Below are 576,716 nucleotides of genomic sequence, written 5' to 3'. Positions count from 1 at the left end.
GGCTAAGGGTGGCCCAATACCATATTGAATTCCAGTCGTTTTCCGCCAGGTCTCCGGATACTTTTGATTACGTAGTGTATATCCTCCTTTCCGTTCAGCTGATTTTCCCGGTTCTTTGCTGATTCTGACAGGATTACAATGTCATCGGTAAATCTCAAAGTTTTTATTTCTTCTCCATGGATTTTAATTTCTACCCCGAATTTTTCTTTTGTTTCCTTTACTGGTTGCTCAATATACAGATTGAATAACATCGGTGATAGGTTACAATCCTGTCTCGCTCCCTTCCTAACCACTGCTTCCCTTTCATGCCCCTCGACTCTTATAACTGCCATCTGGTTTCTGTACAAATTGTAAATAGCCTTTCGCTCCCTGTATTTTACCTCTGCCACCTTCAGAATTTGAAAGAGAGTATTCCAGTGAACATTGTCAAAAGCTTTCTCTAAGTCTACAAATGTTAGAAACGTATGTTTGCCTTTCCTTAATCTATTTTCTAAGATAAGTCATAGGGTCGGTATTGTCTCACGTATTCCAACATTTCTACGGAATCCAAACTGGTCTCCCCGAGGTCGGATTCTACCAGTTTTTCGATTCGTCTGTAAAGAATTCGTTATAGTATTTTGCAGCCGTGACTTATTAAACTGATAGTTCGGTAATTTCCACACCTGTCAACACTTGCTTTCTTTGGAATGGGAAATAATATACTCTTCTTGAAGTTTGAGGGTATTTCGCCTATCTCATACATGTTTCTCATCAGATGGTAGAATTTTGTCAGGGCTGGCTCTCTCAAGGCTATCAGTAGCTCTAATGGAATGTTGTCTACTCCCGGGACCTTGTTTCGGCTTAGGTCTTTCAGTGCTCTGTCAAACTCTTCATGCAGTATCATATCTCCCATTTCATCTTTATCTACATCCTCTTCCATTTCCATAATATTGTCCTGAAGTACATCACCCTTGTACAGACCCTCTGTATACTCCTTCCACCTTTCTGCTTTCTCTTCTTTGCTTAGAACTGGGTTTCCATCTGAGCTCTTGACATTCATACAAGTGGTTCTCTTTTCTCCAAAAGTCTCTTTAATATTCCTATAGGCAGTATCTATCTTACCCCTAGTGAGATATGCCTCTACATCCTTACATTTGTCCTCTAGCCATCCCTGCTTAGCTATTTTGCACTTCCTGTCGATCTCATTTTGTATTCCTTTTTACCTGGTTCATTTACTGCATTTTTTTATTTTCTCCTTTCATGAATTAAATTCAATATATCTTCTGTTACCCAAGTATTTCTACTAGCCCTCGTCTTTTTACCCACTTGATCCTCTGCTGCCTTCACTATTTCATCTCTAAAAGCTACCCATTCTTCTTCTGCTGTATTTCTTTCCCCCGTTCTTGTCAATTGTTCCCTAATGATCTCTCTGAAACTCTTTACAACCTCTGGTTCTTTCAGTCTGTCCAGGCTCCATCTCCTTAAATTTCCTCCTTTTTGCAGTTTCTTAAGTTTTAATCTACAGTTCCTAATCAATAGATTGTGGTCAGAGTCCACATCTGCCCCTGGAAATGTCTTAAAATTTAAAACTTGGTTCCTAAATCTCTGTCTTACCATTATATAATCTATCTGAAACCTTCCAGTCTCTCCAGGCTTCTTCCAGGTGTACAACCTTCTTTCATGATTCTTAAACCAAGTGTTAGCTATTATTAAGTTATGTTCTGTGCGAAATTCTACCAGGTGGCTTTCTCTTTGATTCCTTACCCTCATTCCATATTCACCGACTACGTTTCCTTCTCTTCCTTTTAGTACTATCGAATTTCAGTCCCCCATGACTATTAAATGTTCGTCTCTCTCACTGTCTGAATAATTTCTTTTATCACATCATACATTTCATCAATCGATTCGTCATCTGCGGTACTACTTGACATATAAACTTGTAGTACTGTGGCAGGCGTGATGCTGTTCGTAGTAGCTTACCCACGCTCCTACTTTTTTATTCAATATTAAACCTACTCCTGCATTACCCCGATTTGATTTTGTAATTATAATCCTGTATTCACCTGACCAGAAGGCCTGTTCCTCCGGCCGCCGAACTTCACTAATTCCCACTATACCTACCTTTAACCTATCCATTTCTCTTTTTTTAATTTTCTAACCTACCTGCCCTATTAAGGGATCTGACATTCCGCACTTCGATTCGTAGAACGCCAGTTTCTTTCTCGTGAAAACGACATTTTCCTGAATAGTCCCCGCCCGGAGATACAAATGGGGAACTATTTTACCTTATTAAACCCATGTGGACGCCATCATCATTTAACCATTCAGTAAAGCTGCATGTCCTCGGGAAATATTTACGGCTGTAGTTTCCCCTTGCTTTCAGCCGTTCGCAGTACCAGCACAGCAACGCCGTTTTGGTTAGTGTTATAAGGCCAGATCAGTCAACCATACAGACTGTTGCACCTGCAATTATTGAAAAGGCTGTTGCCCCTCTTCAGGAACCACACGTTTGTCTGGCCTCTCAACAGATACCCCTCCATTGTGGTTGCACCTACGGTAGGGATATCTGCATCGCTGACGTACACAAGCCTCCCCAGCAACGGAAAGGTCCTTGGTTAATGAGTTTTACCATAAAAATGGATAAAGCCAAAATAGACCAGACACAAGAGCATATAACAGAAAGTCTTACACAGAGAAGATAAGGAGCAGACCTTATTAAACATTCTTGAAGAGACTGAAATAATGCGGAATCTTTAACCCCAGCATGCCATTAATATTTAGGTGTTCAGGCGCTACAATATACTTGCCAACTTTGATTACCTTTAAGGACATAATGTCATGGTTTTTTGACTTCCTAGTTACTGATCATTCCGTGTTTTTAACATGTCAATTTTTTCAACTAATGAACTTGATTTGTGATGTCCTGCTTGTTGCGGGGGACAGAATTTTATTTAGAGAAGGTTGATTCCCCTCCTTCCTATTTTATGGACTTAATGTTTTAATGCAGACTGAAGCGTTGTCTGATCTTGCATCTAGTCTATTTTGTTTTATCCATTTTTACGGTAAAATAGTTTATAGTTTGTACTATATTGTTATGTAACGATGACCTCAATCATTCCTGTGATATCCGGATATGCGTGGAATAGTTTTTAACTTCTCCCGCTTTTCCACCATGAGACATGTGAGTACGTAGTGTAACAGTGTGGCCCTGTACAGCGAGGCGATTGGAGGGATGCTGGCCGTCGATTTCTGATATGATGTGAGTCGGCTCTCAACGCTACTAGCTGGGACGTTTTCTTATTTTTTCTTTTCATGTATCTTAACGCGGTTTGAATATTCGATTTTTTTTCAACTGATGAATTTGATTGGTGACGCCCCACTTGTTGGGGGTAATAGCATTTTATTTAGAAAGGCTGAGGCCCATCTTTCCAATCTTATGAGCTTAATGTTTTAGCGACGTCTATTTTCACATGGGATGTCATGTAGCTTACATTATTAGGACTGGTATCTGTTTTTGGCTCATAGCGTGAACTGCATGTTTTGTATTTTGCTCATATGTTCTCCTGAGGATGTGATTTGACGTCAAGGAACCGGTCATGTTCTTATAAATAAAGGTTCATTTCCAACTGGAAGCTGTTTACTTGTCAAATATGAAAGCAGTAGAAACAAATGGATTCATCACTGCCAGAAAAAAAGCGACCATAATCGGGCAAGATGACGCTTAGTATTTTTAGAACTACCAAGGTGTGGTGCTAATTACTGTGTTTATACTATTAAGGGGCAAACCGTCACAGCAGCACACTACCGAAATACAACTTTCCTGATAGGTTACGGGACGCTGTCAAGAAGAAGCGTCGCGGAATGGTGTCAGCAGGTGTGTTGTTGTTCCGTGACAACGCTTCAGATCTTTCTGCGCAGAACAGAGTCATACATGCTGCTTCTTTGCGCTATCAGATTTCGCCTGACCGCCTTGCGTTCTCCTGACATGGCACTAGCTTCTTCTTCTTCTTACATCGGATGAAGAGACCTCTTTCAGAATGGCGACGAGGTAGAACGTTTTTGAGAAGATAAAATACAGGCTTTTAAAACCAATGTCTTCCCCAGGTCATTCACTGCCGGCAAATATGTCGCATTGGTGGGTGACTGTAAGAGAAAAACTAATACTGCTCGGCAAACCCGCTCTACTTCCAAAATTGTATTACGCAGGCAAGTACGCTCGCTCTGACCCAAAATGTACAGAGTGGCGCAAAATACGTTTTAGAAAGTTTCTATACTACGGAATAATATAGAATGACATATTCTCGTTATTGCATTTGTGCTGCAGCAGACAACCTGAAATTTAATACCTGTGGTTCTCAACCTACTTTTCTCCCACGTCACTGAGTGTGTAGAGCCTTGAACTGAATTCCGTCATGACTTTTTGAAGAACACAATTTTCGACCACACGAATCTTTTTGGAAATTGCAGTACGAATATCAGAGAGTGTTTCAGGTGCATCTTTTAAGAATCTGTCTGCTAGATAATCCCTTAGGAAATAATCACATTGGCTGAGGTCGAGACTGTAAGTGGGCCATCCCATACCAAGTCCATTAAATACTATGGTGTCAAGGAGAACGATCCGATCTCTGCATGTCGGCAGGAGAAAATCGAAGAAGTCTGAAGGAAATGTGGGCGTTTTCTACCCTGCGTGAACCAGTAATTTCAGAGCATTCGACTGCGCCTTATAGCCGGTATAAATTCATGTTCCTGTACCGCTCTGCATTCGTCTTCTGTGACAGATTTCTTTAACAAAAATGAAACCACTAATACATCGTGCACTGATTGCACACTAAACCGTGACATTCGCTGATGAAGTAAAGCACCATATTGAACATGTGGAATCACTGTAAGCCAGTGGCACCAGTTCTTTTTATTGACGCATTCTTGGAAGTAGAAGTGTGTCTCATCTCTAATTCAGATCTAACCCGTATCAACTGTTCCACTTTCAGAGACCTCGGTCATCTAATGAACAAAAGAATGTCGTCTCTCTGCATCCGTGTTCTTCGAAGGTTGGCACAACTGAATTTTTTAAGCGAAAATGTTAGGTTCCTGTTCCATTATCCTCTGTAGAGACCACCCTTATATCCGGAGTTGCTGTTCCGCATTTCTTGTTGATACAGTGGGATTTTCATTGATTGGGGTTCTCACTCGATCCAGGGCTACAACTGAGACTGATCGTCCTGTGAGGTTCTTCCTGGAATTAAGTATGGATTCGATCTTTTCAAAACGTTTCATGAACGGAAAAAATTACACAAAATCGATGTCAGAGAATGCTTACGCTTCGTCATCACAATTCGACTTGCGTTCCGTACTTTAATCTCATCGAGAAATGATAATTCTGGATGGTATGATCTTGGACCAAATGTGCTGTTGAATGTGCGTGTCACGACAAATTTACGTCCAGATTTGCGTAAAAGTCTTTTCGATAAACAAAGGCTGTTCCAATATTAATGCTTCCATTCTGTTAGGCAACTGAGACGTCAGTGAGTGAGTTACAGAATTTTTGGAGCAACTGACAACAATATTACAAGGAGAATCTTTTACGCATACGATTAAATCACAGTAGACAAATTACTTCCTGTTACCTATTTTGCGCCATCCTGTACCTTTAGCGGGTTACACTCCACACTTTAGAATGGCCCACAGCCGAAAATAAGTGGTAGTGAACAACATGAAACAAAAGGATGGTTTAATCGTAACAATAACAGGTAATGCGGCAAACGGATAATGTTCAAGAAATTTACCGTAGTTGTCGATCCTATTGCAACTGAAATATTGAAATAAACTTGGTGGTGCTGTTACATATTGAACCTACTCCACATATTTAATGTTCGAGGTGCTAATTAAAACTTACGGAGCTGATACTGTCTTGAAACGGGGTTATAAGATGCACACCAACAAAAGTAAAACAAGGTTGAAAGAATGCAGTCGAATTAAAACAGTAGTCGGAGAAGTTAGATTAGGAAATGACGCACTGAAGCAAGCTGACAACATTTTTCTGCTCGGGATGCAAAATAACTAACGATGGCAGAATTAGGGAGTATGTAAGACGCAGACTGACGGAGGAATTTGCTGAAAACAACAATAAATTGTGCTTACTACATGGTGTGTGGAGTAGCAGGTACACTTGCAGCACCATATGTATTCGGTTACAGAATACTGGGAACTATGTTCTAGCAAGTCAAGAATTAGAACTGTTAGATTTAACGTCCCGCTACACTTGAAAATGGAAAATGTCGAAACAGCAATCGCAATAAATATTTTTAATTGCCACATGAAGAATGACTACAGTAAATAATTACTTAAAAGTGTGGACCAATTAGCAAACTTCTGCATAAATTTAAGTGTTAGGAAGTCTTTTCTGAACATATATTTGCAACTTGCACGTGGACGATAAACAGTTCTGACAGAAGAGAACAGAAGCTTTTGAAGTGTCGTGCTACAGAAGAATGCTGATGATTAGATGGATAATAATTGTAGAGGAAAATCAAGGCTCGAATACATTAAGCAGGTTCAAGCGGATGTACACTGTAACTTCAAAAAGTTTCGAGACTGTATTGATAGAAAATAGTTAAGATACTGATTTTAATGCCTCAGATGTTCTACATAGTCTCTCTCTCTCTTTCTTTCTCTCTCTCTCTTTCTCTCTCTCTTCCCCCCCTCACTTGAGTACAGTACGCAGAACGTGATTAGGGTTGTTATTCAAATCGCATGTCGCATGTGCTGGATGTCGTTGACCCTTCATGTGAATTTCTGCCGTTTTGCGGTAGATTTGTATTGATAGCACCAATTCTTGTCGCCCTTGATGTTCTTTTTTCAGAAACAAAATCTCCGCTTTTTGCATTTCAATTAACTCGTGGCAGATGTTCACGTGTCGTTGTTTTTGTTCTGGACTGAAGGTGTGCTGAGTTAACTTTCTATACCATTTTCTCTCCTTCAAAACATTGTGGAGAATGTATTGAATAGTTTATTTAGGGATGTTGCGCCATTGCGATTTGTGACACCACAGCGTTGACCCATTACGGTGCCACGTCTAGCACTTAACACTGACTGGTCGAATGCACATCCGTTGTTTATAATAATTTTACAGATCGAGCTGCCATTGTAGTTATTACGCTGCAACCGTTTATACACTGAGGTGGCGAAAGTCATGGGACAGCGATAGCCGCGCGGGATTAGCCGCGCGGTGTAAGGCGCTGCCGTCATGGACTGTGCGGCTGGTGCCGGCGGAGATTCGAGTCCTCCCTCGGGTATGGGTGTGTATGTTTGTCCTTAGGATACTTTAGGTTAAGTAGTGTGTAAGCTTAGGGACTGATGACCTTAGCAGTTAAGTCCCATAAGATTTCACACACATTTGAACATTTGATCGGCGATATACAGATGACGGTAGTAACGCGTTCTCAAGGTATAAAACAGCAAAGCATTGACGGAGCTGCATTTCTACTCAGGTAATCCATATGAAAAGATTTACGACGTTATTATGGCCGCACGATGGGAATTAACAGACTTTGAAAGCGGAATGGTAGTTGGAGGTAGATACATGGGACATTTCATTTCGGAAATCGTTAGGGAATTCGATATTCTGTGACCCACAGAGTCAAGAATGTGGCAATAATTCCAAATTTCTGGCATTACCCCTCGCCATAGACAATGCAGGGCCCGAGAGACAATCAACACCGCGCGAAATAACCCCATATATCAATGTGGGACTTATGACGAACGTCAGGACAGTGCGACGAAACTCGACGTTAATGAGCTATGGTAGCAGACGAACTGAGCGAGTGCCTTTGCTAATAGCACGACATCGCCTGCAGCAGTTCTCCTGGGCTCGTAACCATACCAGTCAGATCCTAGACGAATGGAAACCATTGGCCTGGTCAGAAGAGTCCCTACTTCAGTTGGTAACGGCTGATGGGAGGGTTCGGGTGTGCCGCAGATCCCGCGAAGTCATCGACCGAAGTTGTCAAAACGGCACTGTGAAAGCTGATGGTGGCTCCATAATGGTGTGAGCTGTGTTAGCATGGAATGGACTAGGTCGTCCGGTCTAACTGAACCGATCGTTGACTGGGGATGGTTACGTTCGGCTGCTTGGAGAACATTTATAGCAGTTCATGGGCTCCTTTTTCCCAAAATAAAAGCGATGGAATTTTTATGAATAACAGTGCGACATGTCATAGAGCAATAATTTTTCGCGATTCGTTTGAAGAACTTTGTGCACGATTCGAGCGAATGATTTGGCCATCCGTCGAACACTGATGGGACACAATCGTGAGGTCAGTTCGTGTACAAAAGCCTGCACAACGCTGTTGCAATCATGGACGGCTGTAGAGACAGTATGGCTCAATATTTCTGCACGGGACTTCCAGCGTCTTGTTGAGTCCATGCCACACCGAGTTGCTCCACTATGCCAGGTAAAAGGTAGTCCGACACGATATTAAGCGGTATCTCACGACTTTTGCCACCTCAGTTTACGCCAGGAATAAAATCAGTCTCTGAACTATTTTGACGGACTCTTGTAGGTTGCAGTAGTTCATTCGGAAACTTTATGACTGCCTCTGGTAAGCCTCTCTGTAATCATACTCGCGCGATTCCAGAAATAGTGTGAGCGCTAATGACCCAGACAGCTGGTGCCTTAAACTAAACTCAACGTATGAAGCTATCCATAGCCCTGCCGTCTGTCATGCTGTGGCCACGACGCCGCCGGCAGCGGCCCCTGCGGGGCAGACTAGCCCGCGGCACAGCCCGGCAGCCGGCAGTCGGCGCCGCTTCCGCGGAGGCTGCGCAGCGGCCGGCCCCGTCCCCGCCTCTGTCTCTGGCCATTGTCTGCCGGGCAGGCCGATAGCCATCGCGCCGCTACCGCCGGCGCATCGATCTCTGCCGCGTACTGGCCCTCGCAGACACACGGCTCTACGCGGGGACGCACACTACGCAATATTTCAGCGCCTGCAACAGGCGGAGGCAGCCTTCCTGACCCTCGACGGATACTCTGGCCATTGTCTGCCGCCCTTCCGTCGGAAAATTCCATTATGTCTTTCCCCTCTGACTGCTGCGACTATACAACAGACGTTATCTCTTAACATCCTCTCATCAATAAAATAGTCATGTCAGGAAGATGCAATTGCTCGACTATAGAATGTAGTGTCATGATAATCATAGCAATAGAAGCAGTAGCGGTGATTTCAATTTCGTTTCGCTAAACATTAGACAGTTAGAATACATTTAACCAGTGCAATTACTATATTTTTTGAGCAATTACATAAAATTAATAAGAGTATCTTATTCCCGTCTCACTTTGGTACTTTACTGTAACCCACTCACATTTTTTTTTCGTACGACAAAGGGCAATCAATAAGTAATACAACACATTTGTTTTGTCGGCCAAATTAGGTTGAAAAAATGTGGAATTTGTTGTGGGACATCGTGGTATATTCTCGCCTGAGTCTCTGTAGTTTCACGAATTTCCGATAGATGGTGGCGCTATACGAAGCCTTCAAAATGGCGTCTGTAACGAAGGCGCGTTCTAAGCAGAGAGCTGTCTTTGAGTTTCTTTTCGTGAAAAACCAGAGCGTCGCAGATAGTCATATGCTCTTGGAGAATGTCTACGGAGACGCAACAGTGAATAAAAGCACGGTGAGTCGTCGGGCGAGGCGCCTGTCACCATAGAACTAGGTCGCGCAAACCTGTGCGATCTCCCGCGTGCCAGCATGCCGCACACAGCTGTGACTCCTTTTGTGTTGAAACGTGCGGATATTCTCATTCGAGGTTGATCGAAGTATCACAAATACCTCACTGATTAACTGGATGTCTCTGTTGGCAGTGCTGTAACACTCGTCCACCACTTCCGTGTACTCAAAGGTGTGTGCTCGCTGCGTTCCTCGCCGCACCTTCCATCTGTTTAGCCCAATGAAGGGTGCACTCCACAGCAAGAAGTACGCGAATAATAGGGAGATTATTGGTTCAGCAAGATGTTGGCTCCGACGTCGATCAGTAGAGGCCGTCCAAGTAAGGTGACGTAAGACCGTCGCATTGAACGGAGATTATGTTAAAAAATAGTGTTTTGTAGCCAAATTGTGGGGAATAGTATGATGTACTGAAATCCTAAATAAAAACAGCCGGCATTTAGAAAAAATTTACATTTATTATTGAGCGCTCCTCGAATAACGTACTTTCTCCACGATTTCATCGGCTGATGACATTCAGGGGAGTACAGGGCGCTCAGCATCTTATTGTCTTCACGACCTTCTTTGAAACCATTTTACTACTCGTGAATCCTTGTTTTACTCATAGCAGGCTTAAAAAAAGCAACGTTTAACATTGCGAAGAGTTTGCTGCTCTTTATTCCGTTCTTATAGCAAAATATAGTGTAAAATTCTGGTCAATTGTTATTTAAAATAAATAATCGGTGACACTATCAACACACATTTAACGATTTTGACGGCTGACATCAGACTAAATAACTTATATGGGTTGTAACGAATCAGGAGCTGCCGTGATATTACTTCTATCTGAAATACTGTTCATACAAAAACTTTCGCAATAATAATAGCTGATCTTCCAAACAGAAGCAGAATTTGATAAAAAATATTAAAAATGAAGGAAACCTTATATGTTTGTATTGAAACGAGTAATAGATCTCTAGTAAGTGTTCATAGAATAACTAAGAACATAAAACTTTGACTGTTCCCAGAATTCACTGAATATTATATCGCTGCGAGAGTTAATATATCGAGTTCCAGAACTATTTCAGGGATAGGAAAATCGCTGACATTCGAAAAAGTATAAAATATCCAATGGGGACAATTTTGAAGGTGTGACATTGGTGCAGACGAACAAAGAAAATTACTAAAAAGAGCCACGTTATTTCTGAACACACTTCGAATTTAAAAATGTAAACGCCACTACAAGAAAGTTTGAGGGTTATGACTCCAATAAATAATATTAATAATAACCGATCTTTTAAACCGACACAGAATTGGACAAAAATATTAAAAATAGAACCTTATACGTTTGTAATGAAATGAGAATTACATCTCTAGTATCTATTCTTAGAACATAAAATTAAGACTGTTCCTAGAATACGCTCAGTATTACGACCACTCGGACTGAAAAAATTACTGACGCGAATCAAAACAGGTCAGTAAGATCACACAATGGGTGTGGAATATTATAGTAGGATGTTTCTGAAATGTAAACAAATTGTAGCCAAAACTCATCTGGCAGTCAAAGTTTTTGTGTGCTTTAAATGTTTCACTAAGTAAAATCCACCTACTCTTTTCTGACTGGTTGTTGCCAGCTGACTTAGTGGTGGACACTTAACAACGTGTTTATTTTACTAGCACATTGCATGAAATAATTCGACACGAAATTTGGATAAACATGCTAAAGAAAGGCGTAACACAAACAAAGCAAATGTACACTTATTTGTGGAAAAAGGGGAATTTTGTATCACTGTAGATGAATGTATGACACGTGGTAATACTACAAGAACGGAAACAATGTCAAAACACAATAGCATTTGATAAAGGAAATTAGGTTCATTTTAACCTTTTTTAATAACTGGAACTATGATTTAAAGTGCCTGGGAATAAAGTTACGCTAGCTACTTCAGGGAAAAATTATACGTTTGTTACATAGGTCATTTTGAAACAAATAGACGAGAGGAGTGCTTTCTAACAGTCTTAATGTCCGATGAAGAAACACTTTGCACATTGGCGTCCCATAAACCATGTTACTGTGCTCCTTATTAAGACTTACCATCGTAGTTGCACTTCTATAGCAATGCAATAATAAGTGCGTTATTTAGTTTCCTCTTTGACTGAAGTATATGCAGTTCGTGATGTAGCCAAACGTGATTCTCATTTACATTAATAATTTGCAGCACATGCTCACTGTTGAAAACATTTCATTTAGTAAACACGTTACTCTATCTGAGCATCGAATCTTTAGAATTACTGTTGACAAACTGCGCTATCCAGTCTACTTGGTAAACCTGTCTCTTCACTGTTCCGATTTTGTAGCTTCCAAACTAATTTCTCAGACCGCGATGTGCATTAAAAACAGTCGGCGTTGTACACCGAAAATGCAGGGTAAAACTGCTCCTCTCTTAAGCGCGACAATAGTCAGTTCACTTCTCTCCAGACTCCTTTGTTAGCGCTTCACATAGGAACCTATGGATACTTTGATAAACTTGTCTCTCTTGTAAAATGTTACGTTAGTTACAGTTTTACACTAACATACAAATTTTGCACGTAGAGCTATTTGAACAATACGTTAATAAATGTGTGAACACATCACAGCAGAAAATGAAAAATAACAATTTCATAGATGACATTATATAAATAAATTGAGAGAATCGGATTAACATAACATGCGAAACTACAAAATCCCCGTCCCTTTTTGGCACATCTTGTATGTGAGGTGATCCATTTCATAACCAACTTTGAGAGAGCAAGGTAGCATGGAAATTAAGCCTAGAAAATGAGTACATAGGTGGAATCGGCAAACCACAGGAAACCGAAAGTCAAAGACCCTCGGGAAAAATCTAGCTTCCCAAACATAGGCAGAAAGAACAGAGAGAAACATTCAACTTGTTTCAACGCTCATAGAGCCATAGTTTGCACGTCAGTGGTTACAGTCGTAGTGCTTATTCAAACAATGGTAATTTTGAGTGCACACTTCGATTTTATTTTGTGTACATTACTACGTTACCAAATTTTTGATAGCGGTTTTCTGTCCAGTCACGTTACTGTGACCACCAATCAGAGTTCTGAATACCCAGCTTTTGCATAACGGACCGCTGCGAGACGTACAAAAAGAAGAGTCAGTGAGGTTCTGGAAGGTATCAACATGTCTGTGGAGCCGTGCCGACCCCAGCGCCGTGGCCAGTCTCGCTACGTTCCTATGTTGAGGATCTATGGCGCCAATAACCCGCTCGAGTTGATCCCGCATATTCTCAAAAGGCTCTGAGCACTATGGGACTTAACATCTGAGGTCATCAGTCCCATAGGACTTAGAACTACTTAAACCTAACTAACCTAAGGACATCACACACATCCATGCTCGAGGCAGGATTCGCACCTGCGACCGTAGCGGTCGCGCGGTTCCAGACTGCAGTGCCTAGAACCGCTCGGCCACACCGGCCGGCTGCAGATTCTCGATTGTGTTCAAGTCCGAGGAGTTTGGTGACCAGAGGAGTACGACAAACTCATGCTGGTGTCCTCGGAACCGCGCATATACACTGTGAGTTGTGTGACACATTGATCTCCTGATAGGTGCGATTGCGCCAAGGAAGAACAAACTTCACGTAGGAGAGGGCAGTCTCTTAGGAAGATGCATACTTTTTCTGGTCCATTGCGCCTTCCAGAAAGACGAGATCACCCAGAGAATGCCAAGAAACATTCCCCAGACTACAAGGCCACCTCTTCCGGCTGGGACCCTTTGCTTTCAGACGTTTCACGTAGTGCAAGCAAAACGGCAATCTTTTCGATAAAGCGTAAAACATGAATCATCAGAAAAGGCCAACTATCGCCAGTCAGTGGACGTCCAGCCGCGGTCCTATCATACAAATTCCAGTATTCGTCTCTAATGAATGGTAGTCACCATGAGTGCATGAACCAGGCGCCGGCTGCGGAGTTCTTAAATGGAAACGTTCACTGAACGGTCGTTGAGGAGACACTGTTGGTAGCCCTAGGTTCATCTGGGCGATCGACTGCTCAACAGTTGCACCTGTATTCGCCCTCAGCTGTCGTTCACACCGTCATCTATTGGCCCATAGTGCACCACAGCTGCCTCAGCGCCGGTTTCCGGAAGCACCATTTTGCCATGCACAATATGCTTTAACCACAGCGGCACTCAGACAGTTTACAAACACAGACAGCCATGATCATGCCCTTTTGGATGTCAGATACGTCGCTCCTTATCGGCATTACAACGACTGCACCCCCTGACAAGCTTCATGTACCCTCCACTGCTAGTGCTGCCACATGCAGTCTGTGAGTGGTTGTCCCACGTTGACGTCGAACGTAGGCCGCGGTCCCATTAATGTGGCTGGACCATGTAAATTAACCGTACATCACCTGCACTTCTCAAATTTTTGAACGTGTGCCTTTGAGAAGCTATATTTTTCTGAACCTCAATTTTTTGGAAGGTAAGCCAAAGCAATGAAAACAAATTCGTCTTCTTCTTATTTTTCGTACAGTAAAATATTATATATATATTCCACGGTAGTTAAACACCAGACCGTATCGTTTAGTTGACATGGTTGCGGTTGTTTTCCTTCTTCTCGTGTTTACTGGCGCCACTTGGTTTCGCAAGCGTTGCCTGTCCGATAGTGGCAGCAGCGGCAGTTATCGATATGTAGTAACTGTGGCCCTAACATTGGGGCGATATTGTTATTCTTCCAGGTTGTGAGTGGGCAGTTCGGTTGGGGACTCAGGAGGAGCCAGGTCTGCGTAGTGCGGGAACACGCCAGGGCTGCTGGCGGCGCGCATGGACTGCTGGATCGAAGGCCTGTGGTCACGAGAGTGCACAACCTCGTCGTAAACCGGATACTGGAAGTTTTAAGTTGAGTCCATTTGGTTTCAAGTAGAGAAATCTCCACCATTGTGAGATCTTGCGATTCTCCAGTGACTTGGGTTCGTGTTGCTGCTCGTAGTGTTGCAGAAGTGAAGAGCAGCCAGTGGAGTGCTTGGGGAAGGCGGATCTGATTAGCTTTTCTGGACTTCTAATTACTATTTATTGCGTTCAGTTTGTTACTATTTGTTAAGTTCAACCAGCGGTATTTTACCTGCCTTGTGGCCGCTAACGCCCCAGTTACCTGCCTTGGGGTTAGTGTATGTAAAGGCAGTGTACGTTTGCTCGCCTTGCCGCTGCTATCCGGTGAGGCGTGTAGTTTTGACAGCTTTCTTGATTGAAGGTTGGTTGGCGAATCTTCTACTCTGGTGGTGGTGATTCTTTTATCGTTCCAGACGCTGTAAGCACAGTATTCTGTGGGCGGAGTCCAGACCGCGGGTTCCGGCTTTGGCGTATTTTTAGATCTTTGCATTTGGTTTATTGGACGTCACGTAGCCTCAGCAAGATTATCATTAGTCATTAGTTAGAATGCCACTATTCTGAGTTACCATCTTGGGATGTGAATGCAACTCTTGACTGCCTATCTCATCCCTTGCGAAAGTGTTTTTTGCCAGACCTACTCAGAGGTCGATTCCTGGTGCACTGTCTGTGAGTAACCCTTATGTTTTATCATTGTATTTGCTGTTTTATTGAATGTTTCTAAATTTTTTTATATAATTGCCATTCTTGGCGCTAGAGCAGGTTTAAATGATTGTGCTACCAAGTTTACCATCATTTTGTCTCACCAGTTTGGTGATCAGTTACTTGTCCTTTTAAATTAACCTTTGCTGTTGTATTTGCTGTTTTAGTGTATGCTTTTTTAAAATTTTTTATATAATTGCCATTCTTGACGTTACAGCGGGTTTAAATGGTTGTGCTACCAAGTTTACCATTATTTTGTCTCACCCGTGTGGTGATCAGTTGCCTGTCTTTTTAAATTAACCTTTGCTGTTTTACAGTGTGTTTGTTAAATTTTTTATAATTGTCATTCTTGGCGTTGAAGGCCTTCAGCCGTGACTGTGGCTACTTGCCTTAAAATTCTGATTGGGATAACATTGGCTTGTTTTCAAAACATTATTTGCTGTGTCTCTGTTTTATGCTCATTTGGTAAATTGTAACGCACTGAAAGCACTATTAATTTCACAGTTGTTTATTCTTTCATTAATAACGTGTGGTATCTTTATTTATTGCTGATCTGGACTTACCGTTTTAAAATAAATGTGTGTAATTGCAAAAGGAACCAATAGCAACTGATTATGGCCCCATCCACAATCGTAACTGGATCCTGCCTTCCTTGACTACCAGGTTTCAGTGGGACTTCACTCTGGCTGTCTTCTGAAAGAGGATAGACGTGCCCTTATGTGCTACACGAGACTGCCTGGGTACAGCTTGTGATTAGTATAAATTTGAATGCGTAGGTAGCCTGCTACAATTTATGTACATATTTTAACATTTGTGAGATGTTTTTGTGTTTACACGGCAATAAATGTGTTTAAAGCAAATGTCAATTAATGTTTACTGTGCTCGTGGGACTAAAGTATCATCGTAACTTGTGAGTAAGATACCCCAGTTGATAATATATGCTGTTAGGGAAGTCGATTCGCTTATCTGGTTTAAGCATGCAGAGCCGTACTTTTTTCTTTCTTTTCCAGATATTAAAGCCTAGAGGCATCCCTCTCATGCAATATTTAATTTGTTATATTATATTCTAAAATGTAGCAGTTAACTTGCAATATAGAGCCTTACTAGCGCAATTATTTCATAAGCTGTAGTAAAGTATGGAAAAGAAATGGAGGTGATAATCTAATTACGGAGATGGCACAGAGAGGGTCAGTAAATTGTCAAACTTCAAAAGTTACAAACCCTGAAAGAAAAACTAGCAATTCATGTTAGTCAGGTTCTCAAGTAACACCAGATCATGTGGTATGGGAGTGCAGTAGGCAGTCAGCAGTGGCAGGTGATGATAATAACTTCTTTCAGAATAAAACTCTCCAGGAAATTCAGAGAAGAAAGACAGTGGAACAAGCTTATCGAAATAACAAATAAGGTCCCGCTGAAATAATTATAAAACAACCAAGGAAAGAAAAATTAAATCAGCCACTGCAAAAATGCGGGTAGCCACCGCGCAGGATCTGGTCACAGCAACTCCAACAAGAAAGCGGATATGTGAATCGTAAGATGAAACAGCTATGGAGCTGACGTAATAATAGAGGAATATCAACATGAGAGGATGCTGCGTGAGGATATGGTGATTCTGACTCTCTACAACAAAGGCCTCTCAATGAACGATATAGAGCACCAATTCCTGCCGCCCCGGCAAGTGTGATCGTCGGACGAGTACTGGAGTGTTAAGTCCAGAACCTGAAGAAAAAGTTCACACCATCCATATAAATGGTAATTAAGGATATTAGCCATCTGCACAGTGTGTCTTTATCCTGTATTCCACTTCCCATATGTCAGAAACGTACACAAACTGTAGAAAATGTCACCACCCACTGAAACGAAGTAGCCGATCAGTATGTAGCCAACATCTTGGTCATGTTCAAAAGCGTGGAAATAAAGACTGTAACAGATCTTTCTTTCTTTTTTACACTGAAACATGAGGAGGGTTCTCGTTGTTTAATAACTGTGATGTTGCTGGTAGTACTATAGTGAAGTACTGTCCAGCGTCTGGAACCGCGCGACCGCTACGGTCGCAGATTCGAATCCTGCCTCGGGCATGGATGTGTGTGTTGTCGTTAGGTTGGTTAGGTTTAAGTAGTTCTAAGTTCTAGGGGACTGATCACCAGAGCCATTTGAACCATTTTTTTTACTGTCCAGCACGCTTTGCCCTCAACAGTCAGTTGTGGTCATACAGTGGCAGACCATACATATGATGTCACATGTACAGGTTGTCTAGATGCACGGATGGGATACTTTGTTAGTAGTAACCTGATACTCTGTTTTAGTAGCAAAAATTTTTTCCTCAACAATATATTTCATCTCGTATATGCCCTTACACACACACACACACACACACACACACACACACACACACGCGCGAAAGGTCAAGGCCCCAAGTGCGAGTCTCTGCCAGGAAGTTGCACACACATATGTTTGGTACTCCATATCACAACCCGTTATTTTACCCGGCATTAAAATGGAACAACTGATCGTAGTGCAAAAATGTCACCACCCACAGAAACGAAATAGTCAATAAGTATGTAGCCACCACCTTGATGGTACCACTCCAAATACAACTTTCTGTATTGTGGTGTTGATGACAGTCGATGCATGGGACAGTTATTTCCTAGTTCGGCTGCTGCTAGACTCCAACCAATGATGTAGAAAGGCACACACTTTTTAAGGGAGTCCATTAATGGCAGATGATAGGTGCAGCTGTAAAGGGGTCATGATGGGGTTGATGCACAATGTGGCGACCCTCTGTTGTGGTAATCAGAAATGGTCAACCAGGATTTTGATGGCCTGCCTTTTCGTTCTCATGCAGTCAAACATTGGGCCACAGTCACATCTGAATGCTCCATAAATGTGAATATTGCACAATTCGAGCAGCTGTCCAAATGGTGTCCCACAATGAGGCCCCTTACAAATCTTTTAGGAGTTGATAACGCTTTTTTATACGAAAACGCGGCATCTCCGTAATGCATCACAGTGATCACACTGTTTCTGACGCTGTTCACATATCTTGTATACATTACCATGCTAAGTACCAGCACTAAACAGAAGCAACACTAAAGATCTCTGATGGGTATTGTACAGCTCATAGAAAACTGAAACTATAATAATTTATAATACAATGTTCTCGAGTTTGAAGCCGCTTCAAGTGGTTAATTGCTGACGAGCTTTCGGCAGAGATTTCATCTACCATTGTCAAGTGGTTGACTGTCGTGCTTAAAAAAGCCGCGCCATCGCCTGCTACGTCACTGGTGCTCAGTCCCGCACCATATATGTTTTGGTGGCACGACATCTGCAACCGTTTCAGCTTCTAACCACAGGAATACTCAGCTACAGTCTATTGAGAGTGTTGTCCGATATTTTGATCTCTATTGCTTCGTTTATTACGCTTTTCCAGAAGCCGTTGGTACGTTTAATAATAGAAATCTCGTCGAATGCAATTCAGTGTCCATTTTCCAGCGCATGTTCCGCGACAGTTCATTTTTCGGGATAGCTTAGGCGGAAACACCTTTCATGTTCTATGCGACGCAGTTAAATAGTGTGGACAGTCTGACCGACACAAAGCTGCCCTTACATACACGTTATTTTGTATATTACAGGTGTTGTGAGGCCTACATCGTGTATCACAGGGTTCATTAGTGGCTGGATCTTTGCTGTGGGCCTGAAGGCTTCGTGAATTTTATGTCTCTTCAGGAGCCGGGTAATCTTCCCTGTTATTGAGCCACAAAACTGTATAAACGTAACCGTCCTCGTGTCTTCTTCGGAGGCCTACTGTTTTCGCAACTTATATGAAACTGTTTGCGAAATTGTTTGTTGTTGTAACCGTTTTCCATGAAAACTTTACGAAAGTGGCTCAATTCTCTCGGCAGGTTTTCGGCGTCCTAGACGTTTTCAGCTGATGTACGATGGTCCTCAGTACAGACTGAGAAACGTACAGCAAAAAACTTAGAAACAGGTACCATTTCAGCATTTCAGAAGGGCCTTAACTTTGCTCCTTCACCCGGAGTATCCCTTTCGCTGACATATTAAGTGGTACTGAACGAGGTGTTCTTAAGTTTCGCAATGAAAGGAATTCATAAAGAAACGATTTGTGATGAGCGTCATAGCCTCTGTGTTCTTCGCAACTATCCTGTCACCGTCATTCTGCGAGCTGACAAGGGCAATAGTACCGTCCCAATGGAACAAGCCGACTCTGACGCGAAAATCCGACGGATGTTGGAGGAAGATACGTGCCAAAAGTTGCCTCAGGACCCAACATTCAGAATAGTGAGGAAGATTTGGCAGTTCCTCAAACGACCCTGGCTGGAAGAGAGTGTTATTAAGAATCTTCTCCCTCAGGCACCGAGACCACACACGTTCTATGGTCTACCAAAGGCCCGCAGCAAAAATCCAGCAACTACGGAAGCCTGTGAAAGACCATGTACGCCACAGAACATTGGAATATACAAAATACCGTGTGGGTGTGGGCAGCTTTGTGTCAGTCGGACTGTCCGCAATATTGCATAAGACCACAACAGCACATGAATACCTTAACTTTTGACACCTGTTAAACATAATGTAGGTGCGATAATCTGAAACACACGACACTAAATCTACCGCTCTACGCTACATTGCTACTGCTCTAGACTCTGTAAAATTGGAATGAGGGTAGCGAGCACATCGTCATTTGTGCACGTTTTAAGGAGCTTTCGTGCATGTGCAACTGGCGTGACGTAATTGCCTTACAGGCCAAATACATATGGTTTTGATAAACAACGTGCACTGTTCACGGACTGCACGGTTAGCCCTTACCACTCAACTACAAGTTTATGTCAATGCCACCAGGTGATACCACACTACAGCATACTTTTATCTCTGTTCGCTTGGCATAAATCTCCTAGACGGTAGCACACTTCTCAGATACGCCAGTTCACTCACTATATTGTAAAATTAGAATGGCCGTCAGTGGGATTATTTGTTTAAATCGTGAAATTAACAAATATCGTTATGCAAACAATACTTTTTACAATACTGTTAATTACTTTGGAATTAATTAAGGGCTGGCTTTGATAACATGATTTCGAAGAGAGCCAATTAGATACTTTTAAGAATGCTAGCGTTTCGTCTTTCAAATGTTTATAATTAGTACAAAATTTATATTTGTTTATATGTCAATAATAGAATTTACGTTACGAAACAATTACTGATTTCACCCTACAACAAAAGATACTAACTAGGAGTAGCCAAAATAAATTATAAAACCAATTACATACCTAAAACTAAGCACAAAATTAGATCTGGTTTTTAAATTCTGTAAAACTAAGGGTCAACCTTTCTCTGTTGTGAAAATACTGATTATATTCACATATGTTAAAGGTAATTAGTTAAAATAAAAAAAATTTAAGGAGGCAGGTGAAAAAACAACAGGGAGATTAAAACTATCCCAGCTTGCTTCGTCACAACCTGTTTGCCCTTCACAGAGACTGCTGTCCTGGCTCTTTGACGATATCACTGTGGATTTATTTAAACATACCTTGACGTCATCGTATTTTTTGCTTGATAGATAAAATATCATCAAGGCGGACGGCGTCGCTATGAGGACCCCACAGCTCCATTTGTAGCCAATATCATTATAGTGCATTTCGAGGACATCGCCATGGACATGGCTCCTACAAAGCCTAATCGTTTTTGTCGCTAGTCGATGATACCTTCGTCATATGGCCTCGTGGACATGAAAAGCGGGAAGAGTTCCTTGAACACATCGACAGCATCCACGACAACACAAAGTTCGCGATGAAAATGGAGGAGGAGGATTCCTTGCCCGACGAAACCAAATGGGTGTCTCGGTAACAGTGTTTACCACAAGCCCACCCACATGGACAGGCCTGATGGTAGTCTAGCAATGAGCTCAGATCTTTCCGGATTGCTAGCAGAAATATTTATGAGTAACCTAGAAGACAAAATTGTGAATTCCAATTACCACCTCCTCAAAAATATCATCTACTACTACAAATATGTAGATGATACCATCATTTTAATCAAAGGCACCAAAGATGACATCAGTGAGTTGAACCAGTTACTCAACAACTTCCAAAAAATATAAATTCACAGTTGAATACCAAACAGATGACAGTATAAATTTCGTAGACCTTACCATTAGAATAACGAATAACAGACATCAGTTAAAAATTTATCGGAAGCCTACCACAACACATACTACAATCCACAACTCTTCTTGTCACCTCACAGCACACAAAATAACAGCATTCTGGTACACGATCAATAGAGCTAGCCAACTACCACTCTCTGAAGACAAATGTGATCAAGAAATTGAAATAATAAAACAAACAGCTATTACAAATGGTTATAACAGCTCCCTAGTAGACACTCTAAAACACTCAATAATGGCAAAGCAATCACAACACAAAAAACGAAAAGAAAATAACATCTTCCATACAATCCCCTTTCCAGGTAACATTTCATATCAGATTGCCAATGTTTTCAAACGATAAGGCTTAAGCATATCCTTTACAACAGACAACAAGATTGGACAGAAGTTACCCCACACATCAGCACTTGAAACCCACTTCATCACACAGGGGTGTACAAATTTGAATGTTTGGACTGTGACTGCTTCTACATAGGCCAGACAGGCAGATCATTAGAGATTAGATTCAAAGAACACATGGCAGCACTAAAAAACAAAAAATACCACACATCAGCAATAGTCACCCACGTGCATGAAACATAATACCATGTTAACAAGTATCAGCAAGCTACACATCCAATCAAAAGGCACAAAACTAGACATCCTTGAAACACTCCAAATATACGAACACCCAACAAAACAACCTGAATCCATCTTAAATGACAATATTTACAAAAGTATCATCTCTGTTGTCAGCAACTGCCTACATCATTAAAATTGCACACACCCACACACGCACACACACACCTTAATATTTACCATAAATATTTAGTTATGTTATTATAACAGCCGCCAAGAGTACAAGAGATTGACCTCATTTACAGATATATTCATCACACCAACAGCTTGTACCCCTTGTCAAAAATGGTCCATATGGCTTTGAGCACTATGGGACTTAACATCTGAGGTCATCAGTCCGCTGGACTTAGAACTACTTAAACCTAACTAACCTAAGGACATCACATACATCCATGCCCGAGGCAGAATTCGAACCTGCGACCGTAGCAGCAGCGCGGTTCCGGACTGAAATGCCTAGAACCGCTCTGCGACAATGGCCGGCGTACTCCTTGTCAGCTTGAAACTATATGTACAACTACTGGCACGTATTGTACATTCGTCTGCATATTTTAAAGCTTTAACCAACGTATTACCAAAACCTTTAGGCATCTAATATATGTAAAAGATATAATCTTAAAAGCCCTTGCCATGTAAAGTTTGCTCTCATACAATCACTCTTTCCACCCTCTCTCTGTTTCTCACTTTCTCTTTCTCTACCTCTTCTTCTGCCTTCAGCCTTTCATATCTATCTATTAATCTCTTTCAAAATTATTATTTATGTATAATTTTACCGCTGTAGCCAATATGATTATTGTACTTAAAGTCTGTAACATTTCACCTGATTGTATAAACGAGTATGAAGTTTAAGCTGTTTTAACTTGTCAAAATCGGATTTATATGCCACCTGAAGTATTTATTCCAACACATGCATTCGACACCTCAAAACAAACACCTCCAAATCCTTTAAAAAAATATCCTGTAATAATGTTGTTAGGATGTATATTCCTTGTACTTTACGATAATGTCTTCACTTCTGCTATACGAACCTTGCACCCAGCATTTTCCAGACGCCATATTTGTTTACAAATATGACAGTATACATGTGATGTGTTATGACAGCGAGAGGCATCTGTGACCACTGGAGGTACTATATTTTACTTATTTTATGTTTATTGTTAGATATAAGTTTAATTTTTTGTCAGAAGAAACCCAAAACCATGTTCTGAAATAGTGTCTTGTTTCTACACTAGACACTGCCACAAGTTCTTCCAAAAAATCGTAACACAACACACACACACACACACACACACACACACAAATGTCATACTAACTAATGTAAATCCAGGTGATGATGGTTCAAATGGTTCAAATGGCACTGAGCACTATGGGACTTAACTGCTGAGGTCATCAGTCCCCTACAACTTAGAACTACGTCAACCTAACTAACCGAAGGACGTCACACACATCCATGCCCAAGGCAGGATTCGAACCTGCGACCGTAGCGGTCGCGCGGTTCCAGACTGTAGCGCCTAGAACCGCTCTGCCATCCTGGCCGGCGATGATGGAGGTTTAAACCTTTGATGCGCGTCGTGGAGATAAATAAAACGATGAAGGGTAACAGTAAACTTGTTGTTTCATTTAATGCTTCACTTTTTTTTCAGACAGCGTATTTGTGTACAACTCACCCAGAGTGAAATGTGTATTAGCACACTACTTGCAGGATTTGGGCAGGCGTGCGGCCCCCTATCGAATCTGTGCAGTAGATTAACAGTGAGGGCTGGCCAGTGTCGACGCGGTGTTTTGAGGTCTTCCGACGTCTGACTAGATGAATGGCAGCCTGGTACCCACGTCCTGCCTCATTTACACTGTTTGCAAACATTTGGGAAGTGTTCTCACACATTCACATGGATAACACAGCATACAGACAGTTGGAGTACACAAATTCCGTCCCGTGGGGCAAAGAGTAGGCAACAGGAAGAGCATTCAGCCACCCTCTAGCACTAACGAAGCCAAATCCTATGATAACCATGGCGACTTCCTGCAGGTACAGGATAAAGGGAAACGAAAAAGAAAACGTGTATTTGTGTACATTGAATGTCAAAGCAATACTGTCGGAACAGTACGGTGTTGAAAGATATCCATTTTTACGTCGGTGACTGGCTCGCCAGACATTTGCACGACGTATTAGCGTACTAAAGTCGATGGGAAGATTAAATATCAAAAACTGGCCGCTGGAGAAGAAAGCAATTGACAGAGCGCATGAAGAAGCTGTTCTGGTACGATGATTATCAGTCTGCACGGCGGTACACGACGTATGGCCAAAGGATGTGGAATCAGACAGATATCATTTGCATTTTCTATGGACATTAATTCTGCCCCTTTCATTTAACTATATGTAAGTGATTATGTAAGTGATTTCGTTAATAGTTCGTTTTGTTGATATGCCTGAGAGACAATACTAAGTTGTTGAACGTATACTTTTTACAGGTGAACCAACGATAATGTACGAACCAAAGTAAATGTATACTTACGTAACATTCTCTGTTTGTAATGTATGTTTTTTAGATCGCGTTTGTATCTTACTGATGTAGCGTACCTTGCGACATCTTTATCTCTGATCGTTTTATGGCATTATTCTACACTCTACTCACTGAAACAAGAGTTAAAAAGAATTATTCATCCATTACAGAACCCGATTTCGTTCGATATTCTTGGACTGACTCATCAGAAAGGAAAAGAAGCTGACTTTATACTGTGTGCTTATTTAATAAGTGAAACGAATAACTAAAATAATTTGAGCCTGCTACGCAATTTAAACCACCCTCTGATATTTAGATGAATTATTTAAGTAATAGATCTTTAGAGGTCACAGCATGAAAGAGCAATATGTGAAGCATTTCGGTTTCTATGTGGTTGTTCGTATTTTAAAGCGGTATCCGATCTTTTTGAGCACGGCAAATTTAAGAACCTGCAACTTCGAGACAGTGTTCAATGATTAAATTTTATCTTTGCATACCACAAAAGTCAGTTTACTTTACGCCGCAAACCATGACACAGAACATGCAAACATATTACCAAATATTTTGCTTGACAACATGACATACTGTATTCCGATCATCAGAAAATACGCGCTGGCTTCGTCAGGTACAACAACAACGGCCGTAGAATGCAAACATTTGATGCTATATGGTAGGAAATGCCATTGTGTGACCTTTCTTAATCTCGGTGCGAACGCACTCTTTCATGCGAACCCGTTGTGCTGGAAAATAAGCCACAGGGTAATCGACGTTGTTTGTGGCTCCAACAAGGTGACTGTCCAGCTCACACTTTCAAAATTGCAATGTAAATATTGAGTGAAAAATCTGCTTATCGATGCATAGGACGTAATGCTCCTGTGACCTTGCAAGTCTTACAAGTTGACGCTTTCTGATTCCTCTCTGTGAAAACCACTCACGGATGAAGTTACCACGTAGCCTCATTCGCGCCCGATTGTCTGCTCCGACGAACATCACAGCATGCTCGGGCATATCATCGACTGCAGTCTCATCTGTTCATCTATCTGTTGCATGGGCGACTGCAAAGGTGCTTGGGAAGTTTTGATGCTACTAAGCTGATTCGAGCCTCGTCTTCTCGGTAGCGCATTCAGTTCATCTTCTCCACACTGAAAACTTTTTGGGTCCTGAATTATGTTAGGGAATAACGGATGCAACACAAGTGTTTTTAGATTCACTTATTCGCACATTTATTATAAGTGAGTTGACGTTTTGGGACGGTGATCAGTTTCTTAACTCAGCTGTTAACGTAGCCCGGCTAGTCCACACATTCAGAGACCGTTTCAATGGTAATCATTGTAAGTAGGCTGTTTGTTTTCTTATTGGCAACGTTACGTAGCGCTCTGTATGAAAATCACTGGCTGTGCTATGTGCAGTGTGTGGCTAGTTTGCATTGTTGTCTGCCATTGTAGTGTTGGGCAGCGGCAGCTGGATGTGAACAGCGCGTAGCGTTGCGCAGTTGGAGGTGAGCCGCCAGCAGTGGTGGATGTGGGGAGAGAGTGGCGGAGTTTTGAAATTTGTAAGACTGGACGTCATGAACTGCTATATATATTATGACTGTTATGGTAAATACATTGCTTGTTCTCTATTAAAATCTTTCATTTGCTAACTATGCCTATCAGTAGTTAGTGCCTTCCGTAGTTTGAATCTTTTATTTAGCTGGCAGTAGTGGTGCTCGCTGTATTGCAGTAGTTCGAGTAACGAAGATTTTTGTGATGTAAGTGATTTGTGAAAGGTATAGGTTAATGTTAGTCAGGGCCATTCTTTTGTAGGGATTATTGAAAGTCAGATTGCGTTGCGCTAAAAAATATTGTGTGTCAGTTTAAGCACAGTCATGTAATTTTTCAAAGGGGACGATTCATATGTCGACCCTTAGCCGAGAATACCTCACTGGAATCTTCTGATTTTTTCTTGTAGTTTGTGTAATTAGTGTAGCTTTTGTTTATTGCTAGTGCATAATTGTAGAGAGAATTTCCTTTGTAGTTGTAGTTTTTCGTTCTTGTACAGTAAAACAGTTGTGGCATGCATGTAGATTTGCACCAAGTATTTCGCAGCTGCGCTTGCAATTAACGAGATATCATTTTCAATGCTATGTTAATGTGTTTTCTTATTTTGCTCATCAAATTGTGCTTTTCTGTGTTGTCATGTGAAATATTGTGACAATAATGGCGTGTGAAAAACCTAATACTAGGCTCCAAAGGAAACTGAGAAATGACAGTGAAGACGAAAGCAGCGTGTTAGCGCCACCGTGTAATGAATTAATTAATGTTCAAAGTAGTAATTTGGTAATTGTGCATAGGGAAATGGAGCGGGCGGCAAATAATGGTGTAGACAGTGAACAGGGAAGCATTATCGATCGATCGGTCGGCAACAGCTCGCCTCAGGATTCCGAAATGACAGGACACAATATTGCAAATACCGTAGACTCAGGTTTTGGGTTCTCACCATTTTCTCAAATGAATCAAGACACATTTTCCGCTTGTCAAAATGTCAATGTTGCCGGTGCAAATTCACTGCCGAAAAGCACTGAAGAACATGTTTCAGACACCAGTGCATTGTTATTACAGTTAATGCAACAAATGGGACAAAGGCTACAAAAGTTAGACACAATGGAACAAAATCTTCAAAAGTTAGACACAACGCTTGAACAAAATCAGAAACAAGTGGGACAAAATCTTCAAAAGTTAGACACAATGGAACAAAATCTTCAAAAGTTAGACACCACACTTGAACAAACACGTGAAGATTTAACTACTGAGTTACATAAAATCGAATCGAAATGTCAAAAAGTCTGTAATGACGTAAAAACACAAATTTGTGAGCATTTCCAACCTATTTTTTCGCGTCATGAAAATGCATTACAGAATCACGAAGCAGCCATAAAGGAACTGCAAACTACAGTTCATGAAAATCTCGACACCTTGCAAGCTAAAATTGACTCAGTTGCATCTACCGATTCGGTTAGGTAACTTGCAAAAACTCAGGAAAACTTAAAGGACACAGTAGATACTCTGAAAATTGGTTCAGAAAGACACATGGAGGAAATTAGTTCATTATCAGAGAAAGTAGTCGAACTTTCGGATCAGCTAAATAATTTATCTACGAGGGTAGATGATAATCTGAATGACACAAAACCGGTAGTCTTGAATGACACAAACGAGTGCGAACAAATTAGGAAATTCAAACAAAATCAGAATCAAATTAATACGCAACACCAAAGAGAAATCCGGGAAGTACAAGATCAGTTGACACAGGTAATACAGGAATTACGTATTTTAGAGGACACTCGTGCTCCAATACGGGAAGAGGGACATAGAAATACGGAACAGCCACAAAATAATAACTCAGGGCACTTCGGAAATTATGAAAGAAATTGGCAAGGTACGCCGAATTTTGAGATGGAACCGCCGAAACGACGTAACAATGACCGACATGCGACTCGCCGACATGATGATTTTGACTATAAGCTGTTCATTACTACACGTAAATTCAAAACATTTAAGAATTCTGGCAACGACATTCATCCACAAGCATGGCTCCATCAATTCTCTCATTGTTTTCCTCCCAACTGGTCATTAGAGCACAGATTAGAATTTATGTGTGGCTACTTAGAGAATGAACCAGCTGTAAGAATGCGATCGGTCATTCACGATTGCCACAGTGAAGGAGAATTTTATCATGCCTTCCTCTCAGCATACTGGTCTCAAGCTACACAAGACCGAGTAAAACATAGCATCATAATGATGAAACATTTCGAACAATCTGAATTTTCCAGTCTTGTGAAATATTTTGAAGACATGTTGCACAAGAATCAGTACCTGTCAAACCCATACAGCCCCTCAGAACTCATCCGCATTTGCTTAAGCAAATTGCCTGAACATTTACGACATATTATTTTGGCAGGACGTTGCAAAGACGACATTGAAGATTTTCAAGGACTCTTACAAGAATTAGAAATTGAACTGGCAATCGCGGAACGCGAAAACAGGAACACAACAATTACAGGTCACATCCGTCGCAATTCCACGATGAAAGAAATAATAACTGGACACGACAAGGCTATTCTCACAACACAAATCGTGACCAAAACAGACACCACCCATATGACAACCGTTGGCAGAGTAGTAATAATTACAGGGAAAGATCATCTCTCCGCAGTAGTGACTATCACAGAGACAATCAGAGAAACAGACAATATGGGAACCAAAATAATTATTATCAAGGGCGACACAATAACTTTAGACGCAACGGTGCAGCGCGCAGTTACGATTCAGGGAGAAATTCTCCACCACGTGACCGACAAGAAAGAAACTATGGAATCTACCGACATGACGACAGACGATATGATCGTAACGACAGAGCTGAATTGCATCAGAACTGGCGGGATTCAAACAGAGCAGGACCCTCTCGACAAGGTGAATTTGTAGAAGTTAGGTCTCCAAATCCCAATAACGACGCGCGCCAACAAAGAGACAATAGGCAATGACTCATACCGCTGGCAGCCACAAAACGTACTTATGAAACTGACGACGCAGCTGCCTTAGCTAGTAATTACGTAAAAATGGAAGACATTAGGGACATCTTACTCCAGGAACACGACATAAAACATAACAACATTGCATATCCTGTGATTCACATTACAGTAAATGACGTAAAATTTACGGCAGTACTTGACTCTGGCAGTCCCATTTCAGTAATTAGTGAAACAGTCTTTAGCAAATGCAACAAATCGAACGATTGCCCCACACTTCCGTTACGTAAGATTAAATTACAAGGTGCAATCTTTGGAAAAAGTGTAGATGTACGCCAACAAACCAACTTAGAATTCTTTTGTCAAAGCCACAGCTTCTCTATGAACTTTCTTATTGTTCCATTATTGTCAACGGAAATTATACTGGGAGTGGACTTTTTGAATGAATACAAAGCAATCTTAAACTTTCACGATGCTGAAATAAGTTTAGAGAAAGAAGGTAAGTCAATAGCTTTGAAATTTGAAGACTGGCTCTCAAACCATGACGAGGAAATTAATCGGCTTTACCTTCTGTTAGACAACAGTTCGGAATTTTCTACGGAACTAGACACTAACAATCACTCTGCAAGTACTGACAGGGATGATATCGACGGCATATTTGAAACTAATGAGTTAATTCAGAATAAAATTCAAACAATTGACAATTGTAATGACAGTGATAGGAAGGACCTTTTTGAGATTTTACAAGCACATTCCACAGTTTTTACTCACAAAACAGGAACAATCAAGGGATTTTAATACCAATTTCGTGTTCGTGTGCATACTAAATTTTGTGTTAGACCATACGTAATTCCAGCACATTACAGGGACCGTGTTAGAACAGAATACAATCTATGCTTGACGAGGGCATTATTGAGCCTGCAGTAAGCTCATACAACAATCCATTACATGTTATTGAGAAGAAAAATGGATCGATCAGGCTTGTCTTAGATTCGAGACAAATCAATACTATTATTATTCCTGAAACAGACAGGCCGCAATCGTTGGAAGAACTTCTTCAAAATTTTAATGGTGTAAAAGTGTTGTCTTCCATTGATCTCAGATCCAGCTTTTATCAGATCGAACTTCATCCAGAATGTAGAAATACACAGCTTTTCTTTGTTTCGGCGTTTGTTATCAGTTTCGGAAACTTCCTTTTGGTTTGAACATTTCTTCCGCAGCATTCATTTGTGGGCTAAATTCCATATTACCTGAGTTCTTAAAACGTCACATCACCTTATATGTTGACGATATTCTGATAGCAGAAGCCTCATGGGAACAACATAATCGCATCCTCAACAGTCTGTTACGTATTTTTGCAGAATCTGGAATTACAGTTAACTTGGAAAAGTCTGAATTCGGTAGGACAAAGGTGAAATTTTTGGGACATATTATTTCTTCTGAAGGCATTCAGCCGGATCCTGAAAAGTTAGAAGCAATCAGAGCCATTCCAGTTCCATCCACAAAAAAACAAGTCCGCAGTTTTCTAGGTCTCGTAAATTTTTACCGTCGTTTTCTGAATATGCAAATTCTAGTTACACCAAAACTTTGTTCTCTCACTGGAAAAAATACTATTTGGAACTGGGACGAACAAGCACAGTTGGAATTCAATTCGTTGAAAGAAGCGTTACTTAACGCGATAATACTAGCTCATCCAGATCTGTCACAAGATTTCTGCCTTAGCACGGATTCTTCTAAAGTCGGTCTTGGTGCCAATTTATTTCAAGAAGCCACAGAAAACGATACTACTGTTCAGAAAACTATTGCTTTTGCTAGCCGAGTACTAACAAAATCAAAAAAAAAAATTATTCCGTTACTAAATTAGAAGCTTTAGCTATCGTTTGGGCATTTAACAAATTCCGTTTCTTTATTTCTGGTAAGCACATAAAAGTATACAGTGATCATCGTGCATTACAATTTCTTATGTCTTCAAAATTAAATCATGACAGATTAAAACGTTGGGCATTGTTTCTGCAAGAATTCCACTTCACAATAGTCTACATTCCCGGCAAGGAGAACATTGTTGCGGACACACTGTCACACGCACCGGCTGGGCTTGAGAAAAGTAACACAGAAGGCAACCTCGAGAAAAATTTCAGTATTCTTTACATTCAGAAAGTCGCCTTTGAAAACTTCATCTCCACATCTTTAAAGGACATTGCTCACAAACAAGATAAAGATCCGATTTGGAAAGACATCAAAAGCAAATGGCATGAAAAGACACACACACAGATTCAGCATTATTGTCTGGTTAGAAACAACATACTGTTCAAACGCTGCACTGTTGATGACAAGCTATGGGTACTTTGCATTCCTGACGATTTTGTTAATAAGCTCATTTGGTACATTCATTTCAGCGATGCACATTTTGGCCCACGAAAATGTTATCATATTCTTCGGACGACTTGTTATTTTAACAATAGGGAAAAGAGAATTCGAAGAGTCTTGTCTATTTGTAAACTTTGTCAAAAGGCGCAACCATCTACTATCTCACATCGTGCTCCGTTGTTTCCTATCATTCCTTCTAAATTAAAAGAATTTGCTGCTGTTGATCTCTTGGGACCCCTTATCAGAACATCAAATGGATTTTCGTACGTTCTAGTCACGGTTGAACTTACTTCAAAATTTGTTTCTTTCACTCCGTTACGTAAAGCCACTGGACGGTCTGTATCCAACGCCTTTGTTAAAAATTTCTTACGTGAAGTTGGCCACGTTGCTAAAGTCATTTCAGATAACGGACCCCAATCAGATCTGCTGTTTGGTCACACATGCTTCGGAACCATAAAATCAAACCTGTTTTTATTTCATTGTACTCACCACATTGTAACCCGTCTGAACGGATCATGAAAGAAATCAATAAGCTTTGCAGACTTTATTGTCACAGAAAGCATCAGCATTGGGACAGACGTTTACACTTATTTCAAAATGTGCTGAATGAAATGCCTCATGACTCTACTGCTTTACCACCTCCTCTTGTACTGAAGAATGAAGAACAACCGAACAGAATCAGAGAGCTTGTACCTTTCCCAAATACACGTAAACTTCGACACAAAGACATAATTGATTTGGCTATTAAAAATATAAAATCTGCAGCAGACAAAAGGAGAAAACTATACGGTAAAGCAAATGCAAAGAAATTATATATTGGTCAGAAAGTTCTCATTAAAGCTCATTCATTGTCATATAAGAAGAAACACTTGAGTCACAAATTCTTTCTAGTATACAATGGACCTTACAGAATCCGATGTATACCACATGATAATTGCGTTGAAGTTGAAACTCTGCGTACTAGGAAGAGTAAAGGTTTACACCACATTTCACTTGTAAAACCGTTTATTGAAAGATAATCTGCTTTTAACTTTGTCTTTGCCATAAAACTTTTCACTTCACATTTCTAGTATGCTTTGTCAGACTTAAGAAACTGTTACCATGCAACAATGTTTGAAGTTAAATATCCAGTCAAGAACCTGGGCAACTTATTTAGACAGTAATTACGAATGCATTGTTATAGCGAACAGACGACACAGTGTTGTACATTCTTGCAACAAGTTGCACGATTACGTAATGACTATCAGGCTTACATACTTAGAACTTGTACTGCTAATGAGATTTTAATGCAACATTTTGGTTTACTTGAAAAGACATTCTTTATTTGAAGTACTTTCTGTGGGATTAAAGATGACTTAGCATTTGGTTTCTTTGACAGCTACACAATTATATCACGACGCTACTAATGTGTGACACAATTTACATTGTTGCTTTTGTGCTGTATCTGCTTTATATCTGCACAGTTTTTCTGAATTCTTCTGGAAAGTAAAACATGTTTTAGTAGTAACTTTTGTGGTATAACTACAATGAGACAGCCTTTTTTGTATCACAACAATATGTTACATTATAGTACTTTCTTGATCACGGTAAGGTACATAATAACTACGATATCTATACGCAAAGCATTTCACTTTCGTTTATGATGAGGTAAGTACATTGACTTCAGCAGAACTTTGCTTACAGAGGACGATAACTACGACTGTTCCACAGAATTATCTTATAGCAAGATGCACATTCAGCGCTACAGGAGACGCATTTGAGTGATTAATTTTATACTTAAACCATTTATTTTTCAAGATTTTTGAATTACAATGAAAGTTTTCTGTGATACATTTCATTCCGTTTCTGTAATCTGTAACACCTGAGGGTATAATTACATTAATCCTCAGGGGGTACACGCCTGCTTTGTGTACCATGTGTTTGGCAAGCACAAGGAGCCCTAGCTAATATGGTATTTGCTTATACAACTTTACACATCGCTACCATATTTCTCTAACACATAAATTACACAGCTATCTGATCATTTAACTGAGAGACAAACATTTTTTTTACTACGTCAGTGACAGATATTTACGCAATTACACTGTTGGATAACTTCACACTTATGAAATTGTATTTTGTCTGTACTTTGTGAACTCTTCATATTTTTTTGCAACCAGTGTGATACTATGAGAGCTTTAATGATGTATTTGGTAAGGGAGCATTATTTTAAAGTACGTTTGAGGTAGATGACACTATTGAAATGAGCAGAGAATTTTTTTTAGGTTTTGACATTATACCTGAAAGCTACGACGTTTTTGAGATTTGACTGAGGTGTTATGATGCTATTTTTACAATGACGATGTGTATTATGCTGTTGAGGTATGCTCATGATCAATAAGCTGATGTTATATGAGGAATTTGATTATGGTACGTATTTATTAAGATGAAATATTGAAGAAGTGTCGACGAATATGTATATGTGTAATAAGGTAAGGAATAATGAGTAGTGGTTAGGGACTCTGGAAAAAGGATGTTGGAAACCAAGAATCGTATTTTAAGAGTTATGAAATGTGTGTAAATGCGTGAATGTACCACAATGCCAAAGAAAATTTTTTGGACACTGTTATATTTATAGGATTTTGTTTCTACAGGTTTGTAACGCAAATTCTAGACCTGTGAAGTTTATTACATGAGACTGTCACTATAGTGCATGGTGTCATAAATATTTCGGTAAGAAAGCCAAGTGACCTTGACGTAATGCATCTTGAGTGGCCAGCTGTGTCAGACACCTGGAGAAAAAGCCATTAGTGGGTGCCTTTTCAGAGGCACAGGTAAAAAAAAGGGGGGGGGGCCATTATCCTCGCTATTGACATTTCTTTGTAGAAAGCATCGCAAATACGACACACTCAAACCTGAAAACATATGATTACACTGTGGAGTTCTTAATTTATGATATTTACTGAAATGCCTAATGAAATGATAAGAAACGTTTTACGTTTATTGTCTCTCTAGTTGAGAGATTCTTTTGCCTTTGGAGACGCCATTTGCCTAGTGAATGACGTTTCATGCATTGCTCTATATAGGCTATATATATTTGCTCATCATTTCGTTTAATATCTAGTTTCTAGCTGCACTGCAGCATTGGTTATTATAAAATTTAATAGATGTACTAATATCACTATTTTCTGTCTACAGACCCAGGAAAGAATACATTTATGATGTACTTTCTTAGAAAAGAGAGCGTAAATAGACATTTCCCTTCACAGGAACTGCATAAATAATTTTTAACGATTTGGTAACTTGTCTGCTGCAGTAACTTATCGTGATGCATCACTGTAGTATTAAGATGTGACATAGGTATTAGACATGGCTATCTTTAGTGTAAATTTTTTTCTGATTGAGCTTTGTCATGTTTAGATATAAGTTATTGCATTTGCTGCTGCTGTTTGCCAGGCATAATGTTACTGAATTTGACTTTGTATTACGCTGTTAAGCCAGTTTTACTACGGATTTATTTTTCTTGTTTGATGCACAGTGCCTTATATTAGTTGTAATATTGCAATTGCTTTGCCTTTTGTATTTTTTATCATTGCTGTTTGTGTTAATTGTTTTGTGCTGCTGCATTGCCTCATTCCTTAGTGTATATATCTGAGCTCAGTAGATTTAAGTTAGCTTAAAATGGGGTAGGCTATATAAGAGAACGAGTTGTGATGAATTGGAAGAAATACATTGAGAAGCTTTAAGAATATGGTTTGGCCAAAAAAAAAAAAAGTATTTTGAAAGGGGGCATGAACAAAAAAGTAGGGTTTAGAGACAACAAGTTTAGGTAGGATTTTCTTGGAAATAAATGATGTAAGATAATGGAAAATAAATAATGAGGTAAGAAATATGTGAACATATAAATACAGAAAGCATGCTTGGATAGGATGTTTTGGTGAAAACAAATGTTGAAATAAGACGAAAGATCTATGGAATGAAGTTTTGGGTTGGACTGCAGTACCAAATGTTACACTGAAAACGAACCCTGTCCTTTCCATTGTGTTATCCCCCTATGTGTTTGTGTACTCTTGTATATTTGCGTTTTTCCTGTCTTTGTGTTTAGCTAATAAGAGTTATGTTGTAGAATTTTTCTAATAATATGTTATTTTCTTTGTAAAGATGTTTAGACATTATTTATTCTGTTCTGTTTTAATGCTCATGTGTGAAGTTGATGTTTCAATAATTATTCTGATCTTTTATGTATTTACTTATGTCATAATTCCTGTAACACTGTTGTATATGTTATTTCGATTCTTTTGTAAAGCCTTTTACTACAAATGTTATCTGTATTGTTATGTTCTTTAATGATGTATTTTGTACCTTTGTAATTGTATTCTTATCTTATGAAATTGTAATTGACACCAGTTCATCAAATTACGGAACTTGTAAGTTACATTTCACTGCACAAGTTTCTGTTGGTCATAGTATATGGACAATATGTGAGAAGTAGGGACTGATAGTGTTTGCACGTTTGTTAATAATTCAGCAAGGGACTGGTTAACAGCATTACTGGTTCTAAGGACAATTAGAAAAAAACTTTGTGAGTGCACAAGTGGTGGTTTATGGACTTGCTATATGCTCCGCAAGACTCTTCGATGGTGATTGTGCACCGGCACAGTCGCAACAGATGGCTGCTGGCCGTCTCTACAAGGACTGCAATGGGTCTGCATCTCTGATGGCCCACCAGTACCATTATTTCTACAAGGACTACAGTGGGTCTGCATCTTTGATGACCCACCAATACCATTATTTCTACAAGGACTGCAGTGGGTCTGCACCTCTGGTGGCCCACCAATACCGTAGTCTCTACCAGGACTACAGTGGGTCTGCTCTGTGATGACCTACCTACCAATATTCTTCAAAACGTCGAATGACTCTGCTGTGGGTTTGCTCTGTTGTGGCCCATTACCTGTCAGCATGTCAAGAGTCAGCACTGTCTTTCCGTTGGAAGGACAACACTACTTCTTCAAGACTGCATGGAAATCCACTACTTCCGTGTGCATTGTCTTTTACTGCTCAGACTTTGAGAAAAGAAACGGCAGTTTTACTGTGATGAATGATCAGGACTGTCTTTATGGACTGTGAGAAAATTTTAGCTTTTGACCAACATTGTATTAATAAGACTGTGCATTTGATATCTTTCTTACTGTAATTATGAAAAATTTTTTAAAATCTGTATTGGCCAGTGCCCAAAACAATTTGTAAAATTTTTTGTGGGGAGCATGGGGGCTATGTAAGTAGGCTGTTTGTTTTCTTATTGGCAACGTTACGTAGAGCTCTGTATGAAAACCACTGGCTGTGCTATGTGCAGTCTGTGGCTAGTTTGCATTGTTGTCTGCCATTGTAGTGTTTGGCAGCGGCAGCTGGACGTGAACAGCGCGTAGCGTTGCGCAGTTGGAGGTGAGCCGCCAGCAGTGGTGGATGTGGGGAGAGAGATGGCGGAGTTTTGAAATTTGTAAGACTGGATGTCATGAACTGCTATATATATTATGACTATTAAGGTAAATACATTGCTTGTTCTCTATTAAAATCTTTCATTTGCTAACTATGCCTATCAGTAGTTAGTGCCTTCCGTAGTTTGAATCTTTTATTTAGCTGGCAGTAGTGGCGCTCGCTGTATTGCAGTAGTTCGAGTAACGAAGATTTTTGTGAGGTAAGTGATTTGTGAAAGGTATAGGTTAATGTTAGTCAGGGCCATTCTTTTGTAGGGATTATTGAAAGTCAGATTGCTTTGCGCTAAAAAATATTGTGTGTCAGTTTAAGCACAGTCATATAATTTTTCAAAGGGGACGTTTCATCATTTTCGTGAATTCCTCATCTCATCAATCACAGTTTATATAAAACACACTCTGTTGTGCTTAATTCTCCACGTGGTTCACCACAAATATTCTTTGTATCACAGGCCAAAAAAACACATTTACGAAGCGCAGTTTGGACAAAACAGTTCGTACTCACGACAATCAAAGAAGTTATTGTACACTTTTATGTTATAAACAAGAGAAACGACTCGTAAATGATAGTGGCGCCATAAAAGAATGTAGAGAGAATTTTTATGTCTTTTACTGGCTAATATGACATGATAAAACAAACTTGCATCTAAATGTGAACTGAGTACTTTGTAGGCACCGACTTTGTTAGATGTTTCCAAATACCAACACGGAGATCTTAGCGTGGTGATCGCGATAAACTGAGTTGTTACACGATGTTAACATGGTAATGGCTAGCCGCAGACTGCATATTTTTGGGTAGAATGGGCGATACAGACTCGTGTATTAATATTTTTGGATTTTGGAAACCACATATTAGTTTATAAAACTTCTAGGTCAGGACGTACTAATTTATGTGGGCTATACCGAGCTTTCAGAAGATCCCGTTACAAACTGGTAGGACTTGTAGAGTACAGTGAATATATAATATTTTGAAGAGGAACCTATGTCCGGAAACGTACCATTTCCGTTCGACGACGGTTTCAGTTCGTGTGTGTAACGCGTCCAAGTCCGCTGAGGGAAAGAGGAAAGTCTCAGAGCTGTTAGTCCTTGTATGAAGTAGGGTGGACAGGATGACTATGTCGTGTGCGGTCGCATGGAAAGTTTAATTTACGAGACTCCTGTAGAGACAGAGGAAGATCTGCTGGCACGAGTTCTGGCAGTTGCGCTAGAAATGGAAGAGAGACCAGGTGGAGTGGAGACTGTGTTCCAGAAAGTGCTTCGTAGGTACAATGTCTGTAGCAACGTTGTGGTCACCACATGGAGCTGCTGTTGTAATGCATTCGTGCTGTTCTGTACGTACAGTATGCTTGGTTCTTTCTTGGTTTGGAATCATGTAGAAACGTAATTTTAATGGTAAATACAATCATCTGTGCTTAAGTGATAAATTGATGTTTCACTACGTTTCCTTTAGAACTGTTACCTAATAATTGTACTGCGTCACACCTAATTCAATTCTTCAAGCAGAAGTGGATGAGTTAAGCATCTGAACTGAAACCGTCGTAAAACGGACATGGTTTCCTATTCAAAACATTATGTACTCACTCCCTTCTACAAGTCTTAGAAGTTTTTAACGGGAATTTAGAAACACCGTGAATCTTTCAACAACGACTTCGTTCACCAAATTGGTAGTTAGTTAGGTACAAAAGATTACAGAGATACATAGGGAATTACCAGTTTACGAGTACAGATACCATATCTGAAATTATGATAAATTATGAAAATTCTTAATTAATGGCTTCACAGATAAATGAAGGGTTGCATTTGGTGCAGAAAAATCAGGACATCAAAAGTATGACGGTAAACTTGGGAATTAAACAAGTGCAATATCACAAAAGCAACAGTAATTTTGGATGTGCCAGAAATTTACTAACATTTCAAATGGTTCTAAGTACTATGGGTCTTAATATCTGAGGTCATCAGTCCCACAGAGTTAGAACTACTTAAACCTAACTAACCTAAGGACACCACACAGATCCATGCTCGAGGCAGGATACGAACCTGCGACCGCAGCAGCAGCGCGGTTCCGGACTGGAGCGCCTAGAAGCGCTCGGCCACAACGGCCGGCTAGTAACATTTATCTTCTAAGTTAGTTAGATCCCTGAAAATTACAACATATTGCTCTAAAGCCTGGAGTCCAAGCTTTTTAATGGCATGTGCCAGTATTCCAAAAAGTTCTAATTAACTCAGTCAGAATCTGTCATTACACGCTATTATGTGTATTTCAGTTATCATTACTTTTAATTGATATGATTTCCGGGAAAACTAAATAAACCATTACAATCGTCGTATTGGAAATCATCATCTGAGTAATGAATTTGCATAAAACTTGGTCTAAATGACATTTGACCGAGGCTGGCATGCACTACATACGTATGGTGTGTATAAATAAACTCAAAATGAAAGATGAAGAAAATAAAAAATCAATTATCAATAGGAGCGTAATAATAGCAGGAGGTAGTTCTAGCTTGTCCTGCGTCAAGTGGATGGGAAACAGTCTGAGAACTTGCTTTAAATGAAAAGTCAACTGTGTCTTATTCCGAAAATTGTTTATTTTGTGCGCAAACTTCTCACCAAATCATCATGAGTAAAATGTTTAATTCGTTGACTTGTGTATTCTATTTAATTGCCAATTCGAGTGGTATCTGTGGTCACAGTCGCCCAACAGGCGTTTCACTTTTAAGAGGCCTTCGGGCATCACCAGCTACATACAGATCGGGCAGTATTTTCGTAATCCAATAGTTTCTCTTTTCGCTGAATGGACCCTTTTTCATTACAGAAAGTGAATGGGCGAGGTCTCTGTTTAAGTGGTGACATGAAAGCAGTGGGGCTGAAGATTTACATCAGAAAAGTGCAACTGTTTCCACAAAAACTGTTCAGTTAAACATGACGACGTACAGGCATATGGTATCGTTTCTCTAAGCCACTTTTGATATGCTAGAAGTTTGCGCATGGTAACGTTTACTAAAATCGAATCTGACCCCATATCTACACTCCTGGAAATGGAAAAAAGAACACATTGACACCGGTGTGTCAGACCCACCATACTTGCTCCGGACACTGCGAGAGGGCTGTACAAGCAATGATCACACGCACGGCACAGCGGACACACCATGAACCGCGGTGTTGGCCGTCGAATGGCGCTAGCTGCGCAGCATTTGTGCACCGCCGCCGTCAGTGTCAGCCAGTTTGCCGTGGCATACGGAGCTCCATCGCAGTCTTTAACACTGGTAGCATGCCGCGACAGCGTGGACGTGAACCGTATGTGCAGTTGACGGACTTTGAGCGAGGGCGTATAGTGGGCATGCGGGAGGCCGGGTGGACGTACCGCCGAATTGCTCAACACGTGGGGCGTGAGGTCTCCACAGTACATCGATGTTGTCGCCAGTGGTCGGCGGAAGGTGCACGTGCCCGTCGACCTGGGACCGGACCGCAGCGACGCACGGATGCACGCCAAGACCGTAGGATCCTACGCAGTGCCGTAGGGGACCGCACCGCCACTTCCCAGCAAATTAGGGACACTGTTGCTCCTGGGGTATCGGCGAGGACCATTCGCAACCGTCTCCATGAAGCTGGGCTACGGTCCCGCACACCGTTAGGCCGTCTTCCGCTCACGCCCCAACATCGTGCAGCCCGCCTCCAGTGGTGTCGCGACAGGCGTGAATGGAGGGACGAATGGAGACGTGTCGTCTTCAGCGATGAGAGTCGCTTCTGCCTTGGTGCCAATGATGGTCGTATGCGTGTTTGGCGCCGTGCAGGTGAGCGCCACAATCAGGACTGCATACGACCGAGGCACACAGGGCCAACACCCGGCATCATGGTGTGGGGAGCGATCTCCTACACTGGCCGTACACCACTGGTGATCGTCGAGGGGACACTGAATAGTGCACGGTACATCCAATCCGTCATCGAACCCATCGTTCTACCATTCCTAGACCGGCAAGGGAACTTGCTGTTCCAACAGGACAATGCACGTCCGCATGTATCCCGTGCCACCCAACGTGCTCTAGAAGGTGTAAGTCAACTACCCTGGCCAGCAAGATCACCGGATCTGTCCCCCATTGAGCATGTTTGGGACTGGATGAAGCGTCGTCTCACGCGGTCTGCACGTCCAGCACGAACGCTGGTCCAACTGAGGCGCCAGGTGGAAATGGCATGGCAAGCCGTTCGACAGGACTACATCCAGCATCTTTACGATCGTCTCCATGGGAGAATAGCAGCCTGCATTGCTGCGAAAGGTGGATATACACTGTACTAGTGCCGACATTGTGCATGCTCTGTTGCCTGTGTCTATGTGCCTGTGGTTCTGTCAGTGTGATCATGTGATGTATCTGACCCCAGGAATGTGTCAATAAAGTTCCCCCTTCCTGGGACAATGAATTCACGGTGTTCTTATTTCAATTTCCAGGAGTGTATGTCGTACTGAATAAGGCCAAGAGGAAAGATTATCTTAATAGCTTGTGTCTGTCTTTCTGATGCATATAAACACAGGGCATGGTATGAGTCCCTCTACCCCGCCCCCCCTCCCCCCCCCCAAAAAAAAGTATTACGTGCCGCTTTTTGTACTATCATTTGCTGAAATCCTCGTAACGATAATGCACAGTTAGGAAGCAAAAGAGGTTTTGTGTTTTACGCGACTCGCCCTGTACACAAATAGTACCTTGACTTTTATTCACATTTAATTTGATCTGTAATTCGGTGCACGTCGAACTTCCTAAAGTTCGCATCCAGGAAGACAAATAATAGTTCTAGTCTTCCTATAAATCTTGTAATTACAGGTAGTAATGGCCTCAAATTCAGGAGTTCATTATTTAAAACAGAGTTTTGGTCTTAACCAGGAATGGGACATCTGTAGTATATTCATACTTAGCAGCCACAACTTTGTGTGTGATACATGTATGATGATAGGCTTCGAAGCTTACTAGAAAACGTTGAACGCTGTTGCTTATACTGAGGCTGAAGTGGCGGTTGCAGGATATGCTGACAAAGTTATGGCCGGAAGGTGGGACTGTGACAGGTACAATACCTTTTAGAGCGCAACATACGTGGCCTGAACAGAGATCTCTAATATCCGCAGTGCTTCCTAAGTGCAACACAGAAGAAAAAAAAACAGTACAGTAGTGTAGGACTAGATCTTCGTTTTCCTCCTAAGATAATTAAGGTACTACATAAAACTACCTATTATTTTATTGTCTCTACCCCATTTCAAATTTCATACGAGCTCTTAAATATGGCACTTTTCTTTTATTTTCTATCCCAACTTCATGCCAAGTTTTATATTAATTGTTTATCATTTAACTAGGTATTTGTTTTTCATTTTGACCTTCAAACGAATATATTCCTTTTCTTTCCACGGAAAAAATTCAAGATGTAAATTTACAAGTCGAGGACATGAAAGGAAGGCAGTAGTTGAGAAGGGATTGAGGCAGCATTGTGGCCTGTCTCCAGTGTTATTGAATCTCTACTTTGATCAAGCAATAAAGGAAGCCAAAGAGAAACCTGAGAAGGGAATTAAAGTTCAAGGAGAAAAAATAAAAAATTTTGTGGTTTGTCGACGACGGTGTATTTCAGTCAGAGAAGGCAAAGCACTTGGAAGAAGTTGAACGGCATGGATAGTGTCTTTAGAGGAGGTCGTTAGATGAACATCAACAAAAGTAAAACAAGGTAATGGAATGCAGTTGAATTAAATCAGGCGATGCAGGGCGAATTAGGAATTCAGACATTACAAACAGCCGATGAGTTTACTGCCTGTACAGCAAAATAACTGACAATGATTGAAGTAGTGACGGATACAAAATGCAGTCTGGCAATAGCAAAAATTACTTCCAAGAAAGATAAATTAGATAACGTTTAATATAAAATGTAGTGTTAGGAAGTTTATTCTGAGCATATTTGTCTGGAGCGTAGCCTTTTACGGGAGTAGAGCGTGGGCGATGAACAGGTAAGAAGTAAATAGAAGGTTGTGAAACGTGGTACCACAGAAGTATGCTGAAGATTAGATGGGTGCACCAGGTAACTAATGAGGAAACACTGAATCAAAGTGGGGGAAAAAAGTAATTTATGACACAGATTGGCTAAAAGAAGGGACCGTAATAAGACGCATGCATATTCATAAAGGAAACATCAGTTCGATAATAGAAGGAAGTATGTGTGGAGGTGGAAGGCGAGGGGGGGGGGGGGGGGGTCGGGGAATCGTACGAATCATAGAGAGAGGTCAAGGCTTGATTACAATAAGAATGTTCAAATAAATGTAGCTGCCATATTTATTCAGAGATAAAGAGACGTTCTCAAGATACACTAACGTTGAGAGCTGTATCAAACTAATTTTCAAATTCAAGAACACAACATCCGACATGTTTCCGTAATTTTTGTTGAAGTCTTTATGTCTTCTGTATCTAAAGCAACCTTTTCTTGTTCCCCTCAGTTTTAAGTTGTTTCTTAAACTCCTCCCTTCCTAGTTTTATGATTAGTTACTTTTACTTTTCTTGGCGCTTCCACTTCCACTAGCCAACAGAGAAAATGTAACTGGGATGAAATAAATGTTTGTTAACTATATCGACCAAGCTGATAACAAAAACGATAATTAAAAACTCGAATTAGCTCCCGTTCCATGTTAAAGGGTGTATATTTAATTATAATTATATTTTATTAGCATTCATTGTCTGTCCCTTGCCATATAAGTTTCGAAATCCCGCTGATGGTACAGAGAGAGTGTTGAAGTTTCAGGCAACAATAGCTGTGAATATTTTGTCGCTATTTTTAGCCCGGGCTCGTAGCAACAAGGGAAAGGGGAAGAGGAAGGGAGGAGTGGAGCATGTTTGACTTGAGAGTAGTTTCAGACTGTTACGAACTGTGTTCTGTTCGCGTGCTGGAAGAACGTGTTACTGAAATGTAGTTAGCGCGTGTGGACATTGTAATTTTTTTGATTCAACATGCCTCGCAAATGTTAAACAGTGCTGGCAATTTTTGCTACATTTGCGGACAGGTTACATTGAAATCGCAAAGGAGGCCAAAATGCCATGTATTGGGAAGACGTACAGAGTGTACTTTGGCTGTGAAATCGGGGACCAGGACAAGCACTGGTCTCCTCATGTATGTTACGTATCTGGTGTCTCAAGTCTTCCTTCGTGAATGAATCGTAAAAGATTCTCCAAGGGCTTTGCTATTTCCATGATCTGGCGAAAGCCATCAAACCATGTTAATGATTGTTATATTTGTATGAAAACTAAATTAACATATGATATTTCCAAGAAAAAAGTCCTTCTTGACATATCCTAACATACCGTCGGCCATGCGACGAGTAATTCACGGAGACCGACTGCCTGTTCCTGTCCCACCTATTTGTGATAGTGACAAGGGCGGTAGTGAAACCAGTGCTGCACCATCACTTTCAAAACCCAGTTCTTCGAACGATCCTGATTTTGTGTGTAACGATAAGTGTATAGGATTCACAAAATAGCGCGCTGTGAACTTAAACACCTGGAGAGAGATCTGGAAATGCCGAAAGGTAAAGCTTAACTGTTGGCGTCAAGACTGCAATCTACATCTACATCTACATTGTCTTGATAAGAAGGTGGAAGTGACAGCATTTCCTAACCGCCATATGTCATTCCTCCATTTTTCGAAAGTGAAAAGAACTTTAGTAGCGATTTACCGGGGCTAATGGCAGCTATGAGCATTGACTACAAAACTGATCAGTGGAGGCTGTTCATCGTCTCCTCCAAAATAAGTCTCAAGTGTGAGCTACTGCATAATGGCAACGTGTTACCATCGATTCCGAGTGGGTATGCAACTTCCATGAAAGAAACATTTGATAACATGAAACAATTGTTATTGCAAATGAACTACGAAAAGTTTAAGTGGCGAATTTCCAGGGATCTGAAAGTCATAGACATATTACTTGGGCTTCAACAAGGCTGCATAAAATACTGTTGTTTCCTGTGCCTCTGGGATAGCAGCGCTAAAGCACTTAATTACAAAAAGAAAAATTGGCCTAAGCGTCATTCACTTGAACCAGGATCTCACAATGTTATGCATGAACGGCTTGCCGAATCCAAGAACGCAATTCACCCTCCTCTTCATATAAAATTGGGCCTAATGAAAAACTTCGTTAAGGTCATGGACAAGACTGCAGAGGCATTTCTCTATATGCACGAGAAATTTTTACCTTTTAGTGAGGCCAAAATAAAAGAGGGAATTTTCGTGGCTCTGCCGATGCGCGAACTGTACGAAGATGAGCATTTCAAAATCATCGTGACAAGTGATGAAAATTTACCTTGGGCTCCCTTTGTTCAAGAGTTAACAAACTTTATGGGAAATAAGACAACATAAAACAATAAGGACCTTGCAAATTCTCTGCACTGCTGCAGTAGACTGGGGTGCAACATGTACTTTAAGTTATATTTCCTAGATTCCCACTTGGACTTTTTAGCCGACAACTGCGGCGCAGTAACCAACGAGCACAGAGAACTCTTCCATCAGAATTTCGGACGTGGGAATGAGATACCAGGGACCTGTAGTGCATCAGTGGTATCCGATTTATGCTGGGCACTAATCAGCTAATCACCAGCAGGAAACCACAAACGCTGGCCAAGCCGGTTGACCCTCAAGGGTTAACACCAAGGTAAATACACCCACAAGCTTATACAGATACTAACGTAAAGTTATCGTAACCTCAAAACGAGAGCTAATCTTGCGTTCTCATTGTCATTTTCATTATCAACATACCCGAAAACATGAAGATTAGGTCTTTTCATGAAAGTTACAGAAAAAGTAAACTTTTGTTGACTAAAGGTATCAGCAGTTGCCTGCTCTCAGATGCTATAAACTTCTTTCCTGCAAATTTTCTTACTGTGGGCCTTACCTTTCCATGACTCTGGCTATAGTTACCCTCCACGTTGCCCTCGGCTTTCCTCGGCTCCTTCTTCTCCCTGACGGAGACCAGTTCAACAAACACTGCATCCATCGTTGTTCTTCCACCCGGCTGATGTGTTCATACCATCTCAGTGCTCGAGCATGAATCCCATCTGTGACTGTTTCCACAGCATCCATCTCCATTCTTACGTATTAATTCCTCAGTAGATCCAATCGGGTCGCTCTCATGCTCCGTCGTATCCCGTTCATTTCGACAGTCTCAGTTTTCCCCATTTGTCTCTCGTTCAATCTCCACCATTCTACCATTCTGCGCCATAAGTCAGAATACTTTTAATCTCAGCACGTAGCACTACTTTCTTTGTTCGTCTGGATATATGTCGACTCCAAAATAAAATTCGTCATTTGCTAATTTTAAAGAAGTTGCCTTTTCCACTAACAATAACATGCAAAAGAACTTTATCCACAGTTGCTCCTATACACAATTCAGGAGTGTGTAAAATCACTTATGATACGTGTCCCGTTTATTATATAGGACAAACTGGATGATCTTTTAATGCCAGATACACGTAACATTTATTGGGGAAAATAGGTACTAATGTACATAATTCCATTTTTGACTATCATCTATTAATTTACGGTCACAAACCGAGATCCGGTAGAGAAATTGGCATTTTATATAGAGAAAAGAAAGGTCATAGGCTCGATATACTCGAAGAGCTGAAGATTTTGAAGCATATTTCTAAAAACTATGACCTCATCGCCAATGAACAGTGACAATTACGTATCAAAAATCTTTCCAGTGGTTTCAATCCACTACTCGCGGAATTTTGATTCCTGTATTTTTTACTATATTTTCCTGCCTCTAGTTCCAAAACATCGTTTTCTTCGAATCTCGTAGATGTATACTACTAAAATTACCTTGTTACCTTCATGCAGATGTATTATTCTGTCCTTTATTACGTAATAGTAATTTCTATAAAGTCTAATAAATGGCTCTTTGCTATACTGAATCTGCTTGAATACTGTGTATTTTCAAAAATACACTCCTGGAAATTGAAATAAGAACACCGTGAATTCATTTTCCCAGGAAGGGGAAACTTTATTGACACATTCCTGGGGTCAGATACATCACATGATCACACTGACAGAACCACAGGCACATAGGCACAGGCAACAGAGCATGCACAATGTCGGCACTAGTACAGTGTATATCCACCTTTCGCAGCAATGCAGGCTGCTATTCTCCCATGGAGACGATCGTAGAGATGCTGGATGTAGTCCTGTGGAATGGCTTGCCATGCCATTTCCACCTGGCGCCTCAGTTGGACCAGCGTTCGTGCTGGACGTACAGACCGCGTGAGACGACGCTTCATCCAGTCCCAAACATGCTCAATGGGGGACAGATCCGGAGATCTTGCTGGCCAGGGTAGTTAACTTACACCTTCTAGAGCACGTTGGGTGGCACGGGATACATGCGGACGTGCATTGTCCTGTTGGAACAGCAAGTTCCCTTGCCGGTCTAGGAATGGTAGAACGATGGGTTCGATGACGGTTTGGATGTACCGTGCACTATTCAGTGTCCCCTCAACGATCACCAGTGGTGTACGGCCAGTGTAGGAGATCGCTCCCCACACCATGATGCCGGGTGTTGGCCCTGTGTGCCTCGGTCGTATGCAGTCCTGATTGTGGCGCTCACCTGCACGGCGCCAAACACGCATACGACCATCATTGGCACCAAGGCAGAAGCGACTCTCATTGCTGAAGACGACACGTCTCCATTCGTCCCTCCATTCACGCCTGTCGCGACACCACTGGAGGCGGGCTGCACGATGTTGGGGCGTGAGCGGAAGACGGCCTAACGGTGTGCGGGACCATAGCCCAGATTCGTGGAGACGGTTGCGAATGGTCCTCGCCGATACCCCAGGAGCAACAGTGTCCCTAATTTGCTGGGAAGTGGCGGTGCAGTCCCCTACGGCACTGCGTAGGAACCTACGGTCTTGGCGTGCATCCGTGCGTCGCTGCGGTCCGGTCCCAGGTCAACGGGCACGTGCACCTTCCGCCGACCACTGGCGACAACATCGATGTACTGTGGAGACCTCACGCCCCACGTGTTGAGCAATTCGGCGGTACGTCCACCCGGCCTCCCGCATGCCCACTATACGCCCTCGCTCAAAGTCCGTCAACTGCACATACGGTTCACGTCCACGCTGTCGCGGCATGCTACCAGTGTTAAAGACTGCGATGGAGCTCCGCATGCCACGGCAAACTGGCTGACACTGACGGCGGCGGTGCACAAATGCTGCGCAGCTAGCGCCATTCGACGGCCAACACCGCGGTTCCTGGTGTGTCCGCTGTGCCGTGCGTGTGATCATTGCTTGTACAGCCCTCTCGCAGTGTCCGGAGCAAGTATGGTGGTTCTGACACACCGGTGTCAATGTGTTCTTTTTTCCATTTCCAGGAGTGTACATTAAACTCTCTTCCTATGTATTTTTTTGTATTTCCTTCGTAATTAACTGTCTTTGTTTTTTCAATTATTTCTGTTATAATGATTCAAATGGGCACATATCACTGCCTGCGCGCGATTGGTAGCAATGTAAGCCACTGATCTGCTTTTTTTTACGTGGTGCATATGTGCTCTAAACTCTGACTATTGCCTTCTCGCAAGTAATTTACTTAGTTATCTTTGTACGTCATACCAATTGTCGTCTTGGTTAATGTTTTTTGCCATTCTTAATTTTCTATATGTTATTTTATAGGCTTCAGAACAAAAACAGTCTGCATTGCGAAATTATTTAATGTCAATGACGCGTTTCACCCTTTTGGGGCATCATCAAATTGTCTACAAAAACACGAAAACCAGTCAGTTAGACCCAAATGGAGAAAAAGAGTATGGTCCTATATTGTACGCAGACAGTGTAGACTATAAGTAATAAAAAGTTACGTAAAAATAGCTGGATACGTGAACCATCAGTCATAAAACCACATATAATGCAAAAGTCACTTAGGTAACCGGATATATAATAGTCTATCGAGAAACATCTAAACCATGAAGTGGACCTAGTGAACGGAGAGAAACAGCCAGAACAACACCGAGGAAGTACAAACATGTGACGGAAAAATTTTCCATGGTTATCGTAAGGTGTGGGATGCGTCACCAATAGCCTCTCCCACACAAATGTCAACCTCTCCGGCACGTGGTATCCCCTGCTACGCTAACGAGGCTCTGGCGACCGAGTTTCTCCCGGGATAAGGAGAACCCTCTACTAAGTCAACGACCTTCTAGAGGGCGGATGAGCTGGTAGAGCAAGGGCACCCTCTTGTCCTTGGAGTGAGAAATCACTCCTAAAGACGGAAGAATCACCAAGGGTGGTCAACGGCATAGGATGCTGAAGGCAACGGGAAACCACAGCATTAAAGATCCAATGGATATCCCCAGGAAAACTCATCATGGCAGGGTTCAATGTCAAATTATCCGGAGTTTCAACTCCCCCACTCGGATCTCCGGGGGGGGGGGAGAGCCTTGAACAATGCCACAAGTAAATACAAAAATAATGCAACAATAGCAACTTGGAATGTAAGATCATTATACCAAGCAGGCAAAGTAAATAATGTTATACAAGAAATGAAACGCCTAAAAATTAACATTTTGGGTGTAAGTGAAACAAGATGGTCTGACTCAGGAGAAATGACCATTGACAACATGAAAGTATATTACTCGGGAAATTCTGATAGCCAGCACAGGAATGGGGTAGGAATAATTTTAGATGAGTATGCTAGTAAATCTGTCAAAAGCATTTTACCAATCTCAGATAGAGTAATCAGTCTACATTTACAAACGAAACAAACAAATATTAATTTAATTCAAATCTATGCTCCAACAGCCGACAAAGACCAAGAAGAAATAGGAAAATTTTATGAAGAATTAACACAAGCAATAGGAACCTCAAAAAGCAGAGACATTATTATCATCATGGGAGATTTTAATGCCAAAATAGGTGAAGGAAGTGAAGGTGATCTTATTGGACCTTTTGGTTTAGGAACAAGAAATGAAAGAGGAGATTTACTGTCACAATTTTGCCAGGAAAACAATCTGTCTATTACAAACACATTTTTTAAACTCCCTAAACGAAGACTTTATACTTGGAAATCACCAAGAGACTGTAATGAAGAAGTTTGCAGAAATCAAATTGATTTCATACTTATAAACAAGAGGTACAAAAATTCTATTCATGGTGTGAAAACATATCCAGGAGCTGATATATTTTCTGATCATAACCTTTTAGTAGCAAAGTTCCATGTGAAACTGAAAGCCATACAAAAGAAACAAAAGAGGGACTATATAAATACAACTATTCTAAGAGACCCCTTGACTAAACAAAAGACTTCTGAAGAGATTAATAAGGAATTAGTTAGGATAAAGAATAATCAAACAGAAGACATTGATGGCAAATGGGAACTTATAAAAGACACATTAAATAATGCATGTAAAAACACAATGGCGACCAAACACGACAACATGAAAAAGAAGTGGATGACAGAGAAGATATTACAATTGATGGAACAAAGAAGAATACTTAAAAATAGAGATGAAAGTGAGTATAAAAGATTACATGCAGAAATACGAAAAGAAACATGGCGAGCAAAAGAAGAATGGTACAAGGAACAATGCTCTGAAATTGAGAGTTATGAAACAAGACATGATAGTTTCAACTTACACAAAAAAGTTAAAGATTTAGCTGGACTTAATAAAAAGAAAAGTACAAGTTTATTGTTAGATAAAAATGACAAAATAATTCCTGATGTTAAAGGTAAACTGGACAGGTGGACAGAATATGCCAAAGAACTATTTGAAGATACAAGAAAAGATCAAAAATTTTATGATAACATGATCGGAGAACGAGGACCAAGCATATCGAAAGAAGAAATGGCTGAATGGAAAAATGCTTTTTAATGGAAATGAGGATGCACCCGAACTAACGGGAACAATTTGATCTGTATTAGTGACTTCGCGAAAAATACCGAAAGAATGTCTGTCGTTGTCAGTAGGGATACTTAGGTTCAAGTAATGAAGTTGACGATCGCTAATTTCTAATTCACTGGTGAAGCTGATTTTCTTCATGAAGACTATTAAAAATTTTAAACAAATGCTGAATTTCTTCCCGGGAACCACTGAATATGATCAAAATGTCATCTACATACCGAGAATATGACAAAATACACCAGCAAATGAAAAAATTATTGAATAATTTCTCTTCCAGCTTTATTATATTTTAATTGATTAATTTATTTATTTAAGAAATTGTGTTTAAGAAGATTCTCTGCATCTTATTTTTTTTGTTTTGTTATTTTGGTTATGGTTTCCCTTGGTTTAGCTTCAATCAAATGGCTCTGAGCACTATGGGACTTAACATCTGAGGTCATAAGTCCCCTAGTACTTAGAACTACTTAAGCCTAACTAACCTAAGGACATCACACACATCCATGCCCGACGCAGGATTCGAACCTGCGACCGTAGCGGTCGCGCGGTTCCAGACTGTAGCACCTAGAACCGCTCGGCCACCTCGGCCGGCTAGCTACAATCTTTTAAAGGCCAAAGAATATAAGTCTTTGGTTTTAAATACCACAGGAGAGCTAGATATATGTCCCGCAACGTCGATCTCGCTGATACTCATCGTCGGAACTGCTCCACCTGAAATCTAAAATATTTGTTTCGCTACGAAGATCGTTCGGCACAACTAGGTGCTATGTTGTATGATGCGTAAGGATTGATGTGTCTAACTTTTGTATCAACTAAAAGTTTATTGCTTCTGAGATATTCTTTCGAAAACTATTGACAATGAAAAGCTTCAGGCTCGCAGTATCATTCCACACTGCACCTCCGATCGATCTACGTCACGTGATATCTGAAGAATGTTTGTCAATCTTTTATAAATTGATAAATACACACCTTGAATGCGTGTTATTTTCTTGAATTTGTTTATTGAGCCATCGCCGAACTAAACATTCATAATGGAGCTTAATAGCGTCGCACAACAATAACAAAATCTCTCCAACATAAAACACGTCCGATCTCTGTAATCGCTTCACACAGTGTCCTCAAATATACATTTTTGGTTACTTATTGCAGAGAGATGCGTCCGTAGTGCGGACGTTCAATTCTCGCAGGCAGTTTATATTACTGTCGGCATTAATAATTCGCCGCAGCAACGTCAAACATTTGCACCATTCATAAGGCATTGCAATATCCTAATTAGGGCTCAGAATTGCTTTATTAGGCGATACGGGGCCAAAACTGCAACAAAAATGATCCTACTGTTTCACACAATACTACTGAGTGGAATATGCTGGCGGCTTATGACATGATAAGTTTTGCCGTTTATGAACTTTCAGTAGCTTTCTTAATCACACACAATACTACTGAGTGGAATATGCTGGCGGCTTATGACATGACAAGTTTTGCCGTTTATGAACTTTGAGTAGCTTTCTTAATCACTCGCTACTTCTCATAAGGTTAAATATTTTGACATTAGCCGTTTAAGTAACTCTGTAAACGGCTCATGTGGCCATGGACTTTCGATCATAAGAGCCTTCCCATTCCGGCAAGGGTTCCTGACGGAAACCATGAAAAACCTGGAACAAGGCTAATTTAACCGTATGTTCCATCCAGTAATTTACAAAAATTAATTAAAATTTTAAATAACAGATCTGACATTATATTTATATAGGGTGTTCTTTCATTGGTGGAGTCGGGTAAATGTGAAGATGTCTTGGTAGCTTCGTTAGCACGACGTCTGTTGTGGTTGGCAGGAGAGCGAACACCGTGTTACTAGAGGAAGCCGAAAGGCACGCGTTTTAGCTCACGCGGGCTGGCGTGAGGTCTGGAACAGGACAAGGAAATTAGAATTTAGAAAAAAACGGACGTAGCTGGTGGAACACTTAACTTTAATCCATTAATGGTGAACGTCGCTCTTGACAGTACATGATTCACAGCATCAATAGTAACTGGTAATGGCGCCTTGCTAGGTCGTAGCAAATGACGTCACTGAAGGTTATGCTAACTATCGTCTCGGCAAATGAGAGCGTAATTTGTCAGTGAACCATCGCTAGCAAAGTCGGTTGTACAACTGGGGTGAGTGCTAGGAAGTCTCTCTAGACCTGCCGTGTGGCGGCGCTCGGTCTGCAATCACTGATAGTGGCGACACGTGGGTCCTACGTATACTAACGGACCGCGGCCGATTTAAAGGCTACCACCTAGCAAGTGTGGTGTCTGGCGGTGACACCACAACGTCTGATGGAAGTTGCAGGTCAGGTGGGTGTAGGGACGGAGAATGACCCTCTTGCTAGTGTGTGTGGGATGGTCAGGAACATGGTTGATCCTCAGGTAGGAGGGCCATTCACAGGGCAGTGATGTGTGAACATGTAAAATATCCCGGAACAAGTATCAATGCTTATCATTACTGATGGGAAAGCGCTGCGATAGAACGGGTTAGTACATAAACTCTTCATTCTCACGCTACTGGTTTGAATTTAGTGATTCGGAAGAAGTAATATACATTTTATTACTTAATATTCGGGTAATCTTTCGCAACAATTATCGATTCTTTTCTCATTTATACATTTGTTTATTAATATCAGAGTGCCATGTCCACACTCGTTGTCCGTGGTAAACTCTAGAGATAATTCTCTTTCGTGACTTCACCTTTTTCTTCAATGAAGCACAATATCGTTTTCGAATATGACGCACATGAGTATATCCTTGCTTATTAGCACACAGATAACCACTCTTGTCTCTCATTACTAGTTCCTTTTTGTGTCTCTGCACCAGCACGTGTTCGTAATTTATTTTGTACCTGAAAACACATACCGCTTCACGTGACGTTCGTTTCTGTTCACGAAATCCATCACTACTCTGCACTTCTATCAGTCTGCGAAATTAGCTTTAACCTGTACAGAATATAATTACGAATTTATCTACTTTCACCGAATCTACACAAATTCAGCCCAGTCGTTTCTCTTTATCATGTATCATACTTCAAATAATTACAATTTAACACCAAATACCCCACAACGATCACACATATCTCTCTCAATCTGGTCCAGCATTGTCCTTCCAAATACTTTCGTTGGTAATCTATCTCAATAAAATTTCCCGAAACTCCACGCATTGAATTGATTTTATTCTTTAAAATAATTAATCAGCTATATTGCTGTGTCGTTGCATTCCTGTGCCTTTGACATGAATATTCTTTGTAACTATTACTAACAATTACATGAAAACTGAAACAGATATCCAATATAACTATATTTTTTACTGAAATTAAAAAAACATCGTAATTACTTTTCCTTAAGAATATACAAAATCACGTTGCTATAATTCATCTATTATGGATCCGTGTCATCCCATAATAATCTTATCTGAAATTATGAAAAAATTACTTATATTACTATTAGAAAAATTATCTTACTTTTCTTATATTTCTTCATTCCCTCAGGAATGAAACTTTTTTAAATGGTGATGATGATATAATCCTTTTATATTTCTGGTCTCAGGATGTCCTAAGACATATGCTCCTGGATGTGGTATCCTAATCACTTCAAATGGTCCTTTGTACATAAATTGCCATTTTTTATTTGCCTTGTTTACCAGCGACACACGAGGATGTGTACGTAAAAATACTTTTCGCCAACGCCAAAGGATTGTCTGCGTAATATTCTTTTGTCAAAATCGAGCTTCCTCTTTCTAGCCCTTTCTATCAGATTTATTAAAGCTGTTCTTATCTTATCTTGCCATTGGGCTTCTCCTTCTGATATCTTTGGAATCATATCCATTCATTTCTTTCTCTTCTCTCGAACATTGGTTCAGCAGGTGTAAAGTTTGTGGTCATATGAGGCAAATTGTTCATGATTTCCTCAAACGTATCGAGAGGGATAGAATATCTCGATGGCAATATGTTCACATAAATCTATTTAATTCGTGAAAATTTCTCTTGATTGGGTTCGCACTGGGGCTGTATCTGGATGTTAATGTTTGTGTGATGTTGGCTCGAGCTCATACGTGCCTCCACCTATGTCCAGTGAAATTTGTAGCTATCAAGATGTCATCCACAGACAGTGTTAGTTGACTCCTTAGTTCAGGTCCTAATGCTGCATCCAATGCAGATATGAATGCTCCTACACTGATAATCAAACCAAACGGAAGAACCTTGAAATGATAACTGTTTCTGGCAAATACAATTGCAGTATACGTTCTCGACTCTTCATCTAACTTGACCACCCAGTATGAATCATCAAATCGATTGTTGCAAAATACTTCACTCCATTGGACTTTTGGATCAACTCACCTATATTTTCTGTGTGAGTACATACTGGTACAATAAGTGTGCTAATTACATATGCATCGAGTACAAGACGTACCTTTCCACCTGGTTTCAGCACAATGAGAAGTGGACTGCAGTAAGGACTGTTTGAAGGTTCAATTAGGTTTCAATCTAACATCCTCTGTATTTCTTGGTCCACTGTATTGCGTTGTTTCCAAGGGACGGGATAGAAACTATGGCAGTATGTTCTGTGTGGCTTGACATTCAAATGACACGTATAATCCTTAATGATACCGAGTAGTTCTTCAAACACTTTCATATACTTGATTAATATGTCCTATGCTCGTCCTTAATGTGCTCTTGCTTGCTCAACTTCTGTTTCATCTGCTTGGATATTTCTACTACTTGGGTGACTTGTTTTCCATTGCCGGAGCTCTTTCATTAGCAATTGCAACTTTGGCCCTTGCAGTATCTTCCATGTTTTCCTTTTCTTAGCAAATCTACCTGGGCTAGGGCTCCGTCGATCCAGAAATTTACTTTCCCAGCAGAGACGTCTAATTTCGTGTCCTTCACCTGGATAGCTTCTAATCCCAGAACACAGTCGACTATTAATTTATCCACTACTAGGAACGCACATGTTATCGCTGCATTTCCTAGATCCAATTTTAGCGCCGTCTGTGTCTTTACAGGTTGTGATCACGTGCCAAACGCTCCTAGTATTTCACAGTGTTGCGCAGGAAATGTCGGTAACGGGTTTTCTTCATTATTTTATTAAATAAACTCATTGATACTGCGTTTACTGATGCGCCCGTATCCAAAACTACCACTACTGGAATACCCTCTATTTCAACTTTCATTGCAGAAATGGGTTCCGATGAGTATTTCTGCATACATTTAGTTGTGTCAACACATAGCTCCTCTTCTTTTAATCTTCCTTGGTTGTACCTCATCATATTTACACTCTGCTCATAGCCCCTATACCTTTCCCTGACCGCTCCTCCAGGGCACGATTCGGTCGGAATCAGTTTTCCGAGCGCGATTCATTTGCATGAACCGCACCCTCTCCCACTTCTGTAATAACTGGTGTCCGTTGCCTCCAGGCATTGTCCATCGGCACAGAAGATTGTGTCTGCCTATTATTGTTTTGCCAATTCGTAGAATTCGAGTTCACATTATAACCTGGATTGTACCTTCTGTCATGTCGATTCTGTCTGTTTATCCCGTATCTGAAATTGTTTCCACTACCGCTACTCGTATTACGATGTTTTTCGTAATTATTGCAATGCGGCGGAGCACGATTTGCATTGGTCTCCTGAATCAGCCGATTGCTAGCTCGGCTGCCGTAAGTATTATTCGACTGCGAGTACACGCTGTGTCTGTCTGGTCTTGCCTTAATATCTTCTTGGATCAAACCAACGGAGCCCAAGACTGGCACGAATTCGTCTAAATTCTTCTCTGATGCGTGTATTAACTTCTCTCTCGTCTCAGACGAAAGTTTCGCCTTCAAAATCCGCAGAATATAAAAAATGTTTCAAATGGCTCTAAGCACTATGGGAGGTCATCAATCCCCTCGACTTAGAACTACTTAAACCTAACTAACCTAAGGAGATCACACACATCCATGCCCGAGGCAGGATTCGAACCTGCGACCATAGCAGCAGCGCGATTCCGGACTGAAGGGCCTAGAAGCGCAGGGCCACAGCGGCCAGCCGCAGAATATCCTTGCGCCTTATAGGTTCATCCCAATATCTTGCTTTATTTAAATACTTCTCAAAGTAACGCCGTAGACTTCCTGTTTTTACACAGAATGGCTCCAGGTTAAAGACTTCTTTTCTTAATCGTTCTTGCACACCCCATGACCAGTACTTAGCAAGAAAGGCCTTCTCAAATTCCTCGTACGTTGATCTTTTGCGCTACAGTCCACGCCCTTGGTAGTACTCCACAAAATCTTGGTATAAATACCGCTGGATTTATGGATTTTCGGTCAGGTGAGAACGTCTGAAACTGCCTATGTTTCAGCAATTTTTGCTCCATTAGCATTGCAGCGTACACATCATTAGCTTGAGGCTCTGCATAAATTTCTTTATAACTTATATTTTCCTCCGGTGAAGCATGTCCGTTACCATAACATGATTCATGACTTGAGCCCTGCCTTCTTTCTTCACGCAGCTCGTTTCTACAGCCCTTTACTGCCCTTCGCAGCCGGCCAGGGTGGCCGAGCGGTTCTAGGCGGCTACAATCTGGAACCGCACGACCGCTGCGGTCGCAGGTTCGAATCCTGCCTCGGGCATAGATGTGTGTGATGTCCTTAGGTTAGTGAGGTTTAAGTAGTTCTAAGTTCTAGGGGACTGATGATCTCAGGAGTTAAGTTCCATAGTGCTGAGAGCCATAGCCCCTCGCATTTGTTACATATCTCTAGACATATTTTCAACAGAATGGGCTATTTCGTCCTTCCATTGTTTAAAATTCACCCCTAATTGTTCTTTTACCTCTTTAATGTCTTCTTTAATATTTTCTGCTATTGGTAAGCTGTCAATAGGCAATTTGCTTACCGCTTCTTTTATACTTGCATCTACGCACAGCATCACCTTGTTTTCTTTAGCGGATGCCCAGTCATCTAATTCATTTGAGAAATCCTGCTGATGTTTACTTGTATCAGTTGATCACATCCAAAAGCTATGGTAGTCACAGTTTCTGTTAATTCCACTACGGAAGTTTCTACTTCCTCCTGCTTCGATTTCATGTTTTGCATTTCTTCCGTAATCCTTTTGATTTCCAAAGGAAACTGCTTTTGCCCATCTCGCAACTCGGTTATCTCATTTGAGATTTGTTGTTGCTGGTTAACTAATGGCTCTGAGCACTATGGGACTTAACTTCTGAGGCCATCAGTCCCCTAGAATGTAGAACTACTTAAACCTAACTAACCTAAGGACATCACACATATCCATGCCCGAGGCAGGATTCGAACCTGCGACCGTAGTGGTCGCGCGGTTCCACACTGTAGCGCCTAGAACCGCTCGGCCACGTCGGCCGGCGGATAACTAATGCCTGAATTGCAGCTGACATGTCTGTTTGCTTTTGACACAAGTCTGCTTGCTGTTGTGATATTGTTTGTACCAGAAATGACATATCAATTTGCTTCTGTGACATGTCTTCGTGCTTAACATCGTCGTTACCGATACTGACAAAAGTCGTAGTTGTTCCAAGTTTTGAGCCATAGGAAATGTCTCTTGTTGAGACGAAACTGCTATCTCCTCTACATTCGTATTTTCACCAATTTCCTGAACATCTAAAACTTTCTCTTTATCCATCTTATATTGAGACCTAGTTTTGACCATAACAAAATTAGAAAACACAAAATACCTATATGTTTATACACACTTAATTACACTATCTCATATAAAAATTCCTCCTAAAAAGAGTGCACCAAATAAATGTCTATGACTACTTCAGAAGAAAATACGGAAATGTAGTGAAAATATAGAACTATATTACACTATATAAAGATTGAGATTATTCAGCTTTAGAGACCAGATTGATGTGAGATTGTTGATAGTTGTGTGTGCTTGCCTTATCCACCTTGCAGCGATGTGAAGTTCTGCAGTGGGGGTCGGGACTGCTCAGCTCACGCGACTGAACTCCACCACTTATATTGTACATGAAACACACACACAATATATGGATTAATACATGCATATGTATGTTCGGCACAACTAGGTGCTATGTTGTATGATGCATATGGATTGATGTGTCTAACGTTTGACAGTGGAAAGCTGCAGGCTCGCAGTATCATTCCACACTGCACCTCCGATCAATCTACGTCATGTGATATCTGAAGAATGTTTGTCAAATCTTTTATAAATTGATAAATACACACCTTGAATGCGTGTTATTTTCTTGAATTTGTTTATTGAACCATCGCCGAACTAAACATTCACAATGGAGCTTAATAGCGTCACACAACAATAGCAAAATCTCTCCAACATTAAACACGTCCGATCTCTGTAATCGCTTCACACAGAGTATTCAAATATACATCTTTGGTTACTTATTCCAGAGAGATGCGTCTGTAGCATGGAACGTCCAATTCTCGCAGGCCAATTTATACTACTGTCGGCATTAATAATTTGCCATACCTGGATCAAAATGAACAAAGGGGTATTTTGCTGGATTTACGCCAACAGAGCAAGGATAGTATGCATCATTGGCTGTTAGTACCATCCATGGAGACGTGGAATGATTTTCGTACACCCAGGTGAGCACGGAAGTAGACTCATTCCTCAACATTTTTATCGTATTCTCATCAATTTTATATATTTGCCATCAATTTTCGTAATTTTACCAGGTATTCTGTAACTTAATCGCTAAGTTACTCGAGTTCCAAACCACCACCTTCGAAGACTTGTCACGTCAACGAAACGCCTCATAGCATCGATCTCATGATGCTATCAGCCAATGAAATTGCACCATGGTTCTTAATTTTTGTATCACTGCTAAACCACCCATCCAATATTTCGCTAGTGCTGTATAGATGTGGACATACCGCGAGCCCTATTGCACTGCCTACATCACATGACACAAATATTGTCTCTTACTATAGGAAACAGACATCAACACAGAGGAGGCGCAAAAACTACGTTCCTTATCCGAAACACTTTATAAATGCGGTAAGCTTTTATTGCGATTTGCCATCTCCCTTTATATGGATGGGAATCACAAATATTATCGCAAATGTAGGATAAAGTGAAAGATCTCACCAACCAGTTTGATGATTACCACCCCAGCAAACTAATCATGCCCATAGCATCCCTCTACCCTCCATTTCGAAACGAGGTGCACCTTCGATGGATCCATCGGCTACGGATCCTAAGCAAAACTCTAGATGGTCTCTTGTAACAGTTTCTCTATCTTTAACCAAACGTCCCTGCAATGTTGTCTCCGATTTAATTAGGAACTATACTAAATGCCATATTCGACGTCTAGTGAAGAAACACAACGAGCTGAGTTCCACGTAATCATTATACTTTGATATTTTGCTTTTGGTAAGAGCATTACACATGTTCCAAACATGCACAACCGACCGACGCTGTTGTTATAGACCGGTATTCTCATTACAATACCGTAACTACCGTTCTGCTAAACGTATCATTTATGCGTATTGAGATCCAGATTAAAGCATTTTCAAACATCGTATGTAGATCACTTGTGCTGCAAATACTGTAGTATTGTTGTAGTGTTTGGATTCCATACCAAGAACGTACTGGAAAGAGAGAAATTGTCATCGAACATAAACACTCATTCCCAAGGCTACACAGTTATACACTTAAACAAGATATAATGTTAAAGCAGTTTGGTTTCCGATGTATTAGTCGCGCGGGACGCAGTACTGTTAATACTCCAATGCAGGAAATATATTTCCAACACCTGACATACATCCATCCATCTGGAAAGTTCTCTATCGCACTCCCTATGGCGAGAAACTGTAAAGTGATGAACCTTCTACACTAAAGGAGAAACAAAAACAGCTTCTTTCTGATACATGCGCTTACCTGTATAGCTTTCTATAGATGAATAGTAGTAGTATGGCAACAGCGGCATCACTCCACATTGCGGGTTGCCTGCATCAGCGGCAAGCAGACATTCAGGGCACAGCTATTTTTCTCTTTTGATTGCCATGTCCTTAACCTATTGCTCCGCCGCCCCTCCCCCTCCTCTTTCCCCCATCAACCTCCTCCTTCCCCACCCCTCTGGGAACTCTTGTCGTTTCCGATATAAGCAAACTTTTGATCACTAATTAATTAAATCCCACCCTCTGGGAAAACCCTCAGTCCTCCCCCTCTCCTCCCCCTCCTGGAAATTGGCGGAAAAAAGACTCAGTTGATCGTCCATTTGGAGGAAAATCGATTGCAGTGAATGGAATATTGTTTAAACAATTTAGACAATATAGTTTATTAACTTATTTAAAGAATTTAGTGTGAAATCGATTGAATGTTACGGAATATTGTTCAAAAAATTTAGACAATGTGTGGATTATTGTTTATGTAAACAATTTATGGAACACAAGGCAGTGTTTGTAATATAGCCAATTTATTAGTTAAAAATTTGTTGGGAAAATGACTGCACTTACGGAATACTGTTTATTTAAACGATTTGTGGGTGACAAAGCAGTATGGAACATTTAAATAATTGTAGCACTTTTTTATTCTGGTTACACATGGAAAGGCTGCGTGGAAAATGAGAGCATCGCTCTATGTTGTATTGTTGCCAGATTTATTCAAGATGGCGGATCTAAGATGGCGGTCATAGATGTCACAACTTCGCATTGATGTCATGGCAGGAAGTTAAAATTCGTGTGGGAAAATAGATCAACTGGGCTACATCCACTAACTTAACCCCCTCCCTTCCTTCCTTCCCTTCCCCTCCTCCCTCTCGTCCCCTACCGGAAATTCTTAGGAAAAGGATTCAGTATGTACTGGGCTGCCGAATTGGACAGGCGTAAGTATGCGTTGTTTAATTAAACAGTTTGAGTTGTCATATGCAGCAGCTCCATCCAGTGTGTTTGCCAGAGCCCATCTGACCTAGTTCATATAGGTAACAAAAGGGGGTTACTATACTTTCAACTACCTAGTTTCAACTCCTTTTCAGGGTCACCGACTACCCACTCTCGCCATCCGAAATACATGCACATCGATCATTGTATATAGGAAATATATTTTGGGTGTGGAAGGTGGGTAGTCGGTGACCTTGAAAAGAAGTTGAAACTAAGTAGTTGAAAATACAGTAACCCTCTTTTGTTACCTATTTGAGTTATTTGACGACGGTTACCGTTCATTTTGGTATCAGCCGTGCAGCAAGCTGGTTTCCAGCTCTGCAAGACGACGGTTGATATTCCACTGCCACAGCGGAATGTCAGTGTGTACCGCCTTTTTTAGGTCCTGCACTTCCGCATTGGAGCCTACGTCTTTGGCTTCAATCGCGGCGTGCACCTTCTCATCTATTTATTTTATAAATTCGTTTTCAATTTTGTGCACTTGTTCGGACATTTTGTGCTCAGTTACTTGACTTGTGTCAATTTCTAATTGTTTCAACTCCTTTTCAGGGTCACCGACTACCCACTCTCGCCATCCGAAATACATGCACATCGATCATTGTATATAGGAAATATATTTTGGGTGTGGAAGGTGTGTAGTCGGTGACCTTGAAAAGAAGTTGAAACTAAGTAGTTGAAAATACAGTAACCCTCTTTTGTTACCTATTTGAGTTATTTGACGATGGTTACCGTTCATTTTGGTATCAGAGGAAGTGACTATTAGCCTGTTGGAAGCCCCTGGAGACATCACAGAAGCATCTGTAATGGTTACCTGACGAATGTAATCCGACTGCAGGAAAAAATTACTCAGTGTGCAAAGGAACTTTCATGATAAGTTTAATTAATTTAGTGAATCCATTTGACATCAATAACTTGCCACTGGGCAGGAAGCGAGAGTATCACAGATATCATTCACAAGTTGAAGTGGTAATCAGGCGTTTTTTTTTATTGTGGCGAGATCTTTTACCGAAATTTCAATCCCCACTCAGAGAGAGATGGCTGTAGTAATAAAATAAATTTTATTATCACATATATAAAGTGATATCAATATTAACCTGATATTTACAGTTCCTCTGTGCTGTGCTGTTACCTTATGAGACTTCACAGTTGATGAGGCATCTGCCTACTTTAAGAGAGTCTGAACGTGGGGAGGCATCCTGTGAAAGAGGTAGAACATGCTCTTAGCACTCTTTCATGAGCCGAAAATGAGTTTAATAATCTAGTCCTGTGATACAGGATGTAATAGATATTAAGCTAATAAGAAGAGAACCTTTTATCTAATGAGAGAATACTTACCAGAAATATAGCTTATGCCATTTGTGGTACAGGATTTTCACAACAAGTAACGATGGTATGGTATGGAACTGGGGACCTAGAAACGGTTTGGCCCCAGTGGACCCCCTCCCCCCCCCTTCCCCCGGGGACGTATCACACCAGACAAATGTAACCCCAATGTTTGCGTGGTAGAGTAATTATGGTGTACGCGTACGTGGAGAAAGTGTTTCCGCAGCAATCGCCGACATAGTGTAACTGAGGAGGAATAAGGGGAACCAGCCCGAATTCGCCGAGGAAGATGGAAAACCGCCTTAAAAACTATCCACAGACTGGCTGGCACACCGGACCTCGACATTAATCCGCCAGGCGGATTCGTGCCGATACTTTAGCGAAGTGAAAACGCCTGTATGCTCCATTTCTACTGTCTTCGAAAATAGCTCGAGTACATGGGAGGAATCTACATTTGGTGTGAGAAATTCGAGATGTATGGACAACAATGTACCAATTTTGGAATGGGCAAAGTGTTTTTTTTTAACTGGGGAGAGTCTATGTCAGGGGTGAAATTGCAGTTGAAACTATACGTCCAAGTCGTGCCTACTTGTCTTGCTGTGTGGCGCAGTCAGCAGCAGGAGTGGGCAACCAAAAGCTGCGGCATAGCCTTGTGCGCCTGTAGGGTGCAAAGAAGGATTCCAGCTAGTTGGATTTTATCTGCAACCATGGATGCAAGTCCTGGTGGCAGTACATGTGGCGCCCACTGGGTGGCTGAATAGCAAAGTAGACAGTATTCTGCTTGAGTGTCGGCAGAAGTGGATGTGTGTGTTGCATGAGAAGATTCAATACAACGAGTGTTTGCCCTTACTAATAATTCCTCCACGTAAATTGATTGGTTGACTGCTTGGTGGTTACAGTAGCAGTCTCTCTGGCCTCTGAGCATTTGGTACAGCTGGAGATGAATGCGCGACTGCCAGTGTGGTGGATGCATGTGTGGACCTTGTAACCTCCCCACCGTAATTTTAAAGGAAAAATGACAATACTTAATACAAATGGGAGCCGAGTGTAACCTCCCCACAAAAATTTTAAAAGAAATGACGATACTAATTAGAAATGGTAATGGACATTGCTCTATGCGTAACCTGCCCACAATGAAATGTACTGACAATGGCAACAAAAATGTGAAATTCGCAATCTGACTCAAATATAAATTCCTCACAAAAAATTTAAAGTCTATTCAGTGATAAGAAAATTCAATTAAACCGAAACATCGGTCTTTGGCCCTGTGTAAAACAATCAGAATTAAAGTCTTACCTCAGAATAACTGGATGTCAAATTTCTGCTCTTATTTCTGCTCACGGCTTGGAGGAACTGCATTGCAAATAATAATATTCCTTTTTTCTGTGAATTTACTGAAATTTTTCTTCAAAAGAAGTGGAATGAAATGGGAAGTGCGACGAAATCTTTAGTTCAATAAAAAATTAAATTTTTGAAAAATGCTTTTGAAAACAAAATTATTATTGGGGGACTTGTTAGAGATTGATTACAATAAATAAGTTTTACATTGTCTAATGATTATATTAATTAACAGTGTACCTCATTCAGCATCTTGACCAGTGTTGCCGACCGCCTACATCACACAACCGCACTGGGCTGCTACTACTGACCGACCGCTCTGCATGACGACTATTAGCGTACTGCACTGCACGACTACACAGAGCTACAGACTCGCAACGACTGCCAACAGACTGAGAACCGCTCGCAACACTCGCGCGGTCAAGCGCAAACTCTCTGGTCACAGATGCTACAATGCCTCGCATCGCTGCTATGTTACATACGTGTTTCATAACCCTCCACTGGGGGGGCAAAAATTTGGCAGCGATGGTGAGTCATTTGGACTTGCCAAGTGCGGCAAAATTTTTCTTTAATTAACAAAATTCTACAACTTACTGAATATTTAAATGTTGTGCACACGCACTAAGTACAAAATATATCAGACAAAGACAAAATGTGAATACAAAACATAGTAGCAAATCAGAAAAAATGCATATACAAATTATTTGACAGATAACAAAGTGCACAGGCACTGAAAAAGTTCTTTAGCATATTCAGAACAAATAAACAGACTGGTAAGAAAAAATATCATGATGACAAGTGACATAAGTGTACTCGCATTGGAGTTCAGCGAATCGAAAAATGTATAACCTATGAACATAAATGATGTTACCAAAAAATTTTTTTCTTTATGTGACAAGAATCAGGATAGGAAAGGGAAGGATTGCATCATGGTTGTAGCACTTTAGATTGCACACAGCTGTTCTGAAAGTCCATATCTTTCCACAGAAGTACAACACCAAGTGACACAACTTGAAGTTCTTTTCCCATCAGAATTTATCAGTGTAGCCAAGACACTGAACTGTCGTAGTAATGTTCCATGTTTTCATTTTGGCAGTACATTACGTACACCAAACAGTGGGACCATAATAATGTCTTCATCGCTCATGGTGGTGGACAGCATGTCGTGTCAACACCACGCTCTTACAAGGCACACCAACGTAGAATTAGTGCAAAACCAAAGATAGTGCTCCATGATCACTAGGATAAACAGGACAAATGGACATTGCAATAATTCAGGGTAGTTAGCTCATGAGGTGAAGGACATTATGTCACATACCATTGACAATTACAGTCTTCATTAGTAGTTTGCGGCATTCATAGCCCAGTTATTGAACATTTCTGTACTAAGTATGCAGTATTACAGAAAAATGTTCATTAATTGTTTTACATAGAATCAGTAGCCTTCTTTTCCTGGTTACAAAGTATTATGAAATAATCGCATTCTTTTCAGTTACAGAGTATAATTAAGAATCATTAACCTTCTCCTAATTACAGTTAATTAATCATTTGTCATTCCAATAATACTCATTATCCTTTTCCTAATTACAGTTGATTAATCATTTGTCGTTAATTAATCATTTGTCTAATTACAGTTAATTAATCATTTGTCTAATTACAGTTAATTAATAATTTGTCTAATTACAGGTAATTAATCATTTGTCGTTCCAATAATAATCATTAGCCTTTTCCTAATTACAAAGCATTATTAAACAGTCACATTCATTTCCAATTACAAAGTATGAACATTGAAAACAAGAGTTAATTAATGGCATAATTAATAACAATTCGTGGAGTGACATTAATTATTGGCACTCAGTGGCCAGCAAGTATTGAATAGAATCATCATTCAGTATTATTCAGATTATTACGAAGTCATTATTAAAATCAGTTAATTACAATCAAAGCATTAATAATCACAGGCACTATAAGTAGTCTCATTACAATAAACAGTGTTCCTCATTCAGTAATATTCCGATCATTACAAAGTCATTATTAAAAATCAGCTAGTTACAATCAAAGCATTAATAATCATGGGCATTATAGGTAGTCTCATTACAATAAAACATTGTTCCTCATTCAGTCAGATCATTACGAAGTCATTATTAAAAATCAGCTAATTAGTCATAGCATTAATAATCATGGGCATTATAAGTAGTCTCATTACAATAAACAGTGTTTCTCCTTCAGTAGTATTCAGATCATTACAAAGTCATTATTAAAATCAGTTAATTACAGTCAAATCATTAATAATCACAGGCATTATAAGTAGTCTCATTACAATAAACAGTGGCAGTTATTAGCTAGTGACAAAGCATTATCTTAAATATATACCTTTTTTTTTTTTTGTCTCATTAAGAAGTCATTACTCAAGTGACGTACTATTCAGAGCTAATCAGTATTATTCAGAATTATCATAAACTAGTGACATTATGTGGGACTGGTAATACCTCTTTTAGCAATGCATTGCATTGGGATCGATAATTAATTGGTGAGGCATAACACTATTTGCTTTTGACCTATTGCTGCAAATGAGGATAGGTAACGTCATTCGTCATGAGTCAGCTGTAGCAAGATTATGTAACAAGCCAGTATGTGTGATCACATTTATAAATGATAAACACAAATGGGTAAAAATACAAAAAAAATGCAAGTACTAGAACAGGTATAATAAGTAACAGGTTTAGTAAGTATCATGAAAAGCTTCTCCTGGAAAAAATACAAAATGGATTATTGACCTGAAAGAAGAAACGCACACTATGCTGAAAAGTAGTGAACTTCGAATTAACAGGTAGTGAAATGTGTATAAAAATGTGTTCCATAGCTGTCCTTTCCAAAACTTTCCGTCATCCTACTATGCAATATAACACCTGCTGTCAAAGCAAACTGCAACAAATACTTAAATAACTACATAGCATAAATATATAACTTCAACATTATCCTCATCTGTAAAGAAAACTTCATTATCCATATCATCATAACTTCACTATTATCATCATCTGTAAAGAAAAACTTCATTATTCATAACATCATATCCTTCATCATTATTCATCAGTATTCATTATCATCTGCAAAAAATCACTTCATTACTCATTATACAACTATTCCTTATCTCTAGCATATTTCATCACTAAAACTAAGATGTGTAGTTCAGTCTGACAGCCTGCATCAATCACCTTGTATTCTGAAAGAAAAAATTAGCTAAGGTTGCTATTCTATGATGAGTATAGTATATTCTTGTTAATGTTTGTTAATTCTGATCCATTTACTCTTCCTCATAAAGTTATTGCATCTCCTTTCGTTTATTCCGTAGGTGAAATTCCCATTTCTGTTGGATTTATTTCTTACATACATCATTTCTTTCTGAAATTGATGAACAGAGATTAATGTCTTGCATTTAAATCATATACCCACTAAATAATGACTGGTTTATGGTAACATACTTAAGCATACAGCATAACATGACAGAAAACGTAATATGTCAAGAACATTGACAGTGTTCAAATGCAAAAATATACACAGAATAATACAATGCAGCAGCAAAAGGAAAAATGTAAAACACTCACGATGTTGAGATGTCATAAGGCAAAAAATGTCAAAGTCGACTGATGTGTGTTATATCTTAACTATTTCACAATACATACAAACAAAACTGGAGTACAATCATATATAAAAAGACAAAATGTGACGTTCGTTGTGTTCAGCTTGTATGTAGTGTAGTTAATATAGGCGAGAATTAAAGCCTTTAATGAGGAAAAAAAGTGTAATGAAATTAACATGTCATTAGCTAACATTGCATAATTAGTCATAAAATACGTAAGTTCATCTGGAAAAATATGCACGGTCTGATGTGTAACGACAAGAAAAGCGACCTGCTAACCTTACCTTGCCGGGCACTTGCCAAGAAAAAATACGATAATCATCAGTAATTAGTCACGTGAAATAATTGCGTTAGTAAATGACATCATAGTGTGTTGAATCATAAAGTGTCTTCATTCAATAAACGGTTTAATGTTTGAGATATGGTGGTTGCCTTTCGATTTTCTAGTTCTCAAAGTTTCGACGTGTACAACATTGGGGTGAGGGATGCTGCGAATCCGATACGGACCTGCGTATAGAAGTTCAAATTTACTGCACTTACCTTTTAATTTGCTGGATAAATAGTGTGTACGTACTAGTATCTTCTGTCCAACGTGAAAGACGCGGCGTGTACAAACCTGTTTTTGCTGTCTTCTCCGGCGCTCTGCGGCACGTTTGATGTTGTTCAGCGCAATGTCAATTATTTCGTGGTGTCGTAATCGACGAGATGTAGGAAATGTTATTAATTCTTTAATTTTGTTAGGTGGTTCAGCATTTTTCAGTATAACAGACGGAGATAGCATAGTGGATTCATTTGGAATGGAATTAATTACACCTTGGAATGAGAATATGTGTGTGTCCCAATCAATATGTCTTTTGTGGCAGTATATTCGGCACAGTTTACCAATTTCTTTCATTAATCTTTCACAAGGGTTCGAAGAAGCGTGGTACTTGGATATATAGATCGGAGAAATGTTTCTGGCTCGTAACATGCGTGTCCATACGCTACTACGAAATTGAGATCCATTGTCAGAAATTACTTTCATTACATGTCCTACATGAGATAGAAAATGTTTTACAAATGCATTTGAAACAGTTTTTGCAGTAGCTTTGCGTAATGGAGTGAAAGTAACAAATTTTGAAGTGAGCTCAACAGCGACAAAAATGTAGCAAAAACCTCTGTTAGTTCTCGGAATCGGACCAAAAATATCTACTGCGGCCATATGTCTTAATTTAACAGGTATAATGGGATATAAAGGAGGAATATGTGAAGTGGTGTCTGATTTAGCTTTCTGGCAAATTTTACAAGACGCTAAAACTCGTCGTATACGTTTTTCCATGTTAGTAAAATAACAGTTCTGTCTCAGTATAAGAAAACATTTTCGTGCTCCGTAATGTGCGTAGCTTAAATGAGTGTACCAGATTAATTTGTTGACCAGTTCGTCAGGTATGCATAATAACCAATTGTTGCTGTCAGGGTGAGAGCGGCGAAACAGAATGTCATTGCGTACAGTGTAATGGTTTCTAATCGTAACATTATTCTTATCTTGCCAAAGGTGTTTAATTTCTTTCCACACATTGTCTTTATTTTGTTCTTGTGCTATGTCCTGTAATGACGATGAAATAAAGTTTTCAAATGCAACTTGCTGAATGTACATGACACTGAAATTTGTTTTGCAGAAGTTGGTTGCTACGTCTTGCTGATTGTTGCCGAGAGAACGCGATAGTGCGTCTGCTATAATATTTTGTGTGCCGGGAATGTGGACAATCGTAAAATTAAATTCTTGTAAATATAGTTTCCATCTGCTTAACCTGTCGTGAGTGAGTTTAGCCGAAAGTAAAAATTGTATCGCTCTGTGGTCTGTGTAAACGGTGGTATGTCTGCCGTAAAGAAAGTGCCTAAATCTCGTAAAAGCCCATACAACACATAATGTTTCCAATTCTGTAACGGAATAATTTCGTTCAGCAGGTGACAGAATGCGGCTTGCAAATGCGATGTTTTTAATAACTGTTGAACCATCTTCTTCAATTTCCTGGAAAATGTGTACGCCTAAAGCGGTATTGGAACTGTCAGTGGCAATGGAAAAATTTCTGGTAAGATCAGGGTGCGATAAAAGTCGTGCATTCAACAGAGCATGTTTCAAATAACATTCTCGTGAGCAAAATTCTGCGTGTCAAAAGTAATGTTTGCGTTACTGTAATATGCAATCTGTGCTGTATCTGGTTAAATTCTATCGTACGTGTTATTATTTACGGGAGAATGTTGTGGCATATCCACTATATGAATTGTTCTGTTATTTCTTACTGACGTATTACGCTATCGATGACACCTATTGTTTGGATCATTCATGATTATTCGTTGTTGATGATGTTCTTGCTGCTGATAAGATCGACTGTTATTAAATGTACGCTGAAAATTGTGCTCGTTATTTTTACGTCTGTCATGATAGTAATTTCTATACGGCGCATTGCGATAGGAATTGAAATGGTGTGTTGTCTGTACGTAGTTATTTCTTTTCTGCTGTGCGTTACTATTTGTTGGATCTGGTACTACACGTGCACGCGGCGAAACATTAAAGCCTGGTTGACCTTGTAGACTGCATTGTTGGTTAGGTACGCCAATCGGCTGACTTTCATGCTATTGTGGTGTAAAGGTCTATTGTTACCAAAAATGCGCTTGCTGTTAATTTTATACATACTGATGATTACGATTTTATCCGTTATTAAAATTACGCTGGTTCTGGAGTGCCTAATGAAAATTGTCACATTCGGTAAAAGATTTGTCGTATCCGGTTTTCATTACATACGTTTCTTAATTCTACATAGAGCAATAGTTAAAGAGCTGTTTTGATAGATATAAAGGATAGTAGAAGAGAAGGCAGCAGTGCAGAAAACTAAAGATGAAACAGCACTACTACAGCTCGGGGCCCTATGCTCGCTACGGCACATATTCATTAAAGCGTAATGAATCCCCTGAGGTCTATTACGCACTGCAAATAAATTTTAGCTTTTGCGTTGCAAGCAATAGCGGTAAAATTCCAAAGGCAAATTGTTGTAACCATGTTAATTCTAGTTTCTGCATAATACGTAATGCTGATGAAAATACAATAGCAAATTGTCGCCTCAGATTCAAAGCTAGTTTCTCCATTACAGATAATAGCGGTGAATGTATAAAGACAAATTGTCGTGTACAGCTCAAAGCGTGTACCTGTGTTCTGTCATTATTAAATTCTTTACATTTTCTCGCGGATAAAAAGTGCTCGTAATCTACGTTCTCGTTATTGAATTTGAAAACACGTTCGGGTTTGTGTGTGAATCTGTTTGTCTGTGTCATTTCGGATTTCAAGTTGCATAGCTTTTCAGATTTTAAGTCGCGTGGCTTTTCGGATTTTACGTCTCGTAGTCTCTGTAAATTGCTCACATTATACGCGCTGCGTAAGTCTGACAAATCTTCGCAAAGTGGCGGATTCTGTGACGTATTGGTGACTGAAATAGTTTTTAATTCTGTTACTGTAACACTTTCGTCAATTTGGTTGATCTGTCGTGCAAATTTCTCGTCAACTTCCGTATTCGGAGTGTGTGAAACTTCCAATGACTTCAAATTAAACTCGTCGCGTATCTGTACTGCGTTTTTACGGCATTGTTCAGTGACTGCATTAATCTCGTCTTTATGTGATTCTGTTGTGCCTACACGTGTACTGTTTAATTCTTGTGCAACAGTGCCAACTTTTTCATTACTGTTATTAGCACAAGTCTTAGTATTCACACGTAATTGTTCTTTAATGTCCTGGCATTGCATGGTAACACCTGTAATCTGTTCGCTAACTTGTCTGCTCCGTTCGTTAAGGTTGTCTTGTTTTTCGTTCGTCAGTTTGAAACTTTCATTAATCATTTCGCTAAGTTGTTTGTGCTGTTTATCAAGTTTTTCATTAAGTTGTTTGAAATTGTTGTCCATTTTCTCACTTTGCTGTTGTATCAAACTTGTCATAATTCGTACCAAGTCAAAACTAGCGTTTATATTCTCTGTGCTGTTTAGTGGTGGATCTAGAACTCTCTCGCTTTCCATGACCATTTGGTCATTCTGTAATTTAGAAAAAGGTTTGTCAGTCGGATGTACACTGTCAGACATTATTTCGGAATTAAATAAATCTGTCCTACTTTCAGTACACTGTTCATTTTCATTCGAAAAATTTGTCTGTACATTACTTAGATTTTCTAAATCGGGTGTGTTAAGCTCGGCAGCGCTCATTACTATAGACCGCTCCGCGTCATCAATTGTCGTCAAGTTAACAGACGAGACAATTGAGTTCGTTTGTTCATCATTAAGGTAAAAGTCATCATTAGTGGTTGGAATGCACTGATTGTTAGTGAACGCAGGATTGTCATCATTACGCTGCGTATCACAATTACTATCGGTCACGTTGTTTAAGTCGGTAATTTCATTCACAATACTTCGCGATACACTATTCACAGTCTTTCGCGGCATTTTTGCAATAGTCACAATTATTCACAAAACAAATAAGCACAATGCAAAAGCAACACACAAATACAACAGAGCAACGAATTGCCGTTGACCTGTAGAAAGAAAGTCACAAGTTAATAAAAGCGTTGCGCCAAATCCTAATTATATCTAAACAAATAAGAGCAGATATCTGACTGTTGTTCAAAAGACTCTCAACGAAATTCGATCCTGGACTGGGTGTCGCCAAGTGTAACCTCCCCACCGAATTTTAAAAGAAATAAGATTCCAGGTTCGAATCCTGGCAGGGTCGCCAAGTGTAACCTCCCCACCGTAATTTTAAAGGAAAAATGACAATACTTAATACAAATGGGAGCCGAGTGTAACCTCCCCACAAAAATTTTAAAAGAAATGACGATACTAATTAGAAATGGTAATGGACATTGCTCTATGCGTAACCTGCCCACAATGAAATGTACTGACAATGGCAACAAAAATGTGAAATTCGCAATCTGACTCAAATATAAATTCCTCACAAAAAATTTAAAGTCTATTCAGTGATAAGAAAATTCAATTAAACCGAAACATCGGTCTTTGGCCCTGTGTAAAACAATCAGAATTAAAGTCTTACCTCAGAATAACTGGATGTCAAATTTCTGCTCTTATTTCTGCGCATGGCTTGGAGGAACTGCATTGCAAATAATAATATTCCTTTTTTCTGTGAATTTACTGAAATTTTTCTTCAAAAGAAGTGGAATGAAATGGGAAGTGCGACGAAATCTTTAGTTCAATAAAAAATTAAATTTTTGAAAAATGCTTTTGAAAACAAAATTATTATTGGGGGACTTGTTAGAGATTGATTACAATAAATAAGTTTTACATTGTCTAATGATTATATTAATTAACAGTGTACCTCATTCAGCATCTTGACCAGTGTTGCCGACCGCCTACATCACACAACCGCACTGGGCTGCTACTACTGACCGACCGCTCTGCATGACGACTATTAGCGTACTGCACTGCACGACTACACAGAGCTACAGACTCGCAACGGCTGCTAGACGCAACAGAGAACCGCTCGCAACACTCGCGCGGTCAAGCGCAAACTCTCTGGTCACAGATGCTACAATGCCTCGCCATCGCTGCTATGTTACATACGTGTTTCAACCTCTGCCAACCGGCATGGCCACGGCTCCCCGCCTCCTGGTGGAAGACGCGAGTTTCGCAATAGCGAGTATGTTTGTTTTCCGCCAGAGAAGTTTAGCGGAAACTTTGTTGTGGGGGAAGGTGCTTGGGTTCTCAAATGTCAGTGCATACAAAACCTCGCATGTATTTAGCACTACCATATATTTGTGGCGGAAATTTAATTACTTGATTAACAAAATGTTTGTGTGCGATTCTCAAACATTGAAAATATGTTTTATTACGAAGAAGAATCATTGTAAGGTGGTGGTGTTTTAAGCAATCTGTTTGACACCTGTAAATTGTTAAACAAATAATTTGATAGTTCAAATAGACAATTTACCGTTTTTTACATCACAGTTGCTCCAACCAGTATTAACCAATAGGAACACAATAGTCTGAGGAAAGATGAAAACCTCTGTCTGCTAGTTTGGATACGTTCATTCATATACAGGGTGAGTCACTAGCTGTTGCCACCTAGAATAACTCCGAAAGCAGGATAGTAGCTGAAACGTTTGTGGGATAAAAGTTGCATGGGACAACGGGGACCATAATAAGACGTTGGTTTTTTGTCGCTAGGTGAGGTCATGACATAAAAAAAATGGTTCAAATGGCTCTGAGCACTATGGGACTTAACATCTGAGGTCATCAGTCCCCTAGAAATTAGAACTAGTTAAACCTAACTAACCTAAGGACATCACACACATCCATGCCCGAGGCACGATTCGAACCTGCGACCGTAGCGGTCGCGTGGTTCCAGACTGAAGCGTCTAGAACCGCTCGGTCACATCGGCCGGCGTCATGTCAGAGATATGAAGATCAGCTTTGTTTTTTTTTTTTTTTTTAATGGGATGCTATAGTTTAATATTTTTTGATAGCGGCTATCGAGGCGAATCCAATGGTGTGTAACAGTAAGGACTTTGAACGTCAATGAAGCTCAAAAAGGTGGCATGAACGCCCATTTACAAAAGGTGTTCGAAGTGATGCCCATTGGCATCAATGCAATGGTGCAGTCTTCTTATCATGGATTGAGTGGTATTCCTTATCACTTCGGCACTTATCGAAGTACATGCTCTGACAATTCTCTCTCGTATGTCGTGCAAATAGAAAATATTCACCACAACACTAATTGGAACCGTAAGACTAGTATCGTCGAATCAAGCGAATGTGAGTGATGTATTCCTTCGAAGAACATGTCGATATGCTTCTCATTTACGGAGAATGCCAACGAAATTCAATGAGAGCGAAAGACTTACACACTGAAAGATATACTCAACGTACTCACGTCGTACATTTAAATATGTGTATGATAAAATGAGAACAACTGGATCTTTAACGCATCGGAAAAATACCCGGCAAAGGAAAGTTACTAATGAGGAACCGAAAATTGGTACTCTTGCCACTGTGGTTCGAGATCCTTGTGTTACGTTAGCGTCAAATCGCAAGGGAACCTGGCATGAGCCAGAGTAGTGTTGTTTGGGGCTCAACTTCTGATTCAGAGGGATGACACATTTATTAATTTGATTTTATTTACTAACAAGGCTACATTGACGAACCATGGAAATATTAATTTGCATAACATGCATTATTGGGCAACTGAAAATCCATGTTGGCTGCGGCAAGCTGCACACCAAAAGCGGTGGTTGGTGAATGTATCGTGTGGGTTTCTGGAGTACAGAATTATAGGCACCTATTTCATTGAAAGAAATCTTAATTCCGCCCAGAGTGGCCAAGCGGTTCTAGGCGCTACAGTCTGGAACCGCGCAACCGCGACGGCCGCAGGTTCGAATCCTGCCTCGGGAATGGGTGTGTGTGATGTCCTTAGGTTAGTTAGGTTTAAGTAGTTCTAGGTTCTAGGGCACTCATGACCTCAGAAGTTAAGTCCCACAGTGTTCAGAGCCATTTGAACCATTTTTTTGAAATCTTAATGGTAGGAAGTACACCACTTTCCTGCAAGAAAAATTAGGTCTGTTATTGGAAGAAATACGTTTAGGAACAAGGAACAGAATGTGGTAGCAGCATTATGGATGTCCAGCACATTTTTCGCTGATGGCTAGAAATAAGTTGTAGAGACAGTTCCCAAATCGTTGGATGGACGCGAAGGAGATTTATAGTGGCCGGCTCGTTCCACAGGCTTGACGCCTCTGGATTTTTTCTTATGGGGATTCGTAAACGACATTGTCTATGAAGATGATCCAACTACATCTAAGGATATGCGAGAGATAATAGTCAGAACATGTAATTCGATAAGCACCAATGCGATAAGGAGTACCACTCAATCCATGGTAAGAAGACTGCAGCACTGCATTGATACCAATGCTCATCACTTCGAACACCTTCTGTAAATGGACGTTCATGCCACCTTTGTGACCTTCGTTGACCTTATTGTTACCCATCATTGGATTCGTCTCAATAGCCGCTATCAGAAAATGAGTACCAAACTGCAGCATCCCATTTAAAAAAAACAAAGTTGACCATCTTATCTCTGACGCGACCACACCTACCAACAAAAAACCAACGTCATATTATAGGCCCCATTGTCCCATACAACTTTTGTCCCACCAACTTTTCAGCTCCTATCATACTTTCGGAGTTATCCTTGGTGGCAATAGTTAGTGACTAACCCTGTATATGTTCACACAAACAGGAAGTGATCTCTTAAGAGAGATAATTATAAAATGAGTCTGCAATATCTGGGTCAGAGGAATGCTGCCACATGATGATTTATTCAGGGCCCAGGAGAATAAATGGAGGTCCCTCTGGCAGATAAGCATGTCACCTTGATCTACAGTTTTGAGGCACAGGTGTTACAACAGGAAGCAGCCACAAGTGAGAGAGAGAGAGAGAGAGAGCGGAGGTGGTTTCCTGGGTATTGAACCCAAAGGATGCTGTCTTCTGTTCCGCAGTTTTCGATTTTCGTGGTGAGCAGATGCGCATTTGGCGCTCTGCCTAGTGCACAGTGGCACCTGGAAGACAGACACAAGCATGAGTAGTCCAAAATGTAGGCTAATATACCACGCATATTTCCATTCCTTGGTACTTACAGTTATTACATCACGGGAAGTGGAGGGGGGGATGAGGTGTGCAAATGTGAGTTCTGCCCAAGTGGGGAGCCTAGTCTCCTGCAAACTAATTAAATAACAAATATGCAAACTGAATTATCATTGATTTGAATTTCATTTCGTGAGATCCTGCCTCTTCATCACAGACTGAGTCTTTTTCCTGCCAATATTCAGAAGAGCGTGGGGAGGGGGGGGGGGAGTGAGGGAAGGGTGGGGAGTGCTGGGGGATTTTCCAGGAGGGGGAAGGAGGCTTAGAACTGAACTGGGGAGGGGGTAACAAAAAGTGTCCGTTTTCTCAGAGGGGTGGGAGGGAGAAGGAGGGAGAGGGGGAAGGGAGGGTTTCTCGGAAGGATGGATTATCCTCAGAGAGTCATAAATCAATCAGCAGAACAATAGGTTAAGGTCATAAATCAGTCAGCTGTCATAATTTAAATTGATTAGCTTATCAATTTCATATCAAAAGTGTGCCAGATATCTCTCTTTATCCCACTACCCCAATTCCTGACCCATTCAGATAATTCCTTGTGTGGTGCGTCTTTTTTTTTGTCTTAGAGTGTATAATGTGCGACATAGACTCTTGTTAGGTTTCGCTGTTGTATTGGTCTTTTTTAGGTAATAACTGAGGGAAAAACCACCACGGAAAGACGCCACTTACATAGGCTTCTGAGAAATTAGTAATGTGAGTAGAAGGTGGAGAGTTCCTATCAAAACTAAATAGTCGTATTTTCATTGAATATGTCTTTAATTTCGTTTTATTATGTGAAGATGTAGACAGCCGTAACAAACACTGCTAATGGGACCTTTCGTGCGACACATAGTGCCTACAGAAAACGTAATATTGGTTATCGTTAAGAAAATGTTGTACTAAGTACAACTATGTTTACCCATTCGACTGGTCGGTGGGGGGGGGGGGGGGGGAGGGGTGGAGCGCTCGAACTACGCTAGCCCGACGCTCGGTTCAAAGATACTTACGGACGGTGACAGGAAAATCGAAAAAAATTCTGTATATCTAGGAGCGGCAATTGATGATGCATCAGCTGCTGCGGTACCGAAAGAGAGCGTGATGCAGCAAATATTCTTGACCTAATATTGTACCACACTATTTCGAGGGAGTTCAGCTGAGGTAATCCGAAATAGCTGGCCCAGTGATAAGACAATGGATTCGCAGCGGGAAGTTCAGTTTTCCGCAGTTTCCTGAAATTACTTAAGGCAAATGTCATGTGACTAGGGCCTCCCGTCGAGTAGACCGTTCGCCGGGTGCAAGCCTTTCGATTTGTCGCCACTTTGGCGACTTGCGCGTCGATGGAGATGAAATGATGATTAGGACAACACAACACCCAGTCCCTGATGAGAGAAAATCTCCAACCGAGCTGGGAATCGAACCCGGGCCCTTAGGATTGACATTCTATTGCGCTGACCACTTAGCTACCGACGGCGGACTTAAGGCAAGTGCCAGCATGGTTTCTTTGAAAAGGAGTCGGCCAATTTTCTTCTCAATACTTTTCAAATCAGAGCCTGTGATCCATATATAAAGGTCTCATCATAACCTGGACGTTAAAACCTTGTAATTCTCTTTCTTGTTTTGTTTGATCGTCAGTCTTTTCAATGGTTTGATGCAACCTGACACGAATTCCTCTTCTGTTCCAACCACTTCACTACAGAGTAGCTCTTGACCAAATGTACTCAATTATTTGTTGGATATATACCAACTTCTATCGTCTACTGCGTTTTTTATCCTCTTCAGTTTCCTCAAGTATCTTAGAAACTGCTCCTTGATATCTAAGACATGTCATGTCATCCTTAGTTCTGAGGTATCTTAGAAATTATTCATTAATGTCTTAAGATATGTCCTATCATCCTTATCCTTCTACTCTTTTATGTTCTCCACCAGTTCCTCTTCTCGTCGATTCTGCGTGGAAACTCCTCATCTATTATCGGTCCATCTAATTTTCAACATCCTTCTATAGCATGCTTTGGTCTATTCTTTTGCAGTTTTCCCACAATAAATGATTCACTATATACACTCATGTTCAGAAAAAAACGGAACACCTTGAACGACTAGAGATACGGCGTTCATATTCACAGGACATTAGTATGTTATGCAGAAATGATTAGCATTTTAGTCACTCTGGTTCAGCATGCGTCCTGTTGCCTACTAGGTACAGGGTCCGCCAAGGGTCCTGATAACTTGTTCCATAGTTCATGGCATCGAAGTGCATAAGGTGCGAATGGCGACCTGTAGTATAGCCATCCATAATGCATTTATCTGGCTCCAAAGTTCGTGTGTGGTGGTTGATGTGGTGGTTGACACTGGGACACAGTGCTCCACTCACTGTTTCACCATTCCCCACACATTTTCGGCTGGTGACAAATCGTTTAATTAAAAATGAAACTCCTCCGGCTGTACTTAAGATTTCATATTTATTTGGCTACGGGTTTCGACGTTGCGGCAACGCCATCTTCAGGTCCTTTATAACACACCACACATAAAACAAACAATGTGAGACATCAGTAGTCTGTGAGCTATTGTACAAAATATATTATAAACATATTATATAAAGGATGATTTCATTAACAGTAGTTGCATTTCTTTCATTTTCATTAACATGCAATTTACCTTGACATTAACAATTTATATGGTACAAACAATATATACACACGGTTATCTCCATTACAGATCAATACCAGACAAGTCTGGTGATCTGGCGGGCCAGGACAAAAGGCTGACATGTGGTTGTGCATTGTCTTGCTGAAAATTGGCGTCTGAGATGTTGTAGAGAATGGGTATGGCTATGGGTTGCAGCATGTCATTCACGTAAGTCACACTGGGCACAGTGCTCTGGACACGCATCAACTGTGACTTGTTATTGAGTCCAATAGCGCCCCACACCATAAGACATTCAGTTGGAACTGTATGTATTGCGCGAATGCAGTCGCTATGATGCTGCTCCCCCTTCTGCGGCGAACCAAAATTAGACCATCATTTTCAAACAAACAGAACCTGGATTCGACGGAAAACACTATCTGATGCGATTCCCGTCCCCAGTGACGTCGTTCCACACACCATTGCCATCTAGCATGTTACTGCACATTCGTCAAAGGTAGACGGAGAATTGGACGACGCACGTAACCCATGCTGTAATAAACGGTGACGGACTGCTACTCTTGATAGTGTACGATGTGTTACACTGTACCACTGTTGCGCCAGAGCTGAGGAGGACGCAAATCTGTCCTGCAATGCCATTCAGATGAGTGTCGTCTTTTCAGGGGGTGGTCTGGGTGTTGCTATCTGACCCTTCCCGTCAGGTTCTGCGGTCTCCCGTGAACCATTCTACTCACACCCGCTGTACTGCCGAAACATTTCGTCCCACACGAGCAGCAGTTTCCCGGACGGATGCATCCCATTCTGTCATGCCAATAATGCACCCTCTTTCAAACTTTCAAACCCACTGATTCGATGATACGGTTCGTGCATACGTCAACGAAGCATCCCACACGTCTTCTTAAGTCACACTGTTCCATTACACTCGGATTATAGCGACAACGTAAGCTGCAGGCACATTTTAGCGGTGGCTGGTGTTGAGCCGCGATGTCGATGATGACCTTGAACCCGCGGGCCGACGTGTTTCAAATGCTAATCATTTCCACGGAACATACTAATTTATATGTCCTGTGAACAGTATCATCCTATCTCTAGTCGATCAAGGTGTTCTGTTTTTGCTGAACATGAGTGTACAATACAGTGCTCCGGACATACATTATCATGAATTTCTTTCTCACATTAAGACCGAATTTGATACTAGTAGACTTCTTTTGGCTGGGAATGCCATCTTTGACTGTGTTAGTCTGTTTTCTTTTAGTCCTTCTTCATACGTTCATCATACGTTATTTTGCTTCCAAGGCAGCAGAATTCCTTCAGATTTACTTCGTGGTTCCCTAGTCACATTTTTGCTATTCCTCTTTACTTTCGTCTTTCGTCGGTTTACTCTCAATCCGTACCGTATGCTCCTAGACTGTTACTGTTCATTGTATTCAACAGGTCCTGCAGTTCTTCCTCGCCTTCACTGAGGATAGCAATGTCATCAACGAATCACTGGCATCCTTTCACCTTTTAATTCAATTTTTAATACATTTTTTATTTCCGTCATTGCTTCTTCGACGTACAAATCGAACAGTATGAGAAGTAAAAGCTACGTTTCTATCCTATACCCTTTCTAATCCAAGCATTTTGTTCTCAGCCTTCCACGCCTGTTTTTCCCTCTTTGTTCTTGTGCATGTTATATATTATGCACCGTTTCTTAGAGCTTATACAAATTTTCCTGAGAGCTACGACTATCATGGACCATTTTACATAGCCGAACACATTCTATATTTCGACAAACTCAATTAAACTATTTTGATTTTTCTTACGCAACGCTGGAACTACCCCTCCGGTGCGTTTACCTTTACTTAGACGAAGTGGCTGTCGTCTATCATATCCTCAACAATTTTTTCCATTCTCCTGGTTTTTATTCTTGTGAGAAACTTGGATGCATTAGATGTCACCCTGATTGTGCGCTAGTTCTTGCATTTTTCTGCCCTTCGGGATTGTGTGGATGATAATATGTATCCAGACTCATAGATTTTATAAACCATCTTGAACAGTCGTTTCACGGAAGGTTGTTTTGAATTTTCCATATGTGGATACGTCCTTACGATAACCATTCTTTCTTTGCGATTTCTTCTAATTTCTCCTGCAGCCATTTCACTTTGGATTCCCGGAATATCCTATTTGTTTCATACCTAAGTGACTTACGTTGCTGTATTCTTATTTTTTCCTATACTTCTCGTTCTTCCTATTTTCTTCATTCAATTAACATATTTCTTCTGTTATTCGTGGTTTCTTCGTAGTTCACTTCCTTGTACCAATGTTTGTCTGTCCGATATCTGCCGCTTTTAGTGAGGTCCATTTCACTTGAACTGAACTATCTACCGTGATATTCATTATCGCAGTGTCTACAACCTCAGAAAGCCTCAAACATATCTGAAACATTCCTGAGTACTTCAGTACGCCAAATCTTTTCTCGTTGATTCTTCCCGACGATTCTCTTAAACTTCAGTCAGCCTTTACTAAATTGCAATCTCCATCTATGTTTGCTTATGGGTACATCCTACAATTCAGAATGTGCGACGTTGTGTTGTTCGTGCTCGTAATGAAGGAAACGTCGGCGCTAACCTCAACGAGTGTGACAGAACTCGTGGTGGACTACCGCACACGGCAGCCGACGAGACTTATAGGAATCGCGTTGATGAACTCATCACAGAAAATCACCGGTTAACACAGAAACAGCTCTCAGGAAAATAAGACATATCACGAGAGCGTGTGCAGGCCATCATTGTAGAACTTTGGTAGAAAAATAGTACATACGGTGGGTGCCTCGAATGCTCACTCTTGACATGAAACAGAGGAGATTCGTCATCTGTCACAATTCCTTTTGCGTTTTGAGCGTAAGGGTGATGGGTTCCTTAACAACATTGACATATAAACGTAAACATGGTCCGTAGTAGGCTGTAACGCGATATTTATTTAATATTGCAGTTAGCTAATTTCGATTACTTGTCATTGTCAAGCACTGCACAAATTTCTTACAACCACATGGCGTTATCATTGGTTGTAAGAAATTTGTGCCGCTTGGCAGTGACAAGTCGAAATTAGCTAATCGCACGATTGAATAAAAATCGCATTCCAGCCTACTACGGACCATGTTTACATCTATTAAACGTCTGGAGGTTATGGATCCCCACAAATACAAAATTTTAAACATTGTGACAGGTGACGAAAGCTAGCTCCTCTATTTTGACACGGAAAACAAAAGAGCACCAATGGAGTTCCACCACAAAGGATCACCGACGCCAAAAAAAGTTCAAGACCACGCCACCAACAGGCAAAATCATGCGCACAGTGTTCTGGGACATTCAAGGTGTGGTACATTTGGAATTCATGCCTAAACGCGCCACCATAAACCCTTCAAGGTACTACGAGACTCTCAGAAAACTGAAAGCACGAATTCAAATAGTTCCACAATGAGCAACGTCTCTTTCAGCATAACAATGCCAGACTACAACGAACGCTGCGACATCTGCAACAATCCGTCGCTCTGGGCTCACTGTCATCAATCATCCTCCATACAGATCCGACTTGGCCTCATCCGATTTTCGTCTTTCTAGGAAATGGCGTCTCACAGCTCTTAGATTGTTGAAAAATTTCGTATGACTGCTTTGATCTGCTGGTAAAACACTTTATTTGCACAACGAGTTTTAATCCTCTGACCATCATTAGGCTCATAAAAGTGCCCATAGCACCATGTTAGGCGAAATATAAAATCTTTATAGTTGGGTGGTAAAACAATGGATTATACATTGTTATCATATTGTAATTGACGACGTAATTTACGTTACGATATGATAACAGTATTCAGTAATGCATGGTTTTATCAGCTGACGATAACGATTGTATATTGCACCTAACATGACGCTGTTGAAGGTCAGAAGACTGAAGCTGGTTGTGTAAATAAACCAGCACCTCAAGGCTGTAGTATAATATTTCTCAAATTATTCTATTTTCATCTGTTCTCAAAATTTAAGGAACACCTTCGAGGACTTTACTTTGACAGTGACGAAGAGGTGCAGGCAGAAGTTAGGTTATGGCTCCATCAACAAAAGTCAAAAGTTCTACTGTGATGGTATCAACAAACTGGCCGCTCATTGGGAGAAATGAGCTCGTTGCCAGGATGACTACGCCGAAAAATAAATATGTCAACATGAAGTATAAAGCTTTAGAATGTTAATAAAGTGTGTTTTATTTAAAAACCTTGAAGAGTTTTCACATAAAAAATTCGGAGAAATTACTTTTCAGTAGGATTCTGTACGGTGCTAGAAATTTTTTCTTCAAAGTGAGCCCGTGTACTGCAATAGGTTTCTTTAGGAGAGGAATGTACTGTTGGCGCGTGCTCCTCGGCTTGTTTCATCCTTCAGGAGGAATCTTGTTTTCTAGGCAGTAGAATTCCTTCTCCCTCGTCTATTCTATGGCTCCCAATTTTGGTCTTAAGTTTGTTGCCAATCTCATTTCTGCAGTTTCTCGCAACTTCCGCCTTTCTTTGGTTTATTCGTAATCTATATTCTGTGCCCCTTGACTGCTATACTCGTTAGAGTCATGGTTAGTAACTTATGTGTGTATATATTGAAAAATGATTGAAAAATGTCGGTCCCGAAATGAAACGGTGTGGAGCCGAATTCTAAACTTCGTGTGTGCTGAGCTAACGGTCTTTCAGTTGAAGTGACAAAGGTTTAGAGCGTGTAAACTCGTGATATTTGAGCGATGAAGTCGACAAGAGAGCTAGGTTGGGTCTTGTTCACTCTTAATCTATATTCTGAGCCCCTTGACTGCTATACTGGCTAGAGTCATGGTTGTATTGTATTGTACTGTATGTTAACGGGGGACCTAGAAACGATGGAGAGGCTTCGTCCCCGCCACAGCCGCAGTGGTCCACTTCACCCCTCCGCCGCCCCACACCAAACCTAGGGTTATTGTGCGGTTCGGTCACCGGTGGACCCTCCAGGGAACGCCTGACACCAGACGAGTGTAACCCCCATGTTTGCGTGGTAGAGGAGTAATGGTGGTGTACGCGTACGTGGAGAACTTGTTTGCGCAGCAATCGCCGACATAGTGTAACTGAGGCGGAATAAGGGGAACCAGCCTGCATTCGCCAAGGCAGATGGAAAACCGCCTAAAAACCATCCACAGACTGGCTGGTTCACCGGACCTAGACACTGATCCGCCGGGCGGATTCGTGCCGGGGGCCGGCTCTCCTTCCCGCCCGGAAAGCCGTGCGTTAGACCGCACGGCCAACCGCGCGGGCTTTAGAATCATGGTTAGTAACTTATCAGTACAGATACTGAAAAATGATTGAAAAATGTCGGTCCCGAAATAAGCCCGTGTGGAGCCGACATCTAAACTTCGTTTATGCTGAGATAACTGTCTTTCAGTTGAAGTGACAAAGGTTTAGAGCGTGTAAACACGTGATATTTGAGCGACGAAGTCGCCGAGAGAGCTAGGCAAGGTCTTGTATCCTGGCGCTCCACGTGGGGGCCGAGCCAACGAGGGCAGTGATTGCTGGGGCCGGAGTCCGCAGCGAGGTAAGCCACAGACGCTGGCGTTGGCGCCACGGCAGCCGGCGTCTTCCCGGCCAGACGACGGCGCCGCGCCGCAACAGTGTGTGTCCTTCCCTCGACACTCAGCACCACTGTCACCTTTTAATAACGTCTCGAGGGCGGCCGTCGCGATATTGTCGCCTATAAACCGGCGCCGAGTCCGCTCATCCCCTTTAAATGGATTAAGCTGTCGCCGCCACAGTCTTCTGAGGCGCCCACAGTCACCGACACCGCCGCTGTCGCCGCCGCCGCTGCCACCGCAGACTACAAACCTGCTGGCCTCGCGAATAATCTAATAATATTTCCGCACGCGGTCGCGGTCGTAAACAGTGATATAGCGTCGAGCGCCGTCTGGCCGCCCACACGGAACCTTCCGCCTGCCTGTTTGTCGGGCGGCCTACGTCGTAGGCGTACTCATAATGACGGCCGTAACAGAGAGAGACCCGTGGCTGGGCGACGCCGGTTGGGGACTTGGGCGGTGGCCACAGACTTACTTGCTGGAGAGCTCAACTGGACTACGTCACTCCCCGTACGACCGGTTTGTGCACACCGAGCTACACAAAATATTTACCTTGATCTTACGGCTATATTGCATAACCGTTCCATTACCGTTCCTGTAAATCATCATCATCTTCGTTATCACCATCAGCAGTAATTTGACATCCACTTCAATAATTTAGTGTTTCCATCTTTACGCTTTACCCTCGTGCATGATATCTGTCATCCATTCAGGTCCAGTTAGGTCCCTCTCTTGGCCTTTCCCTAGAATACTACAGAGAAGTTCTTTGGTCCACCTGCCATCCATTCGTCCAGATCTATTTTCCCGCCTCTCACCTAGCCACTTCTCACTTCCATTCTGAAAAATGAATGGGCGACGTCTCAATTTTTTAAGAGTCCGCCACTGACACATAATTTTGTATTGTTTTTAAACTTCCAAAGTTCACCTAATATTACTTTGCAGCTATTGTAGTAGTAAGACTATGATAGTTTCATAGGAGAACACAGCTAGTCAGGACACGTTCACTCAGCTTAAAGTGCCAAGTGCTATGTAATAGCAAAACATGTGAGAACGCCTAATATCTTGTAGACGTCATAAAACCCTTACAACATAGTGCACAAATATAATGAAAACAGAAAACTTACTGCCTTAAGAAATGTATATCAGCCATCGTATGCATCAGGAATGTTGCTCATCCGTTACACCTTCTTAAGACTTCTTAACGCGTGCACTTTTTTGAGTCATCAGTTTTATGACCGGTTTCATGAGGCCCGATACGAATTCTGCTCTTGTGCCAAATTCTTCAACTCAAAGTAGCATTTGAGCAGGTACATAGATATACACAGATGATAGAGAACGGAAGCTAAGAATATGGCTAGAATTTTGAAAAAGCATTAAGGGCCGTCAATACAAAGCTGTTTGCCGATGATCAAGTTCATCAAAATGAGGACGACCTTCATAGATATGTGTATTACCTTCGACAGAGCTGCTCGCGACGTAATACGAGTAAATATCCAATTTGAATAAAAAACACTCTTGATAATACACCTACTGAACAAGTGTCTCACTTTCAATACCTTGGCTGTGACCCTTAACACTGATCATTACATCGAGTACAAACACAATAAGCAAAACGTTTTATACGGAATAATCTGAAGACTGTTATTGCCAAAACGAGAAAAGAAACAAAACTAAAATTTTGTAAGTTTACGTCTGTGCCAGATTTTCCGAATACTCATAGAGATGGATGACGTAAACTAGATATCTCAATAAGACATTTGGATAAAAAATGAGATTCCTGAGGTATTTGTAATGCTGCACACGAATGGATGACTATAAAAATGATGCATGAGGAGAACTGAATATTTTTAAAATAAAAAAAAAATGGTTCTGAGCACTATGGGACTTAACTTCTGAGGTCATCAGTCCCCTAGAACTTAGAAATACTTAAACCTAACTAACCTAAGGACATCACACACATCCATGCCCGAGGCAGGATTCGAACCTGCGACCATAGCAGTCGCGCGATTCCAGACTGTAGCGCCTAGAACCGCTCGGCCACTCTGTTTTTAAAATACAAAACAGAATTATAGAAAATAACGAAAGGTGGCTTCCACATCAGAACAGAATGCAAGAAGGAGAGAAACTAAAATAAGTTTCATCATATAGACTGAAATGTAGAAGGGAAATTGGAAAACTAAGAAAAAGTTAATAACAATTTCCTAAGTGGTCGGATAATCGAATCGCATTCTACCTGAAGAACTGTTTCTTGAGTCATCAGCTTTTTTACTGGTTTGATGCGGCCTCGAATTCCTTTCCTGTGCCAACCTCTTCATCTCAGAGTGGCTCTTGCAACCTGTATCCTCAATTATTTGCTGGATGTATTCCAATCTTTCTTCCTGTATGGTTCCTATCCTCTAATACTGTGGAAGTTATTCCCTGATGTCTTAACAGGTGTCCTGTCAACCTGAATCTTCTTCTTGTCTGTGTTTTCTATATATTACATTCCTCGTCGATTTTGTGGAGAATCTTCTCATTCCTTACCTTATTATGGGTAGTCCGCCTAATTTTCAACATTCTTCTGTGCTACCAAATCTTAAAAGCTCTGATTCTCTTCCGTTTTTGTTTTCCCATAATTTACGTTTCACTACCATACGAGGCTGTGTTTCAAATGTACACTCGACAGCAAAAAAAGTGGGTCACGCCTGAATCCCAACGTGTAGGCTGCACCTGAATGTATGTAACCAACATAGGATATCTGTGTTGCACATCGTCGCAACCCACCACAGTACTGTCGTTGTAAGATACACAATGGGTACCGCTAGAGACTACTAGAGAACACCGGTCTTTATGACAGTCCGTCCAGATGTAAAGTAACACCACGATATTACAGAAGAGAACAGACAGTCCTTAACGTTTGTAAACTAAACTTAATTACAATAAGTGACATTTGAAACGTTATGGGACAACTAATTTTGTCACATAAATCGTTCACTAATGCTTAGGAACAATTAAATATTTGAGACAGTATATGGATTTATAAAGTTGTGTGGCAATTGGAAACAAGTTCTTTGCTGTCTAAAAGGTATACCCAACACATGCTGAACGTCGTTCAACGTTCAACGGGGAGTGGTTTCCCATCAACTTTTTGTAATACTAAGCAGTTAAATTAAAACACGATTAATGGCGGCAAGCACTCTACGGAAATCCCAACATTAACAGCGAATCACACGTAATGTTATTGTTCACATTACTCATCAACAGTTACTTGTACACAAAGTTGTACTTTAAATGACAGGACCAACGTCTTCGTTCTGGATCCGGATGCAAACCCAGAACGTAAAGCCATTGTTAACCAAGTAAAGATTGTGCCTGATCGAGACTCGATCACTAGGCAGTAAGAGACGTCAGATATTGACGTTTGCACCAGTATCAGTTATCAATTCTCAACTTGAACATAAATGACGATAATGCTTGTACGAAACCAGGAACCCTAACATAAGAATTACCTTCTTGGTATTTAACCTCGAAAGACGTTGTATATTGTTGCGTTGCCAGGGAACAAAGGATGTACATGTTTAAAATTGAAATGCCATCATGTAATGCTGATGACAAGAATGCGAACCCAGCACCTAATCGGATTGTTGAATAAGTACTTAAAATCAGAATTTAGATATCACAGTTTGTCACCAGTAGCGAGCCTGGAACCTTAAATGACGACTGAAGTTGTATTGCCTGACCGGGATTCGAACCCGGCGCCTACCGCCGTCGTTGTCTAACCAGGAATAGACGAGAAATGTCCAATGGTGGTTCACCATTAGCGAGATGTGCGCACGTTTAACTAGAAATAAGGCGACGAAAACGTCTATGCTGACTGAGAGTCGAACGCCGCACACATGGTTATGAAGACACGTTAATAATAAAATTCTTATTCAGTGGTAGGTAGGAGTAGCATGTTTAGTTGCAAACGTTAAGGCCTTTCTCATCCCTAGTAACGTGTTGCCTAATATCTGCGATATCATGGTGTTAATTTACAAGAGGATTGACTGCCGTAAAGAGCAATGTTCTCTAGTAGTCTTGTATCATTGAGATGTAAATGAAGTGCTTCAGCAGAAAGTAATTTCCGTCGTGCAGCACGTATTGTTTGTTTCAGAGACACTGAGTAAATGTTATAAGTGCACAAAACGTGTGTTATATACTATGTATATACTATTATTTGGAGAAGCTGCCGCCAAACCCGTTTACTTTTACATTCCGCTTAGTTGTCGTGGTTGAATACACGTTTTCTTAAGGCTACATATAATGCAGAGCGCTTACAAGAAGCTTCCTTCTATTGCTAGCTAGGTGAAATATTTGTGGTAGCTATGTTTAAAATGAATGTATTTTTGAACTATTGTTCGTCAAATATGTGAATGAATCGTCAACTGTAGGTGTGCTTGCACATGTTATAGCATAACAACAGTAGCTGCTTTAGTTTATGCTAGAGACTTGCGTAGGTTAGGTGTAACTTTTGATCCTTCAAGGGGTGGTCGTTGCCTTGTGGCCCGGGTCTGTACTAGCCGCGGCTCGCGAGCTGCGGGCCAGCCAGGCTGGCCGAGGCGAGACGGAAGTGAGCGAGCTGGCGGTGGCGTTGGTGGGCCAACAGCCCGGGACGAGCCAGCACGGCTGCGCCGCATGCCTCTGCCTCTGCCGCTCCGTTTGACGTAAATATGTTTACCTCCTCTCCTGGCATCAGTATAAGAGCGGCAAGCAGAAATACACATCAGGCTGTCTGCCGTAATGGCTCACTGGGAGAGCTCTATTCGAAATAGAGTCGTCGCTCTCATTGAAGAAGGAGGATGTTCCATCAGAGAAGCTGGCAGACGGTATGGCGTACCACATACCACTGCAACGAGATGTTGGAGGATCTGCCTTGAAAGAGGCACCACCAACAGGGCTCCTGGCTAAGGCAGGAAGAGAGTGAGCTCACAGCAGCAAGACAGGGACCTAGTGCCTAGCAGCGGAAAAAATCCCTTTCTGAACGCGAAGCAGTTGCGCTGGGAGACCAACTTCACCGGCTCCATTGACACGATTCGCCGAAGGCTGAGGGACGCTGGACTGCATGCACGACGATCCACCGTGAAACAAGAGCTCAGCGAAGAAAATGTCTTATACCGGCTAGCATTTGCGGAGCTCCATCTGAGGGCGTCGTGGGACAACAACATTTTCACTGATGAGAAGGTGTTTTCCACCAGTAACGACGGTCCACAAATTGTTTACAGGACGCAAGGGACTCGCCATCGACGCGAATATATAACCACGACGAGAAGAAGTGGCCGGCTATCTGTTACCTGCTGGGGTTGGATTTCTACGAGAGGGGCGGGAATTCTACACAGGACAGAAGGAACTCTGGATAGCGTGCAGTGTGCCCAAATCTTGGAAAATGTGATGCTTCTGTAAGTGCGAATGCTGTACGCAGAAGGGGACGTCACATTGCAAGAGGACCATTCTCCCATTCACAAGTCTGCATTTGTTCAGCAGCGGCTCTCCACGATTGGGGTCAACGTCATGGACTGGTCGCCATGGGCTGCTGATATGAACCCCATGGAAGACATGTGGGCTGAGGTCGCCAGAGCATTAACAGAGAACTGGCCAACCAACTACTGCGGACGCCCTTTGGGACTGCGTCCTGAAAGCCTGGGAGGAAGTTGCTTCTTCAGGCTGTTACGTCTGACGGCTTATACAGTCTATGTCAAGACGCATCATAGAAGTACAAAATAATGAAGAACTCTGGATAAGATATTAGAGTCCTTAAAATGTTTTGTTATGTCTTCTTTTTCGTCATTTTTCCTCATTGGGAGCTAGTGGAAGATCGCGTGCCAACAGAAAAGATACAATATGGGTTAATTTTCCTTTGAGTTGTCTTTTTAATTCAAGTGGGTTTCTTTCGAATATGGCAACTGCCTTGCCGCAGTGGACACACCGGTTCCCGCGAGATCACCGAAGTTAAGCGCTATCGGGCGTGGCCGGCACTTGGATGGGTGACCATCCAGCCGCCGTGTGCTGTTGCCATTTTTCGGGGTGCACTCAGCCTCGTGATGCCAATTGAGGAGCTACTCGACCGAATAGTAGCGGCTCCGGTCAAAGAAAACCATCATAACAACTGGGAGAGCGGTGTGCTGACCACACACCCCTCCTATCCGCATTCTCAACTGACGATGACACGGCAGTCGGATGGTCCCGATGGGCCACTTGTGGCCTGAAGACGGAGTGCTTTTTTTTTTCTTTTGAATATACAGTTTGTTAAATATTCTATTTTGATTTCATTTATACCCTGTCTAGATACTTACAAACTAATCAGCGTAGATGGACTCTGTCACAGTAGTTGTTGTTATTTCAAATACATCTCTCTCTTCCTCTCCATCCATGAATACCCCCTCCGTCCTCCACACAACACGCAAACGATTTCATATTATGTTTACTCGTTGTTAATATCTCCTTTATTCTCTTTCACTCTCTCTCTGTCTCTCTCTCTCTCTGACACTATCGCCGCAAGTGCTCTTCTATTCCATTCCCCCAAAACTTTATAAACAAATCTAGCGGTCTCCATTGACGCTACATTTTCTCTTTTAATTGCTGCTGTCTTTACTCTCTATCATTCCTCTCAACACCTATGAAATCGTATTCTTTGATCTCCCCTTCCCTATTACCCATTCTTCGTTCTGAAAACAGTCCTTCCTTATCTCTCGGTCCTAAGATAAAAGGAACTGTGGCACACATCTAAGTAAGCAATACTTTGCAAGCATTTCACGCTTATATTTTGCACTTCTGCACTTCTATCCATTCCCAGCTCCCGCCCTCCTTCCTGTTACCCGTCCCTTGACATCTGCATCTACCTCTAAATGAATACTCTGCAATTCATAATTATGTGCTTGGCAGGGGTTCTGTGGTCTGGTGGATTAATCACAAATAACTCTCCTTCACCCCTAGTAACGAGAAGTGCAGAACGCCAGTAAGCTCCGTAGTTCAATATCCGCAGTAAAGATAACATCCCTTCGCTGCCAACTGGGGCAGCGCAGCATTCGTTTGAGCTGTGGCAGATGGAGAAACCCCGGAAGGCAGACACTCTGTCACCAGCAAGCCGTCGTAAACTAGAAAACGTATTTCATTTAATGAACCAATGGCCGTGTAAGTTCACAAAGCTCTTACTTTATTTGAAACTGAGACGTTGAAAATTGTGGTGCTGGACTGGGATTCGAATTCGATTTCACTGTGTTCCCCAAGATTGTAAACTCTTCTAGGCCTCCTCGAAAAGCACCTATCTGGTTTGGAATCCTGATCAGCACTAAATATTCTTTATTTCATTTCAAGCTCTAGCATGAGCACTATGAGCACTCTGAACTACTAATGAAAAATAGTTGCATTTTGAATGTCTCTTCGTGCGTCGTCAGCTGTAACGTGTTCGTTTCAACTCACAGCCACATGATGAGCTTTTTATCACAACATTACAAGATCAAACGTTTCCTTACATCTTTTCAAGTTCAAACATTCCTCTCCATCGTACTGGCGAAAACGGATTTGGGTTTGACGTTGTGTTCGTTGTGATCACCAACGACGATATGTTGTGGACTCAACTTCTAGCCAGCAGAGTATTTTCCATCGCATCACTGAAAGTACAAACATGCCACCCGTAGCTATTATTGGAAAAGAATTTGATAGTTAAAGTGTCTTCATGACCACGTGTGCGGGGTTTGAATTCCATTCAGCACAGAACGTTTCGTCGCCTGATGTCTAGCTAAACATGCGCACATCTCGCTACTGGTGAACCAACAGTAGCTATTTATCGTCTGTTCCTGGCTAGAAAACGACGGCGCTAGATGCTGTGTTCGAATCCCAGTCAGGCAAAAACAATTCTATCGTCATTTAAGGTTCCAACATCTCGCTATTGGTGAAAACATTTGATATTTAACTTCTGATTTTACGTACTTCGTTAACAATCCGATTATGTGCTGGGTTCGCATCCCTGTCACAAGCTTTATATGATGGCATTTCAGTTTTAAACATGAGCATACCTTGTTCCTTGTGAATGACACCATATTAAACGTCGTTGGGTAGTTCTCAGGAAGGTAACTGTTATGACAGGATTCCCCGTTCAGTGCAAACATTTTCGTCATTTATTTTCAGAATGTGAATTGATAACTGATACTGGTGCAAACGTCTATACTTCACGTCTCTTTATGTCTAGTGATCGGGTCTCAATAAGGCACAAACAAAGCTTAGCTTAGTTAGCAATGGCTATAGGTGCCGGGTTTGAATCCAGGTCCAGAACGACGACGTTGGTCATGTCATTTAAAGTTCAAATTTGTGTACACGTAGCTGTTGATGTGTTACGAGAACAATGATATTACTGGTGATTCGCTGTTAATGTTGAGATTTCCGTAGAGTGCTTGTTGTCGTTAATCACGTTTTTTTACTGGTTCGTCCAATATCCAGTTTCCAGAACCACTCGCCGTTGAGCGACGTTCAGCACGTGGATGGAAAACCTTTTCGAGAGCAAAAACTTTTTTTCCAATTGCCGTACAGCTTTGTAACTCCATACATTGTCTCAAGTATTTAATTTTGACTAAGGATTACTGTACGATATATGTAAAATAATCCGTTTTCTCAGAACTTTTGGAATGTCACTTGTTGTAATTAAGGTTAGTTTATGAGTGTTATGGGGTGTCTCATCGCTAAGAACGTGTTATCTAATATTTTTTGTATGACGATATTAGTTGACGCTTAGACTGACTGCCATAAAGTCCTTTGGTCTCTAGTAGTCTCTTGCGGTACACATTCTGTGTAGTCAAACGACTGTATCCCAAGGGGTTTTGGTGTTTAGAGGACTTACAACACAGCTACGTTATGTTGGTTGTATTCGGCAATGACCCACTTTTTTTGCTGTCAAGTGTACATTCTCAGAAATTTCTTCCTCAAATTATTTCTTGCCAATCAATGCAACTGACTGAGAACGACTTTACTGCTTTTGTTAATTGATTTCACGTGTAATTACATACACCCTCCACATCTGTATTAATATTTCATCGCATCCGCAAACTGTTCATACAGTTTTGGTGCAGCTCTACTGCATGTGAAACCCGAACGACTCTCTCCTTCCTTTTGGCGCGTGCCTGGTAGTATTTGGACATTGTCGAAGTAATAGCAAAACAATGCCCCTGCCGGAAAATGGAATACTTATCTTCGAAAGCTATGCGTAAGGGCTACAGTTTACTATGTCGAACCTGTTGTGATATTAGTACTCCTTAATAGGTATTTAGTTTCTTAGACGAAACTATGTTATTTTTTTACTCCAGGCTAGCTAGTCTGCTTGAGACAGATTCAGCAATACAACATTTTAGTAGGTCTCATAAGAAACTACGGAGTAAAAATACGGGGAACGTTGCGACTTTTGAGTTGTTGTCTGGCCGACTGAATGGCGATCAGCACCGAAACAGACGCCACTCTTCACGGTAACTTAAGAGTCACGTAAACATCGCGTATTGCTCAACTTTTCTCGATATGGAGAATCAGTATTGAAGTGCGTACTCCTTAGACAAGATTTTAGTAGAAAATCGATTGTTACAATCCTCCTATTGCTGTATGATTAGACCTAAGTCCCACAAGACTGATTTGGAATGTAGCAGAGAACGAGAGGCATGGTCATAGTGTAATAAAATTTGAAAGACGGTGAAACTGACCGTTTCGAGTACTTTCGCATTATCGATATACTAAAGCGCTTCTTTATTTTTCTTGAAGATTATCCGATAATGATTGGCAATACGTGAAATACTCGTAGGCGTTTTATTTCTCGAGAGCCAAAACACATTCCTTTCTTTAGCTGTACGCCTCTGGGCGCGAAAATGTGGGAATTTTGTTGGTCAGTCTGGTCTGATATAGTCGTTTTGGAAAATTATTGAGAAGTGGGAGGACGCTCTGGGAGAATTGACACTTTTCATTCGATGTCTCCTTGTGAGAGGCTAGGATGTACTATAGAAGAAGGGCCGAATGTTACGAGGGAAGACGGAAGGAACTGAGGTGGGCCACTTCGAATTGTGCTCGCAGAATTCGATGTGAGAAACAGTCATTTCACTTTGCAGCTCCAACTGGAGTGTGATGTCACGTTTGCATTAGGTAGCTTTCCGGGATTCACAGGCATCATCCGACACGGCTACCGATGACAGCAGCACTGGTGGATAGCACAACAACGCTGCAGTGTAATAACTTACCTACCGGTTTCTTATCTGAATCGCCGCCAACTGTAGCTAATTGTCACTGTTTCATATTCTCGTGATAATTTGTCAGAAGCAGGATGTTATTAAAGACGTTTAAGTTATAATTCAGCACAAGTATTGCACTGGTTTTGTGTGAGGATTTCTAATAAACAGCTGCGTTTCAGTCCAGAACCGCGCGACTGCTACGGTCGCAGGTTCGAATCCTGCCTTGGGCATGGATATGTGTGATGTCCTTAGGTTAGTTAAGTTTAAGTAGTTATAAGTTCTAGGGGACTGATGACCTCAGATGTTAAGTCCCATAGTGCTCAGAGCCATTTGAACCATTTTCTAATAAACAACAGAATTTAGTGGCAATTTTGACTTTCAAAACATACGCATCTCACATAACCACAAAATTAAATTGCAATATCACTATTCCTACACCATTTTGAAGTGTGTAGGGCCATAATTTAACGTTAATAATAATACTTGTACATAAAATGATAGATTACGGTCTTCATTGAGCATTTAAATACAGATTAATTACCTAAAGATGCAGGCGGTGGGTAGTACAAATTCTGTATTGAAACTGATATAAATGCATAATGATTCTGACGCTGTGACGAAAGAAGGCTGGAGTAAAGCGTTAGTTTGGATTTGACTATCTTTTGTTATTGATTGCTGCAGAGTAGAAAGAAATGGAAAATTTAGTGAATCAGGCGACACGCTTTCATCAACGTTATCCACGAACAGTTATTGGTGTTATCCACAGCTGCAATTATAATGTGTTGTGGTTTAATGAACTATCACTACCATGTGTATCTTTATATGAGATTATTAACCTGCCCTCCACATCAAGCAGGTAACTTAGTTCACAAAGGATCTCAGTGCACAGTGGAGACATCTTTCTGACACTATTCGTCTTATGTATGTCATAATTTGCATGTCGGCGAGAGTAACAAGAAATGTTGAAACAGAATGGAAATAAACACCAAAACCTAACGTTTTAATCGGGACATACGATGTACAGGTAGCTGATTAAGTTGTTAACACTACTATGTCATCTTTACGTCATATGTATAAGATATCATTACTATAACATGTAAATAAGGTTTATAGCACCAAGATTACAGCCATATGTATCAATACTACGGTGCACTCACGTTTGTAATTGTATCTCATCAGCTATTAACAAATAGTAGGATATCCCTACTCTTTATATTATGTTAAATTTAAATGTGCTGTTAACATGAAATCTTTTGATTCTTTTATTTGCTTAAATGCTTTTATGTTCATCACAAGTTCACATACCTGTGTTACTTGCACTTATTCCTAAGTAGTGTTCCAACACATGTAACAGGATTTACATGCCTGATGATCAGTAAATCATAAATAGAGCTTCAAACCTCACTGCTTAATTAATGGGTGAGTAGAATAAGTAATTGCACTGCATTGTGTTAACTCTGAATTGAGGCCAAATTACACAACTTAGAGTTGGACATGTGTTAATTTAATGTAAAAATCTGTATATTTACCTACTAAAATGTACTTTAAACAACGTCAATGACTAGCTGGACTTTTATATTTATGGATGCATCGAATATTGTCGAGAGGTTTGTTACTGTCTATGTTTATGAGCAGGCAACTTCATTGTATACTAAGATAAACAGGTACTGCAAAGATGTAACAACTACCAAAGAAAATAAATTGCTCCTAACCTTTCCTATCCTACCGGACACTGAGTCCAAAGACCTACTTGTAACAGGAAGTTCTTTGAATAAGGCAATTTGATACTTAGTCCACTGTCATTCAGCCAAGATGGTGTACTCAGTAATGAAACAAAGCAGTAGGCAGTGCCAGAAATATCGACTCTTAGACAATGTGTCTAATAGTGCATTTTAATACGACAGTATGCCATCCTAGACAGTTTATAACACTGGAAAGTAAGCATTACAAATATGAATTGTCATACGATTATATAACTTGTTATGTATTTCACTGTTATTGTCTGACCTCCTTTCAGAAAACACTTGATAATGGCACTTTGAAGCCGAAATCATGATTTTGTAAGTCTAAATGTAACACTGTAAATAAACAACAGTTTAATGGCTTTACTGACTTTAAAGAAATTAACGAGATGTACAGGGTGTTTTACAAATCCTGTTACAAGCTTCTATGGGTTGTAGAGGGGCTTGATATAAGGCGTGATAAACAAGTTTCCATTTGATGGCGTTGCTGCAGCATATATGTAACACAGCGCGACTCCGATGCTGGTATTTAAGGACCGACATTTAGGCAAGACGTGTCTTTCCGCCGTGAGTGCGGTATTAACACATGCGTCCAAACAGGACCAAAGTGCAGTTATTCTTCTCTTCGCTGCCGAAGGAAAAACAGCGGTAGACATCCATGGGGGTATGAAGAATGTTTATGGGCAGCACGTCTGTCGAAACCCACCGTTGTAGAATGATGTGCCAGGTTCCATGCTGGTCGCGGTTCGACACAAGGCACCGTCATCCATTACTGACAAGGAGACACTCGTGCACCCTCTCTGTATTCCTGAACTCTCCTCAAGCGATTATAACGACTTCGGTTCGTTGAAAAAAGACTTTGAAGGACTGACGATTCCTGTTGGACGAGGATGTGAAGCAGGCACTTACGGTGTCCTTCATGCAGCAGCACGATATGATGTTCCACCAGACAGGTATCTTCAATCTGGTGCGTCGGTAGGATGATTGCCTCATTGCTCACTGTGGTTTTGCCCGTCTGGCATAACTATTCCGGACAGCAAGACTTCGAACGCAACTTTTTGATCGTCACTTGATTTATTTATTTATTTACTCATCAAGTTCCGTAGGAACAAATTGAGGAGCAAATCTCCAAGGTCATGGAACGTGTCAGTACATGAAATTACAAAATATAAAAGCAATAACAGATAAAAACTAAATGTTTATGAACCCGAAAAAAGTAAAGCCATAAGCTTCAATAAACGAAATCAACAATAAAACAAGAATCAGCTTAATTTTTCAAGGAACTCATCGACAGAATACAAGGAATGACTCTTGAAAGCGCGTGGGTTATAGTTAAGATTTTTGAATTGTGGCAGCTCATTGAAAATTGATGCAGCAGTATACTACACACCTTTCTGCTCAAGAATTGAGGAAGTCCGATCCAAATCCAGTTTTGTTTTCTACCGAGTATTAACCGTACGAAAGCTGCTTATTCTTGGAATAAGCTAATATTGTTAACAAGAAATGACAGTAAGGAATACGTGTATTGAGAGGCCCATGTCAAAATACCCAGACACGTGAACAGTGGTCGACAAGAGGTTCGTAAACTTATACCACTTATTGCCCGAACCGCCCGTTTCTGAGTAAAAAATATCCTTTTAGAAGGGGACGAGTTACCCCAAAATATAATGCCATACGACATAAGCGAATGAAAATAAGCAAAGTGGACTAATTTTCGTGTCGAACAATCACTTACTTCAGATAACGTTTGAATAGTAAAAATGGCAGCATTAAGTCTTTGAACAAGATCCTGAACGTGGCCTTTCCACATCTGAACTCGTAGAAATTTGAACTGTTCAGTTTCACTAATGATATGCCCATTCTGTGAAATTAAAGCGCAGGGATCCGTTGAATTGTGTGTTAGAAACTGTAAAAACTGAGTCTTACTGTGATTCAGAGTTAGTTTATTTTCTACGAGCCATGAATTTATGTTATGAACTGCACTATTTGAAACCGAGCCAATGGTGCACACAACATCCTTTACTACCAAGCTAGTGTCATCAGCTAACAGAAATATTTTATAGTTACCCGTAATACTAGAGGGCATATCATTTATATAAATAATGAACAGATGATAAAAGATAATGTAATCTGCCATTAGGATATAGAACAAGTTAGGAAAACGAATAACTTTCAGATCTTGCGCTTCAAAGTACGCACACAAACTGAAGGAAGAAAGGATGGCTCTGGTTCAAATGGCTCTGAGCACTATGGGACTTAACATCTTTGGTCATCAGTCCCCTAGAGCTTAGAACTACTTAAACCTAACTAACCTAAGGACATCACACACATCCATGCCCGAGGCAGGATTCGAACCTGCGACCGCAGCGGTCACGCGGTTCCAAACTGAAGCGCCTAGAACCGCACGGCCACACCGGCCGGCGAAGAAAGGAACGAAAGGACGAAAATAGAGTTTAAAGTCCCGTCGACAACGAGGTCATTAGAGACAGAGCACGAGCTCGAAGTGTTTTGTTAAGAATGGGGAAGGAAATCAGATGTGCCCTTTGAAAGTAACCATCCCAAAATCTGCTTGGAATGATTTAAGGAAATCACAGGAAACCTAAACATGGACGACCGTTGGTGAATTGCAACAAACTGAGATGAGAGCGCCATCTTCAGTTCTTGTAATTAGGACATCACATACCATTTTTGTCCAATTACAAGAAAGACTGCGACCAATTGATAGGTTCGCAACTGGGACCGTTGACCGTGGAGCTCCACCGACGCGTCACACTGTCGACTTTGAAGAGGACGCGCTTTCTCACATAGAAGAGAGCCCAACGGCCATGGGATCCTTACAGCTCGCAGGTCAGAACGCATTGTCTCCTCTGCGTGCTTGTGGTGAAGCGAGAGATTAGCAAGTGATCCGATCTTCGAACTTATTTTATATTCAATCGGTACATTTCTGGATATGGGTTCCTTGTCAAAACTTTTTCTACTTAATCCTCTCTAAAACCTTAGAAGTCTGTGACAGGTATTGTGAAACGCTCTTGGCACAATCTAAACACATGAGTCTAACTTCCCTTTTTATTTCCGTCATGCGTGGCAGAAAATTATGGAAGGTGCGTGATTCAATTCACCACAAGAACTGCAGATAATATCATTCATTCTTCGAAATCAGAACATTGTGCCTAATCGGGAACTGATATTTTGAACCAAAACAATCAGCATAGTTTCATTAAAAATAGGAAATTAACGAAAATAAGTTTGTCACTGTTTTATGAGTTTATTGCGACTTTTTGTCTGAGTGCAAGCAAGTCGCCAGTATATTTAAATTTGAATATGATACTAAAGGTGAAATCGTTTGGCGAAACAACGTGTACAGTCTCCGGCTTTCCATATCTAATACCCAAGGAGCTCTAGTAAAAAAACTAATAAAGATATAAGCGGGCATCTCACATGCATAATAGAGTTCTAACGTTTGGTTTCTACTCCATTAGTCTCAGGTCTGCTAAGTTAAGTAAATCAAAACCTGTAAGTTTTTAGGCGTAAGCACTTAGGGTACCTAGCACTAAAATGAACAGAAGTTCCTTAGGGTGCATATCAAACAAACAGGGGATGGTATAGTATTCGATATTGAGAATGTGTGAGTAGAAGGGGTAGGGTGGCACGAGCACACTTTTGATATCAAATTGATATGCAAATCAATTAATTTGAGAGAGCTGATTGATTTATGATCTTCACCTATTGTTCTGCTAAGGGGTTTTTCATGCAACCCCTCCCCCTTGCTCTCCCCTTAACTTATTGTTCTGTTAATCGTTTTATGACCCCCTGAGGATAATCTGTCCTTCTGAGAAACCCCTAACCCCTCCTCCTCCCCTCCACCTCCCTCACCCCTCTGTGAAATACCCACCCCTACAAACTACCCCTCACAGATACAAACACACTTTTGATACTAAATTAATTGACCAATTAATTAAAATGATCAATTAATTACCTCCTCCCCTCCTGGGAAATCCTTTAGCCCTCACTCCCCCTCCCAATCTGGGAACTGGCAGGAAGGGACTCAATCTGTGCTGAGCTGCTGGAGAAGAAGGACATAGACTAATTTATTTTCTTTATTTTGGGTGCTGCTCTGCTGGAAATTGGCAAGGAAAGGTCAGGCCCATCCCTCTGCCCCCTTCCATATCTCCCCAACCTTCCCCTCCATTCCTACTGATATGGGTTTTTGCGCGCTTTCGAAGTTAGTCTCTAGTGTACTTTTATTGTCACCCCCGCTTTAACCTACTGTTCTGTTCCATTACTCCACTTTTGATATAAAATTAATTCAAGAATTGGAAAATGGAAATGCCGTGCGGCTAGGGCCTCCCGTCAGGTAGACTGGTCACCTGGTCTTTCGAGTTGACGCCACTTCGGCGACTTGCGTGTCGATGGGGATGAAATGATGATGATAAGGACAACACAACATCCAGTCACTGAGCGGAGAAAATCTCCGACCCAGCCGAGAATCGAACCCTGTGCGTTAGGTATGACATGCCATCGCGCTGACCACTCAGCTACCAGGGGTAGACAATTCAATAATTAATTAAATCGATCGGCAAAAAATCGCGGGAAATAGCTCAACTATTCCACTTTTGGTATTTTTTATTGAAGACGAGCTGCTTAAGGTCAGGACTGAGTTATTCAAACACCCCCTCCCACTTTACCAACTTGATTGACTAATTAATTAAACCGATATGCTTTTTGTGTGGGACATTTGTCCTTGGTGGATACTGCCCCTTCTGGAAATATTTATTGGCGGGAAATCGATTGCAGTATGTGGAATATTGTTTATTTAAACAATTTATGTGATTTAGCGTCTGAAGTATTTAAAGCCGAGCGGGATGGCCTCGCGGGTTGAGGCGCCATGTCATGGATTGCGCGGCCCCTCTCGCCAGAGGTTCGAGTCCTCCCTCGGGCATGGATGTGTGTGTTGCTCTTAGCGTAAGTTATATTAAGTAGTGTGTAAGTCTAGGGACCGACGACCTCGGCAGTTTGGCCCCTTAGGAATTCACACACATTTGAACATTTGAACATTTTGAACGTTTAAACAACTGAGGCGCCTTTTTATTCCAGTCGCATAAGGAATGCTGTCATGAAGCACTAACAGCATGTAATTACAGTGTCACAGATTGTTCTAAATATATCTAGCGATCACTGGGCTGCAACATATGCCAGTGTTCGAGCCAACCTAGAGGCTCCACTACACGCCGACCACTGGAAGCCACAGTGAACATGCGTCTGCAGCAACACCGCACTGCACTGCGAGGGTCGCCGACCATCTACCGTTATGTGCACATCTCCCAGTGTTAGCACGTTGACATTACAGAGATTGTCGATCAACATTGAAACTACACAATGCATAATCAACGCCAAATGATTTCTGCTGACCGTAACATCAGATGCAAGCTAAAATTATTGTGACTGTCTGGCAGCCAGGACCCCTTTATTCATGGCAGCGTCCTTTTCTGGGGAATTCCCACCTCAAGAGGCTACTTTTGGTTGTAGTACCTGCACAATCTGCTCCCAAAGACACAGATTTCATACCAAGTCAGTGGAAGGAACCCCTCTATGCGCTCGCTCTGCCATGCAGATACTGACTGATTTAGTTCACAATACCACCAGCAGAGGACAGTAGTAGTAGCAACCCCTCCCCACCACTCCTCCCTCCAATCCTCCTCCCGTCACCCTCACCCCTCCGGTTACTTTCTATCGAAAAAGGCATCAGGTGGTGGCAGCTCTTTGATATTGATGCCTGAGAAATTCCTGTTGAAACAAATTTTCTCTCTCTCTCTCTCTCTCTCCGTCCCCCTTCTTATTCTCTCTCTCTCTCTCTCTCTCTCTCTCTCAAGTAGCTACTTCCTGCACAGCAAGCGTCTGTCGTGTACCACACTAACCCATCTTTTGCCCTGAATAAAGTAATGGATATGTGGTAAATCCGCTGCTGTGGATGAATGGAGTTCACTTACTCTATCAGATTGATTGAATAATTAATTAAATTGATATCCTTTGTGTGTGGGCAGTTTTTCCTTACATCCTATTCGTGCATACTAGGACTGGTATATTTCCAAACGAGACTCCAGCCAGATCCGTCCTAGGAAACAAGCCGAATATTTATTACCGTAATTACAATTAAATGTTACGACTATAGCGCCAGTCTGGTGAATTTGACAATGGGAAAAGTATCAGAAATAGCTCCTCCTGACGACTGTGGCTCTGGAAATATCGGTTTATCATGTAAATGTATATCCTCCTGATGACTGGACACAATTTTACACGTAAAATCTTTGAGGCCCCTTATGGCTATGAATACATTGAAATAGTAATTTTCCGTGTCAGATCTATACCTTCATTATGACCGGACATACTCACACCATCATCATTGTCTTTCGGAAGTCTGACCTCAGTAACTTTAGGTTCAAACCGTATAACATTTCCGATTATCACGTGGTGGACCTCCACGGCCCAGGGTAGGTTAAGGATATAATCAGAATAGAGCCCGTAGGCAGATCCACCATACGTTATGGTCAGGGATAGGGTTGAGAGACGACTCCACTTGTTATATTCTGGGGCGATGTCTGAAGGTGGATTCACCAGCAGTAGGTTTGGAGTATGGTCTGGGTGACCCTACATGAAACTGATACATGCACTCACACATACAGAAAAATAGCGCAGTTGCGCTGGGTACTGACGACGGTGCTACATTTACAAGCAATTTTAGAATATGTGACGAGAAGTGATGTCATGATCACATGAGCAGAAGTGACATAAAATCTGTAAAATCACGAAAATTGTCGTAATAAATGGATAAATTGAGGGAAAATACGTCAAAATGCCAGGAATTGGAGAGAGAATGAGGGAGTACTTACATGTGTGCTTGGTGCAGGAAAATTCTTGTACATGGGAACGAGGATGCGGCGGCAAAAGGAATACGAGAAAAAGTTGACTTGGAAGCACTGGGAACCAGAGAAACAATCTTTCTTCGTGGATAGCGATAAGACGACTGGAATAGATTGTTTAACTGGATGACCACCAAATGTAGAGTAATAACTTTATACTTGTCGGATCACAAGTCCAGGTGTAACCAAAAAGCTATCAGCAATCACCTTATAGATTTTTATAAAGTATCCTTAGCCTAAGAGGATTGTATTAGCATCTTAGGTGTTGCAATGAACAGTGATAGAATGGATCGCATGTTTGACCCTGTGGGAGTCTGTTTGCATGTTTTAAACTCCAGCAAACAGTATTTACAATGTACTTCTCTGTACTCTGTACCGATCAGAACGACGTGCCGTCAGCTAACACATACCTTGCAGAATAGTTGCTATATGATTTTCTAGCGACATTCTGCTATATGTCTATTGAGCTACTAGGAACACATACAAGTTAACTGCTGTCTTTGCTGCTTTCCCGAAAATTCTCTAAACTGACATGGATCTGCGTTAAAGGATGACAGAAAGTATGTGGAGTGATTGGTTGGGAGGGGCTGTAACGAGGTATCATTTGATGAAAGACTGATGAGGAATTCTAGAGAGAGGGAGATGTTCGATAGGTCATTTATCACATATTTAACCATTTTTCCCGTTGTTCCCTTAGTGTGTATCAGTTGTGTAGTGCCACCTGCGTTCGATTCGAATATAACTGCGTGTTTCATGTGTGACTTAGAGCGCTGTCTACCTGCGATTGTTAAACGCATACCTCTACATACTGCAGTCAGCAAAGGACTTCCAACGCATGGGTGATGAATCATACCTACCAAACCGAAGGAAAACCTATTTCAGCACCTTCCTGTAGACGAACGAAGATGTATGCGAAGTACTCCATTCTCCTGCCACATCATGGACATAAATCGAGTCTTCAGTTTCATAACTGCAGTGATTTCTAAGTTAGTTACAAGGGTTTGTGAGGTATTGCAATCCCTGTGTATACATTTGCTTCACAGATGGCTTGTGTGTTCTTTTCACGAAGTTAGAGCAGTACGGCATGTAATTTTACATGTCGAACACCGCTGCTATGCGTTGCTCTATTTCCTCATAAGATGTCATTGTTTCAGGTATTTTCCATTGATGACAATCATTTTGTAGGACTGATGCGACCATAACACAGTTTCTGAACGGTAATCTGATGTGAAGAGCGAGCGTTATATAGCTCTGGAAAGCTACATAGTGCATGGAACACAAAAAATCTATGATTCTTTTCCTTTCGTGTAGAAGTTTCTCACCGTAGTGAGGGGGATAGAAAACTTGCGAATGAATGTATGTCATGTGTTGGAAATATATGTCTTGCATTGGAGTATTAACGGCGTCTCATTCCACGCGACTAATACATCGTAAACTGCACTGCTTTAACATTATAGCACGCTTAAGTACAGAATCGTGTAGCCTTAGGCTTATGTGTTTATGTTCTACGATCATTTCTCTCTTTCCATTACGTTCTTGGTATGGAATCCAAACACTACAACAATTATACAGAATTGATTGCGGAAGAGATTTACATAAAATTTTTAAATCTCCTTCCGTCTGGAATTCCATTATGCGTAAATCATACGTTTCTTCCTCTTCCTCTTCTTAATTGTCTGTTATATCAACACAGTTCTCTCAAATGAAACAGGGCCATAACTACTACGCACCAATAAGGAGTGCTTAAGTCCGCAGTATGCAAGCGTCTAGAGAGATCATGTGTAATTGGACGGGTGATGTCAATAAGACTGGTACGGAACAGTTTTCGCAGAACGGCAGTTACAGTACTTTAATGAGAATACCCATCTATATCACGAGCGTCGGTCAGTACAAGTTTTGAACACATGTCTTTGCGAGAGTTAAGTATCGAGGTGCATTGATTACATGGAACTCTGCTCGTTCTGTTCCTTCAAAAGACGTTAAATGTAGCGCGTGTAGTACCCTCCTACTTCTGGACAGTTCCAAATTAAGTTGAAGAAAGCGTTGCAGGGAGGTTTAGTTAAAGACAGAGGAAGAGTTACGAGATGCATAGAGACAAGCCATCTAGAGTTTTGGTCTGGGTCCTTAGCCGATAGGTGGAACGAAGCGTAGCTCTGTACGAAATAGAGGGCAGAGATCTTTGAATCTCCGACTTTGTCGTATGAATGTGAGAATACTTTGTGACTCACATCCATGTAGGGGGAGATGGCAAATCGTAATAAAATCTTACCAAATCTATGAAGTGTTTCGGCTAAGGAACGTAGTTTTGCACCTCATCTCTGCTGATGGTTATTTCTTACACTAAGAAACAGTGATACAGGTAGTGTAATAGGTTTCGCAGTATATCCACAAGTACATGATACTCGAATAATAACGGAGGGGGTGGTTTAGCAATGATACAGAAATTTAGAACCGTGCTGCAATGTCATGCTGCAATGTCATTATCTGATAGCGTCACGAGATCGACGCAATGAGATGTTTTGTTGACGTGAAAATCGTCGAGAGTTGTGGTTTGCGTCTCTAGTTATTGAGTAAAATGCATTTAAATTACGAAAAACTTGGTAAAATTAAGAAAATTGATGAAAATTCTATAAAAATGTGGAGGAATGAAGTTGCTCGCATGAGCGTATGAAAGTCTTTTCATTCCTCCACTGCTGAGATTGACAGTTGATGGTGCATACTATCTGTGCTCTATAGGTTTACGTCCTGCAGTATACTTCCTTGTTCCACATGTGGTTATGCAGTGTAAGTCATAAAAATGAGAGACGCGGTATCCAAAGATTTGGGGGTCAGGATGACTATCGCCTGGACACGGAAACAACTATCACATACCTGCTGCGTGCAATATGCATCACCAGTGTGAGGAATCAATGCTCTAGGTTTCTTCGAAAACAGAACACCGAGGCATCTGCAACTCCGTCACTGCAGAAGATGAGATGAAATGTGTAGGTCATCACTTTTGGATAGCTGTTTGGAGTCGCTCCACAATGCCTCAAGCTCTTCAAGTTTCCATATATTCAAATGTTTCCACATTGTTGTCAATGAGAAACACCCCTCTGTCTTTTATTTCGACCATTCTGTGTGTTGTGTGAGCAGCGTAATTTACACCTTGCGATGTTTGGCTTTCTGTAGATCGTTGTAAACGTGTTAATGTCGGTTTAGTATGTGACACAGACCTCAAAACACGGTAGAGAAACAGAATGTATTGATGTGTATACTGCTTCGATGTGTAACAGTAAAAAACAATGTATCAAACTGCTTATGAAACAACTACACAAGGGCCGGCCGAAGTGGCCGTGCGGTTAAAGGCGCTGCAGTCTGGAACCGCAAGACCGCTACGGTCGCAGGTTCGAATCCTGCCTCGGGCATGGATGTTTGTGATGTCCTTAGGTTAGTTAGGTTTAACTAGTTCTAAGTTCTAGGGGACTAATGACCTCAGAAGTTGAGTCCCATAGTGCTCAGAGCCATTTGAACCAACTACACAAGAACCGTCTGTTGTGACATAGTCTGTGGGATATGGCCTTCCTTCAGTACAGGCGACAAAACTTTACACAGGTCCGTGGAAGCGACTTCGATCACTGGCCGCCTGCTCCAAAGGACTCATACATGTATATTTAATGTGATCGGCACATACAGTCGATGTCAACACGCACATGGTATTTGTTTCCGACATATCTCAAGAGAGAGACGTGGTAGGATCTTACTGAGTTCTCTACCATGTGCCGTTAGCAAAGTTTTTATAGTTCGTAGTATTAATTCGTTGGATGTTACAGAAATAACGAGGGAAGACAGAGAGAGAGAGAGACTGTGCTGTTAACGGAAACTCTGACACCATTACAATGTCGTATTTCTATTTATGGTAATCAGAGAAATACGATAAACGAGATTAGGACATGTACATGAGGATATTTATAGACTGTCATTCGGTATGGATGAATTGTACGTGTTATGCTCCTGAATTTTTCTTTTTTTGTGCTGTCTGCATATACTCTGCATGATTGAGGACTTCCTCCTGTAATTTTGTGTGTTATTTTCCTAGTTGTGATAACTCTCTACTTGGTCAGTGATGGATGGAGGACTAGACAGCCTTTTAACTATGGAACAGTGCTGTCGGAAGCGGCGGGATTTCGAGAGAATTAAGGGGGGTATCTGTTTTTCCTACTATGGCAAACGATGGATATCATACAACAACGTATGTAACATAAATAAAAGACACGATGGCTTTTTAACTGTAATTCTTCGACAAATAAGTGATAACGACGATGTGGCGGAAGGGTTTTGCTTTTGGGCAGTGCGAAATGATACCCAGCTTGTGTGACTGTGGATACACCATAATTTTTTCATCTGCTGTACGCACATTTAAACGATAACCGGAAATGTTATGCTGTTGGTACATTTCATTACTGTGGTCAAAATTCCGAAAGAAAATGATGAGGGTGTGAGTATGTCTGCTCGTAAGGGAGATATAGCTCTGACGTGAAAAATTTCGATTTCATCACATCGATAGTGGTACACGACTCTCGTTGGGCAGGAGGTACCCACTTAGAGAAAGAGAGAGAGGACTATTCCCTTCGACAGGAATTTCTCAGGTGTCAATATCAAATAGTTGCCGCCATCTGATGCTTTCTTCGACATGAAATAATCGGAGAGGTGAGGCATATGGGAGGAGGAGATTGGAGGAAGGAGTTATGGGGAGGTTGCTTCTCCGAGTGTTTTCTGGCAGCAGTACTGTCAACCTACTTAGTATCTGCACAGCAGGGTGAGCACATAGAGAAACTGCTCCCACTGGCCTGGTATAGAAGGTGTGTTTTTGGGAGCAGATAGTGCAGGTGCTGCAACCCTAGCAAGGAATGCCACCACGAACAATGGTGACCATGACTGTGGGACGACCTGGCTGCCGGACAGTCACAAAAAAATGTAGCTCGTGTCTGCTGTGCTCTCTGGGCACAACGTATGCGTCGCGTAATATCAATAATGTTCGACAGTCTCTGTACAGTCAATGTACTAATACCAGGAGATGTGCACTTAACAATAGATGGCCGGTGTCAGTTACGGTGTTGTGCAGTCAGGGACAGGCAAGCCGCTGCTTCCAGCGGCCACACTAAAAGGATATCGATTTAATTAACGGGACAATTAGATTGATGAGTGGGAGGGGAGTATTCAAATAAATCAGGCCTAACCTGAAGCAGCTCGTGTTCAACAGCAGAATACCGAAAGTGGCGCAATAGGTTAACTGGAGGGAGGATATCTCAGTTGAGCTATTTTCCGCCATTTTTGATGAATTTAATTAATTAGTCAATTAATTTGATATCAAAAGTGGCGACATGGAACAGAACGATAGAGAGTGCACCAGAAACCCCTTCAAAAGCGAACGAAATCAAAAAGTGTGATCATATTGGTGGGGAGGCTGTGGAAAGGGGAGGAGGAAAGGGTGGAGGGCAGGGGCCGAACTTTTCCTGGCAATTGCCAATAGGGTAGCATCCAAAATAAAGAAAATAAACTACCCTACGTCCTTCCTCTGGAGCAGCTGACCGCAGATTGAGTCTTTTTCCATCCAGTTTCCTGATTTTTTTTGGGGGGTGGGGGGTCTGGGGAAACTCCAGGAGGGATAGGGGGTATTTAATTGATCAGTTCAATTAATGAGTCAATATTAGTCAATTAATTTGACATCAAATGTGTGCTTGTATCAGTGAGCAGGAGGGGGAAGGTTTGTGGAGTTTCCAGAGGGATGAGGGAGGTGGAGGTGGAGATGGAGGGATGGGGGGAAGGTTTCTCAGAAGGGTGGATTATCCCCAGGGGGTCAAAAATTAATTAACAGAACAATAGGTTAAGGGAAAGGGGAGGCAAAGGGTTTACATGAAAAACCACTTAGCAAAACAATTGGTTAAGATGGATAAGGGTTTACATGAAAGACCACTTAGCAAAGCAATAGGTTAAGATGATAAATCAATCGGCTGTCACAATTTAACTAACTTTCATATCAGTTTCATATAAAAATTTAGCCGTGCCACCTTTGCCCTACTAGTCGCGTGTAAAACCGCTGGAGGAGGTCGGTATGTTTCTAATGAACATGTGGACACGTGTTCCCACTCAGCACATGGAAGTCAAACTGTATCAGAACTTCATATGTGTAACGCAGCTGTGCATGCCGTTCTCAAACAGCGGAGGGTGCTTTGTAAATACCAATTACAGAGTCTGCAGAAGCTATTTCCAACAAACAAGCGACATCTTCAATACTCTATAGATGATGTTATACCCACATTAAGAGGAACAATGACTTACGAGAAAATGTTGTGTGTTTCGATGGGGCTCTGATAGTCAATAGGCATAAGCACCGAATACGGTGTTCACAGCATCCTGTGATGTTGAGGAACACATATGCAGGGTTGTCTACACGTTACTGTTTGGTGAGGACCATCTGATCGTTGGAAGAGTAGACCATCATGGCACCATTGTACTTGAAATTTTTGCTGCCTGCCAGCCTTGTATACGCCGGTAAAAGGGATAAAATTTTCAAAGCCCTCGAGAGAAAATATCCCGCCACATTACAGTAATGTCGATACGAGGCGGCCGCAATGAAAACATTTCGCCATCGAGGCTGGGTCAGGGCAAAACATAACATCGGCGTTTCTGGCGAGCCAGGTAGCAAACTTCAGCATAATGTAGTGAGTCAGAGCAGCAAAATATGATCATGTCAACTTCGTTATGTGAAAGAAGAAAGGCTACGGCGAGTGCAACAAACGGTACCAAGATCTTTTACGAACCAGTTCTATGCTATAACAAACTCGTTAAGCAAGGACGGCAGAAGGAAAACCGCTGACACCTTCGTAATAGCAAGTCCTATGCGAACATGACGAAGTCGGGTAAACATTAGCCATACATTCGATAAATACCTCAGCAGTTTACCTCATAAGTCAGTGTGTCAGATAGGTCGATGGCATACATGACGTTCGCCCTGGTTCCCTAACTGCAGCGAAGTGACGTCTGGACAAGTTCAAATGCTTCAAATGGCTCTGAGCACTATGGGACTTAATATCTGGTCATCAGTCCCCTTGAACTTAGAACTACCTAAACCTAACTAACCTAAGGACATCACACACATTCATGCCCGAGGCAGGATTCGAACCTGCGACTGGAGCGGTCTCGCGGTTCCAGACTGAAGCGCCTAGAACCGCTCGGCTACACCGGCCGGCTCTGGACAAATCTGTTGCAGATTTACGGACAACTCGGCTATCTCGCCACGATCAGCAGTCGCAGAGCTCAACACCACACTCTTTCTCTGTCGCAGATGGAACGACCTGGATGTCTTTCCTTCCCATCAGGACCAGGACGCCTGCGTTCCTGACATTCCGGTGGGCGCTACAGGTCCTGCCTGGACGGCAGGCCAATATCGTCGAACGTCACGGCCAAACGGCAATTGTCAGCACGGTACGACGGATGACGAAGAAGAGTGGTTGGCGGGAGAGGACGCAGCACCTCCCAGGTCTGCCTGTGTAAGTTCAGTACACGCGCTGCCGTCACTCACTGCCGCGGCGTCGCGGTGCAGCCGGTGCTGCGGCCACCGAAAGCGGCGAACCGCCACTGCAGCACCCGGCTGGGACGAAGTGTACGGTGTCAGCTGCCTCGAGCGAGCTGAAGTTAGCTTAGGACGCGATTCCTCGGTGGGAATTGGAAGACGATACCAACCACGAGTCAAGGCGCTACCGGCATTTTTATGGTAATTTATAACTAATTCTGAATCTGCTTTCACCACGTATACGCGGGATCAGAGGTCACTACAATCCTTCCAAGGAAAACTGGCAAGGAGTGGACTGGGAGAGTGCCTTCTGACAAAGCACCAAATCTACTTACACGCACCCAGCAGCCGCCTCTTGCACTACTCACATGCATCCGCACATTAGATTCCACCGAGTCGGTGCCATACGACTTCGGATTGCTGTTGATGAAACGTTTCCAGAACTGTCGAGGGTTCGAGGCGAATTCCTGTTGAGTGTTCCAGGACATCATGCTTCTCAATTTATTCTTCTAAGGCTGCATCAAGCATCACGTTTACAATACTAAAGTGCGAGATTACCAGGATCTGAGGGGCTGGATTGTTGACCTTATAGAACTGCCGTTACGGAGATGTGGACGAGTACGGAGTGTTCGTTCTTCGTCAAATCAACAAAATCCGACCTTTTTATTTAATCGTATGGCTAGGGCGCCCCCGTCGGGCAGGCCGTTCGCCGGGTGCCGGTCTTTCAATTTGACTCCACTTCGGTGACCTGCAGTCGATATGGATGATAGGATGACGATGAGGACAGCACAACACCCAGTCCCTGGGCGGAGAAAATTTCCCGGCCCAGCCGGGAATCGAACCCGGGCCCAGAGGACTGACAATCCGTCAGGCTGACCATTCAACTACCGGTGGCGGACAATCCGACGTTGAATATATGTGATTGTTTATTTAAAACAGACGCTAGGTCACTATGAGTTATCTATCTAAACTACAAGTCATAGTTACTATGTGATTGGATTCTCGAATAGTTTTTCTTAAACGGAATTATAATCGATTAAAATTTTTCAGCGAGTGATTAACACTGGCAACAATTCCAGAAAATTTGATTTTTTAATTGAGTGACGTGCTTTATCAAAAGTGTTTAATAGGACGTGAAGAGAGAAGTACTGTGGCATAACACTTGTCAATGTCCAGTGAACTTTTTTGCAAAACTACCCGGATAACATGATATTTCATGATATTCGTGCAAGTTTTCCGGCACAGTAAAATTTCTCATTCTCTTCCATGTTAACATGGGATAAAAGGAACTGCTCTTTCAGGGGTAGCAGACGTATTATAGCAGAAACAGTATCGTTTCTAGTTTTGAATGGTTTCCTAACAATACGTTTCTGTTATTTACAAAGGACGCTGTTCTCATAACAAGCTAACGGTATAAAGTCGACACCTTCTTTCGTGAAAGTGTTCAGTATACCAACTGACTTAATACTTTGTCAGATTTGAAATTTTTCACGTGTTACGTAATTCAAGAATTTTTTTTCACTCACGTATGCGCTTTACCTTCGTGGTCCCCTTCTTCGTGCCAAGCTAGCTATTATTGACGACCATCCGCCTGCGGACACCCTCAGGGCACCGACATGAAACTCTGTCTCGCTTTTGGTCCACGTATGAAGCGAGATGACTTTGGTGAGAATAATTGACGAACTTTCAAGCAAAACGAGTTAAATTCTACACCGGCGCTGCGGTTTATTCATTAAATTAGGTGGGTCGTGAATAGGTTGGTTGGAGTTCTGAAGGACAAGTAATGTTTTACAGGCTCGGCTGTGACGTCCCAGTGATTTGTTTAATGACTTCTACTCAGAGTTCTGCTCCGCGTCGATGCACGCACGACAAGCGCCACACATATGTAGCCGGGAGTAGCAAATATCTCGTTGTGGCTCGTTTGAACTGCTACAAAATGACTTTCCCACCATATAAACAAGTTAAGCGTTGCATATTTAATAAGAAGTTAAAATCTTAAAAAATTATTTATGAAAGGTATGACTAGATTCAGAATTTAAAACGTTAGCAAAATCGATTGTGGCATCGAGTTACGATTCATATGAATAAAATGTGTATAAATCGTACGCCTAATACCGTTACTAGATTGTATTTACGACTTTGAGACAACAGTAATTAATGCATTACAGAATCATTATTAGGGGAAACTTAATTTAAGAGAATGGTATTTTAAGACTACAGAAGGATGTTATTGCATTTGGTGTCAATTCTGGATCTTCCTGCAGAGACTTCTCTAGAAAGCGTAATGTTTTGACAGATATTTTGAAAACATACGTTCATTGATGTCTTTTGTCGATACCAATATTTAGCAACGAAACAAATGGGGTCCCATCCCTGGCTGGTTACAGAATTTTTGTCTGCCACAGGAAGTGCGAAAAATTCTGAATCCATGTTAAACTGTTAGGTACCCCAGAAATTACGCAGGTAAGTTCAGAGGTCAGAAGATGGCAAGGGCGTACCACCTCTAACAGTGGGATACCTAATAAAACATTGTGGTGTTCAAAGAAACTTAGATTGACAGCAGTTTACTTTCATCCGAAAACGACTCACTGTGCCAACCACTGCAACTTGTCGCTAGTTTTTTTTTTTTTTTTTTAGTTGAACATCGAAATCATACCATGCGCTACTCAACGCAGTAAATACTAGAATATTAAAAGGAAGAGAACTACTTTTAAGGGGTGATTCACCCTAAGCTGTTCACCTTAGACAACTCCTGAACTATTTAAAATATCGTAGTTCTATTTTCAATTCTGAGAAAATACTTAATAAGTGACGTGTAGCGTCTGTTCATAGATAAAGTAATTACAGAGATATCATTATCACCTTTGTTTTTCACTAACTTTTCTCATATTGAAAACTTACAAGGAGTGATCTATGTTTTATTTGCAAAAAAAACTTTCATTAGCCAAGCGCACATTAATTAGTCTTTATTGTTGACAACCGGTTTCGACAGTTCAAAGTTTCTTCTACTCTACAACATGATGCATATATTTGGAATATACTTCCTATCATGATTTATGAAAAAATTCTTTGAGAAAGTATTTTTGTCTGACATTACAGATACGGATATGGAAGCTGTACGTTTACATACCTTCGAAAAATTTTGTTATGCTTACATTACAGCATTACATCCCGTGAATCTAGTAGATTCTGGGCTCTTGTTTATTTTTTTTTCTTTTTCATTCGCTTTTCCACATAGTCCCAGAAGTAGTCTATAAAATCTGGTGATTCGACGGATCGAGATGCGATACCAGCCTAAGTATTCTTCAAAGCAGGAATTGTGAAATAGGTGGCGGTAGTAATTAGATCTCGTAAAAATCTGCAAATTCTCCAGTTACAAGTACTGAAGGATATGAAACGCCTTTTAGGGTGTACAGCTGGACATATGGTAATCTTACAATTTGAATCGCAAGCGAATAACAATGTGTTGATGACGGCAGCAGAATCCCTTCTACAGGAAGCGATGGATGACTTTCGTCAGTTCTTTCGAAAAAGCATTACGTGAAAAAACTTACCACGCATTCGGCACACGTAACTTAGTCTGGTAAATGACTTGCGTTCAATTCAAACTACCCACGAATGTAAATGAGTATTTCTATATGTCATTGTCTGGCGTATATTACGATTTTCAACTTCAGTGAATGTGATCTTTTCCGTGCAGGAACAGGCTATTTACTACAAGACGAATGGCGCTGTCCTGTGTAGTCTAATGGTCAAAGAACTCGGCCGGATGTTACTTACGGGGCAACTCTGCACATAAATACCACAAAATCCAATAACTGGGCGTCCGCTTGTCGTAGTCATGGATCCCTTCTTAAAAACTTTAATACAATGCTTCTAACTATGAAATTTCATACAGATTTTCTCATTAACCTGAGGGTTTCCATAAACTTTTTTATTTTAGCATTAAATGGTCATCTTTTTATAGTTACTTATCGAAAATTGTACTGTGTTTCCAGCAAATGCTATTAAAAATTTTGATTACTGCTACCAGTTCCCACTGTCACAAATCAACATCTGAAGCTACGATAAATAAATGAACAATTCTTTGTAAAAAATAAGAGACAAAAGCTGTACGGTCTTGTAACATGGAGTAATGTAGTTCCGGGAAGTTCTTTAATCATAGTATATGTGGAGGTGTCTCCGAGACGTTCAGAGCAATTCTATGCAATATTACAAATGAAAATCAAACATCACGATTCTATTTATAAGATACAAACATTGTTCTAAAGATCCGATTTGTCAGTAATATAACAGTACAATGCAGCCAACCTCTGAATACTTGTAAAGTTCGGAACATGCTGCTGTTAGAGTGTGGATGACGACCGACAACTGTACTTGCTCAGAAAAACAAGTGAAAGAGCTACTTCAAAAATGTCGTATTACCGCCTTGAGTTGCTGATAAAATACTTTACTTGTTCAATCAGTTTCAGTCGTCGGACCATCATCAGGTTCTTATACACCAAATAAAATAATAGAAAAGTAACACTACACGTTTAAACTGTCCTGAATCTGTTAATTGATGTAAAGGTTAACACCAACAGATACTTACGTTGCTGTATGGAATGTTACATACTCACATAAAAGTATTCACAGCATCATGTTAGGCGAAATATGAAATCGTTATCGTCAGGTGCTAAAACCATGAATATGAAAATATTCATATACTACGTGATATGAAATAAAAGTATATTGAAAGTTTACTGACAATAAAAGGGTACCATGTGGTATAAAATAAAAGTATACCATATGGTATACGGTATACTCTTATTTTCAGTGCATTGTTCATAATTTCAACACCTGATGCTGTGAATAAATTTATGTGAGTATGTGACATTTCATTTACATCAGTTAACAGATTCAGGTCAGTTTAAGCCAGTAGCATTACCTATGTATATTTTGAAATTTCCTGGCAGATTAAAACTGTGTGCCGGACCGAGACTCGAGCTGATGGTAGAGCACTTGCCCGTGAAAGGCAAAGGTCCCGAGTTCGAGTCTCGGTCCGGCACACTGTTTTAATCTGGCAGGAAGTTTCATATCAGCGCACACTCCTCTGCAGAGTGAAAATCTCATTCTATGTATATTTTGTTTGGTGTATGGAATCGGATGATGGCCAGGCGACTGAAGCTAGTAGTATAAATATTTTACCATCAGCCATTTTTCAAATATATAAGAGCTGTGGGACATCACCTCCTGATAGTATACTGTAAGAAAAAAGTACTTTATAACAAAGATTCTACAATAGAACAAATAACTTAGTTATAAGATAATGGGTTTAAGTCATCTGACAGTACGTATCATATTTAGTGAAGTCTAATGTCATTATATAGACAACCATGCAGGTTAGTTGTGTTCAGCTTATTTTATGAGAATACAGTGAGTATCGAAGTAAGTGTAATGGCATGTGGTTAGTCACTTGAAAAAAAAAATCCAAATTGTCATATTGCGAGTTGATAATGTACAGCTCTGACTACATACTATTTATTTCCGTTGTTGTGTACGACAAGGTGGTACCTTGAATTTGCATGGCCCTAACGAGGGTCTGGCTAGATAGGACTGCTACAAGGGTGTACACATAGAGGGCGAACAAAACTGACCGAAACAATAAACTAGAAAGTAGGGTGGTTTAAGAATTAAACAGGACAGATACAAGAGTACTCCTACCGTTCGTGTTCTTATATTTTGCTTACGAGAAGAAGTGACCGCGACAGTGAATACTCGCTCCTCTCACAGTACCATTTCGTCCAAGTAGTTACATAAAGGGACGACTTCTAGCGAACAGGCGTCCATCGCTAACATGTGGCAACAATAAGCTTTGATCAGAAGGTTACTATCCAAACAGTTTGTTCATATTCAACAATGATGTCCTCGCTGCTACGTAGCTACGATATTACACGATCTCAAACGTTGGGGAGCGGATGATGAAGCAAATACGCTACTTGACCGAAGGCTTCGAACTTCTGCGAATTTCTGCCGACTGAGCGAGACAAACCGGTGGAAAAGATTTCTTTAATATTTATAACAGTTTTAGTGATTGTAGAATTTTGTTTGCGCAAAAACATGATAAAAAACAAGTTAAGGCCGAGTATGGTGGAATCAGGTTGTTAAATTTAGCTGTCTTGTCGAATAAGCCACAACTACCGAACTACACTTCAATTAACTAATCAATGAATTTTTTTTATTCAGAGAAAGGAAATGCAAAGTAAAATTATAATAACACAATATATGTAAAGGGATTTTTTTATACTACTAATTGTAGCCCTTTTTTGTTTCTAATTAATAATATATACGCTATTAATAATTTATGAGGAGCAACAAAAGTGTTTTACGTCACACTGAAGTCAGTGTAAAGTAGGTGGCATAAATAATAAGAAATCAATTTACTTTTAGCTTCAGTTTGTTGTTAAAAAGTGTGTAAAACTTTCAGTTTAATTTGTTGTCTGCAATATTTTTTTATCAATATAGTTAATTTAAGTAATGTTTTTCAGTAACGCTTAATTTTTATTAAACCTGCTTACAAAACTATAAATTTGCTAAATCTGAGTAGAAAAAATTGAAGGAAGATGGTCTTTGGGGTGGGGTGGTGCGTAAGGAGAGGTACAACTTTCAGTTTTGGCAAGGACACAGGCCTATTTCGACACACCTATGCTGCCTTGACTCATCCATGCCTACTGCTCGGAATTACCCACAGTGGTTGAAAGAGAAAATTTGGTTACTGATCGCCAATAACGACAAATTTTGTGTTTTTCTACAACATTTTACATCTGTATTAAGTAGTTCACAACATGTGAACACTCTACACTAGAAGCTAAGGAATAACTAGTCAAACTGGTCAAAGTCAGCTTGCAGTTTCTGAACATACCGTGCTGACAATAACTCTATTTTGCATATTTATTTGCTACCGTTCGTCCGTTAATGTCGCGCAAGCAGAATATTACAGAACAGCAGTGCATCAGTGACATTTGTAAAGACTGATATCAGTAGCTCCTATTTAGAACACACAGAGCGAGAGAGAGAGAGAGCGAGAGAGAGAGAGAGAGCGAGAGAGAGAGAGATTTGTTGTTGCCTAGCTACGGTACAGATAGGAGAGCTCTTATGTTTATAATCATAATAATGATGTTAGACTAACTTTCGTGCAGGTATTAATTCATCCTAGTATGGCACGGATATTGCCTTTTATGTTGTTTTGTGAGAAGATGATTTTTATTGAAGTTCGGCAACTATTTAATCAGCGTATCTAAATTAGAGTAGTTTTTACGAGCCAGATAGTATCTTTTGATACTCGTGATCCATATCATAGTTTCAATTAAAACTGATTAGCTAACTCCGCTTTAGGACTAAAAGTGGCTAGAAGTGACAGCTAATCAGACAAGGGTGTTACATGCCGACAGATCCCACGACGTCTTTTCAGGGCAGTCCTCGGATGCAACCATGAGTTTCACAGCACCGCACGGTAAGTTTCAGTTGATGTTACATGGGTACTTTGTGTAGAGTTGGTGCAAGTATGTAGAAGAACTTCCCCATAGAGATAGACTGTAGAGGAAACTGGTTTTAAATGATTTTCTCCTACCTAGTGGTGTTATTTCCATGCTCTGCAGATTCCACGTAAATAAGCACAGTTTGATAGGGGAGTATTTAAAAGTAGCGGATTTACAGCTTTGAACTGTGCACTTCAAGTCCATTTGGTTCAGGTAATCAACTACATCTACGTCTACTGAGACTGATATGTAGTTCAATTTGACGACATACATTGTAGTGATGATTTAAAGCATTTGATACGTATTACTAATGTATATTACTGATTGTGAGCACTTCTCATTCTGTGATCTATTTAAATTAAGTGCATTCCAGGGTTATTTTTTTCTTATGAAAAAGTGTTTGTAGTAAGTGCAAACAATTGTACATCTTATATTTACATTTTTTTCTCAAGACTGATCCTATGATGGTAATTAACTGAAACACGAAATCGAATCAGAAATAATAAAGTGAGACCAAGAAAAAAAGAAAAAAAATACATGTTTTTGCATCGTTACAACTGCTGATCTATATGAGGATTTGCCATTCTGAAATCAGAAACGGTTCGGACATTCTTCGTAATGGACTTTCAGTAACGTGTCGACTCGGATATCCAATCTACATTCAGCTCGACGATGGTGACTGCAACTCTGCTATCTAGATAACATTTAGCAGCAACTAATAACGACACGATATTTCTGTTTCTGCAAACAATGAATAAAAACTAGTAAAACCCTGCTGTTTTAGCTCGGGCACCTGGGAACTAAAATGGGAAACAGATACACGCAGAAATTTATTCATTTCCTCTACCAAAGCCACTGTATTTTAATACATCATTAATTATTAATACATGTTCATTTTCTCCTATCTGCAAGAGCTGTTCAACAGAATTAATGCCTGGGTCGTATTAGTATTAAGTAAGGACGGGATAAATGTATTTGTTAATGAAGCATATGAAGCAAGAATGTAGGCAAACGTGGACAATAAAAACAGCAAGACTAGAAAGCTGATTACTGGGATTCTTCTGTCTGACAATAGAAGCACCTTCCAGATGATGTTCTGATCAGCTCATCATGTGTCACGCTGCATGTCGCACAGTAGAAAAAATAACACTGAAGATATTGGGTCAACACAGAAGCATTCTTTTTTCATCGATGAGTGATGTAAGTAGAAACATGAACAGTGAGCGTGCGTGTAACGGGGTTTCGAGTTTCAACTGATCACAGGCAATACACAATGAGGAGTCGGGCAGGGTAATATTGCGGAAGGAGTAGATGAAGCGTAAGACAGAATCGGAAAGAGCTGAGAGAGAGTAACAAATATTCCGGGAAACTGGCTGCCAAGCGTCCATCTCGGTGATACATAAAACACTTATCTCAGCCTAATGTAATCCAGCCGACGCCTTTTACTGCGACTCCCCGTACGCTGCCTCGCCTAACACTTTAGCTAAATAGAATTCTTCTCTCTCTCTCTCTCTCTCTCTCTCTCTCTCTCTCTCTCTCTCTCTGTCACAGTGGACACTGACAGCTCGTACTGCCAGAAAGGGATGTCATTGGAGTGGTTCAGCGGTTTACTGGTTCAGTGGTTCAGGAGGGAGAAAAGAGAGGTGGGGAACAAATGCCATGGAGATAGATGAGTCTGCACGCGAGAGGCGATTCCCTGGTACGCCCCTCCTCGCCTGTTATCTCACCGTCAGCCATAAAACCCTGGAGCTTAGGACCTGCCGGAGTCGGCTCATCACCTGTGTGACGCTTACCCACGTCAACGCAACTGCAAGTTGGTACAAAATGTTCAGCGAGTTCCTATCTGAAAAACTTTTTGCGCTAACTTGTAGAATATTTTAGATACCTATGGCGTGCTAATATTTCGAGACCTGTTTCTGACACTAGTTATGCTATGAGCCCGAAATGCACACTGGACACCAGTGAAACAGGGAACAAGGCGAAAGCTGGTTCCTGCTCCTTCCTAGCAACGGGAGGATACGCTTATCTTTGTTGCAGTTCTTTCTATGAAGCACAGAGATCAAATATAAAATGAGCGTTTCAGGAAAGACTTTTTTTCACATAGATCAAGCGCGACAATGGCCCCAAAGAATTAGGGTAAAAGATATAATAATTATGAAAATTAATACAGATACTTCTTCAAAACTGCTGCGAATTCAATACGCTCACTTTTTTGTCACAGAAACAGTCTCTTTCAGAGTAGCATTTGGACCCAACCTCCTTCCTTATTTGTTGAGTATATTCCTATCTGTCCTCCCTTGGATGTTTTACCTTCTACAGGTCCTCAAAGTACCGTGTAGTTTTATGAAATTGAATTTATTGACCTTGTGGTTACACCTTACAGCCAGCTAAAACCTACATAATGGTATTGACAGAAAATTATTGTTAAAGTGTTTGTTTGCACGCAACACACGTTGTTTACGGAACACAAACCACGGCAACTGTGAATCTGTACATTGCCCGGAAAAATCTATGATCTTGTGATGCTAACAAAGACGTCACGCGGGTTGGCTGGGGATGACCAAGCTTCGCAAGTTCTTGTAAAAGGACTGTAGTGCTTCCATGCAGTCTTTGGCGCCCAAAGAAAAATTGATCTGCCTGCCCTTCCCCACAAGAGCAGAAAGATGCCACTAGCCTGTGAAGATGTTTACAGGAACATACGTGATTAAATTTGCGTGTGGCTACTAGAGAAACGAAGAGCCTAGACTCTGAATCTCTATGAGAAATGGCTCAAATGGCTCTGAGCACTATGGGACTTAACTTATAAGGTCATCAGTCCCATAGAACTTAGAACTACTTAAACCTAACTAACCTAAGGACATCACACACATCCATGCCCGATTCAGGATTCGAACCTGCGACCGTAGTGGCCGCGCGGTTCCAGCCTGTAGCGCCTAGAACCTCTCGGCCACTCCGGGAATCTCTATGAGATTTCGCGGAATAGGAAACCGACGGGTGAGCTGTTACATACTTCTTCCAATTGGGCCTTGTTGTTTCGTCCCACTGCCGTTGCCAGTCTTCTATCATGCTCTTTGGCAAAGCGGTCGACAGCTTCATTACCAGCGACACCAAAGCGCGATTTCACCCAAGCGAAATTAACGGAATGACCTTCTTCACCACGATTCTTATTCCTTGATGACGTAACACATGCCCTATTATCCTGTCCTTTCTTCTTCTCAGGTTTCTCAATACGTACTTTTCGTCGTTAATTCTGCTGAGAACTTCCTCATCAGTCCACTTAAATTTCAGCACCTCTCTGTACCTACACATCTCAAACGCTACGAGTCTCTTCTTTTCCAGTTTTTTCACAGTCCCTGTTTCACTAACATACAGTGCTGTGCTGTAAAACTATATTCTCAGAAATTTCTTCCTCAAACAAAGTCTGGTGTCTGATACTACATTAGCCTGCAAAACTTAAGGACAAAAGTAACTTTCGCATGACGTGTCACTGTCAAGTAATATAGCTCGAAGAATCTTGGACCATACATTCAAAGAACTGCTACAAAACAGTACAGAAGGTAAGTAACTGAAAGAAAATCATAGTGAGACCGAACAGAAATGATACTTTTATTCAGAGACAATAATTGCACTGAAGTCAGATCGGTCCATGCACAATGGTCCCAATATATTGCAAGCAGCCGGACATGTTTCATAATAGTGTGCATGACCACCACAGACGGCAATGTACGCTCTGCAAAGCGCTATCATGCTGGCCACAAGGATGGTAAGGTGTTCTTGTGATAGCGAGTACCGTTCCTCCAACAGCGCCTTTGACAACTGACAAATGGTCGTTGGTTTACGTGGAAGTGCCATAATACGTCTTTCCAACGCATTCCACTCTTGATCGTTGGAATTTAAGTTGGGAGAATGGCCAGGACAATCCATTTGCCGAATACCATCTCGTTTCAGGAACTCCTCCAACTGCGATGTTCGGTATGGTCCCGCATTGTTACCCAGAAAATTGTAGTCAGGTGTGAACGCACCCCTGAAATGTAGCACCTGGGGGAGGGGTACAGTGTTAACAATAACGTTGATCGGTGAGCGTGCCGTGTCCAAAGATTTGGAGGGCAGTACGCCCAAGCAACCGTATACACCCCACCCTTCTCCCGCACACACACGCCACAACACCTAGACCACCAAAATGATAATATTCCATAATGTTCCAGAGTGCATTACGTGTTCCCACCTCTCACGATTGGTCCATAAGCAATAAAATGACATTGAACATAAAGAAAACTAATGCCATGAATTTCAGCTTGAAGAGGGAAAATGACAACGTTAAATTAAATATAGATGGCATCTCTATAGACTGTGTAACAAATGCAAAATTTCTAGGAATGAATATTGATTATCAGTTGAAGTGGTGTGAACACACAAAGGTACTTGTAAACAGAATGTCATCAGCATGTTATGTCCTTAGAATCCTATCATCAGTGTGTAACTTGCAGTGTCTTTTAGTTACATACTATTCTTGTTGTTGTTGTTGTGGTCTTCAGTCCTGAGACTGGTTTGATGCAGCTCTCCATGCTACTCTATCCTGTGCAAGTTTTTCATCTCCCAGTACCTACTGCAACCTACATCCTTCTGAATCTGCTTAGTGTATTCATACTTCCTCATTAGTTATGTGATCTACCCATCTAATCTTCAGCATTCTTCTGTAGCACCACATTTCGAAAGCTGCTATTCTCTTCTTGTCCAAACTATTTATCGTCCATGTTTCACTTCCATACATGGCTACACTCCATACGAATACTTTCAGAAATGACTTCCTGACACTTAAATCAATACTGGATGTTAACAAATTTCTCTTCTTCAGAAATGCTTTCCTTGCCATTGCCAGCCTACATTTTATATCCTCTCTACTTCGACCATCATCAGTTATTTTGCTCCCCAAATAGCAAAACTCCTTTACTACTTTAAGTGCCTCATTTCCTAATCTAATTCCCTCAGCATCACCCGACTTAATTAGACTACATTCCATTATCCTTGTTTTGCTTTTGTTGATGTTCATCTTATATCCTCCTTTCAAGACACTGTCCATTCCATTCAACTGCTCTTCCAAGTCCTTTGCTGTCTCTGACAGAATTACAATGTCATCGGCGAACCTCAAAGTTTTTATTTCTTCTCCATGAATTTTAATACCTACTCCGAATTTTTCTTTTGTTTCCTTTACTGCTTGCTCAATATACAGATTGAACAACATCGAGGAGAGGCTACAACCCTGTCTTACTCCCTTCCCAACCACTGCTTCCCTTTCATGTCCCTCGACTCTTATAACTGCCATCTGGTTTCTGTACAAATTGTAAATAGCCTTTCGCTCCCTGTATTTTACCCCTGCCACCTTTAGAATTTGAAAGAGAGTATTCCAGTCAACATTGTCAAAAGCTTTCTCTAAGTCTACAAATGCTAGGAACGTAGGTTTGCCTTTCCTTAATCTTTCTTCTAAGATAAGTCGTAAGGTCAGTATTGCCTCAAGTGTTCCAGTGTTTCTACGGAATCCAAACTGATCTTCCCCGAGGTTGGCTTCTACTAGTTTTTCCATTCGTCTGTAAAGAATTCGTGTTAGTATTTTGCAGCTGTGACTTATTAAGCTGATAGTTCGGTAATTTTCACATCTGTCAACACCTGCTTTCTTTGGGATTGGAATTACTATATTCTTCTTGAAGTCTGAGGGTATTTCGCCTGTTTCATACATCTTGCTCACCAGATGGTAGAGTTTTGTCAGGACTGGCTCTCCCACGGCCGTCAGTAGTTCCAATGGAATATTGTCTACTCCGGGGGCCTTGTTTCGACTCAGGTCTTTCAGTGGTCTGTCAAAGTCTTCACGCAGTATCGTATCTCCCATTTCATCTTCATCTACATCCTCTTCCATTTCCATAATATTGTCCTCAAGTACATCGCCCTTGTATAGACCCTCTATATAATCCTTCCACCTTTCTGCTTTCCCTTCTTTGCTTAGAACTGGGTTTCCATCTGAGCTCTTGATATTCATACAAGTCGTTCTCTTATCTCCAAAGGTCTCTTTAATTTTCCTGTAGGCGGTATCTATCCTACCCCTAGTGAGATAGGCCTCTACATCCTTACATTTGTCCTCCAGCCATCCCTGCTTAGCCATTTTGCACTTCCTGTCGATCTCATTTTTGAGACTTTTGTATTCCTTTTTGCCTGTTTCACATACTGCATTTTTATATTTTCTCCTTTCATCAATTAAATTCAATATTTCTTCTGTTACCTAAGGATTTCTACTGGCCCTCGTCTTTTTACCTACTTGATCCTCTGCTGCCTTCACTACTTCATCCCTCAGAGCTACCCATTCTTCTTCTACTGTATTTATTTCCCCCAGTCCTGTCAATTGCTCCCTTATGCTCTCCCTGAATCTCTGTACAACCTCTGGTTCTTTTAGTTTATCCAGGTCCCATCTCCTTAAATTCCCACCTTTTTGCAGTTTCTTCAGTTTTAATCTGCAGGTCATAACCAATAGATTGTGGTCAGAGTCCACATCTGCCCCTGGAAATGTCTTACAATTTAAAACCTGGTTCCTAAATCTCTGTCTTACCATTATATAATCTATCTGATACCTTTTAGTATCTCCAGGGTTCTTCCATGTATACAACCTTCTTTCATGATTCTTAAACCAAGTGTTAGTTATGATTATGTTGTGCTCTGTGCAAAATTCTACAAGGCGGCTTCCTCTTTAATTTCTGTCCCCCAATCCATATTCACCTACTATGTTTCCTTCTCTCCCTTTTCCTACACTCGAATTCCAGTCACCCATGACTATTAAATTTTCGTCTCCCTTCACAATCTGAATAATTTCTTTTATTTCATCATACATTTCTTCAATTTCTTCGTCATCTGCAGAGCTAGTTGGCATATAAACTTGTACTACTGTAGTAGGTGTGGGCTTCGTATCTATCTTGGCCACAATAATGCGTTCACTATGCTGTTTGTAGTAGCTTACCCGCATTCCTATTTTCCTATTCATTATTAAACCTACTCCTGCATTACCCCTATTTGATTTTGTGTTTATAACCCTGTAGTCACCTGACCAGAAGTCTTGTTCCTCCTGCCACCGAACTTCACTAATTCCCACTATATCTAACTTCAACCTATCCATTTCCCTTTTTAAATTTTCTAACCTACCTGCCCGATTAAGGGATCTGACATTCCACGCTCCGATCCGTAGAACGCCAGTTTTCTTTCTCCTGATAACGACATCCTGTTGAGTAGTCCCCGCCCGGAGATCCGAATGGGGGACTATTTTACCTCCGGAATATTTTACCCAAGAGGACGCCATCATCATGTAATCATACAGTAAAGCTGCATGCCCTCGGGAAAAATTACGGCTGTAGTTTCCCCTTGCTTTCAGCCGTTCGCAGTACCAGCACAGCAAGGCCGTTTTGGTTATTGTTACAAGGCCAGATCAGTCAATCATCCAGACTGTTGCCCTTGCAACTACTGAAAAGGCTGCTGCCCCTCTTCAGGAACCACACGTTTGTCTGGCCTCTCAACAGATACCCCTCCGTTGTGGTTACACCTACGGTACGGCTATCTGTATCGCTGAGGCACGCAAGCCTCCCCACCAACGGCAAGGTCCATGGTTCATGGGGGGGATACTATTCTTATGTACACACAATTCTTAGGTATGACATTCTATTCTGGGGAACAAACGCACAAAATATGAACACAATTTTCAAACTTCAGAAAAGAGCCATAAGAATAATAATCAAAAATACTAGTCGAACTCATTGTAAAGATTTGTTCAAAACACTGGGTATTTTAACTGCACCGTGAGAATACAATTACCAGTCAGCTGTACACATCAAAAATAACATTCGTAATTACTGCACAAATAGCTCTGTCCATGACCATGGAACAAGAGCTAGAGTCAACTTACATTTACCAAGAAAAAATAAACATGAAACTCAAAACAGCATTTTCTACCAAGGAATAAAACTGTACAATAAATTACCAAAAAGAGATTAAAGAAATTACAAAAATACATTTATTTAAAAACGCAACTGAAAAGTAACTGTTACGCAATACATTTTATACATTGAAGGATTACTTAGATAAAACAGAATAGAGGTTTGGTAATAAAAAGGTTATAAAAATAAATAAATAATAATAACGATTATAAAACATCCAACATCCCACATAACACCTTCACACCATGTTTTTTTCCTTATTTTTTCCTTTTCTAGAAAAACTTACCTCCGTGCTATGCACAGAACAATACTAACACCTCTTCCTCTTTCTGAGCTCAATATCTCACTCATTATAGAGGGATGCTGATTCAGTTTTTCAGGATAGTAAATGGGAAGTTGCGGTACAGAAAATGGCCCAGAGATCATCAGTGTGTGGTTTTGTGTGTGTAATGAGTGAAGTGTTATGAAACAATGTGTGTATAGTGTATGCAGTGACCGATGATAAGAGTGAACAGTACGGCATTACATTATTTAATAAGTTATTTGTAAAAAAAAAGTATTGTATACCAGGAGTAAATGTAATGATTGTCTCTAACTAGAAGTCTGTAAAATTATGTGTATGCAAATTAACTTATTTTAAATTGGTCTAAACTCGTAAATACATTGACATGTCCTATATCCTTGTAAAAAGAGATCTACAGATGAATAAATCTGCTACTACTACTACTACTCACCATGTGAGGGTACGTCCAACGTCGATGAACATGATCGTTTTGCTGGTCCAGGTCCTACAGTGTGGGGAGGCATGACAGTACATGAACGTACTGATCTCCACTGTACTGTGCGACAACTAGAAAATCAAGCATTTATAGATCAAGATGAGATATACATTTATTTTTTCTATATGAGATGAATCTTCTGAAGCGTTCCTCTATACGGCGTATCAGTTGAAAATTAGTCAATAATCCCGCCTGCTAACGAAGAATCTCTTTCTCAAGACAAGTAGTTTTCATCAGGGTACTCACAACACATTGTTGTCCGTTTCACTTCTATCGCTCACGATAAGGATTTTATGCTTACACGTAACGTGTTTTTACAGGTGAAAGAGTGCTGGAAAGAGACTGGGGATCGATATCCTGTAAAGAGCGATGCTTATCAAAGCACTCGTGTCCTTCAAAAAACGCCGCAAAAAGTCAGTAGTGAGACAGAGTCCATGCTAGTTAAAGTCGCTTTGTTCGCAAGCTTGTCATCCAGGAGTGATGGGACGTGCTGCAGCTTCGCATCAAGGGAAACGTGAGCTCCATTTAACATCTTCCTTCAAATCCAATCTTGTAAAGACGGCCGTAAACCGGAGCTCTCTGCCCAAATGACGGGTGGAGCAAATAGCCAGTTGAGTCGGGTTAATTCTCAACGCCGAGGAAACGTGTGTGGGCAGACGGTCCTTACCGGAAAAGTGACCGCTGTGCAGACAGATAGAATTTCTCTATGTTTTTAGTGGCTGTAGGTAAATTTAAAGTATCCTTATGTTAACATTATGATTTCATTAGAAAGACCACAGCTAGATGTGTATGTGCGCTCTGCAACGTTGTGTTAATAACAAGCACTGAAACAGGTAAAAGGATTCAAGTTATGTAAGAAATAATGTCATTGCACACACAGAACAGTGAAAGTACTCGAAAAATGTTTCATATACTAGTGGAAAATGAAAGAAAGGTTAACCTGTCTGGTGACGTGACGTGTCTGGAGGCAATCCGGTAATATCGAACACCTACAATAATGTGTCACACATGTGCGACAAGGTACACTACTGGCCATTAAAATTGCTACACCACGAAGATGGTGTGCTACAGACGCGAAATTTAACCGACACGAAGAAGATGCCATGATATGCAAATGATTAGCTTTTCAGAGCATTCACACAAGGTTGGCACCCACAACGTGCTGACATGAGGAAACTTTCCAACCGATTTCTCATACACAAACATCAGTTGACCGGCATTGCCTGGTGAAACGTTGTTGTGATGCCTCGTGTAAGGGGGAGAAATGCGTGCCATCACGTTTCCGAATTTGATAAAGGTCGGATTGTAGCCTATCGCGATTGCAGTTTATCGTATCGCGACATTGCTGCTCGTGTTGGTCGAGATCCAATGACTGTTAGCAGAATATGGAATCAGTGGCATCAAGAGGGTAATACGGAACGTCGTGCTGGACCCCAACGGCCTCGTATCACTAGCAGGTGAAATTACAGGCATCTTATCCGCATGGCTGTAACGGATCGTGCAGCCACGTCTCTGTGCACGAACAGTTCGACGACGTTTGCAGCAGCATGGACTATCAGCTCGGAGACCATGGTTGCGGTTATCCTTGACGCTGCATCACAGACAAGAGCGCCTGCGATGGTGTACTCAACGACGAACCTGGGTGCACGAATGGCAAAACGTCATTTTTTCAGATGAATCCAGGGTCTGTTTACAGCATCATGATGGTCGCATCCGTGTTTGGCGACATCGCGGTGAACACACATTGGAAGCGTATATTGGTCATCGCCTTGCTGGCGTATCACCCGTCGTGATGGTATGGGGTGCCATTGGTTACATGTCTCGGTCACCTCTTGTTCGCATTGACGGCACTTTGAACAGTGAACGTTACATTTCATATGTGTTACGACCCGTGGCTCTACCCTTCATTCGATTCCTGCGAAACCCTACATTTCAGCAGGATAATGCACGACCGCATGTTGCAGGTCCTGTACGGGCCTTTCTGGATACAGAAAATGTTCGACTACTGCCCTGGCCAGCACATTCTCCAGATCTCTCACCAACTGAAAACGTCTGGTAAATAGTGGCAGAGCAACTGGCTAGTCACATTACTCCAGTCACTACTCTTGATGAACTGTGGTAGCGTGTTGAAGCTGCATGGGCAGCTGTACCTGTACACGCCATCCAAGCTTTGTTTGACTCAATGCCCAGGCGTATCAAGGCCGTTATTACGGCCAGAGGTGGTTGTTCTGGGTACTGATTACTCAGGATCTATGCACCCAAACTGCGTGAAAATGTAATCACATATCAGATCTAGTATAATATATTTGTACAATGAATTCCCCGTTTATCATCTGCATTTGTTCTTGGTGTAGCAATTTTAATGGCCAGTAGTGTACACATGTTGAGCCAAAACGTCATGACTATTGTAACTACGAGACTGAATACCGCCCGTGGCGTTGTGGGCACGTGATGCGGTGACGTAAAATAGAGGAGCGTAGAACAATAGAAAATTATTCTAGTGACGATTCCGGTCGGAAAAGGGGAAACTCACGGACATCAGCGACTTTGATGAGGCTAGATTGCCTGATGTCTGCAAATGAGCATCGCAGAAACGGCGAAACAGTGCGGCTGTTCTCGTGCTAGTGTCGTGAGCACGTATGAGAAGTGGTGGCAGGTCGGCGAAAACACGAGTAGGAGAGGAGGGGCTATATGTCCACGCCTCACAACCGAAAGTGGAGGCCGAAGGCTTGTCGGCTCTGTTAGGCAGGGCAGGCAGTGATCCGTGACACACAGATGACAGAACATAACGCTGGTGCAGGCAGAAGTGTTTTGGAGCGTGCCGTTCAGCGCACGTTGTTACAGTCGCGGCTTCTGAGCAGACGACCCCTACGAGCTTCCATTTTGACGCTAAGAAATCGCCAGTTACAACTGCAGTGTACACGAGATAAGCGAGATCAGATCGTGGATCAGCGGAAACGTGTCGCCTGGTCGGATGTAACACGATTCTTGTTACTCCACGTCGACGGTCGTGCCCGGATACGTAGTCATCAGGGTGGATGCTCAAAACATGCACCTCTCCACGGATGTAGACCAGTAGGGGGAGCATTATGTTATGGACTGTGGGGAACATTCACCTGGGCATTCATGGATTCTGTGGTAGTAATCGAAGGCACCATGATAACTACGGACTACATGAGCATTAATGCATACCATTTATTTCATTTTTGATGTCTTTATTGATGACGACAGCATCTTCCAGCATAAAACCAGAATCGCCTTACAGTAGTTTGAGGAACACGATAGCGAACTCACTTTGATGTCTTAGGTAACAAAGACCCGTGATCTGAAGCCGATGGAACTCATCTGGGACGCGATCGGCCGCCACGCTATCTCAGTGCCCACAAACCAACGGGCCGTAAGTTTCGTGAATTGCGTGATCTGTGTGTAGACGTCTGGTAGCAAACACCTCTACCTAGGTTTGCGAATCTATGTCACGCAGACTGGCTGCTGTAATGCGTTCCAAAAGTGGACCAAAATGGCTAAAGACAATAATGATACCGATTCAAAGCACATTTGTGGTATGACTGTCAACTACCTTCTGATGATGAAAACACAGCTCATAACATTTCATTTTGACGTTCCAAAAGACTCGTCTGTTTCTTTGGGCATGTATGTAATTCGCGAACTGTTCTCTTCACCGCCATTTCATCTTTCTTTCTTTTCTTTTGCTACTGCCTTTATCCTGCATTGTGCGCAGGGACAGCAGGGTTAAGTACGGAATTGGCATGGTTAATTTTAAGCGGTGGCCGGATGCCCTTCCTGCCGCCACCCCATACCCCCCGGGAAGGAAGTAGTGTACCCCAGCTGTCTGCATCTAGTGTAAATCGTGAAATAGTGTGAATGTGTTACAGATGTCTGCGAGCTGTGTAACTGAGGCGGGACGTGGGGACCAGCCCGGTATTCACCTAGTGGGATGTGGAAAACCGCCTAAAAACCACATCCAGGCACACCGGCCCTCGCCGTTAATCCGCCGGGCGGATTCGATCCGGGGCCGGCGCGCCTACCCGAGTCCAGGAAGCAGCGCGTTAGCGCTCTCAGCTAACCTGGCGGGTTCTCTTCACCGCCATTTAACATACAAAAAAACCAAACTTAGTAAGTCGCTACACTTTGCGTTTTCTACTTTCAATGCGTCCTGGATGATTTACCCCATTATCAGGTGGCACTTGTACTGTTTACCTGAGGTGCTTTGCTCCAAGCAACTCAACAGTTTCGAATTAGCTAAAATCTTTTAAGCTTATCGCTTTGATTGGAGAGTTGCAGTTCCTATATATTTCTTCTCTGTAGTCAACTAAAAGCATTATTTAGGCAAAATGAGAGCAATACACCTGTGCCAAACTCCGGAACTGCCACCGTAAATAAAAAATAAAAAACTTGATATTCGGTGACAGGTTACATTGTGCTTTTATTTATGTTTATCTATAATGGGTTACTAAATATTGCAGACATTCTGGGATGTCGTCTCCGAGCACGGGAACCACAATTTACTCACTTTCTGGCGTGTCGTGTTTTCGGCGTCCTTTCGAGGATATGTCCAAAGCAATAAACACGAAATATCAACTGTGTTTCGGTGTTGGTTGTGGTGGTTCGCAAAGATGCACATTTCACCGTTCCGCTAAAGCACCGCTTTGGCGCACTAATCCACCCCTGGAACGTCTCTTAGATCAGAGGAGCGGCACTTCAGATTAGCCCTAGCTTCGCACTGGTAACAGTAAATATCTACGGGCGGACGACCTCTTTGGCGTAGAGATAATACATGATGTATTTTGCGTCTGCCGAAATCGTCACTGGCGGCTCATATGTAACTGTACTTGCCGACGGTGGCTTGACAACAAAGCAGGGCAGCTGAACCCTGGAAGAGGGGACGAAACTCGACGCGCGAATCAGTCTACGGGGAAGCAGAGAGTCTGAATATCGCTTAGAGACGGGCACAGAGAAAACACCATATACAACTAGCGCGAACGACTGAAAGGCTAAGCACGCGGAAACAGAGCACGGCGCGAGGCGAAGGCTAGGTTTGAGGTAGGTGTAATCAGCGTTAAGTCGCACTATTCTGCCACGAGACTGACGGTAGCTAATCTGCGTCGATATCGATGTCCACTGATGGGGATACTAAAAGACAAACCTTCCTCGTGAATCAGTCTATCTACTTACTGAAAACCATATCAAAATTCCTTACTGTAGTGCTTGAGAGAGGTCTTTAGACTCTGACAGAAAAGTGTAGCGGCCGACGTTAATTCATCATAGTTCAGCCAAATTTCACGGAATATTTATAAATTACATAAGCAAATCTTCTTCGTGAATGAATCTATCTATCGGTGAAAACCATACCAAAATGGCTGGTTTCTGAGAACTGGGAAATGATTCATAAGTAATTGTCCATTTCAAAGGAATCACCCTGGCATTTACCTTAAACGCTTAAGAGAAACCACGAAAAACCCTAAAGCTCTTCCTCCGGAATGTGAGCCTTTTATCTTAACCATTGCACCACATTTGACGCTCTCCTGGCACATTCAAAACGGTAACTGGAGGAACGAATGGTCCAAAGCTGTCTTTGATACCTAAAGCCTTGGCATCACTGATGGTAGTTTGAGACTGACACAGAAGAGAAATTGTCGGAGTGTATCAGAAAGTGACATACAGAACCAACTTCATTGTGTTGGAAACCGTAACATACAGGGTCCACACCTTAACATGTAACTTTAGGGAACAATGGCGTTTGCCTTATGCGATTTAGGAAAATCACGGAAAACATAAATGCGGACAGCCGTACGGGGATTTATACTGTCGTCCTCCCCCCCCCCCCCCCCCCCTCCCCACCGCCCCAACGCGAGTTCCAGTATGCTAGCCACTGCGCCACTTACCACAGGGCAGCGTTATGAGTGGAAACTCAATTACTGTCTCATACGCAAGACATCCTCTTACTGTATCATAGTAAGGTAGTTTTTCCCCTTTTAAGCGAGAGGACTATGGTACTCGTATTCATGAATGGGTGCAAAAAATCTTTTAATGCTTACAAAGATCCGCACATTAGAGTAATTTACCTATGTTACATAGTAGGGACTACATTCCAGTCAACTATATATTTTGTCACTGAAAAATACTTTCACTGAAATCTTATTTCCCTTAAATTTCAGTACCTAGTGCTCCAACGGGAAGCTTGTTGACAGAATTGATTATTGAGACACGAGAGTCTCATTACAAGAGAAAATATTAGTACTTCATACTTTACTTTTGTACGCTTCAAAGACATTATTTTGCATACACTTTTCTGAACATCACAAACTGAAACTGCCAAGAGAGTCCTTTTTTGGGATGGTGTTCAACTAGCGCGTCACATTGACGCCTTCTTCGGTCTTGCCGAGAAATCAGAGGCACATACTGCACTATGTCGTTTCGTGGTAGGTTCGTACTTATAACACCAAGTCTCGCCAGAAAAGAATTGTCCACTATTCTCATAGTTATTAATTCGCCGCAGTCGTCCAATCTTTGATTTTGTTCTGAAGTCAAGGCGTGTGGAGCACTGTTCTCTTATTCAACACATTCAGGAGAATATCTTGATTCAGAGTTCATTTCGTTGACCCACCGTGATTTGTGCCAGAACAACGTTGGCACGCTTCAACTGCTCATCCACTACTTGACATTGCCTGCTCACAACTGAATGGTAGGACGCACATCTATTGTTTACGGTTGTTCAAACTGCCACCGTAATTACTGCGCGGATGTCGCTTCTGCAACAGGTATAAAACCACTGTCGGAACTTTTTAGAAGGATGGTGCACGACGGGAATGAGAAGAGAGCGGCGTCATGTAAATCGTGAGCATCATGATGTTTTTAATCTCCAGCAGAATGTGCTGTGGTCTGAAAGTTCTTGTCGGATTAAAACTGTGCCTCTGAGAAAGAATCGAACCCAGAAGTTTGACTTTAGTTAGCAATGCTCTAACCTACTGATCTACCTTGGCACGATTTACAAGGGAACCTCTCCATCGCAACCCCCTCAGTTTTAGTTATAAGTTGGCACAGTGGATAGGCCTTGAAAAACTGAACACGGATCAATCGAGAAAACAGGAAGAAGTTGTGTGGTACTATGAAAAAAAAAATAAGCAAAATATACAAACTGAGTAGTCCATGAGCAAGATAGGCAACATCAAGGATAGTGTGAGTTCAGGAGTGCCGTGGTCCCGTGGTTAGCGTGAGCAGTGGTTCAAGTCTTCCCTCGAGTGAAAAGTTTACTTTCTTTATTTTTGCAAATTTATGATCTGTCCGTTCGTTCATTGACGTCTCTGTTCACTGTAATAAGTTTAGTATCTGTGTTTTGCGACCGCACCGCAAAACCGTGCGATTAGTAGACGAAAGGACGTGCTTCTCCAATGGGAACCGAAAACATTTGATCGCAAGGTCATAGGTCAACCGATTCCTCCACAGGAAAACACGTCTGATATATTCTATACGACACTGGTACGGCATGTGCGTCACATGACAGGAATATGTTGTCGACCACCTAACTTGTAGACTTGGCGAATGGGTAAAAAGATTCTTCTACCTTGCCCGATTTAGGTTTTCTCGTGGATGTGATAATCACTCCCGAAAAAGTGATGGAAACATAAGGGTTTGTCACATAAACTGCAACAAATTAATGCAACAGTCGCACAGTTTTCCCTGTGCTCTGTCAAAACATGATTTTAACGTTTTCAAATTTTTCCTTGTGTAGACCGCTAAATCCTGCATATGTTCAAGCAAATCTGAACATGTCCTGGAATTTTGGAGAGCGAAGTTGATTATGTGTGAGTGCCTGAACTTTGATAATTGTCTGAAAATAAAAAATTAAACCTTTCACTCGAGGGAAGACTTGAACCAAGGACCTCTCGTTCCGCAGCTGCTCACGCTAACCAAGGGACCACGACGATCCTGAACTTAAAAACTCTCCTTGATGTTGCATATCTTGCGCATGGACTACTCAGTTTGTATATTTTGCTTATTTTTTTCGTAGTTCCACACAACTTCTTCCTGTTTTTTCGATTGATCTGTGTTCAGTTTTTCAAGGCCAACTTATAGCTAAATCTGAGGGGGGTGCGATAGGGAGGTTCCCTTGTTATAAGCCGGCTTTCTGCTATCTCTTGTCTCTTACATTCCCAACTTGACATACATTTTCCTGCATAACCTGTGAAACTAGCACTTCTGGAAGGAACAAAATTTCAGGGACATGGAAAGTACGAGAGAGACACTAGAAGAAGCTATGCTACTTTGGCAGGTAGCGTCTTGCCTGGATACCTCACTCGGTACGAGCCTTGCCACTCGAAAAGCATTGTTGGGGATTCGAGTCCCGGCCTGGTACTTAGTTTTCATCCATCCATGATCGCCATACCACTTATTGCAAGATGTATCTGTCGTGCGAATTTAAGAGAGGCAGCTTCTGTCCTGGATTTATTCGCGATCACTTTGACGGCTTCTTAGCTAGTATATTACCGAGTTGGCTTCAACAACAGTAACGGTAGCTGCCTCGTCTGTGCTCGAAGGTACCCGGAAACCCTGTGGGCTGCGTTTCCGCGGCAGTCTACGCCAGCAACGAACTTGCCACGTCTGCGGTTCGCTTCATTAAAACTGCGGTCTGTGCGAATCTCGCGGTTGGGCCCCAACGATGCGCCGCAACTGCTCCGGGCAGATAACACGGCATCTGCCTCGCGACTACAATTGCCTGTATTGCTTTCTGCATCGCGAACTCTGAAGAGCTGCTCTAAATACTCTGATATTGTGCCACATTACGCCACTCACTGTTGTTTGTCTCGCTTGTTGACATTACACGCACTCGCACACAGATACGCACTTCTGTTTATAAAAAGACCATCCTATTGATAGAGCTGAAAAGACTTTTAAAAATGCCTTCTTGTGACTTAACCATGGCATTAGATACTCTGTATGACCACAAAAAAAGTGATGCACACGGAAGACAGCCGCGCGGGATTAGCCGAGCGGTCTGGGGCGCTGCAGTCATGGACTGTGTGGCTGGTCCCGGCGCAGGTTCGAGTCCTCCCTCGGGCATGGGTGTGTGTGTGTTTGTCCTTAGGACAATTTAAGTTAAGTAGTGTGTAAGCTTAGGGACTGATGACCTTAGCAGTTACGTCCCATACGATTTCACACACACACACACACACACACACACACACACACACACACACACACGGAAGACATGGTCCGATGTATGTGTAATTTCATACAGATACGTATCATCGACAGGTATGTACAGGATTAAATCTGGAATTCTCTGTAACATGGCCATTAGAGTGCATTACTGTTGCTCGTATTTTGTCTTGTCCCTAGGTTGGTAGGGTATATAAGGAGCATCAACAGCGTCAGATGTTGAGTAATCACTATGAAGGATACGCAGCTGCCGGTTGATCGCGTAAAACATTGTTATCAGGATCTGCTACAGTTTGGAAGGGACCTCATTGTGGGTCTGCATTTGGCCGGCTGGTCGAATCGTGCAATATCCAGATTTGTGGGGCTTTCAGATGTGACAGTGACGTCCAATGCCCGTTCGCAGCCAAGGTCTGTAGTTCCTTTGTGCCCAAATAAATAACGCAATTCATAAATTGGAACCAAAATATAAATACGTAACTAGTACCAGGGGCACGGCGGTTCCACATGTCATTGGTGGTACCCCAACAGCGTCTGTTCCACATGTTAGCGGCGGCTGATAAAATATACCTCAGGGCTAACAACCTGAGAGTTAACTTCGTCACCCACTAGGATGACCCCATACATACACTCGTTGGACTCATTATGGAGAGAAATATCAACAGAAATAATTCCCTGGGTGGTAACCAATCCACCCCCAGTCATGATGGGTCAAGCAGGTCATCGGATTCTGGGGAGCCTGCACCTTCATGTACTCCAACGCTACTGACCTCACATAAACAAGAACAGAAAAAGAAAAGGAATGTCACTTACCTGGCTGCAGTGAACATGAACTCCCTGTTAAAGGTTGGTAAACTCAAACACACCCTTGATGTGTTGGAGAAATATAACATCAACATAGCGGCATTACGAGAGATGAGGATGCAATGGAATCCCAAAGATATCGCATCTATAAAGGAAAACCAGGTGAAAGAGTGATGAAGACAGTTCCACATCTTGGTACTGGCTTTGCTGTACATAATAGAATGGTCAACCATTATTTTAGAATTCACATCCCCCAATGGCAGAACCTCCTCGTTATCCTTGAGGTTCCGCAATAGAGCATACACAATAGTTAACTTCCATGCACCTACAAATGACACCAATAGGAAAGATCTGCAAGTAGTAGAATACTATCGGAACACCCTTGAAGAGACCCTAGACAAGATCCCTAATTACCACACCATCATGCTCATGGGTGACTTCAATGCACAAGTTGGCAAGGAAAAGAAGCAGCGCAGTATAGTAGGCGGTTACCCAGCCCACAAGAGGACCAACATAAATGGCGAGCGCCTCATAGACCTTTGTGACAACTATAACCTGGTCCTAAAATCAACTAAGTTCAAGCGACTACCTGGAGGAATCCAAATGACATGCTGCGTGAATTTCAGACAGAGCATGTGGCTATTGACAGGAGATGCCACAAGGAAATACAAAGTTATGACCAATCTACAACCTTTGAGAAGAGCTCACAATACCCTAAAGGTTTCGAGAATATCAAGGTTTAACACTCACCGTCTGAGCGATAAGGATTACGACTTCCAGACTACCCTTGAGGAGAACACACAGAAACAAGGGTGGCCTACTCTTCAAAAGGCTCTCCTGGATGAGGCTCATGAAACTATATCTGCTTCATCGAAGAAAGGCAAGCACCCCTGGTGGACCACAGAATGTGATTAAGCTATAAAGGAAAGTCATAGAGCCTGGATTAAGTGGAAACAGCGCAAAGATGAGCCAAACCATCAGGATTTCATAGCGCAAAGAAAAACAACAGCGAGCATCATCTGCAAAACCAAGGGGAACTACAACAGAAGTACTACAGGCAGAAGAAGACTTCAAGAAAAAAAATTCAAGAGATCTCTACAAGCGACTCAACCCTACATCTCAGAGTGCCAGATGGGAAGCTCCAAATGAACAGCAGGGACTGCACAAAAACCTTTGTAGAATACTTTCAGAAACTCATCAATGCAGAACAACCGAAAGAGAGACTTGCTTTCACGGAGCTTGCTGTCAGGAACCAGGACTGTATACAACCCAACAGGAAAGAAATAGAGAAGATTATTAAAGACCTTAAGAACAGCAAAGTCCCAGGTGAAGATGGTATAGTTGCAGAAATGTGGAAGCATGTAGATGACCAGTCCCTGAAGAGTACGACTGAGATCATTCAGGACATTTGGAGAACAGAGGTCTTGCCAGAGGGATGGACCTCAGCCGTAACCAATTCATTACACAAGAAAGGAAGTAAGACTGACCTTAACAACTATAGGGCATCTCCTTGTTGCTTATAGCCTACAAGATCTTCTCTAAAGCCCTGCAAAATAGAGTTACCAAAGAGCTAAACTGCCAACTAGGTGAATACCAGGCTAGTTTCCACGCAAGTAGGTCCTGCACAGAACAGATTCGAAACCTCAAGACCATCCTCTCCTGTAGTATCAGAGGGGGACACCCTTGGGTAGCCATTATGGTAGACTTCCAAAGGGCATATGACTCAATAGATCGACAGATCCTCTTCTCTACCCTGTGGGAACTAGGCCTGGATGGTAAGACTACCAGACTGGTCCAAGCTACCCTAAATAACACCACCACCAAAGTCAAGTTCAGGGGTGAACTCTCTGCGAGCTTTCCCATCCAGACAGGAGTCAGGCCGGGGGATGGCCTCTCTTGCATCCTCTTCAACTGTGTTCTGGAGAAGATCGTCAGAGAATGGACTTCCACATTGTCGCCAGAAGCAGAATTGAAGCTTGGGTATAAGTAAGACAACCTCATTGTACCCTGTCTCGCCTTTGCTGATGATCTCATCCTATTGGCCAACACCATGGAGGAGGTTACTCATCAACTACAGAGCCTCTACAGTATTGCCGCAAAAACCGGCATGAGGGTCAACTTACAGAAGACTTGAGTTCATCCCCAATATGAAGCAGGCTTCTTCTACAATACCACTAGCAAACAATGCTATTTTTTAAGTTCCTGCAGACAAGTACTTCAGAGACTGGATCTCAGCAAGCAAGAGCGAAACCTTGACCACAGACGCAAGGTGCACCAAGTTAGAGAGGGCCTATCATTACTGTAAGAACATCTATACCTTCAAGTAACTATCGAAGTACGTAAAGCTGAAGCACTACAACTCGGTAGTAAAACCATCAGCACTCTATGCTTCTGAGAGCTTCTTGGCGAATCGAAAGGGCCCACTCAGGAAACTAGAACTTAAAGAGAGGTAGATCCTAAAGAAAATATTAGGACCCATAAGAGAGGAAGGCGGTACCTACAGAATCAGACACAATAACGAGCTCTACGAACATCAGGAAGACATGATCACATGTATGAGGAAAGGGCGACTGATCTTCTATGGGCACATGGTTCAAATAGCTCTAAGCGCAATAGGACTTAACGTCTGAGATCATCAGTCCCCTAGACTTAGAACTACTTAAACCTAACTAACCTAAGGACATTACACACATCCATGCCAGAGGCAGGATTCGAACCTGAGACCGTAGCAGCAGCGTGGTTCCAGACTGAAGCGCCTAGAGTCGCTTGGCGACAGCTGCCGGATATGGGCACATGACCCGCCTGAATCACTCCAGGCTCACCAACAGGAACCTCACAGCGACAAGTAGGGGAAAGGCGTCCAAAGCCAAGTGGATGACCCCTGTTAAATCAGACTAACTGCAGGTCCCATGAAAGACGACCGAGAACCGAACTCAGTACCGACAGGCCATCCTGCAGGGAGTCTTCCGACTGTCTCTCACAGGTAAGAAGTGTACAGGAACCATCAGACCTAAGTGGATGGATGAGACGAAGCAGGCTTACAGCCAGAAGATGAAGATCTACTGGGTCAAGAAAAAGCAGAAAACGTTAGCTGAGAGCCCTGTGGTCCCTAGTAGGCCGAAACGAATTAAAAAAAGACATAATAAGCATAATTGAATCACAAAAAGGCAGATATGCTCCCACTTAAAAGACTTTGACTAAGAAGTGGGATACCAAATGCTTTATTCTATTTTCCTCAGCACTTTTAAAAATTTGCCCAAAACTTTGGCATGCGAATATGCTCGCACTCTTCTTAACATGTAACTCATGACTTACTAGCAGAACGTGCTGTAACTATAACTACCTTGCATTCACTAGTCCATACCCATCCACAACCATTTGCCCATTCTCAACCACTCATTCAGCTCCAGTCTCCTGCGTTCTGTCCTGTTGATACTGTCTCATCTCAACTGTCACTGTCTCCCTCTTTTCTCTCTTGTTGATACTACCTCACTCATTCATTTTTCTGTGTCTTCTCACTGTCACCACAACTCTCTTCCCTATTGTCGTTATCATAGACACTGTCTCTCTGACTCTCAACTGCTTCCACTTACTCCTTCTCTTTATCCCGCGCCCACTGGTACTTTCACTCTTTCCCTTGCACTGTCTTGTCAGTGTCAACAACAATGATCAGGAAGCAAATTATGACCACAGGCCTACTATTGGCATAAACCCATCCAGGATATAGCAGCGTCACCTGGTGAGGAATGACTCTTAGGCAGACACAAGCACAGTGCATATAGTGTCAAAGCGTGCTGTGGAAGGTGCGCTATCTATCTGAGTTTCACCGAGGCGAAATTGTGATAGCCTGGAGGCTCAGCACGAGCATTTCTGAAACTGCATGACTTGTCGGGTATTCGAGAAGTGCTATAGTCTTCAACATGTAGCCAAACCAAGGTGATACGACGTGCAGATAACGTGGGGTTAGGTGGCCATCAGTCATTACAATCATCGGACGTCATAGGCTGGGCAGACTGAAAAAAAAAACAGGACAGGCGGCGAACTTTGGCGAAACTAACATCAGACTTTAATGCTGGGCAGAGTACAAAAAATGGTTCAAATGGCTCTGAGCACTATGGGACTTAACATCTGAGGTCATCAGTCCCCTAGAACTTAGAACTACTTAAACCGAACTAACCTAAGGACATCACACACATCCATGCCCGATTCAGGATTCGAACCTGCGACCGTAGCGGTAGCACGGTTCCAGACTGAAGCGCCTAGAACCGCCGGCGACAGAGTACAAGTGTGTCTGAACGCACAATACACCGAACACTCCTAACGATGGGCCTTCGCAGCCTACGACCCATGCATGTGCCAATGTTAACACCCCGATATCGGCAACAACTGAAATGGGCACGGACTATCGGCACTGGACGTCGGCGCAAACGGAGAGGCTGCAAGGTCTTCATCATGCTGATGGGAGGGCGCGAATCCCTCGTCTTCCAGGGGAACAGCTCCTTGACACCAGTACTGTGGGACGGAGACAGACTGGTGGCGGCTATATTATACTCTGGGGAACATTCACATCGGCATCCAAGAGTCCAATGGAGCTCGTACAAGGCACCATAACGGGCAACGATTATCTTGCACTTGTTGCAGACGAGGTACACCCTTTCATGGCGATCATGATTCCCGACGACAGTGGCATTTCCAGCAAGATAATGCATCATGTCACAAGGTAAGGAATGTGATGGAGTAGTTCGAGAAACACAGTGGCGAGTTCGAATTGATGTGATGCCCCCCCCCCCTCCCAAGTCGCCTGATTTGAACCGTATCGAACATATCTGGGATATGGTTGAATGTGGCGACAGAGGTCTCGCCCCCCTCCCCGGAATTTACGGTAATTAGGTGACTTGCGTGCGCAGGTGTGGTGCCAACTCCCTACAGCGATCTACGCAGGCCTCATCTGCTTCCATGCGACGACGCATCCGTGCCGAAGATGGACATACCGGCTATTAGGTAGGAGGCCGTAGTGTTCTTGCTGCTCATTGTGTGTTCAACACTTCCACTTCCACTGCCATTGTCTGCTTCGTTGTTTCTATACCACAACCACTGTCTGTCTTCCAGTATATACTACTTTTCTGTTTCTTCCCAACTGCCACTGTCTCCTTTTCTCTGAGCACAAAAATGCGCGAATATGTTCCCATGCCAAAATTACTGGAGAATTTGTTAAAGGTGCTGAGAAAGGTAGAACGGCGCAGCGGGTAACCCAATTTTCAGAGTCTTTTAACTGGACTATATCCGCTTTTTTGTGCTCCGATAGGAGCATTTTTCCGCTGGTTTCCTTCTCTCCCCTGCTACAGCAGGGCATGTCACTCATACGAAAAGAACTTTATGAGTCCGTAAACTTTGGTAGTTTACCTACGTGAAATTGAAATAAGTGAAAACTAATTTTACACATCAGAGCACATTTTATGTGCAAAAAAGAATAGTTTGTATGGGCTTCAGTACTACAATTTGGGCTTCCCAGAACCCTTCTGATGATGACGAAGACATTTAAAAGATTTCCCCATGCTATGTCAGTTCGCAAACTACGTTTTCGTCTCACACCGGATTTTACGCTCGTATTTTACGTGCACAAATGTGCCAACTTTGAACCTCTTTACGTAGGAAAGGCATAAAGATATCAGGAAATTTAAGTTTGTTGGAGACCCCGATCTTACGAAATATAGCAAAAATTACAGGCATTTCTTATGCATAAACGTCTTGGAATCCGCTGCTCGGTTTTGATACCCAATACCATGTTAAGGTGCACCGTAGATCATGTCTACTTACAAAAAGAACCAACGGATTTACACCATTTGCATAAGCCAGAAAAGAGAGTAATATTCAAACTTTGACCCTGTACTGTAGCGTAGTTACAGTAAGACAATCCTTTTATTGATATACGAATGATCCGTAGCCCAAGAGCTGTCGAAAATATGTCATTCTAGCTTCCTATAACCAGTAGAACCTGAGGTACGATACCCGGAAAAATCCCGTTTTTATGCGCGGCTTTGTGGAACAAGCTAGGAAGCGCATGCTGCCGCTTGCGTACCGATACAATACGAATAAATACTAATGACTAGTATGTGACAAGGGTTAGTGACCGGCGGGCAGTGCGTTACGGCGACAGCCGGGGGCGGCATACCTGGCAGAGACAGCAGGGAGGCGGGGGCCAGCCCTGGCGTGTCACGCTGACGTGGCCTGGGGCGCGTCGCCAGCCGCCTCCGTGTCGCGACGGCACGGCGCGGTCAGTGGGCAGATACCGCCGCTCAACGTCTCGCAGAGCGCTCACTGCATGAGGGCGCTGAGAGGGCGAACTAGCAATGTGCTCCGTCAGCGATCCTCGACGCTACGTTAACGCCAAACAGCAAACGAATTATCCATCAGTAAATTGTCTCAAGTCTATATGTGCATCTACAGGGCGACAATTATTGGACTATATGAGAGAACGTAAGTTACTTACAAACTACGGTGTGAACGCACTTTATTCAACATGTAAATCACACTACAGATTTAGGATTTAGGTTATGACATGTTCGATATGCCTGCCATCATTGGTGATGATGTGGCTCAGGCGAAGAGCGAAATTCGGCATGACCCGCTAAAGTGTTCGAACATCGATGATGCCGATGACCTCCTGAATGGCTGTTTTAAGCTCAGCAATGGGTTTGGGATTATTGCTGTACACCTTGTCTTCAATATACCCCCACAAAAAGGAGTCGCATGTGTTCAAATCCGAAGAACATGGCGGTCAATCGAGGCCCATGTCAGTGTCCTTTGCCAGAATGCGGTCGCCAAACTGCTCCTCCAGGACATCAAACACTCTCCTGCTTCCATGGGGTCGAGCTCCGTCTTGCATGAAGCACATCTTGTCGAAATCAGCGTCAATGTGGATAATGGTGATGAAACCATCTTCCAAAACCTTCATGTACCATTCGGTAGTCACTTTGTCTTAAAGGAATATCGCACCGATTATTCTGCGACTGGATATTCCACTCCATACGGTCACCCGTTGAGTGTGAAGAGAGTTCTCGATTTCGAAATGCGGATTCTCAGTCCCCAAACGCGCCAATTTTGCTTATGGACGAACCGATCCAAACTAAAGTGGGCTTCGTTACTAAACCAAACCATGCAGCACATACTAATTCCCATCATACCCCGCATCCAATCGTGCAGTTTAACGTCCTAACTCCAACCGCTCAGAAGTCAAGATGATTTTATTTCACCTAGTTCAGTAATTCTCACCCTGCGCATCTGTACTCCGCAAACCACCTTACAGTATGTAGCGGAATCTACAGTGTGTACGCCTGTCACCTCCCCTCTTTTCTGTTGTACCCGCAAATGGTCTGTGGGAAAAAAGATGAGCCGCCGTAAGAGCGCACATCTTTCGCGAGATACATACGTCAAAAGTTTTGTATCACCCCTTTGTTTCGAAATTCATAGGCACCGAGGCATGCATGTACAGGATGATTCTTAATAACGTTTGAAACCTCACAAAGATACGTAAAGGCCGAGAGAAGTAATTTAATACAAGAAACATAAGGCCTTTAAATATAGGGAAACACCCGAAAAGCGGATGACATATGTTCAACATGTGAAGTCACCAGATGAAGTTCCTCGCCACACGAGCAGTGGTTAGGGTTGTCGATTCTACTCTAGCTGGTAGGGGGCATTGCTACACACCGCTCCACGAGGCTGCTCTGCTTTCGTAAATGTAAACCGATTCATCGTAGTCTTGTATTACCACTACCTCGTGCAATAGCTTATCACATCGGATAATGCAAGAACGCATTCAAAGTACCCTAGCGTAGCAATGTGTAGCACTGCCCCCTACCAGCAACAGGAGCATCGATTCTAACCACTACATGTCCGATGAGTTCCGATATATGCTGGGGTACCTCCCGACATTTGCAGCCCCATTTGTCTTATATTAAATTCCTTGTCTCAGTGTCATTACATCACTTTGGTGGTTTTAAACGTTAATAATAACCACCCTGTATATTCATTTGCAAGGTGTACAGATCACCAAAACAAAAAAAGTCTGTGTAATGACAAAATCTTCTGTTTCCCATTGGAGGTTTTTCGCAGCACTCCTGAACAACGTCATTACACGGTGGGAAGTCCTCTTGCTGGGACACAGACTTGAATCTGTCATGGCACACCATCGACGATTTCATGAAGCCAGCCGTCGTCCAAATTGTCCACTCCGTAAGTCACAAAGGGTACGTGGTCTTTGTCGACGTCCAAAAACAGTTCACTTCAACTGATCCCACACGTGTTCGATTAAGTTCATGTCGGGGGAACAGCCTGGCCACTCCATTCTGGTGATTCCCAGCATACTGTAGAAACAGGACGACAACAGCACGAGGAAGAGGCGAGGTGTCATCCATAAAGATGAAATTGTCATGAAAATATTCCGATATGGTACCATTATTGGTTACAGAGTTTCGTTCATGTACTGTAGACCAGTGAAAGTGCTCTCAACAACCATGAGAAGTGTACGATGGTGCCACTTAATGACATTTCAGAACATCACTCCACTACTACACTGATGGCCATTAAAATTGCTACACCAAGAAGAAATGTAGATGATAAACAGGTATTCATTGAACAAATACAAGAACTGACATGTGATTACATTTTCATGCAATTTGGGTGCATGGATCCTGAGAAATCAGTACCCAGAACAACCATCTCTGGCCGTAAAAACGCCATTGATACGCCTGGGCATTGAGTCAAACAGAGCTTAGATGGCGTGTTCAGGTGCAGCTGCCCATGCAGCTTCAACACGATACCACAGTTCATCAAGAGTAGTGGCTGGCGTACTGTGACGAGCCAGTTGCTCGACCACCATTAACCAGACGTTTTCAATTGGTGAGAGATCTGGAGAATGTGCTGGCCAGGGCAGTAGTCGAACATTTTCTGTATCCAGAAAGGCCCGTACAGGACCTGCAACAAGCGGTCGTGCATTATCCTGCTGAAATGTAGGGTTTCGCAGGGATCGAATGAAGCGTAGAGCCACGGGTTGTAACACATCTGAAATGTAACGTTCACTGTTCAAAGTGCCGTCAATGTGAACAAGAGGTGACCGAGACGTGTAACCAGTGGCACCCCATACCATCACAACGGGTGATACGCCAGTATGGCGATGACGAATACACGCTTCCAATATGCGTTCACCGCGATGTCGCCAAACTCGGATGCGACCATCGTGATGCTGTAAACAGAACCTGGATTCATCCAAAAAATGACGTTTTGCCATTCGTGCACCAAGGCTCGCTGTTGAGTACACCATCGCAGGCGCTCCTGTCTGTGATGCAGCGTCAAGGGTAACCGCAGCCATGGTCTCAGAACTGATAGTCCATTCTGCTGCAAACGTCGTCGAACTGTTTGTGCAGATGGTTGTTGTCTTTCAAACGTCCCCATCTGTTGACTCAGGGATCGAGACGTGGCTGCACGATCCGTTACAGCCATGCGGATAAGATTCCTGTCATCTCGACTGCTAGTGATACGAGGCCGTTGGGATCCAGCACGGCGTTCCGTATTACCCTCCTGAACCCACCGATTCCATGTTCTGCTAACAGTCATCGGATCTCGACCAACGCGAGCAGCAATGTCGCGATACGATAAACCGCAATAGCGGTAGGCTTGATCAAAGTCGGAAACGTGATGGTGCGCACTTCTGTTCCTTACACGAGGCATCACAACAACGTTTCACCAGGCAACGCCGGTCAACTGCTATTTGTGTATGAGAAATCGGTTGGATACTTTCCTCATGTCAGCACGTTGTAGGTGCCAACCTTGTGTGAATGCTCTGAAAAGCTAATCATTTGCACATCATAGCATCTTCTTCGTGTCGGTTAAATTTCGCGTCTGTAGCACGTCATCTTCGTGGTGTAGCAATTTTAATGGCCAGTAGTGTACCTTGTCGCACATATGAGACACATTATAGTAGGTGTTCTATATTACTGGATTGCCTCCAGACACGTTGTCTAGGCTCTTCGTATCCTGCCTCGGGCATGGATGTGTGTGATGTCCTTAGGTTAGTTAGGTTTAAGTAGTTCTAAGTTCTAGGGGACTGATGACCTCAGATGTTAAGTCCCATAGTGCTCAGAGCCATTTGAACCATTTGATCACTTTGTCTGCGATTATAAGAGTGGAAAAGGATCCCACTTTCGCACGCAAACAACAACCGACGTCAGTTCTGGGGTTTCCATTCTGCGTGGTTTTGTTGCCACGGACAACTGAGTTCATGGTGTTGTGGTGTACGACGTGGTGCTTACCGTGGTCGTCGGGAATGGAGAATCGCACTACGCAACCGTTTCCTAACAGTTTCATGATGTCCTGTAGCCCCTTCGAGTGCTGAATTTAATTCTCGAGCACTCAGCCGACGGTTCCCTTGACGCAGAAGTCGTAGACATCGATTACTCTTTGCTCTTGTCGAAAGTGGAAGGCCTGTGCAGTGCAAGACCTCAACAGTGTCTGTCAGCTGGACGCGATTCCACGTCAGCACCTCGTCACTTTGACTCAGGTGCACCCGTCGTGCAGTTTCCCTTTGCTCACGAGCCATCTGGCCATCTGCTCATAATGTGATGTCTAATGCTTCCATAAATGCTTCCATAGGCATGCTTTACTTTCAACTGAAATGCTGCAGCCGATTCACTCGTGGCGTTCCCGAAGGTGGCGCTCGTGGTAACTGTGTGAATGTTTACAAACAACGCCAGGGGCGAACTTCCAAACGGTATTAGTCGACCACAATATTATTGCACCTCGGAGTGAGCTCTCTTCGGTCTGTTTATTGCGAGTTTTCATCACTATCTTTCATAAGGACACGCTGCACCACTTGATACTACACTGAAGTGCCAAACAAATTGGTACACCTGCCTAATATCGTGCAGGACCCCCGCGAGCACGCAGAAGTGCCACAACATGACGTGGCATGGACTCGAATAATATCTGATGTAATGCTGTAGGGAACTGATACCATGAATCCTACAGGGCTGTCCATAAATCCGTAAGAATACGAGGGGGTGAAGATGTCTTCTGAACAGCACGTTCGAAGGCATGCCAGATATGCTCAATAATGTTCATGTCTGGGGGGTTTGGCGGCCAGCCCAAGTGCTTAAACACAGAAGACTGTTCTCGGAGCCATCCAGTAGCAGTTCTGGACGTGTGGGGTGTCGCATTGTCCTGCTGGAACTGCCCAATGCGCAATAGACATGAATGGATGCAGCTGATCAGATAGGATGCTTACGTACGTGTCATCAGTCGGAGTCGTATCTAGACGTATCAGAGATCCCGTATCACTCCAGCTGCAAACGCCCCACATCAATAAAGAGCCTCCACCAGCTTCAGCAGTCCCCTGCTGACGTGCAGGGTCCATGGAATCATGAAGTTATCTCCGTACCCGTACACGTCCCTCCACTCGATATAATTTGAAACGAGACTCGTCCGACCAGGCAACATGTTTCCAGTCATCAACAGTCCAATGCCGGTGTTGACGGACCCAGGCGAGCCGTAAAGTTTTGTGTCGTGTAGTCATCAAGGGTACACGGGTGGCCTTCGGCTCCGAAAGCCCATATCGATTATGTTTCGTTGAAGGGTTCTCACGCTGACACTTGTTGATGGCCCAGAATTGAAATCTGCAGCAATTTGCGAAAGGGTCGCACTTCTGCCACGTCAAACATTCTCTTCCGTCGTCGTTGGTCCCATTCTTGCAGGATCTTTTTCCGGCCGCAGCGACGTTGGTGATTTGATGTTTTACCGGATTCCTGATATTCACGGTACACTCGTGAAATGGTCGTATGGGAAAATCCCTACTTCATCGCTACCTCGGAGATGCCGTGTCCCATCGCTCATGCGCCGACTAAAACACTATGTTCAAACTCACTTAAATAATGATAACCTACCATCGTAGCAGCAGTAAGCGATCTTGTCTTATATAGGCGTTGCCGACCTCAGCGCCGTATTCTGCCTGTTTACATATCTCTGTATTTGAATACGCATGCCTATACCAGTTTCCTTGGCGTAACAGTGTATATGCACAATTGTCTTGAAATCATTTACATGCAATGCGTTTTCTTTAGAGTCACCATAGTACGTGTGTACCGGGTACGTAACTGTTTGTTTCTGACAATGGCCACGGGATGCAAAAAGCGATTACTTTGTGGTAGGGTAATAGAGAAACAGTCCAATAAAAACACATGTGCACGACATATCAGGTTAATGCAATACATTTGTTAATGTGTGTAACATATCTAATATCGAAAAAAAACTTTCAACAGCCTAGATGACATAACATGTTTCTTTATGACAACCGGTTTCAGCCCTTGCTGTCATCTTCAGGTCTTAAAATATATTTATTGTAAAACATGTTCATTTTACGATGAACCCCATGCACAAGACGTCAAATGGATAAAAATCAATACATTATAAAAGTTTGCCATCGCTAAAACATTTAAAAACGTAAAGCATCACGACCTTCTGTAGAAACTGCTTTATGTTTCTAAATATTTTAACGATAACAAATCTTTATAGAGTGCTGATTTTCGTCCACTTGACATTTTGTGCGTGAGGTTCAGTGTAAAAGGAAAATGTTTTACAACAATAAGATTTTAAGACCTGAAGATGATAGCAAAGTCTGTTGAAATCGGTTGTCTTAAGTAAAGAAATTTTTATGCGATCTTGGGTGTTGAATGGTTTTTTACAGTTAAAACAGATCGCCCTTCAGTACTCTCAAAATGAGAACATTCCATCTAACATTGAATTTTTGCAGTTTGTTCATTGGAACTTGCATTGTCTGAGGCTATTAAAATACCGTCGTTAATGGTGAACTGATTAGACTTACAGTTCAGCAGTGTCCCTTCTTTCCGGGAACAACGGTGGTTGTTCAGCACAATCGTTACATTATTCTTTTTTTTTTTTTTTTTTTTGTTTAAGATCTCATCTTTGCAGTCTTCTTTCTTGATTTCTAAGACACGAAACGGCTTCCAAATGCAAGATTCTCTGACTTATACTGTTACTGTACTATCTTATTTTTTCCTCTACGAAGCCAAAAGCTGAGTCGGTATGTGAAAAGGTCTCGTTGAAAACTATGTTTTTTTCTCTCTCCTGAAAATGAACATATAACCTTCTACGAAGCCTGTTTTGTGTAAACTTCAATACGATAAGCACGCAGTACACCGCTTCAGAGAACTGTATAAGTGATTATATATATGTATACACACACACACACACACACACACACACACACACACACACACACACACACACACACATATATATATATATATATATATATATATATATATATATATATATATATAATCACATATAAAACGAAACATCTCTATACTACTTGGATTTGGACTTTACTAAGTAGTATAGAGATGTTTCGTTTTGAGACGCAAGGTACCCAAAAACGGTACATTAATCTTATGTGACCTTTTTTTACATATATGTACTTCCTCAGTTTCTATACGTCTTTGTGTGTGGCGTGTGTGCACGTGCGTGATAGAGATAAAGGTATAGATAGAGAGAGAGAGACAGAGAGAGAGAGATAGAGAGTTACAGTGCGGAGTGGGGCTGAGACGTGCAAGACAGGATTATGAAATGAAAGTTGAGGAACGGACAGAAAGCATGGTAAAGACGTAATGTCACTGAGACATTAAAGGATCGGAAGAAAACAATGATTTTAATCGGCCTCGCCTTTTTTCGAGCTTTCATTTCAGTTACGTACGTCGTAGATTAACTATGTCCTAAAAGCGCAGGGTGCTGTCCGTTACTGACAATGGATTGTGGCCGGCTGTTCCTTCTCTGTTGGTTGCCTCGAATTAACTGTGTATTCCATTTATCCGTGCGAATACACAGGCATACATCTGCGTTCTGTTCCAGGGTGACAAAGTCCGGTGCCCATGCCGTAAGAGTGGCTCTGCTTCTTTCTTTTTGCGCTGCTTTTAAGTAGGTTAGCATACGTATGAAGTACGACATATATTGCGAATCTGCACTCAGTTTTATTTCATTGTCTCAAGATCAGTGATAATATGTGAATGAATCGAAGGGGAGTCAGTGAAGTAAGGTTAGAGAGTGCACTTAGGAAAGTAACGAAATAAAGTTGAATTTTGAAATGTTGCTGTTATATTAGGAGGACTGCAAAGTAGCGAAGTACGAGTCTTGCTACTTCAGTAGTGATATATAACTGTTTAATGCAAATAAATAATCGGTAAGTTTCAGAGTTTTGTTTTCCTTCAAAGCAATCACCACCACTTTCGTATAACTCGTTGCATGCGATGTGCAAGTCGTAGTATACCTTTGGCAGTGCCAGTTGTGTTGATAGTTCGATTGGAGAGTGATATTAGCCGACGAATAGCTTTAGCAGTTCTGAAGTTTAATTCATCTTAGGAATCATGTCTAAGTCACATGGGCTTAGGTCCTGCGAATAGGATGGACTTCCCATTCCCATCTGTTCTGTATGCGCCTGATCATACTCCTGAAAAATGGGTGGGTTTTGGAAAAAGTGCCGCCACTTCTGTCTCAAAGGAGGTCGCATATTGTGTACCAAAAATGCAGCGCATTGGCCGCCTGTCATTGAGGAACGGTATGCGAATACGACAATCAATCATAACTTTCACGATGCTGGGATACAGAAGAATTTTCGTTCGTCTTATGACCCGTAATGATGACTTTGGATTGATTCTCATTGCCAGTGTGGCACTTACAATTTGGTCCATGTCTCATCCAGCGCAATGATACGGCGTAAGAAAGCCTCCTTTCGCGTTCATAACGTCTTAAGTAGGTGCGAACAGCAGCATATAGTTGCTATTTCTGCATTTCCAAATTGTGGAGAACCAGTCGTGACGCCATTTTTCTCACGCCAAAGTGTTTCTACATACTGTAAAGCACAGTCGTATGCGCTAATCCCAGTCTCATGGGCCGGCTCACGAATCATCTGATATCAGTCACAGTCCAACAACGCGATAAGATCAGAGACTTCATCACTGAGACGGGGACGACCTGATTGACGAAAGTCTGCAGCATTTTGTCGTTCCTCGTTGAAAGCTTGTAACCCACCAATGCCGATACCGCACAGGCCTCCTGAAGACCTTGATGATACTGCTGTGCTGTACAACTCCACTGTAATCAGGGATGAACACAGCAACCAGTCGGGTGTTAATCTATATTTTATTGAAGATCTGGGCAGAGTTCAGCTACAGTGTGGCCAAGCTGACAGCCCCATTATCCTTGTTTCTAAAACATCTTAACAACATATCTTTAGAAATTGGACCATTCGCTACAAGAGATTCTGTTCTTGTAATAGCTGCACAGAGCATTATGTGGGAAAGGACAGTCCATTAGCGCTTAAGTGAGGTATCTCTATGCAACTAACATCCGGTATAATCTCCATTATTTGACTCCGTTGCATTGCGTCTCTACGACAGTGTTGCCACTATTACAGTTTCAACCGTCGTGGTCCAGCTCATGTTTATAAGAAACCAAAATATTAATGCGAGCCCAACAACGCCTCTGTAGTATTTTAATGATGATTTGCATCAGTTCGACTGGTATTTACATTATCTCCTAAAAATTATTTTCATCTGCTCAAGATCTGAGTAAGAAAAAAAAAAAAGCTTTCGGTGAAAGATGTCCAACAGGACAAAGATGTGACTTGTTTATTGGTCCTACCAATCTTAAAATACCGTTTTGTAAAAAAACATGAAGCGAGCTCAGTTCGTTATTAATCTGAATATTTTTGACAATACAGAATACGCTGATATGAAACTTCCTGGCAGATTAAAACTGTGTGTCAGATCGAGACTCTGGACCTCCGCCTTTCGCGGGCAAGTGTCCTACCGGCTGAGCTGCCCAAGCACAAGTGAAGAATCGTCTTCAAAGCCTAGCTTCTGCCAGTACCTTCCAAATTTCACAGAAGTCCATGCTCACAGAAAGCTAAGGTCCCGAGTCTTTAGGGTGAGGCGATATCAACAATAAGATTCGCTAATGACATTACCATCTTCAGTGAAAGTGAAGAACGACAGCACCTGTTGAATGGAATGGACATCTAATGCAGTGATCCCCAACCTGGAGGTGGTTACCCTCTGAGGCGTAAAATGAAATCTTGTGAGGTGCAAAAACTAAACGATTCGATTCCGTTTGAGTCACAAAACTAAATTATTTTCAAAAGATCATTACTATTATTATAATTTTATAGAACTCTAATACTGATTATATTATTTATCAAAAATTACTTTTTCTCAATTAGTATCATTAATACGGTGGAGGTTACAAGTTCCTCACATAATTCGCCAGCTACACACATATGTTGTGCTTTTCCCCGTACATCACTGCTGATAAAAGTGAGACATTTACACAACAAATGCTAAGTATCTCAAGAAATGGTCTTCTCGAAGTTGTGCATAGTACCTGTAGTATAAATGAATTAATTGACAGCATGAAAGAGCAGTAACTACCTAAGGGGCTGCCGTAGTGCTGTGCACAGTATTATAATTAATATTACTATTAGTGGCTGTGATCAGACACAAAGCATTAACAGCCTGAAGTCTTCTAATTTCAGCCAGATCAGAAGTGTAAGGATTGCAGCAATAAGTGATTTATGAACAGTAAGTATAGTGCACACGTTTTAGCTTGGTTGTTTTTAAATGGAGTTGCAGTGCGTAGGGCAGGCAAGTGCTGCAATGGAAACGAGCAATGCAGGGGAAGTATAATTTGTAATAAGTGTCTACTCTCACTGAGGATAGCTTTCTTATCCGAGAAGGAGTTATGGGTTGCACTTGTGACGCACCTCGAATTCCTTCGTCATTCATTCTAACACACACACACACACACACACACACACACACACACAAACACACAAACCGAATGTCATTTATCTTTCATCGTTCTAAAAATAAAAGTGTTCCACGAAAAGTCTTTCATTCTACAGCTTAGTTAGTTGCTTATGTTGATGATAGTGGGGGAGAGAGGAGAGGGGCGGGAGGACGGGGTACTGGCTAATGTCTAATTGCACTATGGCCTAAGAAAGGTTGGGAACCACTGGTCTAATGAGTAAAGACTATAGATTGAGAGCAAACTGAAGAAAGACAAAAGTAATGAGGGGTAGAAGAAATAGAATAATGAGAAACTTATCAAAATTGGGAACAACGAAGTACTCGAAGTGATATATTCTGCTACCTTGGAAGCCAAATAACACACGACAGATGAAGCAAAGAGAACATACAGAGCAGTCTAGTGCAAGAAAAGAGGCTATTCTTAGTCTAAAGAAGTCTACTAGTATCAAATACAGGCATTAGTTTGAGGAAGAAATTTCTGAGAATGTACGTTTGAAGCACAGCATTGTATGGAAGCGAATCATCGACGATGTAGAATGCGGGGAAGAAGAGTATCGAAGCGATTGAGATGTGGTACTGTAGGAGGATTTAAGAAATGAGGTGGACAGATTTATTTATTTATTTATTTAGCGTATGGCATCTACAGAGTAAAATTGCACACATACTATTAATTAATATAAAAACGAATTACAAATATATTATTAAATGATTGAGTGCAAACAACAATATGCGAAAGATTAGGGAGACAGTCACTGCAGCTATTAGAAGTCCGCCGAGCAGTTCTAGGCGCTACAGTCTGGAACCGCCCGACCGCTACAATCGCAGGTTCGAATGTGTGTGTCCTTAGGTTAAGTCCCATAGTGCTCAGAGCCATCCGAACCAATATTACAAGTCCACATCTAAGCAGGTCACCCACTGAACAGCACGTGGAGTAGCATTAATGATATCCCTCCATTCTCCTTCAAACCTCCTAGCAGGACACTCGAAGATCAGGTGAGGGATTGTTTGTTCTTCTGCACTACAGTCGCGTCCTGGGTCATCAGTGAGTTTCCATTTGTGGAGAATGGCCTTACACCTGGCGTGGTTAGTCCTCATATGATTAAGTTTGCACCAAGTTCTTCTGGGTATTTGCATTTCTTCCACCGGTATCGAAGGATCAAAATCAGTCATGAGAGGGTGGTGATTATTCAGCGACCAGTATTGCCTCCATTCCCTTGCTATGTCGTACCTTTCTGGGAGTTTGAGGTCCTCGTCTTCCCATATAGGTTTCCTGGATTTTAGGCGGGTAGTTGGTGGATGGTCCAATATTTTTCGGATAGGTATTCTTCAGAAACAGAGGGGTCATTAATTTTCTTCCATTCTCGGATAGCTGCTTGTTGCTTTCTCATGGAGGGAGGAGCTATATTGCAAAGGACGTGAAGCCAGGGAAGTGGAGTTGATTGCAGAGTACCTGAGACAATCCTCATGGTGGAATTAAGTACGAAGTGTAGACGACCTCCAAGACGGTGTACCCCGGGCAACGGTCCGTGACGACGGAAAGGCAAACAGTCTACGCACTAGGCGACCGAACTAGAATGAATTTCTCTCACGGTCAAGAAAATCTACAGAGGAAAATGAAAGGTGGACAGATAAGATAACAAATGAGGAGATCTTGCAGAGAATACTTGAGGAAAGAATTGTAGAAAACAGTGAAAAGAAGAAGAGGCAGTATTATAAGACATTTACTAAGGCATTAGGCAGTAACTTCCACGGCACTAGAGCTGTGGTTCCCAACCTTTGTGAGACAATTACGCCTCAGCTCCCCATCCAACCATCATCATCAGTAACGCCTAACAAATCCTCAAAATGGAAAACAACTTTCTTTGTATGCTTTTATACAGGGTGTTATAAAAAGGTACGGCCAAACTTTCAGGAAACATTCCTCACACACAAATAAAGAAAAGATGTTATGTGGACATGTGTCCGGAAACGCTTAACTTCCATGTTAGAGTTCATTTTAGTTTCGTCAGTATGTACTGTACTTGCTCGATTCACCGCCAGTTGGCCCAATTGAAGGAAGATAATGTTGACTTCGGTGATTGTGTTGACATGCGTCTCATTGCTCTACAGTACTAGCATCAAGCACATCAGTACGTAGCATCAACAGGTTAGTGTTCATCACGAACGTGGTTTTGCAGTCAGTGCAATGTTTACAAATGCGGAGTTGGCAGATGCCCATTTGATGTACGGATTAGCACGGGGCAATAGCCGTGGCGCGGTACGTTTGTATCGAGATAGATTTCCAGAACGAAGGTGTCCCGACAGGAAGACGTTCGAAGCAATTGATCGGCGTTTTAGGGAGCACGGAACATTCCAGCCTATGACTCGCGACTGGGGAAGACCTAGAACGACGAGGACACCTGCAATGGACGAGGCAATTCTTCGTGTAGTTGACGATAACCCCAATGTCAGCGTCAGAGAAGTTGCTGCTGTACAAGGTAACGTTGACCACGTCACTGTATGGAGAGTGCTACGGGAGAACCAGTTGTTTCCGTACCATGTACAGCGTGTGCAGGCACTATCAGCAGCTGACTGGCCTCCATGGGTACACTTCTGCGAATGGTTCATCCAACAATGTGTCAATCCTCATTTCAGTGCAAATGTTCTCTTTACGGATGAGGCTTCATTCCAACGTGATCAAATTGTAAATTTTCACACTCAACATGTGTGGGCTGACGAGAATCCGCACGCAATTGTGCAATCACGTCATCAACACAGATTTTCTGTGAACGTTTGGGCAGGCATTGTTGGTGATGTCTTGATTGGGCCACATGTTCTTCCACCTACGCTCAATGGAGCACGTTATCATGATTTCATATGGGATATTCTACCTGTGCTGCTAGAACATGTGCCTTTACAAGTACGACACAACATGTGGTCCATGCGCTATGGAGCTCCTGCACATTTCCGCCGAAGTGTTCGTACGCTTCTCAACAACAGATTCGGTGAGCGATGGATTGGTAGAGGCGGACCAATTCCATAGCCTCCACGCTCTCCTGACCTCAACCCTCTTGACTTTCATTTATGGGGGCATTTGAAAGCCCTTGTCTACGCAACCCCGGTACCAAATGTAGAGACTCTTCGTGCTCGTATAGTGGACGGCTGTGATACAATACGCCATTCTCCAGGGCTGCATCATCGCATCAGGGATTCCATGCGACGGAGGGTGTATGCATGTATCCTCGCTAACGGAGGACATTTTGAACATTTTCTGTAACAAAGTGTTTGAAGTCACTCTGGTACGTTCTGTTGCTGTGTGTTTCCATTCCATGATTAATGTGATTTGAAGAGAAGTAATAAAATGAGCTCTTACATGGAAAGTAAGCGTTTCCGAAGACATGTCCACATAACATATTATCTTTCTTTGTGTGTGAGGAATGTTTCCTGAAAGTTTGGCAGTACCATTTTGTAACACCCTGTATTTAAAATGACGAAAGATAAATATTTTTGTATGTATTTTATTTAACAACGAACTGGTGACTGAATGAAACAATTTGTTCTGCTTTTTTCTAGCAACTTTTACTTAAACAATATTGAAACAATTCTCAGTGGATCGCGAGTGGCAGCTACAACTCCTCAGGAAAGAAAACTAATTATTCACATTGAGGGTAGACACTTGTGACAAAACGTGCTTCCCCTGTACTGCTCCTCTTCCTAGCGACATGTGGTTCACCAGCACCTTGCACCTACATTCAAAATCAACCAAGTGAAAATGTGTGAACTTGGACTGTTTACTTCTGAAGTTGCACAAATAGAAAGACTTCAGGCTGCCAGAGCTTTGTGTCTTGCTTTGTCTGGTTTCTGTCAATAATAATTTACAAACTTCTAGCTTCTAGAGGTTGTAAGGGGACTTCGTAGATCAGTTTTTACATGGGAACCCATGTCCGGAAACTCTATCCAAGACGGAACAGAACGACAAAGTTATGAGCGTCGGCGCCTGTAAATGTGTGTGTGCTTGCATTGTGAACATCAATAAAACCGACTAACTGCAGGGACGGATCCCTGACTAGAAATAGAGGAAAAAAGGTTCTATGAACACACGTCCGGAAATTCATCCTTGCCAAAGTATGTGGAGCTGACGAATGGTAGTTCCTCCGACCACGTGCCGTGTGTCCCTTGTGTGTTACAGGCTGTATGGTTGACGCAGCGTACTGTACGCAGCAGAATGGTCCGGTATTCATATCGGGAACAAGCCGAGATGGTGTTTGTGTACGGCCAGGCAGATGGAACAGGCCTAAAGGCAGCACGGCTATACGAACCAGGCACCCTCACAGATATCAACCGCGTTACACAACATATCAAGCCGTTTTTGGGGTTTTGTGATCATAGGTTCAGGCAGACGAACGTGCAGGGAGGCGGCAGATTATGCGGACAGCGGATTTGGAGTATTCAGTTCTTCCCGATATTACGATGAACCCTAGTACAAGCTCCACCCAAGTGACCCACCAACATGGTATAAGCCGAAGTACGATTATGCGTATCCTGCATGACAACCGCTACTATCTCCTTCACTTGAAATCCCACGGACGCCACTGTTGCAACGTAGGTGCAATGCAGTCTGTATTGTGTTCTGGGTCGATTTGTTGTCGTTGCACGCACACCGTCCATTTCCGTACACATGTTTATCAGACCTTTTCTTCCTTCATTTCCAGTCAGAATCTATAGCCGCAGCTGTCGGTTTTATTAATGTTCATCCTGTATACAGGGTGATTCCGTGATGATATGACATCCTTTCGGGGATGATGACGATGAAGGATACATGTATCGATTCTATGTGAGGATCTCTTACCGGAAAAGAGTCGAAAGTTAAAAGCAAAACCGTTCTTATGCCTCTGACAGTGGAGTACATGCATTGGTACTGTTGTTGCTAAGACTACAGGATAGGCAAATTTCAGAGATGGTGCTAAGGATCAAAACTAGGAAAAACTGTCAATAAAACATGGGCATATCTGAGGCGCTACGACCACTTGTTCATCTTAACTACTGTGATGCAAATCTCCTCTATAGAACAAGTGTTCGTAGTTCTTAAGGTACGCATTTTAGAGCCCAAGTTTATTAGACATTTTTTTTCGTCTTTTGGTCCATACTACTACCTCTGAAAGTTACCTCCCCTACAATGTTAGTAACAACAGAACCAGAACATGTATTCCACTATTAAAGGTATCAGAACGATTTTCGCTTACAACTTTCGACTCGTTCATTTTCCGGTACATGGACCCTTACCTCAAATTCATTCATTTATTTGTCCATCATCCTATAAAGTTTGTAACATCATCACGGAATCACCGTGTATATACATAAATTTACAGGCGCCGTCGCCCATAACTTTGACGCTCTGTACCTTCGTTGGATGACGTTCCGGACATAGGTTTCTATTTAAAATTTGATCTGCTAAGTCCTCTCTACAACCTCTGGAAGTGTGTAACGTGAATTGTTACACAATCCGTATGGCTACTTGTGTGTTGTGCGGTCAATTTGTTCGTTTATTTGTTGCGAAGTGAATAGTGAAGCTATTTCTGGTCCAGTGCGGTGACTACTTACAATTCAGAAAATGCATTGTCATGACATATTTAAGCGTAAGTAATGACATAGATGCATCATAAAAGATACAAACTATGTGTGTGGTGGATCGAATATGTGAAGAAGATGTTCGTAAATTCGTTTCACAATCCGTAATTTTCATCACACTGTGTCATGCGCTGATGTTAGTACTCGGAAAAAATAATAATTATTGGAAACTAATGCGATCACATTCTTACTAAACCGCCAGGTTGGCAACTACTGTACCAGAAGGTTAGAAAGGTTAGAAACTGTTGATAAAGGCAGAAACCAGAATATATCCAATATATAATATTATGGACGTTGGGTATCAGTACTACTGTATATTGAAGAGGCTGGTACAGGAGAAATATTGATGGCGATTGGGAAGAAAAAAGAAAGAACAAACACTCCATAAATTTCTTGTGCTATCGCCTGTTGTCCCTTTCCTTGTTTCGTTCAGACATTAGGAGATGTATCTGGGAGGAAGAAATGTGTACCCCGACTATTTCTGCATCGTAATATCTTGGAATTTAAATATTAAACTTCACCATACGTCCATTTGCAAGATGTGATCCCGTGGCTTACACTACGAGAGCATCAGTCACTGGAACATACCCCATAATGCACTCGCGCTTACTAAACAACCCATCACGAAACATGCCGCTCTTCTTTGGATCTTCTCTTTGTCTTTTCTCATTCTAACCTGGTGATTGTCCCATACGGATGACTAATACTCAGGAATCAGTGGAACAAGGGTTTCGCATGCCACTTGTGTCGTGGATGATTTACATTTCCTAAAACTTCTTCCAATGAATCTCAGCCTCGCATTTGCTTTCCTTGCGATTTGTTTCGTATGGCCAGTGCATGTTAGACCATTCCACAGACAGTTATTCCGGGGTATCTGACGGCAGCTAGTGGATCCAGAGTTTTGTCATCAACAGTGTAATCGAACAGCTAAGAATCTTTTCGCCTGTTTATTGTGCAATGGTTGTCACTTATTTACGTTCACAGCTACTGCGTTTCCTCACTCGGTGAACTATGAAGCAAATTGATCTTTCTACTTGCTGATGTCGTCTATTAAATCTGGTATTCTACTACAGATATAAGGGGCGATCAAAATGTTTCCTTTCGAAAGTCGTACAGTCCAGAATCGGGCAAAATCGCCGTGAGCATTGAGCCGATCATCCATCGAAACACCAGACTGAAAATACCCGTATGGTAAAACACCGTATCCTGCTGCGTGAAGGAGTCTGTAACTGCCTGCTGCACATCCTCGTCGGACAGGAATCGCCGTTCCTTCAAGGCCTTTTTTAAGGGGCCGAGGGCGTGATAATCACGTGGGAACGGATCAGGACCATAGAGGGGCTGCATGAGTGCCTCCCATTTGAGTTGGTGTAACTTCTGCGTTACGACATTTGCGATGTGGGGAAGCAGCATACAACTTGTCGCGTCATTCCACAACGGTGGTTTTCTTCAGACATACTGCCCCATACTCGTTCTGCGTTCTCCGATGGATGACTACCGGTGTTTGTCCTTCGGCAACCAAGAAAAGAATAACGGCACGTTGGCCCTGTTTGAACGCATTCAGTAACAACTTCGTCGTAGTTAACATTTCCGCATTTACTGCACGCAAGTCGGAAAGACACAAATACCGTGCTAATCCGTTGCCTACGTGTCAGTCCTTGTATGCGCACACCGGAGTCGCGCTACATTGCGTATACGCTGTAGAAATGCCCTCAAACGGAAACTTTTTTATTGCCCCTTATATTATTATTGCTGCAGGAACAGCTAATATGAAACTTAACAGACAATTCCTCCAAGTTTCACATTTTTTTCGGGTGTGTGAGGGAGAGGGATTGGAAACGTAGATATAATGTGGAAAAAGGTTAAAAAGACAGTTATCTGCTTAAGAAGCCAACCCAACATGCGTTATAGAACAGCCACAGACAAAAACGCGCAACATAACACATGTAAAATGCTTAATCAGGATCCTCTTGAAATTAAAAGTTCTTTAAATTTCTAGAGAAACTACGAGTATTACTTACAATTCCGAGAAAGTGGCAATTGAAGTTTTGCACGTCTATTATGCGGTCATGTATCTGTGCGTAGGTATATTAGACTTCATGGTGCTCATGTGACTAGCATTTGACCTTCGTAAGGCGATCGTGCGTGAGGCGACTGCTCGATTCCCCATCAACTTTTGTTATTAATCTATTTTTTTCATCCCTGGTCATATTATCTAATTTATATGACATTTGAACGGTAGTATAATAAAAAAAACACGAGTCTTTGCATGAAGTTTTTTAAAATTATGTTTTCCATGTCTGTATGACAAGTACAATCCCGCAACGCGTGATGTCGAGAGCTCATCTGAAGAGTAATTGTACACTACCATTGTGGTCTGGCACATTGCGGCTTACTGTATTACTGATTGTAAATAAAGTCATTCGCATCATTATTTATCGTGATTTGACTTGGGCGTTCGAAGCCTGTCCGTCGGCCTTGAAAACTTAATTAGAAATAGTAAATAGTCAAATAACAACTTCATGAAAATGTACCTTGTTTTTTCCTCTATATTATTTGTCAAAATGTCATGTAATTAATAAACGGACCAGTGATGAAAAATATAGATTAATAAATAAGCGTTATCCAGATTCGAACGGTCGCCTCGTCCACGACCGTCTTGGGCAGGGCGACCACTGACCACTTTTCTTGGTTTGTTTCTTTCTTTTTTTTCGTTGGATTTGGGCAGAGCGGACGTCACATGATATCCGTTGAAGTTAATTATTGATCCCTTCACTTAGCTTTTATATTTCACGGAGCAGCCAAATCTCTGACCGAACACGCTGAACGACCGTGACGGCATAACTTGCCAACACTAACTTCTTACGCCCGGTAACTTTTCAAAATGTTAAAATGTGCGTGAATTCCCGAGGGACCAAACTACTGAGGTCCCTAGACTTACACACTACTTAAAATAACTTATGCTAAGAACAACACACACACGCATGCCCGAGGTAGGACTCGAACCTCCGGCGGGAGGGGTGGTAACTTTTCACAGATACGTCTGGTACATAACAGAAGCGTAAAACTTCTCTTGTGATTTTCTCGGAATTATCTGAGTAGTGCAACTTACTACTTGCACGTTTGTCTTAATGTCCTACTAAAGATGTAGAAAGTTTGAAGTAAGCCCGTGATTCTATCATCGTGCCTCCTCTTGTGAGATTATTGAAAATAGTTAGATGTGATTAGAATTATATTAAGCAATGTAACCCACTGGAGACTGCAAAGGCTACTGCAACGTTCCAAATCCGCCGCAGGGGTGGGGAGTGAAAACTACCGGAGGCTTCTAACTTGCTGCAGTACAAGGTGGCAGCTAACCATACCGGAGGTGGTTTAACTTCAGAAGAGCGTGATACTTGCTGGAAGTGACTGTTTGTGTTGAAGGCGCTGACGTGTGCCTCGTTGGTGAGACATATTGGAAGTACTGAACAAATGGGGTCACAAAATATACTAGTATGTGGAAATATCTTGTATACGACGAAGGATGCCACAAGCACTGGAAGCTGCAAGAGGTGGTGAAAAACTGCTACACATACTGGGACATAATGCGATAAATCCTGTTGGAGGCAGTGTAATATGAGGCACTCACAGAATCTGCTGAGGGAAGAGTGGGTATACTGAAAATGAATACCACTGGAGGCAGAGACAGAGAACTGCTGGGTACAGTGGGGTTGACACCTTGTCTAAGGCGGATGTTTTGCGAGCACAATCGCTAGCTCAACTGGTGCTCCTTGGATATGAAAATTAGATTTCACGCGAATTCTGTTACCCCACGTCATATAAATTAACTGATTACCCCCATGAATCAAATAGGCTACTTGGAAAATCAACTCACACGCGTAATGGAAACGCCGTAAATTAAATTCCTGATTTAATCAGGGGACCTCGCCTATTGCTTATGATTGAAGGATCTAGGCACTGAGCTGGTTAAATTACTTTACTGGCTACGGAATCAAAGTGTTTGATCTGGTAAACATGAGATTTATTCTCAAAACATAGGAATTAAGCAAAATACGTTAAAGGTGAAATCATTGGATAGTGACTTTACTTCAACAGAATAAAAAAATAAAAAAACTGAATGATTATTTTGGATGCTGAACAATTAAAGTTGAATTCAAAGCGTGGTTCAAAAAATGGTTCAAATGGCTCTGAGCACTATGAGACTTAACATCTATGGTCATCAGTCACCTAGAACTTAGAACTACTTAAACCTAACTAACCTAAGGACATCACACAACACCCAGTCATGACGAGGCAGAGAAAATCCCGGACCCCGCCGGGAATCGAACCCGGGAACCCGGGCGCGGGAAGCGAGAACGCTACCGCACGACCACGCGTTTCGGACTCAAAGCGTGGTATAAAAATGTATAATAATGAAAAAATTACAAAAAGGCCTGAGTGAATGAGAACAAAGTGCGCAATAGATTAAAAAAACATAGAAATGACTGGAAACGTCACCACAAGAATCGTGAATTTCTGTGTGTCAGCTCAACAACGAATCAAAACGTGAGTGGTTATCTGAATAAGGAAAAATATAACCTTGAAACAAAAATTAAACTGTAGATCACGTATACACAAGTGCATGAAGAGCGAAGAGGATGTGATACGCTACCTGAGAGCAGAAGTTGCAAATGAACGTCTTTCCCCTCACTCCGTCACCATTTCCGGAGTTTGATGGGCGCATTGTGATCGTGATCTTGCCGATGTTTCGTTTGAGGTAACTGCTGCCTCGTCGCCGTGCGTCGTACTGCAGAGACTGCAAGATGGGGTTGGTGTGGCCCGGGGTGTTGTGAACCTCATCATCTTCAAGATTACCGATCGTGGATGCGGAAAAATATCTGTCCCGAAGACTTTTCAGAAAGCCGAAGACGGACGCGCGTGGAACCATGAGTCACGCCCAGACCAAGCGCAAAGCTCCTAGAATTTTTCATAGCTTTCCTTCAGATCTCTGGAAAGTCCACTCCTTACAGTCGGTTTAAGAAATCCAGAAAGAGCATAAGCGCTCCTCCAGTGAGGGATCCGAAAGCTAGTTCACTAGCTACCGCCAACAATTTAATCGTCTATCCGTCAATGAGCTTCGTGTGAGAAACGACAACAGAGTGTCACAACATTCCCACGACGGACCCGATAATTAGAAATTCTGTAAATTTTGGAGTGACCTTCGCCCTTCGTTCCTATGTAAAGGCAGAGTAACGAAAATTTAACAGGCGCACGTGCTGCCATTTGTTTAGATTGTGCAGCGGTATGTGAAGACCAAACACAGCTGAATACTTCACCATAGGAGATTTACATTTTTTTTTAATCATCAGTCTTCTGACTGGTTTGATGCGGCTTGCTAAGAATTCCTCTCCTGTGCCAACCTATTCATCTCACAGTAGCACTTGCAACCTTCGTCCTAAATTATTTGCTGGATGTATTCCAGTCCCTATCTTTCTCTGCAGTTTTTACCGCCTACGGCTTCCTCTAGTACAATGGATGTTATTCCCGGATGTCTTAACAGGTAACCTATCATGCTGTGCCTTCTTCTTGTCGTGTTTTTCATGTACTCCTTTTCTCACCGTTTCTGTAGAGAACCTTCTCATTCCTTACCTTACCAGTCCACCTGTTTTTCAACACTCTGCTATAACACCATATCTCAAATGTGTCGATTATCTTCTGCTCCGATTTTCCCACAGTCCATATTTCACCATCAAACAGTATTATGTGCCAAACGTTTCTTCCCAGAAATTTCTTACTCAAGTTAAGCCTATGTTTGATACTAGTATTTCTCTTGGTCAGAAATGCTCTTTTTCGCCAGTGATAGGCTACTTTATATGCCCTGCTTGCCTCGTCATGTGTTATTTTGCTGCCTAGATAGTAGAACTACTTAAATTAATCTACTTCGTGATCCGCAATTCTTATATCAAGCTTCTCGCTGTTCTCATTTCTGTTAGTTCTAATTATTTTCGTCTTTTTTCGATTTACTCTTAATCCAAGTTCTGTGCTCATTAGATTGTTCAATCTATTCAACATATACCGTAATCCTTCTTTATTTTCATTGAGGATAGCAATATCACCTTTCATTCTGAATTTTAATTCCTCTCTTGAACTTTACATTTCCGTCAGGGTTTCTTCGCTGTATGAATTGAACAAAAGAGGTGAAAGACTGCATCCCTGTGTTACACCCTTTTTAGTCATTCGGTCTTATTGTTCCGTCTTGATTCTTGTACATATTGTATATTACCCGTCTTTCTCTGCAACGTATCCCTATTTTTGTCAAAACGTCAAATATCTTGCACCATTTAACACTCTCAAACGCTTTTTCCAGGTCGACAAATCACATGAATGTGTCTTGATTTCTCTTTAGTCTCGCATCCATTATCCACCCCCCCCCCCCCACCTCCTCATGAACCATGGACCTTGCCGTTGGTGGGGAGGCTTGCGTGCCTCAGCGATACAAGTAGCCGTACCGTAGGTGCAACCACAACGGAGGGGTATCTGTTGAGAGGCCAGACAAACGTATGGTTCCTGAAGAGGGGCAGCAGCCTTTTCAGAAGTTGCAGGGGCAACAGTCTGGATGATTGACTGATCTGGCCTTGTAACGTTAACCAAAACGGCCTTGTTGTGCTGGTACTGCGAACGGCTGAAAGCAAGGGGAAACTACGGCCGTAATTTTTCCCGAGGGCATGCAGCTTTACTGTATGGATAAATGATGATGGCGTCCTCTTGGATAAAATATTCCGGAGGTAAAACAGTCTCCCATTCGGATCTCCGGGCGGGGACTACTCAGGAGGACGTCGTTATCAGGAGAAAGAAAACTGGCATTCTACGGATCGGACCATGGAATGTCAGATCACTTAATCGGCCAGGTAGGTTAGAAAATTTAAAAAGGGAAATGGATAGGTTAAAGTTGGATATAGTGGGAATTAGTGAAGTTCGGTGGCAGGAGGAACAAGACTTTTGGTCAGGTGAATACAGGGTTATAAATACAAAATCAAATAGGGGTAATGCAGAGGTAGGTTTAATAATGAATAGGAAAATAGGAATGCGGGTAAGGTACTACAAACAGCACAGCGTACGCATTGTTGTGGCCAAGATAGACACGAAGCCCATGTCTACAACAGTAGTACAAGTCTATATGCCAATTAGCTCTGCAGATGACGAAGAAATTGAAGAAATGTATGATGAGATAAAGGAAATTATTCAGATAGTGAAGGGCGACGAAAATTTAATAGTCATGTGTGACTGGAATTCGATAGTAGGAAAAGGAAGAGAAGGAAATGTAGTAGGTGAATTTAGATTGGGGGTAAGAAATGAATAAGGAAGCCGACTGGTGGAATTTTGCACAGAGCACAACTTGATCATAGCTAACACTTGGATCAAGAATCATAAAAGAGGGTTGTATACATGGAAGAAGCCTGGAGATACTGACAGGCTTCAGATAGATTGTATAATGGTAAGACAGAGATTTAGGAACCAGGTTTTAAATTGTAAGACATTTCCCCGGGCAGATGTTGACTCTGACCACAATCTATTGGTTATGAAGTGTAGATGAAAACTGAAGAAACTGCAAAAAGGTGGGAATTTAAGGAGATGGGACCTGGATAAACTAAAAGAACCAGAGGTTGTTCAGAGTTTCAGGGAGAGCATAACGGAACAATTGACAAGACTGAGGGAAAGAAATACAGTAGAAGAAGAATGGGTAGCTTTGAGGGATGAAGTAGTGAAGGCAGCAGAGGATCAAGTAGATAAAAAGACGAGGGCTCGTAGAAATCCTTGGGTGACAGAAGAAATATTGAATTTAACTGACGAAAAGAGAAAATATAAAAATGCAGGAAATGAAGCAGGCAAAAAGTAATACAAACGTCTCAAAAATGAGATCGACAGTAAATGCAAAATGGCTAAGCAGGGATGGCTAGAGGACAAATGTAAGGATGTGGAGCCTTATCTCACTAGGGGTAAGATAGATACTGCCTACAGGAAAATTAAAGAGACCTTTGGAGAAAAGAGAACCACTTGTATGAATATCAAGAGCTTAGATGGAAACCCAGTTCTAAGCAAAGAAGGGAAAGCAGAAAGGTGGAAGGAGTATATAAAGGGTCTATACAAGGGTGATGTACTTGAGGGCAATGTTATATAAATGGAAGAGGATGTAGATGAAAATGAAATGGGAGATATGATACTGCGTCAAGAGTTTGATAGAGCACTGAAAGACCAAAGTCGAAATAAGGCCCCGGGAGTAGACAACATTCCATTAGAACTACTGACAGCCTTGGGAGAGTCAGTCCTGACAAAATTCTAACATCTGGTGAGCAAAATATATGAGACAGGCGAAATACCCTCAGACTTCAAGAAGAATATAATAATTCCAATCCCAAAGAAAGTAGGCTTTGACAGATGTGAAAATTACAGAACTATCAGTTTAATAAGTCACAGGTGCAAAATACTAACGCGAATTCTTTACAGACGAATGGAAAAACTGGTAGAAGCCGACCTCGGGGAAGGTCAGTTTGGATTCCGTAGAAATATGGGAACACGTGAGGCAATACTGACCCTACGACTTATTTTAGAAGCTAGATTAAGAAAAGGCAAACCTACGTTTCTAGCATTTGTAGACTTAGAGAAAGCTTTTGAAAATGTTGACTGGAATACTCTCTTTCAACTTCTAAAGGTGGCAGGGGTAAAATACAGGGAGCGAATGGCTATTTACAATTTGTACAGAAACCAGATGGCAGTTATAAGAGTCGAAGGACATGAAAGGGAAGCAGTGGTTGGGAAAGGAGTGAGACAGGGTTGTAGCCTCACCCCGATGTTGTTCAATCTGTGTATTGAGCAAGCAGTAAAGGAAACAAAGGAAAAATTCGGAGTAGGTATTAAAATCCATGGAGAAAAAATAAAAACTTTAAGGTTCGCCGATGACATTGCAATTCTGTCAGAGACAGCAAAGGACTTGGAAGAGCATTTGAACGGAATTGACAGTGTCTTATAAGCAGGATATAAGATGAACATCAACAAAAGCAAAACGAGGATAATGTAATGTAGTAGTCGAATTAAGTTGGGTGATGCTGAGGGAATTAGATTAGGAAATGAGGCACTTAAAGTAGTAAAGGAGTTTTGCTGTTTGGGAGCAAAATAACTGATGATGGTCGAAGTAGAGAGGATATAAAATGTAGACTGGCAATGGCAATAGAGAAATTTGTTAACATCGAGTATAGATCTAAGTGTCAGGAAGTCGTTTCTGAAAGTATTCGTATGGAGTGTAGCCCTGTATGGAAGTGAAACATGGACGATAAATAGGTTGGACAAGAAGAGAATAGAAGCTTTCGAAATGTGGTGCTACAGAAGAATGCTGAAGATTAGATGGGTAGATCACATAACTAAGGAGGAGGTACTGAATAGGATTGAAGAGAAGAAGCGTTTGTGACACAAGTTGACTAGAAGAAGGGATCGGTTGGTAGGACATGTTCCGAGGCATCAAGGGATCACAAATTTAGTATTGGAGCGCAGCGTGCAGGGTAAAAATCGTAGAGGGAGACCAAGAGATGAATACACTAAGCAGATTCTGAAGGATGTAGGCTGCAGTAGGTACTGGGAGATGAAGAAGCTTGCACAGGATAGAGTAGCATGGAGAGCTGCATCAAACCAGTCTCAGGACTGAAGACCACAACAACAACAACAACACCATTATCAACCGCAACGTCAGAACTCCCTCACTGGTGCCTTCCTAAAGCCAAACTGATCGTCTTGTAACAGATCTTCCATTTTCTTTTCCATTCTTCTGTATATTATAAGCTTCCTGACACTTAAATCTATACTTGATGTTAACAAATTTCTCTTCAGAAACGCTTTGCTTGCCATTGTCAGTCTTCATTTTATATCCTCTCTACTTCGACCATCATCAGTTTTTTTGCGCTATTCGTCCACGAGAATCAGAGGGCCATAGACACGGGTTCCCAGCTAGATGCCGTGTTTCTTGACTTCCGCAAGGCGTTCGATACAGTTCCCCACAGTCGTTTAATGAAGAAAGTAAGAGCATATGGACTATCAGACCAATTGTGTGATTGGATTGAAGTGTTCCTAGATAACAGAACGCAGCATGTCATTCTCAAAGGAGAGAAGTCTTCCGAAGTAAGAGTGATTTCAGGTGTGCCGCAGGGGAGTGTCGTAGGACCGTTGCTATTCACAATATACATAAATAACCTTGTGGATGACATCGGAAGTTCACTGAGGCTTTTTGCGGATGATGCTGTGGTATATCGAGAGGTTGTAACAATGGAAAATTGTACTGAAATGCAAGAGGATCTGCAGCGAATTGACGCATGGTGCAGGGAATGGCAATTGAATCTCAATGTAGACAAGTGTAATGTGCTGCGAATACATAGAAAGATAGATCCCTTATCATTTAGCTACAAAATAGCAGGTCAGCAACTGGAAGCAGTTAATTCCGTAAATTATCTGGGAGTGGGCATTAGGAGTGATTTAAAATGGAATGATCATATAAAGTTGATCGTCGATAAAGCAAATGCCAGACTGAGATTCATTGGAAGAATCCTAAGGAAATGCAATCCAAAAACAAAGGAAGTAGGTTACAGTACACTTGTTCGCCCACTGCTTGAATACTGCTCAGCAGTGTGGGATCCGTACCAGATTGGGTTGATAGAAGAGATAGAGAAGATCCAACGGAGAGCAGCGCGCTTCGTTACAGGATCATTTAGTAATCGCGGAAGCGTTACGGAGATGATAGATAAACTCCAGTGGAAGACTGCAGGAGAGACGCTCAGTAGCTCGGTACGGGCTTTTGTTGAAGTTTCGAGAACATACCTTCACCGACGAGTCGAGGAGTATATTGCTCCCTCCTACGTATATCTCGCGAAGAGACCATGAGGATAAAATCAGAGAGATTAGAGCCCACACAGAGGCGTACTGACAGTCCTTCTTTCCACGAACAATACGAGACTGGAATAGAAGGGAGAACACACAGAGGTACTCAAGGTACCCTCCGCCACACACCGTCAGGTGGCTTGCGGAGTATGGATGTAGATGTAGATTCTTGCCAGCAACTTGGATGCGTGAGCTGCTAAGTCGATTGTGTGGTAATTCTTGCACTTGTCGGGTCTTGCAATCTTCGTAATTGTGTGGATGATACTTTTCCGAAAGTCGTCAGTCTCATGGATTCTACACAACAATGTTTATAGTCGTTTTTTTGCCACTTCCCCCAGTGATTTTAGAAATTCCGACGGAATCTAACCCTTCTGCCTTATCTGACTTTAAGTCTTCCGAAGTATTTTAAAATTCTGAATATAATACTTGGACGTCTATCTCTTCCCTATTGAATCCTGTTTCTTCTTCTATCACGTCATCAGACAAATCCTTCCCCACCTAGAGGCCTCCAGTGTAGTCTTTCAACTTATTCTCTCTCTCTCCACTGCATTAAACAGAGGAATTCCCATTGCGCTCATACTGTTACCGTCCTTGGTTTTAATTTCACCGGAGACTGTTATGAATTTTTTATACAGGTATGCTGAGTCAATCCATCCGCAACCACTTCTTTTTCTATATCTGCGCATTTTTCATGCAACTATATCGATTTAGCTTTCCTACACTTTCTATTTCATTCGTAAGTGACTCGTATTTCCTTCTTTCGTCAGTCAGTTGAAGTATTTCTTCCGTTGGCTCTGAGCACTATGGGACTTAACATCTATGGTCATCAGTCCCCTAGAACTTAGAACTACTTAAACCTAACTAACCTAAGGACAGCCCACAACACCCAGCCATCACGAGGCAGAGAAAATCCCTGACCCCGCCGGGAATCGAACCCGGGAACCCGGGCGTGGGAAGCGAGAACGCTACCGCACGATCACGAGATGCGGGCGTTTCTTCCGTTACCTACGGTTTCTTCGTAGCTACCTTCCTCGTACCTACGTTTTTACTTCCATCTTCTATGACTGCCCTTTCTAGAGACGTCCGTTCCTCTCCAACTGAACTGCTTACTTAGCTATTCATTATCACAGTGTCTGTAGCCTCGGAAAACTTCAAGTGTATCTTTTCACTCCTTAGTATTTCCGTATCTCACTTCGTCACATATTGATACTTTCTGACTAGCCTCTTCAGCCTATTCTTCATCATTACTAAATTATGATCAGAGTCTACAGGGTGTACGCCTTACAGTACAATATTTGATTTCGGAATGTTTACCTGACCATGATGTAATTTAATCTTTTTCCTTTCTCATTCCTAGTATCAACGTCATATTCTTTTGTATCCCTTTCTTCTACTTCTTTCCCTGCAAAAGCATACCTGTCCCTCGTGACTATTAGATTTTCGCCTCCCTTTACTTACTGAGTTACTAGTTTACTATCCTCATTTAATTTCTCCAGCTTTTCATTTTCTGCTTGCGACGTCGGCGTGTATACCTGAACTATCATTGTCTGTGTTTGTTTGCTGTCGATTCTGATGGGAACAACCGATACCATTGGACTGATCACAGTAACTCACTTCTGCCTTAACTTCCTATTCATAGCGATTCCTACTCCCATTAACCTATATTCGTCTGATCAGAAAGCCTTGTCTTGTTTGCTAACAGGTGGAATTTTTAACCTTACTATTACTGTTCCCGGCCTGCTATAGAAAACGCTGAACGCTGTCCCTACTGTCTCAGGCGGAAAGGAGGTACGTCTTCAGGCCAATTAAACTGCTTGGTAAGCAACGTGCCCTGTATACGGCCACAGTAAAGGCGGTCGAAATGTAGGTGGTAGTAGTTGCTCGGAATAATGCCCAAACGGATTTTATTAAAAAGAAACGAAATAGTTCCACCTCCAAGAGCTGCTAATTACAGCCGGTTTCAATCTTCACATTATCATTATGTATCTGAAGCGGTAACAACACTGTAGAATTTTCAAAAAATCTTTTATATTGGTTTAAAAGATACTCTGAACCTTCTAAAATATGAGACAAAATGTCTAATCTCTGTTCTATGAAATTCCGAGCTTCCTTTCTGGCGCTTCGGATGACCCGAATCGACTTATTTGCGACAACTCGATAGCCCCTGTAGCGTCTGGGTATAGTTAGAAGCTATTCAAAAAAATAATATGTTAGATTGGGGCCAGCAAGTGTCAGTACTCGCACGAAAAACGCAATTCTTTCGTTTCGAATTTGATTTTTGTGTGCAGTATTGACTTTTGTTTGTTTATTTGTGACCTTGTGGTATACAGTTTTGTTTGTCAAGTAAAATTGACAGGTAAGAAATTGTACTCGGTGAGAAAAGGTACGAAAACATCGTATGCAATGCGGGCTCGAAGCAGTATGTCATCAAAGCGTCCAATGAATAGATATGAGGCTGAGATTAGTTCTGAAAGAGTCAGTGCGTCTGCTAAGAAACTGAAACACACTGACCAGGATTCTGATGTGAATTACAACTTGAGCCATTGGATTATAAATTTTCTTGCCGTTTTATCTGTTATTTCTCAACACGTGACATGTAAAAGTGCAATGCAGACATCACATTGCAAGGACGAAGTCCTGAAGACTTAGGCTTCACAATAATTATTGCTCTTCCAAACTGCCAGAAGTTGTTACACCAAGTAATAAGTTTATACGGAACGCATGTGGAATCAACCGTCAAATCGTCCTGGCAATGCGCCTCCTTGGAATAGGGCTAAACAGAACTGTAAAGTTCTGTGCCTTCATGGAATTGTCACGACCGATATTTCAATCGTTCTATGATAAACTAGTGGATATGATGTCGACTGCAACGACAACTGTACGACAGGCAGGGACTGGGATAGAAGATTAACGGTAAGAATTTGCTAAAACTAGACTTTTTGAATGCGTTCATGTATATAACACATAACAAAACTTCTCGGTATATGATTTTTCAAAACGACACACAACATAACTACCACTTTCAATCTTTTTATTTGTATATTTAATCACAACTATTTCTAAAATCCCTTACGTGGTTCACCAACTACACACATATACATCACATAATTTTTTTTTCTTTTTACAGATTCAAATTTACACCAGTTATAGTGCGTGCCACAGATCGCCTCATATTCAACATGGCTCGGGAGAACTGCTGCATTGTCAGTATTTTATAATATTTCCCGACAATTTTTTTTAATAATGTAGTTGAATCTATGTTCAATAACTGCTGCAAGTATTAGTTTTCTGTCATCTTTCCTTCTGCCCATTAACAAGTGTCAAGAAAACACTTTTCTTTAGGTCGTTACATTGTTCTTACCCCTTGGGGTCATTTAAAACAGCTGATATACCAATGTTAAAGCTATGGCGTCAAGTAACATAAAATTTATCCTTCATCACTGCTGTTAATATGATTTTATGCTATTTGGAGTCATATTTTTAACACTGTCATATAAGCTGTTAAAATGAATTTTAAAATATCTGACGATGATCTAAAGATGGAAATGGTTGTGAATAAAGAATTTATTGGCAGCTGAACTACGATTTTTTTTTTAGATATTGTGAGGACACCATCTTCACAAACTAATTTTATTCAAATTGACAATGACCGTGGAATCATATGAACATTCACTGTATACTGATTCATATTTTATGTGTTTCATGTTTGTTTTGTAGTATTAAAACCGCGCTTAAGATGGTATATTCTCACTGAGAGTGTTTAGGCGACAACTATTTAGTCGCCAGATCTTCCCCAGAAGTACGTTATTTTTTTATCCTCAGCGCAGCTTTGCCCAGACGCTCCCGCAGGTGGGTGCTTTGGGTGACGAGCGCCTTGCCACTGGGGGGAGGTAACCAGAGGCTGCGCCCAGAACGACACCGGGCAGGCGCGTGCGCCCCCGCTGACCCGCTAGCAGGGTTGCCGCGGCGGTCGTGGGCGAGCCCCGCGCATGCGCACTGCGTAGCACGTGCGTGGCGTCGTGTTTAAATACCGGCGCTGGGGGGTGCGCGCACGCCACTGTCACCTCACCGCCGACGCCGCTGTCCGACCCCGACGCCCGAGCAGACGCAGCCAACGACGCCGACGTCACACCGTCGCACGCAGCTCCACGTCACCGGTCAGTAGCACCTACAGTTGATCACCATACAATTTCCCCCAGACGTGGAAGACCTTTCCTCCCGCGAAGTAATTTTGCAAAGGCACCTGACTGACACTCCAGCCCAAACCCAATAATTTTCTTAGAGTAATACTAAAATTTATTTGCGATTTAATCTTCCTGCTTGGCCTCTGATTTGAATCTCTGTGTGCGTTTTAAGATTATGACAGAACATGAGAATAGCAGCGGAGTTATTTAATATTGTGAATTATCACCATACTTTGACAATGATGATTTCAGGTGTCCCTTATCACGATACATGAGTTTTAAATGACTCTTTTTTTAATTCAGTCCTGCGCTTCTTTACCTGTTGTGGAAAATTAACTGGGCTGTAGGTATTGTATAAATTTTTGGCATAATTTATACCAACAATACGAGTTGATTACGAATACCACCCAAAAGCTAAATACACCTCTACATAATGATGTAACTGGAAGGTCAAAAAAGTGACTAATCGCTGAAGACTGTAACAAAACGCTCTTTCATCACTGAGGCATTGCTTTGCTACATTTAACAGTCTAACGACTGGTACTGCTTTCTTCACTTTGTTCACATCACATTTATGTCGTAATAGACTCTCCTATTAGTACCGCGTCTAGTGTTACAAACATCGAGGAAATACTTTCTGATTTCTCTAGAGAATTTTTTTTATATTCACGGAATCGATTTCAGTAAACGTTTCCGTCCTTAGAAATACTGAAGAAGAACACAAACACGTAATGATTCTGAATATTCTACACTGCGAGAGAACCGTTATCAGAAACGTTACATCAGTCTTTTATATACGTTCCCACAAATGAGTTTCAGGCTATGTAACATATACTGAAGAGCGAAATACGTATTGCACAGTAAAAGGTTGCTGACATCAACGCACGAACTCCCTCATCCAACTAATTGTCATTCTTTAACGTTGGTCGAGAGCAAGTGCTTTAGCCTACTGTGTGTTTAGGACGTAAATCTCGATTGACCTGCAAAATAGGTCTATCTGTAGAGCAGTAAGAGTGAGGTTCTTCAAAACGACCACCATATCACCCACGGAAGCAACAAATAGGCCGCTTCTTTGAATCCGGAAATTGTATACATTTTTGAAACATAAGCTGAAATTCACCCCCCCCCCAACTCTCACCTGTCTCTTGCTACATAGAATCAAAATATTATAAAAATGTCAAACACACGAGAAGTATGGTTCACAAAGCTTTCTTAGTGAACGATCCATTTCTTGTAGTCAACAACAGAAGCAATGCGAGCACAGTGCGTAAACTGCAATTCTCCTCCTTCAGCGAATATTAATTCTTCTATTGATATGTTGCTAAACTCTTCAGATAAGAGAGACTAAGGCAAGTAGTTTCCTCGCTGAAACCCAGCGGATACACTCATCTGACATTCTGAAACCGATTACATTCAGAAAGCAATTTTTGCTAACAATTTCATTATTTTTCAAGGTATCTGTGTATTGAAATATAGATGAAAACTCACACGTTGGATAGGTACGCTTCTTACCGTCACATTCGTTTCCTGATCTGTTTGGAGGTGCGAATATATTACTGCTGTGAGAGATTATCAAATGCACTTGTGATTACTTCCTGTGGTGGAGCTATAGAAAGTTTTGTTCCATTTGCTGAGTTCCATGACGCAACTTCTCTACTTACCAAAATTTGTCCCACATATCACTAAACCACTGAACTTGCACTGAGAGATTAAATATACCTGTGTGCTGGGGAGGAACTCAAAGCAGCTAGAAACTTCTCTTTCGAATGCAGTGTTCCTACAACATGACAGTCTCTATTAGGTTCTAATCGCATCCTACTATGTAATTTCAGCTCATAATTGTTATTTATCAAACTATACGTTACACTTCTCACCAATTATAATAAGCAAATATCTCTCATCAATGTAAAGTTGTAAAAAATAGTAAATCATTCTATGTCTCAAAAATAGTATTTTGTGTAAAAAATTGTATCTTGGAGTCTTTGTGATCACTAGTTTAAGAAAGTATTTATTCATTGTCGTCTAACAACACCAATTTCAGTTGTTTAGCAATGCATTTCCAGATCAGATCTTTCTTTCCACTACGAGAGTAATACATATATTAATTGTGTATGACGTATCTTGCCAAACAAGTAATATTCAAAACATATTTAATGATACTGACAATGAATAAATACTGTGTTAATATATAATTCACGCGTATTACAACATTCTTTTCCATTACATAGCTGATGTCCTCATAAATGAATATTTTATAAAAATTTTCTACAAAATATTTATATTACACTATACTACTCTCTTTGTTGAAACTCATATTCTCTAGTGCTACGGAGCAGACGTTTCTTCATTCTCGTTCTACGTCACTTGTTCTCTGTGAAGGTCTTTAAGCCTGAGAAGTGCTGTCCTATAGTGTTGTCTCGTGTAAGCAATATTGTCGCTTCAGTATCATGTTTTGTGTAGGTTTTTAAATCTTTTTATTTAAGTTAGAATAGGATGTTTATTATACACTGGCATCACTATGCAGATAATTTTTGCGATTACAGGTAATGGTTTGCTTAGCGAAGCGCCTTCAGATTGGCAAGGAAAAATTAAAATAAAATACTATTACAGTAGCCGTTATACCGTGCAGTCATTTCAGAACGAGCGTTGCACTCTTATCATTTCGAATAAAAACAGGCGACACGTTTCATTTAGAACTATAGTTGATGTTCTGAAAACATTTCATCCGCTCTGTTATAATGACTGTGAAGTGATTCGTACGCCGAACACCCCCCAGAACGGAGTATGAAACCATGTATTTAATTTTATTATTTTTTTATTTTGCACGTCTTGTTACACAGTACTGAATTATGGCCCAGTTCTCCATGGTCATGGAATGACTCAGTACATGAACTTCAGAAAAGTTAATAATAGACAAAGTTTCCACGAAATCCCGTGCAGATAATAATTTTCTCATTATATACTAACAATGGAACGCAGAAATCGGCTAATTTTTTTCCAGAAACTCCGCAATAGAATAGGAATGGGCCATGAGGAAATTATTCACGTTGGGCTTGAAAGTGCCTGGATTACTGCTAAGATGTTTTAGTTTATGTGGTAGCTTACTGAAAATGGTTGCAGCAGAATACTGCACGCCTTTCTGTACGATAGTCAAGAAGATGTGATCCAATTAGAGATTGGATTCCCGCCTAGTATTAATTGAGTGAAACCTCCTAATTCTTGGGAATACGCTCATATTGATAACAATAAACGCTACTAAAGCAAATATGTATTGCGAGCCCAATGTCAGGATTCCCCAACTCCTCAACAGGAGTCGAGAGGAGATTCGCAACGTTACATCACACATTGCTCTAACTACCCATTTCTCAGCCAAACCTTTGACTATGTTATACTCAACATTCTTCAATACCAAGCTAGTGTCACCAGCAAACAGAAATATTTTAGAATCACCTGTCATACCAGAAGGCACATCATTTATCCACATGGTGACTCAGCTAACCCTCCCACTGTCGTTTTACGCAACCCGAAATGTTGTAAGTGGCCTTCACAAACCATGTACAAGATTTTCATATTCTCTCACTCGCTATACGCGAACTGTTAGTCCTACAGAAAAAATGAATAGGACCTTTTTGTAGGAGTGTACTTAAATTTTGTACTGGGATACGTTTTCGCCAGAGGCCGTAGTTTTCGAATTATTCAAGAAAAACTCGCAAAATCTTCAAACGCGCTCCCACTCCCACACTCAGCTCGCACCGGGCAGGATTTCTAGTATGTTGTTCATGGTTCAAATGGCTCTGAGCACTATGGGACTCAACTTCTGAGGTTATTAGTCCCCTAGAACTTAGAACTAGTTAAACCTAAGGACATCACAAACATCCATGCCCGAGGCAGGATTCGAACCTGCGACCGTAGCGGTCCTGCGGTTCCAGACTGCAGCGCCTTTAACCGCACGGCCACTTCGGCCGGCTATGTTGTTCATGGTACTTCCTCCTACCGGTGTATAAATATTGCGACTGCACGAATTATTTTCCACATTCGACCTTTTTTTATCTCCGTTGACTGGCCTTACTGCTCCAACGGCTTTGTCGAGCACTTACAAACTGTAAAATTGACGTTTGTATTAATTTTACTTAACATTTTTGTGAATTTTAACAGGGTAAAATAAATAATTATTCATTTAGTTGTATTAATTTTACTTAACTTTTTGTGAATTTTAACAGGATAAAATAAACAATTGTTTATTTAGTTGTATTCGTCAATCCCTCTGCCTACGAAGCTACTGTGCCCTGTAAGGGTTACGTTTGTGTCAAATTGTCAACGTAATTAGTTTTAGCGCAACGTTTGCAAAATTCATTTTTCTTTCATTGCCCTCGCAGGCACGTTTAAATTAATAACGTTAACGAAGTAGACGGCTATGCTGGTAGCGTAGTAACCCAATCAATAGAGACCAAAACGGTCGATTATTGGGAATGGTTAGTGTAGTCGGAAATTTTAGTTCAATGGAGGGGTAGGAGTGTGGGGGGGGGGGGTTACCATGAACAACGTACTAGAAATCTGGACTGGTGAGGGATGAGTGTGGGGTAGACATGCCTTTGAGGGTCACTCTCGTACGTTTTTCTTGAATAATTCGAAAATCGTCGCTTTCAGCGAAAACGTACCCCAGCACCAAATTTAACAACATTAAATTGCTTACAAAAAGGTCCTGCTCATTTTTTCTGTATGACTAATAGCTTGCGCATAGTGCGTGGGATATGAAGGCCAGGTATTACATTGGAGGTTGCATAAAACGACGGTGGTAGGGGCAGCTGAAACACTTGAAACTTCCCCTTTGAATGTAAATACTGACTGTGCTGGTAAAGTTCTACGTTATTTGATACTGAAACAGCTGAGTAAAACTGAACGTACTCAGACAGTTTTCTCTTTATTTATTCTGATCATTTCTAAACTGGCACACAATATTTTAGTGCAACGCAATCTGACTTTTAATAATCCCTACAAGAGAATAGCCTTGATTAACAATAACCTATCCATCATGAATCACTTATCTCACCAAATCTTCGTTACTCGAACTAATGCAGTACAGAGAGCGCCAATGCTGCCAGCTAAATAAAAGATTCTAACTACTAAAGGCACTAACTACTGATAGGCGTATAGTTATCAAATGTAAGAAATTGATAGAGAATAAACAATGTATTTACCTTAATAATGTTCAAAAGTCGTAATATGTTCGTAACATCCAGTTTGACAAATTTCCTTTTCCTCACGGACGCACGTCCAGATCGTCCGCTCATATTAACATCTCAAAACTTTGGCAACTCTCTCCCCACACCCATCACTGCTGGCGGCTCACCTCCAACTCCCCAACGCTACGGGCTGTTCACATTCAACTGCCCAACGCTACACTAGCGAATAATCCAACAATGAGTCCAACCAGCCACAGACTGCACACAGCGCAGTCAGCGATTTTAATACAGAGCGCTACAAGGCGTCACCAACATAAAAACCTAAACAGCCCACTTACACTCTCAGTACATATAAGAAACAGTAGTTGTCCTAGCACTGACCACTGAGGCAACCCCCTGCTCGCCCAACCCCCCCCCCCCCTCCCCACTTAAGCACACCCCAGTCAGACTCCACGTTATAGCCTTCCTCATTAAACGTGAAAAAGGTGTAGGGTTACTTTATCGCAGATTATGGAATGTAAACATCGAATGGTTTTGTCCACTGCAGCGACTCCTCATTGTGTGGCAGAGATTAGTGATAGCCCATACATCCTTAGCTGTTATATCAGATACTCATTTCCTCCCCGTTCGTGAAGTCTGGACTATCCTAGCAGAATGAGGCATCGCTCCGCTGTTTTCTTGCCCAGAGAACGGAAAGAGCTAAGATAATGAAACTTCCTGGTAGATTAAAATTGGGTGCAGGGCTAGGGCTCGAACCTTAAACCTAACTTTCGGGGGACAACGGTTTTACGAACTGAGCCATCCAGACATGAGTTCAGGCTGTGAAGCTCGATAGCTCGGTCGGTAAGGACAATGCACATGCTTAGCAAGGTCCAGAGTTGATGGTCCAGTTCAGCCAACAGTTCTGATTTGCCGTAATTTTGAAACAGCGCACACTCCGCCAAAAAATTGACTTAGTCTTTCTGAAGTTCATATATTTCCTGCCGTCACTTCGTCTGTTGTAGCGTACACAGGACACTGAGGGTATCGTACCAGATGAGAAGCTTCTCACACCTAGAAACAGCATGCGTCTCAGCGCTAAGGATTTCACATTTGTTGGGAAGATGAATGGTGAAGGTGCGATCGAGAAAAATGATTGAAAAGCCAAGGAAATCACACTGCTTTTACCATGTATGCGTATCGTAGTTGCACCTCAAGTCCGAAGACTGGTTTGAGGCAATACTCCATTTTAGTCTATCTTATCTTTACTTACCTACTGCACCCAACAACCAGTTGAATCTGCTTACTGTTTTCAATCTTTGGTCTCCCTATACTATTTTTGCCTATCCACCTCCCCCCCGCCCCAATCAGTCCATTACCAAATTAACTATTCCTTGTGTCCAATCAGTATAACGCTTATTTTAATTTGTACTGTAAAACGTTTTTCTCCTGTCTTCGACTCAGCAACAGCCCGCATCTCGTGGTCGTGCGGTAGCGTTCTCGCTTCCCACGCCCGGGTTCCCGGGTTCGATTCCCGGCGGGGTCAGGGATTTTCTCTGCCTCGTGATGGCTGGGTGTTGTGTGCTGTCCTTAGGTTAGTTAGGTTTAAGTAGTTCTAAGTTCTAGGGGACTGATGACCGTAGCAGTTAAGTCCCATAGTGCTCAGAGCCATTTTTTTTCGACTCAGCAACTGTACATTTGATACTCGATCTACACATCTCAGTATTCTTCTGCCCCTAACGTTTCGAAAGTTCCTATTCTCTCCTTGCACGTACTGCTAAATGTTTATGTTTAGCTTGCGAGTATACTCTCCATACAAATACCTTCGGATACAACTTCCTTTCGCTTACATTTAACATATTTCTCTTTTCCAGGAAAGCTTTTCCGGCCGTTCGTAAGTGTCCATTTCACATCCTCTTTTCTTCTACCATCGTCACTTGTTTCGCTGCCCAAATAGAAAAATTCGTTATTGTTTTCGATTCACGTCCTAAATTTACTCTTACTTAGTTCTCTGACTTCGGCCACGCATTTTTTTTACAATTGTTGATGTTCATGTTACAACCTCTTTTCAAGAAACTATCCATCCCATTCCACTGACCCTCGAAGACCTCTGCTGTATCTGGCAAAATACATAAAGAAATATACTCGGAAATCTTTCAAGTTTTTGTTTTTTCTTCTTGAACTCAAATTCATTTTATAAATTTATCTTTGATTGGAATTACTTCTTGCTCAGTGTGAATAACATAGAGCACAGGCTGCAGCCTTCACTTACTCATTTTTGAACAACTGCCTCCCTTACGTGCCTTTCTGATCTTAGATCTGCAGTTTGATTTTTGTACAAGTTTTGGATAACTTTTCGTTCTTTGCGTTTTATCCTCGATAACTACAGGATTTCAAGTACGTATTCTATTAAACACTGACTATAACACTTTTCTACATCTACAAATGCTATAAATGAGGCCTGCCATGCTTCAGCCTGTCTTCTAAATCGTAGCGTACGTTCTGGCTCCCGTGTTCCTGCATTCCTCCCGTACCAGTCTCATGCAATGAAACTGCGCTACTTGTATAACAATATTACAAAAATACTAAATAAAAACTGGTATTCGATCAGTGCCAAAAGTAAAAAAAAACTAAGGTGAATGTCCATCCTGGACTACAATATCAATATTGAACATAATCCTAAAATGGAGTCTTTTATGTGACGACGTAAAAATTTAACATGAAGTTCCGTTTTGACGCTGCGCTGTTTTGAGTCAGAGCATTATGTTCTAACGATTTTTCCAGTGAGTTCATTACTTGCATGATGTATGATTCCAAACATCTTCCATTATCAGATTTCTTTATCTGTGTCGATAGGTGGCGTTCGGAGGGTGGAAAATCTTTTGAACGGGGTGGATGTTCCATAATTCGTATTTCAAAATCCTCAGATGTCGCCCTGCAAAGCGCATTTGTAAGCAGGTGCGTTGTGCTGAAGAGAAATGATTTTTTCTTCTGTTCGACGTATTATTTCATCCAATTAATCCAGCAATAATATTCTCAAATTACTGTTTTACCCTTCGAGTGGTAATCAATGAAAAGTATCCCCCCTGAAATCCAGGAACGTCAGACCAAAATCTTTCTGATATGAAATAGACTTCAGCTAGTTTCGTTCCGGCTCATCGGCTTCCATTCACGACTTTGATGGTTTCTGGCGTCACGTGCTGGACCCATGTTTCAGACACAGCAATAAATCAGCCAACAAAATAGATCACAAATAGGAGGAGACCCCAAAAAGTAAGTCACACATCTCGTCCCACTGTAACACCACTACGAAGCCAGAATAGTGCATTGTCAAAAGAGAGTACATTTTCTGGGTTTCATGCAGACTAATTCTTCTGTGGAACGGATAACAGATCGCAGTCTGGGAGTGAAACGTCATGGCATGTGGAAATGTACCCCAAAAACTAAAGTACGCAGAGCAGTTTGATTCTCGTGGGCAGAAAAACGTCTAAGATGGACATATATTCACGGTGAAATTCAGACGACTTATGGACTAGACGGTATGTCTTGTAGGCAGTAATGAGATTGTGCCATCAGGTTCTGATGGTGCTGAGCAACAGTCACACAATAATTTTTAAATGAACACACCGCCATTTGACTGTATTGTTGTTTATTTAATTACGACCCAGGTTTCGGCCTTTAATGCCATTTTCAAGTGGTTGAGTTTATGTCATTAACGTGTGTGAGGTAATTAACATATTTGAAAATCTGCAAAATATGTAATGACATAAACTCAGTCACTTGAAAGTGGCACAAAAGGCCGAAACCTCGGTCGTATTTAAATAAACAACAATACAGTCAAATGGTGGTGCGTTAATTTAAAAAAAAAATGTGCCATCAGTTTGACCAAGGCCGAACAGACGTGGGTGACGCTGATGGGGAAGGAAGGGCGTCGACAGACGTGGCTGGTGCAAATATTTCCGAAGGCCGTCGACATAAACGACAGACGACGATCTCTAGGCAGCCGAGAAAATGATTCGCACCAATAGCAGATTTTTCAGCGATGAGGAGATTTTCACTCTGCAGCGGAGTGTGCGCTGATATGAAACTTCCTGGCAAATTAAAATTGCGTACCGGACCGAGATTCGACCTCGCAACCTTTTCCTTTCCCGGCAAGTGCTCTACCAACTAAGCTACCCAAGTGTAACTGATGACCGCTGCTCACAGTTTTACTTCCGCCAGAACCTCATCTCCTACCTTCCAAACTTCACAGAAGGGAGTCGTGCCTGGATAGCTCAGTCAGTAAAGCACTTGCCCGCGAAAGGCAAAGGTTACAGGTTTGAGTCCCGGTCCGGCATGCAGTTTTAATCTGCTAGGAAGTCTTGTTCCGACCGTTGATTAAAGAGATTTGGTGACATTGTTGCAAAATAGTGTCACGTATCTGTGTCACAAGTGTAGTGCAAGATGCAATAAAAGTTAGTTCTTGTCTTCTTCGTTTTTCAGTCTCTTTTTTCCACAGATGCACATAATTATACAAGTTCTATAGGTTAATTACCTTCTTTTGCAACTGTAATGAAAGTTTTATTAAGACCAGACCCTTCTCGCTTTATTCTAAAGCATCTGGAGTGGTCAGACGTTTTGTTATTTACTGCTTTCTTCTTCTTCTTCTTCTTCCAAGTGCTTGTGTCTGGTTCTTACAAACAACACTTTCACTGCACTTTCCTAGGAAAACAAAACACACGAAATGGAGAGAGGACATTGATACTTCACAACACTGAAATGTGAATGTGTTTAGTGTAGTGAATGATCTGTTTCCCAAACCCCTACACATACACATGGAAGAAAAAGAAGAAAGCAGTAAACAACAAAAACTCTGAGCACTGAAAATGCTTTAGGATAAAGTGAAACGTTTCTGATCTTAATAAGACTTTCATTACAGTTGAAAACCTATACAACGAGTAACAGTTACGTGGCCTAACGATCGTAATGTGTTATTTATTTTCTAAAGTCCTCCGTAGCATCATTTGATATCGTAGTGGTACGACTAAACAACAGTGGAATCACTTTACGTAGCGTAGGCTAACATCTAATTCTTTTAATCAAGTGATGCTTAGCTGAAAATTGATCCAAGCAATTGCGCTGCCGTCCTTATGTCCCACATACGCATTTGATTACAGAAATTACTAGTTAATTAAGTCAAAGTTTTTTACAGCAGCGTTTTCGTTTCGTTGAAATCTTCCCTTATTCCGATAAAAAATTCTAAATAACACTTCTCGTCTTTCTACTGTCTTATCTGTCGTGCGACACGTATCGGATGGACGCTCTCCGCTTTCCTCTTTCCTGAGTCTCTTCCTTAGTCTGCTGTCATCTAGCATTCCAAGTTTTCTTCCAATTTTCCTCAATGCCTCTTCGTTATTGGCAATTTCTTCGCAATATAATGTATGCCCCAGGCAAAATGTTTTCCTCATTCTCATCATTTTTGCTACTTTCCTCCCCTATTCGTAACAGTTTCATTCGTAATTCTGTCAGCCCATTTCACTTCTATTATTTTTATTATTTTTCTCCACGACCATATTTCAAAATCATCCAAGTGTTTTTTCCTCTTGCTTTTCGATTCGCTGTCGTACAGTACTAAACGTCGCGTAAAACAACTGGTGAAATTACTTATTAACTCTACTGAAATTCTTTTTGGTATTAATAACCTTTCGCCTATTCAAAGCCTCTTTTACCCTTGTATATATTCTATTTTTTTTATTTCCTCCACATAACTTTTATTTTCTGCCATCAGTCTTTCGAAGTACCTAAAATGTTTTAATTGTTTCAAAGTCCTATATTTTAAAGAAACATTCATGTCTATTGATTGTCATCAATTTGGTATTCCCTATAGTTATCCTCATTCCACACTCTTTTACCACATTAGGCAACGCTGCGTGATGATATGCACACCTATTTATCTTTATCTTTTCTCCCATGACTTTGCCTCTCGCTTTTTCTAATGATTTATTTGCTACTTTCTAAGCATAAATATTGAAAGTCGTTTGTGTCAAACCATAACTTCTCTAACACTTCTTCCACTTGTTCCTTCATTGCTGATCGTTAACACCACTTTCTGTCTCGCATAGAGTTCCAAGATTCCTCCTGTCTTTCCAGTCTACATAATCGTCTTTTAACGTTTTTGGGAGGGTATAGCAGTCCAGTCCACGAAACGCGTTTTCCAAATTAACACAACATATGTTAACTTCTACAATCTTTGACCTACCACTTTCAAATATCCATCATCACGTCGTGTTCCTTTTCCGAATCCAGACTGATCCTACCCTACGTTTTCTTCAGTTTTTTATTTCTAAGCTTCCGAATCATAGACTACACAGCTTTTGTTCCGAGGCATATGCAATTAATTGTCCTGTAATCTTTGTATTTTGTGGTATTGTATTTATTTGACAAGGGGACTAGAATTGATCTGTAATCTTTGTGTTTTGTGGCACTGTATTTATTACGCAATGGAACTAGAATTGTTTTTACTAGATCTCCAAACTATTTACGAAGTTGATTAGTCTATATGTTGATCCATTTCCCAATTTATTTATAGCTTCAGCTGACATTTTATTGATTTAATCTTCCAGACATCCTTAACTGCGATTTCCCTGTTTTCTTAATGAAGTAAATTACAAAAGTACAAAGTTTTTAAGAAGATTGCAGTTTTTGAAAAGTATAATCTCTGTATGTTATTCAGCAGAACCATGGTTGATTCTCTTTTATAATGTGTGGCGATGGTAACAGATATTTGACAGGCGTATGGGCGTTGGGTGTGATGGTAGACCGTAATCATTTTCACGATAAACAGGGATCCACCATTGTTTTCTGCGGTAATCACTCCTGCTGCAATCAAACTTGGCCTAAGCTAGGGTAAATATGTTCGTTTATATTTTCAGAATTTTGTCGACTGCAATTTCTACGAGAGAGAAAATATTAGGAAGAAATTATAAACAGTCTTCTACATATGCTACAGAAACCCTTCATTTCTATTAGTGTTTATCCTTGACCGATTGACAAAAGCTCTCCCGCGGCTAACAGTGAACATATACTTAAATAACCCCCATCGGAGGCTGAATGTTACGACCAGCAGCTCTAATAGAGGCACATAATCCGATTGCAATTATGCAGAGGAAGGGTGTATCATCAGGTTTCTTGGAAAATAACTGTAGGAATCATAGAGTGTAAAGGCAGAAGAAGAAATGAACTGCGATTACAGAGAAGAATGTCGAAGTAATTGGCACATTTCTGCATCCAATGTTCTTGGAGAAGTTCCCAGATACATTTATTTCTAGCTTCTGCCTTGAAACATTCCAGTTGTGTGAAGCGGTGTATTTCGAAATAAATTGATAAACATTGATCTCATATTTAGGTAGAGAAAAAAAGTAATTAGACTTGCGTTAACTGGACTTGTTATTTATTGTGAGAGTTATCAAGTAACGAAACATATTTTCCTCACTGCGCTGTAACGTTTACGTATCCCAAGCTTTTTTCGGCATTAACTGTGCAGTAGACCTGACTGTTCTTCATTCAGCTTCCTACTACTCTAGTAGAGTACAAAGTGCGATCGCTATATGGAAAAAAATCAGCAATGAGAATCACTGTGTTGTAAATATTGCTCTATGTTTCTTATGGCTGCAAAAGCTGTCGAACTGCAAGATCGTCGCATGTGGTTTGACCGGTTCCCGCCTTTACAAAGTAAGTACGAAACATAGCTCAGATGATTGTTCGCGAGACAATCAGGCCGTGCATTTCGCACGAGAATTGTACCCAATATAGCTATGAATGTCTCTTGTCAGCAGTGCAGTGGGATAATAGCGTTTGTTCAGAAATAGCTGGCCGCCCGCCCGAAGCGAACGTTTCTGTTCAACGGCAGACAGAGAAACAGAAGTTTCTCTCCCCTTATGACCTCTTTGTTGGTGTACAGTATTCTGAACACCATTGTCTTCCCTTTTTTTCCTAATAAGACTTAATTGTCACCTCTCGTATCTCATTCGATTTCTGCACCTTTTCCGAAATTAGTGAAAACAGTGATGATAACGATTTTATTTCTTTTTTGCAATCGTCTGTCGCAACCGTCTAGCGCTATTCCTCGCCATGTCTTTTTTATTTAGTTCAGTAGTAACATCTGGAAAAAATGTGAGTTGGAACTATATACATATATAAATTTTTCAAAAATTTCATTGTTCGAGGATATATTTGTGCTTGACGACTGTATCCTTAATTTACATACTGCCTTAGTCGCTAACCAGTGGATATTTCACCGCCAAAAATCTTTTCGTGTTGCTAAAATTAGCGATGGATAACGCGTCACTAAATTATAAGCGAATAATTTGACTGATGTTTGGGGAAGAAATTTAGTTTCATGACAAGAGCCGTAATAAAAGTCCTTGCCTTATTTCTAGATCAAAAAGTTTTCATTACTTGTGAGAAATATGAACGTTTCCCTAACTATTAACCATATCCACTGACATTAAAAGTGCTGCCATGTGGTTTGAGCTACCATCGAAGTTTCGCTTTTGTTACGGCATGGGACGTGAATCAATACTGTGACGTATTATTGCGCTTTTTATTAGTATTATTATTCCATTTCGCTCCTTAAAGAGCACGAAGAATCACTAAACTTTAGCATTATTTTACGAAAACATCTTCATACTTCCATTATGGGTCCGTCGTCCTTGTACTGTCAATCCCTTTTCTGATTGTACACTTCCTTTCCACTAGTTATTTAGACGTGAGCTTATGAGAGTCGATCTCCTATGTGTCATCCATGAAGCTGTCAGTCGGTTACCAGAACCTTCCTTGAAATTCTCGTGGTTGTAGCCTAACGTTCGTACTTTAGTTTTCCGGGCCATATTCACGATGGTAAAGGTTTTCTTGGTTAACTGCGTCGTCCATTCGTGCTATATGCCCAAAAAATTTCATACGTCTTTTCAGTAATGAAACTAAATTGTTCCGTGAGGAATACAATTCTTGTGAACTTTAGCGCATCCAAGTCCTGACGTGTATCTTGAGTCGGAATATTTTGCGTAATATCTATAGCACAATTTTATCGATCACATTGACAATGTAATGTCTACGTAGAGTAGTTCTGGAAGAATGTTAATGTTTTCATTGAAACGGATTTTTTGTTATAAATACTCCAGTTAATTGTGTAGTCTTGATGCATTTTTTTCACCAGAGTAGCCAACCCATATTTTTCATGTCCTTGCTGTGTTACCACAAAAAAACCTTGGATTTGGAACCTTGAGATGTGACTTTTGTTGCGTGTATTTCTTCCAGGGTAGTTACTGTTACTTCTTTTGTGAGGATATTCTCGGGAATTTTTCCTGTTGACTTGGGGAAGAAAGACATTGGCAGGAGCACTGGAGAAGTAAACCCCCTCAAAATGGATCCCTTATTGCTGACGTGCACATTTTTTTTTTTACTTGGATCTTCCAAGAAGACTCTGGACAAGATTAAACATAATAAGGACTGGGATCGATCGCTGTAAAAGTATAACAACAAAATGGTATCTTGAAGGTGATGGATGCTATCTGCGAGTGCGGTGGACTTCAAACTATGGGCCATGTTTTAAATCGGATAATGTATGGGTTCAAAGGAGGAAGAATTAAAGATATCCACAGTGTCTTTGGAGGAACTCTCCGCCGGCGGCAGTGGCCGAACGGTTCTAGGAGTTTCAGTCCAGAACCGAGTTGCTGCTACGGTCACAGGTTCGAATCCTGTCTCGGGCATGGATGTGTGTGATGTCCTTAGGTTAGTTAGGTTTAAGTAGTTCTAAGTCTAGGGGACTGATGACCTCAGATGTTAAGTTCCATAGTGCGTAGAGCCATTTGAACCATTTTTTTAGGAACTCTGCAGTAGCTGAGTAATATTCAGCGTGCTATTTGATTGTAAATAACTGCTTTGGATTCAGTTTTTTTGTGCTTTTCAGTTCAGATGTGCTATCTGTTTGTAGAGTGTATATTGCATTATCCTGTCTGCTTAATTTTGTCCTCCTGTCATACTGTATTATAAAAGTTGTCGATGGCGTTGAGCCAGTCACGCAATACTTTTTAAAAGAGTAAACCACCATTTGATTGTGTGTTACTATATGTACCTCGTGTACTATCTAGGTTTCAGCTTTTATGGCATTATCAAGGAAATGCTAATTTCAGCATTGTACTTGTAATTGCATAAAAGCTGAAAACTAGTTAGTGCAGAAAATAAATATAGTAACATACAGTTTTATTGTGGTTTATTCTTTAAAACATTGCTGTTTTATCTTTTTGTAAATTGTCTTCGACATGTCGAACGAATGTATGTATACTCAGATTTTTGCACTAGTTTTATTTGCTGACTGTCACTGCCAGCGTTCGCAATAATTTCACCTAAGTACTCGAAGTGTTAAACTTGAGTGACTTTGCAGTTTTTTGCCGTGAATAATTGCAGGGCTACGTTTTTGATGTCCATGTATAACGACGTTCCGTGAGAGACTTGGAGGCCACTTTTGACAGCGATCGTTTGGAGCTTCTATAGGGAGTTTGTGAATTCAATGGTAATAGTAGTAATTATTATTAGGTCGTCGGTAAATGCCAGTCGTTTGATACTGTTCTTTTACTTCGTGCTCCAGTAACTATTTCACGTATTGCTTTCTGTCATATTTTGGTGGTATTATCTAGTACCAGATAGTCCATCACTTTTTCCCATTCCAAGGAGTGGATCCAGCCCATTACAGAGTATATATTATTATAAATATTTTGAATGGGGGGAAATAGAGAGAGTATTTTGCTGTTAACAACGGTACCTCATGATTTAGAAGATGTCGTTTTTTTAGACTCGTGCGAGTACGCCGGATTTCGACATAAGCGCACCTTGTTCCGTGCAATGTCGGATACTTGAAAGAAGCGATTAATAATTTTGGTACACTCTTCTGAGAAACAAAAATGGGGATTGAAATCAAATTTTTGCCGGATAGCTTCTGAGCCTGGATTTCAACAAGATTACGGAATGGACCTACGTCTAGAAATAAAGTACAGCGAATGACCATTCAGTGACGAATAGTAGTCTGCTGATTACGACAGCTTCTCTCAAGTTCCTTCGTCCTCTGGAACCGTCAATGATTTCTGTGAACATTTGTACTAAAATGACAGTTAAACATTTATGAACATAAAGCATGAGAAATTGTCTGGTGATTGCTAGTTAAATAAAAAGTCAAATAACTGCATTCAGTTTAGAATTAATTTTTAATAACCTAAAGAGAAACTTACTTTAAACATTTTTTCACACATTATCGTGGCTTACAATGTCACATAAACCAGCTTTTGGGCTATTAATTACAATTCCTCAGAAACAGGCAAATATCCATTACTTTTTTTATGTTGTTCTTCTTGATATACTGCGACGTTTCACATCGAAACTATTCACATTACATATTTTTAATTATAAATTACAATGAACTGTAATAAAGTGCGTCTACACTCACAGACAAAACATAAGTGGTATAGGATTTAGTACACATTTTGTTTTCACATTGTATCTCATAGCCGACCGAGGTGGCCGTGCGGTTAAAGGCGATGCAGTCTGGAACCGCAAGACCGCTACGGTCGCAGGTTCGAATCCTGCCTCGGGCATGGATGTTTGTGATGTCCTTAGGTTAGTTAGGTTTAACTAGCTCTAAGTTCTAGGGGACTAATGACCTCAGCAGTTGAGTCCCATAGTGCTCAGAACCATTTGAACCATTTGTATCTCATATTTTGTTTCACCGCGATCGGGCTTAAAAAATGTCTTTGAACGCTTTTGAGTATATCGGATCGCAATAGTAATCTTTGGCGCTCTGCGCCAGAACAGGTCACGTCATATCACGCGTAGGCCGGAATGGCCAAGCGGTTCTAGGCGCTACAGTCTGGAACCGCGCGACCGCTACGGTCGCAGGTTCGAATCCTGCCTCGGACATGGATGTGTGTGATGTCCTTAGTTAGGTTTAAGTAGTTCTAAGTTCTAGGGAACTGATGACCTCAGAAGTTAAGTCCCATAGTGCTCAGAGCCATTTGAACCATCATATCACGCGACTTTTACGATTTCACTCAGTCTTTCATTCTCTGGAGTACTTATTCAGTTAAATGCGGTCGACGAACACAAATAATGTTACAAGTAGTTGTTCTATTCAGCCTATTATCCCACAAGCTGATATTGAGGCAGATGGAGGATCCCAATTGGGAATAAATGGGAGGGGCTTACCTGTTCCGGCATTCGCTTTACAATCTAGGGAAATCTTGCTTACCGTTGCTTTTTTTTTTATAGAATTTGGAGTTTTCGCCCATGAATTTTACCTTAGAGTATGTGGTCGATCCCCCCCCCCATGAACCATGGACCTTGCCGTTGGTGGGGAGGCTTGCGTGCCTCAGCGATACAGATAGCCGTACCGTAGGTGCAACCACAACGGAGGGGTATCTGTTGAGAGGCCAGACAAACGGGTGGTTCCTGAAGAGGGGCAGCAGCCTTTTCAGTAGTTGCAAGGGCAACAGTCTGGATGATTGACTGATCTGGCCTTGTAACAATAACCAAAACGGCCTTGCTGTGCTGGTACTGCGAACGGCTGAAAGCAAGGGGAAACTACAGCCGTAATTTTTCCCGAGGGCATGCAGCTTTCCTGTATGAATACATGATGATGGCATCCTCTTGGGTAAAATATTCCGGAGGTAAAATAGTCCCCCATTCGGATCTCCGGGCGGGGACTACTCAAGAGGATGTCGTTATCAGGAGAAAGAAAACTGGCGTTCTACGGATGGGAGCGTGGAATGTCAGATCCCTTAATCGGGCAGGTAGGTTAGAAAATTTAAAAAGGGAAATGGATAGGTTGAAGTTAGATATAGTGGGAATTAGTGAAGTTCGGTGGCAGGAGGAACAAGACTTCTGGTCAGGTGACTACAGGGTTATAAACACAAAATCAAATAGGGGTAATGCAGGAGTAGGTTTAATAATGAATAGGAAAATAGGAATGCGGGTAAGCTACTACAAACAGCATAGTGAACGCATTATTGTGGCCAAGATAGATACGAAGCCCACACCTACTACAGTAGTACAAGTTTATATGCCAACTAGCTCTGCAGATGACGAAGAAATTGAAGAAATGTATGATGAAATAAAAGAAATTATTCAGATAGTGAAGGGAGACGAAAATTTAATAGTCATGGGTGACTGGAATTCGAGTGTAGGAAAAGGGAGAGAAGGAAACATAGTAGGTGAATATGGATTGGGGGACAGAAATGAAAGAGGAAGCCGCCTGGTAGAATTTTGCACAGAGCACAACATAATCATAGCTAACACTTGGTTTAAGAATCATGAAAGAAGGTTGTATACATGGAAGAACCCTGGAGATACTAAAAGGTATCAGATAGATTATATAATGGTAAGACAGAGATTTAGGAACCAGGTTTTAAATTGTAAGACATTTCCAGGGGCAGATGTGGACTCTGACCACAATCTATTGGTTATGACCTGTAGATTAAAACTGAAGAAACTGCAAAAAGGTGGGAATTTAATGAGATGGGACCTGGATAAACTAAAAGAACCAGAGGTTGTACAGAGATTCAGGGAGAGCATAAGGGAGCAATTGACAGGAATGGGGGAAATAAATACAGTAGAAGAAGAATGGGTAGCTTTGAGGGATGAAGTAGTGAAGGCAGCAGAGGATCAAGTAGGTAAAAAGACGAGGGCTAGTAGAAATCCTTGGGTAACAGAAGAAATATTGAATTTAATTGATGAAAGGAGAAAATATAAAAATGCAGTAAGTGAAACAGGCAAAAAGGAATACAAACGTCTCAAAAATGAGATCGACAGGAAGTGCAAAATGGCTAAGCAGGGATGGCTAGAGGACAAATGTAAGGATGTAGAGGCCTATCTCACTGGGGGTAAGATAGATACCGCCTACAGGAAAATTAAAGAGACCTTTGGAGATAAGAGAACCACTTGTATGAATATCAAGAGCTCAGATGGAAACCCAGTTCTAAGCAAAGAAGGGAAAGCAGAAAGGTGGAAGGAGTATATAGAGGGTCTATACAAGGGCGATGTACTTGAGGACAATATTATGGAAATGGAAGAGGATGTAGATGAAGATGAAATGGGAGATATGATGCTGCGTGAAGAGTTTGACAGAGCACTGAAAGACCTGAGTCGAAACAAGGGCCCCGGAGTAGACAATATTCCGTTGGAACTACTGACGGCCTTGGGAGAGCCAGTCCTGACAAAACTCTACCATCTGGTGAGCAAGATGTATGAAACAGGCGAAATACCCTCAGACTTCAAGAAGAATATAATAATTCCAGTCCCAAAGAAAGCAGGTGTTGACAGATGTGAGAATTACCGAACTATCAGCTTAATAAGTCAGAGCTGCAAAATACTAACACGAATTCTTTGCAGACGAATGGAAAAACTAGTAGAAGCCAACCTCGGGGAAGATCAGTTTGGATTCCGTAGAAACACTGGAACACGTGAGGCAATACTGACCTTACGACTTATCTTAGAAGAAAGATTAAGGAAAGGCAAACCTACGTTTCTAGCATTTGTAGACTTAGAGAAAGCTTTTGACAATGTTGACTGGAATACTCTCTTTCAAATTCTAAAGGTGGCAGGGGTAAAATACAGGGAGCGAAAGGCTATTTACAATTTGTACAGAAACCAGATGGCAGTTATAAGAGTCGAGGGACATGAAAGGGAAGCAGTGGTTGGGAAGGGAGTAAGACAGGGTTGTAGCCTCTCCCCGATGTTGTTCAATCTGTATATTGAGCAAGCAGTAAAGGAAACAAAAGAAAAATTCGGAATAGGTATTAAAATTCATGGAGAAGAAATAAAAACTTTGAGGTTCGCCGATGACATTGTAATTCTGTCAGAGACAGCAAAGGACTTGGAAGAGCAGTTGAATGGAATGGACAGTGTCTTGAAAGGAGGATATAAGATGAACATCAACAAAAGCAAAACAAGGATAATGGAATGTAGTCTAATTAAGTCGGGTGATGCTGAGGGAATTAGATTAGGAAATGAGGCACTTAAAGTATTAAAGGAGTTTTGCTATTTGGGGAGCAAAATAACTGATGATGGTCGAAGTAGAGAGGATATAAAATGTAGGCTGGCAATGGCAAGCAAAGCGTTTCTGAAGAAGAGAAATTTGTTAACATCGAGTATAGATTTAAGTGTCAGGAAGTCATTTCTGAAAGTATTTGTATGGAGTGTAGCCATGTATGGAAGTGAAACATGGACGATAAATAGTTTGGACAAGAAGAGAATAGAAGCTTTCGAAATGTGGTGCTACAGAAGAATGCTGAAGATTAGATGGGTAGATCACATAACTAATGAGGAAGTATTGAATAGGATTGGGGAGAAGAGAAGTTTGTGGCACAACTTGACCAGAAGAAGGGATCGGTTGGTAGGACATGTTCTGAGGCATCAAGGGATCACCAATTTAGTATTGGAGGACAGCGTGGAGGGTAAAAATCGTAGAGGGAGACCAAGAGATGAATACACTAAGCAGATTCAGAAGGATGTAGGTTGCAGTAGGTACTGGGAGATGAAAAAGCTTGCACAGGATAGAGTAGCATGGAGAGCTGCATCAAACCAGTCTCAGGACTGAAGACCACAACAACAACATGTGGTCGATAAAGTCTATTACATTAACTTAGTGATTTTGTTATCTACATCATATTCACACAGTGTATTACAGGGTGGCGTAGTTAAATCTGCAAACGTGACCACGCTGAAAATAAATTGTCTTTGTCGTAGTGTCATCTTCAGATGCCAGATCTATTTGGTACTAGATCGGTCTTGCACTTATTATATTTATTAACAAGACAGACAAAGAAAAATCCACATGTCTTAATTAATAAATTAAGAGACGTGGATATTCCTTTGTATGTCTCGTTAGCTGAGTGATCAACACGTCAGTACCCAGGTTCGATTTCTGGTACTTGCACTCAGTGCTCTATTCTCAGTGAGGCCAGTTGAGGAACTGATTGCCCGAGTAGTACCGGCTCCAGGTTACGAAAACTGACAACGGCCGGGAGAGTGGTGTGCTGGCCACACGCCCCTCTACCCCGCATCCAGTGACACTATTGGCTGAGGATGACATGTTGATCGGTCGGTACCGATGGGCCCGCGAGGGACTGTGGGCAGAAGGATATTCCTTTTCCTGCCACGATCTCGATTATTGTTATTAAGTAGAGCTTGACATTCATCATTGTGTTCTACACTCGCACAGCGCAACACGCAGACTCCTTCACTCGTAAATACACGGTCCCAGTTGCAGGCTGCTTATATAATGTTTCTCTGGAACAACCGAAATTTTATTTTAAATATATAACACAGTTATTTACCGAATTTAAAAACTCAAAATTCTGACAGAATCTAGTCATTATAAGCTATAACCTTACGTTAAAGGTTTAACGCAGGAAGTCAAGTATTAGAGTTAGAAATTGGGTATAGAGGCAGCCTAACTTACGGCGCGGAAGCTACTGTGGCTATATTCATCCACGATTTGAATATGCGAGCAGTTAGTGACTTCCAACAAACTTTACAGATAACTTCAACACTTCTTAGAAGTTTCTCTCGCCTTGACATCCCGATAAAATAATAAAACGAGAAACGTTTAGCGCATTTTCCTTGTTCATGTTGTAAAAATTCGGCATCAGGCATGACGTTTTAATTTATTAGTTCTTCACTACTACCTCTATTCGCAACACTTTTTGCAGACAGTACGCACATGTGGCACTGAATGTATCTGCAAAATTGTAAGAAGCATTGCTGAGGACGAGGCCTACGAGAAAGACAGGCCGCGGCGCGTACGTCACGAAGGTAGGCCTGCGCTCGCTCGCTCGCTCAAATCAGCAGACAAACTACGTTTCTACACCTGTTAACTCGTAACTAGGTGTGTCCGTACAAACGAAAACTGAATCTTCTACTGGAATCCGCTATTATGGAATCTTACTGTTATTAGTCTTATAATAATGGAAAATCCATGGGCCTACTTATAATTTGTTATGGCTGTACTGGCGTACAATAAAACAAAATAATGCTAAAATGGTTATAAGTTGCATAAGGCACCACTTCCAGCATGTTATGAGTACTGTTAAGCAGAAGAGACTACATACTATAAACAAGCCGTTATACCATTTATATCGAGTATTGATCTTAAATTAAATTTTGCTGCAGTACTGTTAATCAGTGAGACTTCATAATAGCAGATTACAGTGGAAGATACAATTCTCGTTAGTACTTACACGCCCAGCTGCGAGTTAACAGGTTTAGAAAGGCATTTTTTCTGCTGAGCTGAGCGAGCGAGCGAGTTCAGGACTACCTTCGTGACGTACGCGCCGCGGCCTGTCTTTTTCGAGGGCCTCGGCTGAGGAGATATGACGTCATAAATATTATGATGTGTGAAACAAATGTTTTATATATAAGTGGTTGATTCTTCAAAAACTCGGAATGGGAAGGGGGGAGAGGTGTTGCTAGTATATTGCTGAACGAGGATAAGTGTCTACTAGGACGGTTCCGTCTACAACTCAAGTAGTGCACCGTTTGCAATAGTCTCATCGCAGACGGAGTGTTAAACTCTCCTTCCTTTTCTGATTCATTTCATTTTCACCTTAACCACGGTGCTACGGAATAACAACCCAGATGTAGCCTACCACATGCGTTGCTGGCTGCTCACCGACTGCAGTGGATCAGAATTTTTTTTCCTCGTTCCACCGACGCAGCTAGTGTAAATCTCACAGAGGCGGCTTCCAATAAACTGAGTGCTGGACGTGCGGGTGACAGGAGTGTTCTGCTTGTTGAACAGATCAGGCGAAATCAATATGATTCGCCTGGACTACCTGTTGCGGTTGTCAACAGGTCGCTGCATATTAGGGGCCCTCATTCAGTGCGGGTGGCACGCAGTGAGACGCGAAACGCGGAGGACCACATCGGAAACCATTAAGAAGTGTGGCTCGCATGCTAAGCGACATGGATAAAGCGACAACAAAGTTCACTTTCCATATTTTTCAAAGCTGAACGACCTATGTTAAGAGTACAATTCAATATGGAAATAATTGTCAGAAGCATTTCTCAGTTCGTATGACAGTGATTTTCTAAAAGCACTTGCTCGAAAGTCTTGGATTCATACGTAATAAATAAAATACCTACATTTTGTAATACACAACCTGCATCTGGACTGGATTAAGAATTTGGAAGACAAATACTGTTTCGGACCTGAGAAGCAGTCATCAGCATATCTGTATTGTTCTTACAACACACAGTTCCTTCAGTTTTCTGGCGTACAAATGTAGTTTTATGACACAATTCTTTTAACTTTAGACATAGGCACATCACAAAATACCTCGGAATTACAATTACGGATGACTTCAGTTGGAAAGAATACATAGAAAATGTAGTGGGGAGGCAAACCAAAGACAGCGTTTTATTGAAGGAACACTTAGAAAATGTAACAGATCTACTAAAGAGACTGCCTACATTAGGCTCGTCCGTCCTTTTTTGGAGTACAACTACGTGGTTTGGGATCCTTACGAGATAGGATTAACGGAGTACATCGAGAAAGTTCAAAGAAGACCAGCACGTTTTGTATTAGCGCGAAGTAGGGCATGGAGTGTCACTGACATGATGCAGGTTTTGGGGTGGGCATCGTTAATACAAAGGCGTTTTCCGTTGCGGTGGAATCTTCTAACGAAATTTCGATCACCGACTTTCTCCTCCGAATGCGAAAATATTTTGTTGACGTCGACCTACATAGGGAGAAACGATCATCATAATAAAATAAGGGAAATCAGAGCTCACGCGGAAAGATCTAGGTGTTCGTTTCTTCCACGCGTTGTTTAAGATTGGACCCATAGTGACACGGATAATATCCAGTCGGAATTCCGTTTGTTCCACGTACGATTCAAGATCTACACGTTGATATGTTCAAACGCATTTCGAATGCATGCCTTCAAGTCCTGTAGGTCTTTAATCTTGGTTCGATACACCACATCTCTCACAAAACCCCAGAGGAAGTAGTCTAGTGGTGTGAGGTCAGGTGATAATGGCGGCTGTCGAATTGGACCATCTCGTCCAATCTACCTATCCAGAAACTTTTGATCTAGAAACTGACGGACATTTAAGGTCCAGTGGAGCGGTGCCCCAACCTGCCGAAATACGACGTCAGGTTGCAGGTGAGTAATTGTGGCACAGCAGACTCCTGTAATATGTTCAGGTAAACACCACCGTTAACGGCAGACTCGATGAAAAAGAATGGACCTGTGACACAGCCGTGTGTCTGTCCGCACCAAACGTTGGCAATGTGACAGTCTCTGTCCAATTCACATACAACATGAAGATACTGTCAACCCTATATATGAACGTTATGGCGATTCAGTTTACCGGGTACATGAGAAACAAATATTTTCCGAAAAGGCACTATTTACGTCAATCTTTCCTAGTAAATCCACTGCAAACTGTTCGCGCTGAGGTTTGTCTGTAGGCTGTAATGCCTGAAGCAACTTGCACCTTGTACGGGTATAGCTGTCAGCCCTTATGCAAAAAATTTTACGTTGCTGATAATCTCATTTCTAACTCTCCGGACTCCGTAGGCACCGATTTTGTCGGACTCGTTGCAAACGTCTCTAGTACCTTGTCTGCGCTGGCGTCTGAAACACATGGGAGACCCGCCCCTTTCTATGGAGAACTCTATCTGTTTCCATAAATAACGTATGCCAAGCCCGAATAGTTGGTCGGGACGGTGTTTACCCTCCATTCCGTGTTCGAAAGTTTCGTTCCGTTTCGTTCCCCTTGGGTATCAAGCATCATCCGTATAGACCAGGCCCTACACTGAGCTCTCTCCTGTGGTATCCACATTTTATCTGGTTCACACGTTCAATGTTGGGTCAGAATTGCGTCACCTAGAAGTTAAAAAACTTTCTTAGTTATCACATTTTGGAAACCAGTTGTTAATATCTAATACAGTTTACAAGTTATTGAAGTCTTAAGTAGTAAAGATAATTTATGGACGCCATGTACAGTGAGTTCGTTGTTACAGGGAGCAGTCGGTGCCATGCAGTGTACTTTGGTCTTCTTATAAACTGTCATTTACCTATCACACAGCACTCGGGAACGACGCTGTAGCATCCATTACTTTGTGGATGGGACGCAGAGTACCGGAATATGTCCGTCTTACTTAGATTTATCTGTTTCTTAGAGGATACGACGATTACAAATTGTTTTCAAAATAGAGCTTTTCTTAAATTAATCAATTAATTAATTTGAAATGGAAACGGACGAGCCGTTTGAATATTCCGTCTAGTGCGACATGTTTCATGTATCACGCCAAATTGCAGTCACATCCACCGGAACAGGGGCTGGTTCCTACACTTGCAAATATTGTCAACTCAGTCACCACTCATATGATAATGTATAAAAAAATAACCAGTAATATCTATACAACGCGTGCTTTATTTGCAGTGCTAATCTAATGTCACAGAATTATTAGTACTTATGCTACCGAGCATTTGCGGATTAGTAGACGTGTGCCTAGCTTCATCAACTAAAGCGAGTACTTCCATTAGTTAAATGAACAGTTTCTGCGACATGATATTTCAAGAGCAGATACTGCTGCTAGCTAAGTGGGCAGACAATTAAGACCTGACACGGCTTATGGAATGCATACAAACATAAAATGCATAGCATCACACAAGGCGAAAATTAGTTCTGAATACAGCGCCTTTGAGTACCAATGCTTTTACAAATTACTTGCTGTGTCACCTTTCAAACTTGAAGTTTTAGTGCAGATGTATCTGCATTTCGTATCCTCAATAAACATATTACCTGGAAGGTATTTTTGTCGACGTATACTTCTAACTACAGCGAGTTCTCTCTGTGCTCAATATCGAATGCATATTACCGGATTTCTCACAGCTAATTGACCACAGGGACAAGAATGTCGGCTCTGCTTACTTCTTGCTTCCGAGTTGGAGAAATCTAACAGTCTTAAAATACAAATTGTGTAAGCAGCCAAATATTGACTTTGTTTGTTCCAACACGTTGTCAAGAATCTCTGAAGAACTGTTCTTGAGAGTTCACGCTCATCTTCAGATTTTCGACGAGTGGATAACTGACTTTAAAATCAAGGACTCGCTTAGAGGATTTTGTAAGGGGAACTGTGAACATAGTTTTGCTGCATGTCTGAAATGACAGGAAAAGACAACACATGGACTACCTCCTTTCAGAACATTCACATAATTTTTGTTCACAGGCAGATTAGAAATTTTGTCGGTGAAGAAGCATTGACTAAGAATCACTGCCTAGTAGCTTCAGAACCCACGCCCAGCTATCGCAAAGCCGTATTTGCCACGTCGTATGATCCGGTTCAACGACGTATCTAGCGAGGGGCAATGGACGGCAGCTGTCTCCTCCTTCTCCACCACCTCCACTACTCCACACTAAAAAAAGAATAATGATCTTATCAGCCAGTTGGAGCAGATAGACGCATAAGTTTGCAGAAAGAACACGTAACGGATTTCGAACAAACTCTGCCAAACATGGAAGTAAACTTTGCGAGATGTGTTCTTCAGCGGCTGGTGTTACCTCTTTGGATTCTCCTTCCCGTGGAAAATAAATCACGACGTGTAGAGTACAGCCGTAAACGTACGGTAATTCCGGTACGCTTGTGGTGCGGCCCTTCAACACACCCATAGCCTTTCTGGTGCACCATAGCTGCGCTGCGATGAGCGTCAGGCGAAGATTAGACTGCAGCTGTGGTATTAACGTACAGGAAAAGCTGAAGAACACCTCATTTTTCACCACAGAAGCCAAAACAATCTCACGAGTTTCCACGGCGCATGTAAATGCAAGACCACACGAGAACGCCTGACGGAACGGAGAAAGAGATTATCCAGGTAGGTTTGAAATGGGTTAAGCATTTAACGAACGGGAATTGGCAGAAACACTGAAGACTTTCAGTACCCTATCATGGTTCATTGCTTTATATACGCTAGAATAACAATGAAAAACTGATACACATTAGGTTGGTGCATACGTTTGTAGCACCCTTTCGTAAGTTTACTAAACACAACAGATAGACATGACAGAGACTTTATTCATGAATAATATATTCTCCTTCGCTATTTACAACAGTACTCTAACGGTGGGGTAACTTTTGAGACCGCAGTTGTAGAAATCATGTGGTTTTGAGGCGAAGAAATCGTCGAGATATGTTCGGAGAGTATTTTCATCCGGAAAGGAAATTCCCCTAAGGTTTTTCGTTAGAGAGTGAAAAGGTGAAAATCTGAGGGTGCGAGATCGGGTGAAAAAGGTTGGTGCTGGATAACTTCCCAACCTAACTCCTGCATAGTTTTTTGTCAGTCTAGCAAAATGCCGGGGGGCGTTAACGTAACGTAGCATCACTTCACGCAGTCTTCCTGATAGTTGTTCTTGGATTGAATCTGTAAGACGTCTCATTTGTTGACAGTAAATGTCATCAGTGGTGGTTACACATGAGGGAAGCAATTCGTAGTACATCACACCATCGCTGTTCCACAAGATATGTAACATTATCTCTTGTGTATGCGCGCAGGCCTTTGTAGGGAAGTTGCTGATTGTTTGAGCTCAGCCATTCCTTTCTTTTCCTTACGTTAGCATAAAGACACCATTTCTCTTCACCAGTAACGATACAGGATAGGAATGGTGGGCGTTGATCCCGAGCCAATTACTGACGAGCAAGCATAGCTACACATATGGCCACCTGCTGATTTTTGCGAATTTGGCTTAGAGGGAGCGATTTTTGAATCTTCCCCACGACATGCAATGGTGGAATGATCACAGTTCATCACATTTTCCAGTTCTCGAGTACAATGACATGGATCATTGTGGATTAATGCCTCCAAACTATCTTCATCAATCTACGAAGATCTTTCTGAATGTGGAGAGTCACTATTGTCAAAACGTTCCTCTTTAAAACGAGAAAATCATTTTCTTGTCGTGTACTGTCCAATTTCATTATCCCCATACACGGCTTCCGCTGCCGTCACCACTTTTTTGAACTCTAACAGAAGAATATGTAGGAAACGTTCCGATTTCTCCACTTGGCATTCTATTTTCTAGCGTCTGCCGCTCCACTGACTATCTCCAATGACAAAATGACGATACGTAAACTCCAATAGCGACAGTGAACTATAAATAAAGATGATAATCGATAAATAAATCCATACCAACGGCAGTACCAACATTCGAAACAAAAACGCTATGAACTTATACACCAACCTAATAATTAGGACCAATTTCCATTTATGTCAGAGTATCTGGTGTAGGTGCACTGCTCATAGAACTAATCGCTGAACGTACTGAGTTGGCTTTTGTTTGCATTACAATCTAATTTACATTAGTCAAAGTATAATAGCATGTACACTCAGAGCTGGATGTCTTAAAATGTCAAAACTATTTCGCTCTTCGGTGTTTTTCTTGTAGCTAAAATTCTTGATCACACTAGTCTCTAAAAGATTCTGGTACCAACGCACCTTCAATTCTCGCCGTTCTCTGTCGTGTTGTCATTTATTTAGAGACATTAAGGTAAAAAAAATAATAAAAATGTGAATACGTGAAACATTCGCATGCATCAGAAGGTTATATCCCTGATAGTAAAGTAAACCTGAATGGTATTACTGTGTACAAATTTCATTCAAACTGTACTCTCTCAGTTACGTGCACAGTATCTGTTATGAAGTGCTTGCGTTAGTATGTTTTATCATTAATTAAACTAGGTCTCAATAGTTTTGAGTTTTATTTTGTAAGAAATTGTGATTAATTACTTTCACCTTCCCCCATTCACGAAACGTTTGCAAGTTGCTGCCTCTTGCACAGCCCCACTTGATATGTGTACTTAATGTTCTTTGTGAAACGGTGCTTACCCGGTAATTATTAACTGCTAACAACAGCTTTTCCTTACCCTCATCGATATCAAATGCTGCGCTGCTCCAAGTAGCATACATCCATGTTCACTTGTATGAAGTATGAAGACTTCATTTAGAGACTTTAAGTGACAAGGACAATTGATGCATTATACACGCATATTCACGAATGACTTCTCGAAAACACCAAAGCTGTTATATCAATATTTTTGATTTATGTATAGTTTCAGTCATAGATCATCATAAGTTCTTTGTACATCTGATGAGAAGAAGTATTTGTATTACTGAAAGGCTCACTGCTCCTGTGTTTCACTCGTTTGTCTGATGTCAACGAACTGCACTTCCTTGCCATAAGAAAGAGGTCGCTATATATAGGGTGGTCCATTGATAGTGACCGGGCCAAATATCTCACGAAATAAGCATCAAACGAAAAAACTACAAAGAGCGAAACTTGTCTAGCTTGAAGGGGGAAACCAGATGGCGCTATGATTGGCCTGCTAGTTGCCGCTGCCGTAGGTAAAATGGACATCAACTGCGTCTTTTAAAATAGGAACCCCCATTTTTATTACATATTCGTGTAGTACGTAAAGAAATATGAATGTTTTAGTTGGACCACTTTTTTCGCTTTGTGATAGATGGCGCTGTAATAGTCACATACGTGTAAGTACGTGGTATCACGTAACATTCCGCCAGTGTGGACGGTATTTGCTTCGTGATACATTATCCGTGTTAAAATAGACCGTTTACCAATTGCGGAAAAGGTCGATATCGTGTTGATGTATGGCTATTGTGATCAAAATGCCCAACGGGCGTGTACTTTGTATCTTGCTCGGTATCCTGGACGACATCATCCAAGTGTCCGGACCGTTCGCTGGATAGTGACGTTATTTAAGGAAACAGGAAGTGTTCAGCCACATGTGAAACCTCAACCACGACCTCCAACAAATGATGATGCCCAAGTAGGGGTTTTAGCTGCTGTAACGGCTAATCCGCACATCAGTAGCAGACAAATTGCGCGAGAATCGGGAATCTCAAAAACGTCGGTGTTGAGAATGCTACATCACCCGTACCATATTTCTATGTACCAGGAACTGCATGGCGACGACTTTGAACGTCGTGTACAGTTGTGCTACGGGGCACAAGAGAAATTACGGGAAGATTATAGATTTTTTGCACGCGTTCTACTCTCCTGGAAATTGAAATAAGAACACCGTGAATTCATTGTCCCAGGAAGGGGAAACTTTATTGACACATTCCTGGGGTCAGATACATCACATGATCACACTGACAGAACCACAGGCACATAGACACAGGCAACAGAGCATGCACAATGTCGGCACTAGTACAGTGTATATCCACCTTTCGCAGCAATGCAGGCTGCTATTCTCCCATGGAGACGATCGTAAAGATGCTGGATGTAGTCCTGTGGAACGGCTTGCCATGCCATTTCCACCTGGCGCCTCAGTTGGACCAGCGTTCGTGCTGGACGTGCAGACCGCGTGAGACGACGCTTCATCCAGTCCCAAACATGCTCAATGGGGGACAGATCCGGAGATCTTGCTGGCCAGGGTAGTTGACTTACACCTTCTAGAGCACGTTGGGTGGCACGGGATACATGCGGACGTGCATTGTCCTGTTGGAACAGCAAGTTCCCTTGCCGGTCTAGGAATGGTAGAACGATGGGTTCGATGACGGATTGGATGTACCGTGCACTATTCAGTGTCCCCTCGACGATCACCAGTGGTGTACGGCCAGTGTAGGAGATCGCTCCCCACACCATGATGCCGGGTGTTGGCCCTGTGTGCCTTGGTCGTATGCAGTCCTGATTGTGGCGCTCACGTGCACGGCGCCAAACACGCATACGACCATCATTGGCACCAAGGCAGAAGCGACTCTCATCGCTGAAGACGACACGTCTCCATTCGTCCCTCCATTCACGCCTGTCGCGACACCACTGGAGGCGGGCTGCACGATGTTGGGGCGTGAGCGGAAGACGGCCTAACGGTGTGCGGGACCGTAGCCCAGCTTCATGGAGACGGTTGCGAATGGTCCTCGCCGATACCCCAGGAGCAACAGTGTCCCTAATTTGCTGGGAAGTGGCGGTGCGGTCCCCTACGGCACTGCGTAGGATCCTACGGTCTTGGCGTGCATCCGTGCGTCGCTGCGGTCCGGTCCCAGGTCGACGGGCACGTGCACCTTCCGCCGACCACTGGCGACAACATCGATGTACTGTGGAGACCTCACGCCCCACGTGTTGAGCAATTGGGCGGTACGTCCACCCGGCGTCCCGCATGCCCACTATACGCCCTCGCTCAAAGTCCGTCAACTGCACATACGGTTCACGTCCACGATGTGGCGGCATGCTACCAGTGTTAAAGACTGCGATGGAGCTCCGTATGCCACGGCAAACTGGCTGACACTGACGGCGGCGGTGCACAAATGCTGCGCAGCTAGCGCCATTCGACGGCCAACACCGCGGTTCCTGGTGTGTCCGCTGTGCCGTGCGTGTGATCATTGCTTGTACAGCCCTCTCGCAGTGTCCGGAGCAAGTATGGTGGGTCTGACACACCGGTGTCAATGTGTTCTTTTTTCCATTTCCAGGAGTGTATTTAGGGACGAAGCGTCATTCACCAACAGCGGTAACGTAAACCGGCATAATATGCACTATTGGGCAACGGAGAATGCACAATGGCTGCGACAAGTGGAACATCAGCGACCTTGGCGGGTTAATGTATGGTGCGGCATTATGGGAGGAAGGATAATTAGCCCCCATTTTGTCGACGGCAATGTATGCTGATTTCCTACGTAATGTTCTACCGATGTTACTACAAGAGGTTTCACTGCATGACAGAATGGCGATGTACTTCCAACATGATGGATGTCCGGCACATAGCTCGCGTGCGGTTGAAGTGGTATTGAATAGCATATTTCATGACAGGTGGATTGGTCGTCGAAGCACCATACCATGGCCCGCACGTTCACCGGATTTTACGTCCCCGGATTTCTTTCTGTGGGGGAAGTAGGAGGACATTTGCTATCGTGATCCACCGACAACGCCTGACAACATGCGTCAGCGCATTGTCAATGCATATGCGAACATTACGGAAGGCGAACTACTCGCTTTTGAGTGGAATGTCGTTACACGTATTGCCAAATGGATTGAGGCTGCGGAAATCATTTTGAGAATTTGTTGCATTAATGTGGTATTTACAGGTAATCACCCTGTAACAGCATGCGTTCTCAGAAATAAGTTCACAAAGGTGCATGTATCACACTGGAACAACCGAAATAAAATGCTCAAACGTACCTACGTTCCGTATTTTAATTTAAAAAACCTACCTGTTCCAACTGTTCGTTTAAAATTGTGAACCATTGTGAACCAATTTGTCACTATCACAGCGCCATCTATCACAAAGCGAAAAAAGTGGTCCATCAAAAACATTTATATTTCTTTACGCACTACACGAAAATGTAATAAAAAATGGGGTTTCCTACTTTAAAAAAATGCAGTTGATATCCGTTTGACCTATGGCAGCGCCATCTAGCGGGCCAACCATAGCGCCATTTGGTTTTCCCCTTCAAGCTAGACAAGTTTCGTCTTTGTAGTTTTTTTTCGTTTGACGCTTATTTCGTGAGATATTTGGCCCGGCCACGATCAATGGACCATAAGGTCCGCACTAGGTTTGAACGAATTCGTGAATAGCGCTTTCACATCTACAGTTAGTTTTGTATAGTCACTCCTCCTTAGGTGACCCTGTACGTAAACTTCTAGCAATTTTATGAATTTTATGTTGAGTACTGTGAGGGGAAAAAGCCTTCTCAGTAGTTGCAGGAGCAGCATTCTTGATGATTGATTGATCTGACCTTGTAACATCAACCAAAACGGCCTTGCTGTGCTGGTACTGCGAATGGCTGAAAGGAAGGGGAAAATAAGGCCGTAATTTTTCCAGAGGGCATGCAGCTCTACTGCATGATTAAATGATGATGGCATCCTCTTGGGTAAAATCTTCCGGATGTAAAATAGTCCCCCATTCGAATCTCCGGTCAGGGACTACTCAGGAGGTCGTCGTTATCAGGAGAAACAAAAGTGGCTTTCTATGGAACGGAGCGTGGAATGTCAGATCCCCTGATTGGGCTGGTAGGTTAGAAAATGTAAAAGGGAAATGAATAGGTTAAAGTTATTGTCGGAATTAATGAAGCTAGGCTGGAGGAACAGGACTTCTGGTCATGTGAATTATAAATACAAAATCAAATAGGGGTAATGCGCGAGTAGGTCTAATAATGAGTAAAAGAATAGGAAGACTGGTAAGCTACTATGAACAGCATAGTGAACGCATTGTTATAGCGAAGATAGACACGAATCCCACAACCACCATAGTAGTACAAGTTTATATGCCAACTAGCTCGACAGATGAGCGTGAGATTGAGGAAATGTACGATGAATTAGAAGAAATTATTCAGATAGTTAAGGGAGCCGAAAATTTGATAGACATGGGGGACTAGAATTAGATTGTAGGAAAAGGAATCAAAGGCAAAGTAGTAAGTGAGTATGGACTGGGGAAAGGAATGGAAGATGAATGGTAGATTTTTGCACAGGGCATAATTTATTCATAACTGACACTTGGTTTAAGAATTATGAGAGAAGGTTGTATACGTGGAAGAGACCTGGAGACACTGGAAGGTTTCAGACTGATAATATAATGGTGAGCCAGAGATTTAGGAACCAAGTTTTAAATTGTAAGACATTTCGAGGGGCAGATGCGGACTCTGACCACAATTTATTGGTTATGAACTGTAGATTAAAACTGAAGAAACTGTAAAAAGGTAGGAATTTAAGGAGATGGTACCTGGATAAACTAAAAGAACCAGAGGTTATAGAGGATTTCAGAGGAAGCATTTGGCAACAATTGACAAGGACAGAGGAAAGGAATACAGTAGAAGAAAAGTGGGTAGCTTTGAGATATAAAATAGTGAAGAAAGCAGAGGATCAAATAGGTAAAAAGACGTGGGCTAGTAGAAATCCTTGGGTAACAAAAGAGATATTGAATTTAGTCGATGAAAGGGGAAAACACAAAAAAGCAATAAATGAAGCTGGTGAAGGGGAATACAAACGTATAAGTGCAAAATGGCTAAGCAGAAATGGCTAGAGGACAAATTTAACCATGTAGAAGCATATATCACTAGGGATGAAATAGGTACCGCCCACAGGAAAATTAAAGAGACCGTTGGAGAAAAGAGAAACACCTGTATGAATATCAAGAGCTCAGATGGAAACCCAGTCCTAAGCAAAGAAGGGATACCAGAAAAGTGGATCGAGTGTGTACAGTATCTTTACAATGGATATGTACTTGAGGGAAATATTATGGAAATGGAAGATGACGTAGAGGAAGATGAGAAGGGAGATATGATACTGCGTGCAGAATCTGACAAAGCACTGTAAGTCGAAACAAGGTACCAGGAGTGGACAACATTCCGTTAGAGGTACTGATAGCCTTGGGAAAGCCAGCTATGATAAAACTCTTCCGTCTGGTGAGCAAGATGCGTGAGACAGGCGAAATACCCTCAGACTTCAAGAAGAATATAGTAATTACAGTTACAAAGAAAGCAGGTGCTGACAGGTGTGAAAATTACCGAGCCATAAGTTTAATGAGTCACGGCTTCTGAATACTAACACGAATACTTTAAAGAACAATGGAAAAACTGGTAGAAGCCGACCTCGTGGAAGATCAGTGTGGATTCCGGAGAAATGTAGGAACACTCGAGGCAATATAGGAACACGCAAGGCAATAATGGCCCTACAACTTCTCATAGAATGTTAAGGAAAGGCAAACCTACCTTTATATCGTTTGTAGACTTTGAAAAAAAAACTTTCGACAGTTGAATACTCTTGTTGAAATTCTGAACTTAGCAGGGGTAAAATATGGTGAGCGAAAGGCTATTTACAATTTGTATAGAAACCAGATGGCAGTTATAAGAGTCGAGGGAGACGAAAGGAAAGCAGTGGTTGAGAAGGGAGTGAGACAGTGTTGTAGCCTATCCCCGATGTTACTTAATCTGTATATTGACTAAGCAGTAAAGGAAAGAAAAGAAAAATTTGGAGTAGGAATTAAAGTCCAGAGAGGAGAAATAAAAACTTTGAGGATTGCCGAAGGCATTGTAATTCTGTCAGAGACAGCAAAGGACCTGGAAGAGCAGTTTAACGGAATGGACAGGGTCTTGAAAGGAGGATATAAGATGAACATCAACAAAAGCAAAACGAGGGTAATGGAATGTAGTCGAATTATATTAGGTGATGCTTAGGGAATTAGATAAGGAACAGAGACACCTAAAGTAGTAGATGAGTTTTGCTGTTTGGGCAGGAAAATAACTGGTGATGGGCGAAATAGAGAGGATATAAACTGTAGACTGGCAGTGGTAGGTAAAGCATTTTTGAAGAAGAGAAATCTGTTAACATCGAGTATAGGAAGTCGTTTCTGAAAGCATTTGTATGGAGTGTAGCCATTTATGGAAGTGAAACACGGGCGATAAACAGTTTAGACGAGAAGAGAATAGGAGCTTTTGAAGAATGCTGAAGACTAGATGGGTAGATCACGTAACTAATGAGGGGCACTGAACAGAAATGGGTAGAAGAGAAGTTTGTGATACAACCTGACTAAAAGAGGGGGTCGGTTGTTAGGACAATTCTGAGGCACAAAGAGATCGCCAGTTTATTACTGGAGGGAAACGCGTGGGTTACAAATTGTAGAGGGAGACCATGAGATGAAGACAGTAAGCAATTCAGAGGAATGCAGGTTGTCGTAGTTACTCATATATGCTTGTACAGTATAGAGTAGCATGGAGATGTGCATCAAACAAGCCTTGGACTGAAGACCGCAATAACAGCACTGTTTCCAGCGATTAATCGACAATCGTCTCTTCGTCAATAATGGTTCATTTCAAATATTTATGTGCAGTACATTATATTTCGTGAGGTCGGCCATTTCTCAATTCATAGTCTGTACTCAGTAGAGCGTTCATTCAGTTTATCATATCTCGTAATTCGTCTACATCTGCACGAGGATGAGAATGTCATCAGCGAATCTTTCATTGATATCCTTTCACTCTGAACTTAAATCCCACTCTTGAACTTTCCTTTTATTTCCGCCATTGCTTCTTCGATCTATAGTTTGAAAAGTAGGGTCGAAAGACTGCACCCCTTTTTTAACACCAATTTTAACCCCAGCTCTTCGTTCTTGGTCTTACAGTTTTACCGATCCTTCTTAGTTTTTGAAGATATTGTATATCATCCATCTTCGGCAGTAGCTTGCTCCTATTTTCTTCAGAGTATCGAACATCTTGCACCATTTCAATATGTCGAACGCTTTTTCTAGATCGACAAAGCATATGAACGTATCTTGATTGAATAACCAAAGAAAGGGTAGCGCTGTACGTGTCGGGATGTGGAATTTCAGGAGTTTGAACGTGGCAGGGATGCTAGAAATTCTGAAAAGGGATATGCTAAGACTCAATCTAGATGTAATGGGGAGCCAGTGTAGTGAAATGGAAAGAAGACAATGATTTCTGATCGGATGAGTATAGGGTGATATGAAAAGCAGTAGAACATGGTATAACGGGAGTAGCATTGGTTATGAATAGGGAAAAAAGGACAGAGAGTGAGTTACTGTAAATAGCTCAGTGACAGGGTCGTTCTCATGAGAATCGACAGAAAACTATCACCGACAACAGTAGTTCAGGTATACTTTCCGACGTCGCAAGTAGGAGATGAAGAGATAGAGAAGGTACTCGAGGATATTGAACGGGTAAAAGGAGATGTAAATCTAATAATCATGTGGGATTGGAACGCGGTAGTAGGGGAAGGAATAGAATGATACGGGAAAATACGGGATTGGCAGTAGGAATGACAGACGAGAAAGACTAATTTAGTTCCGCAATAAATTTCTGGTGGCAATATTGAACATTGCCAAAAATCAGACTACTCGTGGTTTAGTTTGTCCAGTATTACATTATCGAGTCCGCTGAAAGTCTTTCTCACACGAAATTGCTATCTTTTCAAATGTTCAGATGTGTGTGAATTCCTAAGGAGTCAAACTGCTGAGGTCATCGGTCCCTAGACTTACATACTACTTAAACTAACTTATACTGAGAACAACACACGCACCCATGCCCCAGGGAGGACTCGAATCTCCAGCGGGAGGGGCCGCGCAATCAGTGATATGGCGCCTCAAACTACGCGGCCACTCCGTACGGCTGCTATTTTTCACTGAGGGTGAGATGACCATCGTGTTATCAGGAAAGTTTCCATGGTGTCACAGCGGTAGCTTTGCACCTTCAGGGTGGTGTTGTGACAGTGTCCAACACCACATGCCCACCGGACACATCAGGATCCATGTGCAACAGAACACGACAGAGGACACACGAACTCGACCACTCAGTTATACTGACAAAACTTGTCTTCTAATAGCTTCTTCGCCACCTATCTTCTGTAGACTTTACTCGCATCCATCGCTGGGAAGAGCACAATTTGACATTGATCGCCTCGTAACTCTTAGTGATATTTCCCCATATGTAGCGCTCGTTAGGACTTGCTACTCTGGAGTACCTAACGAACTGTTTTTACTGCTACTGACTTAATTTTCTTCCTCAAGACCTCTTGTATTTTGACAAATGCCCGGTATCAACGAAAAGTGTCGGTTTGTTTCATGTTACAAGCCAAACGATTTTTAAAGTGGCTTCTTAGGTGAGCATGCGAGAGAGCAGTCCTAAATTATTGTAGTGCGATATTTGTTTTATCGACAAGTGCTCACAGGGGCAGTAAAACACGAAGAATAATCAGTACTGAAGCAGCAAGCAGTGTTGCTACGTATATTGCGGTAGCAGACTGCGCTGGTCAGTGCGGTTCTGTCGCTGCCGGAATACTGATTATTGTTCATGTTTTACTCTCCCAGTGAACACAAGTCGATAAAACGAATTCGCAGTAGACTAATCTGGGTCGGTTCTATGGAATGGGTACGCAAAATTCCGCATTAAAAATTATTTCCGTCAATCTGGACGTCGCATGAAAGTCGTGGTGAGTATGTTTGCTTGGGCTGACTACTGCTGCGTACTGCAAAAACTAAATTGTACATATCTGCCGAAACACCGGAGAAAATGGGCCTGACGACTCCTAGGAGACACGGGGTGAATTCCAGCTCCATCGACAAAGCTTTCAGAGATTGTTCAGGGATCGTGCGGAGTGTTCGGCATTCATGGTCGCCGGCGGATGGTTACCGAATTATTGCATTTCGTTTGGTTTCTTGTCCCAGTCAACTCTGTTTCTGTATTGCACCGGAAAGAGGACAAAATAGTCACAACACTGCAAATGTCGACGACATATTCATTCGTCTCTTGTTTGGAAACAAACTTGTTCCAGGGAGTCACATTACTTGCTGCTGCCAACAGTAATACGCACTTTACTCTTCGCTGTGAACCTAGCAATCAGTTCCACCAGATTCTGTCTCGGTTTTGTTTCTCTGGCAGTGTTAGTCGAACTTTAACTAACACACAGCATTGTGGATAGGTAAACCGTCTAAGAGTTGGGCAGTACGTACCTCAGTTGTGGTGTCTGTGAATACAGTGCGACAAGACACAGAGGAATTAATAACATTAGCGGCCTGTCGAAGAGTTGGGCAGTATGTACCTCATTTGTGGTGTCTGTGAATGCAGATGGATAAGACACAGAGGAATTAATAACATTAGCTGCCTATGGGCTTTGAATTAAACCTGTGGGGAAAGTTGAAATTGTGTGGCGGACGGGGACTCGAACCCGAGTCTCCTGCTTAATACGCAGGTGCGCCGACCACTGCGCCATCCGGACACAGTGGTCATCACAACTGCACAGACTAATACATTGAAAAACCCGCCTCAGTTGCGAAAATTTTCTGGTCTTTACCCAGGTTTCGGCCAGATTAATCCAGCCTTCTTCGGAAGCATAAAATTACTATAACATGCCAGAGTAAAGCACAGTCAACATTAAAATTAAAACCTATAGTACCGTGGTACCATGTCGAATTAAATCTACTTAACTGAAGTCGCGCCCCGGCATCTCTTCACCACGCGGTCTGTTGGCAGCGGCAACAACGTTGTCACTGACCGTTGCACGCGAAATTGCACTCTTTTAATTTTAATGTAGACTGTGCCTTATTCTGGCCTGTTATGGTAATTTTACGCTTCTGAAGAAGGCTAGATTAATCCCGCCGAAACCTGGGTAAAGACCAGAAAATTTTCGCAACTGTGGCGGATTTTTCAATATATTAGCCTATCACAGTTGCTGACGGGGCTGCAATATGCTAAAAATTCTTGCACAGGCTACCCTAGCACGCCTCCCGTCACACACAAACTTACCCACACACTACTGATCTGCTCTTGCTCATTACCTTCTCCATTACTCGTGGAATTTCGTCGATTTCTCCGAGAGTCAGAGCGCCGCGTGCATCAGCACTGAAGTGATCATTGGCCTACCTAGCCTTAATTATATGTGGGGTGTCTGAACTTTCGGAATGTCCTTAAGAACAGATACCACGTATTTATGGTAGTACAGTGAAAGACAGGGGGAATGACGCTTCGCTGAGCTGTTCCCAAGGCGATGGCAACCATATCGTACTGCTTTTGCATCAGTACATCATAGAAATCAGAGCTCGAACAGAAAGGTTTAGGTGTTCGTTTTTCCCGCGCGCTGTTCGGGAGTGGAATGGTAGAGAGATAGTATGATTGTGGTTCGATGAACCGTCTGCCAAGCACTTAAATGTGAACTGCAGAGTAGTCATGTAGATGTAGATGTAGGTGTAGGTGTTTTGACTCGTACATTTTGATGATTCCATATTAAAGATTTATTAAAAATTGTGCAGGTATTTTCGCAGAAGCCAAGGTAAGTGAGGAAACAAATCTAATAAATCATATTTACATTTTCACCACCGGTCTCTTTTACAAAAATTCTCAGAAAGCATCCCTGAATAACGTCTCAAATTTTATCGGAGGACTTTTAATCCACCCTACATAAAAAAGAGCAATATGCGTAGTTTTCGAAGAGGGAATACTGTACTATAGCACTCGGTGTTCTATAAATTAAAACTTAAGAACTGTTGATGGCGCGTAAGTGGCGTGCTGTAGAACTGCCACATATTAAGATGTAACGGTGGCACGTCTTCGTCGGAACAAACTAGTGGTGCATTTCTCTACGGGACAGTAGGGATGGCGATAGGATCTACAGTTGAAGAGAAACAAGAAACGGACGCCATCAAAAAGAAAACTAATTAAGCAAATGAATGCCTGTACCTCTGGAACCTTTTATTTATTCCGACCGCTATTTCACAAGCAACGTACTTTTATTCCGCTAGTGTCACACACCCACAGGAGACGGATAGCCGTACCACAGCATTAACGCATCCTAAAGGGCAGCCGCCTCCTTTAGTCAGCATGCTTGGTGTGTCGGAGGGGGAAGGTTGGAAATTCTGCATCCAGCCGCTACAAATTACACGTACGGTGGCCGGCAAAAACTTCTGCTCGAAGCAACGCGCCTCGACGCGACATTGAGGAAACGTACGTTAATTAAACAAGGAGGACAAGACTAAAAAACTGTCATTTGTTCTTCATGAAACTTAACGTGACGCGGAATTTTTAATACAGAACTCTGCTCTCCTGAACTGCTCGCTCTTTACTCCCGACATACCGACATGTAACTTCGTATTCTGGGAACAAGCACTGAAGCAAGAAAGGAGTAAAGTTATTCTGTTAGATTTCTTTCGTAATAATGGAACTGTTTCGAAAATTCTTATTTACCTAATTGTTTTATGTTTTACCGAAAGAGCCGCGCGGGATTAGTCGAGCGGTCTCAGGCGCTGCAGTCATGGAGTGTGCGGCTGGTCCCGTCGGAGGTTCGAGTCCTCCCTCGGGCATGGGTGTGTGTGTTTGTACTTTAGGCTAAGTAGTGTGTAAGCTTAGGGACTGATGACCTGAGCAGTCAAGTCCCATAAGATTTCACACACATTTGAAATTTTTTTTTTTTACCTAAAGATAAAGAAACTTCCGTCTTTTGCAACTTAAATTTATGCTAGATTGCCAGGCGCATTTCACCTATTCATGATAGGCATCTCCAGTTTTCCATAATCCATATAAAATTATTTAATTATAGATATTTTGATATTAGATTTGTAATGATTCCTTGGCAGCCTGTTTATCACTATAAATTTCATATCAAAATATGTGTAATTAAATAATTTTATACAAATATTATAGACAACTGAAGATGCCTGTCGTGAGTAGGCGAATCTTGTTGGATTTGATTGATTACATTGTAACTGAAGGTAAAAACTTCCGGGATGCTAGGCTGCGTCATATTCCTCTTCATTTTCTTCTTGCACAATCAATGTTTCGACACCTCTAATGGGAACTTCTGGTGTTTAGCTAGCCGTGATTACCAGAAGATCCTGAAGAAGAGCCCCACAGTGGTGTCGAAACGTCGATCTCGAAGAAGAAACATGACGCGGATTAACGCCTAGAATATTTTCCCTTCAATGACAATGACCACGAAAATATGAAGGCTTACACAGTATTATAATTGTTTCGAAAATTCTTGTATGTTCGTGTTTATATAATACTGAAATGCAGTGCCATTAACAAAGGAACAGTCTCAGCAATGTTTCTGTCTCCAGATCAAGTAGTGACCTACATTATTTAATGTAATCCACTTAAATTTATAGTTTGCGGCAACAATTTCGTCTAAAACGGGAACATTTAGTTTGCAAAATATTTTATTCTGAGTGTTCTAGATTGTTTCATAATCGATAAATTTTCTTTATTCATATTACAGTGCCTTTAATGCGTGTAACGTATAAAAGTGAAACAGGGAATAACGGATTTTGAAACAAAATGTATAAGCTCCAAGTCGTGTATATCGTATATCTTAATCACGTAATTTTTAGAGGGTGTAAATTGATTTGCCTCACGAACAGGAGGCGCTCCGTGGCTCGGAGTTTCCGTGTCGTGGGGATGTACGGCGCGCGAGACCAGTCACGCGACTCACAGCCCCACGGATTTAAGGGGAGTTGGAACGCCCTATCCCGATAATGTTAAATTTAGTGACGGCTTCCCTGTATTTCAGGAACCACTCTAGCCATTGACATGAAACTTTTACAGGACATTGAATTGTATATTCTGAGTCTACTGAACTACAGCAACTGCATTTGAGCCACTACTATCAGAAATACATTTTTTTTTACTACACGGTTTAAATTTGGTGTACTTTTTTGTACGTTATCGTAATAATTTTAATTATACATAACATTATGTTCTTCTTTTAGTTCAGTAGACCCAGGATATGTATGGTATTGCTCCCTGTAAATCTGAATACTCTACTCGAAGTGGTTTCTGAGATTTGGGGAAAAATGCAACAGAAAATGTAAATTTTCAGGAATGGCTTCTAAAGTTTCAAAAGATAGCAACTCACTTAATATATGCTTAATTTTTTTTATTTTTAGTTACTCAAAAGCACCCTGCACCATACTGTTATCATCCTCATCATCTTTTTCCAAGTTTTTTCTTCTTTTCTTCTTCCTGGACTCCTTAGTGGCTAACTATGCTGCAAACTCTGCTTTATCAATTCGAATCTTGTCGATCCGTTCAAGTTCTCTGATGGAGTTTGCTCCACGATCAATTCCCATATGCTGTAACAATTTCACCCTACCAATGTCGCCATCTTTAAAATCAATAACAGCATCACTCACCCCCCCCCCCCCCCCTTCACTTTAGTGTCTTCATTCCAACAAAAACATTTTTCGGTAAGCGAGTCCATACAAGATTATTGAACGACTCATTGGGATTTTGTGTGTGACCATGCAGACAGTTCTTCATTAATTCAGGATTTGCCAGATCTCTGTAAATAGTTTATATGATCTCTATGACTGCTGCTGGGATGGAATGTTTATGGCTGTGTGAACTATTTGAGTACTGGGCATTGCAGTAATTGCACCATGAATCAGGCCCAGGAGGGCAAAGGTGGTGGACAGATTTTTCATCAGTTGACGGTCTGTGAAAGAAGGTGGCCCATACTGCCTGCTTCATTTTCAACAAATCCTCAGTATTATTTCTAATGGCCATCCCATAATAGTGCTGTAGTTCATCAATTATTTTGTCTGTTTTCGTTGGCTATTTCCTGCTCCTACTTAAAGAACTTCCGTAAGCTGATGCTTCCTGGAATGGGCGTTAGTAAATACTGGCAGTCTTCAGAAAATCATTTGATCCTGAGTCGGCAGACCATTACCCATTTAGAAGTATCATGGAAAACCGGCCCATGAATTCCGGGCTGAAGAAAACCTCCGTCTCCGAAATCAAGCCTGTTGTAGGCAATAACCACTAGAAGAGGACACAACTACGCTCCGGAAATGATATGCACAGTTGCCTGATAATATATGTGATGTAATAACTGCAGGATTCGTATAAACTAGCAGATAATGGACAATACACTCACGAGTAATTGAATTAGGAATACCTGCCGAATAACGTCCAGTCCTAGATTTTGCTCTGGTGGAGGTGGCAACACGTCGTGGAATGGACTCCTTGATATACAGAAACAGTCTTGCAACCGTTATAATTATGGCTGTCCAAATAACGGCCCGCCAATTAAGGAGATTGGTAGGAGCTGATGGTTTCCAAAAATGACACAGGTGTACTCAGTAATACTAGGTTCGGGTGACGTGCAAGGTCACACAAGGTCCCTCGTATCTGTAGAGTGATCATCAATACTTTCTGACACAATTCAGGAGCGTCGAGATCATGCATTTGTGGCGTTTACTCACGTTGCTGGTCATGAGCTAATTTCAGTGCATATATTCTCTGCTATTGTAAGTTACCACACCACTATGATAGGCGAGCCAGCTGGACTTAGTGTGGAAAAGTTTTAGTAGGTAGGAGACTTTGCATCTCAACTACGGCAGACCGCAGAAACATCAATACAAAATTGGCGGATCCGCTTAATTTCAACTGATAATAAATAAGTTAGTAAAAATCAAGCTGAGCGTACTCATACTGACGTTTCATGCTAGCAATATTTTTTATTAGTGTCAGCGTTCGTTTAAAAGTATTTTCGGACGATAAACAAATAAATCAAAGTAATGTGACGAATGCCGGTGGAGATGGGCGATCTCTCACGAAAATACGTCCTGCTCGGACAAGTGAGGTGTTAGGTATGCTCATTAAGCAGTCTAGGTTGTACTCGTTGATATTAATACGTAGCTCGTTATCTAACGGCAGGTTTCAGCTTTGTTTTTAAAATTGAAATTATTTTCACAAATGCCTCATGCAATATTTAACACGATCTTAAATGATTCTCAAGAAAATACAGTAATTCTAGGGGTAAGACTTCCGGTTATGGATACTGTGATTAAACTACGCGATGGTTACAATGACGTATGTAGTTTTACTGGCTTTCATGAGACATTGATTTTACCATATCGCCAGAAATAAGTGTTTCCTTTTTTCAAACAGTCGAACAAACAAATATTCTAGCATCTGTTTTTTCTTAAATCGCAGACTTTGAACATTTATGCACTGACTGTGGCAGCGATCCCAGTGACCACATTTACTTTCGCAATTGAAAATAATTGTATTAGAAGCCACTACGTATCGAGAAGAATTCCTACGGGAACAAAGAGGCATATTTAGAAGGTAATCAGGTCTCTCTTACAACATTCAGCGGACCACCGACTGCAGACTATTTAGGATTTACCCCCGCAGCTTAACCAACGTAGCCCTCCATATGCTGCATCACGTAGGAAACTATTTGACGCATTTAGCATATTCAGATGCCGTAACATTGCGCTGCAGAAAGATTCCATTCTTTTCAAGATTTCAAGAGTCGCTACACATTATCTTACTGAAGGTTTAGGTTATGATCGAACGGATGAACATGATCGGAAACTATATTCCTGTACCGTTAGCCAGTGAAAGAAAATGCCAGAGGTATCAGGGTCTCTATTTCATCCCATGTTGTCATTCTCCAGTCGAGAGTTCCTCCACCAGTTGCCTGAAAGATGAACTATTAGCAAGTAGGAAAAACCTCGTGGTTTTCTACCGTCTCGAATCCTGTTATAGCTGAGTGCTGCGTGCAGTGCGAACCATCAGTCCCGTCGACTTTTTCTCCCATATTTTGAATGTCCAGTAGAGGCGGTGTGACGGTCAAGCAAATCTCTTCTTTAAAGAGTGGAGAGGCGAGATACACATGCTCGGTGACGTCTTATGTACCCCATTTTGAGGAAGTGCTTCTGGATGATGTGCCTGATCAATGGTCGTTGCTATTCAGCATCTGACTGGCTAGAGGTCTGCCGTACTGTCGCTGTTGTATCAGCTATTCCAGTTACTGATACTCAGGGGCGACCCCTGTCACCAATGCGCTGTTTCCTGCCACATTTGACACTGGTGCTCAAAGTACGTTATTGTTATTAGTTTGAACATTTGTGTATTACGTGTGTGGCTGAGTCAGTCGGTTGTATGGAATCAGCGTAATAAAATGGTCAGCGTGGAGACGTGCCAGAAAGGAGCCACAGTGTATGGATGTGTCAGTATTGACGCTGTCAGTGAAGGTGTGCGATTAGTTCGTGTACTGATAAACGTGCCTACAGAGGAGGGTGTACCACTCGTGATCATATATCACGCCATAAGGATAGTAGTCGTCTAAAGATCCTAATCAACGGGGATAGGAGGAGAGTGACACGCCTCGGAAATGACAATCGATTTCAAGCTTCACTGGAATTGCTGCTGTCAGTATTGCAGGTCCATTTCAACCAGTTTCCAAGCTGTAATGTACACTGTAAAATGAAGAATGAATGAATAAAATGAATTACGAATTTGGATTTTTCTGGAGATGCAATACATCACATTGACGACAGCAGTGCCACATTTATGATGTAGATAAGTAGAATTTGTGAGGGGCAATCAAATTATTCAGTATTGTCGAATGCAACTCATTTACCTTGGTAAGTTCTTGTAATTTTAGGTACAAAGGTCTTCCTTGAAGAGCGGAGATGCTTGATGACATCGGACCGTGGTAGCATGAAATTCAATGTAACAAATGATTTGCATTACAACAGCAGTAGTAATCGGATTTCGAAAATAGGAACTTAGTTTGCAGTTTCGACTTATGAGACTGTAAATGTTCATTCGATAGCGCACCGATGACGAGCGATTGTCACGTCTCCAGACCTATCTCTTCCAGTGTATTTGGATGGCTAAAACGTAAATACATGTTTTATGCATTATTAATAAAGGGTATTCAGCAATTCCTCAATAAATGAAAACATAGTAAGTTTAAATTATATCATATTTGTAGCGAAATTACATAAACAAAATAACACGTCCTTAGATCATGGCAGTATGGAGATGAAAGCTAACAAGGAGACTTATCGCGTCTAAGATAAGTGAAATTTATGAATGGATGTAATTCTATGTCAAAGATATAACTTCTGCTATACACTCGAAATGATCCGATAGCTGACATTAAGAATACATTGATTCGTTATAAAGCGGACATTGCGAAGGACGTTTGGAGTCGAATACGTCACAAAAGGCCATTGCTCAAATCGGCACATAAAGCTGCACTTCGTCAATGGGCTAAAGAACACAGAAATGAGCTGTTATCTCTGTGTGTGAAGAGAATAATTATGGCTCGAGATTTTGCCGTGAATTTTAGGGGTGTTTTTCGTAGCGTGGCTCATTCGTGTTGCTGTGAATATTCTCCGTTGCCAAGCGTTCCTCTTTCTTTCACAACTTACGGTGATCGTGCGCTGGACACTTACATCTTCCAAGATAACAATGTCTGCGTTCACAGGGCTGCACGCACACGTTTCTGGTTTGACGTACACCCAGCTATCACATCGCACTTTCACTGCTCCACTAGACCACACGTAGCAAATGTTTGGAATAATGTTTGCAGTTGCTCAATTGTATATAATTAACATCCTCGCAATTTGGACACGGACAACAATGTTGTCTCGGATCTGCCAGATTGACTCGTTTTGTAGAACTTCTCTATGTTATAAGATATTGTCGATCAGTGCTAGCCAGGTCCGGATACAAAGGGCAATTCCAGACTTCTAGGGGTAGGCACAATCGTTTCTTTCCTTCAGATTCTATGCAGTTACGTTTCGTATGAACAATAGCCCATCTGAAAAAGATTCAGGTGCACTAAATCACACAGAAAAGGTTTTGATATTTTGTTATTAGGAAGGATAGGAACAACATAATCAGTCGCAATCCCACTGGATTTTTATGATTCTTGCATATCCAGCTTCCAGTTGTAAATATCCATATTCAGTGCATTTGGCAGAGTTATATAGCTGAAATCTAGATATGCAAGAACAATAAAAAACCAGTTGGGTTGCTGCTGATTGCTGTGTTCCTATCCTTCCTTATAAGAATATAGCCCTACAGTTGCTGTACACAACAGTTCCATATGGAATGGAAGTTGATGATCTTACTTGTTTTTGTTCTGTGGTCCGGACTGCTATGAGTTTCTGAACTTGGTAATAGTCATCCTCTTCAACCACTGAATAGCCATTTTTATACGTCGTGTGGATGTTTCCCAAGTATTACCTAAAATAACTTCACAAATACTGTTGCAAAAACCCGTGACAAATGTGTACTGTATTTACTGCTTATGCTGGTGTTACAGTAGCAGTCTATGAGTACAGACGAACAATAAGCATCAACAGCAGATACAATAGCCTAGTAGTGCACTAAGATAGTTTGCACTGACATATTATAAGCTCTTTTTGTCAAACTCATTATTTTTTTTATATTAGACTACGACCTCTCTTTCTCACTTCTTTCTCACGTAGAAATAAATTATTCATCTCGAACGACACCTCAATCTCTAGATCTAGTTCATTAAGTACCATTAATGAATCTCTTAACAGATGGCGTTTTAACAAAATGCATGTCTCTTAGGTATGCTTTTGATGACTTAATTCGTTGCCACCAGTCGCGCTCTCGAAGAACTATGCTCCACCGTCTTTCCAGACCGATGGCGCTGCATTGTCTTGTAGCTTTCTAAGGACTGGTTGCAAAATAAAATCCAAGAACATCTCAGTTAGATCCTTATGGACAGCGTTTCGAGATATTTTTCTTTAAATGTCGAACTGGATATGCGAGTATCTTCTTTCTGCTCCGACAGTGATCTGTTAGACATTCAGCTGTAGAAAGTTTGAGGGCGACCCCTCCAGAGGATATCAAATGACACAGCAATGTCTACCGTGGTATGTATGCGCATGGAATGTTCCTTACTGAAGTTATTATTCAATGATACTTATGAAACGGCGGTACTTGGAAATCATAGGGGCTGCATGATTTCCCTGTGTCCCACGCTTGGGTTCACCCACGACCACATACAAAGATATCGACTTCTTCTTCATTCTGCGCTCGATCAGTTCGACGGAATCACTGTCACGTGACAGCTCAAATTAATCCCTTCACCAGGCGATAGTCGCAGAGATGTGTAGTGTGAATCGGATGAAGAACTGGATCTTGAGAATATTTAACCCCAACAGCAGATCGCAATAGGCATAGAGAACTCGCTAAACGAGAAATTGTTTGTCATTTATAGTAAGTTTTGTAAATTTTTGAACGGTAACAGTGAAATATACAATTACACGACCCAAAATTAATCGCTGTAACGAAACAGCAATTGCATTAACAACCGGAGGATGGGTTTCAGAAAACAGTGGGCGACAGACACGTTATACGCAGCTTCCACACTTTTAATGTCTTACCATGAAGTGCTGTCCAATTATCAACGTCAGTATTTCTGCAAATAAATCCACAGCGTTCCATTTTCAATGTTGTTAGACAAGGACAAAATTCTTCTCTGTGGGTCCTAAATGATGAGTATAACTCAGAAAATTAAAAACAAATTTTTTGAAAGCAAATGTGGTCCGTAATGTTGAAATCTCTACATGTGGCACATTCATAATGGTTTGTCCAAGTCAATGAGTAATTTCAAATTCAGCGCCTTCACAGATGCGCTATAGTCAAGCCAAAGACAAAATTAAACCATGGCAATTCACGATTCCAAGTGTCGTGGCGCCATAATTAAAACTGAAACATCTCCCCGGCGCGCTCTTGTGTTCTCGTTTAATTGCATGCTATATTGCGTCCGTTTGCTGTCTTACGAACGTTCGATAACCTTTTCCATCGACGTCATGAGGCTTGCTAGTCAGTATTAAGTACATGTCTGCAACAATACGCCACAAAATAAATACAGCGAATCAACCAACAGCCACCACTGAAACTTTTTAATTTACACACCAAGGAAATGTCCGAAGAACAGAGACGTCTAAACTGTACTACACAACACATGCTAGATTTCGAGTTCCAAAGAATGTTCTCATATGCCTACAGGTGATTTTACTTACCGTAATGACACTCAGATGCGTATGAATGGCCTGAATAAGTCAAAACAGCCCACGTAGCTGTAATTGAGTCTGATATCAATTGCTTTGGCACATTGTCATATAATTTGTCACCTTCACGACGTGTTACGTTTCAATTCCTTTGGATTACTACGAGTAACTAATAGGAGATAACACAGAATGATTCACAAAATGATACCAAGTCGTACGAAGTTTAAACACTGCTGAAGGCGATCGCAGCGTAAGATCACGTCCTGCAAACCTGAATTAAATTAATAAAAGTTTTGTATCATATACGAAGTTTCCTCCCACATCTATTTCTCCATATGTGGACTCCAGCCAGTAAGAGATCATAGCACTACATCGCTTATTATCTAAAGCTCACTGCAAGATTTATTTTGCTTTTTATTTGGCTTCCAGAGTTTGTACACACCTGGAAATTGAAATAAGAACACCGTGAATTCATTGTCCTAGGAAGGGGAAACTTTATTGACACATTCCTGGGGTCAGATACATCACATGATCACACTGACAGAACCACAGGCACATAGACACAGGCAACAGAGCATGGACAATGTCGGCACTAGTACAGTGTATATCCACCTTTCGCAGCAATGCAGGCTGCTATTCTCCCATGGAGACGATCGTAGAGATGCTGGATGTAGTCCTGTGGAACGGCTTGCCATGCCATTTCCACCTGGCGCCTCAGTTGGACCAGCGTTCGTGCTGGACGTGCAGACCGCGTGAGACGACGCTTCATCCAGTCCCAAACATGCTCAATGGGGGACAGATCCGGAGATCTTGCTGGCCAGGGTAGTTGACTTACACCTTCTAGAGCACGTTGGGTGGCACGGGATACAGGCGGACGTGCATTGTCCTGTTGGAACAGCAAGTTCCCTTGCCGGTCTAGGAATGGTAGAACGATGGGTTCGATGACGGATTGGATGTACCGTGCACTATTCAGTGTCCCCTCGACGATCACCGGTGGTGTACGGCCAGTGTAGGAGATCGCTCCCCACACCATGATGCCGGGTGTCGGCCCTGTGTGCCTCGGTCGTATGCAGTCCTGATTGTGGCGCTCACGTGCACGGCGCCAAACACGCATACGACCATCATTGGCACCAAGGCAGAAGCGACTCTCATCGCTGAAGACGACACGTCTCCATTCGTCCCTCCATTCACGCCTGTCGCGACACCACTGGAGGCGGGCTGCACGATGTTGGGGCGTGAGCGGAAGACGGCCTAACGGTGTGCGGGACCGTAGCCCAGCTTCATGGAGACGGTTGCGAATGGTCCTCGCCGATACCCCAGGAGCAACAGTGTCCCTAATTTGCTGGGAAGTGGCGGTGCGGTCCCCTACGGCACTGCGTAGGATCCTACGGTCTTGGCGTGCATCCGTGCGTCGCTGCGGTCCGGTCCCAGGTCGACGGGCACGTGCACCTTCCGCCGACCACTGGCGACAACATCGATGTACTGTGGAGACCTCACGCCCCACGTGTTGAGCAATTCGGCGGTACGTCCACCCGGCCTCCCGCATGCCCACTATACGCCCTCGCTCAAAGTCCGTCAACTGCACATACGGTTCACGTCCACGCTGTCGCGGCATGCTACCAGTGTCAAAGACTGCGATGGAGCTCCTTATGCCATGGCAAACTGGCTGACACTGACGGCGGCGGTGCACAAATGCTGCGCAGCTAGCGCCATTCGAGGGCCAACACCGCGGTTCCTGGCGTGTCCGCTGTGCCGTGCGTGTGATCATTGCTTGTACAGCCCTCTCGCAGTGTCCGGAGCAAGTATGGTGGGTCTGACACACCAGTGTCAATGTGTTCTTTTTTCCATTTCCAGGAGTGTATTATATTGAACCATCTAAAACAACACATCTTTTCATTACATACTTAACTGTACAGACAAAATATATAAATACATATTTACTGATTTAAACGTTCGCTTGCGTATGCATTTGACACATTCCCACCTCCCCCTTCTCTGTGTTCACGTCTTCCTTCCCCTGTCTCTGTCTGCCCACCTCATCCTCTCATCTCTATCTGCCCACCCCCTCTTCCCAATTTCTCTAACTCTTCATTTGCTTCTCCTTACTTTCTTTGTCCATCTCCTCCGTCCCCTCTCTCCAACTGAACCTTCATTCCCCCTCACTCTGACTATATCGTCCTCACCTTCTCTCTGTCCATCTCCTCCACCACGTCTTCCTTTCCCAAGTGCTCACTACCCATTAACTCCTTCCACCCACCTTCTGCATCCCAGTCTCGTCCCCCCTCACTGTCCACTCTATCTATCTTCTCTTCCCCATCTCTCTGGCCCTCTCACCCTTTCTCTGTCCATCTCCTTCTTCATCCATCTCAACCTTCCCACAGCATTGCCTACCCACAAGTATGGCCTCTGCAAAACAGGTTGATGAAGCAGGCCAATGCTACTCCCATTAAACACATATCGTGCAGGACGGCCTACATACCCACAGCTGATAAACAATTTTTTGTCTGTATTTCTGCTCCTATGGGAACTAGCAAGTTACAAGCCCAAATTGCTGATACTCGTTTTTATGCTGTATTTGAAGCAAATTTGGTTGAAATCGATCCAGGGGCTTAGGAAGAGATCCCACAAACACACACACACACACACACACACACACACACACACATGCTGTTTATACATGTACTTGGCATTTACCCAAAGCTTTTCCTACATATGCTATAGACACATGTATCACAGACATCTTATTCTCCCTCCTCTTTGCGTCTCCTTCTTATTCATACCCTGTCTCTCTGTCTACTTCATGCTTAGCCTCTATCTGTTCACTTTCTCCTACTTTTCTCTCACTCCATTTTCTCCAATCCCCTCTCTTTCTCCATCTCGTTGCCCCTTCTCTCCGAACATATTTTCCATCAAAAATGGTTCAAATGGATCTAAGCACTATGGAACTAAACATCTGAGGTCGTCAGTCCCCTAGACTTAGAACTACTTAAACCTAACTAACCTAAGGACATCGCACACATCCATGCGCAAGGCAGGATTCGAACCTATGACTGTAATAGCAGCGCGGTTCCGGACTGTAGCGCCTAGAACCGCTCGGCCACAGCGGCCGGCTTATTTTTCGTCTCTCTACTTTTCCCGCATCCAGTCCTCTCTCTTTGTCCATGTCATTGTCCCTTCTCTCCAAGTATATCTTCCTGCTCTTTACTTTTCCCACATCCTCCTCACCTGTCTGTCCATGTCATCTTTCCTCCTCTTCCTTTTCTATGTGCTCATTATCTCTATCCATCTCATTTTCCCTCTATCTGTCCTCCTCCTTCCTCTTGTTTTTCTCTCTGTCCATCGCGTCTGCCCTCTCCTCTCCCCTGTCTGTCCATCTCCTCCCCGCCCCTCTCTCAGTGTCCATTTCCTTCTGCCTCATCTCTGTCTGTCCATCTCCTCCTTCCCCCTCTCCTACCATCCACTCCCCCTCCCTCTTTGTCCATATCGTCCTCCCCCTCTCTGTCCATCCCCTCCGGCCACCCTTACCACTGTCCAACGCCTCTAGCCCTCCTCTCTCCTTACTCATCCTCACCTGCCACCTGTCTCAGTACAACAGCCCCTCTATCCATTTGAACCTTCACCTGGATGTGCCAATCCACATGTGTAGCCCCTGCAAAACAGTTTGGTAGGTCAGTCTAATACTATGGCCATAGCACGCCTGTCATGCAGGGCAGCCTACATGGCACGGACGGAAATAACACGTTTTTGTCTGCATCTACACTGTTATTGGAGCTAGGAGCTTATATACTTGTATATAGATTATTCAGGAATTTGTTAAAACGCTCATATACTTTCCTCACTTCCAAGAAGTTATCCAGTTACACTTCTGGCAATAGGTTTTCAAAGCAAGCATGCATTTTGCAATTTCTCTGGACATTTTTGGATTGCACCATAGAGGGAATGTTCCTTCGGGACAGTAAATTCACTCTCTCTCTTCTTTTTAGCTGACGTCTGCCGTGACTTTCGCTAGTTTAGATTTACTATTAGCATAATATACTTTCCTTTTATCAAAGTTAATGTTAAGGTGGAACTGTATTGGTAGATGTTCTGATCCCACTGCTTACATTTTATTGTTCAGTAAAACAGAGAAAGCAAAGCTTTAATCTATTACAGAACTTCGACTGATAGGTGAATATACCACAGCAGGAGCTCCATCTTTGATTAATACTAGATTATTGTCTTCGATAACATTGATCAAAGTCCTACCATTCCTGCCTGTCATGCCTCTTTGCAAAACTTTTGTGTCATTGTGTAAACGCTGGTCTGTAATGTACAATTAATACCAGAAGTGTTTCATTCATTTCTGTTCATACGTGCTTGTATTTCACCGTGCCCCTATCATTATGTGTACAAATACATAAAAGTATTATTTGAACTTAATTTTTGTTATTATTATTATTTACTGAAAGTTTACTCAATGCAGAGCTTTCTCTCTAACACAACAATACACTCGGAACATATTAAATGAGTATTACACAAATACTCAACACTATCTCTTCAGATTGTTCCTCCACGTACTTTTATCTTGTTTATCCTCTTCTTCTGCAGCAGATTTTCTCATTGTCGTCTGTTCATTTCGGAGTCAGGTAGTCATCAATCTTGATGATCATCATAATCATCATCATCTTCTTCTTCCCCTCAGTTTTCCACCGCAGTATCAGTTCTGGCATTCTGGTTTCCTCCATTCTTCTTACATGTCCATATCAGAGTAATTTTCTTCGGTCCATCATATCACATATTCTTTCTTCCGCTTCAACTGAGTAATTCTACCCGTACCAATGAAACATTAGCAATTCATAATAATTGTCCACTTGGAAACTCCAGAAACTGACAAACAGTATGAAAATAACGCAAGAAACCAGATACCCTTAGCAATAAGGTAACAAAAGCTAGTTAAATTTTACAATATTTACTACGAAAGTAGCACTATATACATCTCTTCCTCAAAACAGGATATTTTATAGTGTGATTCATTGCTAAAGGCTACTTCCGTCAGTAAAAAAAGGCTCCCCGTTTTGTTGAACTGTGTTATTTGAAATGGAACGAAGAAACAAGCGTACAGAATGGATTTGCCTAACCCAGACTACAAGTAAAGGGATACGTCACAATGGGACTTTTCCGTCCTAATGTTAATGCGACTAATGAACTGTGCTCACTGCGTTTCATTTCCCGACTTCGAAATAAGCCAACCAGCCGTGCGAATGTTCTGACCGCCAGATTCACTTTGATTGTCCTTAAACGCAGTCCTCGAGCGGTATTTTCACTCACCGACGCACCTGCATCACTGTGATGAACAGACACCGGCAACAAAGAAAATGAAGAAATGATATATTTTAAGTGCTGTCGATACCACGATTATTAGGAACAGTTCTGGTTCAGTCAGCGAATTGTGAGGTCACGAAATATTTCCTGTTCTCGTCGGAGAAGAAATCATTATAGAAACCACATAAGTTAAATCGTAATGTGCGGACAGAGCGCATCATCGCACTTGTAAAATGGACCAGCGTCTTACGCATTTTGTCACTTCACCCATTACCAGGAATAAATAAAGCTCACAACAGTATTACTAAAAATACATTGAATGAAGTCATTGCGTATTTCGCTGTTAAAAATATTGTTTATTGTGACTACAGTTTCGACACATAGTTATAGTTTAAAGCTAGCGTATTTTGTATGGGGACTGTTTGCTTCCAAAATGGTTAACAATGACTATGCTTCGAAATTGCAAACGCATTAAATAATATTTTAACAGCTTAATGCGAAATGGTTTTATTCAATACTACTAAGCCTGTGGACCCAGTCCTCATCAAAATTCTGGACTTGAAATACTGTTTCAAAATTTTATTTGGAGGATAAAACTGAATGTGTGAAATCAATTACAATCGTTATCAATTTTATTTGCGTTTGTTAATACTCCATGTACCATAACCGAAACACTTGCACAATTTCAAATGAATCTGTGTGGTTTCTAGAATACCGTAACGTTCTCCCCTAGGTGCTGAAACGGAGTTTCAAGGTCCTAGTTCTATAGTCACTCGTGAACTCACATACATTAGCAATCTATCTACGGATCGAACCATTCACGCACACACACACACACACACACACACACACACACACACACAGCACGCACACAAGGTCACATAAAAGTGAGGGTCTCTAGATGCCCTAAATGGATTTCCAGTGTCCAAATCCTCGAACGGATTGCAGGCAGCGCTGCGGCGGTGCAAATTTTAGACAGAAGAGGGGTTTATCAAGATTAATGAACCTATGACAAAAGCAGCGACGTAATGGAAGGACTTCCTCTGCATGAAATGCAACGATGTGAAACACAAACTTCTTCCGGATTTATCGGTGAACAGTTGAATGAAGGGAGACGAGGAATTCGCAGTAGTGCTTTGAATGCAGTACAGCATCTCATTGTTATCACACATGAAGCACAAACAGCAACACAAACAGGAGCATTTTTACTATCTGTTTTGGACCAGACAAACGCAGACTTTCATGTGAGAAAGGGAAGCTATCAAGTATAATTTTGGCACAAAATTTCACCAATTGAGTAACGACCTACTGTAAAAGTAAAAGAAGAAATTCTGTTTAGTTTGAGGCGGTATACTTCAACGTTAGTTGAAAATTAATGCACGAGGTAGGGAGAAAATTGTTGAAACAGACCGAGAAATCACTTCCATACCAATGAAAAGTTCTTTTTACACATGTTTGCATTACAGTAAGTCAAGTATCAGCTTTATCTATGTATTAGTATTGTTTAATCATCTTGTAAAATGTACGGTTCTCATGATGTCAGTGTACTTAACAATTAGATAAACTGAAATACCGATCCTTCATAACATTATTTGTTGTTGACGGCTTTGCGATAACGTGTACATATTCAAAGTTGCTGCAGATTCCTAAGGAGTCTGTTATCTGGTTTTCAACAAATGAAGAATGGACAACAGGATTCAACATGGCGGTACTTCTTTTGAAGATTATCCGTGTGAAGGATGTTGGGGAACTGCAGACACAGATGAAAAATTGCCAAAGTGTGCTAATCGAAACAGGCGATTAAAGGTGAAGTAGTTGACGCCATGGCTACAGCGGAAGAAAGAATGTTGTTCATTTGGCATGGGGAATTAAATGGATGAATCATTGTACAAGATGAGCGCTACATTTATTGGAGGCTGACAAAAAGTTATGTAAAAACCAGATTCTCAACAACACTACACTCGTTTTGAAGGGATTATCCACTAAATTCATTGCTTTGGTTTGCTGCTGTGCATTGAACAATGGAACAGGCATGCACCACTTCATGCCAAAAAAGAAGCCAAATGGATAGGTCAGACTAAAATTAAAGGATGATGCTACGCTTTAAATAGACACAAATTGTGGCCAGAAATGATCAGAGTGGCTGCTATGTATTCTTTTTTACTTAAAATGATGTGATACATCTTCTGAGACAAGCAAGAAATACGGTTTGGACATCAACACAAACAAAACAAAATTTATGATCATCTGTAGGAAGCATATTCGAGGTGTGAATCTTTTAGAGTCACGAACTTACCATGAACACAAAAATGCGGCTGCTCAGATGCTATGTGTGCGGAGCGAAAACATGAACCCTTACAAAGGCAACCACTGCCAGATTCCAAGCCTTTGAACTCTGGCTATACAGAAGAATGTTGAGAGTATAACTGACTCAGAAAGTCGTGTGACTAGGGCCTCCCGTCGGGTAGACCGTTCTCGTGGTGCAAGTCTTTCGATTTGACGCCACTTCGGCGACTTGCGCGTCGATGGGAATGAAGTGATGATGACTAGGACAACACAACACCCAGTCCCTGAGCGGAGAAAATCTCCGACCCAGCCGAGAATCGAACCCGGGCCCTTAGGATTGACATTCTGTCGCGCTGACCACTCAGCTACAGGGGGCGGACACTCAGAAAGTGACAAATGTCGAGGTTCTACGTCGAGTTAACAAAAGCCGAGAGCTGATCAACATCATCAAGTGTCGCAAACTACAATACTTTGGCCACTTCATGAGGAATCAAAAAAGATATGAGCTTCTTCAACGTATCCTACAAGGAAAAATGGAGGGAAAGAGACCTCTTGGACGAAGAAGAATTTCCTGGCTCGGCAACCTTAGATTTTGGTTCAATATTAGCTCTGAAGAACTGTTTCGCATTGCAACTGATAAAGACAGAATAGCCATGATGATCGCCAACGTCAGAAATGGACAGGCACGCTAAGAAGAAGAAGATGTGATACTCTAAAAAACTATCTAAAAGTAAAAGTTGCGCAAAATATAGACTACAAGAAGATAAATAACAAAACACAATGAACGAAGCAATCCTCACCCTAAAATGTACAGCAGACATTTAAGTTGCTGCGTTTTCCTCCTGCGTTTATTTGCGGTGAGTTCCACCATAACACATGGATCTGACTATTAATCATTCTAATCAAGTATGTATTGGATTATCATAATTTTTTATGTTTCCCATCGTTGTTTAGTTGCTTCGGAATTCATGTAGATATGTTCTGTCTTTGCTACTAAAAGAAAGGCAGTTTGTTTTTTGCCATAAATACTACGCTTCTTTTATTTATGAAGATCTTCAGTAGCCTGTAATACATGTTTGTTCTTATATATATATATATATATATATATATATATATATATATATATATATATAATGTATTATGTATTGGGCTGTAATATATGTATTACAGGTCACTGAAGATGCTTCATAAATAAAAGAAGCGAAACGTTTGTGGCAATAAAAACTGCATTTCATTTAGTTGCAAAGATGGAACATACCTCTATGAATGTGTTGGGTTAGATTACAGAAGTCAATATCTTGCTAGATCACAACATTTTATTAAAGCCGTTTACCGGCTACGGCGTTGCAACGGTCGTCAAATTTAAAAATGAGAAAATATAAACAAAGACATTTTAACATTGGATCTAGCACTCGCGTACGGATGAAATGATTGGAACAAGACAGGAGCTGAGAGAGGGCAGTATCAAACCAGTCGAAAGACAGCTGATTCAGACTCTGATCTGACTTTCCGATACGCGTACAAATGATTGTTGAAAATTTTCCTTCTTTCTGTTTGTATTTTCCAACAAGTATCGGATCCTGATATGATGTATGGGCGACTGATTTCTAGAAAGAGTTTTGAAACTTTGCTGCGAAATCTCCCTCAGTCGGCAAACGATATTTTAAGAATCCCACTTCCCGCATTTCCTATATTGTCCTATCTTAGCCAGTCGAGTGGGGGTTTATGGTAAACAGTGTACACTTTGGCCTCCTTCAGAAGCCAGTGACACTAAACTACTGCATGCCAAAGTTTGGCCATGTCATGTGTAAAACTGTAGCACCGTAGTACCCAGTCATAAATCTACATTACTTGAACTGAAGAGAAACAGCAGGCCACACTGCGCGGACGAGGTCGGTAGGCCGGCCGTGGTGGCCGAGCGGTTCTAGGCGCTTCTGTCCGGAACCGCACGACTGCTACAGTCGCAGGTTCGAATCCTGCCTCGGGCATGGATGTATGTGATGTCCTTGGATAGTTAGGTTTAAGTAGTTCTAAGTTCTAGGGGACTGGTGACCTCAGATGTTAAGTTCCATAGTGCTCAGAGCCATTTGAACCATTTTGAGGTCGGTGGGCCGCGAGAGCTGCGCCAGAACTCTCTCTCTCGTGGCCTACCGACCTCGTCCGCGCAGTGGGGCCTGCTGTTTCTCTTCAGTTCAAGTAATGTAGAATTATGACTGGGTACTACAGTCCTATAGTTTCATACTTGACATGGCCAAACTTTGGCAGGCAATAGTTTAGTGTCACTGGCTTCTGAAGAAGGCCAAATTATTTTAGCTGAAACCTGGGTAAACATTGGTTTCTATTTGCAACTGAGGCTGACGTGTTACATGTTCAACTATCACAGTTGCTGACAGGGCTGCACAATGTTAAAAATTCCCGACCGATCAGCGAACGTTTCTGCGTATAGGCCTCCTCAGCAGGCGCCTTGTTTATGCCCCCGTGCTGACTGCTGTTCATCTGCTACGAAGACTGGAATTTGCACGCAATACCGCAACTGGTCGTCCACTGAACTGCAATAGGTGAGCTTTCCACTGAATCAGGTGTGCTTTTTAGTGAACAACGTTATATGCTCTCTGGGACAGATGGCCGTTAGCGTGTACTGCTTGAAACGTCCGAAAGCAGACACGAAGGGAGCGTTACGGTCTGGGGAGTGTTTTCGTGTCATTCTCTAGCTCATCTCGTCGTTCTGGAAGGCACAATGAATCAACATAAGCACGCATCTGTTCTTGGTGACCATGTCAACCCATGCATGCGGTCTGCTTTCCTCGCACGATGGCATCCACCAGAAGGACAATGCGTGCCGCCCAGCTCGCAGTATGCGTGCGTGATTCGAAGGGCACCAGCGTGAGTTTACCTTACTTCTCCAGCCACCAAAGTCCCCGGATTTAAACCCAGTCGAGAACGTGTGAGACCAGATCGATCGGGCTATTCACGTCATGGATTCTCAACCGAGAAATTTTGCGCAACTGGCCACAACAGAGGAGTCGTCATTGCTCCCACACCCTTCGGTAGCTTGCAGAACATAGCCGGCCGGAGTGGCCTAGCGGTTCTAGGCGCTACAGTCTGAAACCGCGCGACCGCTACGGTCGCAGGTTCGAATCCTGCCTCGGGCATGGATGTGTGTGACGTCCTAAGGTTAGTTAGGTTTAAGTAGTTCTAAGTTCTAGGGGACTCATGACCTCAGAAATTAAGTCCCTTAGTGTTCAGAGCCATTTGAACCATTTTTTTTTTTTTTTTTGCAGAACATAATTGACTCTCTTTCTGCACCTCTCACAGCGGTACGCGCTCCATAAGCTGGTTATTTAGTCTTCTGCGGGTGGTCAAATTAATGTGACTGGATAATCTAACGTGTTTTGTAAAATTTCAGAGGTACCGATGTCGTGTATTTAAATGTTTATATGTGTTTTGTGACTGAAACTTTTGCCATCGAAATAATGATAAGGAAGGGGAGAACATCGGTAAGGAACAAAAATAAAATACAGTAGAAAGAGTGATTGTAGGTCGTAAGAGGAGCGGGAGACATATGGAGAACGAGAGAGAGAGAGAGAAAGAGAGAGAGGTACAGAGAGACAAGACTATTCTGAATTTCTGACTCTGTTTTGTTGTGTGCCCACCGGTAACATTGCTTCTGTGTGGCAGTCGTGTGAATTTTCGTTCGCGGGGGCTTAACTTGCAATGGGATTGGACTGCGGTGTGGCGTGGGCGGGGCGTGTGTTGGCAGGACTCGGCCGAGCAGGCAATATCGTGGGAGAGCGAGGCCGGCGCGAGGCGTCGCCCGCGGCGGCCGCCGCCGCACTCGGCAATCAAGCGGCGGAAAGCAGTGGCCGGCAGCGTGGCAGAGCGATACCTCGTAATGGCGCGCCGCTCCGGTTACCTGGCGGAAGTCGCCGCCGCCGCCGCCGCCGTCGTGTCGCTTCCGCCACTCTTCCATCCGGATCAAGCCCGAGCTGCAGCCAGGCCTCAGACAAGAGCACTTCACTGCAAGGGAATATAAGCTGAGCCCGTTTACTGCCGACCGTAACTACTGCAATACCTGAACGACATCGAGTAACGAAACTTTACTTATTACAAGAATTCAGAATAATATGACGAACAGATGATTGAATTTGTAAGTGAACTGGAGTATACGTGCCGTGAAATTCATTACGCAGAGCTACTGCCTCTGGCAGCAAAACGGTTCTAATCCAGCGGGGAATCGATTCGTTCTGAGCTCGGGTAACCAAAAGGGTACTTTGTGACGTGACCCTCACAGCTCGCGAGCACTTTTAAAAAGTGAAAGTTCCACCGCCAAGCGTTATTAATAAATTGCCTGATAAAATGCAACACCCTCAAGACAAGATCATTTCATCGACAAGTGAGGTGACAGGTACTTCATCATTGTTGGAGTAGATGATAATAAATTCAGACTAAATGATACACATATGTCACAGTAAAGGTTACCCGAACAGTCGCATCAATGCTCAATGTACTCCCTTCTGCTGGCAACGCAGGCGTGGATTCTCCCGTGCAAGCGATCATAAAGGTGTCGAATGGCGTCCTACGGCCGTAGTGGCCGTGCGGTTCTAGGCGCTACAGTCTGGAGCCGAGCGACCGCTACGGTCGCAGGTTCGAATCCTGCTTCGGGCATGGATGTGTGTAATGTCCTTAGGTTGGTTAGGTTTAAGTGGTTCTGAGTTCTAGGGGACTGATGACCTCAGAAGATAAGTCCCATAGTGCTCAGAGCCATTTGAATGGCGTCCTTAGATAGATTGTCCCAAGCATCTTGCCCCCTTTTTTTGAAATTCGGCAGTGGTTCTCGTAGGCGCAAGAGAACGATTACGTTCTCAAGTGGTTCAAATGGCTCTGAGCACTATGGGACTTAACATCTGAGGTCATCAGTCCCCTAGAACTTAGAACTACATAAACCTAACTAACTTAAGGACATCAAACACATCCATGCCCGAGCCGGGATTCGAACCTGCAACCTAGCGGTCGCGTGGCTCCAGACTGATGCGCCTAGAATTGGTCGGCCACAGCTGCTGGCGACTAAGTTCTCGCTTCATCATATTCCTTACGTGTCCCATTGGCGAGAGATCTGGGGATCTTGCTGGTCAGGGCAGCTGTTGTGCACCACGAAGAGAACGTTGCGTCGCAGTAGCCTTATGTATGTGGACGTGTATTCTCCTGCTGGAAAAGCGTGGCTTCTTCATGTCGAAAAAATGGCAGTGTGCACCCTACAGAGACACCAAATGTAACCGCGGGTTGTAACTGATACTCTCCTGCCCCCCCCCCCCCCCCGCCCCCACCACGAAGCCTGGAATGAGACCTGTGGGTCGTGGGCGAATCCACTCTGCAGTAGGCAACTTACCGTGGCTACACCATACGCGGGTACGTCTCTCACTCTCATACAGACAAAACTACTCTCATCACTGGAGATAACAGGGCGACATTCCACTCTCCAGTCAACTCCTTCACAACGCCAGAGTAGCCAGTGTTATGGCGTCAGGAGTAGCCTGGAGAGAGAAAAACCCGATCTTAATCCTACTGCAAGTAGGATGTTCCCAATGGTCTCGGATGACACAATTGGTGCAACATTGTCCCAGATTTCGTCTCTGGATGATATTCGGTCAGAAATAGCACTGCTCGCACAGTGCGTCGATCTTGACGTGCGTCTGCAATAAGTGGACGTCCAGAACCTGGGCTGCAAGTGTAAGTTTCGCAGACGACTGTTGAAAGCAGCGACAGACCAGCGATACACTGTGTCCAGCTCGTGCAGCAATCTATCCATACATCCTCCCAGCTTCATGCGACCCCGTTCAAATGGCTGAAACTGTTCAGAAGAAGTGTACATTCATCGCTGGGGAAAGATTACGCCATAGAATGAACGTTGCAAATAATACTCACCTCTAAACTTAGCATAGTTACCGCCTGCTGAGTAAAAACAAGCGGTGCACATACAAGTCTCCTGAGCGTCGTCTGATCGCCGACAACCATCATAAATGAATCACTAATACTACAATCCCACAGTGTGCACACTGAACAGAGTCACTGAGGCATTTTTTTTTCAGCAGTATATTTTTTATCTTCCAGTTGCTTTCTTTTCTCAGATCTTCAGACAACACAAAATGATTTAAAACAGTTCCAGTGGCAATCTAAAGCCCATGGTGCCAAGTTCCATAAAATTAAGTCACTCCTGACCATCATAAACAGTTTACTTCACAACAGTACCTAAAGAAAGATTTTATGTTACTCGATGTCATAGACCTAATATTGCAGTATGTTTGTATCACTTTATAACGCCCAATGGTCCGAGGCTTCAACTGGTTGTAATAAACAAGTATTTACTAGAAAGGTAGGAGACGAGGTACTGGCAGAAGTAAAGCTGTGAGGACGGGGCGTGAGTCGTGCTTGGGTAGCTCAGTTGGTAGAGCACTTGCCCGCGAAAGGCAAAGGTCCCGAATTCGAGTCTCGGTCCGGCACACAGTTTTAATCTGCCAGGAAGTTTTATTTACTAGAAACTTTCCGTGGTGAAATTGGTTCAAATGGTTCAAATGGCTCTGAGCACTATGGGACTCAACTTCTGAGGTCATTAGTCCCCTAGAACTTAGAACTAGTTAAACCTAACTAACCTAAGGACATCACAAACATCCATGCCCGAGGCAGGATTCGAACCTGCGACCGTAGCGGTCTTGCGGTTCCAGACTGCAGCGCCTTTAACCGCACGGCCACTTCGGCCGGCGTGGTGAAATTATGATTTTTTTTATATACAGGCACATCATTTCATGTTACGCCAACTCTGTGCCAGAATCCATCAGTCGTAGTGGCTAGCAAGTGGTAGTATACGGTTCTCTCGGTGACCGCGGAACAGCTATTTTCAATGGGTAAGATACGAGTCTAGAGAATGTACTGGCTAGGGCAAAATTGAACACCCTCTGTATCAAGGAAGACTGGGACAGAATAGACAACCTGCGGTCTTGCGTTATCTTGTTCAAAGGGAACGTGGTGGAGAGCTCGAAGATATGACGCAGCCAGCGGAGTTCATTGCTGCTGTCTAAATTACAGTCTGTACGTTCCAGATGCTATAGTGTTGTGTAGCCAAAGGCCCCTCATACCATCGTGCCAAATGCTGTGATCGTGTCATCAACGTAAATGCAAAATAGCAACTTTCATTCTTCTCAGACCCTCTACATTCGAGTTCGTCCATGGTCATGCTGCACTCAGGACTGAGATCCGTCTGAAAAGACGACGTGGCAACACTTCTGTGTCCAGTGTTGTTGTGCACACCGCTGCCGACATGTGAAGGTAAGTGACAAGCTGTGTTGAGAGTCAGTAGTGCTCCTCGCACTGTCGTATTGCCGGCATAGATACTTATCTTCCTCCAAACACACAATTTTTTTGATTCAGAGTATGCGACGCTGGCTGTACGGTCATGCGCAGCCAAGCGAATAGTATGGCTATCCTCTCGGGTGCTAGTCTATTGGGACAGCCGAGATCCTGCAACGAGTTAAGAATGGCCCTCCTGAGCCGCTAAATTCCTTATTTGCGTGAAAGTCGTGCGATTCAGATCCACACGAGCAGCAATATCGCAGAACGATAAACCGCAGCATTAGGACATTGCCCTTCCGCTGCCGACTTCTATTGCTTGTTGTGTGCCACCCACATAATATTTCTGTTTTAATAGCCAGCAGTTCTGCCAAGTCCTGATCTGTATATAAGTAGCAGGCTACACTCTTGCATGACGTGGGACATCGCTGAATTGAGGAAAAAGATAATTATTTCAAATGGCTCTGAGCACTATGGGACTTAACAGCTATGGTCATCAGTCCCCTAGAACTTAGAACTACTTAAACCTAACTAACCTAAGGACATCACACAACACCCAGTCATCACGAGGCAGAGAAAATCCCTGACTCCGCCGGGAATCGAACCCGGGAACCCGGGCGCGGGAAGCAAGAACGCTACCGCACGACCACGAGCTGCGGACGATAATCATTTGTATAATTTCTTATCCAGAAGGAATTAATCAGTATCAGCACCACGGGAATGGATTTCAATTTTCTAAGTTAGTGTGAAGTATGTAGCTCGGGAGAATTACTTTCTTGGACCACTGATACTCTTGATGTATGCAGTGGAGCGCGAAAGTGTGTTTATAATGCTTTTATCAACTGTAATATTTCTTAGAGTATCATATTCGGCAATCAGTATGTGTACTCACGAAGTGTGTCAGTATTCCAGAAATGGGCTATTGGAGTGGACATGCGGGCCCCGTTCTTAGCGTAATGCTATGCCTGATTTTGATATTACCATCTAAATACACCCTTGTGGAACTGTGGTTAGTAAACGGCAGAATCGCGTAGTGACCCTAGACGACAATATTTATACTTCAACAAGTACAGAAATATTGATTGTCAATATACACTATGTCATCAAATGTACCTGGACACCTGGCTGAAAATGACTTACGAGTTCGTGGCGTCCTCCATCGGTAACTCTGGAATTCAATATGGTGTTGGCCCACCCTTAGCCTTGATGGCAGCTTCCACTCTCGCAGGCATACGTTCAATCAGGTGCTGGAAAGTTTCTTGGGGAATGGCAGCCCATTCTTCACGCAGTGCTGCACTGAGGAGAGGTACTGATTTCGGTCAGTGAGGTCTGGCACGAAGTCAGCGTTCCAAAATATCCCAAAGGTGTCTTTAAGATTCGGGTCATGACTCTGTGCAGGCCAGTCCATTACAGGGATGTTACTGTCGTGTAACCACTCTGCCATAGGCCGTGCATTATGAACAGCATAAAACATCAATGTAGGCCAGTGCTGTGATAGTGCCACGGAAAACAACAATGGGTGCAAGCCCCCTCCATGAAAAACAAGACCACACCGTAACACCACCGCCTCCTAATTATACTGTTGGCGCTACACACGCTGGCAGATGACGTTCATCGGGCATTCACCATACCCACACCCTGCCATCGGATCGCCACATTGTGTTCCGTGATTCGTCACTCCACAAAGCGTTCCTCCACTGTTAAATCATCCAATGTTTACACTCCTTACACCAAGCGAGGCGTCGTTTGGCATTTACCGGCGTGATGTGTGGGTTATGAGCAGCCGCTGGACCATGAAATTCAAGTTTTCTTACCTCCCGCCTAGCTGTCATAGTACTTGCAGTGGATCCTGATGCAGTTGGGAATTCCTGTGTGATGCTATGGGGAGATGTCAGCCTATTACACATTACAACCCTCTTTTTCTGTCAGTCAACAGACGAGGTCGGCCTGTACGCTTTTCTGCTTTACGTGTCCCTTCACATTTCCACTTCACAACCACATCGGAAACAGTGAACCTAGAGGTGTTTAGGAATGTGGAAATCTCGCGTATAGACGTATGACACAAGTGATTTCCAATCACCTGACCACGTTCGAGATCCGTGAGTTCCGCGGAGCGCCCATTCTGCTCACTCACGATGTCTAATGATTACTGAGAATAAGGTGTACCTGGCAGAAGGGAGCAGCACAATGCACCTAATATGAAAAAAGTATTTTTTGATGGTGTCCGGATACTTGTGATCTCATAATGTATGTGAACGATAGCGTCAACGTTTCTTGAAATTCCATTCGGTTTTTTGATGTTATCTATTACGCAATAACAATGAACATAAGCTGTGTGGAATAACTATCTTGAATGTGGAGTGTTTGTTCCCATGGCCTGCGTGCCTTTTAGTAATTGAGTATTAGTGTCGTTTAGCAGTGCAGTAACATCGTTCACAGCAGTACCATGTTCCACTTCAGAGATAATTACGGAAAAGACTGATATGCTGCTTGCATATGTAAATTCGAACGGCGTCGGATGGTTTCTGTACAGTTGTACAGAGAACGTTTTCCCAACAGACGTTATCCACATCATTCATCTTTCATGACCGTTGAGACTAAGCGACTCCTTGTATGTGGAACGAAGCATTTTTCAAGAGTAGTTTCACCAGAAGAGGGTGCACGTACACTGAAAGTGTTTTATTTTGAGCTCACTGTGCATAGAGTGAGCAGAGTCCAAGGTTTGAATATTGTTTCAGTTCTCCTTCATTTCCTTCCTGTGTTGGACGTGAAAGCAGGATACGATGGATCACTTACATTTATCATAACCTATGCATCGGCACTCACCACGTAGCACAAACGTTCTAGCCATTTTACAAAAATGTGTGATGTGTTTTCTATAACAGCGACTACAACCATGATGCATGCATTACAACCAAGGGCTACCTGTCACTACTCTACTTACAGAGTTGATATAAGAGACGTATATGAGTAGGAAATAACGACTGCTCTTTTGCGAAATGTTAGAGCTCACGCATGAAACATTCGAGCTGTGGTCGACGACATAATTAAAATTCATGACAAAACGAAGACAAGGCATGGATGGAGGGAAAGAGCTGGTAACGGGCACATTAGGCCGCATCAGTCGCCAGCTAGACTGTAAGAAGAGAATTAACTTATTACTCATTGTCTCCTTGTTGGAGGTAGCTGTACTACGAATTCGCAGACGAAGTTCCCAGGTGTATGGGAATTCCGGAAAGTATATAACTTTTAATTCTGTACTTAGCTTGTGTTTCGTGTTTTCCACATGGACGGACTAAATTTTAAGTACCCAACAGTGTTTTAAGTACATTTTTTGTGCGTATATCCTGGAAATTAGGAATTTCCCTATAAAAATTCTAATATAAACCTAAAATTAAACGTTAACGTTTACCTACCTTGTGGCTTTAACGGCTAGATTTTGAGTACTGGAAGTTAGTTTATTGAGTTCCCATGGCTAATAAGACTGATGGTAGGCATGCCATCTCTGAGCTTTGCCAGCCACAGTTCGTAACTCATCTAGGTGAGCATGGTCCAGCACTTCATGTATACTCGACGCTATCGCTACACCGCCTGTACTCGGTCGTCAGAGCTTCGTCCCCTAGGCAGGGCCCACCGCTGACAGCTGAGGTTAGCAGTTGGATATGAGAGGCAGCATGAGCTACAACAAGACCTCAAGAAAGTAGTTTTTTTTTTTACCTGTATTTCGCTCTTCTGTAAATTCATCACGTAAAACCTGTAATATCGAGCACTTGCTCACTTCTTTTCTGCCACGCTACGCTTCAAACCTCTGCCGGAGTTTTCCTCTCTCAAACTACATTGCTCTACAGGAAATGATCCTCTTCGTCATCATTTCTGAATTATATCCACAGTAAAACACCGACAATAATGGACTCATTCAGCCTCGAAGTAGCTAGTCATGATTATTTTAATACATTAATGAACCAAAACAGTTACATCGCTTGCTTAATAGCATCTTGATCCACAGTTGATTCGCAGTACGACAGCGATTCTGCATGTCACGATTTCGACACCTCATTCGTATATTTCAATAGGTAGGTGGACCAGATGTCTAAGCACAGATCACCCATTTCCCTTAAATTGCGAACCGTTGGTCTGTGGGCGTGATACGAGCGCCAGAAAGCGTTCAAGGTGTGTTGAATCGGGTTCAGGAAAGGGAGAACTGGACGACCTAGACATCAACATAAATTCACTATCAGTCTTCCTAAACTACTTTGTTATCATTTTGGCCTTGTAATGGAAACTCCTGCTGGAGGGTGCTATCGGCGTCGAGGAAGACATCAAGCATGAAGGGATGTATGTAGTCATCTTTAAAGTTCACGTAGCCCACAGCTACCATGGTGCCTTTGATTACTACAGCAGATGTAACTTAAAACCGAAGGTAACTCCTTCCATAGCGTAAGACTTCCCCTATCGGCTTGTGACCGTGGCGAAGTGCATGTTTCCAGCAGCTGTTCGCCTGGATGATGGTGCATCCAGACATTACCATTGGCATGTATAACGAGAAACGTGATTCATCCTAGCAGGCGACACGCTTCAATTGATTCACAATCCAATCACGATGATCCCATGCTCATTGAAATCGATAATGCCAATGTCGTTGGGTCAGCATGGGAACACGTAGGGGTCACCAGCTGCAGAGTCCCATGTTCAGCAATTTACGCTTAACGGAGTGATCTGGAGCACTTACGTCTGAAGTACCACTGTATTATGTCATCAGATCTGTCTGAGATCGCCACCTATGCTGCCTTACAGAGTGGTCAAGCCTCCGACCTCCACGTTCTACAACGAGGCGTGGACATACAATACCTCGTCGTCTAATCCTGGTTTCTCCATCCTTTATCCACTTTCCACAGATTCTCACGACTGTAACACATGAACAGCCGACTGGCTTCGTTGTTTCCGAGGTGTGCATTCCATGACAATCTGACCCCCTAACTTGCTTGTAACAGTGGATAACCCTATCTGCGGCATATATCGTTGTTAGAGTGATTCCCCATTCATCTTTGTTCTGGTTATACACCTTCGTTACCGCATCATATGCCCATATCCCTGGCGCATAGCATTCATTCTCGTTTGGGAAGTGGTCATAGTGCTTTCGCTCATCAGAATGCACAGCTTGTAACAGAATAATACTTCCAAACTAAGACTAATTCCATATGGTGTCTTGTGGAGCATATGGAGAAGGTAATCTTTTCAAGAAATGTCGTCCAATGGCCTTACAGAGTGTTGAGGTTACAAGGGACAGCATTAAATGCTAGGCCAGTTCTTTGATAGCAAACGTGTATGCTTTACAATGTTGTTGTGACAGTCATGGAGATGCTCCACTCTATCTAGCGTGCTGATTGCAGTTAGGCCCATTGTAAGCAGCTCTGCCTGTGGTCTGTCTGCCTAGCACAGTGGCAGCAAAAAAACTGGCTCGCAAGCTATGCTCACGCCTGCGTGCTATAGCACTCAGCCTTTCTGCACACTTCCCCACCACCGCGCTACGCTGTCTGAACAGGAGGAGGGGGAAGAGTGGGAAACTGCGAACGCGCCGTATTTAGGTGGCAATGCGGCTCTAAGCATTATGGGACTTAACATCTGAGGTCATCAGTTCCCCAGACTTAGAACTACTTAAACCTAACTAACGAAGGACATACCACACATCCATGCCCGAGGTAGGATTCGAACCTGCGACCGTAGCAGAACCGCGGTTCCGGACTGAAGCGCCTAGAACCGCTCGGGCATAGCGGACGGCTCGTATGAGGTTTGAAACGTCGTGGCAGACCCTGGCCTAGCGAGAGACGCTGGGCGCCATAATTTGTGCTTCGTGTAGTGTTTCTGGATGGGTCCCTATCCCCCAGTTTATCTTCAAGGCGCGTGTTGCAATATCTCACAGTTTGTCCATTTCGTTTTGGTACAGATTATAGCAGACACGTCACAAAACTGAAGGCCAGTTTTGTACAAATTGTGTCTACATTGGTCAGCCTGCAACTCGGCAACAGAAAGCACTGATCCATCTTAGACAGACAGCGAAATTCCTCAGTTTGTTGTAATTTCTGTCTGTATAGCAGCAAAGGAGATCGGTTATGAAATGATATGCCAGTATGTCAGTTATGAGAAAGAGGGTAAAAGCAACATTACGCCTTAAAGTGCGGTTACAAAGGTTTTCATCCAAGAAGAAGCACAAGATTAGATTTGAACGAAGGAACCAGTCTGTCACTCATATCAAGCGGTTTAAGGAAACCATGGAAATCCTATATCTGCTTTGCCAATGTACACTCTAGGTCTAAAGATAAAACGACGCACCACGAAGGAGGTCACAAATTGATATTCAGTCAGGTCTCTGTGGCAAACATTGTAAGCTTTGGTAGCCGATGGTGCCAACGTCCTTGCCACAGTGGTAACACCGCTTCCCGCCAGAATACCGAAGTTAAGCGCTGTCGGGCTGGGCTAATACTTGGATGGGTGACCATCAGGTCTGCCGAGCGTTGTTGGGAAGCGGGGTGCACTCAAACCTTGTGAGGCAAACTGAGGAGCTACTTGATTGAGAAGCAGCGGCTCCGGTCTCGTAAACTGACATACGGCTGGGAGAGCGGTGTGCTGACCACGTGCCCCTCCATATCCGCATCCAATGACGCCTGTGGGCTGAGGATGACACGGCGGACAGTCGGTACCGTTTGGCCTTCCAAGGCCTGTTGAGACGGAGTTCAGTAGTTGGCAGCCGATGGATGAATGTGTGACGCTGCAGTACAATTTCATCGCGCAGCTGGCAAGGATAGTAAAAAAAAAGGGCACGTAGATACAAGGGTATAAAGTCTGAATGAATTTCATTCCATCTAATCAGTTGGATAGTAGCTATGCCTCACTGACAGATTCATGAACAATATACGCAGATGTCAGCATTTGAGAGAGGATGTGTATTTGGGCTGAAACAATCCGGTTGGAGTAATCGGCGCATCACTCGACGTTTGAATAGAAGCGATGCCACTATTCGATTATATTGGCAGGAGTGAGTGAACCACAGCCGAACACAGCATCAAATAGGAAGCGGTCGACGTGGAGAGACGACAGAACGAAAAGCAGTCGCCAGAGAGGCTCTCAGAGCCCCTGATTCACCACTGTCATCAATCCGTAGTGACCACTAGCACCAATAATAGGCGGTCCTTAGAAAGGGGACTGAGCTCACGGTGTCCATTGCGCCGACTACCTTTGACCTTTGTACAGCAAGAAGACCGTCTGCAATGGTGTCTGGCACTTCCGGCGTGGAATGTTATTGACTGGAGTGGAATTGTCTTCAGTGATGCGTCCCGCTTCGAACTGAGCCCCAACGACCAGCGAAGACGTGTCTGGAGACGCCCCAGACATCGGTGTGATATCAAGCTCACTGTCGCCCGCCATACGACCAAACAGCCTGGAGTGATGGTCCGGAGTGTCATTTCTTTTCATAGCAGGACCCCTATGGTTGTCATCCGCAGCATTCTTAGAGCACAGCGGGACGTCGACGTTATTATGCTCCCCGTTTTGTTCTTATGGTAAGCCATCCTGGACCTTCATTTCAGCAAGATAACGTCCGCCCGCATAGCGCTAGAATTTCTACTGCTTCTCTTCGTGCCTGTCAAACTATATCTTGGCCAACAAAGACACAGGATCTCTATCCAACTGACAACATTTGGAACCTTGCGCACAGGGTCCTCCATCTAGCTCGGATTTTGACTATCTAATGTGCCAATTGCACAGAATTTGGTATGATATTCGTCAGGAGGTGATCCAAATCTATCAGCCAATGCCAAGCCGAATAACTGCCGGCGTAGCGGCCAGAGGTGGACCAACGCGTTATTGACTTGCTGAATTTGTGAAGATCTTTCTCTTGAATAAACCGTCCAATTTTTCCGAAATTGTAACCATTTGTTCGTCTATACTTGTATATCACATACATCGATTTCCGCCCCATTCGGATAGGCCTATCTCCTTCGTGGTTTGTCTTTTGTTTTTGGCATAGAGTTTATATGTGAATTCCGTTTCTTCCCACGTGACTTTCAAAGAATTATTCGATTTCTCGGTGCAAAACGGCACAATGAAACTGAAATGCACTTTGAATGTGATCAAGGATAAGTCTATACAGCGCTTCATGAGTCAGTATAACTGAAATTCACTGAATATGTTAAGGTTAACGAAACTGTTTGGTTTGAAAATCTAAAGTGAGTTTTCTATCTACAAATATGTAATCTTGGTGAATTTTACGGAGATCGAAACGTCAGTCACATCTGAGGAACATAGTTTGACTTTTAAGAAACTTAGACGCTCCTTTCATTTGGACTCGTCCATATTCGCGACGATGTAAACTCACACTGTCCAGGACTTCAGAGCTTATTGCAAACGTGTCTTAAAGACCTGATCTCAAGACTAATGATTATCACTTTTGCCAACACTTCCAAAAACATATTGTTTCTCAAAAATCCGATGACACTGAAATGTAGAAAAATTAAGTAAAGGAGTGCTTGAAAACAAAGTTAGAGAATTCCTATGCAAATTTTTAAGCAAATTTGCTCTATGGACCACAAGTGCTTCAAAAGTAATGGGTTCTATGTGGAAAACTGAACATATTGTTTTTCTGGTATACGACTTTTGTGAAATTTTGTCTATAAAATCTCTTTTCAAACACATATTTTGTTTTAAAAGTGAATATGTTTTTCACATTTTTAATTAAGTGCTACCAGATTCTGTTTTACAATTCGCTTAGATGACGAGCTGAAAATGTGTTGCTAATCTCTGTCTCACTAGAAAAAGTAGGAGGGCATAAAATTGCAACAACAGCAGAGTTCGAAATTAAAATAAAAATCACTTTTTCTCTGTGGAGGTAGCTCTTTCTGCGACTGCTCTAGGCACTTCTATCTTGTTCTGCAGTGACAATAATGGAGGATGAATTTCACGGTGTCAGCTGATAATGTTTTCTGCTTTCCGTACACGTGCTCGGTTCTCGAAGTCAATTACGATGCGACATTCGGAGCTAAGTGATTTACATTAAAATTGAAATAGTTCCATTGTGCACTGTATGATGCGCCAACCACATTTGTGGCAGTGGCGAGTGGAATTGTGGCAGAGGCGACACGTGCGCTGCGCTGCCTGCTTTCGACCCACGCTGCGCGGCGACCAGTATCTCACAACTGAAATATTTTTCAGACGCACAAGGTACATTGGACATAATAATATTAGCGTTTTGGATCCCATCTCTAAACACCGTTGATGTATTTGTTTTTTATTATGTCTTTAACATCGGGATAATTTGATCAACTGTGCTAGCTAAAAATACTGCCTGGCCTGGACACCGTTTTAACTTTCACAGACGTTCAACGCTGCATAGGCTCCGCCACAGATCAATTAATTTTTTGTATACCACCACTGTTGCAGAGTAATGGGCCATCAGTATTAAAAGAATGGGGCGAACGATTGAACTTTGGTCACCCATTTTACTTGAAACATTTATTAAAACTTTTATTATATTTCACGTTATTCCACTGCAACGCGCCAAAGCCAACTTCCATGGACACCCAGACAAAATTATTTAAAGGATTTAAGCCTTCAATCATACTAATCACTTAAGAAAACAGTCCAGCAAATGACCTCTCATCTACACAGATCTGGTGGAAATGTCTTTCAATTATTTAAGCACATTTGACAGTAACAGCGAATTCAGAAAATGTTATATTAGGAAAATGAAAGGCTGGCACGTAACGCGACAGTCAAAAGATTTATTGTCTGAAGATAGAATTAATACTTAAGTTAGTGACAAACTGACAAAAAATACCTAACTGTGCCGTATAAACCACAATGGTCAATGAGGAAAATATACTTCAGTTAAGTGAACCTTAGTTGTAAAAGATATGTTGAAAACCAGGAAATACACACATGCAGCCATAACTACCAAGAGAAACTCTTGATCATACGGTTCTCTTCGGCACATTATTCCGCAGGCATAGGGAATGAAGATGCTTGGAGACTGTTACAGGAATCATAAGGAAAAAATACCTTTCAACACGTCCAACTACCATCAGAAAATGCTGTTATAATAGATACAAAACATTCATAGTAATATAAGTAATAAACAACATTAGCTTCCCTTGTCGACTGCGTGCTGCACCGGCGTCATTCTCCGTGCCACACGCGGCAGACATTTAGCACATTGATTAAAGAATGAATGTGAAAGAAATCAAAACTGCAACAGATACAGTTAATAGCCTGTAATAGCCTGTAATAACATCAAAGCAGTTCAACACTTCTTGCTTCCACTACAACAGCTGGCCAGCGTAAATATCAGTTCACATCCCAGTAAATGATAGTTAATCAAGTGAGTGCAGCTCGGATTCAGAAAATAGCAAGCAGAAATGTCAGCGCCCAAAGAAACACTCTGTGTGCTTTAATGCAGGAACACAGTCCGTGGGTGGACTCAATAGAGCTCACTGCCATCCAAGACGGAACGCAGCAAACACCTTTTAGCACGAAGAGCAAGCGCAGCCCAGGCTCGCTACCAACACAAAAAATGCACACACTCCAATGGTACAGGCTGAGCAGGATGCAGATGTCCGATATACAACCTTTCGGAGCATGAAATTAAGAGCACACGACAGACCAGCTGCTGGTGTCTGTTTACGAGGAAAGCCGCCATAACTGTCCTCTTCCCCCTCCGGCTCCGTGCTGCCACTGTCCACTTCCTCTTTTTTTCCTTTATTGTTATTTCATCCCTCTCGCCACATATTGCCGTGGGGTGGGCTTTCAGCGGTACCATATACCGCTCTCCAGCCAACCGAATTAAAAAACTGTGAGAATTAGAAATAAAATTTGGGACTGCTTTTCTATTTTGAATTAAAAATCACAGATGGATAGTTAATATGTACATATATAAATTTTAAAACTACATCGTAGTAAGAAGAAATCATTCTGATAAACACTGAAGCATTGCAATTCACTTAAAATCTGAAGGATCTGGACTATGTGAGGAGTGTAGGATGAGCGAGTATGTGCGATAGGGCTGAGACTCGTGAGTATAAAGATACGGGTCTGTAAGAGAAATACATCGTTGGGAAAGACAAAGGGTGAACGGTAGTGTGGTGTATTGGTAGGGTAGTGGTTACAGGAGGAAAGGGATAGGGAAGGATGGACAGGGAAAATGAGAGAGGACCCCTGATGTGGAGTGGGACAGGTGAGAAAGAGTTAAAGTTGACAGGAGGGATAAATATTGGGGCAGATCTCATTATCTGGGAGGGGGAAGTTCCACTTCCTCCTTTCTGGCCCACAGATAAACATTTATCTGGCGGCGATCTCGTAAATCGCAGACTGTCAACTTAGCTAATACATTGGAACAGTGCAACAGCGGCATAGCGCAAAGCTACTAAAAATTTTACTATGCTCCAAGTAATATCGACTATTCATGCCACCCGTGGCGTGTAGCACGTGAACATTATTTTGAAATATGTTACATACACTGAAAAACCAAACCACAATGACTATGGCTACCGCGAGATAGCCGCCTGGCGGCGTAGCGATCCTGTGTCAGTAGGGAAAGTGTGTAAGCGGAGCAGAGGCGAATGGGAAATGTTTCTAGCAACTTTTTTTGAGTCATCAGTCTTCTGACTGGTTTGATGCGGCCCGCCACGAATTCCCCTCCTGTGCCAACCTCTTCATCTCGGAGTAACATTGCAACCTACGACCTCAATTATTTGGTTCAAATGGCTCTGAGCACTATGGGACTTAACTTCTGAGGTCATCAGTCCCATAGAACTTAGAACTACTTAAACCTAACTAACCTAAGGACATCACACACATCCTTTCCCGAGGCAGGATTCGAACCTGCGACCGTAGCGGTCGCGCGGTTCCATACTGTAGCGCCTAGAACCGCTCGGACACCCCGGCCGGCACCTCAATTATTTGCTGGATGTATTTCAATTTCTGCCTTCCTGTACAATTTTTACCCTTTACAGTTCCGTCTAGTACTGTGGGAGTTATTCCCTCATCTCTTAACAGATGTCCTACCATCCTATCCCTTATCCTTGTCTCTGTTTTCCACGTATACCTCTCCTCGCCAAGTCTGTGGAGAATCTATCATTCCTTACCTTATCACTCTACTTAATTTTCAAAATTCTTCTGTAGCACCACATCGACAATGCTTCGATTTTCTTCTTTCCTGGTTTTCCCGCCGACGATGCTTCACTGTCATACAATGCTGTGTTCCAAACCTACATTCTCAGAAATTTCTTCCTCTAATTATGGCCTGTATCTGATACTAGTAGTCTTCTCTTAATCAGGAATGCCCTTTTTTCCAGTGCTAGTATGCTTTTTTCGTCGTCTTTGCTCCGTCGGTCATGTGTTATTTTGCTGTCCAGGTTGCATAATTCCTTCTACTTCGTGAACATCAATCCTGATGTTAAGTCTCTCATTTCTGCTACTTCTCATTATTCGTCTTTCTTCGATTTACTCCCAGTCCATATTTTGTACTCATTAGACTGTTCATTCCATTCAGCAGATCCTGTAAATTTTCTTCACTTTCCCTAAGGATAGCAATATTATCAGCGAATCTTACCGTTGATATCCTTTCGCCTTGAATTTTAATTCCACTCTTGACCCTTTCTTTTATTTCCACCATTGCTTCTACAGTGTATAGATTGAATAGTAGGAGTGAAAGACTACATCCATATCTTACACCATTTTTAATTCGAGCACTTCGTTGTTGACCTTCCACTCTTATTGTTCCCTCCAGGTTCTTGTTCATGTTGTATATTACTCGCCTTTCCCTACACCTTACACTTATTTCTCTACGAATTTAGACTACCTTGTACCATTTGATATTGTCGAATGCTTTTTCCAGGCCGACAGATCCTATGAACGTGTCCTGATTCTTTTTTTAGTCTTGCCCCCTCTATCAACCGCAACGTCAGAACGACCTATCTGGTGCCTTTACCCTTCCTAAAGCCAAACTGATCGTCATCTAACACATCCTCAATTTTCTTTTCCATTCGATTGTAAATTATTCTTGTCAACAATCTGGATTCATGAGCTGTTAACCCGATTCTGTGCTAATTCCCACACTTGTCGGCTATCTCAATCTTCAAAATTGTGTGGATGATGTTTTTGCAAAAGTCAGATGGCGTATCACCAGACTTATACAATCTACATACCAAAATGAATAGTCGTCTTGTTGCCACTTCCCCCAACGATTTTAGAAATTCCAGTGGAATGTTATCCATCCCTTCTGCCTTATTTGATTTTAAGTCTTCCAAATCTCTTTCATGTGGAATAATTTATACTGCTGCAATCACTTTTTACTAATATTTTATTGGCACAATCCATTTCGGCAGCATGCTGCCATCATCAGGTGCATTATATAGTTACTTATACATCATCTGATAGGTTATGTACATTAGCTGTGTGTGCCAGTGGGGTTAAGAATCAAAAAATAAACCTGTGTGGACGGATAAACCTGTTACAGTGTGTACATTATGTGAATAGGATGATTAGGTAATATATTAATACGTTTACTTACATTAATATATTACCTAATCACGTTATACACATAATGTGCTGCGGTAATTGCAGTTCTCATTTATTTGGAATTGGAATTCCCTTGAGAGCTATAGCCAGATTACGAACTACTCCTTCTTGTAGGACATCAGTTGGTACGTAACATTTGCTGAGGTAATAACTTCGGACGAAGTTTAATGACTGTGGGATACTGTCAACATGACACCTGTGGTAGTAACTGAAGACACAACGGCAGCTGTGCACTAGGAAAACATTTTATCGGTCCATCTACATCCCCTGATGTTTTCCCCGACTTCTATAGTTCTTTAACTGGTTAACTGTCCGTGTCTTAAGACCAGATTCGTGCTATAGTGATTTTAGGAGCACGACAGCAAACTCACGTTGAAGCTTTGGCCACCAAATTCACCTGTTCTGAACCCGATGGAACACATCTGGGACGCTTTCGGGCACGAGATCGGCGACCACAAAACACCTGCCCTTAATTTTGTAGGAATCGCGAGACATGTGGTAGACCTCTGGTGCCACATAATTGTAGACACCACTCAAGGGCTTGTTGAATCCGTGGCACGCAGAATCAATGCTTTACTGCTTTCCACAGGTGGACCAACAGCCTATCAAGCAGCTGGTTATAATAATTTGGATTATCAGTCTACATACACTACACAGTTCAGTTTTTTTGACTGCAGAAAAGCACTCAGTTGACAGTACGCTTAATATACTTATTTTTCCCTATTGGGAGTCTGTGCCTCATCGCTGCCTGTTGGATGTGTCTCTCTCCTCTCCAAAATAAAAGCGCAGTTGTCGCAAGCCCAAGTGAAACATATCATCACGGTCTGTATTTCTTCTAATACTTGCTTTTGACTTTACCACAAAATCTATAGCGTATGTGTTGCTTACTCTGTAGTTTAAGTTAATCACAGTGTTTCGTTTTATTTACCTTTTATAATCATATACTAAAGCGCCAAAGAAACTGGTACAGGCATGCGTATTCAAATACAGAGAGATGTAAACAGGCAGAATACGGTGCAGCGGTCGGCAACGCCTATATAAGACATCAAGTGTCTCGCGTAGTTGTTAGATCACTTACTGCTGTTACAGTGGCAGGTTATGAAGATTTAAGTGAGTTTGAACGTGGTATTACAGTCAGCACACGAGCGATGGGACACAGCATCTCCGAGGTAGCGATGAAGTGAGGATTTTCCCGTACGACAATTTCACGAGTGTATCTTGAAAATGCCGGCAGGAGTGGCCGAGCGGTTCTAGGCACTACAGTCTGGAACCGCGCTACCGCTACGGTCGCAGGTTCGAATCCTGCCTCGGGCATGGATGCGTGTGATGTCCTTAGGTTAGTTAGGTTTAAGTAATTCCAAATTCTAGGGGACTGATGACCTCAGAAGTTAAGTCCTATAGTGCTCAGAGCCATTTGAACCATTTTTTATATTGAAAATCAGGAATCCGGTAAAACATCAAATCTCCGACATCGATGCGGCCGGAAAAAGATCCTGCAAGAACGGGATCAACGACGACTGAAGAGAATCGTTCAACGTGACAGATGTGCAATCCTTCAGCAAATTGCTGCAGATTTCAATTCTGGGTGATCAACAAGTGACAGCGTGCGAACCATTCAAAGAAACATCATCGGTGCGGGATTTCGGAGCCGAAGACCCACTCGTGTACCCTTGATGACTGTACGACACAAAGCTTTATGCCTCGTCTCCTCCCGTCAACACCGACATTGCACTGTTGATTACTAGCTACATGTTGCCTGGCGAGACGAGTCTCGTTTCAAATTATATCGAGTGGATGGACGTGTACGGGTATGGAGACAACCTCATAATCCTTGGACCCTGCAGGTTAGCAGGGGACTGTTAAAGCTAGTGGAGGCTCTGTAATGGTGTGGGGCGTGTGCAGTTGGCTCGATTTGGGACCCCTGATACGTCTAGATACGACTCTGACAGTGTATCTTATTTATTACATTTTGGTTTTCACAGGCAAAATATCTAAAACGAAAAGAAAAATATTATAGTATAGAATTCAAATGCTTCACCTGCATCCATTCATGTCCATTGTGCATTCCGGCAGACATAGGCAATTCCAGCAGGACAATGCCACACCCCACACATCCAGAATTGCTACAGAGTGGCTCCAGGAACACTCTCCTGAGTTTAAACTCTTATGCTGGCCTCCAAACTCCCTAGACATGAACATTATTGAGGATATCTGGGATGCCTTGCAACGTGCTGTTCAGATGAGATCTCCACCTCTTCGTACTCTTACGGTTTTATGGACATCCCTGCAGGGTACATGGTGTCAGTTCCCTGCAGCACTATTTCAGACATTAATCGAGTACATGCCACGTCGTGTTGCGACACTTCTGCGTTCTCGCGAGGACCCTACACGATATTAGGCAGGTGTACCAGTTTGTTTGGCTCTTCAGTGTATCTTATATATTATATTTTGTTTTTCACAGGGCAAATATCTAAAACGAAAAGAAAAACATTGGAGTAAAGAATTCAAATGCTTCACTTAGATGTGCCATGTTAATTCCTTGTTCCACCCGTTGTTCTAATAGAGGTAAAGGAAGTGTTGTGCAATCCTCGTTTCGCCGTGTTAACTAGAAGTGATGGATAAATACAAGGCCATGCTGAAGACTAATGCCTCCGAATTTTTTGTGTAAAATCTCTTAAATCCTTTTAAATAAAACGAACTTTTATTAAAATTCTTTATGTCTACATACTTGTAGTCCTCTGCCGGTAGAGACCTCCGAATAGTAGCGTGTTAACATGGAGGTGGTAACGTCATGGTGTCAATGCCTGAGGAACAGCCTATTGTAATCCAGTTTACAATTCGAAGAATTCATCGGCACATGCAGCACCCTCACCTTCAGCCTGACAATTCCAGACCACAAAGGTTCACTGTCATCGATCATCCTCCAAATAGTCTCGGCTTGACTCCATCCGATTTTCGTCTATTTCCAAAACTTAAAGAACACCGTCTGCGCTTCACTTTCATAGTGATGAAGTCGCGTCAGCAGAGGTGATGTTGTGGCTCCGTCAACAAAGTCAATCATTCTACATTTACGTTATCAACAATCTGGTCTCTCGTTTGGGGAAATGTGTGCGTCGCCAGGGTTGCTATATCCAGAAATAAATATGTAAGTATGTAGAATAAAGGTGCAGAATGTTCACAACGCCTTTTTATTTTTAAAAAAGCTTTAAGAGTTTTACTTAAAAATTCGGAGGCATTATTTTTCAGCACCCCGTCGTAGAAACCAACTTGACTCTCAGAGTGACAGTTCGGTTTTGTTAAAGGTCGATGACTTGGTGTTCGAAGAAAACATATGAACAGTGCTTCAGTATAAATCTCGCATAGTATTAAACAAAGTTCGACTCTAATTCATAATGCTTAACTCTTTCCGGCTGGGAGGAGGCTGAAATTGCTTAAAACAGTGAACTTGACGCTGGAGTATCATCGACTGAAACACTGTCGAGAGACAGAATTTCAGAGAGGCTGAAAGCATAAAACGTTGACTGATGCTATTAACATTGTCGATAACTCGCGTTATCTCGGCTGGGCGAAATATATCGCACCCACAGAACAAATAAGCGTGCGTTCTTCCTGAAGCACAACGCCATCGGAGTAAGCGATAAAATTGTTATCCAGCGAAAGAATTTTTTTTTCAGCAGGGACATGTGCTGCAGCTGCGTCCACGTTAACGGAGTTGACGCATTGTCCCGCTATGATTAAGTGGATCGTGATGTGAAAGGTGGAACAAACAGCTAATTTAAAACGGTTTGTAATTTATTTAGGTGAGTGCTCGAGTTAGTAAGAAGCTTACAAACGGTGTTATAATTTGAAAGCATTGCTGCATCAAACCCAATAATCGACGAAACGAGAATGAAATGAAATCAGTACTATCCAAGTGGTATCTAATCTTATATAAAGGAATAATCGTTAAACGAACATATAACTACAGGTATGGTAATTTTAACAGGAACATCTGTTTACCCGCGAAATACGAAATGGTGTCAGAATTCGGAAGAGAATGCAATAAAAGATACTAGAATATGCAGAATTTTTACCGTCAAGAAACACAGGCTAAATGCACGTAAACAGCTATAAGCTCAAATTACGAAAGGAGTTGCTATACAGTAGCTTCAAACATTACAAGCACTTAACAGACGGCTCTTCTTCCCTAGAAACTACAAAACCAAATCATTCTGCTTTAAAAGTAGGAATCAGAGTAACAAAAATACTTTGTGAAGAAATTAATGGCGGAGTTACGGAAGTCTGGAACTGTGACACGTAATACGTACATGCTAACTGCAGTGGCACGCCTTCCGCTGCGTAATGCACGGAGAGAATAAAGGGGAAATTGCTGTTACCAACGTTTATTACACCCGTCGGAGGTAAACAGTCGTATTGTCACCTTCCGGAAGGCGGAGTATCGTTACCACACATAATTTAGATGCGTTCCACGTTGGTTTACCTGCTATTGAGCACAACTCAGGAATATTAATAATTTGTAGTCGTGATGTAATAAGAAAAGAGAAAAGCAATTTTAAGCTGCAGTTGCATCTGAAATTAGGAGGCTATCTGCGGACTGTGATATACTTCGAACAGAGGATACTGGCAGTTGAGTAATACGTATAATATGTTTAAAATATTGTATTTCTTCACGTCAGCATAAAATGAAGCAATCTATCTAGCGTTGTATTGTCTTCATTGGTACGAGTAGGGGATTTCTCTTAACTAGAAAAGAAATTACTGATCGTCGTTTCATTCTATGGAAATTGAGAATGAGACTAAAATTAATGTCTTTCTAACGTGGTTGGAAAATGCCGTATTGTTAGAGATCAATCACTTCAATTCTCAAGAGAGGTAAGAGGAGGAATTGTGGATAGATGATTTAAATTTTCTTTCCATTTAGTGATCACAAGGTCGTTGTAGCTAGGCTCAATACCGTTTCTTCCAAATCCACCGGAAACAAACGCAAAATTATTTTATTTAAAAATGCGGATAAAGTGTCACTAGAAGCCTTCCTAAGAGACAATCTCCATTCCTTCCGAACTGACTATGCAAATGTAGACGAGATGTGGCAAAAATTCAAAGATATAGTAGCAACAGCAATTGAGAGATTCATACCTCATAAATTGGTAAGAGATGGAACTGATCCCCCGTGGTACACAAAACAGGTCCGAACGCTGTTGCAGAGGCAACGGAGAAAGCATGCGAAGTTCAGAAGAACGCGAAATCCCGAAGATTGGCTAAAATTTACAGACGCGCGAAATTTGGCACGGAATTCAATGCGAGATGCCTTTAATAGGTTCCACAACGAAACATTGTCTCGAAATTAGGTAGAAAATCCGAAGAAATTCTGGTCGTATGTAAAGTACACAAGCGGCAAGACGCAGTCAATACCTTCGCTGCGCAGTGCCGATGGTACTGTTACCGACGACTGTGCCGCTAAAGCGGAGTTATTGAACGCAGTTTTCCGAAATTCCTTCACCAGGGAAGACCAATGGAATATTTCAGAATTTGAAACACGAACAGCTGCCACCATGAGTTTCTTAGAAGTAGATACCTTAGGGGTTGGGAAGCAACTCAAATCGCTTGATACGGGCAAGTCTTCAGGTCCAGATTGTATACCGATTAGGTTCCTTTCAGATTACGCTGATACAATAGCTCCCTACTTAGTAATCATATACAACCGCTCGCTCACCAATAGATCTGTACCTACAGATTGGAAAATTGCGCAGGTCGCACCAGTGTTTAAGAAGGGTAGTAGGAGTAATCCATCGAACTACAGACCTATATCACTGACGTCGGTTTGCAGTAGGGTTTTGGAGCATATACTGTATTCAAACATTATGAATCACCTCGAAGGGAACGATCTATTGACACGTAATCAGCATGGTTTCAGAAAACATCGTTCTTGTGCAACGCAGCTAGCTCTTTATTCGCACGAAGTAATGGCCGCTATCGACAGGGGATCTTAAGTTGATTCCGTATTTCTAGATTACCGGAAAGCTTTTGACACCGTTCCTCACAAGCGACTTCTAATCAAGCTGCGGGCCTATGGGGTATCGTCTCAGTTGTTCGACTGGATTCGTGATTTCCTGTCAGGAAGGTCGCAGTTCGTAGTAATAGACGGCAAATCATCGAGTAAAACTGAAGTGATATCAGGTATTCCCCAGGCAAGCGTCCTGGGACCTCTGCTGTTCCTGATCTATATAAATGACCTGGGTGACAATCTGAGCAGTTCTCTTAGGTTGTTCGCAGATGATGCTGTAATTTACCGTCTAGTAAGGTCATCCGAAGACCAGTATCAGTTGCAAAGCGATTTAGAAAAGATTGCTGTATGGTGTGGCAGGTGGCAGTTGACGCTAAATAGCGAAAAGTGTGAGGTGATCCACACGAGTTCCAAAAGAAATCCGTTGGAATTCGATTACTCGATAAATAGTACAATTCTCAAGGCTGTCAATTCAACTAAGTACCTGGGTGTAAAAATTACGAACAACTTCAGTTGGAAAGACCACATAGATAATATTGTGGGGAAGGCGAGCCAAAGGTTGCGTTTTATTGTCAGGAAACTTAGAAGATGCAACAAGTCCACTAAAGAGACAGCTTACACTTCACTCGTTCGTCCTCTGTTAGAATATTGCTGCGCTGTGTGGGATCCTTACCAGGTGGGATTGACGGAGGACATCGAAAGGGTGCAAAAATGGGCAGCTCGTTTTGTATTATCACGTAATAGTGGAGAGAGTGTGGCAGATATGATACGCGAGTTGGGATGGAAGTCATTAAAGCAAAGACGTTTTTCGTCGCGGCGAGATCTATTTACGAAATTTCTGTCACAAACTTTCTCTTCCGAATGCGAAAATATTTTGTTGAGCCCAACCTACATAGGTAGGAATGATCATCAAAATAAAATAAGAGAAATTAGAGCTCGAACAGAAAGGTTTAGGTGTTCGTTTTACCCGCGCGCTGTTCGGGAGTGGAATGGTAGGGATGTAGTATGATTGTGGTTCGATGAACCCCCTGCCAAGCACTTAAATGTGAATTGCAGAGTAGTCATGTAGATGTAGATGTAGATGAGTTTTAACATGTGAGTTACATATTATTTCATATAATTCATATATTAATAATGTATTAATAATGTGTTTTACATAATCAGCAGATTTCCTTTATTTTCATGCGACTAATGGTCACATCCTGAGACATCCTAGTCGTTTTCTGCCTGTCACTGAAAAATGTAGAGTTTGTTCTTGCATCTTTCATTCACTTTCTATGACAACTTGGTGTCCTCCTCCAGAGAAAAGGAGGGGGAGAGACAGAGAGGGAGAGCGGTAGCGGTTGGAGGGGGGGGGGGGGGGATGGAGGGAGTCATTTAAAGGATCAAGAGCAATACTTACTTCCCAAACTTTCGTTTGAGTTTTCAAACAAACTACAATGAGTTCGTCATCTTAGTGTATAAGTTTTGCAGATTCTTTTAAATTCATTGTCGCTGTGCAACTCTTACTGTGATATTATTCACTTATCAAACGTTTGAGACTGGCTAACTGCAAAGCTAATTAATTCGGAAACGGAACAACGCATCGAATTTTCATAACAATTGATTCTCAGCGCAACCTATCACGCAACACCCTTACAAGCTTTCCAGACTGTTTGTTACACCCTGTATAGATGTTCTACAAACCACCATGCTATTTTGGTATTTGTGTAGCGTTCACTATTCCCCCTGATAACAAAAGTTCCTCACAGCACTGGGATGTCATGTCACCATCAGCAGATGTGATTATGACCACTATACCGCTACCAAAAGAGGTAGATTCATTCCGTTGTCCGAGTATATCAACTGGGCAGTGAACACTGTCGTCAAAAGGCGGGAAGTCTTTTGTACGTTTGTACATGTGCGAAAATTTCTCAGTGTCTTCCCACCAGTAGCGGAAAAGAAGCTGATGCAATCACTCGCTCTGAAGAACATCACTGTTATAAGGAGACGAGTTTGAAACAAGCAATAAAAATTCTTTTCAGTTAGAAATTATTACGAGTGCCTTTGTATGAGACCTTTCCAACATTCATCTTAATATGTTATAGCTTCATATGCGCAGGTTTATGCGACCATCATACGTGGTGACCATTTTTGAGTGTGCATGCCTTTCAATGATACGCCTCAAATATCAAATACCTGTGATCTACTTGGAATTATCAGTAACAATCTTCACTGGCTAATAAAGCTCGTACGTGTTAGTAACTACTTTTAATATACTTTTGTAGTTAGTTCTGCCTTGGCATTTAACTTCCCTTTTCTATGCTTAGAAGTTTCGTATTTTTTGATATTGTCAGAGAGACATACCTTACATCTTCCAAAATGTCTTTGCCACTGGGGACGCACTGTACGTAAACGCTCGATTTTCTATTTTTTATAGGCTCTAACAGCATGTCAATTTCGACGAAGTCCTCTGGCTTTAGTTTTGCATTTGATGCCAAGATCCACTTATAAATCGAAGGCCTCTATATTTGTTGGTATACTTTGATTTTACTGTGGATTCCGTCAAATGTCTTCCTTAACATTTTCCTTTCGAACTTGGTCACTGTTTTGTCCTCTGATTATATCAGTGTCGTAGTTTCGCAATCGTATGTTGAAAGAAGTACTATAAAGAGTTTTATATACATATATTATTTTACAAGTTTGATTTCTTCTTTGTGCTGCCACCTAGTACAGTTCCACTGCACGAAAAAGTGAACATGTGTGAAATGAGTTCCATAGAAAAAGGGAAACCATGAACCTAGGAACCTACATTCGGAAAAAGACGAAAAATCAGACAAAAAATTTCATTTCATTTTTATCCAAAAATATCCTACCGAAGTAGCTGATTAATCAGCTTAATAAACTTAAGTAATCAACTTAATTATCAAAATTGTTATATTAACTCTAGTAATTCAGCCTAGTCTAATGGTTAGTCACTATGCACGTCTTGACACCAAATATTATGAGCGGGTACATACATGATGGTGGTGACAAAACATGATTCCCTTTATGTAAACAGATTACGTAATTTCGCTGCTTGTGTCTACAACCCGGCTATTATCAATCCATAGCTCGTGACATTCGTTACGCAGATATATGGTTCAGTGTGTGCACCTGTGCGTTTGTGTTACTGTAAACTGTGTAAAACACTGAGCGCGGAGCCGATTTTACAGGGATTGCCACTGAGGCGGCAGTCCTGAGTGCCGGCCACCACGTGAATTGTGCTGAGTTACTGAAAATGAACGAAAATACGGAAACATCAAAAGCACAACACAGTACCATATCTGATACGGCGTAGGAACTCAGAACAGCTTTCAGTTGTCTCGGAATGGACACACAGGTTTTATTGTTTTCATAGGGCTCTTATACTATTCTTCCTGGAAAATAGTTTCAAGTTAAGGAATCGATGCAAGAGGTGGAGAGCGAACACGCAACCTTCACTCCAAAGTAAACCACGAAGGCTCTCTAACGTTGAGTTCTGGTGACTGTAGTGCCCAAGCTTGTACTGTTCGAGATGTGAGAACAGGGGCCGTGTCGTCTTCGAAACAGCATCACTATTGGGGAACAAACACTGTACCACGGGATGGACCTGAACAGCCAAAAATGATCACATACTCCCTAGGAGAAACGCGACCTTTCATAGACTGTCATGGGGCTCATAGAATACTATGACAAGGCTGCCCAAATCATCACCAAACCACCGCGTTGTTTCACTCTTGGAACGTAAACTCAGCCAGAAGTTGGAAACATTGTGAAACAAGATTCAACCGATCAAATGACTTTCTTGCTACATAGTCTAAGTTCTATGACTTCGGAATCACATGTTCCTGTTACGGGCACTTGCATCACTGGTGAGAAGTTTCGGAATTTCGGCTCGCCCTACAATCCTCAGCTTATGGAGCTCCTTTCGTGTTGTTTTGGTACTAACAGAGTTCACCAGTGTGACATCCAGTTCTGCAATGGCATTTAAAGCTGTCGTCTTCTTATTTTTCGTTACAATCCTTTCCAATGACTGTCTGTCACGATCACTCGACGCACGAAGTTTTGGCGCTTTCCCTATACGCGGCATAAATCTTCGACGCGGCGCTTCTTGAGACGCCCAACACTTCGCCTCCTTGGTTACGGAGTCACCCACTATACTGGCACCAACAATCTGCCCACGTTCGAATTCACTTAGTTCGTATGTAACGCACTCACAACTACACAGAACACTGTTCTGACACCCCTAACACGTGCAGCGTATTGAGGACAGTTGTCGTTCTTGGGCAAATACAACTGCACAAACTGCAGGCTTGGCTAGCATCGGCATTTGTATTGATCAATACATTTATCGCGGTGTTTCCATACTTTTATCCAGCCATTGTATTAGCGTATAAAAGGGTGCGTAATGGTGCGCCTGCCGTCCGTCAACCCACCCTACGGGCACGCAGTACTTGCAGCCTAAAACACAGGCGTTACGGTGGAACAAATTCGCTTGGCAAGTGCGGCCTAGCTTTTACGTAAACAAAATTTATGTGTACTGCTTGACGGTTGTTAACTTGGAGTATTAACGTGCATGGTATCGTAAGAGGTTAACCTCCAACGGACGAGTGGCTAGAGAAAACCATAGCTGTCGAAGAAGAAACTAGTTTCGCAGTAATTATTAAAAAAGCTTTGTTGCCAATAGCAAAAATATCGGGGAGGGGAGGGAGGGGGAAAGAAGACAGTGATTCATCGAGTACACTATTTGTTCCACGTACACGTCAGCGCGTAATGCCATTACCATCATTCGAAAGTGAGAATTCGTCTGATGGTTGAATACGTGAATAAAGTACGTGGTTTGATCCTCGAGGCAACCAGGCAAACATTGTGCTTTTTATGAGTTCCCATAATGCGACAGTGAATGATAAAAATGTGCGAAAGTGTAAGACAGTCGAAGATTTTTGTGGACGTTTTGTCACAGATGAAATATTTTAACAGATCGGTTAAGAAGCAAATATGTGTGCTACAAAAACGACAATGGTTTTCAGGCTTTTGAACCAGAGGGTGCCAACAAATAAGGATGAATTAATGCTGTTGTTCAGATTGATTTTGTTGATAGGATTAGCGAAACTTCCATACATACATTTATATTGTTTCGAGGATCAGCTGTTTATTCAAACATTCCTGCGAAAGGTAAAGAGTAGAAATCTTATCGAAAATCTGTTGACATGCTGCATTTCGAAGACGGTACAAAATTTGAAGCTTTAGATCGTCCGACACAAAAGTTCAATTCTTCATTGAGGAACTGAAAAAATATTTTAAGAAATGTTTTGATCCTGCTGAAATATTAAATAGTATATATCGACGAATCTCTAATACCATTCCGAGAACGAATTACATTCAGGTAATATTGGAAACAAAAGAGAATCAAATTTGGGATCCACATATTTGAATTGTAGAGGGCTAATGGACACTGCTACAGTTTTCTGATAGACACTGGCAAAGTACTTGATAAAGAAAATACCACACCAAGAAATGTGATTAATTTGTGCCAAGATTTATTCAATAAGCCCTGCATTATGTAGCGATAACTGGTGTAAAAGTGTAGACTTGGCAAGCAAAGTCATAATAAAGAATAAGCGTTTGGTTGGTACCCTTCGACTAAATCGCAAGGAAATTCCCAAAGAAACTGTAAAAGATCAAATTGAAATGCAGGGAAGTGACTGCAAAAGAGAATAGTTAAGGACGTATGGTTCTGAAATGTAAAGACAAAAGAGACGGTTTTGTTCTTTCAACCAAATATTTGAGTGAAATGGAAAACGTGACAACCAAAAGAAGGGTTTATCGAAAACCAAAAATTGTTACTGAATGTCAGACGAGTATGTCTGCAGATGTCAACCGCATCCTTGTACTGAATGTTTTAATAAACTTCATTAAAATTCCAACATTTGTTGTTTAACCTTGATACTACTGCTGCCATGCACTGATATCGTCCAAACGGTAAGCGCACTCAGTGCGCACAGACTGACTTCGTCGAAACGAAGCGTTCACTGTCAGTCCCGTGGGACTGATGGAGCGCTTAACATTCAACAGTACTGATAGAAAAGTACGACCCCGCCTGAAGACATTTTTTCTTTTCCTTCTAACTGTTGTCTTATTTCTTCGTTGATCCTATACGATTAAGTTATGCTTATATGGAAACTATTCTTCTGTTTTCACTCTTATCGTAGGGAGATAATCACTGATGATTGTTACCTTATGTGGAGAAGGTCTCTTGATTATAGCTGTGGATCTGCCTCGGCGTTAATGCCGTGGAAAACATAGCGGTAACCGACAAGCAGGTGCCATTTAATAGGCCAGATAATAAATTATTCGTAGAAAGAATAGTCTTTGTAAGTGGTAGGTATGTTAGAGGGACTTTGCAAGCACAAATACACTTTTAATATAATCGACTTAACATAGCACTTTAATTGGACGTTTAAAAGTGAGAGGGGGGCGGATAGAGGTACATTTCTCAAGTCATTTTATTGAATCTTGTACTGTAGTAAAAGTGATTGCCAGATAACAGGCACGAAGGGCACAAATAATGCATTGGATATAAAACAATCACTGCAAGCGAGGGATTCGAACGCAGCCGATGGTTAGATTTACAATAAAAATCGTAAGCAATGGCGACCAAAGATTGCCTTCATAAGGTGTCATTCTCTTTGTGCCAGTGGCCCTGTGAAGAGAGGGCAAAAAAGCGAACAGACCTAAAGAGCATCCTTTACCTTTTGAAGTGGGAAAATGCCACTAAAGTAGGAAGAATCAGGAATGATTAACTGCATAGGAAGGCGCAGGGCAGTGGAAACCATAGTATTAAAGAAGCAGAGGAGATATCGATAGGTCATGCAATGTATAAAACAAGACTTCCTTCGAGGTAAAAGTTGCAGAGGTAAACCGATCCCTCATTGGATCTCAATGAGGGTCCTGCGCAGGTGAGGGTTACCAGGAGCATTAAGGCTGAGACTAATGTTCTACGAAATTGGAAAGATGAATATTAGATCAAAATGTTGTTGGGAAACTGGGGAATGTAACTGAAATGATTAGAATTATGTCTAGTGCAATTCAACACACGAGACAGAAGAAATTGTGAGTTGCGGATAATCATCCGTATTAAAATTCCAAATGATACGCAGAATCAGCAATGTTCCAAGTTGAGTTCGTGACCAATGTCCGAGTAGCGTACCAGAATTTTTCATTGAAGACTCGGTCTGGTGGGTCTCATAGGTAGGCAGCATATAGGCGTAGTACAGTAAGTGTCTGGTACTGCCGTGGGAGTTCTCTTATATGTGGTACGAGGCGATTGGCGGCACCCAAGCGGGTCTCACGAAATAAACATTTCGTTCCTAAGTGGCGCAGTGCTGCCTCCTGGTGAGTGACCATAAGCAGCTACATGGAGATCTGTGGCAGCAAAATTTTCAACGCTGCCGTATATTACGACCCTGCACCTGTGTTCGGCAGTCTCAGTCGATACTTACACCGACGTTACCGTTTGAGAAACTGATGAAGGAGAGTGTTCCGCTGGAAGGCCCGCAGCGCTGAGAGCCGGTTGTATTTGTCAGACTGGAGAAGGTGCCGGGAAGGGTTCATATCGATGCCAGAGGACTTCTCCATTCGTTCTGCTTGGGTTATTTATCTGGAGATCGTCCGTACAGAAAATGTCCACGGCTACTCTGCTCTAGTTGAGGCTCTCACGAGATACGTTCCATCGCTCTGTGACACCCAGTCGCACCGTGTCTTTATGCTGGACCTTCGGATGGGACGTCGGGCTGAGCGGTCCCAGGTGTGGCCTCTGCTAGAGGCTCAGACGGCAGCTGAAGCTGGCTAGAGATGCTGGTCCATTCGTTGCAGTGTAAGCTGTAGCTGATCTGCAGGTGGCTCGGTATCAGTGCTGGCATGTTTGAGCACCGCGGCCACAGGTGGTATTGATGTCTTCCTTGTGGTTTGCCCCTGGTGTTAACCTCGAATATGAGGCGTCTCTCCCATGATGTGACCGTGGTACATATCCGCAGTGTCTTCTATTTGAAGCTACGCACTCACACTAGGGTGCCTGGCCGGAAACCCAGTGATAGGTTTGTGGGGTTCTTGGTGTCCTCGTCTCAGGAGGTAGGAAGTGTAGCATTGTTGGCGGCTGACCATCGTGCAGCACCTCAGGTGGGCACCTTCAGGGCTGTAATTGCTCAAAAAGAAACACTTCCGTGCTCGTCTCCCAGAGCGTTTTCAAAATCTGCTGTTTGAATATTTCTGCTTTGTATTTGCGGCACCAGACGTTGTACGATATTCCAGTGACGAAATTCAGCGGACTGATTTGTTTTTAAATGAGGTTCGGAGTTAAAAATTATTGCCGAGGGTAGAACTTTGATTGACAGTTTTTAAAATTGTAGAGCAGCCACAAGTATCAGGTAAAGTTTTATTTATTTTTATACGTTTCACTCGACCGACGCGAGAATCTTCAGAAATTACGCAGCCGAGGGCCACACTTTATAAATATGGAGCTGCGTATAGCGCCGCTGTTTCTTTTCCTTTTTTTTGTTTTTTGACGTCCGAGCTGTACACAGCCCGATATTTATAATGTTTGGCCCTCGGCTACGTAATTTCTGAAGAGCCCCCGATGGTCGAGTGAAACATGTAAAAATAAAGAAAAAGTCACATGTGACTTGTGGGCGCCCTACAATTTTAATTTCTAGCGGTCGTTGTTCTCTTGCAGACAAATGCCTGCTGTTGGTAGACATATTTTTTGTTAGTACCCTAACTGTGGCTCTGTGGTTGTGAATGACATTTTAACAACTTTTAAAAAATTTTACATTCCATCCTTAACCACCAGCCACACGGATTTAAGGAAGCTCTCGGCAAAATCGATCTACAGACAACCCATGACTACGTGGGCATTGCCCACGATGAAAGACTGCCCGCGGAGACTGTTCAGTGCATTTGACTGAGTGGTCTTGACTATATAATTAACCAACCTTTTGTCTTAGCTCTCTCCAGGTTTCAGCGTGTAATAAAAACTGAAATATATTTTTCAGATAAAATTCAATTCCGTCTCCTCCACAAAATTCAGCATATGCAAATCCAGAACAACGTTTCACTATCGGTTAAACTTCAATAAGTTTAATTACATTGGAATCCATAAGATCCCGTTGTGTGCAGAGATCGTTGAATATAGACAATGCAGAAAAGAACAGCAATCGATCGCGAAATCCGTCATCTTATTACAGGAGATCTAGGTTTCAACTATTACATCTTCAGTACATATAACAGAAGGTGACATTAGTCCAAAGTGTCTTGTAGTAAACGATACGTTGATGTAGAGCATGCATGAACGAGTTTAGATAACTCTGAAGGGATAGATAACATTCCATCGGAATTCGTAAAGTCGCTGGGGGAAGTGGCACCAAAAACCTATTCACTCTGCTGTGCAGAATGTATGAGACTGGCGATATATCCTCCTCTTTTGATTCTTGAACAGAATGTTCAATTTTGCCACCAGAAATTTATTGCGGAATTCAATTAGTCTTTCTCGTCTCTCATTCCTACTGCCAATCCTGTATTTTCCCGTAACCTTCTATTCCTTCCCCTACTATCGCGTTCCAACCCAACATGATTATTAGGTTTTCATCTCCTTTTGCATACTGAATTACCCGTTCAATGTCTTCGAGTACCTTCTCTATCTCTTCATCTCCTACTTGCGATGTCAGTATATATACCTGAACTACCGTTGTTAGCTTTGGTTTGCTGTCAAATCTGACGAGAAGAACCCTATCACCGCACTGTTCACAGTAGCTCATTGTTTGCCCTACTTTCTTGTTCATAACGAATATTGTTCCCTTTATACCATTTTCTACTGCTGTTTATATTACCCTGTATTCATCTGACCAGAAATTATTATCTTTTTTATATTTTATTTCACTGACACGCACTATACCTAGATTGAGCCTTGCCATTTTCCTTACGGATTTTCTAACTTTCCTCTTACGTTCAATCTTGTGACATTCCATCTTCCGACTCGTAGAATATTACCTCTTCATTGGTTACTCCTTCTTTCTCTCATGGTCTCCTCCCCCTTGGCAATCCCCTTCCAGAGATCAGAATGGAGGACTGATCCGCAATCTTTTGCCACTGGAAAAATCATGATTCAATTTTCAATTATAGATCACATGTCCCCTGCATACACATTATGTGGCTTTAGTGCAGTGGTTTCTGTTGTCTTCTGATCTTTCATGCCTTTTTCGTCTTTCAGGGGCAGCTTCCCACCCAGAGGACAAGAGAGTGCCCTGAACCTGTGTCTGCTGCTCCGCCCTCTTTGACTTGGCCGTTGGCTGAATGAGGATGACTTCGTACCCTGGATGTCGATTTATATTGGTTCTTCTCTACATCATCACCACCCAAATTTATACCTCTTCCTCGGCGTCTCTTGACCTTCCGAACGCTTTGATTGTAGAAATCTGCAGATTTTGCCTTAAAACATTCCCCGTTAATGACGTCATCAGTGTTTTTAAATCGACCACGATCCAACGGATTCTTCATATCTGAAAAAAAGAAAGTCACTTTATGCGAAATTGTGAGAATAAGCTGAAGTTGCAAGATTTCAAAGCCACATGCCTTCATTTCTTCACATGCAACTTGAGATGAATGAGCTGTTGCATAGTCAGCCAGGAAACGAAAGTCACTGGAAGGTATAAGACGGCGTTAAGCTTCTCGTAAACTGTCAAGAAGATTGCTATAGAATCTGCCAGCTGCCTTTTCTAGGAATTTGCCTATTATCCTTATCACTCGCGGCCTTCGCCTATTCCCGTAAGAGTCGACTGCGGTGTGCATCTACGCTGAACTGATCACTGGTCACTCTCACCTAGATTATATACGTGGTGTCAGTACTTTTGGACGTGTAGTGTGTGGGTAAGTTGCTAGTCTGGATCTGACGGGAGGCGTGCGTGGGTAGACCATTCAGTTGCGATGGTCGCTGTTTTTGGATGGCTCAGTGGTCGGAGCATCAACTTCCGTCTTGAAAGGTCGCGACGTGTTCGGTTTTGGAAAGGGATTAGTAAACGTGGAACGCTCAGTGCGGATACACTACTGGCCATTAAAATTGCTACACCATGAAGAAATGCAGATGATAAACGGGTATTCATTGGACAAATATATTATACTAGAACTGACATGTGATTACATTTTCACGCAAACTGAGTGCATAGGTCCTGAGAAATCAGTACCCAGAACAACCACCTCTGGCTGTAATAAAGGCCGTGATACGCCTGGGCATTGAGTCAAACAGAGCTTCGATGGTGGGTACAGGTACAGCTGCCCATGCAGCTTCAACACCATACCACAGTTCATCAATAGTAGTGACTGGCGTATTGTGACGAGGCAGTTGCTCGGCCACCATTGACCAGACGTTTTCAATTGGTGAGAGATCTGGAGAATGTGCTGGCCTGGGCAGCAGTCGCACTTTTTCTGTATCCAGATAGGCCCGTACAGGACCTGCAACATGCGGTCGTGCATTATCCTGCTGAAACGTAGAGTTTCGCAGGGATCGAATGAAGGGTAGAGACACGGATCGTAACGCATCTTAACTGTAACGTCCACTGTTCGAAGTGCCGTCAATGCGAACAAGAGGTGACCGAGACGTGTAACCAACAGCACCCCATACCATCACGCCGGGTGATACGCCAGTATGGCGATGACGAATAGACGCTTCCAATGTGCGTTCACCGCGATGTCGCCAAACACGGATGCGACCATCATGATGCTGTAAACAGAACCTGGATTCATCCGAAAAAATGAGGTTTTGCCATTCGTGCACCCAGGTTCGTCGTTGAGTACACCATCGTAGGCTCTCCTGTCTGTGATTCAGCGTCAAGGGTAAGCGCAGCCATGGTCTCCGAGCTGATAGTCCAGGCTGCTGCAAACGTCGTCGAACTGTTCGTGAAGATGGTTGTTGTCTTGCAAACGTCCCCATCTATTGACTCAGGGATCTAGACGTGGCTGCACGATCCGTTACAGCCGTGCGGGTAAAATGGTTCAAATGGCTCTGAGCACTATGGGACTAAATATCTATGGTCATCAGTCCCCTAGAACTTAGAACTACTTAGACCTAACTAACCTAAGGACATCACAAAACACCCAGTCATCACGAGGCAGTGAAAATCCCTGACCCCTCCGGGAATCGAAGCCGGGAACCCGGGCGTGGGAAGCGAGAACACTACCGCACGACCACGAGCTGCGGACCCGTGCCGATAAAATGCCTACCATCTCGACTGTAGTAATAAGAGGCCGCTGGGATCCAGCACGGCGTTCCGTGTTACCCTCCTGAACCCACCGATTCCATATTCTGCTAACAGTCATTGGATCTCGACCAAAGCGAGCAGCAATGTCGCAATACGATAAACCGCAATCCCGATAGGCTACAATCCGACCTTTATCAAAGTCGGATACGTGATGGTACGCATTTCTCCTCCTTAAACGAGGCATCACAACAACGTTTCACCAGGCAACGCCGGTCAACTGCTGTTTGTGTACGAGAAATCGGTTGGAAACTTTCCTCATGTCAGCACGTTGTAGATGTCGCCACCGGTGCCAACCTTGTGTGAATGCTCTGAAAAGCTAATCATTTGCATATCACATCATCTTCTTCCTGTCGGTTAAATTTCGCGTCTGTAGCACGTCATCTTCGTGGTGTAGCAATTTTAATGGTCAGTATGTATTTATTCATGTTCACTTGGATGGTTGCTTGTCTGCCCGCCAGGACTAAACACTCCACTTTCTTTGACTGTATCGTCATTGACGGTCGATCAGATCTTGGCTCACCTATCAGTGACATGTGACTACTTTGGAAATTCCTTTTATACCTCACAATAGTGCTATTTTCACAAATAGCCGATACCTCATCATGGATTTTCCGGGAAATTTTATCTTTAAAAACGAGGAACTTTATCACACTACTAGAATCAATTTTCCCCACCTTCCACTTCAGTCAGTTCTGGTTCCACTAATAAAACAAATAAAAAACACGATTAACTGAGATTTTCGATACTGTACACTGAAGGACCAATTATAACCCTGACAAAATTTCATCAATATAGCATAATAATTTCCGGGTGATTATTAGAACTTTATCCACTGATATATTGGCTAAAAGCGTTTGACCAAACGCTCTGCTTCGTATGGGGCACATAAATGTAACAAATTTCGTGGGCGAGAGGGGTAAATAGAGTTAAACTTTTAGAAAACTAGAGTCCCTCTGGCCGGTATAATCGAGAGCCATCAAAGAGTGGGCTCGCGTGGTGGGTGCCGGGCAAAGGTGGGGTTGCGTGTGTGTGTGTGTGTGTGTGCGCGGCGTGGCGACCCCGGCGCGATGTGTAATTGGCGCTAATGTCACCATCCAGCGCTTTGTCTTCCCCCGTAATGAAAGAGCCGGAGCTGCAGCCAATGTCGAGCTAGCGGCCGCTTTGTACCAAGCGGACACAAATTTTATTTTTAATTTTTATTTTCTACCTGCCGCCCAGCGCGTGGGAGTAAGCGAGGCGCTCCACTTGCAAGCAGTCGCGACCCGCGACCTGTACCCTGGGAAGAGGCGGCAATGGGAGCATTGAGGGGGGGGGGGGGGGGCAAAGGGGAACGCGGCAGCAGCTGCGCTGGATCGGCAAGACGGGATGAGGTGACGGGCGAAGCGCGCAAAGTTGAAGCTCGTTCGGACGACTAGCGTTAACATCGTTTCACAATACTGCCCCGGGAAAAAGTTTAAAGGAGTTCGCGCTAAAAACACCCTCGCGTCTCTGGCTCGCATTCCAGGGCCGGCGCTCAACTCTTTTCCTGCGACAGAAAAATTCGTTGCACGGCTTTCTGTCCGTCACCGTATTGTCCGGTTCGCCGAAAAAAAGAGCTGCCACTGAAGCGTGCTGAGATCTGCTGTTCTCGAAACGCTTCCGCCCTTTACCGTTCTCTTATTATGTCATGTGATGACCTCTTTTATATGTGACGGCACTCGATGTAATATAGAGGGATGCACGATAGTGACAAGGAACAGTTCACGATGCGTACAGAACCGGGTGAGGCCGAGTGGAGAAAAAGAAAGGAAAATGGACAACGTAGTGTTTCGGGGAACAGTTAAAAATAAAATTTTGTGCTGTGAAGTACATCTGTCCGAATAGTGATTCATCTTCCAGCCTAGCAATGGTGAATTTTTGACTGAAGTGTACCAAAAATAAATGAAACGAACAGATTTCGTGATAACCAGCTTAGTTATCCCGCTACGCGAAATACTTAACATTATGACGAAAGGAATCAGTCAGAAGAACAAAATCGCATTCATCGTAACTGTCGGAACACTTGAAAATCATCTTCAGAACCATAAAAACATTCATTCACACAGTCATCCGAATCTTCATTGTCACTAGGAACGTCTGAATAATCACCTTCAAAGACCTCCCAATAGTATTTCAGATTCGTTCGTTTCCTTCAGTTTACTGAATAGGGCTCTCTCTAAAAGCAGGAAGAATTCCAAAGCGATAATAATGACAATCTGAAATATCAAAATAGACTGTTGTTTGTAAAAAGTGAAACGTTCAGAAGGAATGGTCTGCAATACGCCCACGGTAAGAGGACGCGTAGTACCGCGGAACCGTAACACGGGATTTAAATGGTATAGAGATGGTGAGCACCTAGGTCCAAGAGCGCCCTCTTTTGTGTGACTGGACAGGTCAGTGTTACGCAACGCTCAGTCGGTGCGGAGCCGTGGCAGTGGAAATGTGTAACCAAAGGCCACTATTCCTCGCACGACATCACAGGGTGGAATATCAGCATGTGAGTGCGTTCGAACGGGGCAGAATGACTGGTCTCCGGGAGGCGGGTCTGTCGTTTGTTGACATTGCGGGTCGTACAGGAAACGCTGCTTCAGCAGTGAGGCGTGTTTGGAACCAGTAGAGAGAAGAGAACTGTACACGGTGTCGGTTGGATATACAGGGTATCTTGTCCACTTGGTCTTAACGGACAGAACAGCTTCGTACGCAATGTTGGCGCGAGGTCGGAGCACTGCAACTGGTGTGAAAATGTCTGCGTCAACGGTTCGACGCCGTCTTCTGCGGGGTGGACAGATGGCACGCATGCCACTGCGTCAGCTTTCATTGACCAGAACCCACTAACGCCGCAGACTGCAATGGGCATCCGAAGGCCGACACTGGCATGTTGAATAGCAGAATGTAGTGTTTTCGTATGAGTCTCGCTTGGCGTGTCCTACAGTGATGGCCGCATCCGCGTTCGACGCCGCTGTGGTGAAAGCAATTGGACAGACCGTATAGTACAACTGTGTAGCCGACAAAAGCCAAGATCGTGGTTTGGACGCCATTACCCATAACACACGATCTCGTCCGCTACTTCTTGAGGGCAGTCTGAACAGCTATCGCTGAATCAGGGAGGTTTTACAGCCCGACGCACGGCCCCTGCTGCAGGCCGTTCCACTGACATACTTCAACAGGACAACGCCTGGTCGCATGTGACGAGGAATGTGTTAGCCTTCTTTCAAGCACGGCGGGTACCACTGCTTCCTTGGCCTGCCCGTTCGCCTGACATATCGCCCATAGAATGTATCTGGGATAGTCGGATAACTTCTGTCGGCAAGTTGTTCGTTCAGACCAATTGATGCTTTGTGGACGTCGCTGCAAACCGTGAGCAAGAGTACTGCATAGCAGCATATTCTTTGATTCCATGCCACGACGCCTAGCGGCTCTGATTGCAGCACTTGCTGGCGCTACTCTGTACTGAAATTCCACGTCTACGTGCAAGTATAGGACTCTAATGCTAATCATTTGTGTAGTGTCATCTCCCTAATCACTGGAATAAATTTCATTGTGATCACATATCTCGGTTTTGGTGTTTCACCTTTTCGGAACAGCAGTGTACAATCAAAATGCTAAATATACACGAATGCAATCAAATTTAATTCATTGACTACTGGTGTAAACACCTGAACGGGAAAATGTTTAAAACATATCGCAGCGGATGGCATCAATAGACGGCCATGCGATCCTAACGGATGACGCGCGAAACACGAGTAAACTCATGATTATTTGTCTGCAATGGCATACAAGAAGACATCCAAGGTAGGAAAACGGTTTTCGTCTGGAGACAATTATTTATTTGAGTTTGATTGTTTTAGGCACTCACAAGCACGTTAAAAATTACAAAGAAACCATAAAAAAATGGTTCAAATGGCTCTGAGCACTATGGGACTTAACATCCTTGGTCATCAGACCCCTAGAACTTAGAACTACTTAAACCTAACCTAAGGACATCACACACATCCATGCCCGAGGCAAGATTCGAACCTGCGACCGTAGCGGTCACGCGGTTCCAGACTGAAGCGCCTAGAACCGCACGGCCACCTTGGCCGGCAAAGAAACCATAAACAACAAGTTAAATAAACAAAACGAAATAAATCAAGAACCACTGTCCACATGCTCAGCCACTCAACTGCTTTAGGGAAAGCTCGATATAGCTCTTCCAGAGACCGGGCAAAAGCACCTAAGGGTCAGTTCTGAACGGAACGTGGCATCGTCGGCTCCAACTCGTGGCAGTCACAGCTTAGAGAGTCCCGTCATCTCTAGCTATAAAGAGTAGCAGCTCTTCTCCCTGCATCCTACCCAATTCAAACAAATTTTTTTTAAATTTCCGTCTACCATGCCGAAACTTTTTGATTCTTAAACTACCGGTTTCAGTCAGCGATGACCATCTTCAGATATGAAACTTCCTGGCAGACTAAAACTGCGTGCGCACCGAGACTCGACCTCAGGACCTTTGTCTTTCGCGGGCAAGTGCTCTATCAACTGAGCTACCCAAGCACGACTCACGCCCCGTCCTCACAGCTTTACTTCTGCCAGCACCTCGTCTCCTACCTTCCAAACTTAACAGGAGCTCTTCTGCGAACCTTGCAGAACTAGCACTCCTGAAAGAAAGGTTATTGCGGAGACATGGCTTAGCCACAGCCTGGGGTATGTTTCCAGAATGAGATTTTCACTCTGCAGCGGAGAGTGCGCTGATATGAAACTTCCTGGCAGATTAAAACTTTATGCCGGACCGAGACTCGAACTCGCGACCTTTGCCAAAGGTCCCGAGTTCGAGTCTCGGTCCGGCACACAGTTTTATTCTGCCAGGAAGTTTCATATCAGCGCAAAGGTCCCGAGTTCGAGTCTCGGTCCGGCACGCAGTTTTAATCTGCCAAGAAGTTTCATATCAGGGCACACTCCACTGCAGAGTGAAAATCTCAATCTTCAGACATGTTTTAAAAGTCCTAATGTAATGGAGCCATAGTGGCATCCTAAAAATACACTCACAAAATCAGCTTACCATCGTGGCACATATTTAAAATGTGGTGTAAACTAGGTCGCAGTTCCGGAAGAGTCATTTTCTGTATTCTGATGCATAATTGAGCAAGAACTTATAGTCTTCGGTGTGAGGTAGAGTGCTGTTGCTTAACACCGGGTCTCACTGAAAGGCGTAGAAAGAACTGGACCAGATAAAGAGCGCATGGCCTGTTGAAGCTAATAGGTGGGCGTGGGAACTTTTGAGCCATACGGCTGAATTGTAAATCAAAGACAGCTTTGTTATACTCAGAGTGTTTGCGTCGACTCCCCAAGAAGTTGCAGTTAGCGTTCTGCAATAAACTATTGCAGCTCTTCACTTTTTCAGTTGTTTACTGAAGGTAAGTGACGTATTCAAGGTACAACCATGGACTTCGGACTATTGTTGCGTAGTCTCTGAATGCTATCTATGGACTGTAGTCAGTATATTTGTAAAGCTGCAAGTTTTGTCTTCTGTGGGTTTGGGTTTAGCCTCCACCTACTGAAATACTCATCTAATTCAAACAGTGAGAAACAAGTTTTGTATTATTTATTTCATTGAAGCATCTATGAAACTAGGCAGGGAAAGCCCCAAAGAAAGTAGAGAAAAGAGCCCTCAAAGACGTAATCGTTGCGGAAACGCATGCAGTTTCCAGAATCATTAGAAAAAAGATGTGGGGAAATAACAACCAAGCTTAATATTATCTTATATCTTGGCGCCACGAAGCACAGAATAATTGTCACTGCGAAAGAATGTATAACGTGATAATGTCAACCGTGAAATGATAAGGAGGAGAATAATATGATTTCAGGAAAGAAAAAGTCTCTTAAATCTAGGGTGGAAGTACGGTTCAAAACACACAATGTAAAACAAGGCGTTTTGAATAAAGGTAGCTCTCAATATGTCGGTGAAATACAAGGAGGAAATGGGAACTTTGCTCTTGACAGTTCAGGCTGTTTTAGGGGAAAACAAAGATGACTTTGAGGTCTTACACACACATTACGAGTCTGCCTTTTAGGAAAATATTTATTTAGATATCATGAACGGCCATGTCTTGCAGTCCGAAAATAAGCAACCATTGTAGATCTTTTAAATTTATTGAAGACGTACTAGATTGAAGACAGGTAAAGACAGTATTTGAAGACCGTGCCTTGAGATCAGTTACATTCTCGACACGTTTACATCGAGGACCAGCCGACACTGTCATGAGTGCCAGGATTCTGTTTCACTCAGTGAGACGCATGAGTGATTCGGGTTGCAGCTCAGTTCTGATGCAACTGGAGTAAAGCACAGTACGCTCTTGAAATGCCATCAGAGAAAAGACTCACTGATTGTGAAGGTAGGTGAACGTGTTGACCACGCCAATAGCTCGTCTAAGCCTACATGAGCTGTGCTCGCTCATAGACACTGAAAAATGCTGGGACGCCATCATTCTGCTACCAGAGGTAGCTCCACACTAAGCGGCACTGTTGCCAGCAGGTACGTAAGTGTGATATTCAGAAACAGATCACTAGCTACTCCACTTAAGTGTGCTGACAGAAGCTTGTGTGCAGTCTGCTTAGGTGCATATGTCTGTATTTACAATACAGTATCATCGACGTTTCGAAAAAAACTACTGCAACTATTCCTACGAGGTGTACGATGAGTTATCCTGGAGCTGACCCTTCTAAAGTTGATACTCGTCTAGGCTGCTCTCCTGCAGTATCCTACAGACAGTTACGTGCTTCCACTCACTGCATGCGTACTAGTCGAAAGTGCAGTGCTGTATCTCTTTATCACGACTCCTAAAAAAATGGCGTCCATTCACCACGACTTCCGTCTCCATCGTGCTCCGGACGATAACTCCTTTATTCACGAAACCATCGTTATAGTTAAGCAAAGGTACTGTGATCTGGATATCTGCTGATCTTTCAGGTTTCCTCGGGTGTTCAATCAAGTTGTTGTTGGAAAAGAGTTTGAGACAGATACAGAAAGAGAAACCAAGAGTCGATTATTTACCTTATGCTGCCCAATATCTGATAAGATCGACTCCTATGAGAACGTGGAAACCAGTGTATTTCTCGCCCGTCAATATCGATAAAAAGTCATCTTTGTAAGGTTAATGACTACGTAGGACGCCGAAAGCCGTGTGTGTATCTCATTGCATTCTAACGTGGTTTGTCTTTCGTAGGGGAGATTATTAGAAAATTCGAAGAGAAATACAAGGAATAACTGCGACACATTCGACTAAAACAACCAAGAAACTTTATCGAAAACAATCATGATATGAAATGCAATGAAACCAGTATCGTGATGCAAACGCCAGGTTTATGGAACAGCGCAGTTAAGGATTCTATCGAAATAGAATCGTCGGAAAAACGAATAAACCGGGAGAGTTCAATTTGAACAATGCTTGGGGTCCGGCACATAGTTGACTAAGATATCGCTTGCGATCTTATCCACCAGAGATGGGGAAATGCTGAGAGAATGTGCGTTCCACAGATCAGTGTGTACATTGAAAGACAAAAAAGAACATCAAAGGGAATAGTGGGCGTTTGGCAACCATACTCGGCAATAAATAGCGGCGCGAGAGTAGTAGTTCGCACCATGATGGGAGTCCAGGCACCAGAACACGTAACAGCACCACCCATAGCGCTTGAATAAGTACTCTATGAACATCTCCTGTTAGGAAACTAAAGATCGTAGATGCAATGGGTTAAAAAGGATACGTTCTTTAATTTCTACCGTCTACTAAGGATGTAGATGGCCGTCTTAAATGCAGTGGATAAGGAACAGAACACTGTTAGAAACTATATCTCGTTAAGAGGACGCAAGGCCTGCGTTCGGGAGGAGATAAGGGAACAGTAAGAGATTGTTACTTTCTAGCGATTACTAAATTGAGAACCAGTAACATCTGAAAGTGGCTTCGAAATTGTGCAGAATATATCCGTGTATGTGAAAATTCAGAATATTAAATCAGTTACATGGACAGCTGAGTCGAAAAGAATATTTCTAGAAGCAAATAAATATTAGCAAAAATTAGAAAACATATATGAAAAACAAATATTAAATGGAGTGATGACGGAGCTGAAAGAAAGCATCAATAGCACAACATCATAAATACGTAAGAAGTGAAAGAAAAACACAGAATTCCATCCCAGTAACATATTTTTGGCCAAAATAAAACACAAGTTTTAATGTAGGAGGAAGAAATTATGAGAATAATCAAAATTTCATCATCTATGCCCATTCTTCATTACCCAGCATAATGTTCATGAAAAAACTTTCTAGGTATAGTACCTTAACAATAGAATGGCAGAAGAAAGTCTTAATGGCTCGTACAGTAACTTCAATAATTTAGATACAGAATTAGTGAATGCAAAATGTATCAGCGTAATATATAAGATTAAATTATTTGTTGATGTTCTATCAGAGAACCGCTACGAGACCGCGTGATGTTGCAGATTTTAAACATTAAGAAAATGTATGTGAAAAAAGCAAGTTAAACGTTTCACTTAGGGTTTGAAGCTCATGATCACTTCTTATTGGAAGAGAGGGAAAAGAGAAAGCGAATGCTTATGGAGCAGATAAGAATCAACAGAGACAATATTTGTAGTAACTTTTAACTAACATGTGCGTTGAGGCAGAAATTGTAGATCAAAGATTACAAGAACTTTGAATCCCTCTTAGGATTTGATGCCAGAGAAACAGTTTGCACAGAACTACGTGGAAAACTGGAGCTGAACCTCTTGGGAATATTAGCTTCAAAATGTTAATTATCGTCGCAGCAAGATAAATTTATGACCATGACTTACATACTATTCAACTGAAATGTGTTGAAATTATTAGCCGTATCTCGTCTGCAGGACTTCAGCAGTGTCTATAATGTCAACATTATACGAGCATCCACTCTTTCCTCAACAATTCTGCCATTCATAGGGGAGACACTGATACAGTTCTGTGAAAATCTTCTGTAGCCGAGACGTAAGTGATTTAACTGCGCCCGAGCTAGACACAAGACTAAACTTCACAGTTTCCCACTTGCAAGCGAGTCAATAATACGCATTCAATTATTTCTTAAACGGGGGAAACTAGGTCATATAGGCCGTTTGTTAAGCACTCACAGGCGCATTTGAAGGTCATTAACCATTCTGATGGGAGAAAAAGATCGTAGAAAGGAGTGTAGAAAGGCACTCGACATTTGCGTATAAGCAACGTTCACAAAATCGGTGACAATTCTTGGCCTGCCTATTAGTGGAATACAGGAGAGTTTCCACGCTTGCGAATTTCGTTGTGTTTAATACGCAACGCCTAATATTAGTGAAGAGCTTCGTGTAGTCTCATTGCGAATTGTAACACGGGACTTCAGAAAGGAGTACGCGCGAGTTTAGTCAGGGGCCGTATTCCTGACGCTGTGGTGGGCTTTCGACGTATCAAATAACGAACCCTGATTACAGCAGAAAATCCCGAGCAGAACTTGTGTGTGTGTGTGTGTGTGTGTGTGTGTGTGTGTGTGTGTGTGTGTGTGTGTCTGTGCGTGTGTCTGTTTCTGTATGTGTATGTGTGCACGCGCACGAGTTCGCGGTTCTCTACAATCTCAACGCCTCGATACTTGTGTTTACACGAAGGGAGTGGAATCGTCGCTGGAAGGCAAACTGAGCGCGTAAAACGTCGAGAGTAACTTTGCTCTGGAATGAGAAGAAAAATAAAAAATTTCCCGGTCGTTTCATGCACAGGCACAAAGGTCACAGGCAGACTGTTTTCCATGGTAAAGTAAGAGCTACAATTTCATGTATGAAAATACCAACACTATATGATTAGGTACAACAAATGACATAACTGATTAGCTAGTTTTACAGAGCTGTATTCGATCTCTTTTTTCGAACATTCTACAGGGTGTTACAAAAAGGTACGGCCAAACTTTCAGGAAACATTACTCACACACAAAGAAAGAAAATATGTTATGTGGACATGTGTCCGGAAACGCTTACTTTCCATGTCAGAGCTCATTTTATTACTTCTCTTCAAATCACATTAATCATGGAATGGAAACACACAGCAACAGAACGTACCAGCGTGACTTCAAACACTTTGTTACAGGAAATGTTCAAAGTGTCCTCCGTTAGCGAGGATACATGCATCCACCCTCCGTCGCATGGAATCCCTGATGCGCTGATGCAGCCCTGGAGAATGGCGTATTGTATCACAGCCGTCCACAAAACGAGCACGAAGAGTCTCTACATTTGGTACCGGGGTTGCGTAGACATGAGCTTTCAAATGCCCCCATAAATGAAAGTCAAGAGGGTTGAGGTCAGGAGAGCGTGGAGGCCATGGAATTGGTCCGCCTCTACCAATCCATCGCTCACCGAATCTGTTGTTGAGAAGAGTACGAACACTTCGACTGAAATGTGCATGAGCTCCATCGTGCATGAACCACATGTGTCGTACTTGTCGCACATGTTCTAGCAGCACAGGTAGAGTATCCCGTATGAAATCATGATAACGTGCTCCATTGAGCGTAGGTGGAAGAACAAACTAAAATGAGCTCTAACATGGAAATTAAGCGTTTCCGGACACATGTCCATATAACATCTTTTCTTTAATTGTATGTGAGGAATGCTTCCTGAAAGTTTGGCCGTACCTTTTTGTAACACCGTGTATAAGGCGTGAGGCCCCGAAGTGCTCCTACAAAATGTGGCATGGAATAAATGCCAAATGCCTCCCCTCCCGCACTACCCCCTGTACATGAGCCAAGACGTTATGACCGGCTACTTAACAGCATGTTAGTTCACCTTTGAACGCAGTACACCAGCACTCCTGCGTGGTATGGCGTCCGATATTTGTTCCATCGGATTCACATCAGGCGAACTAGTTGGCCAAATCATCAAAGTGAGTTCACTAGCATGCTCCTAAAATCTCTATAGCACGAATCTGACTTGTGATCCGGACAGTTGTACTGCTGGGAGACGCCTTCGGGAAGGCCTTAAGCATTAAGGAATACGGGTGGTCCTTATTAATGTTCATGTTGTCCAGATCTGTCATAGAACTTTCGATTACAATCACAGATCCTCATGCCTGCGTCCGTGGTGCAGGGTATATTTCGAGCAGTAATAGGCATTGATGAAGGCCTATCCCTACACGACCATAACCGGGCGTAAGCGCACAGCGCACCAAGTAACATGTTTCCGATGATTCACTATCAAATATCTATTATCCCGTGCGCAATGCAATCGTAACAGGCAATATCACTCGCTTAACATGGGAAAACGCTGGGGTCATCTGCTGACCAAGAACGTGCGCTGAACGGCATATTCTGAAAAACATGTGCCTGCACCAGTATTGTATTCTGTCGTCACGTCTGACACTGATCGACGCCTATCCTGCTTTACAGAGCAGATAACCATTTGATGTCCATGTTTTCTTTGCCCGGGGACTGGGTGTTTGTGTTGTTCTCATCACTTCATCATCATCACCATTTGTAACAGTGGCTAGATTGGACTGCGAAAAAAAATAGGACTGTGTAAAAGTTGGGACTTCGTTCGGGGCGCTGATGACCGCGCAGTTGAGCGCCACACAAATCAAACATCATCATCACCTTGTCGCTGGTTCATGGTCTCACTGTCCTTGAGCCAAGTACCATAAGTGCTTACAATTGTAGCACGCGAATAGCCGACTACATTCGCGTTTCGGAATTGCTCGCTCCCAGATGCCAGGAAATAATTATCTGCTCTTTGTCAAAGCCGCTTTTGTCTCTGGATTTCCCCATTTGCAACCGTATTGTTTCTAGAAAGACTCCCCATTCGTCTCTACTCAGCTTATGTACATTCATTAACGCATAACGTGCACGAAACGCTACCATATGGCATTGAATCTCGGTGGGATATGGTTATAATGTTTTGGCAGAGCAGTGTAATCGACTAAGTGTCTTTGGCAATAGGTTCTGTATTTCGTGCTCTGTAGACTGTAGACCACTTTTGCAAGATTTAATGCTCAGTGAAGTATAACTGCTGCATTTTTTTCGATTTCTACAAAAATAGTTTTCCGTTAAAATTCTCGTAATTTGTCCGTCTGTACTAAATGGCGGACAGTGCTCCCATACCAGCAGTAGCACTGTGGCGGGTAAATTCGGCAAGAACTAATCAGGACGCCCCAATCACAGGTAATACTATGACATCAGTCACATAACATCCTTTGTTCGTGCATAAGAGTCTCAAAAGACTGGTTCGAACAAGACAGGGGCAGAACAGGGCATCTAGGGAAAGTTCTGTGACGTCAGAGAGTCACGTGATGCCTTCTCTGTTAGAATTTTCACAGAGACAAGTCCAAGCAGACAAGCCTCAGCTGGTTCTGAGAGGTGAGATGCTGTCCCCCACCCACCATCGTGGCTTTAGGGCAGCTCCAGGGCAACAGTTGTAGGACATCGAAAATTCATCGAAAATTCCAGCCACATTTCTCGTCTGTAGGACCATTGTTGCACGGTGTTTGCTTTCAAACGTTTCACGCCGTATACGCCAACGGCCATTTGTCCGATGGAGCAGAAAACGTGGTTCTTCTGAAAATGCCACCTGTCGCCACTAAACGGACGTGCAGTTGTAGTAACGGTGTGCAAACCTCAACCTTCGTCACCGACGAACAGTACTCACCATAAGTGCATGAGGCCCATACGCAACAAAGTTTGCTGAACAGTCATTGAGAGACATTGTTCACAGCCCCTTGGTTCATTTGAAAGGTCGGTTGCTCAACAATTGCACGTCTATTCGCGTGTACACATCTCCGCATTTGCCGTTCACTCCTGTCATCTAAGGCCCGTAGTGCATAACAATTGTCTCGGCGTCGATTTTGGATAGCGCCATTTTCCATGCGTGGTAAGCTGCCTCGTAGAGCTTCTAACATTATCCACAACCAAGAAAAGTAACGATCCTATGAGCACTAGTATGGTCTGTGCGAAGGTATTTCCGTCTACTCCCTGTTAAAAAAGCTTTTCTTTGAACTAGCACACACCACAAAGCGTTAATCTAGTACAAGTGCAACAACTAGTGTTCCGCGTGCCTGCTGATGATCCTTCCACAACATCAGAGACTATCTCTCTAACTCTGATACACCAACAGTTCGTTGTCTAGCGTTCATGACATACCGCATTGGCCTTAGAAAATCAGGTTCCCGCAATTCATCGATTGCGGATGAAAAATTCAGGAGGAAGTTGTCTGGAAATGTCTTGTTTACGTTTCTCATTGGCATGCGCTTAGAAAGTTGGCTAGAATTACAGTAAAGTCCAGGTCCCATGGTAATCGTATCAGAGCACTGCTGTTGCGGGACGGGAAGGGGGGATTATTATTTCGTGGGATCGCTGTCACCTGCCAACCGAGCGAGGTGGCGCAGTGGCTATCACACTGGACTCGCATTCTAGAGGAATACGGTACAGATCCCCGTCCGGCCATCCAGATTTAGGTTTCCCATGATTTTCCTAAATCTCTCCAGGAAAATGGGCATGGTTCCTTAGATAAGGGCACGGCCAATTTCGTTTCCCATCCTTTCGTAATCCGACTTTTGCTTTCTCTAACACCGCACTGTCGACAGGACCTTAAACTTTAATCTTCCTTCGTTTTGCCACCATCTACACCTCCCATTCCTGCTAATAGTGCACACAGTTACTCTCCTAAGAGAAATTTGATAGCTCATGGCCCAGAAGTGTCAACGGGTCTTAGTGAATCTTAGAAAGTTGTCTGATATGTCGAGCCATAGACGTCTTGTCTACAATAAACTCCATCGCATTGGTCGGCTGTGCTTAGTGCTGACCAGTGACTAAGGGTGTCCCTTTTCGGGAGATCCTACACTCCAAGAGAGGGAGACAGCTGAGCTCTTTTTCGACACGTCGTGGTGATGTAACTGCAGATATACTTCGGCTTAACTTCCCACAGCCTAACCACTGATTAGCAAAAGACCCTTTGTTTACTATCCGGTTGTTTAGTTTCTGGGTAAAGCGCAGCACGAGTCGAGGCACTCAGAAAGTGAAAAAAGTATATATATCCTGTTTCTTCGAGCCTGATTTGGTTATGTTTGTCAAGAAAGAAAAAATCACTGTGCTTTTCCTGCATTGTCTGCATATGATCGCTTTACACCAGAGCTGTTCGTTCAGTTCTGTGGTATCTTTTCTGAAAGTCTTCAATCGAAATATCTCTCACGCCCCTCTCATTTTGACTCCTGAGAGGAGGGAAACCTCGTGTCCTTGACCAAGAGAGGTTGGATATTAGTAAACGCACAGATAATCGCATTCGGGAGGACGACGATTCAAATGTCCATCCGGCCATCGAGATTTAGGTTTTCTGTGGTCTTCCTAAGTAGTATCAGGCAAGTGCCGCGATGCTTCCTTCGGAAAGGAGACGGCTGATTTCTTCCCCTAATCCTACCCTGACCCGAGATTGTGCTACGACTTTAACGAACTCGACGTCAGTCGGACGCTAAAGTCTAATATTCCTTTCTTGTTGTACTCTCTTCTACCAAGAGCAGTTAGTAATTTGATGCGATGTGTGGTTGATTAATTGAAACGTCCATCAGTATCACAGTCAATTGTAGTGAAAGGAGGAAAGATGATTTGACAGGTTAATAAAGGCGAAAAGAGGACCGTCATGGAGCGTCGACTGTGTTTTTGTTTCTCTCCTATTATACGTGCGCCACTGCAGGCTAAAACACATGTCATAACTGTGATTACGTAATAACTATTGTTACGTCAACGTGTCAGACAGAATTGTCCAGAGGATGGAAGCAGAAGTAGCCAGTTGTGCCGCTATGTTTACTAGTTAGATCAATGTTTTCTGTAATTATTTCATTTTTCATTACGTTACTCTAAGTGTATCTAATACAGGACAGAAGGGACAGCATCGTGTCAAACTGACCTTCATTGCTCTATCTACAGAGCTGCTTCAGAACAATAATATTTCCAAATACACATTTAGAGCCGCAACTCACAGGCCACGTGAGATTAATGGTAAGCCATACACCGGAGACCTTTGAGACGTCCTGAACGTGAAGTATGATGCAATTCGGTGTGTGATGAACCATCCGAAACAAGGAATTTTCTCGCGACGCAGTAATCTGCTTTACCTACTTGAAAGAGACAGACACAACACGACAGTTTTAAAAAGCAGCGCAGACAAAACCAATCCGAAAATAAAACTAATCAGGACTTACGCTGAAACACCACATGACATAAATATTGTCTCTGGTTAAGACTGAGAATTTTTCTGTTTGCGTCCGTATTTGCCGTTGTATCTCGTAGAAAACTGTTACAGATTCTTGCACGAATCCGTTTGTTTGCCTACAGCACGCTTGTGGAGACCTGCACACGTACGGAGGCAATGGACCAGCCCATCGGGCTTTAATGTATGAGTCTATTGCCAACAACTCCGCTGGCGTGACTGTTTTACTGCCCGTAAGTCGACTTCTGCAGCACAGTATTGTAACTGAGACTAGGGCGGGCACCTTCGACCAACACAGTGTCTCCGTATTAGCTGGAGGCAGCCATTGCTCCGTCATAGATAAAATTAACTCGTAACCGCTTTCTTTGTATTGTGCAATCCTCACCACAACTTACCACGGACATAATGAGATGAAACGTGAGTTACACATTATTAGACAATTTTCTTGTTGGTGTGCCCTAACTGGTTTCCCCAATGTTGGTACCCACATCAGTTAATATTTCAAATTAAGATTAATTTCTCACCTGTATGAAATCTTTAGTTCTGTTTGAAAATAAAGCTGAATTGAAAAACATATGCTGTGGAAAAAGGACCCATTAAAGGCAATCAGAAGTAAATATTTACGTTTTCGGGAAGAATTGTCCGTAGTAATAATGTAAGGAAGCTTGTTTTGCAGAATTTACACTGAAGAGCCACAACAGTGAGACCAAGGCCCGTCGAGAGCCTGAGTGCCGCCTAACGCGGAAACGAAAATGTATAATCGCAGCAGAGTTGAATGGAAAGTCGTTCTAACGCCGATACGGACCACATACGGGAAAATCCATTGACATAAGAGAATTTACCAAACGAAAGATTTTTACGTTGTACGCTATCGTATTGGGCTAAGGCAGGAAAATAAGGGTTTAACTTACCGTTGCATATACTAACCATGTGTTAGAATAACGTCAAACCTAGTGGGTTCAAAGTTGTAGCATTGTCTGTGCGGGAAACTGATATTCCGTTCATCAATGTGTGCCCTTTCTTCCAACAAACAGACATTTCCTTTCAGATAAAATTTTAGACACTCCGTAAATTTACAAGAGTTCCCTCACAGCAGTGAATCTAGCGGCGACATCAGCTGAGAAGTAATGGCTGCGACAGTGACGACAGCAAACCGCCGCCGGCTTCGGACGGGGTGCTTTCTGCAGGGTCTGCCACGGAGCTCGCTTTAAAAACCAGGACGAAGCTGTGAGCCGATATCGACTCGTTTCAACACGACGGCCTCTGCGTAATCATTAGGCGCGTCTGAGCAATCATTAGACGGGTATTTCCACCTCGAAATGGCTCGTCTCTTCATAGCCGCTTTCCAGCGTCACGAGTGCAGTTACACATACATATGAGACTAGATATGCTGACCAGTGAGTCACACAGGTAAACAATTGATGATAATTAGCTATTGTTAGAATTCACCAGGTAAGCATTGAGATTTGCTTGTTTTACGGAAATATATTGTCAACTCACGGAGTTCTTTACGAAACAATGGGGTGCAGCTAAATCGTGACGACCACCCAGGAAACAATCTATAGAATTTCATATCACTCGCCTATGAATGCACTTTCTCTCGTATGTTCTAAAAAAATCTTTACAATAGACTTACAACTGCAAAATTCTAAATATCTAGACTACCCCTGAGCCGAACGTAACACGTCAGTTCTGCTTAAAGTACGATTACGGGACAAAATATTAGTCATACCTTTAAAAGAGCTCATTGCTGACCTTCGTGTGCCATAGGAGTCTTCAGACGTAAAAATAACTTCGGGCTTGCCCCAGAGGAGTGTTATAGGACCATTATTTACGAATGACCCACTAGATAACGTCGGAAGTGCTTTTCACGGACGATGCTGTTCTGTACAGAGAAGCCGCTACGCTGGAAAATTGTAGCGAAATGCAGGAAGATCTGCAGAGGCTCGACACTTGGTGAATAGGAAGTGGCAGTCGGTCCTCAGCATACATGTAACTTATTGCGAATACGTATGCAGAAGGACCATTTATTACACGATTGCGGAATTGCAGAACAATCATTTGCATAATATATCTGGGATTGTACCTATGGAGCGACCTGAAGTGAAACTATCACGTAAAATTATTCTCGAGTAAGGCCAATGCCAGACTGAGATTCATTGGAAAAGTCTTCAGGAAGTTTAGTCCATCAACAGCAACGGAAGTAGTTTACAAAAGACTAGTTCAATAAACTGAATATTGCTCGTCAGTACGGGATCCGCACCATGCAGGACTGACAGAGGAAATAGATAGGATTCATTTAGTAAGTACGAAAATGTTGCGGTAATGCTCAGCCAACTCCAGTGCGAGAGGCGATCTGTATCTCGTTATGGTCTATTGCTAACTTTCCGAGGGTGTACTTTCCTAGAAGACTCAACCATTGCTTCCTCCTACGTATATCCCACGAAAAGACTACAAAGATAAAATCAGAGGGAAGCGAGCCTACACGGAGGCCTACTATCAGTCGTTCTATCCGCGAACCATAAGCGACTGGGACAGGAAAAAGTGAAAGTAACACTGGGGCAGAAAATACCCTGTGCCCCACACTCCGTAAGGTGGCTTGCGGAATACAGGTGTTGATTCACATGTCTGTCGGTTGTATGGAATCGGTGCATTAGATGGGATTACTTGATAACGTGACAGAATGGCAGAAACTGTGAACGAAGTTGCTGTCTTAGTTGGTGTATCAACGCAGACTGTTCAATGTATCTAGAAGAAATGGTGTATCATTCGCGCCTAAGAACAGTGGTGATAAAAGAAATCGAAACCGACAGGGACCGGAGACGAGTTTCAGTTTCCTAATGACAATTTGTTTCAAAACTGACAGGAATCACTGCTACAAGTAAATGCAGGTTTGTCCAGTACAAAAATGGTTCATCTGAGGTCATCAGTCCCCTAGAACTACTTAAACCTAACTAACCTAAGTACATCACACATACCCATGCCCAAGGCGGGATTCGAACCTGCGACCGTAGCAGTCGCGCGGTTCCGGACTTCACGCCAGTGGAAAAGCGACACTGCATGTGAAAATTATTATTAGCTTCCATCTCTCGTTTATTTTTCAGTATCACCCTTTATGACGAGAATGTAATAGCCTGAAAGCGGCCGTGGTCTAAAAGAATATAATACTGTTATTTTTTGTGTACAATGTAGACTTATCTGTCTGTCGTTAAGATGAGTCCCAACAGTTCTGATAGACTTTCTGTGTCATGTTGCTGCTTCCAAAGGCCGATGCTGTGGAGATGAATCCAGCCCCAGTTCGGACGGTCTGTGAATGAGAGGTGATAAACGTCTCTGGCTGTAGTTGGATGTGGACGACCTCGCCTCAACCTTTCGAAACTACCTCCTCTTTTTTGAAAGCACCGTCTTGCTATTCCACAGCGAAATATTTCAATGGAATTTATTTTATGCTGAGACTTATTTCAACAATATAAATGGTTCGCCATACCGCACTTCGCTTTGACAATTTTCTATATTTACTGTTATAAACGTGGATATTAACATAAATGTCAATTGTACTTTGTAACTCAGCTACCTGGATAAAGTCTGTCTTATTTGTGATATACCGAACTTGAGCAGTTTCTTTATGTTTCTTTTTCTCAGAGTTCCATGCACGCCATTATCCTCGGGATGTATCAAGCTATATTGACTGACGTCTACGTGTATGGGCGAAAGTTGTTCTTTCCAGGACAGAAGCGGAATGATGTCATTTTTGAAAACCTAGAAGTGAGGGCGCTCCTTCGGTTCTTGCACATTTACTATAGACAGCTTCACGAAATTTATCATAGGCTGTGTCGGAGTCGTAAAGCGAAATTTCTCCCAGATTTTTGAGACGTGGCGGTAGATAGAGTTGATAATGGGGTGAAGTCTAGACTCCAAAAACTGTCGATGGAAAGTTCATCACTGATGACGATAGTTAACTATTAGTTCAGGTAAGAACATATGGAATCTGGAGTCAGAAAGCTAAAAAGACCAACAGAACAAAAGAAGACTTTCGTTGTTCTGCAGTCCACAGATTTGTATGTGACGACACATGTCAGGTTGTTGGTGTTTTATGCGACCATTTCGTGATGAGACTTTGAAGTTTCAAAAATATTGGTCTTTTATTATGAAAAATTTGCTTACAAAATAACTTCAGGGCAACCGGATTTTACGTGCATTTAGTAAATCCTGACAGATAAAACCATCTTGTGGTGATTACATCAAAGCAACTGTTGAACGTTTTCTCTGACCGACAGAAATTTTGTCGAATGAAATATTAATATTTCATGACCATCTGAAACTGTACACCAGAATCAGACTTGGACCTGAGCTATACGAGCACGACTCACGGCCTCTCTTCCGCCAATACGATGTTCACAGATTTAATCTGTGAAGATGGCTCAGAGTTCGTGACGGCAGCTCGGTAGGTAAGAGCAATGCCTATCAAAGATAACGGTCCTGGTTCGAGTCCTGATCACGCGCACAGTTGTCAGGGAGTGTGATAGCAGTACACACTCCGCTTCTGAGTGACATATTCTTCCATGTGAAGCATCATTCCTTCTTTCAGTTCCCAAGAAAGGTTGTAATCATAGAACGTATGATCTCTAGATGAGGGACAGGACCACGTCATAAATCGATCGTTATTTCGTTATTAACAGTCCGAAAAGGGCTCTGTCTTCTTTCCTACTCATTTTTCTGGGTTTGTACAGGTAATCGTCAATTTTATAAGAACTTTCTTGTCGTCATTTGTTTTACTTATAAAAACAATTGTTTTTATTATAAAGGGGCAACGTATACTCCGCATTCAGGTTTAACTTTCAAGTGAAACGAAGTTCGAAATGTAAGCTGAATGTCGATAATGAAAACACAGTTATATTTAGGCAAGAGCATAAAACTGTATGTTTTGTCACTACCTTTAAGCACCAACATAAAACTGCAGTTAACAGCTCCAATGTAAATCTAATTTCAGCTGCATACGTATCAGGATGTACTGCAAGTGACAAAATGTATCAGTTTAACGTGCAAAATAAATCCTTGGTTGTATGCTTCATTGGGAGTTTGTTGCCCATTAGGAACAAATGTCTTCTATTTTCCTATGTGAAAAAATACGCTTCAGTTTGTTTCATTGAAATACGTAGATGTTCAAAGCTTCAGCTGACATGGTGTAGTCATCAATATTCGTTTATTGGAACGCGTCACAAAGACAAGCCCTGAAAATCGTCAGAGAATCGAAACAGTATTCTAGTTTTGGAAATCCAGGTTTCTAGTGAGACTTCTATGAAAACTGAAGGAAAGTTTGTTTTCGATATATTTGAAGGAAGAAAAATTGGAGTATAATAGCTGATCGACACTCAAATTATAAGAGATTAGAGCAACATATTTAATCAAGGACGAGACACATACCGGCTGTTTTCTTATAGAATGGGGTCGTTCAGGAATTTCGTCTGATGAGAGGGAAATCAACGAAAGCTATTATCACGTTGGTCTGAGGAACAATTCAACCTTTCCACTCACGACTGAATTTACACTGATTAGCCAGAACATTGTAACCACCTACCTAATAACCGGTATTTCCACTTTTAGCAATGATAACAGCAGCTGCGCGTCGTGGCATGGTCGCTGGAGGGAGTTGGCACGTCTGCACACACCGGTCACCTGTCCCCGTTGATATTTATCAACGCCTGCAAGCAGCTAAAGGCCTGGATTTCATTATATTTAATTCGCGTAAATACCGGGAAGGTGGGGGGTGGGGGTGGAGGGGGCGATGAGCTCTGACACCACGTTCAATGACATCCCGGATGTGTTCGATCGGTTTCAGATCTGGTGAACTGGGGGAGCCAGCATATCAATTGGAACTCGCCACTTCCTCGAACCATTCCGTCACACTCCTGGCCTTGTGACTTGGCGCATTATTTTGCTGAAAAATGCAACTACTCTCGGGAAATACGATTGCATGAAGGGGTGTACGTGGTCTGTAACCAGTGTCCGGCACTCCTTGCCTGTCATGGTGTCTTGCACGAGCTCCACTCGACCCTTGCATGCGCACGTGGATGTTTTCCAGAGCATAATGGAGCCACCGCAGTACATGTGTCAAGGAAATGACGAAATACGATGTATTCGCCCGCTCCCATCGGCGTGACAAGAAATCGGGCTTCATCAGACCATGCAACGCTCCACCATTGCACCAGTGTCCAGTGTCGATGGTCAGGTGCCCATTTCAGTCGTAGTTGCCGGTGTCGTGGGGTTAACATTCACACATACATGGTTCGTCGGCTGCAAAGACCGATCATTAAGAGTGTTCCGTGCACTGTTGGTTCAGAAACAAATGTATTCTGCCCAGCATTAATATCTGTTGTTAGTTCCGCCACAGTTCGACGCCTGTCCTGTTTTACCAGTCTGCCCAGTCTTAGGCGTCATATTCTGTAATGAGGGGTGGCCGCCCAACTCCACGACGTATGGACGTGGTTTGAGCTTGATTTCGCCACGCGTTCAAAGCATTCACCACAGTATTCCTCGAACACCCGACATGTCGTGTAGTTCCTGAAATGCTCGTGCCGATCCTCCGGGCCATCATAATCTGCCCTCGGTCAGATTCAGATAGATCGCGCACGTTACCCATTCTACACACTGACATGCACGCTCACTGGTAATACATGCTCCGTGCATGTGACTGAGTAGCAGTCGTTCTTCGTCAGGTCACGCTACTGTCGCCTGGATGGGTTTATATCTATAGTAAGTTGGCAGTCGTAATGTTTTGGCTGATCAGGGTATTTATGATCCCTTTTTTCATTTAAAAGTCCAGTAAGATATACTGTCAATTTGCTTACGCATCTAGCAAGTGAAACAAAATTAGTTAGCTCAAAATGTCTTTGTAATGCATTTCTCTATATCCACTATGAAATAATATAGGTTCAGTGTCCATTCGTGTTCCGACGTTGAATACATTGCGTTAATACCGAAACTAGGATAAGATGTTATGCAATTCTTTGCGTAAAATAGTTGAGTTTAGATCCCTAACATCTTCGTTCAACCAGAAACACATCAGAACCTTAGGGTAGGATTAGCCGCACATTTTAAGATTCGGCTCTTCTTAATGGCAGAGTGAATGAACTTGTAAGTGAATTCTGAATACGAGAAACGTAGTGTTATGTAAAGCTATTATCGTTGTATCTGGAACTGCACTATGTGCCTACAACAAATGGAAACTGTTACACTATGAACACGTTGCCCGAACACTACCAAACTGATAATTATTTCCATACCTGTGGGATATGTTGATTAAAATATCATCCTTACCAGAGGTAATTATAGAAAAAAGTCAGTGTTTCAAATGAAGAATTGTGTGAGAATATGATGGCTGTTGGGCGTGCCTAACGTTATTGGAACTTTTCAAATCCCAACAGCGCATTTTCAACCGACCGGAATAGCTCAGTGGTTAGCACACTGGACTTGCATTCGGGAGGACGACGCTTGAAGCCCTCGTCCGGCCATGCTGATTTAGGTTTTCCGTAATTTCCTTAAATCGCTTAAGACAAATGCCCGTATGGTTCCTTAGGAAGGGAACGGCCGCTTTCCTTGTCCATCCGAGTTTGTGCTCCGTCCTATTGACCTCGTTGTCGACAGGTCGTTAAACACTATCCTTCTTTCCGGGTTATGTCCAAAGAACGTTCAGTTTATCACCATCTTTCAAACTTTGAGAAAGGTTGAATGAATGGCATAAGGAATATGGAGCGTTCATACCGGCAGATCGTTAGGACAACTGACTGCGGAACGAGTGGTGGCGAAATGGACTCGGGACAACAATGTAGCGAAAAGAGCAGTCATCGATCCTTCCTGAAAGACTAGAACAAGAGAAGATCGTAGGGCTGTTCGACTGAATGACGAATAAATGGATGACTGCAGCTGAGGTTACAGGCAGAGTGTAACAGCGAACCCTCGGGAACAGGTTACTGGAAGCAGTGTTGATATCTCGATTGCCATGGCTTGTTTGCCTCTGATACCACACCACAGACTGTTGTGATTCCAGTTTTAGAGAGTAAATACGAGGTAGATCTTTTCAGCTACAAACTGAAAGATGTAAGTTCCATGAGTAAATTTTACTCACTTTTATTTAGAATGTTACAAATTGGCAGGCTGGCAAAAGCAATAACAATTTAACTTTCAGTGTTGAGATGGCAATTGTTCATCTAACCGAGTAACGTCCTTGCTTTGCTGATTCGCAGCATCTTGTACGCTGATGAATGTGTTGCAGGTAAGGAATCCTATCTAGATGAATCTTCGAAGGAAGTCTACCAATGTTCGTCGTGTCTTCTTCCCCCAGATTCTCCGGGTGTGCACCGATCTTTAAGGAGGCACAGATAGATACTGTTAGCTACGTCGGGGGCCTGGCTGTTAGCGACGACCTTTGTTTGCGTCTATAGCGCCACCCGTCGATTAGCGGTGAATGATGGAGATTTCGGAGCGAATGAAGTGCTCGCTGGCGATCGGATTGCGGTTATTACCCTCGACTGACTTCTGGGAGTCAGCGCAGACAACTGAGACTTGCATGGCGTTGAGGCGATCACCTGGGATGTTAAGTGCAGTTCTATGCTTTCAGTGTTGAATCTCTCTTCAGTTTGTGGTGGTCACACTGACGCTGGTGAAAGATCACAGATCTACGTTTCTCTGAATCATTTTGTGAGGAACTATTGAATGTGACACAGGAGTGATTCGGCACCTGCTGAAGGGAGGCTGAGTGATCACCAGTATGTGACAGGAATGAAAAACACTGTTGTTATATCATTCATGATCAAGGCACCAAATGGCTTATTTTACCGGAATAATGCAGGACCCTATACTGTAGTTAACAGTACAAACGACCAGAGGAATATGGAGATCATTGATTAGCCTGCCCTGTGCACAGGTTTGTCATCCATAGAGCACATCTCGGATACAATGGGAGGAATTTGGCTTCCATACTAGCTTCCAGACAGCGATTTCCATGAACTGACCCAGTATGTGTTTCAGACAAGGTAAGAAAGACCTCAACATAAGAACCCGAAGCTGTTTTCTTCCACGCCAAAACGGATGCAGAAGTGTAGTCGTGCTCCTGTGAGGGTCGCAGCTTATATTGTGTTTGAGGATGGGCATAGGTTTGGGAGTAGAACGAAAGTTTATTCATTTAATGTCCATCACAAACGACCAAATCCACAAAGTTTGGTAAGTATCGAACCGGTAATGATTCACCGCCTAACATTTTCCATTTACATTATTATATGAACGAGGTCCGAATCTCTCATGCTCTAGTTCTGCATGTGCTCGCGCACATGTGTGTATGTGTGTGTGCCTGAGCGTATGTGAGAGTGATTGGTGGTAGTGGAGGAGTGGGGAGGTGGTGGGTGGGGGAGGGGGGAGGGACAAATGGGGGCATATGTGCCTTTGCAGATGATTAGCTGGATATCCTTTGTGCTATATTTTCTTTCGATCGAATTTCAGCTTACATTCAACATTTTTCTGGCCACTGAAATTACGGTATTAAGGTACTCAGTACCTTCTATAAATATTACATGAGCAAATAGATCCAATACTAAGTAGTGCCTGATTAGATCCAAATGTCACGAATGTTTTTATACCCTCGTAAGCAAGCAAACAATTGATGGTTCATGAGAGACGATTCCCACGCAGCATTTAAGTAAACTTTCATTTGCACGACATACAAAAACGCGAAGTATAAATTAATGCCCATGCTGATTAACACAGCTGAAGGATCATCATGATCTGACATTAATCAATCGAAGTCCGTAGTGACATTGGTTGCTGCATCACCACTAGGCCCATGTACACAGTTTAAGTTCCACAGAAGCAACGCCCATCCAGTGGCGCCGAGTCGTGGGAAAGCCAGGGTCAGAGGAGGCGAAGGTTTCGATGGAGATGGCTGGCGGCTAGGTATGGCTGCTGGAACTGAGTCGCGGTAGGGTGCGGTGTAGAAAAAGGTACTCTGGGTTGGGCCCGGTCGGAGCGTGAGCGTATGCTGCTTGTTAGCAAGCATGCTGCGTCTTCAGTAGGCCACAGGCGCAAGAATACCGCATACTGCTCGGCGAACACGTGACTTGCGGATGCAACGGAGTCCCACAGTCCCGCTAACGCCGCTACACGCACTGCTTTTGTGGCGCCTGTGGTCGCACCTGGTAGACGTTAGCTTTTCAAGAGGCGTGATATTGTCCGTCAGCAATAATGTTTCCAAAACAAGTGGTGTACTTGCGTATCCCGACCCACCACTGTCTCCGGAGGGCGAGCTCCTGGATCACTAGAACAGACTATCCGCCAGGCTGCGCGTGTTATGCTGGAAGCAGAAAAGGCCGGTGACCGGTCAGTTATAAGAAGATGTGGTACTCCGTCGTCATTGTCTAACGAGTACGGTCTTTTCGCTGTACTGACTCGGATATCAGTAAATGAGGCAATAATATAACTACGTCTTCTCACTTTCACCAGTCGATCGGTGAACAAAATAGCTTGTGTGATCATAATTAAGATTTATGTAAATCACATTCATTGTTACATGAAGCTAGATGAACGCACTGATTCGGTTGGGAAGGGTAAACAGAACCGATGTATCGGCTTCTGAGGTAGGCTAGCCCAAAACTCTCGTAAATGGTTTCTGATGTCTTAGATACTGGCAATGGGGCGCAGTTGACGTCCGAGATGGTCCCGCACAGGGACAGAACTGTGGATCTTGAGGACCACGCGAGTACTTCAACTTCACACACGCATACTTCATACAGACACATGCCCTGTTGAAAAATGCTCTTCCCCCGTCATGAGAGAAAACACCCGAAAGCACAGGATATCCCTGACGTGCCGCTGTGTGGTCAGAGTTCCCTCAATCACTACTGTACTGGCCTCGACCTGAACTCACACCCGATGGCGTCCCACGCTATGACGAAGGGGTAACACCGCTGTGGAGCTCCAGAGCGTTGGAAGACTGGGGACCTCTCCCCGTGCGTCGGAATCCATTTGGAATACTTCATAAACGTAATTCATTCACTGAACACAATGCGACGCCATCCATCAGTAGAGAACGTCTTCCGGTCATAGCACCATTCCAGACGCAACCGTTTGTTTTGTGGTGTCAACGGAAGATTACGCATGGGATGGTAATTTCCTAGTCGGGGTGAAGCTAGTCTCCCGCCAATGGTACAGCATAATGCAGACTGTTGCTTTGTACACCACACTGCGATTCTCCCTTGCGGTGGTCAGACATGGTCGACTGGAACCTTGACGCGAGTATACCTGCCCTCACGTTCCCACGCAGTAGAACATCCGAATTCCGACGAATCGTGATATTGTACAATTCGTCAAGCCGGTCGAATAGAGACCCGCAATGAGCCCCTTTTCAAACTCTGTCTGGTGCTGATAACGCTGTCTCAAAGAGTGTGTGGAATCTCCGTGTCTCACTCAACATCTGACACAGTTCACCCCCATTATATACAGTGTCAGGCCTGGGAACAACAGTAAACAGTACCAGTACCAAAGAACTCTGGGGGCCGTTCTTTCTGTAGCAGAGATTTACAATCCTATTTGTTTACATATCCGCCAGTGGTTTCTATGTGTACGAAGTTATGTTGACATCGGACTAGTCGTCTGGTTGCTTCACTTTTTTGTCATGCGGTATGTATACACACACCCATTAATGTGACCACCTCCTATGTTCAACGTCAGTGTGTAAAAACCAGTCAGAGACAGCAAGTGGCAACACTAGTAGTGTAGGGTATATAAACCGTATATGACGGTAGTATCTGTTCCGGAAAGAACAGTTACCGTGGATGACCATGCAGCTTTGCTAGAAATGAAATGACAATTAAATGGACACCCTAGCTGCAAACAGGTGTTGATGTACTTCATTGGGGACATGTTGAAAATGTGTGCCCCGACCGGGACTCGAACCCGGGATCTCCTGCTTACATGGCAGACGCTCTATCCATCTGAGCCACCGCGGGCACAGAGGATAGTGCGTCTGCAGGGACTTATCCCTTGCACGCTCCCCGTGAGACCCACATTCCCAACATGTCCGCACCACTACATTCGTAGTGCGCCTAATAGATGTGTTGTGGCGTAGCAAGACAGCCACGCCACGGAAGTAGCCGAAAGGCACGCGTTTAGTTCACGCAGGCAAGAGATAGGTCTGTAACAGGATACGTAATGAATGCTATAAAGAAAAGTACGTAGCTTCTGGAATACTTAACTTTAATCCATCCTTGGTACATCGCTATTGACGATATAAGTGAGACTCCATAGATACATGCAATGTTACTAATGGCGCCTTGCTAGGTCGTAGCCATTGACTTAGCTGAAGGCTATTCTAACTATCTGCTCTGCAAATGAGCGATGCTTCGTCAGTGTGCATCGCTAGCTACGTCGTCCGAACAACTGGGGCGAGTGCTATTCCGTATCTCGAGACCTGCCTTGTGGTGGCGCTCGGTCTGCGATCCCTGACAGTGGCGACACGCGGGTCCGACATGTACTAATGGACCGCGGCCGATTTAAAGCTACCACCTAGCAAGTGTGGTGTCTGGCGGTGACACCACAAGATGTTTGCCCATCATACTCATTACTCGTGGCAGATTAATCTACCAAGTCCCGTACGAGTTCGGGCATAACGTGTGCGTTCGCACAAGAAGGTCAATGGCCGGGAAGCCATGAGTCAGAGAAGTAAAGAGTATGATGGGCAAACATCTATTAGGCGCACTACGAATGTAGTGGTGCGGACATGTTGGGAATGTGGACCTCACGGGGAGCGTGCAAGGGATAAGTCCCTGCAGACGCACTATGCTCTGTGCCCGCGGTGGCTCAGATGGATAGAGCGTCTACCATGTAAGCAAGAGATCCCGGGTTCGAGTCCCAGTCGGGGCACACATTTTCAACATGTCCCCAATTAAGTACATCAACGCCTGTTTGCAGCTATGGTGTCCATTTAATTGTCATTTTATATAAACCGTGTCATGGAAGGGGGGGGGGGGGGGACGCGAGAAACAGTCAAGTCGTTGTTGTATTACGGAAACGAAGCGATTCATCCGACGTCAAAAAGGACATAATCAATGGCTTTCGCATTAAGACGATGGCTGTAATTTTCACTCCAATACCACAACTGGACGTCCACTGAGTAGCGCCAGGTGGGATATTCAGATGGATCACGTTTTACTCTCGATCGGACTGAAAGCAATCGCTCTGAAAGAGTAGTAGCTATGTTCTGGGGAATGTTTTCGTGGCATTTCCTGGATGATTTCATAATTCACTCCCTATTTGCAGTTTGCTTTTCCTCGGCACGATGGCGTCTATCAGCAGGACAATGCAATGCGTCACACTACTCGCAGTACTCGTGCGTGACCCGAAAAGTCCAGTATGAGTTTACCCTTCTCCTCAGATTTAAGCCCAATCGAGACAGCCTCGATCGGGCTGTTCACGTTATGGATCCTCATCCGAGAAACCTAACACAGCTGGCCACGACAGTGGAGTCAGCACGACTCGACACCCCTGCAGGTACCTTCCATAACCTCGATGACTCTCTTCCTGCACGTGTCGCAGGGTTCGGCGCTGCAAAAAGTGGTTATTCAGACTTTTGTCAGGCGGTCACTTCAACGTGACTGGACAGTGTATGTCAGATTCTTTCTATACCAGTATTTATCAACTGGTGATTCCCTAGAGTTACTGACAGCTTTCTTCTCCTCTTGGAATTAATGTATCTGAAGTTTGGTCACGTAAATGAGGTATCTTATCCAGTTAAATACATCTTTTGCATGGCAGTTGAATACTTCATGAGGTAGTGCAATTTATTGGCAACTTAGACGACAGTACAGGCATCCTGATTCGGTTGGAACTTTATACATTTTGATTTCGAAGACTGCCAGGTCAAATTAACTACATACAGATCAGAATACTATCACGATATGCCAAGTGAGACAGTGGTTTGGCTATTCAATATACAGGGTGGTCAGAAACAGCCTGGAAAGCTTGTAAGGGTTTTGGAAGGGTGGGATGTGCTGAGAAATAACTGTTAAGAAAAAAATCGATACGTTGTGCCGTTTCCGGCTAATTTAGCATTGAAGTTGGCGAATAAGACCGTCGTGCGCGCAAATTCAAGCTCCCGCCGGATACAATTACTGTCAGTTGTTCTCACAGCGCACGGTATTGCTCAGCCTCTGCGTAGTATTCGATCCTTACCACCGTCCCATGTGCAATATTTGTAACGCCCTCTTGTTTGGTTTTAGGAAACCAAACGAAAAACACGTTTAGAGACGCCGACTTTGGAGGGACGCTTGAATCTTCGCGCGCAGCGACCTGATTGGCCAACTTCAATGCTAATTAAATGGAAACGGCGCAACGCATGGAATTTGTTTCTTAGCAGTTATTTCTCAGTACAGTCTACACTGCAACACTCTTATAATATTTTCAGACTATTTCTGGTCACCCTGTACAGCCCCTCATTATCTCGCCCATTCTACAAGATAATGGAAAGAAACATACATAGTTGGTCGTTAAAATTGGAACACCATGGAAACAGTATCAAACAAATGGCCAATTGGCATGAAGTGCACTACATGTTGAACACGCAGCGCAAATGCGTCAACTATAAAGGTGTAACGTCACATGCATTCTGTATACAAGAAAAGGTTACGTAAAATGTTTGTTTGTTGGGAAAAGGTTGTGTTCTGCGTCGTGTAAGAAAGAGCAACGTCTACTAGCGCGTGTCAGAATCTGACAGCTCAAAATTGTGGTCTATCAGTGTTTGTTGTGTCGTGATATCGCTGTCCGCATTGTTTAGGATCCCACAACTGTAAAGTGAACGTGGAATCTAAGGTAAGAATCCACACTAACCACGACTTCTGGAGGACCACGGACTGTCAGCGTGGCGATTAATTTATTGTCTTCCCCGCGACAGAGAGGCGCGCCGACAGTGTTGCACCCAACGAGAACATTGGACAATTTAGACAAGTCTTCGACTACATAACACAGTAACCTCTGGTTCCTATGGTTCGCATAAAAGGCTATTTGGACAGGAAAATTTACATTTCTGACAAGTTAAGACCGATATCAGTGCTCTATGTTCGAAGTCTCCATTACGTTAACTATGAACCAGAAAACGCAAGAATGAATGTGGGCCGTGCTGCCCTGAGGTACCTCGATTCAGAGGCTGTTCGACTGTTGTCCTGCCCATCATATTCTATCGATCTCTTACCCACTGGAAACATCTCGTCATACGTTGTCGAGAGGATGGAATCCCACCACTGTTTATACACTACGATTCATGAGCATCGGCACACGGCTGAAGCAGCATGGGATGAGGTGCCTGTCTCTGTCGTTCAAGCTCGGCTCAGCTTGATGTGAAGCTGAGTTACAGACATTGTAGCAGACAGAGGTGGCAGCTCTGTGTACATACTATACTATTGGGCTGGTTCATAATTATGTAGCGTTTTTCCATGAGTTTAATAAACACAACGGAGGAACATTACAGAGACTTTAGTCGTGAGTAATATATTCTTCTCAGAGAATCAATTCGTAGTACACCACACCGCCGCCATTCCATCAGATGCAAAACATTGTCTTTTGTGCATCACGCAGGTCATTGTGCGATGAGTTGCTGCTTTATTTGGGCTCAAATATTCTTTTCTTCATGTTAGCAAAAAGACACCACTCCTCGTCACCAGTAGTGATGTAGGATAGGAATCGTCGGTGCTGTTCACAAGCCAGTTCATGACTAGCAAGCAGAGTTCTGATTTCTCCGCATGTCATTCCATTTTCTAGCGTCCACAACTCAACTCATCATCTCCAAATGACGAAAATGTCAAGATGTATTCTCAAATAGCTACATTAAACTACAAATAAAAAATGAATACTGATAAATAAACCCATAGCAACCGGAATATCAACATCCAAAACAAAAGCGCTGCGATACCGTTCGTCACAAGCGACTATTAATCAAATTGCGTGCATATGAAGTATCGTCTCAGTTGTGTGACTCAGAAAGGTCACAGTCCGTAGTGATAAAATCATCGAGTAGAACAGAAGTGATATCTGGAGTTCTGCGAGGTAGTGTCATAGGCCATCTGCTGTTCCTGATTTACATAAATGATCTAGGTGACAATCTGAGCATGCCCCTTACGTTGTTTGCAGATGATGCTCTGATTTACCGTCTAGTAAAATCATCAGACGATCAATTCCAATTACAAAATGATCTAGAGAGAATTTCTGTATGGTGCGAAAAGTGGCGATTGGCACTAAACAAAGAAAAGTGCGAGATCATCCACATGGGTACTAAAAGAAATCCGATAAATTTTGGGTATACGACCAATCGCACAAATCTAAAGGCTGTTAATTCGACTAAGTACCTAGGAATTACAATTACGAGCAACTTAAATTGGAAAGACCATATAGAAAATATTGTGGGGAAGACGAAACAAAGACCGCGCCAGAACACTTAGAAGATGTGACAAACCCACTAAAGGGACAGCTTACACTACACTTGTCCGTCCCCTGCTGGAATATTGCTGAGCGGTGTGAGATCCTTACCAGGTAGGATTGACGGGGGACATCGAAAAGTGCAAAGAAGGGCAGCCCGTTTCATATTATCGCACTATTGGGGTGAGAGTGTCACTAATATGATACGCGAGTTGAGGTGGCAGTCACTGAAACATAGGCGGTTTTCTTTGCCGCGAGATCTATTTACTAAATTTCAATTACCAACTTTCTTTTCCGAATGCGAAAATATTTTGTTGACACCCCCTACGTAGTGAGAAATGATCATCATAATAAAATAAGAAAAATCAGAGCTCTAACCGAAAGATTTAGGTGTTCCTTCTTCCCACGCGCCATTCGGGAGTAGAATGGTAGAGAAGAAGTATGAAAATGTCTCAATGAAACCTCTGCCAGGCACTTACGTGTGAATTGCAGAGTAACCATGTAGCTGTAGATGTAGATTATGCAGCAACCTTATGTAAACTCTCGTAGTTTGTTATCCTTCCTAATGTAGTAACCGGTGCAATTAAATATTTTAGTGTAATATTCAACTAGCGGATCTGTTTCTCCTTTCCAGGTTCTCTTTATAACTTGTCTCTGTAATGATTCTCTGGAGTATTACTGTAGAAAAACAACATAACAAATGAACTGAAATTACACAAGGAAACAAAATCATCAATCCGAACAGAATGTCTCAAGATTTAACACTGTAACGCGTTGGTTAGAGAGAATATAAACAGTGTGTCGGAAGAAACGTTGGGAGGGGAGAGTGGCTCGTGGTTCAGTGGACGCCAATACTAAACAAGTTTTAACCACATTTATTTACAACTAAATTCAATAAATCACGGTGCATATATAAAAGTAAAACACAAGGAAAGTGACCAGTTCTCAGTCCACAAATGCGCTTTAACGTAATATCGAGCATAATACGCTAAACAGTAAAATTCCTGCCCTTCAAAATTACCTTAGCTTTACAATAACAAGGAGGATACAAAATAAAAGCCAACCGTACCACTAATAACTGTACACGTACAAGCTAGAAGGAATGACAAGATAAGTAAAACAGCAAGGTCCTATCCGAGGATACAATATCCAAACTTAAACCAGCTGGAGCCGACACACCATGCCCCAAAGCTTATAATAATGCAGCTAATAAACAAGCGAAAGAGTAAACAGTAATTAAGACACAGTGACCCATACGCCACAACATTGGCCAAAGGACAAAATAAATCAGACCAGTAATTCAACAAAGTGCAGCAATCTTGAGTCAGGAACGTAAAACAGTTGAGAATAATGTAGGGTGTATCGTAAGGGTTTACTTCACACAGAATCTTCTCCTACTGAACTTATTTTAGATAATAGAGCCAGGCCCTGCACCTGTCCCGTAGTTACGGCAGTAAAACTAGCGCAGCTTAAGCTAAAACAACCAGACCAGGCGTCTGCACATCCTAGTTTCAGCCGAGCATCTCTGATACGATACTCTTCTCATGCGCCACCGTCCAAGAACACACACCACAATTAACCTCTACTTGTGTCTCATCAGCACCACTTTCCCTAGAGCCAAGAGCCAGGCACCTACCGCTCGCCCAGCACAGCAACCGATGTCTCGATATCAGGTCGCTTCAACTCAGGCCCAAACTCCAATGGGCTGCCTCAGTTGTTGGCCACGCGACTTCGCAGCTCCATTTTCTTGGCAGACACTCGTCTGGAGTTGCCTCCTTTTTCTGCTTCCTTGCTAGCACTCCAGATGTTTCACCAGCAAACACCAGAGAGCTTGGTTTCTCTTGGAAGCAGCGCCAGGCATCAAGAACAGCCTACGCTGTTTGCAAGACCACTCAGGGTGTATATCCCTTGCCGTCACCAGAAGGTCTGTCTAAGACTTGACCATGTCTCCTTTAGCTTTCAGTCCCCACGACGACAGTGGCTCCCCTGTCCTCTATACATACAGGGTCGACAGCAGCCAACTAACCCTTTCTTCACAGATGCTGTTGCTTGCTGGCCTGAACCAACCATTCCATAAATATTACATTTAGGAAGGTATCATCCCAAATTATGAACAAGTAAACAAGAAAGATATTATGATAACAGAAACTTAAGAAAATATAATATTGCCCAACGTAATGTTGCGTAAATAGTGGAAATCACGTACATGAATTAAAGTGACTGTGATGTGTATTAGGACAAGAGCTACATTTAAGGACAGGTATCTCAGTAGCAGGTTAGGGGACCACACCACAAAGTGGCCCTCACCGCAAAAATTTAACATACACTGACGGAAAAAAATCGCAACACGGGGAAGGAGTTGTGCGACATAAAAGAAAGATGGTAGGCGTGTTTCTACTCTGAAAGATGATGTCTATCCAACTTCCGCAATAGTCGCATAAGAGTAGCCCTAGTAGCGCCACAATGAGGATGCAAATCAGTTTTGCCTTCAATTCAAGCTGTAAAAGTCGTGAACATTAGTTACCTTTGAGACTGGACGTGGTGAGTTGATGTTAGTCAAGATTGCCTTTAAAGGCGACAAAGAAGCCATTGTCAATACCTCACTGACTTTGAAGAAGGTCGAGTAATAGGCTACGAGAAGCTGGGTGTTCCTTCTGTGATACTGCAAAAAGTCTTGGTAGGATTGTAGACACTGTACATATTGCTGATAGCGGTCGTCGCGGGGATGTACGGTCGCAAGAAGACCGGGCTCTGGACGGACAAGAGGCACCACAGGGAGGGAAGACCATCGTGTTCGGTGTAGGGCTCTGGCGCATAGTACTACATCTGCAGCAGCCATTTGAGCAGCAGCTGGCACCACAGTGACAGAATGACCTGTTACAAATCGATTAATTCAAGGACAGGTCCGAACCAGACGCCTTCTAGCGTGCATTCCACTGACCTCGAACCACCGTCATTTGCGACTTTGGTGCTGCCAATCGAGAGCTCATTGGAGGGCAGGATGGAGGTCTGCTGTCTTTACTGATGAAAACTGGATCTGCTTCGTGTCAGTGACGGCCGTATGTTGTTTAGGAGGGCATCGAACCTACCTGTCTGCGTATTAGACACACTGGACTTGGTCTCCGGTGCGATTCCGTGTGGCAGCAGGAGTAGCGATAATCCCAGATACCCTGACTGAAAATTTGTACGTCAGTCTGGTGATTCGACCTGTTGTGCTGCCATTCATGGCCAGCATCCCAGGGGGTGTTTTCCAACAGGATAACGCTCGCCCACGTACCACTGTTGTAACCCAACATGCTCTACAGAGTGCCGACATATAGCCGTCTTCTATTTGATCACCAGACCGGCCTCAAATCTATCACACATGAGACATCATCGGATGACAACTGCAGTGTCATTCACAACCAGCATTAACCGTGCCTGTGCAGACCCAACAAGTGCAACAGGCTTGGATCTCCATCCCACAAACGACATCCGACATCTGTACAACGCCATGCAAGCATGTCTGGCAGTTACAGCGGTTATTAATGTACCAGAATGTCATATTTTCAAAGGCTTATCTCGCGCTTACATTAACCTGTGGTCTTGCAATATCAATCACTTTTCTGTGGGCAGCTGACGTGAATTGAATCAACATTCATCAGCGTTCACTTCTCCAACTCAGTTGCCACTCCCTTCAAATTCCCAGAGGTGTTCAGTCAAATGCACGGTACTTGATTCAGCAAAACTGGTAAGGTTTTTAACCAAGACGACTGGTTGCAGCAATTTTTGAAAACTTTTGTTCATCACAGTCGATGTGTTCCATATCCATAATGAATGAATGTTTTAGAATTTTAATGGGATGGTTAACGGAATTATGGTATTTTGAGATCAGTTAGACATCACGAAAATCAGATTTCTTCCGTGGTCTATTTCATCCAAAGCAAAACCCATGAAACGTCTGAGATATTTACCTTAAAATCAAGGTCGATCTAAGAGTACACTTGTCACTTACGAACAAAAACAGCAGGGGGGAAAAGTTATTCTCAAAGCTCCATTTGATCAAAAACAGCATTTGAGCGTCCATGTTTGAAGACAGGTTTAATATTTTGGTGTCGCTCAGTATCGAAAGTGGCACTTTATAACAACCAAGTTATGAAGATTTATACGTAAATAGCTGCGAAGGGTAGGCGGAAACCAGTCAGCCAATATGATTAAGTAAAACTTCCATTTTAAGGCTGTGTTACTATAGGACGGTATTTTTATTCAATACAAGGAAACTTTGCTTAGCTGATACATTGCATTTGCCTAACAAACATGTTTTCTTACAACTTCAACACGTTATTTTTGAAATTGAAATAGTAATTTTTGTATGGATATAAATCGCAACTTTTTTTAAAAAAATGTTTGTTCACAGTATTTTTAATAAATCGTGTGGCCTCACTACCCAATCTTATTCAATTATATAATAATCATTAAGGGTTTCTTATTAGAAGATTTCTCTAAAACTATAATTTTATGTGTTACTCATCAAAAAGTTTGCCCTGATAATGTTCGGAGCTCAGGGGCCTAGAGGTCCAAACATCCTAAAATGTAGACCACAACCAATCAGAGAAAAACAGACCCAGCAGGAGCAAAACTGAATCTGAATTAGATGCGACCAATATTCATGAGCAAAGACTTTAACGAAAAGTTTGTTGTTCATTGGCTCGCATGGATCAGGATTCAATTCCAAGTAAAAGTTTCACACATAACAGTCATTATTAACGCAGTTGTTAAAGAGTTTAGCTGTCGAGTCTGTTCTCAGCAGCCGCCGGCCTCGCACAGTAGTCGTGCAGTGAGAGAATTGCAACAGGTTAAATAGACATACACTGCTTTTGCAGGTGTCGGTTATACACGCGAGTAAAGGAATGCCAACACATTCGGGTTTTTTCTCTGCCTTGACAAAAAAAATTATTTTGAATAATATTCGTCACTAATAAGGTGGCAGCTTCTTCTTATATATCATTACTGTAATTGTATCATATTCCTGTAAACATCAACGAATTAGGATACTATAATTTGCTGCCGTCTTTTAGATAATACATGTCTTCGGAGGACAAAACTACGGTAAAAGAGAGATAGCTCAGTCAGGCGAGTTCTGTGCCTCATCATAAGGATTAACGAAGCGGCGCAGATCGGCAGAGGCCGTCTTCTTTGATTGAAGCAGAAGTTCGACCGGCAACGTACTCATTCCGAATTCTCGTCATGTTTTCGTGCTCCTACATTTCGTTCCCTTGGCAGCGACTGAGCCTGCCTGAGCAGTAACAATATTAACATGACGTTCTTTTGCTGACAGCGGTGTAACGTTGGACGAACACAAACGCTCAATGAGGTACGACAGTTTTCGAACATTCAAACATAAATGATCAGTAATTACGAACGGAAAGTCTAAAACGCTGTGAGTTGTGGTGTTATAGCTCTTAGCAATAAGCTTATAGTTTGGTTTTCTGTATTACATTTATTTTTCTTTCAGATATCTTTAAACAGTGGGCAGAATTTCATTTTTAAACGCATATTTCCATTAAGGGGTGTAGCAATTTGTGCAGATTCGTAACAACATACTACACGCGCCGTCGAGGTGATTAACGTAATGCAGTCGTGGGCTGGGCTGGGCTGGGCTGCCTCCACAGTGGCTGAGAGCTGAGAGGCTGCGCCATTGTCCTGGCTGTGCCTGCGGCTGCCCGTGTGGGGTCGCCTCATCGGCATGCAGGCCAGCCAGTCTGCTTTCAGGGCACTGCACTTCCTACACGTCTTAACGGACATGCAAGTAGTTACAGAACGGATTAGCCCGCTATCGGTAACGTCATTAACTAAAGTTTTCATCTTCTTCGTCGCTGAGACGACGAGAAATTGTGTTAATACTCGTCTCGAATTTTATATAATTGTTTCTCATCGAAGAAGTTCTCATATACTGTCGGTTCAATATACACTCCCGTGATGAAAATTGGTACATTCTTTTAGAGGTTTCCAATTCACTCAAGATTTACCGTTGCAGCAGTGTACATGGCGTACATGGCATGATTAGATTTACGTATGAATAGCGCAAGCGGTTCTGAGGTATCAGGTACGGACACATGCTGAAACATCCATATTGATACGCGGTGTAGCCTCCCCTGACTCAGCATATCGGAAAGTCAATACAACCTTCGGTGAAATTAAAAGCGAGAGTGGTAACGTTAACAGTGCAACGCGAATTCCACTTTGAAATGCAGAGGAGAGAGTGGATAGTTGGAAAGAGTACATTGAAGGTTTATGAGCGGAAATATTTGTCTGATGTGATAGAAGAAGAAACAGTAGTCGATTTAGAATAGCTACGGAATCCACTATTAGAATAATAATTTAAAAGAGCTTTGGAGGACTTAAGATCCAAATAAGGCAGAAGGGTTAGATAACACTCCATCAGAATTTTTGTAATCATTGGTGGAAGTGGCAACAAAACGACTATTCACAATTGTCTGTAGAATGTATCAGTCTGGTGACGTATCATCCCTTTCGGGAAAATATCCACATTATCTCGAAGACAGCGAGAGCTGACAAGTGACAGAATTATCGCACAATAAGCTTAACAGCTCAAGCATTCAAGTTGCCGACGAGAGTAATTTACAGAAAAATGGAAAAGAAAATTGTTGTATGACGATCAGTTTGGCTGTAGGAAATGTAAAGGAACCAGAAAGGCAATTCTGACATTGCGGTTGATAATAGAGGCAAGACTAAAGCAAAATCAAGACCCGTTCATAGGATTTGTTGATCTGCAAAAAGCATACGACAATATAAAATGGTGCAAGATGTTCGAAATTCTGAGAAAAATAGGGGTAAGCTGTAGAGAGAGACGTGTAATATACAATATGTACAAGAGCCAAGAGGGAATAATAAGAGTGGACGATGAAGAACGAAGTGCTCGTATTAAAAAGGGTGTAAGACAAGGATGTAGATTTTCGCCCCTACTGTTCAATCTGTACATCGAGGGAGGAATGGTGGAAATAAAAGAAAGGTTCAGGAGTGGAGGTGATAGAATTCGCTGATGACATCGCTATCCTGAGTGAAAGCAAAGAAGAGTTACGTGATGTGCTGAACAGAATGAACAGTCTAATAGTACAGACTGTGGATTGAGAATAAATCGAAGAAAGACAAAGGTAATAAGAAGTAGCAGAAATGAGAACAGAGAAACTTAACATCAAGATTGATGGTCACGAAGTAGATGAATTTAAGGCATTTGCTACCTAGGCAGCAAAATAACCAATGACGGACAGCAAGGAGGATATCAAAAGCAGACTAGCATAGGCAAACAGTGCATTCCTGGCCAAGAGAAGTCTACTAACATCAAACATAGGCCTTAATTTGATGAAAAAATTTCTGAGAATGTACTCTTGGAGCACAGCACTCTGTAGTAGTGAAACATGGACTGTGAGAAAGCCGGAACAGAAGAGAATCGAAGCATTTGAGATGTGAATTTACAGACTACTGTTGAAAATTAGGTGGTCTGATAAGGTAACGAATGAGGAGGTTCTGCGCACAATCGGAGAGGAATGGAATTTGTGGAAAACAATGGCAAGGAGAAGGGTCAGGATGACGGGACATGTGTTAAGACATCAGAGAATGACTTCCAAGTTACTAGAGAGAGCTGTAGAGAGCAGAATGTGTAGAGGAAGACACAGATTGGAATACGTCCAGCAAACAACTGAGGAGTAGGTTGCAAGTGCTACTCTGAGATGAAGAGGTTGGCACAGTAGAGGAATTCGTGGTGGGCCGCATCAAAACAGACAGAAAACTGATAACTCAAAATAGAAAGAAAATAAAAAAACGGTCCAACCGATATGGTCACGAGCCCAGGAGCGACACTGCGGGCGATGTGGTGCTTTTAGTATAGGTATGCGCTTCGGTATTCTGCTGCTATAGCCCAGTATCACCAAATTGCGTTGCATTAACGTAGCGGATAAGTTCATCGTCCCACATTGATTTCTGCGCTTATTTCACGCAGTGTTGCTTTTCTGTTAACACGGAGAACTCTATGGAAACCGCGCAGCTTTCGGTCTATAAATGAAGGCTGTCGGCCACCGTATTCTTAGTTGTCAGAGATAATGGCTGAAATTTGATCTTTTCTGCACACTGTTGACACTGTGGATCTTAGAGTATTGAATGCCCTAACGATTTCCGAAATGGAATGTCCCATGCGTCAAGCTCCAATTACCATTCCCGGTTCACACTGTGTTAATTCCAGTCGTGCGGCCATAATCAGGTCGGAAACCATTTCAGATGAATCACCTGAGTACAAATGACACATTCTCCAATACACTACCCTTTCATACCTTGTGTGCGCGATACTACCGCCATCTGTATATGTGAATATCGCTACCCCATGAATTTTTCCTTCTCACAAGGGAACCTCCCCATCGCACCCCCCTCAGATTTAGTTATAAGTTGGCACAGTGGATAGGTCTTGAAAAACTGAACACAGATCAATTGAGAAAACAGGAAGAAGTTGTGTGGAACTGTGAAAAAATAAGCAAAATATACAAACTGAGTAGTTCATGGAAGATAGGCAACATCAAGGACACTGGGAACGCAGGAGCGTTGTGGTCTCGTGGTAACGTGAGTAGCTGCGGAACGGAAGGACCTTGGTTCAAATCTTCCATCGAGTGAAAAGTTTAATTTTTTATTTTCAGTATATGTGACAAACTCTTATGTTTCCATCACTTTTTTTGGGAGTGATTATCACATTCACAAGAAAACGTAAATCGGGCAAGGTAGAAGAATCTTTTTACCCATTCGCCAAGTGTACAAGTTAGGTTGGTCGACAACATATTCCTGTCATGTAACGCTCATGCCGTCACCAGTGTCGTATAGAATATATCAGATGTGTTTTCCTGTGGAGGAATCGGTTGACCTATGACCTTGCAATCAAATGTTTTCGGTTCCCATTGGAGAGGCACGTCCTTTAGTCTACTAATCGCACGGTTTTGCGATGCAATCGCATAACACAGACACTAAACTTATTACAGTGAACAGAGACGTCAATGAACGAACGGACAGATAATAACTATGCAAAAATAAAGAAAGTAAAATTTTCACTCTAGGGAAGACTTGAACCGAGGACCTCTCCTACTGCAGCTGCTCACGCTACCACGGGACCACGGCGCTCCTGGGCTGCCAGTCTCCATGATGTTGTCTATGTGACCCATGGGCTACTCGGTTTGTATATTTTGCTTATTTTTTCACAGTTCCACACAACTTCTTCCTGTTTTCTCAATTGATCTGTGTTCAGTTTGTCAAGGCTTATCCACTGTGCCAACTCATAACTAAATCTGAGGGGGGTGCGATGGGGAGGTTCCCTTGTCAGTGTATGGATATGTGGCTAAGCGAATTCCAAAACTTTTCTCCTTAGTAGGAAAAGGATATGTCACCAACTGGAGCGGTCAGCTGTGGGCAAGAATTTATGGACGTTCGACAATATGTGGGGCCAGTTTCGAATGGCTCGTCCACGCACTACCGGCTATGGAGTGGGTTGGGCCGTTATTTTTCATATATATGAGATGATTTATCTACAATGACGTCGTTAGAGGCGGTTGACAAGCTCGGATTGGCTCCGTGATTTTTTTAAAGGTACCATCCTTACACGGTTTTAGGGAAACAGTGGCAAACCCAAATTGGAATAGTAGGACGGGCATTAAACCTATCGAATGCAATTCCAGTGGCTTGCAGCAGCGCGCCCATTTTCGGTGTGGCAACTTTAGGGCCACAGGGGTCTCTACGACCTTCAGCTAAGCGTTCTTCATATTTTACACTGTTTTCATTGAGACACATTTTATAATAGGTCTTAAATCTAGTTTGAAATGTGATAACGTCGCGCAAACAGTAATAGCCAACAGAAAAAATACGAAATTTATATTTGTTTATGAGAAGGAATAAATAAAGCTAATGTCTGTGCAGATAGATTTACACTGGCTGTGGACGACAATACATCTGAGGAAAGACGTGTGAGGAGGAGAAAGGAGTAACGTGGAAGAACGCAAAAGTGGAGAGACGAAAAATATACATCGTGACTGACTAAGAACAGAAAAGGAGAAGAAATGTAAGAAGGAAAAGAAATGAGCATTGTCTACTCTGAGACAATTTTTTAGAATAAAGATATGGATTTGACGGAACAAAGCGCTTCACTTTTCGTCTTAAATGAAAGAGGATATTGCACTTAGAGGGCGAGGTAGCTTGTTCCAGAGGCGGACAGCAACAATGAAGGATGTTTTATGGGTGGGCCAGCTACGATAACTAGCAGTGATCTGACGTTAAAAGTACTGGTGTACTTGCACACTGAGGAGCCGATGAAGTGAATATAGCTAGTGGTTGTTATATAACTGACGGAGTCAAAAGAGGCCGATATTGCTGTAGTAAAGTAAATAAATATTCATGTTTCTGTCTAGAGTTTTCTTTACTAATGCCATGTTGGATTACGTGGCAAAATTGGTGATTCGGAACAACGAACGACTTCACAAGTTTAAATTTCACATCGTGAGGAAATACGTTCGCTAATCTCAGGAGAGAATAGAGGCAAGCAGAACGCTTTCTGTACGTGGCGACAGTATTTTCTGTCCAGATCAGATGCTCTTCCGTAGGATGCATTCAGATTTGCTCATCCACAGGATGTATTCAGATTTGCTCATCCCTAGGAAGTATACAGATTTATGTTATTTTTCATTATTTTCTCCTAATTAGCACATTTAATTGTGTCATAATTAATCATCAACCTATCTAGGTAAGTATAAATAAACTGAATTTTCTGGTCTTGGATAATACTGTTACTGTGATCCCAGAATGACATGCAGCTGTTTGTCAAACTCTGTCTTACCCTTAGGAGTCTGTAGCCTAATTAATTCTATTGTGCTATTATCTTGCACTATGGCGCTTGTGTCGGGTATCGCATATATACTGCCCGACAAAAAAAGGTGAGCACTGCAAAAGAGAAGAGGAAAATAATGAAACTTCACAGGTTGAGATTGTAGGTGATGTTATTCCAGTGATTACAAAATCGAGGCAAATTTACAAAGAAACTGGCAGTATGATATCACTTATCAGTATGACGTTGCACTCCCTCCGACCCCGACACATGCATTGATTCAGTTGCGAAGAGTGGCATAAAAAGGTTGAATTCTTTCCCGAGGCAACCTGGCCCACAGCACCTGTAACTGGTGCTTGATATCGTGGATAATGCCACTAAGACGTCCACCTCGATCTCATACTGTCGACAGAAACACGTATCGTGTGTGGACAAGCATTGTCCTGTTGAAAAATTGCATCACATTGTAGTTGCATGAGAGGTAACACGTGAGTATGCAGGATATTCGTGACTTCTTATTATGGTGTCAGAGATCCTTCAATCACTACCAGCCTAGACCCGAAGTCATACCCGATTGGTCTACTCACCATTACGCTAGGAGTAACACCGCAGTGCCTTTCCAAAACGCTGATAGAACGGGACCTCTCTCCAGGTCACCGCCACACTCGCCGTGAATTGTCGTCCGGGATAGTGACAAAACCTCGATTCATCGCCGGACATAACACGACGCCATTCATCACGCTTTCCGGTCAAATGCAGTCGTCTGTATTATGGTGTTAACGGCAGCCTACGCATGTGCTCGTAATTCCCTGTTTTGTCTCTGACCAGTGATGGGGGAAACACAGAATGTTGCAAGAAGTGCACTACTTGTTCTCAGCTAGCAGGCGCACATGAGATGGGGTTACGATGTGCTTGGTGGACAATACGGCGATCCTCTCTTGTGGCGATCAGACATTGGCGACCTATACCTTGACGAAGAGCATGCCCTTGCATAGTAACATCGGGCCACTGTCCAATACGAATGCCTCACAAATCTAGATATTGAACCTTTCGACCAGCCGGCGAAGTGGAGACCCTCAATGAGGGCCCTTCCAAACCCTGCCAGAAGCTGACAACACTTTCTGACAAAAGTACGCGGCATCTCCGTGCCGTTCGTAGTGATCACTCGGCATATGACGCTGTTCACGCTTATATTTCCTACCAGACAGGGTAACAGGCGAAACACGAACACTAATGCAATCTATTGTCACAGAGAATTGCCGTTCCAACCATCTACAGTTCCGCCGATGGTTTGTAAATGCACGAAGTTACCTTGGCTTCCGCCCACGTTTCCTGAGTGGCTGACTTTATTTTTCAGGCAGTCTAAATACTACCCAGCAGCAAATACCCTTAAGCAAAGGCTACTGCAGAGGTAATTTATCCGTTAAATTCCTGAAACATTTCTTGGAGGCTCGACATTCCGTGTTCAAAATTATCAGTACCTTCATAAAGAATGTGAAAGGATTGCTACTCTTGCGTGTTTAATACTTGATCTCACAAATTAAGATAAATGTTTTGTAACAATACTTTAGTTATATGAGGAAGATAGTCATCATATCATCATCATAAACCTCGCGGGTTCCGGTAAGCTGTAGGAAATACTTGAAAATTAAGACTTTGCAGAACACCTTGTGCAATTTGTTAAAAGCCTATACAACTAAACCTCCATTCTCTTATAAAATTCCTACAATAAGAGCGTGAGGCATATAATTATTTAAGCGTAAAGTAAGTTTCTGCCTATCCGCAGCCTTAATTAACCTGTAATTTGATAGGCGACACGGTGAAGCAATGCAAATCAGTATCTTCAGCAGATTTTTCAATCCAATAACGAAGCTATTAATATCTCACTCCTTGTCGATGACTAGACTGTTATCACTTCCTCTGAAGGTAATTTGCGGAAGGCAGCTCCTCTACAGAATAACGTAGTAAAAACATTCAAGTAAGAAATCTTAAAAACTAAAACAAAAGTTATGAGGTTTAAGAAACAAGAAATTAAAAGATCATAAATAGCATCTGTCTCAAACAAATATCAAATTTTAGTTACCTAATCCTGGTGTGCCAGTTGAAAATATTTGCCATGCCGAGACTGGAACACGGATTTTTTTTTTTTTTTCATCTTGCGAGCAGCTGCCGCAACTCTAAGGCCAGACTCAAACCCTCACTGTGATTGACGTTTCTAGCTATGATTTCAGAACGTTACTACTAGTTGTTCGCCCACGAAGTCATATTCATTACACTGCAGGTGCAGCGTATCTCAACGGTTTACGCTGACATTGTTTTATGCAACTGAATCTTCAACGATTTCATCGCCATCGAAACATTCATTTTATTTCAATCCATTTAATGCATTTCATTACTTATGCTACAAAATGAATACAACGGCGACTTCGAGAGAACTTTAGCTAGCTTCTCACAAAGGTATGCCACTAAAAGAACAACATTCTCGAAAATCTGCCTCACAAAGACCAAGGTGAAATTTAAGAGAATGGCAGTCTGAGCCCTTCTGTATAGCAGCGAAATATTGTTCCCGGAAACCAGTAACAAGGGTAGAATTCGAACCACATAAATGACGTTTCTGAGAGCGATTAATCAAAGGTAGCAACAGACTGGATCGTTTTTCCAATGAAGACATCAGAAGTAATTTGAAAATCTTCTCATCAGTAAAATCAAATAAAAATTCTAAGAACAGAAGCAGAAAAGGCGCGACCGTGTACTTCTGATTGGACAACGAGCGGAAGCCAAAACAGTCTCCCGATGGGCAAAATATCGGAAAATATGTGTGAGTAAATGTAATGTATAAGGTTAATCGAACACACAAAAATATTACAGATCAACTCTGTGCTAAGTTTGCAACAATAGCGGGTGCACATGCAGTAATCTAATGAAAGCAAATGTAGAGGAATCAAATATTACAAGTACGGAGCGTATTATCTGAACAGTTCATTCCGCATCGAGTTAGCTACGTAAATACCGCTGTATGATCTGAATTCCACTCTTGTCAAGTGGTCTGATGTGCGTCAGGAGCGAGCATTTTTAAATATGAGAGCTCTCTACACCGAATGTCAACAGTGTCGTAGTACACGAGCCACACTACTTCAGAACAAGTGTCGAATATAAATCCAGAAATAGGTGTTATTTGAAAATCGCGAAAAAGCGCTATTCGATACAACTGGCAGTTGATTTTTCTCGCAGCCTAAAAGTTTAATCATTCAATTACCATTATCTTATGCGTGCGGGCGTGCGTAGCGGTATTTGGAATTTCAGCCATCAGACACATGCACATATACGAACAGTGAAGAATATCTTTAATCAAAAAGCACTATTAAAAATAATTAAAAGATGATTGTCAACAAAGCACAAGACAATGGATTCAACATCAACAACAACAACACACTACATACACTATTAGAAGGAAAATACAGACAGAAAGCAGAAAAATTAAAATCATTCAGATATACAAACACATAACAATAACATGCATACTCGCACCAGAACACACGAGGCAAAACGCAAAATGGCATACTATAATTCATGACAACGAACTCACAGACAAGATCAATGACATCTTCAAAAAATGTTAAGTTAATATATCCTTCAAGACTAGAAACATAATACAAAACCTAAAAACTGACGGAAGAGGAAGGCAAATACAACAGTTTATGAATACATGAATTAACATGTAACAGCTGCAACTCTAAATATATTGGATTGACTACAAGAAATTATAATAACAGATACAAAGAATACATGAGGACACTGAAGAGTGAATGTGCCCACACCACATATGCAGAACATCTAGTGAACTAAAATCCTTATCACATTGTGATAAAAGCAGACATGGTCGTCTTAAGTCATAACAAGCAAAGTAAGGGAATACTCAATCCAAATGGGCCGGCCGGTGTGGCCGAGCGGTTCTAGGCGCGCCAGTCTGGAACCGCGAGACTGCTACGGTCGCAGGTTAGAATCCTGCCTAGGGCATGGATGTGTGTGATGTCCTTAGGTTAGTTAGGGGACTGATGATCTCAGATGTTAAGTCCCATAGTGCTCAGAGCCATTTGAACCATTTTTCAATCCAAATGAAGACCGTTTCATACAGAAGGCCGAAAACAAAAATGGAAATATGCTCAATGACCAAAAGAACAAAACAGAAGAACAACATTCAAACTGGTACACAGTTTACCATAAAATACACACACTCGACTTCCATAGTTCCCAAGATTCCTCAGTAAGCCCTAAAGCATTCGTGCAAGAGAATGTGCAGTGTGCTACAGTACAGGTTACGAGTAAATCAGTGTGTAAACGTAACATGTCAACTGGAAGAAACCTGTACTACGTGAATATAGTACACACAGAACAGCAGAGGATGCATGAATAAAATTAAAAAATACAATCATGTAGCTGTAAATACAAATAGCTTGATTTAAATGACCTGCCAAGAACCACTACCAATCTCAAATTAAAATATATGCCTATAATTAAATAATTTCCTTTACGTTATAGACTACTAAAGATACCTAGTATGGTTAGGTAAAACACACGTCGTGCGAACAAATAAATTCAGTTCAAAGAGACGAATTTTTTCTTATCTGTTTGGTAAAGCATACTTGAAGCAGCAAGTGAGGAGAAAGGGCTGCAACTATTAGTAAGTATTTACTTTATTTCGTTTCACACACTTAGCCAATTTCGGCCCTACAGAGCATTCCCAGATGAAATATACAAAATAGCACATCACAAATACAGCAAATTTATCTTTGGATTACCAACAAACAAAACATATTTTCAAAGAGGACAGCCTAAATTTCGTTATTGTAAATGGCATCAACATAACGCAGTCTGTCCGACTACTTAGCAGCGGACATGGCAGCTCCGGGAGCGAGAACATACATGTTCAAGCGTCACAATTAAAAGAAAATTTTTACTGAATACGGTAATGGTCACCACTGAATGTTCTGCCACGTTCCTAGACAATGTATGTGTTCGCTTTCATAGTTACACACCATCAATTCTGTACCTGTAGGAAGCAAACAAAGCAAAGATATAGTATTATATATCGGTGTGTTCACAAATCGATACATGACCCAGAAATTTATTACATAACACATATTTATATCTATTGGCATATTTGACGTTCGAATCTCAACAGACAACTTTAATGTGAATTGTGTTTCTAAAGTAGTAAATGTGTCTGCAGATTAAGGTAGAACTGGGAAAAGTGAGACACAATGTTCATCGTTTCATTGGGACATAAATAAATCCCATATGCGATGCATACAGTTATAACTAAAAACAAGTGAGTATATAGACAGATATACACAGATAAATATGACAAATAAAGCTTACGATAGCAAGGAAGCAAAAAGGTGCAGAACTTCCTTGACAAGCGAATAACATAATGATATGTTTACTATCTAGCCAACGTCATCCTCACATTGTTATCAGGGGCGAAAGAGTCAGGCATGCCTGATCATCGCATGGTGGTGAAATGGGAGAAATGTACATATGTGATATTATTAAAATTAAATATAAACCTCAACTTACAGCTAATAATAGTCTACATGCAAAGGCTTGTCCGTCATTTGTAACAGAAGCCTCTGCCAGATAATGTATGAAAATAGAACTTCACAACAAGCGACTTTGTAGAGATGCATATAGGCCTAAAGGTGGCAAAAGTGTTATGCTACAGCAAAGAAGTGAAAATGTGTACAATTTACATGTTGAAACAATATACAATGAAACTGTGATCTGGGACCGATGACCGTAGCAGTCTGGTCCCTTTAACCCCACAAACCATCCAACCAACCAAACTGTGATCTACACTCGTGCTCATAAATTAAGAATAATGCAGATACATGGTGAAACAACGCTCTGTTGGGTGGTTTGAGGGTTTAAATCACCTCGGGGCATGACCATGCGGTGCATTTGACCTGCGGTCGTCGCACGGTGATGCTGGCAGCAGTCCAGATATGCAGAGGGGTGTTGGTGCATGTCAGAGTACGGTGTGGCGGGTAAGTGTGCAGATGTTTCCAGACGTGCTAATGGTGACGGTGTGTTGAAAATGGCTCAAAGAACACATATTGATGTCGTTATGAGGAGTAGAATATTAGGGCGACTGGAGGCTGGTCAAACACAGCAGGTCGTAGCACGGGCTCTCCGTGTGCCACAAAAAAAGTGCGATCTCAAGATTATGGCAACGATTCCAGCAGACAGGAAACGAGTCCAGTCGCTACATTACGGGACTTCCACAGTGTACAACACCACAAGAAGATCGATATCTCACCATCAGTGCCCGCAGACGGTCACAGAGTACTGGAGGTAGCCTTGCTCGAGACCTTCCCACAGCCACTGGAACAGTAGTCTCCACACACACATCCTACAGACGACTGAACAGATATGGTTTATTCGCCTGGAGACCTGCAAGGTGCATTCCACTGACCCCTGGTCACAGGAGAGCCCGTAAGGCCTGGTGTCAAGAACACAGTACATGGTCATTGGAATAGTGGTCCCAGGTTATGTTCACGGACGAGTCCAGGTATAGTCTGAACAGTGGTTCTCACCAGCTTTTCATCTGGCGTGAACCAGGAACCAGATACCAACCCCTTAACGTCCTTGAAAGGGACCTGTATCGAGGACATGGTTTGATGGTGTGGGATGGGATTATGATTGGTGCACGTACACCCCTGCATGTCTTTGCCATAGGAACTGTAACAGGTCAGGTATATCGGGACGTCGTTTTGCACCAGTATGTCCGAGTTTTCAGGGGTGCAGTAGGTCCCACCTTCCTCCTGATGGATGATAACCCACGGCCCCACCGAGCTGCTCTCGTGGAGGAGTACATTGAAACAGAAGGTATCAAGCGAATAGAGTAGCCTGCCTGTTCTCCTGACCTAAACCCCATCGAGCACGTCTGGGAAGTTCTCGGTCGACGTATCGCTGCACGTCTTAAATCCTCAAGGACACTTCAGGAGCCCCGACAGGCACTGGTACAAGTATGGGAGGCTGTACCCCAGCAGTTGCTCGACCACCTGACCCAGAGTATGCCAACCCGTTGTGCGGCCTGTGTACGTGTGCATGGTGATCACATCCCATATTGATGTCAGGGTACATGCGCAGGAAACAGTGGCGTTTTGTACCACCTGTGTTTCCTGACTGTTTTCTCAACTTGTCACCAATACCGTGGACTTACAGATTTGTGTCGCGTGTGTTCCCTATGTTCCTATGCTATAAGCGCCAGTTTTGTGTAGTGCCATGTTGTGTGGCACCACATTCTGCAATTATCCTTAATTTATGAACATGAGTGTATTTATAATGTAGTATCATGAACCTAATGTTGTCTAGCGTAAAAATATACTACCAGTGCAGTGGCTAAATACGGGGGGGGGGGGGGGGGGGGAGGAGTGCAGGAGTGCCCAGTCATGTCATTGTGGTTAAACAAAAGTAGCACACACATGTGAGGTTATTAAATATCAAAATATAAACATCGGTTATTCAGTTGATAAAAACTTGCTTTTAAGGCCTCAATATTCATGTTTCTTATTAATATGTTTTTATTAGTGATATCTTATGCCAGTTAGCATTGATCAACTTATAGCCTACAAAGTTACAAATATTAATAAAAACATACAGCACAATAGATCTCAAAAAATCAAGCTAAGTGACTAGACAAATGTTAAAAGATGGAAATCGGTTCTTATAGTAAAAGCAGATTATGTTAATATTCATGTTAATCGTAAGGGGCAAGTGCAATAAATAATTATTGGGGGAGGGACTAGGAGGGGGCAGGGATGGGTACTTGGAACAAGCCTTGGTGTGGTGTGAATAAGCACAGTAACTAGCTAGAGTATAGTGGGTGTGCTGTTCACAGCCAACGCACAGTGCATTATAATGAACATTACACTGAGAAACAAGGGTTCACTTAACTACGTGAAAAAAAGCATTGTTTAATCATTTGCCTGTTTCACACCAATGTTTGGAAGCTATGGCTGAATTTGTCCTAAACTGTCTGTTATGCGGATCAGTCTGATCGTTAATTAAGTAGTCTGGGTGTTTTTTGAATTAATTATATATCTCTTTTTCTTCTAGTACATTCATCCTCTTCCTCCGCTTTCCATCGGGTGAATATTTTATAGATTTATTAATATCTAAAGTGATGAGCCTTTTATTTCTGAGGTGTAATGCGTAAGTGGATAGGTTGCTTTCACTAGGCTTTGTCAAGTTCCTGGAACCGAGACTAAAACTCCTCCATGTTTGCCCTATCCGTACATTTTCACAATTTTGCAATTCCTCTTATGTGTCCTTTCTTTTGTTAGTGGGTCTGTTAGTTGTGTAATGGTAACTGTAATAGTGTTTTCCAACCAGTATCCTGTTCAGACTTTAGTATTTCTGGAAAGGTACGCTATTTTCCTTTTTTATTAATGTTTTCGAAGTGTGGGCGTGCAGCAATGTAGATTTATCTTTTCCTAAGGTTTCTTTTTGGAACGCAATTTCACTTTTGGAAATTTATGATTAGTCTTTCAGCTTGATTGTGTACTTAGCTTATGATATTAGACTGGTAACCATTTAATATACCTAAATGTTGTAAAGTTATGAGCTCTGGTTCGATTTTGTCTTTGCTAAAATGATGTTTGGTTAGGCAGGATATCACTGAGTGAAAGTAAAATAGCGTCGTACAACGTGTGTTTTCCTTATGTTGTAGAATACTAGTTTTTGGCAGTAACCCGATGTGCCAACATTTAAATTACTTTTGTTAATTAATGTTTCCTCTGACTTCACCAATGACTGTATTGCAGATTTTTTTATGTTTTTACTCAGTGATATTAGACTCTTGCGTCAACTGAGGTTACAAAGACCTGTTAGCTGTTAGTAGTGTGTATGCTGTTTGCCTGTGTTTACAAAATGTTTCCAAAATATGATTATTTCATCAAAATAGGGTAGCATTTCCTTAACAGTGGTGAGGTGCATTTTCCAGTCGCCACTCCTCTCAGCCTGGATGAATTATTTCATCAGAGTAGTCATGTCGAAGTAGGAAATTCATAACTTGGCAGTGGGACCATTTGGCTGTCCATCTACATCTACATGGTTATTCTGCAATTCACACTTAAGTGCCTGACAGAGGGTTCATTGAACCATTTTCATACTACTTCTCTACCATTCCACTCTCGAATGGCGCGTGGGAAAAAGGAACACCTAAATCTTTCCGTTCGAGCTCTGATTTCTCTTATTTTATTATGATGATCATTCCTCCCTACGTAGGTGGGTGTCAACAAAATATTCACGCATTCGGAAGAGAAAGTCGGTGATTGAAATTTCGTAAATAGATCTCGCCGCAAAGAAAACCGTCTTTGTTTCAGTGACTGCCACCCCAACTCGCGTATCATATCAGTGACACTCTCACCCCTATTGGGCGATAATACGAAACGAGCTGCCCTTCTTTGCTCTAGCTCTTCACGTTTCTGTGCAAACATCTGCTTCGAAGTTTCATGATCAAGGGCTTCCAAGGGACTTGTTTAGGTAGACGCCTCTTAAAGGTGCTTATCTGCTCTCTCATTGTCACTAATTTTTGTGAGGAAGACAAGTTTTACCCTTTACCTAACATCAGTACGAAACAGGCTGCAACAAAAAAATTCCTTACTCATCCACACGACCTACACTAATCCATGTGAGTTAAGTACAGAAACGGTCTCATCGAACGCAGAATTTGTTCCTCTATAACTTTCGTATGGACCACTTCATTGATAGCTGGGTTAGTTTAATGATAGTACCAACAAGCAGGAGTTCCTGGTTTGATGAAATTAGCATGGGAACGAGTTGTGCAAAAAAATATTCGTCTGGCTTATTCAGTGCAGAATGTAACGTCCTGCAACATTTAATAGGACCATGTTTTCGATACTGTGAGTCCTTTACGAGATATAACCTTAAAACCGCAAAAAATACCCCTTTTAGGGGTACATCTTGTAGCCCAAGCACTTCAGCACAATTTCACCGGGGGGCGGGGGGGCTAGGACAGTTCTAGAAGGAGTGTCGTCGTTGAGTGACTGTACGAAGATACATGATGACTTGGACAGAATTCCTATTTGTCGTGATGCTGCTCGCCTTAATGTATGGAAAATGTAAGTTAATGAATACGTGCATGAAGAACATACTTTACTTTTCGAGCAAAGTATTTGAGATGTGATGGGGAACGAGTTACATCGATTAAATGTACAGACCTAAAATTGCAAAGCGACATGAAATGGAACGAGCACGTAAGGTCGGTTGTAGAGAAGATGGATCATCGACTTCGGTATACTGGGAGAATTCTTGGAAAGCGCAGATCATCCGTAAAGAATGACCACATACAGAACACTAGTCCGATCCATGCTTGAGTACTGCTCAAGTGTACACAGCAGTATGTGAGTAGCTATAGATGAAAGTCAGCGCTACAATGCTAATGATATGTGTCTGTAATTCAATTGTTCATGAGTGTTAGTTTCACTCGATGTAGTACAGAACTCAAGGAATTGCACCGAACGTCAGTAGCTAAACACCACCTCCACAGCAAGGCGGTTCTGTGCAGACGATCGAAACGCCTCCACCTGGATACCGTAACTGCGTTAGGCGACCTCTTTGAAGGTGCGAGCAAACTTGTTGTGTCCACTAGAGGCAGTTCGGACAAGTTTCGGTGTCCTGCTGTAAAATGCCGCACTCCTACACCTTACAGTCTGACAGGTGCACTACAAAACCCGCGTGATTTACATTTCTGCGATAGCTGCACGAGAATGTACCAAATCTAAGTTACTCGTATATATCTGCTAATTGTAGAATGTAAATAAAAATAAAGTTTACTCTTGTAATTTATGGATAAAAACGTCCGTTTTATTCGAGATGTTCAATGCATTTAGAATCTATGAAGATCGTTTTCATGTTCTTGACGTCACTGTTTCGTCATTGTTTCTTAGCAAACGTTTATCTTAGCTCCGTCTAGAATAAAGTCATTGAAAACTTATGTATTTCACATATTAAGAGAATAATACAAATACCGGTTTCGGTTTAGGTTTTTGCTTCACCACATTGAGATTTTCCGATTTCAATAGAAAATGGATTCAATACGAAGGCCGCAAACGATCGTGGAGTAAAATAAAAAAAAATTTTTAGTAGCTGGAGCGCTTATTCGTCAACTTGTGTCCCGATCAGTGCAAAGATTAGTTGCGTCAATTCCATAGGAAGCAGGGTAGAATGCAACTGACCATAAGTTGATACGGTAATGCGGCACAGCACATGGACAGACTAAAGTGGCATGTTCTCATCCGTCATAAAAACAGATTCAAAAATTGCAGGATACCTTCGTGAGGATTGTCATTTATCTTACTAAAACTGAAACTGTTTCTTTGGACGAACGTGACGTACAACTACTATGCAAATCATTACTTCGGAAGCCGTAAACCACCGGCTGCTGAAAATAGCGTTTCATTCAAATACGACTACAATACTAGCTACAATAATTTAATTCCTTGCTAAGTTTAATGATCGATCCCAGGACAATCGACGGGGCTATTTGCATATTTTTCCGCTGTTACTTCCCACTCATTGTTCGCCTACGATAGCTTGACGATGTAGTACTTACAATTTAGCCACTAAACTCGCATTTGGAAAGACCGTCAGCTTTTCAAACCCTGTCCAGTTGCTATTCATGCATCCAGTGATTTCCCTAATCGCTTATGGCATACGCAGGGATGGTTCCTTCAAACACTCCGATCTCCCTGTGTCTTTTTTGCCTACTAGGCAATGTTCTTAGCTACCCGCATTACGCACTACCGTTATTCCGTTCAATTACGGCTTTATCACCAATGTTGCCAACAACATTTTGACGCCACAAAACAAACAAGGGCAGTGCGTTCCTTGTGCTTGGTATTTTCTAGGACGTTTTCATGCATTTAATGTCTAACATTTCTTCACTTAAATCGTATCACATGTAATCTTACTTTGCTTAACTCTGACGTAGAATATTTGATGATAATCACACAGCCTGAGAAAAAGAAGTGAAGCACCCAGAAGAGGAGAAGGAAACGGAATAAAACTCCACGGATTGAGATGGAACGTGACTCGTGACTTTATTTCAATGATTATAAAGTCGATTCAAATTTACAAAGAGCTTGGCAGTATGAGTCACGTTTCAGTATGACGTTGCACCTCCTCTGAAATACATGTGCGCACTGATTCGGTTGCGAAGAGTATCTGTCGTAAAGCCTTTGTAGCCAGACTTGAAGCAAGCTGGGCCACAAATTGTTTTAAGTGGTCGTCGATATCCTGGGTACCGGCACAAGGACAGAGCTGACGCCAGAGCTGGTCCCACTCATGTTATACTGGGGACAGACCTGGGAATGTTTCTGGTCTCAAGGGTACCTCGACACCAAACGATTCATACGCAGACGAGCCATGTGTGGCAGAGCAGTGTTATTTTCAAAAATCGCTCTAGGCTACTGTCGGATGAGAGATAATACATGAGGCTGCGCGATGTCCGTTGTGCCGTCAGAGCTCCCTCAGTCACTACCAACCATGACCTGAAGTCATACCCGATCGCTTCCAACGCAGTAACGTCACATATAAAATCGCTGTCTGTCTCAAAAACATTGAACAAATGAGACCTCTCCAGGTCGCCGCCATACTCGCCAACAATAGTTACCCTGGATAGTGCACAACCCGAAATCGTTGTTGCACTCAAAGCGACGCTGTTCGTCAGCAATCCATGCTTCCCAATCATAGCACCACTTCAAACACACCCATTTGTGTTGTTGTGTTAACGACAACATGGGGCAGCTATTTCCTATTCTGGCTGCTGCAGTTTCTGACCAACGGTGTTTGATGACACAGAATGTGGCAGAAAGTTGGCTACTTGTTACCGGATGCCAGACGCGTATGTGAAGGTGTAACAATGTGCTTGGTGCTCAGTACGGCGAGCCTCCATTGTTGTGGCCGGAAGTGGTCGACCAGAACATGGAGAAAGATTGAGGCTGCCCTCACGCACCCAGCAGCCCATCCTTGGGCCACTGTCACTTCCGAATTCCCTACAAGTCGACCAGCCAGCGGAATGGTAACCAACAATGAGACCTCGTTTTGTGCTGGTGTAAGCTGTCGGCAAAGAAGAAGTGAAATTCGATCAGTAAGCGCTGGATCAAGTGCGCCTATCACGAAAGAGGCCAGAGACACACCTGCAAGCAACGCGCCGCCAATGCTCCCTTGACAGCAAGTATTTAGGCCGCCGCCACTGACCAGAGGGCCGCACTGGCTCACTCATTCTAGTTTGGTATCTGTCAATTATTCACAGAGCGGGTCAGAGGCTACGACAGTTCATAGCGACGAGATTAATGCCTATAGCGGGACTAGCAGTGACACTTCATACAATTTGTAATAGCAAGATTACCATTATTGTCCGCAAGAGGACTATTACTGATGAGTTGTACCACAACACATGGACTCTATTCAAGATAAGTAAATGTTCATGTAAATAAAGAACCATATTAATTCACGTCTGCATTTGTATTGTAGAAAGAGGTTACTGCCCACCCAAAACAACTTCCTCTCCCTTGCTTCCTATGATATAAGAGTATACACTTGCAAAGTCTGTCAGGTGGTCATAACGCTGTCTCATATAACTAAGTGGCATCTCCATGTCCTACACAGTGATCCGTCAACATCTCTGTTCACGCCCTTTTGCTGGTGACAACACTGAAAAGGAACAATGCTAACGCATTCTGGAGGCCGTTCTATCTGTCAGAGAGGATTGTGACTATAATCATTTAAATACTCGCCATTGTGAGTGCATGTACGAAGTTACAATGATATCCGTCCATCTATTGTGGGTGCTTCATCTTTTTTGGCGGGCAGTGTTGTTTCCACAGCTCTTGTCGCTCTCCACCATCTCTCTCGAAAATCCTCAGACACATGACCATATTGTTGAAGAAATGGGAAAATGTGGAATCGATCACGCACATTCTCTGCACCACGACTTGTGAGAACCATCGTCCTAGAAACCTGTCCATGAAGGGGCGAGCAGGCAAGTACAAAGTACAGTAGATGTAGTCTTGCTACGAACGGACAAGGACATGGCCCTTGGTTTATTGAGCCTCTGCGAATCTGGAAATTATTTTTCGCATTTAGTCAGGAGATAGCGATCTTCTCTTAAGCTATCGTTACATAAACGAATGATAAAACACGTAGTTTAGGCAGGATCTCAGTGCTCGTACGGAAGTAAAGATAAAATACTTATGGTTTCAGGGTGAAAATAAAAATGTTCCAAGCAAGTTTAAAGCTATTATTTTGTGAAACCTCGACGAAATGAAAAATGATCTTTACGGGGAGAAAAACCGTTATCTCACTTGAGCAAAAGGATGCATGTAAGAGAAGAAGCAACTTACTCCTCTGTGAGAGAAAGGATGTCTAAAAAATTCAGTATTTACTTACTCATAAATTCCTTAAAATTTTCGAATCTAGTCTTTTGAAAGTGAGTTCCGTGCTCTTCCCATTCTTCTTTATCTGTTTTCTTGGGACAAATATCAGTGTAAGACAATCTGTCAAGAAAAGTAGAGCCCAATTGATATAATGTTAATGGACTACAATCAAAAGTACGTGATTTAGAGAAAAGATGGACATATATTTCTCCGTTTTACCGAAGGTCTTTGGTAATAAAAAGAGGGCTGAACTTAAAGTATCAAATTTAATTACATCAATCCTAAAAAGCTGCAAATTATTCGCTGTAGTACATTAGTGTATTTGCCACAGAACGTTATAAATTGATTAACACAACAGAGGAGTGTCAAGTGGTGCTACATAAAAGTTTTCTGTATGAGGACTTAAGAGCCATGTTCTGCACGGAAGGCGTAAGATTGTCAGTAAGCTGAAAATGTGATGAACTATAGAATTTTAGGAGCAACTTTAAATGTATCATATTTGAAAATGAAGCAGTAGTGGTTTTGATCGTACAACTTATAGAATCTGTATCAGTCATTCGCACTGGTGCCATTTAGCGATAATGATTTTACTGAATGGAATAGATAAAAATGAGGAAATGTTTAAGCTGTTTGTCATCTGATACTGCTCTACTCCCAGGAAACATGGTGCTGACTCTTCACACATGTTGAATCCAATATCTGTATATCCGTCTCTGGAGGCGATTACTTGATACCCACAGCGGAATAGCTACAGATCAAAAGGTTTCGTTTCATTCCAAAGAGATACGAAAATGTAGTATCAGAGAACTCATCCAACAGATTTTAGATTAGGGTATGAAATAATTCGCTCTAATGGTCATTTTTGCTTTGTTCAACACTCGGATGCTGAAGAACTTGCCGCACTTCTTACCATCAACCAATTTTGGACCCGCTCAGAATTTTGCGATCTCTTTTGTCTTCACTCCTACGAATTCCTTCTAATTCTGCTCTAACTTAGCTTCATCAGTTGTGTTAATCTACGGGATTATACATAGTCGAAAAAAAATTAACTACAGCAGCAAACACTTCTCACCATAAAACTCTTTATAGCCAAGTTTTTACAAATTAAGTATAGGTCGGTCCTTCTATTTTCTTAATATGAGAAAATTTAACTGCTCACCATAGACATGAGGTTGGCTCAGTTTCATTTGTACAAGCATGACTGAATAACGCTCCGGAAGTAAATGATTCAAAGACCTTATTTCTCGGAATAGTGTTGTGTTAACAATCAAACAAATTTAAATTGTCAATAATTTTACTAAAAAATAATAAAAAGTTGTAAGTAACTTAGAACTGTGGCATTAATACGGAATTAGCGTATTACGTTGTAAAGAACGCCACAGAAACAAGGTTAAAAGTTGTCTTTACAGTATTCATTGAAATTCTTAAGTTTACATATGCCACACCTGTTGGACGCATACTGATAAATAAAAATATAGTTTTTGCATGAATCCGATGGGAATTATTATATTCGTTTTGAAGATGAAGAAACTAGTTTACTCCTTTTCACACTAGGTGAAATGTGTAAATATATCCTCTTAACGTTAATGACGAATGTACGTTGAACGCACTTCTTAGATAGCTATCCTTTGAGAACGGCAAAGAAGCCGAATTTTGCGATCATAAATAAATTCAATAACAGCCCATCTGGAATACATTATCGTCTCTGTAATGTCGGATTGTGGACAAAAGTGTGCAGGTAATAGTAAAATACTTAAGCAACATGGTGATGCTGGTGTCCAGTAGTCCGCTAGAGTCGATGGGCAGCAACACGTAATGCCGGGAGAGGCGGGGAGGAGGGGTATTCGGCGGATTGGCACGTCGGCAGGGAATGATTGAAAAGTATTGGCAACCCCTGGGGTTTTGTTCTTCGGTCTTTGCTGCTCTTAAGAGTGTGTTATCGTGGCGTGTCTCTGTGCGGGCTGCCACCCCTTTTCGGCACTTATCTTCCTTATTTTTCTTGCTGTGACGTTCCATTTGGCGAGATAAGTCGGCGGAGCGCCGCCCTTTGTCCGGAGGCCGCGGCCACGTACCACTTGCCGCGCCTGCGTGGGCGGCGGCGGCGGCGGCGGCGCAGCGACCGCACTGATCGCCGGGGATAAGGTCGCCCCGCGCCCACTCAAACAGTTCGCCAACAACCTCCCGCGCTCTGCGTCCCGGGGGACGCAAACAATAAAACCTACGGAGGTGAGCCACATACGTGTTCCATTTAGTCCGTTATTACGAATGCGACATGAAATTGTCTCCGCCTGCGATAGCCAATTGTGAACCTGATCTACGATATAGTTCCTTTTTCCAGTCATCAGTCTGCTGACTGGTTTGACGCTGCGTGCCATATGTTTCTCTCCTGTGCCAATCTTTTCACGTAAGAGTAGCAAGTGCAACCTGCGTCCTCATTTACTTGCTGTGTGTGTTTTATCCGAATATTAATTACAACAGTCACAGTGTCTCAGGCAGACGAATCTTGTTATGCTTCTGTTGTTCAAAAATGGCTCTGAGCACTATGGGACTTAACATAGGTGGTCATCAGTCCCCTAGAACTTAGAACTACTTAAACCTAACTAACCTAAGGACATCACACACATCCATGCTCGAGGCAGGATTCGAACCTGCGACGAAGCGGTCGCCCGGTTCCAGACTGAAGCGCCTAGGAACCGGTCGGCCACAAGGGTCGGCAATTCTGATTTTATAGGTAAGGATAGAATGAAAAGAGAAGAGACAATGGAACTCGGGCTGGTAAATATCCTACACACAGCTCACACAACGTGAACACTAGTGATCGTGTCAGAATCCTCCTACCTACCAAACGGTTCAATTATTATCGAGTGTTACACTTCCTCACTTCAAGAAAGGATGAAATTTAATTAGGCCCCCCACCTAAATCTGGGTCAAACGCTAGGTCTCTAAGGCGCGCCGCTGATCTATGACGGCCAGAGAACATTTTCAGAACGATTCGTATTCCCTCGTAATATTTTGTACTTTTTAACCTTCACTTATGTTTTTAGGCTGACTTTTTACACTTAGTAATCACACTAGAAGTGAATCGTTCGCTATGGAGAAACCTAAAATGAACAAATTCGGATCAGGAGACTGCTGAAAATGAAACGGGCTGATCAGAAACTACGAGATTACCTGTTGAATCTGCGAGGAAAAGGAGATTCTATGTCCGGTTAAGTGGGCAGTCTCGGCCTCTGGGTTCCTGGCTTTTACAGTATCTCCTGTGATTGAGAAAGCAACTACTTCAGTCAATCCACCAGAACCATTTCCGACCACATTGCATAATATCGGCGGCACATTAAAAGTCGGGTAACATGAGAAATCATAAGTTGCTCAGCACAGCCTCACAAATAAACATATAACACACATGAAACAAAAGTTTTGCCCCAAGCTTCTACATACTGTCCTTCCTTATTGTTATTTCATTCCCCTCATCACATACGGGTTCAAATGGCTCTGAGCACTATGGGACTTAACATCTGAGGTCATCAGTCCCCTAGAACTTAGAACTACTTAAACCTAACTAACCTAAGGACATCACACACATCCATGCCCGAGGCAGGATTCGAACCTGCGACCGTAGCGGTCGCGCGGTTCCAGACTGTAGCGCCTAGAACCGCTCGGCCACCCCGGCCGGCATCCCATACGGGCGGACTGTCACTGGCACAAAATTTCTTTTCAACCAAGAGCAATAACGAAGATAACAAAGACGAAAACAAATATTATTAAATGGCTAAATGTTTACGAATGGTCAAAAAAACTAGATAAAAGGATAAAAAACATTAAGATGGTGTTTTGCAACTAAAATAAAAGGACTGAAAAATAAAAAAATATTTACATTTAAAAACACATAGCAGAAAAGGTGTGATCCTTCTAAGAAACAGTACTGCTTTTTCACTTAAAACCTGAAGGATCTGCACTGGGAGAAAAGCCTCTGGGGTAAAGAGGAAGTGTTTTAGAGGGTAGAGTGGTGTGGGTAGGAAAGTATAGGTACTGGTTAGGTAGGAAATGGTGTAGATGAAGTTGCAGTGGATAGTAGGAAGATAGAAGGTCGGGAGGAGTTCGAGTGTGGGCAGGGAAGTGGTATCAAGAGAAGAGAGATGGGGAGAGATGGAGCGCGAAAAGGACAGGCGAGCCTTGACATGGAGCGCTATAGGTGGAGAAGAGTTATAGTTGATAGGAGAGATACGTGGTTGAAGTTTTGATGGCACAGAGTATAGAGTATGTATAGGTGTAGTGTCGGTGGGATGTGTTGGTAAAGGCGCGGCAGCACACAGCTATTGATCGGAGGGGAAAAAATAGGGTTATTGGAATTTAGTTTGCGGATAATTTATGATACTCGGAGGTTAACGATGTGGGTGAAAAGGATGGGAATTTGATGAGATAGTAGAGGATACATGTTATGGAAGGTAAACGGACGCGGAAAGCGAAGTGCAGTGCATGATGTTCAAAGATTTGTGGGGCTTACAGAACTATGGTGGGGCAAACAATGATGCAGCGTTTGCGTAGGAGAGGAGGGGTCAGATCAGTGTTTTATAGGTGTGGAGGATAGTGGAGTGGTATAATCGCCGCTTGTAAATACTGCAATTTTCTTATTAAAGAGGCGGTAGAAATAAGAATGTGCGAAAATAACTTCAACCGGACAGCGCATATTATTTTAGTAGTGTGCGGAAGTGACGTCTCGACACTGAGAAGAAACAGAGAAATTCGCCACACTAATTACGCTCTTGCCGAAGCGATGGCGCCATCATAGCAGATATTGCATCTATGGCAGCGTGGCATAATAGCTGACCAACCAGGAGCGGTCCATGAACTATACAGAGTGTTCCGAAATTATTCGTTCAAATTAATGTAGGACATAGAGAACATCAAAACAAATATATTTCGATAAGGAGGATATGATCTCTGAAGTCAACTTGTAGTTTCAGGGAATATTTTGTTGGTGGTGCTGACGTAAGCTGTAGCTTCGGTGTGGCTGACTGGGAATGTGTGCTGAGATTCAAGAATAGTTGGCTCTGGGGTCTGCTTTGAAACACACGGATTCATTCGCAAGCATCACCGCCTTGTGATAATATCAATGAACATGGAGTAGTATACGTGTGCTGTAATGGCTGATAAGCATCTGGTATGAGGCTCTGTGAATGTAAATAGACGAGTTGCATTGAGAGAGTATGGACAGCGCCTTCCCAACCGACGCGTTCCACAACACCAAACATACGGACGTCTGCACCACATGCTGCGTGAAGCAGGCACTTTCCGTGCAAGTACGTATGATACAGGTCGGAATCGAACATGGCAAGTCGGCTGCTGTGGCCTAGCGGTTCTAGGCGCTTCAGTCTGGAACCGCACTGCTGCTACGGTCGCGGGTTCGAATCCTACCTCTGGCGTGGATGTGTGTGATGTCCTTAGGTTAGTTAGGTATAAATAGTTCTAAGTCTAGGGGACTGATGACCTCAGATGTTAAGTCCCATAGTGCTTAGAGCCATTTGAACCATTTGAATTGGAACATGGCAAACTCCCGGAATGGAAGACGAGATTCTCCGACATGTGGACGACATTTATAAATACATAACCTACTGTACACATCATTGGTGTCGGAGATAGCCCTGTGTGGAATGTGTTACGTATTCAACAGCTTTATCGTTTCCATTTTCATCGCGTGACAGCACAAGCACCTGAAGATTTTGCCCACCGCGGTGAGTCCACACAATGGTTTTCGCAACAGACTGCCCTGCACCCTTTATTTGCAACCCTGTACAACGACGAGGCTTTGTTTACTCGTTACGGTTGTTTCAATATCCACAATTTGCACGTTTGGGTACATAGTAATCTATGTACTCCATCTCGTGTCCATAAAGAGCGATCTGTTGTTAATGTTATACACTGAAGAGCCAAATAAACTGGTACACCTGCCTAATATCGCGTAGGGCTCCGCGAGCAGGCAGAAGTGCCGCAACACGTCGTGGCATGGACTCGACTAACGTCTGAAGTAATGCTTGAGGGAACTGACACCATGAATCCTGCAGGGCTGTCCATAAATTTGGGTTTGGAGATCTCTTCTGAACAGCACATTGCAAGGCATCCTAGACATGCTCAATAATGTTCATATCTGTGGAGTTTGGTGGCCAGTGGAAGTTTTTAAACTCATAAGAGTGTTCCTGGAGTCACTCTGTAGCAATTCTGGACGTGTGGAGTATCGCACTGTCCTGCAGAGGTCCCATATCGCTCCAACTGCACACGCGCCACTCCACTGCAGAGCCTCCACCAGCTTGAACAGTCTGCTGACATGCAGGGTCCATGGATTCATGAAGTTGTCTCCATAGCCGTACACGCTCGATACAATTTGAAAAGAGACTCGTTCGGCCAGATAACATGTTTCCAGTCATCGACATTCCAATGTCGGTGTTGACGGGATCAGGCGAAGCGTAAAGCTTTGTGTCGTGCACGACTGGGCCTCAGGCTCCGAAAGCCCATATCGATCATATTTCGTTGAATGGTTCGAAGCTGACACTTGTTGATAGCCGAGCATTGAAAGGGAAGGGTTGCACTTCTGTCACGTTGAATGATTCTCTTCAGTTGTCGTTGGTGCCGCTCTTGCAGCATCTTTTTCCGGCCCCAGCGATGTCGCAGACTTGATGCCTTACCGGATTCCTGATATTCACGGTACATTCGTGAAATGATCGTAAGTGAAATTCCCCACTTCATCGCTACCTTGGAGACGCTGTGGCCTATCGCTGGTGGCCTAATATATCACCACGTTCAATCTCTTTTAAATCTTGATAATCTGCCATTGAAGCAGCAGTAACCGATCTAACAACTGTGCCAGGCACTTGTTATCTTATAAAGGCGTTGCCGACCGCAGCGCCGTATTACGCGTGTTTACACACGTCTATATTTGAATACGCATGTCTATCCAGTTTCATTGGCGTTTCAGTGTATATTCCTGATATTGTCAGTCTGGGGTCGATCTGCAGTGCCGGCCGTTGTGGCCGTACGGTTTTAGGCGCTACAGTCTGGAACCGAGCGACCGCTATGGTCGCAGGTTCGAATCCTGACGTGGGCATGGATATGTGTGATGTCCTTAGGTTAGTTAGGTTTAATTAGTTCTAAGTTCTAGGCGACTGATGACCTCAGAAGTTAAGTCGCATAGTGCTCAGAGCCATTTGAACCATTTTTTGATCTGCAGTGTTTGATAACAGAAGAAAAGCGAAGCCCGCTAAGAAAAGCATTTTATTGGATGACCGGTTTCGGCAGAACTTTAGTATCATCATGGGATCTTATGCTTTAAAATTATTAAAACATATTGTCCATCAGCATTTGAAGTCGCTTCGCACTGTATATGCACTTCCCACTACCGTTATCACTACTCATCGGCTTATCAAATGTAAAATTATTATGTACAATCATAAAAAAACTATTTTTCGCCGATTACAAGTGTTCATTTAGAGCAGCACCTACCAACGCTCTCAGATGCGACGATACCAGCATAGACCTGTCGTAACCGATCATCCAAAGAAATGTTTTCTACCGATTCTGGCTTGTGAAGTTTTCTTCAGTTATCGATGTTAATTTGAGGGCCGGCATTCTCAGTGATAGGTTGACTGGATCATAGATTCTTCCATTACGCCTCAACGTACGGAAATATCGCATCTTGATGGAGCACGTGCTTCAGAACTTCTGAAGTACGCACTTCTGGATGATAGACAAAGAACGTACATTCATCACGATGGGTCGCCAGGTCATTTCAGCATTACTGTGAGGAATCATCTTAGAATCACCTTTGGTAATCGATGGATCGGCGGAGGTGACCGTGTGACGTGGCCACCTAGGACAGCTAACCTCACGTGTCTGGTTTTTTTTCCTTTGGTGGACATAAGCAATTGATGTATCAAACCATTGTGGAAACAGAAGAAGATTTCTTCGCTAGAATTGCAGTTGCTGCTGATAGCACTGCAGACATGCCAGTTATCTTCGAATGGACATGACAATCACTGTTCATCCTGAGTAAATCGTCCCTTGCATCAGAAACTGTCGCCAGGGACAATATGTACCACAACTAAATCAATTCGTTTTCGTATTCCCTACATTCTATATTAGTTTCAATGAATAGTATCAGAGCACCCTGCATAAAGCCACTATAGCAGCAGTCAAGATAGTCAGTTGTTCCTGTCGAAGAGGATGGTGGTAATCGTCGAGAGCTCGAGGTTTTACCGAGAACTAACGTGGCAAGACGTCCGAGAAGGTTTTAAGGTCGTCTCGAAAAAGTTCCTTATCTTAGTTGTGTAAATATCTTCCAAAACTAAACGTCGATTCGGAACCCGAAGTACGTATGGGCTATTACAGAACCCCGTGGCTGTTTGGGTGACACAGCTCAGTCTGGAAGAAGGCCGGAGTGGGAGAGCAGGGCTGGACTTCATTATGGGGTGGCCGCAGCGGCGACCGCCGAACGTGCCAGCCGCCACACACAGAGAAACAGCCCCGCAAAGCAGAGCCGCGTCGAGTGGAGGTGCTCGTTAACTCCGCCGATGCCGGAAGCCGATTCAAAAGAGATTCCCCCCCACCACAAGTTATTACTCGGCTTTTTATTTTGTTTGTCTTTCGCCGATATTTTGCCTGCTCCGGTTGCGCGCCGCCTGACCTTCCGGCCGTAATGAGTTGTGCGAGGGAGTTGGGCGGGAGCGTCCGCGGCCATACGCGGGGTAGTATCCTTAACGAGCCGTCACTAGCGGAGACGTAGTTACGGCGAGTTACGCCGTAGTTCGCCCGTCTTGTTACTCGCGCCGCGGCCAGCCGGAATGATACGCTCTGTCCGCCCCTGCAGCTGCAACTTATTTTCTTAACTTGGGAATCGGGGCGCCGGCAAGGCTGCGACGGCGCGCTCGTGTACCCACTCAGTGATTCCGCGATGCTTTGATGTAGGCGCCCTGCAAAGTGACCATTCGCTGTTAATGCAGGGGTCGTCTGGAAAGTACTACTTCCAGACAGCACAAAAACAAGTTTGTAATTTCGTTACAAATTAAACCCACCCTTATAATCGACAAAGTGTTTACAGAATACTGAGGATAAAATTATCTAAACGCACAGTCGTTCTTGTGCCGAGTGTAATCTGAGCATTCATAGTAACCACTTGTGCAAAGTGGGTGCTCATTGATGTTCTCTATTCATTTTCTGCATTTTAGGCACTGTGGTTGATCCAATATGTCGCTTTCCTTGGTTCTGTAGAACAAGAGATCGTTAGAAACAGTATCTGTTGGGATATTGGACACGGAGGACCGAAGAAATTGACTGTGGTTTTGTTCAAGAAACCTTCTTGCCTTTGCTTACTGTGATTCAGAAAGATGTGGACAAACTAGAAGTTAGATCCTGTTTCTCTCGAATACGAGTCCATATTATTCGGCCATCGCCTTGGAAAAAAAGAAAAGCAGAAAGACCCACCAGCTCATGTTCTTTGTGTGACAGTAGTGCAGGGGATTTGGAACGTCCTAATAATGTAACGCTATTGTTCATTGCTTTCCTCTCAGATCTACCACACTTATTTCTTTCTAGGGCTTCGTGCCTCGGGAAAACAGAAACCTTAAAAGATCATTTGTTTTGCGTTTGTTAAGACCCGTTTTTCTCAGAAACGAGTAAAGATATCAAGTTGAAGATCTATGTTTCATCGGCGTTGAAAAACCTTTAAGCTTCTAAGTCAGTGCAAATCAAGAGACACAGCCACATATTTTGATACTCGCAAACTCACTTACCAAAACCCTTAATTGAGGTGCAATCAAAAGATACAGCTATTGGTATCACATATTCGGTTACTCGCAAATTCACTCGTTAAAATTTGTAGATGAATTGCCTGTACAGGTTGGATCCGTGAGGATACTACAAACTGACGGGGATGATGGAGAAGGGTAAATTTATCAATATGAGGTAAGAAACCGGGACCGGAAACGGTCAAGTCGAAATTTATAAGCGAAAATACACTACTGGCCATTAAAATTACTACACCACGAAGATGACGTGCTACAGTCGCGAAATGTAACCGACACGAAGAAGATGTTGTGATATGTAAATGATTAGCTTTTCAGAGCATTCACAGGTTGGCGATGGTGGCGACACGTACAACGTGCTGACATGAGGAAAGTTTCCAACCGATTTCTCATACACATGCAGCAGTTGACCGGCGTTGCCTGGTGAAACGTTGTTGTGACGCCTCGTGTAAGGAGGAGAAATGCGTACCATCACGTTTCCGACTTTGATAAAGGTCGGATTGTAGCCTATCACGATTGCCACGTCTCGATCCCTGAGTCACCAGATGGGGACGTTTGCAAGACAACAACCATCTGTACGAACAGTTCGACGACGTTTGCAGCAGCATGGACTGTTCGCTCGGAGATCATGGCGGCGGTTACCCTTGACGCTGCATCACAAGACAGGAGTGCCTGCGATGGTGTACTCAACAACGAACCTGGGTGCACGAATGGCAAAACGTCAATTTTTCGGATGAATCCAGATTATGTTTACAGCATCGTGCTGGTCGCATCCGTGTTTGGCGACATCGTGGTGAACGCGCATTGGAAACGTGTATTCGTCATCGCCATACTAGCGTATCACCCGGCGTGATGGTATGGGGCGCCTTTGGTTACACGTCTCGGTCACCTCTTGTTCGCACTTTGAACAGTGGACGTTACATTTCAGATGTGTTACGACCCGTGGCTCTACCCTTCATTCGATCCCTGCGAAACTCTACGTTTCAGCAGGATAATGCACGACCGCATGTTTCAGGTCCTGTACGGCCTATCTGGATACAGAAAATGTGCGACTGCTGCCCTGGCCAGCACATTCTCCAGATCTCTCATCAATTGAAAACGTCTGGTCAATGGTGGCCGAGCAACTGGCCCGTCACAATACGCCAGTCGCCAGTCACTACTCTTGATGAACTGTGGTATCGTGTTGAAGCTGCATGGGCAGCTGTACCTGTACACGCCATCCAAGCTCTGTTTGACTCAATGCCCAGGCGTATCAAGACCGTTATTACGGCCAGAGGTGGTTGTTCTGGATACTGATTTCTCAGAATCTATGCACCCAAATTGCGTGAAAATGTAATCACATGTCAGTTCTAGTATAATATATTTGTCCAGTGAATACCCGTTTATCATCTGCATTTCTTCTTCATGTAGCAATTTTTTTGGCCAATAGTGTAGTTCTGATACCTCTGACAGTGGACCTCTTCTACTACAAGCTCTTGCCTTCCCACATTTTTCGGATGAGGTAGTACGGGCCAAAACAAGTAAAACAAGTTCAATAGACTTGACTGTTAAGTGCATGCATTAACAGCTATGAGCGCATGATCCATTTCACCCTCTCTGTACACGTAGTTAAGTTTTTACGGAACCCGCTGAGCGCGAGTCCTACTCGCACTTGTTTCTCCTGTTACCAGTGACACAGTACCGTTCTAGTGGCTTCGCTTTTAATACACAAAAACAGTTGGAAACGTGAGGCATTTTATAGTTTCTTTTGTATTCTCCAGGCGGCCGCGGTGGCCTAGCGGTTCTAGGCGCTTCAGTCCGGAACCCCGCGACTGCTACTGTCGCAGGTTCGAATTCTGCCTCGGGCATGGATGTGCGTGATGTCCTTAGGTTAGTTAGGTTTAAGTAGTTCTAAGTTCTAGGGGACTGATGACCACAAATGTTAAGTCCCATAGTGCTCAGAGCCATTTGAACCATTTTTTTAAGTCCCATACTGCTCACAGCCGTTTGAACCATTTATTTTCCGCGCCACTCCACACGGAATAGCGTCCGAAAATGGAGAGGGGGGGGGGAGTGTTCTTCTTCTTTTATAAAGCGAAGAATTTGGTTGGTTGGTCAAGAAACAGTTCATCTGGAATTAGTGACATCCAACAGTAATTTGGTAGAGTTATCGAAGTTAGTGGAAGTGATACAGTCGAGGCATTGAATGCACTTTTGATGTCACAACTGAGCAGTAATTTGATGAGAAGTGAAAGCATGTGGGTCAGTCTGCAAGTAGGTCAGAGCAGACGACGTCTCGCAGGGATCACCTGTGGCGCAGTTTTCAAACCATAGTAGACCATGGATGACGCGAGGTGACACGTATGTCACACTGGAAGCAACGATGCTGGTGTAATTGTAAATACGTACGCCTTGCATTCTGAATAAAGGGAAGAAATAAAAATGTAATATCAAGAAAGAGAAATTTGTTATGAAAGAAAGAAAAGAAGATGTTAGACGGGACTGTGGGCTACTTTCGCTGTCGGACTGTTGTCGAATAACAGTAAAAGGAAGACTAATGGCCAGCTAAACATTACTATTTCGGAAGAAAGTAGAAGAACTGAAACAATTCTGCTATGTAGATAGCTATACCATTGAAAATCAAGGGAGAAAAGTGGACGAGACTGATAGATTCAGCTTTGATCGATAACGATGTCTGCTGGTACGAAATACTCAACTTTACTTGGGGATAAAAATTGTCCGTAAAATACGAAACCAGGAAATATTAGAACAAATAGACGAGACAAGTATATGAAAAATTCTTAAGTCATCTTATACAGAATATAGAAACATTTAATTTGACATTACCGGATCGAGGAGTTCGCAGAACTACGGAAGCAGACCAAAACTGAAATACATGTCACAAAATTATTTGGGATATCAGTTGTAATACGAATAAAAGGGGGAGGTTTTTTATAAGGGGCGTTGATGATGATGCTATTGGATTTAGTATGACGAACAGCATTGTCACCAGCACCCTTACTGAATGTCAGCACAAACACCTCGTGGTTTTAACGATGTTTGCTCTCTTAAAAGAAATTGCTGTGCGGAGTCCCTAGGAATAAATATTAGAAGAAACTTCCTGGCTGAGTAAAACTGTGTGCCCGACCGAGACTCGAACTCGGGACCTTTGCCTTTCGCGGGCAAGTGCTCTACCATCTGAGCTACCGAAGCACGACTCGTGCCCGGTCCTCACAGCTTTACTTCTGCCAGTATGTCGTCTCCTACCTTCCAAACTTTACAGAAGCTCTCCTGCGAACCTTGCAGAACTAGCACTCCTGAAAGAAAGGATATTGCGGAGACATGGCTTAGCCCCAGGCTGTGGCTAAGCAATGTCTCCGCAATATCCTTTCTTTCAGGAGTGCTAGTTCTGCAAGGTTCGCAGGAGAGCTTCTGTAAAGTTTGGAAGGTAGGAGACGACATACTGGCAGAAGTAAAGCTGTGAGGACCGGGCACGAGTCGTGCTTCGGTAGCTCAGATGGTAGAGCACTTGCCCGCGAAAGGCAAAGGTCCCGAGTTCGAGTCTCGGTCGGGCACACAGTTTTAATCTGCCAGGAAGTTTCATATCAGCGTACACTCCGCTGCAGAGTGAAATTCTCATTCTGGAAATATTAGAAGAGTTCGTCAGAATATCTGCCTATGTCGACAGAATATGTGGTTCTACCCAGTATTTTAGACAGGACATATGATACTGCTGCAGTTGTGGCCTAGAATGGTGGGGCAATTCTCATCCAAGCTGAAGGTTGCTCTTACAACAGTTTGTGAAACACATGTAGCTAAGATATGATGTACCGAACGTGGTATTCCACAAGCTTCACATATTGGTGTACCATCTCGCTGCAAGAGAAAACAGTCTGTCAATGGACAATATCGTGTTCTTAAGTTATTAAACGTCAATTCTTTCCATCAATGCGGCTGGCATGACGTTCTCCACACACGGGGGGGGGGGGGGGGGGGAGATTGATTTGATCGACTGCAGTTTGTTTTTACCACCACCGATCACTCGTGTTCCTACTGACATATGATCCTTCCGTCTGACAATGACCCGACAGAGAGCAGAGCACAAAGCACACCGAATCACAACACCTGCTCCGCACGCATCTTTGGCTACTTTTTGTGTTGCATTATTTCCCCGTATCCGCCGTATCCTGAAACCCATCAAAAGATCACACCTTTGCTAAGGTCTTGGATCTGCTGCAAAAACGTCTTGGACTGTCTGAATCATTTTTCCTACTGGACGTGCTGTTGCTTAGAGTACAGGGCACTGAGGCAGAGCAGTTGAGAAACTTTATACTGTGATGGTGTTTCACCTACCCCCATGCCTTCAGGACTCCGTATATCTCGGCATCATAATGTATTGGTTGATACTAAGGGTGAGCTCTGAAGATCTGAGCAGCGAAGACAACTGAAAAATCAAGTGTAGGCCCCCTCTGTGACTCATCCGCATGTTGTTGTTGTCTTCAGTCCAGAACTGGTTTGATGCAGCTCTCCATGCTACTCTATCCTGTGCAAGTTTCTTCATCTCCCAGTTCCTACTACAATCTACATCCTTCTGAATCTGTTTAGTGCATTCATCTCTTGGTCTCCCTCTACGATTTTTACCCTCCACGCTGCCCTCCAATACTAAATTGGTAATCCCTTGATGCCTCAGAATATGCCCTACCGACCAATCCCTTCTTCTAGTCAACTTGTGCCACAACTTTCTCTTCTGTCCAATTTTGTTCAATACCTCCTCATTAGTTATGTGATCTACCCATTTAATATTCAGCATTCTTCTGTAGCACCACATTTCGAAAGCTTCTATTCTCTTCTTGTCTAAGCTATTTATCGTCCACGTTTCACTTCCATACATGGCTACACTCCATACAAATACTTTGAGAAACGACTTCCTGACGCTTAAATCTATACTCGATGTTAACAAATTTCTCTTCTTCAGAAACGCTTTCCTTGCCATTGCCAGTCTACATTTTATATCCTCTCTACTTCGACCATCATCAGTTACTTTGCTCCCCAAGTAGCAAAACTCCTTTACTACTTTAAGTGTCTCATTTCCTAATCTAATTCCCTCAGCATCAACCGATTTAATTCGACTACATTCCATTATCCTCGTTTCGCTTTTGTTGGCGATCATCTTATATCATCCCTTCAAGACATTGTCCATTCCGTTCAACTACTCTTCCAGGTCCTTTGCTGTCGCTGACAGAATTACAATGTCATCGGCGAACCTCAAAGTTTTTATTTCTTCTCCATGGATTTTCATACCTACTCCAAATTTTTCTTTTGTTTCCTTTACTGCTTGCTCAATATACAGATTGAATTACATCGGGCATAGGCTACAACCCTGTCTCACTCCCTTACCAACCACTGCTTCCCTTTCATTCCCCTCGACTCTTACAACTGCCATCTGGTTTCTGTACAAATTGTAAATAGCCTTTCGCTCCGCCTTTACCCCTGCCAACTTCAGAATTTGAAAGGGAGTATTCCAGTCAACATTGTTATAAGCTTTCTGTAAGTCTACAAATGCTAGAAACGTAGGTTTGCCTTTCCTTAATCTATTTTCTAAAATAGGTCTTAGGGTCAGTTTTGCCTCACGTGTTCCAACATTTCTGCGGAATCCAAACTGATCTTCCCCGAGGTCCGCTTCTACCAGTTTTTCCATTCGTCTGTAAAGAATTCGTGTTAGTATTTTGCAGCCGTGGCTTATTAAACTGATAGTTCGGTAATTTTCACATCTGCCAACACCTGCTTTCTTTGGGATTTGAATTATTATATTCTTCTTGAAGTCTGAGGGTATTTCGCCTGTCTCATGCATCTTGTTCGCTAGATGGTAGAGTTTTGTTAGGCCTCGCTCTCCCAAGGCTGTGAGCAGTTCTAATAGAATGTTGTCTACTCCCGGGGCCTTGTTTCGACTTAGGTCTTTCAGTGCTCTGTCAAACTCTTCACGCAGTATCTTATCTCCCATTTCATCTTCATCTACATCCTCTTCCATTTCCATAATATTGTCCTCAAGTACATCCCCCTTGTATAAACCCTCTATATACTCATTCCACCGTTCTGCTTTCTCTTCTTTGCTTAGAACTGCGTTTCCATCTGAGCTCTTGATATTCATGCAAGTGGTTCTCTTTTCTCCAAAGGTATCTTTAATTTTCCTGTAGGCATTATCTATCTTACCCCTAGTGATATGCGCCTCTACATCCTTACATTTGTCCTCCAGCCATCCCTGCATAGCCATTTCGCACTTCCTGTCGATCTCATTTTTGAGACGTTTGTATTCCTTTTTGCCTGCTTCATTTACTGCATTTTTGTATTTTCTCCTTTCATTAATTAAATTCAATATCTCTTCTGTTAACCAAGAATTTCTATTAGCCCTCGTCTTTTTACCTACTTGATCCTCTGCTGCCTTCACTATTTCAGCTTTCAATGCTACCCATTTTTCTTCTACTGTATTTCTTTCCCCCATTCTAGTCAATCGTTGCCTAATGCTCTCCCTGAAGCTCTCTACAATCTCTGGTTCTTTCAGTTTATCCAGGTCCCACCTCCTCAATTTCCCACCTTTTTGCAATTTCTTCAGTTTTAATCTACAGTTCATAACCAATAGATTGTGGTCAGAGTCAACATCTGCCCCTGGAAATGTCTTACAATTTAAAACCTGGTTCCTGAATCTCTGTCTTACCATTATATAATCTGATGGCTTCCAGTATCTCCAGGCTTCTTCCATTTATACAACCTTCTTTTATGATTCTTGAACCAAGTGTTAGCTATGATTAAGTTATGCTCTGTGCAAAATTCTACAAGGCGGCTTCCTCTTTCATTCCTTACTCCCACTCCATATTCACCTACTACGTTTCCTTCTCTTCCTTTTCCTACTGTCGAGTTCCAGTTACCCATGACTATTAAATTTTCGTCTCCCTTCACTATCTGAATAATTTCTTTTATCACATCATACATTTCATCAATCTCTCCGTCATCTGCGGAGCTAGTTGACAAATAAACTTGCACTATTGTGGTAGGTGTGGGCTTCGTATCTATCTTGGCCAGAATAATGCGTTCACTGCGCTGTTTGTAGTAGCTTACCCGCATTCCTATTTTCCTATTCATTGTTAAACCTACTCCTGCATTATCTCAATTTGATTCTGTATTTATAACCCTGTAGTCACCTGACCAGAAGTCTTGTTCCTCCTGCCCCCGAACTTCACTAATTCCCACTATATCTAACTTTAACCTATCCACTTCCCTTTTCAAATTCTAATCTACCTGCCGGATTAAGGAATCTGACATTCCACGCTACGATCGGTAGAACGCCAGTTTTCTTTCTCCTGATAACAACGTCCTCCTGAGTAGTCCCCGCCCGGAGATCCGAATGAGGTACTATTTTACCTCCGGAATATTTTACCCAAGAGGACGCCATCATCATTTAGCCATAAAGTAAAGCTGCATATCCTCGGGAAAAAATTACGGCCGTAGTTTCCACTTGCTTTCAGCCGTTCGCAGTACAAACACAGCAAGGCCGTTTTGGTTAGTGTTACAAGGCCAGATCAGTCAATCATCCAGACTGTTACCCCTGCAACTACTGAAAAGGCTGCTGTCCCTCTTCAGGAACCACAGGTTTGTCTGGCCTCTCAACAGATACCCCTCCGTTGTGGTTGCATCTATGGTACGGCCATCTGTATCGCTGAGGCACGCAAGCGTCCCCACCAACGGCAAGGACCATGGTTCATGGAGGGAGGTCATCCGCATATGTAACAATAAATCTTGGTACTGTATTAAAATTGTAGAATAACAACATTTAAAAAGTAGTCTGGGGTGCATTTCTTGCACCCTGTCAAACTTAAGGTCACTTTGTTTCTCTGTAAACGCCACAACATTTTGGTCCATACGTTGCTCCTTATACTGTCTGATACTTTCAGATGCATGAGACATTCCACTGCAGATCCTGGAAGTGGAAATACTGGAGAGAACAAAAGTGGTGTACAGATGCCGTTTTTACGAGTAAAAGATTTGTTTAACAAGAGGGATAACGAATTTCAATTATTCTCTGAGACTTTTCTCGTTATCTGTCTGATCACTGGTTTTATTCAACCACAATATCCTCACCTGTGTCAATCTCCTAAAATCAGTGAAATTTTTGCGTGGCATATTAACATAGATCGTAGCATCCTGCCACTTCTTATAGTTGGTACTCTTACCACTTATTATCAGTTCAATTAATTTTCGACACCCTTTAACATCACATCTCAGACACTTCGATTCTTTCCTTTTCCAGTTTTCGCAGAGTACTAGCGATACAAATGAAGACATATTATGTGATAAATCTTTCTATTTAAAAAAAGTCATTAACCTAGCTACTTGTGTGAAATGAAAGTTTTTGATCTTGCGATATGTTGATTGGGACACTTGTGGTGAAATGTTTATGGACATAACTCGTCATTAAGCATTCAAAATTGGTCTTGATTGGAAAACTTGTTTCAACTTTTATTGAGTTTTCAATGGCGTTTTGCTGATTTTGCGTTTTTCTGTCATGAAACCTTATCTTGCCTTGTAATTATTAGACAGCGTATATGTCACTTTAATTGCCGACAGCACGTAAGTGTATCCTGGTTCACTGTTCAAGGAAAGAATGGGTGAAAGTGAGATATACAGAGAAAAACTAGTGCAGTGGTCGTCAGCTAGACAGTGGTAGAAAGGGGCTAGGAATATGTATGGATATGAGTTCAACAGAGATCGTGGTCCTCACAAGTGTGTGCCTATGTCAACAGGAAGCATGTGCTCCAGAAATACAGCCATTAACATTAACAAGGTCTCACATCTATTAATTTACTTCATTGCCAACAAAAGTTAATGTACGACATGTCACTTTACGATGAACACCATACAGCACCTGTCGTATGAATCTTTTTCCAAAAACGTCTGACACCGAAGCCAGATGTTGTAGTTGGTAGCGTCAATCACAGACACAGATGGCACAATGTTTGTTAACAATCTGCGTTTGGAATTGGGTGGGGCAAGGGGGGGGGGGTCGGCACCAGCTGGCCATCCAGATTTAGTTTAATTTACTCCGTAATTCAGAGTTACCGACGTGCTTGCACTGAATACGAACACTGCTTTCAGTCACATATATTCGTCTTTTATTTTACACTACGAGTCTCAGCTCCGGCGGATCCATCTTGAGCAGTAACTTTATTTTCACGTTATTTACAATTTGCATTCTTATCACGAGAGTACTTTATACCGAGAGGGTACATCTATTTTTCTAATTAGTGTTGTCTACACACCCGTTTCCTTGCCGAACTGGCGGAGAACCATGTAATTTCTTGTCAGTTCACTTAATTTAAGACATCTTATAACACCACATCTTTTCCGGATTTCCCAGAGCACTATGGATACAAACTAGTAAATAGAATAATGACGTATAATTTGATAAAGATACAAGTTAAACAAGACGTAAAACAAAGATGAAAACGTGTAACGCTAGCTTGTAGAGTATAGAACGTGTCAAAATTTCGAGTCTCCATCTGCTGCGTGCTTTCTCAGATATTTTCAGTGATTCCCAGTAAGTGGAAAAATTACAAATTTTATTTTCTGTCATTCATATCCTGATAGGAACAGACGAATCAATTTTCAAATTTATAGCATTCTTAGAAGCATTTGTTTGTATTACATCTTCCCCTAAATATATTTGTTTTGTCTGATATTTAATTTGATTCTCGACTTTTCTTCGATTCGGAACTGAAACGTGGAGAATAAAGTGTTCGAACAGCTTTTGAAACATGGTGCTACAGAACAATGCCAAGAATGGAATAACTAATGAGGACCTACTGAACACCGGCCGGTGTGGCCGTGCGGTTCTAGGCGCTTCAGTCTGGAACCGCGTGACCGCTACGGTCGCAGGTTCGAATCCTGCGTCGGGCATGGATGTGTGTGATGTCCTTAGGTTAGTTAGGTTTAAGTAGTTCTAAGTTCTAGGCGACTGATGACCACAGATGTTAAGTCTTATAGTTCTCAGAGCCATTTGAACCATTTTGAACCTAACTGGCGAAAAAAGAAATTTGTAGCACAATCAGACAAAAAGAAAGGATCGGTTAATAGAAAACATCATGGGGCTTCAGAGAATCGTCTCTTTCGTAATGGAGGGAAGTGTGGGGGCGTGTGTGTGTGTGTGGGGGGGGGGGGGGGGAATTAATGTTGGAAAGGTACTCCTACGCTTCAATACGGGAATACAGTAATCAGGTTCAAATGTCTATAGATCGCAGTAGTTGTGTACAGGTGAAGAGCTTTGCACATGATATAGAAGCGTGGACCCGGGAATGAGGACTGCAGCAACACTCATTTCTTCAGTTTGTTAAAGTCTGGATACGTTTATCTTTTGTGACGTTCGGGAGGATCATTAGAATTATGACAGAAACATACGATTCAAGCTCCAGTGCTTTTCGCGCGTAAACTAGCACTTCCTATTCACTATTTCCTGTGTCACCTTTGGGGATTATTTACGATGCTACATCTTTTACGAGTGAAAGCAGTATATTAAGATCAACGAGTGGGACAAGGCTCCACAGGACGTACAAGAATCGTCTCTGCAAACAGGTGGGGGTCGCGCCGTTTTGTGGTTTGGCACGGTGCTCTTTCTCTGCATTCAGTCGCATTCTTTGACTGCTTGTCGAAATGTTTCATCACCTTTCACAGGTACTTTGTGAGGTGTTCGCCCGCCGCCTTTGCGGCGCCCGGTATATTAAGTTCTTTACCAGCGGCGCCTGTGTTCGCACGGCAAACACGCGCGGCAGCCGACAGCGTTCCCGCCTGCCACTGTGTTCATTTCGTGGGAAACGGCGCACGCAGAGGCGCCGCGACACACCAGCACCGCCAGCCGCCGCCGTTCGGAAAAATGACGCTCTCTGCTCTGTGCGGCGCGGCCGTTTGCTGAACCCGACAACGCCGCCTCAGTCCTTTAATAGCAAAGTGTCACAGCGAAGCCCACGCGTTGCAGCTACTGTTCGTACCGCAGATTCACACCTGAGACGCTGCGGAAAAGAGACCACACTAAAAAAAAAAAAGCAACAGCAACAACAACAACAAGAAATCAAACAACATAAGCTTGTTGACTATTTTGTTTCTAAAGCCAAAATTACAATATTACAAGAGCGTGGCAATAGTGAGGCGCGGGCAGGGGGGGGGGGGGGGGTGGGAGGGGTGACGAAGAACGGTACTCGAAAGTAAACACACCGAACCAGTGGTCCTACAGGAATGAACTATGAATTGCTATACGCGTAAAAATATGTTGTACACTGTGTAGCGTCATAATCACAAGGTCATCTGCCGACATTGATTTCGACAAAAATTTCAGTATCATGTATGTGATTCACTGCTGCGATAGAGCTTTTGTTAATGAAGTTGGGAGAGGACGATGTTAATCAGTCTTCTCACCGGTCTGATGTGTACCGCCATTAATTACTTATGTGCCAATCTCAGAGTAGCACTTGCACCTGAAGTCCTCATTTCTTAGATGTATAACAATTTGTGTCTTCTTATGCAGTTTTTACCCTCTACATCACCCTGAAGTACACTACTGGCCATTAAAATTGCTACACCACGAAGATGACGTGCTACAGGCGCGAAATTTAACCGTAAGGAAGAAGATGTGATATGCAAATGATTAGCTTTTCAGAGCATTCACACAAGGATGGCGCCGGTGGCGATACCTGCAACGTGCTGACATGAGGAAAGTTTCCAACCGATTTCGCATACACAAACAGCAGTTGACCGGCGTTGCCTGGTGAAACGTTGTTGTGATGCCTCTTGTAATGAGGAGAAATGCGTACCATCACGTTTCCGACTTTGGTAAAGGTCGGATTGTAGCCTATCGCGATTGCGGTTTATCGTATCGCAACATTGCTGCTCGCGTTGGTCGAGATCCAATGACTGTTAGCAGAATATGAAATTGGTGGGTTCAGGAGGGTAATACGGAACCCCGTGCTGGATCCCAACGACCTCGTATCACTAACAGGCGAGATGACAGGCATCTTATCCGCATGGCTGTAACGGATCGTGCAGCCACGTCTCGATCCCTGAGTCACCAGATGGGGACGTCTGCAAGAAAACAACCATCTGTACGAACAGTTCGACGACGTTTGCAGCAGCATGGACTATCAGTTCGGAGACCATAGCTGCGGTTACCCTTGACGCTGCATCACAGAGAGGAGCGCCTGCGATGGTGTACTCAACGACGAACCTGGGTGCACGAATGGCAAAACGTCAATTTTTCGGATGAATCCAGGTTCTGTTTACAGCATCATGATGTTCGCATCCGTGTTTGGCGACATCGCGGTGAACGCACATTGGAAGCGTGTATTCGTCATCGCCATACTGTCGTATCACCCGTCATGATGGTATGGGGTGCCATTGGTTACACGTCTCGGTCACCTCTTATTCGCATTAACGGCACTTTGAACAGTGGACGTTACATTTCAGATGTGTTACGATTCGTGGCTCTAACCTTCATTCGATCCCTGCGAAACCCTACATTTCAGCAGGATAATGCACGACCGCATATTGCAGGTCCTTTATGGGCCTTTCTGGATACAGAAAATGTTCGACTGCTGCCCTGGCCAGCACGTTCTCCAGATCTCTCACCAATTAAAAACATCTGGTCAATGATGGCCGAGCAACTGGCTCGTCACAACACGCCAGTCGCCAGTCACTACTCTTGATGAACTGTGGTATCGTGTTGAAGCTGCATGGACAACTGTACCTGTACACGCCATCCAAGCTCTGTTTGACTCAATGCCCAGGCGTATCAAGACCGTTATTACGGCCAGAGTTGGTAGTTCTGGGTACTGATTTCTCAGAATCTATGCATCCAAATTGCGTGAAAATGTAATTACATGTCAGTTCTAGTATAATATACTTGTCCAATGAATACCCGTTTATCATCTGCATTTCTTCTTGGTGTAGCAATTTTAATGGCCAGTAGTGTATAATATCAGTTATTCCTTGATGTCTTAACACATGTCTTATCATTCTTTCCCTTTTCCTTGTCAATATTTCCACATATTCCTCTCCTCTCCTAATTTTCAACATCCTTGTAGAGCACTAAATTCTCTTTATTCTCTGTTTCCCCACGGTCCTTAAGCCGTAACTCACTTCCATACAATCTAGTGTCCCGAAAAGTCTCTTAGAAATTTGTCCCTTGTATTAATATCAATGGTTGATAGTAGCAGAGCTATTTTGCCCAGAAATTCCCCCACTGCCTGCGCGAATCTGCTTTTTATGAAGCCCTTGCGTCTTCTGCAACATTCTTTTTTACACTCAACGTAGGAGAATTGTTTAAGTTCGTGTGCTTCGTGATCCTCAGCTTTGATCTCATTTCTGCTGCTTCCGTCCTTCTTCGTTTTACTATCAGCCCATTGCGAGTTCTCATCAGACTGTTCATTCCACTTAACATGCCCTACAGTTCTTCCTCGCTTTCACTGAGGATAATAATGTCATCAACTAATCTTACCAATGACATCCTTTTTGCTCGAATTTTAACCCAAATGCTGCACCTGTCTTTTATTTCCGTCATTGCTTCTTTAATGTGTAGGTTGAACACTGTGGGTGAAAGACTACACCCTTTTTGATCCGAGCCTTAGGTTTTGGTCTTCCACTCATATTGTTCCCTCTTGGCTTTTGTACATATTCTGTAATACCTAACTTTCCCTATAGCTTACCCCTACCTTTCCAGAGTTTTGAACATCTTGCACCATTTTACATTGTCTAACGCATTTTCTAGGTCGGAAAATCCTATGCAGGAATCCTGATTTTTCTCCAGTATTGCTTCCATTATTAGTAGTAAGGTCAGAACTGCCTCTCTGGTGCCTTTACTACACTGAGGGGCCAAAGAAAGTGGTAAACATGCCTAATATCGTGTAGAGAGACCCTGCGAGCACGCAGAAGTGCAACACGACATGGCACGGACTCGACTAATCTCTGTAGTAGTGCTGAAGGAAACTGACACCATGAATCCTGCAGAGCTGTACATAAATCTGTAAGAGTGCGAGAGTGTGGAGATCTCTTCTGAACAGCACGTTGCAAGGTAATCCCAGATATGGCAAACGTTCATGTCTGGGGAGTTCGGTGGCCAGCGGAAGTGTTTAAACTCAGAAGAGTGTTCCTGGAGCCACTCTGTAGCAATTCTGGACGCGTAGGGTGTCGCATTGTCCTGCTGGAATTGCCCAAGTCCGTCGGAATGCACAATGGACATGAATGGATGCAGGTGATCCGACAGGATCCTTACGTATGTGTAACCTGTCAGAGTCGTACCTCGACTTGTCAGGGGTCCCGCATTACTACAACTGCAAAATGGTTCAAATGACTCTGAGTGAGTACTATGGGACATAACTTCTGAGGTCATCAGTCCCCTAGAACTTAGAAGTACTTAAAGCTAACTAACCTAAGGACATCACACACATCCATGCCCGAGGCAGGATTCGAACCTGCGAACGTAGCGGTCTCGTGGTCCCAGACTGTAGCGCCTAGAGCCGCTCGGCCACTCCGGCCGGCCTACTACAACTGCAACCCCCCCTCCCCCCAACACCATTGCAGAGCCTCCACCAGATTGAACAGTCCCCTGCTAACATGCAGGGTTCACAGATTCATGAGGTTGTCTCCATGCCCATAGACGTCCATCCGCTCGATACATTTTAAACGAACCTCGGCCCAGGCGTGGCCTAAGGCTTTGTGTCGGGCAGTCATCAAGGGTACACGACTGGGCCTTCGGCTCCGAAAGCCCATATCGATGCTGTTTCCTTGAATGGTTCCCACGCTAACATTTGCTGATGGCCCAGCATTGAAATCTGCAGCACTTTGTGGAAGGGTTTCACTTCTGTCACGTTGAACGATTCTCTTGAGTCATCCTTGGTATCGTTCTTGCAGGACCTTTTTCTGGCGGCAACGATGTCGGAGATTTGATTTTTTACCGGATACCTGATATTCACGGCACACTCGTGAAATGCTCGTACGAGAAAATCCTCACATCGTCGCTACCTCAGAGATGTTGTGTCCCATTGCTCGAGGGTCGACTATAACATCACATTCAAACGCACTTAAATCTTGATAACTTGTCATTGTAGCAGCAGTAACCGATGTAACAATTGCGCCAGACAATTGTTGTCTTAAGTAGGCACTGTCGACCGCAGCGCCGTATTCTTCCTGTTTTCGTATCTTTGTATTTGAATACGTATGCCTATACCTGTTTCTTTGGCGCTTCAGTGTATATCCAGTTGATCGTCATCTAAAAAGTCCTCAGTTGTCTTTTCCATTCTTCTGTATATTATTTTGTCAGCAGCTTGGTTGCATGAGCTGTTAAGCTGATCATGCGATAGTCCTCACACTTTTTGCCCTTGCCATCTTCGAAATTGTGAGGATGATATTTTCACCGAAAGTCTGATGATACGTCGTCAGACTCATAGTTTCTACACACCAACATGAATAGTTGTTTGGTCGCCTCTTCCTCCAATGACATGAGAAGTTCCGAGGGATGTTACTATCTGCCTTATTGGATCACAAGTCTTCCAGAGCACTTTTAATTTCTTTAATAATGGATCCCCCTAGGCCTTCCAAATCGATTCCAATTACTTCTATCACATCAGACAAGTCATACCTCTCATAGAGGCCTTCAATGTACTCTCATTATCTTCGTCTATTTCCGGTTAATTCTCAATTCATATTCTGCACTCATTAGACTGTTCATTAAATTCAACAGATCCTGTAATTCTTCTTCACTTGCCCTGACGATAGCAATATCATCAGTGAATCTTGCTATGATATCCCTTCACCCTAAATTTTAATCCCTATCTTAAGGCGTTCTTTTATTTCTGTCATTGCTTCCTCGACGTGTAGACTGAAAAGTAAGGACGAAAGACTGCATCCCTGTCTTACACTCTTTTCTAATTCAAGCACTTATTTCTTGGTCTTCCAAACTTTTTTTTCCTCTTGGTTCTTGTAAATAGTGTACATTTCCCTATAGCTTACTCCCATTTTTCCTCAAAATTTCAACATGTTGAACCATTTCACTTTGTCATACTCTTTTTCTAGGTTTACATATCGTATGAACTTGTCACTATTTTGCTGCCATTATCCAGTACAACGTCATAATTGTGTCTCTGGTGCCATTACCTTTCCTAATCCAAACTGGTCGTCATCTAACGCGTTTAGAGACGATATCTGATAAGCTGTCTGCTGGTTGCGAGATGGTGTTCCTAGCTTTTTTCACCTGTTGTCTCAGAAGACGAAAGTATGTTGCTGGTACTGAAACCCGAACCACGCGTTGCCCGATCAGTTAGAAATAACACAAATTAAATGTCGGTTCACAATGGAAGTCGACAGAAGGCAACGGGACGGAACGCGACTTCATCTTCCAATGGCAATGTGTTTACGCAGAACAGAACATCAACGCAACGCCACCTATTGCTGCCCAGTAACGAATGGTGAATGTGAGAAAAGTTACCGAGCGGGGTGGCGCAGTGGTTAGACACTGGACTCGCATTCGGGAGGACGACGGTTCAATCCCGCGTCCGGCCATCCTGATTTAGGTTTTCCGTGATTTCCCTAAATCACTCCACGCAAATGCCGGCATGGTTCCTCTGAAAGGGCACGGCCGACTTCATTCCCAATCCTTCCCTAATCCGATGAGACCGATGACCACGCTGTCTGGTCTCCTTCCCCAAACCAACCATCTGAGAAAAGTTACACCAAAAGCAATACAGTATCAGAATAAAGGAACTATCAGCAGTAAAGTATATGAATGGTCAAAGCTAAATTCGTAGCGAACGTTCTTGACAATGTACTGTAAATGACTGAGAAGTGAAACGATAGGAAAACTGTAGCCAAAACATATTTGAGACATCGACAATTGTTTGCTAGAGGTAATATACTCTTACAGACACACCAGCCAATATTACAGAGACAATATACAGAACCTCTTTACGTTATCCACTGTGTTTTTTTTTCGTAAATACGAAATAAAGCCGAAACACTTGTATTTTTTCTCTCGACAGAGTTGAATTTTTCGCTGTTTCAAAATCGTTATTTAAGGTAGATTGTAGCCTTTGTGCAGGTACTAAAAAAACTTAAGCATAAACATTTTTTCCACATAATTGGCCTCTTTTTTGGAATTGCATTAAAAGGAAAAATGTCAAAGTCCTTATGGAACCTTTGAGCTGTCTCACGAATACAAACCAAATAATAAAATCTATTTTACTTAATGGCTATTCCGGAAGCCAGTATCACCTGCAGGCTGCCTATCTAATGGCTTACACTGACAGCAAATCTTTTATCTTCAATATTTCGTGACCGAATTTAAAATGATGCTGTTATAGTCTGATGATTAAGGGATACACTCTGTTAAAATTTTAACACAATAAGACAAGTATTACATTTAGAAACTGTGTGTTTGTCTTGAGGCAGAGTAACTGGCGGCGCACAAATACCCGGACTATACTCATCTAGTTTTGGAAAATGAGAGAATTTACCATCTTCCAACAACCTGATACATTACTTCAGACCTTTATCAAACTTTTTCTCGCTGACATCTCCTCCCAAAGTGATGAAAAGAAAAAAGTTTATCCGTTACTACTGGAAGGTTATAATTAAAGTGCAAGCAGTCACAGAGGTCCAGTGTGGGCTGTAATTTTAGTACGGAAGCGAAACTTGTAATGTGCAACGATTTAGACTGGAAAAAATTAGTTCCAGTTTTGGCCATCAGGTGCAAATCTGGCTCTCTAGAGCATCTCATAGACGTCTCCGAAGCTCGGACTGAACAAATTGTGTAAGCGACAGTTAATAATAATATCAACATTATATCTTTCTCAGTTGTTTGACCTTTTCTGCCTACCTGCCATTCCTAATCCATCACACATGGAAACATTACAATATGTCTTTTTTGCACTCACAGCGCAAGATTTGTGTCTGGTGGCCTAAATTGGAACTAATTTTTTCCGGCGTAAATTGGTTATTCATTAACGCATTGCAATATCTACCACGTTTCGCTGCCACATGATAATCACACACTGGACCTCTGCGAGTAGCTACTGTAGTTATAACCACCCAGTACACTGGGGAGAGTAATTCCGCCTTATGCAAGACACCTTTTTCCCCTTTTGTTTCACCCAGGCATATTTCAGCACGTTTTGTGCTATCTTCAGTGGGTTATTTTTTATTTTCTAACTGCAAAATTGTTTTACATATTAATATTTAGCGAAACTTTTAGTACATAATATTTACAACTGTGAATGAATAATTTTTGTAAAATATGATCCATCGTTTGTTCATAGTTCACAGTTAAGATATTTATTAACGACCTGATGCACTATGTGTTGTTTATAACATTATGTCAAAAATTTTATAACTTATAAACTAATGTAAACTAATGCATACATCCACTCTTTTTGCCAATTAGTTATAAACAGAACTTTGACATAATGTTATAAACAACACATAGTGCATGAGGTCAATAATAAATATCTCAACTGTGAACTATGAACAAATGATGTATAATATTTTACAACAATTATTCGTTCACAATTGCAAATATTATGTACCAAAAGTTTCGCTAATATTTATATGAAAAACAATTTTACAGTTAGAAAATAAAAAATAGCCCACTGAAGATATCACAAAATGTGCTGAAACATGTCCGGGTGAAACAAAACAGAAAAAAGGTGCCTTGCATAAGGCAGACTTCCTCTTCCCATTTCGTAGCAAACACGGACATAACAAGAAGAACTGCAACACCACAAGATGATTACCCGGTACATTATCACTGTCCACGCAAAGTTCAGCACCACGCACGACGTTTTCATGTATTACTTCCTTATCACCAACTCTATTCGCAACACAGTTTGCAGACAGTACCTATATACAGGGTGTTACAAAAAGGTACGGCCAAACTTTCAGGAAACATTCGTCACACACAAATAAAGAAAAGATGTTATGTGGACATGTGTCCGGAAAGCGTAATTTCCATGTTAGAGTTCATTTTAGTTTAGTCAGTATGTACTGTACTTGCTCGATTCACCGCCAGTTGGCCCAATTGAAGGAAGGTAATGTTGACTTCGGTGCTTGTGTTGACATGCGGCTCATTGCTCTACAGTACTATCATCAAGCACATCAGTATGTACCATCAACAGGTTAGTGTTCATCACAAACGTGGTTTTGCAGTCAGTGCAATGTTTACAAATGCGGAGTTGGCAGATGCCCATTTGATGTATGGATTAGCACGGGGCAATAGCCGTGGCGCGGTACGTTTGTATCGAGACAGATTTCCAGAACGAAGGTGTTCCGACAGGAAGACTTTCGAAGCAATTGATCGGCGTCTTAGGGAGCACGGAACATTCCAGCCTATGACTCGCGACTGGGGAAGACCTAGAACGACGAGGACACCTACAATGGGCGAGGCAATTCTTCGTGCAGTTGACGATAACCCCAATGTCAGCGTCAGAGAAGTTGCTGCTGTACATGGTAACGTTGACCACGTCACTGTATGGAGAGTGCTACGGGAGAACCAGTTGTTTCCGCACCGTGTACAGCGTGTGCAGGCACTATCAGCAGCTGATTGGCCTCCACGGGTACACTTCTGCGAATGGTTCATCCAACAATGTGTCAATCCTCATTTCAGTGCAAATGTTCTCTTTACGGATGAGGCTTCATTCCAATGTGATCAAATTGTAACTTTTCACAATCAACATGTGTGGGCTGATGAGAATCCGAACGCAATTGTGCAATCACGTCATCAACACAGATTTTCTGTGAACGTTTGGGCAGGCATTGTTGGTGATGTCTTGATTGGGCGCCATGTTCTTCCACCTACGCTCAATGGAGCACGTTATCATGATTTCATACATACATGTGGTTCATGCACGATGGAACTCCTGCACATTTCAGTCGAAGTGTTCGTACGCTTCTCAACAACAGATTCGGTGACCGATGGATTGGTAGAGGAGGACCAATTCCATGGCCTGACCTCAACCGTCTTGACTTTCATTTATGGGGGCATTTGAAAGCTCTTGTCTACGCAACCCCGGCACCAAATGTAGAGACTCTTCGTGCTCGTATTGTGGACGGCTGTGATACAATACGCCATTCTCCAGGGCTGCGCCGGCCGGAGAGGACGAGCGGTTCTAGCCGCTTCAATCTGGAATCGCGCGATCGCTACGGTCGCAGGTTCGAATTCTGCCTCGGGCATGGATGTGTGTGATGTCCTTAGGTTAGATAGGTTTAAGTAGTTCTAAGTTCTAGGGGACTGACGACCTCCGATGTTAAGTCCCATAGTGCTCAGAGCCAATTCCAATTCCAGGGCTGCATCAGCGCATCAGGGATTCCATGCGACGGAGGGTGGATGCATGTATCCTCGCTAACGGAGGACATTTTGAACATTTCCTGTAACAAAGTGTTTGAAGTCACGCTGGTACGTTCTGTTGCTGTGTGTTTCCATTCCATGATTAATGTGATTTGAAGAGAAGTAATAAAATGAGCTCTGACATGGAAAGTAAGCGTTTCCGGACACATGTCCACATAACATATTTTGTTTCTTTGTGTGTGAGGAATGTTTCCTGAAAGTTTGGCCGTACCTTTTTGTAACACCCTGTATACCATTGAATGCCCTTGTAAAATTATGTCATTTTACGACATATATAAGTGAGCCGCAGTAAGGTGATACCTGACCATTACAGTAGGATGGGCGCTGCTGCTTCGCGGACCTACCTCAACCAACAGCGTAACGCAATTATGTAAACGTTTCTATGGCAACGCCTCAGTATTGTCACAGCTCTGTTTATGGCTACTGTTTTCGCTTCCTACACCGCCTTGGCTGTACTTCAGGAGATATTTCATAAACATTTAGTTGCGTGAAAAACTAGCTCCTGCTTAAAATGAAGCGTAACTTACTCTGGCTATTCATTCTATGTTTCATAATGAGAGCGTCTAGCTACTTCCACCAGAGTTTCAGCATAATTTCGTGCCTTCCCTAAACTTTCTCTCGCTTACATGTTTAAAGTTTTTAACACCTTAACTCATTTGTAAAGTAATGAGGTATTTGAAACTGTTTTAAACATAGAAGTCCCATTCTGTGAAGAATCGGGATCTACTGGTAAAGATTAAAGAAAGCACAAAATCTAGTACAAGATGAGTTAGCGTCTGATGTTAGCATACGATGCCTCCGTTCCTCCATCAGCGTCAACGTCAACGTCAAAACTTTCTTCCCGAAAAACCTTGACGTTAACGTCCTGTTCCGTACCTTTCCATTGGCGTCCTGCGTGAATGACGCCACTGCAAATGCATTGTGGAATGTTTGGACGTTTCGGTCCCTGAAGTGCGAAATGATTTTGACATGTTACATGCGCCGCAACCTCGATAAACAAAAGCTTTATTTACAAGTGTAACAATATCATTTGTGCGCCAGTGAATATAAATATAAATCGAATGAAACATTAACGTAAAATACATAATCCTCGGCATCCTTCTGCTCCGGGTCTACGTTCCTCTGGACCAGCTACGGAAGCCTGGTGTCATCTCGCTCATCATCAGTGTTGAGAATGACCGTCCGGGAACTCCATCTGAAGCTTCTCTTTTCCATATCCCCATGAGCTGTGACGTATTTGTCGCCCATTTCGCCGTCGACTAATTTGCTTCATAAGGAACGAAACTTAGTATTAGACAATTACAATTGTATTATTGTCATCTTTTTCCAAACACCTCAAAGGGAACAGATCTAGTGATCGTGCCAACTCAGTGGAGTTCACGATCGATCAGGAAATGTATGAAGGGTTATTGTTATCCTGTTACGTCACATGTCCTTGACTTTGTAGGAATGGGAACAGAATGGGTTGTTGATGTTCTGGATTTATCCACTGCTGTTACACTACTGGCCCTTAAAATTGCTACACCAAGAAGAAATGCAGACGATAAACGGATATTCATTGGACAAATATATTATACTAGAACTGACATGTGATTACATTTTAACGCGATTTGGGTGCATAGATCCTGAGAAATCAGTACCCAGAACTACCACCTCTCGCCATAATAACAGCCTTTATACGCCTGGGCATTGAGTCAAACAGAGCGTGGATGGCGTGTACAGGTTCAGCTGCCCATTCAGCTTCAACACGATACCACAGTTCATCAAGAGTAGTGACTGGCGTATTGAAATGAGACAGTTGCTTGGCCACCACTGACCAGACGTTTTCAGTTGGTGAGAGATCTGGAGAATGTGCTGGCCAGGGCAGCAGTCGAACATTTTCTGTATACAGAAGGCCCGTTTCGTAGGGATCGAATGAAGGGTAGAGCCACGGGTCGTAACACGTCTGAAATGTAACGTCCACTGTTCAAAGTGCCGTCAATGCGAACAAGAGGTGACCGAGACGTGTAACCAATGGCACCCCGTACCGTCACGCCGGGTGATAGGCCAGTATGGCGAAGACGAATACACGCTTCCAATGTGCGTTCACCACGATGTCGCCAAACATGGATGCGACCATCGTGATGCTGTAAACATAACCTGGATTCATCCAAAAAAATGACGTTTTGTCATTCGTGCACCCAGGTTCGTCATTGAGTACACCATCGCAGGCGCTCCTGTCTGTGATGCAGCGTCAAGGGTAACCGTAGCCATGATCTCCGAACTGATAGTCCATGCTGCTGCAAACGTCGCCGAAATTTTCGTGCAGACGGTTGTTGTCTTGCAAACGGCCGCATCCGTTGACTCAGGGATCGAGACGTGGCTGCACGATCCGTTACAGCCATGCGGATAAGTTGCCTGTCATCTCGACTGCTAGTGATACGAGGCCGTTGGGATCCAGCACAGGGCTCCGTATTACCCTCCTGAACCCACCGATTCCATATTCTGCTAACAATCATTGGATCTCGACCAATGAGAGCAGCAATGTCGCGATACGATAAAGCGGAATCGCGATAGGCTACAATCCGACCTTTATCAAAGTCGGAAACGTGATTGAACGCATTACTCCTCCTTACACAAGGCATCACAAAAACGTTTCACCAGGCAACGCTGTTCAACTGCTGTTTGTGTATGAGAAATCGTTTGGAAATTTTCCTCATGTCAGCACGTTGTATGTGTCGCCACCGGCGCCAACCTTGTGTGAATGCTCTGAAAAGCATATCACAGCATCTTCTTCTTGTCGGTTGAATTTCGCTTCTGTAGCACGTAATCTTCGTGGTGTAGCAATTTTAATGATCAGTAGTGTATCTTTTACATTAACAACGACTAGTGATCTGTCCACAGTCACTGCTAGCTAGAGGTTCGCAACCTGGGATATCTGGAGCTGGCTTTGCCCGTCGCTGCTTCTTACAAACCGGTAGTTGCCACTTTATGGTCAGTAATACGAACTGGCCATGACACCAAATCGGAAGATATTTTCGTCACTCCAGTGTTGTCTTTCGTCACACTGTACGAGGCAGTCGGCACAATCATAAAGCGCAATAGGCGTCTGGCGAGCGGCAAACTAGCTCGTAGCCCAGCAAACCATTCCTGGCAGTCAAAGCTTTGATTGCAACATTTCGTGCAGTTGTCGCCGTCTATCAGGCTACGACCCCACGTCTGCGGCGACCACGCGCTGGCGTCTGGAAGCAGTGAAACACACTTCTTACAAGCGACAGAGAAAAAAAGCTGATCGATTAAAACCGAAACCTTTATTTTAGTTCAGAGGAACCTTTTTTTCGGCATTTGTTTGGTCTCGCTTATAACATGTGGGTGTGTTTTTTTATTTTTTACGTGTAAAAGAAATCCGAAATATCAATTAGCCATAGCAGAAGTACCACAATTTTCCGTTTTTGAATTTTTTTTTGAAAAAGAGTTATATTTATTCATAAATTCTGTACTGGTTTGAAATATTGCGTTATTATACAAAACGGAAAAACAATTAGTGCTACTCTAATAACAGCACCAACAGAAATGAGCAATATACGCATAAGAACTGGTAGAGCGTTGTTGAGACAGTAATGTTCCTGCCACCTAGTGTCTATGCCGTAAGTTTCGAGCCGTCGTCATCGAACATCCGTTATACTGCAGCAATATTTCTACAGAGTGACATAGCAATGAAGTACAAAGATTCATTTGCTTTAAAAGATTAAAGATTTGTCTGCCATTTCTGTGAAGGAAATTATGGTAACAGTAACAGATTAAACAACAACTCATCCATACAACAAAAATAGAAACTAGCTGATTTGTTGCCCGTGTCCACATAATATGTACGTATCTTCATTTGCTTATAGCCCTTGAAAACGGTCAAATTAATAAGAAAAATAGAGTTCTTCTACTTCAGTTTTCACCGCGAGGTATGATTTACGATCACAATATGATTTTTGAGCAGAGTTTCAAAAAATTAGAATCAACAGGAGAATATTGATTGTTTTTGTTGCTGTAGTCTTCAGTCCAGAGACTGGTTCGATGCAGCTCTCCATGCTGCTTTATCCTGTGCAAACTTCTTCCTCTCCCAGTACCTACTGCAACCTACATCCTTCTGAATCTGCTTGGTGTATTCATCTCTTGGTCTCCACCTACGATTTTTAACCTCCACGCTGCCCTCCAATACTAAATTGGTGATCCCTTGATGCCTCAGAACATGTCCTACTAACCGATCCCTTCTTCTAGTAAAGTTGTGCCGCAAATTCCTCTTCTCCTCAATTCTGTTCAGTACCTCCTCATTAGTTACGTGATCTACCCATCTAATCTTCAGCATTCTTCTGTAGCACTACATTTCGAAAGCTTCTATTCTCTTTTTGTCTAAACTATTTATCGTCCATGTTTCACATCCATTCATGGCTACACCCCATAAAAATAATTTCAGAAAAGACTTCCTGACGCTTAAATTTATACTCGACGTTAACAAATTTCTCTTCTTCAAAAACGCCTTCCTTGCCATTGCTAGTCTGCATTTTATATCCTCTCTACTTCGACCATCATCAGTTATTTTGCTCCCCAAATAGCAAAATTCATATACTTCTTTACGTGTCTCATTTCCCAATCTACTTCCCTCAGCATCACCTGATTTCATTGCTTTTGTTTATGTTCAACTTACATCCTCCTTTCAAGACATGAATACTGATTATTTTTGTAATATTCAACCACTTAGCACTTTTCGAGAAAAGCCGCGAACGGTGGAGGGACTAAGTTTTCTTTTATTTGCCTATTTAATGTAATATTTTTATTCTGTGTGTCTTGGAACTGAGTGAGTCAAAATTTTCTACGTTTATTACAGAAAAAAATAGGAATAAAAACCGAAAATCTGTTATTACAGAAACCGGTTATTTTCAGCGGCTTTAAGAATCAGATTAAGCTAGCGTGAAAAAAAAAACGATATAACCGAAAATCAGTTGTTTCAGCGATAAACGTCATCCCTGGTTCTTACAGGCTCAATGCTTCCGTCCTCAGCACGCTAATCTCGCTACCACATCGACAGCGCGCTTTGAACAGTGTGAGTACCCCGGACTGCTCCACGTCTTTATAGATGTTCATTATTCGTTTTGTGCGGTGTAATATGAACATCTCACTACAAAAATCTCGTCTTGTCTGTGACAGTGCACTGACGTTTATGCTTGAAACACATTTCCGAAAAGCTCCTGAGACACAGTAACTTCGATGTTCTCTGCGCTGTTACGCTTACCTTCCTTGACATTTGGCCTAGCTCTATACTTTTAACAAAAGCACACTGCAAATGACTACTTAATTTCTGCACCCGGGCAATAGTCGCAAATTTGATAGAAGCATTTGATGTTTGCAATGTCTAGTATCGCAACAGCGTTCAGAGTTTACCGGAAATTCTGCTACGTACAATAGTCGAAGGAAACTATATTTACTGACACAGACAGTGACGTGTACCTAACGTATCCTTTTTGGAAGTAAACGAGCCTTGGTGAACACTTGTTTATAGGAACGGAAATCCAGGACACAGGACACCCAACGATACACTTATTTTTGTTGATGTAGCTTTTGTCCGAAGACCAGGCTCGATGGCTTTTCATGATGACCAAAGCTATTTTAGCATTGTGTAACAAGAAAAGCTCAAAGTAATCATTTTTTATTTGTGTTACTTACATGTCAAATAAAAACATCTGAATGAAACGCATTACTCGCGAACTGTAACTTGACACCTCGGCATGGTGGATTTCGGAGATCGGGGAGTGCTGATTACTTTTGCCGCTTGGAGAGATGGAGTGCGGGGAGTAACAAGCTCCGCCACCATGTAATGTAAGTATGCAGTGCAGGTAACGTAAACCTGTGTTTTGGATGCACGAGCTCCTAATAACCAACTTCGTTTTCTGAACTGGAGTAGAATGTAGTCCCCGCGATGGACCAGCAACCGCACCATCACTCATTTTCGAAAAAAATCCGGATGAAAATGACGCAATAAAACACAGACAGCGACAGTACAGTTCACTGTCAAACTAGAGAATACAGTCAACACCGGCTAATAGTACGCTGCACAGTTGGCAACCAGCATCTGCAAATCACTACTGCACGAAGTCATCCGACTGCTGCCGACAACTAGTGATCAGATCCGGTAAGTGCGCGTGACAATTATAGTTCCCACATAGTACAATGATTCGAATTCCAATATGGTCGACAGCAGTGTTGCCACCATAAAATTGTTTCACAGGTAAATGCTCGAATGACACACAGTATACGTCGACGCTCCTTGACGGTGTCATGTACTATTTTTTTCTTTCTCAGCAGAGGCAACTTCATTTGCAGTATTTTATGTCGACGTTACTACAGCTTCAACCAAACAATAAGTCATAAGGGGAGAGAGTACCCCTTGAAATATAGCCTGATTTACTCCATTCAACTCGATCGCATTCCTGTTCAACATTCTAATTATGTACATCTTCAGATCAAAAGTATGAGATGCTTATCAGTGGATATTAATATGGACTGTGACCACTCTGCGCCTCTATGACGACATGAACTCTTCTGCTGGCACTTTCAATGAGGTATCAAAATGTCTGTCAGTGACTGGCAGCCCATTCTTCTTCGAGAGACGAAACATGAGAATGTAGAAATTTTGGACGCTGGACGGGAATTTGGGAAGACCAGCCCACTTCAGGAATGTAACTGCCCCAAAGCCAATGCCTCATTGATACTGCTTTGTGACAGGTGCATTGTCATGCTGATACACACAATTACCTTCTCCGAACTGTTCTTCTGCCATAAGCAGTGTATACTGCTATAAAATGTACCATATTGGAATTTTGAGCTCTGTTGCAAGTACGCAAATTTTTGTATTGTTTTATCATCCAAACATATTTCACCACAGTTATGGCATGGTTTTATTATTTTCCGTTTATTTTACATTGTGTGCGTCCTGTGGCTGCCAATCAAAATCAGCCGCAGGTCTAAATTAGGGCACCATGCCATCACAGCAGTACACGCCAAGCTCAACTACACAAAAGAAATTTGTCGCAGCTAAGTATTAGGGAAGTACCGCAATGATGGCATGGTGCCCTAATTTAGACCTGTGCCTGATGTTGGTTGGCAGCTACAGGACACAAACAGTGTAAAAGAAAGGAACATAATAAAAAACCCACTGAGGATGCCACAGCAGTGGTGAAACATGTTTGCGTGATAAAACAAAACAATAATTTCTGTAGTTGCAAAAAGGCTGACCCGTCTTTAACTCACTATAAAATGTTCTCATATATTGGGTTGGTGCATAAGTTAGTAACGTATTTCCACGAATTTCAAGAGATACACATAACAGAGTCTTTAGCAATCAATAATATATTCTACATAACTATTGACAAGAGTCTGCCAACGTCGAGGAAACTTTTCGAACCCGCAGCTGTAGAAATCATGTGGTTTTGAGGCGAAGAACTCGTCTATCAATGTTCGGAGCGCATTTTCATCCGGGAAGGAAATCCCTTAATGGTTGTTCGACAGAGAGCGGAAAAGGTGAAACTCTGGGAGCACAAGATAAGGAGAATAAGGTGGCTGCGGAATGACTTTCCAATCCAACTTCTCTATGGGGTTTCTTGTCAGTCTAGCAAAATGCGGGCGGGTTTTATCGTGAAGTAGAATCACATCGGGCAGTCCTTCTGGTTGTTGTTCTAAGATTCCGTATGCCGGACGTCTCAGTTCTTGACAATAAATGTTAGCAGTGAAGGGTACACCTCGGGGAGGAAATTCGTAGTACATCAAACCGTCGCGGAGCCACCGGATGCATAACATTATCTTTCGTGGCTGCGCGCAGCTGTTTGTACGTGGAATTGCTGCTTTTTCTGGGCTTAACCATTGCTTCCTTTCCCTTGTGTTAGAGTAAAGACACCATTTCTGGTCACCAGTCACGATACAGGATAGGAATGATCGGTGTTGTTCTCGAGCCAATTGAAGACAAGGAAGCAGAGATGCTCATATGGGCACCAGCTAATATTTACGATTTTGGTTTAGAGAGTGCGGTACCCACACACCCCACGGCGTGTAAATGTCGTACGATGATAAAATAAATGGTCACAGTTCACCACATAGGCAGTTATCGAATACACTGACGTGCATCATTGCAGATTAACGAGTTTAAACGAACTTCATCAAACCTCAAAGGTCTTCCTGAACTTGGAGAGTGACTAATGTGAAAACGATCCTCCTTAAACAGATAAAACCATTTCCTTCACCTGCTCTGTCCAGTAGCATTATCCCCATACACGGCGCAAATGTTTCTGGCTGCTTCCGATGCCGTCGTCCCTCTATTGAACTCAAACAGAAGAATATGTCGGAATGTCCCGTTTTCTCCATTTGGCACTCCAAAGACAGAATGACGATATGTAAACTCAAATAGCAACAGTGAACTAAAACTAAAAAAGGACAATCGAAAAATAAACCCATAGCCCTCGTAATACCAACATGCAAAAGAAAAACTCCATGAACTTATGCATGGAGTCTTTAGCGATTTCTTAAAGCCAACAAGTGGACCACGCCCTAGTGTCGGAAACAGCTCCACAGTGTAACACCACGTACTCTGTACTACACGTGATGGCAGGTAGCGTTCTCCAGCCACGCGCCAAATCCACACAGTCCATCGGATTAACACAGAGTATAGAGTGATTCATCATTTCAAATCAGTCGTTCCCAGTGATTCACGGCGCACTCACTTGAAGCATCACATAGCACTGACAACAGAAATGTGTGGTTTATGAGAAACATCTCGACCATTGCACCCCATTCTTTTTAACTCATTTGCACAGACACTGTGCTAGCCAGTTTGGTGGTAACGCCTTGGAACTCGCGAGTCATTATTTCCTTTGATTTCCACAATGACCTCCACAACCTCCACAATGATCGAAGGTCTCTGTACGTCACTACCTGAGGTGTGACTGGTCTTGGTTTGGTTGTGGTTGTTCTTCCACGTTTCCACTTCGGGATCACATCACCAACAGTCGACTTGGGTAGCTTAAGAAGTATTGAAATGTTCCTGATGGATTTGTTGCGCAGGTGACATCCAATGACCACTCCCAGTTCGAAGTCACTGAGTTCTCCTGATGAGCACTTTCTGCTGTTACTGTTTCCCTGATGACGTATAATGGCGAGTCTTCCTCTCGTGACATCTAATGGCGAATTCTGCATTGCACAGGGGAGTCTGCAATCTTTTGATCAGATAGACATGCGATTGGAAGAGCAATGAGTTTACAGCAGCTCTCAGTTTGTGCATAAGATCGTACATGTAAGACTTCCAAGTTAGCTTTTCATCTATCTTCAGCTGTAATGCGCTTTAAAAAATCGTAAAAAAACAAGTGTAGCAATACATTCAAATCAGACTTGCATTACCTGATAGAGAAATATAAAAATGATAGATGCAGGCGACCATTCAACTCTGGCACAACTTTGAAATGATAGCAAAATTATTTACCAAGCTATTCAAAATTTCTTCATCAGACAAAAGTTGTGGGATAAAGTGTACAAACGAATTAACAATAACAAATACATAAGAACTAACATAAGTGCCCACATTAGTGATCCAGTGACAGAACTTTAATTAACGTCATACTTACATTTAAAACAAACTTTAGTAAAAGGCTCACGAAAGTGAGCACATAGACTGAATGTAATACAGATCTCACCTCATATAGGTATATTTGACAGCGCCGTTGTCTGTTGGAAGAGAACCAGTGCAAACTACACTCCTGGAAATGGAAAAAAGAACACATTGACACCGGTGTGTCAGACCCACCATACTTGCTCCGGACACTGCGAGAGGGCTGTACAAGCAATGATCACACGCACGGCACAGCGGACACACCAGGAACCGCGGTGTTGGCCGTCGAATGGCGCTAGCTGCGCAGCATTTGTGCACCGCCGCCGTCAGTGTCAGCCAGTTTGCCGTGGCATACGGAGCTCCATCGCAGTCTTTAACACTGGTAGCATGCCGCGACAGCGTGGACGTGAACCGTATGTGCAGTTGACGGACTTTGAGCGAGGGCGTATAGTGGGCATGCGGGAGGCCGGGTGGACGTACCGCCGAATTGCTCAACACGTGGGGCGTGAGGTCTCCACAGTACATCGATGTTGTCGCCAGTGGTCGGCGGAAGGTGCACGTGCCCGTCGACCAGGGACCGGACCGCAGCGACGCACGGATGCACGCCAAGACCGTAGGATCCTACGCAGTGCCGTAGGGGACCGCACCGCCACTTCCCAGCAAATTAGGGACACTGTTGCTCCTGGGGTATCGGCGAGGACCATTCGCAACCGTCTCCATGAAGCTGGGCTACGGTCCCGCACACCGTTAGGCCGTCTTCCGCTCACGCCCCAACATCGTGCAGCCCGCCTCCAGTGATGTCGCGACAGGCGTGAATGGAGGGACGAATGGAGACGTGTCGTCTTCAGCGATGAGAGTCGCTTCTGCCTTGGTGCCAATGATGGTCGTATGCGTGTTTGGCGCCGTGCAGGTGAGCGCCACAATCAGGACTGCATACGACCGAGGCACACAGGGCCAACACCCGGCATCATGGTGTGGGGAGCGATCTCCTACACTGGCCGTACACCACTGGTGATCGTCGAGGGGACACTGAATAGTGCACGGTACATCCAAACCGTCATCGAACCCATCGTTCTACCATTCCTAGACCGGCAAGGGAACTTGCTGTTCCAACAGGACAATGCACGTCCGCATGTATCCCGTGCCACCCAACGTGCTCTAGAAGGTGTAAGTCAACTACCCTGGCCAGCAAGATCTCCGGATCTGTCCCCCATTGAGCATGTTTGGGACTGGATGAAGTGTCGTCTCACGCGGTCTGCACGTACAGCACGAACGCTGGTCCAACTGAGGCGCCAGGTGGAAATGGCATGGCAAGCCGTTCCACAGGACTACATCCAGCATCTCTACGATCGTCTCCATGGGAGAATAGCAGCCTGCATTGCTGCGAAAGGTGGATATACACTGTACTAGTGCCGACATTGTGCATGCTCTGTTGCCTGTGTCTATGTGCCTGTGGTTCTGTCAGTGTGATCATGTGATGTATCTGACCCCAGGAATGTGTCAATAAAGTTTCCCCTTCCTGGGACAATGAATTCACGGTGTTCTTATTTCAATTTCCAGGAGTGTATCTGTGGCGATTAAGCTATGTAACAAGTAACCTAAGGTCGGCAAATGGTGCTAGTACTGACCCTAGAAATTAAATCAAAGACTAACTTTACAAAGAAAGCATACAAAACGACGAATTACAAGCGTGAAAAATTTGACAAAAACACCTTTTTTGCTTCTTATACAGAGAAGAAACTCATGTTGATATTAGGTAAAATTATATTTCTTAGATAGCTTTATCGCTACAGTCATTTTGGAACTAGTTCATTCGAATAGACAACGGCTCTGTCAAATATGCCTATATGAGATGAGACCTGTATTACATTCAGCCCATGTACTCACTTCCATGAACCTTTTAGTAAAGTTTGAGTTAAATGTAAATTTGATGTTAACTGAAAATTCTGTGTGTGGATCAGTAATATGTATACTGACGTTAGTATGTATAAATTATATTTGTTATCGTTAATTCCTTTGTCCCCTTATCCCATAGCTTTTGTCGGACGATTCAATTTTAAACGCGGAACGCTTAATAAAAAAATTATGCAATCAACACCTGTCCATATTTCAAAGTTGTGACGAATGAGGCTTGGTATGGGTATCTCATAGAAGCTAAGCACCACAAAACCTATTTCGTCACTGAAAATAAAAGGCGTTGTAACTTTCAATAAATGTTTGTATTGTTAGACATAATTTCTGACAGGCAGATAACAAACGAAAACTAGAATCTCATTACGACAAACAACAAAGTAAATACAATATGGTTCAAATGACTAAGCACTATGGGGCTTAACAGCTAATGTCATCAGTCCCCTAGACTTAGAACTACCTAAACCTGACTAACCTAAGGACATCACACACGTCCATACCCGAGGCAGGATTCGAACCTGTGACCGTAGTAGCAGTGCGGTTCCGGACTGAAGCGCCTTGAACTGCTCGGCCACAACGGCCGGCAAAGTAAACATAAGTAAGACGATTAGTACGATTTGGGAAATTGTTTAATATTAAACAGTGGGTTATGTAGAATATTCTATCGTGATTTTATTTCGTTATCGGAATGCTAGCGATCAGAACAGCGTTTTCTTGATGCATGTGCACGCAGCACTTCTCTGTCATTCAGTTTAATGTAGCGACTGCTTATGTGTTTACAATTCAGAAGTATTTTCTTCTGAAATACAAAGTTGGCTTACTAACATACAAACATCCGTAACATCATTTCTACTTTGGAAACAGAAATACGGTAATGAAGTGTTGAATAGCTTGAGACTATCAACAATGGCGTTTAATCTAGTGAAGCCAGAAAAAGAAAAGGGTGTCAGGGATTTATTTAAGTACGTGGATGATGAAAGTAGTCCGTGGCTAGACAATATGCTTGAAGATAGCTACCAGCAACTAGATGTTATTTAGAAAATAGGCATCCATGCAGAACAGTAAGAGCCGACCGCTGTGGCCGAGCGATTCTAGGCGCTTCAGTTCGGAACCGCGCTGCTGCTACGGTCGCAGGTTCGAATCCTCCTCGGGCTTGGATGTGTGTAATGTCCTTAGGTTAGTTAGGTTTAAGTAGTTCTAAGTTCTAGGGGACTGATGACCTCAGATGTTACGTCCCATAGTGCCTAGAGTCAAGAGCCAGAACAGTAAGGAGAAGAAGGAAAGCATAATGTCCATTATAATACATGGACCACAGGACAAAACATGGTAAATTATTCATATAATATTTTGTTATCAATTTACTTTCCGTCATTTAATTTTTGTAGCTTTCTGACTGTTTTCTGATCGTAGTTATTATTAAGAATAGTTTTACTGTTATGTTTTAATGTGCTTTGAGGGTTAAAATAGCATTTGATGAAAGAAATATTTGCTCATTATAACCTACTGAACGTGAGTTCCGGGGAAATGGCTTATTAATGTTTATCACAAAGATTATTTTTCACATTAAAAAGATAGTTTAAAGTACCTAATATTACGGGAAGATTTACTTAACAGGAGCAGAGATCCACTTAAAATATATTTGTATATTAGAATGTTATTCAAATATATTAAAAGGAAGTGTTTAAACTACCCTACTTTAAACAACCATTTTGTCCTATGAACCTTTCTTATGGAAAATGCCTCAATTATCCTTTCTAAATTGGTATTAAATTTTTGGAAAGAATGTTTCTACTAACTTTGGGTAACATTGTATTTGAGTTAAATATTCTGTTCTAGAATTTAACATAGTTAACGATACCGTTCAATAACTTTCCTTGCTTGTTCTTTCACAGTTCTTAAAAACAAGAACAGCCTGCGTTATCTTACGTTACATGTGACCATCTTTGCACGATAGATTCCTCACAAATGTTAGATAACGTGGTGGTCTAGAAGCTGTTCAGTGTCATCTGTTTCACAGTATTCTTACATTCCCCGTCGCCCTTTGAGAGCCTGTGCGGCGGGCAAGCGATGTTGCTGTTGCCTGAGCTCTTGGAAAAATTAAAGACATCGTCTTTCTTTTCCTGCATGACAGTCCCTGTAGCAATTTACTAACATGCACTGATAACGTCTCTTCTCTCTGGTGATTACATCCCCATACCGCCCATTCCCCACAAATATGAAAAAAATGAATACACAACAGAAAAGGGACAATGGCAATACTTCAACGCGGTCGCTATTTTTAGTCGCCGCACAGTTGGAAGCTGCGTCGCGAGTGTGTTTGTCTATTGTGATTCACATAACGGTTTATATTTTAACACATTAAATTCCTCTGGCGACTGGAATTATACGATACAGCGGTTCCGGACGTATTTTTAGCTGCCATTGTCTGTAAAAGTGGCGAATACATAAGACTCGGTGCCGAAATATAGTTTATCCGGCACCACTTTCATATTCTGACTGTGTTTACGTGTGCCAGGAACAACCAAATTCCTGTTGTACTTCCGAGTTATTCATTCTCGAATGGCGGAGATTCACCGTGAGAGATTAACGTTTTTCACAGCAGTAAGCCACAGAACAGATCTAATGTCTTCAATAACAAAACCTGCTCCGTCTGGATTAACAGAACAAAGAGAATGTAAGCGTAAAAACAACGCCATTGACGCAAATGTATTACTTCATTTCTGCTTCCTGAAAATGCATTATTTGTGGTTATTGTAAGCTTTTACTAAAGGTCTCACCCCTTTTATATGGCATTTAAAAGTAATTGTGGACGCAGTTAACCATGTGAAACACATTAAATTTTTTTTTTTTTTTGTTAAATCATCAAACCTGTAATCATTTAGTTATTCATTTTAATTTGTAATAGCCCTAGAGTGATTTCTCCACTTCATTTCTGTCAATAGGGAATGTAATTTTGCTGTGAAGTCGTGAATATTACTTAGTACTTGCTTTGTATTCTCACCGTGCGACAAATGTGACGTCTGATACCATTCCTAAGGCGGAGGTCTAACAGTCAGCTTAGACTGTCGTCTGCACTTATTGCGATATAGATCGATTAGATAGCTCTCATGAGTTTTACATTTGTAGCCGACACTTGTTAGGGGCCATAAAACGATTTTAGATAGCAAAAACTGGTGAAAACTGGAACGACTTCATCCTTTTCTGACCGTGATGACGTATGGACAAATGATATAAATGAGCCATTTCTGTATTCGGATAAATCATTCTGGTGAGTTACACTGTATAACTGGGACAGTTATTTTTATTCAGATACCATTTAAACATTACCTGAATGTCGGAGGTTTCTCGGTTGCTGACAGTTTCCAGAGAACGATTACCATCCAACCACGTTTAAGAAAAGGCAAAAAGTTTGTGGGTGTTGACCATGGATGTTAAACGCTCATTAACTTCCAAATTGAAGCTGTGGTTACTCTGGTGTTTCCACTGTGAACTACAAGGGGCGTTTTATAATGATTTGCACTTTATTTTTCCCATCATTCAAGGTGAGCCATTCGACTGAACATTACGGTTGCAAGTATGAAGTACTTCGGACTAACCGTAGCTGGTAGAACGATCACTAGAAGTGTAATCAACTGCTGTCGTTACTTGAGAAGACAACAAGGAGTGCAATCTTCTGGCACAGCGCTGGACGACGTGATTTCTGTTTGAAGGAGGATGTAAACACTGCGGGTAATCACCTGCGGTTGATGGTGGTGTGTAGAGAATGTGCACCGTCACGAATACTGCTCTTACAAGACGACAACGCTCTTCCTCATCTTGGCTGTTATCGCTGGAATGGGTTGACAGGTACTGTCACACCCCTAGAATTTTCCTGACGTGGCCTCTTGAACTTTTGCAGACCGTCTTCGAAGTACATTTTTCGAGTCTAACACACCTACCGTAGGACAGCTGCTGGCAATTCCTGGAAGTCTGCGAAGAGGTTTTTTCATAGCCCCGAACTGGCGGTAACTAGAAGGGTCTGGAATTACACCTCTAGTAATTCTCCTGCTATCTGAGGTTAGACCAAAATACTATATACTTACAAATGTTCTGCAGTATTCCACCATGAATGATGGAAAAAATAAAGTGTATAACTATACGCAATCCCTTTTGTACTTCGTGAGAGCCCGGTAGATTAGTCTCATATGACGTAATACCAGATCTCTAGTCTACAGCCCCGAGGTCCTACCGAACAGGGTAGCGCAGTGACTAGCACACTGGACTCGGTTCAAACCAGCGTCCGGCCATCCAGATACAGGGTTTTCTGCGATTTCCCTAAACCGCTTAAGGCAAATGTCGGGATGGTTCCTTCGAAAGGGCACGGTCGCATTCCTTCTCAATCCTTCACTGATCCGAGCTTGTGCTCCGTCTCTAAGACCTCGTCTTCGACGGGACGTTAAACACAAATCTCCTCCTCCTTCGAGGTTCTGCATTGAGGTACATCTTTCATGTATTGAGGTTTATGTTTCATGTAAATCATTTAAACAGTTTAGTAAATTATACCGTTACTCCAAGAACCCGGGAAAGATACATGCACTGTGAGTGGCGAAGCATAGCGGAGAATGCTTCCCATACTGATGATGTGTGTTCATGCCCGTTTTCTTCTGTTTTCCTTCATTAATCTGACCTTCTAGGGTCAAATGCAAGTGTGGTTCCTTCAAGAAGGCTGCGTTTCTTTCTCCACTATCTGCTGACCAACTAGGGCAGCGCTTCTGTTTCACAAACTTCGATATCGAAGAGAGAAAAGTCTTACGCTTCTTAAACCCACAGTGTAATAAATCTACGCAGGTACCTACAGCCAAATATCTGTATATATACATATTACAGTGCCATAATTCAAGACTATTTTCTGCACGTAATGTCACGACAGGACGGTAATACAGGACTTAATAAATACTAAGCTAGTGAAACTGGAACATTGTCGAAGGTGGACGATAGGTCCAGCTCTTCAGTTTTTCGTTATTACAACTGCAGTTTTTGTTGATTCGTAATTAAAAATTAAGAAACAATAGCTTTAATACGCTAAATCAATATGTACATTGAGCTAACAACAAAGGGAGCCAAAGAAAAATTTGGAGAAAGAATCGAATTTTAAGGAGAAATAAAAACGTTGAGGTTGGCTGATGGCTTTGTAATTCTGGCAAAGTCAGAAAAGGAGTTGGAAAAACAGCTGAATGGAATGGACAGTGTCTGGAAAGAACTATATAAGATGAACAGCAACAAAACCAAAACCAACTGTAGTCGAATTAAATCTGGTGATGCTGAGGGAATCTTAGATTAGGAAATGAGGCGCTAAAAGAAGTAAATGAGTTTTGCTGTTGGAGCAGTAAGATAACTGATGATAGTTTAAGTTTGGAAGATACAAAATACAGACTAGCAGCGGCAATAAAAGCGCTTCCGAAGAATAGAAACTTGTTAACATAGAACATAAATTTAAGTATTAGGAAGTCTTTTTAGAACCGTTTGTCTGGATTATGTAGCCATGTATAGAAGTGAAACATGGACGATAAGCTTTTAAGACGGAACAGAAGCTTTTGAAATGTGGTGCTACAGAAGACCGCTGAAGATTAGATGGGAAGATCGCGTAACTAACGAGGAATTACTAAACCGAATTGGGGAGAAAAGATATTCATGGCAAAACTTGACTGAAAAAAGTGGTCGATTTATAGGACACATTCTGAAACGTCAATAACTTCTAGATTTAATTCTGGAGGGACTGTAGGGAGATAAAAATTGTAGAGGAACAGCAAGATATGGATACAGCAAGAAGGTTCAAATGGGTGTGGGTTGCAGTAGTTATTTGGAGCTGAAGAGGCTTCAACAGGATAGAATAGTATGGAGACCTGCATCAAACCAGTCTTCGAACTGAAGACCACAACAATAACATGTTCATATGTACTAATCCACGTGTAACATTTGCTCTGTTCTTGTCTCTAGATATCAGACTAAAAGAAAATAGCAAATAAATAAATAAATGTTCCAGCCAGCTTGGGTGTGGCTTTTCTGCGGTTCCCCGCATCCAACTACGTGAATATCGGGCTTAGTTCACGATTCGCAAAGATTTCGATACATTTGCTCAGACTTTCACATGGGATAACAGTAGACGCATACATAGATCGGGTACGCAACTTCCGTCCCGAGAATGTTGAGGGGTTGGGGGGAGAGGGGGAGGCTCTACCAGTAACATTGCCAAATCATGATTAACATGCCGAACCCGTAAACATTTGGAATAAGGTCAGGAGAAAAAAAAGAGGTGATTGCATAATTCATAGTTGCTCGACCCATGGAACAGGAGAAATACCATTGGATGTATAAAAATTGCAGTCACCCGAAAAAAGCCGGAAGAAATTTGTGTGAGCTTATCAGACGATCGGATGAACATTTTAACTTTTCTACATCTACACGTATGTGTACTCAGCAAGTTACACTATACATGTAGCAATGTACTTCTTACTAACATATAAACGATTTTCTCTTACATTCGCATAATGTGTCCAGTAAACATGGGTTCTAAAATGCAAACCTTAAGACCTATAGCACTTCATCTTTGATGCTGTGAAACAAAACTCTTCTACTGCAAGCTCTTTGCTTTAGTATTTTTAGCTGCTAGTATGGCTCAAAACAAGTAAATATGTTTACAGAATTTTCCATGTTTTGGTCCGTACCATTAACTCCCAAAATGTGGAAAGCAAAGATCTTGCAGTAAAAGAAATTTGTTTCACATTATCGAAGATGAAGAAGTGCTCATAGCTCCTGTGGTATGCATTAGCTCTGTCTTTTTCCCAGTAAGACTGGAATCAGTCATTTGCTATTCTCATTACAAGGAGTGCTTCTATCTTGTTTAGTATTATATTACTCAGTAGTGTCAAAAGTCTTGGACAAGTCTAAGAATTTGCCTGTGACACAGCAACCTTCTCAAGAGCTTCAGATACCACCATTGTGATATCTGTGACGGCCGATATTGAACTCTGCTACTTTGGAAATCAGACTGTGCTTCGTTAAAAAGGTAGTATTTATTCACATAAAACCCTAGTCCCACTTTCGTGACTGATTGAACTGATTGTGGCAGACAGTAGTTAAAGTGGCCTGTAGTTTTCAGTACTTTTCTTTAGTAAGGGCACAACTAGTGCCTGCTTGTGGTATTCTGGAAATATACCTGAAATAAGGTACTCAATTTTGTTTGTTGACGATACTTGTAAGCTGGTTATGCAAGCCTTTAGAACAGAGATTTGAACATCATCTATGCTGACTTATTATTTTTTTATTTCAGTGTTGCCTTCCTGACTTCTAGCTCTGTTGTGGTGTTTACCAAATTTGTCTTTAGTTTTGTAATCTGACAATAATAATCAGAGGAGCCAAGATCTTTTATAAATACTTTATCCCTGTCGATATCTACGCTAAAGCCCCAAAACTGGTATAGGCATGTGTATTCAAATACAGAGATATGTAAACATGCAGAATACGGCCCTGCAGTCGGCAACGCCTACGTAAGACAACAAGTGTTTGGCGCAGCTGTTAGATCGGTTACTGCTACTACTGTGACAGGTTATCAAGATTTAAATGAGTTTGAACGTGGTGTTATAGTCGGCGCACGAGCAATGGGACACAGCACCTCCGAGGTAGAGATGAAGAGGGATTTTCCCGTACGACTATTTCACGAATGTACCGTGAATATCAGGAATCCAGTAAAAAATCAAATCTCCGCTATCACCGCGGCCGGAAAAAGATCCTGCATAAGCAAGACCAATGACGACTGAAGAGAATCGTTCAACGTGACCCCTCCGCAGACTGCTGCAGATTTCAATGCTGGGCCATCAACAAGTGTCAGCGTGCGAGCCATTCAACGAAACATCATCGATATGGGCTTTCGGAGCCGGAGGTCCACTCGTGCACCCTTGATGACTGCACGACACAAAGCTCTACGCCTCGCATGGGCCAGTCAACTCCGACATTGGACGGTTGACGACTGGAAACATCTTGCCTGATCGGACGAGTCTCGTTTCAAATTGTATCGAGCGGATGGACGTGTACGGGTATGAAGACAATGTCATGAATCCATGGACACTGCATGTCACCAGGGGACTGTTCAAGGTGGTGGAGGCTCTGTAATGGTGTGCGGCGTGCGCAGTTGTAGTGATATGGGACCCCTGATAGGTCTAGATACGAATCTGACTGGTGAGACGTACGTAAGCATCCTGTCTGATCACCTGCATGCATTCATTTCCATTGTGCATTCCGACGGACTTGGGCAATTCCAGCAGGACAATGCGACACCCCATGCGTCCAGAATTGCTACAGAGTGGCTCCACGAACATACTTCTGAGTTTAAACACTTCCGCTGGCCTCCAAACTTCCAGACATGGACATTATTGAGCATATCTGCGATGCCTTGCAACGTGCTGTTCAGAATAGATCTCCACCCCGTCGTCCTCCTACGGATTTATGGACAGCCCTGCAGGATTTATGGTGTCAGTTCCCTCCAGCACTACTTGAGACATTAGTCTAGTCCGTGCCACGTCATGTTGCGGCACCTCTTCGCGCTCGCGGTGACCCTACCCGATATTAGGCAGGTGTATCAGTTTCTTTGGCTCTTCAGTGTGTAAGTAAATGATCTAAGACTGATGTTGAACTTTTTGTCATCCTGGTAGCAGCGTTTACTATTTGTACCATGGCCAAAAGCGTTCAAAATGTTTAGGAACTGAGTTAATATTCATGTCTCCACATATTATTGTATTAGTTTTGAGGACTGAAACTTTTTCTAGGCCTTCAGTCAATTTGTTGAAGAAAGCGTACACATTATCATTAGGTGAGCAGTACACCTGCAGCATGATTGACCTCTTATTGATGTCTGTCTTTGTTAATTCACTGACCGACAATTCAAAATTTTTACCTACACTTCTTGTAATCAGATTTTGTCTAGCGATAAAACGTGTGTTATCTCTCACATAAATACCTGATTCCCAACCTTTAACGTAGTTCTGTAGTAGTATCTTGTACATTCTTCTGACATAGCACATATATGCTGTATTTCGTTGCCTCTACACTGGTGCTCTGTAATGCATACCGCTGTGCTTTTCAAAGACTAATTCAGATTCTAGCTAGTGTAGTTTATTTTTAATATACTGCACATTTTGATGAAGAACAGATAATTCCGGGCAAATCTATGTGCTGTTTGTTCACTCCAGTGTGATACAGTCTATCTTTCGTAATCGCTCTGAATAAATTTGTAAACTGGTTGAGACACTGTTAAGGGAGGGGAGCCTCTTGCTATTTGTCTTAAGAAAGGCCTTGTCCTCCTACACATGAGCTTCTTTGTAGTTCTAAAGAAACGTTCGACATGTTTGATATGTGGAACGAGTAACTGAATAACTGTTCGAATAACACCAGCGTTGTTCGAAAAGGTACGACACAATTTTGTGTGAAGTTGTCGTGTACGCATACAAGCTGACAGATGCTGCTCCAAGAAGTTTAAATCTATCCGTCCATTCACGTTATGAACAGTCGATTGAAACATAGTACCCTGCGTAAACTGAGCTCAAAAAATTATTTAAAATAATGTACATACTTGGATATTTATCATCGTTGAAGGCCAACAGCAAATACAGCGTGATTTAGCTGCCCCTACCGATCCGCTTTACGCAACTTGCACGATATCTGCAGCGGGAGCAGTATCCACACAGGCGATAACCGTGTAATCGATGTAAGTTCCCTCTCAGAGCTTTGGGCGACTGCTATCCAATGGAATTATACTGTAAAAAATACAAGTGAGGACTGTCCATGAGTTTCAATGCATGTACTTCTGCCATACTTATCCAAGGGTCTCCAGTGTTTCTCAGTGTAATTATCTGTGTAGTCACACAGGTTGTGGACGTTTCTGTAAGTTTTTTCCGTTTATAGTACTTAATCTTTCGTAAACAGTTCAGAAACGTTGCCCTATAAAGTGTGTTTCAACATAGGAAACAACAAAATTAACGAGAGATATGAGAAGTATGAAAGTAATAGTTTTCCGGCATATAATCTAATGAAAATATTAATACGTGACTCGTCGCTTTAACATGCTAAAGTAATTTCACAAATAAAATTTGTACAATAGATCTAAGAAGTATTCATAAGCTTTATCAGTAGTTCTGTCACATTTTGACAATGAGATTCACATCTCCAGAGCGAATTGGCCAACAACAATGTTCTGTCACGTGGAGTTGCATAGAACGACATCAGTTAAGGCAGCTGAAGCACCCAATATATTAATCTTTTCATTGTATTAAACCGGAAAGTTGTTACTTCCACGCTTCCCATTTTGATGCCTCCTGTTAATTTCGTCGTTCCTAATGGTAACACGCACTTTACAAGACAATATTCCAGAACCATTTACGAAACATTAAATACTAGAAATGGAATAAACTTACAGAGACATCCAAAAGCTGTATGACTATATTGTTAATTACACAAAGAAAGATGGGAGATACCTGGATAAATACGGCAGAATAATGGCATATCTTGTTCCGAAAATGCCTTGTTACTCACGGCCAATCCTCACTTGTATTTTTATAGTACGATTTAGTTTACCAACAGTCACCCAGAGGCCCAGAGTACTGATAGGAAACTCATACTGATTACATGCTTATCGCCTGCTTGGATGCAGACGTAGTGCGGGTTGCATAAAACGAATCGTTAGGAGCAGCTGAATCACCCTATACCTAATTTCCTCTTTTTCTCTCGTGGTGAGTGCCGTTACTGAACTTGTATTCGCCCTCTCGGTCATCCCTGAGGGTATCATCATCATGGAAACAACCGGTGGAAGGTCGGGCTGCGAGTTGGCCCGTGTGCGTCGCCGTGGCTCGCTGACATTTGCAAGTGGCCAAGTGGCGCACGCAGAGATCAGTGGCGCGACTGCTGTGTCACTGGACGCCGCTTCGGCACACAGCACGGCATAGTTGCCTCGTAGCAGTCAGCTCCTTGACAAACTTCGCGGTAGATCCCATGCTGTTGCCCGGCCAGTAGGGTGTTGCGACAGAGAATTTGCGAAGCTTTCTGCCCGCCACAAAAGACTGCGCGGCGCCCCGTTATTCGATTATAAATAATTGCGGTAATTTTAAACTAGTTAAAGCTAAAGGCACGCGCCGCCTCCTTTAACGCGCCGCTAGGCGGCGAAAGTTCGCCAGTCGCTGTATAATTAGAGGTACCATACATCAGGAACGTACAGAGCCCGGGATGGCCTCGAGCACGCGCACGTCCTTCGCTTTGCCTTCTTCCCTAGAGGCGGCTTACGTCTTTTCCAATGTTTCTGCTTCACAGAAAATTCTTTCGCATCAGCGGCTATATGAGAAGACGTGTCACGCTAACCGCATTCCTTATGCAAGTCGTAAAGAACTACGGAAATGTTTTAATATAAATTTACCAGCCTTACAAGTCAATTACTGACTCGATTAAAACTGCTATTACGGTACGATTTCTGTATTTTTTTAAACCCTCAATTTGTGTAAGCTTCTGAGATAAATCTGAATATAACTATTGTTTAGAAAGAACCGAATTTTTAACTTCTGATTTTATTTTACCAAAACATCATTCTGTTATTCTGCATTTCATGAGTACGTAGAATCAAAGATTTTATTGGCAAATATAAGTAAAAGTAGACCAACGACACGGGATTGAAGTCCAGTAACTGGAAGATGAGGGAATTAGATCAGGAAATGTAACGCTGAAAATAACAGACGGATTTTGTTATTTGAGCAGAAAAATATCTGACTACGGCAAAAGTAATGACGGTATGTAGACTATCAATAGCAACAAACGTTTCCCTGGAGTAGGGAAATACGACAGCGAGTGAAAAGCCCCAAGATTTTTTATGTGAAAACTTTATTAACATTCTACATATTTATTTTTCATGTCTACATATTTATCTCTCGACATGGTCACCCTAGCGACGAACACATTCTCCGACGAGAGATCAGCTTATTGGTACCGTCACTGTAGAATATTTGACTTTGTTGACGGAGCCACAACCTCACCTCTACTTGCACCGCTCCATCACTATCAAAGTGATCAGCTTATTGGTACCGTCACTGTAGAATATTTGACTTTGTTGACGGAGCCACAACCTCACCTCTACTTGCACCGCTCCATCACTATCAAAGTGAAGTCCTCGAAGGTGTTCTCTAAGTATTGGAAACAGATGAAAAGCGGATGGGCCAAGTCGGGACTGTATGGGAAATGATCGATAACATTGAACCCAAGACGTCAGACTGTTGCAGATGTCGCAGCGCTCGCGTTTGTGCTGGCATTGTCAGGTTAAAAGATAGAGTTCTCCATGTGTGGACGAACTCCTAGAATTCGTGCTTACAGTTTTCTGAGGGTCCTTCGCGCACCGACGTAGGTATTTTACACATCACCACGTTACACGCTACAATCCGAAGCGTTCTAGTGGCAGACGGTTGCAACTCGCGTCAGTGAAGCAGGTAGGTCGGCCGGTTAATATGCATGACACGTAATATCTCAACCAATATTGAGAGTAGAATTAAAAAATCGGAGGCATTATATTTCAGCGCGTCCTCGTGTGTCAGTATTAGCTTCCAGATGGCCAGGTGCCAGGCAAAACAGTAATAAATGATCAGAAAATAGAAAAAGCTACCTCGTTCGGCTTATTCGGAAACACTACTTCATTTGTGCCAGGAATGTACATAGTAGAAAGATTTAATTACATTAATGGAACAATGCATAGAACACTCAGAAATAAATGAGAAAGAAAACTGTACATAAGTTGTATAATGAGATGTCACTACCAACCAGGACATACGAAAGTGAGTCGTGAACTGTAACTAAGAGAAATGAACAAAGAATACAAGCATCGATGTTGCGGTTCCTAAGAAGAGTGGATAGATACACACTGTCCGACAGGAGGTGGAATGCTGCCATCAGAGAAAAACTGAGAGCGAAAGGCTAAAATGAACAGATTAAACAATACAAGAACAACTGGAAGGACTATATCACAAGAATGGAAGACGAAGAGCACCAAAATTAATGTCGAATTAGTACCCAGAGGGCGTAACAGCCAAATGCATAATATACACGTATTAGTGGACATTAATATGAGGTGTGTCCATCATTCCTCATTAAAGTCTTCTGCGTAAGTACGCTCTTAGTCACATAATGAGACTGGAGCATTCGCAATTCTTGATGAGGAACACAGACATCCGTATCAAACACTGTTGATAATACTGCTATCGCCAATCCCGTGTCTGTAATCTTATGCCCCATATTTTCGTAGATTTTTGAGTGCGATTTACAATTGAGTTATAGCATGATACACGACAGCGAATAATTGATGTTCATAGCATGGAATGCAGCTTCCACAAGCCTTCCTGGTATGCAAATGATATTTAATGATATCGCACGCGCTGGTAAAAAATTTATTCCACGTAGCAGCCATATTTTTTCTGGCAGCAGAATGGTCATAAACGTGCTCAACATTCAGAACATCAAGAGCGCTATTTATTAACTCATATTTTTATGAACATACTTTATGTCCTTTATTTCGTTCGTAAGTGCCCACTTCTGTCAAAATTTTTCTGAATTTTCTTTGGTTCAAAATGGCTCTGAGCACTATGGGACTTAACATCTGTGGTCATCAGTCCCCTAGAACTTAGAACTACTTAAACCTAACTAACCTAAGGACATCACACACATCCATGCCCGAGGCAGGAATCGAACCTGCGACCGTAGCAGTCGCGCGGTAATTTTCTTTGGTTTGTACGTTCTAACATATAGTTTCGGAATAACACAACTATATATACCAACTTTACTATATGATGAAGGGTCATTCAAATACTAGAGGGAGGTCAGACCTATGGTGAATACCGGAATTGTTCATTAAATGTGCTACGGCTGCAACTTCCTGCAGTGCAGTAACAGTAGTACTTTACTGATTGGCCAGAAGCCTGTTTCACGTAAATCACGTTAAGCACTTAGATGAACTACCGTCCCCGTAAAAAACAATTAAAATGATGATGACAACTAAGCCCTTAAATTTTTAAAGAAAACAGGAAAGTCAGTGCTCAGTTTGCCCAAAGACTTTCATCACACTCCCACATTGGCCTTACAATAACAGAAATACTGTGTCACTTACTTCCTAATCCGGCGACTCCCCCACCGTGGCACGGTACCAAAACAATAATAACAAACCATTCAGCTTGAGGCTGGAAGGAGAGATCCACAGAATCGTGTATGACCTGCCAACACTTAGGCCTCTTGCGGTGACGGGAAGGCTGCCGGAGCAGAAGGTAATTGCGTCCCATCCCCGGGACCAGCAGAGCTGCAACGCGTCAACCGCTGCCGATGCAAGGCTGTCAACATATACCAAACAGCAAACAGCAAAGCACGTTAGACAAAAAATACCATACACGGTAGAACTTTAACGCGTAATTGAAAATTCAACTACAGGGTGTCGCACGAAATGTGTTACCATTTAACTTTATCGTCAAGACAATCTGAAAGGAACATATACTACAACGAAGAGCCGTTCATGGAGATTTGTTCTAACTCAGCACATGCTCAATATGTCCACCATTTCGTTTCCTAACTTCCTTCAAACGAACACTGAAGTTAGTGATTACCCTACGGCACATGTCTTCCGTAATTTCATTGCAAGCTTGAAGAATAAGTCTTCTGAGCTCCATTGAATCACGTGGACGTTTCGGGAAAATTTTTTCCTTCAGGTACCCCCAAATGAAAAAGTCACATGGATTGAGGTTTGGACTATTGGGGGGCCAATTTTGTCCGTCATTGAAGCGACCTGGAAACCTGAGTGAAGTGATCCGCATGTCGAAATGCTCGTGTAAAACACTCCAACACAGTGTTTGCAGTATGTGGCCTTGCTCCATCTTGCATGAACCACTGCGTGTTGAAGCGCAAGGCAGTAGCAAGAAGCTGTGGGATGAAGATATTGCGAAGCATGCTCAAATGACGCTCGCTGTTCACAGTTTCATCAAAGAAAGAGGGTCCAATAAGTCCGTGACTGGAAATTGCTGCCCACGCTGTAATCCACGGAGCATAATGTTGTCGTTCATGAGGCACTTGTGGGTTTTCAGTGGTCCAAAAGCGTACATTTTGTGTGTTAACTACACCGTCTAAATGAAAATGCGCCTCGTCTGAAAACCAAACGTTGTTGATTCTTCCCTATCCTCCGCCCACTGAGCAAACAGTGGTCTTTGCTGCTTGTGTTCTTCAGTGAGCTTCTGTGCACAGGTCATCTTGTATGGGTACATATGGAGGTCACTTTTAAGAATGCGTTGGACGGAGCGGCTGGATATTCCCAGTTTCACTGCTGCCTTTCTACACGATTTCCCTGGACTTCTCTGTACAGCAACTCGTACCGCTTCAATATTCTCCGGCGAACAAACAGGCTTAGGCCGAGGTCGCTTCGCTTCCAATACTGTTCCTTCCTGTACAAATTCACCGTACAACCTGTGGATGGTCTTCTTGCAAGGGACCCATCGTGTGTTAAACTGTTGTCGAAAACGCCTCTGAATCACAACAAGGCTTTTCGTTTCATGAAAAAGTAACACATTTGCCGATCGTTGCTGTGTCGTCAGTCTTCCATTGTCAGCCATTGCTCCTTACTAGTCTCCTAGCGGCAGTATCATGAATTACACGTCATTTCGTAACTCATTTGTTTTTCCAACTCTGCTGGTACTGCTGTAGAGATCCCAGCGGGATATCTAATGTGCGTCGTAAATTGTGAAAGAAACAATTGGCAACACATTCCGTGCGCCACCCTGTGTTAAAACTCCAATATTGGAGTGGCCCGCTCGTAACAGTGCAAGTTAACCTTCCCAGCAATAACAAGAAGCAATGTACAATGTCATTTAAAAAAATAATTACATAATATTTCCAATAAGCTTTAGAAGATCAAGGTATACCTTTACTGTTGTCTCTTAGGGACTAATAGACACTGAAATTGGGATACGCACCAAATGGCAGATGGCCGCTTAACTTGTACAACTATAACCCGTAGGGCTTCTCAACACGGAGTAAGAGAGTGCGCCAATACAAGCACGCGCACACGCGTGACCCACACGTGCGTACCTTCAGGCTGAGCGCTAGCAACTATAGTTACAGGTCAAATCCAATAACTCGCCCCAGGAAGCGCTATGACACCTATAACAAACAGAAATTACAATCAGTAGTATCTAATACTCAGTAATAACAAATCCATGATTTCACGTACGATATTAACATTGCAAAATACTATCTTGGCACATACAAAAACCTCCAGATTGAGATACACAGCTCCAAAGGGGCCACGGAAAGGCAGAAAGAAACTGGATTCGTTGTCAGATCACACCGAACAGAATTAACACTCTTTAAGTACAGTACTTAAGATATATTTTTCATAGATAATTTCAAATAAATGGCAAGAGGCCCGTGCTTCAGACAGGCACCGGATAATACTGCCTTGCTGCTCGTGACTGCTAATAAGTTGTTCAATACATCTAGGGGTATTTAGCATACCAAAATTGACGTGACGAGAGCCGCTCTTTGCCGACTAAACTCGCCGATGGCAACGATCAGCGCTGCACGAATGTGCGGGCCCCGCAGACCAACGGTCAACGGTGTTAACTCGCTGCAGTCGCCAGAAGGCCGAGTATTCTGGCACACCCGGCCAGCTCCGTGTCCGACACACCCCTCGCCACCACACAGCCCCAGAGTCAACACATAACCCAGCAAAGATGATATGACGAGGGCCAGAGTCGATGGAACTGGTGCACAAGTGGCGCCAGTAGGAACACGCGCGCGCCCTCACGGAAGCCACCACGGTTCACACTATTCTTTTGTAAAAACCGTGTATAAGATCAAATTCGTCGACGATTTTGTGGTGTGCAGGATTCGATAGTTAGTAGACACAGCTGTCATTTCTGGCAGCAACAACGGCTGTAACATGGCTGGGAAATGAATCGAACTAAATAGCCTTAAATGATTCCATTCTACCCAACTCCATAGCCAAGGTCGCTAATGCATGCTTGTGCGGAGGCACTCGACTCGTGAGGTAAGCCGGTTCGAATCCTGGAAAACTTTCGCTGCCTGTATTTATCCAGAAAGCGGAGGAGAGTTGGTGGCATTATGTTCCTGATCACCACTCTAGGCGTCAATATCCGGGATTAGGATCCGAACCTCTCCGCAGAGTCTCATGAAATGAGGGCGTTGACGCAGATGATAATCCATCCGTCGGATGGGAAATTCAAGCTCGGCAGCCCCTATGGTGCTATTCGTGAGGAGCAGGTTACGTGCTGGCATTGGGTTTCACCCTCGCCATGCCCTTCATGCGTTACAATGCAAACCCGACACTACACTATACTACTCAACCACGATGCTATTGCACTTGACCGTTATCGGGAACACGCGGTGACGTTATACTAGACAAGTACAGTCTGAACTAAGAAAACACATCGCACTGTCAGTACTTCATGTCAGTTGTGCATATACCATCAACCCCGATTATGCGTTGACTCGCGATAAGCCGACTGACGTGCCCTCACTCTCAATGCAATAATATTTGGCATAGTAATACAAGTACCCATCACCGTCATGCACGTGATAAACATGCACGCTTGACACTTTATAAAATGTCGGGGAAAGGTAACAGCAAACCAACTCAAAGATGATCTTGCCCAAAACATCCCTCCTACACTCATTCCCTGAGTGTGGGACTCCGTGACATTCCATGACCTCTGCGTCAGAGTTCATGAGTGTTAGTGCCTGACGAGTGGTTCCACTCTCTCGACACCGCCTAGCCAGACGATTTCAATGAGTCAGAGACATGGAGCACATTCTCGGCTACATGTGGACTGGCATTCCAGAAAGATAACGTCACGGACACCTAACAGATTGGACACAACACTGGTCTTAACACCTCTGAAATGTAAAGCTGCTGTCTAAATTACCGGCTATGCGAACCTCAGCTGGTCGTGTTGTATCCTCAATGACACAGGAGACCATTAGCCCCGGTGATCGGTCTCTATCCGATGATGAATGGCATCTGTCAATGTTCGTTTGCTCTGAGCCTCATCCCACTTCTACATCCATCAAGGTGTTGCACGCAGAATCGGGTTTTGTCTGAAAAGATGACGCGGCTGCACACCTGTTTCCTTCGTTGTCGTTAGGCGCGCCTCTCTCCACTGCTGTTTTAGCCCCAGAATAACAGACCTATACCAGCGCACTGGAGTTGAGTCTGCGAGACTCGTAGGTATTGTTTCTTCATAATGTTATTTTTTCACTGAGACAACAGTAAAATATGAATAAATACTATTTCTGCAAGGTTTTATTAATATCAGTAAAAATATTCAATGTGGTTAAGTACAAAATTTTTGTTGTTTTTATAAAATTCGCTGAATCATAAACCATGGAAAAAAAGATCCCATACATCTGTTACAAATTTTTATACTATACTGTTAGATTTTACTACTGAAAAAGTTCTGTTTTGTTCTCATTTTCACAGATAGCAACAATTACATTTCACTATAGACGCTGAACACACTCAATGTACGTTTCCTCTGCAGTTATTACAATTTTCTTCATTCTTCCTTTTTTAGTCACTCATGCAAAAACGCTTCTCCTTTCCTGGATTTTTTCTGTTTTACTGTTGCACTGGAGTCTTGATGTTCATAAAAACCACTTTCCATACAACAAGAACAAGTTTCTGAAGTCCTAGTTTTGGCTTTCTTTTGATATACGTTTGAAACAATTCTTCAGCAAGTTCAGCAAGAAAAATCTGACACGTGATTTTATTCTTTGAACCAAATTTCAGCGAGTCCGGCAAGGAAAATCTGGCTGTAGATTTCATATAATTGACGTGATATGTCAGGTTTTTTTTCAAAAATACCACATATGCTGCAGCCTTACATACATGAGCTGAGTTCATGAATAATGCCAGACGCCATCTTGTTTTTCTTTTGCTGGAGTGAGTATATGCACCATCTGATCTAATGAGTCCACCCCGCCTTTCGTCTCATTTCAATACTTTATCACGTCAGGCTTAGAAGAATCTTCAGTAATTACATTTGCTGTACGAATAATAGTAGTAAGTAGCGCTACACGTTTACCCTTTTTTGGACCATATCATAGTAGAGTATTTTCACGAGTGAAACCAAACTCTGTGATATGTTCCTCCCGGCTTTTCTGTGACAAAATTTCTCTAGGTACAAATGTTTTATGTTGTCGAACTGTTCCTACAAGTGTCCACCCACGTTATAGTAGGAAATCAGCCAAGTTCATGGATGTGAAGAAATTATCCATTGTGATATTTCAGCGACTGCCGAAACAGTCTGTTGCAAGACAACTGATAAAACTGAAACCAATATTTTTACTGTTTTCGCTTCAGTCTTTTTCGAGGAACGGTAGTCCTTACAGTGCAAAGAAATTTTTAGAGTCACATATACAGAAAATTTTTGTTCCACACTTATTAGGTTTCGAACTCGCATACTACCCAAATGCACATCATCCACGGAATGCAACTAACTGTTCATCCATAGTCAAATATTCGTTCGATAGATAATATTTCCCAGCATTATGGTTAATGTCCTCCTAAATGTCTCTGAATCCATAAATTTATCGTTCTATCTTCCAACACTTCTCGTAGCTTTATCATCGAACAGCGAAAACAATAACAAGTCTTCAAATCTCTGACGACCCATTGTGGCTCTAAATACTGGCGAACTGTACTTGTTGGTCCACAGTACGCTTACATTGGACACATTGCTTTTTGGATGACTAGCTGTTTTCTGAAGATCAATCACAGCTCTTATTTCTGCACTACCACATTTTTTCCAACTCTTCTCAAAATTCTTTTCCTCAGACGCCCTTTCAACTACGTTATCAGTAAAATGTACTACTTTCTCTATAATATCTGAAGAAATGTATATTTAGAATGCATCTGTCAATGTTACAATAGTTTTTAAAGGAGGGAGCTTGTCTGTCTCTATTAAGATTTTACTGTATTACGTTTCCTTACTTAAGATTTTACTGTATTACGTTTCCTTACTGTATTACGTTTCCTTCCCTAGGTTGAATTTTATTCCATACAAATCCATTTTTGTAAGAAATACGCCTTCAGTACTTTCAATATTATTGGTATCATCTTCATCTTCTAAGTTCGAAGAATCTGCTAACTCATTCATATCTCTTTCTTCACTGACACTTACATGATCTTCTTCCACGTCTTTATCTTCATCATTTGGTATGTAGTCCGAAACTTCGTCACGGAAGTTGCTGAGATCAACAGATTCTTCCAATACTTGAAGAATTTCTTCATCTGTCTGTTTTCTTATAGGGTTACAGGTTGTAACAAGAACAACTAGTGAGTTTTGTACTAGCAGGTATCGTACAATAATGGAGCATTATTTTGAAGAAATGTACCGTCAAACAATGAACTATAAAGAAATCAAAGAAATTTTTAAAAGTGTATATGAAATGAGTCTAAGAGATTCGACTAAGATATTAGCGAATTAATGTATTTAAAATCAATTTAAGTATTAAAAAAATAATATAAAATCTTAGTGCTTATTAATTATATAAGCTGAACATAATACTAGAAGAAGAGCTAAATAATGAAATTGCTGTAAGAATTTTTACAGCTAATGAAGAAGAAAATGTAGCGATGAGTCTCGGAGACTCACATTATGTGTTCTAGGGTTAAGGGAATCCTCAATAATGGTCAGAGTGCTGACATTCTGTGGTGCTCCCGATGGCGTCACATTGTCCGCTTCGCTACTTAACCTCGCTGCAAACAATCCCATTTCCTGATAACGAGAACTGGCTGTCCTCTGTGGCGCTAGTCCATTGGGCCTTTGAGATCGTATACAGCATAGAGTATGGTCCTCCGGAACCCACCGATACCATATAGTCGTCTGATTCAGACCAACGCAGCAATATTGCGCAACGATGACTCACAGTCTCCACAGACCTCTAGCCCGCCACTATCGAATTCCAATACTTTTTGATAGGCGTTTCTCTTTCTTACACAAGGCATAACATGATCCTCTCGCAACCAGCCCTCATTCAGGTGCGACTTATAGTCCGATATTTCTTGTAAGCTACAAGCCGGTATTACACAACACACCTATCATTTACACTATGTGATCAAAAGTATCCGAACACCTGGCTGAAAATGACTTACAAGTTCGTCGCGCTCTCCATCGGTAATGCTCGAATTCAATATACCGTTGGCCCACCCTTAGCCTTGATGACAGCTTCCACTCTCGCAGGCATACCTTCAATCAGGTGGTGGAAGGTTCCTTGGGGAAAGGCAGTCCATTCTTCACGGAGTGCTGCACTGAGGAGAGGTATCGATGTCGGTCGGTGAGGCCTGGCGCGAATTCGGCGTTCCAAAACATCCCAAAGGTGTTCTATAGGATTCAGGTCAGAACTCCGTGCAGGCCTGTCCATTACAGGGATGTTATTGTCGTGTAACCACTCCGCCACATGCCATGCATTATGAACAGGTGCTCGATCGTGTTGAAAGATGCAATCGCCATCCCCGAATTGCTCGTCAACAGTGGGAAGCAACTAGGTGCTTAAAACATCAGTGTAGGCCTGTGCTGTGATAATGTCACGCAAAAGAACAAGGGGTGCAAGCCCCTTCTATGAAAAACACGACCACATCATAGCACCACCGCCTCTGAATTTTACTTTTGGCATTACACGCGCTGGCAGATGACGTTCACCGGGCGTTCGCTATACCCAGACCCTGCCGTAGGATCGCCACATTGTATACCGTGATTCGTCACTCCACAAAACGTTTTCCCACTGTTCAATTGTCCAATATTTACGCTCCTTACGCCAAGCGAGCTGTCGTTTTGTATTTACCGGCGTGATGTGTGGTTTATGAGCAGACGCTGGACCATGAAATCCAAGTTTTCTCACTTCCTGCCTAACTGTCATAGTACCTGCAGTGGATCCTGATGCAGTTTGGAATTTCTGTGTGAGGTTCTGGATAGATCTCTGTCTATTACACATTACGACCGTCTTCAACTGTGGAAATCTCGCTTACAGACGTATGACACAAGTGACCTGGGCACGTTCGAAGTCCGTGAGTGCCACGGAGCGCCCCATTCTGCTCTCTCACGGTGTCTAATGACTACTGAAGTCGCTGATATGGAGTATCTGACAGTAGGGGACAGCATAATGCACCTAATATGAAAAACATATGTTTTGAGGGGTGTCTGGATACTTTTGATCACATAGCGCAGGTGTCAGTTGCACAAGACCAGCCACCTTGCAGCAGAACGGGTGTAGCTGAGATTTTAACAGACGGGTTATTCGCCAGGGAGAAATGGCAACTGCAGTAGATGTTTGCGCGCATGCGCAGAACTCAGTATTTTGAGCGGGCTTTCTGCTTGGTATTATTTTCACTTGTGGTCAGAAGACGAGACACGTCTAAGCTTGTGGACTCTTTCAATTATAGCGCGAGATATTCTACACATTTTTCAGTGAGTTATTTTTTACGCATACAGTGATGAAACAAATGAAAATTATCTTTTTGTATTACCGTTGAGAAAAACTTTATATTTAATGGTAACTCCTTATTGTATATATGGTATGAAATAAAGAAATTATAAGCGTGCTTAATGAGGCCTACAGCAAGGAAAGGTGTCTATATTATCGTCTTGATACGCTTACCATAATAAGATACGTTTATAAATTAATTCTAAGTTTATATACTGAGGTGATAAGTCATGGTATAGCGATGTACACATATACACATGGAGGTAGTATCACATACACAAGGAATAAAAGAGCACTACATTAGCGGAGTTGTCATTTGTACTCAGGTAATTCATGTGAAAAGGTTTCCGAAGTAATTATGACCGCACGACGGGAATTAAGTGATTTTGAACGCGTAATGGCCGTTGGAGTTAGATGCATGGGACAGTCCATTTCAGAAATTCAGTACCGAGGTCCACAGTACAAAGAGTGTGCCGAGAATACCAAATTTCAGGCATTACCTCTCACCACGGCCATCACAGAAGCCGACGGCCTTCACTTAACGACCGAGAGCAGCGGCGTTTGCGTAGACTTGGAATTGCCAGCAGACAAGCAACACTGTGTGAAATAACCACAGAAATCAATATTGGACGTACGACGAACGTATCTGCTAGGTAAACGCAGCGAAATTTTGATTGAATGGGCTGTGGCAGCAGACGACCGACGCAAATGCCTTTGGTAACCGCACGACAGTCCCTGCAGCGCGTCTCCTGTACCTGTTGGACCCTAGACGACCGGAAAATCGTGACCTAGTCAGATGAGTCCCGATTTCTCTTGGTAAGAGCTGATCGCAGGTTTCAAGTGTGGCGCAGATCCGACGAAGCCATCGACCCAGGTTGTCAACAAGGCACTGTGAAAGCTGGTGGTTGGTCCATAATGTTGTGGATTATGTTTACATGGAATGTACTGCATTCTCCGGTCCAAATGATTATAAATGGTTTATGTCCGGCTGCTTGGAGACCATTTGGAGCCATCGATGGACTTCATGTTCCCAAACAACGATGGAATTTTTATGAATGACAGTGCACCGTGTCACCTGGTCACAATTCTTCGCTATTGGTCTGAAGAAATTCTGGACAATTTAAGCGAACGATTCGGCCACCCAAATCGATCGACATGAATCTCATTGAACATTTATGGGATAATCGAGAGGTCAGTTCGTTTACAAAATCCTTCACCGGCAACACTTTCGCAGTTATTTACGGCTCAGTATTTCTACAGCGAACTTCCAACTACTTGTTGAGTCATGCCACGTCGCCTTGCTGCACTACGCCGGGAAAAAGGATCTCCGACACGATACTAGAAGGTATCCCATGACTTTCGTCACCTCGGTGTATGTTTTACATAAATTTGTTGATAATTTTAGTTGCAATATGTGTATGTGTCATCATAATTAATTAAAGTATCACACGTGTTTGGTTTGATTTCATCTATTGTATTATTTCACTCTGCGAGGAAGGATAGTGTTGAGAAAATAATCACAAGAGTCAGAGCAGTTGTGCTGGCCGTGACCAATGAGGATTGTAAAGGCCATTTTGTTTCTTTACGGTCGCACTGTTGTGAAATAGCTTTCCTTATTACTGTGTCACTTGCGCGGATCCCGTCGTGTGCGATCGACAGCTACTTTCAAAACAAAGCTCGTAATTCCTGAGTATCTTCTGACCTCAACTCCTTCAGTGGCAGACACCCAACAAGAGTAGAACCCAATTCGCACTCCTGGCATTACATCGTCATTCTGCCCTTCTCCTAACGAATAAGGCGGACACTATCATAGCAAATGACGAATAGAGAACTGCTTCCTCATGTCTAAAATGCTATGAAACTTGAACATAGATATTAATTTGCTTGTACCATCGTCGCATGAAACAAACACTTTGGTTCCTAATTCTGTATAATCATAACGTAATTTCATTTTAGCTGCGCAAGACACAATAACTGCTTACGAAAGAATAACTTAGACCTCTCAGAGGTTTCACTATGAGCAATAAGCAGCTTTATGCACACATCAAAAAAAGTTTTGCATCACCTCTGTTCCGAGAGCTCCGGGACCTGTATAGAAAATTGGAATGGAGATCAACATAAACATCGTTTCCGCCCTTTTTATTGCTCATGAAAACCACACATTGCATGTTGTACCACCATAAGCGAGACCTTCAGAGATGGGGTCCATATTTCTGTACACATCGGTACCTCTAATACCCAGTAGCATGTCTTCTTGCATTGATGCCTGCCTGTATTCGTCGTGGCATACTATCCACAAGTTCATCAAGGCACTGTTGGTCCAGATTGTCCCAGTCCTCAACGGCGATTCGGTGTAAATCCCTCAGAGTGGTTGGTGGGTCACGTCGTCCATAAACAGCCCTTTCCAATCTATCCCAGGCATGTACGATAGGGTTCATGTCTGGAGAACATGCTGGCCAGTCTAGTCGAACGTTGTCCTGAAGGAAGTCATTCACAAGATGTGCACGATCGGGTTGCGAATTGTCGTCCATGAAAACGAATGCCTCGCCAATATACTGACGATATGGTTCCACTATCGGTCGGAGGATAGCATTCACGTATCGTACAGCCGTTACGGCACTTTCCATGACCACCAGCAGCGTACGTTGGTCCCACATGATTGCACCCAAAAACAGCAGGGAACCTCCACCTTGCTGCACTCGCTGGACAGTGTGTCTAAGGCGTTCGGCCTGACCGGGTTGCCTCCAAACACGTCTCCGATGATTGTCTGGTTGAAGGCATATGCGACACTCATCGGTGAAGAGAACGTGGTGCCGGTCCTGAGCGGTCCATTCGGCATGTTGTTGGGACCATCTGTTCCTCGCTGCATGGTGTCTTAGTTGCAAAGAAAGGACCTCGCCATGGACGTCGGGAGTGAAGTTGCGCATCATGCAGCCTAATGCGCACAGTTTGAGTCGTAACACGACGTCCTGTGGCTGCACGAAAAGCATTGTTCAACATGGTGGAGTTGCTGTCAGGGTTCCTCCGAGTCGTAATCCGTAGGTAGCGGTCATCCAATGCAGTAGTAGCCCTTGGGCGGCCTGAGCGAGGCATGTCATCGACAGTTCCTGTTACTCTGTATCTCCTCCATGTCCGAACAACATCGCTTTGGTTCACTCCGAGACGCCTGGACACTTCCCTTGTTGAGAGCCCTTCCTGACACAAAGTAACAACACGGTCGCGATCGAACCGCGCTATTGACCGTCTAGACACGGTTGAACTACAGACAACACGAGCCGTGTACCTCCTTCCTTGTGGAATGACTGGAACTGATCGGCTGTCGGTCCCCCTCCGTCTAATAGGCGCTGCTCACGCATGGTTTTTTACATCTTTTGAGCGGGTTTAGTGACATTTCTGAACAGTCACAAGAACTGTGTCTGTGATACAATATCCACAGTCAACGCCTATCTTCAGGAGTTCTGGGAACCAGAGTGACGCAAAACTTCTTTTGATGTGTGTAAAAATATCAACTTTCACACTCAGCGACGTAAATGACTTACACAAACCCGCCGTTCTTTGGGGCTTACACTTTAAGCGGACCGTGTAACAGGACTAAGGAAAAAGTTGGCACTTGCAGACTTGTACGCTTGGGGCGCTAGTGCAGACTTGTATACGAATAGGTATATCGTGTGATACTGGCTTTATTGACCATTGTGTATATTCAGGATACTTGAATGGAAACTTGAAGCTAGTAGCAGTGTCGATTACTGCTGCTGATCAGTGCGTAGGCGGTTCGCCTCGTGAACGTGGACAGACGTGCGGATACTCGCCGGCGGCACCGCTTTCTCCGTACTGGCCGGCCTGCTTTTCAGGCGATCATCGATGACAGCCCCATTGTGCATGGGCCGAATAAAGCGTTGCGTTCCTGACCTGAGTGCCGCTGGGCATATCCCGACTGTTCACGGAAGCTGTGTGTAGGAGCGTATCAGCGCTGCTGTAATTGAGTAGGCGTAAATTGATTCCTGACACTTCCAGTGGGCCGGGTGTGGCAGTTTCACGGGGTTGCCTCAACCAATAACGGAACACGAGTCTCTGTGGCAATGCCTCATTGTTGTCACATGTCTGTAGACGGCTACTGTTTTCGCCTACAGCCATTGGAGCTTCGCAGTTTAAATCTGGCAGCAGCGTTATGAGCTGTCAGGGATCTGCTTACGCCGTCTCGACTGTAGTACTCGCTGCAGTTTTCTGACCAATTTGGGATCTATCACTTTTATCATATGCATCTTCCGCGGACCCCTTGCCTCATTACTGTAGGCAATACATCATTAAGATATTGGCATACACTATCTGATAGGACCAACACCTATATTTAAGTAAAAGGCAATAGGAGTTTTATATAGACTTATACGTATATAGGCCAATATACACTATTTCTTCACTTTCGACATTTTAATGCTTTACATTAAAAAAGATAAAATCATTTTCCTAGTTTTTCATCGATCATTGAACTATTTGCGTTGAAAATAATAATCAAATTGCCACTTAAGATGGCAGGACCTCTATCCGTTATATCGACAGTCTCGTAAGACTTCTCTAAATCATGTCGCTCTAATCCCTCATTCCGTGACGTTGTAAAAAAAGAACACTAGCAACGAACACGTAAGAGAACCTCTTACGAGTATACTGTACTCTGGTGGAAAATTTTCTAACTACTCTGTACTTGGTTTTAGTTTTTATAAAATGTTCCCTATGTACGCACACAGTTTTAACTAACTAAAGCGCTTGATACCAGTAGGTTGTCATTGTAACTATTTTGAAATTGCATTAAATTTTCAGCTACTTTTCTCTTATCAAGTTTGTGGTCAAAAAACAGGATCGTTGCTGTATCTATGTAAAATACGGCCTACATTCATTACTCGAATACTAAATATGTTATGTTCTGTCCTCGTGTATGCAAAGTCCTGCAACTTTTCGCATGGGGTTGCGAAAGGAAGCAGACAGTAATTCGATTAGAAATGAAATCAACGCAAAACCCAAAGAACCAAAAAGCAAGACAGAGGCTAGTGGAAAGGTATGTGCTAACATGACGAACAGGCACTGCAACAAGAACTATGTAATAGGCAAGTGTGTTAATATCGTAAATGGAGACGTTACTTCAGATGCTGACGAAAAAGAATAACATCGGAAACACGACATTCAAAGTCTACGTAAAGAGTAAGACGTGACCGGTAGGTTGTTAGAAGAGAAGAAACAGGGTGGTAATTTTACTCTCTTATTTTAACAGTGCGCTGACAAATTTAACTTCAGACAACGCAACACTGTCAGTGAAAAAAAGTCTTTCAAATTGGTAAAGGCACTGTGTGCTTCAAGGACTGGTTATTCAGAGATGACATAAACAGTTGACGTACCGTTAGAAGTCTAGAAAAACAATTTTTCGAAGAGATATGGCAGAAAGATATGAGAATTGTTGAAAGGGATAATGGATATGTAACTTTCCCAAGTTACCGAGTAGAATGGTAGTGGACTTACTATTCTGGAATAAGAGTGAGACCGAATTAATCTTTCGATACTTGGAACACCATCACGTGCCTTTTCCTCGGGAGGAGATGCAGTGATGTTCTAACCTTCACCTTTCCTTCTCTTACTGCCTAAATCCCTTGCTCCAAATTGCTTCCACCACATGTATTCGAACTAATTATCCCCATATCTACAAAACTGTTCTGGGTGTGAGAATGCATTACATGTTATTCATGTTTCAGCTGCCACTGAAAGTAGCCTTCATGTGGGCAGCTATTTGTAGTTTGTAGTTACTGCTTTGTACTATAATATTTGAAAATGGCTGTATGTCCCTCGTTAATGACCCCCATGGAAAGAAGTTAAGAGGAATCCTACTGAACCCTACTGCCAAGATAGTTAGAAAGTCGTAAGCTCTAATGAAGAATTAACATTACAATGTGACACAGCAAACAGGTCATGCTTCAAGCTGTGACTGCACCAGAAAGAACAAAGAAGAACACCGATAGTTGGTGGCATTAATTCGCCTACATAACTTCACGACCAAATAAAGACATGTTGTTGTTGTTGTGGTCTTCAGTCCCGAGACTGGTTTGATGCAGCTCTCCATGCTACTCTATCCTGTGCAAGCTTCTTCATCTCCCAGTACCTACTGCAACCTACATCCTTCTGAATCTGCTTAGTGTATTGATCTCTTGGTCTCCCTCTACGATTTTTACCCTCCACGCTGCCCTCCAATGCTAAATTGGTGATCCCTTGATGCCTCAAAACATATCCTACCAACCGATCCCTTCTTCCAGTCAAGTTGTGTCACAAACTTCTCTTCTCCCCAATCCTATTCAATACCTCCTCATTAGTTACGTGATCTACCCACCTTATCTTCAGCATTCTTCTGTAGCACCACATTTCGAAAGCTTCTATTCTCTTCTTGTCCAAACTATTTATCGTCCATGTTTCACTTCCATACATGGCTACACTCCATACAAATACTTTCAGAAACGACTTCCTGGCACTTAAATCTATACTCGATGTTAACAGATTTCTCTTCTTCAGAAACGATTTCCTCGCCATTGCCAGTCTACATTTTATATCCTCTCTACTTCGACCATCATCAGTTATTTTACTCCCTAAATAGCAAAACTCCTTTACTACTTTAAGTGTCTCATTTCCTAATCTAATCCCCTCAGCATCACCCGATTTAATTTGACTACATTCCATTATCCTCGTTTTGCTTTTGTTGATGTTCATCTTATATCCTCCTTTCAAGACACTGTCCATTCCGTTCAACTGCTCTTCCAAGTCCTTTGCTGTCTCTGACAGAATTACAATGTCATCGGCGAACCTCAAAGTTTTTACTTCTTCTCCATGAATTTTAATACCTACTCCGAATTTTTCTTTTGTTTCCTTTACTGCTTGCTCAATATACAGATTGAATGACATCGGGGAGAGGCTACAACCCTGTCTCACTCCTTTCCCAACCACTGCTTCCCTTTCATGCCCCTCGACTCTTATAACTGCCATCTGGTTTCTGTACAAATTGTAAATAGCCTTTCGCTCTTTGTATTTTACCCCTGCCACCTTCATAATTTGAAAGAGAGTATTCCAGTTAACGTTGTCAAAAGCTTTCTCTAAGTCTACAAATGCTAGAAACGTAGGTTTGCCTTTTCTTAATCTTTCTTCTAAGATAAGTCGTAAGGTTAGTATTGCCTCACGTGTTCCAACATTTCTACGGAATCCAAACTGATCTTCCCCGAGGTCCGCTTCTACCAGTTTTTCCATTCGTCTGTAAAGAATTCGTGTTAGTATTTTGCAGCTGTGCCTTATTAAACTGATAGTTCGGTAATTTTCACATCTGTCAACACCTGCTTTCTTTGGGGTTGGAATTATTATATTCTTCTTGAAGTCTGAGGGTATTTCGCCTGTCTCATACATCTTGCTTACCAGATGGTAGAGTTTTGTCATGACTGGCTCTCCCAAGGCCATCAGTAGTTCTAATGGAATGTTGTCTACTCCTGGGGCCTTGTTTCGACTTAGGTCTTTCAGTGCTCTGTCAAACTCTTCACGCAGTATCTTATCTCCCATTTCATCTTCATCTACATCCTCTTCCATTTCCATAATATTGTCCTCAAGTACATCGCCCTTGTATAAACCCTCTATATACTCCTTCCACCTTTCTGCCTTCCCTTCTTTGCTTAGAGCTGGGTTGCCATCTGAGCTCTTGATATTCATACAAGTGGTTCTCTTTTCTCCAAAGGTCTCTTTAATTTTCCTGTAGGCAGTATCTATCTTACCCCTAGTCAGACAAGCCTCTACATCCTTACATTTGTCCTCTAGCCATCCCTGCTTAGCCATTTTGCACTTCCTGTCGATCTCATTTTTGAGACGTTTGTATTCCTTTTTGCCTGCTTCATTTACTGCATTTTTATATTTTCTCCTTTCATCAATTAAATTCAATATTTCTTCTGTTACCCAAGGATTTGTATTAGCCCTCGTCTTTTTACCTACTTGATCCTCTGCTGCTTTCACTACTTCATCCCTCAGAGCTACCCATTCTTCTTCTACTGTATTTCTTTCCCCCATTCCTGTCAATTGTTCCCTTATGCTCTCCCTGAAACTCTCTACAACCTCTGGTTCTTTCAGTTTATCCAGGTCCCATCTCCTTAAATTCCCACCTTTTTGTAGTGTCTTCAGTTTCAATCTGCAGTTCATAACCAATAGATTGTGGTCAGAATCCACATCTGCCCCTGGAAATGTCCTACAACTTAAAACCTGGTTCCTAAATCTCTGTCTTACCATTATATAATCTATCTGATACCTTTTAGTATCTCCAGGATTCTTCCAGGTATACAACCTTCTTTTATGATTCTTGAACCAAGTGTTAGCTATGATTAAGTTATGCTCTGTGCAAAATTCTACAAGGCGGCTTCCTCTTTCATTTCTTCCCCCTAATCCATATTCACCTACTATGTTTCCTTCTCTCCCTTTTCCTATTGACGAATTCCAGTCACCCATGACTATTAAATTTTCGTCTCCCTTCACTACCTGAATAATTTCTTTTATCTCGTCATACATTTCATCAATTTCTTCATCATCTGCAGCGCTAGTTGGCATATAAACTTGTACTACTGTAGTAGGCATGGGCTTTGTGTTTATCTTGGCCACAATAATGCGTTCACTATGTTGTTTGTAGTAGCTAACACGCACTCCTATTTTTTTATTCATTATTAAACCTACTCCTGCATTACCCCTATTTGATTTTGAATTTATAAGCCTGTAATCACCTGACCAGAAGTCTTGTTCCTCCTGCCACCGAACTTCACTAATTCCCACTATATCTAACTTTAACCTATCCATTTCCCTTTTTAAATTTTCTAACCTACCTGCCCGATTAAGGGATCTGACATTCCACACTCCGATCCGTAGAATGTCAGTTTTCTTTCTCCTGATAACAACGTCCTCTTGAGTAGTCCCCGCCCGGAGATCCGAATGGGGGACTATTTTACCTCCGGAATATTTTACCCAAGAGGACGCCACCATCATTTAATGATACAGTAAAGCTGCATGTCCTCGGGAAAAATTACGACTGTATTTTCCCCTTGCTTTCAGCCGTTCGCAGTATCACAACAGCAAGGCCGTTTTGGTTAATGTTACAAGGCCAGATCAGTCAATCATCCAGACTGTTGCCGCTGCAACTACTGAAAAGGCTGCTGCCCCTCTTCAGGAACCACATGTTTGTCTGGCCTCTCAACAGATACCCCTCCGTTGTGGTTGCACCTACGGTACGGCCATCTGTATCGCTGAGGCACGCAAGCCTCCCCACCAATGGCAAGGTCCATGGTTCATGGGGGAGATATCTGCTAGCTAAAACAGACAGAGTACATTTCATGGACCACCTAGAGACCCTAGTCATATCGCCCACAGGCTTAATACTGAGTTTCAGTAGTCTTTGGTTTTAATGTCAAATTCTTTTTTATCAACATACCAGTGAATAGTGTGAATATTTTACAGGAGCGCCTTGCATTGTGTACTTGTAACCTGACGACCACTTACCTGAAAGTGGAAAGACAAATTTTATGAAGAGACGGACGGCGTGGTATTGGTCTCCTCCCTATACCATCCCCCTCCCTGACTCCCTCTAGATAATAGCGGCTGATCCATTCACGGAAACTGTCGGAGACACGGCTCTGCTATCCGATTCCATGTACCTAAATGTTCGTTCCGAATGTGAATGACACATTCGTCATATTGCCACACGGAGGAACAAATTTCGTAGATTTAACCAGCGTCTAAAGTCCACACATGCGCAAACTTAAGCGGCCCGCAGGCCTGGTTCACATACTTTTTCAATTTCGCAGGCCGCCTCGTCTCGTGTCCCACTCATAGCGCATAAGTTAAACCTATGGCATCCGTGACGTTAAGGCTTATGGGGCAACATACCATATGAGTGGCACCCCTTTCAAGAGACTCGACGCTTGCAAATTATGCCTTAAAACATGCTTTTTTGAGAGTACATTCATTTTATGTTCACCCCATTTTCAGACATTTACGTATATTGAGGCATGTTGTACATCGTTTCTTTACTTACGACCTTTTGCAATAGCTGTCTTGAAATCTTTAGCTGCCAAATTCTGCAACGCCGTTAGTAAAGAAACAGCGTTCGCTGCATGTAAATAAATGTAAACAACTGAGGGAGGGATTCCCTGCATCTTGAAATATCATCATGAGAAAATAAATGCCTATAAAAGCAACTGGTTGCAGCTAATTCATTATAAATTACCTTCCACTGCAACAGTTGCAGTGTTCTAAAACGTCCACAACACCCAAGAACTATTTATTAATGTTAGTATGAGAAATAGAAAATCAAAATACTATAATGCGGTAGGCAATTCTAGTCGATGAGCAATTAGAAGAACTTCGCGATTTTTTGCTGCAGGCAGCTCCTTCGAGTATTTCAAATTAGTATGTAAATATTCACAAACGCTATTATCAAGCATTTTATAACATTTTTCCAAAAAAATTTATGATGCCCGATGGCACAGACAGCGTTCTTTCTGTAACATTAAGCAAATACAATGTGAGCCCTCACTGTCTCTCCCACAAGTTTCTCCCTCTGGATTGAAACCAACATGAAACACAGGTTCCCGTGGCATTCGAAAGTACTTCCTTTTTCGGAACTTGAAAGTCTGTAGGTCACTTGACGGGAAACTCGGACAAATAGTTCAGAGAACGAACAAGCACGTACACATACTGACCGCCGTGTCTGAGTACCATAATGAAACTTATGGCAGCAAGGAATGAGATCTAGAGAACCCAGGAAGAACCTCCACATCAAATCGTCCGCGTACTTTACATATCCGCCAACTCTAGCGCTCTTCCCTCCGCACCTGTGACCGGGACGCACTACTACGACACGCCTTAATTCATTGAATGCAAAGAGACACCAGGTTTGACGGTGGACATGTACTAAATACAACAGTACACTTAAACTCAAGTGAGGAATGGGTAGCTTACCAACCACTTACCGGCCACACCACCCAGTCTTCCACAACAATCAACCTGTCCCCGACAACCAAAGGCCAATTTCACTCTTGTCAGGCAGCCGTCAAAACGGCGCCGTCTGCTCTGCTAGTCGCCGCGGCCGTTTCACGTTTTTATCCGGCTGCTGTTGCGCACTGCACGGCACGGTGGCTCCCTTCATTTTACATACGTTTCTCTCTGCCAGAGGCTTTCTAGCAGATCTAGGATTGAAGAGGATATTCTGTTGCATGCTATGTACCAGGGATGCACTATTTAGCCTATTTAACCTCAGTTACGCATCCTTTGTGGACTCACATTTCAATACGTACCTGAACGTGGGACTTATGTGTCTAAACCGTGGTTGTGCTTTCTTCTTTAGAAATAAATATTTTGTTACAAATACAGCAGCTTTTATCACTGATGTCTCTTCATTTCATTCCTTTCCAATTTGCGAAAGCCCAGTGGCTCAAAATTTCTTACAGAAAGCAAATTTTCCAGACTGTACTGGACTTGTTGCTGCAAAACATACTCGATTTTTGAACCTATCAATTCGATGTATTTCAGCTACAAAGGATATTAGTCCGTAGTGTTGATGGCCGTGGCAGATTCATATTACCGGTCCATATATTTCGATATTGTATTTTACGGGAAGGACCCTTACATATTCGAATTATATTCCATGTGGAAATCACTAATAAAGAAATATCAGGTAATTCGTAAAGATGAAAGTTTTCCTGCAACAACAGGGGCAAGGGACTTTATTTTTCCGTGAGGGATGACGCTCTTGGTGAACCCATGGTGATTGACTACTGATCAAAACTTTCTGGATCCCGGGTTCGGACCCAGCCACTGCTTAAATTTTGAATAAAAATCATCAGCAATGTCAGGTGAAGACTTCCAGCATAAGAAGTCATCCTAGTTCTGTCAACGGCCTTGTCAAAGAGGACAGAGGAGCAGACAGAAGTTCAAAGCACTCTTTTGCCCTTGGTGTGGAAAACTGCTCTTACAAGCAGAAGAATCAGCAATGATCAACGGATAAGGATGCAGAAGGCAACGGAAACCACTATATTAAATGCACATAATGTGTATACTCAGCACGCGCGTCCTGAAATCACAAAAGTGTCAGATGATTCTCTATTGGCAAAAGATTATGGACAAGCACCCTGTCGGATCTCCGGGACGGGACTGACAAGGGGGAGCTGCCCATGAGAAAAATATCGAGTAATCAACGACGGGACGATATCCTATAAGCGGAGCATGAACGTCAGATTTTTGAAAGCAGTAAGAAAGCTAGATCACCTGAAAATGGAAATGTAAAGACTCAAGCTAGATGTAGTAGGTGTTAGTGAAGTGAAACGTAAAGAATATAAGGATTTCGGGTCAGACGAAAATAGGGTACAATCAATAGCAGCAGGAAATGTTATAACTGGAGTAGGGTTCGTTTTGATTACGAAAGTAATTCATGAATGATACTACAAAAAGGGGAATAGCGAGAAACTTAACATCAAAATTGGTAATCAAGAAATAGACGAAGAGAGCAAAATTATCTACGACGGACGGTGCTAGGAGGACATAAAAAGCAAACTAGTACATGCAAAAAAGACATTCCTGGACATGGGAACTCCATTGATATCAAACATAGGCCTTAATTCGAAGAATATGCGTGAAGATTTTGACAGAGAACTGAAAGACCTGAGTCGAAACAAGGCCCCGGGAGTAGACAACATTCCATTAGAACTACTGACAGTCTTGGGAGAGCCAGTCCTGAAAAAACTCTACCATCTGGTGACCAAGATGTATGAGACAGGCGAAATACCCTCAGACTTCAAGAAGAATATAGTAATTCCAATCCCAAAAAAGCAGGTGTTGACAGATGTGAAAATTACCGAACTATCAGTTTAATAAGTCACGGCTGCAAAATACTAACACGAATTCTTTACAGACAAATGGAAAAACTAGTAGAAGCCGACCTCGTTGAAGATCAGTTTGGATTCCGTAGAAATGTTGGAACACGTGAGGCAATGCTGACCCTACGACTTATCTTATAAGCTAGATTAAGAAAGGCAAACCTACGTTTATAGCATTGGTAGACTCAGAGAAAGCTTTTAGCAATGTTGACTGGAATACTCTCTTTCAAATTCTGAAGGTGGCAGGGGTAAAATACAGGGAGCGAAAGGCTATTTACAGAAACCAGATGGCAGTTATAAGAGTCGAGGGGCATGAAAGGGAAGCAGTGGTTGTGAAGGGAGTGAGACAGGGTTGTAGCCTCTCGCCGATGTTATTCAATCTGTATATTGAGCAAGCAGTAAAGGAAACAAAACAAAAGTTCGGGGTAGGTATTAAAATCCATGGAAAAGAAATAAAAAATTTGAGGTTTGCCGATGACATTGTAATTCTGTCAGAGACAGCAAAGGACTTGGAAGAGCAGTTGAACGGAATGGAGATGTCTTGAAAGGAGGATATAAGATGAACATCAACAAAAGCAAAACGAGGATAATGGAATGTAGTCGAATTAAGTCGGATGATGCTGAGGGAATTAGATTAGGAAGTGCGACACTTAAAGTAGTAAAGGAGTTTTGCTGTTTGGGGAGCAAAATAACTGATGATGGTCGAAGTAGAGAGGATATAAAATGTAGACTGGCAATGGCAAGGAAAGCGTTTCTGAAGAGGAGAAATTTGTTAACATCGAGTATAGATTTAAGTTTCAGGAAGTCGTTTCTGAAAGTATTTGTATGGAGTGTAGCCATGTGTGGAAGTGAAACGTGGACGATAAATAATTTACACAAGAAGAGAATAGAAGCTTTCGAAATGTGGTGCTACAGAGGAATGCTGAAGATTAGATGGGTAGATCACATAACTAATGAGGAGGTATTGAATAGGATTGGGGAGAAGTTTGTGGCACAAATTGACTAGAAGAAGTGATCGGTTGGTAGGACATGTTCTGAAGCATCAAGGGATCACCAATTTGGTATTGGAGGGCAGCGTGGAGGGTAAAAATCGCAGAGGGAGACCAAGAGATGAATACACTAAGCAGATCCAGAAGGATGTAGGTTGCAGTATTTACTGGGAGATGAAGAACCTTGCACAGGATAGAGTAGCATAGAGAGCTGCGTCAAACCAGTCTCAGGTCTGAAGACTACAACAACAACAATTCGAAGAAGGAATTCCTGGGAATTTCTGGAGCACAGCTTTGTATGGTAGTGAATCAAGTACAATGGGAATACCAGAGCAGAACAGAGTCGAAGCATTTGAGATGTGGTGCTACAGAAGAATGTTGAAAATTTGGTGGACTGATAAGATATGGAATGAGAAGGTTCTCTGCAGTATCACCAAAGAAGAGAACATTTGGAAAACACGGACAAGAAAAAGGGCAAGATGATAGCACGTGTGGTAAGGCACCAGAGAATTACCTGCTTGCAACAAGAGGGAAATGTGGAGGGTAAAAACTGAAATGGAAGACAGAGACTGGAATACATCCAACAAATAATCGAGGAGTAGGGTGCATGTTCTTCTACTCGTGAGATGAAGAGGTTAGAGGTGGATAGGAATTCATGGCGGGCCGCATTAAACCAGTCAGAATATTGATGATTAAAAAAAAGAGGCTTTTGGATTACACAGAAACCTCCTTCGACCATATGGAGTGAACACGTTGACAGCTGCCAAGCGAGTTTTCAGTTACCGCCTTTCCAAAGCTCGAAGGTATGTAGATTGTGGCTTCGGTATGTTGAACAATAAATGGATAATTTTTCAAAAACCTTGAATTTTGATTTTCCTGTAGACATTGTGAAAGCTTGTGTCGTCTCGCATAACTCTGTGCTTGAGAGAGACGACTGTAAAACTGAAAGTACATTATCGGTAATTGGACTTGAAATAGTGAAGACAGCTAGACAGGTACTTGGGCGAATTTAAGCAAATAATATGAGGAACATAATGATGGATTACTTCCAACCGGGTCTGTAAATTGGTAATTTTCTAAAATATAATCATAATTTTTGGAAAGATTGTTGTAGCTCCATTTAGTGTAAAAACATTTTTGAAATGGCACAATAAAATATCTTTAAGTGTTTGAACAACTTACTTGCCTATTCATTTTTTTCCTTATCGTTCATGTTTTGAAGTAATCCTTTCCGTTCTCTGAATAATAGAGCGAAGTATTTTCTGTCTGAATTTTCTAGGGTTGTCCCACAGAATTGGTACTCTTCCACTAAAAAAAGTAATCGCTCAATGTCCATTTCCGAATTCACGTGTAGAACTACGAAAAGAAGTTACGATAACGGAAAGAAATGGAAGCAACAGTAGAGAGAATGAACTGATGCACACGGTGTTTTTGCCTCGAATAAGTCCGTTCCGTGCCGTATCGTGCCTCACATTCATACGTTTGTTTACTCAGTCCCCCTACGCCAATCGTCACCGTGCTAACTGCGCGGCAGCCGCCCACCGCAGTAGGAGCGCCCGGTTGTTTCACGGCTGCTGTGCGCCGTTTTGACGGCAACAGTCCATGCCGTGTAGATGCGAAAGGCGCCCTATGGCTCACCACACCACGGCCGTGAACACGGTGCTTTACAGACCCCCGCCGGACAAGTGTGAAATGGCCCTAGGTTCAAAAATTGTTCAAATGGCTCTGAGCACTATGGGACTTAACTTCTAAGGCCATCAGTCCCTTAGTCCCTTAGAACTAACTAACTTAAGGACATCACACACATCCATTCCCGAGGCAGGATTCGAACCTGCGACCGTAGCGGTCGCGCGGTTCCAGACTGAAGCGCCTAGAACCGCTCGGCCACCAGCGGCCGGCAATGGGCCTAGGTAGAGCAAACGTTTTCGCCTCCTGCCACCAAGTCACATTCATAATTTCAGACAATCCATTGGCCCCTCCATGTCCCCATACGTCCAAGTCCGTGTATACACACAGACGTTTCTCCTCTCGTTATCCTTACCCATTGGCAGACCACAAAAATTCTCCTCTTCCTGAAACAAATGAAACCGATTCCCACCGATTCGTTAATCTTTCGTCAGTTTTCAGCAAGATCTGGGAGATTCTAAGGTGTTACTTGTGTTTGTGGAGGTGTAGGAACTTTATAAGCTGATACAGGATACAAGTGGTCGAAAGTAACATACGGAAAGCAATGCAGAGTGAACATCGTTCCATGATTTGGAAGCATATAGAAATTGTTAAGGTAATACAGTACAAATGAATACCTTGAAATATACGATACACAGAATACGTAATGTGCTCTATGAGCATAGGACAGGTAAACTAAGAGAGTGAGACAACTGGTCGACAGTGGTCTTGATTAACGAACAATCGCGGCTCCTGCCTACGTGATTTTGGTTTGGTTGGGTTGGGTTGACTTAGGGGAAGAGACCAACGACACCGGTCGCATCGGATTAGGGAAGGATGGGGAACGAAGTCGGCCGTGCCCTGTCCAAGGAACCATCCTGGCATTTTCCTGAAGCGATTTAGGGAAATCACGGAAAACCTAAATCAGGATGGCCGGACGCGGGATTGAAACGTCGTCCTCCCGAGTGTGAGTCCAGTGTGCTAACCACTGCACCACGTCGCTCGGTAGTGATTTAGGGAAACCAAGGAAAACCCAAATCAGGATAGCCGGAAGGAGCAACTCCATCCTCCCAAATCTTATATCTGTGTCTTATTGGGTGCAGTGTCCAGCCGGCCGAAGTGGCCAAGCGGCTCTAGGCGCTACAGTTTGGAACCACGCGACCGCTACGGTCGCAGGTCCGAATCCTGCCTCGGGCATGGATGTGTGTGATGTCCTTAGGTTAGTTGGGTTTAAGTGGTTCTAAGTTCTAGGGGATTGATGACCTCAGCAGTTAAGTCCCATAGTGCTCAGAGCCATTTTCCACTGTCCCACTCGTTTGGTCTCCATTGTACTCTCCATGTTCTTTTCCAAAGTAATTTCAATCGTCTTCACCTCCAAGACAATGAACTCATCCCTGAAAACTACGTTATTTCCAACTATAACCAATACAGAAGTTAAAATCTTCTGGGTAGTCAGGCTGCGTCATGTTTCTTCAAATGATCGCCGCTTCGACCCCTGTGCTGCGATCTTCTTCAGGAACTTGTGGTGTCCACTGTAGATTGAGCAACAATACTCCCCATCTCAAATGAAGGTCCTGACTCACCCTTTACTTGCCTACCTCGCATCCCACTCATCTAACACCTGTATCCCACTTACTTATTCTTTTGAACAGATTCGTTCGGCTTCCCTTTCCAACATCCTCTCCAATGCTTCCCTTGTTTCAGTTCCTATTAAAACACAGATTCCAGGAGCTTTTATTACGTTCTCCAATACCTCCCCTATTCCAATTTCTGTTCACAATTACATCACTCTCTTACTGCAAAGACTGTACATCGCACCATCGTCATCTTGTCATAGTACTGAAATTACCTGTTTTAACCTCTTAAATGATTTTATAATACGTTTTAAAATTATGTAATCAAAAGGCTGAAGAGGCGCTGTTGGGCAGCTAGCTCTTCACCCCCAGTAGGGAGAATGTAAATAATAGTTGACTTATAAAACACACAAGCAGTGTCGCTGATGAAGTCTGTCTGCAATTGTAGCAGTAAAGTCAGTAGTTTTGTCACACAAGGCGTGGTCTCACAAACCCAGAAGATTCCGTCCGCAGATATATATATATATATATATATATATATATATATATATATATATATATATATATATATAACGTTTGACGTTCATATATATATATATATATATATATATATATATATATATATGCATCAGCAATTGATATCTGATGAACGTCAAACGTTTCTAATATTACGTTTGTCAGATAGTTATCGATGCATTTGTTCCTAATAACGAAGGCTCATCATTGACAAATATTTGGCTATTCGTCCGATCCTAACGACCTGGACGACAGTCGACTTACGAAAGCCGTGGCTACCTGATGACGTTCCAAACAATTTACCATGTGCAACGTATTATCATTCACACAAGGGAGGAAAGTCACAAGAATGTTGAAGTTAACTAACACATCTATTGGAAAATGTCTTTCCATGGGGTGGGAGGCCTGCTTATTATTCTGCCTCAGCTATTACCCTGCCGGTCAAAATGTACCAGCTACATCACCTGAGATGTGCTACACTTTATGTTAATGTAGAATCAGAGCAGCAGATCACACCACATCACATCTAAGATGCACCACGAAGGAATTATCCGAACAGTCGGTAGATGTGATGTAAATGCACATACAAACAAATTATTACAAGTTCAGAAAAAAGGGGATGATTTATTGAAGAGAAAGAGCTTCACAAATTGGGGAAGTCAAGCGGTTATTCGACTTGGCATTGACTGATAGTGCTGGTGGATGTCCTCCTGAGCGATATAGTGCAAAATTTTGTTCAACTGGCGCCTTAGATCGTCAAAATCCCGAGATAGTTACAGGGCCCTACTCATAATGCTCCAGAAGTTCTCAACTGGGGAGACCAAGGCAGAATTTGACAGCTCGAAGACAAATAGCAGAAACTCTCCCTGTGTGATGGAGGGCATTATCTTGATGAAATGTAATGTTGTGTAACGAAAGGCAACAAAACAGGACGTAGACTTTTATCGATGTACCAGTGTGCTGTAAAGGTGCCGCGGATGACTACCAAAAGAGTCCTGCTATGAACAGAAATGGCACCCCAGACACCACTTCCTAGTTCTCGGGTTGTACTGTGGGCAACATACAAATTGGTATCCCAACTATGTCTGGGGCGTCTCCATATACGTCTTTGGCCTGAATCTCATAGACTGGAACAGTATTGCCTTCAGTCATGAGTTCCGTTTCGAACTGAGCCCCGATGACCAGCAAAGAGGTGCCTGGAGACGGCCCAGACAGCGGTGGGATACCAACCTGACTGCCGCCCGCCATTTTCTTTTTTTTGTTTTTTTTGTTTTTTTGAGTCATCAGTCTTCTGACTGGTTTGATGCGGCACCGCCACGAATTTGTCTCCCGTGCCAAACCTCTTCGTCTCACAGGAGCACTTGCAGCCGATGTCCTCAATTACTTGCTGCATGCACTCCAATCTCTGTTTTCCTCTGCAGTTTTTGCCCTCTACAGCTCCCTCTAGTGAAATGGAAGTACCTTGATGTCTTAACAGATGTCCTACTATCATGTCCCTTCTTCCTTGTCAGTGTTTCCAACGTATTCCTTTCCTCTCCGATTCTGCGCAGAGTCAGTCCACCAAATTTTCAACATTCGTCTGTAGCACCATATCTCAAATGCTTCGAGTCTCTTCTCTTCTGGTTTTCCAACAGTCCATGTTTCACATCCATTCAATGCTGTGCTCCAAACGTACATTCTCAGAAATTTCTTTCTCAAATTAAGGCCTTTATTTGATACTAGTAGACTTCTCTTGGCCAGGAATGCCTTTTTTGCTAGTGCTAGTCTGCTTTTGATGTCCTCCTTGCTCCGTCCGTCATTGGTTATTTTGCTGCTTATGTAGCAGAATTCTTTAACTTCATCTGCTTCTTGACCATAAATCCTGATGTTAAGCTTCTCGCTGTTCTTATTTCTGCTACTTCTCATTACTTTCTTCGATTTACTCTCAATCCACGTTCTCTACTCATTAGACAGTTCATTCCATTCAGCAGATTCTGTAATTCTTCTTCACTTTCACACAAGACAGCAATTTCAGCAGCGAATCATATCATTGATATCCTTTCACCCTAAATTTTGGTTTCACTTCTGAACCTTTCTTTTATTTCCATCGTTGCTTCTTCGATGTACAGTTTGGACACTAAGGGCGAAAGACCACATTCCTGTCTTACACCCTTATTAATTCGAGCGCTTCATTCTTGGCAGTCCACTTTTATTATTCCCTCTTGGCTCTTGTACATATTGTACATATTGTACTGTGGGCAACATACAAATTGGTATCCCAACTATGTCTGGGGCGTTAGCACCAAATCTGGCGCCTTAGATGCTCCTGTGAGACGAAGAGGTTGGCACAGGAGTGAAATTCGTGGCGGGCCGCATCAAACCAGTCAGAAGACTGATGACTCAAAAAAAAAAAAAAAAAAAAGGCGGGCGACAGAATTTCGAACAACTTGCGCCATTTTACATTGTCGAAGGCTTTTTTCATGTCGACAAATTTTATGAACATGTGTTGATTTTTCTCTAGTCTTGCTTCCGTTGTCAACCGCAACGTCAGAATTGCTTCTCTGATGCCTTTACGTTTCGTAAAGCCAAACTGATCGCATCTAACACACTCTCACTTTTCTTTTCCATTCTTCTGTATTTTATTCTTGTAAGCATCTTGGATGCACGAGCTGTTGAGCTGATTGAGCGATAATTCTTGCACTTGTCAGCTCTTTCAGTCTTCGGAATTGCGTGAATGATATTTTTCCGGAAGTTAGATGGTATATCATCAGACTCATACATTCCATACACCAGCATAAATAGTGGTTTTGTTGACACTTCCCCCCATGATTTTAGAAATTCTGGTGGAATGTTATACATCCCTTCTGCCTTATTTGATCTTAAGTCCTACAAAGCTCTCTTGTTCTGATTCTGGTACTGGATCCCTCATCTCTTCTAAATCAACACCTGTTTCTTCTTCTGTCACATCAGACAAATCTTCCCCTCATAGAGGCCTTCAGTGTACTCTTTCCACATATCCGCTCTCTCCTCTGCATTTAACCATGGAATTCCTGTTGCACTCTTAATGTTACCACCCTTGCTTTTAATGTCACCGAAAGTTGTTTTGACTTTCCCATATTCTAAGTCAGTCCTTCCGACAATCATTTCTTTTTCCATTTTTCACGTTTTTCATGCAGCCATTTGGTCTTAGCTTCCCCGCTTTTCCTATTTATTTGACTCCTCATCGACTTGTATTTCTGTATTCCTGAACGTTTTTGTACTTCCATCTTTCATCGATCAACTGAAGTATTTCTTCTGTCACCCACGGTTTCTTCGCAGTTACCATCTTTGTACCTATGTTCCCCTATCCAACCCGCCATACGGTCCGACAACCTGGACTGATGGTCTGGGTGCCATTTCATTCAATAGTATGACTCCTTTGGTTGTCACCCGCGACACCCTTACGTCACAGTGATATGTCGACGATATTCTGTGCCCCGTTTTGTTGCCATTCATGGCAAGCTATCCTGAGCTTACATTTCAGCAAGATAGTGCCCGTCCGTACATGACGAGACTTTCTACCACTTGTCTTCATACTTCCTAAACACTACCTTGGTTTTAAGGTCGCCGGAACGCTACCCTGTTGATAACGTCTGGAGGATTATAATTAAGGCCCTGCAACCATATCGCAATTTTGACAATGTAACGCGTCAGTTGGACAGAATTTGACACAATGTCACTAAGGAGGACATCCAGCAAGTCAATTAATCAATGCCAAGCCGAATAATTGCTTGTATAAGGGTGAGAGATGATCCAGCGCATTATCGACTTGCTCAATTTCTGAAGCTCTTTCTCGTGGCTGAATCATCCAATTGTTTTCAAATGGTAATCAGTTGTTTGACTGTACATGTACACCACATCTACCAATTTTCGTCCCATTCGGATAATTCGTTCGTTGTGCGTCGCAATTTTTTTTTCTTAGAGTGTATTTAAAGGCTATTTGTACGTAAGTCTTATCAGGAGTGATATAACACTGTAACTGCATCGTCGTTTATAGAAGCGAGGTAAAGCCACGCTTAGAGAAAACACGATCTTTTTCGTTGAAGGTAGTATCCGCTACGTCGTTGTTGGGTTCGGAACAAAGTTGTGACTAAGTAATTTAAAAGTAATTTGTACGTAGGCCTTTTCAGGCTTGATATAGCACTGTAATAGCTTCGCCATTTGTGGAAGTGAGATACACTCACGCCTGGAAGATAACATGATCACTTACGTTTAAGCCAGTGTCCGATACGTAGTTATTTGTTCAGGCCGGAACAACGTTGTGACCAACTTTCACCGGTTTCGTGAGATATACTGAGGCATTAAGGTAGGATCCCTCTTCTTTCCTCAACGTATTGTGTCAAGGGTAATCTGTGTCGTGCGAATGACTTTCATTGTAGCGTTTGTGTTGCTATGGCTAGATGTTTAGGAGGAGGGAAGGAAGGCAGTGATAAGCTGTGGAGGAGGCAGAGAGACCGATCCTTTCCGATGGGACTGCCCTGCTTAATGTCGCTATTCGTAGGGTGAATTACTTGCCCTCACTCCATAAAACATAGAGGCGATCTTTGGGACACCTGGTCGCAATATTGTGAAGGACTGAAGGTCATCAGATTTCTTGCTCTCGTCAGCGAGATAATAATGACGAACCGTATCTCACGTCACCAGATTTCAAACCGGATGTCTCAGTAGAGAGCAGAGATGTATTGGTGTCCTTTAGCGACCTTAGGTACGAATAAGTACCGCCTGAGCTTCGGATATGTCGGGAGGAGGATGTGAAAAACTAAGTCACTGTCGGAAAAACCAACAGGAAGCCATAAAACGTAGCCCTGACCAAGCCATAGATTGTACTTCAAATTCCTTTACAACCTCAAATGCAGACTGCAGCCGGCCGCGGTGGTCTCGCGGTTCTAGGCGCGCAGTCCGGAACCGTGCGACTGCTACGGTCGCAGGTTCGAATCCTGCCTTGGGCATGGATGTGTGTGATGTCCTTAGGTTAGTTAGGTTTAAGTAGTTCTAAGTTATAGGGGGCTGATGACCACAGCAGTTGACTCCCATAGTGCTCAGAGCCATTTTTTGCAGACTGCAACGAGGATGTCGGTTAATAAAAAAGGATTTCATGTAACTGGCAAAAATCGTTTATGAAGTACAGTGATTGGTAGCCAAGTCTGCAGGTTGGGCCACTATTTTTGGCTAGGAACGGCACTCGTACCAAGTCCTCAGTACGTTGCAAGTGCCAGTCATGGTCAGGCGAGTGTTCTGTTTGCTGTTCTTGCATTATGCCAGAGACACGTAAACTAGAACTTGGGCACATTGTTGATGTTCGTATGATGGGTGCTACAGTAAGTAAGAGAGCCGAAGTGTTTGGTGTTTCAAGTGTCAGCGTATAAAAGATCTACACCGCACACAGGGAAAGTGGAAAAAAAATCATCTGGTAAATCACAACGCGAAAGAAAGTAGTGTTGGGTGATAGTGACCGCTAGTCATTGAAGAGGATCATGACGAAAAGCAGGACAACAGCTGCAAAGGCCACTACGGAGCAGAAAATCGTGCTCGCGAACCCTGTCAGCGCGAAAATAATACGAAGGCTCCATAAGCAGAGAACAGCAGGGTGAGCTGAAATTCCAAAACCACTCAACAGCGATGCAAATCCCCCCCCCCGCGCAATGGAATGGAGAAATTGTACAAAATCATTTGATAGGATGAATTTTGTGTCACACTGTTTACAACTTCTCGCCGAGCTTACGTCCCAAAGTGAAGCATGGCGGGAGTTCGGTGATGATTTGGGCAGCCATATTGTAGGTTTTCATGGGCCCCATGACTACTCCACGTTATGCCAAGTATTATGCCATTACTTCCAAGGATTATGTAACCATTCTGGCTGATCAGATCCATCCCACTGTGCAATTTTTGTTCCCCAATGGTGAAGCCGTGTTCCAAGAAGCCAGGGCACCTGTTTACGCAGCTGGCATCATCCAGGAATGGTTTTGTGAGCACCAGGATGACTCTGGCATCTCCACTGGCCACCGCAGTCACCAGATCTCAATATTATTCAGCTTTTGTGGTCGACTTTGGAGATAATGGTGCGTGGTCGCTGTCCACCTCCATCATCGTCACTTGAACCTGCCGCCATTTTGTAGCTAGAATGGTATGACTTTTTTCACGATAAAATTCAATCATCAGTTGTAAATAAATTTTTATTGTGCCTTACTTGTTTCGAAAAACTAATTAGTCAAATTTGGAAGCTTACAAAACAGAGATATTATAAACCTTCACGCCTTGGCTACACATTTATAAGAAGTGTAAAAAGTAACAGAAATGTAACCAGTATTGTTTTATCAGATGCCAATATCTTCTTCACAGACGCATAATGCCATGGTATATTCAGAAATATACGTAATGTACCAGATTATTTTAACCAATGATCGACAGTTTACAGTAACTGAATCGTATCTATATATCTGTTGTGCTAGCGCCAAGGAAGGTATATAAAAGTATGCGTAAAAGATATAGCCAAAGTACGTAAAGAAGTTGTATGTAATACATTTGAAAGAACATACACATAGTTCTATCACATAAAAGAAATGGGCTAATTTTCACATTTTATAAGAGATGATACACAATCAAAATAGTGTAAGTTTTTTAAACTTTTGAATTTAGGTAGTAATGTTAGGCCTATATATTTCAAATTCTTCTAAGAGATTAACCTCTTTCAACGATATGTAAAATTTCCATGTTAAGCAAAGATGGAGAAGGAAGTGTGTGTTTTCTCTGTTTTGACATGTTCTGCAAAATTTGACTTCTATGAATTATCGCTGTCTTTGTTGAGCAAGTGCTCAGAAAAGCGGATCTTAAATACCCTCCCTGTTTGTCCTATATAAAAACTCGGACATATACGAGTATATCATAATACTCTCTTTAAAACCATACTGGACCTGTATTTATACATTTCGAGAAGACTGGAAGTTTTTTTGAATGCCAACGGTTTTCCCAACGTGTAATGTGTTATGTTTATGATGTTTTCAAATTTTTGTCTCCCCTGCCCCCCTGTATATAAATATAATGGCATAGAGAAACCTGTTACTGTTATATTTCTTATTTTTTATTTTATTTTTTGGGCAATGACGTTTATAGTCTTATATTACTGATTTCAAGTGGACGTAACCTTCATCTTCAGGACATTTTATAGCATTACGATCTTAGGTTCTGTGAGATCTGTGAGTGTAAAAATGTAAATGCTAACATATTTACGAAGCAAATAAATAAAAAAAATCGCAAAAAAAGAATTCACATGCTACAAAAATGGTAGCTGGTATGTAATACGCACGGTGAATATAGGAGATTCTTAGCCCTATTCAAGCAGTACACTTAATTCACGTGACCGAATTGTCGTAAGGCACACTTTTTTTACTTTTGTTGACAGGTTTCAGCCACTTAAATGGTAATTCTGGTGCACTTGGTATCGCAGACCGCAGAGAAACTCGCTGTTAAGCCATAAGCAATATGTAAAGGTCGTTCTGCTCACGCGGTCTGCGGTGTCACTCTGTGGGATACTAACAAGTGCCTATGTCCGCAGGTACAATGACGAAGACACAGCAGCTGAGCCTGCTGATGATCATCGTGTGCGCCCTCTGCCTGGCCATCGGGAGCGCCAGCGGGCAGAAGAGAGTCGACTGCAGGTCAGTTACGTCACTGTCTTACCTCCAGGCTGCCTGTCCTCATTTTATACTCTTTATATTCCTAATTCGTTTCAAAAATCTTTCGAGAACAATTGCTTTCGTTCTCGATCCTAGTGTTACCTATAAAAAGGCACAAAATTTTGAACAGTAACATGAGGGAAGCGATTATCTGAAATGTCAAATGAGAGTAAGGCGTCTCCTACCAGAGGAAGTTTCCACACACGTAGCTACATCCGAGAAATATAAAAAACAAAGTACTGTTACAAAATTTTTTAATATAAAAATGCCCTCCCTACGTTGTAGATAAATGGAAAAAAATCGCAAAGTGTACATATATTAGGCATACTATTAACCAAAACCAGAGTGGCCAACTTGTAGATAAAATTCTTTTATTTTTCAGTCTCGGGTCGCGCAACTGTTGTCATAACCGGTTTCATTCACATACAAAATCAACAGACTATCTGTTTGGAAAGAAAAAAAGAACAAGGTAAAATGCTAAGGAAATAAATTACAAAGTCAAGTGAATTTCTGAATACAGCTGGAAACATTTGAATGCGTTGCATAGGAGCTCGTCAGAGTAAAACTGGACAGGGCAGGAGAGGTGCTCGCAGTATAAATGTGTAAATGCTCTTTGATTGGTCCAGCTGAGGACCACGGTTAACTGCTTAACAGAATAAAGCTTGTTACTCTTCACTTTTAAACATAATGTTAAACATATTTACAATATAAAATTTATTGTAATACAATATACCGTTTCCAAAGAAGTATGTGACACACAAGAGCTTGAAAAAATAATTATTTTGTTTTAAGCTTGATTCTAAATTGTTTTTGAGGAAATTTATCAGTGTTACAAAGTGATAACTTTAAATTTCAGTCATTAAAGTATTCGAAAAGTTCAGAAAATACAAAAACACACATCAACAAAAGTTCTGCATCACCCCTATATTTCGAAATTCATGGCACAGAAAAAAATGGCTTTGAGGCATGCGTATGTATACATTTTCAATGTGTCCAGTTCTCTAAATAAAACGACTGAATCGTCTGTTTCGCATGGGGCTTTTTCACAGCACTCCTGGTCAACGTCGGTACGTGATGGAACGCTCCCTTGCTTGGATACAGGCTTGAAACCGTCTTGAAAATCATCAACGAGAACATCAAGTCATCCCTGGTCCAAATTGCCCACTGCTCAGCGGCAGTTCTGCGTGCAGATTACGTAGTAGTTGTCGACGCCTATAAAAAGGTCGATCCAACACATATTTAAATGGGTTCACGCCTGGGGAACAGGCAGGCCACTCCGTCCTCTAGAACCTAACATCCTGAAGGAACGTTACATAAGAACAGCGCGATAATCATGTCGATTATCATTCCTCAAGATGAAACTGTCGTCAAAATATTAGCGATAAGGTCGCACTATCGGTTGCAGAATCTCGTTCCTGTAATGTAAATTAGCGAGCTTGTCCTCAATGTACCTGCTGTACACGGTGGCCCCACGTAATGCCACCCCAGAACATCACTCCACGACCATTTTGTTGCAGATGTGGACAATGTATTTGAAGTGTTCAATATTGACTTGTTGCTCCAAACACGCTGTCTGCGTTTATCACATAGAAACAATCCGAGTATCACCCATAAACAACACCGGATGCCAATCCTGGGGTGTCCATTCTGCACGATTTCTTGCCCATCCGTTACAGAGTCCATGGTGTAGCGGTGCATGATGTGGTGCTCGCCGTGGACCCGGGAACGGAGATTCGGAACATCAATCGTCTAGGTCAAATTCACTCCTGCAGCGCTCAGTCCACGGTTCCTTCCGTTCAAAACTCGTGCACTTGTCGAACGTGGACGACCTGTGCGGCTTAAGTCGTCAACACTGTCAATTGGAACCGATTCCATGTGAGCACCACATCACTTTGACTCCGGTGCCCACGTCGAGCAGTTTCTCTTGTTTACAAGCCTTCTACCCATAACGTGATGGGCGTCTAATCATTGGTCGCTATTGTCCTCCATGACATAGTCGATTTACACTCTACTGTTCCACAAACGCGTCTAATGAAAGCAAACTGGTGCTTTGCTTTCAACAACCGATTCAAGTGCGGCCCGCAAATAGAGCTGGTGATTCTTGTGGGTATGTTTACAAATAACGCCAGGGGTTACCTACTGATCGTTGCATTGGCAGTCACGATAAAAGCACAACTGCGCGACATATCAAGGTGAAGCAACACATTTGTCGATGCTGCCAATACTTTGATTGTCCGCCATTGGTATCTGAATGATCAGCACGACGGAATCTCATACCTAATGGCCCGGGTTCCATTCCCAGCTGGGTCGGAGATTTTCTCCACTCAGGGATTGGGTGTTGTCCTTATCATCATCATATCATTCCCATCGACACGCAAGTCGCCGAAGTGGCGTAAAATCGAAAGACTTGCACCAGGCAAACGGTCTGCCCGATGGGAGGCCCTAGCCACACGGCATTTCCATTTCCATCGTTTGATTTCGTTATGCAGAAGAGATGTCTGTCTTTCACTTTGCGCGCGATAAGAGCAGCATGCATTCATAAAACTTGACTAAACAGACATCTGGAAATATCGGCGCAGGAACGACCTGCAAAGCCTCCTGACAAACCCAGTCAAGTATATCGGAACAATGATGGTTCGGGACTGGAAACTGCTCCAGTAACGTACTCGGGAGACTCTTCGGAATCAAGTTTTTACCATGTTGGAGAGCATTAACCGGATCAACATATTTGTAGCTCCCTCGTCTTCTCTAACTATCGTAGACTCAACGAAACATTGGACACATTTATGGTGGATTTTCACTAAAGATAAAAGAAGCAACTTTTATTTTAAATTTCATCAATTATAAATTTCTTTCTTGTCTCTATTCGCAAAAGGAAGCAGTTTTTCACACATCCCAAGAACCACAACAGTTCTAGATCATAAGAATTCGTTGTTCTCATATGAATAGAAAAAACTGTGTAATTTATTTTAAGTTTCCCAAAACAGAAGACCCATTGTTTTTAAGATCGTATTTCGCTATACTTTTCAATAATAAAGAAAACATTGCACAGTTAAGTCTTGCTTTTACTTTATCATTACAGTTTTCATCTCAATATAATGAAATGATCAACTGCAAAATTTGTTGATCCAAGTGAATACTTGTCCAGTATGTAACACAAGAATTTAATTTCCGAAGATAAATCCAGCAACCAATCACATTAAGTGTTGTTTACAGCAAAACTGTTATCAATTTCGAGGGCTTGTGAGTATAATGTCCTCCCCTACCTCAGTGGCATTAGAATATTAAAAGAATTGCTTACATGATTCGAATATGAGGCTTCATTTATCAAGTATGTTATCATGTTGTTATTTTGAACGCGACATGTCACTTTATGATATCTGCGAATGTAAAGGAACAGTGCATAAAATTCATTGATGTACAGGGTGGGCAGCTATTCTTGAATAATCGAGGGCAGAACAGCATTTAAATAGACATATTTTGCGTTTGGGTAGCAACACAGAAACAAACAGGTATCTACTGACTCAATAAGAAACGTGATGACATACGTATTTCTTGGCCACAGAGAAACACAGAGGCCTCCAAGATGGAGATCGTAACTGACACAAGAGGCTTTCAGTCTCCTGATACTAGGTTGCTCGAATGGCTACTTTAACAACTAGATATTACTACTTTTCATAGATAGTATTCACTGTCCTTGATGTTTGTTGCTCGGAAGGTTAGTTGTAGTAGTATGAGAAGATACATGTGGAGTACATGTTGACTTTTGTAACTGTTAATCTCTTGTTCCTCAGGATGTACCCGTTCGCACCCATCTGCCGAGGGATAATGACGAAGAAGAGGGATGTGGACAGCACCGGCGTAGCATCTCCCACGATCCAGTGAGTACTCCTTGGGCCGCCCTAATTTCTTCGCTGCAACCACTCTGGTTTTTCTGCACAACAGCTAAACGCTGATGTGAAGCCAGTACTTTCATACAAACGAATTTACATGTGATAGTTGTGTGCAAGTATATATAAAAAAAGAAATTAAGGTGAGTGTGATATAATTGTAGGCATGTGCACTCGATGCAACAGGAAAATAAAAATAAATAGACACTTCGTAAGTTACACTTTGCAAACTTATGAATGTACTTAAAGTAACATTAGCAGTGGGACATCGATTAAGTCAACATACAGATCGACAATTTTTATGGAGTAGTCGTCAGGTTCAGATCATTAAAAAAATGGTTCAAATGGCTCTGAGCACTATGGAACTTCTGAGGTCATCAGTCCCCTAGAACTTAGAACTTAGAACTACTTAAACCTAACTAACCTAAGGACATCACACACATCTATGCCCGAGGCAGGATTCGAACCTGCGACCGCAGCGGTCGCGCGGTTCCAGACTGTAGCGCCTAGAACCGCTCGACCAACCCGTCCGGCTCAGATCATCTACATCTACATCTACATACATACTCCGCAATCCACCATACGGTGCGTGGTGGAGGGTACTTCGTACCACAACTAGCATCTTCTCTCCCTGTTCCACTCCCAAACAGAACGAGGGAAAAATTACTTCCTATACGCCTCTGTACGAGCCCCAATCTCTCTTATTTTATCTTTGTGGCCTTTCCGCGAAATGTAAGTTGGCGGCAGTACAATTGTACTGCAGTCAGCTTCAAATGCTGGTTCTCTAAATGTTCTCAGTAACGATTCACGAAAAGAACGCCTCCTTTGTTCTAGAGACTCCCACCCCAGTTCCTGAAGCATATCCGTTACACTCGCGTGATGATCAAACCTACCAGTAACAAATCTAGCAGCCCGCCTCTGAATTGCTTCTATGTCCTCTCTCAATCCAACCTGATAGGGATCCCAAACGCTCGAGCAGTACTCAAGAATAGGTCGTATTAATGTTTTATAAGCGTCTCCTTTACAGATGAACCACATCTTCCCAAAATTCTACCAGTGAACCGAAGACGACTATCCGCCTTCCCCACAACGGCCATTACATGCTTGTCCCACTTCATATCACTGTGCAATGTTACGCCCAAGCATTTAATCGACGTGATCATAAAAGGAAGTGACACTAGCCTGCGCAACGATGTACATAAATAGTGCACGAGCACTGGATAGATTCAATATTGATGCCAAATAATGATATTTCTTTGGATCAATCAAAATAAGTGATTATGAATGAAAATAAAATTTCATTCTTCTCGCAATATACAATGAAGAGCCAAAGAAACTGGTACACCTGCCTAATATCGTATAGGGCCCCCGCGACCACGCAGAAGTGCCGCAACACGACGTGGAATGGACTCGACTGATGTCTAAAGTACTGCTGGAGGGAATTGGCACTATGAATCCTACAGGGCTGTCCACAAATCCGTAAGAGTAGGAAGGCGTGGAGATCTCTTCTGAACAGCATGTTGCAAGATATCCCACATAAGCTCAATAATGTTCATGTCTGGGGTGTTTGGTAGCCAGGGGAAGTGTTTAAACTCATAAGAGTGTTCCTGGAGCCACTCTGTAGCAAATCTGGATGTGTGGGGTGTGGCGTTGTCCTGCTGGAATTTTCCGAGTCCGTCGGAATGCACAATGGACATGAATGAATGTAGATGATCAGACAGGGTGCTTACGTACGTGTCATCTGTCAGAATCGTATCTAGACGTATGAGGATTCCCATATCACTCCAACTGCACACGCCGCACACCATTGCAGAGCCCCAACCAGCTTGAACAGCCTCCTGCTGACATGCAGCGTCCATAGATCCATGAGATTGTCTCCATACCCGTACACGTCCATCCTCCAACCAGGCAACATGTTTCCAGTCATCAACAGTCCAATGTCGATGTTGACGCACCCAGGCGAGGAGTAAAGCTTTGTGTTGAGCAGTCATCAAGGGTGCAAGAGAGGGCCTTCGGCTTCGAAAGCCCATATCGATGATGTTTCGTTGAATGGTTCACATCCTGACAGTTGCTGATGGCCCAGCATTGAAATCTGCAGCAATTTGCAGTAGGGTTGCGCTTCTGTCACGTTGAACGATTCTCTTCAGTCGTCGTTGGTCCCGTTCCTGCAGGATTTTTTTCCGGCCGCAGCGATGTCGGAGATTTGACTTTTACCGGATTCCTGATATTCACGGTACACTCGTGAAATAGTCTGGCGGGAAAATCCCCACTTCATCGTTACCTCGTAGATACTGTGTCTCAACGCTCGTGCGCCGACTATAATACCACTTTCAAACTCACTTAAATCTTGATAACCTGTCAAGTAGCAGCAGTAACCGATCGAAGAACTGCACCAAACACTTGCTGTCTTATATAGGCGTTGCCGACCGCAGCGCCATATTCTGCCTGTTTACATATCTCTCTATTCGAATATGTATGCCTATACCAGTTTCTTTGGCGCTTCAGTGTATTTATATTCACGTACCAAATGCAATTAGTGTTTCTTGTAAATTTTAGCTAAATTTCCCAAACTTGTAAATATAGCTGATATATACGACTAAGTGGAATTGTTGCATCAGTGCGACAAAACACAACCACGAACTGGATATACTTCTATTAACCCTCGAAACGCGTGAGTCAGCATGTGCCAGCAGTACAAGAGCATTGTCTGTACTATCGGATATTGATGCATCGCAACTGCGAAAAGAATTTGTAACAAAAGTGGATTGTCCAGTGCCTCGCCGAGATGGGCACACCAGTTCCCGACAGCTCACTGAAATGAACTACCTTCTGATGTGGCCAGTGGGCATTTTGGATGGGTACCATCCGGTTACGCCGCACGCTGTTGACACTTTTCATTTTTCCTTTATGGCAGGTGGGACAGGAGGTGTTTTGGCGTTGAGTCCCCGATCACCAGACTTGGCGCCAATGTCCTGGATTAAATTCGAAAGCTCTCCGCAGTGTCTCATGAAGTGAGGACCCACAACACTGTTGATGGTGATCGTCCATCGGATGGGACGTTATGCTCGGCGGCTCTCTTGGTGCTCTTCAAGAGGAGTAGTCTATTTGCCGGCACAGGGCTCATCCTATGCCTTCTCTCCTCATCTCCACAAGAACATGACACTACACTACACACGCACCCATTACAGTCACCTACACTTAACATAGACGTTTACATACACAATTCTCACACAAGGAGCAGGAAAGTTGCCTGCGGGCGCGATGTATAAGGAAAACCTTTCCAAATAGGCGGCTGACGTTCCCTTCTGGGTCTCCTAGTCATTCATGCCACACGACTTTACTTTATTGTAATATTTGAAATTAAATGAAGCATTAACTCTTTCGAAGCTAGTAGATTCTTCCTTCAATGGTTCAACAGTGTGCTATATGCTAATCATACCGCACATAAAATGAAAACAGCAGAGAAAATCAGACAAACAATAGCACCTACTTTAACGTAGTATATTGAAAGCATAGTAGCAGAAAAAAAATTAAATCAAAACTGACTCAGCTTTGAATGAACACGCGGTAGTTTCCAATATGCACTGTGACCATTAATTCGTGTTGTTAATTTTAAGCAATCTTTCAACGACATTATTTCAAATATAGCTTTGTTCATAGCAATCATCATCTTAATGTTATGTTAAAGTGATTACTTAATCATGTTTGCTGAATAAACTGTCTTTAGTATGATCATTTTTGATGACTTATCGGTTGCGTGCAGCTAGTAATTCCTAGTTCACTGTCCGTTTAGAGCTCAAAAGACAAGTCTACAAAGAATTAAAAGTTCTTAGAAGATTCTTACTCTTGAGCCTTTGGATCATGTCGCCGGCCGGTGTGGCCGAGCGGTTCTAGGCGCTTCAGTCTGGAACCGCACGCCCGCTACGGTCGCAGGTTCGAATCCTGCCTAGGGCATGGATGTGTGTAATGTCCTTAGGTTAGCTATGTATATGTAGTTCTAAGTTCTAGGGGATTGATGACATCAGATGTTAAGTCACATAGTGCTCAGAGCCATTTGAATCTTTGCATCAGACAGAGCTGTTGAGTGGGGAAGAAAGGAAACGCTTCTGTTTCCACATCGAATGCGGTAATTCTGTGTGCCACGTGACAGAGATGCCGGATGACTTGTGACCTCGCACTGGCCATAGGCGTACAGCTCGACACAGTACAGGCAAGGCATCAGCTCATTTGACCGCGGCTGATCTTTAGCCGCCCCACGTAGGGAGCTGTCCACCTCAGAAGTAGCACGAGTAAACAAAATTCTCGAGTGCCACTGTATCAATGGTATACCACGAAGACTCGGGTCAGCAACAAACAGTGCCGCCGAAATCATCTGCCCTGAGAGGCAGCCTACTTGTATTGTGGTGTACAAGCAAGACGGCGGGGTGTGACGATTTCTGGGCAGAAAACGCTGGCGTGTGCTCTTGGTCTGTTCCCCACACCACACCACACCACACCACCTTCACCATGTCTAATACAACATTAAAATCAATGATAAGTGTTCTACGTGGTCCCTGAACCGCACGCTACAGACGCGGCGGCCGAATGATGATATTGGCTGGAGCGCCACATGCTACGCTGACCCTTGCTTCTACACATGGCGGAGAGAAACAAGGCTGTGCCACTCAGGCGGATGAATGTACGCTCTGTCTGCGCATGACGTCACATGTGAGACAATCACTCGCCGTCCTCCATACGAAGAACGAGCGGAAACTCTTTTAAGAACCATTTATCGCTTTATGTACACAGAGAGAATGTCACAAGAATGAAAAGACAATTAAAGATAAATTATAAAAATATTCTGAGTTTCGCATTGCTTAATACAACAAATTCTGTCGTTTTTAGTATGTTAGCGCATATTGCAGATCCTGCCTTCTCCGTTACAGCACGTAAATTTTAGATTTTTTTATCTGGTACAACATTCTTTTCTGTTTCATTAACTCGCTCCCCTCTCCTCTCTCTCTCTCTCTCTCTCTCTCTCTCTCTCTCTCTCTCTCTCTCTGTCCCATTACCCAGAATAACGGCTGGGATAGGATTTTAATTGAAACTATTATTGTAATAGAGTTCCCAAATTTACTTATAAAATTACACAAATATAGGATGTTTACTACATATATCATTATGTGAAACAGCCAGTAGTTAGTAAGAAATGGCACTTGACGTTCCTATTTTAATTTTTCACCTTTAGTATTATCAGCAGAATTTCCTAACTTATTCTCTCTTTAAACAACCAAGAGGTTAATGTTTCTAATAAACTATTTCTTTTAAAAAAGTTTATTTATAGCGCTGGAATAAAATGAAGAACTTTGATGTGGAAACTTGTTTAACATATTTCCGTAAGTATTGCTTCTTCTGTCAGTTTGCTATTCACATGTTACCTTGTTGAGGTGTCGCAATGTGACGCAACTCCTAGCACAAATTAATCTACCTGTCGTTTTTCCTGGACCAACATCTGTGATGTTCTTTTTCTACTTTTCAATATCTGTCTTTCATTACGTAATTTTTGGACCATCGAAAATTTACAAGACACTGTTACGTCTACACACATCGTTAGTGATCCTATAGCCATTGTATGAAGGCGGTGTGTTACATGAGTCATCATACGGAGGAGTTTTATCTGCTTCTTTACATGTGCAGGGATATTTATTTCTTAGAAGGCGACTAAGTAACGGCGTCTTTCACTGCGTATTTCATCTTCCAACTTTTACAGGCTTATTTCATGAAATTCCAGTTCTTCATTATACCTACCCACAACTGCACAGTCCTTCATAAACTTCCTGAAGATCATGCAATGAAACAAACCTCCACACATTCCAGCTGTACGTTATCAATCTTATCTCCGGAAGCACTCAGTCTTCGCAGTCTTCTTCGTTCCTTCCATGTTAAACACGGTCAGTGAACGAGTTTCCATAAGTTACCAACGCTGTCTATATACAAATTGCAATGCATCATGATGATTATAGCTTGGGCTCATACTTCCAATGTAAGAGAAGAAATTTTCGAGTACGACATTCTGGTTGTTTTATAGTCAGCAGCCGGCCGAAGTGGCCGTGCGGTTAAAGGCGCTGCAGTCTGGAACCGCAAGACGGCTACGGTCGCAGATTCGAATCCTGCCTCGGGCATGGATGTTTGTGATATCCTTAGGTTAGTTAGGTTTAACTAGTTCTAAGTTCTAGGAGACTAATGACCTCAGCAGTTGAGTCCCATAGTGCTCAGAGCCATTTGAACCATATAGTCAGCAGGTAATTTGGTGCATAGCATTCTGCAGATGTCAAGATACATCTTTTAACTAGTGCGGGGAAGTTAAAACAGTCATTTGAGAAGGAAATTTAAAACTGGAGTCATACAACCACACATTTTCTTCATAAATTCAGTGATTTATTAGATATCTTTTCCTGGTCAATAATTTGAATCCGAAACCATTGTTCTCTCTTTTGTAGTATGTACTGTTTAAATTCAAATCAGTCATTGAATTTATACAACCGACCTGTAATAAAAAGCATTCGTATTTGAAAGAGAGAACAGCTTAGTTGCAGTATTGATCTTTCGATAATCTGTCACAAACAAATGTCTGTCCTGTGCTTAGGCCGTCACTTTTAAATCGCTTCTTTGTTTTCATTTCCTGCAGGCAGACATTATTTGCATCCTCCACGTCTTCAGACTAGATTCATTTATGCGATAAATGGTTCCTGGCAAGTATCAGTAAGTGAGCAGCATTAGAAGAAACTAAAACTCTTCTATGAGGGTCGGCAGGATAACTGGAGCTATATTATTTCACTGATTCACTTTTCGTCTTCCTGTCTTATTTGTGCATCCATAGATAGCAGAGACTGCCAAATTGACAACAGAATCAGTAACATCAACACTGGACAAAAAGGCTTTACGCAACTGACTCTAACAAGCGCGAACATCCGAACTCGTGCTTTGGTTCGCGCGTGACGTCGCAGCACTTGTAGTGCGGGAGGAAGCATGTGCGCTAGCACACCGTTGCCTTCCTTCAACAACGGCTTTTGCACATCGCTCCACCTCTCTCCTTGTTACACGCGCACCACAACAGCAGGTGTTGATGTCGGCCTTTAGGGATTATAACAGCTAATAGACGTGCCAGTGGTGCAGTGAAACACTCACCAATTCAGTGCTGTACAACAACTAGTTATCAGGGCATTCAATTGAGAAGAACTTCTTCGTTATTGTTACAGGAGGGACCTCTGCTCACAGAAAAAAAAACGGAGAGCAGGGATTACATCACCTTTGTACACATGAACAGATGTCACAGTGCAGTCTGGAAGGCACTGATGGCAGGCTGTTATTGGTGCACGTAGAACGCAACGTGAGAAGATTTATCTTTTTCAGGCTGATGGTGGAGGTTTCTCGTGTGTGGGGTGTTTACATGAAATTAAAAAGGTCCCTGATTATCGACCGTTGTATCTCACTAGCGAACAGTACAGGAAGAAACTAGCTACTAACCTACAAAGTTCATTTGTTTGTTCGCTTACAGCTCTCCGCAAGCGAGCTGTAGCTTCAGGAAGAAGATGCACAACCCCATCGCTGCTTATATTTTGTAATAAGTGTCTGAGGATACCACCACGGACATGAGGGTGCTCATGCTGGGCATCCAGTTAACCATGTCTCAGTGCTAATAATAAAGTAATGTAGCCAAAAGTATCCGGACATTTCTATTAATGCGGAATTGGCCAAGAGCTATCACGAAAGGTGGACTCGACAGTATAGTGTTGTCACTGGACTTGTAACATGGATCACTCACTGCATGTCACGTGATTAACAAATCCATCAACGACTTGTCAATCCTAATTTTGTCCAAGACAACTGTCTGTGATATGACTGTGCAGTGAAAACGCGGGTGAACAACCACGGCCAAGTTAAGACCAAGACCAGGCAGACCTCACAGAGCGGCATCAGAGACCGTCGAGTAGTGATAAGGGAGGTGGTAAAAAATAGGGTGAACCATCATAAGTTTGTTCCAAAGTGATACCACCAGTCCAGCTGGAACTAGAATGGGCTACAGAAGCCGAGAAGCTCCTCATAAGCTAAACATTTCTGTAGTTAGTGGTGAGCGACGTCACTGGACAATGGACGTCTGTTAACGAGTGATCTGAAGTAACAAATCCCTGTGACAATCGGATGGCGGATGCCTGGAGAAAGTGACCTGCTGTCGTGTGTAGCGCCAACGGTGAAGTGCAGAGGAAGTGGTGTTACTGCACGGGGGCGTATTTCTTGGTTAGGATGTGGTCGCCTTATTACGCTTAAGGAAACGCTAAATGTGAAAGGATATGGACGCACTTTACAGCATTGTGTGTTGCGTACAGTAGAGCAATAATTCAGAGACGATGATTGTACTGTATGGCAATGTACCCTACCTTTAAAACATCATCTATGAGGCCATGGTTTGTGGACAACAACATACCTGAAATGAAAAGGTCTGCCCAGAGCCCTGATCCAGGGGAACACTTTAGGAATTTAGAATTTCAGCTCCGCTATAAATACCTGCATCCAACACCACTACCATCTCTGGTTTCAGCTCTTGAAGAAGAACGGGTGGTCATTTCTCTGCAAACATACAGATACCTCATTGAAATTGTCCCCAGTGGAGCTGAAGACATCATAAAGCTGAAGGGTAGACACAGCACATGTTAATGTTCACTAATAGGTGTCCGGATACTTTTGATAATATAGTGTATACAGAACAGTCGAGCGAGATGTGCACAACTTGAACAAGCTGAGTAAATTTTAGATGGGTGGGTTGGTTAAATGAAATGTGCTTGTGACTAGAGCCTGTCGTCGGGTAGACAGCTCGCCTGATGCAAATCTTTTTAGTTGACGCCACTTCTTAATGGATTACGAGCGCTCACCAATACTTTTTCCGTTTCGCATTGTCCACGCCCGACATGTTACTGACGTCATCAGGACGATTTGTACAGGCGATAAATAGTTCTTTTCAAGTTACTTTCGTTTCTGATGTTCATACAGATATTAACTGTTGATTCACTTACATTGTTTCCATTCATATTGTTTGGACCTTTGTTACTTTGATCCTTTTGAAAGCTACAGCATCTTCATATAACATATAATTTTCTTTTTGCCACCACGATGTACTTGCATTATTACGGTTCCGAAGTCCGGTACTGCGGCACTGAGCGTGCTCCCCCACTCTTTAAACATAGCTCACACAACGAAGACCAAAAAATGTCGAATAAGCGAAAAATTATGCAGTACAGTCGTAAGAGGGAGAGCGTGTCATGACCAACATATTCAAAATCTTCACCGGTGAGGTGTGAGCCTCACCGTGAGGGGCGGGAAGTGGGAGGAGATGGGAGTTCTGAAGAAAATGTTTCCCAGTACAAAATTAAAGCACATTAAATTTCCTGCAAAATAGGTCTTATTAATTTTTCTCTAGGACAAGCAGTTTCTGCTTTGCAGGGGATGGAAAAATCGCATACTATTAAAACTACGTAGTTACATACGAATGCGTGGTGTCTGTTCTTTCAGACATACCCGAAAAACCAGATAACACGCGGAATTCGGAGCTTTGACATATATTATGTAAATTGAAGCTGAAGGGGGAGAAAGGAAATGAAAGGAATTAATATTAACTGCAACGGAACTTTACACAGAATCAGAGGTGAAAAGTGAAAAAGTGTGCCACATCAAGAATCGAACCCCGGATCTCGTGCTTACTAGGCAGTTGCGTTAACCACTGCGCAACCCAGAACAGCGATTATCGAAATTCGCGAACTATATCGGCACGCTCCCCAGCCGGCTGACATTCCCACCTACATTATGTGATCAAACGTATCCGGATACCTGACTGAAAATGACTTACAAGTTTGTGGCACCCTCCATCGGTAATACTGGAATTCATTATGTTGTTGGCTCACCCTTAGCCTTGAATGACAGCTTCCACTCCCGCCGGCATACGGTTGAATCAGGTGCTGGAAGGTTTCTTGGGGAATAACAGCACATTCTTCACGGAGTGCTGCACTGAGGAGAGGTATCGATGTCGGTCGGTGAGGCCTGGTACGAAGTCAGCGTTCCAAAACATCCTATAGGATTCAGGTCAGGACTCTATGCAGACCAGTCCATTACAGGGATGTTATTGTCCTGTAACCACTCCGCCGTACATTATTAACAGGTGCTCGATCGTGTTGAAAGATGCAGTTGCCATCTCCGAATTGCTCTTCGAAATTGGGAAGCAAGATGGTGCTTAAAACATCAATGTAGGCCTGTGCTATGATAGTGCCTCGCAAAACACCAAAGGGTGCAAGCCTCCTCCATGAAAAAACGACCACACCATAACACCATCGCCTTCGAATTTTACTGTTGGCACTACACACGCTGGCGGATGACGTTCACCGGGCATTCGCCATACCCACACCCTGCCATCGACTCGCCACATTATGTACCGTGATTCGTCACTCCACACAACGTTTTTCCACTGTTCATTCGTCCATTGTTTACGCTCCTTACACCAAGCGAGCCGTCGTCTGGCATTTACAGGCGTAATGTGTGTCTTACGAGCAGCCGCTCGACCATGAAATCCAAGTTTTCTCACCTCCCGTCTAACTGTCATAGTACTTGTAGTGGATCCTGATGCAGTTTGGAATTCCTGTGTGATGGTCTGGATAGATGTCTGTGTATTACACATTACTACCGTCTTCAACTGTCGGCGGTCTCTGTCAGTCAACAGACGAGTTCGGCATGTAAGCTTTTGTGCTATACGTGTCCCTTGACGTTTCCACTTCTCTATCACATCTGAAACAGTGGACCTATGGATGTTTAGGAGTGTGGAAATCTCGCGTACAGACTTACAACACAAGTGACACCCAATCACCTGACCACGTTCGAAAAAAGTTCCACGGAGCGCCCCATTCTGCTCTCTCGGATGTCTAATGACTACTGATGTCACTGATATGGAGTAACTGGCAGTGGGTGGCAGCAGAATGCACCTAATACGAAAAACGTATATTTCTGCAGGTGTTCGGATATTTTTGATGCTTAGTGTAGGTAACCGCCTGGGTACATCACGCGGTGTTGATATTTTTCCCTTCGCCTTTCCAGTAAAGGGAATGAGGGGTGATGGTGAGAGGTTTCTAAAAAAATGGTTCAAATGGCTCTGAGCACTATGGGACTCAACTGCTGTGGTCGTAAGTCCCCTAGAACTTAGAACTACTTAAACCTAACTAACCTAAGGACATCACATACATCCATGCCCGAGGCAGGATTCGAACCTGCGACCGTAGCGGTCGTGCGGTTCCAGACTGCAGCGCCTTTAACCGCTCGGCCACTTCGGCCGGCAGAGGTTTCTAGTCACCAGACTTTGCATTAATGTCCTGCATTAAATTCCAAATCTGTCGGTGGCGTCTGTGGAGTGAGGGAATGCGACACTTACTGAAGCTGGTGATCCGTCCGAGAGGTGTGGACGTCGCGTTCGGCGACCCCGTTGGTGTTGTTCGAGAGGAGTACGCTATGTGCAGGCACATGGTTTCATCATCTCCCTTCTCTCATCATCATACAAGGCATACAAGACACTGCAGTGCTCACACACACACACTGCAATCATCTACTAGTGTCAGCAGCTACCCTCAACACAGACATCACACACTTCGCGAAGGAAAGGTGTGAGTGTGTGCGAAGGATAGGCAAAACCTTTCCAATTAGGCTGCCGTAGCTGCCCCTCGGGATCTCCGAGCCAACAATGCCAAAAACTTTAGTTGGAGCCAGTGATATGGGGCCGTTGGCATGCTGAAAGACTTTGAATATGACGCTCCTGAACCCACAGATTCAAAGTTCGCACCACAATCGCGATAAGCCGTTTGAGCATGACGCTCCTAAACCCATAGATTCAAAGTTCGCACAACAATCGCGATAACCCTTAAGCGTCCTTACGCCATGATCCAGCCGCTGTTGAATTCCGACACGGCTGTTAGACGTGTGTTCTTATTACACAAGGTACAACGCGACCTTCTCACAGACAAACAACGTTCTCATGCGATTTCTGAGTGAAAAATCCTCCGCATAGTCTTTTCTTATATACAGAATATTATGTCGTGACTACAACCTCGGCCCCTCCCGCCGGAGGTTCGAGTCCTCCCTTGGGCATGTGTGTGTGTATGTGTGTGTTGTCCTTAGCACAAGTTGGTTTAAGTAGTGTGTAAGTCTAGGGACCGATGACTTAAGCAGTATGGTCCCTTAGGAATCCACACACAAATTGAACATTTGACTACAACCTGCTTTATGCGTTTGCACTGAAATGTGAATCATATGTCTATCGAAGGATCTATATGGTGGTTATAATTAAAATACAGCTTCTCATAGAGTACCAGTGTGGGCTGTATTATTGTACAGCAGCAAAGCTAGGTAGGTACTCTCATGAGTTAATGCGGAACCGGTTTACGCTGGAAAGAATAGTTCTAATTTTGGCCACCAGGTGAAATTATGGCGATGTACAGCATCTCGTCAATGTCTCCGGTGCTCATAATGAGCAAACTGCCGAAGTGGCAGTTATAATAAAATCAACATTATGCCTTTCTCATTTGTTTGACCTTTTCTAACCACCTTCCATTCCTAATATATTACATATGGAAAAATTTCTACACGCCTTTCCTGCACTCGTAGCGCTACATTTGCACCTGGCGGCCAAAATTGGAACTAATTTTCTGTCTTCAGCGTGAATTGGTTCCACATTAACGCGTTAGAATGTCTACCAAGTTTTGCTGCCATACGATAATTACAGCCTACACCGGACGTCTGTGAGTAGTTGCACTTTAATTACAACCACAGGGCAGTATACTGCATCCCAGTTTGACATCTGTTGCGTACTGTCTTCACCGTGTATCAATTTTAACGAACAACATCGTACAGATAAAAGTCATTTTTTTAAATTAATCGAATTCGTTGTGTGGGATCAGGAATGCTTAAGAAGTAACTGTCTATGTTTGCTCAGCCTTTTAATGTACATTCAATAGCACTTTTTTTTCACCTTCGATTCTATTCTGTACAACCAGTCTTCCACCAACAGCGTGGAAGTGTAGTTGAAAACGACCTTCGGTGCCACAGGCAATGGTCGTGTACCACGCGACACTCGGGGGCAGAATGTCGAGTGTAGCAGACGGATCCACGGTCCGCGAAAAGAGCATGAGCGACTGCTCGAGAGCGAGTTACGTTCCGCTCGAGAGGCACACGAGCTAAAGAGTCTGGGTTGACAATGCGGTGGCCGCGCTCGGCCCCTGGGAAATCAGTAGGCCACGCACGGCTGGGCCGGCCGCTGGCCCTCACAATGATGACAGTCACGGAGCAACTCAATTACGGCCACAAAAGGCGAGGCGAGGCGAGCGCCGGTAATTACCGCAGTGTGGCCAAAGCCCGAAAGATTACGCGCACTTCTCTTCCTGTCCGGCAAAGAGTCTGGCCGTTATCTTGGAACCGTCGGTCAACACTGGTCCATCCAGACAATGAGAATATGCCTGGGCGTGAAATACTGAAACAGGATTGTAATATGATTCGTCTTCCTGTAAGGGCCGTTCTGATTCAGGTTTCCACGATATTCGTTAACTAATCTCATGCTCAACTTAAAAATTGTAGTCACTAAAATCAATAACACTGCTCTTAGGGAGCAGTGCACGTCGAACTAATTTTGTCATCGCCCTGATGATATTGGAGCACATTTTAATATTTTCGGTACAATGACTGTGACAGATTTTGATGCTGACAAAGTTATAATCAACAAGGTTAATATTCACGAGAGTTAGAAGAACTCTCAAACAGAAACCAAGGGAGAGACACAAATGATATTCTAAAAAGTGATGATACTTCCTGATCCAGTTCAATAAGTATTTCAAGGAAATATGACGTCCTAACTAAAGTGATTTTCCTCATACCAGTAATCTGTAGCTGCACACAAGACAAATTTGGGTATGATTACACAGATTAGCAACAGCAGGGAAAAAAATGCGAGCCATAGTAAATGGAAATAACATTTCTGTGCCGTGATAGAGGCAAAGATTCCGAAACAAATCCTGCTTTACTATGCGGGAAGCTCAAGTCAGAAGAAAGGAAAGTAGGCTGTTGGCCTGGAAGACGTACTGCCTCGTATGTACTTCCTGTCCTAAATACCGTAGTAGCACGGCTTTTCCAAGCACGCTATCGCGCTGCCGTGCGCACAGAACGGTAATGTTGTTGATAACGTCGTTAACACCGCAGCATGCTGCTACACTCATCTCTGACACCTGTAAAACCATTAAGCACCGATGCACTTGACGCATAATGCATTCAGTTGCTGGGGGGACCGCATTGTCGCACCGATAATGTGAAGCTACGTACTGTGTAAAGCCTTTGTTTTTGAGTTACGTAGTGGTTACATGTGACATCCCGCCCCCGTACGCGGCGATAGTGGCTTTGAATGCCGAGTGGGATGGCCACGCCCGTGCCTCGTCCGCTGCGTGTTCGCCACCGCCTGCTCATTGCTGTTAACGGTGCCGCTATGATCCTATCTGTTTTTAAACGCGTTTGCATACTCACTCTACATGGCTTTTGCGAGCAAAAACTGCTGTATGAATATTTACTTCGGTTTCCATAAACCGCATGGCGCAAGCAACATCTGCTTAAAAATAAATAAAGAAGATTTGGTTTGCTCTTGGGAGAGGGGGAATGTTTTTCGAGTACTTATAATTTTTACGAAAAATATAAAAGGAATAATAGCATTTGATTTTTAATAAACCTGGAAAAAATGTCTGTACGATTTAAGCCCTGAGGAAACAGTCCCACAACAACACAGTCCGAAACTATAATATTAATGACGCTTTTCAGAGTTATTGAGTGGGTCTCTGCAAATCAACTCTCCCTAAATTTTGAGAAAACATTATATTCAATTTGGTATACGAATTAGAGTGTACCAACAACTAACTTAACACATGAACAGGAGTCCGTGACCGATATAGAATGCTCCGAAGTTTTGGGTTTATATGTTAATGAACTAGAATGAGCATGTTACTGAACTGCTCACTCAATTAAGTTGAGCTGGTTTTGCTCTTCCCACAGTTGCTAATCTTGAAAAAAAAATGAATCAGTGTCCCAACACACACTGTCAGGAAAAAATAGAACACCTGGAAAGAGGTCGTCGATTTTGATCCAATGACGGCATATGCCACGTGAGGTTTCAACGTCATCCGTCCGTCAACAGATAGCAACAGAGCGCCATCTGTATCTATCCTTTATTAGGGAATGCTCACAGCCAGAAGGTGTCGTGTGTGGCAAAAAAATGAAGCAAGCAGGCAACCATGCCACAGAGACACACTCCTGCCTCCTGCAGCCAACCGATAGAGTTTGAAAGGGGTCAAATTGTGGCCTTCCGAGTTGTGAGATGGTCCCTTCAGAGACTTGCCACATAAGTTGGACTTGCTGCGTCAGTTGTGCAACGATGCTGGTATCAGTGATCACGTGAATATTCTGACATCCGTAGAGTAGGTTCTGGACGTCCATCCAGCACAGACCCCGAAAACAATGGATGATCGTACATCTACCACAAGCACAGATAAGAGGGCTTGTGAGCCCAGACGTGTCAACTAGAATATTATCAATTATTACGCCGGGAAAGCCTTCGTAATCACATACTCTATGCTGTATACGATCTCAAAGGCCCGACGGACTAGGGCCAGAGAGGACAGCTACTTCTCTTTATCAGGAAACGGAATTGTTTACAGCTAGGTTAAGTATCGAAGCGGACAGTGTGACGCCATCGGGAGCACCACAGAATGTCAGCACTCTGGACGTCTCCCACTTGTCTCTTGATTTAAATACTAGCGGTAGAATTAATTTTAAACTATCCTCGACATGGACTGATTCTCAGCAAACATTTTTACATGACCAGAGGATGAAATAGACCATATTTGTACATCAACCCTTAGCAACTCCATCGATCGAAGTGACTCTATAGCTGTATCAGATTGTAGATTCCTAATTACGAGGAAGAGTCAACGCATATATTGCTTCCTGCCAGGTATATCTCGCGAAAATATCCGAGTTCACGTGGAGGCCCACCGCCAGTGGTTCTTCCCGTAATCAATTCGCGATTCCAACAGGAAAAGGGGAACTGACAGTGGTATACAAAGTACCGTCGGGCATACGCCGTAGGTTGAATTGCGGAGTATAGATGTACGCGTAAATGTAGAATTCAGTCCCAACATGATTCTGTAGTTACTCCACGTACTGAATGCTGGAACTGCTCCTTCAGAGAAAGCACAGTCTACCTTTCCCCCCATCTTTATCTGTCATGACTAGTGCTCCGTCTGTAATTAATGTTAACCTCCAGCCTTCCAAACTTCTCATTGGTCATTTATCCTCTAATAGCGAAAGCTGAAAGATTAGTAGGAAAAAATACCTCCAACGCAATAATACCATTGATAGCGCAAATCAAACATATAGCATTTGCTCAACACATTCAGGCGACCATCGAATAAGAGTTTCCGACTAGCGTGGGCCTTCTGGTTGTCTCCGGTACTACCGTAGCAGGCGACGAGGAAGTTGGAAACCGGAAGGAACAACCGGAGCAGGAGGAAATGAAATGATCCTATTGCAATATTGACCGGGGAACCTGTCTGAGATAGTTTTGTCGGCTAGAGCAAGTCTTTCTATTTAATGCCACTTCGGTGACTCGCACGTCGATGATAATTACGTGATGATGAGGACAACGCAACAACCAGTCCCCGAGCGGGAGCCCTGATTTAGAGACAGCAGCGCTAACCATTAGACAACGATCTGCGAATGCCCAGAGCAGAGCCGCCCAACAGATGCCTAGTTACTGACCGGAGTGTTCAGAACGGATATTGCCGGTACTTCCGTAAAAGCCAATGAGCAAATGGTTGAGCCGCTCATTTAGCGACACAAGTCGAATGGACTGGGACACTATGTGTAGAGTACATTTTAAGTTCCACACAGACTGCATTTACTTTGAAAGGACTATGGCGTTGTAAATTGTGACAAATGTACACTGGTATGCACAATTTAAGGACGAAAGTAACTTTCGCATGATGTGTCACCGCCAAGTAACATAGCTCGAAACGTCGGATAACCATAGAAAAAACTCCTACAGTGTAGTGCCGACGGTAACTGAAAGAACTGCACAATGAGTCAAAAATAAATGAGACATTTATTCAAAAACAATTACACTGAAGTCACTGCGATTTATGATGGTCTCCTAGAAGTTACAAAAGCCAGGACATCGTTCCTAATAGGGTATGTGAGCACCACGGACAGCAATGTATGCTCTGCTTCGTGCTCCCATTCTGGTCACAAAGTTGTTAAGGAGTTCTTGTGGTTGGGCGTTCCATTACTCCGCTGCTGGATAGTCGTTGGTAGATGTGGGCATTCTGCAAAATGTCTCCTCACCACATCGCACACTTGATCGATGGGATTTAAGTCGGGGGAAGGGGCAGGCCAGCAAATTTGCATTGTCGCTCATAAAACGGAGGTCAGCACCGTATACATCCCGGAAAAGATGATGATGATGACGATGATCATGTTTGGTTTGTGGGGCGCTCAACTTCGCGGTTATAAGCGCCCGTACAAATTCCCAATCTTTGCTCAGTCCAATCTCACCACTTTCACGAATGATGATGAAATGATGAGGACAACACACACACCCAGTCACCTCGAGGCAGGTCCTTGAACAGACGCAAGGAGTACAGTGGCAGAATAACGTTGACCGGTGAGTGCGTCGTGTTCAAGGATTTGGAGGTAAGTATGCCTGGACAATACTGTGTCTCCCCACACCATAACAGTTTGACCACCAAAAAGATCGGGTTCGACAGTGTTCCTATGTGCATTACTTGTTCCCACTTGTTGCCACAGTAAGGTACATTCAAAATCACTACACACATTGAATCTGCCCTCATCCGAGAAGAGTACGTGCCCCACTCCTCGTTCCTCCAGTCCCTAAGATCTTGATTCATCATTTGTGACAGCGGCTAGATTAAATTATGAAAAAATAGGACTGTATCAAAATTGGGACTTTGTACGGGCGACGATGTCAGCGCAGTTGAGCGTCCCACAAACCAAGTATCACCATCATCTAAGTTCTTGACACCACCGCAAACGGTATCGCCAATTTGCAAGTGCCAGTAGAACACAATTCGTTAATCGTCGAGTAAATAGACCACCCGCATGGTCGCCGTGCAGCTGTGGAGGGTCAGGGTGGAGGAGGGGATTGTGTATATTGGAGTCCTACTAAATGTGCTTGCAATTGCACGCTGTGCGTGACGTGGGATCCTCCTTGCCTGTTGCACAACGTAGCGCTCATCGCTGTAGTTTCCCGTCTTCGACCACCTCCTCCCATCGGCCAGCAATGCCATCGGTTTGGAATGGTCCTGACGCACGTGAAATAATGCTGCGGGCAATAGCAAACTCCTAGGCTACACTTGTCACACTTCGTCCTGCTTCCAATTCGTCCTGCTTGCAATTTCCCGATGTTCCTTTTCCGTGTGAAGTCAACCAGATGTTGTCTCCGGTCCATTTCCATCGAGCAGTTAATATGTTATGTTACTTTATCTGCCTCGTCCTTAATTTTGCAGATAAACGCAAACAGTTTGACTTGGTGCTATGGGGGAGAAGAAAAAATCCACTTAACCCTAGATTACTTAACCCTCGTAAAATTTGCGGTTACGGTTGGTACGAGCTCGAGGGTCCCGCCAATCTGGTATTGTCAGTGTAGAATATAAAACAGGACATTTTGTACTTGTTTTCTATGTGACATACCACTGGAGACTTCCTTTGTACAAAATATCATTACTATTTACGATAGTTTAGTAACAATGTAACATTTTCCCCCATTTAGTGATCTAGAGTTAAAAATAATTAAAGAGACAGAGAAAAAATGGCTCTGAGCACTATGGGACTTAACATCTGAGGTAATCAGTCCCCTAGAACTTAGAACTACTTAAACTTAACCAACCTAAGGACATCACACACATCCATGCCCGAGGCAGGATTCGAACCTGCGACCGTAGCAGTCGCATGGTTCCAGACTGAAGCTCCTAGAAGCGCTCGGCCACTCGGGCCGGCTAAAGAGACAGAGAGAGAGAGGCTTAATGTTAAAAGCGTCACATTGACCGTGGCACGAAGTCCACATTAAACTGCAGGTCTCCCTATACCAGGCTACATAAGTCAGTACTAAGGTCGGAAGAAGGCAAACAGGGCTTACGTAGTATATTGATGCCTTGTTCAAACCAACCTTCAGGGTGAGGGCACTTTTACTGTGACAAAACAAAACTCGTAAGTGTAGCAGCTGTACTAAAAAGCGGAGAACCAATTTTTTCCATTCTGGCAATTATGATTATTTATGAACTAGTGCATATTTAATGTCCCTGAAACGTTGCTTTTAATATAATTGTAATGAACCCATAATTCGTTTTTGTTACGTAGAAAAATCTGCATTCAACGTTTACTGCTGGTCCCATTAAAACTAACAATATTTCTGTTACTTTAAAATCTGTCACCATCTTTAAACATTCCTCAACATTTGTAAGAGTTTTGTTATCTTCCAAAACTAAATCTTCTTACATCCTAATAAACACGACTTACCTTTATACTTAATTCACTATTATTAATTTGGACGTTTTATTCTCACACAATCAAAATACAGCGGCAGAGTTTACATAGTTTAGTTTTCCTCTTTCTGCGATTCTAATTCCTCTGGAGGACACACAGATACGATTATTTGTGAAAATTTTTGTATATTTATCAAGAAATTCTGATGAAAACAGGAAGCAGTTAGCTCCATTCACCTATATCAACTTTCTGTGTTTCCTGTCTAAACGACGCAAGTCTGAGACTTCGAGTGAAATGGCGCGAAACCACTGCCTCAGGAAAATCCGCTGCGTAACCAGCAATACGACACACATCTCCGAAACGTTCAGTACGGTCAACAACGAGTCACTTTCCTGTAACATTTCTCGAAGAAATGAAGACTCAACATCGAATATGTTATAGTGGTAAAGCAGTAGTAATGACTCGCCTATAAACCAACTTGAAAATAAATTAAAAAATGATACTTAAATCACGTAACAGGAGGCCACAGCATTTCAGCGTTAGTGAAACTCTGATTTTTTTTCTCTTATCGAAGCCATTATGGTACTGATAACACAGCTAATTACACCCTACACGAGTATCGTAGACAATAGTCAACCATTCATCGCTGAGCAACGGACGAAGTAATACAGGTATGCACTTCTTACCTCTTCGTGACTATATTTTGTCGTCATACTTAGATGTCATTATCACGTGCTCTGATTGAACGAGTGCTGGATGATGATATTTCATCTTCTTGCCATTAAAATTGCAAAACCATCAAAGCGAGATACGACAAACAACAAATCAGCATGAAGTTTACTTCATGCTTGCAAATGATTAACAATTACAACGCAACTGCACAAATTGGGAGGAGTGAACTTCATCTTAATTACGTAAACAGGGTGATCCCATGATAACATTACAAACGTTCATTGATGATGGAGAAGGATAAACGTATCAATCTGATACTTTATCCATCTTCAGCAACTGTATTTCTATTTGTTGAAAAACTCAGCATCCAGTTACATATAATAAATTTTACTTGTTTCAGACAACTAGTGGCCATCTTCAGAAGATTGTATTTATCGCATTATTAGCGAGCATAAAAAATAAGCAGGTGTATGCAGCATATTACTTTAGTCATGGAGATCGTACGCCTGTACACATACGTGTTGTCTATTGCTCACATCTCTTCTACTGCAAGCTCTTTGGCTTCCATACTTTTGGAGGTGAGTGTGGAGCAAACCAAGAAAAAATGTCCAGTACATATAGGCTCTAAAATGCATACCTTAAGAGCTAACGGCACTTGTTCAGCAGAATACATTGCACACAGTAGCGAAGATGAACAAGTGTCATAGCTCTTCAGGTATGCATTTTAGAGCCCATGTTCACTCGACGTTTTTTTCTTGATTTGATTCATATTACCACCACGAATTGCCGACCCTAAAATCTTAACAACAACAGTACCGGTACATGTTCTCACTGTCGGAGGTATCAGGACGATTTTTGCTTACAACTTTCGACTCCGTCATTTCCGTACCAGAGTCTTTTTCTTCAAATTTATACATGTACCCTTCTTCACGATGCCTGAAGTTTGGAACATCATCACAGAATCACTCCATATGTGGAAATATTAAGCAGTGAGTTACTCGTTCAGAAATCGTATTTCCGTATCGTTCGTTTGCGAGACGATGGTACTACGTCTCGCGCAAGAATGGGATGCGTCTGTCAGCACATCTCGGAATTTGACAGTGTCAGTATCGTGTTGTATCCAATTTCGATTTACCATGCCGCAATATTGTTGCCTTGGTCGTAATCCCACGACTCTCGTGAGAGTATAAAATCGAGGGGTTCAGGAGGGCCATATTCAACGCTATGCATGATCTTAGCGGCCCCACATGACTAGTGGCCTAGAGGACAGACATAATATTCCCTTGTTCATACATAATCTGTGCTGCCATAAATCGATACCATCCCACTGGCGTCCCACTGTTGATAATGGCAATGCAAGTTTCCGTCAGAAGCCGATAGCAGTCGTGCGGGATCCGGCGGAACCAATGGAGCATGCTCACTGAGCCACATCTCCGGCAGTTGTGCCATGAGCGCCCTCTGCCGACGCGGCATAGAATAGTGGCGCCAGCCACACAATCCTTTCGTTATGAGGTGCAGCCATGTCACAACAGGCACCACCGAGACACAACCCAGTCGTGGACATGGCTGTCGCTCGTATATTAATTAAGAGAGCCTCTTTGTATGATGCTGTTGTTGCTAACGTGTTAGGTGAACTTTATTGTTCCGTCCATTTTTCAAGAGCCTTTGTATGCTTGGAGAAAGATACTAGTTAAGTAAAGCTTCTGATTCTTTATTTACTTGTTCGCTAATCATTTCTGCTCCTGTCCATCTTTCCCATGATGATAGCTGCTGCATGACTCTGTAGCCCACCTCTCCTTGCCGTTGTGTACTAAGTAGAACACAACAGAACCATACAGCCGCGTCACGCACTTTGAGACAGCAAGTGTACTTCTTTAAATCAAAATAACTATTCATATGGAGAGTGCGTCGACGTCTGGAACACTACTGACAGTCATCACGGTGACCATAGTTGCAGTTTATCGACGCCGCTGTAGAGAGAAGCGCGCCAAAAGCGATGCGCCAGCGACGACGTTGGACATTAGAAGGGCATTACGTCGTTTTTTCAGACAAGTGCCAGGTCTGTGTACAGTATAAGGATGACGTATCTTTGTGTGAAGACTCCGAGAAGAACGGACGTTAATAAATTGTTTATGTCTTCGTCATACGCGTCCAGCACCTAGTGAGAAGGTAAGGGGTGCAATTGAGTACATGATCATATCTGGTCGGAAAGAATGGTAAGCTGGACAGAATTGTTACGTGCCTGACATGTGAAGGCCGGTCACTGTGGCTTATCTTAGAGGTCTCTGTGATGTCATTTTTGGACAATATAGCTCCATACATATTCCACGCTGTCCTGAACCCCACCATCCCACTAAAAGTATCCAGACACCCATTAGTGGACACTAATATGGGGTGTGTCCACCCTTCACCTTTATGACGGCTTGATCTCCGGTAGAAACACTTTCAATGGGGTGTACGAAAGTCTTCGGAGGAATGGTCGCCCATTCTTTCTCAAGGATCCAAACGAGATGGTAGTGATATTGGACGCAGTGGTCTGGAGTGAAGTCGACATTCTAACTTATTCCAAAGGTTTTCGATTGGGTTCAAGTTGGGACCCAGGGCAGGCCAGTCCATTTTAGAAATGTTATGGTTCACAGACCGTTGCTTCGTTGATACTGCCTTATGATAGGGTGCCATGCCATACTGATACAGTCATAGCCTCCTATCTATTCCTGTACACAGTGCACAGTGCTGTAAAATTCGCACACATCCTTGTGCAAGGTGACAGCCTGTAAAGGAATATTTTACGGAATGGGTTCAAAAATTTTCAACTTGAACGCCCCAGTCAAGTCTTCACAAATTTTCTCCAAGAGTAACTTCGGCTGTGCCTACACGACGCAAGTTGACTGCCTTTCAGAGCTGAGGCAGTCCTGTCTGATTAAAGCTGCTGACAAGAGACATCATCGAGGCTCGGTTGCAGCTGCTAGCGAATTCATGCTATAGTTTCAGCTATAGCGTGCGTGGGAATCAGGCCCAATGTGTGGATGCTGGAGGATTTTGGAGAGCAGAACTGTCACTCCTCTCTTGTGATCCAGGCCTCGAGTAGAAAAGATGTGTATCTTGGGAGTCACCTGTCTCGTTGCCAATTTTGCTGCCCTCCTAGACTTGCCTACTCCAGGTATCTGCCTACCTTTGCAGCGCCCCTAGTTGAGTCTATTGAAATACATTCTCTTTATTTTACCAAATTTACTGTTCTATCATTTAATATCAGCCGTGAACGCCCACCCACAACTTGTGGCCACTCGACCACCTCTATGGCCTTGCGCTTTTACCATTTTCTTAAGGGCAGTAACAGAACCACATCCTAAAGTGCGAAACAATGCAGGCAACTGCCTAACCCAAACTATTTTATAGGATTGCCACAAGAAACAGCACGATTCAAATCACTCGCTTCCAATCATCCACTGTCCACTGGAGTAGCTCTTTATACTTCCTCGAGCGTCGCTTAGCAGTGACTGCAGAAATGTCTGACGACGAGCTGCTCGATTATTTGGGCTCACTACGCACAGTCATTGAGCTGGCTGGGTTACTGGTAGCGCTTTGGAACTTTGGAACATAAGACCTGCTTGATCTTGGTTTAGCTTTGGTCTTTCCTTCGCCTTTCCACCTTACAATCACATCAGCAACTGTCGACTTGAGGAGCTTTAGAAGGGTTGAAATTTCCCTTCTGGACTTGTTACTCAGGTAACATCCTATGACCAGACGACGTCCGAAGCCACTGAGCTCCCTTGACCGAACCATTCACCCGTCGTTACTGCTTCTCTACTGACAATGTAGTACTTCCCTTTTTCTATTATACAGTCGGGTCCGGGTCTCGTGACATCTAGTGGCCAATTTCGCGCTGCATAGAAGTGTCCGCTTACTTTTGAACTGACAGTGTGCCTCGTACAGAACGTGTACCATTGTTGCCCTGGCCAGGAAGTTCTGAAGACCTTTCAACCATTGAAAACATATCGGCATGGATTTCACCACATGTCAGCCATTACAATTAATGAACGCTAGCATAGAGTTGAAGCATCACGGGATAGTGCACCCTTATCTGTTATCCAAACTCTGCTGGAATTACAGCCATTGTTGCTGCCAGAGGTGGCAGAATGTGTACTCAATTTCACACCGTTTCTTCCCACAAATTACTTACTTATCTAATAATTATGTATTCTTTCTAACACATGTTATACGCACAATGAGTAACGTGTTGTTACTTGTTATACTTCCTCGTGTTTCTGTTTTTATACCGTCAGTATACACGCGGCCAGGCAGCTGAAAACCCTATCTTTTGTACGACCCATAGTAAAAGTCAGCAATTCTGCACCGTGTGTGTTTGTTGTGAGACGAGACCCGGATGGCACGGTGAACCAGGATGTCAGCGAGCGCCGGGGCAGTCAGAAGTGGTGAGACTCTGGCGAGCGGCCGCGACTCGCGGTTAGTCGGACAGTATTTTAGCCGGCCGGGCGCCGTAATCGGAGCCTCGGGGACAAATAAAGGACGGCAAATTGGACGCCGCTGGAAATGATGGCCCGACGGGTGGACAACTGTTGCGCTGCTTAGCCGCGCTGACGATCACGGCCCGGCCGGAAACCACGATCTACCGACAAGTGCCGTTGCCCTGTGTCTCTCTGGGCGCTCTGCGTTCACGTAAAACATGTCTGTGCGGGTGCGTTTAGAAAGAAACGCTAATCGTACGAACAAATATAGGATGTCCCAAACCTTTAGCGCTAAAATTGTACAGAGAGTAGGGGATTCTAACTTTTGTACTTATAGATCGGTTTCTAATGGTGGGTTTTGAATATTTGTTTTTTTTATTGACTTATTACTCCGCAAAGCGAGCTGAAGATGTGGCCAGAGTGACACCACCGGTGTGTTTACGCTACGGAAAGTGGGGAGGCTGGTAGTAACAGCATACTCTCCAGTATTCTTACGCTATCACACGTTACATATCCGTACGTCAATGTCCTGCACAGGGACAGCAGTTAAACATTGACCAATACTTTTTTTCGTCAATACACTTTGGATACTATCACTTTGTCAGAATTTATTTTCGGTATTAACATTGGTGCGCAAACATTAAGGATGCAAGTATCTTTAACATGATATGTTACTGCCAACTAACATAGCTCGACGAAACTTGAACTATACATAGAGAGAACTGCTACGGTACACTACAGAAGCTGACTGAAAGACATGCGTAATGAGCTGAACGGAAACAACTTATTGAAAGGCAATAATTATACTGTAGTCACCGCGATTCGTAATGGTCCACTGAACATTTCAAACGCCAGGACATAGTTCTTAATATCTACCAAGGAAAATCGCCAACCAGCCCTCCGGTTTCCGATGTTATTTTAGTTCTTAATAGTATCACCAAGGATGGCAGTGCGTGCTCTACAACGTTCTCCCACGCTGGCCACAAGGTTGCTAAGGATTTCTTGTGGCACGGCTTTTGATTCCTCTACGAGCCCTGGATGATCGTTGGTTCAAGTGAACGTTCAGCAGTATGTTTTCGCAACCTATTCCACATGTACTCGATTGGACTGGACAACGCATGAGTGCATCGAACTGCGCAGGTGGAGGAACTCTTGAAACGAGAAGATATTCGGCGAATGTACTGGCCTGTCCTTTCCCTCGGCTTAAATCCCTTAGAGCACAGTGGGCAGAAGTGTTACAGCACGTTCACATCCACCACCGATTATCCAGCAGTTGTGAACCGCGCTGGTGAAGGAATGGAACGCCCTACCACATGAACTCTTCATCAATCCTGTGTCCTCCAAGGCAGCACGTAGCAGAGCGTGCCTTGCCATCCACGGCGATCACGCAACCTGTTAAGAACCATGTCCTGCGCTTTGTAATGTTCGCGTGACCATCATGAATCACGGAGACTTCAGTGTAAATATTGTCTTCGTATAGAAGTGTCACTTTTGTTCGTCTCACTGCGAATTTCTTTCAATTAACTTCTGTACTACACTGTAGCAGTTCTGTCTATGTATATCTAAGTTTGATGGAGCAGTGTTACCTGATAATGAAAAGTTACTTTCGTCCTTAAATTTTGCACACCGATGTATCTATACGGTCTCTCCTAAGAGTAGTCAGAGGCATTTTCAGTGGTGTGTCGACAGATATTTTCAATTTCGTTTTTGCAGTGAGAATCGGAAAAAAAGCCATTGCAAACGTGAAATGCTGTTAAAAAAATAACCCATGTAACCGGTTGGGTTCAAGCATGCAAATGTGCACACATGGCGTTGTACAGGTGCCGGATGTCAGTTTGTGGGATGAAGTTCCATGCCTGTTGCCCTTGGTCGGGCCGGTTGATTATGTTTTTGGATGACGTGGAATAGTCATTCGATGATGTCCCGTATGCGCTCGATGGGAGACAGATCTGATGTTCCAGCAGGTCAAGGCAACATGTTGACACTCTGGAGATAATGTTGGGTTACAGCAGCCGCATGTCGGCGAGCTTTGTCCTGCTGTAAAACGCCTCCTCGAATGCTGTACATGTATTTCAGCACAACAGGTCGAATCACCAGACTGACGTACAAGTCTGCAGTAAGGGTGCGTGGGATAACCAAAAGAGTGCTCCTGCTACCATACGAAATCGCGCTCCAGACCATAACTCCACGTACAGGTCCAATGTGTCTAGCACGCAGACTAATTGATGGCAGGCCCTCAACTACCCTCCTTCTATTGAACACAAGACCATCTCTGGCACCGAAACAGAACCTAATTTCATCAGAAAAAACAACAGACCTCCACCCTGCCCTTGGGTAAGCTCTCGCTTCACACCTGTGACGTCACATATGTCGGTGGTTTGGGGTCAGTGGAATGCACGCGTCTGGCTCGAAGCTGTCCTTGACATAATCGATTTGTAACAGTTCGTTGTGTCACTGTGGTGCCAACTGCTGCTCAGATTGCTGCTACAGATGCAATACGATGCGCCAGAGCCATATGCTGAACACGCTGATCTTACTTCTCGGTAGAGTCACGTGGCCGTCTGGGGCCCGGTCTTCTTGCGATCGTACATTCTCGTTACCATCGCTGACAGCAATCGTGCACAGTGGCTACATTCCTGCCATGTCTTTCTGCAGTCTCGCAGAAAGAACATCCGTCTTCTTGTAGCCCTATTACACAACCTCATTGAAACTCAATGAAGTGTTGATAACGTCATCATTGTTCACTTGAATACATTCTTGATCAACATCAGCTCACCACGTCCGATCTCAAAGCTAACTTACGCTCATGACCGTTACAGCCAGTATTTGAGAAAACCTGATTTGCATCCTTATAATGGCGCCACTAGCACCACTCTTATGCTATTGACGTGAGATGTGAACAAACATCATCTTTCAGACGTAAAAACACATCTACCAATTTTCGTTTGTGTTGCACAACTCCTCTTGGCTTTGAGGTTGTTTTTTTCCGTCAGTGTATATAGGATGAGCCACGTAAAACGTAACACATTCTATTTCGTGAACGGTTCGAGATAGCGAAACGAAATTTTCTGCAATTGATAGTATGCTGATGGGCACGTAATGTTTTGTATGGATAATGCTCTGAGCTCCGGTATCAACCGAGATATTGAAAGTAGTGTGTTATTTTTAATAGAACCGGATACTTTTCACAACTGCATTGAATAGCTCTTGGAGTTTCATTTATAGTGATACAGCGCTTGTTAATATTGACGTTGACACCTTTCGCAATAGAATCGGAGAAATTTATTATAACTGGAAGGCACTGCCACCAGAGCCAGTCATTGCGGTGTAAACACAGCCAAGCAGAGTTCTTATGCCACGCTCCGTCGTTACGTGCAGCGAGACAGGTCTACGCTTCTAACTTGGAGCCTCATTTCCTATATGACATATTACAGGGTCAGCTATGATTTTTGCTTGTGGAACAACGGCAGATGCTAGCTTTTGTCGGATCAGGTGGGGCACAAGAAAATTACCTCAAATGTGTGTACGTTTTCAGGTTTATGTGGAAACAACTACAGTATCGTTACACAGTTTTCCATTTAAGAAACCGAGCGAGGTGGCGCAGTGGTTAGCACACTGGACTCGCATTCGGGAGGACGACGGTTCAATCCCGTCTCCAGCCATCCTGATTTAGGTTTTCCGTGATTTCCCTAAATCGTTTCAGGCAAATGCCGGGATGGTTCCTTTGAAAGGGCACGGCCGATTTTCTTCCCCATCCTTCCCTAACCCGAGCTTGCGCTCCGTCTCTAATGACCTCGTTGTCGACGGGACGTTCAACAACACTAACCTAAACACTAATCCATTTAAGAACCCCCGTTACAGGTTACCTGTTAAAACCGGAAAAGAAACGTCGATCGTTCATAATGATAAACAGCCCTATTCACGGAAATAAATAAATTACTTTATTAACTTTCTTAGAGTTGAAAAAAAAATCTGACCGATCTTTGCCTGGAGACGCCTGAGTGCTTCTTAAAGCTGAAACACTTGCTGTCCGACAAAAGTGTCTTTAAATACTACTCGAAATTGTAATTAGTAGGAATATACTTTAAATAAACTAAACATATTGTTCAGAACGACTGACGACAGTACACTCACAAAATAAGTACTTTCCGTAACGAAACATGGTTTCACATTTTACTTAAGCATATGCTCAATTTATTTACCAGCGACTGCAAGGCACATTTACAATACCCGTTCCAGAAATAGACGGACAGGTGGAGGTGTCCATCTCCTCAGCTGAGTGGTCATCGCTTCTGACTGTCATGCAGCAGGCCGGAGTTCGATTCCCGGCCGTGCTGGGGATTTTCTCCTCTCGGGGACTCAGTGTTGTGTTATCATCATCAAAATGCAAATCTGCCAACGTCACGTCAACTGAAAAGATTGCAACTTGGTGCCCGAGCTTCCCCAGGTGGGAACTCCCAGCTATCAATGCCATACAATCATTTCATTTCATATGAAAGTATATCGAATTATTTGCCCTTGCAGGCTGTGGCGATACGACTGCGTAATGGCCTGGCGTAGTTGGGAATTCCTGACAGACTGCATTTTTCAGTGCTCCCTATAGAATGAAATCAAGAGGAGTCAAATCATGGGATCTGGCCGGCCACTGTACTCCAGCATCCCGTTCTGTCCAGGGGTCGAGTCAGATTGGCAGCCATCGCGTTAGAACTCATACACTATTGTTTATCCAACGGTATCTCTTCTAGATGAACAGCCAGAATGTTCGTAAGAAAGTGTGCATAAGTATTTCTATTTAACGCATCTGGGATGAAGTGAGATTCCATAATGGCATTTCTTATGATGCCGCACCATACATTTACGCCCCATGATCGTTGGTGTTGTACCTGACGTAGTCAAGCTGGATTTTGAGCTGTCCAGTTGTGGATGTTATGTAAATTTATGTTACCGTGGTTGGTAAACATTGCTTCGCCGGTAAAGAGCACACGATGGGGGCTGGAGAGCAAACCGATAAAATTCTGTACAACTTTCGAAATCACCCCCTCCGAGTGCCTGACGTGGTGACAGATGATCAAGTTGGAATTTACGTCGACGCAAGGTACGAGTTTCATCCGTCTGGCTGACACCACACTACCTGACAACACGTCTAATGCAGACTAATAAGCGTCGTACCCGGAACACCACCTTCATATGGTCTGCCAGTTGCAGTGTTTGTTCTCGGCCTCTGTTTGACGTTAAAGCTCCCTCTTCGCGCTAGCGACGCGCAAGGTCTGGAACGACGGACAACGCCGATGAGCACAGGCATCCCTATACCGCCGTACCAAGTCGACAGCGTTGCTTTGGCAATCGCCGTATAAAAGTATGATGGGCAACTTCTCCTCATCGAACACATGTCTGAACACAACGAATGGCGGAGCAGAAATGACCTGCCGATAGATGACACAGCTCATACTAGTTCTGCAGTGCAGACAAGCGAACAGTCGAAAGGCTTGATACAGCGGTGTAACTTGGGATGAACGTGTTTACAGTGCAGTAGCCGGTTCCGGACGATTTGCCTTTCGGTTTTAGAATATTTCTTGGATTCTTTCGCGAAGAGTTTAACTTCAAAATTAGCAAGCATTATATCACAGTACTTGTTTTTTCAAGCGTTTTCGGATGCCGTTATCTTTATCACATAACAAAAGTAAGTGGCCATTGCCAAAAACTGGAACAGTTCACGAAATAGAAACGGGTATTACGTCTTCCACGATTCACGCTGTATATACACCTTGTATACGCCTGCTAAACTCGCTGGGCAGAACAGGTAATAGGCTGATGGAGAGGGCCAAAGGTTGAGGTCGGTTTCTCCTTCTCATTGTCATTTATTGTAATTCAACCTTTACAACCAAAGCGGCACATAGCCGGACCTTTGCCGAATGCAACTCCTTCACGGCTGAAGGCCTTCAAACAAGAAATCTAAAAAAATCAATAACATAAAAATCCAATTAAGATAGCAATAAAATAATTAAAAAACAGGAATCATATGCAAAGTGCAATACAAATGGCTGAAGGCCACAATTAAATCCCAAAATTGTAGAATGTATTACCTCAGACTTTTAAAGGCCGAAGGCCAGAATGTTTAACAACAAGAAATCTTAAAAATCAATGAGATTAAACTGCAATTAAAGAGGCAAATCAAATAAAATTTAAAAAAAACGTATCACGGCTACGTGGAAAGCCTCAAGACTAAGCAGATAGAACATACATATGCAAGGTGCAATACCAATGGCTGAAGTCCACAATTAAGTTTCAAAATTTTAAAATATGTTACCATAATCTTTTAAAGGCAGAGGGCCGCAATGTTTAAGCTTGAAAGATAAATTTAAAAATTAATTTTGCAAAAAAGTTTAAGAAAATAAAAACAAATAACCATAAGCCTTAAATTTTAAGTAGCTGAAAACAGATAATTAAACACCGGTGGCACTCAGAAGCCTCCAGGGAGGTCGGTCTGCCCTCGTCCACTTAGGCGAGACAGGTAGTGAGCCCAACTACACCTGATAAGTAGAAACCCAACCAAGGGACAGCCACGGACCGACCGACAAAACGACTTGCTTGCCACCAACCGGTACATGCGAACTTAACGTCCAGGGTCGGTGAGCCACGAAGCTCGTAGCGATCGGACAGCTCCACACACACTCCGACACTGCGCAGGGGCTGCCAACGGACCCAGCCGACTGCACCGCGCGGAGATAACTTCCTTCGTCCGCAACAACCGACCGACTGCCCGCTGGTCCGTCTGCGACTGCTGCTTGGTCGCGAGTGCACTACTGGTGAATCTCCCACTCACTTCCAGAAACACGACGGCGGTAATACTGGCTCGGACCCAACCATGCAGAGGAAACACGCCCACTGACTAAACGACATCACTGCACCAGGAAAGGACCGACCCAAGTTCCACAGGATGGTAATTGAAGGGGCCCAGAAGCGCTCGGAGAACCAGTTACACGTCGCCCGATGAGACGACCGATCTCTCAGAGGCAGTACGCCGACAACATTTAAAATAACTTGTCAAAGGAAATAACGCCAACTGCACACACAACCTGACAAACACTTGCACGAAGACCTGAACGATACCTAACAGCAACTAAGCACGCATGAAGACAAATCGGGAGTCGATGCACACACACACACACACACACACACACACACACACACACACACACACACACACACACACACCAGACTCATGAACGATTGGTGAGCCAAAACGCGTCGTCCGGTAGGACGACCGACCGACGATCCACCAAGACCGCGGCCCGGCTCAAGTGATGCGTGGCGGCAATGGTCGGGCGAGCCATCATGTCTTCGCAGATCTCACTACTGCTACACTCGACTGCACTAGTGCCGCATTACAACTTCCCGACAGGCAGGTCCGGACTGCGCTCCAGAAGCGTTCCAACTGACTCGCAGACCCGAACTTGCAACCCGAACTGACTGGCTTACGACAGACAACGACCGGGAAGTAATAGTAGTCAAGCAAAGATATTACAAGAAGGGGTATATTGATATGTGCTACTAACACCGCTCACAGTCAGGCAAAGCAGCAACTCAGTGACACCAGTAATTTAAATTAACTTAGTGAGGTGGAAGTACATTAGAAACAGGGAGTAAAACAGATGATGGCGGAAACACGAGCCATGCATGGCTCAAAGGTGTTACAGGTATATGTGCAGATGATTTTATTGGTGTCTGAACAACATTACATCAGTATCTGCTTCATTTGCAGAGAAATAATTATAGCTACCAGGAGTAGTATGTTATTAGGTTGGTTAGTATTTCCATGTACTTGTGGCAAGAGAAAGCCATTAATGCTTATTCTGTCCCAGGCAGCAGGTCAGGTGTTGAAATGTGGCCGCGGGGATGCATGGGTTGGGATGGATCTTCATTCACTGCCTGCAGCAGTTTCGGTCGGGTTTGGAAGTGATTTTCATTCACAAACCGTAAAAACGTCTCCAGTCCCTCTCAGCCAGGATTTTTTACCGGCCACGGTTCTGACGTCATGTTTCGTGGCCATACGTGTTACACAACTGCTTATAAACTCTTTGAACAGTCCGCCGCGAAACGCCAACAAATCCAGCAATTTCAGATACCGTATGGCGATGGGATGGCCAGACATGATTGCCCCTTTTTGCCAATCTGTCACGTCCTCACATTTACCCGTGTTCACATACAAATGTCCGCTTGGAGCATAAATGTCTCACTGATTCACACCGTTCTACGCTCACGTGGATTGAGCAACGAGACTCAATCGCTGCGCCTTCTATAAAGGCTTAATGATTCATCTGTGCGTCCGCACTGAGCAGACGAATGTTTTGTCCTATTATATGATAAATTGTTTGCGCTAGCACCTTTTAAATACAATGTCAATAGACAGAATAATTTGTCTCAGAGTTTCTTTCAGGGTTGTAACTCGTACCTTGAAGCCCCGTTATAAAATTCAGAATTCATCTCATGTTAAACAGTGCATCTTCCGAACTGACTACAAAGGTTTTCACCGAGCCCCGAGGGAGTCTTAGTAGACCATTACTCTTCACAATATTTATAAATGATCTAGTGGTTGACGTCGCCCGCATCTCGTGGTCGTGCGGTAGCGTTCTCGCTTCCCACGCCCGGGTTCCCGGGTTCGATTCCCGGCGGGATCAGGGATTTTCTCTGCCTCGTGATGGCTGGGTGTCGTGTGATGTCCTTAGGTTAGTTAGGTTTAAGTAGTTCTAAGTTCTAGGGGACTTATGACCATAGATGTTAAGTCCCATAGTACTCAGAGCCATTTGAACCATATTTGGTTGACGTCGCACGCTACTGTTTCAGAGCTCTGCATCTCCATTGGCAATCTTCGGTACAAGTCTTTAAAGTTGTACATAGCACTCATAATGAAGGAATAAACCTTTGAACTAAGTCTGTTAATTTTTTTAACAAAATTTGTAGCAGCTAGACTGATTTCCTTTCTAGATACATTTCCTTCCGCTACAAAATGTGTTGGCAGCACTACAACCAGCCACTACGTGGTAAAATCCGAATATACTTTAGAATATCTTTGGTGCTGTGATCATGTCAACACAAATTACTTACAGGTGATGATAAAACATTATTTTCTGAGTGGATAAGACTAAGACATGTATTGTTCATGTGTGACCTACCAAGTAATTCGGTATGGTGGTTGAGGCAATAAACCATCATTCCATGGGATCGGGGCTCAAACACCTGGCTGCTACATTACCATCCACAAAATTCTTAATCTTTAGATTCTGCAAAAATGTTTCATTGTTAACTTTCGAAAAGTTATTTGAAAAAAGATGAGATAGAAATTTTTTATTCTATGGATTATCGTATTAGGAAGCTATTTCTACAACCACCCCGTGACATCTCCACAAGCTCATCCCGTATGTCATTTAAACTGCCAACCTTTTTAACAGGCGCAGCAGCTCTCAAGTCATAAGTTGTCTTCTCTCTAGATTATTGAAGTACAGATTAATGTTGTATCAGGAGGATAGTGTGCCTATGAACATGTGATGATTCCTGGTTGGTATTTCAGCCTAGTGAGAGATTTTAGGTTCAAATGAAGGAATGCAGACTAAAATTTTCTACTGTTTTTATTACAGTGAGGCATTAGGTTATATTTTGTGCTGCATTTGTAAATATTACAAGCTCTAAATATGTAAGAGCTGTGTAATATAAGAAAACTATCTGGAGGAATTTGTTAATTTTTCAGTTGCAGTATTTTATGGTGATTACAACTCTGTATGTCTTTAAAGCTAATTAAATAACGTGTGACGGATAAGCCACATTTCGTCAGTCTTGCATCATCTTGTATCTTGAAACAGAGGAAGGTCTTCTGCCACAGAAAACGTGATATTTGAAAACCAACTGAATTTCTTTAATCTCTTAACAATTTTCCCTGTCTTGAAAATGGAGATTTGTGTTAGGTGTAAATATCTTCTATTTCAAAATGTTTTCACTTTAACTGGTTTTTGATAATACTTCTTAATTTTATTTCACTTACTGATTTTTGATATGTAGTAGATAATAATATAACACATAGACTATTAAATACAGTACTCACAAGCTTTGGCGACTGCAACACTTTCAAATTTAAACAGAATATTTGTTCTAGGTGATTAACCATGTTATAAATTGGAACAGTTTTCAAATTTGCAAAAACCTTACTTTTCTGAAGTAATCTTTGTAATTTCAGAAAAAGACCTCAGTACTCTTAAAGTGAATGCTATCATTGCAAAAAGGAATAGAAAATACTTTAAATCCTATTACAGAGCTGGCTAGAGGCGGAATTCTTCCAAGAATGACACTCTCCCCTACTATAGCGAAGACAGAACTGAAACAACAAATTTCAAATATGCCTAGTGGGGAGTCTTGTTGCCCCACTTCCACATTTATGGGATTTGTCTGAGAAGAGTTCAGAGTTCTACAACAGTCCAGCCTGACGCTACGACAGGGAATAGAAACTGAAAAAAGTATAATAGTAGATATCCTAAGAGGTTGGCTTTTTATTGTGACTTAAACTAATACACAAATCTAATCGGAAGTATATACCATAACCATATTCTTCATTCATGTGGCCACGATTTAAACCTTCAACTCCGACACTGCAGCCTCATTTCACTTACACATTAAATAAATAAATAATAACATAATTAAATGACACAATATACATATGACGAACGAATAGATGAGTACATTTCTAGATCAAAGAAAAAACAAGCGATGAATTTAAGTAACACTCCAAAAAACATACGCGGTACATGGTGCCATAAAGATACAAAAGGACGGTAGTGGTGATATACTGTGGTACGTATAGATCCGCAAAACAATAAGGAGTTAGGCCAGAACCAAGGGTGCCAAAAGAAGGAATAACTCAAAAACTTGCAAGCACACGGCGTTTCCTGATGCAATCGAAAGCCAGACATGAAATACCCTGAGGAAAATCAAAATCTTTTTAACGAACTGTTCTTCGATCTAGAAAGAAAGCCAGTTCGTAAATATCTCTTATTACAGAACATATATGATGTTTTATTTCATTAAAACGACACGAATTTGGCGACAGAAAGGCGCACTTTCTAGTAGTTGCAAAGACGGAACGAAAACACCTTCAGTAACTGTCGCTATACGTCCCGTTGCCATATACATAGCTTTCCAGAGATTTCCAAATAATATATCCAGCCTTTAAATAATTTATCGTACCTGCATTATTTTAATATAGTTCATTAAACAGTTATAGACCATTCGGGGAATAGGATTCGATGAGCTGGGGAAAACGCCCGGTTTTCCTTGTTTCATTGTTGTGAGGACCCCGCTGGTACTGAGTGCGTTACAAACAGCCGACGCAGAGCCGTCAGGTCCATATTCATGATACGGCTACTGGCGACCGTGTAAGCGTCACCCAGAACAGACAACTCGCATTAGGCATCTGAGCGTGCGCTCCGGCTCCGAAACCTACTGGGCGCTTTTGAACTTCTCGCGCCCTGTATGTGATGTACATTATTATTCCTCACGGAAGGCATTCACAATTTTGTCATTTAGCACAGTCCTACGATTCACTTACATTATGGAGTTCACATTTGATGATTGATTTAGACACTGTGAGACTACCATATGTATATAGTGATAGGCAAAAGAATGTGAACAGTAGTAGTAATTGAATAGTTATGTTTGACAGTCAACAACGCAGGTAAGGCACGTGTAGCGCTGGACTGTGCGAATTCTGCGCGGACTAGGCATCAGTGAAGATTGCTTAAGAGAACTGCACACTTCGTATTTGCTTTCGGAGGTCGAGGTTGACGTACAATGAAAGATGTAACAGAGTTCTAAAGAGGGCAGATTGTGAGCGCCCGATTAGCTGGAGCTACAGTAATCAAGACAGCCAAGTTATTGAATGTTTCATGAGCAACTGTTTCAACAGTCGTGACAGCCTACACTAAACATGAAAAGACATTATCGTGTAAAATTAATTGTGGGTGCTAATCAAAACTAAATGACATAGATCGTCGAACATTAACAGGAATTGTGTCAAAACAATACAAAACTACGTCGACTCAAGTGACTGCAGAGGTCAATAGCCATCTTCGAAACACCGTATCTATCGACACTGTCCGCCGAGAAATCCATAAAGCGAATGGACAAGCTGCTATACCGAAACCATTAGTGACGACAACCAACGCAAAGAAGCGTAAAAGATGATGTCAGGAGCATAAAGCCTGGACGGCTGATCAGTGGAAACACGTCATACGGTCCGACGAGTCAACGTGTCCGTTACTACCAACATCGGGCCGGGTTTACGTCTGGAGAACGCCAAAAGAAGCCTACTATCCTGGTTGCTTGGTTCCAACGGTTAAGCGTGGTGATGGAGGTGTGATGGTGTGGGCAGCCGTAAAATGGTATTCTACTGGTCCCATCATTACCCTCAAAGGCCGCGTTACAGCCAACGATTATGTGAACATTTTAGGTAATCAGGTGCATCCCATGATTCAAATGTTGTTCCCCGACAATGATGCAACATTTCACGAGGATAATGCACCCATTCACAAAGCCAGGACAGTACAATCGTGGTATGAGGAGCGTGCAACTGAACTGCACCGCCTTCCCTGGCCAGCATCGAAACCTTATGGGCGGTGTTGGAGAGCAGACTCCGGAGCAGATCTCCGCCTCCCTCGTTAGAAGAGGTTCTGATTGAAGAGTGGTCTAACATTCCACTGAAGATTATACAGCATTATATGCCAGTATCCCAAGAAGAATCGCAGCTGTTTTACAGGCAAATGCGCGTCCAACCCCTTTTAATAAACCATTCCCAAGTAAGTACAGGTGTTCACATTATTTTCCCTATCCCTGTATAATTTTGAACGATTTACAATGGTATATCATAAGCGTTGTTCAAAATTGTGTTAGAGAGCTTTGAACTATATTTGTCTGGAACAATTGTCCATTGTTTCGCTCTCCATTTTCTTTATATGAATCACCTCCTTGAAAATACACTATGTGGTCAAAAGTATCCGGACACCTTTCTGAAAAGGTCTTATAAGTTCGTGGCGACCTCCATCGATAATGCTGGGATTCAATATGGTGTTCGCCCACCCTTAGCCTTGATGACAGCTTCCACTCTCTCAGGCATACGTTCAGTCAGGTGATGGAAGGTTTCTTGGGGAATGGAAGCTCAATCTTCACGGTGTGCTGCACTGAGGAGAGGTATCGATGTCGGTCGGTGAGGCCTGGCACGAAGACGGCGTTCCAAAACATCCCAGAAGTGTTCTACAGGATTCAGGTCAGGACTCTGTGCAGGCCAGTGCATTACAGGGATGTTATTGTCGGGTAACCACTTCGCCACAGGCCGTACATTATGAACAGGTGCTTGATCGTGTTGAAAGGTGCAATCGTCATCTCAGAAGTGCTCTTCAACAGTGGGAAGCAAGAAGGTGCTTAAAACATCAATGTCGGCCTGTGCTGTGATAGTGCTACGCAAAACAACAAGGGGTTGAAAAACACGACCACACTACAACACCACCACCTCCGATTTTTACTGTTGGCACTCACACACGCTGGCAGATGTCGTTCAACGGGCATTCGCCATACCCACACCCTCCCATCGGACCGCCACATTGCATACCGTGATTCGTCACTCCACGCAACGTTTTTCCACTGTTCATTCGTCCAATGTTTTCGCTCCTTACACCAAGCGAGGCGTCGCTCGGCATTTACCGGCGTAATGTGTGGCTTACAAGCAGCCGCTCGACCATGAAATCCAAGTTTTCTCATCTCCCGCCTGTCATAGTGCTTGCAGTGGATCCTGATGCAGTTTGGAATTCCTGTGTGATGGTCTGGATAGTTACACATTACGCCCCTCTTCAATGTCGGCGGTCTCTATCAGTCAACAGACGAGGTCGGCCTGTACGCTTTTGTGCTGTACGTGTCCCTTCACGTTTTCACTTCATTATCACATCGGAACGAGTGGAGCTACGGATGTTTAGGAGTGTGGAAATCTCGGGTACAGACGTATGACTCAAGTGACACCCAGTCACCTGACCATGTTCGAAGTCCGTGAGTTCCGCAGAGCCCCCCATTCTGCTCTCTCATGATGTTTAATGACTACTGAGGTACCTGGCAGTAGGTGGCAGCATACTGCATCTAATATGAAAAACGTACGTTTTTGGGGGTGTCCGGATACTTTTGATCACAAAGTGTTTTTTTTTAATATTTGCTTGTTTTCTACCTATCAATCTCAGACTGTCCTTTCTTTTGTACTGTTATCCACCTCCAGGTCTGTTAAACAATATAAAAGTAAATGATGACTGGGTACTGATCCCGTATTTGCAATATTACAAAGTTAATTTTTTCTATCTAATTACAATACAAGTATTGCATAACATGCCACTTCTCGAAGTTACAGATTAATCAATCTCACACTTTCCCTGTAGTATACTTAAGCCAAACACTACACCATTTTTATATCAGTCAAATTTCTTTTAAAGTTAAGTGCCAGTATATAAGTTTGGCTTTAATATACACCATCCGTTCAAAAAAATTCGAATCTGTTTTTTTCCTAGCGTAGAAGCGACTTCAGCGCAGTAACTAACAAACAACTGTACACAAAAGGCGTGCAATAAACCAGTCACTGTTAAATACTTTATGTACGACCACAGTGTGTCAACGGCTTGTCGTAAACTGCAATGGAGCAACGTTTCTACATCAAGTGTTCAAGATAGTCTCTAGACCGTTTTGAAAAAGAGAAAAGTGTATGCTAAGTTCGATACGCACATCTAGCCTCTCGAATAAAAACAACCACGCAAGGACGCCTGCAGTGACTGGATTAAAATGCAAAACGGGGACAATTGTTTTCTGCAAAAATTCATCACTGGTAACGAGGCTTGATCTTATCACTTCGAATCTACCACAAAACGACAAAGTGCAGAAATTAATATGAAAGGTCAACGCTTTGACCGTATAACCGACATTCAATCTAGTGGAACGCGTGAGTTGAACAGCATCCCAAATAAGTGCTTTTCTGACAGTTTCAAGTGGTATGCGTTCGACTCAAGTGGGTTGGCGGGTGGGGGAGATTAGTTAGAACACCTCAAACATTAAACCATCGTATTAAGTTTCCTCTATTTTTAAATAAACCTGTATCGAAACTTTGTGAACTGCCAGAGTTCCGTTAAGACTGGTTACTCTGTAACTACGAGGAAATTAATGTTATACAGCGTATGTACTGTAATTAAATAGAATATTTTTAACTCTGTAGCATTGTAAAAATGGCTCTGAACACTATGGGACTTAACGTCTGAGGTCATCAGTCCCCTAGAACTTAGAACTACTTAAACCTAACTAACCTAAGGACATCCATGGCCAAGGCAGGATTCGAACCTGCGACCGTAGCAGTCGCGCGGTTACGGACAGAAGCGCCTAGAACCGCTCGGCCACCGCGGTCTGCTATAGTATTGTAAAAACAGGATTAGAAACCAGTTGTCATTTATATTTTAACTAAAGTTCAGTCTTGATCACAACACTTATTCTCAATAACATAGGTGACCGGTTTCGGTTATCTTTATATAACCATCTTCAGACCCATGGCTTCCTTGGAGGATGGTAGGCGGAGCTCTCCTCAGCTGCTACGAAGTTATATAAAGATAACCGAAACCGGTCACCTACGTTAATGAGACATAAGTGTTGTGATCAAGACTGAACTTTAGTTAAAATATAATATTGTATTGAACACTGTATCCAAAAATGTTTACCAAAGTTGTCATTTATTTTCATATTATTTAACAAAATGGTTCAAATGGTTCTGAGCACTATGGGACTTAACGTCTGAGGTCATCAGTCCCTTAGAACTTAGAACTACTTAAACCTAACTAACTTAAGGACATCACACACATCCATGCCCGAGGCAGGATTCGAACCTGCAACCGTAGTATTATTTAACAGATCTGAAGAAGGGCGACACTGACCGGAACTGGTCAGTTTCTGATAACAAAAGCAGCGATCGACAGACAGGAAATAAGTGGATTTTCGTTAAATAAGGATCGCAGATAACACCCTGCAGACAAGTATTGCCGGCCGGAGTGGCCGAGCGGTTCTAGGCGCTTCAGTCTGGAACCGCGCGACCGCTACGGTCGCAGGTTCGAATCCTGGATGTGTGTGTTGTCCTTAGGTTAGTTAGGTTTAAGTAGTTCTAAGTTCTAGGGGACTGATGACGTCAGATGTTAAGTCCCATAGCGCTCAGAGCCATTTGAATCAGACAAGTATTCCAGTTTCCTTATCTTGAAGGTCACAATCACAATTTCTTGGCAATTTCTTATTATTAACTAAAGGATAAACTGTATCCATGAGGCAGTCGGGGGAGAGTGACTGCAAGTATTTAAGTTATACCTCTCTCCTTTGTGATATGTTTAGCATCGCGTCTACATGAAAGACTTTAGAAACGAACTTCTAGATATCACCCTTACACAGTTGAAAAGGGATCCCCTAGGCTCTGTGGCACATAGCACTGGGACTGGGCCAAGTGGTCTCGAAAAGTCGCAATTACGCCAAGCAAAGAGCTAACCCAGTTCCACGTGTACAACTTCTACTTTGGGCTCATATTGTGTAAACTGAAGGTGGAGGGGGGAGAAAGGAAAAGGAAAGGGAAAGAAATATTGATATCAGCTGCATTGTGATTTTGTGCAGAATCAGCGGCGAAGAATGAAACGTGTGCGGAACAGGAGTCTAGCCCAGGGTCGCCTGCTTACTAGGCAGTGGCTGTAACCGCTGCACCACCCGGACTCGGTGTTCATCCCAACGCGTGGACCACCTCGGCACGCCTCCCGGCCGACCCACATTCCCACCTAGCTCCACCTATCTGCAGTCCCTGTCCACGTCCCACGTGTTCGCTACTTTGTAATTCACGCAGGCGATCGAACATAATTACGTATCCCCACTGATGGTGTTGGATTCATTGTCCATCTAGACGAATCAGTAGGGTGAATGAGTGGTGTCCGTCCGAAAAAACAGAGACCACACATTCACATAATTTCATAAGTTTCTTACATACGTTGACAGAGCACTGAAAGACCTAAGTCGAAACAAGGCCCCGGGAGTAGACAACATTCAATTAGAACTACTGACAGCCTTGGGAGAGCCAGGTCTAACAAAACAAAATGTAGTGAACAAGATGTATGAGACAGGCGAATTACCCTCAGACTTCAAGAAGAATATAATAATTCCAATTCCAAAGAAAGCAGGTGTTGACAGATGTGAAAATTACCGAACTATCAGTTTAATAAGTCACAGCTGCAAAATACTAACACGAATTCATTACAGACGAATGGAAAAACTGGTAGAAGCCGACCTCGGGGAAGATCAGTTTGGATTCCGTAGAAATGTTGGAACACGTGAGACAATACTGACTTATCTTTGAAAATAGATTAAGAAAAGGGAGACCTACGTTTCTAACATTTGTAGACTTAGAGAAAGCTTTTGACAATGTTGACTGGAATACTCTCTTTCAAATTCTAAAGGTGGCAGGGGTAAAATAAGGGAGCGAAAAGCTATTTACAATTTGTACATAAACCAGATGGCAGTTATAAGAGTCGAGGGGCATGAAAGGGAATCAGTGGTTGGGAAGGGAGTAAGACAGGGTTGTAGCCTCTCCCCGATCTTATTCAATCTGTATATTGAGCAAGCAGTAAAGGAAACAAAAGAAAAATTCGGAGTAGGAATTAAAATCCATGGAGAAGAAATAAAAACTTTGAGGTTCGCCGATGACATAATTCTGTCAGAGGCAGCAAAGGACCTGGAAAAGTAGTTGAACGGAATGGACTGTGTCTTGAAAGGAGGATATAAGATGAACTGCAACAAAAGCAAAACGAGGATAATGGAATGTAGTAGAATTAAGTCGGGCGATGCTGCGGGAATTAGATTAGGAAATGAGACACTTAAAGAAGTAAATGAGTTTTTCTATTTACGGAGCAAAATAACTGATGATGATCGAAGTAGAGAGGATGTAAAATGTAGACTGGCAATGGCAAGGAAAGCGTTCCTGAAGAAGAGAAATTTGTTAACATCGAGTATAGATTTAAGTGTCAGGAAGTCGTTTCTGAAAGTATTTGTATGGAGTGTAGCCATGTATGGAAGTGAAACGTGGACGATAAATAGTTTAGACAAGAAGAGAATAGAAGCTTTCGAAATGTGGTGCTACAGAAGAATGCTGAAGATTAGATAGATAGATGACACAACTAATTAGGAGGTACTGAATAGAAGAGAAATTTATGGCACAACTTGACTAGAAGAAGGGATCGGTTGGTAGGGCATATTCTGAGGCATCAAGGGATCATCAATTTAGTATTGGAGGGCAGCGTGGAGGGTAAAAATCGTAGAGGGAGACCAAGAGATGAATATACTAAACCGATTCAGAAGGATGTAGGTTGCAGTAGGTACTGGAAGATGAAGCTTGCACAGGATAGAGTAGCATGGAGAGCTGCATCAAACCAGTCTCTGAACTGAAAACCACAACAACAACAACAACAACGTTTACACAGCTATTGTAGATTAATCATATGGCACTGGGCAGAGAGAAATAAAACGGCATTTAGTGACGTCAACGGCACCATGCAAATTTAGTTTAGTGTTTAGTGTTATAAAACTTATTGACTACAGAAAAGAGACACAACGTTTAGTAACTTCATCTGCAGGCAAATGGAGAAACGTTATTCATAGAAAGTGCACTCTGGAAGTTCTCTAGAAAGGGATTATTAGCCAACTTAGTCTACACACTAAATTTTCCTAGGGAAATTGCTTTTGTGTATGTGTATCTATAATTCTTCTAACAGAGACGTGGTGAGTCTTATCTGCTAAGTGTTATATCTTCATATTATTCTCAGTGTTCCTCATTGAGGGTTTTTCTTCAACAATGTGGGCTCCTTCTACTGACTATTGTGTCCTGTGTTTCGGTCGTCATACTTGTATGACAGATCAGAGGTAGATACTTTACTCATTACTTGAAAGAAGAGAATTCTATCTGTCTTACTTGTTACAAAGGTAAAACATTTCACAGTAGAGAAGAGATCACGTCGGATAAATACTTCTCCTCATGAAACTTCCTGGCAGATTAAAACTGTGTGCCCGACCGAGACTCGAACTCGGGGCCTTTGCCTTTCGCGGGCAAGTGCTCTACCAACTGAGCTACCGAAGCAGGATAGCTTATGTAAAGTTTGGAAGGTAGGAGACGAGGTACTGGCAGAAGTAAAGCTGTGAGTACCAGCCGTGAGTCGTGCTTCGGTAGCTCAGTTGGTAGAGCACTTGCCCGCGAAAGGCAAAGGTCCCGAGTTCGAGTCTCGGTCGGGCACACAGTTTTAATCTGCCAGGAAGTTTCATATCAGCGCACACTCCGCTGCAGAGTGAAAATCTCATTCTGGAAACATCCCCCAGGCTGCGGCTAAGCCATGTCTCCGCAATATCCTTTCTTTCAGTAGTGCTAGTTCTGCAAGGTTCGCAGGAGAGCTTCTGTAAAGTTTGGAAGGTAGGAGACGAGGTACTGGCAGAAGTAAAGCTGTGAGTACCGGGAGTGAGTCGTGCTTCGGTAGTTCCGGTTCAGCCGCGCTCGCGAGTGGCCGCTGTTAACTGTTGCGCTGCACTTCAGTGTTTACATCGCTGTACTTGTGCTTCGCCGAGTGCCGTCCGTCCGTTAATCTCCGTGTTCGTTCCTGTTCCTCGTGATCTGATCGCTCTTTCTGGTCTTGCTGCTGCTACTTGGAATTTCGGTTGTTTAACCGAAATTGCTTCGCTGGATTAACCATGGCTACAAACCTCAGGAAGAATACTCTGGTATTTGCTTTTGACAAAGAATCCCGTCCTGTTCAGCCGACATCCCTGGAAATAGATGACTGGATTACACAGGTAATTGGTCTAAATTCTGAAATCGTTCATACCTGGCAACTGGATCAGGAAAAATACCGTGTTCAAAAATGGTTCAAATGGCTCTGAGCACTATGGGACTTAACATCTATGGTCATCAGTCCCCTAGAACTTAGAACTACTTAAACCTAACTAACCTAAGGACAGCACACAACACCCAGCCATCACGAGGCAGAGAAAATTCCTGACCCCGCCGGGAATCGAACCCGGGAACCCGGGCGTGGGAAGCGAGAACGCTACCGCACGACCACGAGATGCGGGCAAAAATACTGTGTTTTTGTCAAGTTAATCAGTGCTTCGACTGTTGATAAAGTGTTACGAAAGTGGGGCTATGAAGTAGATTTTGTGCATAGAAATGATTATAAAAGTAAGGTTTCCATCTATAGAGCGGACATTCATTACAAAACCGTTCGTGTCTTGAATCTCCCCATTGAAATTGAAAATGAAAAGATTAAGGAAGCTCTTTTAAACTACGGAGACGTTAAATCAATTGCAAATGAAAGATGGTCGCCTCACTTTAAACTGCAGTGTTTTAACGGGGTCCGCTGTGTAGAGATGGACGTTAAGACGAATATTCCGTCTCACATAACTGTTTGTGGGTATAAGGCCAAAATTGTTTATACAGGTCAGGAAGCTACATGTCATATATGTAACGAAACCGGCCACTTCAGACAGGAATGTCCGCGGCGAACTGTTGTGCTTAAAAGTAATTTGATACAGCGTCAGAAGCTTACCTTAAATGATCTGTTACCAAAGAATAGCCCGGAACAACTGGTTGAGGATGTTAACGCAGCGGGACAAGCTGATGTCTCCCTTCACGATAACAGTCAATTTCCCCCGTTAACAACAAAAGGAAACCCCGTTGCCACTACTCGTGAAACTAAAATGCAACCGAAAAAACGACCTCTGGAGATAATTGATAGTTGTTCAGAGGACGAGCTGTCTTGTCCCACTCCCTCACTTCGCAAGCAAAAACAGTGCGATGAGAAGGCAGAGGAACCTGAAGGCAAAATGCGAATGGAAACTAATGAACAGAAAGATAATACACATACGGTACCAGAAAATGAAAGGGGTGTAAGCAGCATTAATTTGCAAGAAACAACAGGTGCAGTAGCCGATTGCAAAGATCAGAATCTATCTGTTAATAAACAAATTCAGGGAGAGGATGCAAAACTGCAGTCTCCATTTGTTTCCCTCGATCAGAAAGTGAGTGAAATTAATAAAGAACGAGGAAGTGGTGGCCAAACTGAAATCACGGTCAACACCTCAGGGCAGGCGCCGGCAACCGAAATTGCTAAAGCGTCTGCTGCTGCTCCAGATAAGCCGCGAAATAAAATACCGACGCAACCAAATGAGAATGTAGCTCGTAACCAAGGGAAGGGAAAATCCAGTAGGGGCGACCCAAGCCCAAAGAATGTTCAGTCCGAAACGGTCGTACACGAATCACTGGAGGAAAAATCAGAAAGTTTACCAGGAAATCAGTCTGCTTGCAGTACAAGAGAAAACATCAGAAGTAGAAAAAAACGCGACAGTAACTAATAAACTGATTGAAGTGTTATTCCATGTTCAGCCTTCCGAGAAAACTGTTACAGCTTAACTGAACCCTGAACCACAGTAAACTAAATTAGTTCAACAAAACAACTACATAGTGACAGCACAATGACGCAATCTTATTCTGTCACCACTATAAACATAAATAAAATCACGACCGGTTTGAAATTATCGCCCCTTAAGGAATTTTTGTACGAATCCGCGACTGATATTGCCCTGTTACAAGAAGTTCTAATTTCGGATTTGGTGATTCCCGGTTTTGTCAGTTACATAAATGTGTCTCCCGAAACAAGTGTTGGAACAGCTATTTTGGTAAGGGAAGGGATTACAGTAAGCGAGGTGGAACGACTGGAATCCGGAAGGGGAATAGGACTAAATATCTATTATGTGACTATCATCAACTTGTACGCCCCTTCAGGAAGTTCTCATCTAGCTGACAGGGCACGTTTCTTCAAAGATGACTTGATATACTTGTTAAGGAAATCACCAAGACAGTTATTACTTGGAGGTGATTTTAATTGTGTTTTAAATCGAAAAGATCAGTTACCTAATTTTAATTTCTCAAGTGAACTAAAACAATTAGTTACTGGTTTAGAATTAAAGGATATATGGGAAATCAAATACCCCTCCACTGTTGAGTTCACTTATGTCACGGCAACATCACGTAGCAGGATTGATAGACTATATATTTCTAAAAATCTTGTAACTTCCGTGACAAAAGTAGAAACCATTCCTACGTACTTTTCAGACCATTCAAGTGTCTTAGCTTGCATAAATCTAACAAGACAGCCGGTTCGCCGATTCAAGAATCAGTGGAATTTGAACACTTCCTTGTTAGTTAATCATGATTTAGAAGATCTGATTAAAGAAACATGGGCAATATGCCTGCGAGCCCGTAGTAGATATGCCACTGCTATTGACTGGTGGGTTAAAATGGCAAAGCCAAAGTTGAGGAAAGTTCTTATTCAATACAGTGCCCAGAGCGCCAGGGAAATGAAATGCACTATAGAGTATTACTATTCCGTTTTGAGAGATCTGTATGATCAAGTCTCAGCAGGTTCCTCACTTCGGATAGCAGACATAAAAAAAGTCAAAGCCAAGTTACTTAATATCAAGAGAAGTCAAATGGAAGGGTTGAAAATAAAATCGAAGGCAAATTCGGTGTCAGCAGATGAAACTACTTCCCTATATCATTTAGTGAAGCATACGAAAAACGGGAGAAGGACTTTTATTGAAGAAATTCGAACAAAACACGGCACGATTCTCAGAACCCAGCAGGATATCATGGACGAGATTTATCGCTATTATTGCGAGCTATATTCTGTACATCATAGTAGTGATGCTTCCTTGGAAGAATTCCTTGACATCCTAGCCCCACAGCTGACAGAAGATGACAACGAAAATTTTCTCGAGGTTGTCAGCGAAGAAGACGTGTATGAGACTCTGTGCGCCTTGCCACCAAAAAAATCCCCAGGACCGGATGGTCTGCCAGCAGAGTTTTACATCCGTTACTGGCCAATAGTAGGTGCGAAAATCACGGACATTGTAAATGAGGTTATTCAGGGTAAAATGATTCCGGCTGAGTTTAAGGAGAGTAAAATTGTACTGGTGCCAAAAAATAATGGAAACAAAGATTTAAATAATTTTCGTCCAATTTCACTGCTGAATTCTGATTATAAATTAATAGCTAGAATAATAAACAAGAGAATTTCATGCCTTACAGATAAAATTATTAGTCAACATCAGAACTGTGCGCAAGGCAGAACCATTTTTCAAAATCTAGCGGAATTCAGGGATATCATTGCAATAACTTCTGTAACAAACATAAAGTGTGCTTTATTGTTTTTAGATTTTTATAAGGCGTTCGATGTAGTAAGCCATGAATATCTTCTACAGACATTGAAGAAAATAGGTTTCAACGATAGGGTTATACAGTTGATTAAGAACATAGCAACTGGAATAAATGCTAAAATAGCGGTGAATTGTCAACAATCCAGGCCGATGCAAATACAACGAGGTGTTCCTCAAGGAAGTCCTCTGTCCATGTCGCTCTTCGCAATTTCGCTGGAACCTTTCCTCCGACATGTCCATGCTACATTAAAAGGCTTAACATTATCAGGAAACAAAACAGTTATAAGAGCCTATGCTGACGATATAGGGGTCATTATAAGGAATAATGACGAGGTAACCACGCTAGCAACAGTGATTGATTCGTACTGTAGAGCATCTGGAGCCATTGCAAACGGAAAAAAAAGTAAGATGTTAAATCTCAGAGGTTTTGATAATATCAAAGTCGAGTGGGCAAAATTAGTCCGACAACATAAAACACTTGGGATCACCCTGACAGCATGCCCTATGAAAATGACGGCTTTAAATTGGAAAGTTGCAGCAGATAAAGTGCAAGGAGCAATTGTAGAGAATTTAACTCGATATATGAACCAAGTTCAAAGAACACAGTATATCAACTCATGCATCCTTGCTAAGGCTTATTATACTGCCCAGCTGTTTCCAATACCGAGAATGATAGCGAGGAGAATAATGTCCAAAATCACAAAATTTTTGTGGAGAGGTGAAGTGTTCAGAGTACCTGCTAAAGTAGCCACTTTAGATCCTAAAAATGGTGGACTAGGATTAACTGATATAACGGATAAAGCCTCTGCTCTTTTTATCAAAAGGCAAGTTAATTTAATAAGAGACTCGCGAGAAAGCATAACCAGCCAACTTTTCGAGATCATTAAACCTCCAAGCCTGCTTCCCCCGATTGACGTGCAGAATATCAACAGTCGCTTACAGCACGTGAGGATTTTCTATGTTGAGTTTAGTTATGTCAGTGTCGAACTCAGGCAGTCCCGACACTTAACATCGAGAGCCATAATGCGGGAACGAAAGAAAAGCGACGGAAGAAACAAAATAGAACGACAGTTTCCAAACATTGAGTGGACTGAGATTTGGAAAAACATTAGTTCTAATGTGCTCACGTCTAATATAAAAACGTCATGGTACAAGACAGTTAACAACATAGTTAGCACCAATGAAAGACTGCACGAAATCGGACTCTGTGAAACAAATTTATGTCAACAATGCCATCTAGTTGACACAGTATTTCATCGATATACTTGCAGTGGTCACATGAATAGTTGGAAGTGGATCCGGGAGCAAATAGCTCTGATTACAAGAACATCCCCTGAGTATATATCGCTGTCATTGATACACAGGCCTGAAGCACGCTATTTCCCAGAAGCAAAAAATAACGCTGTGTACTGGTTGCTGGGAAATTTTGTTAACTACGTCCTTAACAAATTAGGATCCGATAGCATCATAGAGTTCAAGGTGCACATGCTGTGTGAGTTTCACAAAATTAGGAGCTATTCGAATCACAAGAAAAAGTTCTGTAATATGCTAAAAATTGTATTTGAAAGAATGGGCATTAGTTAATATAAAAAAGAAGACTGTGTTGACAGTGATGTATTGTAGTTACCTTAAGGATACTATTTAAGATTTTACAGTATATTTATGATGTGTGCTTTCTCTACTTCAGAGAGTAGTTTTTTGAAATTTATAAGCTAATGTACAGAACTTATGTGACATTGAGATTGTGTGTCTAACAGTGCCTAACACAAAACATGAAAGGTGCATTATTGGCTTATACTAGAAATTTGGAAATAGACAGTTTTTATAGAAATCTCCTTATCGATTGGTTAAAACCATCAGATTCTATCCGATAAATGTAATATTCAATGGCTGGCACATTGCCCTGTTCATTTTTGCAGTGAAAGACTGATTATATAGATCTGATCACTTCAAATACTTAGATTCAATTAATGTCCAGAAAGTGTAGTTGGAAGGCTAGTCAACTTTATTATATATCTCCTTTCCGCCATTCTCAAGTATTTATGTTTAATTTAATTCTTTCTGGTGATTTAGTCAGTAACACAATCTTCTGTTGTCTTTCCTTAATGTTAGCGCAATTGAAATGATCAAACCGCTTTGTTTAAATAACTTCATTTATGTATAACTTAGTATGTATTTGCAATGTGTAACATTGTTTTTTTTAATAAAGGTTTTATAAAAAAAAAAAGTTGGTAGAGCACTTGCCCGCGAAAGGCAAAGGTCCCGAGTTCGAGTCTCGGTCGGGCACACAGTTTTAATCTGCCAGGAAGTTTCATATCAGCGCACACTCCGCTGCAGAGTGAAAATCTCATTCTGGAAACTTCTCCTCATGTTAAACAACCGCAGTCGATGCTCTCTGTATTAAACATCTGAGTTGAATAATTTATCTGTTATGCTGCTTTCTCTTTTACTGTATAGAAATTATTATTTTAATGAAGCCAGTACCACCTCTATTTTTGTCTTATGATAGAGCAAAGAAGTGTTAATTTACGAGTGGGACTCAAAGAGATTACGACATCCTGCACGAAAGGGTGAGAACGAAGTTTTTGTTAATCGTCCCATCTTCTCCCTGGACTTCATTTATGTCATTTAATGCCGAAATATCGCAGACATAATTCTTCATTTCTGCAGTACATTTCATGAATTTGCTAAATCTGTTATCTCCAGAAATTTGTTTTCTTTTTTCTTTCTTTATGGCGTTTGACCATAGTCCATAAAGCCATCGAGTTTAGTTTATATTTTCTAAATACGTAAGAAATCAATGATACGCAGCGTATGCAGTTACCCAGAATTTAGCTGAGACACGTCACGGATGTTGGTGATTTTCTTTGATGTACGTTCCTCAATTTCACTAATGGAAGCTCCGGCTGCGTTGAATCTTACCTTTCCTTGGCATCTGTAGACCAGTCTAACTAGTATCCGCCGTTTCTGCCCAGAACGGAATCAAGATGGAATTATTTTTAGTAGCTGTAGTTTTATGACTGATATGCTAAACCTATCACAACGTTATATCAGTTTCACAATTCGTAGACTGAGGGACATTAATCATAGAAACGAATTTTCTTGCGTTCTGATTGATTCCCTTTGTGTTTTTATGTACATATGTAGAGGTTCAAAATGTTTGTGCGACTCAATCAGAAGCACAGACAGTTACTAATCAAAATAATAGCATTCCGTAAGTAATTCCAGGTGAGCGGTGTAAGCCATTCGAGGTATGAAGAATGGAGTGGCATCTGGAGATTATAATATTCTAGTGGAACTGGCGAGGCAATGCGAAAGAAACATCCAATAGTTGTTTAAGAATTGTCTTCGGACGACAGAAATTTCGTTAAATTGGAATAATTCTGTAATTCTTCACAAGAAGAGAGACAGACTAGATATGAAAATTCATAAATCTGCCAGCCTTTTCTTGTCAGTGTACACCTAACACCACAAAAACTAGCCACCAGTAATCACAAACAGACTTAAAGACTTAAAACCGGCGCGAATGAAATACCACATTTCTCATTTACATTGGAATCAAGTGGAACAGCAAACTTTATTTCAAAAATTACATGAAAATGTTCCTGTTAGTATTATAGATGTATTCCAAGAGATGCAAATACTTTTTTACACAAGGAATGCGGTGTTGCGGTCGACAATGGTAGTGTACCGTAACGAAATATTCTTAGAAGTAGTTTTGTCGGTGGTCTTTGTAGATGAATTTACCTTTTGGGAGCTTGGAGCATGGAGAGGCTACAGCAGCTTACCAACTATCACATATGCAATTCAGAAGTTGATTGTGACTCCAGACCTAAACCAGCTGGGACACATTAAGAAAACATAACGTATACTTTTGCTTTTATACCTGAGACTTCAAATTTCAGAATAAACTTTCGATGAATGATTTTATGAGCTGCTAAGAGCAGGAAACAGGGATTGACAGGACTGCAGTACTTATGATTTCGTTGCGAATGCAGTGTTTGTTAAATTAAGACATGATCAGACTTTCTCTATGTGATACTGAAAGCACAACGCAGGTTTTATGCAAAGGAATGGGGAACTGTATAAAGCCTCATTTAGTTAATCTGGCTTATGAACAATAGCTTATATAACATCTACTTTGAAAAGGAGATAACATAAAACAGGTATTAGCTCAAAATTGTGGCGAGAAGTGGACAGATAGCATACATTTTAACGTTGGAAGTCAAGATTGTAAAATAGCCCCGTATATAATCATAGAGAGATTTAGAGCCATGGTTATGTAGAAGGGACAACAGTAAGTGTGGGCTGATAATCATGCGAAAGCTAGATGCCCAGGGTTCAAATCTGCTCGTCGGTACCTATAGACGACACCTACCATACAAAGCTGTTCACCACAGGAGTCGACGACTTACGTGAGTACAGCTACAAACGCACTATTATGCAACAAAGCAGGATCGGCCATGGCTTGTAAAGAGCACACGTGCACAATGTGTTGCACGTGTGCGGTCCGAGGCTCGGACTAACCGACACTCCACGGTGCATCTTTGCTTTGCTCGGTCCTTCTCTAAACTAGTCAGTACATTTCATTTAGCAGTGCGATGCGACGCTATTTCTTCCGGTATTTGGTGTTGCATTTTTCGCTCGGCATGACTATTTTTTCAGTTCGGCAGAATCGTGGTGTCTGTGCCATTTAGCCTTCGATGCTTGGTCTTGGTATGAAGGAAGTTTATAGGTCCTGTGACTCTTTGCACAAAAGGAGCCAGTCTCGCGATCTATCGTCACAACCCTTTCAAAATTAATGGATATCACAGAACGCTGAGAATACTCAAAATTGATTATCCCTTTGCATAATCGATGGGTACCGCAAATTTGCTGTGAAACAGCGTTACAACACCATGTAGAAAGATATTAAATATGTAGCTGACGATGGTAGAGCAAATAATTACAATGATCGACAGATGATTTGTGCACCATTCATTGTTTTGTTCGTAAATAGACGCTTTTTACTAAACTTCCAGGCATGGAGCATGTGACGAAATTGGGGTATGAACACTAAATGTTCTGAAGTAGCACTAGGCGCTACAGCCTGGAACCGCGCGACCGCTGCGTTCGCAGGTTCGAATCCTGCCTCGGGCACGGATGTGTGCGATGTCCTTAGGTGAGTTAGGTTTAAGTAGTTCTACGTTCTAGGGGACTGATGACCACAGCAGTTAAGTCCCATAGTGCTCAGAGCCATTTGAACCATTTTGAAGTAGCACGCATTATTACACTGTCAGTTGTATCAGTTCTTGATGGAAGTGAATGAAGAGTAAAGACGTTATATATATTACTGCGAAGCACGATGGTAAATTCAAGGGGATTCGAATTAACACCCGCTATTGTTGAATGTCTAATTGAGAAAGGAAAGCGGGAAGGAAAATTAGAACATCTGGAATGGTTTGCGGACCTCGAAATTAAAGATGACTCGAATGCAGAGTATTCACACTAAGACGTGAGAAACAACTTGTTTCTGTTTTCTTGGGGTTGCATTTAGAAAGAAACTCACACTGTGAAAGGAACAACGTTTGAAAAAAAAAAAAACCTTCCATATTCTTCAGTCACTGGCGTTAAGTAAAGCACGAATTTTGAAGAATTCATTGTGCCATTGAAAGAATTACAAGAATAGTTTTCTAAATACTTTGAGGATACTGCCAATCTTACAAGGGGGAGTCCACTGAAAATGAGACAGATGGGAAAAAAAGCAAGTAAACAGTTTATTACTTCAAAAATTATCGCCGTAACTGTTAATGCATTTATCCCACAGTCAGACCAGACGGTCGGCTTGTCCACGGATAAATGTTTACAGCTGACTACAGAACCGTGACTGTACCCAGGTGTGCACCTCTTCATCTCAACCAAATCAACAGCGACGAACGTCTTTCTACTGGGCTCCAAAAATATGGAATTAATTTGGGAAGAAATGTGGACTGTATGGAGGATGTATAGAAGCTCCCAGCGAAACTTCTGCAGCGTAGTCGAAACAGGCTTAACAACACGTGGACAGGTGTTATCCTGCTACAGAATGATGCCGTCCGTCAACATTCCTGGATTTTCGGACTTGACGGCGCGCTTCAATTTTTGCAAAGTGTCCACGTATCGCTGGTGCTTAAATTGTGGCGCCGTATCCCTGAAAGTCACTGAACACAGGGTCCTTGCGGTAAAATAAAAACATCATCATGACTTCGCTGCACAAGTTCCGCCGGGAAGCCCTTACGCATCCGCCATACATTTCTGATCTCTCACCATGCGAGTTCGATAATTTTGTAGTCTCGAACACAGACATTCGTGGCCGTCGATTTATTTCGAACGAATAGGTGCACACCTGTGTACAATGATGATTCCATAAGTGAAAGCAAACATTTTGTCTAAAAGTGGGATAAATGTATTAATAGTTCTGGGTATTACTTTTGAAATAATAAACAGTTTACTTACTTTTCCCCATCTTCCTTGTTTTCATTTGACAGAAATTCATACGTTTTCACGTCTGTGCCTGCCTTCCAGCGTCTGCCAGTTCAGTTCTTTCGGCATCTTCGTGACAGTCCCCCTTGAGTCAAAAAAACCTGTGATCATTCGTACTGCTCTTCTGTATATCCGTTCCAGTATCCTCTGTTAGTCCTCTCTGGTATGGGTCCCACACACTTGAGCAATATTTTGGGATGGGTCGCAAGAGTTTTGTGTATGCTGTCTTCTTTGTAGACTGATTGCATTTCCCTAGTATTCTGCTAATGACCACAGTCTGCCACCCTCTCTTTATAGGACTGAAGTAATATGATTTTTCCAATCCATATCTCTAAAAGTTGTTGCACCCAAGTATTTGTATGAGTTGACAGTTTACAACTGGACTCATTTATATTATAGTCACAGTTTTACGTTCCTTAACATCTCATGTCAGTCTTTGCACCACTTTGAAATCGTTTCAAGATCTGACAGAGCATTTGTGTAGCTTGTTTCAGACAGTTCCTCATTATAGAAAACTGCAACGACTGCGAAAAGTCTGAGGTTACTGGTAGTATTGAATGGTGGGCTCCCTGTGGTTCCCAAGTTGTGCAGCGACCGTAAACCATAAAATTACCAAATAAGCACAAACCAGTCGCAAAATCATGTTTTATTTATCCAATTCGTCCGCTAAGTCTTTACTATTAACATGAACAGCAAGGGTCTCAATACAGTCCTGTAGTGCACACCCGAAGTTACTTCTGTTCATGTCGATGATTCTCCATCCAACATAACTTGTTGCATCCTCTCTACTAAAAACCCTCTATCCAAGCGCAAGTTTCACTTGATACGCCAAACGACCGTACTTCTGACATTGAGTGTAGATGTGGTACTGAGTCAAATCCTTTTTGGAAATCAAGAACTACGGCATATACCTTACTGCCTTGAAGAAGATAAGTGTACCCCCTGTGATACAATTGAGAGTTGGGTTTAATATGATCTTTGATTTCAGAATCCATGCTGGTTGGCGTCGAAGAGGTCAGTTTGTTCAAGATACCTCATTACGTTTGAGCTAAGAATATATCGGTATGCATGCGACAGCATGAGTATCTAATACACACACCAAAAAAAGTTTTGCATCACTCTGGATCTCAGAACTCCTCAAGATAGACGTTGACGGTGGATATTGTATCACAGCCACAGTCCCTTTGACTGTTCAGAGATATCACTAAACCCGCTCAAAGATGTAAACAACCATACATGTGCAAAGCCTATGAGACGGAGAGGATCCGAAAGCCGATCAGTTTCAGTCATTCCACCAGGAAGGAGGTACATAGCTCGTGTCGTCTGTAGTTCAACCATGCCTATACGCCCAATACCGCTGTTCGATCGCGTCCGCGTTGTTACTTTGAGCCAGGAAGGGCTCTCAACAAGGACGACCGCTACCTACGTATTACGACACGGAGGAACCCTGACAGCAACGCCACCATGTTGAATGATGCCTTTCGTGCAGCCACAGGACGTCGTGTTACGACTCAAACTGTGCGCAATAGGTTGCATGATGCGTAACTTCACTCTCGATGTCCATGGCGAGTTCCATCTTTGCAAACACGACACCATGCAGCGCCGTCCAGATGGGCCCAACATGCCGGATGGACCGCTCAGGATTGGCATCACGTTCTCTTCAGCGATGAGTGTCGGATATGCTTTCAACCAAATAATCGTCGGAGACGCGTTTGGAGACAACCCGGTCAGGCTGAAAGCCTTAGAAACACTGTCCAGCGAGTGCAGCAATGTGGAGGTTCCCTGCTGTTTTGGGGTGGCATTATGTGGGGCCGACGTACACCGCTGGTGGTCATGGAAGGCGCCGTAACGGCTGTACGATACGTGAATGTCATCCTCCGACCGATAGTGTAACCATATCGGCAGCATATTGGCGAGGCATTCGTCTTCATGGACGACAATTCGCGCCGCCATCGTGCACATCTTGTGAATGACTTCCTTCAGGATAACGACATCGCTCGACTAGAGTGGCCTGCATGTTCTCCAGACATGAACCCTATCGAACATACCTGGGATAGATTGAAAACGGCTGTTTATGGACAAAGTGACCCACCAACCACTTTGAGAGGTCTACGCCGAATCGCCGTTGAGGAGTGGAACTATCTGGCCCAACAGTGCCTTGATGAACTTGTGGACAGTATGCCACGACGAATACAGGAATGCATCAATGCAAGAGGACTTGCTACTGGGTATTAGAGGTACCGGTATGTACAGCAGTCTGGACAACCACCTCTGAAGGTCTCGCTGTATGGTAGTACAACATGCAATATGTGGTTTTCATGAGCAATAAAAAGGGGGAAATGATTCTTATGTTGATCTCTATCCCAATTTTCTATACAGGTTCCGGAACTCTCTGAACCAATGTGATGCAAAACATTTTTTTATGTATTTATGTTCCAAAACACCGCGCATAAAAACGGGATATTCCTGTGCTCATAACACGGATTCTATTGGTGATAAAAATGTAAGGTCAAGTGTTTTGGAGAGCCCTTGGGCGAGGGTCCATTTTTATACCCTAAACAAAGATCGTCTTAGGGTCATTAACCTATAGTCTCTTTCACTCTTTACATAGCACTGTTCTGTCATTGTCAACTATGATCCAGTATTTATTTCTTTTCCGTCTCTCTGCCACTGCCATTGTCTTCTTATCCCATCATAAAAAAGCACGAATATGTTCGCAAGCCAGATTTTTTGGGAAAAATTTTAAAGTTTAAAGCTGCTGAGGAAGGTAGAGTGGGGCATCTGGTACCCCACTTTTCAGCCAGAGTCTTTTAACTAAACAGGAACATATTCGCATTTTTTGTTCTCCGATAGGAGCATTTTTCCACTGGTGCTAAGGGTTTACAACAAACGAATGTCAAGGATACTGGACGGTAGTTTTTGGGATCACTTCTGTAGTTTTAGGGATCACTTCTACTTTTTTTCTTGTAGACGAGTTTGACCAGTGCTTCCTTCCAACTACTAGGTAAGGTTTTTTTCTGTTCAAGGGATCTGCGGCGGATTATAGTTGAAATAGACGCTAAGTCAGCCGCGATTCCAGTACAGAATACGATAGGGGTTCCCTCGAGGCCTGGAGCTTTGTTCAATTCTAACGTTCCACCCATTTCTTGATGCGGTTGACACTAGTATCGATGTAACTCATCTGCTCAATGGTTCTTGGTTTAAATTGGGCAGTACTTGTTACGAAACACGAACTTTAACCAAGAAATTTCATAAGATGGTTATAACATATATTTTAAATCAGAAAAACAAATCGCAAATCTTGTCAATGATTGAAAAACAGGACTCTGAAATCAGTGAAGAAAATGAAACAAATAAATGAATAATAACATAAAAGGAGAGGAAGTTATGATGAGAAAGCTGACCGTGATGTCTCTAATATATCGTCATTAAGCAAAACTGTCATTCAGTCTATAAAAATGAAAGGAAGGAAAAGTAACATCTACTGGTAACGAATACTATATGAGTGCTGCTGATGCTTTATCAATAAAGGCGAAAAGCGTCTGATGAATAAGTTTTTCACTTTTCATACAGCTTAAGAAAGGGAGAAACCAAAGTAGCAAGAAGAGATTCACCCGGATGAGAGTGGGTCGGATTTGCTTTGCAACTCCTTGCAGCTGGCACAGTTTGCTCGCTGTTAATTTCCAGGTTGTTTCAGACTAACGACGCTTCTAGACTATCTGAATAGTCATATGAGAATTATATCAGTATAATTGTTAGAACAGATTGCTGCAGTAAATACCACGTTACTTGCAGTCGAATCTTACTGGACAAAGCTAACTGTAATGTCATTTTGTCTTGGAGACTATTGGAACGCTTAATAAGGCTGCCAAGAATGTGCTTACGCACGTCACCTGATATTGTTGCTCATCGGATCTTCTTTAACTCAAGACTTGGGGTCACATAGATAGGGCTAAACCAGGCCGACAAATAGACATGAACAGTAGAGAAGTCACTCTCGACATCGTGGAATAATATGAAAAACTCGAAAATTGGTAATGCAGTGGATTTAGATGATACGAGGTTTATGAAAGGTCAGCCTTATTCATTGCTCCCATAAGTATTCCTGTTTTGAAATCGCCCACACATGGCGAACAAATGCCAAATACGTGTCTCTCAATACGTCTCCGAGTCGTTTTACCAACTTACTTCGATAGCACGAGGCCGCTGTGGGGTGTGTCCGCAACCTGTTAGAACGGTCATCGCAGTCCCGGTGCGATGCAGCATACGCTCTCACTACACGGCGCATTTATGCCATCGGCGCAGTTATGCCATTACAGGAAAGAAACTGTCGATGGACCCGCGTCAACTACATTTGCTGCAGCTGTTGCTGCTGAAGATATCCATACTGATATAGTCTTACCGAAAGCCAAGGAAGTAATGGTGTATGTCACATCTTGAAAGAGCCTCTTACGTTCTGTGTAACATGTAATCGGTGCTGTCATGTTGACATCTACTGGGTGAAGCAAAAAGGTATAGTAAACAAGGAGTTTAAAATTTATATCTTAAAAGCTCTGAGCACCTCTTCATCTTCGATAGTCTGATACAAATCTCATCTACTGCAAGCCCTTTGCTTTCCATATTTTGAGAGGTGTTAATATGGGCCAAAAAAGAAAAAAAAATCCAATAAGTATGGGATCTAAGGTGCATAACATAAGAGCTATGATCACTTTTTCATCTTCGCTGGTGTGAAACAAATCTCTTCTACTGAACCTTACTTACTAGACCTCTTTGCTTCGAATGATCTTTCCTATCATGTCCCTAAACACTGAACATTACTCTTGGGACACCCTACACGCCTAGTGATGTGATGAACGTAGGATATGGTTTTGCGCTCTCGAATTATATAGGGCACAGTTTTTATGTGTCGGACATGCTAAATTATAACAGCAAATATAACTGCTATAACCACTACGTCATGTTAAGGCGAAATGTATTTAATACTAATTTTTATCCAATTATTGGACAGATACGGCTGCAAAGCAGATTCAGTGACTCCTTGTCAAATTATAGTGTTTCAGAATTTGTCTTCAGTCCGAAGACTGGTTAGATGCAGCTCTCCACGCTATTCTATCCCGTGATAGTTTGTTCATCTCCGAATAACTGCAACCCACGTTCATTTGAATCTGCTTATTATCTCTTGATCTCCCTCTGCAATCCTTCCTCCCCTCCCCTTCCGCACAGATACTACTCTCCAATACTAAATTAACGATTCATTGATCTCTTAGAATTCGCCATATCAACCGATATCATCTTTTAGTCAAACTAAGGCACAAATTTCTTTCCTCCCAAATTCCATTCAGTACCTCCTCATTAGTTACCCGACATACACATCTAATCTTCAGCACTCATCTGTGGCACCATATTTCGAAAGCTTCTATTTTCTTCTTGTATGAATTTCTTATAGTAACTGTTTCACTTCCATACAAGGTAGTTCCAACAATCATTTATTTTCCTGCAGCCATTTCGTCTTAGCTTCCCTGCACTTCCTATTTATTTCAATCCTCAGCGACTTGCATTTCTGTATTCCTGAATTTCCCGGAACATTTTTGTACTTCCTCCTTTCATCGGTCAATTGAAGTATATCTTCTGTTACCCATGCTTTCTTCGCAGTTACCCTCTTTGTACCCATGTTTTCTTTTCAACTTCAGTGATGGCCCATTTTTAGAGATTTCCATTCCACTTCAACTGTACTGTCCACTGAGCTATTCCTTATTACTATATCTATAGCCTTAGAGAACTTCAACCGTATCTCGTCATTCCTTAGTACTTCCGTATCCCACTTCTGTGCGTATTGATTCTTCCTGACTGTTGTCTAACACTTCAGCCTACTCTTCATCTCTACTATATTGTGATCTGAATCTATATCTGTTCCTGGGCACGCTTTACAATTCAGTATCTGATTTAGGAATCTCTGTCTGACCATGATGTAATCTAACTGAAATCTTCCTGTATCACCCGGGCTTTTCCAAGTATACCTTCTCCTCTTCTGATTCTTGAACAGAGTATTCACTATTACTAGCTGAAACTTGTTACAGAACTCAATTAATCTTTCTCCTACCGAGCGAGGTGGCGCGGTGGTTAGCACACCGGACTTGCATTCGGGAGGATGACGGTTCAATCCCGCGTTCGACCATCCAGATTTAGGTTTTCCGTGATTTCCCTAAATCGCTTCAGGCAAATGCCGGGGTGGTTCCTTTGACAGGGCACGGCCGACTTCCTTTCCCATCCTTCCCTAATCCGATGAGACCGAAGACCTCGGCTGTTTGGTGGTCTCTTCCTCTCAATTCACCCCCCCCCCCCCCCCCGTCTTTCGTCTCTCTCATTAATTGTCCCAACCCCGTATTATCCAGTAACCATTTCTTCTACTCCTTCCTCTACAATTGTATTCCAGTCCCCCATGACTATCAGATTTTCACCCCTCTTTACATATCACCCTTTCAATATCCACATACACTTCCTCTATCTCTTTATCTTTAGCATGCGACGTCGGAATGTATACCTGAACTGTCGTTGTCAGTGTTGGTTTGCTGTCGATTCTGATAAGAACAATTCTGTCACTGAACTGTTCACAGTAGCAAACTCTCTGCCCTACCTTCCGATTCATAACTAATCCTGTTCCTATAATACCATTTTCTTCTGCTGTTGATATTAATCTGGGCCGCAGCTCGTGGTCGTGCGGTAGCGTTCTCGCTTCCCACGCCCGGGTTCCCGGGTTCCCGGGTTCGATTCCCGGCGGGGTCAGGGATTTTCTCTGCCTCGTGATGCCTGGGTGTTGTGTGCTGTCCTTAGGTTAGTTAGGTTTTAAGTAGTTCTAAGTTCTAGGGGACTGATGACCATAGCTGTTGAGTCCCATAGTGCTCAGAGCCATTTAGCCATTTGATATTAATCTGTACTTATCTGACCAGAAGTCCTTGTCTTCTTTACACTTCACTTCATTGACCCCTACTATATGTAGATTGAGCCTTTGCATATCCCTTTTCAGATTTTCTAGGTTCCCTACCACGTTCAAGCTTCTGACATTCCACTCCCAGACTCGTAGAACGTTATCCTTTCGTTGATTATTCAATCTTTTTCTCATGGTAACCTCCCCTTTGGCACGCCCTCGCGGAGATCCGAATGGGGGACTATTCCTGAATTTTTTGTCAGTGGAGAGATCATCATGACACTTCTTCAATTGCAGGCCACATGTCCTGTGGATACACGTTACGTGTCTTTAAAGCAGTGGTTTCCATTGCCTTCTGCATCCTCATGCCGTTCATCATTGCTGTTTCTTCCGTATTTAGGAGCAGTTTCCCACCCCTAGGACAAGAGAGTGCACTGAACCTCTGTCCGCTCCTCCGCTCTCTTTGACAAAGTCGTTGGCAGAATGAGGGTGATTTCTTATACCGGAAGTCTTCGGCCGCCAGTGCTGATTATTAATCAAAATTTAAGCAGCGGCGGGATCCGAACCCGGGATCGAAGACGTTTTGATGATGAATCAAAGACGCTACCTCATTTTTTTCCGTTGCGTTTGGTCTGGGCGGACGTCACATGACATCCGTTCAAGTTGAACGCTGATTCCTTTACTCAGTTTATTTATTGCAGAGGGCCACCGCCTCTCTGACCGGATACGCTGGGCTACCGTGCCGGCGTCCCTAGACCACGGACTAAACGTAGGACGAAAAGAAAAGTTGAACACAATTCCTTCACACTAGCGCCGCTTTTCCGTCAGCACTTACATCTTTGAAATTATTTTCAGCCCGATTGACGATCTGTCCTCCGATTAGGCATAGATTGTATTGATAATGGCACTGAATGCTGTTTTACAGGTTCTAAGGAGCTTCTTAACTTTTTTTATTTTTATCTTTTGTAGCGTGATAATATAAAAGAGATGCCTCTCGTTCTTATACCCCTTTAATCTTTATTACAGATCTGACAAGGCAGTAACCGAAACAACATTATTAATTAAGGAAACGAATTAAGCGATCTAGACGGTTTTATTCAGAAAATTGTAAACCAGTCAGTGATTTTCAGCTAAAGGGATATTATTGCCAGCCTTATCGTTGCAGAAATTGCATAATGCGTAAATGTGTCTTGCCTAGAAATATACAAGTTCTCAATTTTCCAACAGAAAACCAAACTCTTTCTATAACCTTCTTCTGATATCTGCAAATAAAGCGTCGCCATTATTTGGAGGAGGCGGAGATTAGTGTTTAACGTCCCGTCGACAACGAGGTCATTAGAGACGGAGCACAACGGGGAAGGATGGGGAAGGAAATCGGCCGTGCCCTTTTAAAGGAGCCATCCCGGCATTTGCCTGAAATGATCTAGGGAAATCACGGAAAACCTAAATCAGGAAAGCCAGACGCGGAATTGAACCGTCGTCCTCCCGAATGCGACTCCAGTGTGCTAACCACTGCGCCACCTCGCTCGATGCCATCACTTGGTATTTATCGTGTACCGAGTGGGCATAAACAGTGTGATAAGCTTGTAAGTGTGTTGCGGGGTACGTTGTGCCGAGAAATAATTGTTAAGAAAGAAATTTCTGCGCCGTTTCCGATTTAATTAACATTTAAGATGGCTAATCAGGCCGATGCGCGTGCATATTCACAAGGCTCGCCAGAGACGGTGTGGCCAAAAGCGTTCGTCGTTTGGTATCCTAAAACCGAACGAGAGATGGATGGATGGATGGAGAGGGTTGTACGGGCGCACGACGGCAAGGTCCTCAGCGCCCGCTCAGTAACAGATTGAGACGGGTGTCAAGAAAAGACTCAGAACAATAAGATAAAAGAGAACGTAAAACACAGGTAACAATCTTAGAAAAATATGTGCCTACCCACACCGAAGCGTGGGACGAAGCATGCCGCTAGCAGTAAGACATGGACAACACAGGAAGAAAGTGGTAGAGGGAGGGCTGGCTGACCGCAAGGAAAAAAGGGAGGAGCCAGCCACTTTGCAATACACTAAAACCTCCAGCCTAAAAGTTTAGGCCAGAGTCCAGACACATCACTAAACTTTAAAACCCTAGACACACACATCATTAGCTAAAACACAGGGCAGATCCCCATCAACTTGTGCTTCTGCCCTTGCATCACGGTATAAAATGCAGTCTGTTAAAATGTGGCGGACAGAGATGTGCACACCACAAGCATCACAAAACGAGGGATCCTCCCACCGTAATAGAAAGCTATGTGCCCAATCCGAAGACGCGTGATGGTCACTTCTTCCCTCCAGAGCAACCGGCAGGAGGAACGCCGAGAGCCATACAAAAATTGGACTTGGGACGGTAGTAAGAACTGAACCTGAGCCAAAGGCGGAACAGTCTCGTATGCTGTCATCTGCGTTATGAGAACAACTGACAATCATTGTACCTGGCGGGCCGCTTCAATTTGCCCGCCCAACGGCATGATTAGCTAACTTACCAATTATTTATCAACACAACCTACTCTGCAACATGCTGACAAGCTTTTCAGACTTTTTCTGACCACCTTGTTTATCATCGAGTGGACATGTCTTCAGTTCTTTTAAATGACGGCTCGTAGCACTCAGTGCTTATGTGGAGTGTATTATGAAAATTTTATGATGGAACTTCTTTCTTTTTACTAGCTTAGACGGTTTTCCTTTAACTTCATCGTTTCCTGTTTATTACTCCCTGTGCTTTCTTTTAACTGAAGCTGATTTCATTGTTGCAGGAAATCCGCCGACTATCCGGACGCCAGGCAGTGGTCGGCACCCGAGCAGGTGAGGAAGCGATGGCTGCCCACCTGCTGCTCACCAGTGATTCGTCTCGTGACTTTGACACAGAGTGCATTAAATTGAATTTTTAGTCACAAATTTTTAAGAAGGTCTATACATAATTCATCTTCATCATAAAAATTCCAGTAGATTGAAAAATTGTGGATGTCAAATCCTCCGTCAAATTAAAGACAGAATCGGACTTCAGTCATCTGGAAGCCACAACAAAACTGGAAAACTGTAATCCTGTTTCTCTCGCTCTACTCACATTCCTTCTCGAAGCCGAGCTGCAGGAGACGCGGCGAGATGAAATGTACAGAATCAACATCAAGGACCCAGAAACCAGTGAATGTAGATTTATTGTTAACGTTTGTATGTTTTCAGACAGCAACGTAGAGGATCGTTCAGGGTAATCAGTTTATGAAGATGGAGAAATGCGACTCCAGTTTAATGGATCTAAGACCAAAAATGTTAGAAAAAGCTTCGTAGAAGCTGTATAAAGGCAACTACCTTTAAACGAAAATAAGTAAGAGGCATGCAGAGGGGGAGGGTGGGGTGGGGGGGGGGGGGGGAGTATTGACCTGAAAGTGTGGCCGGGAAGTAAATGTGGCCAGAATGAACTATAGCTGCTTGACGGTGGAGGTTATCAGACACTACAAGAGCTAAGACAAGAATACCTTCGTACTTGGCGGTCTTACGTGCTGAGGCTGACCGTGAGGCCACTTTTGATTCCATTCGCAAGGCAGAGAGTATGCGGTATTATTTATGACAACTTGATGTCGAGGCTAATATTATGAAGATAATGTCTCGTGTAATGTCAGTCGTCTGGTAATGGATAGAGGAATACCGTTGCGCCCGCATCTCGTGATCGTGCGGTAGCGTTCTCGCTTCCCACGCCCGGGTTCCCGGGTTCGATTCCCGGCGGGGTCAGGGATTTCCTCTGCCTCGTGATGGCTGGGTGTTGTGTGATGTCATTAGGTTAGTTAGGTTTAAGTAGTTCTAAGTTCTAGGGGACTGATGACCATAGATGTTAAGTCCCATAGTGCTCAGAGGCATTTGAACCATTTGAATACCGTTGCACTGCAGTCTCGGCTGTCTATGGCTCAGCTTTATGGTCCACAACACATCAAATTATCCTCAGCAGTCCAATATGCAGCAGTTTGCCTTCCTAAACTAAACGAAACTCCGTCCGAACAGGCCTCGGAAGTCCCTATGGTACTGACCGACCGCCGTGCCATCCTTTGCCGGTAGGCGTCACTGGATGCGGATATGGAGGGGCATGTGGTCAGCACACCGCTCTCCCGGCAGTTATCAGTTTCCTTCCTGGGCTTTTCATATACACGCAAAAGCAAGAAAGATTAAGGCCCGTTTCACACTGGGACACTGGTGACGGTCACCAGTGACGGTCACTGACAGAGATACATTCGTTTAACTGGAGCATTCACACCGGGACACTACACCGCCTCACCTGACCACTGTGACACAGCAGCGACTCAGCCTCGCCACATGTGACGAACAAGGTCACTGTGTTCACAGCAGTCACCGCCTGACATGCATTAGTTTGAACTGGAGTGTTAGCACTGGCACACAGACACAGCGCTGCAGTTTTGCTAACAGACAGGCAGTCATTTCTGAGACAGTGCTGCGGAACATTCATTATATGTTATAGTGTACACATTGTAGCCATGAGTTTAGATTTCAGTAACACGGAAGATCATATAAATGAAACAGAAAGTCGTCCCGCTATTTGGGATGCCAAAAGTGATGACTATAGCAACAAAGTTGTGGCTAGGAGGGTAATAACCTTCAAGCACATTTGCATGCCTCGCCCCCTATTCTTCTGCGTCTCAAGGCGTTCCGCCTTATGGTCCAAAAAATAGAGTCAAAATATTATTCTTAATTATAATTATTTACGCATATGTGGCTACTACAATAATGAATTTTATTTATTTATTATAACATTATTGAGGTACAAGTTCCTGACACACTATAATTTTAATTGCAAGTTCCATTCAGTTCAGTGAATTCAATAATGTGACTTCTTACAGTTAACATGGCAATAATTGCACGATGCACATGACAAATACAATGCCAGATGAACAATGAGGTCTAATCACATTAACGTTCACGTTACATTTCTAGTAATTACTTTTTTTGCAGCTGCCAAGCCACTTCACCTTCAGGGCTAACGAAGTAGTTTGCAGAGTCATCTCTGATACTGTTTGCATGAGGTGACATGTCCTGCAATCCTTGAATATTTAACGTATCCTCAAACGACATAAAGAATATAAAACAATTCTTTCTCCAGCCGATCATGTAGCAGTGGATGTACGTGTAATAAACGTTATCTCTTCATTCTCCTCCTCCTCCTCCTGCTCCTGCTTAGAAGTACCAACAAAAGTTCCTCCTCGCTCTAGTCCATTTCACGAACTAATCAGTTGGCAATACCTGCAGTGTCGTACATCGGTCATCCAGGAGTGTTCACCACAATTACCGGTGACCATCACTGGCGACCGTCACCAGTGTCCCAGTGTGAAACGGGCCTAAGAGTTCAACGTCCCGTCATCTTCGTGATCATTACCCACAGGGTAGGAGATCTGACTGGGCGAAGGTGGGTAGGAAATTATCTAGGAAAAGTACGTCAACCTTTGCAGCCGGGGGTTTGAATTCCATTCTTCTCGAATGTACGCGATCTCACATGGGCAGCCACATAAATGCATCGAATTATGTTGCAAGGAGGAGTTACATCGATAGTCAAATAATACCAAGCAGGAACTTAACTCCACTCATTAAAAAACGTTCGTACGATGACCATCGGCACCACATTAAGATACAACATACATGAATCCTCCAGATGTTTTCCTCATCCTGAGAGTATTACAGTTCTTATACTCTGGGCATCCACCACACAGAGAAACGCGAAATTAGGAAAATTTAGCCTTCCTCCTGATCTGTTAGATGTCTTACGGATGCGTGTTCACAATAACTGCTGTCTCATCTGTCCAAACGTACTGCCGTGAACAGTTGCGTGTTGTCAAAGACTAGTTAAGCAGATGATTGGCTAAACAGTATCCTCAAACGAGCAACTGTTACAAAATTTTTCTTAGCCCGGCACTAGGGTGATCAAAAATAAATTAAATTATAACAAAATATGAAATGTTACTAAATGTGTCTTATAACCAGAGAATATCGTTTGAGTTTCACGATTGTGTCAGTAAAGCGATTGTTTTAGTTTGCTTGATTTTGTTCAGCAAAATACAGCACCCACACACACGCAAACTGAGGCTCTCTGAACGTTTAAGGGACGGCAGTTCACGAAATGTCGAAAGAGTTCCATTGACGAGCTGGAATAGTGACAAATTTCGACGCGAATGAATAAACATTTTCTGCGCACTGCGCTTCGTTTTTGGACTCCATTAACGCCTACACGAGTTTTCGATGCTTTTACTCATTCATAAAGTCGTTCAATGACGGAGATTACAGTTCGAGTTCCACGTAAAACAAAAAAATTGATACGCAGAGTGATGTACAAGTGGAATGGTTACGAGCTTCAGAGCAGTCTCGTTTAACTGGCGTTGGCTGACTGTTACTGCGCTCATTAGGAAACAACTTAACAAAATGCCCAACACGAAATAAGGATGAAGATTCTAAAGTTATTAAAAGAAAAATTACAAGAGAATAAATGAACTTTTAATTTAGTAAAAAGTAATCTTCTCTGCTATTTAACAAGTTCTCAAACAAGAGTGCCGACATATACATCTACATCTACATCCATACTCCGCAAGCCACCGGACGGTGTGTGGCGGAAGGTACCTTGAGTACCTCTATCGGTTCTCCCTTCTATTCCAGTCTCGTATTGTTCGTGGAATTACTAGCATGTGGTCATACCATTCAAGAAATTTTAAAAATATCTCGGAGATTGTCGTGATAACACTGTCGCTTTTAGAGCAATAACAACAACAAGGAACCGGGAAGAGAAGAGGAAACTGATTGTGAACGTTTAGAAGCGACTTGTCCATTCACAAACTGAACTATGCTCTAAGCCTGTAACATTGTCAACAGTTGTCGAAAGCTCCTTCAGAAAAAATGGCGAAATATCAGCCTACGCTTGTTGTTGTATGACACGTCAGAATAAGATACCACGATAGACACAATTTTTTGTTTTGTTTTAACTATATGTCTGTAATCGTAAGAGGTGTCTGTATTTTATTTCATTTCTAACTTCGAGTAGTAATGATCGTCTTCAGATCTGAATGTGTCGCATGCTTCGTAGTCCTTGTAAGACCGACCTATCTTCGAGTATGTGTTACACATACGCATGTGTGTTACACACTGTATATGCACGAGGTGGTTTGGTGTTACAAGAATGTAGATGCACATAGTACGTACAGATCTGAAGGTAATCAGTACTGATGTATCAAACGAAATATAAAAATCTCTTGCGATCAAAAACTGATACAAATATTAAGTAAATTACTCATTTAAAAATATATCGTGTCTGAAGATACTGATAGTGAACCACCGTTGATATACACAAGTTAGACGTATTAAAATACTGACTTACGGTATCGATTAGCGAAACTCTGTTACGGTTACATTTAATAAATGGCAGAACAAGCCCCTTTCCCCTTCATATTCCTGCAGACTGCAGAGCTAACTACACGTGAGTGTGTCAAAGTACAGCGATAAGAAGGGTAGAAGAACGAATTGGAAAAATTACAGAGCAATATTTTTAACGTTCGCCGCTAGTAGGAAACTAGATTGTGTCATACACTGTAGCATAATGAAATTTCTCGGGGAAATGAAACGCCTTTAAAAGACTCAGTATGAGTTCGGAAAACATCGCTCGTGTGAAACAGCCCACTTGTTTCTCACTCGCAAATTGTAGACACAAATGAAAAGCTAGATTACTTTTTCCTACATTCCCGGAGAAGCATTAGACTCTCTACTAGACAGTCCACGGATAAAAAAGATATGATCATAAGAAGATCTTTTACAATAATTTTGTCCAATATAACTGGATGGCGAGTATTTAATAGAATCGAAAGTCAGGTGGGGGATACGTCGAAGAAGAATGGTAAGTCCGCGAAAGTTCACAGTATACAATTAACAAAGTAAGCAGCATCCTCGGGTTGTTACCGAACGAAGTGGCGCAATGGTTAGCACAATAGACTCGCATACGAGAGGACAACGGTTCAACTCCCCGTCCAGCTCTCCAGATAGGGGTTTCATTAAGTTTCCCTCAATCGCTTAATTCGAATCCCGCAACGCTTTCTCTTAAATGGTACGGCCGATTTCTTTCTTCATTCTTCCGAACCCACGTTTTTACTCCGTCTCTAATGGCCTCGTTGGTGACAGAATGTTAAATCGTACTGTTGTTTCCCACCTACTCACAATGTTCACAGACTATGCAACTGTAGATTGAATTTCAACTTGGTGTCTGACATGAAAACGCTCTATTACAGGAAGCCAGGCAAATGGAAACGCCTGGCGGTGTCCAGTTACAACATTAGTATTGAAGTTGTGGAAACTGTCACATTTAAAAACTTAACGATAAGAGTACTAAGAAGCCATATGAAATTGAACTGATATGTGAAATCAGTAGAAGTCATGGCAAACAGAAGAATCGGCTGTTGGAAGGATTCTCTTCTAGTGAAGTTTATCTAATATGGAGACTGCTTAGAAAATGCTAATGCTGCCTACTTCAGATTCGTGCTCTAGTGTTTGGAGTCCTTAACAAGCAAGTAAGACAACATATTTAGAAGGAATTCATAGATGCGCTAACATAATTGTAAAAAGTCACTATAGCCCATAGAAGAGTGTAACGGAGTTGATCAAAATACTTAAATGGGACCTGTTGTTAAAAGGACATTTGCGCTGTCGAGAAAACACTATTAGGTACATTTAGAGAACTATTACTTGAGGCAGAGCCCCAATATTTCTACTGTATCCATCATATCTTTCTAAAGGCTAGTGCCTAGTCGATGCAACCACTTCCTTTCGTAGGTACCACGAAAATAATATAAGTGAGGTTAGAACGAATAAAAAGTTATACAGACATTTTGTCTTGTTCCGTATGCTAACAGAACAAACAGTGGTTTGCCCTTATTTATCCAACTTGGTCGCTTAGATACGACCAGGGTTACAAAGAATCCTCCCCATGGTCTCATTGTATCGTTTTTGAACGGTTTTGATTAAGACACAGAGCGTCATCTTTGAAATTAGCTCATTTATACCATTCTCTGTTAACTATTTATACTTTCTGGTTTGTTTCAGCGAATTCTCTTTCTCCAGAACGACTTTTTCACTCTATAGCGTTGAGTGCAGCGTACGAAAATTTTCTGGAACATCCAGGCATGACCCGTTCTCACATCTTTAATTTCGTCAGTACACCTCCAGGTTCGAGTTTCCATGGGGGATACAGTTATAATATGCTAGGGGGTTTCGGTTCCCTCACTACATGTCCTATATGCAAGTTTTGTTGTTATTTTACTGAAACATGACGTAACTATCGTTTCAGTTTTGTTTCTGAGTAAAACCGAACGCCTATGCCAGATTCAATTATCAAATACATTCGACTAACTTGCTTCAGACAACCGTATCTTCAGTGCTCCTCATTCAGCCTTATATAGAGGAACACTTCTTGACATTTGCTAGCAGAACGTCATTGATAATGAAACACTTATCTTCTACAGATAAACAGAAGCCTGGATCGTAAAAGAATATGACCTGTCATGACAGTCATTCCGTGTGATGCACTACTGCTGCCTTTCATTTTAACGTTGCTCTGCCATCACACAATATCACGATTTTATAGATCTATATTTATTGAACTTGGTCCCACCACAACCTCATCAATAGATATTTGGAGTTTGGGGTACTCAATGTACGTCCCATACGCAATAAGTCAGACCCCCAGGCACTAAACCCAGTCTCGTAAAACTGTTTCAAACGAATCTGTTGTGATGTTATTAATGGCTGGTTCTCCGTCCTCTATATTTCCTTGGAAATTATGAGATGTAAACTTGGTCAATGAATAAATATGACTAATAAAAAGATTCTGCCTTGAGTAAATACAAGTTTCTTCTTCTTTTGTCACTCATGGTCTATGAAGAAATTTCATCACACGTTGATAACAGTGGCAAACAAGCTGGCCATGTATAGAAAGCGATATCTGAGACAGATGTAAGTCAGCCCATCCACCTAATCCGTGTTGACACATTCATTTGACTTTCGTATGATGAGGCTACTGGTAAATCAAGCAGTTTCTCCTTCGTCGGCGTAGATTGTAATATTATGTATTATGCAAAGTTTTAAGCTGGCTAAGTTCACAAGTACTGCGACAGATCTCTCGGTGGAGGAAAGAGTGAAAGTTAAGCTTTCATGTTCCGACGACGCGGTCATTAGAGATATATAACGACTTCTACAGCACATCCTTTCCAATGTGGACATTCCATCATCTCGCTTGATAGATTTAGAGAAAGCAAGAAAATCTAAATCTGCACAAAAAGGACAGAGTTTTTAAATTCTCATCTCATAAAAGTGACGCTCCACGAAGAAACATAAGCCAAGCCCAAATCGTTCTAAACCAACACATCAATATTTGCTATTTAGCTCTCATATCGCGAATCGGCGCACTGTGCCTTCTCACTAAACAATAGCCTCTTTATGAGATTAATAAGCTGCAGTTTTTGGATTAGCTGCGTACACTTTGAGAGCCACTACAAAAAATGGTTCAAATGGCTCTGAGCACTATGGGACTTAACTTCTGAGGTCATCAGTCCCCTAGAACTTAGAACTACTTAAACCTAACTAACCTAAGGACATCACATACATCCATGCTCGAGGCAGGATTCGAACCTGCGACCGTAGTGGTCGCGCGGTTCCAGACTGTAGCGCCTAGAACCGCTCGACCACTCCGGCCGGCGAGCCACTACAAATTTTATTTATGGAACCTTCCCTACCGCTCGCTTTGATATCAGCAAATTCGCACCTACTTCTGAGAGGTCTCTAAAGAACGTTCACGAGCGTTGATAATTGTTCCGTCACTTAACGCAAAAGTACCAACTTTGATGACAACTGCAGATGTATTCTCTGCGCCCAATTTGTGTGCACCACTTCCAAATTATCGCCGCAAGAATATCGCAACGTACAAATTATCGCCTGAATGCATGTCGAATAGATGCGGTAAAGTTTTAAATATCACCCCCAAAGTATGACGACGAGACCATGAAACTTGTCGGCAGGGTTGATTCTTCCTCACATATTCGCCCTTCAATACGATCACATTTTGCCTACGGCCAGTAAGTTGGTGCAGATCTTGTGGCTGTTCAGGAGACATTTTCTTTGAAAAGCATCCAAAGTAAGAGGAAGTAGTCACTGGATGCCGAGTCAGGAGAATACGGAGATTGGTTGTTGTGGGGCCTGAGGGGGGGGGGGGGGATTGGGGGGAGGACGCCTTGAGGCAAAATTTAGTGACACAAAGGAGCAGTATGTGTGGTAGTGTTCTCTGCAGAACGAGCTGGGTCATTGTCGTTCAATAAAACTATCCCCTCAGACAGTGTCGGCGACAGCCTCACGTAACTTCGTCAGGAGCTTTCGATAGTACGAGGGTTAGCTTTAGAGTTCCGTTTCTGTATCGATAAAAACAGAACCCTTGTAAGATCATTTTGTTGTCCGTCTGTCTGTCTGTCCGACTGTTCAGATCCCTTATTCTCAGGAAGGAATAAACGTATCAAGTTAAATTTTGTTGTCACACACTAAAGTCTACGTTGTCCTGTCGGTGTAAAAAATTTAAGGGACTGTGTCAATGCAATAAAAGATACGGCCATTTATGTCGCATATTTTTATGCATTGCAGTATCGATATCGACAACAGGAAAAATAGTTGAAATTGTCGATTTCCGAAATGGATAACTATCTATATAAATAATTAAGTTTTGCGGAACCCTAGGAGCGTGAGTCTAACTCCCACTTACCCAGATTTTTTTTAAATGTCCGATTTGCTGCGAAATGAAAACCGTAGTGAAAGTCAAATAGGTTTTATCTGTGACATTTAGCGGCGCCTTCTCTACATAGTCGCCTCTTCGACTTGGGCAATCGTCGTAGCGTGGTAATAACTTCCAAATACCCTCATCACAGAAGGCAGTCGCCTGTGCTTCCCGCTAATTCTCCTCGCTGGTCTGCAACTCGTTCGTAGTGCCAAAATACTGCCAGAAGTTCACGTGAGCTAAGAGACGAAAATCATAAGGTGCCAATTCCAGGTTATATGGTGGGTGATCAAACACTTCCCATCGATGGCATTGCTGCCATATACTGCCATTCAATGAGCATGGATTGTTAGAACGTTATTCCCCTTCAAATACAGAGAGCTAATCGCAGTATGACACTCCTCTGTACCAGTGGTCTGCGCCTCTTTGTTTAATTCCTCTAGCGAGGTGCTACGATATGGTGGTACCGCGATATTAGTGTACAGCAAACCTGCAGACATGTTCTGCAAACAAACAAAAAATTATGTAACTTTATTTTCTCGAAGTGATAAACAAAATTTTATGACTACCCCTAGTACGCTTACTGCTTAGTTGTCAGTCGGGATGGCAGTGGCTGTGTGTTTCTCAGTCCCACGGACTAGGCCATTGTGCCTTGTCACAAAACAGTTGCCTCTTCATGCGATCTTTAGTTTGCCATTTGTGTACTGCTGCTTGCTGATCGAGATTCACTACATCCTCATTATAGAAACCTTGACGTTGCCAGTTGTTGGATGGTTCTCCGCGCCAACTTTTGTGGAATCAGCAAATAAATTTTATGGACCTTTGTTACTATTCCTTCTCTTTTACTAACCGTAATGGCACGTCCTCTTCTATGAAGTCAATTGATGCATACCATCTCTGCCCCAAATTTATCTGCACCACCTTCATAATATTGACGTTGCTGGGGGACCGCGACGTACTAATCAGATATTCATACGTATTACATGTATACCCGTATTTTATTTACCCTGTGTTTGAGAATGCGAGCACTTAGTGCCTTACAACAAACTTTACACAAAATTTCAAACCTTCACAAAACGTCTTCTTGCTGATGACCGAACAAAATGATGAAAGGAAAAGAGTTTATCGCTTACTACGTTTTCGCTGTTCATGCAGGAAAACTGCTGCGTGGAATAGGAAGTTTTAATTTATTACTTTTTTGCTACTGCCTGCATTCGCAACAAATTTTCCAGACAGTATTCACATATATCACTCAATTTACCAGCAAAATTATATCATTGTACGACCCTTAGTTCAGGAGCTATGACATCATAAACATTAAGATGGGTGAAAAAATACCGGATCTTTTAAGACGTTTAACTTATTACTTTGTTGCCACTGACTCTATTTGCGACACTTTTCGCAGACAGTATCCACATCTGCCACTATATGTACCTACCAAAATACATAATTATATGACACATAGTTCAGAGGATATGATGTCATAAACACTAAGATGCTTGTAAAACTGGGGCATCTTACATGACTTTTAATGTACACTATGTGATCAAAAGTATACGGACACTTAGCTGAAAATGTTCGTGGTGACCTCCATCGGCAATGCTGGAATTCAATATGGTGTTGGTCCACCCTTAGCCTTGATGACAGCTTCCACTCTCTCAGGCATACGTCCAATGAGGTGCTGGAAAGTTTCTTGGAGAATGGCAGCCCATTCTCCACGGAATGCTGCACTGAGGAGAGGTATCGATGTCGGACGGTGAGGCCTGGCACGAAGCCGGCGTTCCAAAACATTCTAAAGGTGTTCTACAGGATTCAGGTCAGGACTCGCGGGCCAGTTCATTACAGGGATGTTATTGTCGTGTAACGACTCCGCCGTACATTACGAACAGGTGCTAGATCGTGTTGGAAGATGCAATCGTCATCCCCAAATTGCTCCTCAACAGTGCGAACCAAGAAGGTGCTTTAAAACATCAGTGCAGGCCTGCACTGTGATACTGCCACGCAAAACAACAAGGGGTGATAGCCCCTCCACGAAAAACATGACCACACATAACGCTACGGCCTCCAGATTTTACTGTTGGCACTACACTCGCTGGCAGATGTTCACCGGGCATTCACCATACCCACACCCTGTCATCGGATCGCCACATTGTGTACCGTGATTCGTCACTCCACACAATGTCTTTCCACTGTTCAATAGCCCAACGTTTAGGCTCCTTACACAAAGCGAGACGTCGTTTGGCATTTACCAGCGTGATGTGTGGCTTATGAGCAGCCGCTCGACCGTGAAATTCAAGTTTTTTCACCTCCCGCCTAACTGTCATAGTACTTGCAGTGGATCCTGATGCAGTTTGGAATTCCTGTGTGATGTTCTGGATAGATGTCTGCCTATTACACATTACGACCCTCTTCAACTGTCGGCGATCTCTGTCAGTCGACAGACGAGGTCGTCCTGTACGCTTTTGTGCTGTACGTGTCCCTCCACGTTTCCACTACACTATCACATCAGAAACAGTGGACCTAGGGATGTTTAGGAGTGTGGAAATCTCGCGTACGGACGTATGACACAAGTCACACCCAATCACCTGACCACGTTCGAAGTCCGTGAGTTCCGCGAAGCGCCCCATTCTGCTCTCTCAAGATGTCTAATGACTACTGAGGTTGCTGATATGGAGTACCTGGCAGTAGGTGGCAGCACAATGTACCTAATATGATAAACGTATGTGTTTGGGGGTGTCCGGATACTTTTGATCACATAGTGTACGACCTCATAAACATTGAGCTGTGTAAAAATGAAACATCAGGGCGAAATTCGCTGGAGATACAGATGAAATATGTGTACAAATACTTGTGAAATACGTTAAACACATGTGAAATACACCTAAAGGTAAAAAGTTCATCCTTAACCCCTGGAACGATTTAAACCAAATTTGATAGACATATTAGTTTCAAAATAGCGTAGAGGTAAGAAACACCAGCCTCCTTTAGGGGTGGGGGTGATAATGTGGAGAGAGAAAGGGGGAGCACGAGATGGATAGACGGGAGGGAGGAGATGGACAGACAGAGAGAGGAAAAGGGTAGATGGACTAATAGAAGATTGGAATAAAAGCATAGTAGAACTTTTTTTTTGTAAATAACTGTTGAACTGTGGGTAACACCACCTGGCGCAGCTAGTTATCTACTAGATACGTGTCACACTGTAGAGTGGAGGAAGATACCCGCATTCCATTCTCACGCTATGTTTTGTCGTTATACGACTGCCTACGAAGTTTAGAGCCATTTCTTTCAAGGTGATACCCCTTTGAATGCACATTAGTTTATGGGTTTGTATTATATAATCTTTTATTTACTTGGTACAACTGTCATACAAAGTTACTGACTGGTTCATCGCCTGTAGAAAATACATATGCATATTTCCCATAACTTTTTCTGATATGGCTAAGTGTTCACATCCAATGGCAATTACTGGTATTATGTGTTTATACTATATACTCCAAACGTTTTTGTACCTTTGCTTCAAAATTTATAAAACTAAAAAAATTGTATGTATTAACAGTGAATCACTCTTTGTCACTTTAATAATTACTTCATCAATTTTTATATGTTTCAGATGATAATCAAATACACAGAATTTTGTACTGTACAGAACGGCCCGTTTACCTTAAGCATACAAAATAACTTTTTGTCCTGAAGCAAAAAAAAAAAAAAATGTATCGAGCAAATGCTGTTTATCTGTCAGGGGGATACTAATCAGCCTGACCACCTTTCTTGTAGTTATTGTAAATAGCACCATGCTTTTCTGTCCCATAACTAAATTCCTCTCCTCAGCACCTGTCCAGGAACGTATCCCAGTGTACCATTCACATAAACATGCCGTTATTAAGAACGTAACTTGACTTTGAACCTCCTGTACCAGGCGCAATGTAGCAACGCGAGGTAACGTAACTCGTTCACGTGGAGTGACAGTAAACAAATGAAAACGCGAGGACAATGCTCACCAGTCACTCAGTCAACCAGCTCCAGCTGAAGATTTGTCTGTGTGCAATGTACACCAACAAAGAAAAATGTTCAAATGTGTGTGAATTGCTAAGGTACCAAAAAGCTGACGTCATCGGTCCCTAGACTTACACACTACTTAAACTAACTTATGCGAAGAACAACACACACAACCATGCCCGAGTGAGGACTCGAACCTCCGGCGGGAGCGGACGAACGAAGAAAAGGTAAAAAAGCTACACATCTGTGGAGAATGTAAGTTTGCACAACGGTAACGTTTAAAAGTACTACAGTACTGTACTAATGACTTGTATTGTAAATAAGAGAACATTATTGGAGTTGCTGGTTGGCTAGTCAACATTCCCTACAGGTGAGTAGCAATTCTACCTTATCTTCCTTGGGTTTCAGTGTACTAACACAAACCTTCAACTGAAGACAGTTGAATGAAGGACTGGGGTGCATTATCATTGTGTTCCCATTTCTTTACCGTCAAGTGGACGAGTTACATTATGGTAGGAGAGTCAAAGTGAACTTTGTGTTTCGATTCAATAATGTCATGATTGTGTGAGTGGGTCGCTATGACACATTTCTGAATACGTCTTGAATAGAGGACATGAATTAAAAAGATGTAGAGCGCTAAATAGAGAACTTTGTGGTGTACACATCCTCGTAACGAAAAAATTACAAGAAAGGCAATTACACTGGTTAATGCCACTGTTAATGCCGCTCTGGTGGCTAAACAACATTTGCTTGATACTTTTTTTTTATTTTGCTTCTGGAGGAATAGTTTTTGTGGTGATCAATGTCAATGGGACGTCCCAACAGGCACTTGAAAAAAAGACCCATATGATCTCTAAATTACTGTTGTTACGAATTGAACACAAAAATAATACAGCTATAAGGATAAATGAGGGGCTGAGATTATAAGTGCTTGCTGAAGCAAACTGAGTAAATGGCTACCCAAGTTAAATGCCTATTTATAAATTATGTTACTGTCGAAACATCAGATATTTTTGTTCCTAGTGGTGCGTTTGCCTGTTTATAGTTGTAGGTATGATTAGAGAGTGTAGCGCCTCTGCACTGTTTTTTATAATATTTTAAATATACTTATACCCTTGAAACTTAAAAAAATTAAATTAAAACAAGTACAAGTGGAAAAACGTTTTATTTACAGTTCTCTGTTTTGAAGGTTTAAAACAACGAAGTGAGAGTAATTAAAGCGAAATTAATATAACAAGCCGAAATACAATTGGTAAATAGCAAATAAAATACTAAAACGAAAATATGTTGGCGTGGTTCCAACACAAACAAGGGATTATTCATAGCCACTTTTCTATAATCCCTACACAGTCAGTGCACATAGAATCATAATCATTTTCTTCTGTGGTATCTCTTGAAGAATGTCCTTACTGGAGAACACTCGTGATGCTGTATCGTTATGCATTTTTCAGTCTTCCTTGAAGCTTCTTTGGACAAGTCCTCTTCTTTCTCCGCACTCTCTTGTTACCCCCGTGGTAACTAATAGGAATGGGATATATTCTTATAGAACTCATGATAAAGTGGAGGGGTATAGTCTTTGATCTCCTGTAGATTTCTCCATTTCCCAATTTTTATTTCAAACTCGTCTTGATGCAAAGGCTACAGAAGAGGCATTGATGGATGATAACTGTTGAACCTCCTAAAAGCAGCTGAAATAAACTCAAGATCGCGGTTTAGTGTATACTTGAACTGTATTATTAGAGGATTTTCTTTGTTGATACAGAGCCATCTGGTATTACCCCATTTTATTTTGTTTTCTTCCACATCCTTAGTACAGTCCGCGCAGGATGCTGTGGCCGATACGCAGTGACCAATTTTCATCAAAAGTGCTGGACGAGTTCATTTGTTTCTTCAGAAAGGGAGGCCGACAGGTGTTCGCCACCTTTCGGATGGTCGGCGATGACAGAATAGAGGCACACGCCCTGTAATCTTCCTAAAACAATTTTACGGAAACTATTTTGTACAAAAAAAATCCATTTTTCCGCTTCTTATAGCTTTATATGTCAGGTTCCTGATGATGTGACTATCATTTCGTTAATGATCATAGTTATTATTGTATTTACATGGAAGTAAGACACTGCGAGAAATTCGAAAAAGTTAGCAGTGAAAAATAGGGGTCGCTATGATTTTGTGTCTGGTGCACTTTACATAATATGTTGCTGCTTACAATATGTTACTAAATTTAGGTAACATATCGAAGCTAACATATCGAATTTTTCTTGGGTCGAGGTCTTAGTCACCAATTTCGAGAAAATTGATCTGATGTAGCACACTCATTTGCGATCACGCCGCGCCAGCCATAAAACCAGAGTGAAATATTTACAACATTCCTCATATTTCATAAACGATTTGAAATATCGAAAAGAGATTTTGGAAAATGATAGTATGTGAAGAGGAGAGTACTTTTCCACGTGTTTGTTATGCAAAACTTCATTACCTGCCATGTTATTCCACTAACTGCAGACTTTTTTAATGAACGAATTTAAATTTTAAGGATTATCAATTACTGGTAAAACGAGAAGTGCTATGGGTTTGGGGACAACATAATTGAACACGTTAGACGATTATTTTGTTCTGAGGATGTGCTTTTTCATGAGCTACACACTTTTCTCTTCCTCTGTTTCCTCACTTAATTAACTTGATAAACCACTGTTTCAGAATTCTCTCGCAATTGTGTCCGCATAATATATTAGTGAGGTGGCATTTTGTAGTCTCTGCTGTATTTTGGCAAAAGAAGCAAATTTTAAGATTGCAGCAAGAGAAATGTGCAGGTTTTCCTCAAAATTCGACACTCATGACGCTTCTCTGAAAGCTACAAATGGTTAACAAACCAAGAGAAAATAAATCGCTGCATTTTCAGCAGAATTCTTGTTAGATAGTAACCAAAGCAGAGGTGACAGATCTTTTCGAATGGTCACCATGGAAGTGTGGGAGTCCAAGTTTAGAATGGCAATTCCCCTTCAATACTCGCCATTCCCCTACAGCGCCTGCCCGCAACCCCCACCACTACTGTTCTCCTCACGCCTGTCCTGGTGACTGGACGTCTACCCGTCACAGTATTTTGTGCGGTCTCTGACTTTGTCCTTTGCTATGGAGTCCATGGCTGTAATTGAAAGAAAGCTTTATGTTTTCATTTCCACTGTGGAAAAATTTCTGCTTACGTGCTTCACTGCTTCCTTCCTGTCTTGGGGAACAAATAGATGTTAAAGTGTTTCTTCGCCTTTTCAGAGAGACCAAAATGTTTATCGTATGACCACGTCAAGGACCTTATAACTTATTGTGTCAATATGTTTATGTTACCTCAAGATGTACAAGTGGTATTTCAAAAGACACCCTATTTAAACACGCAATAAATATTACTATAACTGCTCTTAAAAGCACACACATTAGGCCGTTGCTGTAGTTTCAAAAATAATACTTACCTGAATCTTCGTTAAAGACGGCAGCAATTCTCCTTCTGTCCACCGTTTCAATTATACTAGTTATATTCTAAGTGCAGACCAGGCATTGTCTTAGAGATTAAACTTAATCATCCCAGAGTGCGGCATTATACAGGAAATTGCTTTCACTTCTTTTTACTCAGAACAGACCCACACATCAGCTTCCCAAATATGCATTTAGATCATTTTCTCGTGAAATGTCACTTGTACCACTTGTAATTTCAGCCCCTTAATCGTTTTCCCCAAGAAGCAATCTAGTAAAGTTCCTATGCACAGTTTGTAGTTAATAAATTGTGGATAATAAATTTGTGTGAGGAGCCTGACACTGGTGTGTTTGTTTGTTTGGCAGGCTGCCGCCATGTTCCCATGGCTGCTGAACAACTGGCCCAAGAGGACGGCGGCCGACTACGACTACTAGCGCACACCGGCACACACCGGCTCCCACATTTAGCCTTCCTTTTTTCCGCTACGAGCGCTCCAGTATAGTTACGAAAGGACTCTCATTTGTCTTGCGATTCGAGGAAGTAGTTTTCCTGCGCCCTATGTTTGTTTCTCTCCACGAATGTTACACTCCCGATTCCTCTTCTTCTATTTGTCGTGATTACTATTCCGCCTGCTCCGTTCTTTTACCTTACTTTAAAAGAGCATAGTGAACTTGCTTCAGGCAAGAACGTAAGAAAACATGTAGTTAATTGAAGGTGGATTCTACATTCTCCATTAGAATTTCAGTTCTGTATACGTCTTCTTCCAGACAGTTCGATGTATCCGCCTGAATTATAATCCTTCAAAAAATGACATCTTGTTTCAGTCTCTCGCGAAATAAATAGCTTTCCCGGAAATATTGAAACCTCGGAAATTTTTCCACGTGATCACATAATTAATTTTTCATGTTGACGAATGTTTAGCCATGCATTACCCAGCACACCCCTGTTTCTATAGCATCGAAGTTAGAGTATATAATACTTACTGGACTCTAATGATTGTTATTCAATTTGAAGTAGTATATAACATCAAATATCTTAAAATATTAAATGTAACTGCAATGCATTCTTACAGATTGTTCAATATTTATGTTAACGTTGTTTACAAGTGGCTTTTTCAATGCTAATGACTCCATCCAATATTCCTCTCCTTAAACCTTTCAGCATCTGATAAGAAAGCATGCAGAGATCATGTTGCTCCTCATAATGACTTCACTTTTTAATAATCTTCATCTTCAATGAAGAAGACAATACCCATTGTATATTACCACACTGAAGGCAGTAGTTTCCCTGTCAATAACAACTGAATTTATTGTGGGGAGAAACATGACTCTGACATGTCATACAAATCTAAATTCAAGCTAGACGTTTCGGAATAAACACTGAGTCACAGAACGGATAATAGCATTTGTATACGTAACGTCGTGGTAAACTCAGTTTCAGCTTTTCACTTATTGTAGACGCTACTGTGTGTAGATAGGGCATTGTTAATGTATTCGCCCGATTTCAAACACACACAAAAATTAGACTAAATACGCGTTTTAAGCACCTGCCTAACACGTTGGCAAAATTATTTATATTTACATAGACCTATGATGATACATTGTAGTCAATTGACAACATTTGATGCAACGCTTAAATTGATTTTTCTAAACTGTTTAACGGGCGTATTTGAATTTTCATTTATTTCACAAATTTACTACCGTTTACGTTTTTGAAAGTTTCGCCAATTGTCTTGTTTTACACAACAGATACATACAACCATGGAGTGCTTCAGATTATTATTGCTGTTTCACCATGTGCGATTTATGTTTCATCACAACTATAATATTTCACTAGGTTTTGGTGTCGCTAAGTAAATCTTGCCAGCTTTCGCGTCAACTATTGCATGTATTGCTCCGAACATCTAACAACACAACCATTCAGGTTAATGTATCAACTTGGTGGTAATCTGGCCGTGTGCGCATTTCTGAGCGATTGTAACAGTGCTAAGGTTTGCAGTGTGATAGATATATAAAATATAGCAGAAATAATAGTTTCGATCAAATATAGGAAAATAAAAGAGTAAATTGACAAACAATGATAAAATAGCCTAACTCATACCTTCTAAGATATAAGTATGATATACGTAATCGATCGGTTTCCATAAATTAAATACCAAGGAAGTGCTTACTGTTTTTGCTTATTGAGATTAGAGGTTTGTTCTATATCAACAGAAAACATTTACTGGTGGAATTCTCCTGTTCTGTTTATTATACGGGGGTCGATGCACTTAGTTTACTACTTGTACTGCTCTTTATAATTGACTTGGTAACTGTTAACTACCGTATCTTCATCATTAGCGGTAACTATGTTCAGCTATTTTAAAAATACTCATTATGACAGAAAGTTTTCTTTCCTAAATTGTCAAAGAACAGAGAAACAGAATAGAAGAATGGAATCGTTAAATTATAGTTGCTGTTTAACCGAGTGTGATTCACGTGTAATTTCTATATATTCAATTTCTGTATACCAACTGACTGTCTCTCTTTAGCGAACAATGACGCTCATTTTTACTTGTGCACCATTTACCACACAAACACACACATCCGCAACACATCATCCCTCATATGAATATTATAAATACATATGAAAAGTTGATGGATGCGGTAGAAATAAACACTTACACCAGATGTATCATACCGATTTTATCTAAAAATAAACTTTTTCTGTGTGACCCGAACCTATCTCAAGGACAAAATCATATTTTGCTTCTTTCATAGCAATTGCGCACACTATTTCTATAATTTAAAAAAAATAAGAAAGACACCATACATGATATCACATGAGAATTCTATAGAACCATTTCAGACACTAATAAAGTCACACATGTGCTTAATAATGATGAGGAATGACACCAATGTAGTATGAAAGTTCTGAAGAACTAGAGAAAGTAGTGGCGGAAAAGATGTAAATGGGCACCCTCTTTTTTGTTGACTTAAATGTACTTCTTTTGGAAAAATTCAAGATGATTTATCCTTTATTAACTACTGTAACAAGTTTAAGAAATGATGGGAAGCAAGGCTATTATTAATATCAGTTGCTTCTATTTGAAAACGAAGATTCACAAAGCTTGCAAAATGAAATTAAAAAATGTATGAGCCTCTACAAAAAGGTACAAGAAATCTTTTACAAAAATACAAAACCGTATATTAATCATAAAAGAGCGAATTGTTCATATTTAAGTTTTTTAAATGATCATCAAATCCAAAATTCTGTACGGAAATCGCAAACGTAAATAGCTCTTTCAGCTCCGGCATAATCTAAGAGCATCCACATTTAGCAAATAACACATTTAACCCGCATCTCTGCTTTACTATCCTGAGAGAACCTTTCGTCAGAGAAAATGCAAGTTGTATCGCTTGAGTCTGACTTATCGCCGTCGTTGATACCCAGATTATTATCGCTGTCCACAAGGGGAGGGTCACATGCGTTTAATGAGTCCGAAGAAGAATCAGATCGTTTCGTGGAATCAATTTTCTGTTTCTGAAGGTCTTACCACATCTGGCAGCAGGGCAGCCTCTGGCCCCAGACAAAATCAACAGGCTACGTGGTCAAGTGATCCTTGTATGGCGTTCCAGTAATGAGCTACTTTGCTACTTTGCATCCTGAGTGGCAGTTCTCTTCTGAATATTGGGGGCGGGAGATGCGTCGAATGGTAAAGGCGTTTGAAGTCCCCAGAGAACTTCACGGTTTCAGCGACCTCATCAATTGGCGTAGCTATAGCCCGACATAATTGTATATCAGGATATTTCGAAGGAAAGGCAAATGGTGTAGATGGTCCTAAGACGCCAAGTAGAAGAGCACGTGATTCAGAAACACTATTTTCTACCATGGAGTCAGTTTTTTTGCAGTCAACTCAGCAGCTAGTGAAGTCGGTGTCAGAGAGGATGCACTGGTTCATTGGGCATAACCCAATTACTTTCAATCCATTTGTTGCTATCTTAGTTGTTTGGGATAAAGGTAGACTTGGTCACAAGCCTCCATAACGTCGAAGGTACGAGAGGATGCCCATTCTGTGCAACCATATTCTCACTGCCTCGCTTTAAAATTTCTCACATGATCATGGACATCTTATCCAGACGCTGGTGTTTGTGGGTAAAATGAGGAGGACGTGAGATGATGGTCACATGATCATCTATGGCAAAGTCAATCACCTCTAGATTTACATAGTGCCTATAATGATCATCCAAGATGAGCAGAAGAATGGACTCTACCAATTGCACCAGCGGAGCAGCCTCTCATTGGAACTTCGGAAAATCATCATTGGCAGGACAGTGCCCCAAAGCGGTCATGCATGCGATAATTTTGATTAAAGCCCCTCTTTCTGTGAACATTGCAGATGCAATTTGTTTTTTTCCCTTTCATCCGTATCATATTGGGTATTTTTCTCAATAACTTACAGATCTGTCTCGTCCACGTTATACATTCGATCTGCTGAATATGAGTGTTTGTTGAAATTGTATGATATAATAAAAATCATCAAAGAAAGCCACCACATTCTCTTTCTTGAAACCTAAAGCTCTAGCGTTTGATGTTCTACAAGGTTTACGAACTGACAGCTCTCAAGAAAAACGTTAGTCCAAGCTTATCCTGTATCTCCTCCCATGAAAAAGGTTTTCAAGCTATTTCCTTAGACAAGTAAAAATGTCATTCTTCTCAAATCCACCGAAGTGTACCCAAAGAATTTTTGTCCTGTAGCTAAGAGGTAAGAAACCGCTATTTGAGCTCTACATTTAAAAACGGTTTCCTTCCAAGCCTAGCCTCTTGAAGCGCTCTTGTCGGAATTTTATCAAATTTAAGAAATCTCTCCAAACCGGTACGAGACACTTGGAACCTCCCGGCATCAACTTTCACACAAGCCTCATGTGCTTTAACAGCTGCTGTGGCACGTATCAAGTGGGTTTTTTCTCACTTGTGCCCCTTTTTCTTGCATTCATAACACTGCATCGTTCTCGCATTCTGTAAGGAAGAAGAAAAAACCTATTAGCACAATTTGAAAAAAAAATCCGCATTATTTTCTTGCTGAATAAGACGTAAATATCAAATTTAAACAAAATGCCATTTCCCCATAAAATTATTTAAATCTTTTATGTCGTTTAAGAGAAAAGACCGTGTAATTATGGATACCCCTATAAACAGAGGCCAGTATACCAACCCGACTTAAGCAATATGGCCACCAACACATCTAACTGAAGTGCTTCAAAAGTAGCTTGGCATTTTTTTTCCGCATATCACTGAGAAATTGTTTAAAACTAACGATAAGGACATGAAAATAAATCGATTTCACATACCTACCACATGTTTTCAGTCCAGAACAAACACCAGTTCGCACAATGATCGACGCTATAACTACACAGCTAGAAACAATGACACCAGCTGCTCACCGATACCTTCTATCAACAACAGAGACCATTTACAATCCTGGCCGCCAGAGCACATCCTATTATCCTGTTCGGGAGGAGAACCCATAATTACACCCGTGTTCTTTCTTTTTGCACTTTTTCCTCTAATCTCGGAATGTACATTTGAAAAGCCATTTTTTTTACCTTTCAAATGTAGGTAATTTCACAGCAAGGAATGTATCTACTCCATTACAAAAATAAATAACAATAAATAAAAATTCATATCAGAAAGCAACGATGAATAAAATAACATACGACCCCAAAGTGGACATAAGTGTAAGAGTTGGTTGCTTCTCCCACTGATGTTATCTCTGGAGATAGTACCTTAATTTCTTAATAAGCTGAGATAACTGCCATATGTAAGTGAGCTATTCTGTTCTAAAAGTATTAAGCTAAATTTTGCAGTTTTCACTGTTGTTGCTCTAAACCTGTATTCCAAAAAAGCCAAGTGCTTCAGTCTACTAATGGAAAGTTACAGCAAAAGCAATAAAGAGTTCACTTTTGTTGTTGAACTAACATACTGAATTCCTCACGCGCTGTCTTTCCAGTACATGCATCTATAAAACACTATAATTATTTCCACAATTTCTGCACTCCCTGTGGTTGTCTAATAAGCTACGCCTAAAACTTGCTTCAGTTACCATGGGCTTTTAAATACTTTCCGCATAGAAAGCCTAATTATTTTTCCTGTCAAAGTTCCATCCTTGGTAATGGTAAGTTGCTAGGGCAATGATGTCACTTCAACCCACAACAGTCGAAGAGCATTCTTTTCGTATTGTCGTATAAAAAAATATTGCGATTCGCGTTTCCTGAAGGTAGACTTGATTCCAAGCTTCACTCTCCAACAGGAAAGAAGTTTTCTTATTTACATATTTTTGCTCACTTTTTTTAGAAAATAGATTATTTTATATTATGATCTACACTTTTTGAAGAGTTCTTGTTAATTAAAAAGAAAAAATTAATTTTTTTTTTGTATTTCGTTACATAGTAGCTTGATTTGAGTCCTACAAATCCGTTCATCAAAATTTTATCACCTATGACGTAATTTCTTAATGTTTCCTGCATCACTTAGCTGGAATCTAATTCGAATTCTTGTTGCGTTCCCCATGTTCTTTCTCACGTTCGCCTCGTAACCAAGTGCTTTTCACGTCACGCCTTGACTGTATAAGTGCTTGCTTTACAGCTAGAAAATTTTGGATCTGATCAAATTTCGGAATAAATCAGTGGCACCTGCTCCGAATCAATGGGAATAGAAAACTAGTCGTGGTGAAGCAATCAGCAGCAAACTATTTTTACTATTCAAATACTTTCATTATCTGTTATTAGTCATTTGTAGCAGATAAACCAAGTTGTTGTTATGGTGAGGTAAAGAAATCAAATATCCACTCAAAAAAGTCGCTTAGGAAAATCAACTAACATGGACATTGAGTTAAAAATTTGTAAATATTTGTGTAAAACACCACTATGGTAAATAAAAGTAGTTATTCAACGTTCTAATTATGTTTATTTCATTGAACACTCCAAACCTTAATCCAGATTTCCTCAGATGCTTTTTTTCAGCTTTCAACCAATCATTGATTGTAAAGAAAAGATGACTCAAATGAATGAATATCTGAGAAACGTGAAGCATGGAACTGAATAATCTGCAGAGTTTTACGATCTGTGTAATTTCGTGCTGTTGAGAGGATACGTTTTCAACCTGGAAGGTGGTACATACTATTGAAAGCTTTATTTTATAGCAAGAGATACTGTAGTATTTCATGCAGCTACCTGACTGAGCTATATGTGTAACTCTATCAGTTGCAGTAATATGTCTCAGACACATTTCATCTTTCCTTTCATAGCAGTCTGAAGACTGACAGATAGTACTCAAGAGGTGACTGTTTTGTTTCTCCTGGCATAGACAAGAAATAATTCATGGGTGTAATAATCACGGGTTTGGAACTGCTATAATTTTTCGGAAAACGACCACGTTTCCATCAACAGCACACTTGGTGATGGAAAAGTGCTTATTTTGAGAAATTTTGTGTCCGTTGGCACCGATGTCAGACCATAGAGTTGTAAATCAAATTTTCAGTATTCCGATAAAACTCAGCCTGGTGTCTGTCTTTTCCGCGGCTACATTTATTCACTCGTTCTACCTTAAACAAATTAGAGGGAACACTCTAATATACTAAACGGTTGTGACTGATTCCTACGTCTGGTCGGTGATCGAGCAATCAAACGAAACGAAACGAAAGACATGCTTAATTCTCGTTACCTCTTCTGCCCATCCACGCAACGAAACTTGAGATGGGTGTGTCGGTCACACCTTAGCTATGACGGAAAATCGTGCGGATGAATGCTCCAATGAGACTTCTTCGCCGTACGCAGGATGTTGTGAATGAGAAATTAATCCACTGTAATCCTTCCTTACAGTGGACACAGCATACTTGCGGCAATGTTTACATGTTATCAGACTGTTGATAAACTCCACTTTTGGAATAGTCTGAAGCACTGATGTGACATGTATTTGGATGTCAAGTAAGTCTAAAAAATCTATGCACTTCAGGGTTCCCTTAGGACGGTTGAAAAAAGACATCTGTAAGAGAGTATAGTGGCTTCTGGAGAACAGATCCACAGAGCGTAGCTGGAACGACCGATGGCGATTGTAGCCTGTTATTTAGTGAATTTTTATTCCATTAGTTGCGAATTGTCACGGCTAATGGTGATGGTAAGCGACAAGTTCTGCGCAAGCAAGTCAGAGACGTAATTTTCAGTATAAAGGCTTTCTTCACGCGCAGAGCTCGTGTTGCGCTTACCACAACCATCTCTTGCAAGCTGCGACAAAGTAAACACCGTCTGTCTCTCGAGGTACGCGAACTGCCATCGTTCGTGGATTGGACTATAGTAGTTGGCGGCGTTACAGCCCTTGGTTTCGATGTGTAAGAATAGCAGAAGTTCAATTTTAAATTAACCAGTCTTGTACTCAACAAAATATGTGAAAATCTATCGTGGCCGTATTCGGATGTCCGTTACGCAGAGTGAAAGTCACAGCCAAATTTTTGAAGTTTTCTGATAAGCATTTAGCAGATTCGAAAGTCGAAAGACTCTTGAACGATAACACTTCAAATGTCCTGACATAAATGTTAACTTAACCGAAAATTACGTGGAAGTAAAAAATGGGAGAGGGCTCTGTACACTTCCGCTTTAAGTTGTTTTCAAGCCCCGATCTCAAATAGCCCAGAACGTTAGCAGACTACGGTTAACAATTACTTCTTGTTCATCATTTCTGTTGTGTGCACGCAACAGTTGTTTTGAATACTAAAAATTAAGTGCTTGTTCGAATAAGAATGTCAGAAAGAGGATTTCGAACTTTTTATGTTCTTGAATACGTATTTGCTCTAGTAATACGACACATTTGGCCTCATTAATGTAACTTGTTTCTTGTTGATATTTTTCCAATAACTAAGAAGAGTAGGATGTGGGGTGGAAAGGATGCTTCGTAATCTATTTAATTCCTTTTTTACTGAGTTTGCATCGTCAGTAAATGAAGCTGGAACTCCGAAACCAATTCTTGTTTGCTTACTGGTTATGTTTCTTATTCGTTACATTTACAGTTTTCAACTTTTACACACAACAACTTTTTTAAGGATCAGCTTTGCAGAAACTTACCTATATCCTCTTTAGTAGCCCATGAAAGTGTGCAATGAGGAAAGAAGCAAGGCATGCTATCGTTTCTTGTGCATGTCAACAAACGGAATGATTATTGATATTTCGAAGAAACTAAACTGCATTGACGTATACCTCCATGCACAGTAGAGTTCTTGTTTCATTAGATAGTCAGCGCATTACTATCACAGCGTCATTCTGTGTGTGGCCAATAATAGCAATTTACAGAGTTAAAAAAAAAACACTACAATAAAAGTAAACAGCGCAACCATAATTCATGTAAACAAAATAAAATATCGCTTGAACGATTCCACTTATGAATGAAATATGATTCCTTTAAACTTTGTATTACGATAGGATCGATTAGTACACCCGTAAACGATGCAAGCTGGCATTTTTGATGAAACAACGACTCCATACAATCAGAGTAGCAGGTGCTGTATGAGATACCACCATGAGGGCGATAGATATCGCTAACGTTCGAAACTGGGCATAGCCACGTCAAAGTGAGTCAGAGGGAATATTTTGGGCTATGTAAGATGGCGGACGTCAGCTTCAAGTTTATGACATAATGATAATTCCTTTTTTTACTTCCACGGAAAATTGTCAGTGTTAATACCCATCTCTGAAAAGGGCAACGCCGTAAATAATCTGTGGCTCAACTGTCAGAGCTTCATATCACGACTCACAAACTATTTTCACTTTCTGCGATAAGCATCATTCAAAGTAGGAAAATAATTTTCAGTCAGTTCTTGCAAGATAAATAATCACTGTATGCTGGTTGATGGGAAAGTCTAACAACATACTTTTCAATTCTTGTGGTCTTCATTACAATGTACACTGAAGAGCCAAATATCGTGTAGGGGCCCGCGAGCACGCAGGAGTGCCACAACACCGCGTGGCATAGACTGAATTAATGTCTGAACTAGTTCTGGAAGGAAGTGACATCATGAATCCTGCAAGGCTGTCCATAAATCCATAAGAGTACGAGCGGATGAAGATCTCCTCTGTACAGCATATTGCAAGGCATCCCAGATATGCTCAATATTGTTCACTTCTGGGGAATGTGGTGGCCAGGGGAAGTATTTAAACTCTGTAGCAATTCTGGACGTGTGGGGTGTCACATTGTCGTGCTGGAATTACCCAAGTCCGTCGGAATGCACAATGGACATGAATGGATGAAGACGATCAGATAGGATGCTTAAGTACTTGTCACCTGTTAGAGTCGTATCTAGATGTATCAGGTATCCCCCTCTCTCCAACTGCACACGTCCCACGTCATTATAGAGCCTCCACCAGCTTGAAGAGTCCCCTGCTGACATGCAGGTTCCGTGGATTCATGAGGTTGTCTCCATACCCGCACACGTCCATCCGCTCGATACAGTACGAAACGAGACTCGTCCAGCCAGGCAACACGCTTCCAATCATCGACAGTCCAATGTCGGTGTTGACGGGCCCAGGCGAGGCGTAAAGCTATGTGACGTGCAGTCATCAAGGTTACATGAGTGGGTCTTCGGCTCCGAAAGCCCATATCGACGATGTTTCGTTGAATGGTTCGCACACTGACACTTGTTGATGGCCCAGCACTGGAATGTGTAGCAGTATGCGGAAGGGTTGCACTTTTGTCACGTTGAACGATTCTCTTCAGTTGTCGTTGGTCCCGTTCTTGCGGTATATTTTTCCGCTCGCAGCGATGTCGGAGATTTGGTGTTTTACCGGATTCCTAATATTCACAGCACACTCGTGAAATGATCGTCCGGAAAAATCCCCACTCCATCGCTACCTCGCAAATGCTGTGTCCCATCGCTCGTGCGCCGACTGTAACACCACGTTCAAACTCAAATCTTGATAACCTACCACTGTAGCAGCAGAAAGCGATCTAACAACTGCGCCAGATACATATTGTCTTATGTAGGTGTTGCCGAGTGCAGGGCCGTATTCTGCCTGTTTACATACCTCTGTATTTGAATACGCATGCCTATACCAGTTTATTTGATGCTTCAGTGTATTACTTACACAACAGATCAAGACTTCAGTCAGCATATAACACAACAATATTAATTTATTTTTCTGTTACAATATTTTTCATAACTAATTCAACTGAGAGCAGAGAGCAGCAACAGTCATCGGCAGTATCTTGTTTTCCGCGCTGACCGTCGGTTAGTGTGTGGCAGTGGTCGGCTTGTTATCTCTGGCGGCAGCGACGAGGATGCTGCAGTCGGCGCACTGCGGCACACTTCCACACGGCGTGAAGGAAGCAAAAACAGACATTTTTGTACAACAGTTATCAGAACAACATATTTAAATAAGAAAACAAATTCCGTATCCAATAAGTTAATATCTATCGTACAATTATCTTCTAATCTGCACCAACTGGGGCGGCAGCAGTCATGGTGTTACTGCCACTAATGTCCGTTATACCACATTGTACATACGCGGATTGCAGCCAGCCGACGGGAGTTCACAAGCAGCATTCTCTACTTTCCGGCCCTGTACAGCTCTGGCCGAACACACTTGATGTTTATCAGCATCCGATTCAAAACTGCCTCCAAGAAATAGATTTTGATGTGTACAAATACACCATAGATCAAGTCGCTGCTGCTGAAAAACTTCATTACACAGTTTTGATCTTGAGATTTGGAGCTAATTGTATATGGCTGTGAGAAAGATGATGAGGATCGTCCCACTGAATGCTAATCAGAATTTCTTAAATGACTTAATAATCGCTATCAACTGTGCTGCTTACTACAGTTTCCACGTTTGCAATTTCGACCTTAGGCCGTTTTCAGGGAGTTAAAGCTGCAATCAATATATATACTGAAGACTAAACACAGCATTGATGAAAATACATCAATGAAAAATATAGGTTCAGAATTAATTAAAGATGACTAGCCTGCTGAAAATACAGCGGTTGTCAACTTTCATAAGAGGAATATAAACGATGTTAGCATCTACAGCTCATGTCAGTATTCGTCTTTTTTTTCTTTTTCTTTTATTGTCATTTCATTCCCCCGTACGAAGGCAGGTGGCAGCGGCGATGTAGTTCCTCTTCATCCTACAGGTTGTGAAACAAAGTTGGCATTACAAGGTAAAAGAGGAAAAAGAGATGATATTATTTAAAAAACAGTGTGATATGATTTGCTGAAGTCGAAGTTAGGTGGCAATCTGCTCAGAGGAGATGAACTGAAGATGATGATGCAGATGTTTCTTGCTTGATGACAAGTTCTAGGTAATAAATACGCAGGTGCGGAAACTTCATGGTGGAGATTGGACAGAGGATGAAGTTAGGGAGCTGCCACTGGAGTCATAGAGAAGAAAAAAGTTTTGTGGGTGTGGTTTGTGATGGCTGTTGTGGCGGAAAGGATCCAACTGTTCTGTGGCATTAGGATGGGTGGTTTGTGTGTACGTTCGAATGGGTGGATAAACTGAATGGCAGTGGTATTGAAGCAGATAACTCTTCAGTGTTGGGAACAGGGCGTTGGGAGTTGTTCAGGTGAAGTAATGTGGCGATAGGATGGATAGGGATGGTCAGTTCAGGTGTTGTTGGAGGGCTTTACACTTATAGTAGTATCAGGGATGGGACTGGTTCCAAATAGTGACTGAAGGTTGGGATGATGTTGGTACAGGTGATTGACTTTGCAGTGGGGCCATGTGGGTAGGTTTTTGCAGTTTGGAGTTAAATGGTCATTATAGAAGAGGAATTTGTTGCAATGGCTAGCTTAGGTTTGTTATCGAAAAGGTTCTGCTTTATGTTTACAGTAATACACTTAGGCTACATTCTGAAGGAAATGGTCTGTTGCAGATGAGTCTTGAGAAGACACAGATGGACTGGAGTGGTGGTGAACTCAGTGCGCTTTTCGAATGTGGAGGGTAAGATTCGAACTTAGATCCCATTCGATTTCCCCTCTGTGATCTTTGGATCAGTCCCATTGAACGCAGCAGTGACATTCATTGAGCGGCGGGGTGGAGATAGCCAGTGTGAGGCGGGGGGGGGGGGGGGGGGGAAGGGAATGTTTGGAATAAGGTGTGATCTAAGTGAAGCAAGGAGCCATGTTGCCCAAGCCCAAAAGTTAGGCAAGCTGTCTGTACAGCAGATGGGTGTGTAACTCTGGATTAGAGGAAAAATGGCTCTGGGCTCGTATGGGACTCAACTGCTGAGGTCATTAGTCCTCTAGAACTTAGAACTAGTTAAACCTAACTAACCTAAGGACATCACAAACATCCATGCCCGAGGTAGGATTCGAACCTGCGACCATAGCGGTCTTGCGGTTCCAGACTGCAGCGCCTTTAACCGCACGGCCACTTCGGCCGGCTGGATTAGAGGACTGACATAAAGAATTTTTATGTAGTATGAATTACCATGTCTTACGGACTATAAGAAGCGCTTTTTTTTCTTTTTTTACACATGACATTTTAATTTTGATGTAACTGGACGGGTAATTATAAGCACACAACGAGACAACTGTTCTTCTGAGGCGTGCAATTACGAGATATATTGAAAATGCAGGTAAAGAATAAAAAACAACATTGAAGGATTCCTGTAAAAAACGGTGACACGTTTTCTAGAAGAACTCGAGACTCCTCGCACTGTAATTGTAGGAGCTCCGTACGAATTACGAAAACGGGAGCATGTTGAGGTATCTGACGTTGATATGATACACAGACAGCAGTGGTAACTTTTAAGACAATCTGGCAACAAACTGAACAATTTGCATCTTGCGAGAGTAAACGCAGAAACTCATTTGCAACAATTAATCACACAACTGATTAGGTAAGTGCATTAAGTGAGCCGTTCACCATCGATATCACTGGATGTAGTTCTGAGGCCGTCACTTATCCCGGGTGCACAATTTGTAAACGCAGAAACTCATTTGCAACAATTAATCACACAACTGATTAGGTAAGTGCATTAAGTGAGCCGTTCACCATCGATATCACTGGATGTAGTTCTGAGGCCGTCACTTATCCCGGGTGCACAATTTGCCTTAGCTATTGTCTACCTACGTCTACATATATACATACATTCATTGTACTACAGATTAAGGTTTCTTCCCGTTGGATTAATCGATGAAGCGCTGGAATAATGTCAACTTACACATCTCTGTGCGACCTGTTGTTTCACTACTGATGTTGTGCTGTTGCTGTTACCACCCCCCCCCCCCCCTCCCCGCTTTCTACTGGATAGGCAGTTATGGGGATGAAGACTATGTGTAAGTTTCTTTTCTGTTTTTCCTCCGCAGCTATCTGTGGGCTCCATGACGATTAACAATATCTTAACTAGTTGAATACTGCAAAAAGTCTTATTACATTATCTTGATTACACACAAAACCATCAGTTAAAATTCATACAGAACATTTACGTGCGTAACTTTCTCTAACAGCAGCGCCAGTCAATTAGCAACATACAAACGATGATTCAAGTGCTCAAACCCGTACTAAATTAATATAAATTAATATAAAAATGTTTGATTTAAATTTCCCGACAGTCTCATAAATAGCCATATATTCAATGCCGCGGGAAACTATCTCTACCTGACAGTATTGGATTCAACAGGCAGCAGCAGTCCACCGATGCGACTAACATGAGTCGCGAGGATTCACAAGTTTCGTAATACTGTCCCCCTCCCGCCCCGCCATCTTAAACCCAGAACACTATCTAGCCTATGATGCTTCTCTGCACTCTGCGATGCCAGTGGACTTGAAAGCGATTTGCGTTATCGGTAATAGTACAATATTTTTGTTAGTAGCTAGTTTCGTGAAGGAAAAAAGTAAAAGGTGTTCACATGATAGGGCTATAAATTGAAAGTAACAGCATATGCAGAAGAACATGGAAACAAAGCAGCTGAGCGGCCTTTCGGCCCTCCACCATCAGAAAAATCTATTCGCGATTGGCGGGCTAATAAAGAAGAACTGAAAAAAGTTAGCAAGACTAAATGTGCAAATAGAGTACTGCACGCAAAATGGCCAAAGCTAGAGGATGGTGAATTGAAATGGATTCAAGGACACCGTCAAAATGGCATTGGAATTAAAACAATAATGATTCAAGAACACGATCGTAAGCTACCGCTACAGTGGAACTTAACTGACTATAAGGATGGAGTCGGTTGGTGCCAGAGGTTTATGAAGCATCATAGACTTAGCATGAGAACCAAAACCAAAATCTCCCATAAAATGCCGAAAGAGTATGAAGAGAAAAATTATCTTCCCATCGCTTTATTATTCAGCATCGAAAGAAACTAGTGTGGCACTAAGCCAAATAGCGAATACGGACGAAACTCTTCTGACATTCGATATGCCGAGGAACAGTACCGTTGGCTTGAAAGGTACTAAAACTGTAACTAAAAAACAAATGGACATAAAAAATGCACTACACTATTGTCTTTTCGTGTTGTACTGATGGTACTACGATTAATCCAATTATCATTTTCAAGCGCAAAAGAATACCAAAACGGTCTGAAATATCGCTGTGACCTGTTGTTCACGTACGTGACAAGTTTTGGATGGACAAGGCTGGTATGAAATTATGGATTAACAGAGTATGGGAAACAAGGAAAGGTGCTCTACTGAAAAAGAGTTCACTTCTTGTGCTAGATCAGTTTAGCAGTAATTTGAAAAGCTCTGTGAGAAAGAAATTGAGACAGGGAAATACAGAGCTTGCTGTTATTCCGGAAGGACTTGCTTCACACATGCAACCTCTTGATGTTTCGATAAATAAACGATTTAAAGTGTATTTGGGAGAGAAATAGATGATGGACGAAACCCGAGATGAATTCACGCCGAATGGAGGTTTAAAACATCCTACAGTCAAACAAGTATGTCTGTGGATAAGACAGTCGTGGTCTAGAGTGAGAGAAGACATTATTGTTAAGTCTTTCAAGAAGTGCGGCATAAGTAACGCTCTTGATGGCCATGAAGACCAGCTTACATATAATGAGAACAATGACGATGAACAGGAGGAGGAGGAGGAGAAGAAGGAGGAGGAAGAAGAAGAAAAAGAAAGATTAAATGACGAGTTTCAGGGATTTTAAAGGTCAGTTCGGTTTTGTAAGCTCAGAATTTTTTAGTCTTGCTTTGAAGTCTAATAATAAAAATGGTAAAAATGTAATTTTTTTAAGAAAGTATCTTAAAAATTAAGATGCATCTTACATTCCATAGCGTCTATAGCCCGTAAAATACGGTAGATGTTGACTGTTAGCAGTAACTTTTCTATTTCAAGTAACACAGTTTTAAAATTGAGGTATTTGACATCCAGATATGACGGGAGGAAGTAAAGCATTAGAGGAAATGGTTGGGATGGGATGGGAGTGGAGTCCATAGGTTCTTTTGTATAGGGTTTCTGCGAGGGTTTTTGGGCTTCGGTGATAGGTAGAATGTCTGTGCTAGCTAGTTTGTGAGGACCATTTGGGGATGGGCTGTTTAAGGCTATGATGGGGAGCGTGACAGGTTTTCATACTCCGTCTCTTCTGGTTCAAAACCGTTCAAAAGCCAAGATCGCACAAAATATTTTTTTTATGCTAGACAACCGATTCCAACAGTCTTACCTGTTATCTTCAGATCTCAAACATTTTTTGTGGTAAAACAGGATCGTTTTACGCTGAAGCTGACGCACAAGATGTCATGGTTCAGAGTAAAATGAACATGTTTTATTACAAAAACTGTTTTAGACCTGAAGATGACAGTTAAGGCTGTTGAAACCGGTTGCCTTGAATAAAAATGTGTGTTGTGCGATCTTGGTTTTTGAATAGTTTTTAACAGTTAAAACAGATCGCACTTCAATGCTCTCATAACGAAAAAATTCAGTCCTTTTCTTCTTACCTGGAGGTAGAGGCAAAGCTTATGCAGACGTGGCTAGTGTGGACACAGTGGCTGCATATGAAGCTGATGCAGGTGTGGTTATGGCTGCAGTTGTTCTAGATGGTGCTTATGCTTCTAGACGTAGATGTAGTGATGCTGGTGGCAGCAATGATCGGCGCCAAAGGTGATGAAGAAGACAGTGATGTGGGAGAGATGAAACTGTTCCCTCTGAGCAGCCACGTCAGAGGGGAAGAGGGGTTCTAACCCTCAGATTCATGTGGCATTCGATTATTTTCTTGTATTTTTATTTTACCCCCTCACCCCATTTCGTTGGGAGGTGGGTTCTCAGCGATACAACATTCCACTCTTCACTGGAAAGCTTTTAAAAATGTAATCTAAGACGAAACAAATGTGTCTGAAAGGAGAAAAGTTTACAGATAGCTTTAGAAACCATATGGTTGGATTTGGTTAGATGCACATAAAACATTAAAAATATTGATTTTCTTTGTTGTTCAAATTCAAATCTAAGCTTTAAAATGTGAAAAGAAAAATATGTATTAAAAACACATTGAAGAAATGGTAACATTCTTCTGAAGACAGCACTACACTTTCACTTAAAAGCTGAAGGACCTACGCTGAGAGAAAGGATTTGAGATGGGGCAAAAAGTGTGCTGTAAGATTGAAGGACGTGGGTAAAAAATATAGAGATCCATTGGGTAGGAACATTAGACATTAAGGTAGTGTTGGCGTCGATAGCGGGAAGAGAGAAGGGTAAGAGGAGTCTGGATGGGTGGGGCATGATCATGATATCAAGAGCGGATGGGTTAGGGAGATATAAATAGGGAAGAGGGAGAAGAGTGCACTGATGTGGAGTAAGTGCAGAGGACTTGTAGTTGATAGGATGGATAAATATTGGGGAAAATTTAATTATCTGTAAAAGGGAGTCAGTTGAAGTTGCATGAGAATAGTATACGGAGCGTGTGTAGGTGTAGGGATGGTGGGACGTGTTGGTGAAGTCACAACAGAAACCAGGACTGCTAATAAGAAGGCAAACAGTGGAGCTATTGGATGTATTTGGATGTATTGGATGTATTTGGAGGTATTCAATGTAGGTGAGGAGCGGTAGGAATTTTATGAGAGGTAGAGGATTCACGTGGGTGAAGGTAAACGGATGCAGAAAGCAAGGCAGACTGCATGACATACAAGGATATGGAGGGAATGATATGTACTTTGATGGAGAAGATACTAATATGACATTGTCGTAGGAGAGCGTGGGTTGGATCAAGGTTTGTAAATGCGGAGAATAGTAGAGAGTTGTAATCTCCTAGTTTAGCCAGTTTTAGTCTGTTGGGGGCTATCTGTTGGGTCACTACTAGGTGAGGTTTCCATGATAGTTGCCAGTGAAGGGTAGTCCAAGGTATTTTAGTACATTAGTTAACTTGATAGGATAACTGTAAATGGTGAAACGGAAGCTACGGAGACAAAAGCGGCAGTTGGTTCGTTCCATAATTATTGCCTGGGTTGTGGAAGGGTCAGCAGCTATTACATACACGAGGGACAGCCAAGAATTCGGAACACGAACAGCGTTCTTTCATGCGTGCATCACTCTCTCGCCTGGCTGCACGCTTTCCGCACTACGATGCCCCCCTGTCTGAGCACGAGGAGGGGAGAGGGGGAACTGATAATGCGCCATATTTAAATGGCATGCAGTTACACTGCGTACGATTTGGTTTCATATTTGATATTTCTATGAACCATGAACCTTGCCACTGGTGGGGCAGCTTGCGTGCCTCAGCGAAAAAGGTAGCCACACTGTAGGTGCAACCACATTTTAAGGGTATCTGTAGAGAGGACAGACAAACGTGTAGTTCCTGAAGAGAGGCAGCAGCCTTTTCAGTAGTTGAAAAGGCAGCAGTTTATATGATCCACTGATCTGGCCTTGCAACACCAACCAAAACACTCTTGCTGTGCTGCTACTGCGAACATGCAAGGGGAAACTACAGCTGTAAGTTTTCCCAAGGGCATGCAGCTCTACTGTATGGTTAAATGATGGCGGCTACTTTTGCGTAAAATGTTCCGGAGGTAAAATAGTCCTCCATTCGGATCTCCGGGTAGGACAATTCAGAAGGGTGTCCTCATCAGGAGAAACAAAACTGGCGCTTTACGTATCAGAGCGTGGAATTTTAGATCCCTTAATCGGGCAGGTAGGTTAGAAAATTTAAACAGGGAAATGGATAGGTTGAAGTTAGATATAGTGGTAATTAGTGAAGTTCGGTGGCAGGATGAACAGGACTTCTAGTAAGGTGAAGATAGGGTTGTTGTTGTTGTTGTTGTTGTTGTGGTCTTCAGTCCTGAGACTGGTTTGATGCAGCTCTCCATGCTACTCTATCCTGTGCAAGCTTCTTTATCTCCCAGTACCTACTGCAACCTACATCCTTCTGAATCTGCTTAGTGTATTGATCTCTTGGTCTCCCTCTACGATTTTTACCCTCCACGCTGCCCTCCAATGCTAAATTTGTGATCCCTTGATGCCTCAAAACATGTCCTACCAACCGATCCCTTCTTCTAGTCAAGTTGTGCCACAAACTTCTCTTCTCTCCAATCCTATTAAATACCTCCTCATTAGTTACGTGATCTACCCACCTTATCTTCAGCATTCTTCTGTAGCACCACATTTCGAAAGCTTCTATTCTCTTCTTGTCCAAACTGGTTATCGTCCATGTTTCACTTCCATACATGGCTACACTCCATACAAATACTTTCAGAAACGACTTCCTGACACTTAAATCTATACTCGATGTTAACAAATTTCTCTTCTTCAGAAACGATTTCCTTGCCATTGCCAGTCTACATTTTATATCCTCTCTACTTCTACCACCATCAATTATTTTACTCCCTAAATAGCAAAACTGCTTTACTACTTTAAGTGTTTCATTTCCTAATCTAATCCCCTCAGCATCACCCGATTTAATTTGACTACATTCCATTATCCTCGTTTTGCTTTTGTTGATGTTCATCTTATATCCTCCTTTCAAGACACTGTCCATTCCGTTCAACTGCTCTCCCAAGTCCTTTGCTGTCTCTGACAGAATTACAATGTCATCGGCGAACCTCAAAGTTTTTACTTCTTCTCCATGAATTTTAATACCTACTCCGAATTTTTCTTTTGTTTCCTTTACTGCTTGCTCAATATACAAATTGAATAACATCGGGGAGAGGTTACAACCCTCTCTCACTCCTTTCGCCAACCACTGCTTCCCTTTCATGCCCCTCGACTCTTATAACTGCCATCTGGTTTCTGTACAAATTGTAAATAGCCTTTCGCTCCCTGTATTTGACCCCTGCCACCTTCAGAATTTGAGAGTATTCCAGTTAACGTTGTCAAAAGCTTTCTCTAAGTCTACAAATGCTAGAAACGTAGGTTTGCCTTTCCTTAATCTTTCTTCAAAGATAAGTCGTAAGGTTAGTATTGCCTCACGTGTTCCAACATTTCTACGGAATTCAAACTGATCTTCCCCGAGGTCGGCTTCTACCAGTTTTTCCATTCGTCTGTAAAGAATTCGCGTTAGTATTTTGCAGCTGTAACTTATTAAACTGATAGTTCGGTAATTTTCACATCTGTCAACACCTACTTTCTTTGGGATTGGAATTATTATATTCTTCTTGAAGTCTGTGGGTTTTTCGCCTGTTTCATACATCTTGCTCACCAGATGGTAGAGTTTTGTCATGACTGGCTCTCCCAAGGCCATCAGTAGTTCTAATGGAATGTTGTCTACTCCCGGGGCCTTGTTTCGACTCAGGTCTTTCAGTGCTCTGTCAAACTCTTCACGCAGTATCTTATCTCCCATTTCATCTTCATCTACATCCTCTTCCATTTCCATAATATTGTCCTCAAGTACATCGCCCTTGTATAAATCCTTTATATACTCCTTCCACCTTTCTGCCTTCCCTTCTTTGCTTAGGACTGGGTTGCCATCTGAGCTCTTGATATTCAAACAAGTGGTTCTCTTCTCTCCAAAGGTCTCTTTAATTTTCCTGTAGGCAGTATCTATCTTACCCCTAGTGAGATAGGCCTCTACATCCTTACATTTGTCCCCTAGCCATCCCTGCTTAGCCATTTTGCACTTCCTGTCGATCTCATTTTTGAGACGTTTGTATTCCTTTTTGCCTGCTTCATTTACTGCATTTTTATATTTTCGCCTTTCATCAATTAAATTCAATATTTCTTCTGTTACCCAAGGATTTCTATTAGCCCTCGTCTTTTTACCTACTTGATCCTCTGCTGCCTTGACTACTTCATCCCTCAGAGCTACCCATTCTTCTTCTACTGTGTTTCTTTCCCCCATTCCTGTCAATTGTTCCCTTATGCTCTCACTGAAACTCTCTACAACCTCTGGTTCTTTCAGTTTATCCAGGTTCCATCTCCTTAAATTCCCACCTTTTTGCAGTGTCTTCAGTTTCAATCTGCAGTTCATAACCAATAGATTGTGGTCAGAATCCACATCTGCCCCTGGAAATGTCCTACAACTTAAAACCTGGTTCCTAAATCTCTGTCTTACCATTATATAATCTATCTGATATCTTTTAGTATCTCCAGGATTCTTCCAGGTATACAATCTTCTTTTATGATTCTTGAACCAAGTGTTAGCTATGATTAAGTTATGCTCTGTGCAAAATTCTACAAGGCGGCTTCCTCTTTCATTTCTTCCCCCCAATCCATATTCACCTACTATGTTTCCTTCTCTCCCTTTTCCTACTGACGAATTCCAGTCACCCAAGACTATTAAATTTTCGTCTCCCTTCACTACCTGAATAATTTCTTTTATTTCATCATGCATTTCATCAATTTCTTCGTCATCTGCAGAGCTAGTTGGCATACAAACTTGTACTACTGTAGTAGGCGTGGGCTTCGTGTCTATCTTGGCCACAATAATGCGTTCACTATGCTGTTTGTAGTAGCTAACCCGCACTCCTATTTTTTTTATTCATTATTAAACTTACTCCTGCATTACCCCTATTTGATTTTGTATTTATAAACCTGTAATCACCTGACCAAAAGTCTTGTTCCTCCTGCCACCGAACTTCACTAATTCCCACTATATCTAACTTTAACCTATCCATTTCCCTTTTTAAATTTTCTAACCTACCTGCCCGATGAAGGGATCTGACATTCCACGCTCCGATCCGTAGAACGCCAGTTTTCTTTCTCCTGATAACGACGTCCTCTTGAGTAGTCCCCGCCCGGAGATCCGAATGGGGGACTATTTTACCTCCGGAATATTTTACCCAAGAGGATGCCATCATCATTTAATCATACAGTAAAGCTGCATGTCCTCGGGAAAAATTACGGCTGTAGTTTCCCCTTGCTTTCAGCAGTTCGCAGTACCAGCACAGCAAGGCCGTTTTGCTTAATGTTACAAGGCCAGATCAGTCAATCATCCAGACTGTTGCCCCTGCAACTACTGAAAAGGCTGCTGCCCCTCTTCAGGAACCACATGTTAGTCTGGCCTCTCAACAGATACCCCTCCGTTGTGGTTGCACCTACGGTACGGCCATCTGTATCGCTGAGGCACGCAAGCCTCCCCACCAAGGGCAAGGTCCATGGTTCAAGATAGGGTTATAAATACAAAATCAAATAGGAGTAATGCAGGAGTAGGTTTAATAATGAATGAGAAAATAGGAATGCGGGTAAGCTACCGTGGACAGCATAGTGAACGCATTGTCGTCGCCAAGATAGACACAAAGTCCACACCCACCACAGTAGTACAAGTTTATACGCTAAAAAGTTCAGCAGATGATCAAGAGATTGAACAAATGTTTGCTGACACAAAAGAAATTATTCAAAGTTTTAAACGTGGGTGCTTGGTTCAGTGACCGTTTCTAAATTAAAATTTAATCAAATGAGCCCTCGGTCACAATTATTTTTAGTCTTATTGACCAGGTTTCAACAGTTCTAAGAGTGCATTCATCAGAATTAAAACAATTGAAATGGCCTATACCAGAGTTACAAATTTATAGGAAGAGACATTTTTTTATATAAAAAGTGTAAGTACCGACTAACAATAAAAGACAGAGGCAGTAGTCACATGTCACACATAAAATAATTAACAGGCCAGAAGGGCTTTAGTCATAAAATCTATAAAAGAAATGCGTGAAAGATAGCCACTATTGGCTGCTCGTACCTGTACAGCCACAGGTTTATACTATTTTCTCTTGCTTTTGATGTTACCCTATACTGACCAGAAATCCTCGTCTTCTTCAATTCGCTACCCGCACATTATCTCGATTGATCCTTAGCATCTTCCTTTTCAGATTTATTAGCTTCCCTAGGACGTTCAAACTTCTGAGATTCCATGCCATGATTCGTAGAACGTTACCCTTTCGTTTGTTATTCAGTCTTTCTCTTATGGTCACCGCACCCTTGGCAGCCCCTTCCCCGAGATCCGAATGGGGGTACTAGTTCGGAATCTTTTGCAATTAGAGAGATCGTTATGACACTTCAGCTACAGGCCACATCTACTGTGAATAAACATTATTTGCCTTTAATGTAGTGGTTTCCATTGCCTTTGCATCCTCATGTAGTTCATCATTGCTAATTCTTCCGCCTTTTAGAGGCAGTTTCCCTCCCCAAGGGCTGAACCACTGTCCGCTCTTCCGTCCTCTTTAACAAGGCTGTTGGCAGAACGAGGATCTCTTCTTATGCCGGAAGTCTTCGGCGGCCATTGCTGATGAAGATTTAAATGTTCATTTCTCCTACTCGTTCTCAGAGAGCGGAAGAGTGGAAACAGTCTGCCAAGCACTTAATTGCGAATTGCAGAGTGATCATGTACATGTAGATATTTATTCAAGACCAACTACAAGCAAACAATTTTTTAGTGCAGTACACATCCCTTCAGTTAAATTAAATTTATATTATGTAAATGTTACATTACCATTTAAAACTGAATTTTATTTTTCATCTATTGCTAAAAGTAACGACATCTACTATATCTATTTAGGCGTGGCATAAAAATTTCATACTTTCCTCCGTAATCTTTCTGTATCTTTTTTTCACGTATCTTCCGTATCTGTGTTACTCGCACATCATTATCATTTAATATGACGTTGCGACATTCAGTCTTCACCTGACGACGACCTAAGAAGACGAAAATCGGTTGGTAGCCAAACAAATACTATTTTGTAGGATATCATGAAAGTGTTTCCTGTTTAATACTGTTGTCACGTTGCATCAAGCACAGATGGAAAATTCAGTTAGTGTCATAAGCAAGTTAATTAATTTCACAACTTGCGCTAAAATCATCTAATCAAAGCTACTCGGTCATGCAAAGAATCAATGCATATGTAGAAAATGTATAGCAAGTTGCTTAGTCCTGAAACGTTCTCGGATGTATAGCAGTTTTAGTCCTGAAATGTTCTCGGATTTTCGCATGGCACTCTGTCAAAATATATACATGATTAAAAATAATTTTCCACTCTTTTTATAACCTGCTTTGTACTAAATATGCAATCTGAGCACCCACTAGTATCCGATCGAAATACTGACATTTGTACCCCAACTGTACTCAATTCTTGAACTGGTATTTATGCGAATTTTATAGAGCTTATTTACAGAATCAATGCCTCCATAATTTTGCAGCGAAGTCTATTTGATCTCTCGCAAGTGAAATATTTGAACCGTTAAATTATCTAGTACAACATAAATGGAAATTTTAATTCTGTAATTATTCATCGATTAAGTTCGCAGCAGCACCAGCAACCAGATGAACAGTTAAATTGTTCATTCATTACGTAGCCACGAAAATACGCACGGAAGAGTTGTTAAAAACATCGTTTCATTTCTGGAGGAAAAAAATTTTTGCCAACCGAAATGAGAAATACTAAATGGCACAGTAACTTTAAGAAATTCTCTGTTTCCCAAAGGATTACCTCTACTCTTTATTTCACTTAACTTTCATGCAGAAGCTGCAAAACTAAACTATAATGCCTAAAACTTATAACACAATTTTTCTGTCGAATCTATAATAGGAAAAACAGTTTTACACAGAAGAGATTGATGATGACATCCATTGTTTCGTTTGTGGTCAGCGTAAAAGTGGATAGATAAATAGCACCCCGACAAGGACGGTGACAATTCATAAATTCAGTACTTGAGTATACTTCACTTGCAGAATTAGTTCTATAAAACCTATATTGAAGCAGTATAATCTTTCTTTAAATTTCAAGTAATTATTGTTGGTAGAAAATTCCATTACACTTTTCGTGTTTCTGAAGGCACTACATGCGCATTTTTCAGGTACATAAACAAAACATGCCATTTTTCGACTTGCGTCACTTTTCTTGCCGGGCTGGCTGAGAAATTATTCTAGTTAAGTTTTTTTATTTTCTTATGGACTGGAGACACGAGAACTTACTACCACTGGTAAGTCTTACGAAGGGTTAATCTATGTCTTGAAATATTATCACACGCCTCAGTCATGAAGTAGCTAAGGCATAATAGTGTGGTAATGCCCTATACACAAAAAGCAGGTTTGAATCACCATAGTGGGGATTTTTTACACATGACATTTTAATTTTGATGTAACTGGACGGGTAATTATAAGCACACAACGAGACAACTGTTCTCCTGAGGCGTGCAATTACGAGATATATTGAAAATGCAAGTAAAGAATAAAAAACAACATTGAAGGATTCCTGTAAAAAACGGTGACACGTTTTCTAGAAGAAGTCGAGACTCCTCGCACTGTAATTGTAGGGGCTCCGTACGAATTACGAAAACGGGAGCATGTTGAGGTATCTGACGTTGATAGGATATACAGACAGCAGTGGTAACTTTTAAGACAATCTGGCAACAAACTGAACAATTTGCATCTTGCGAGAGTAAACGCAGAAACTCATTTCCAACAATTAATCACACAACTGATTAGGTAAGTGCATTAAGTGAGCCGTTCACCATCGATATCACTGGATGTAGTTCTGAGGCCGTCACTTATCCCGGGTGCACAATTTGCCTTAGCTATTGTCTACCTACGTCTACACATATACATACATTCATTGTACTACAGATTAAGGTTTCTTCCCGTTGGATTAATCGACGAAGCGCTGGAATAATGTCAACTTACACATCTCTGTGCGACCTGCGACCTGTTGTTTCACTACTGCTGTTGTGCTGTTGCTGTTACCCCCCCCCCCCCCCCCCGCTTTCTACTGGATAGGCAGTTATGGAGATGAAGACTATGTGTAAGTTTCTTTTCTGTTTTTCCTCCGCAGCTATCTGTGGGCTCCATGTCGATTAACAAAATCTTAACTAATGGAATACTGCAAAAAGTGTTATTACATTATCTTGATTACACACAGAACCATCAGTTAAAATTCATACAGAAAATTTACGTGCGTAACTTTCTCTAACAGCAGCGCCAGTCAATTAGCAACATACAAACGATGATACAAGTGCTCAAACCCGTACTAAAACATTACGTAAAAATTACATTTCTACCACTGAATTTCTTGAAAATTGAGAACAATTTTCTTCCAAAACTGAAACAAGGTTTGGTGCACATTTTACGCACGGAAATGAGAAATAACGAGTTGCACGTATTCACCGACGTCTGTGGTTTTGCTTTCTTCACTCTACTTTCGGTGTATTTCTTTCCTTCTATTGAATGGACTTTTCTTACTAACGTAACCATCCGACTTTATTCTCCAACATTGATTACAATGAAATTGTTCCATTGCGTCGTCTGTTTGTAATACAATGTGGTTATAATTAAACTTTCGCTACTAGGAAGAGCCCCCATGAGAAACGAGTGATCGTAGAACAATGAAACCTTGTGGAACATTTGAAGAACATGCTGAAGAAAAATAACGAATAAATCATTGAAAGGAACACATTTTAATTCCCACATGAGAGGGTAATATTTGTTAACTGAGTACCATGTTTACTTCCCAGGTTACAAACGTTGCTCATTGTGGCAATTATCTGCATCCACGACAGCCTGGAACTGCTACAGAGATTGCTCTACTGCTACCCGAAACAACGGTGGGTCATGTAACATTCAGTTGTGACACAGCTCGCTCACAGCTCGAAGATCGCACATTCAGTCCGACATTCTCAAGCGTGGCAACACTTACTTCTTAAACAATATATGGCGCAATTGGGCGCCTGCCGCTCGCAGAAGCAATTCCTAAATCGCAAGGTAATACGAACATCCGAATCAGAAAGAGGACCACTCCGTATTCCTTTACTGCTTCGATGCTCGTGAAGAGAAGCGGCACTATTGCTGTTGTTTTGATAAAACAGCTTTACGAGTAAAGCCGTGCTCACATTGTCCAGACGCAACTGTAATCCACAGTGATGTTCATGTTTCAACCCTACGAGTAAGTCGCCGTTCCAGTACCGGGCCAGTACCGGCACCTAAGGGCAATTCATGACAATTACATCACAAACAACGCAAATCCAGCAGCGCACAGACTGAACATCGTTCCTATAAAATTACATATCCATACGGTAAATAGTTTTGCCCCTGCACTGGCTCAAGTAGCGGAAGTTTAATTATAGCCACATTGCATTCGTTTCATTCCTCCCTCCCTCCCTCCCTCCCTCCCTCCCTCTCTCTTTTTGTACTTTTACCCTTGGTGTCAGGAACGTGAAGTTCCAAGGAATTCTACAATATTTAAATTCAAAGATTAGAAACTGCAATAACATATTCGGAACATGCTTGTCAGACAAAGAAAGAAAATAGCAATAATAAAAAATAATGGAACCTGATTACAGATTCAGCGCACTTTCGTAATGAATAATCAACCGATGTATTCATTTCCTGATTTTATTTCTTCGAGTTCCGTTAATTTTCAGTTGCGGTTTACCACTTTCATAAAAATTTTCCAACGTTCGAGAGTGAACCAGAATCTGAAACTTCAGTCGACAAAAGACGTGGTCAGTTCCCTGTCACAACAAGTGGACTTTGGTCCCTGCCGCTCGACGTTAAGTTGGTAACGGGCCTCTTTTTTGGAGTTGGAAGCGCCTGCGAAGTCATAAAAGGTCGGATCGCCGTCGCCCCACCCCATTCAGTTTCAGCTTCGATGCCGGCCACCAGATGCTGCCACCTCTGACGCGAACATATTTTGGTATAAGGACTCGTCACCTTGTGTTTAGTAACAGTTTATTTTTCCATCACCCTGCACTTGCAATGTCGTTCATCTACGGACGCTGCTTCGTTTGCACGGCGAGCGCGACAATCTCGAGCAACGGCCACAGACTTAGGCGCCAGTTATGTAAGATTTCACCGTGATCTCCCTCTTTTGTCATTTGGGTCGCTATCTAGTGTTCAGTAGTCTTTCTCTGGCTTAAGTAAATTCCCTGCAACTTTCCCCATCCATCACAGTACTGGCATTGTGTTGTACAAATAAATTTGCATCAAGTTCTGTAGCTTCTATGCACTTTAACTTAGTTTGATATTCTTGTACTCTTCTTTAGTATTGCTTAACGTAATGTAGGCTGCCCTCATCTGAATATCATGAGCCTATAATCACCGAATACATAATTTTTTGTCTCGAATTTGCTAGTTTTTAAGTTTCTAAATTTTATTTCATTTTTTATTTTTTATTTGTGACCTATCTTTCCCCCCATACTCACGCCTCATTATTCCTCTTTCTCCACACCAGTCAACTAATCCAAGACCCTCTGCAAGTAGAAATGTTTCTGACGCCTTTCAGGCTTCAAGACTGAGCAGATAATCATTATTAAAACCCCGGCTGCTTGTTGATCATTACTGCCTCTGAGAACTGAGGCAAGTTGCTTTTATACTAGCCGCCTGGGGTGGGAGCACTGTTAACCTGGCAGTGGTGTGTACGGGTGGGTCACACCCCTTATGACGAGTTTCTATAGTTAATTGATAGATAGCAAGTCACACTGCTTTGTGGTTGCCGGTAGCTGCTACGAGAGCTCAGTAGAATGATATAAGTGTGTTACTGCAACTTTAGTTGAGATTAGGATTTCGTGAGATGCTGTTGAAGTTTGAGCATGCTGGGGTTTATGAAGCCCCAACACACCACTCTCGTCCCATAAGAATAAAAGGTCGAGGTAGCTATTTCATCGCATTTTTGTCCTTACTTTGCATAATATACGATATTTGATAGTGTACTTAATAGCAAATATTGTGATATATGAATTTTTATGGATCAGAACGAGACCAAGTACGATCATTGACTGATTACGTATTAGATGAGGGAGTAATTGATTCCGATGATGGGGATGAAGAGGATGCTGTTATTGTCACATCATCAGAGCTGGAAGGAAATGAAAACGAAGAAGTTGACGTCAGTGATAGTTTTTATCTGGGAAAAGATGGAATGACTAAATGGAGGAAAAAATTTCATGACTTAATGTTGGAACAGGATGGCCCAATATCATTACCCTTCTTCCAGACGTCGCTGGTGACGCCAAACAATGTGCTATACCAGTTGAGTATTTCAATCTATCTTTATTTTCCGATATCACTGAACAAATTGACTTTACAAATAAGCGCTTAGGGAGTCCTAGAGCAAAGTATTCACAAGTACTAAAACCTATAAAGCAGCACGAAATAGTGGCACTGTTCTCCTATATTTAGCAGTAACCTACAAGGCAAGTACAATGAATGCGGAAGACATTTGAGCATCTGATGAAACTGGGATAGAATCTTTTTTCTTTTTTTAGCTATTACGTCCTTCCAAAGATTCAGATTACTTTCGCTCTGCCCTCGTTTTGACGACCAAGATACACGAGCAGCCAGGAGGTAAATAGGAAAATTGGCTCCAATTCCAAACGTTTTTGAACAGTTTGTGAGTAACCACCACACAGCTAGACTTTCAGAGGCGGTGGTCCATGAGCACCAGTGGTGTACTTTGGCCCCACATAATGCCACCCCAAAACATAAGGGAACCTTCACCTCGTTGCACTCACTGGAGAGTGTGTCTAAGACGTTCAGTCTGACCGGGTTGCCTCCAGACACGTCTCAGACGACTGTCTGGTTGAAATTATATGCGACACTCATTGGTGAAGACGACGTGACGCCAATCCTGGGCGGTTCATTCGGCATGTTGTTCGGCCCATCTGTACTGCGCTGCATGGTGTCGTTGTTGCAAAGATGGACCTCGCCATGGACGACGGGAATGAAGTTGCGCATCATGCAGCCTATTGCGCACAGTTTGAGTCGTAACACGACGTCCTGTTACTGCACAAAAAGCATTATTCAACATGGTGCTGTTGCTGGCAGCGTTCCTAGGAGCCATAATCCGTAGGTGCGGTCATCCATTGCAGTAGTAGCCCTTGGGCGGCCTGAGCGAAGCATGTCATCGACAGTTCCTGTCTCTCTGTATCTCCTCCATGTCTGAACAACATCCCTTTGGTTCACTCCGAGTTGCCTGGACACTTCCCTTGTTGACAGCCATTCCTGGCACAAAGTACCAATGCGGACGCGATCGAACCGCGGTATTGACCATCTAGGCGCGGGTGAACTGCAGACAGCACGAGCCGTGTACCTCCTTCCTGGTTGAATGACTGGAACTGATCGGCTGTCGCAACCCCTCCGTCTAATAAGCGCTGCTCATGCATGATTGTTTACATCTTTGGGCCGGTTGTGTGACATCTCTGAACAGTCAAAGGGGCTGTGTCTGTGACCTGTGATACAACGTCTGTCTTCAGGAGTTCTGGGAAACGAGGTGATGCAAAACTTTTGCATCCACATCTACATATGTACTCCGCTAGCCACCAAGTGGTATTTGACGGAGAGCCCCCTCCTCTGTTCCACTCGCTGATCGCGCGAGGGAGAAACGACTGCCTGAAGTCTCAGTACGAGCTCTAATTTCCCATATCTTTGAATGATGATCATTGTGCGATATGAAAGTTGGTGGTAATGATATATGCTCTGCATCCTTGGCGAAGATCGGATTTTGGAATTTAGTGAGCAGCCCCTTCCGTTTAGAGCGTCGTCTATCTGCAAGTGTGTCCCACTTGAAACTTTCTACGAGATCTGTAACGCTTTCGCGATGGCTAAATGTACCAGTCACGGATCTTGGCGTTCTTCTTTGGACTTTCTCAGTCTCTTGAATCAGACCCAACTGGTAAAGATCCCACAGTCACGAACAATACTCTAAGACAGGACGAAATACAATATTGTAAGCAATTTCCTTTGTTGAAGGACTGCATCGCTTCAGGATTCTACCAATAAACAGCAATCTAGAGTTCGCCTTACCCGGTACTTGTGTAATCTGATCGTTCCATTTGAGATCATTTCGAATAGTCACATCCAGATACTTGACGTATGTTGCCGCTTCCAAAGACTGGGCATTTATTTTGTATTCATACATTAATGGGGATTTTCGCTTTATTACACGCGTTAGGCTACACTTACTAATATTGAGAGATAACTGCCAGTCATTACACCACGCATTTATTTTCTGCAAATCCTCATTGATTTGTTCACAACTTTCGTGTGATACTGTTTTCCTGTAGAGTACAGCATCATCGGCAAAGAGTCTAATGCTGCTGTCAATACCATCAAGCAGATTGTTTATGTAAATCGTAAAAAGCAGCGGACCTATTACGCTACCCTGGGGCACACAGAAGTTATACTTGTTTCTGCTGAAGTCTCCCCATTCAGGACGACATACTGCTCTCTGTCTGTTAGAAAACTTTCTATGCAACCGCATATGTCATCGGATAGACCGTAAGCTTTTCGAAAGTCGAGGAATATGGCATCAACGTGGGAGCCGGTATCTAGAGCCTGTTGAATACCATGAACAAAGAGGGCCAGCTGTGTCTCGCATGACCGCTGTTTTCTAAAACCGTGCTGGTTTCTGCAAATGAGCTTCTGAGAGTCTAGAAAGGTCATTATGTCTTAACACAAAATAAGTTCCATGATTCTACAACAAATCGATGTCAGTGAAATTGGCCGGTAATTATGTGTATCCGATTTTCTACCCCTTTTAAAGATTGTTATGACCTGGGCCTTCTTCCACTCCCGTGGAACTTTCCGCTGTTCCAATGATCCCTGACAGATGATGGATAAGAATGGTGCTGCATTTGTAGCATAGTCAACATAAAATCTTACGGGGATACCGTCTGGGCCAGATGGCTTCCTAGCGTCTAAGGATCTTAACTGTTTTACAATCCCAGATACACTAAACACTATGTCAGCCATCCTTGCGTTTCTTCGATAATTGGAATGGTGCTGCAGTCTTCTGCCGTAAACAGGTTTTTGAAAGCTGAGTTTAGAATTTCGGCCTTCTCTTTATCGCCATCCATTACATTACCCGTACTGTCAGCAAGAGAAGGTATTGAATTATTTGTAGCGTTCATAGATTTTACGTACCACCAAAATTTTGGAGGGTTATTTTTAGAATCTGCAGACAAAATATTGCTTTCAAATTCGTTAAAAGAATCTTCCATTGATCTTTTGACACTGCTTTCATTTCGCATAATTTCTGTTTGTCAGCGGGGCAGTGACTACTTTGAACCAAGGTGGATCCTTTCCCTCCCCTTTATTTTTGCTAGACACATATTTCTCTAGACATGGTGGACAATACCTTTAAATTCCGACAAAAGATGCTCAATATCTTTGTGTCCCGCGGTGAATACTTGGAACTGACTACGAAGATATTCATTAATGACACTTTTATTTGCTTTCCCAAACAAGAAACCTGTACGCTGTTTTTTTTATATTAACTTTCTCAAAAAGATCGTGTCTGTTTGTTGCCAAGGTATCTAATATGTTCCCATATAGAGTTGGATTTCTAACCAATTGCTCGGCTGTATGTTGAGAGGGCTCCTAGAATGACTTCACACGAGTCTTTGCTTCTACCCCCTGTGATAAACGTGTAATTTTCCCAGTCAATGGACGCCAGATTAAAGTCTCTAACTAGTGGATAATTTGGATATTTATTTCCTATGTACTCAAGACTTTCCCTGAAACGTTCTGCGACATTTGTTGCGGATGCTGGTGGTCTATAAAAACGTCCTAATACAATGGTCACTCCTTGTCTGATTGCTAGTTTTATTCAGACTACTTCACAGTCCGACCCAATATCGATCTCAACTGCGTTAAAACAGCTTTTAACTGCAATGAACACACCACCTGCCATAGCATCAGTCCTATCCATCCTAAACATTGTCCATTCCGAGTTCAAAATTTGTTTATGTCTGGCTTTTAACCAGCATTCGGTACCTAATACAATATTGGCATTACTACTGTTTATTTCGGAGAGTAACTCGGGGATCTTGCTACAGACACTTCGACAATTTACTAACATGAGATTTAGCATATTTAAATCTTTTGGAATGGTCTGTTTAGGCGAACTAACAATTTTTACAGTTGGCACACCCACATCAGTGTCATGAACTGGCAATTTTTCAAGCCAACGGTTTGCTTCCCGAGGGGTGGAACCTTATCTAAGAAAAACCATGTGCACGCCACAAGTACTTTTTTCGATTTGTGTAGTAGAGAACATACAGAACTTCAACTGCCTGTGCTCTCGAATATAACAGGCGGAGTGCAGCGTTTCTTACGCAGTGGCACTACGAGGGGGAGGGTGACGAGCCTTATGACCCCGGGAAAGATGACTGGTACCCGTTCTGATAGCAGACCAGTGGACATGGCGCCCCCTTAGAGGGACCGGAACTAAGGAAAATACCCACTCCTGCCCAGGCTGAACCGAGGCCTCAAAGGCCGACGTCTAATGATCTACCAGGTTTTTTTTTTTTTCAAGAAAAATTATTTATTTCTTCTAATTACTCAAAAGCAATAATTTATTTCTTCTAATTAAACAAAAGCCGCTTTTGTAATTAATCATCGTGAAATAATATAAGGTCATCCAAAAATTCAACCTTTTTGGGAAATTTATAGGATAAGGATTCATGTATTTCATGGAATGAAAATGGAGGGTTTTCTCCAACTAGATAAAATATTTCGTCTGTAGTTTACAATACTACAACAGAAGCACCAGAATAGGAAACTTCACGAGCGCAGAGCTTTGTTATCCTTCGAGCATCTACTTTTTTCTGCTGTTTCTCCGCACACAGCTATATCACTTACACGAAATGGAAAAAGATGAATCATCCCCCTATCCCCGATCAGGCAGTGAAGACCATGCAATAGCAACCGACCGCCCTCTCATTCGCAGTCATTCATCATCGGATGCATTATGTAGCGACAGGGGGTCAGCACACTGCACTCGCAGCCGTTGTCGACGTATCGACATTGGAGCCACTATCTCTCAATCAAGTAGTTCCTCGGTTGGCATCACGACACCGAGTTCACCCTGTTCCAGTCCTCCCACTAGGGAAAAATCCCTGGCAGTACCGGAAATTGAATCTGGGTCCACCGCATGAGGGTCTGTCGGCTACGGAGACACACATTTACATGAAATATCTGTAATAATTTCAGATACCTTTCCGTGGCTTTTTCTTTCTCACTATGTCGATTATCTAGGGACTGCTATGATGGAGCGCACTTGCGGGAATTCCTTGATCGTGATGTGCATCCAATTGTCATGTTTTCTATGATTATCGTCCCGCGCAATTCGAAAATATTATCCTTCAAAATAGGACAAGTATTCCGAGAATGTGGCATCTCAGTTCTCAATAATAGTCGCGAGGTGTGTTGGTCGCGCTAGGCTCGTTGGCCTCATCCAATTTAAGAGACTGCGAAGAAGGCATGAGTTCTTCCGCTGTATTGCTTTTCTCATTCGGCTGACGAAGAATGTTGCGCACTGGTGCCGAACGCTGACTAGCTCACGGCCCCCCGCGGGAAAGGCAGAGTGAGTGCACTGCTTTGTATCTTAACGATGTTACCATGGAGAAGAAACCAGCTGAATGCCTGCTTAATATTCGCTGCCAAGGCTTCAAGGAGTAAATTTTGCTTGCGACGGATACATGAATTGTAGGAGACTCAGATATCTGTCGGAGTGCAGATTCAGAGTGACCCTTGTACAGTTCAGAAGGTCCGCACAGTTCTTAGCCCGCTGTGACCTTCCAGTAGATACCAGGAAAACGGCGCGAGGTCTGTTGTTCGGCCCATGTGAGTTAAGTTGTTGTGCCACACGAGAGATATGGTTGTCTTCGTGTAATTGACTGAGCCCCAGACGCCTTCATGTACACTGACAGTTGCTAAGGAACAGAGAGATTGTTGGACAGGAATATCACGAGCAATGATGAACGACATGCAACATAGTATGCAAGTGATAGAGGTGGAACACTACAGTTATAACGAAAAATGGTACAGATTTCACCACGAGAGAAAGCGGAATAACAGACATAAATAAATTGATGTATGACACAGGTCAGATTCCCAACACAAAGTTCCTCCTCGTGCACTGATGTACATTTTGCGCTTGTTACCCATACTGGCTACCAAACTGCTGAGCAGTCGTTGGGGGATATTGTGTCACTTCTTTCTCAATTCGTTTTTCAGTTCTTGCGCCTTACGGTTAGGATGGTGTTAGTTGAGAAACATGTCTGTCAAGAGCATCCCATTCAATGCGCAAATGGTTTAATTCATATTTAACTGGGAGAATGCAGAAGGTTGAAATTAACTGCACAGATAGTCCTCTGACTGGGGAAGTATCAACACTCTTGGGTCCCTTATTGTTCTTAATATATATTAATGATTTGCCACTCTATATTCATGAAGATGCAAAGCTAGTTCTTTTTGCTGATGATACAAGTACAGTAACCACATCCAACAAATAAGAATCAGCTGAGCAAATTGTAAATAACGTCTTTCAGAAAATTATTAAGTTGTTCTCTGCAAATGGATTCTCACTAAATTTTGAGAAAACACAGTATATACAATTTGTGCAGTAAATGGCATAACACCGTTGATAAACATAGAGTATGAACAGAAGTCTGTTGCTAAGGCAGAATATTCAAAATTTCTGGGTGTGTGAATTGAACTGGAAGAAACACATTGATGATCTGCTGAAACCGTTAGTCTATTAGAGTTATTGCAAATTTTGGTAATAAACATATCAGTAAATTAGCCTACTATGCTTATTTTCACTCACCGCTTTCATATGGCATCATATTTGGGAGTAATTCAACATAAGAGAAAAATTATTCATTGCTCAAAAGCATGTAATCAGAATAACAGGTGGAGCCCACTCAGGATCACCTTGCAGACATTTATTTAAGGAACTTGGGATATTCACAGTGCCTTCACAATAAATATATTCACTTACGAAATTTGTTATTAATAACCCATCCCAATTAAAAATAACAGCGAAGTGCACAGCTACAATACTAGAGGAAAGTATGATCTTCACTATTCAGAGTGAAATATGACTTTGACACAGAAAGGGGTGAATTATATTGCCACAAAAATCTTTGGTCATTTGCCAAATAGCAATAAATGTCTGGCAGATAGCTTACCATTATTTAAAAACAAATTAAAAGAATTTCTAAATGACAGCTCCTTCCACTCAGCAGATGAAGTTTTAAATATGAAGTAGATATGAACTGTACAAAGAAACAAAGAAAAAATAGTGTAAAGAAAACTTATGTTAAAATGACACGTTCCACATCATTACGAAATGTCGTATTCATGATCTATGGAAAAAGTATTAATGTATGCTGTACACCACTCTACTGAGCCGTGTATGCCCCCAAGCGGCGGGCTTTAAACATCCCATCCTCGCGCTCATCTTCATAATCAGCATAAGCTTTCGGTGTTATCTGCAGAGTCCTCTGCTTCCGAGTGAGACGTCATCAACTTCCTCGTCACTTCGAAGCATGAAAACACCAATGGTCCTCCGAAAACTCTCTTACGTGTGTAAAGTTTTTTACAGAATAACATTACTTTCTACTACTGGCGATTGATCGTGTACTATACTTTAGTTGTGCACCTCACAGGGCTTCTCAACCACTCTACAATCTCTTTCCCATTGTCCGCTCCACATGGGCTTCTCTGTTGCTGTGGGCACTTCACCTGCAGCCTTTGTCAATGTCTCGGCTTGCTGGTCGTCACGGTATCTGTTTGTGGTTTCTCTCTGTCCATACTATTATGTTCGTTCCGGAGCCTGGCTTCCGCACTCGCAAGAGCGGCCTGAGACGTCACGGGAGCGTATTCATTAACGGCCTCTGGCTCTCTAAATCCTAAAGGTACATTTGTGACAGTCGGCTGTATGCCTGGAATTACCAGCACGACTTGCGGGCACCAAACTCACTTCATGTGGAAGCTGTGTTCCCGCCTACAAATCACCTCTTACCTTCCGTTGCCCGTCTACGAAAATGTCATTGACACATTACACGTTAGTATATGAATTGTGCCCTTAGCGTTCTCTAAACCCCACGCGACCATATCTGTAAACAAATTGACCTCGTTTTTAGTGGTCCAGTCCATGATCACAGCTCTGCTCGATAGTACGTCATCACCGATTATAAAATCTGGCGACACTTCACCGATGAGAACTGCACACACCTGGATTTTTTTTTTTTTTTTTTTTTTGCCCCAAAAGCGGGAATTGGTGAGGTTTCTTTTACAGGTATCTCAACGAATTTACTACCACTTTCCTCCAGTTTTGATCTTTACAATGTCTACATCTACATCTAGGTTACTACTCTGCAATCCACACCTAAATGCCTGCCAGAGGCTTATCGAACCACCTTCAGCTATTTCTCTCTAACGGCGCGCGGAAAAAACGAACACTTAACTCTTTCTGTACAAGCATTGATTTCTTCTACTTTATTACAATGGTCAATTCTCCCTATGTAGGTGGGTGTCAACAAAATATTTTCGGATTCAGGGGAGAACGATGAAGATTGAAATTTTATGAATAGTTCCTGGCGCGGCGAGAAACGCCTTTGTTTTAATAATTGCCACCCAGCCCTCGTAGTATATTCGTGGCACTTTCTCTCCTGTTTCACGATAATACAAAACGAGACGTCCTCTTTCAAATTTTTTTATGTCGTTTATCAGTCCTGTCTCATAAGGATTCCATACTATACAGCAGTGCCCTAGTATACGATGGAAAAGTGTGGTGTAGGTAGTTTCTTTAGTGGACCTGTTGAATTTTTTCAGTGTTCTGCTAATAAAATGTAGTCGTTAGTTTGCCTTCCCCACAACATTGTCTACGTGATCATTCCATTGTAATACCTAGGCATTTAGTTGAATTGATAGCCTTTAGATTTGTGTGGTTTATCGTGTAAACGAAATTTAACGAATTCCTTTTAGGTCTCATATGAATGACCCTACACTTTTCATTACTTAGGGGCAATTGCCACCTTCCACACCATACTGTTATCCTGTCTAAATTATTTTGCAATTGGTTTTGATCTTCTGATGACTTCAGTAGACGGTAAATGAATGCATCCATCTCCAAACTAAGAGGGTGCTCAAATTGTCTTCTAGACATATACAATTTCGCAAAGACAAGTCGTTGTTTAACGTTGTTACCACAAATCTCGGAAATTACTTGATCAATTTCGTTCAGATTTTTACACGGTACTCTAATGAACATTCTGACGGATAGACTGTATATTTTTAATACACGTAATACACTCCTGGAAATGGAAAAAAGAACACATTGACACCGGTGTGTCAGACCCACCATACTTGCTCCGGACACTGCGAGAGGGCTGTACAAGCAATGATCACACCCACGGCACAGAGGACACACCAGGAACCGCGGTGTTGGCCGTCGAATGGCGCTAGCTGCGCAGCATTTGTGCACCGCCGCCGTCGGTGTCAGCCAGTTTGCCGTGGCATACGGAGCTCCATCGCAGTCTTTAACACTGGTAGCATGCCGCGACAGCGTGGACGTGAACCGTATGTGCAGTTGACGGACTTTGAGCGAGGGCGTATAGTGGGCATGCGGGAGGCCGGGTGGACGTACCGCCGAATTGCTCAACACGTGGGGCGTGAGGTCTCTACAGTACATCGATGTTGTCGCCAGTGGTCGGCGGAAGGTGCACGTGCCCGTCGACCTGGGACCGGACCGCAGCGACGCACGGATGCACGCCAAGACCGTAGGATCCTACGCAGTGCCGTAGGGGACCGCACCGCCACTTCCCAGCAAATTAGGGACACTGTTGCCCCTGGGGTATTTGCGAGGACCATTCGCAACCGTCTCCATGAAGCTGGGCTACGGTCCCGCACACCGTTAGGCCGTCTTCCGCTCACGCCCCAACATCGTGCAGCCCGCCTCCAGTGGTGTCGCGACAGGCGTGAATGGAGGGACGAATGGAGACGTGTCGTCTTCAGCGATGAGAGTCGCTTCTGCCTTGGTGCCAATGATGGTCGTATGCGTGTTTGGCGCCGTGCAGGTGAGCGCCACAATCAGGACTGCATACGACCGAGGCACACAGGGCCAACACCCGGCATCATGGTGTGGGGAGCGATCTCCTACACTGGCCGTACACCACTGGTGATCGTCGAGGGGACATTGAATAGTGCACGGTACATCCAAACCGTCATCGAACCCATCGTTCTACCATTCCTAGACCGGCAAGGGAACGTGCTGTTCCAACAGGACAATGCACGTCCGCATGTATCCCGTGCCACCCAACGTGCTCTAGAAGGTGTAAGTCAACTACCCTGGCCAGCAAGATCTCCGGATCTGTCCCCCATTGAGCATGTTTGGGACTGGATGAAGCGTCGTCTCACGCGGTCTGCACGTCCAGCACGAACGCTGGTCCAACTGAGGCGCCAGGTGGAAATGGCATGGCATGCCGTTGCACAGGACTACATCCAGCATCTCTACGATCGTCTCCATGGGAGAATAGCAGCCTGCATTGCTGCGAAAGGTGGATATACACTGTACTAGTGCCGACATTGTGCGTGCTCTGTTGCCTGTGTCTATGTGCATGTGGTTCTGTCAGTGTGATCATGTGATGTATCTGACCCCAGGAATGTGTCAATAAAGTTTCCCCTTCCTGGGACAATGAATTCACGGTGTTCTTATTTCAATTTCCAGGAGTGTATATTAATACAGGTATATACAGGGTGTTACAAAAAGGTACGGCCAAACTTTCAGGAAACATTCCTCACACACAAACAAAGAAAAGATGTTATGTGGACATATGTCCGGAAACGCTTAATTTCCATGTTAGAGCTCATTTTAGTTTGTTCTTCCACCTACGCTCAGTGGAGCACGTTATCATGATTTCGTACGGGATACTCTATCTGTGCTGCTAGAACATGTGCCTTTACAAGTACGACACAACATGTGGTTCATGCACGATGTAGCTCCTGCACATTTCAGTCGAAGTATTCGTACGCTTCTCATCAACAGTTTCGGTGAGCGATGGCTTGGTAGAGGCGGACCAATTCCATGGCCTCCACGCTCTCCTGACCTCAACCCTCTTGACTTTCATTTATGGGGGCATTTGAAAGCTCTTGTCTACGCAACCCCGGTACCAAATGTAGAGACTCTTCGTGCTCTTATTGTGGACGGCTGTGACACAATACGCCATTCTCCAGGGCTGCATCAGCGCATCAGGGATTCCATGCGACGGAGGGTGGATGCATGTATCCTCGCTAACGGAGGACATTTTGAACATTTCCAGTAACAAAGTGTTTGAAGTCACGCTGGTACGTTCTGTTGCTGTGTGTTTCCATTCCATGATTAATGTGATTTGAAGAGAAGTAATAAAATGAGCTCTAACATGGAAAGTAAGCGTTTCCGGACACATGTCCACATAACATATTTTCTTTCTTTGTGTGTGATGAATGTTTCCTGAAAGTTTGGTCGTACCTTTTTGTAACACCCTGTATGTAATATATAAAGGAGAAATATTGTTACCAAAAATCTCGATAAATTCTTCATCAGTTTACTTCAGATTTTTACACGATTGTCTAATGAACATTCGGATGAACATACTCCATTGTTTTAAATATAAGTCACATATAAATATATATGTGACATGTCGAGGGGAAAAATTGTTACCAAAAATCTCGAAACGTTCTTGACCGATTTGCTTCATATTTATACACAATACTGTAACGCACTTTTGGACAGATATAGGCTATATTTTTAATATATGTATATTCACTTCAGTTTTCACTTGATACTCTGTCGAACATTCGGATGGAGTGGCATCGAAATTGATTGGTAAATCGCTCGTGTGTGGCGCAGGCGAAGCGAGCAAACGATTGCAGGTGTACGTATGTGGACCCCCTTTACATAGGTCTAGCGTACCTCTGATTTATTAAAATTTTTGCACCACAACGGACAATATGGATATTATTGCCACATGAGGAGACATTTCTAATGTCTTCTCTTATGTATCGACCTTAAAGAAGTGAAATGACTTCCAACGATTGCAGGCATACATGTGCGGAGCCCCTTTATACAGATCGAACTTAGCTCTGACTTAATAAAGTTTTGCACCACAATGCACAATATGGTGTATTACTGTCACAGCAGAAGAAGTTGCTAATATCTTCTCTCCACGTGCCGACCTTAAAGAAATTAAATGACTTTCAACGTTTTAATTATAGTCTCGAAGATGAAAGGCGAAGAAAGCGCGGATAGCAGTGTTATACATGCTTAAAGAAAGCATCTTTGATTGGGAAAAAATCGCACGAATCAAATGGGAAGATTACTGTCAACATCAGAGGCGAAGAGATGGTTCCGGAAATTTTATGAGATTTTCACGAAGCGTACGTTGTCTTTTTACGAGTGTCTTCTAGTTCAGATTTTTCAAATTCTGTTATATTCTCACCCGTTAGGAAAAACTGTGGCCGTTTGTACCCCACTTCTTTTAATCAGACTGTAATGGAAAGGTTTTCATACGAATGGTAACAATCATTTACGAAGTCTGGATTACAAGATGCGAATCCAGTATTATAATAAATATCGCTATCGGGCGCATCGATTTATAATCCGACAGGGACTCTTATAACGTCACTATCATGTCTGCATACCTTTACAAACTTTAACATTTAACTTAAAAATTAATTAGGTCGAGAAAGGAACCTTGGTTTTCTGTCTGAACTGAGGGCGGCTATTACTGACAATGGGATAGCCCAACAGTATGTCCCACATATATAAATGCTGGAAATGCACAATAAAATTAGTTTCCCAGAAAATATAGTATATAAAAACATACTGATTTTACAGTGCACTCCAGACGAATGAAAATATCTTAGTGCTGTGACCAATATGCAAAAACAGATAACGTTGTACCGGCAATGCAGATTCACAACATCGTTAACAATGTCGATTCAATCTCTTAGCAAGAGAATTAAGAGACTGGAATAAAAAGCATCCACACCTGCATCCGGGATGCTTCTCGTGTTCGCACAGCTGCCAATTCTCCTCCCCAGTCCAGACAAGTGCAGATGGTGGGTATGTTAGTCATTGGGAGCTCCAACATTAGGCGAGTAATAGGGCGTTCAGGGAAACAGCATGAAGGGCAAGAAAGAATGCCAGCGTGCACTCGGTATTCTTGCTGGGGGGAAGGGAGACGGTTCTCGTCCGTGACGTGGAGACCCTACCGACGCATGTCGAGCGCACTGGGTGCAACCGAGTGCATATAGTGGCACGTGTCGGCACGAATGACGCCTTCCGCCTGAATCCTGAGGCAATTCTCGGCTCCTTTAGGCAGAAGACTAATCTTTGACGCAAGTGGCATCATATGAGGGGTGCAGGCTAAGCTGTCTATTTGCAGCATCGTACCCAGTGTCGACCGCGGTTGTCTGTTTTGGAGCAGAGTGGAAGCATAACCAGAGCCTCAGAGGACTATGCCGGTATCGGATGCGAATTTCTCGACCTCTCCTGTCGGATGGGGAACTGTAGGGTTCCCCTTAATAGATCAGGCGCTCACTACACGCAGGAACTGTGAGAACAGTATCTACGGTAAAATAGCTAGGAGTAACTATCCAGAACGAACTTAAGTGATATGACCTTATAAAACAAATAACAGGAAAAGTAGATGCCAGACCGAGATATATAGGAAAAATCTTAAGGAAATGCGACTCATCCGCGAAGGAAGTGGCTCATATGCCGCTTTTTCGAGCTGATCTTGAGTACTGTTCATTAATATGAGATCCTTATGAGACAGTAGAGTACGAGTGGCTTGCGCACGTCGTTTTTTTTAAGTTAGAGAAACCCCTTTCTCTTAGGACCAGAGACGAATTGCCTGCCAAAATCGAAGTTACATCAGACACAAGGATCTCAGAGAATGCTCGTCCTCACAGATCGGACACATGTTATTGTTGTTGTGGTCTTCAGACCTGAGACTGGTTTGATGCAGCTCTCAATGCTACTCTATCCTGTGCAAGCTTCTTCATCTCCCAGTACCTACTGCAGCCTACATCCTTCTGGATCTGCTTAGTGTATTCATCTCTTGGTCTCCCTCTACGATTTTTACCCTCCACGATGCCCTCCAATACTAAATTGGTGATCCCTCGATGTCTCAGAACATGTTCTACCAAACGATCCCTTCTTCGAGTCAAGTTGTGCCACAAGCTCCTCTTCTCCCCAGTTCTATTCAATACCTCCTCATTAGTTATGTGATCTACCCATCTAATCTTCAGCATTCTTCTGTAGCACCACATTTCGAAAGCTTCTATTCTCTTCTTGTCTAAACTATTTATCGTCCACGTTTCACTTCCATACATGACTACACTCCATACAAATACTTTCAGAAACGACTTCCTGACACTTAAATCTATACTCAATGTTAACAAATTTCTCTTCTTCAGAAATGCTTTCCTTGCCATTGCCAGTCTACATTTTACATCTTCTCCACTTCAACCATCATCAGTTATTTTGCTCCCCAAATAGCAAAACTCCTTTACTACTTTAAGTGTCTCATTTCCTAATCTAATTCCCTCAGCATCACCCGACTTAATTCGACTACATTCCATTATCCTCGTTTTGCTTTTGTTGATGTTCATCTTATACCCTCCTCTCAAGACACTGTCCATTCCGTTCAACTGCTCTTCCCAGTCCTTTGCTGTCTCCAACAGTATTACAACGTCATCGGCGAACCTCAAAGTTTTTATTTCTTCTCCATGTATTTTAATACGTTGCATGGGGGCTTAATTATATAGAATGCAAATAATTTTAATTTTTTGATTTAGTAGCTGTCTGTTCGGTTACGCTGTCTCGTAAACGGTTGGCCCTGACTAGTTTTAGTACGCAATCTGACTGCATAGAATACCAACAAAGAATGAAAGAAAATTTCCGTTAACACAATTAATTAATTAAGTCCCCAGCAACTATAAAACGTACGAAACCAAAGCACAAGTGTAACTGTTCTGTGTGTGGAAGTATGATTCAACGTACACATCTGGCACGGTTCTTCTTCAATAAGACAAGAAATTTTAAATACCATTTATACTGAAGTAATTAAAAAAAATAGACATACTATAATTGCGTAAGGAAACCAGAATTACACTCTAATACAAGAACACAAGCCAGATGCTTTGTTGACTGAACCTGTAATGACGCATTATTTAAGACATTGAAATAATAAAAAGAAAAGGGAATTTTTTTACCTTCATATACACTCCTGGAAATTGAAATAAGAACACCGTAAATTCATTGTCCCAGGAAGGGGAAACTTTATTGACACATTCCTGGGGTCAGATACATCACATGATCACACTGACAGAACCACAGGCACATAGACACAGGCAACAGAGCATGCACAATGTCGGCACTAGTACAGTGTATATCCACCTTCCGCAGCAAAGCAGGCTGCTATTCTCCCATGGAGACGATCGTAGAGATGCTGGATGTAGTCCTGTGGAACGGCTTGCAATGCCATTTCCACCTGGCGCCTCAGTTGGACCAGCGTTTGTGCTGGACGTGCAGACCGCGTGAGACGACGCTTCATCCAGTCCCAAACATGCTCAATGGGGGACAGATCCGGAGATCTTGCTGGCCAGGGTAGTTGACTTACACCTTCTAGAGTACGTTGGGTGGCAAGGGATACATGCGGACGTGCATTATCCTGGTGGAACAGCAAGTTCCCTTGCCGGTCTAGGAATGGTAGAACGATGGGTTCGATGACGGTTTGGATGTACCGTGCACTATTCAGTGTCCCCTCGACGATCACCAGTGGTCTACGGCCAGTGTAGGAGATCGCTCCCCACACCGTGATGCCAGGTGTTGGCCCTGTGTGCCTCGGTCGTATGCAGTCCTGATTGTGGCGCTCACCTGCACGGCGCCAAACACGCATACGACCATCATTGGCACCAAGGCAGAAGCGACTCTCATTGCTGAAGACGACACGTCTCCATTCGTCCCTCCATTTACGCCTGTCGCGACACCACTGGAGGCGGGCTGCACGATGTTGGGGCGTGAGCGGAAGACGGCCTAACGGTGTGCGGGACCGTAGCCCAGCTTCATGGAGACGGTTGCGAATGGTCCTCGCCGATACCCCAGGAGCAACAGTGTCTCTAATTTGCTGGGAAGTGGCGGTGCGGTCCCCTACGGCACTGCGTAGGATCCTACGGTCTTGGCGTGTATCCGTGCGTCGCTGCAGTCCGGTCCCAGGTCGACGGGCACGTGCACCTTCCGCCGACCACTGGCGACAACATCGATGTACTGTGGAGACGTCACGCCCCACGTGTTGAGCAATTCGGCGGTACGTCCACCCGGCCTCGTGCATGCCCACTATACGCCCTCGCTCAAAGTCCGTCAACTGCACATACGGTTCACGTCCACGCTGTCGCGGCATGCTACCAGTGTTAAAGACTGCGATGGAGCTCCGTATGCCACGGCAAACTGGCTGACACTGACGGCGGCGGTGCACAAATGCTGCGCAGCTAGCGCCATTCGACGGCCAACACCGCGGTTCCTGGTGTGTCCGCTGTGCCGTGCGTGTGATCATTGCTTCTACAGCCCTCTCGCAGTGTCCGGAGCAAGTATGGTGGGTCTGACACACCGGTGTCAATGTGTTCTTGTTTCCATTTCCACGAGTGTATATTGACGAAAAGCGCTCTGATCATTACAATATCTCCATTCGAACAACATCTGCTGTCTAGCCCATCAAACAACTGCATACAACATGGAACAAGCACTCCCTACTACAACATCCCAACACCGACTCACTACTACCACATCTCGACAAGTGCTGCCAGTGGAGGCGGCCGAATAAAATTCTTTGGCGCAATCTCTGGCTCTGTGGCTCAGTGTAGCCACCTTTCATATGCCCTTCCTCCACGGGCCAGAATTTGATGGTATTTTTGCCAGCATTGGTGGTGAAAATACCACCAAATTCGTCCACAAAAATACAGACAAAAATAAAAGGTAATATTAATACGTAAATATCACATAATTAGATAAAATTTTGACTTTGCACTGACCTTTCAATAACCTAATATATCAAATACAGTAAGCAATACAAATTCTTTCATACATGTGACTTTACATAATAGTTTACACAATACACAAAAAATCAGTTTATACAAATGTTCACGTAAAATGCTTTCAATGATTCAAAAAAACAAGTAGTTGATAGTTCCAGCAGTAGCACCCAGCAACGGTCAACAGGTGCAAATACCAACAAGTGACATCATTTTAGTAGAAGCAGTTCCATCAGTGGCACCCAGCAATGTTGAACAGGTGCAGACAGCAACAAGTGACATCATTCAGCAGAAACAGTTCCATTAGTGGCACCCAACAATGTTGAACAGGTGCAGACAGCAACAAGTGACATTATTCAGCAGAAGCAGTTCCATTAGTGGCACCCAGCAATGTTGAACAGGTGCAGACACCAACAAGTGACATCATTCAGCAGAAGCAGTTCCATTAGTGGCACCCAGCAATGTTGAGCAGGTGCAGACACCAACAAGTGACATCATTTCAGTAGAAGCAGTCCATCAGTGGCACCCAGCATTGTTGAACAGGTGCAGACACCAACAAGTGACATCATTTCAGTAGAAGCAGTTCCATTACTGGCACCCAGCAATGTTGAACAGGTGCAGACAGCAACAAGTGACATCATTTCAGTAGAAGCAGTCCATCAGTGGCACCCAGCAATGTTGAGCAGGTGCAGACACCAACAAGTGACATTTTCAGTATAAGCAGTTCCATTAGTGGCACCCAGCAATGTTGAACAGGTGCAGAGAGCAACAAGTGACAACATTTCAGTAGAAGCAGTTCCATCTGTGGCACCCAGCAATGTTGAACAGGTGCAGACACCAACAAGTGACATCATTCTGCAGAAACAGTTCCATTAGTGGCACCCAGCAATGTTGACAGGTGCAGACACCAACAAGTGACATTTCAGTAGAAGCAGTTCCATCAGTGGCACCAGTAATGTTAAGCAGGTGCAGACACCAACAAGTGACATCTTTTCAGTAGAAGCAGTCCATCAGCGGCACCCAGCATTGTTGAACAGGTGCAGACACTAACAAGTGACATTATCTCAGTAGAAGCAGTCCATCAGTGGCACCTAGCAATGTTGAACAGGTCCAGACAGCAGTCCATAATATTCACTATCACTAATCACACTGTTCATCAGAGTTTATCAGCAGAAATTAAACATGTCCTAGTGGCACCAATCATGTAGAAAAAGTGCAAGTAAAAGTCCATAATATTCACTATCACTAATCACACAGTTCATCAGCAGAAATTAAACATTTCTAAGTGTCACACATCAATGTTGAACAGGTGCAGGTGTGAACAACAGTTTGAATGCACACACAATTGCTTTTACAAAATTATTCTCAATGCTCTTACACTAAACATACAAATTATAATAAACACACAAATGATATCAGATAATTGTCATATTAACTATTACAAATACAGAAATATCAGTAAACCTATAATATTTGTGGGTGTCAGTGCAAGCCACAACAAACATGTAAAATAATATCTAGGAGATAGGTCGGTACCAATTATCTGGGATCAGGAAAGGAAAACACACAAAACACACTCACTCATCTTTCGTCCACATTAGCGCTACTGTGTAACTGAATAGTGTTAACTGTGTGAATGCAATTCTGTCAAAATTTGATGTTCGACATGTGTATCAAGTAGTAGTGGCAGCAATGTATAACAGTGAATAATAGTTAGTCAACGTCATAGTCATCATGTCAAGACCAATGTTTGCCAAGCCAAATCAAATGTACGGTTGCTGAACAACTGTCAGTGAGCCAAGATATGCAAATGCTTCCTCTCTAAAAAAAAAAGTATGTACTGCTTAGTGATTTAACAAAGTGTGTGTGTAGACAATCTTCCTTCTACTTGAGTATTCTAGTCTGCCATCTTCATCCTCCTTGTTCCATATACACCAACAAAAAAAAAAAAAAAAAAAATATGCTCCTCACTTACTTTACCTCTTATTCACCAAAACTCCAATAATCATCAGCATCACATAATCTTAATACTTCAATAATACCTCTCACGTCGATACATATAAACCTTATCATCAATATCATTTACCTTACCTCTTGTCCACCAAAACTCCAATAATCATCAACTTCACATAATCTCAATACCTCAATAATACCTCTTCAATACGTCGATACATATAAACCTTATTACCAATATCATTTCACTTCCATAACAACTCCTTCCTCTAGTCAGTCTCCTCGAACAAGTACAGATAAAATCCTAGTGCAAACTTCATCATCCCATACAATCCAAAGAAACAACGTCAACACACAACCTCTGTGTAATCCATCTGAGCCAAATCTTCTACTCATTATGAATTATAAAGTACATTTTGGTTACCTTGTCCATCATTAAATAAAAGAAATGCATACATGACCTCTAACAGACTTTAGTTTGAATAACTTTCAGTAAGTAAGTACGAATACGTAGTGTTAATGATCGTAATATTTCACAGTGTGTACACCACTTCAAAAATTATGGCAAAACAGAAGCAAACATGTGGAGTATTTTTTGTGTCAAGTGTCACTTACTATTTCAATTGCTCACGAAGAATGCAGTGTAATAACTGTCAATGGTCTAACCCTAGTGTTGGTATGTCATGTCGTTAGCTTCCTTCCTATTAGCATAAATTTATACAGCTTCCATAAAACCTCCAGCTCATGTGACTTCTATGACGTTTCTTGTACTAATGTCGTCCGTCGAATTACTGCAGTTCATTTTCTTATCTTAAAATATAAAGCACTGAGCGTAAGCAAAACATGCATTAGCGAGTAAATATACCAGTGGAGAACATAATGTCAACAAGTGGATGCAGCACAATTCCTACAACGCAGCTCTGCCAAGCGAACAATCTATAATTAATACCATAGTGTGACCTAAAATCCATGTTCGTACACCGCATATCAGCATCTCTATATACCAAATTAAAGAGTAGTTATGACAACAAACAGAAATGTATAAATATGCAATCCATACACAAAGCAGCAAATATGTTATCTTACATAATAAACAGGTCATTAGCATCATATCAGCATAAACAAATAAATGTTCGTATGTAATCTTAATAAGTAAACGTGAAGGCGCAAGCAGATAAATCACAAAGTATAACTTACATACATAACCATATCAGCACAACTAATCAGGTGACAATTATAATTTAAATAAACAAGCACAGCAGGGACATAATAAAAAAATGTGACATCAGTGAAAAAGCAGTGCAGCCAAGCGATGCATAATATACATAATTAACAACCCTGTTCATTAATCAATCATTGTCAAAATCAGTTAACAAAAAGTATAAATCACGTAATCGCGAGCAGCAAATTACGTCTAAAGTACCTACCTAAGTGGAAATATGTTACCTGAAAAATAAACTCAATTAATAGTTACCTTTTTAGTTTATTAGTTTCTTCTTCGAAATTACATTCTTCCTGAAAATTTCTTGATAGCAAGTCCTCTTAACGTGGGACACACACAGAATTTACCTGACGTTCTTAAATATTTTACACAACCGTATCCTGAAAAATACTGAACGTTAATAACATAATTCATCAAGTCACTATAGCTTTATACTGAATTTAATCAGAGAAATTAAACTGTGTATTTGTTAACGACTGTCAGTGCATTCGCACTGAGCGCTCGATCAGCTGTAGGCGCGTGACGTGGGAAGTGATTGTTTGCGGTCAACGACTGCCTTGTGCGGCGCGCAGACTTGACTGTTGCTTTGAGTATGTGCCGCCGCCAAACACAGATCGGTATCCTTGTATTCCCTGCATGTTTGCATGTAGCTGTTAGTTTCTCTAAAGTATGTCATTCCAGAAAAATTTTAACGTTCTATATATGATGTACTCCCTTAGAGCGCCGAGATTTAAGAGTTTCTACTTCGACAGTGTTATCATGAATAATTTTGCGAACTCTATATGGACCGTTATAAAGCAGAAAAAATTTGCGACACAAGCCCTTTCCTTTGTGAGACAAACGGTGAGACTTAACACCTTTTGACCAACTGACAAGGTTTTTAAACGAGCAGGACGTTTAGCTGATCTCTCTCTTCTAGCAGCCGCAGATGCAATATTTTGCAGAGCCAGGTTCACAACTTCAGCATGCCGCAGTTTCCGTGTAGGTGGAAAAGGAACGATTTCAGAAAAGCGATTTGTCGGTGCTTTATTTTTTAATGTTAATATAGGCGGTAAAGAAGTTGAATCATTAGGAAGTTCATTCAGAATGTTTTCAAAAATACGAAGATACTGATCCCACGTTCTGTGATTCTGATGACAATAAAGACGACACAATTTATTGATTTCCTTCATCCATCTCTCTGAAGCGTTAGATTGAGGGTGAAAAAGTGAAATGAAAATTGGTTTAATCTTACGACGCCGTAGAGTACGAAGCCAAATTTTAGAGCGAAACTGTGATCCATTATCTGATATAACCTTATCAACATGACCCACTTCTTTAAGAAAATGTTTGATGAAAGCGTTAGAAACTGAACGAGCTGTTGCTTTGCGTAAAGGTGTAAAACACACATATTTTGATGTCAATTCCACTGCTACTAAAATGTACGCAAAACCATTAGTAGAACGAACCATTGGACCGAACAAATCGACTGCAGCCATCTCCTTTAATTTCCCTGGAATGATAGGAAACAACGGTGCTCTGTGAGAAATAGTTGGCGGCTTAGCCTTTTGACCTAATTTGCATTTGGCAAGAACAGATCGAATACATTTTTCCATATTATTGAAGTAGCAATTTTCTCGTAATTTGTGAAAGCATTTTCTGGGACCAAAGTGTGCATAACTGAAATGCGTATACCAAATCAGCTTATTAACCCACTGATCAGGAATACAAACTAACCAAACAGAGTTGTCGACCGATTTTCGTTTAAAAAGAATATCATTGCGAACTAAATAATACTGTCTAATCGCAATGATTTCCTTTCTCCTCCACTTCTCCTTAATGTCCTTCCAGATTGGATCCTTATTTTGCTCCTTAGCGATGTCCTGGAGCGAAGACGAAATAAAATTCTCAAACGCAACACCTTGAATATACATCAAACAATAATTGTTTTCCTTGCAGTCCTCTTCAGCACTTTGTTTCAAACCCATAGGTGCACGTGATAAAGCATCAGCAATAATATTTGAAGAACCCTGTATGTAAACAATACTAAAATCAAATTCCTGCAGATACAGCGCCCATCGTGACAATCATCCATGTGTTAATTTTGTTGACATAAGAAATTCCAGAGCTCGGTGATCGGTGTAAACCTTAGTATGTCTGCCATACAAATATATGCGAAATTTTGTGAAAGCCCATACAACAGCCAAAGCTTCAAGTTCCGTAATCGAATAATTCTTTTCTGATTTAGAGAGAACATGACCCAAATGCAATAGTCTTCTGTACTACAACGCAGTTTTCTTCTATCTCTTGAAATAAATGTGCCCCTAGGCCTTTGTATGACGAGTCCGTCGCCAAACAAAAATCTTTAGATAAATCCGGATGTGAAAGAAGTGGAGCAGCAACTAAAGCATCACGAAGTTGTTCAAATTCTGATTGAGCTTCCTCATCCCAACACCAATTAGAATTCTTTCCAGATAGTTCACATAAACGAGGTGTGGCCAAATCGTCTAATCTAACAAGGCGTCTAAGAAAATTACAGACACCAAGGAAACTACGAACATCACGTTTTGTGGTAGGAACAGCATAATTACGAATAGCGTCTAGTTTCTCTGGATCAGGAAGAATACCTTCTGTAGAAATAATGTGACCAAGAAATTTCACGTGAGAACGACCGAATTCAGATTTTTCCAAGTTCACTGTAATGCCAACTATTGCAAAAATACGTAATAATGAATCCAAAATTTTGTTATGCTCACTCCAAGAACGTTTAGCAATAAGAATATCGTCAACATATGAAGTAATATTGTCACGAAGATAAACAGGTAAAATCTCGTTTAAACTACGAATGACTGCTGCAGAAAATATAGTAAGTCCAAACGGTAATTTCCGAAATCACTTTTAGGTAAAATAGTCATATCCAGTTATTCTTTACCTATTGTCTAGATAGATTGATAGTTGAAGAGTTGTTTTGACAGATGCAAAGAACAGTAAAAGAGTAGGCAGCAGTGCAGAAAACTAAAAGGGAAATAGCACCACTACAGCTCGGGGCCCTATGCACGCTACGGCACGTATTCACTTAGTGTAGTGAATCCCCTGAGGACTTTAATAGCCGCACATAATTTCCAGTTTGTGACTTAGTGGCAAATTTGGCGGAAGTGCGTACGTAAGTTGATCTAACCATGAACATGGATGTATGTCGTTCTTAGAATTGCGAAAGATCTTAAATTTCCGAACAGTTAAGAAGTGTTTATAGTCAAAGTTTTCTCCTCGTAGCGACAAAGACCTACCGCGTCTGTCCCAGTCCGAATGTCGATTATTGTCAAGTTCGCGCGCCTGGCGCTCTCTTGTTGCTTCTGGTAAATGAAATAAATTACTTTCTTCAAACCCCTCTGCTATCTGTGATTCTAAATTTCTTCTACTGTCTTTTCCTACAATTTCGCTTTCAATTTGTTTGACTTGCTTTCCTAATGCCTCAAATTCCCTTTTAATGCGTTCATTAAATTTTCCTTGATTTTCAACATGCTTATTTATGCTCTGGTACTCTTCGGTTTCTGCAAATGGCAATGGAGCTGTATCATCTGACTCTCTGTCCCCATTTAAACTAAGACTTGTCAATCTATCTGCAATCTCCTCAACTCTTTCCGATAAGTCACCTATTTTTTCTTTCTGTTTATTTACGTCTTCCGTAAGTGTCGCGTCTCGGATTTCAGTACTGACGCTTTTAGTAGTTAACTGTTCATATTGTTGTGTTAGGTTATTGATTCTGTCATTTGGTACGGATTCCTCGATTCTCTCAAATATTTCTTCCTTATCATGTGCACGTTGTAAATTTAACTCTGAAAATTTTTGTACTATCGCGCGATCTCTTTCTTCCTGTTCTCTATCCTGTTCCTTTTGTCTGATTTCTATTGAAATTAATCTATTATTGTGAGAATTCAAAATCGGTTGTATTTCTTTTCTAATTTCTTTCTTTAATTCATCTTTCATGTTTTTGAAATATGTCCCTATTCGTGAATCTAACCGTGTTTCCATTGTTCCCATATCAGTTTCTAACCGTGTTGCCAAAGTTTCCATCTGTGTTTTTAATTCAGATCTTAACTGTGTTTCCATTGTTCCCATCTCAGTTTTAATTGTTCCTATCTCTGTTTTAAATTCAGATCGAAAATTTAATATTGCACTCATCAACTGCTCCATGTTAACTTGTTCGAAATTCTTTTCGCCCCTAACATTTCCCGCAAAACCAGTTTCCCTCGTCATAGCTGTAAAGCTATCTGTGTTCGATACTATTCCAGAATCTTCTAACGTTAATCTTGTATTCTGTGAATTTTCTGATTGAGAAAAATTTTGAAATGGTACCGTACTATCTTCCCGACTTATTAAATTGTTTTCAACTTCATCATTCATCATACTGTTCTCCTGTGTTGGCGAGTTCGCCATGCTAACAATTTCGTCATTCTCACTATTCATTATTTTTGCCTTTTTCATTGATCGCGTAATCATTTACAAAACATACAAAACTCGTCACTGTACGAAAATTACACACAATGACTCTTTATCTCCAACAATACCATTCACACGAAATGTTTCCCTCAAACACGATTAACGAACAATTGAAATAATTGCACTAAATTGTCAAACCCGTAGACAAGACAACAAAAATTAAATTCTGCAAAAAAAATACCATTAGAAGAAAGACAATTACCAAATCTACACATGCAATATAGACTACAATTACTAAACTACAAATTACTACAACAATACTACTGTCTGCTATTTTTACAATCAGAAGAATTCCAAGGGACGATCCGAAGCATCGGTCGCCACGTGCATGGGGGCTTAATTATATATAATGCAAATAATTTTAATTTTTTGATTTAGCAGCTGTCTGTTCGGTTACGCAGTCTCGTAAACTGTTGGCCCTGACTAGTTTTAGTACGCAATCTGACTGCATAGAATACCAACAAAGAATGAAAGAAAATTTCCGTTAACACAATTAATTAATTAAGTCCCCAGCAACTATAAAACGTACGAAACCAAAGCACAAGTGTAACTGTTCTGTGTGTGGAAGTATGATTCAACGTACACATCTGGCACGGTTCTTCTTCAATAAGACAAGAAATTTTAAATACCATTTATACTGAAGTAATTAAAAAAAATAGACATACTATAATTGCGTAAGGAAACCAGAATTACACTCTAATACAAGAACACAAGCCAGATGCTTTGTTGACTGAACCTGTAATGACGCATTATTTAAGACATTGAAATAATAAAAAGAAAAGGGAATTTTTTTACCTTCATATACACTCCTGGAAATTGAAATAAGAACACCGTAAATTCATTGTCCCAGGAAGGGGAAACTTTATTGACACATTCCTGGGGTCAGATACATCACATGATCACACTGACAGAACCACAGGCACATAGACACAGGCAACAGAGCATGCACAATGTCGGCACTAGTACAGTGTATATCCACCTTCCGCAGCAAAGCAGGCTGCTATTCTCCCATGGAGACGATCGTAGAGATGCTGGATGTAGTCCTGTGGAACGGCTTGCAATGCCATTTCCACCTGGCGCCTCAGTTGGACCAGCGTTTGTGCTGGACGTGCAGACCGCGTGAGACGACGCTTCATCCAGTCCCAAACATGCTCAATGGGGGACAGATCCGGAGATCTTGCTGGCCAGGGTAGTTGACTTACACCTTCTAGAGTACGTTGGGTGGCACGGGATACATGCGGACGTGCATTATCCTGGTGGAACAGCAAGTTCCCTTGCCGGTCTAGGAATGGTAGAACGATGGGTTCGATGACGGTTTGGATGTACCGTGCACTATTCAGTGTCCCCTCGACGATCACCAGTGGTCTACGGCCAGTGTAGGAGATCGCTCCCCACACCGTGATGCCGGGTGTTGGCCCTGTGTGCCTCGGTCGTATGCAGTCCTGATTGTGGCGCTCACCTGCACGGCGCCAAACACGCATACGACCATCATTGGCACCAAGGCAGAAGCGACTCTCATTGCTGAAGACGACACGTCTCCATTCGTCCCTCCATTTACGCCTGTCGCGACACCACTGGAGGCGGGCTGCACGATGTTGGGGCGTGAGCGGAAGACGGCCTAACGGTGTGCGGGACCGTAGCCCAGCTTCATGGAGACGGTTGCGAATGGTCCTCGCCGATACCCCAGGAGCAACAGTGTCTCTAATTTGCTGGGAAGTGGCGGTGCGGTCCCCTACGGCACTGCGTAGGATCCTACGGTCTTGGCGTGTATCCGTGCGTCGCTGCAGTCCGGTCCCAGGTCGACGGGCACGTGCACCTTCCGCCGACCACTGGCGACAACATCGATGTACTGTGGAGACGTCACGCCCCACGTGTTGAGCAATTCGGCGGTACGTCCACCCGGCCTCGTGCATGCCCACTATACGCCCTCGCTCAAAGTCCGTCAACTGCACATACGGTTCACGTCCACGCTGTCGCGGCATGCTACCAGTGTTAAAGACTGCGATGGAGCTCCGTATGCCACGGCAAACTGGCTGACACTGACGGCGGCGGTGCACAAATGCTGCGCAGCTAGCGCCATTCGACGGCCAACACCGCGGTTCCTGGTGTGTCCGCTGTGCCGTGCGTGTGATCATTGCTTCTACAGCCCTCTCGCAGTGTCCGGAGCAAGTATGGTGGGTCTGACACACCGGTGTCAATGTGTTCTTGTTTCCATTTCCACGAGTGTATATTGACGAAAAGCACTCTGATCATTACAATATCTCCATTCGAACAACATCTGCTGTCTAGCCCATCAAACAACTGCATACAACATGGAACAAGCACTCCCTACTACAACATCCCAACACCGACTCACTACTACCACATCTCGACAAGTGCTGCCAGTGGAGGCGGCCGAATAAAACTCTTTGGCGCAATCTCTGGCTCTGTGGCTCAGTGTAGCCACCTTTCATATGCCCTTCCTCCACGGGCCAGAATTTGATGGTATTTTTGCCAGCATTGGTGGTGAAAATACCACCAAATTCGTCCACAAAAATACAGACAAAAATAAAAGGTAATATTAATACGTAAATATCACATAATTAGATAAAATTTTGACTTTGCACTGACCTTTCAATAACCTAATATATCAAATACAGTAAGCAATACAAATTCTTTCATACATGTGACTTTACATAATAGTTTACACAATACACAAAAAATCAGTTTATACAAATGTTCACGTAAAATGCTTTCAATGATTCAAAAAAACAAGTAGTTGATAGTTCCAGCAGTAGCACCCAGCAACAGTCAACAGGTGCAAATACCAACAAGTGACATCATTTTAGTAGAAGCAGTTCCATCAGTGGCACCCAGCAATGTTGAACAGGTGCAGACAGCAACAAGTGACATCATTCAGCAGAAACAGTTCCATTAGTGGCACCCAACAATGTTGAACAGGTGCAGACAGCAACAAGTGACATTATTCAGCAGAAGCAGTTCCATTAGTGGCACCCAGCAATGTTGAGCAGGTGCAGACAGCAAGAAGTAACATCATTTCAGTAGAAGCAGTTCCATCAGTTGCACCCAGCAATGTTGAACAGGTGCAGACACCAACAAGTGACATTATGTCAGTAGAAGCGGTTCCATTAGTGACACCCAGCAATGTTGAACAGGTGCAGACACCAACAAGTGACATCATTCAGCAGAAGCAGTTCCATTAGTGGCACCCAGCAATGTTGAGCAGGTGCAGACACCAACAAGTGACATCATTTCAGTAGAAGCAGTCCATCAGTGGCACCCAGCATTGTTGAACAGGTGCAGACACCAACAAGTGACATCATTTCAGTAGAAGCAGTCCATCAGTGGCACCCAGCAATGTTGAGCAGGTGCAGACACCAACAAGTGACATTTTCAGTATAAGCAGTTCCATTAGTGGCACCCAGCAATGTTGAACAGGTGCAGACAGCAACAAGTGACAACATTTCAGTAGAAGCAGTTCCATCTGTGGCACCCAGCAATGTTGAACAGGTGCAGACACCAACAAGTGACATCATTCAGCAGAAACAGTTCCATTAGTGGCACCCAGCAATGTTGACAGGTGCAGACACCAACAAGTGACATTTCAGTAGAAGCAGTTCCATCAGTGGCACCAGTAATGTTAAGCAGGTGCAGACACCAACAAGTGACATCTTTTCAGTAGAAGCAGTCCATCAGTGGCACCCAGCATTGTTGAACAGGTGCAGACACTAACAAGTGACATTATCTCAGTAGAAGCAGTCCATCAGTGGCACCTAGCAATGTTGAACAGGTCCAGACAGCAGTCCATAATATTCACTATCACTAATCACACTGTTCATCAGAGTTTATCAGCAGAAATTAAACATGTCCTAGTGGCACCAATCATGTAGAAAAAGTGCAAGTAAAAGTCCATAATATTCACTATCACTAATCACACAGTTCATCAGCAGAAATTAAACATTTCTAAGTGTCACACATCAATGTTGAACAGGTGCAGGTGTGAACAACAGTTTGAATGCACACACAATTGCTTTTACAAAATTATTCTCAATGCTCTTACACTAAACATACAAATTATAATAAACACACAAATGATATCAGATAATTGTCATATTAACTATTACAAATACAGAAATATCAGTAAACCTATAATATTTGTGGGTGTCAGTGCAAGCCACAACAAACATGTAAAATAATATCTAGGAGATAGGTCGGTACCAATTATCTGGGATCAGGAAAGGAAAACACACAAAACACACTCACTCATCTTTCGTCCACATTAGTGCTACTGTGTAACTGAATAGTGTTAGCTGTGTGAATGCAATTCTGTCAAAATTTGATGTTCGACATGTGTATCAAGTAGTAGTGGCAGCAATGTATAACAGTGAATAATAGTTAGTCAACGTCATAGTCATCATGTCAAGACCAATGTTTGCCAAGCCAAATCAAATGTACGGTTGCTGAACAACTGTCAGTGAGCCAAGATATGCAAATGCTTCCTCTCTAAAAAAAAAAAGTATGTACTGCTTAGTGATTTAACAAAGTGTGTGTGTAGACAATCTTCCTTCTACTTGAGTATTCTAGTCTGCCATCTTCATCCTCCTTGTTCCATATACACCAACAAAAAAAAAAAAAAAAAAATATGCTCCTCACTTACTTTACCTCTTATTCACCAAAACTCCAATAATCATCAGCATCACATAATCTTAATACTTCAATAATACCTCTCACGTCGATACATATAAACCTTATCATCAATATCATTTACCTTACCTCTTGTCCACCAAAACTCCAATAATCATCAACTTCACATAATCTCAATACCTCAATAATACCTCTTCAATACGTCGATACATATAAACCTTATTACCAATATCATTTCACTTCCATAACAACTCCTTCCTCTAGTCAGTCTCCTCGAACAAGTACAGATAAAATCCTAGTGCAAACTTCATCATCCCATACAATCCAAAGAAACAACGTCAACACACAACCTCTGTGTAATCCATCTGAGCCAAATCTTCTACTCATTATGAATTATAAAGTACATTTTGGTTACCTTGTCCATCATTAAATAAAAGAAATGCATACATGACCTCTAACAGACTTTAGTTTGAATAACTTTCAGTAAGTAAGTACGAATACGTAGTGTTAATGATCGTAATATTTCACAGTGTGTACACCACTTCAAAAATTATGGCAAAACAGAAGCAAACATGTGGAGTATTTTTTGTGTCAAGTGTCACTTACTATTTCAATTGCTCACGAAGAATGCAGTGTAATAACTGTCAATGGTCTAACCCTAGTGTTGGTATGTCATGTCGTTAGCTTCCTTCCTATTAGCATAAATTTATACAGCTTCCATAAAACCTCCAGCTCATGTGACTTCTATGACGTTTCTTGTACTAATGTCGTCCGTCGAATTACTGCAGTTCATTTTCTTATCTTAAAATATAAAGCACTGAGCGTAAGCAAAACATGCATTAGCGAGTAAATATACCAGTGGAGAACATAATGTCAACAAGTGGATGCAGCACAATTCCTACAACGCAGCTCTGCCAAGCGAACAATCTATAATTAATACCATAGTGTGACCTAAAATCCATGTTCGTACACCGCATATCAGCATCTCTATATACCAAATTAAAGAGTAGTTATGACAACAAACAGAAATGTATAAATATGCAATCCATACACAAAGCAGCAAATATGTTATCTTACATAATAAACAGGTCATTAGCATCATATCAGCATAAACAAATAAATGTTCGTATGTAATCTTAATAAGTAAACGTGAAGGCGCAAGCAGATAAATCACAAAGTATAACTTACATACATAACCATATCAGCACAACTAATCAGGTGACAATTATAATTTAAATAAACAAGCACAGCAGGGACATAATAAAAAAATGTGACATCAGTGAAAAAGCAGTGCAGCCAAGCGATGCATAATATACATAATTAACAACCCTGTTCATTAATCAATCATTGTCAAAATCAGTTAACAAAAAGTATAAATCACGTAATCGCGAGCAGCAAATTACGTCTAAAGTACCTACCTAAGTGGAAATATGTTACCTGAAAAATAAACTCAATTAATAGTTACCTTTTTAGTTTATTAGTTTCTTCTTCGAAATTACATTCTTCCTGAAAATTTCTTGATAGCAAGTCCTCTTAACGTGGGACACACACAGAATTTACCTGACGTTCTTAAATATTTTACACAACCGTATCCTGAAAAATACTGAACGTTAATAACATAATTCATCAAGTCACTATAGCTTTATACTGAATTTAATCAGAGAAATTAAACTGTGTATTTGTTAACGACTGTCAGTGCATTCGCACTGAGCGCTCGATCAGCTGTAGGCGCGTGACGTGGGAAGTGATTGTTTGCGGTCAACGACTGCCTTGTGCGGCGCGCAGACTTGACTGTTGCTTTGAGTATGTGCCGCCGCCAAACACAGATCGGTATCCTTGTATTCCCTGCATGTTTGCATGTAGCTGTTAGTTTCTCTAAAGTATGTCATTCCAGAAAAATTTTAACGTTCTATATATGATGTACTCCCTTAGAGCGCCGAGATTTAAGAGTTTCTACTTCGACAGTGTTATCATGAATAATTTTGCGAACTCTATATGGACCGTTATAAAGCAGAAAAAATTTGCGACACAAGCCCTTTCCTTTGTGAGACAAACGGTGAGACTTAACACCTTTTGACCAACTGACAAGGTTTTTAAACGAGCAGGACGTTTAGCTGATCTCTCTCTTCTAGCAGCCGCAGATGCAATATTTTGCAGAGCCAGGTTCACAACTTCAGCATGCCGCAGTTTCCGTGTAGGTGGAAAAGGAACGATTTCAGAAAAGCGATTTGTCGGTGCTTTATTTTTTAATGTTAATATAGGCGGTAAAGAAGTTGAATCATTAGGAAGTTCATTCAGAATGTTTTCAAAAATACGAAGATACTGATCCCACGTTCTGTGATTCTGATGACAATAAAGACGACACAATTTATTGATTTCCTTCATCCATCTCTCTGAAGCGTTAGATTGAGGGTGAAAAAGTGAAATGAAAATTGGTTTAATCTTACGACGCCGTAGAGTACGAAGCCAAATTTTAGAGCGAAACTGTGATCCATTATCTGATATAACCTTATCAACATGACCCACTTCTTTAAGAAAATGTTTGATGAAAGCGTTAGAAACTGAACGAGCTGTTGCTTTGCGTAAAGGTGTAAAACACACATATTTTGATGTCAATTCCACTGCTACTAAAATGTACGCAAAACCATTAGTAGAACGAACCATTGGACCGAACAAATCGACTGCAGCCATCTCCTTTAATTTCCCTGGAATGATAGGAAACAACGGTGCTCTGTGAGAAATAGTTGGCGGCTTAGCCTTTTGACCTAATTTGCATTTGGCAAGAACAGATCGAATACATTTTTCCATATTATTGAAGTAGCAATTTTCTCGTAATTTGTGAAAGCATTTTCTGGGACCAAAGTGTGCATAACTGAAATGCGTATACCAAATCAGCTTATTAACCCACTCATCAGGAATACAAACTAACCAAACAGAGTTGTCGACCGATTTTCGTTTAAAAAGAATATCATTGCGAACTAAATAATACTGTCTAATCGCAATGATTTCCTTTCTCCTCCACTTCTCCTTAATGTCCTTCCAGATTGGATCCTTATTTTGCTCCTTAGCGATGTCCTGGAGCGAAGACGAAATAAAATTCTCAAACGCAACACCTTGAATATACATCAAACAATAATTGTTTTCCTTGCAGTCCTCTTCAGCACTTTGTTTCAAACCCATAGGTGCACGTGATAAAGCATCAGCAATAATATTTGAAGAACCCTGTATGTAAACAATACTAAAATCAAATTCCTGCAGATACAGCGTCCATCGTGACAATCATCCATGTGTTAATTTTGTTGACATAAGAAATTCCAGAGCTCGGTGATCGGTGTAAACCTTAGTATGTCTGCCATACAAATATATGCGAAATTTTGTGAAAGCCCATACAACAGCCAAAGCTTCAAGTTCCGTAATCGAATAATTCTTTTCTGATTTAGAGAGAACATGACCCAAATGCAATAGTCTTCTGTACTACAACGCAGTTTTCTTCTATCTCTTGAAATAAATGTGCCCCTAGGCCTTTGTATGACGAGTCCGTCGCCAAACAAAAATCTTTAGATAAATCCGGATGTGAAAGAAGTGGAGCAGCAACTAAAGCATCACGAAGTTGTTCAAATTCTGATTGAGCTTCCTCGTCCCAACACCAATTAGAATTCTTTCCAGATAGTTCACATAAACGAGGTGTGGCCAAATCGTCCAATCTAACAAGGCGTCTAAGAAAATTACAGACACCAAGGAAACTACGAACATCACGTTTTGTGGTAGGAACAGCATAATTACGAATAGCGTCTAGTTTCTCTGGATCAGGAAGAATACCTTCTGTAGAAATAATGTGACCAAGAAATTTCACGTGAGAACGACCGAATTCAGATTTTTCCAAGTTCACTGTAATGCCAACTATTGCAAAAATACGTAATAATGAATCCAAAATTTTGTTATGCTCACTCCAAGAACGTTTAGCAATAAGAATATCGTCAACATATGAAGTAATATTGTCACGAAGATAAACAGGTAAAATCTCGTTTAAACTACGAATGACTGCTGCAGAAAATATAGTAAGTCCAAACGGTAATTTCCGAAATCACTTTTAGGTAAAATAGTCATATCCAGTTATTCTTTACCTATTGTCTAGATAGATTGATAGTTGAAGAGTTGTTTTGACAGATGCAAAGAACAGTAAAAGAGTAGGCAGCAGTGCAGAAAACTAAAAGGGAAATAGCACCACTACAGCTCGGGGCCCTATGCACGCTACGGCACGTATTCACTTAGTGTAGTGAATCCCCTGAGGACTTTAATAGCCGCACATAATTTCCAGTTTGTGACTTAGTGGCAAATTTGGCGGAAGTGCGTACGTAAGTTGATCTAACCATGAACATGGATGTATGTCGTTCTTAGAATTGCGAAAGATCTTAAATTTCCGAACAGTTAAGAAGTGTTTATAGTCAAAGTTTTCTCCTCGTAGCGACAAAGACCTACCGCGTCTGTCCCAGTCCGAATGTCGATTATTGTCAAGTTCGCGCGCCTGGCGCTCTCTTGTTGCTTCTGGTAAATGAAATAAATTACTTTCTTCAAACCCCTCTGCTATCTGTGATTCTAAATTTCTTCTACTGTCTTTTCCTACAATTTCGCTTTCAATTTGTTTGACTTGCTTTCCTAATGCCTCAAATTCCCTTTTAATGCGTTCATTAAATTTTCCTTGATTTTCAACATGCTTATTTATGCTCTGGTACTCTTCGGTTTCTGCAAATGGCAATGGAGCTGTATCATCTGACTCTCTGTCCCCATTTAAACTAAGACTTGTCAATCTATCTGCAATCTCCTCAACTCTTTCCGATAAGTCACCTATTTTTTCTTTCTGTTTATTTACGTCTTCCGTAAGTGTCGCGTCTCGGATTTCAGTACTGACGCTTTTAGTAGTTAACTGTTCATATTGTTGTGTTAGGTTATTGATTCTGTCATTTGGTACGGATTCCTCGATTCTCTCAAATATTTCTTCCTTATCATGTGCACGTTGTAAATTTAACTCTGAAAATTTTTGTACTATCGCGCGATCTCTTTCTTCCTGTTCTCTATCCTGTTCCTTTTGTCTGATTTCTATTGAAATTAATCTATTATTGTGAGAATTCAAAATCGGTTGTATTTCTTTTCTAATTTCTTTCTTTAATTCATCTTTCATGTTTTTGAAATATGTCCCTATTCGTGAATCTAACCGTGTTTCCATTGTTCCCATATCAGTTTCTAACCGTGTTGCCAAAGTTTCCATCTGTGTTTTTAATTCAGATCTTAACTGTGTTTCCATTGTTCCCATCTCAGTTTTAATTGTTCCTATCTCTGTTTTAAATTCAGATCGAAAATTTAATATTGCACTCATCAACTGCTCCATGTTAACTTGTTCGAAATTCTTTTCGCCCCTAACATTTCCCGCAAAACCAGTTTCCTTCGTCATAGCTGTAAAGCTATCTGTGTTCGATACTATTCCAGAATCTTCTATCGTTAATCTTGTATTCTGTGCATTTTCTGATTGAGAAAAATTTTGAAATGGTTCCGTACTATCTTCCCGACTTATTAAATTGTTTTCAACTTCATCATTCATCATACTGTTCTCCTGTGTTGGCGAGTTCGCCATGCTAACAATTTCGTCATTCTCACTATTCATTATTTTTGCCTTTTTCATTGATCGCGTAATCATTTACAAAACATACAAAACTCGTCACTGTACGAAAATTACACACAATGACTCTTTATCTCCAACAATACCATTCACACGAAATGTTTCCCTCAAACACGATTAACGAACAATTGAAATAATTGCACTAAATTGTCAAACCCGTAGACAAGACAACAAAAATTAAATTCTGCAAAAAAAATACCATTAGAAGAAAGACAATTACCAAATCTACACATGCAATATAGACTACAATTACTAAACTACAAATTACTACAACAATACTACTGTCTGCTATTTTTACAATCAGAAGAATTCCAAGGGACGATCCGAAGCATCGGTCGCCACGTGCATGGGGGCTTAATTATATATAATGCAAATAATTTTAATTTTTTGATTTAGCAGCTGTCTGTTCGGTTACGCTGTCTCGTAAACTGTTGGCCCTGACTAGTTTTAGTACGCAATCTGACTGCATAGAATACCAACAAAGAATGAAAGAAAATTTCCGTTAACACAATTAATTAATTAAGTCCCCAGTAACTATAAAACGTACGAAACCAAAGCACAAGTGTAACTGTTCTGTGTGTGGAAGTATGATTCAACGTACACATCTGGCACGGTTCTTCTTCAATAAGACAAGAAATTTTAAATACCATTTATACTGAAGTAATTAAAAAAAATAGAAATACTATAATTGCGTAAGGAAACCAGAATTACACTCTAATACAAGAACACAAGCCAGATGCTTTGTTGACTGAACCTGTAATGACGCATTGTTTAAGACATTGGAATAATAAAAAGAAAAGGGAATTTTTTTACCTTCATATATATTGACGAAAAGCACTCTGATCATTACAATATCTCCATTCGAACAACATCTGCTGTCTAGCCCATCAAACAACTGCATACAAAATGGAACAAGCACTCCCTACTACAACATCTCAACACCGACTCATTACTACCACATCTCGACAAGCACTGCCAGTGGAGGCGGCCGAATAAAACTCTTTGGCGCAATCTCTGGCGCTGTGGCTCAGTGTAGCCACCTTTCAACCTACTCCGAACTTTTCTTTTGTTTTCTTTATTGCTTGCTCAATATACAGATTGAATAACATCGGGGATAGGCTACAACCCTGTCTCACTCCCTTCCCAACCATAGATTTCCTTTCATACCACTCGACTCTTATAACTGCCATCTGGTTTCTGTACAAATTGTAAATGGCCTTTCGTTCCCTGTATTTTACCCCTGCCACCTTCAGAATTTGTAAGTGAGTAGTCCAATCAACATTGTCAAAAGCTTTCTCTAAGTCTACAAATGCTAGAAACGTAGGTTTGCCTTTCCTTAATCTTTCTTCTAAGATAAGTCGTAGGGACAGTATTGCCTCACGTGTTCCAACATTTATATGGAATCCAAACTGATCTTCCCCGAGGTCTGCTTCTATCAGTTTTTCCATTCGTCTGTAAAGAATTCGCGTTAGTATTTTGCAGCTGTGACTTATTAAACTGATAGTTCGGTAATTTTCACATCTGTCAACACCTGCTTTCTTTGGGATTGGAATTATTATATTCTTCTTGAAGTCTGAGGGTATTTCGCCTGTTTCATACATCTTGCTCACCAGATGGTAGAGTTTTGTCAGGACTGGCTCTCCCAAGGCTGTCAGTAGTTCTAATGGAATGTTGTCTACTCCCGGGGCCTTGTTTCGACTCAGGTCTTTCAGTGCTCTGTCAAAATCTTCACGCAGTGTCGTATCTCCCTTTTCATCTTCATCTACATCCTCTTCCATTTCCATAATATTGCCCTCAAGTACATCGCCCTTGTATAGACCCTCTATATACTCCTTCCACCTTTCTGCTTTCCCTTCTTTGCTTAGAACTGGGTTTCCATCAAAGCTCTTGATATTCATGCAAGTGGTTCTCCTTACGGACACATAAAACGTTAATATTATATTAATAAACAGCAGGAGCATCCAAGGAAAGGCCACAGAATTAGTATCTCTTATTGAATATTACAGTGCCCAGATAGCACTAGGTACAGCAAGTTGATTGAAGCTAGAAGTGAATATCAACGAAATTGGAATATTTATCATAAGGGAAGGGTAGTCGCCAATGGTGGTGACATAGTTATTGCGTAAGGAACTCCATAATACCTTACGAGGTTCTCAAGAATCCCGAATAGTAATTGATCTGGCTAAAGCTAAACATCAAAAGGCGGCCAAACACGGTGAGCGGATGCTTTTACAGACCGCCTGGGTCAGGAGCTGTAGTAGTAGAGCGTCTCAGGGAGAACTTACAGATGTCGTTAGTAATGTTCCTGATCATGCTGTTGTACACTACTGGCCATTAAAATTGCTACACCACGAAGATGACGTGCTACAGACGCGAAATTTAACCGTTAGGAAGAAGATGCTGTGATATGCAAATGATTAGCTTTTCAGAGCATTCCCACAAGGTTGGTGCCGGTGGCGACACCTACAACGTGCTGACATGAGGAACGTTTCCAATCGATTTCTCATACACAAACAGCAGTTGACCGGCGTTGCTTGGTGAAACGTTATTGTGATGCCTCGTGTAAGGAGGAGAAATGCGTACCATCACGTTTCCGACTTTGATAAAGGTTGTATTGTAGCCTATCGCGATTGCGGTTTATCGTATCGCGACATTGCTGCTCGCGTTGGTCGAGATCCAATGAGTGTTAGCAGAATATGGAATCGGTGGGTTCAGGAGGGTAATACGGAATGCCACGCTGGATCCCAACGGCCTCGTATCACTAGCAGTCGAGATGACAGGCATCTTATCCGCATGGCTGTAACGGATCGTGCAGCCACGTCTTGATACCTGAGTCAACAGATGGGGACGTTTGCAGGACAACAACCATCTGCAGGAACAGTTCGACGACGTTTGCAGCAGCTCGGAGAAAATGGCTGCGGTTACCTTGACGCTGCTTCACAGACATGAGCGCCTGCGATGGTGTACTCAACGACGAACCTGGGTGCACGAATGGCAAAACGTCATTTTTTCGGATGAATCCATGTTCTGTTTACAGCATCATGATGGTCGCATCCGTGTTTGGCGACATCGCGGTGAACGCACATTGGAAGAATGTATTCGTCATCGCCATACTGGCGTATCACCCGGCGTGATGGTATGGGGTGCCATTGGTTACACGTCTCGGTCACCTCTTGTTCGCATTGACATCACTTTGAACAGTGGACGTTACATTTCATATGTGTTACGACCAGTGGCTCTACCCTTCATTCGATCCCTGCGAAATCCTACATTTCAGAAGGATAATGCACGACCGCATGTTGCAGGTCCTGTACGGGCCTTTCTGGATACAGAAAATGTTCGACTGCTGCCCTGGCCAGCACATTCTCCAGATCTCTCACCAATTGAAAACGTCTGGTTAATGGTGGCCGAGCAACTGGCTCGTCACAATACGCCAGTCTTGATGATCTGTGGTATCGTGTTGAAGCTGCATGGGCAGCAGTACCTGTACACGCCATGCAAACTCTGTTTGACTCAGTGCCTAGGTGTATCAAGGCCGCTATTACGGCCAGAGGTGGTTGTCCTGGGTACTGATTTCTCAGGATCTATGCACCCAAATTGCGTGAAAATGTAATCACATGTCAGTTCTAGTATTATATATTTGTCCAATGAATACCCGTTTATCATCTGCATTTCTTCCTGGTGTAGCAATTTTAATGGCCAGTAGTGTAATTTGATGGCGGGGAGGGGGGGGGGGGGGCTGACTTCAACTTGCCAGATATAGATAGGGAGCGTCATTCTATCAAAACTGGTACCAGAGGGGGGGATTCGTGCGACATTATTTAAATGTCTTATTAAAAAAATTTTTTGCGTATAGTTAGAGAACCAAGTCGTGAAGCTAACGTCTGAGATCTCCTAGCAACAAACAACCTGATCTTATCGAATCATTTAATGAAGAGGAAGATATCAGATCACAAGGCTGTGATAGCAACTGTGGCTACGGTTTTTACAAGGAATATTAAGAAAGACAGGAACATATTTTTGCTTAGCAAGAGTCACAGTATACAAATTGCAGAGTATCAGAGTAGTCAGTCTCAAATATTCAGTGATGAGGAAGAAGATATGGAGAACAAATGCAGAAATTCAAAAGCATCTTTCAACATGTCTTAGACAAGTATGTTCTGAGCAAGAAGTAAGGATTGGGAAACACCCGCCGTGGTTTAACAACCGTGTTAGAAAACTGCATCATAAACAAAGAGAACTTCATCTCAGGTTCAAGAGAAGTCAAACACCACTTGACAAAGAGAAAGCTGAACGAAGCGAAAATGAACGTAAGGAAGCAATGACAGAAGTGTTCAATGACTTTGGAAGTAAAATTTTGCCAAGCGATTTGAGTAAAAACCTTAAGAAGTGGTCTTATGTAAAATCAGTAAGCGTTTCAAAACCATCTTTTCATTCACTCAGAGACTATACCTGCACCGAAACGGAAGATAACAGTGAGAAAGCCGAAATACTGAATTCGCTCTTCAGAAATTTTTTCATCGCGGAAGATCATAACACAGACTCTCTTTTCAATCATCGACGAACGTCGAAATGGTAGATGTTGCGACAACCGATCTCGAAAGAGAAAAGCAACTACAATCGCTTAGTAGTGAGTGGAAAGGCATCAGGAGAAAATGAGATACCTATAAGAGTCTACAAAGATTATGCGAATGAACTTGCTCCCCTTCTAGGAGCAATCTATAGTAGATAGCTTGAGCAACGAAGGGTACCTAGTGACTAGAAGAAAGCGAAAGTCATTCCCGTTTCCGAGAAGGCCCGTAGGACAGATGCACACTATTATAGACATATATCGTTGAAGTCAATTTGTTGTAGAATTATGGAACATGTTTTATGCTCAAGAATTATGACGTTTTTGGAGAATGAAAATTTCCTCTATAAAAATCAACATGGATTTCGCAAACAGAGGTGTTGTGAAACTCAGCTTTCTCTGTTTCTCCAAGAGGTCCATAGTGCTGTATACAACGGCGCTCAGGTTGAGGCCATCTTCCTTGACTTCAGGAAGGCATTTGGCGCCGTCCCACATTGCCGTTTAGTGAAAAAAGTACGAGCCTGCGAGTATCGGACCAGATTTGAGACTGGATTCAAGCCTTCCTTGCAGATACAACCCAACAAGTCGCTCTTAACGGGACAAATCGCTAGATGCATAGCTAATTTCCGGAGTAACCCTAGATAGCTTGATAGGACGATTATTGTTTACAGTGTGTATAAATGATCGCTCTTTAAGACTGTTCGCAAATGATGTGGTTATCTATAACAAAGCAAAAACGCCAGAAGACAGTATCGATTCGCAGAATGACCTGCAGAAGATTGAGGTGCTGTGCACGCTCTGGTAGTAATCACGAAAAGCAAATAATCGTAAGATATTGCACATACATAGGAAAGAGAAGCCGCTACTGTACAACTACACTAGTGATGAGAAACGCTGAGAACAGTATTTACGTAAACTATCTAGGAGTAACTACCCATAATTATCTTAAATGAGTGACCTCATAAAACAAATAAAAGGAAAATTAGATTCCAGGCCGAGATTCATAGGTATAATATTAAGGAAATGTAACTCATCCACGAAGCCTTATAGGCTCTTTTTCGACCTATTGTTGAGCATTTTTCATTAACATAGGGTTCTTACCACGTAGGACTGATACGAAAGATAGAGAAGATCCAACGAAGAGCGGCGCATTTCGTCACGAGATCTGTTAGTCGGTGCGAGAGCGTTACTGATTGTTCTCCGGACCCCATTGATAGTCGTTACAAGAGAGGCGTTGTGCATCGCGGAGATGTTTATTGTTGAAATTTCGAGAGATTACATTCCAGGAAGAGTCGGGCAGTATATTAGTTCTTCCCATATACATCCCGACAATCATACTTCCCACGCGTCGTTAGAGAATGGAACAGGATAGGGGCGTTCAGTTAGTGGTGCCTGAAGTACTCTCCGCCACAAACCATTAGGTACTTTGCGCAGTATGACGTAGATCTATAGCTGTGTTAACAGGCTCATATTATATTCACAAGCACGCAATCAACAACACGTTTAAAACTAATGTTTTGCATAATTCACAGTAATGACAGACACTTGTGGATGCAATGTGTAGGTCTACGCATTTGTCAATAAATCATGCAAAATTTGATATCTGCTACATATGTTCAATGTAGCGGAAACGCGCTGGTCCAAATAAACGAAATTTAAAATCAAAGAACTGTGCTGGTATCGCAATAGTTGTCAACAGATCTACATCTACATCTACATCTCCATTGATACTCCGCAAGCCACCCAACGGTGTGTGGCGGAGGGCACTTTACGTGCCACTGTCATTACCTCCCTTTCCTGTTCCAGTCGCGTATGGTTCGCGGGAAGAACGACTGTCTGAAAGCCTCCGTGCGCGCTCTAATCTCTCTAATTTTACATTCGTGATCTCCTCGGGAGGTATAAGTAGGGGGAAGCAATATATTCGATACCTCATCCAGAAACGCACCCTCTCGAAACCTGGCGAGCAAGCTACACCGCGATGCAGAGCGCCTCTCTTGCAGAGTCTGCCACTTGAGTTTATTAAACATCTCCGTAACGCTATCACGGTTACCAAATAACCCTGTGACGAAACGCGCCGCTCTTCTTTGGATCTTCTCTATCTCCTCCGTCAGACCGATCTGGTACGGATCCCACACTGATGAGCAATACTCAAGTATAAGTCGAACGAGTGTTTTGTAAGCCACCTCCTTTGTTGATGGACTACATTTTCTAAGCACTCTCCCAATGAATCTCAACCTGGTACCCGCCTTACCAACAATTAATTTTATGTGATCATTCCACTTCAAATCGTTCCGCACGCATACTCCCAGATATTTTACAGAAGTAACTGCTACCAGTGTTTGTTCCGCTATCATATAATCATACAATAAAGGATACTTCTTTCTATGTATTCGCAATACATTACATTTGTCTATGTTAAGGGTCAGTTGCCACTCCCTGCACCAAGTGCAGATCTTCCTGCATTTCGCTACAATTTTCTAATGCTGCAACTTCTCTGTATACTACAGCATCATCCGCGAAAAGCCGCATGGAACTTCCGACACTTTCTACTAGGTCATTATATATATTGTGAAAAGCAATGGTCCCATAACACTTCCCTGTGGCACGCCAGAGGTTACTTTAACGTCTGTAGACGTCTCTCCGTTGATAACAACATGCTGTGTTCTGTTTGCTAAAAACTCTTCAATCCAGCCACACAGCTGGTCTGATATACCGTAGGCTCTTACTTTGTTTATCAGGCGACAGTGCGGAACTGTATCGAACGCCTTCCGGAAGTCAAGGAAAATAGCATCTACCTGGGAGCCTGTATCTAATATTTTCTGGGTCTCATGAACAAATAAAGCGAGTTGGGTCTCACACGATCGCTGTTTCCGGAATCCATGTTGATTCCTACATAGTAGATTCTGGGTTTCCAGAAATGACATGATACGCGAGCAAAAAACATGTTCTAAAATTCTACAAGAAATCGACGTCAGAGATATAGGTCTATAGTTTTGCGCATCTGCTCGACGACCCTTCTTGAAGACTGGGACTATCTGTGCTCTTTTCCAATCATTTGGAACCCTCCGTTCCTCTAGAGACTTGCGGTACACGGCTGTTAGAAGGGGGGCAAGTTCTTTCGCGTACTCTGTGTAGAATCGAATTGGTATCCCGTCAGATCCAGTGGACTTTCCTCTGTTGAGTGATTCCAGTTGCTTTTCTATTCCTTGGACACTTATTTCGATGTCAGCCATTTTTTCGTTTGTGCGAGGATTTAGAGAAGGAACTGCAGTGCGGTCTTCCTCTGTGAAACAGCTTTGGAAAAAGGTGTTCAGTATTTCAGCTTTACGCGTGTCATCCTCTGTTTCAATGCCATCATCATCCCGTAGTGTCTGGATATGCTGTTTCGAGCCACTTACTGATTTAACGTAAGACCAGAACTTCCTAGGATTTTCTGTCAAGTCGGTACATAGAATTTTACTTTCGAATTCAATGAACGCTTCACGCATAGCCCTCCTTACGCTAACTTTGACATCGTTTAGCTTCTGTTTGTCTGAGAGGTTTTGGCTGCGTTTAAACTTGGAGTGGAGCTCTCTTTGCTTTCGCAGTAGTTTCCTAACCATTCAAGGTTGACCGGCCGCCATCTCATCCTCTACCTTAAGGCCTCATTTGGACATTGTATGGTGGAGCATGGGTTCAGCACGCAGCTCCTCCGGCCGTTTTCGACTTTTCGTACCTTGGAGCCACTGCTCCCCACTCAAGCAGCTCGTCAGCTGGACTCACGAGTAGGAGTGAACCAACTTCCACTCGTTCCACTAAGGAATGGGATTTGGACCCAGGTCCTCTGCATCGAAATCAGACGTGCTGACTATTCAGCTATGGATGGGGACGTACTGGTTATGTTTCCTTCAAATAATCTGCTCAACACATAAGACGCTCACTTTCGAATAAATAACCCAGCTAAAAAGCTCTTCAAGTTGAAAATACAGTAGACTGGCAGTCGTTTAAACATGCAAAGTTGAATGATACAAGCGTTACAGGAACACATAACGATGGTAATAGTACAATTTACAATGATACGACTTGTTGTCAGTCCATATGTCACAGCGGCGACAGATTCTGGCACCTCTCGTCTCTATTTCCAAGCAAGTGGTTCTTCGTATTTGTTGCATAAAAACATAATCTTGTAGCTTCTCTGTTGACTTTACGGTAACGAGCATGGTTGTTAGACTCTTTAGTTGCATCATCCGATTTCACAATATTGTACCTTCTATATGAATGAAGATAGACCCAGGGGCAAATTTTAACTTTTAGAACAGATTAATCTTTTTAAAACAACTGGGTACTGACATTATAAAGGAGTTCACACATTCCTTTCATAATAGGTAGTAGTGAGTAAAGAGGTTTTCTGGAAAATACATTTACGTACAACAGAACGTATAAAGAAATGAATTTCATTGAGTTGTCATCTGACATTATACGGATCTTAAACTTTTAAGTATTAGTCGTTTATGGGCCATACAAACATTTTGTTTGCATTCTATTTTGTAGACAAACTGCTGTCCCAGTAGCTTTCCAGTGAATCTTCTACTGCCATTTTTCCATAACACAGTGAAGCAATCTTTTGTTGTTCGCTTTCAGAGTTCTTTAGCAAAGGCAGTTACTGAACGGACTGTAACGCCGCCACTATTTTTTGAGTGTTATTGCCGAAACTGGTAGTCCAGCCGCAGCAGTTGGAAGCACGTGCAGGCAACAAAGTATCAACATGCCAGTTGCAACAACAAGGCTGTTTAAGTAGCACGAGGCAGACTAAGTAAAACACCGCAATAATACAACGCAGTAGTGAAATGAAGCTCTTGTATGATGAACCAAGACGTTTACACACCACCAGACACCGGATTTGTTGTCCCGAAGGCGACTGGAAACAGCACGTCGCCACAACAAATGGGCTGCGAACCAGTATTAATAATGATTCGTTTCAGCAGTTTGGAGAAGACTCTAGCAGTGCCTACAGGTATGAGAGGACTATGTCATATAACTGGGCGATTTGGGACTGCAAGCAACCGCTAAAAACTCAGGCTTGCCCTCTGCATCTTATCCTGGTGCCTAGTCTTCCTTCTTGGACATGTTACTTCACCAGAGGCCACCTCCTGGCCCACTCCAGTAGCACAGTAGCAGCCAGATTCCTGCCCTTCAGGACAGCAGAATGAGACATGGGTGGTGCAGCTATCCCCCTTCCCTGCTGGTGCATGTGTCTAGGTACCATGTACTGCCACTCACAGGGGTGAGATCCACCATCAGGAGATCGCCTCCCTTAAAAGCAACCCGGCAGTCTTCAGTGCCGCTGGTTCCA

At 42.2% G+C, this 576,716-nt stretch overlaps 1 protein-coding gene, 1 non-coding gene and 1 pseudogene across 2 annotated transcripts; 1 reads left to right on the top strand and 2 right to left on the bottom strand.

Moving 5' to 3' along the window:
• Positions 1 to 62,857: 62,857 nt before the first annotated feature.
• LOC124608401 lies at positions 62,858 to 63,017 on the bottom strand (annotated as a pseudogene).
• Positions 63,018 to 174,988: 111,971 nt separating this feature from the next.
• On the top strand, positions 174,989 to 503,726 carry LOC124607270 (elevenin-Vc1-like). The gene is made up of 5 exons (XM_047139548.1): positions 174,989 to 175,077; positions 417,885 to 417,987; positions 421,800 to 421,886; positions 486,175 to 486,223; positions 503,031 to 503,726. Exons 2-5 carry the CDS (start codon positions 417,890 to 417,892, stop codon positions 503,097 to 503,099), a joined length of 303 nt encoding a protein of 100 aa, XP_046995504.1. The 5' UTR covers positions 174,989 to 175,077; positions 417,885 to 417,889; the 3' UTR covers positions 503,100 to 503,726.
• On the bottom strand, positions 298,552 to 298,626 carry Trnat-ugu. The gene has a single exon. It is a non-coding gene; the product is annotated as a tRNA-Thr (tRNA).
• Positions 503,727 to 576,716: the final 72,990 nt, after the last annotated feature.

Source organism: Schistocerca americana, chromosome 3 (assembly GCF_021461395.2).
Source record: "Schistocerca americana isolate TAMUIC-IGC-003095 chromosome 3, iqSchAmer2.1, whole genome shotgun sequence".
Classification (NCBI taxonomy): domain Eukaryota; kingdom Metazoa; phylum Arthropoda; class Insecta; order Orthoptera; family Acrididae; genus Schistocerca; species Schistocerca americana.
Note: the sequence above shows the minus strand (reverse complement) of the source record. Positions and strands in the feature narration are given on the sequence as shown.

Coding starts and splice junctions, on each gene's coding strand:
- LOC124607270 (XM_047139548.1), top strand. CDS start 417,890: ATGACGAAGACACAGCAGCTGAGCCTGCTGATGATCATCGTGTGCGCC. Junction 421,887..486,174: donor GTAGCATCTCCCACGATCCA/GTGAGTACTCCT, acceptor TCATTGTTGCAG/GAAATCCGCCGACTATCCGG. Junction 486,224..503,030: donor AGTGGTCGGCACCCGAGCAG/GTGAGGAAGCGA, acceptor TTTGTTTGGCAG/GCTGCCGCCATGTTCCCATG.